Raw genomic sequence first — 555,069 nt, 5'->3', positions numbered from 1 at the left:
CATTAAAAAAGAAAAATTTCTCCCTCCAATCCAACACCAGCCCACTTGGAGTCTAAATTACACATAGGCTCTGAGCGTTATGCTGACTGACATGAGCATCTTTCACTGCTGGGGTGCTATGGGACAGCAGGTGAGATGTTCCTAAAATTCACAGAGGCTCAGGTTCATTTCACACCACTGAAAAACTCCCAGGATGTTACTAGTGTCATGCTAGTCTAAATTTGGCATACATTATCAAAGCCCTGTTATTAACTCACCCAAAATGTATTTTTTGATTTATTTGGGATTTGGTTCAGGCAACAGTGATTTTATAATCTAGATAACTCCTTGAAGACCCATGAATTCAATAGTGCTATAGATACAGAAAATAACTATTTATTATTTTACTACTAAAAACAAACAAACAAAAAACTTTGATATATTATTAGAAGCTGCTCCCTTGTGCTCCATTAAGAAAGAGACACATTAATGTCAATTAAAACAGTTTGCAATAGAAGTTGCTAAACAAAAAATGTGTGAAGTCTATCTTTAAAGTAGCTTCATAGCAAATTGATTACATCTAGAAGATAGAACAAAGTATAAATTTCTGTGTACAAAATATAGTCTAATTCTGAAAATGGAAGAATAGTCAAGAGAACATTCTTTGACCAAAACCAAAGTTTTGGAAAGAGATAACTGTTTTGCATAAAAACTATTTCAATCAAAGTCAACTCTCAGGCACTTTCATGTAACCTTGGCTCTGATAAGCTCTTAATTTACAATTTTAGGATTATTGTTATATGCAACCTGTTACAAATAATGTAGTCCAGTTGGAAAGTGACTGAGAAAATCAGCAGGAATTTTCTGGGGTCTAGAAAATTTCAGGGGTCTAGAAAAACCTATAGAGAAAGATTGAGAGGAAAGATTGTCTAGAAAAGGGAAAAGTGAGAGGAAATATGGAAACAGAAATACGCAAGAGAATGCTCTGAAGATACAGGGTATTAGCTTCCATATCCATGAGATTAAGACAAGAATCATTGGGTTTAAAGCACAATACCAGTGAATCATTAGTTAAGATATTAAGAAAAGTATTTTAATAGTAGAACGCATAAATCAGAGATGTGGGTATGGAATCTTCATCATGAGATGATTTTAAGAACAGTAAGGCCAAACTTGTCTCAGAAATGGTGTAATTACAGTTAATGCTGCCAGAACAAGAGCATGAAGGATTTGTCCTCTCAATATTCCTTTAAACTCTTTCCACTTTGATTTTAAGTTCAACCTTTTATATTTTAACATACAGATTTTTTGTTAGAAAATCAGATTGTTTTACATTTTTTCCACTTTATGCATTTTGTTTGACATAGAAGAAAATCAAAAACAGTTTGCCTATTGAAAGATGAATTATTTGTATCATAATAAGCCTATAGTTCCATTGGGTCAAATTTAGAAACAAATTCCTGGTTTGGAAAATCATACTGAGTACAATCTCAGTATTCCAACTCTGTTTTATTATGGGAATCAATCTTTTTAAATATCCCATTCAAAACAGCTGTATAATAAATGGAGCAATAAGCCAGAATAATTATTCAAATAAGATGCCATACCCAAAATACAATGCCAGAAAGTTCTCAAAATAGAATTTGCCATTCTGAAAGGATTTATTTTCAAGTGAAGTCTTTCATCAGTGTCTCTTTTTATGAAACAAATTTATACTTACAATATATTTATAGACTTTTACACAACTTAAATCTCAGTGCATGAGAAATAAGTGTGGCTTTATCTTCTACATAGTGAGATATACCCAGACCTTTATATATCTACTTTGTTTCTCATATACTGTAAACAACTATCTTCTCCTTGGAGCAAATTTCAGTGTCAGGAAGAGTTTTGAAAAGACTACCATAACCTCTTGCCTAAGGGTCATTGCTGTTATGTTTTGTTTTCCCCTTTAAGTCACACTTGATTATTCTACTCATGACCAGATGAAATAGCAGTATTCAGATTCCACGTGCTTGTGACATTTCTGTCATGAATGCAGCACAACTTTGTAAAGTACTTAAGTTACTATTTCTTATTGTGAGACCGTCTAGCCTTAAACTGGGAAGTTTCAATTTGAACCCAAAGGAACAGCTAATAATGGATTATAAACAATACTGCAGTGATAGATTGTGTAATCAATCAAATAATGTGTGATTCAGAAAACAGTCATAGCAAATGCACTGTAAATCACCTGTGGGCTACAAATGGTTCATTCACATTAAATAATGAAAAGTTATAAATTAAAAAAAAAAAAAAAAAAAAAAAAAGGCACGTTATTTCATGAATGATATATTAACCCAAACACTGGCAAAATTCATAAAACACGGCTGGGCAAGTACTACTCTTCATTTTCACAAATTGCATGGTGTCAAACACATAGTGAACCTGGACTGAAAATGCAGCCACAGAGCATTGCAGTGATCAAATGCAATTATTACATTCCCACAAATAGAGGAGAAAAAGGAGGGGAAGGAATAAGAAAAACTCTTAAAATAACAGGATTCCTTAACTGCTATTCAATAAAAGTAATTTTGCAGCTAAGACAAAGTAATGACCACATTTCCGAGATTTGTAATACATATCAGGAACTGCGCCCAAGGGCAGTGCATACTTATTACTGGTAGTGAGTATGCTCCTTCAATATACATAAAATATTATAAAGCTTGATCTGACACAGTCAGCAGACAGTCTGCACATTTTGTTATTGCAATAAGTCTAATTTCAAGAACAGCTCAGAGTCAGAAGTAAATAAATAAAATAGTAAAATAAATTAAATAAGGAAATAAGTAGAACAGATAACCTTTCTCAGAAAAAAAAAAGAAAGAAAAAGATAATTTGGCTGTCAACAAAAGGAGCTGTATTTCTGCAATGTTATCTTCTCTGAAGACCATCCTAACTGGCAGAACTCAGGTGTTGAAAAACATAAACATCAGGAAATAAACAAGGGAAAGATCACAATATCCATGATCATCAGCAGCCACAGAAAGAGTAGCTGAAATGTTATGTTCTTCTGCTAAGTTCACCAGGGTTTGTTTGGCCTAACAACTCCTGCTAAAAATTTTGAGGACTCCTGAGGTTTTCTCATAATAGAGGACAAGGTACTGTTAATAACATTGACAGTATGCAGAGCTTCCTGAAAGGAGTTCATATAGCCATCCCCAGTCACCCAGGACCAAGCTATTCCTCATAAAGATTAACAGATAAACAGATAGCTGCTCTGATTTGGATACTGTGCTTACATGAGATGGAACCAATATACAGTGTTTTGTTGTTGTTTTTGTGAGCCTTTTTCCAGGTACAACCAGGTTGCTCAAAGCCCCATCCAGCCTGGCTTTGAACACTTCTAGGGTTAGGGCATCCACAGCTTCTCTGGGCAACCTGTGCCAGTGACTCAGCATCCTCGTAGTAAAGAATTTATTTCAAAAAAAAAAAAAAAAAACAGTCTAAATCTACCCTTTTCCAGTTTAAAGACACTACCCTTTGTCTTATCACTCCACTCTCTGATAAAGGGTCCCTTGCCAGCTTCTCTCTACCCGCCCCCCCCCCCCCCCTTAAGTACTGGAAGTATAAGAATTCCGAATTTTGGTTAAGAAACTAAGCAAACATCAGTGGGCATCTTAATAATATTGGCAGCTCCCAAAATGTAATGCGAGTAATTATCAGCACATGAGTTAATTTCACTGTACCTTTTTTTTTTTTTTTTTTTTTGGCTTACACAATATAACATACTTGTGACCTAAATCAATCCATAAATGAGTATTTTATTTAATTTAATTTCTTAGATGAAACGCATATTAAGGACTGGGAAATAAATAAATAAATAAATAAATAAATAAATAAAAGAAGATACAGTGCAGTTCAATAAATCCCTGATAAACAGCAGTGGATAGAATGTGTCTAGGAGCTTTTTTTCCCTGGAGCTCTAGGAGCCTTTTTTTTCTCTGATAGAATGGATACGTTACCTCCTAAAGTAGTAACTGAAGAAAACTTAGAGGTCAAACAAGCAATTCAAGAAGAACTATTTTTAATATGATGTCACAGGAAAAAAAAAAAAAATATATATATATATATATATCTTTGATTTAGAAGTAGTAGAAACTACAGAAGGATGAAAAGATAATATCATCTTTGGATTTGATACAGGTAAAATTGATTTCAAAACACTGATGTTCTGGTGTCCAAATGTCAAGAAAACTCTTAGGAAAAAAGAATAGGATTTCAAAGAACCACAAATATGACTTAAGACCAGGAAGCCACAGCTGGTAGCGTAAGACTCCAGAACTCCATTTGATTATTAAAGAATCTTATTTATAAGCTATATTATACTGCAAGCCTGCCCAACTGCCTCCTCACAGAAAAAGTTACGTTCTGAAGCCTTTCATATCGCACCCTTCTGTCCACTTTGAGCTACATAGCAAATGCCCTAGACAAGAAAATGTAAAGCCAACTTTTCAGTCCTCAAGTATGTGCCTTCAGTTTTCAAAGAACTGAAGGATTTCTGAACTTAGGACATCAGACAACCTGAGGCAACTGCAATAGGGCATTCAAAAGTCAGGAAGAAATATACAAAGTTTCTTTTACCGTCCAGACAAAATGTGGCCATCAGAGAATATTCTGGCTTGCTAGTGTCAGCTTTTCTGAAGAAATTGAAATATATAGAACAGAAATGGCTCAGAAGTCTCTGAAATTAAATTATGTTTGCTAGGCAACCTTAAGTACCTTTTTCCAATACTGAAGGTTGAATTGACTTCCTCAGACTAAACAGCCTGGTGAGTGCATTGCACCTCCTGGCAAGTTTCATTCATTTAGAGATTCCAAAGGGGATGGATATACTTTTGTTGTATTGAAGATAGCTTGAGTTACTTATTTCAGTTGTTCACTGGATTTGAGATTGAAACCTTCTAAATCAAAATACAGAATTGACCAAAACTATGCTCAGTTTGGAATTATAATTCAATCATAAAAGACTGCAAGCAAAATTTAAATCAGAGACAAAAGATTGAGAACCAAACCAAACCAACCAACCAACCAAGCAACAAGAACAAAAGCCATATGAACAGAGGTGAAGAAAAGAAAAAGAAGAAAAAGAAAAAGAAAAAGAAAAAGAAAAAGAAAAAGAAAAAGAAAAAGAAAAAGAAAAAGAAAAAGAAAAAGAAAAAGAGAAGAGAAGAGAAGAGAAGAGAAGAGAAGAGAAGAGAAGAGAAGAGAAGAGAAGAGAAGAGAAGAGAAGAGAAGAGAAGAGAAGAGAAGAGAAGAGAAGAGAAGAGAAGAGAAGAGAAGAGAAGAGAAGAGAAGAGAAGAGAAGAGAAGAGAAGAGAAGAGAAGAGAAGAGAAGAGAAGAGAAGAGAAGAGAAGAGAAGAGAAGAGAAGAGAAGAGAAGAGAAGAGAAGAGAAGAGAAAAGAAAAGAAAAGAAAAGAAAAGAAAAGAAAAGAAAAGAAAAGAAAAGAAAAGAAAAGAAAAGAAAAGAAAAGAAAAGAAAAGAAAAGACTTCCAAAACCACATGGACTGATGTTAAATGAAGTGACAAAAAGTGAATGATCCAAAGGAGAATTTGCTATTGACATTAGTGACAACAAATCTTGACTTCTGTGCTATTCAACTTAACTACTTTTTAGGGAAGTTCTCTACTGGGAAAAATATTCAGAGGCTACAAAAAGATATTGATTTCTTTCAACTCATTTGATCTGATGTAGGAAAGACAAATGGCAAAGGTGTTCAATGGACAAATCTAAAATCACATAGACTAATGCATAGAGTTACAATTGCTCCCCACACCAGGACACTCTTTTCAGGTTTATTACTGACCAAGATGAAGGATGCATGTTGAAATTCAGAAATTACCCACCTATCAGCCATGCAGTTTCAGGACTTGGAAAAGAAAGTCACAGCAGGCAGAAGAAAATTACCCAAGGCCTTTTCAAAGCCTAAATCTAAGACAGTTTTAATGCAGGTTTCAAAGTGCTCTGAAAATCCCCCCTGATGCAGCAAATGTGAATAGGTGGAATGTTTATAGACAGTGACTGCTGGCTGGGCAAAAGACAAGCAATTGTTCCTCACCTTATATCTTGCTCTCCAAAACCTGTTGTCTCACAGTACTAGAAAGCTCTGAGCTCCATTATGCTTAAATTGCTCTATATTACTACATTCTACTGCTGTTTGAGGTGGTTTGTTATAGTTACACTCCTGCCAGGCAGGTGTAAGGAAATAAATGATACATTTTTATACAAGCTATTTTGCTGAACTAGATAGCTTAAGGAACTGGTAATAAATTTATTTTTTCTTTCCTAGGTCACTAGTGCAAATCCAGCCCAGATCGATAGTGACCGTAAGTTATTGCTGTCTGACAATAAAACCAAATCCATGTGAAATGGCTTGGCAGTTCTTAGCCTAGCTCCTAATGACTTGATCAAGAAATGAACACCACTCCTAACACAAATTGGCCCTAGTGAAGCTGTGTTAGCACCAGCACCCAAGGACAGAGTGGACAAGTGGGGTAGAACACTTACTCTGCTTTTCATGTGCCAGGGAGAATCAAGTTGCATTTTTTCTTGTATAAAGTTTACTTCATAAAAAAATAAATACATGAAAATTAAATATTAATATTAATATTAATATTAACAATAACAATAATAATAATAGTTTTGCCAAAACTGAAACCTTTCTGAAGGGAAATATAAAATTCAATGTAAAAATTGATCTTTTTATGGGGAGTGTCAAGTTGAATTATTTTTCATTTTATCTTAAAATATTTTTCTGCTTTGGATTTTTAGTTTAAAAAAAGGAAAAGAAATGACATGTTGCAATGAGTGTTGAAGATGACAGCTAGGGTGGGATTCATTTTACCGAACTTAGACATCCATAATGTAGGCATTAACCTCAGAGCTAGTCACTCCAGGATTTCTTTATAGTCAATGGAGAGAAATAAGTACATTTAAGGTATGATTCATCTGATCTATTTTAAGTATCTACTTTAAGATGGATAATGATCTTGAAATGACTGCCTCTTTCCAATGACTAGAGTGTGAACCTACAGAAATTACCTCAGATACAGATCTACCTCAGACACCTACTACCAGTCAAGTAAATCATCTTCCAGTTCTCTAATTCTTTATTACATACCATTGCTTTTTAGGTTTTTTAGCATTAAGAACCTGAGCTAATATGATATTTTCATTTAAAATAAAATGAAGCCTGTATTGTGTTTCAGAATTTTAATTTGAAAAATTAACTTAATTTTCAAGATAGTTTGAAATTTTCAGCAGAAAGCCCTGTTCTGTAACAGAAACCCCTCTTCCTTCAGCTTTTCTAAACACTTTTTTTTTTTTTTTTTGTGTGTGTGTGTGTGTGTGTGTGTGTGTGTGTTTGTGTGTGTGTGCAATGAAGACCTAAGTATGTAAGACTGGCTGCTCTGGGTCATATCAAAAAACAATTGAATACCTTAAGCATTTAAAAACAAATGCTTAAGGAAGATTTTTAAAACAATGCATGACTAATAATAATAATAGCATTTCTCTAGAAAATAAATAATATTCCATATTCCATCAGTTTGCAGACCAAAGACTTAATGAGTCAAAGGTGGTGGACTTCTTGTTCTGTTAAATGTATCCATTGGTCTTTTAAAGACAAAGTGCCAGCAGGCAGCTACATCTGATGACAAAGATGTTCATAGTCTAAAAATACGGTATAAAAACCTACCTAGTTCTGTTTGTTCTGAGACTATACCATCTTCTATTCTAATGTGGTCATTGGCCACAACAGCAAGAGTAATGATGCTCCCTCCTTGTGAATCTTCCTGATGGCAATGCCCAGTTGTCCAGTGTACTTTGATTGCCAGTCAACAAGATCCACATTGGAATGAATGTGAAGACATACTAAGGGACATTTTAGTAAGTCAGAAAGATGAAAAGTCATAAGTACTCTGAGTCCTACGTCTAGCATCCCATAGAGTTACTTTCACTGCCAGCTATTGATGTCAACAGAGAAGCTCCAAGGCAGTTCTGTGGGATGGAGAATTCAGCCATTTTGCTTTGTGCTCAGAGCTGCAGTAGGGGAAAGGCCAAGAACAAGACAGCTAGAGCAGCAGATGGCAAGGATGGGGGCAGTTGGGACTGGTTAGGTTCCCCTGTGGGTGGAGATAACATGAAGAAAAAAATCTTCTAAAGTGCAGCTGAAAGGAAGAGACATTTGTAGAGGAGTGGAGAATGTCTGAAAGGAAGGCAGAGGTAACAAAAGAAAAGGAGCTGTGGAGACGTTAGCATTTTGCATTAAATTAATAGATCCAAAATGAAGATCAGTATTTTATTACAGTTCTGATCATTGTTTCCTACATTTCTAAGCACACAGCAGAGAAGATCTGTGGTTCTTGCTTTTCCCTCTATATTTAGTGTATCCCCATTCAGCTCCAGAGCTGTTCACAGACCTCCTTCCTGCCTCTTAGCTGATATTTCTACAGATCCAATCCTTTTCATCTTTTCATTACAGACCTTTGGTTGCATTGGACTCAGTCCAGGTTTATCCACACATCTGGGAATAAAGCTCATTTTGTTCATCAGAGCCAGGTATATTGATAAAAGCAAATTTACATTGATTGCCTCTGAGCCTAATACATAGACTTTCTCCATCCCTCTGCCTAACAAAGCTGTGAGGGAGATTTTTGACTTGCCAATAATTTTACAAACAAATTAACTTGATTTTTACTCTATTACTCAGGCTAATCTCTCTTGGATTTCATAGCATTTACACAGGAAATGGCTCATTCATTATAGATGGTGTGTACACTTAGCTTTTGTAATTCAAGGAATGTGTTAGGTGGTTTGTGGTGACATTTTTCTTAATAATGTGGGCAGTACTGGAACGTCTTTCTCCAACTGCTGTTCTCTAGGTAGATGAACATTACTTAGACTGAGAGCAAGAAACTCCCTTAGGTGGTTTGCAGGTAGAAGAGAAAGTATCTGCTGGAAAGGTTAGAAATAAAATTGAGCTGTGCCTTTGTCTAGAAAGGAGTCCCAGACTGGTGACAGGACTTTGTGCAGGTACTTTTCAACAATCATCAGCTGCCTTTTTCCCCCATCCCTTACCCCTTCTCTTTCAGCTAAGAGGAAGCTGTTCAGTGAGTCGAAGTCAGACCAGGAGCAGGCAGGAGTTTTAGGAGTCTTTAACACTGACTCACCCTGCAGCTTCATGCTAATATGTAGCTCTCTGCTTTAGTGGAACAAGTCTCTTAGGGGATGTCAAATTAACTGCACTTCTGATCCTGCACTCAGAAGCAGACTCTATTACCACGCAAATCTACTCTAAAAGGCAGCCTCAGCCCAGAATCCTACCATCTCATTGCTTTAGAAATGGGCTAAAGTTCCTTTGTTTACACAGTCAAACAAGTGGTCTCCAGACATTCCAGACACACTCCTACCACTGTGTTTTCCTCAATGACCTCCAAGGAAACTATGTGGATAGATGGTGTTTTGGTCCTGAGCCATACTGTCATTTTGAGTTTTTTCACTCTTTCCCTTGTCCCCCAGATACACTTATCTCCCAAATCCACAGGAGAGTGATATTAATATTTAAGTACAACAGCAGGTATTTTTGATGTTTGAGCTTATATGACTTGGCAATTACTTCCTTTTCTGAAAGCACAGGAAATTCTGTTTGGTTTTCTGTTCACTCCTGTCATTCCCCTACTGGAGTTTTTCATCTCTTCACAGTCCATTCAGGCATTGGTCTGCACAGAAGACATTCGCTGCACAGAAGGGATAAGGGACACCTTATCTTCTAAAGTTCACCTAGGAAAGATCCACGCTTGAGAAAGGAAATAAAAGAAGACCAGAGTTTTGAATTGGAAGTAGTGATTGGTAATGTGAAAACAGGAGAATCCTGGAACTTAAATGACTTTTCCCATGAATCTGTAACCTATTTACAAAATACAATTTGTGTATTTTGGTTAGGAAAAATAAATAAATAATAATTAAAAAAAAAAAATTGTTTGAAGAGAGATAGTACCACAGAGAACTAAGCAAAGATAGTATGATGATATGATAAAGGTTCGTTACTCACTCCTTTCTGTTTTTAAGGGCCAAGATAATATTTTCCAGTCCTACCTTTCTCCTAATAAGCCACAAATAAGCTTCTATCATTCCAGTACAAAATCATGTAACTTATGAAAACACTTACGTGCCTGAGCTGTGAAAGATGGTTTATTCTTACATGATTTGCCACACAGGTACTGCCTTATACAGGAGCTGCAAAAAAACAGTGCTTGGTGTAGCTTACCCACATATAGATTTACTCTTTTAGCAGCTCAGTCAGTATGATGCTCTCTGCAACCAAATCCCTGGCAAAGCACTTTCTTTACTTATTTTTGTGACTTTCACCATAGCATCAGAGTTTCCTCCATCTTTTTTTTTCCTCTCTTTTTTTTTTTTTTTTTTTCTCATCTTACCTTCATCTCATCCCTTCTTCCCTCCTACATGCTTTATTTGGAAAATGAACAACTCCAGAAAAATTGCAAAATTTAATGTTTCTGAAAGGCTTTAGCTTACTTCCTTTCTTCAATGCTATCCTTTTCCCCGAGTCTAAAGCTGCACCCAGAATTGCAAACTCAAAATGGAATTGCTGGAGGTGCTCAGAAAAGCACAGCCTTTACTGCATTCTCAGCAAGGTCCCACACTGTTGTGTTAGTATTTTCCCCATTCCTTTTCAGGTCATTCTCCTCCTTCATCCATTTCTATCCTACTTTTTGTCATGATTTACAACTGTGTAGATTCTCATACACACATATATATTCATATATTTATATACACTCATCTATTTCCCCTGGTTGATACTTGTATGACCTATAGTTTCATTTCAAAATGACCATTTTATTGTCACAGGCCCTCAGAAAATCTTTGAATGGTGATTTCAAAGCAGGTTTAAGTATGCACATCTCTTCTGGGTTTGATAGCTACACCATGAGAACCATGTGCCTACTGGATTGTACTAGTATTAGCAGTAAGCATTGCACGTGCTTAACCCAGCTACATGTGGTGTCCTACTACACTGTCCTACCATGAGGCCTTAACATTTCTGATTTCTTACTAAATACCAGTTCATTTCAGCAGCTGAGCTGGAGTGCTCTGCAAACCTTAGCCATTTCCATCACTGTAGCATATTTATTCCAATGAAGAGCATTGCAGAGTCAATGCAGTGTTCCCCTGTCTGTAAAAAGGGCTCCTCATGTCTGACCTTTTATTTCAAGTGGCTGCTGGCATCCTCAATAAACACCAAGCACAAACCTGTAATAACAAAATGTGTCTGGAGCAGTGTTCATGAGCATATGAACAACACAAAAGGTTTCTAATTTCAGCACAGAAAAGCCTAACTAAAATATTCTGTTCCAGAATCATTGCCTAATTAACAGATTACGACATTTTTGTTTGTTTGTTTCTTTGTTTTATTGTTTGTTTTCCAAAAGAAAAGAGGTAGACGAAAGGAAAAGTTTCTAGTTACTGCAAAAAATAATGCAAGGGAAATCCATTTTTTTCATGACATGCTTGTTTCAAAGCCTCTGTAAAAAATACAGAGATTTAGCCCTAGTTAGGTTCAATATTGCAGGGAATGGCGGCACTATTTTCAACCCATATTATAGAAGATAAGTGCTGAGAGCACTGTTTCTGGACTGTTTTCCATGTTGCCTTTGTCTTGATCTGCCTCTCTTGCCTCTGTTGAAAATTCAGTGAAACTCAGAAATTTGGATTTAAAAACAGCCCCTTAACAAAACTAGACAAAATTAAGCAGAAAGAAAAAGAAAAAAAAAAATAAAAGAAAGAGAAAGGGAAAGGGAAAGGGAAAGGGAAAGGGAAAGGGAAAGGGAAAGGGAAAGGGAAAGGGAAAGGGAAAGGGAAAGGGAAAGGGAAAGGGAAAGGGAAAGGGAAAGGGAAAGGGAAGGGAAGGGAAGGGAAGGGAAGGGAAGGGAAGGGAAGGGAAGGGAAGGGAAGGGAAGGGAAGGGAAGGGAAGGGAAGGGAAGGGAAGGGAAGGGAAGGGAAGGGAAGGGAAGGGAAGGGAAGGGAAGGGAAGGGAAGGGAAGGGAAGACTCAGCAATAGATAGAAACCTGTTTTGAGCCCAAATATGCTCAATTTCTATTAAAGATTTGGAGAAACCTTTACCCCAGTCAGGTTTATTCAGTTTCTGGTTATACAAAGCAATTTCTTTAAAGAAAAAGCTTAGGTGGGAATCATCAGAGTAAAAGCAGATGTTTCACACATAGACTTTTATGCATGAGCTAGCCAAGCATAATACTCTTGCAGTCAGAAAGAAGAAACCTCACACATTTGTCAAGGCTCCTTGACAAATTTGTTTAGGCTCCTTGCATTTAGGCTCCACACATTTGTTTAGGCTCCTTGCCTAAACTTAACACTGATCCCTTATCCTCCAGTTGTGGTGATAAAAGTATGTGTGTAGGATACTAAATGGCCCTGAAGAGTTATCCAATGGGTCTAGAAATTGGAACAGGATTTTATGAATGTTCCTCTTTATTCAGCTAAATGTGTTTCATTCCTATAACCTAATCTTTCATCTCTTCTTTCACCCATTTTCTACACATTTTTTTTCTTGAACGCACAGATTTGCTTGAATGCAATTGTTCTGTGAAAAATATTCTATCTTGAAAAAAACTTTGAAACAAAAGAAAATGGAAATTCATTTTGTGTGAATTGTAATTTTACTTCCAAAGGTCGTTTACTCATTTAAAAATCCATTCTACCTATCTTGTTTTATTTTCACACCCATACCAAATCAAACTATTACCCAGAGTTAAATAAAATTGCTTCATTGCAATTTTTTTTATGGGGGGAGGTAATCTTTCAGTTAATATTATTTCTGGTGTCTCTCTTCTGCTTAGTGTCACCATAAATAGGAGCCACATGCCTTCTCAGCCAAGACATTGGTTGCCTTTTCTTTGCTTGTCTTTGTACTCCACCACAAAACGATCACATGAATTCACAAAGAATTAAACCTCAAATAAGCCCAGGTTTTGTAGCAGGAGCTCTGATGATGTGACAGCAAGAGAGACAGCACACCTCTATGTGTAATTGAGTTTGTTGAGTTTGAAGACCTGAGTTCTGTCACTAACTCTGTCCAATTTTAGGTATGGCACATATAAGTTTCTGCATTAGTGAATTGGATTTGCTGGTATCATATTTTCTTCTTCATTTTGTAATCTTTCAGTTCTAAGAGGTAAACATAGCAAAAACAGGTAATCCTACTATCAATTATAATATTTTTTGTACTAACATAATTTTTACTGTCACAGGTTTCCTTTAACAGGATAAAAGCTACATACAGAAAGAACAGGGCATTATAGAAAAACATGATGATCACCCGTTAAAGAAGTTCTGGAACAGTCTTAAAAGAAGGATAACATCAACAAACTAAGAAGGCTAGGTAATACAAGTTAGGTAGTATGTTAAATTCTAAGAACCTGTAAAATGAATGAAGTTTCTGAGCTTGGCAGACAGCCTACAGAGAAGTGTCCTAAAGGTCAATATTGGGACCAGAGTTTTTAATTCATTACTAACCTAGTAAAAGAAGTAGGCATCAAGTTATTGAAAACTGATAGAAAGTTACATTATTTCAACTAATAATAGCAGAGGATTGTAAAATTCTACAGTAATACTAAAAGTCATTGGAGATTTAGGCAGCATGATGGCAGATTAAATTAGTCTTGGATAAGCAGGAAGTAGTGTACATTGGCATAGTACAAAAATCAAAATCAAAATCACTGACAATCTCTAAGCCCAGCAGTCAGTTATTGTAGTAGAAAAAGAAATGGAGGAGCTGGCACATGCAGTTTAAAAGCTAGGTGATGAACAGAGTTAAATTATCAACGTTAGAGGCAGATGTCTCCTGTAAGCTTGAGAGCAAACAGGGTGTTTAGCATGTTAAACCAGGGAGAGAGAATAACCAATATTTTATTTTCTTTGTATAGTATAATCAGTATAATACACAGCTCACTCAAGTGCATTTTAGCAGATGTTCCTGTTAGAACAGGAATGATACTGTACAAGTAAAGGTGGTGGAATTAGGGGCTTGGCTGGATTCACAGGTAATGAAGATCATCTATGCTAGAAGTGAGTTGCCTGAAATATTTGTAGGGAGACTTAAATGATGTGTTTAAAATTTTGAATGGTTCAATGAAATAAATATTAATTTTCCAATATGAGAAGCTGAGAGGAAAAAGAGAGAAAGAAATGGAAAAAAAAAAAAAAAAAAAAAAAGATTGAAACAAAAATGAAGTTTGTAATGTAAGGAAGAACTCTAAAAATTGCACAGAAGCTCAGGCAATTAATATGATTTATTTAAAAAATGGACCAGACAAGTTGCTAAGCAATAACATAAGTATTGAAGGTAACTGAATCCCGCATTTCACAAAGCCATCTAAACCAACTTCCTATCCAATTTGGAAGGCAAAAGACAATTATATCCCCTCCCATGGGCACTTTAAACTCTGCCTACTACAATCTTGACTACTTTGCCTGAAAAAAAAAAAAAAAAAAAAGAAGATAAAAATATCTTCTGCTTCTCCTATCTGTTCTTTTGGAAGCCTGACAGGCTTCTCAGCTCTGAATGGTTTCTTATATCCTGTCTAAATATTCCTTTCCAGTCTAGTGGTCTATCATGCTCCAATCAGCTCTTTAGTTTCCTCTCACGAGAAGGCTTGGATCTTCTTCTTTGACTCAGTTGGAGTGTTATTTTATTCTCCAATTGTTCACTGAAATTAATGGTGCTCATCATAGGAAGTTATTCTTTGACATAAATGAGAGTAAAAAGAGTGAATCTGAAAACTGACAACATAAGGGCTTTTTTTGTCTAATAATGACCAAAAAAATTGCCTAGGTACGAAAACATACTAAAATTGCTTGTACCAGAAATACATAGGAGAATTTGCCTAACTGTCTCTTTATCCTTAGGATAGGTTAGGATAGGTAAGGTTATCCAGTGCCCATACATGCATGGAAGGTCTGTAAAATAAAATCAACATTAAAATTCCTCCTCAGGGGATCATGTACACTTAATAGAGAAACCCATAACATAACAGAGCTTAAGTTTCAGTTTTTTTTCTGAGCAGAGGTAGCCTTCTAAAGCATGGCATTATATTAAGCTATTAACTATTTCTCTGCTGCTCCATTGTAAAACAAATTCAAATACATGTCAGAAGAACGAGCTCCTTGAATCATCTAAGGAAAAGTTGCGATGATGTTCTCCATTATGCTTCACAATAAGAGTTTCTTTTGTCTCATTTTGCTTTCTTTAATTCCTCAAATCTCAAATCAGAAAGAGAAGGGAAAAGAAGACAAATTACCTTTTTTTTTATTTTTTCTTTTTTTCTCCCCTCACGTTCACTGAGCTTCTGAGAATGTCAGGTCTGGTCTCGCTTGCTTTCCTTAGGATTGCCCAGATGGCTCCTTTGAAATGGATGTGTCTAATTTTAGAGCAAGAAAATGAAGAAAAAAACTATAGAGTCTAAGGCAAGGTGACTTTTTCCTGCAAGCTTTGATGTGTTAAGATTCTATTGCAACATTTTTCTCTCTTTCCCTTTTCTTTACTCTCCCTCACTCTTTTTTTTTTTTTTACATTTTTTTTTCCTTTTTTTTTTTTTAACCCACAGAGATGTGCATGCCTTATCTTAAAATTAATGAAGTCCAGAGATGTCTCAGATCAACGGAGACTGCTCTAGGGTTGATTGATCTGGAATGCTCTTAGTATGTAAATGACACATTTGCTTTATTGGTTTTCTGTGGTCAACCTGAGAAAAAAATCTGTTAACACCACTATAATAGCAAACTAATGGGGCAGCATATGACATGAATTCCAAGTCAACAAGGAGGCTGCCAATTAAACTGAAATAATGAAATACATATATATATATTATCTTGTCATTACAGCTGAGTGTTGTTTTGTTTTGTTTTCAGATTAATTTCATTCTTGTTAAATACATATGCTAATTAATAAATTCTGAATTTTATGACGTAACCAAAGAATTCACCAATTCACAATGATTCCAGGGAATCATGCAGAGACACATACATTTCCCAAAGTCCAAATAGCCAAATATTTTTGTAAAAAAAATAAAAAATAAAATTAAAAAAATTTTACTTTGTAATTTTCTAAACAAATCATATGTTCCATTTTTTAAGGAGTTAAAATTTTCTCCAGGCTGAAAATGAGAGATGGACAAGCAGATATATTGACAGACAGGCAGATAAATAGAGCCTAGCAATTAGGATGAAAAAATACAATTTTATTTTCATTGAATGTATATCAAACTAATGACTATAGTTTTGAAATGCATCAGCTTTCTTCTGTTTAATACAACACAAGATGGTATACAAAGAAAATAATAAAGCTTTTTAAAAGTTAAAAGCTACATAATTAGATTTAAGATATGAAATTACTGCAGACAAAGGATGTAGATTTCAAGTGAGCTTGAGATAAATCTTTAACATCTTTGACCTTCTTAGTTTACTGCAGAATAGCTGGCAACAGTACTTTGAAATTGCATGCACAGTGCTTTAGATAATTTATTGTTCAGTTTGTACAGACCTATGGAATAAAAATTCAGCCTTCAAAAGCAGAGTCTATTGTGTTAGACAGGTAAAAGCCTAAGAGAAAAATAGGAAATTATACAAATGACAGGAAAGTAAACCAGCTTTGTATTTGTCTATCATGTCTGTCATCCAAAGAATAAGATCTTTGCAACAAGATCTTTTAAGGTATTATGCATTTTTACAATATGAAATATTTATCAGAATTTCTAATACAAGAAATAAAACAAAGATTTTATAGCAAAGAATACTTAGATTGTAACTGTTCTTGTAAATCTGGGCCATTCAGGAGCCTGGCTAAGTTCTACAGGCAAAGAAAAGAGATAAGGTAGTTATCTCATGTACCGAGTTAAAGGACCAGAAGCTTGTGCTGTTAATTGAGATAGAATTCAGTACTACCTAAAGTTCTATCTTCAGAACTTCATCAAATTAGTTTTCTGAAGCCCTCTTCCTTCAAACAAAGGTGCATTAGATTAGATGAGCATTTTTCTCCATGTAGCTTTGAGAGATAAGGTACAGGAGATCTTGTGGAGGAGATGCTGGCATGGATTGAGTCTTATCAGCTCTGGCCCTACCAATATAAAGGGGCAGATGAAGCCTGGACTTATGGCCAAATTAACTTCCATTTTGTCATTGACTTCATGAGCACCTGGAGTGATCTCTCACTCTCATGTCTTTCCTTTCCTGGAGATAGAAATAAGGGTCTATGGTCTTTTTTAGGTGCTGTAGCAAAGTTTAGTGTAGTAGGTCTTTGAAACTCTGATGTATATTTTAAAGCAGCTTTTGAAAAGGGAGTAGCTTAGAAGTACTTATCTGCTATGTACTTTTCCTATATTTTGTTGCATGAATGATTCATTTTGAGTAAGAAGAGAAAGGTACTGACATACACTTCACTATGAATGACCGTGACAATAGATGGGGAGACCAAGAAAAGGTTCTGCTCCTAGGACTCTGATTTTAATGGAAAATACAAACCCTTCTACTCGTTTCATTAGTGAATTCAGTAAGTGCTGTCTTTGTCTGACTGTCTCTGTATAGAAGACATACATCATAGAATAAATATTTAGATAGAAATATAATGTAGTTATGCTTCTAGAGAGCAAGCTATTTTCAATAAACTGGAGTTGTGATGAGACATGGGAGTATTAATAGGCATAATATTACAGTGAGGCCCACTTACAAGAATGACCTGAATTATGTAGTTGTAATTCAAAGTCCCAAGTGTTTTAATGTACTCGTGAGGGTAATTACAGCTGCAGTACAACTGATGTAAAATACGGTGTTAAATACAGTTAAATACAATATTCCATTTTTTGCTTGGTTTTCTCAGTCAGAGATTCCTTCTGTTTCAGATGCTAGCTATCACAGAATCACAGAATGACTGAGGTTGGAAAGGACCTCTGGAGATCATCTGGTTCAACCCTGCCAAACAGGGTCACCTAGAGCAAGTTACACAGGATGACATCCAGGCAGTTTTCAATATTTCCAGAGAAGGAGACTCCACAGACTCTAGGCAAACTGTTCCAGTGTTCTATCAACTTCACAGTAAAGAAATGCCCTCTCATATTCAGAAAGAACATTCTGTGTTTCAGTTTGTGCCTGTTACCTCTCGTCCTGTTGCTGGGCACCACTGAAAAGAACATGGACCCATCCTCTTGACACCCTCCCTACAGATATTTATACGCATTGATCGGATCCCCTCTCAGTGTTTTTGTTGTTGTTGTTGTTGTTGTTGTTGTTGTTGTTTTTAGGTACTAAGCTGACCTAAGATACTATAGTGTTGTGAGGATCAGAACCAGCTCCATATCCACACAGAGAAACCAAAGTTTTCACCTGCACATTGACGAGGGACACCCTAAAGCCTTCAGACTCAAGAGACTCTTGGAGTTTCTTATGTTCCAGCTGCCAAAGATCTGCAAAGCCCTTTGAAAAAGTCTGGTCCTTCTGTTCTTGAGATTAAAACCAGTATGCTAGGAGCCTGCTATAAGAAGGTTTTCCTGTGCCAAAGTATTTTCTTCTTACAATAAATGTTATTCTTATGTTATTTTTCTGCTAATAATGGATGTGTTTGAACATGAGAGAGAATAATCAGGGAAACAGCTGTGGAAGAACAGATTTTATTGACACAACTCAGACTTTGGACAGGACACATTATTTGATGGCAGCTTTTCATGTATTTGCCTTTCTCCAAGCACAGACAGTTGCATATCTCATTCAATTAGAGACTGCTTTCTGCTCCCATTCATGCCAGTAAAATCTCACAAAACTCTGTGGAACAGGAGTGACAAAAGACCCTGGACCTAGGTGATTTACTTTTATGAACAAGAACTTGATGAAAGAGCAAATACAAGAAAGTCTTCAAAGATTAAGAATAATAGTACTGCAGCATTATACATCAGTAATGTTTGTCTTTTGGGTTATGGACTGGTAGCAATCCGTGAAACATGGACTTTGGAAAGTGGTCAGTGAGATAATCATGGAGGGGAAATTAAAAAACAAAGGTGTTCTCAGCTATGGTTATACCATTGAGAAAACAGGCAAACAAACAAAAAGAAATGAAATAAAATGAGTGAAAGAACAAGTGAAAGTATAGCCTTTTAATTTGCATTAGTTGTAATTAAAAACATCATGGCAATAGGATAAAAGACGGCTCATGGTTCTTCCTCAGACATGTTAAGTGTTTATGGATTTTTTTGAAGGCTCAATGGCCTTTTCACAAAAGAAAGTTAAAAATATTACTATCCAACACATTAGAAGAATCAGCAGCATATATGTTGTGATTAACTCCATGTTTATTACAGTTCAGGTCATAGATACAAGGAAATACAGAGAAGTTGATGACAGAGTCAGGTGCAGGTTGTTGATAGAACCAGGTCCCAACCTATTTGTTACAGGGTCCTAGGAAATCCTGCTATAGAAAACAGAGATGAAATTTGCTGCTGACATTATTCACCACTCTGCTCTAGTGACAGAAATAAAATTACATTCATTTACCTGTATGGGTCATGGGGGTCATGTCTCTTACTGTGGAAGTGACCATTTTGGTTTGCAAGAATATGAAATGTTTATATAAAAAAAAAAAATCAGTTTTAATGCCTCTTGCACAGGAGCATATCATAGTATATTGGTTGTCAATAAAACATTTTTAATTGGGAAATGCTATTTCTTGTTTTTCAGAAAAGGTCTTTTCTGAAGAATTTCACATTTTAAATCAGGTAGACAAAATAAGGCTGTCAAATTATGTGAGATTTTATGAATTACATAACTGCATATTCCTTTCTGTTTTAACATTTAGATGATTTCATTGTGAGAAGGAGTGAAAAAAATGTTTGAAAATCAGTTTGGCCTGATTTTTATTTCATAGACGTATGGTGCATTTGTATTAATTCAGGACAGGAAAAAATGTAAAACATCTTGAAAATTGCCTTGGAACAGAGAAACTAGCTGTAACCAGATGCCTCCGAGCTCAAAATTTATCTGCTGTCTCCCACATCACAAAGATACTGCTTCAACTCTTACATTGCCACACAAGCTTATTAACCATGGGGGAAACAACTGTATCAGCCCCTCCTTTTTCTCTCTCTCCATTATTTGCTCCAAGTCAGCAGCATAAGGGTTAAGAAAGAAAGTTTATCAGGGAATTTGTCAAAAGGAGATTTCTGAGAACTGTTAATTTGCAGCATGCTATTTAAAGAAAACTTCTGCTCATCAGAGGATAATCTCAGAAATCTGTGGGTTTGCAAAGTGGCAGGTACCCAGCTCTCCCTTGGCTGAAAACAGCAAAGAATTACTTTCATACCTACCTCCCACCTACAGGAGCTTTTGCCTGAATTTCTCTCTTCAGCTCCTTATGGCAAGGCATTTCAGGCCATCTATTTGAACATCGATAGAAGTTTCTTTACACATTTAAAATGAGGGATGCAGAGCCAAGCGTTAAAGCTTTCAGTAGATCTGAGACATGGGTATGTGTTGTCAAAGATGAAGAGGGGTTGTTCTATGCTCAATATTTCCAGGCTCAAATGCCAGCATTTTCCAGTAGGACAACCACGTCATCCCTTCAGTCATTCCTGCTGTCCTTCTTTGAGCAGTTCCTGATTTTGTTAAATGCCCTTGATGAGACAACCAGAACTGAGTAATTTTTCAAGATGTGAGAATATAAAGGATTTAAGCTACAAAATTATTTTATAATCCAATAAATAAATAGTAAGGTAGATTAATGTTGATGTCTGAGCCAACACTGATCAGCATGTTAGTGATAACTGATCTATGTCCAATACACTAAAGCTTATTAATGCTTTCAAATGGATGTCCTCATCTCATTTGAGTACTCTGTGTGAGTCAAAAGTCAGCTTATTATATTCATTAGTTGCTCTCTCAGGTCTGTGGTTACCCTTGATTACAAAACATAAAAAGAGATGCAGCTCAGGCAGGGGCACATTTCCACACATTGTATGGGTGCTGCTGGCCTAGCCAAGCTGTACAAGAGGACATTATCTTTGCATGTACCACTTGCTGCAGCTGGTTCCTACAGCAGATTTCTATCCAGTTTTCCAGCCAGCCACCTTGGAAGCCATGCTGTTTCACATGGGGTGTTTGAACAGCTCATCAAGATGGAAAGAGGAGTGGGAACAGAGACCACCTCTCCCCAAGACCAGTCAGAGCCCCAGAAAACTTTAAAATCCCCAAAGCAGCTGCAAATCAGACATCCTTATTTACTGTTAACCCCACTCAGCTGGAAGCAGGACATACGAAGATGCAGACTGTCCAATGTTTTTTCTGTAAGCAGCAATATCTTGCTTTTCCATGCCAGGAAGTAGCACTTGCTGAGAGCTCTGCCTTGCTGAGAGCTCAATGTTCCTGTTAGCACCTTCTTAACTGTTTGCAATAGAAAAGGAAAAATTATGAGGGGGAAAAAATTATGTTAGTGGGAATTTTGATGATGTGGTGCTTTGCAGTCACCCGTGTCTGTGAGAGGTATTCAGAATCAGCTCAGCAGAGGATGAGGACAGCATGACTTTGTGTTCTGGCTGTCTCAGACTTCATCTGCAGTGGTCCTGTCTTTCTTCATTGAAAATTAATCATGATCTGCATGATGTCAGGGTTGGCAGCCCATAGGAAAAACACTTCACGCAATGGTTATGTTTGCCTGCTTTATATTTTTCTCTCAATAATTTTGGCTAGAATCTCTGCCTCCTAAAGCAGCAGCAGACAGATTTGATCACTGAATTGAGGACAGATGAATAATAACTAATAATAAGCTCTGCAACGCAGCAAGGGGCCTGAAAGTAGAAACTTACACATCAGTGGATCTGGAACAGCAAATTTTGTCAATGAAAAATTGGTTTGGAATTTATGCTTGTCTGTGGGAGCAGCTGGGCTTGCTGGAAGTATGGGGGATGCAGTTACTTTATTAGATCTTTTCTTCTTCCCCTTTTTTTAATTAAGGAAAACATTTGGTACCAAAGCCTTTTAACATCTCTCCCAGTCACCTGTAAGTACAGGTAGGAAAGTCAACCTGTGTTTTATCTTGATAGCAGTCGCTCAGGGTTGGATTTTGCTGCAGTCAGCAGCAACGTGTGTCATGAGTTCAGGCAAACATTTGCTCTGATGACAGTATTTGCAGACACAAGAAACTGCACAGAAATCAGGGGCATTGTAATAAATTTGTTTCTTCCTGCCTAGCTTCTGTTCTCAGAGCTTGTGAAGGTAGGTCAGCATGGAGTAAAAAGTTATAAGAGAAAGAACTCAAAATATACACCTATATAAACACTGTAATATACATACAGATATAGATGTTTATACGTGGATTCTAAATAAGCACATGTATAATATAAAAAAAGCATGTGTGTACAGTGAGGAGTGTTGTTGGCGTCTACCCCCAAATACTTATTCAGCATTCTCTTCCTCTGCAAGGCTTTGCATTAGTGACCCCATAGAGTTCTTGCATTTCCAGTTCATTCCAGTACAGTAAGTGTCACTTTTGTTTGGTAGTAAATCTGGGGAAGAGTTGTGAGCTTGGCTGTTTTTTACTTCCACATGCTAAATTAACTGCTAGGTCTTCAATGCAGTTCTTTTGCTTTTACTGCTCTTACAGACTAGAATCAGAGTGATTGACCTACTTGTCTCTACAACACATAACTGGCATGTAATAATTGTGTTCTTTTCAGTTTTTAAGTGTTTATATGACATCTTAGCTCTGCCAGAGAGTCTAATAGCAAATAATAAGCCCAACTGAGCTCTGTGTAGCTCCACTGAATTTCAATTGAGCTACCCAAAGGAAAAATTAGGTTGTTAATTATGATTATTACTGTCTTATTATTTTCTCTTCATAATATCATCATGATTTTAAAACATAATCAATAGACACTTGTCTGGAATCCTACCGGGTACAACACAAGTACAAAAGGAATAGGAACTCCATTTGTGCAGCAAGGCACCAGTTCAGCAAAGCATATAAATCAATGCAAAACTCAAGGCACATATTTATATTCTATGGGACTTTATATGGGAGAGGTTTTATATGGGAGAGGTTTTATATGGGAGAGGTTTTTATATGGGAGAGATTTTACTTTTATATATGGGAGAGGGAGAGGGAGAGGGAGAGGGAGAGGGAGAGGGAGAGGGAGAGGGAGAGGGAGAGGGAGAGGGAGAGGGAGAGGGAGAGGGAGAGGAGAGGAGAGGAGAGGAGAGGAGAGGAGAGGAGAGGAGAGGAGAGGAGAGGAGAGGAGAGGAGAGGAGAGGAGAGGAGAGGAGAGGAGAGGAGAGGAGAGGAGAGGAGAGGAGAGGAGAGGAGAGGAGAGGAGAGGAGAGGAGAGGAGAGGAGAGGAGAGGAGAGGAGAGGAGAGGAGAGGAGAGGAGAGGAGAGGAGAGGAGAGGAGAGGAGAGGAGAGGAGAGGAGAGGAGAGGAGAGGAGAGGAGAGGAGAGGAGAGGAGAGGAGAGGAGAGGAGAGGAGAGGAGAGGAGAGGAGAGGAGAGGAGAGGAGAGGAGAGGAGAGGAGAGGAGAGGAGAGGAGAGAAGAGAAGAGAAGAGAAGAGAAGAGAAGAGAAGAGAAGAGAAGAGAAGAGAAGAGAAGAGAAGAGAAGAGAAGAGAAGAGAAGAGAAGAGAAGAGAAGAGAAGAGAAGAGAAGAGAAGAGAAGAGAAGAGAAGAGAAGAGAAGAAGAAGAAAGCCATAATTGCTGTAAGAAGAATTCTACCATGATATTAGGTTCACTCAGATACTACACAGGAAATATCTAGTCATTTTGAACGTTCAGTCATTTTTTCTTTCTTTTCTTTTTTTCTTTTTTTTTTTTTTTCAGATATGACACTTTGAAGTAAACATGTACATGGTACACATCCAATGTACAGCAAAGCTCTACCAAAAATAAAATAAAATTAAAAATTCATTATATAAAGGAAATGAAACAATAACATGATAATTGTATTCTAGGCAAGTATTTGGGAACTCCATGTATAAATTTCTAACAACATTATTTTAGTCTAGCTTTATGAAAGTGTGGAATCAGACCTCAGAAATGTGGGATGTGATAATTCTATTCTGATCCATGTGCCTATCCATATGATACTGGCATTAAATCATACCAAGTTGCAAAGCACTATCCATTCACATTCCAAATTTTTCTATCCCCATTTGTGTCACTGGCATGATTCGTTCCTTCTTCTGGACTAGAGCCTGGCAGAGGGATGTACCTGTTTTTCACAAATCAATCCCATTTGCAAGCAACTGAGCGTACTTTTGTGACAGCTGGAAGTATTTTTCTGTTATTAGAATTTTATATAGATAACGAAAAAACAGTTGAGAAAATAGGCCAAAAAGTCAGGTGGCTGTCCATCACAGTTCATAGTCTAACAGAACAGCGGATAAGTGGTTTTTGTAGAAATAATTCTTCAACTTTGTTCTACAGACTAGTGCTTGCATGGAAGATAATACTGTTTAACTGCTTGGATGCTTGGCATATTGATAAAAAAACCTTCTTCCTTTTAGACACATATCCGGGTAGTGGAGTTGTTAGCAGGGAAAAAAAAAAAATGAATTTTAGGAACTTCTAGAACAATTTCATTTTTTTATTTTATTTATTTAAGTATTTATTTATTGTAATTATCTGTGCATAAGGTGAAATCTGAGAATATTTCACCATCGATTTACAAATTGAAAATGTGAGTGTGGGCTAAATGCATCAGATGAAGTGTTTATAATGCATAATTCAAGTATTGGAAAGGCAATATTCCCATCAGTTTCAAGAGGTTGGAGATATACATTTTGATTGCCTTTGACTCTTTTTTTTTTTCTTCCTCTTTTCCTTCTCTTTTTATGTAACCCCGTTTTCATCTCTCATCACTATCAAGTGATATAAGAGCTTACAGCTCTGAAGAAATAACAATTACCCCCGCCCTACATTTCAGCAATTCTTGGTGAACAGATTGATTTTACATCTCAAGGTATACATAACATCAATTTATGATTGTGGGGAAACTGAGATAGAATCCCTTCAAAACCCTCTAATGAAAATTTAATGTAAAGACTTTTTTGTTTGTTTGTTTTTGTTTTTAATAATATTTCTCTTCTTTATTTGGAAAATAATCATCATGTTTTATAAGCACTGATATGTACAACCCCCATATTCTCAGCTGAGTATTTTGTATTCTTTCTCACAGGGCTAAAAGCAATGACTGGAAAAAAAAATAAAGAAAGGGAAAAAAAATGACAGCTCCATTTTTTCTGGATTACTATGAACCAGAGTCTTCCAGTTCTCAAACACGCCAGAAACAAACATGAATAATCTGTTATTAGCTGTGCATGGGAAAAGCACTGAGAAAATGACAATCTAGGTTAGCATGACTTGTGCATGTGGAAAAAAATCTCCTTAGTGCTTCAAATGTAACCATGCAGATCACAACTAATTTCTTATTCAGAGTGATTTGGCCAATCATTGCCACAATTAAGAAGATGAGGAGAAATAAATCAGGCCCAAATCTTCTGCCTAACAGAGGAGTCTGGGAGCTATACAAGGAGCTCACTTTAAGCAGATGTGGGAGCAGTCTTCTGTTATGTTTCAGCTTGCTCTCTAATGGTTACAAATAGGCTTAAAGTTTAACGTCCTTTTCAAAATGTGTTAGTGTTCATTGCTACAGCTGTGGCTGCATTTCAAGGTATTATTTGTGAACTTGCATTGCAGTCATGCTTCACTATGTCCTGATACAATATGAAATTCAGCTGGGAAATATTTCCAAGGTAACAAGGTAATTTTCCTAAAATCTAACACTTTCAAGACTGGCTTTTAATTTTACAAGATTTCTTCCCATAATTAAATAGTAATTTCTCAGTGCATCATTTCCCTTTCCCTTCTCCCCCCTCTCCAACCTCCTTCAACACTCAATATGAAAATCAACAAATAAATGTTTGGTTTAAAAACATCCACCTGCAGCCAAAAGATGGAAACTACTTTAACTTTTGTGAGAATGTATGGTCTTAGTGTGCTCAGCTGGAGAGACAGAGAGAAAGGAAAACATTGCTTATTGCCTCTCCCTGATTTTTCAACAAAACACTCTTGCCAGATTTGGGAGGTTTCCCCCAGGCAGCAAATCTCCAGAATTATTGACTTTCTTCTGTTCATGTGTTTCTCAGGTTGGGGATGGTTCCCCAAGCCGATCAAAATCCCTTGCTTGAATTGTTAACTGTGGCTAGTCTAGTAAACATTCTTTCAGACTTTCTATATTATTGTATGTTGGTGCCTCCTATCTTTAGGATGAGCAAGTGACTTCTGATCACATACACAGAGATTACAGCTGTGACTGTGCTCCTGTTTGCATTGTTCTTCTTTAATCATTGCCAGCTGCTACTGATGTAGGAAGTGTGGCAGAGATAATCATCATGTGGGACCCAGACCAGTGGTGTTTGGGGATCATTAGAGCACTGAATGACAAGACTCCAAAGACTGGAACAGACATTGAAGATCCAGGGCCCCAGGAATGCCCAGGATTTGACTGAGCCCTAATTAGCCTGTTCATGCACACATCTCTTGACCCATATAAGGATGGTGCACACAGCCCCATGGAAGTTCACCATATCTTGTACAGGCTGTTATTACAGAGTGACCTAGTGTGAACCTCAGCATCCAGCCAGAAATCACCATGAGAGCGGAACAGATGGTACTCTGATCTACCCAAAACCACATCCAGGGAAATGCCAGGAGCTCTTGCCTGAAACACGGATGCTCATTACGGTAGTACCCTGCCACATGTGTCCTTAGCTGGGCTCCTTGGCAGCTCTGCAATAGCAGCAGACAGCTGGGCTGTATAATTGGCCCCAGGAGAAGGTTAATCCTCTCTGTTCAAACAGCTGGATGTGTGGTACCCACGCTGTACTCAGAACAAAGAGGAAAAGAGCAAAGGGTTTCATCTGCTCTGACATAGCAGCATCCTGTTATGTTCAGAAGGCAACTTGTTGATCAAGAGAGGTACTACAGAGTGACAACTTCTCACTCCCTTAGTTTTACCTATAATTTATGAATAATGCATGATTTCAAGACATTAAAGAACAGTACTGCTAATCCAAAAAAGGCACTTTTTTTTTTTTTTTTTTTTTCCAGAGTGTTGTCTGGCCTCCTGTGCCAAATAGCAGTAACCTAATACATAAGAATATGGGATTTTATGAGTTTAATGTTTCTGACATCAGTAATCCATATCAAATAACGCCTGCAGTTGTATATGTTAAGGCAAAACAGATTCTTCCTCTAGGGTAAACTCTGTTCACTAAAGAAGACCACTTCTATCTCCGTTCTTCCAGTACGTGGGATTGCAAACATATATCAGTTCATTTTAGATAAAAGAGCCACTGTATTCTGAAGCAGCACAGATGTGCAACACAGAGAAAGTACTGATCACGATAAACCATTGGCATTTAACAGGGAATGAAACAAAAGATGGGTTTAATTGTAGAAGCTTGGGAGCCAACAGATTTGGCATTTCTACCAAAATGTATCCCATCCTCACTCAACTCTTCATTTTCTGTGCCTGTAAAAGGGAACTGTGCTATCAACTCCATAGCAACAGAATCAGGCTGCTAATGTCTTTTGACTCAGTTTCCCAGCCTATTAAAATGGAAAGGCCTGTACCTCTTTCATGGGAGCATAAACACACTAATACTGGCCCTGCATGCTGAGCTCTAAGTATTCGATTCTGGAATGTTATTGAAACTGATTGATGCAGCTCATTACTGGGCTATGGGCCAGACAACCATTTAAGTCCTTTCCATGGGAGCAAATTTTGGCTGTATAATAAACACAGCCATGACTATAAACAGATCTGTCAAAAATACAACACATCTGTGATGACAAAAGCATAAGTTTACAGAGCAAAACAGAAAAAGTGGTGAAGTGGAGGGACTGGACCATTGTAATATTTGGTGGTCAGCCATGATCAGTGGGCCACAAGTTCTCATCCCACACAAAGGCAGACTTCATTTCTTTCCCTACTATCAAATTGCTGCTATGCTGATCCCTGACACATCTAAATTAGAACACGTCTGCATGACTGCAAGAGGGTGCACACTGATCCATGTGTAGGTTGCAAAGGGTCTTGTGGGGAGGGAAGCACTCAGATCACGTTGTAATACAAATTCTCCATGTGTTTTAGCTAATGATAATTTCTTCTTTGTCGGGGTTATTTACGTATCCTATTCAGTTAAAAAAAAAAAAAATGCAAATCCTTTCAAAATTTAAACAAGCTAGAAATAAACAAGGCCAAGATAAAACTTACATTCGCAGATATTGGCCATAGATTCATGTGGGGGAAAAGACTGTGCTAGTTCACCCTATCTCCTTTTCCAAAACATATTTATCACTGCATTACTCTTCCCATTTTCCATATCTTCACTCTTGCATAATGTAGTTCAGAGTGTGGAAACTAGTTTATTTCAGCCCTAGGGTCCTACCCTGTCATGTTTCATTATATCAGGTTTTATAATGATCATATATATTTTTTTCACCCTAAACTTACACAAACTGTTCTCTCTTGCTATTTACATTTTAATGTACACTTTAGTGCCTGTAAATTTCTTTCAGCTTTCTATTGTCTGTGTTTATGTAGGACCTACAAATATTGCTGCTCTGCCATGGAAAAATCAGTGACACAAGTATGTACGTACGACAACAGTAACGTTGTCCCAGAGCTGACACAACACAGAAATGTGACCTTCACTTATGCTGCCAGAGAGGGCCTCCCTGCTGATGAAGTTTTAGTAGTTCTCAGCACAAGGAATAGCTAAGATGTTCTACTGCTATGTGACCCTTGGCTATAAAAAATGTGCCATCTGCTGAAAGGTCCTGCTCTGATGTAACAGCCCTGAGGACTACTTTTTCCATTCAAGCTATACCTACTTCACTGAAGGCATCTGTCTCAGGGAGCTATCCTGAGCACATTGCAGGGTGGCTCGGATCCAGATTGCATAATACTGCCAGCTTCTGGAGGAGCTGAAGCTTTTTTTATCACCTACTACTACTAGCCCCATATATTTTTGGGTCCTCTATACACATGCTTGGGATAATGTGTGATTTCTCAGTCCAAAGTGCCTGAAATATCATGGTGCAACAAATGTGTGTTGTGTTTTGTTGTTCTTATTGTTGTTTTTATACCAAGATGACAAGCTTGTATAACATCTGGCTTGACACAAGGGGGGACTGTGGAAAAGGGGGAGTACAGAGCCTGCTGAGGTAATGCTGAAAGACTGTGTGTGGTAAAAAGTCCTAAGACTAGCATGGAGGGGTCCACACTGCTGTCCAATGACGAGTCATGAAGATGCTTAAGGGACTGGAGCATCTCTCATATGAGGACAGGCTAAGGGAGATGGGACTACTAGGCCTGGTGAAGAGAAGGCTCAGGGCAGGGATCTTATCAAGGTATATAAGTACCTGAAGGGAGTTTGAAAAGAAGATGGAGCCAAAATCTTCCCAGATGTGCCCAGTGAAAGCACGAGGCGATCAGCACAAGATGAAACACAGGAGGCTCCACCTGAATGTCAGGAAATACATTTTTAGCATGAGGGTGACCAAGCACTGGCACAGGTTGCCCAGAGAATCTGTGGAGACTCCCTCCTTGGAGATATGCAGAAGCCATCTGGAAATGGTCCTAGGCAGCTTGCTATAGGCAGCCCTGCTTAAGCAGGGGGATTGGACCAGAGTAGATCCAGAGGTCCCTTGCCACCTCAGTTGTTCTGCGATTCTGTGAAGCCTTTATTGGGTCTGAATTACCTGAAAACAGTAAAGTTACTTTTTTAAGCTCAAAAGTAAAAAGACTTCTAGGCTTGCCATAGGAATAAGTATGATTGTTAAAGATGAAGAACATTAAATTTTTAAGTATATTTCAGTGAAAGAGGCTGAAATTTTACTTTAAAATTTTTGAATGTGACAGAGAATACATAAAGTTAGCAAGTTTTCAGAGGAATTCACATGTCTGTCCAAAGCTCCTATTTTTAATCTGTGGGCCCAGCATGACTGGCTAAACTTAGCACTGACTTATCTTCACCCCTGAAATAAAAAGACATATATCATTAAGGTAAAAATTGAAAGCCTTTCTGAAGAAGAAGAATAGCTTCACAATTGAAGGAAAAAAAAAAAAAAAGAGAGAAAAATTATGGCATGAAAAAACTATCTTGATTTTGTTGGGAAGAAGGAAGTCATCAAAACAAAGTTGATAATCAATTTACCTTGTTGCAAAGAAAAGACAAGAACTACAGAAACACAAATAAAAAGCACAACCACTTAACACTGATTGTGCTGGTAAGACTTCTCTCTGTGGTGTTCCTATACCTGTTAGCATCCTCTTTAAGTGTAAAACATAAAAAAATGTAATGCATTTTTAAATATTTAAACTAAATTTTATTTCATCTTTCTGTGAAGGTGCAAAGTTTGCTGGCAATTATTCTCTACCCATAGCTTGCAGGACTCGTGCCAAAACCCTCCTCCACATGGGGTGGTATTTCAGCTGCATTTACTGAAATCAGCACATTTTCTTCAAAGCTGTTTTGGCCTGTAATTGAGATACTTCCTTTTAGTATCTTGTTTTTGTTGTTTAAACTGACACAAAGGGCAGAAATTCAGGTCACTGTAAGAAACTTCCCAGTTTTCCTCATACAGTTTTGTAGTCATCACTTTTTCTCATTATGTTCAGCATTATACATCCATCTATTCATCCGTCTATTCATGCCATTCCTTTGGCTTTCTATCTATCCATCCAGCCATGTCATGCATACCTATCATTTATCTATGTTCACTCATTTGTCTAACGCATTAAAAATGCATTCATCGTAAGAAATCAAAGTGCCCTCCAATGCAAAAAATAAAATTGACCAGATTTTCTCTCTTATATTCACTACAACAGAAAGACGCAAATATGGGGCAGTTTGACTGAAGTTTATAGGGCAAGATTTCATGAACTAAGCAATACAAACTCTAATGTATACTCCACAGAGTGAAAATCAATAACAGGTTGCTCTCTTGTCTCTGTTTCCATTGGGCTGCCTCTGTGATATTGAATGTTTTCCTAATATTAGTTTTCTAGCTGAGTTGCCACAGGGCTCTTAGAGAGTTGTTGATGTGAAAAGGAATGGAAACCAAGACACAGGACATACATCTTAGGAGTGTACAAATCTCCGCTTAGCGGCAACTGGCTAGGATTCCAGGGTAATCATTGTTTCGAGGAAAAGTACTGGTGATAGGCAGGTAGCTAACATCAAACTCAGAAAGGTTGTGGAGAAGAAACCAACAAGACAAAGTACTCTTTTAGTGCATGAGGATCACCAAACTAGTATAGAGCTAATGAAGCCTGATGAAAGACCCAAAATTAAAACATTTCAGCAAGCATTCACAGATGCAGTATCTAAATCAAAAAGCAGCTAAAATCTTGAAGTTGATCCAAAAATACATTTCTGTGAAAATAATGAAGAATCATTTTCTTCAAATGTAATCAATATTTTCTTAGATCAAAAGCAATCAATATAATTCCCAGAACTGTACATCAATCTCTGTTGTACTGTTAATTGTCTACCTAACAAGTTCTTCAGCCCTCTATTGCTAATTTCCTTCAACATGTTTTCATGTATTCATAAAACAGAGTTTTTAGTCAAATATATGGGAAGATATTTTAAATGCAACATCAGAAGTATTTCATATTTTTTTGTAGAAGTAATATAAAATCCAAACTTAAATCTAGCTCTCAGTCATGATAGTCATCCCCATGCAAACACAGTAAAATATATCATCATAGTTGAATGTCCTCAGCACTGAAAACACTTGAAATACAAACCTGGATCTTAAATCCAAATATAGATACAGGTATATAGCTTGAACCTCTCATTTTCTTACTAGCCAAGAACCAAGTACGACTGAACTCAGAAGGAGAAAAGGAGAAGCATGAATGCTAGTCCAACACAGAAACTCTTCCTTCCTCTTCTGTATCTTCATGTTCATACTACGTCTAACATTATTTCCTACTGCACTTTCCATGGTAAGCAGTATCTATTGCTTCTTATAGGCTCCCCTCCAGGATCTCCTCCTGAACCTTTTCCTTTACATCTGATGTTTCTCCCACAGACCCATACCCCTACAGCATGGGTATTCTTCAGATCAGAATGATTTCTGAGGCCAACACAAATTTTCTCTGATTTTGTAGCTCAAGAATGAAGGACCACCAAAACATTCAGCAATTTTTTAGTATTTCTGGAAACAGAATCAATGCCAGGGAATTAAGGTAATTACAGAAGATTAATTGCCCAACAGGAGAAAAGGCATTTGTTGAATAGCAGTGTTGACAGTGTTGAGAATGTATGATGCCAGAGCATGCAGTCAGATACAGAAACACAGGTGTTAACTCCATTGCTTGAGATTGTTATTCAAATGATCTTATCCCTACTTCTCTCCAAGGCTATGCTTACCAAAAAGAGAGGAAATATACTATGTTGACATCTACTGAGGCAATCTCAAAAAAATCTATGCTGAGAGAATAGTCATCCATTCCTCCAAGGAAAGATTTTCATATGGTTGTTCCAGTATTTCTTATTTTGCAGATGGGACATTTTTTTCAATAGCTTAGTATCTCTTGGAAGGTTAAGGCCCATTTCTTTCTTTTCATAAACATATGTGTAGTCAGAAAGACCCAGTATGTTCATCTGGTTAAAAAAAATCCAATCAGAGACCATAACATATTTTTTTTTTTTCCAGAGACTGGACTAAAGGGTGTCCAAACCTAAAGTTTTGTCTGAAAGACTTCAGGCACTGGCATATCTGTCACCTCTCCCATTGAAATTCTTCCAATGTTTAATTATCCTTAGTGTTCAAAAATGTGTTTTATTTCAAGCTTGAATTTGTCTGACTTCCAGCAAATTGGATTTCATTATATCTCTGTCTGGAAGACTGCAGATTTTATTATTACCATAGTTTTCTATGTATAAAGATTCAACAAAATGAACAGGTAATCCCTTATTTTTTTCTGTGATAAGCTGAATAGACCAACTTTATTGAAGCTCACATGAGAAGACTTTTTCCAGTCCTACTTTTTTTTTTTTTTTTTCTGCTCTTCTTTAAATTCCTTAAAATGTACATTTTTCTTGAAATGTGGTCCCAAGATTGAGATGCAGTATTGAGATAGCAATCTTAAGATTTCTGGGCAAGGGGCAAGATTATTTTCCTATTTGCTACTTAGCCTCTTCACTATACATCCAAAGAATGCATCAGCCATTTTAACACAACACTATATTAAATGTTTATACATTGGGACATAACTATTACTCATACAGCATCTTTTTAATCCAGTGTTTTCCAAGACTATCTTCCATTTAGCTGCAGCCCAAATTCTTTGTTCACATTTTTGTTTTTGTTTGGTCAAACTCATTTTTCTGCACTATGCACTTTGAGCAACTCAAATCAGGTAGGACAATATTCACCACACCACTACAACAGTAACCCCAACACCTCAAATCTGGTTTTAGTGGTCATGCCCTTCAACAAAATAGCTACCACCAAACAGACAAGGCAAAAGAAAGGTACAAGAGCCTGAAGATGGGACATGTCTAAAGCATTAACTTCCACCTCAAGTTAACTTCTTAAGAGAGACTGTAGGTAGAAAAAAAAAATATATATATATATATATATATATATAAATCGCTTGAAAAACACACTAGGACAAAGCCCTTCTACAAAGCATGCTATTGTTCTTTTTCCATGTCCCCAAATACAAGGACTCATTCCTTAGCCTCTGCATTTCAATAAATAAATAAATAAATTCATGTTATATTAATTTAAAGATTGCCCAACAGCGGGTATTCTATTCTGGCACACTGAGAATTTCAAGAGCCTGACTCAATGTCAGACACCCCCAGGTGCCTGTGACCTCCTCCTGTGAAACTGCAAGTGATGTATCAAAAGCTGCAAGCAGGAGACATAGCTGGGGAGGGAAACCATCAGCTGACAAACATTAGTTTTGGTAGGATTTTCCTGCCTAAACATGGTGGTGCCATGCTGTTCAGATTTCTAGGAGACATCCCAAATGGCCCCCAGCTGCTCTTCTGGAAAGGTCTGGGTTTCTCATAATTCCTGTGTCATATTTGAATCTAGTACCTTAGTGTATTTTAAATGTCACCCAATTTTTTATTTATTTATTTATTATTATTATTTTTCTTCTTACATTAATTGAATTTCACTTTCTGTGTCATGACAGAGGACTTCAGAGAAGTTATGAAATGTAAGGGAATTCTCAGAATTTTGGCATTCTGCAGGCACTTTATCACTGGCAAATTTTACCAGGAAGACATACCAAAACAACTAATCTAAATAAACAGAGCTGCACCTGTAAATTATCTTACTAGTAAAGATTTTTTTTCCTGATGATCCCAAACAACTTCTGCATTTTCAGCTCTGATAGTACAACGGTTTTAATCCACTTAAATTGTGCCTTTTTTATTTCATATATACATACATATATATATAAATATGTTGCTTTTTTCCCTTGACATGTCATGTGGTACTAATGGCCTTGGAGGAATTCAACAAATCCACTGTACCAACAATGTTGTTTTTAATCAACCTGAATTATAATCTTGCAAAAAAGATTAAAAGTTTGTTTGGCAAGGCCTTGTTTCCATGTAACTAAATTGCTTAGTATTAATTTTATTTCTACTTTTTAATGCCTCATTAGCAAAGCCCCAAATTAATAGTTCCATTATCTTATCCAGCACTGACATCAACTTAACTAGTCTACTGTTCCTTTGTTTATCTCTTTTTTGTCTCTTAACATATATAAGGTATATAAACAGCAGCCCTCTAGCAATTTATTTTTTTTCTTTTTAAGAATTACTATGTATTAACATAAGCTGTTTACAAAAAATCCTTAGCTTATTTACTATTCTTACAGAAATTATCATAACATTGATTTTAAAAAGTTTACTTTTAACACATGCTGTTGAATATTGGCCTTTTTTTGTAGAGGGTGAGCCTTACTGTCTATCTGCATTATTACATAATCCAGGTAAATCTTCCTGCTTCAAGCTAGATCTTCCCAGGAAAGAACAAAAATTAGAGCTAAGAAAAATAGTTCTGCATGTGCATGATGGATATAATTCTGAACTTTCTCACAGGTAACATTCTTGGGATTTTCTCTGTTGTCTTTTAAGTCGCTGCTGCTTCTGAAAACAGTTTTAAGAATATCATGAGCAAACACTGTTTACCAACATGTATTGTTCTGTCTTGTACCTAAGGCATAGGATACCAAATTTAAAATCCTGGATTCCATTCATATCTCTCTGACTGTCATAGAAAATACCGTTGCATCAGCTCATTTCAACTCTTTGTGCTCATTTAATCTCTCTCTCTCTCTCTTTTTTAACAGTAACCTCTTTGGGACAAGGATTGTCTCATGCAATCGGTAATACCTACTGAGTTCCTGTTAAATACAGGGCCTTAATGTGATGCCACTACACATATATTCAATAATATCAATGACTGACCGATTGAATGGGCTGATGGTACTATAATTCAGATGAACTTCCTTAGATCCTTACTTAGCTTTCATCTCACCAGAAAATCCTTGGAACACCACTGCCAGTTGCTTACAGAGAACATACATTTCAGTTGCTTGCTTGAAATTTTAATTAGAAGGTAAGGCAGACATGATCCTTGCTACCTGCAATTGGTTCTGGCCAATGATCTTTGCTTTCTGACAGCAAGCTAACTACGAAGTGTTTTATAAAGCCCAATCATACCTGTAATTTATTATTTTAATTTTCTCTTCCCCTCTTTCTTGCCCCATCTCATATATAGCTTTCCCTCCCTCCTCTTTTTCAGTGTAAGTGGAAAACTGATTGCATTACTTTATGCATGAATTTTATAGATAAGAAAGAAAAATGGTGTATGCAAATTTATAGTTAACAACCCATGCTTTCCTCCACAACAAATCTTTCCCCAACATCCCAATTGCACTTCTCCCTTTACCTCGTACTTTCTGTCAGTGCTGGAACACGCACTTCATCCAGGATGTTTTTTTAATGAGCACCCAAACACATGGCTTAACAGCAAGCTTTCATAAATAAAGGGATGTGGAGGCAACAGAACTGGTGTGCACATGTAAAAATCAAAGAAAGTGAATATACATATAGGATGAGTGTCAAGTCTGGAGATGAAAGGAGAGACAGTGTAGAGTCGTAGACTGGTTTCACAGAACATGCACAACATGCTAGTTAGTAAGCTACAAAGGGGACTTAAGACCTTGAACCCTCTGAATGAAATGTGATGCATAAAGTTAGCATGAACTCCTCAGGAGGTAGAGCTAACCTCTTCCAATATCTTCAAGTGTTTTTCTTCTCAGTCTTCTCCCTTCTAAGCCCTTGGCTTCAGTTATATTTGCTTTAACTCACTACTTTGATGGACCCAGCAGGCCACATGCAAAGGTGATGTTTTAAGTACAAAGGATATGAGTTGCTCACTGTGAGGCTGTTATGAACCTAAGAACTGATCTGTATAGCTCTTACAGATCTTCAAGAGCTACTGACATAAGTGTGATTGCTTGTGCGGTCCAAATATTCACCAGTGTTATAGCTACATATTCCAGACCAGGACAGAGAGATCATCCTGCACTCTTATTCTTGCTTTAATATATAAAAGTCACATTCAGTAAGCATGCTTATCCTGATAAATAAAACTGTCAGCACCTATATCCCTTTAGCATCTTCACCAGCTCAGTCACTGCTTTGAGTTGACCTGAAACTTCATTCTTAAGACCCTTGATTACAGCAAATTTAAGCTCATTGTAACTCACTGGCGTATATTAATTTTTATATGTCGAACTGCCATTGTCTATCCTTGTACAAAATCTGTCTAGATTATTCACTTCTAGTTTGCAGCTTTATCTGTAAAGATGTAGATTGATTGTGGTAAAAGTATGTGCCATAAGTCACAGATGTGTACCTGTATCAGTTTCACAAAGAGTACACAGCAGTAGCGATGCTAATAGTCCCAATAACTTCATACTTTTGCAGACTAATGCAGCTTTATTGTTCATTTCTCTTTGACATTTGAAAAACTCAGCAAGCTATAAGGCCTGAAGCAAATTACTTTGCAATTGGACTGGGGTATCCCCTTCTGGTCCATGGTTATGACAACCTTAGTAATCAAAATGGCTGTCAGCAAACTCATTTCTCCCTTGCTCAGTGAATTGCACTGTTCTATTTCTAAGGTCAGCACTCTCAGCCAGGGGAAGGCTAATTGCTAGTAGCTACCACCTGAGAAAAGACATACAACAACATGTAACCCAGTATGTAACAAACGGGGAAAGAAAGAGAGAGAACCTATGCAGCATCCAATCATCAAATCATGTGGATCCTCCATATCTATAAAATAGACAGTTGATTCTCTTTCACTGCTGTGCCTTAGTGAAGTCTTAGACAAGTCAAATGTTGTCTGGCCATAAAACTGTAAAAAGAACTGCATGACTTTTTACCTGAGATTGATAAATTTGGGTAGATGACAGGCAAATGCAAACACTTCTGTCAGTGCCAGCACAGTATGAAAGCAGAACAAGAGATTTGCAGTTAGCTCCTTAGTCTCAGTGGGCACTGTGACTGTATGAAGATGACAATTTATTCCATCCATAACAATATCACCCCAAAGGAATGTCTTGCAGCACTTAGTCTGACTTCCATTTAACCTCTTCCTAATATGAGTGGTTTGACACCATTTAGTAAAAGTAAAATCACATATAGCAATTGTATTTCTCCCATCAAGAAATTCAAATGTGTTTTCACACTTGATATTAACCAATAACAACAGAAGATGTTTTCCATTTATTGATGAGGGAAAGGAACAAATAAGTAAATAAGTAAATGTAGAAAGAAAGAAAGAAAAAACATATCAACAACAACAAAAAACAACACACAAGTAAACAAACCAAACCAAAACCAAACTAACCAACCAACCAACCAAAAAACAGATAATCTAAGTCCAGACTGATATGAACCTATAGATTGTCTCCACCACATGTGCTCAGGCTATAATTCACAACACATCTTAGCAGGATCTGTGGGTATCAGAGTACAGGCACAATGAGATCTGAATATCACAAAAACATGTGTTATGAATGGTAACTTATCCTGGACTCTTTATATAAATTGTATTTCCTAGTCTGTTCAAGTTAATCCCACCATGAGAACACATCCTTAAAAAAAAAACAAAAAAAAAAAAAAACAAACAAAAAAAAACAGACCAAGAACTGTATCTTTTTTTATTTATTTATTTATTCTTAATAGGAAGTGATAAGGACTGTAAAATGATGATTATAGTGCACAAAAGCAGGGCATCGAAATCTACCAGAATATTAGGCTATTTCTGTATACAGAGAATGGAGGATAACAGTAATTATCCATAGATTCAAAAATCAATTATGAGGGTATGAAAATGAAATAATATCAATGAAATAAATTGTTATTCATGAGTATAGCTGGCCGGTAACGGTTCTTATTCAGACAGGGCAAGGAACGTGGAGCCAGAGCAGAGTCCAAGCAGACTGGAGGAATGAATAGCTCTGCTGAACCAAGCACATATGCTGCAGAAGCACTGGAAACATTTTCCGCTTAACAGCATGTTCTAGCAAACCACTCCCAACAAGCCCAGTGCCTTGATTTGAGATCAGTTGCTTTCTCATTATTGATTTTCGCAGAGTTTGATTAGAACATATCTGTCAGGGATCTGTATTACCAGTATTCAGGTTAAACCTATATGTTTCCAGCTTGTTATGTTGACTCAATAAGCTCTCAACTTTTCCCTTCAAGAAACCTTAAACTTGTAAGAAACAGCACAGTACTCTGGGGTACCACCTTGAAGTGGTTACCAACAACTCATTCCTTTGTTTGTGCAGAAGTCTGAGCACACTTGAAACACATCGAAATAATTAAGGACCCAGAACCTCAGAACAACCAACTCACATGTATCACAGGATGGACAGACAAGGACCGTGTCATACAAAATTAGGCATGAGCTGAGGTCTCCAGGTGATTCTGCAACAGTGAAGAGTGACCAGACCTCGGTTGTTTACTAGGTATACAGAAAAAAATACGGTAATCAAAAAATAGTGGATACATCTGAGTATGTTGGGTTATATATTCTTTCTCCCAGTTTTCTCAGTTGTTAAAGAAGATAATACTTACTGCTGTGCAACTTTCTAAGTTTGTTTATGCTCGTTTCCTGTATTTCTGGAGCAAATCTGAGAAAGGCCGCCCGAGGCTGTTGAGAAGTTCATACAGGATGAATATCCCAAAAAACATCACTTATAGACTCCAAGTCCTGTTCTCCTATCACTTACATCACTGCCGGTACAGAATAACTTGGACAACCTGACAGGAACGTGAAGTATAAAATGAGAATAATTTCTCTGTGAACAAGTCAAAACACCAGCTCAGTCTTCAAACATCCACAACCTCAATGATTTTATTCACTATAATTGGATGAGAAAAGCAATATTGTCATGTGAAGACTGACTTCTCAAACACAGCTCCAGTCATGCTTGCTAATACAATCTCCTTCCCAGGGAGCAGGAAGGAAGACTATGGCGGTGCCAGGAGATGTGCAGGAGACAGCCCCTGAAGCAGTTCAGGGTTTAGTGGCTTGCTTTTCTCATCTTTATTAACATAGTGTCATTCATTAAACCTCTCTAAGATGAAAAGAAATAGATTATTCTTATTATGTCAATTATACATTCCTTAATGAAGTCAGAGAGTGCAGCTGTCAGAAAATCTTTTCTTTGCAAAGCCCATACAGCAGCTTTGTTTAAGAGTTTCTTTTCCTCAGACATTTTTTTCTTTTTGCAAGTCCTCCATTCTATGTTAGTACCACCAGGAGAGCTGATTGCCAGGGCAGAAATGATCTTAATTCATATTGCTCCAGAGTTTCTGGTTCCTTCCAATTGAGAATATCCACATATACTCATATTTTTGCTTTCTGTAGCTAGTCTTGCAAAACTGATTCAACTCAATAAACCTGTTTCCTGTGATAGTCTTGCAGACTTCAGTATTATCATATGAGGAATATAATTTTATTCATGTGCTCAAGTCCTATAAAAAGAATTACCTGAGTTACTCCTGTTACAATGTGCTTTAACATTGCTGTTCAGGTGGTGAGAAGGGATGAGGATGGCACGCAGATGCTTTATTATACTGTGCTACAGTTACCTTGTTTTTGGCGCTCTTTGGCCGCATAAAGATGATCTGAATTGCTGCCTGGTATTTGGGAAAATTGTGGGATGGTGTGGCAAACCAAGCTATGTTGGTGAAGGAATAAACAGATACAAGGAGAGATTTGTTTACTCCACCCATTGTACAACTGCCTGTAGGCAGGGAGGGAAGAGAATACTCTGCATCCTCCAAATGATGTTAACATTGCTTGTTTCACTAGGTATTTCAATAAGAACAATTTGCTGTACAGGACATAATCACATCACTAAGCCTCCCAGTATCCTTATGGGAAGCACTGTTGTGTATGCCCCCACTATGGAGGATGCAAACAACACCTCATAGCCCATAGCTACAAAGAAGATCTGACATGTGCTACCTTCAAAATGCCATTTTCCTATCAAAAGCAAAGTTAAGCTTGAGCACCTTTGAAAATCTACCCACAGACATTTCAAATCATTCAGTTTGCACAGCTCCAACTGATTTCTCATAATACAGTTATTCTTCTTACCTGTTGGCCTCTAAATTAGTTAGATGAATGTTTGGCTCTCTCAGCATTTGGAACCCAATTTCTCTTTTTCACAAAAGTGAAGGTGGTTGACTTCAGAAGGAGATGTTTTGTAATTTTTCACCATCTACCTATTAGACAGTGACTCTAATTTTCTCCACATTTTCTGTCTTCTTTTGATTAATCCTGACATCTCCATTAAACTTCACAACACCGTTCACATAATGATATTGCTTCCATTTTGTCTTTCCTCTTTCTATGTCTGTCTCTAACTGTAGGACAAAGTTTTCTGTGACAGCAGGATCAAAAGACCTGCAGCTAACCAAAAAAAAAAAAGTTTGAATTTCAGTGACTCAACAAATTCTGCAATTTTGCAGGGTTCAAGAAAAAGCATGTATGAATTTAAATCTGTTTTAAAGCAAAGCACTCAGTCACTGTTCCCTTGTTTTGTTACTGATCCTAAATAACTCTAAATCCTCCAATTTTTCAGGAAACAAAGTGTGGTTTTCTATTAATTTCTCCATTACAAATGTACCTTTGCTAGACTGTGTGTCCTGGTTTCAGCTAGGACAGAGTTAATTTTCTTCCCCCTGCTGCTGATCTGCCTTGAGCAGAGCATAACAGTGGCAAAAATAACTCAGATGATTACTCAGGATCCTCATCATTTTGGTTGTTTTCCTTAAGATCATATATTTTGGCAACTGAGCTGTAAGGACTGACATGACACTGTTTATTTCTGAAATATTTGATTTTTGTTTAAACCCGAAAGACTACCCTCAGCTAAAATGTGCCGTCTTTGTATTTTCAAACACACTTTTTAATCCATTTACTCGTCTGTTTTAAAAATATAGTTATCTGTTGAAATATATAATGACATAAAGCTGTCATATACAGGTACACAATTACAAATATTAATTAATTGATAATATATTAATGATCCTATTTTGCATATAGATGTTAAGCCTTTGTTGGAGATCCTTAGCATTCATGTATCTTTCCCACTGTTGTGTTACATGCCACCAGGACCTGCAGTCAATGCTAAGCATTAGGGAAGAATCTACTCTATGTAGAAATCCTGTGTTACCAAGTCCTTGGTTGTCTTGCACAGGTTGTAGGATAGCATGTTATTTATGAGTTACCACACCCAAAAGTGCCTTACTGTTCACAAGTCACCTTGAAGATACCCTTGAAACAAGTCATATTTAGGAATACATAAAGTTTACAGACATAGTTAGTGTTATATCTCAATTTGACAGTAGGCTTCCACTCAGATTGAACTCTCTCTCCTTTGTCCCTGAATGTCCCTGATATGAAATTTAATCAGGAAACATTTTATACTATGTTTATAAAGACCCTTTAGATTACCACTAGTTGAGATTCTTACTGAAAAGGAAGATGTAACTGCTGTCCATCTGATCCAACCTCCTCCCTTCATCCAGCCATATTGAAAACCACATCGGCTAATGGATTCAGGAAAAAAAAAAAAAAACAACCTGTAAATAAAAATCAGAGGTCACTTTCCAGCTGGAGCTGGTTCCTGCTCTGATCACCATGGGGCTGCAAAATGTGACCTGAGGCACAAAAGAAAAGGTGACAATGGCATCCAGCACAGGGGATGGGAACAGAGGTGAGAACTAAGATTTTTGGAGTTGGGTTAGATTAACATCACATAACTAGTGCTTTATCTTCTTTCCAACTACTTGGGAACCTCTAGGGCATTAACAAACCACTAGCCCCTTGTGAAGTTATTTCCACCCCTGGAAAGGGTGCATAAACCTGAGGTTGAAGCCTCTGTCATGCTCTGAATTCACAAAGGAATGACATTCATATAGAGTACATACAAATTTAAAAATAATAGTTTCAACCCATGTTCATTGCAGACAACATTAATGTTAAAACAAAAAATGTTGTTTCAAACTGAAAAGTCAAAACATTCTTTTTAAAATGTTGAAATAAACCAGGTTGGCATTCATAAGTGAAAATAATTCAGTTGTGAAAAGGACTAGTTGAAATGTTCTTATCTTTTTTTTTTTTTTCTTTTAATGTACTCTAATATTTTTTATTGATGCTTGAATCCTGCCAGTCAGAGCCAAATACATGTATGTTTTTAACCTCTCCAAATGAATTTTGCCAAGTTACTAATTATGAAAAAAAAAAAAAAAAAAAAAAAAAAAAAGGTTTGAAAAATTGTCCAGATTTACTAGCTACCTTTTCAGCTACCACATTTATATTTGTGTTGGGTCTGTCTGAGCTGGAGTCACCTTTTCCCTGCAGCAGCCCACACAGTGCTGTGCTCTGCACTCGTAGCTGGAACAGCACTGATATCACTCCAGTGTTGTGTCTATTGCTGCATAGTGCTGGCACAGCACCAGGACTCCTTCTGAGGCCCCAAGAACCAGCAGGCTGGGGGTGGGCAAGTGATGGGGAGGGGACACTTCCGGGGCAGCTGACCTAAACCAACCAAAGGGACATTCCATAACACCTGATGTCACACTCAGCAATAAAAGCGGGAGCTCTCGTGGGGGAGGGGGCTGTTCCTCCTGAACAACCACTACGCGTTTTGAGGCCATGCTTCCCAGGACGTGGCCGAACATCACTCATTGATGGGAAGTAGAGAATATTTTTTTTCCCCTCTCTCTGTGCTTCCACGCAGACTTATTGTTTCTTTTGTTTCCTTTTTTCCTCCCCACTCCCTTTCCCTTTAATTAAACCTTTCTCACCTCAAACCTTGAGTTCTCTGTGTTGTATTTTCTCCCCCATCCTCTTTGAGGAGAGGGGGAGTGAGAGAGCGGTTGTGGTGGAGCTCGGCTGCCCACCTGAGTAAAACCACCACAATATTGCATTCCTTTGTCTGACACAGCCACAGGTAAGATGTGGGATACAAAATGCCCCACACTGTTTGACACTGTTCTGTCCCAGAAAATAGCTCCTACCTCAGCATCAGCTTTTGTTCATCTCTCCAACCTGCTCTGGGGATGGTCAATCAATGCACATAGTAACTCTGTAAGGTGAGTAAATACTACTGTCATACTGAAATGAAGTGATACAAGCCAAGCCAAAAAAAAAACCTAACATTATTACAGTTGCTGTTGTTAGTACCATTATTACTAAAAAAAAAAACACACATGTGAAAGCCAATAATAGGACTGAAAGAATCAGACTCATAAGCTCCAGGTATTAAAACCAGAGGAAGCTAAGAGTCTATATGAAAATCTTGGTGCTTATTAGGTAAATCACACATAAAAATCTTTTTCTAGCAGCTTTTTTATCTGATCATTTCAATTTTCCCTTTGCCTGGTACACTGTGTAAGAGGCTTCTAGGCACAATTAGCAGTTTGGCCTATCACTGCAGAACTGTAGAGAATATTTTTTTTTATTAATTGCAAATATTACCATCTTCACACTCATATTCAGGTGATAAAAGCAATATATTTTATTTCTCTTTACCAGTAAGATGGTAAGCAGGCATTAAAGTGGTGGTATTTACAGCAGGTCTAGTGCTCTCTGCATTGGCCTAATGCAGCATGTGAATAATTCTGCCTCACAAAGACTTAAGGGCTATTGGCAGCCACCAAGCTCTACATAGAACCAATTTTATTCAAGGGATTTTTTTTTCTGAACTCAACAGTTGAGGTCTTTTTCTCTGAACATATTTATATGTTTAGCATTGTCTTTCCTGTGGAAAAGAAAGAAATTTACTATTTCTTTGCCTTTAGATTCCTTATGCTGGATGTTCTTTGGGGGAACAGGCTTCATATTTGAAAAATGTTTAACACTGAGTGGAAGCTATAGACAGATAAATAAGGAATACTACACTGAAAAAGTAATATTACTATATGGACAGTAATTAGTGGGATGCAGGCTCAAATGAACATAAGGGGCTGATGAGACTTGTGTGCTTGGCTGGAATTACATGTTCCCAAGCCAGTATGCTGCTGCTGTCTACGATGAGTATGTCAAAACCAGGGTCTAAGGGTTCATCACTGTTTTGATTCACTAACTTTCCTCAGCCACTGAGGCTCACAGTGACTGTGGGTTCTCAGGAGAAGCAAGGCCCCCATGTAGGAAAGAATATTTCCCTGGTAGTCTCTTGGTGAAAGAGACAGGACTGAATCCATGAACAGGATTCAGGCCTGGCCATGAACACCCTGAATTTTAACAGTCTCAGAATCCAGATCCAAATTATGTTACAAAGGTACAAAATGCTTTATATCTGCCTACAGATATCATATCTGCCATTCATTGTGCTGGATTCTTGAAGTGCAGCATTGACATTAACAAACAAAACCTACTCAGTGTCTAATTGTCATGTCATTATTGGCATTTCAAGGGAGCTGTTGGAAAACAGTTCTGGGCTTTGCCTAGCTGTGAATATCATTAATTGATTCTGTAGTTGGTTTATTCTTTTTGCAAAAGACAAAAGTAGGAAGTTCTGGGAAGTAGAAAGTAACAGTGACGCGTCTGAGTGTCAGTACAAGAATTCATTTTATGTATCTACTAGGAAAGCAAGCTGTGAAATCATCTTGTTGGGACAAGAATAGAATATGCTTCTCTTAAATTTTGGCAGATCATTAACAATAAGAAAAAGTAGGCTTACAATGAGTATCAAGGTAGTACAATCTCTTGTTATGATTCAGCACCACGAGTTCTCTCTACCAACTTAGATCTAAAAGTGGTTATCCACTTCTGGGTTTCTCATCACTCCTACAGGTATATTCCACTCACTCACAACATTCAGATGCCACTTGTATACCATCCATGTATTTATTTGTCATTCCTTTCATGAAGGTCTCCTGTAATTACTGAAGAATAAACTAATGCACACAGCTGAGAAACTACACTTGGGAGACCATCTAGGAAATAAAAACACATAAACTAGCTCAGTAAAAAATGAATGTTGAAAAACTATAAATAGTTGTTGCAAAAGTAATTAGATGAAACAAACAAGGTTTAAAAGAAAATGGACCAAAATGAGCTGTAGCTATAATAGAACATGCAGAACTGGAATTGCTGAAATGTGCCAAGACTTGTCTGAGTAAAGATAGCAATAACAGGACAAAACCTTTGAGCTTAGTTAATAAATCAAAGACACAATTCCCAGACACATGCATAAAACACTGTATCCGTGGGGGAAATAATGCCATATGAGAAATGTGCCACTGAATATATTAAGCAGGGGAGAGACAATTCTGCAGACAAACAAATGGCAAATAGCCAGTCAGTTCCCAATTAGAGATATTGACTTTGGCCCAGTATACATCACAAAATGTAAAGGAGTAAATAAAGTAGCACAGCTCTTAGAAAGAAAATAAATAATTGCATTATCATCCAGAGATTATCAGAGAATAGGTGATGGCAAAAGATTTCGCTGGTTTAGGATATCAGCTTAGATGTACAACCACAAATACGGCTGAGTGATGATAAGGTCTCACATAAAGCGTGCACATTATTCTTTGATTGTTATAAGACCTAAAAGGGGAAATTTAGGCACCAGGAAGATTTCCATGATCTGCAGATGGATACCATACATCTGAACACATTGTTTGCTCAGACAACCAGAGAAAATGCCCAGGCTTTTGGAGCTTAACTTAGAGACAAAACATTCTGGACAGCTGGAAGCAGAGAGAGAGAAAAAACAGTGTCAGGACCAGAGAAAATAGACACAAACAGTGGACACAAACTTTTTTTTTTTTTTTTTTCTTTTAGTTTAGGTAAATTTGTCTTCAGCTCACAAGTTCTTGCACATTTCTTTTCAATTTTCTCCCCCATCCCACTGCCCACAGTGAACAAATACCTGTGTAGTGTTTAGCAGCCTACTGGGTTAAAATAAAACAGGAGATAATCAATCATTGGAATAGGTTTCCCTAAAAGTTTCTGGAGACTCAGTTTTTGGAGATATTCAAAATTGATCTACACACAGTTCTGGGAAATCTGCCTTAACCATGCTTTAAGCATGGGGTCGGACCAAATGGTATCCAAAGTCTCCTTCCTACTTCAGCTATTTTGTGACTCTGCAGTATTCTGTTCCTGAGCAATACGACTTTTTTTCTTCTTCTTTAATGCTGAATATCTAATACAGTGTGATGTAAGTTAAAAAAAAAAAATCTTTTTTTTTTATGTAGAATTTAGTTCTTGTGACAATTTTTCTGCAAATTAAATTTGTTTATACAAGATAGTTCTTCAGAAAGAGAGACTGTGATACTTTCATCCACATTTCCTACCATAACCTCATCATACTATTCCAGAATGATTCCTCTAACCACGTAAGATTCACCTCTCACTTAAACTAAAGATTGCTGAGACGGCTTCCCTGAGCACTGGAAACATAATTCCTTGTCAGTAATGAAATACCTTGTCTCTGAAGACAAAAGAAAGAGTTTTCATCAACATGAAAAGCTTTCCACTGGATTTCTGCCAAAATTATGAGCCATAGAAAGAAAGTATTACTAAAATGTCTTCTTAGACATTTTAGCCTCCAGAATTTCATGAATCATTGAAGAGGAGTACATAGGTCACCATTGCCACTGAAGCTATTTCCTACTGTAAAAACAAACAAGCAAACAAACAAACAAGAAATAGGAGAGGAGCATTTATAACAACTATTAGCTACTGTTATGGGCATATATAAAAGTCTAAATGATAAAGTGGGAATTAGTCACTTTAATGTTATCAAAATGAATTCTTCAAAAGGTCATTTGGAGGTTTCTGAAACAAAGTCTTTTTAGAATTAGTTTTTCATCTGAATTTTAATATGGAAGCACTTAATTGCAGTAGGAGGTAGGTCAGAATTTAAAAATTCAATAATTCTCTAAGAAATAAATTTCCAGGTCTCAGCCACTATATTTTTGTTTTGACTTTGTCCTGAACTCTTCTGTATTCTGTGTTCAAGACACCATACAGGCTGAATGAGCCCAAAACCCAAGCTGAAATAAGTTGCCAATTTCTCAAGAGCTTTCAGTGAGTTCTCTACACCTTGCTTTGAAACAATACTTCAGATTTACAGACCTGAAGTAAAGCAGAATGTTCTTTCTGTTGCCCTCAAGGAAACCCATCTGTCATTTGATAAATTATATGCCTATGGGAATCCTAGTGTGAGCCTGGCCATTGGAGACCAGCTAGAGCTTGGCAACAAGAAGTAATGAAGTGACAGTGGGCTGGATTTTCTCCATGGGCAGTTCTGTGCACTCAGGGACACCTGCAAGTATTGCTGTGTTGCAGAGGGCAGAAATGTCTCAAAAAAAAAAAAAAGCAGAGGGCTGTGGATCACATTATGTGAGGAAAAAGACAGAAAAAAGTTTCAGTCTGGAAGCCTGAGGTAAAAGATGTGTAGCATCAGACATGCAACAGACTAAAGTCCATCAGATAGACATAGTTCTAGGCAAAGCTACTAATATCGTGGAGGAAATACATTTTTTTTTCATTTCTTAGATGTAGTGTTGTAGTGTCTGATTTAGTAGCCTGTCACTTTGGAAAAATTTTGTCTTTTTTTTTCTTGCAATGTAGATATTGTGAACACTGTGCAAATGCAACCAGTCCCATGCCATTAAAAAAAAAAAAAAAAAAAAGAAAAGAAAAAAAAGTTTTAAATGACATAAAATTTAAGATCTCAATACTGATACTAATTCAAATGGATAATCACAGCAAAAATTAAGGTTTGAGTATTGAAAGAGTAATAAGGATTTCCTCTCTTCCTACGTGCAATGTAAACACATCTTGTACAGTTTGAAAGTTGGCTTCTGAGCTGCTCCACGTGCAGATGCATTTACAGCTGTACACAAGCAGAATGTTAAGCTTTATCATACTAAAATAAGACATTTCTCATTCTCTCTCTTTCTCTCTACCATAAGACCCCCTGCAACTTAGTTTAGTTCATGGAGCAGGTTTAAACCTTGCTGCTTCAGGTCTGCTGGTGCAGTATTTATTCACAGCTTTCTATATGCAAATATGTACTCACAGTCTTTGGGTGCAGTAACAACCTCATTCATCCCAATTTCTTAAAGAGCAGGTCATGGCTTATTAGAGTGAGACAAGTCTTCAGCAATAAGGAAGAAGATATAAGGGTAAAACCAGTCATATTCATCTGCTAGATACAAAGATAGGAAGCAAAAAAAAACCAGACAATTGCAAAATAACTATTTAGATCATGATGTATTTCCTCTGTAGCATTCAATGTGTTTTACAAAGACAGCAAGAATCTTTATCCCCGTTTGAAAGACAGCAAAACAGAAGTGAATATGGAGGTGAAATGGAGAATGCCACAGAAGGCATGAGAAACTGGGAAGAAAAGCCAAGGTGGTAATGTTGCCTTTTTAAGGTGAAGATTTAGATGAGTTGACTGAGTATCCTGCCATCAAAAGTAGAACACTTCCAAGACAAGGTGTTAGGTAAGGGACATGTCTTGGAAAGAGTATCCCCTCATCTGGGATTAGACAAGGATTAGAAAGTGCAGCCCACACAGCTCACAATAATCTCCAGGAGGACCTTTTTGTATTTTTAAGAAACTCAATAGCAGCCATCAGTCTGACAACATTTTTGGGACATGGTAGAACATGTCAGGTTGCTCTCTACTGAGAATCTAGTAGGGCTGTGGAATTTCAGCATAAATAAAATAAAGAATTTCTGTCAATCAAGACTAAGAACAGAATAACTTTCTCATCTCCATGCAGAGAGTTTATTGCATGTGAATGTGTTAATTTTGCATGCAATAGACTGCAAATAAACTCTAGAATGATAAGAATATTTACAGGTGCACATGCACACAATAATTTTTATATGTGAGAGTAAGAAAGATTTGCAATTCTAACCTTTTTTTTTTTTTTTTTGTGGATCTTTATAACATTTATATATATATATTAAAAAAAAAAAAAAAAAAGTAGCTCTCGGTTTGTACTGACAATGTGCTTAATACAATATAAGAAAATGTCTCTGCCTTAAAGAACACAGAAAAACAACACATATTAGATGACCCATACTGGAAGGGTTTATTTTCCCTCTTTCTCTACTCAATCTTGCTCCACTATTTTTAGATGCACTTGCCTTAGGCCTTATCAAAAGAACAGGACTGATGTACAGTATTCATAGGCAAAATCTGAAGTTCCTGAATCTAACCAGAGCTAGATATATTCCACTAAGAATTGCACTGACTTTGCTCATCAAGGGCTTGCTTTCTCACTCGGCATCTGGACAAGCATCTCACACATTCTTCTCACTTCAAAAATCTCCAGTGCTGCAGCTAGGCAGCCTGATAAACCCCTGATCTATTCCTGTAGGCAGCTATCTCTTCAAGCTTCTCATCTTGCTGTTAACGATGACCTCCTCTTCAGCTGGAAAAAATAAAAAATACTCTGCAATTCATTCCTTGCTCCCTAAGATGGGGTTTTCTTTCACTAGTGTTTGTGTGTCCCACCTGCAATTAAATCACCTTGGCTTCTAAAGTCACAGACTAGGGATGAAATCTCTAACAATGCAGCAGACTTTGTAAACTGAAAACAGCCAGTGATTAACATACTTTTATCCAAAGCAGCCATCATATGTGTCATTTTTTCCTTTAAATCAAATGGTGACTCTCAGAAATGAACAGGATAGAAAAGCATAAACTGTCTATAGCTTGCTGTGGGACTTTAATTTTTTTTATGAGCTACAGTGGGTTACAGGAAATGAGATTCCCAAAAGCCTCAGTATACCATTGCTTGTGTCTGCAAATTATTATAAACTCCAACTACTTCCCTAATTAAATAGTCCCTCCTCACACAAATATCTAAAAGAATACCTTTTAGTGGCGTCTTATATTTACAATGCCTTGCAAAGGTAAGTGAACTGTGGACAATATGACTTCCTATGGCAGAAGAGTGGAAATGGGCAGAGTGAAGTAAGGGAATCACCCAAGGTCACAGAATAAATTGTCTGCCAAGCCAAAATATGATCCCAGTTCACCTAGATATTAGTACGGTACTTTGCAGACTGATCAAGGAATTGATGATTTCCAGTTAAATTTGGTATACCTATATAACTAGAATTCCACAGTGTATTAAGCACGACTTTTCAGCAGAAAAACAAGTTTTCTGTGTGTAAATTAGGCAGAATTTAGAACTAGCAAACAGCTTGAAGACAGTGACTTTAAAAGAAAAAAGTAATATGTTCAGCATTTTTATTTTTCAGGCTTAAAAGCAAGTTTGAGTAGTTCTGATGACAATCACAGAGTGGGACAGATTAAGTTGCCAAATGAATTTGACAGAGAAGTTTTTTGTGATGCAGAAGGCAGAGAGGAGCCAGATTACAATTTAATTTCTGTTTAAATAAATACCTAGTGACTAGAGGCAGAAAAAAAAGAGAACTAAATATATATATATATATATATAAAATTTATTTTAGTAAGCCATGGCCCTCCCGAAACCTTCAAAACCAGCTGCACAGGAGAAGTTCCCTTCTGGATGATCTGACAGAGCACCAATGCCCAGTTTTGCTACACCTGATTTACAGTAAATAAGTCAACACCTAAATGTGGTCTTATCAAGAAGGAGGGGCCAGAAAGACTAATAGCATGTTTTTTTGAAAGAAAACCTCAATGCACAGCTTCAAAGGATCAGAGATTGAGGTAAAAGTAGATGAGAATGATCCCAAGGAGAAGGACTGACTTGCAGAGGGAGAAAAAATTATTTAGCTGGATGGTGAAAGAAGAGAAGAAAGGTTACAGAGGAAGAGCAATCAGCAGATGTGAGGGGAGATTAAGCAGTTTGAATTAACTGAGACTGACATAGCCTGATGCACTACTACAGAACACTCATACTTCACAGTGAAAGGGATATCATATAAAAAGACCAGAGATTTTATAGCCAGATTTGCAAGTAAGCAGGAAAGTGCAGGAAAAGAGGTGGAATAAAACTACTAGAGCTGTAAGTCAAGTCCCATTCTGAATTAGTAACTTTGTTAAGAAAGATTTAAGGCCTTACATTTGTCACAGACTGGATAAGCAACCAACTATTTACTTGCACTATGGACAACTGTATGCTGATATTCTTGCTGTCTTAAATAATATGTGGTTTTCTACTTCTATGAATATGATTTTTTTTATATTTTATTTTTGTATGCAAACTAGACTAAACCATCAGCCCCCTAAGGCTTTCTACAACTGTGACTTGTCATTTCTCTGTACATGTTAGACTTCCTCTTTTTTCTTCTTTTTTGAAGCACTGTAGAAAATCATTTTGTGATTTCTATTTCAAAGTTCACCTTGTTAAAAGTCTGCATTGATCCCCCTAGAGAGAGAAAGAGCACAAGAAAAGAAGAGCACATAGAAAAGAGAAAATTCAATACAAAATCAACACTGCTTGGAGACATGCAAACTGTCCTAGTGACATTTCTGACATATTTGTGAGGACACAACAACTTCTTTCTTTTGGAAGTTGTCATCATAGCAAAAATACTTTTTGCTTTCATTAAAATCGGAGGGTCTTGTTCTCTCACTCAAGTCAATGAAAGCTAGTCACATCCTGCAGAGAGAAGGCAGGATCACTCCTCTCCTATGACTCTCGAGCAGCAGACACAGAGACATTAGGCACCCCTGTTTGTTTCATTGCAGATACTGAGAAGTGGAAAAGTGCTCCTTTGTAAGAATTTCTGGTGTCTGAAACTAACAGAAACTCAAAATCTGCACAGATTTTTAAAGACTGGGGGAAAATAATAACAATTAAATTAACTGCCTTAACAGCTAGCTCCTCAAAAATGATTTAATTCTCATCAATTTGCAAAATTTAGTTTTAATTTGTTAAGTTTTTTGCTCAAAATACTTCCTGGAATTACAAGTTATATATTTAAGTAGGAATTGTGAAGAAGCCTAAGAATGAGAGATTTAAAGCTGTCAAGCTGGTGAAGGATAAATCTTTGACTGTTGTGCAAATGCTGGCAAGCAGCTCATTCACATGCATTAATGTAGAAACTGATTCTGATAATACAGAAATAATCTTGATGTCAAGATGTAATCTGATATTTTGTCTTCCACTTAAAGGAGTTTGTTCTACTTAAACATAAACAGGTCAATGTTGAGTTAAAATGACGTATAGAAATTTGATACTGAAGCTCCCTCCCTGTGGGAAACAACCATCAGAATTTGGAATAGGTTTGCATTAGCTGAAGTTTTCCATCTTTTTCCAGCATTTGCATTTTGCTACAAAGTGACATTTCCCTTCCTGGGCATTTGTTTTTAATTAGGTAAAGGATGTTTGTGTTCTTCTTTGAGCAAGATCTCGATGCAGAGAAGTAGGTTACTGCACAAACAGCCCTTATCTCAGCTTCCCACTAGTCACCCCGCAGTTCAGCTGGGAGATGCACAGAGCTTTTCCAGTCATTGGCACAGACTTGCACTTCAGAGATGCTCTCTTGTATTGCCTTTTTTTTTTTTTTTTCTCCTTTCTTCTCCCAGAAATAAAGTGTACCCTTAGCAAATATGGTTGACTGACCTGAGTCAGGTGACAGCGGTTTTAATTAACCCTCATCATATTGACTATATTAGGAGATCAGGGAGAGAAAATTCTGTTCATTCTCACACAGATCTTTTATGTCACACCTTTATGACAGTAGCAAACAGGATTTGTCATGAAAGCCAAGTCCTCTGCCAAGCAGAAAAATTATCTACCCAAGACTCAGAGTAAACTGGATGTCTTTTTAGAAAAATCCCTCACTATCTGTGGATGCAATTGTGAAGATACATTTTCATTCCTAGAGTTTGGGATGACTTGGATTAAAAAAAGCAGGTGGAGATCTGCCCCCACAATTCACTTGTTAAAATTGGCAATGAATGCTGTTTAATGCAGCCTTATGGTTGCTATTTTAGAGGATCATGTGTGAAACAGGACTCTGGCTCTTAATCCATTCACTAAGAAAAAGCTGTTTATAGTCTGGCATATGGATGCTGGATTTAACAGTTCACTCTGTCACAAATTTGCTTGTTCATCAATGGTCAGATCATTCAGCTTTTCTGTGTACAGTAGAACAAAGTCCAATAAAAGTTCTATATGTTTGGAATGCTGGTGGAGACAAAAATCTGAAGTACCATGAGATACAAAGGAATAGCTAGGATGTATTTCTTTCAAATAAACTAAAAAAAATAAAAATAAAAAAATAAAAACAATTAATAATAATAATAATAATAAAATTAAAAATATATATATATGAACAGTTCTAGTTCTTCCTCTTCTGCTGGTAGCAGCAGAAAAGTTAAAAGTGACTAAATACACTACTAACATCTCTCTTCAGTCTTTGGGGGCATTCCCTTCTCTTCATAGCCAATGTGTATATGAAGATTCAGACCTTTTAAAACTATGGCATGAAAAAGAGTCATTTCTATGCTTGTGCAGTGGTTTAAGAGAGAATACTGGACTCCAGGGCTGTCAGTCCTCAATGTCCAAGTTCCCTCCTTTATTTCACTTTCTCTCAGACTTTCCTTCTTGGTACTGAGTTTGGTGTCTTTCTCAGCTTGGTGCATCATATTTTAGGCTGGGCTTTCCCAGACCAAAAAGCTTGTGGAAAGAAAATAAATTGAGCTGTCTGCCCAGCCTCTCACGAAGTCTACTGTATCCATGCAGTCTTTCTCTGTAAGAGCAATAATGCCTGCAAGACCCCAGAATTACAGGATATTTAAGGGCTGCCTGTTCAGCTGTTCACTAGGGCATTGCCAAAATCCACCTCACTGTCAGAACTGTTATGCCTCTTATGTATCAGGCTTCCAGAAATCACAGAAAAATAGTGAAAATCCTCATATTTTGTCCAAAGCAGAAAAGTAAAGAAAGAGGATTTGCCTGGAAGCATCCAGTTTCATAGTTGTTCCCTTGCAGGCACATTTGGCTCTATCATTCCTCTTATTTAGTTAATCCTTATTTTTCCTGGGGTGAGGACCAATAATGTCTGTCTTGAAAAGAAGGCTATTTCATGAGTCCCTTTCATCTTCAGAGATCAGAAAAAAAAAAATATATATATATATATAGTAAATTTAGCTTCACTGACTTTCCTGATATAATTTAAAGACAGACAGTATTGTATGAAATTCTCTGATCAACTGCCCTCATCACCAGAAAGATTTAATGACATGTCATACCTCATATTTATACTTTAGCCCCTCAAAATCAGTTAACCTTGCTTTCTCCCAAAGACAAAAGTTTTTCTGATAAGCTATAAATGCAGTGATATGCAATATACATTCTTTTTTTTCTCTACAAACAAAAGGAAACATCACAAAAAAAAACTTTTCTTTGCTGGTCAGATAATGAGTTTAAGTCTTTCTTTATCAACCCATATGAGATTTCAGTTCAGATAAGAGAATCTGGGCCTGAAAATGTTCCTAAAGTAAGCCTTGTTTAATTTCCACTGCTGCTTGCTACTACCCATGCTGCACAAATAGTTAAGTATTAAAAATTCTAACTCTGTCATGAGAAGATAAAATGTCATCAGATTATAAGGCTGAGGGCCTGATGTTGTAATGAGCTTTCCCTGTTCCACATCAATATACTAAATAAGTAAATATATTTTTGCAGTTCTTTCTAATCTATTGTCGTGGTTTAACCCGGCCGGCAGCTAAACACCACGCAGCCGTTCACTCCCCCTCCTCCTCCCTCTCTGGGACGGGGGAAAGAAATGGAAAGTGAAGCCCGTGAGTTGAGATAAAGACAGTTTAATAAGACAGGATAATAATAATAATAATAATAATAATAATAATAATAATAATAATAATAATACAATGGTGATAATAGTACTACTACTAATAATATGTACAAACAAGTGATGCACAATGCAATTGCTCACCACCCGCTGACCGATGCCCAGCCTAACCCCGAGCAGTCCAGCCCCCTCCCCCCAGCTAGCCACCCCTATATATTGTTTAGCATGACATCAGATGGTATGGAATACCCCTTTGGCTAGTTTGGGTCACCTGTCCTGAGTCTGTCCCCTCCCAGCTCTTACTGCACCCCCAGCCTGCCTGTTGGCAGGACAGGGCAAAAGGCTGAGATGTCCTTGGCTTGGTATAAGCACTGCTCTGCAACAATTAAAACATCGGGGTGTTATCAGCACTCTTCTCATCCCAAGCCAAAACACAGCATTCCACCAGCTACTAGGAAGAAAATTCTGTTCTAACTGAAACCAGGACATCTATAAATATATATATATATATATAATTAAAAAATGATATTAATTTTCTCTGCACTGGATTAACTTTCAAAACTAAAGCAAAAAAATATGCTTTTGTAGGTTGTCAGCAGAAGTTATAAATAAAACCAAAGACTTTGGAGAGGACTGGCCTCCTTCCTTTCACTACTAAAAGTCTGCTGCTTTTGTCAAATTGTTAAAAATTCACCAGGTCAACACAGTTGTATGTGTTTTCAGGCATTTTAAGTATTTCTTGGACACTGGAATTCCCAAAGACTTCCTAACTGAAACTCCAGTTTAAAACTTAAAAGCAGAAAATAAAAATGATTTAGCAATGTATATACCACTAATCCTATTTGTATCTCTTTTAGGCACATAAATAATCCAGATGAATAAATGAGATTATGTTTAAAGTTCAATGTGTATTGAAACACTCACTGAATCTGGACCTATGTGAAAATGGATCAGGATCAGCAGGGAAAGGCTAGTTCAGCTTCTGCAGCCTCCAGGTAGAACTCTGTAACAACAGAAGTGGTGCACTAACCTTCCTGGAAAGATAAGGAACAATAATCTTAGGAGAAAAATACTCCAAATACATTTCTGAAACAAGGCACTTTTATTTCATTCCCCAGAGTGAATTAGATAAATATATTTTTTTAATTAAATACATTTATTCAGTATTTTGAAAATCTATGTATGTAATTAATTAACAAAAGAAAAAAAAAACTCACTTTGATTTTATCTTCATAGACAGTGGATTTCTGAAGCTTGATTGCTGTTGCTGTTTAAGATTTAGTAGAAGTCCTCCTATGACGTTTGTCAGCCTCCTCACTGAAAGGTAATTTTAAAGAGAAAAGTAATAAACCATTCTCTGTGAACACTGTGAATAAAACAAAATCAAATATAAATATGTATATATGAATAGTGTATATTTATTTGAAGAAAAAAATAACATATTTTTGTATAACTGTCATATTAATAATCAAGTGACTTTTGTAATAAAGTCAAGCTCTCAGCTGTCTTTATATTCATAACATCTCTTTGCCACAGTAGACAGAAAGTAAAGGACAGGTATTAGTAACCATTTCTTTAAAAGAGAGTATATTGCATTTATTTGACACTTTAACCCACATTTCCATGTGCCATTATCCACCTTATAACCAACCCCATGCCCAATATCTCTTTAATTTAGCTAGCAAGGTGCTATGGAAATAACACTTTTCTGTGTAGAAAGCCAGAGTAAATGACATGCACTTGCAAACAACACAAACTTCTCTCCCTTCATCCACATCAGTCATTTCAACAGAGAAGGCAATCAGGTTGTTCAGGCACAATTTGACCCTTATAAATCTCCATGCTGAAGTCTTCTAAATTATCTTCTTGTACTTCCTCCTGTGCCCAGAAACAGCTCTCTCTCTCTCAACAAACAAACAAACAAACAAAAAAACACATTATAAGATTTTCAAATTCACTTAGTGCACTAGAGAACTACCTCTTCTTTCTGTTGTTGTTCACTAGCACATAAGATTTGATGTTCTTATGTTATGTTGAAGTTAATCACTATAATACTACTTTCCTAATATCATTACTCTTTTTATAGAGACAAGCAGAGGTTTTAGCTAGATTTCTTTCTGAAAACAAAAAAAAACAAACAAACCAATGAAGAGTGATTTCTTGTAAGCTTACAAGAAAGTTAGTTCAATACAATTCTATACTAATACTAATAAATACTAATACTAATACTAATACTAATTCTTTACAAGAATTAGTATTAATTCTTTAATTAATTCTTTACAAGAATTAGTTCAATAATTAGTTCACTAATTAGTTCAGCATGGGTCAGTACCATGTAGAAAGACTGATACTTCTCCAGACCATGGATTTTTAAAGTGCTCTGTGAGCTACATTGCAGCTCACACTCTTTATGCCTGGGATGCTCTGTAGGCATGACATTCATTGATGTGTGCCACAGGGTTCATACACATTGTATATAGGAAATTCCATAAGGAAGTATGATAACGGAATGTAGTTTAGACATCAGTGGTTCTTTTTAAGTATTAGCATGCAGGACTGTGGAATCTCCATCTCTTGATGGATTTTAACAGAAAAACCTGCCAGGGATCCATGGATACATTCAAATTGACCTTGAATTAATGTTCAGAATCGGATGACCTATTGTTATCCCCTCCAAATGAATATTGCCTTGTTATCAGAAAGTACACGTGATTGAGGGGAAAAAAAAAAAAAAAAGACATCCGATTTCCAAGAAGTGACCCACTTTCATTTCAGTTAGTAAAACAATGCTCTAACTTAACACTGATAAATGATGTGTTTCAAGTAAAATGTACAGCCTAGACCTTATTTAGCAATTAGAAGTGTTGTTATTTTTCAGAAGACTGAATCAACTCCTTCCCAGACTGAGTCCCAGTTTCTATCACTTGCAGTTTATTTGTCAAATGCAGCTACAGTTGGATACTCTGTTCTTCCTCCTTTTCAGCCCTAAACTGTTGGCTCTTGCAAACAGCTCCTGCCTTTCAGAAAGCCTCAAAGTAATTAATTGCTCAATTGACTTCATTTTAGAGGGGTTGAAGTTATTCTTGTATACTGCTGGTAGAGCTCTTCAGGATGAAAGGAGCTTTGAGAAGACAAGATAACATTATTCTAGAAGCCAAGGAGACAAAGGACCACAGTGTTAACAGACAAAGGAATTAAGTGTCTTCCAAAATCTGATATACTTCATGCCCATCATGCACTGAGACACACACTAAAGGTGCAAAACTAGGCATGCAAGCACTACAGCAAAAGGTGTTAGCTTATCATTTTCTGGATGCTACAAAACTTTTGTTAGGTCTCAGAACAAGATGTTTTATTTATGTACTGAACTTCACCATGGACAAGTCAATATGTATCAGTGGTATCAGGGGTGAGGTTTTGTAACAGTGAAATGTACTTCTGAATCTCTTTGGGTTTTAGTACTCATTGACTTGGACAGGTAATCAATTGCTACATCTCCGAAGGCCCATAGATATTGACTTTGGTCTCCAAAAGACTTTATAAAGAGTCATTTGGGGGATACATTCACTTCAAAGTGAACTGTGAACCATTAAATCTCTTTAGTAAAATGCTGGAACAAATACTAGATGTAAATGCTCCTTTTGCATTTTTAAATAGAACAGAAATGTTTGTGGCCCAAGACAAGGTTCCTAGAAGGATCCCAGGTCATTCTTTTTCTCTGGCAGATTCTTTTAATCGTTATAGATTTTATTTCCCCTACAGACAAACTGCATTAGCTGTACAATACTCACACTGCTTCCCCCACAAGACAATAATATAGGTACCTCCTTAGCTTGAGGCATGGATCAGCTATGGAGATTCTGGAGAAAAGAGGAAAAGAAATGATATGGTAACAAATTACTTTGATATTTATCTCTTGGTTTCTTACCTACACATTTGATAAAAGACCTGAGGATGAGAGAAGATGGGAAAAATCTCATTTTAAATAGTAGCCTCTGTTGCATGTTACCTACTTTGCATCTTCACAGATGAGATTTTTCTTCCCTCTCCTGAAAAATGAATGATCCTTGCAGAATCTACAGGATTAGTAAATGTCGATGACTCAATTTGCTTGGCAGTAGCCAGTACAGTGGTATTACTGCCATTTTGTTAGTTCACTCCTATGAACTATCAGAGTCTGATACTACCTAAATAACAAACCAGTAGCAAATACACTAGGTAGCAAATACACACACACATTCAAAAATGTAGTAGCAAGTGTTTACAAAGAAGAATGTAGTAATGCTGCAATATAGACTATGCTAGACTTTTTGTTACTCATAAACAGTTTTTAGGACATGCCATATGAACAAGGCTAGGCTTTATAGCAACTGCAACACATGAATGCTATGCAATTATTTTAGCTTAATTGTATTCTCTGTATGTCTTTTTGCATGCAATACATTTACTACGACACATTTATAATGCTCAAGATTGTATATCTTGCTAAATGTTTTTTACTTCAGTTAAAAACCATTCTGCTTTGAAAACCTCTAGAGTTCCAGCTTATGCCTGTGAGCCATTACCATCCATGTGGCCTTAGCCCTCCCACCACCCAACATTGCCCTTCAGTTGCAGCTCTGTGCCGAAATCTTGCAACAAGCCAGTACTTGTGAGGTTCAGGTGCCTCTGCACTATGAGCCAGGCAGGGGTGAGAAAGCCAGGTGTGTGCCGATGCCACATTGTCAGGCAGCTGATAGTGCAGCCCTGGTTCACCAGCCACTTCTTGATTCTCCCTAGCCCCCCTGGCTTCTCTGAGCCCAGTTCCAGGCACTATATTTACCCATCCTATCCTTTCCAGGCACAAGTGCTGCTGGCTCTCTCTGCCCCTTGAAACAACACAAGTTGTCTTCAGAATATGCAAAAGTCTTCTTTGTCCCAAAGGTGGTACTAATGCCACAGATAGGTGTCAATTTGGTAGGAGGGACATGGGAAGGTATATTAGAGGTAATGGGTACCGAGAGCACCGAGACCTTCATGCATGGCATAGTATAAAAATGTTATCTTACTATTAGATATGTAACTACTTTCTCATCCTGAAGTTATACTGGCTTCAAACAGGCCATTAGGAAGAGAATTCCCTGTTTTACAGAAGAGACAGCTTGTCTGTGTCACTGGGAGGCTAAAAAATGTAGGTAGATAAACAAATAAAAAGGACAGATAAGCAGGCAGGCACACATACAAATTGAAAGACAGGCTGGCCTACCCCTCTATCAGCCTGAATACTTAGAGCCCACATTAGAACATAATTCCACAGATATTCATCAAAATATATTTCCAAAGTCAATAAACACAGATTGTTCTGACTTTGTCAGCATGTGTCCCTAGAAGTACCAGACCAGCAGCCATTTCTGCCTGCAATCTCCATCTGAGGCTGGATCTCAGTCTCTTGATCCCTTAGTTCACTGGTAGGGTCCATTGCTGCAGCCTGTGAAGGATGCACACAATGCTTCCCTTTTCACGTCTGAGGAAAATGAAAACAAAACCTCCCAAAACGGAGCCTTCTGAACCTCAGTTCCCTGTGAAGAAAAACTGCCTCCTCAATGTGTCTCCTTTCCTCCACTGAACCTTTGTTCCCAAGCTGCTCTCATTGTCATGGCCTTGGGAAGTGAGATGTTTTCTAAAGGGATCTGGAGAATACCAAGTATCAGACCAGCGATCTTGAACTGCATGAAGTCCAGAAGGGAAAAAGTGTTGTTGTTTGCTTTTTTTTTTTTCTTGGTTGGTTGGTTTTGGGGTGGGGGGGTTGGGGGAGTGCAGGCTGCAGCGCTTAGAGCCCCTTTTAAACCATGGATAAAATTTGTAATGCTGCATTGAGGATAAACAGTGAAAATAACCTGAGTTTAAATACTACACTACGCCCCAAAAAATGCATCTAAGGAAATATGCACTGAATAATAGATGTACTCTGACCAACAAGTATAGGAAGTGTTTAAACATATCATCACTATTATCATCATCTTATTCGTCTCTCTGGTGTTTTTATCTGATAGTAAAAGATTTTATTTTATTAGTGCCTCTCTAATCCTACTTCACAGGTATTTCTAATCTTGAATGCCAGGCTAATCTTTGATTAGACATTCTGAACATTAATTTCCCTGTGTACCAAGGGTAATTTTTGATATCAGTGCCTGAAATAATTTCTTGTTGTTCCTGCCTCTGCATCTTGTTTTGTGCCCCTGTCATCTCAGTGTGCTGTTTATCCATTCTTTCCCTTCCAAGTCCAGAGCACCTTCCCTTTTCTCCAGTTGCCCCCTTAACTTTCTTCATAATTCTCAGATGCCTAAGATTTTCTAAATATTTTGCCATACAGATCTCTGGCAGTTCAGGTTTGTGATCTCTCCCCTGAAGCTGGAGAACTGAAGCAATTCGAATCATGGCTGAGGGAAGGAGAGCACACAGTTCAGTTCCCCTCACTGCATCTGCAAGAACCAAAATGATTTGCTGCCACACAGTGATGGGAAAACCCAACCTGGATACAAGAACAGCAGCAGCCAGAGAAATGTTTCAACGTACCTTTATTCAGATAACATCAAAGCCTTAGTGCTGCCCCATATTTCTACTTCCTTCTACGCCCTCAGAGCTCCTCACTTACGTGTGCCTGTCTGTTCATTAACATCTAATTAAGGCATACATCTGCTGCAACTTTACATCAGTACTGTATTCCCACATTAAATCTGCCTGGAGCTTTCTGTCTTCTCTTCATATTTGTTTCTGGTGCACTAACAGCAAAAGAAACTTTTTTATGCTGATTGACAAACAGAGGGAAAACAAATGCTGAGTTTTGAGAAGGATGAAAGAGCAGAATGCGCTTCTCTGTCTAAACCAATCTCTCCTCAGGGATGTGCCCCAGAGAGGCAGGGAGATTTCTTTCGATTAATGGAGCAATGTATAGAAAAGAATAACAGAACAGTAGACACCACAGCCAGGGCAGAAACACAGTAAAAGCAGAGATTTTATTTAAACTCATTATTTACCATGGGAAGCAGTTGCACTATATCATTTTACATCACTTATTCACCTCTTTATTTTTAGCCCATTTCTACATGACGAAAAGCTAACCCAATGCCACAGATTAATGGTCAAATCTGAGGTGATTTCTCAACTGCTCTTACCTCTTCATCTTCTCTTTGATCCACTAAACATATTACATTTCCTTACTTTTTTTTTTTTCCTAGAAAATAATATTTTCCCATTATTCTTTTCTGAATCCTTTCAAATCCTTCATCTTTTTGTTGTTGTTGTTATTATTATTATTAATTTAAAGAATGACCATTAGAACTCAAAACAAACTCAGAACAAGTGTAGCTGTCAGTTAAACAAATGAAATAACTAAAAGGAATCATGTGAGTCCACTTTCACACCATGAAAACAGCATAAGTATTCCCTTATTCATATATGACTTTTCCCTGCTAATTCTTCAGAAGTTGTATTGAGCCTAAGCTACATCAGATTGTGTACTCATGTTCAGTTGCTTCACTGCTCTGGTGCTCTTCAGTGACTGATTTCATGGAGGAAAACAATTCTGTAAGGTTGACTCACTTTCTGTGTGCCTGCAAGTACAACCTTGCAAGGTAACCACAGATATATATTTGCGTCGAAGTACATGCTTATTTACTTCAGTAAGTGATAACAGCAGCAGCATCTGCCCAGAAATTGATCCAGGGGACTGTGATGACTTGATCTGTTATAGTTACTCTCACTCGGTCACTACCCTGCTTCTTTGGGCACTGTTGGTTTTCTGTAGAAGCAATCTTCTCTTCAGAACACAGTGCCAGGATACACTATATTACAGAGACACCTTCAATGAATGCATCTGAGATCTCAGAAATGACACTGTTTGACAGGGTCTATCTTGTACGAAAGCATGCTGACGGCATTAATTATACTGCCACTCCTTTCTATTTTCCCATTTGTTTCCCATCAGTGCTTGTCCATGATTTTGCCATGAGCAGTTGCTTTATAGTTTCCTAGGCATATTTGCTGAACCTTTTAATTAATTAAAATTATAATGTATAAGTTTATATGCTGACATGTTCTTATTTTTCCAAGATAAAAAAAAAAAAAAGTAAATTAAACAAGTAAATATCTGAGTTCTTTGTCCATCCTTTTATTTTTTTAAAAAAGTACTCAACTGTTGTTCTTCAACACCTCATATGGTTAACATTATAATAGGAAGAATGCTACTGTTACTTTAATCTCTAATATATAAATATATCAGTCTGCTTCTTTTAGCGTAGCATATATTTATAAGAATATATTGAATACTACATTTTTTGTGCATCTTAATTGGATGTTTTTCAGACTGTACAGGTTTTTAAGATCTGTACAGGAATAGAATATCTATTTTAGCAGAAATAAATAAGGCAATTATACTTGAAAGATTTCTGGAAGTTTAGAACAAGAGATCAGAACTATACATAGATCAGAAAGAAAGGGTTCATAAATGTGCTTGTGAATTCTCAAGTCTTATTTTACTCTTTCTTGTTCATGTACATGTGTTTCCCATTTTCCTGATGGTGTCATTTTCTTCCCACAGATGAGTAGAGGTAGCAGAACAACATTTGAATTCTATCAAAATGTACTTAATACTAACAATATTGTTTTTATTGGTGAATTTTTATTGGTAAGGGGGTGTCGAGAGGCAGGAGACCTTTTCTCCATTAACACCAGTGACAGGACCCGCGGGAACGGGGTTAAGCTGAGGCAGGGGAAATTTAGGCTTGACATCAGGAGGGGGTTCTTCACAGAGAGGGTGGTTGCACACTGGAACAGGCTCCCCAGGGAGTGGTCACTGCACCGAGCCTGTCTGAATTTAAGAAGAGATTGGACTGTGCACTTAGGCACATGGTCTGAACTTTTGGGTAGACCTGTGCGGTGTCAAGAGTTGGACTTGATGATCCTTAAGGGTCCCTTCCAACTCAGGATATTCTATGATTCTATGATTCTATGAATCATAATTCATGAGAAAGCAGAAGCTGTTTATAGAACTTATAACCTGGAGAAGCCAAAAATATTTTTATTGCCAAGACTGTGTTTGGATTAAAAATTGTTCCAAATAAAAAAAGTTTCACTACTGCCTAAAATCCCAGTTTATTCTGGTCCATATTCTTTAACACAGAGTATGCAAGGGTAAGAGATTTTTTTTTTTTTTAATCCCCTTTTATCTGTGCTTTTGCAGTGTTGATGAACTGAGAAAAAGGGTACAGTATGAAAATGAAAAAGTAGTGCGTTTTCTCAGGGAAAAAATGTGGAAAACAATAAGAGAATAGAATTAAACTTTTCTTTGAAAACTTTCCATGAACCATATTTCTCTCTTTTTGATTGACTCTAGTTGTGTCATCCAGAGCAGGAGTAGAAACAATCACCATGTGACACAATAAGACACAGTTTGAATGGCAAATCACTGGGGTGAAACACTCAAATCAATATTAGCTACATGAGTGAAATGGGTTGGAACAAACTATTCATCAAACAATTTCAAATAATAAACTAATTAATGCAAATTATGATGTGTTCATGGAGTACTAAATTCAAAAAGAGCAACTTTCATTGTCAAATGAATTGTTCTCGCGTAATAATTCATAGCTGCAGAAGACAGAGAAAAGAGTTGAATGCTAATGTGTAGGAATGAGGAGAACACTAGTACAGAAAAAGAGCTAATTTGTAGATGTCAGAAAGTCTACTGCCTCCCTAAAAAGAAAAAAAAAAAATTAAAAAAAAAAAAAAAAAAAAAAAAAAAAAAAAAACAGACTATGTACTGCTGAGCATCTTGAAAAGCCAGACATAACCTAGGTTTAAGCTCATGCATTAGGTTTTGTAAGATTAATATTTCAGACTGTAGGGTCTCTGAAAAAGTATCTTAAAATGAACACACAGCACGCAAAAGAAACACGAAATGATAGCAGTTGTTAATAATACATGGTTATAGAACTATTTCTTTCATTCTGATAAATTTAGTATAACCTCAATAAAGTTAAACACTTATTAGAATAACCACACAAAACAAATACCACAGATCACTATACAGTAAGTTTAAATACAATCTGTGATCTTCAATTTTATGCATTTGTCTATATGACTGGATCCTTGCACCTGCTTTCCAGACACTGTGGCCCCAAACAACCTGTGTCTTTTTTCAATAATGCAGAACTGTCAGAAGAGTTTTGAGTCATTTATGCATTAAACATCTTCTCAGTGTGTGCTATTTCATTGTGGCAGAGCACAACACATACATAAATGCATACACACAAAGACCTGAATGCACAGCTCATTTTTTTCTGGATCAGATTGATTAGTTTTGGAGAGAGGGACTTAGAGAAAAGGAATTGTGATGTCGATTGTCATTGACTTCCAAGACAAATGAGGAATTGACCAGCAAAATCCTGCCCGACCAAAATAACAGCACTTAAATACAGTCCAAGCACTAGGCAAACGATTAGCTATGCTGAAGTATCAGAACTGCTTTTAGATAACATTAATTTCAGGTAGGTGAGTTTAGCTAGTTTACTGTTTCATGACCAGGAAGACTGAATCTTTTTCTTTTTCATTTTCAGCTCTTAGTTATAACTAGTTATAACTAGTTATATCCCCAGTGGGCATTATAGGATGCCCCACTGTTTACTACAAGCTGAAATTTTGGTATTCAAAAATAGCTGATTTTGTTCTGCATTCATGATCAAACCTATTTTAACAAGGTAATAATTATATGCAAGCTCTTCAGCTGTCAAATGTATGTTAAATGGAGAAACATTTATTAAATGTGAACATTAATGCCAGGAGAACCAGTTACAGCGACATTTCTTAAAAAAGAAGAGAAGAAGCTGTTCAACACCTGCATACTCTGTTTTGTACCAAGCTGCTCCAATTAGCACATTTTGAGATATGATTAGAGCACTAGAGGAAGCTTTCCAAATGCCATTAATTATGGATGTGATCTTAAATTACTCACTTTGAATAATTTTTTCTTGCTATGCCCCTTTTATCTTCCACTAACTTTTTGTTGCATCCTAGAACAGATCCAATTAAACCCCAAATGGAAGTTTGTTACGCTAAAGAAAAGATAAACTTTTTTTTTTTTTTTTAAGATGCTTGTTCTATAAAGGGAGAAGGAGAGATATTTTTCTCATCTTAAATATTCATCATTCTCTACCTCAGCCTCTACTGGTATTGGAAGAGTGACATTCATGCAGACATTAAGCACAAAAATTTCCATCTTCTGCTAAAACTTATTACAGAATATAATAAAATATTTGCATATACATTCATTGTTATTCCCTTTAAGGATTACTAAGGAGATGATCCAAGTTATCCAAGGTTCTGGTATACCACAGACATTACCATATATCCAATAACTTGTGCTCAACTGATGAACCTTTTCCAGACTTACATGCAGCCTGACCTGGAAGAAGTCTGTGCCAAGAAAGGAGGAAGGAAGGAGACAGAGAGCACAGGAGGGCAGCAGTCATAATGTGAAAAACAGAAAAGAGAGCCAAATACAATCCAAGGTGAGAAGCAGACCAGGAAGGAAGGAAGGGAAGAAAGAATAAAGGAAAGAAGAAGGAAGAAGAAAAAATGAAGGAAGGAAGGAGATGGGGGACCTTTTTTTTAAGGCAACAAAAGTGTTTGTTTTCAGGTTGCTGGTGGCACAGGGTGCTGTGATGTCCAGCACCAAGAACTAGCGCTGCAATCCATCACAGTTCTGAGGCTGCTGCTCCCTGCATGGCTAGTCATCTAAGAAAGGTCATCTGGCCACCAGCTTTTTCTAGCCTTACAAAGACACCGTCTGGAACCCTGGACACCTGGCTCAGGTATCCAGCTCACATACACATGTCCTAAATACCTCACCAATGAAAAACACTGAGAGCATAGTAAGTACATTTCTTTCCCTCCTTCTTCTTCCTTTTATGTTTTCCTTTCCACATAGTAATCATCTGATTTACTAGTGCCCTTCACAGACACAGTGGTTTTGCAGAGAGAGAAAGAAAGAGAATTCATATTGTCTGCTTAAAAATAAATCTCTCATCTACTGAGATGTAATACACAGAGACATTAAAGAAGGCTCCTGTGTATGTCCTCTGGACTAGGCAGAACACTTAAAGAGCCTAAGTGCTTGCAGTAACTGAACAGATTTTGTCTTTTTTTTTTTTTTTTCTTTTTTTTTTTCTAGATCTAAGTTCCTTCTTTACAGCTTCATCTGGGACCTGTTAGAAGCTATGAGTACATACTTGTCTTGTTAAAGACTGCTGAAAAAATCCAGTGAACAGGAATGACAATTCCCTTAAAAGGTGTTTAAAGCATATGTGGAAAAGAGAGGGACAGCTATGCTCCAGACTGGAGTGCTATCACTTTACGTAATAACCACACCCTTCTTACTATAAAACATAACTGAAGTTGGTCTCAGGATAGGAAACTTCCAAAGAAGTCATAACTAGAAATGATCAGTCTGAAGCCTCTCCACCTGCTGAGTCAGTGATATTTGGTTGATGATATGTGCGAGCTGTCCTCTTCCTGATGAGATCTGAGGGAATTTCTTTTCAATTTGGAGTCTTTAAAGCACATTAGAAAGAGTATTTCTGACATCTTCAATGAATACCTCATATAACTATTATCCACAATCTACTAAAGCACTTCTGCTGTTTAATGTTTTACCTTGTCTTATTCTTTAACTTACTCTTGTCTTGTAAATAACTATTGTGATCTTGGCGCGAGGTACTGTATCCCCAGACCTTACCAAGAATTCAGTCAAGCTTGAGTGTGCTCGGGATCAGGCTCAAAACATGCACAGATCTCCTTCCTTATCATCTCTAAATCAAATGAGTTTGTCATCGTCTTTCACTGGGCCATCTTAGTAACAGGTCCACACCAAACAATTAGAAACACCATAGAACTGCAAGTGAAAACATAAAGCATAATTTTCCATTCATGGATATGGGAGAGAGATCACCATTAGGTGAATAAAGTACATGTAAAGTGGTGTGGTTTTTGTTGTTGTTGTTGTTGTTTTTGTTTGTTTGTTTGTTTGTTTATTTCTGCCCTTTGAAACCTTGTAATCTTATCCTTTTTATTTCTCCATGTTCATACCTTGTTCTTCATTATCACTTGGGGTTCTAAACTACCATAACAAGGAGATAAGCATTTTCCATGATTTAGTCCTTCCTTGTCATCAGGGGCATAGCATTATACACCAACAACTTTGTGTGGCAAGCAAGATGCTTTCTGCCATCTAGAACCTCCTAAAAGTTACCATCAAGTTGGCAGAGATCCAAGAAAAAGATAACATTTCTAATCAGTCCATCAGAGAAAGGAAAACCTGGTGGCAAAAGCAGATGCTTACAGACTTGAATGCTATCTTTAGTGCTTTGTACATATAGTTTGGCTTATACCTTGAAGTTTTCACAGAATCACAGAATCACAGAATTTCTAGGTTGGAAGAGACCTCAAGATCATCGAGTCCAACCTCTGACCTAACGCTAGCAGTCCCCACTAAACCATATCCCTAAGCTCTACATCTAAACGTCTTTTAAAGACTTCCAGGGATGGTGACTCCACCACTTCCCTGGGCAGCCTGTTCCAATGTCTAACCACCCTTTCTGTAAAGAAGTTCTTCCTAACATCCAGCCTAAAACTCCCCTGGTGCAACTTAAGCCTGTTCCCCCTCGTCCTGTCACCAGGCACGTGGGAGAATAGACCAACCCCCACCTCACTACAGCCTCCTTTAAGGTAGCTGTAGAGAGCGATAAGGTCACCCCTGAGCCTCCTCTTCTCCATGCTGAACAAGCCCAGCTCCCTCAGCCGCTCCTCGTAGGACTTGTACTTCAGGCCCCTCACCAGCTTCGTCGCCCTTCTCTGGACCCTTTTTGAAAGAAAGACGTTATTGATTTTGTAAATTTATGTTGCCTTGGCAATATTGCCAGTTGCCTGCAAAAGCATACTAGGAAAAAAAAAAAAAAACCAAAAAAAAAAAACCACACAACTGTAATGGAACCTGAACCTTCTGTGTTATCTTCTCTGCCTACAGTCATAATTGCAAAAATACAGAACTCTAGAGTATAAAACTCCAAAGATATAATGCCAATATAACTCAGAGTAACTTCATTGACTTTCTCAGTAAAATTAAGATCAACAGAAGAATCACAATCAAAATCACTGCAAGGGATATCTCAGATATGAGCTCTGAGTTTTGGTATCATAACATTGCTTTCCATCATTAATATTTTTATAAAACATTGCCTTTAGTGTCATAGAGACATCCCAGCAGAGGATTCAGTTTCAAATGCTCTCAACAATTGCCAAGAACTGTATTTCACACATGAAATTTAACACGTCTTTTATATTCGTTAAATTCAGTTGTAAACACAGATCTACCCGATAACTTATTAGAACTATATCTAGTGCTATCTAAGACGTATCCTATATGAAAAAGACATAATGTGTCCAAAATTGAAGTTGTCCATGTCATAAATGTTGTTCTCTAATTGCCCAATGTGAAGCATAACCAGATGGGCTAAGGTACCAATATATCAGATAGACTGAAGAGCACCTTGACAGCTACTCCTAAAAGCCTAAAGTGGGGCATCTTAGAGAGTAAGAATCCATGTCCATTCAGTCTTATATGGATGAAGGATAATTTTAACTTGGGTGTTGCACAAGCATCTTATTCTAGAATTAAATATATTGGAGAAATTCTTAAAATAAATAAATTAATTAATTAACCCTGCCTTCACCCATTTTCAGATGCATTAAGAGATGTTCATTATGCTTTTATTTCCATTAGGAGAGAGAGTGAGTGGGAAGGAAAGGAAGATGAATACCAGACAGTGCTGCAAAAACAGATATACTGATGCAAAAATGGTGGATCTGGCAAATCTTTATTTAATCAGCACTGAGGCTTGCTGTAACCACAGATCTCCCATGGTACAGGTATATTTCTAGTCATATAAAAGTTTCTTGAGTTGCTTAGGACAGTTTATCTGCCCCACCCTGGAAAAAGGGGAGGGGAGAGGAGGAGACAGGAGGCAAGGGAAGGGGAGGGAAGTTTATTTCATTCTCCTTCTCCTTCTTCTCCCCTCAAAAATTCCAAGAAAATTCAATGTGTCCAAAATGGGGACAATAAATAAAGAAATAAAAGATAAGATCAATAAGATAAGATGATAAAATAAAACACAATAGAAAATTACACAATACAGTAACTATCCTTACATTGCAGGCCAGGCAAATCCCTTGCTAATCCGTCATGCTGGAATAAACTTCCAAGAAAGTACTGGTGGGATGGTTTAGGAGACTCCAGATGAGGTCCTTCACTCAGTCAGGCCAAACAGGGAACAACCAGAACCCGAGTGCAGCTTCAGGTTGTGTTCCCAGCAGAAAATCTTCTGGTAGCATATCTGAGCTCATCTCCTGGGGCCACCAGCAGAGAGGCTACAGAAAAAGCCCTGTGCCTGATTGTTGCAAATTCCAAATTACTGAATGAGGAACATGCTACAATCAGTACTCTAGGTTTTTTTCCCTATTACCTCAGTTTGCATCTTCCATTGCCCTCTACATGTTTCTAAGATGCCCTCAAAGCGGTGTGTAAAATTCCTAGTTGTTTGTCACTGCTTTTAAATGGCTGACATGTAAGGTAAATGCCGGGTGCTGCATCTGAGACAGAGCAACGCCAGACATATGTACAGACTGGGAGCCAAGTGGCTGGAGAGCAGCTCTGTGGAGAGAGACCTGGGTGTGCTGGTCTACAGCAGGCTCAGAATGAGTTGCAGTGTGCCCTGGCAGCCAAGAGGGCATTCTGCATTTTGGGATGCATCAAGCACAGCACAGCCAGTTAAAACAGTGACTCTCTCACTGTATTTAGCATTGGTGTGGCCTCACCTTGAATTTTGTGTGCAGTGCTGGGCTCTGCAATATAAAGAAGATGTTAAGGTACTCAAATGTGTCCAGAAGAAGGCAACAAAGCTGGCAGAATGGCTTGAAAGAGTTTTCTGTGAGAAGATGCTTAGGACACTTGATTTGTCTAGTCTGGAGAAAAGAAGGCTGAAAGGTGACCTCAAGACTTTTTACAACTTTATGAGTTGTGGAGAAGTGGAGAGAGGTAGGGATGAGAAGTGGAGAGGTAGGGATGAGTCTCTTCTCCCTGTTAACCAATGACTTATATTGGATGCAGGAATTCAAAGCCAGCCTGCTACTAAAGAGCAAGATCGGTAAACCCTAGGTTAAGGAATTCAAGGCTCATAGATATTCATGGAGACATTTGTTTATGCTTTCACAGTCTTTCCCCATCCAGCCAGACCTGCAGTTATCACCTACACTACATCAAAACTGGTGTTCCAAATCTAGGGAAAGGTACAAATTGGATTTTGCAGTAATTAGACCTATTGTGTCCCATTGGAATTTACTTTCTACAAGTCATTTAGTACAGGAGATGATAGATCTTCACAGGAATAATAGCATCATCCTCATCTTTCTGTTTCATAACGTTTTGCTAATTATATTATAGGTGACATTTTCTTCTCCTCCCTGTGTGGAAGCAGCTCTCAGGCATGGCAGACAGAAGTGCTGTTATGCTAGAAACATTTTTCTAGATGCTTACTTTCATCTCAGTTAAAAATTACCCTTCATACCTTCTGCAAACATTAAAGATCACCTGGTGAGTTTTATGTCTGCTCAGATTCATTCTCGTCTGTGTATACCAGGACGTATTAGAGTCATCATTATTACTACTTCCACTTACAGGAGAGGAAAAAGAGTGTATCTGATTGATCTGGAATAAAGCTAAAGCAGATGTGTACTCCAGCAGCTATAAAACACATTAGCTTTTCTGCCTCTTATTTTAGTGACAAAGGAGTTTTGTAACCTCTTGTAAGAATAATTTGCCAGTCACGCAACTGTCCCCGAGTACCAGCTTGCATAGTAGGTTCTGGGTGAATCAATAGAATTAGTTCTGGGTGCCAAAAATGGGAAGTTAAGACCAAAGTTAAGAAACAACATTGGCAGGAGAAATAGTGAACATTTTTAAAGTCACAAAAGTACATTACTATTAGAAACTCAACCTTTATGCCAAAGGAAGACAAGCTTTACTCAATCGTTCAAAACATCAAAAAACTTGTGTTTTAAAACCTAAAAGCACATATTTGTTTCTTCTTTTATTGTGTCAGTGGATGATACAGCTATTGCTGAAGATGATGAGACTATTTCCACTGATTCCACAGACAGCAGTTCAGGCCCTCATGCAGGTGAAGGCAAAAAAAAAAAAAAAAAAAGCTGTTTCTCATTCATGCTCAAGACTCGTTATTCTGTCCTGAACACATAAAGGGATCTTAAAAGGCATAACTGCAAGTTGTGCTTATTTTTAGCTCTGTCTGCATCAACCAGGATGGTGAAAAAGAATTTATATGGAGGCATGAATCAAGTCTATCATCTTCAATGATTAGTAATTCATTTAAGGGCTGACCAGCACTTTAAAAACTTAGATATTAGGGAATAAAAAATATTTCCCATACAGGTTTGATAGTAGTGTTAAATCTGCAGCTTTAATGAGAGATGGCAATAACCATCAGTTTATTTTCAGTATTGATTGAGACATGGACGCCTGCCAGTGTTCCCAGAGGATTCTGAAGGACAACGAAGTGTGCAAGCAAAACTATGTACAGCATGAAATGCAGACAGAATGAAAGTAGGACCCTAATGTAAAGCACAACTTCTGCCCAGATTTCACCACTGTAAATTTATTTTTCTTGGCAATGTACTCCACTGATAGACCCCATGCTGCTCTAATTAAGTTACAGTGGCAATTGTATCTTTTTATCTGAATGTAAAATTTGAGGCATATTATGAAAACACAGATAACACCACAGCTAGCTGTTGATTTTGTCATTTAACAAAACTTTTGAACTATGCCTTATTTGTTTTTGCTTTAATGCTTGTAATGTTATCTCTATCTCACTGATGGGAAACGGAGGCAAAGATTATGAAACTTAGGTCTGTATAAAAATTCTAGCTCATTTTCTTGGATGTGCTAGAGTCCTATGACAAAAAGTTAAGAGAATCAAAATGAATTCTACAAGATCAATATAGATCAAATATCAGTCGCAGAGTTAAGAGCCAGTGCTCCTTGTTCCGACTACTTTTCCTCTAACTACCAGTAGATCTTGCTGTTCAGAAGGCAAGACTTCTGTAGTCAGCACACTTTGCTTGTTTTGCTCAACTTGTGAACAAAGCATACACCCATGGGAAAAAGGTGAGAATAACTACATCTCCCATGCTTTCTATTTAATATAAAAAATGCCAGAGTTACTTCAATACACCAGTTATAATTGGTAATGGGGAGGTGGAAGCAACATTTTTTTTTCTTCCTTGATTAAGACAATTCATAGCTATTGCAATTATACAGCATGCTGTATTTATTAACCCAGCAGGCATTCTCAAATGTTCATCAGCCACTTGCATGTAATCTGGTCAGACAGTATCTTCAATATAAAAATTGCTTTTGATGGTAAATTTACGATGTCCAGCAGTGATAGCCAATCTGTTGCATTACAAAGCTGCCCTGAGTGACAATATTCCAGAAAAGCTTCCTGTGAACTGAGAGATTTGAGGATTGTGTCATTCAGTTCAACCAGTTTCATTACTGAAAGTGTCATTAGTATTTTTGCTGTCATTCACTTCCAGTTCCACTGCAGTTTCTGTAGGCATCAGCTGAAGAAACTTTAGAAAAGGGTTATTTCTAACCTGACCAGAATCAGGGAAGTACCTGTATTGTGGTGACAACTTTGTCCTATTAAACTTTATATCTGAGTTTCTTTAAAAATAGTAAACTGTCTCCTTATATGACATGTGCATTTATTTGTTCATAGGTTCAAAAGCAAGCTATACTCAACTGTGTGCCCTAAGGTCTCCACACCATTTAAAATATATCTGTTGAAATAAACAATTTCCAAAACTTGCTTGCATAAATCAGAAGAGATTTACTGCCCCAGACTGTGCATCTGCCGTGCACACAGATTGATGCTTCATTAACAGGCTGCCCAGGGAAGTGGTGGAGTCACCATCTCTGGAAGTCTTCAAAAGACGTTTAGATGTAGAGCTTAGGGATATGGTTTAGTGGGGACTGCTAGCGTTAGGTCAGAGGTTGGACTCGATGATCTTGAGGTCTCTTCCAACCTAGAAATTCTGTGATTCTGTGTGATTAACAAAATTAGACTTTCTGCAAAAGTTTGCACTGTTCATTTTTGATTGATTGATTGATTTCTTTTCCTGATAAGAATGTTCTATATCATACCATACCCTGCATCAGGCACAATGTCTGTATAAATGCCTACCATAAAATCATGTGACCATTGGTTCAGCATGGATTTAAGTTAACTTAAGAAAACTGTCCTTATTTTGAAGGTAGCAAATATATCTTAAGACGTAAGTAATTTTCCATATCTCAAAGGTGTTTGCATATGCATAGAAGTTTGTGACACTGACTTTGCTGTCCTCTCACCATAAAGTTTTCTAGTACTGTTCCAGAGCAAGGCAGCACTGTTGATGACAATGATAAGAGTGTGACCTACAAGGAATAATTGAAAAAAATTTGAAAACATGTAGAGTGTGGAATATTCTCGCAAGGCACACTCAGCAGAAGTCAGAATGAAAAATGACCCAAATGCCAACAATGCCAGTGAATTTAGAGCAAAACTCTTGGAATAAACTTCAGATAATAAAATATACGCACAATTTTCATTTTATTATAGCTTTGTACGAGGTAAGAAATTTCAGTCTTGGTGAATTATAAGCCTGAAGGAAAAAGGATAAAAATAGTTGTTTCTGTATGAGACTTAAAAGTCCTCAGATACCACTAGTACACTAAGGAATGTATCTTGTAGGTTTGGGTTCTCTGTCACTTTGCATCGTGCCAGTAGCATAGTATTCAAGCTTCGTAGTTTTCCTGGAAATATGATAAAACAGGGCAGGTCTGACCATAAAACAATGTCATATTTTTTGTTAAAATGAATTTACTGGAGGTTAAGAGAAATAGTCTGTCTGCTGACAGTCTGGAAATCTTAGAAGACCCTTTATGTAAGACAGCCAGGAAATACTGCCCAGAAGTTAGTGTTTGAGTGCACCAGTTGCCTTCAGGGAGCTGCTCCATGGAAAAAACCTTATTGCCCTTTCAGGGGGCTTTTTTTTTTTTTTTTTTTTTTTTTTAATTTTACTGTTCATCTTCTGCAAGGGATTACTTCTAATCTTGATTCTTTTGTATTGAGCCTTCATCAGAATACAGTTATTGATGTTGAAGAGCTGACTGTCTCCAATCCACTCTTTCTAAATGAAAACATTGAACCATCTATGTAGATAATTCAACCTGGTATAGGCTACCCTTAAAATTTATCTGGTTGGCCTTGCTGCTCTACTAACTGCATTTGAAAAATAGGAGAAAAAATCACATAAAGTAAATCAATGCAAAGTTTTAATTCTTGATTTTGTATTAGCCAAGAATGGTTTTAGCTGCTTTTACACTAGTGCTAAGCTGAAATTCCCAAATGAGAGGAACTATCTGTCTGCCTTCCTAGGCAGGGGCCTGTCTTTATTGTAGGCAAGTAGTGTTTCTAATCATTGCCCTCTAATGAGCATATTAACCTGGATTTCTGTTTTCATTGTGATTTCTTTCAGTATTTCAGCCTAGTATTACTAAAGACCATTACTGATTCAATAATAGTTGTGAATTCAGGCTTATTGCAAGGAAATAAACAAAAGGCATCTGTTTATTTAATTTCTTTCTAATCAGTTAAAGAAATGAAACTCTATAATAGATCAGCAAAGGAAAAGCTATTATAAAAAAGATCCAGTGAATTGTCTATAACAATAGTAAATGACAATAAAGTAATGCATTACTTGTTCAACCAACAGCATAAGCATTAACTGTTCAATCAGCCAATACTAACTAGCAACATGAAAAACAAGTTAGAGGAAGGCAAAGCGATGTACCCAACAGCTCCCAGAAAACCCAGGCAGAGCTCCAACTAGATGGTGGATATTTCTGGAGCCCTGCCCAGCATCCTGTGCCACACTCCCTGCCTGAACAGCCAGCCCTGCACATTCAGCAACTGACATCAGTGGCAGGCGTACTCAGGAGGTCCATCTGTGGTGAGGCTAATTCAGCTATCTATAGTTTTTCCTTTTCAGCACTATGAAGGGTGTGTTTCCAAATCTCTAACTGCAAATCTCTAACTCCAGGCCTACAGCTAGAAGTAGCTTCACCTCCAGTGCCAGAAAGATCTTTTCTCACTGCAGCTGACCTCATTGCTGAAGATGCATTATTTTAGCACACAACCTGACCTAAAAGCCAGTGGCTCAGCATGATGGCATAAAGACCAATGTACATTTTCTAAATTTGCCATTTCCTACATTGTAAAAAATTGTTACTAAACACAAGGATAAGATATTTTTTCACCCCTCCCCACTTCCTTTATCCCTTATGATCCTCCCCTTATTTTTTTTTTACTTTTTAATTTATTTTTTTTTTTAGTTGCTTTACAGGAAAAGCAGAGAAAGAATCTTATTCCAAAGATATTTGTGTTCAGGTAGCTTAACAGTCTCAATGTATTGCCATTGATTTTCAAGGGGTATAAGCAAACATGGTCTCCCCCCTGACCTAATATCTCAAGGAAGAATTGTTTACTAGTTGGCCACAATGTAAAAACGGCTTAAATATTCACATTTTGGTGACAACTGTAAGACTACTTCTGACTTCTTCCTCAACCTTTTTTTCAGCCTCTCTTTCAAAATACTCGTACAAATTCATTGAAAGGGAATATTGCACTTTTTTCCTAAATTTATTGTATTCAAAAAAAAAGTTTTACACAATTGTATTTGCCTTGAGGAAAATATTGAGTAGTATATGAAGATCAAATTTAGCTAATAGCACTATTAAAAAGGAGAGAAAAAAGGTTATTGTCTAACTTTCCTGCAGCAAAATTATTAACATTTGTCATTGAAGTAGAGGGATCTATTTTTTCTTTTTTATTTTTTTCACACAATATGCCTATAATTTTTTGCAGTCAAGTAATTAATCAACTATTGCAAAAGTTTGCGGTGGGAGTCCAGTGATGCAGTCAGCATGGGCTTGATGAAAAGTCCCCTAAAACAATGGAAATTCTTTTGACTTAGTTGTGTTTTGCATCCAGCCATACCATACAGAGTTCCTGACACTCTTGATCTCAATGGCTAAATAAATGTTCTTTATACAAGGCCAACATCCCAGATGATGGAGAAGTAAGCAGTTACCTTCAACACTAAGAAATCCCTCTGCTTCAAGGTACTGGCTCAAGTAAAGTGCTAAAGCTTTCTCTGTTGCTTTAACACCCTTTATTACAGATCCAGACCTTTTTCAGAGTAACTCAGCATCCCCAGTGAGAGGTGCATACTGATAAAGTTTTCCTTACAGTCAAGCAGAAGATAATTTTACGCTGTTTATTCACCAGGATAAAATGGTATATAAGATGCTGAACCTAATTTGTCCAGTTCTGAAATCCTTTGTCTTATGCTTTCAGTTAGGAATATTTGAGTTCTGCTGTGGTTAGCAGATATGAGCAGGTATTTTTGAACCAGCATGAGAATTAATAGCATCTATCCTCCTTCTTCCTATAGTTTTATTTCCGAAAACACTCATAATTACTACTTCTTCTTGAACTATCTACTCAGATTCACTTCCCATAAACCTTGTGCACATGTTGGGGATGGATGTTTTTGAAAGATACCAATATAGGAAATCATATATTTAACATCTTCATTCCACATTTCAGTTAGGAGCTTCAGAGCATGAATGAGGCACAAGAGCTGGGTAAACATGTACCTGCAGCAAAGGGTTCTTTATTTCTGTCTTTCTTTCCTTATCTATACTAAAATTATATTCTCCTGGAAACAGAGCAGACTTTCCAAATAAGCCTCTTGTCATACTCAAGGGAAGCAATTACAGGTAACACAGGCCACCTGGTATGACAGTAATTGGGCTCTAGATCTGTTTTTATCAGGACCCAAAGCTTCACTGTGAATTAGCTCAGAACTTTTAATTAAACCTGTAGTAACAACTTACTTCAATTTATTTATTTTTAATTATTTTATTTGAATGCAGCTGAACAGAGGGCTGAATGGCTCACTGAACTAGTAAAAACTAATACAGCTATTTTCTCTGTATTATCAGTAGAGATCTGAACCACCTTAGCTGTTACCAACAACTATTATCACAAGTATCCCTCTAGCTCTTTAACATCTACAGAGAATTAATTTAGAGGCTCAAACCGGTGAGCAGTTAGCATTTCCTACTGTCACTTTAGACTCCATGTAAGCAAGCAGAACAATCATGGTCTGCATTTACATTAATATTAGCATAAGGGTTCAGCGCATTTTGTTGATTCTTCTCAATGTACTCATTCACCATGCACAGATTTAATTTGCAGAACATTTTCCAGATGTCCAAATTTGATAGGGACTCAGAGTGCAGATCCAAACAGCTCCAAGACCTTCACATAGCATGCTTGGTCCAGGGTAACAAGCTAAATTTGGCCTAACCAGAAACCCTTAAACTTGACATTATGAAAATGCGAGGTCTTCAGCACCATTTCTTTCAATCCACTGAACCAGTCCTATTGTGCCAAGTTTTTCATCAAGGTAGACAGTCATGTTTGGCAATTAGCCACTGGCATTTTACAAAACATTAAAGTCAAGGAGCGGATGTTGTCAAAAAGTTGTGTTCATTTTCATCTATCTATGCATGGCACTTTGAACACAAGTGTATCAACAATAACCTAAACAAGACCCCCATATGCTTACTCCTTCGCAATGAAAAGTTAAACTCAATTCATAACACAAGTTAGGGGATATGAGGGATATTACTAGTATAATATAATATTACTGGTTTGCAACTCTGAGCTTGGGTATATTCTATCACCAGTCTCTTCCATAATGTCTAAATCTCTGTATACACTTGCAAGTGCTAGCAATTCTAATGCCCAGGCTTTTATTCCACAATATCAACAAAGAAAATGGAAACAGGATCCATTGATTCCTACTGAATTAATGAATGCTCTTTCTGATTAATGCTAGTGAAGCCCAAGGTAATTCCAGGGAATTCAACAGGTCAACATTTCACTCCTATTATCCATAGCATTTGACATCCCATCCCAAGAAAGGCAAATATTCTTGGAGAAAACTGCTTCAGATTCATCTGCATAGCTGTACCTGAAATCAAAGGGGAATGCACACATGAAGACAGAATTTTGTTCTCAGTTTGAAGCCAACCCCAACTGTGAGACATTGTACTTACAAATTCTCTATATATTAAATGAAAACATGTACTATCTACCAATGTTAATTGGTGCTTTACATCAAAGCATATCATTTGCTAGTTATGATGTCAGAATCAGAAGACAACTGAATCTGAGAACAGAAGACAACAATCAGAATCAGAACAGACAACTTCAGCGGTAGGCAAGGGGATTCTATTTCTGGATTTGTGCCTCCATATGAGAGTGATTAACTGGAATGCTCTGTGTTAAAATCATTATTCTTCAAAAGCTATTAATAAAGCTCATCTGGTCCATTCCTCTTTCCAAAGTACAATTGTTTCCTGAAGTACCTAACCACATTCCATTTCAATAGGATGGGATTTTATCCCCATAATACTTATATTTAAAATACCAGTAATGTGCTTTGTTCAGGCTTTAAGACTAACAAAATGTTTGCAATTTAATTTTGACTTTTCCTTAATTTATGCTCTTAATCATTCTTGACATTCCTCCTTTAGGATAAGAAATAGCTTGATCTGATTCTCATAATTTCTACACAATGATAATACTGGTTTGTGCCTTTCTTATCCTTAAACTTGAAATCTGCACAATAGAACTACTATAATGTCTAATAAACTTGTTTTTTTCCTTTTCAAATGGAAAAAAAAAAAAAAAAAAAAAAAGAGTAGCAGTCTCTTTCTATTGAAAGGAAAGGATGAAATATACCTACATCTACAACACACTCTGAAAAGCCTAAAACAAAGAAATTCTAATTATATTTAATTGGCAACCAAGGAACAATTAAAATATCTTTTTATATTATGGGGCAAGAAAATGATCTTCAGAAAATTTGTTTTTACTAAAACTATAGTCACAGCTAAAATGTCCTTTATCCTCATAGATACATGTTTTCATTATATATTTTAATGACTGCTTCCATCATGTTAAATTCATATATTTAAAAGTGAAGTTTCTGAAAAGAAAACAAACAAACAAACAAACAAAAACATTAGTGGCTTCTTCAAAGTTCAAGACACAAAGCACAAAGTTAAATTTCACTGATAAACTTGTTTTTACATACCTTTTACCTAGTTATATCTGCAGTTCCCAACTTGGTCTTATACTTTGATGCATTCTTCCTGACAACTAGAACTTGTATTTTATATATATACACACGACTTCAAAAAACAAAAGTACCTTTTTCTGACCTTATCATCAATCTTACATAAATTCTTGCAGAGATTTGCAATATGCTTTCCAAACAGCCAAATACCACCATCTCCGAGAGGCCAGTCCTGGAGACAAGAGGCAAGATTGTCCACAAGTAGAAACCCAAAGTATCATAGGGTATTGCCAGAAAAAAAGCTGTTATTCCAGGTACTTCAAACGCTTGAATAAACCAAACAGAACATGCCGCACAACTATTCTGATGGAGCTGGGAATAAAAATAATAATAATAATACTTTCCAAGGCAGCCAGGTCTCTGCTTCTCACAGATACCAGTCAGGTTCTAGAAGCACATTCTGAAACTGGCTGTGAGGTAACACAGTATATGGACTTTACTTTTAATATGTTCCCCATGGGACATGAAACTGCGCAGAAGGTTACAGCTATTCCCTGAAGTAACTAGTAACATGGTAGCTTTGTGAGCATGCCAAAGCATGACTGTCATAAGAGTATATTATTAAAGCAAGAATCCCTAACCAAATAAAGAACATCACACAGCTTGCCAAAATGTCCATTATCCAAGAACACCTACTCTGTGCCATACCCCTATAGAACAGCCCAGATCACAGTCACAAGGCCTGTGAAACAGTGGCTTCTAGCCAACTTCTTTCTGTGAAAGAAATGTTATGAACAGAAATATTCTCTCCAGTAGAAATGTATCACTTTAAGAGTTTGACAGTCATCTCTGAAGTATATCAAATGAAATCTATGAAGAAGGTACAAAAAAAAAAAAAAAAAAATCACATATACCCATAGCAAAATGTTTTAAGACATATATGTATATACATAGGTTTTTTCTTCCACCAGCATCAGATGACAGCTTAGTGTGAGAAAGGGAAGAGACACTGTGGAACTGGAATCAGCAGCTTTGAGCTCTCTGTTCCTGGCCTGTATAGTCAAAGGAGAAATTAGAGTAGCTGAGGTTATAAAATCCCTTGAGGAGATCTGAACTAAATTATTTTCAGCCAAATTTTCGGGTGGGGAGAGGTTTCCTAGCTAGTCTATATTTTGATGATAAATTGTTTCATAGATCTGGGCCATTTTACCTACATTGTTTCAACATAGAGTAGCTGGAACAAAAATTGTAAACATTTTGAACTTTTTCATCTCTTTATAAATTTTGGTTTTCTACTGCACTTTTAATTCAGAATAATATTACATGTCAGTTTTTTTGACTGTTTTAGAATTATGAACAATTTAAAAGCAGTGAAAGTGAAGTGACTTTTTTTTAATCCAATCCCAAACAACTATGTGTACTCTTCAAGCTGTCATCAAAAGTTAAAGTAACTAAGTAGAATGTAAGCAGATTTTATATATTTATTTATTGGGAACTGCATGCAAATTTTGAAATTATTAAGATTTGTGACTGCAGGGACAGAGAAATTTTGATACAATTGGACGATGGAATATAGAAGTGTCTTCTCAGTAGCTGCAAACACAGTCACCTGGCATAGGAAATGAAGAATTTCATCTCCCTGCCATTCTCCCTGTGGCAAGGCAGCTCCTCACTAGCCATGTGTGACCAAATAGAGCATGGCCACTTTGATTATTATCTAATCTCTGCATGGTGTATTTAAAGATCTGGGTCATATCTCAGTTACAAGGATGCAAAACAGACTACCTCACTTCACTCTCATAATGCTACTATGGATGTGCACAGGTGTAAGAAAAAAACAGAATTAGGCCCACCATTTTCCAAAGAGAAATACCTGTCAAGGTCTCAGCACTACTGGAGCCATGCATAACAACAGTACTGAGCATTGTCACAGATGTAGGGCTGATGCCTCTCAGCCCTCCAGCACTACATTCCAGCTGGAAGTCGAGACTGATGAATGATGTATTTAGACACAGAAAATGGTTCTCCACTTTCCATTGCATCACAAAAAGGAGAGTGACTTCTGAAGTTATTTTTGGTGAGTTCTATTATTTAGATGTTTTATATGGGGTTGCTGCTCGATGGTTTAACACAGCTGCATTGCTACTGTCTGAAAATATGTCAAGCTGTCAGGAAAGCAGCTTCCTAATAGCCCTTACAGCATCAATTTCAGAGTACATTACAAACACTAGTGATCCCCTCAAAATCCCTCTAAGGTACTAAGTCAATATTATTATTATTATCTTATTTTTTACAGTTGTTGAAATTGCTGTAGGGAAATACAATCATACTTCATTACCATTACAATGTGGAGGGTAGATCCTCATGTGGCATAAAACTTGTTAATGCCATTAAAATCAAAACAGGAATGAAAGTATCATATTATGTGAGAGTCTGCACTTACAAAATGTTAGTTTCTTAATTGTTATTGTGGGTAATTTTATTAGGAGATGGCGAGCTTACAGAGAGCAAACGAATTGTGAAGACTAAAATCTTTTCTATCTACAGCTACTAAATTACATTTCAAAATAAATAGTATTTAAATACTTTTCAGTCAAAGAAATTGCTGTGATTGCCTTAGAGCTGCTACACAGAACTGGCTGCAGCTGTGACATGCTGGAGGCCTTTGCTATGCTATATCCTCCCGCTCACAGTGGACTAATACCAAAAGTGACAAGAGTGTCTGTGAGACACCATTGCATACTACAGTAGTTCCCAATAAGAATGGGACCTTTCCATTAAGCTTTTCCCTCTTTGTTTTATTCAGTTATTGTTATATGTGGAGTGGTAATTCGTGTTGAGAAAATGGTTGATATTAATAAAGAAGGGGGAGATTTGAGAGTGTGGCCATGGGGGTTGGAAAGCCCTGTGGTTGAGATAACATTAGACTCTTAACGATGAGGCCATCAGGAATGTAAAAGAGCTTAGAGGGAAAAAAGAAGGATGATTCAGGAGATGCCATGCAGTCTTGGGTTTCTTGTTCTCCAGCCATTAAGGCATGGAAGTTTCTGGGTGTTTGCTGTTGTTGTTACATTCAAAGTTGTTTGAACAATGAAAAGTTGTTTTGAAAAGAACTCCTGTGGAGAGAAGGGTATAAGAGGGGAGCCTGCCCTCAAGAAAGGAGAAGGAGAAAAAAAAAAAAAAGGCAACACAATGAAGTTATGTCATCAGTAAAGAAGCAGGAAAAAGAAGTGAAGAGGAACAGGCTGGCAGAATGGAGACCAGGATGGGAATAGGCACTTTGATTACCTCATGAAGATAGGTTCGGCCAAACTCAGCAAACTGCTCAGAGAAGCTTGTACAGAAAGTTGCTGGAAACCGGCACACTGGAGCTGGAGAGAAGCTTGAGCTGAGAGAAGCGGACCCGTGCACACATGTGCCTCTTGCTGGTAAGCAGTTGTGCATTATGGGGAATCATACGTCCTTAGAAACAAAGACTGTCCTGGTAATGTTACAGCTAATTCTCCTTGTTAACAATTGGACAGTTTATGAGCCTGAAATATGGGACCAAACTGAGGTCAAGGTGTGGGACTCTGCAACTAAAAATGACAAGGTTCCAGTGGGATTGCTCGGCAGCTGGCGAGCAATCTCTGAGGCCTTAAAGAGCCATGTGGGACCACAGTCAGAAACGTGTGGTTTGCTAGATAGTGAGGGAGCTGCGGGCTCCTTTACTGATCCAACTGCTATGCCATGGGCCCCTCTGCTGCTACAGCTATCCAAGGCTTTTGCTGTTACACCCCTTGTTGACCTGAACGTGCCTTTTGACCCAGGCCTATTGGCCTTGAAAAGGAGATGGATATGCTTTTCTTTGATCTGGGAAGAACGGGATACATAAGGCCTGAAGACCAAGTTGCTTGACAACTTAAAGCAAGACATATTGTTCAAAAGGAATGGAAAATGGAGACTGTTAAGTCATGGAACTTAAAGGATTGTTTGTTACCTTTTCTGATCGTGAATATATTTAGGTGCACTAGATTTTAGTAAGTCATGGAACTTAAAGGATTGTTTGTTACATTTCCTGATTGTATGTATGTGTAAGCATACTTGGGTTTAGTATGTAAAGCAATGTTCTGTATATTTAGAATGTTTGATGTTTGTGTGTGTTGGTGGAACGTAATTTTCCCGCACACCCAGCGCTGTTTACTTACCTTTTAGAAATATTTGTTTTATAAATATTACAAAATTCAGATTGAGTTGAGACCTCATTTATAACAGTTATGATTCGTCTTTACTTCTGATTCAGGTGTTTTCCAATAAGTTGTTTCTACTCCTCCTTGTAATTAGATATAAGGTATTAGGTTGTCTATTCTGTTACAGTGACATTTTCACATGTGGCCACAAGTCTGGAGTATGAGTTTTTCTTCTATTGGCCATTTGCTGACATGAAATTTCTGTCCCACATTGTTCAAATAAAGTAACCTTCCTGTCACAAAGGCAGGAATTTCTAAGCTAAGACCAAAGCCTATTTAGGAACATGGAAAGACAAAGTCCAGAAAGCTCACCACAGTTAATTTCATTCATAAATCCAATCTAAGCCTGAATAGCTCCCTGAGTTTCTATCCACTTCATTGGCTTCAGTCTCTAAAATAAGACAAAATGAATACAGTATTGACATGTAGGGAATGAAGTTCCAAATGCACCAAAAAATTTTGGGTAAACAGTCTAATGACTGTGACTATACAAGGAAATTCTTCATTAAGGAAAGTGAATGAAAATCAGCTATTGGCCTTTTCCAGTCATTGACTAGCTAGGTACAGACTAAGTTCCACTGAAATCTGCTCAAAGGCTCTAAATTTATTTTACTATATTGAATTTGGGATATGGTTTCTTACTTGTTTTTGTTTTCCCTCAGTCACTGTTACTGTATAGCACTCTTTATATCGCTGTTTACTTGTATTAAAAATACCTAGCACATTTGTTACAATTAAGGATTACAGCAGTAATATGTAGATAGGTGTATTTTATAAACACAAACTAGCTTTTGGGATGATTCCACGGATCATCCTTTGAGAGCAGCTGGCACTAGCAGCATGCAAGTGCAATGCTTTGGAAAGCTCATCTCCTCTTGCTCTCTAGATCTTGGTTATTTGTCCCCTACAGATATCCAGATATCCACGCCCCTCTGGTTGACAAAGGTGGTTAACAGGACTCTCCTTGCAGTGAGAAGCGTGAGGGCCAGGGCAAAATAAGGTCTGACAGGTTTGCATTTTACCTTTCCTTCCCTCACTACAAGGCACAATGTGAGTAAAATAGTAGTGAACCAAGTGGGAATCAGTGGGCATGGAGTCAGAGAGAAGCAGGGAAACAGTAAAAGCCAAGGGGCATTGTCTGCTTTGTATTTCTAAGATTCTGAGGCAGATAACAGGACAGCAAATTGGAGTAGCCCCCAGTGGAAATGGGAGCTACTGCAATCTCCACAAGTACTTGAATAAGGGAATTTCACTTCGCTTCCCCCTGCATGTCTGCACTGTAAGGAACCCAGCTTTTCCTCAAAATATAGTTCATACTCTGAGAGCTCAGTTTAATTTCTGGGAGATGCCCAACCATTCTGAATGCTCCCAATAAGCCTGCTTTAAGATGTATTAAAATTTTAATATATTAATGTCTCTAAATAGCCAGAGACACAAGAAGGAGCCAGCATAAATAGAGGGGCCTGCCACTGTATATAACTCAGCTGATTTACCTTAGGCAACACTAAGTGGCAGAGTTTTAAAGCCATCATAGTTAGTTAGTGATGATGACAAAGAGATGTGCAAGGAGATAAATTACCTCCTGTTCTTTGCTGGCCTGCTGGACCTGTCTGTGTAAAAGAGGCTATTTACTGAATTAAGCAGCAGTTGGTTCTGGAGTGAGGCTTCTGTGTATTAAGAGGCAGACAGACAAGCTTCTGGGCTGTAAAGGCTGGGAAATCATTCATGCATCCTGCATTTGCTTAATGTTCATCTAAAAGTTAATGAAACTGTAATTTCTGTTTTAATTAGAACGTGTCTGAATGCAGCAGCAGTAGTTATTCTGGTTATTCTGCTGGACCAGCCTGGCCACTTTGGGATGAGAAAGGTGATTGGTATTTGAAAATCTTTTAGTGCTTGCATGTTTCCGAAGACAGCCCACAGATCCCAGGTGTGGCGATAGCCCAGGACAAAGGCAAAGCTAGCACTCCTTTTTGTGTAAGCCACTGGCCAACCTTTCCAGACCAACAATTTTTGCTACATCCCAAGGTATGGTTTAAGTCATGCGATCTAGATGTAAAAGTCTCCCAAATCTGCCAAGTCTTTGTTCTGGACAGTGCGCAGGCTCAGAATTTTCCCACCAAAACCAGGAAAGCTTAATCATCTCGAAGTATTGTTTTCAAAACAAGAAGAATCTCAAATGCCTTAGGTCAGCCTTTGTTTCTGAACTGGCAGAGGCAGCACAACCATGGGAATAAATTTATAGGTAGGATGAAGCTCTCTCTGCATCATAAATTTACTGCAACCGTAAAAATAACAGTTCTCACACACTACAGTGTCCAACCATGCCATAAAGATCCCCCTCCCCAAACAGATCCTGACAAGTGTCAAATATGTTATTCAGTCAAAGTAAAAGCTATAATAATCCCTCTTAAATTCTCCTTGAGGAGTTGAAGCTCTGTGCTATCCTTAATACAAGCAAGTGTTTTAAGGGTGTATTTTAATCCCGTACCAACGCACAACCTATCAGAAATGACAATTACATTTGAATGCTTTTCTTGCTGCAATATTTTTTGGAGCAATATTTTCAACTTCTGCAGCGATTTCAGCAAAGGACCTCAGAGTGTTTTAAAAGCAATAATTAATTTAAGGTCCATGAGGTAGAGAAGCAGCAATAGCATTTTCCAGACTAGGTAAATTCCCACAGCATAGATTCCCTGAAGTACCACACAAGGCAGGCAACAGAGCTGGAGACTGGATCCCTGGGTCCTCCAGTGCCAGTGCCCTGGATTGAACATCAGACATCCTCCTCTCCCACCCCACATATGCTCTTTTGAATGCTTGGTAAATTCTCATTATAACAAAAAGAAGGAATGCAATGAATTTTTTTTAGTACTTATTTACAGTAAATGCACATTATTATCTCTAGGTGGTTTTGTTTTAATGTCATCTCTTTTTTTAAAGTGAGCTCTTCTTCCTTATTATTAAACAACCAAAGAAGTACAGAGAGTTACCAACAGCTGACTACATTAGACTCAAATGTCTTTTCACTGTATTAAAGTGTTTTCAATTACCTCCTAATACACCTCCAGGGAGCCTGGGAGAATGGAAGGATTAGTAGAATAATGAGTTTAATATTTTTTTTTTTCCCCTTTCTATCTCTCCTTTGTTATGTGACTATGTTGGATTGAATCCTAGACCGGAGATATTTGACAATACAAGCCAGGTTATATCTAATGAATGATCTTGATCTCAAATCAAAGAGTTGAAAGAAAAGGATATTAAAATGCAAATTTTCCCTTCTTCTTCAAAGAAGATACTGTAAAAAGAGTGGGGAGGTCTGTTTAATTTTGCATTGATTTAAACAAGGTGGCTGCTGTAGCAGTTATTGAAACTGATTGATAAGATAGTTGTGAATGGCAGTGAATTTATCAGGTGGATGGCAATCATGAAGAAAAAAAGGCACATGATCCACTTTTATTTTATTGCATCATGATGTAATAAAACTCCAAGATTCAGGCAACTGAACCGGCGGTTGAACTGAATTCCACAAGAGGTAAACAGAGGTAGCTGAGATTTGCCTGCTTCTCTCAGACAGCTACTCATGTGACACCGCCCAAATATTTGAGCACCTCAGAGCTGCCAGATGTATTTTAGCCTTATAGCATCCTGATGGGAAATTTTGTTTTGATTGCATTCAGGAACAGCAGATACTAAATCACATGCTAAAAGCTCAGAGAAATCCAGGAGTGCAACCAATATCTCTTGAACCTGACTCCTAAAAAAAAAACATCCTCAGTGTAGCAAAAATCTACACAAAGCAATGAAAAGACAAGTATTGCATAGGACTGAAATGGTATGTGATGGCATAGTTTACCCATTTCCAGTCTGGTTTGTTAAATCAACAGTCTTGATGATTTAGACTGCATTTCAAGCCTTTTCTTCTTACTACAGTTTTCTGCTTTACCCAGTTACTAAGACAAGTTTAATTTTGTTTCCCTATTAATTTTTATGAACCTGAAAAATTAGGTTGCATTTTCTCACTTCTCTCATTATGGCTGTCAATATCTTCACCATAATTAATCAAATTCCCTTCACACTGAAACCTTCTGTCCTATATCATCATGTGGATTAAACATGGATTTGTGGATTACAGGTCCTAATGCCAGAACTCCAGTGACAGATATAGAATGGTGCTCCACATAGTTTCTAATAGATAGAATCTTTCTACATAGAAAGTATTACCAGACCTCACTGTACTTAGACCCTATGAATTGACACTGTAGAATATCAACCACATATTGGTTGAAAGAGTTGAAAAAAAAATGGAGAAATTGTAGTAGGTTTGAATATTTCCAGAAACTTTGTTCCCCTCCTCAGAAGTAATCATTCAAAACAAGTTTGAGGAACAAAAGCAAATACACACCTCAACAGGTACGGTATTGAACTTGAAAAATAACTCATGATGTGATTGTCTCCTGTACTTAGCTCTGGTGAGGCTGCATCTTGAGTACTGTGTTCAGATTTGTACCCCTCAGTACAAGGACATTTAGAAGATATGTAGATGTGTGCCTCCCTCTGGAGGCACCCTAGATCTTAATTCTCTTGGAAAATCCCTATCTGCACTCATACGCACCCCAGATTGCATGCTGTAGCACAGTTATACCTGGGAACCGTAAAGTGACAGAAGATGTTTTTTGTGTATATTAAACATTTCCAAATGTCCCCAGGATAATCTTCCAGCTCCAAAGTACCCAGAAGCATAGGAACCTAGAGCCATAGAAGGGATGCATGTGTCATTTGAGTGCCCTCCTCCTGTTCTTTGTAAAATGAGTTAATGTGAATAGATAGAAAGTTTTAGCCTGAAGTAAATTAACTACATTATGTATAATGACAAATTATGCAGATTTACACCAGATAATCAGCGTGGTTGCCGCAGGAGGCAGTTGATGTCCAAACAGAATGGTTTGAACTTGAACAAATAAGTTCAAATTGTTCTCACTGGGCACATCACTTTACAGTCTTCTGGCAAAATATCATGTCGTTTTCTTTAAAAATATGTTTTCCTTTATTTCAGCCTTTTCTTTTAGAATTTCAGTGCAACCACCTACCTTCACCTTTCCTCAGCCACTTTATTTTAGCCACAAATACTCAACAGGATGCTAAAGTGTAGCAAACTAACATAAATATTGTGCAGAGAGCTCCAAAGCCACTTCTGATGGCTTAGGAGCAATTCACCGGGCATTACCACTTTGTTAGACTAAGATGTTAATTATAGTTTTTAGGAAGGAAGAGGACAAAAAGAGGGGGATGATATGCCTGATGAGAGGGAAGGAAAAAAAAAAATAAAGACAAGCTTTGCCCAAACAACTGCACAAACACAGATAGGATTTGAGTTCAGGCTGTTCTGGAGAAACATTTTTCCTTCCAACACCATAGGGAGCACTGGCTCAGTACAGAGGGATACACAAACACATATAGTGAGAGCAATTATAGTCTTGAAATTAACCCACCGGGCTCTGACTTTGAAAGTGTTTGCAGCCATGCATGTGCGAAGTACACTCATTTTTGGTGCCTGTTCCTCCTCTTCCCTATCATTCTCTGCAGAAAGGGGCCTGAGGTGCTGGCCTGACAGCAGGCTCAATGTCAACCAGCAGTGTGCCTTAGCAGCCAAGGCAAACTGCATTTTGGAGTGCACCAAACACAGCACAGACAACTGGTCAGAGGAAGTGATTCTTCCCCTATATTTAGCATTGGTGTGACCTCACCTTGAATATTGTGTACAGTTCTGAGCTTCACCTTATAAAAAGGGGATGTTAATACCCTTGAAAGCATCCAGAGTTGGGCTAACAAAGCTGGTAGAAGGGCTGGAAGGCATGTCCTGTGAGGAGAGGCTGAGGACACTTGGGTTGTCCACTCTGAAGAAGAGGAGGCTCAGAACCCCACAACTTCTGAGCAGGGGAAGCACACAGGGAGGTGCCAGTCTCTTCCCCCTGGCCATCGATGGTAGGACATGCAGGAACGGCAAGAAGCTGTGCCAGGATATGAGGAAACATTTCTTTCCTGTGAGGGTGGTCAAACACAAGAACAGGTTTGCTAGTGAGGTGGTGGATTCCCCATGCCTGTCAGTGTTCAAGAGGCATTTGCACAATGCCCTCAAAAACAAGCCCTAACTTTTGGTTAGTCCTGAAGTGGTCAGGCAGTTGGACTTGATGATCTTTGTAGGTCTCTTCTACCTGAAATACATCAATTTTAACATGTTCAGGTGTTTCTTATCTCAAATTATGTGTAATACTGCAGAGATCTTGTTTTGGTTAGTACTCTGTGCTAGTATAATCCCATTTCTAGAAACATACACTCACCTCGTTCCCCAGGTAAAGCAGGCATTAAACACTATTGTTTCCCCTGGGAGCTTGTGCAATGTGCATCCTTCCTGACAGAGAGGTCAGAACAATCAAACCCCTTGTACCACTTAACAGGGAGTCAAACCTGCAGACTCGCCAGAAATCTGAGCTTCACCTGAATGATCTCTTTCTCAGCTGAGGTATACAATTTACAAAGAAATTTCTGATCTGAACAGCCCAGAAGGAAAGGAAGCCAACTTTCAGCTCGTTCCCTGAGAAGAGGAAATATTAAGCCCTTCACAGCAGCAAGCTTTTAACACTCCAGCCCTTAACCCCAAAAGAAACAGCCCAGCAGAAGCCTTCAGGCTGGACCCCTAAAGGCAGTTGCTCCACCTGGGCTTGGATGATGAACAGGAGTGGACATAGTGGCTGAACCAAGATCCAGAGATTTGCCAACCTCACCACCTTGAGTTATCAGACAGCAAGCATGGAACAGATTGTAAAGTGACACTACACAGAATGGCGTCCCTGATGAAGTGTCTTATTGAATAATTGCAAAATACAAGAAATTCAGGATTCCACTTTTCCCTCCCTCTCCCTTTTAACAGTACTATAAAGCTTCTATATCTGATGTGCATATTGATTTTCATTTCATGCAAAGACACTGCACATCTTGTTAGGAATAGTCTAATGGAAGAGTACTCTTTTTAAATCATTTAATCTTCATGCTTTTTTTCTTCTTTTTTTTTTTAATCCATCCTACCACTGTGGGTGCTGAGACCAGTGCATTAAATGATTTTTGCTTGACTTTAATGTTTACATGAAGAGCCCATATAAAATGGTCCAAACTTATTAAGCAGGATTTTTGGCATGCAGAAAACACACTGACCACACAGTGACCTGTTAGATGTGTCCTGCCACTTCAAAGAGTTTCTAGATTGTTCTGGAAGCAAATGCATATTTTGACAATGTTTATCTGCAGTAAATAAACATTACTTCATCCTGATACATCTTAATATCAAACATCCTTTCACACAGACCCAAGTTGCTTGCCTGTCCCTACCTGAGGGATGCTTTTGCCTCATCATGTAATTTACAATAAAAAGATATTGCTGTATGTAAGAGCAATTAACCAATACCATATTGTTCATGAATTTGCTGTTCTAAGGTTTGTATTTGTACCTCAGTTATCACAGACAAATTCTACAGTACTAACAACGCGCATGCCCTCTGCTGTGCAGAGCTAACACTACAGAGAAACTACAGCAGGGTTCACCACTAGAGAAGATGAAAGAGCTGCATCTGGACCCAGCACTTCAGTGAGCCACCCTCCTTGCCCTGCCTCTATCCTATCACAGACAGGAGATCAGGGGGGATGAAAGATCCCCACGCACTCAGCAGTACAGCTGCTGCTTCAGGTAGACTTTGGGTATCTGCTGGACACACACTATGAGCAAGGCAAGATCATTGCAAAGCTGAGTACATAGGCAGCAGCTGTCAGGGCTGTTATTTCATTCTGTGAAGATCTGGAAAGCAAGTTGACAGCAGCCAGCGTAGTGCCAAAGGGGCAGAGTAGCCTTCTAGATAAGGGACTGGAGATGAGTGTTTGCTTCTCAGCATATCTGCAGGGCTGTTTTATGATCATAGACAATTCACATAAGCTTTCCAAACCTTTATTTCCTTATCAGCACAACTGGGGTAATGATATCTATCTCTCAGGGCTGCCAAGAAGTCAGATTCATTACAATGTATTCAAGACACTTTGCAGTCACTAGTGCTCATCCTAAGCACACTGAAGGCAATAGAAATATCCCCACTGAGTTTGGTGAACTCCAGGGATTAGTCATACAGAGTAGAGATTCCCTGTTACCATATGGCATAGCATGAATCCTATTAAGAACCTGAGCACCTTCTGCTTTTCAAATGAAAATGATGATTACAGGAGATATCTCCACACTTATTAACAGCACATTCAATGGAAGTACCTGAAGCAAAGAGCCATGGAAAATCTCATCTAGAAGGGAAAATCACATCACTGAGTTTGGCTGTAGCAGCCCTTATAGTCAGAAGACTGCAAGACTCAAGATCACAAAAGTTTGCTTAAAACAGATGCTTATGATGGGGAAAGTAGACTGTTGGCTACCTGCCTAACACACTTTAAAGTAAATGGAGGACTATATTACCTTAGTCAGTGAGCCTGCTCTAACAAATATATGTAATTTTTTGCATTTTGCATAAATTCAAGAACTCTTCTCAAAGCTTTGTGATTTTTTTCTTTAATTTTTAGAAAGAAATTCAACAATTCCATTGTCTTTTCTATTATCAGACACTGGTAGTAAAGAGGCCTGAACACCATTGTTAGTCTCTATTGCTTTGATAAATACCAGCAAATAAAAAATGCTGGGCATCATTATCTAAGACATGCTGCCTACTGGACTGCCACAGCTTGTATTATACAGATAAACTTTCTCATAAGCTAAACAACACAGATAAACCTCTGTTGGGACAAATCTGATTCCATTTAGTTTATTATTTACCATCCCTCAATTTATAACTGAAGAAAATTTTGTAATTTGTTTCTGAAATGAAATATAAGAATACTGGGGTAATTTGCAAAAATGTTTTAAAATTTTCAAATGAAAAAAATGGACAGTTTTAACCTGGTCTGCATGTATTATGTTCCTACACAGTCTCCATGGTGTATTCTACTGATAGGAAGTACCATATGAGAAATGAGTGACATTACATCTGGATTTCCCATATGGTCCTTCGTTCACAAGGAATTTTCTTTGCTACTTCATCTCATTTTTTACATACTCAATCAATACTTGTATTGGTATGTCTAGCACAGCACATGCAGTAACAGTTATCTGAAAATTAGATCCAAGCACAAAGCACTGGTTTCTCATGAAGGAGTTGCTGCCCATATGTATGTTCTACCTATCATCCTTTATAATTAAAAAGTTTGTGTTTTCAGACCCTAATACAGTTTTGGCCCAGGCTTTTCTCCAGTGTATTTAACACCACAGGGGTGCTCTGTGAGCTACATTATTTTATGATTCAAATGTGAGAAGTTGTTTAATATTGTGGTAGCTTCTCTTTGCCTGAGTAACGATGGCAGTACTGATTACCCTTAATAACATTATTATGCTGCGTGCACAAATCAAGCACAAAGAGCAATCGGGTGGAGAATTAGATTGTTTTTTAAAAAAATGATCTATATTCTTGCTACATGTCTACTGGACCTTGAAAACAGTAATAGGATGGCCTTTAAATTCCTACTGCTTTTATAAGAGATGAGAGGCAAAGCCAAATATATTCTTTCCAGTTTGGTAACAATAGCTAGTAAGCACTACTCAGAGTCTAGAAATTACTTACAGTCCAAGTTATGAAAGAATTATGAAAGAGGGACTTGAACTGCCTATGTAGTTGGTAGAGAATAATATTTTAATACAATGATGACAAATTTTATGCAGATATAACTGTACATAGCTCTACAGTGAGTTGAAAAGTATATGGAAAAACTAAATCTTTCCATACTCCACAAGACTCTCAGGGGAAATTAAAAGCAAACAAAAGCATAGGAAATTCCAAGCCATCAGTAGCCAAACTGTTTTGGATGAATCAAGATCAAACTTGATAAGAAAACTTCAAAAGTCAGTAAAGTGGATTTGTCTGCAGCCACCTCCTGCTACAGTCTATTCACAAAATGCTTTTACTTATGATTGCATAAACTGCTGCTGAGGCAGCTCTGGTTCCTCTTACACCCCAAAGTGTCTGGATTCCACCTGAAGTCAAGATATAGCCCACAGACAGATCATCCCCTTTTTAAGGAATCAAGGACTTCACAGAAGATACCTCATACATAACCATGCATCTCTTGAAAATCTGAAGCCTTGAACACAATAGTTCTCAGCCATATTATTTTATTTTGTCTTATAATGTCAAAGGGTTGGATATAGACAGAAAGTGAATTTAAAGACTCAGGGCAAGGAAGGTTCTTCTCAGCAAGCATCTTAATGGCTCCTTCAGTTTTTCAAGGGAGGTTCATAAGTCCTGGCAATTTAAAATACAGGTATTCCATTTTGAGTCAGCAAACTGTTAAGCAACTCCCTGCAAATAACTCCAATTTGTGAATAGGTCCCTGTTGGGCTGTACTTGGACAATGTCTTCTGACTCCTTCCTTGTTTGGTTTTGTTTATGAAATAGCACAATGGGATTCATGGATAATGGACATGAAGTGTGAGGGCCCTTTCATTTTACTATTCCCACCTCTTTCAGCCATTATTCAAAGCTGTTTTACACTGTCTTCTTTCTACTTCCTATCTTAGAAATTCCTTTCAGCCAAGGTAACTTAGACAACACTTGTACAAATGACACAAAGGATATAGGTATTTAGTCTAGTAAGCCAAGTAAAGGAAACTTCTGATGATTGAGGCTGGATCAAAAAAAGTCATAACAGCTCTAATGAAGAAAAAATGAGTAAACTAAATTTCTAGGCATACTCCCTAACTCATAGCAATATCACCAGTGTATTTTACTTTCTAATCTATTGAAGTTCATAGCCATCATGCCTGGAAAAAGGCAAGTGTCACCCTACGTATGGATTCCTGTGGGATGGAGCATCTCTACTAAATGTGTTTCTAGAGTTTGAAGAGTTCCATCATTCACAAGCTCAGTTACTGAAACAGAGAACGTAGTTGACAAGTTTTTGGATGCACAAGGTAGCCCACCTGACCACACAGTCAAAGATGCAAAGGTACAGGTCGTAAGTATACTCAAACCTTACTCCAAACTTTGCCTCCAAACCTCCAGAAAAATCCCAATGGGCATAACTCAAAGTAACAGCATTAAGTAGGACCTACTTCCTGAAGTGGCCTAAAACCTCAACAACACACTGGGAATTCATTCAGTGCTTCAAATTATGCAGACCAGGTGTTTTGTTATCATTGCAGTCTCAGATCATTGCGTTTATATGGTGATAATTAGTAATGCCACCATGGAACAGGTTTAACAGTGGACCTAGAGATAGGCAGATAGCAGCTAAAGCTCCCTGACAGCTCTATGCCTTCCATGACAAGGACTTGGACTTCATATTGTGGCAAGATAAAGATTTTGCTTCTGATCTATTGGATGTCATAGCAACGGACTCAACACCAGCCCAGTCCTTTGACTACAGAGAAGAAACATCAAGAAGCACTGCTACTTCCAATAAAGAAGGAAAAGTTAAAATTTTCCATTGACTTTCTTATGAGAAAGAGTCACTTCTCTGGGAGCAAACAAGCCAGGGCTCCTTTGTGGCTTGTCTGGTCCACCAGATGATCCCAAGCTGTCATTGTGGCTGTAGTAATACACAAAGGTTCATACACCACCAGGTTCTGGGTATAGGAAAGCAAAAGAGAGGAGTCAGAAGGAACTTCACTAATTGTGTAAGTCTGCTCCTAGGTCTGCTGCCAGCTGGCAGAAAGTACAACCGCCTCATTAAGTTTCACTAGCTGTGCTGCTCACTTTTGAGGAGCAACCTTTTCAGGAAGGGGGAGGCAGCTTTTTCCCTCCACACAAGTCAAAAGTCATGAAGAGATATTTCCACCCACTTCACTGACGATGCCTGGCAAGAATCAGAGATGCCTCTCCAAGTCTAATGCTTTTCAAAGTGTTTTTAAGTTTTCCTCTTCAATTCACATTTAAGGCTATGTGGAGGAAATCACCCTCTTCTGGCTAGAACAGCACCAGACTGTAGAATAGAAGGTCCTGAAGAATGGCTGAGAGCCAAATAACATAAGGTGAGGAATTATGAAATCAAACGGTAGTGCCAGAGTTTCTTTATTCCTTCAGCAAGCACAGATTTTCTATTTCATAGTTAAATTAAAAGACTACTTTGCTTCAACTCTTAATTTATAGATGGAAAGCTAAGTGACTCCTGAGTTTTCCCCTGGGATCAACTGCAGGGAATTAAAAAAAAATCATTTGAGTTTTGTGGTTTTTGTTTTAAGCACACATCAACAACACCCCACAACCACCCCAATAATACCCCTACTAAGATACTTCTGTGTTTCTGGGAAGGGTGTTTTTAGACTGGTGGGATCCCCTAAGGCTCCTTTTCTTCACTGAGGAAGGACGGGAGTGGGACGCACTGATGCCTGCACTCCAGGTTCTGTGCTCTTTGTTTGTAAAGAGCAACATCTCTGTAGTCTGTGAGAAAGTCCCTTGCTCGGCCTCCATCCTGATGACTTTTCAAGTCTCTGGTTTTTAAAAAATATTATTTTAATCTTTATCCAGTAAGTCACCCTTCAAAATACCATTTCAAAATAGGTTGCAGGTGTTTTCCATGAGGAGACCTTGATTACTGCAACTCATTTCTTGCTTTGATAAACATAGTGCTGATGGGTCTCAACTCCCTGTTCCCTGTTTTCTTCTCCAATGTTTTAAAAGGTAAAAATCACAGGGTAACGCATGGGCCTGAAGGAGAGATTTTTGTATTCTCAAACAATTGAAATGTATTTATTCCTTAAATTATTTTAAGTAATAGAGGCAATGGTACTATAAAAAAAAAAAAAAAAAAAAAAAAAAAAACTTGGATAATAGGGTCCTGAAAATCAAAAACTCAGTTTAGACCATGCATAGATGTTGCAGGAAGAATGGCCAAAAACACGACAGACACTAGTAGTATGATCAGATCATGCTGCCTCTTTATTACCCGAATAGCCTGACTTTTATAGTGAACTTAACAGGGGCGGATAGTATCTCACACAAGATTATTGGTCAAAAGCACTCAGACAAACAACTGCACGAAAACAACCCCACCTGCAAGAAAACAACCCCCTTGAAGCCAGCTGCTGGCAACAATATTTTTTCTAAATTCCTCAATTGGGTGATGTGGGAACACTGTCATGGGAACTTCTCATAGTCGTCCTGGTAGCTTGGTTTGCTCAGCTGCAGCAAGCCATGGGATCTTTGCTGTTTCAAAAATCCCTCAACACATAGGCACCAGGGAATGGAAGGTTCTGCAGCTGGTGTGCAGAAGTTGTGGGTGCAGATTGTGTAAAACCTATACCCTTCTTCCCCATTTCAGAGTCTACCTCCCAGTTATACACCCACATGAGTCTGCAATCCATTACCAAAAAAATGCTTTCTGGATTTAAGCACTTAAATTACCCTTCCGGAAAATGACTCATTTTGTCTTTTATAACGTGGTGGATGATGCTGCTCATCTTCTATGGATTAGCCAAAGCTGAAGCATTTATTAAGGACATGGCTCTCAGATCAGTGACAATCTCTAATGAAAGAAATGTAAAATCCTACCTGCAACACAAACTGTCAAAACACAAATCGTGCTGAGTTAAACCTTCCTTGTCCTTGCGCATCTGGGCCTAGACTCTGAAATCCTGATGTCTGAAGAGAGAATAACCACCAGCTTACGTTCTCCTGCCACAGCCAGGAGCTTTACTGTTCTGACATTGTCGTGTTTTGTTTTGTTTTGTTTTTCTTTTGTTTGTTTGTTTGTGTTTTGGTTTGGTTTTTGTTGTTTTGTTTGGTTTTTGTTTTGTGTGTGTAGTGCTTTTGTTGTTGTTGTTGTTGTTGTTGTTTGTTTGTTTGTTTTTAAATTTAAGGCAAAGAACATTCATGTAACAGCCATAAAATATCAAGGATAGGATACAGCATGTATAGGTACTCTACACCTTCCAAATCAATTTTCTAATTTTGCTTAAGTCTGGCATCTCCAATTTTCTGCTTGCCCATCACTAGCTCTGTAAAATGTTTATGAATATGCATCAGCAAAACAGAGAAAGTAAGGCAGAAATCACTTTTGTCTTGTCTGTACCAAATTACTCAAAGCAATAGCAAAAATTGCAGATGAAACTAGTAACACCAACTCTTGTCCCCCTGCTTTTCTTCAACATTCAAAAGAAAAGCTGCTCCTGTCAGCAAAGCATCTGCCAAACAGGTGACTGCACGTGGGCAATTTCATACTGAACAAGGCAGGAGCCTTGGCTGCCTCCAGAACTTTTACATTCTTCTCACTGCTTGCTCCAGTGCCAAGCTGCACAAACATGCCTGTGGCTGAAAGCTCAGGAATGTCATTGTCAGCTCACTTCAGCTTTGCTTAGCAGCCACATCAGGATCTGAAGGTGCTGCCTTCCAAACTAGAGCCTGTATCTGTGATTATGGAAATGCATGCAGAGTTCCTATTAGGAAGAAATCCTACCCTGTCTGGCATATAAATGAGATTTACCCTGGGAGGAATGTATTTATTGAAAGACTTCTCAGTAGATATTCAACAGCTTTATCCCTCAATGATGATGCAAAAGTCAAGGCTGTGATCTGATGCACGTGCTTCAAGCCGTCTCACCTATTCTTACAGGATGCAGTTGCAAAGAGGCTGATGAGCAGAGATGCAGGAAAAAAAGTGCACAAGAGAGAAGGCAGACATCAGAGGTCTACTTAAAAACGTATCACAACTCCTCTAAAAGATGGTCTGGAAGGGATATAATATAGTCAGAACCAAGGCAAGGAAGGTAAGTTAAGGCTTGACCAAGGCTCCACCAATTCATGCTTTGTTTTCCTTCCCCTTTTAAAGTTAATAATAAACTAAAAGGACTTGTATCATTCACAGCATACTCTTCAGCCTTCTCATTAACTAATTCTCTTCAACAAAACAAATATTTAACGTAGTGCTCCTATATGAGAACTAGTCTGAGAACTCAAAAAAAACAATATTGGGTGTCGATGTAAAAGCAATGATGATGCACGCTATCAATTTCCTACATACACCTACTTCCTTGCTAACATCCTTTAAAGGGATTTTTATTAGGAAGAGAGAGTAATTCATTTTTCATAATCTCGCTCACCTTTTGGCCTCTCTACCAACTTTGACAACTAAGGGAGACAATTAGCAGCAATGGTGAGCTGGATGCATATGTTACAAGTTAGCTGACAGAGAGGATGCACTCCATTTTCTTTAACGTCTTGAGACAATGAGCTGGGGTGGACTTGAACTGTTGACCCTGTGCAATAAACCACCATGCAATATTACCACCCTCCTGAGACAGCTACTGCCACAGGAGTTTGTTTGTTTTTAATATGATTAATAGCAGTTCTTTAAGGGAGAAAAAAAAAAAAAAAAACTAATGATCACAACACCTGCAGAGAGAAAGCACACATTCAAGGGCTTGCTTCCCCACCCCCAAACATAGACATATTTGTTGTGCTGGTTTTATACAGCTGGGAAGCTGAGATCCACTATAACCGCTCTCATACCCCACTCTTCAAAGGGAAGATGGAAGAAAATACGATGACAAGGTCTCAAGGGTTGAGGTAAGGACAAGGAGATTGCTCAGCAATTATCATCACAGTTAAAATAGACTCAGCATAGGGAGATTAATGTAATTTATTACCTATTACTAACAAGCTACAGCAGTGAGAAACAAATAAAAGCTAAAAACAACTACCCCCCATCCACCCTCTTCCGTCTCCTCTCCCTGAGCGGTGCAGAGGAACAGGGGAACGTGTTGCTGTCAGTCCCTGACACTTTGCCTCCACTGCTCCTTCATGGACACTCTGCCCCTGCTCCATGTGGGGTCCCTCCCACAGGATGCCGTCCTTCCCAAACTGATCCTGCAGGGTCTTCCTACAGGCAGCAGCTCTTCAAGAACTGCTCCCACATAGCTCTGTACCATGGGGTCCATCTGTCAGGAGCAAACCGTTCCAGCACAGGTCCCCCACAGGCAGCAGCTCCTCTCAGACCCCCTGCTCCTGCGTGGGCTCCTCTCCACGGGCTGCAGCTCTGGCCCAAGGCTTGCTTCTGCAGGGGCTTTCCATGGGTTGCAGCCTCCTCCAGGCCACATCCACCTGCTCCATCAGGAGTTTCTCCATGGGCTGCAGCATGGAGATCTGCTCCAAGTGGGACTCATGGACTGCAGGGGGACAGCCTGCTCCACCAGGGGCTTCTCCACAGGCCGCAGGGGAACTGCTGCTGCCTGCCTGGAGCACCTCCTGCTGCACTGACCTGGGGGTTTGCAGGGCTGCTTCTCACTTCTTGCACTCACAACTACTGCTGTGCAGTAGTTGCCCTTTTTTAAATCTGCTGTCACAGAAACACAAACATCACTTATTGGCTCAGCTCTGGCCAGCAGTGGGTCCCTTTGGAGCCCACTGAAACTGGCCCTTATTTAACATGGAGCATCTTCTAGACTCTTCTCACAGAAACCAACCCTGAAGCTCCTCACTGCCAAAACCTTGCCACATAAGCCTAATACACCACTGTATCATTAAACTATGAAGACAGAATCTGTATAACAAGACAAGTTGCACAATACTAAAAACACAATAATAACAGAACATAGAATTCAAACGGCATGAGCTGCATTTTAGTCCTATTGTATGTGTCTATACAACATCACTACCTATATATATATATATATAGTAGCAATGGAGTGGATGTTCTCCTTACAGAGCTAAAGCGCAAGTGCCACAGTTGTACCTGACGTAAGTGATGCAAAATGCAGCAGGAAAAGAACTACATAAACCCAAGCTCTACTACACCATGGTGAAGCCTAGAAGCAGCAGGCTATTCTTTCACTAAAGGACTGCATGCTATACAGCCAATTTCATCTTTCATCCTAAGGAAATGATTTTATCTGATCAGACCAACAGTACATGCTGTAGTCCTCAGTCTAAGCCTGAATGCACATAAATGAGAGTAACAGTATTTATGAAGCAGGTTTTATCAACCAGTTAGAAAAGAAACTGAAAATTAAAGCCACTATTGGCATTTGGAAAATTACCTTCCCCTGAATAGCTCAAGTGAGGAAGTCTAAATCCTAGGCCCAGTCACTAATGTACAGGTAATTCAGCTGTGTCTACAAACACCTGGGATACCAAACTACACTGCATCGATATTTTGGGGGTCATTCCTAGTGACCCCCAAAAGGACCTTCAGATTTCTTTAAAAAACAGCATTACAATTAATTTTAAATATGGGAGCAAAATCAATACTACAGGCACAAATAGGTTTCATCTTTGAGAAAGTTCAGAATTTGAAACAAAATTTTCACTCAGCTGTTTTGTTTCTTCTTTCTCCTGTTCTCCCATCTCCACTACCCTTTATTTTTTCATCTTTCATGTCTCCTTAGTGACAGTTTCAGTAAAGCATTCATTTGTTCAGGAAGCTTCACTGAAATGAACCCACTAACATCGTGACAGCTTCCAGCAGCAAACAACCCTTCTGTAGAAAACTGCTGATTTGGTCATCAGCTGACTAATGCATTCCCACTGTCAGAAGGGAAGCTTCAGATTGAACAAGTTTTTGATTAGTTGTATCACAAACAGGGCAGCTTTTATTTTTATTTTATTTTTAGTCATGACACTTTCCCCATCTAAAGGAAATATCTAAATAGATAAACATGAACGAAACTTCATGCACTTTTTAATATTAAGAAATATTGTGCTTCATCTCTCTTCAGGAGTTTGAATGTCTCCAAACAAGACTAGACAGGATTAAAATATATTACAAGGGAAGAACATCTTAATTTGGCCCTAGGGATAGCCTGGGTGACTCAAATAATTTATCTCTAAGAGTCTATAAAAAGAAGAGTTCAGCAGAATAACGTGCAAAAACTGCCTGATGATTAAAGTTCTTAGGTCAGTTTTCTGATCTTTCATGCTGTTGTATTTACAGCCATAACTGCTCTCCCTTCCATGGAGCAACATCTGATTCACATTACGTCCTTGCGGTAGCAACAGCTAGCTATTCCTGGCCAGTGAGCCTCTTCCAAGTGGACATGAAAGAGCTCCGGATGGCACAGAAATTACTTGCTGATGTGCTTCTAATTAGTTGTGGCAGTTTGTTTTAAAGCTTAAGCACTGAACAAAATGAAAGGAAAACTAAGGAGGTGAAGGGAGGGGTGAGGGAAGAAGAGATATCAGTGACAAAAAAGGAGTTTTGAAGAATATTCTAAATAACCAGAAGCTTGAAAAACAACCATGCCAAGAGGTCCTGCTCTAATTATTTCTGTTGTGATGTGTATATTTTATATATACACATCACAATAGAATTAGTTTAGAGTGAAACCTTACTAAATCACAGAATCATCACAGAATGCCTGATATTGGAAGGGATTTCTGGAGGTCATCTGGTCCAACCCCCCTGCACAGGAAGGGCCTTTAGTGGGAATGTAGCATTGGCAACATAGGTAAGCATTTATTTAATAGTATACTAAATAAAAATAATTCCCTGAAACTTTTTTTTATAATGCACAGGTGCATCTACAAACCAGTTGACTTTCCCAGACGATATATTCACCATTCATCAGTAATCTGTGGAAACAGTCTGACATGTTGCTGGCCCAGGTAAATTAATCCTTTCATATATAAGGTCTGAGTTTTGCTCTGCCCATACAGCACCTGAGGAACCACTCCTAACACATGCTCTGCACAGTGCCCCCTTTTGATGGGGGTTTTAAAAGCACATATCAGCATGTGTGAAAGTCATTCCTTGCCACAGAACTCAGTGCCTGCAAACATTCCCAGGCACACTGAATTTATTACTGTGCAGACAGTTCTACTGAATTTATATGGGTTTGCTCCAGAGGCAATTGATCAGTAACTTAACCTGGCTGACCTTGCACAGGAAAAGTTGAGGAGAGCTCCCATTAGCTGAACTAAGGGAGCAGTAACAGAAAACCTAGGGGATTTGGGACAGAATGGTCTCTTGAATTGTTATATCTGTCAAGATTACACACCTGCTTAACATTAGATGAACATACTGAAGTTAAGTGTACCTTAAACCTCTGCTCTTCCAATGCCAGACAGAAGACCAACTCATGACAAAAAACACCATCATCCCTGCCCCAGTACTCTGCTTAGGATGCCACATTGTACTTGTATACCAGCTGTTTTGCTATGACATCCAGATACTGTTATGATCCAGATTTGTTCTGATGTCAAAGCACCTCTTCATTTCCCTTCCACTGGTATGATCCCCAACGTCATGAGTTTGGGCCTTGCTCTTCTTGTCTAACTAGATCTATGCAAGCTACCTTTTCTGTCACTTCTGACAGAAACAGTCAGAAGGGTGTAACACTTTAGGAGCAGAAATTCACTCACTCACACTGACCTATGAAGTCAGAGACCCATGATTTGAACCTCCTTAGTACACAGACATTTGACTACCCACTTGACCCAGGCCCACTGTCAGAACTTAAGTGACAGCCACATTGTTTAAACAGGCAGTATTACACTGCCACTAGACAAATGTTCAGTAGATTTTTAGCTCAGTGGTATTAAGTAGATTTGTCTGATTTCAGGGCTTCTGCTTCTACTTGAAGTATCATTAAAAGCCTTAGGATATAACTCCCTTAAGCACTTCAGAAATATTGCAAACAAAACAGATCAATCTATCAGCGCCTTAGTCAAATCTGACTATCATCATCCAGCCAACTTTCTCCAAGAAAACTACCAGCCACTGCTGGGACCTTGAACAGAACATCACATCACTGAGTCTGTATTTTCTCCAATTTAAAACTGCTTTTCTGATCTACCCTTGATCTATCTGCTTTATTTCTTCTCTTTTAACAATCTTCAGAATAAAAGTAAAGGCAACCCCAGAGGCTTCAAGCAGTTTTATTTTCATTCACTCCTCATCTTCATTTTCTTGACATAGCTGACAGCAGATTGGGCTAATGGCTGTATACTCCTAGATTATTCTCAGATGCACAAAACAGAAGAACACCCAGAAAAGCAGGGAGGTGAAGATGCCAGTCTACACAGCCACAATGCAACAGAGCCTTCAGAACTGAGGATCTCTATATTCTTTAAATTTAAGAAAAAGACAAGGACTGAAAAGACATGAAAGACAACTATAAAGAGATATAAGGACTAGAACAAAATACAGAAAGGACAGGTGACAGTTAAAAAATAAATTAATTAATTAATTAAAAAAAAAAAAAAAAACAGAGCTTAAAATCAGAGTCTAATACCTTAAAAAATATGTATACTAAGTGAAAGAAAGCTCATATCCTCAGAAAATAGGACAGAAAAATAGCCCAAAATGAAGAAAGGTAGAGACAAGTCCAGGTATCACTTAAAGGTACTTAACAGATGGAACAAAGACAGCAGCAGGTTATTTTAAGGTAAGCACCTAGTAGGTCCTCACTGTGGACATTCAAGAGATTACATACAATATCAGTGAGAGAGAACGTGACAAAGAAAAAAAATGTGTGACAGGCAGAGGGCTAAGAGGACCAATATGGGATGCTTTTGTTTATTGCACCAACTTCTACTTGTCTCTTGAATTGCCATGCCCAGAGTAAGAGTACTAGGTACACATTAAGCCACAGCATGGACCCCTCTGAACTGGTAGAAAAACTAGACATACTGCAACAAAAAATCCTCCCAAATATCAATTTTAAAAGTAGTCTTACATTCAAGCATTCATTCTAGGTGAAGGAGAATGAAAGATGCTTTAACCTTATTCCACCTCCTTTTCTGAAATGCTCTACCAGCTGTCAGAGGTACAGACTGAACAGGCTGACTTTACAGCCAGTAGCTCTATGGAGTAGTGACATTTGAAGCAAAGCAAGCACAGACTCTGCTGGTTAGCTGCCGGCAGGCTTTCTTAGCCTTGATGCACTGCATGCATTCTCCAGTAGAGCCCTTCCCAGAGGTTTTTGCCCACATTCAAAGATCCAAAGAGAGAAGCTGCTGTAAGAGTCAACTTGCTACATTTTCATTCCTTTTTTTCCCCTCTAGTTCGTCAAGTGGGACAGAATGTGTTTGCTTTGGCAGAACTAGGTTAGCCATTGGATCTTGTAGTTCCACAGATAATTCCTTTCTTCCTCCCAAAACACTGCATGGCTTATTTAGCTGGTTAACACAATTGTATCAGCTTAGAGGGTGGTTACCAAGTACTGCACTCAGGACCAAGCAGTAAGAATTAATTGATCAGGTAAAACCAGAGGGGTTGAAAATTAGCATAATCCTATCGATCAGGAAAAAAATATTTGTAAACTGTTTGCTTCAACTTCGTGGGTTTAACACTTGATCTTGTTTTATTATCAGTCCCCCAGACCTCCCTAATACTCTGGACTTCCTTTTACCACCCTTGAAATCATGGCACTGACTTAAAGACTGCAAGGTCTTCAGAAGAAATCAAAATGTATTTGCTTTCTACTTCTGCTTTCTCCTCTTTGAGCCAACATGCCAGCCCTGTCTTCACATTTTCCTCTCCTATAGAGGAGGGCAACTGCATTTCATTTATTTGGTTTTGAAATGTAGGAAATATTTAATCACATGCCTCCAGCTGTCAGATCTTTAAGAAATATAAGAAATAATATAAAAAGTGGACATGGTATTAATCTGGTGCACAACCTTTACTGTTTCCCCCAGCCTCCATTTTGCAGCTTAACGAATAATAACTACCACTCTTCTTAGCATGGTGACATATAATCCTAAGTTCATCTATAAACCCTGTAAGTTCATAGAGCAGAGAGAAAAGTTCTACTATCCTAATTTTACAGCTGGGGAGCTCCCACACACAGAAAATCGCTTTGCTGAACTGGATGAGATTTCTGTGCATGATTAAATGCTTTGATGACCAGTGCCATAAATGATATACCACTGGAAAAAAAAAAAAAAAAAAGTGTCTTCTCAGAAGCTTGGTTTACTGCATTTCTTACAGGAGTCTTCACCTCCCAGCTAGGCACCTTCCTAGGAATGATATTGGACATAATTATAATCTTATGTCAAACTTTTTGAGATTCTCTGACAAGAGCAAAGATGTTAACTGATATAGTAAAACATCTATTTAGAGAATTACAGTCCTGGCAAGATGTATGCCAAAGGAGGACATGGCACCTGGAGTTACAGACTGCTCTCAGGAGCGGGCCACTTCCACAGGGGAGAATTAATGGTCTCAGCTAGTTTTGTATCCTGTTTCAGCAAACACAGCTTACACTTGGTAATTACTTCAAAACAGAAGTTATATGTCGAATATCAACACTTAAGCTTCTCAGGTATATGGCACAGCTATAATTTTGATGGAAGCTGAAAGATTTTTTTTTTGTGGCTCAGAAGACCCATTGCTTAGAATATTTTGGAAGTAAAAAGTACTGCCTTGGGCTGTAGCCCTTGATGTTTCCTCTCTGCCTCTCAAAGAAACAGCACCTGTCCTTGCTTGTGAACCTTGTGAATCGAGATGTCAGGACCTAGATTCCCCAAGAAGTTAACCAGCACCATGTGTTATTTGCAGCCTTCTGTCATGCCTCGTCACACAGCACATTTGCCCGCTGTCATCTTCCACAGCAATCTACTACCACTGTGCCAGAGAGACAGAATGAAATGTAATCAGTGAATACAAATTTATACCCAGTTTAAAATTGCCTGTGAATTCTTCTTCCTCCAAGACTAAATGTCCAGGTGAAGCTATAGCACAAAAGCAGAATTACATAGTTATTCAAACACCTCTTGGGTTTCAAACCCTTGCTGCCATCACTGTTTCTCCCTGCTTGTCCCCACCAGGCCACTTGGTTACTCATCTCTAGTATCCACTCACCACTCAGTTAGGATCTGCCTTCTGCAGCCTCCAGTCTCCTTCAGGAAAGGGACAGATTTAGTTCTTGAAGGATCTCTTTTCCATACAGGAAGAGGCATTGGTACAAATTTTGTAACTGTCTCCTAAAATCAATCAATCAATCAATACAAGTAACTAAGATCTTTGAGGCACATAATTTTAATAGAAAAATTGAGTGAGCTTGGCTACCTAGATGTTGAGTACTTTAAATATTGACCCTGAGAGTTAATCAGTATGAACTGATTGTAGATCAAGAAGGAAGTTAAATAGAGAAATGGGCAGTGAAATGCACATTACTTTGAGGTTCAACTGAAAGCTGAGTGCCTTACATCTCCAAAAGCAGCTCCAGAATGCTCCACTGTCCAGCAGTCCCTCTGGGCAGGTCTGACAGATGCTTGTTCCAGTCAGTAGTTGAGCCCCTGTCCCCGAGTCTGGCTTCACATGCACGGCTCAGCACGTCTTACAGCTGCATAGTTCTGCCTACTGGAAGGAATCGGAAGGAATCTATAGCTGCCATTCTTCCTTGCAATTCATAACCTGACCAGCCAAGGTCTGGGGGTTCATCTGCCACAGCTCCCAGTCTCTTTGCACGGTAGGAAGTCAAACAAAAGCAAATACACTAGCAGAGTCTCTGGAATATTCCCCATAGCTGCATATGTCACCCTTCCTAGTATAAACCAAAATATTTTCCACCCCTTCCTCCTCCCTCCCCTAGTCTCTTGCATTTAGTCCAAAAAGAATAAAAATATATCAAATATGACAGAAAAATGTCTGAATAGAATACCTACTGCCACATTTTACCTTGTGTGCTTGGAAAATTTTGCTACTCCCAAATTCTGTACTAGATATCAATTTCTTTAGTCTAGGATTATTACCGCGTTTTCAGCATGGCTTAATTGCATATCTGCAAGGTCATGGCCTACAAATTCAGATGTGTTTCTCCCCTCAGAGATACTCCCTTCCTTGATTAGTGAAGTAGAGAACAAAGAACTTAAAGGCTAGAAAAATGATGCTAACTGGGAGGACGGGACAATGTGATTTAACAGGTCTTCACCATCTTTTTTTCTGAGAGCTGACTCAGTAGATGAGATTTGTGGAAGTGTGCATATTCCTTGGTGGTTGGATGCTAATGCTTCATGGCAGAAACTGTCTCCATATAATTAGAATACAGGCATATGTGAACTAGGAAACATCCAGTGGACTAATTAATTGTGGCAGGAAGCACATGCTTCTCCATTTTCTAGTAATTAACTGGCACTGAATCAATTTCTTTTTAAACAACCCAATTTTTTAATTAAAAAAGGTGTTCATAGAAATTCCATGATCAACATCAATTACAACAGACGTAGTCTTCCAGAAGTACAGGATCCTGTCAAAGGTTCAAGTAAGTCTGAATGTAATAAAAGCAGACAACTGCTGCTTCCTTTACAGATTAAAAAAAAACTACAGACATTTTGCAGATTCCATACCAAGAGGTGGGAAATGGTCAGAGTTCAGATTTGAAGCTTGTGATTTAGATTGTTCAGAAATAGGAATCAGTTTGATAAGCAGAAGTTACAAACTATTCATTGTACGGATGTAGGCAATATCTAGTACAATAGATACTGTGCTGTACTAAAAAAAAAAAAAAAAGCTGTTCAAGTCAGATATATTTTTTTTTTTCTATAAAGAAACTTGCCTACAAATATTTTTAGGAAATCCTAACACAATCACATGGATGGATGGTTGGAAACTATTAGGACTGGCCACTAGGAAATGGCTACCTTCTAAACCACTTTATTTTTCAATAGTTTTCTCACCGAAACCTCTAGGTAGGAGGAAATAGGACATGCAATAACAGTAAGACTATTCTTGCATCAATAAAAGCGATATTTTGCCCACTGTTAGAATTCATCCCTGTTTACCAGCTGCCTCTTTATAAATCATGAGTCATGCTCCTGCTTGCCAAAATCTGACATAACCAGATGGCTTCCTAGTTTCTATAGTTACTTGAACTCTGGAAAGGATGACTGGGAGGAGGGAGAAGGGAGCTTAAAGCTGTTTTTCCTCCTTTCTACAATTCTCCAGTGCACACACCCAGGGGGACATGTTGATCTGACAGAGGTTTGCACACTCGCTTGTTGCAGCTGTTGAGAAAAGCCTCAGAGGGCTTAACTCAAGGCTTTGTAAGCTTTGTATTTGCTTTTAAAATGCATTAAGAAAAGGCCACAGCTAAAATCCACATGGGTCCTCTTATGTAATTGTTGTGTAATTAACTAAAGCTCCCAGAGGGAAGCTGCTGACTCCAGCTTCAAGGTACATCCACAAAGATATGTTTGAGACAAAGGCAGAACAAATATTCAGTTATTGTTGTGAAATCGTTCAGCAGAATGGTATACCTATGTTTTGGGAAACTATGGTTGCCACTATATTTTGCCTATTATCACTCAAGTTTATTCAAACATTTATCCATCTTCAGAATCACAATAAAGACTGTGTCCTTCCTTGCATCTCCCCTAATGCTCATTTCTCCAGTGGGTAAAATGTTTCCCCATATATGCAAAGTTTCATGAAACACAATTGGAAGTCCCTTTGAGAACATTAAGTACAAGCAGTTTTGGGGCTGGTAGTGCAGCACTGAACAGACAGTCCCCAGAACCTCCTTCATTTACCCCATTCCTGGCTCTTCGTAGGCAGACCATCCTGGGTGAATAGGAAGGACAAAGTCCTAGTCCAGCCCTCAAACCCTTAACACAAAAGTGTTGTGCACAGATCTTCACCCAAGGACTTGACTCAAGCCATCGCAGACCCGGAAACACTGCTACACTGGCAGTCAGGAGTACCTAGCTTCAGTGCCCCATACATGCCACCAGTCTGCTTGCAGACTGGAGCGAGACTTGATGCTTGTGGAGCTTTAGTGGGGTTTTCATGGTATCACAAAAAATACATATAATTTCATCTCAACATGGCTGAGGGTGCAAAACCAAGTGGTATAAAGCATGTACTTTAGTTTCCTAATGTTATAAATGAGGTCTCAACTCAATCTGAATTTTGTAATATTTATAAAACAAATATTTCTAAAAGGTATAAAAGGTAAGTAAACAGCGCTGGGTGTGCGGGGAGACTACGTTCCACCAACACACACAAACATCAAACATTCTAAATATACAGAACATTGCTTTACATACTAAACCCAAGTATGCCTATACATACGTACAATCAGGAAATGTAACAAACAATCCTTTAAGTTCCATGACTCAGTCTCCATTTTCGACTCCTTTTCTTGATTACATACAAGTCTCCATTTTCCATTCCTTTTGAACAATATGTCTTGCTTTAAGTTGTCAAGCAACTTGGTCTTCAGGCCTTATGCATCCCGTTCTTCCCAGATCAAAGAAAAGCATATCCATCTCCTTTTCAAGGCCAATAGGCCTGGGTCAAAAGGCACGTTCAGGTCAACAAGGGGTGTAACAGCAAAAGCCTTGGATAGCTGTAGCAGCAGAGGGGCCCATGGCATAGCAGTTGGATCAGTAAAGGAGCCCGCAGCTCCCTCACTATCTGGCAAACCACACGTTTCTGACTGTGGTCCCACATGGCTCTTTAAGGCCTCAGAGATTGCTCGCCAGCTGCCGAGCAATCCCACTGGAACCTTGTCATTTTTAGTTGCAGAGTCCCACACCTTGACCTCAGTTTGGTCCCATATTTCAGGCTCATAAACTGTCCAATTGTTAACAAGGAGAATTAGCTGTAACATTACCAGGACAGTCTTTGTTTCTAAGGACGTATGATTCCCCATAATGCACAACTGCTTACCAGCAAGAGGCACATGTGTGCACGGGTCCGCTTCTCTCAGCTCAAGCTTCTCTCCAGCTCCAGTGTGCCGGTTTCCAGCAACTTTCTGTACAAGCTTCTCTGAGCAGTTTGCTGAGTTTGGCCGAACCTATCTTCATGAGGTAATCAAAGTGCCTATTCCCATCCTGGTCTCCATTCTGCCAGCCTGTTCCTCTTCACTTCTTTTTCCTGCTTCTTTACTGATGACATAACTTCATTGTGTTGCCTTTTTTTTTTTTTTTCTCCTTCTCCTTCCTTGAGGGCAGGCTCCCCTCTTATACCCTTCTCTCCACAGGAGTTCTTTTCAAAACAACTTTTCATTGTTCAAACAACTTTGAATGTAACAACAACAGCAAACACACAGAAACATCCATGCCTTAGTGGCTGGAGAACAAGAAACCCAAGACTGCATGGCATCTCCTGAATCATCCTTCTTTTTTCCTTCTAAACTCTTTTATATTCCTGATGGCCTCATCGTTATGACTCTAATGTTATCTCAACCACGGGGTTTTCCAACCCCCATGACCACATTCCCAAATCTCCCCCTTCTTTATTAATATCAACCATTTTCTTGACACAAATTACTACTCCATATATAACACTAACTTGTATGTGCAAGCCCTTTACACAGGCACTATTTTCAGGAAAGGGTCTGAACATTTTCTTATAGTTTATCCATGCAGAACACTTGAGTACATTCATCCATTTCTATTTACATATGAGTAGGAAAAAAAAAGTGTTGTGTTGAGATGCATTCTTTGTAAAATAAAGTGGAACAATCCGTTTTTGCAAGCCTGTGATACAAAGCTTGGCTGCCTTCTTAAACAAGATCTCCCTGTGGCTGGAGAGACAAAAAAGCCATGCATTCAAATGCATGCCCTGCCCTCCATTTCTTTTCTCCTGAGACAACACTGCTCTAGAGAGAGAGGGAGGAGGAGTAAAGGCATTTCTTATGCCATAGGAGAAGGGAAGCTTCCTTGACACTGACATCCAGATTGATGTAATATGGTCAGGTGGAGCTGAGTAGGTGAGCACGTCAGCAATTTTGCTACAAAGAAAGATTTGAGAAAGATGAGAAGCATCAAGACAATGAAGCCTTGAATGGCCTTTGATTAGACTGCTCCTGAATTTGAGAATCAGAATGGTTTCAGAACAATACAACTGTCAGCATTACAGTGACTTCTTTTTCAGCCCTCACTGGTTTGCTAGTGTAAAAAATAAATCAACATATTTGCATGTGAAAGGTTTTTATATCATCTATGGGCTCAGGATGGATTAAGAACTAGCAGCTCTGGAAGAATGAAAAGAATAAACTTCTAATAAACTTCTCTCCAATAACAAAACAATTCCACCTCTCCATTGTCCTCTTTTTCCTCTCTTCCTAAAACGAGAGAGATAAATCTTTCTTCCCAGGTATCAAGGTACAGAGGGGAAAAGCTTTTCTGTTACTTCTCCTCCAATGTTCACTCCAAGGGATCTTCATTTTGTGCAAACCTTGAGAAGAAGAGCATAAGATAACAAAGTTCCCATTCAGCAAGTACTCATGCCTTTGGATTTTGCCCACTGGTCAAGCTGGGCTGAACAAAATACTACTTCTTCAGTCTTCCACTATTTCTTCATCACACACACTCACTTTGTTTCAACTCGAGGATGTATGAGCTAGGGATGTTAGCTCATATGCTAAAATTTAATTACTCATGTTGCCTCAAACTAGGGATTTAGGACAAAAAAGCACCTTTATTCTCTTACCACACCACAACAGCTCAACCTGATGTCAATAACAGGTTACAAGAAAACAGCGGGAAAAATAAGGCCCTTATTGAACAAAGGCATCATGTGCTCTTTTTGAAAGGATATCAGGGTCCAAGTACCTCTTTTCCCTCTTTTCTTCCCCTCCCCAAACCAGTAATTTTATAAGGAAAATTTATAAGGAAAAGCAGACCTCTATACAAAAGAGAGCAAAACTATCGGTAACAACAAAGGTCTCCTGGATTTCAAACCTTCTAATGCTTAAGCCAACAACAAAAGTTACTGACACAAGATGAGAAAAGACAGCACAGACACATTTTACAACATCACAAATTTTAGTAGCTGCAAAGAACTGGGACAACCCCTGAAGAAGAGGACCAGACTTTCTATGCTAGCTTGACAGAACAATAAGCCTTTTAGAAAGGAGCATAAATCTCCAGACAAATCCCATTAAGATAGCCTCGAACAAAAGTGTTTAAAAATTCTAAATAGGTACCTAAAAAAAAGCAAGAACTACTCACCATGTCATGCCAAGCTTCTACAAAGCATTTTTTTTTTTGTTTTTCTCAGTTAGATAAGAACTACAGACTAAGGATAAAGTAGCAGAAAACTGAGTTCCTAAAAAAGCCTCCTATTCTCAGTCTTCATCTAAGCTAATACTTTTCTTAGCTACCCCCTCCCAGAGAGATAAGGGGAGTTAGGGAGCTAACTCTTTCCTCCTATATACTGACTTCATGATTACTCCTTGTTCATCTTTCAGGTGCAAAGGTGCTAACTAACATGTATTTTCCAGGTGCATTTGAATTATAAGCCATTAGCAACCTCTCTAAAAGCTCCTAAGATAATGATAATGTAAACAAATCCAGGCAGAGGTTACTGTCACAAACACAACAGATTGTTGATGGAAATAGATAACCCTTATAATAACTCTGTGTTCTGTTATTTCAAAAAATTATTCATTAAAATATGGTGTTTATTGCTCCAGATCCTGTACCATCACCCTTTATTATCTAAGTCAAGCTGTGTACTCTCAGCTAAAAGCACTGTCTTCTACATGTTTTATTTCTCCTGGTAGCCAGCCATGGTGAACTGTATATGCAAACAATATTTACTGGGGGTCTTGGGATTTATTTTGCTTTTGTCAGAAATGCTGTGCTTTGTACTGCATGGTTCTTTCTTGAGTGCCCAGCTCCTGCTCAGTTGTAACCACAGACCACTTGCACCAGCTATTATAATGGCTTGTGACTAATGCTGCTCATCTGGAGCGCTTGAACAAAATATTGGAAAGACACCATGCTGGAGGGGCTACATAGTGCTATTTCTCTTTTCAGGAAGATCTTTTTTCTGTCATGGTAGAGCACACTTAGAAGATTCAGATGAAAAATGTCAAAAAATACTGAGTAGAGAAAGAGGAGGATTTTATTTTATTTTTTTTAAGGGGGTCTTTTAAGTCTTGTTTGAAATAGCAATTATTCCTACCTATCATCAATACTACACAAGCTTTTTCTAACATTTTAGAATAACTATGACAAGCCCAAATTAACATATTTTGCATTTTGCATGGGCAACACTCTCAAGAAAGGCATGGTCTATGCTTTTTCATTTCAAATTATTAAGGCTGATGGTGTGAGAACCGGGTTTAGTGATTTACACAGCACCAAATCTTCAAATGGTTCAACACCAGAAACTGGTATTCACCTATCCGACATCATATAACTAAATAAAGAACATTCATAGTTTAAAGTCTCTTTCTTCATGGAGAGAAAAAGCCATCTCCAAGAGACACACACCACCACCACTACACCCCCTCTTTAAATCTAACTGCCTTATGATGACATCCATCCTTCCAATGACTGCAAAGAACAGGGCAACTCCATCTCCACTGACTGCAGGAACCATATATGCTTTTAGTTCCCAGATGAATATTACAGATATAAAGTAGGACCTGTAGCCTGACCAGGAAAGAGGTGTCTTCCAAACATATCATCCAGCACTCTAATGAAAGCTGAAAAGGCTGTCTGAAGTATCTTTAATAACTAATGTAAAATTTTCAATACTTTTGAAGCTTGCTTCTTTTGCAAAACCACAAAGGTATCCAGCCACCTTGCTGAGGAATCTAACTTCAGTCTACATTCCAGGAACCTGAGTACCCATCCATCTAGAAGGGTGTCCCATTTGTCTTCAGCAAGGCAGGGACTATCAATGTGCCAAAGTTTAAGTATTTAAGTTAAATAGACACTTTCTGTTGACCTTCATAAGTAATATTCCCAATCCCCATATACCTAGACATCTGCAGCACTTGTTTCAGCACTGCTTCACTATCTAGCTAAAATGTGGACAGATTTATGTTAAGCATATTAGAGTCCACTTGAAGTTGCATAAAGGAAAATTTTGGAACTGACCAAAGGTTATCAGATCTGACCTTAAGCTGAACCTTCATAGCTCCCCGAACCCAAGCCTTTTAGCAAATTTTGAAGAAAATAAATAAATAAATAAATAAATAATAATAATAATAAAACCACCATCCTCCCATTCCAAACCTTCAGGCATTTATGTTCCTTTTCTTTCAATTAATCTGAAATCAGAGTCTTTCACATGCAATTGGTACTTCTCATACAAGCAATAGTGTAACCTTGTGTAAATGGTACTATAAACATCTTGTAGTGTGTACTTTCCTCATTAAGACGACTCTGGAGAAGGAATTAATTTCATTATGTCTCATTCAACAGCAAGTGACCTGTTTACACAAGAAATCCCAGGGACCAATAATTTGCAGTTCCACCCTCACTTATGATAATAAGTTCCATATTTTCTGGAATGAATAGCAAAATCATACAGCTCTTGCAATCTCACCTGTGTCTTTTAGAATTGTGTCTTTTTTTTTTTTTTTTTTTTTTTTTTTTTTTAACACCCTGAAGAAATTAATGCCTTGCATTTCTAACTTCATCAAAGAAAGTTTCTTCTCCTCCAGGCAATTTTTCACATTTCAAGTCCTTGGGTTATGGACTGAGATAGAAGGAGCATGTACTCAGACTTCTTTATTGGTTTTATCACATTGCACAAATAAACTAGTGTGTTTGATGAAGGAGCTTGACATGAGCTATATGAAGTTTGAGTGTATAAGAGAGACAGAACTTGTGATCTGCATCTGTGATGCTTTCCAGCCTGAGAATGAACAGCTCTGTTTTGTGCTTGCTGATGTTCACTTGAGTCAAAGTCCAGCCTTTTAGCCAAAGGCATAAGTCTCTCTCCATGGGCGTACAAGCCTGCAAAAGTTACCCTGATAAATGGTGTTGTGCATTGCATTCCTCTGTAATATGGTTGTTTTCCTCAAGTTTGACTACTCTGAGCATGAAACAAACTTAGAAAGTTCATTTGAGTCCTGGCCCTGGGGTTCTACATGGCTCTATAGGTCTAGCATTGGGGAAGGGTTCCTGAGAAGAAACAAATGTTTCTGTCAGTCAGTTTGAAACCATGTCAGGGCTTCTGCAGTTGCTTCTGTATACTAAAAGGGAAACAGAAAAAATCCAAAGCAGCAAAGTGACATTTGCTTCAGTACTACCCCCATTTGAGGAGTCTCACCTCGGTACCTCCCCTTGAGGCCCTGCAGGGAGTTACTCCACAAGTCTATCTCTCGCTCACACTCCCTGATGGCCCTCAACCTCTCCACCTCCTCCTTGAGCTCCGCCACCATGCGGAGCAGGTCATCCACCTGCTCGCACCTCACACATGCAGTTTCTCTGCCTCCCGCCGATGGCAGCAACAGGCTCAGACACTCCCTGCATCCGGTGACCTGAACTGCAGCATTTTTTAACGGGTAGTCAGTCTGCGTGTGTACCGACTTCCTGGAGAGAGCACCGTGCCTGGTGGAGACCATTATCACCTAGCTAACGGCTATCATTAAGGTGGTGTTCGTGTGGGCAGGGGGAGCGCTCTGCCCTTCCTGCTCTCCTTCTAATAGGTAAAAGCATGAGAAATAAATAAATAAATAAATAAACAAACAAACAAACAAATAAAAGAAACTTATACACACAAAAAACAAACAAACAAACAAAACCAAACAAACACAAAACCACTCTCCCCTCAACACATTCTTGCCTATACAGACAGGAAATAACGACAGATAGTATTGACCCTAGACTAAGTCAGCTGCAAGGTTGTAAGTGTCAAGTAACTGTAGGATTAAACATAACAAGAGACCGAAGTAGTGAATTAAGATTCTTCCCTTCTTTATTCCTTTAGTAATAAGTTTCTGTCCATGGACATGGTAGATTTAAAACTGGCACTAAATAAATTCTTCTCTATATGTCTAGTCTTATTTAGATTGTCAAGGAAAGGTCAAAGTGCAATATATGCTCTTCCATCCAACAAAGATGCTGCTATTGATTACAATTCCTAGCAACCGACAAGCATGGAGTAGGGCTCCACAGATTCAGTTCCACTGGAAGAGCAAGGCTGCACTGAGCTGTAGGGTTCAGCTTCGCTCCTCACTCCCTCTCTGCAGCATGACAGTTTAACAGAGCAACCAAGCTGAAACAAGACTCACAGAGTAAATGTGTGTGTAATCAAATTGTCAAAACATAAGGCAGTGTATTGCCACAGATATATAATACAGACAACATGTTTGAAGCAACTGCACTTGCACAGAACAGGAGAGAAGGTAAGAGGTTTGTATATACTCTGGGGAATAAGTTTGTAGGCTTAATAGTTCTGCAGGACATTCCTGTGTTATTATTAACTATTACATCTCTATTTGTAGAGTGTCAGTCTGATATACCAACAAAGTGAATTATAAACTTTTCCCATAGACCCTTGAACCTACATGGCTAATTCCTTCTCTTGGAAAGAGCACTCTGAGGGTTAAGAGTTTATTTCAGTCTCCATGTGTATTCTTCGGCTTCTCCGATGAAATTGTTGGTGGATAGTCTGATTAAATGGCAGTGTGGTATCCTCCTCCAGCCACTGCATCACTAAAACTAACACTATAACTGGCAAATAGAAGAGCTATTGTGCTAAATCAACTTTTGCTAGTAGTTTTCTCTCTTTGCTTCCATGTGGCCTTTGCTTGTTTATTTGTTTTGTTTGTTTATTTATGTTTTTGTTTTTGTTGTTGTTGTTGTTGTTGCTGTTGTTTTTCTCTTTCTTTTTCCTGTAAGTGAATTATCTCAACCCATTTTATCCCACTCCTTTTCCTTCGATGAGGGGGAGTGAGAGTGGTGTGGTGGAGTTTACTTGGTCATTGGTATGAAAGCACCACACCGAGGAAGTTGGTAGACCACAAAAGGCCCTAAAAAGCAAAGGGAGAAGTGAAGATGCTACCTAAGAAGGCTCCTAAGAACCTAAGAAGGATTTACTGCCTGAATATGAAATGACATTGTCTAGGCAGATCTAGAAATACATTTTATTGCAAGTGGTATGTGAAATAGTGTGCTGGGTGAAAAGAAGACCCTCATCCCTTTCTACCCAAAGAAGACCTGAACATGGTACCACTTGCACCTTGGTTGCACAGGCAGACAGTCTGAACCTCAGCATGTGCCTGAACAGAAGGGTATGAAAAAAAAGAGGGACTTAGAAGTAAATCGACTCTCCCCAGGGTGTACAATCTCTCAGTAGCACAGCAAATATCCAAGGTTCCTGGTGTCTTCACTACTAAGTGGTGCTGCCATCTGTTTTGGGATCTTTTAATTTAGTGATTGGGTATTTGAAATGCTTATATCTGTCATAATATTTGAAGTTAAAATAGTCAGATCGCTGGAAAAAAATCTGAGCATATTCTTATTTCCTGCCCATAAGTTCTTTTATTGTGGTGCTCCACAGCTATCATTCCAGGAGCCCCCACAGCCATGTCACTATGGATGGGGCAGAGCAGGAGTAATCCTTTGTTCTAGTAAAGGAATTTTATCTAGAAATGGAAATAAATATAGTAATTTAGTCTAGTAATGGAAACTGTACAGATAAAAGCAGCTGCCATCAGCACATTTTCTTCCATATCAGCACTCTGATGATGAATTCACTGTGGTTCACTGAGATCTGAGCCTGGGTCACTTTTAAGGATGAAATGAGCAGTGTCTAATATGCTCATTATGGTAACTGTTTTCAGACATATTTCTGCATCTGAGTATATAATAGCATTACATCCAGTATTATGCTTGTGTGCACGTGAGTCAGGCAGTTGCCAACCAAACATCCTTAATGTACATGTATCTTCCTTTGGGTTGGAAGCACCCACACTGATCACCTCTCCACTCCGACAGCTTCAGTAGCCTCAGAAGTCTTTTGCTCAGTGCACCTCTCCCCCCACGAGACCCTCATTAAGGTGGACACCTGAAGTGGCTTCACGCCAGACTTCTGCTCTGCAGTCATTAGCTCATTCCAGTGCACTATGATTGTACAGGTACACAGCAGATGCCATTATCGGAGTTGGCATTTACCAGCAATTAAAACACAATAGCTGTAGAGCTTATCAAGGCATTTTCTTTTCAAAGGATTGTTAGGTTCATTTCCATATTCATGAGCAGAAATAGCCGCAATCCCTGTTGACAAATATTGACACCTAACGTAATACAACAGTTACATTGCACCTTGGGTTATTAATATTATTTTTTTAAAGCTTCCAAAACTTTGCGTTTGCACTATGAAATTATGTTTCACAATATTTCAGACATATTTCTTCTTTGGAAAATAGTCATCTACTACTTATTTGTCCCATAATAGTCCTCTCCTGTACAAGCAAAGAGGGGTTAATTAATGCACCTGTAAATCCGACCTTTTGGTATCTATTTGGTATTTGCTGGGAGTGAGGGGTGTGCACCTGGGATTTGCTTGCTTTTTTGCCACCTCATCACAGATGTTGTGTAACACCACATGTGTTTTCCTCCTCCTCAGTAATCAGCACAGCTGAGAGAGGTCTATTTAACTCTTAATCAGAGCATCCTTTGAAGCAGATTTTGTATATTGCATAGTCTTATGGACACAGTAACTTCCATTGCATCAGTCTTCAATGAGAAATTGTGTCTCTGGGGGAAGTCCGAGCTCTTGTACTACCATGCACAAAAATAGCACTTACTGTTCCTCCAGAAAAGGTTTAACACCTGAATTCCACCACTAGAACTCAGCTGGCAGAAATCTAACTCTCATTACATGTGGACAAGAACTCAAGCAACATATTCTATGTTTTTCTTCATCTGCTGTAGGCCATTAAGTCTATTGGATGCAAGTGGCTTTTATTGTTACATTTATTACTAAGCGCATCTAAGAAAGAATGAATGACAACCAAGCTTCACTTTCAAAACAAAAAATCCCATTCAGTGATTCTGATATAACTGGAAATGAAATCAGGAATCTCCTTCAGGTTCCTTGGACTTCATGGCTGGGTTGGGAATGGAGAAAGGGCTAAGAATAATTAAAAAATAAAATAATAATAATAATAATAAAAACTAAAAAGACTCCTCATTGCTTTTAATTAAAGCCTTAAAGGCTCCCCTGGGTCCAGCTGGCTCCACCAAATTGTCATCTTCTGCTTCTCGACAGAATATCTCTGCTGCATCATTTATGGAGGTGTATTTGCTTAAGAGTGGTCCTCATTAAAATTCAATTACAATGAAACCATATAATCCCTCATTGTAATAACATGATAAAAAGTCCTTAACTGCCACACCACGTGCCCATTTAGCAAGGAAATTAGCTCAGCAAAGAACACAGTCCTAATTTAGCAATTAGGGTGTAGTTTGTATCAGGCTATTTCAATAAGATTGGAAGGCAATTTACAAGGTAGTTTTGATCATTGCAAACTATTAAAGGCGTGTCAATGGTGACCAGAATTTCTAGTGCATGTACGTGAAGAGAATGATGTCTTCTTGCATTTTTACAAGTCGAAAAGCTGTCATGAACAGGATATTCTATTTATAGTCATATTTGCTAAACCAATATACTTATGGAAAAAAGAATATATATTACGAGAACATGTTACAAGATGAACTGTATTCGTACAGTCCAACTCTCATTGACTTCCTTGATTTTTGGAAAGGAAATTTTATGGTCAAATTCTCCTGATAGTATCTTAGAAACATCCAGTGGGATGTAAGCTTTCATAACAGTTCCCTAAAGGAAGTGCAACGGATTTAATTTGGTTGTGCCTGGATCTGAGAATTACTTTCCATCTGCTCTAGATGACTTTCCCAGATTTTCTTATCAAAAGAAGATTACACATCCAAGGCCATGAATGCCATTCATATAAGCTAGCAGACAGTCAATGTGATATTCCCTGTCTTCTCCGGATCTTTTATCATCAGGATTAGTGGTTTAAAAAATAAAAAAATCTCTGCAGCTTGCTCTCAGTACCCATTACACTCTCAGCTTTTAATTACTGTGATATATTGGAAGCAATGGGACATTTCAAAGCAAAGCTAAAAATTCTTCTAGAAATTAAGTTAATGATGTCCTCCCAAAGTTTTCAGCACATTGAGGCCTACTAGTACCCCTTGCCAGTGTAGTGGAATAATAAGTTTCAAAACAAACAAACAAACAAGTCAACAAACAAAACATTGCTCAGGAGAACTTCAGGACTACATCCACAACTTGGGGAAGTTTCAAGATTCCCCAGTCAAAATTGGTAGGCAAAAGTCTAAGGAAAATGAATGCTGTCCTGGCATTTAGGCTCTAACCCACAATACTGCCAATATTTATTTGGAGCGGGATTTGATGTGATCAAGACAAACTGATTTTACAGTGTCTTTTCACTAAGTCCTTATACTTAGACTATGCAGAAATTGGACTCTTCCCTTATCTTCCCTTTTATAATGTTTCATGACAATATGCAGAATTCCAGTGCAGAATCCCATTGACAGAATCCAGGAAAGAGAACAAAGCTCGTACTCATTGTAGCTGTTTCTAACCCCAGCTCACTTCAACCCCACAGCACTGCAGGGAAGGTGGGATGAGAGTGCTTTAGGAATGAGGATACAATCTGACAACATTCCAAGTGTTTTTTTGTTCACATCCCTTCTAGACATGTTCAGTCTATATTTAGACCTTCACTTTGGTCTCTTGCTGTTTATTTTGTTATTAAGTGTTAATGGTTTAGAAGTAAATGTCTCTTATTTGTACAAGTTGTTATCTCATACTAAGTCACACTCTTCGGCTTTGCTATGCTGTCTATTGAACAAATTATTAGCTTTAATTAATTGAATTAATAACTTTAATTTCTTTGGTATATTTTTAACTAAATTAAAATTATTTTCATAATTTATAAGTATATAGGCACAGATTTGTGTAGAAACATAGACAAACCGATACATATGCTGTCCTCATGCATAATACCTAAAATAATATAAGGGTCTATGCAAGAAACTTCTGGTATAGTACTAAATAGGCAATTAAATAAAGCCCTTGTGTACATTTAGCTAAATACATTTTTATATGCAAAAGTATTACAACATCTATAAGTACCCTTTCTGCACAGACAACATTTTTATATGCAAAAATCTCATGCATGTAATTTCTGTTGGAAGTTAATGCTTATATTTTTTCTTAAGTAAAGGTGAGCTGCTTGACAAACACAGAGCTGGTTTAGTGCTATATCACTGCAGTTGACTTTGGGGAAGTGGGGGGTGTGCTATATTATTCACAAAATTGAAGCTTTCATATAAAAACAACCAACAAAACAAAACAAAATTTTTCCCTTGGCCCTTATAATGCAAACCATACTTGTCGGACTCTCTCTGGTTTTCTTCATTTCTCAAGCTGAAACAGAGTCATGAAAAAGTAAACATAAGATGTATCTATATGATTACTCAAGTTTTGTCAGTTTTGAATCAGGTCACCCTGGTTATACAGCACAATTAAAAGAGTTCCATACAAAATAGAGAAACAAGAGTCTTCAGGTGTGCAGTCTTGCTTTTACACAAGATAAACCATTTATCAGTGGCTCTGAATTCCTGCAGCTACTGCTCCAGGGGCCCCAGGCTCCCTCAGATCTCTGGTGAGCTCTTGTGATAGAGATGTGTGACTGAATCCTGAGCCTTTGCTTGCTGTCTGGTGAGGTCTTGCAAGGTTTATGTGATGTTTTTTGTAGTACGCAAGTGCCAACTAGAAAGATACAAAACAATCTGAAAATAGTTTATCTGAAGCCACACAATCTATGACTCGTCTCCACTCCAACAGGCTTTTCCTTTTAGAGAATTTCTCTACTCTATCACTTTTTCTCTGTACTCAGTGGTCTAAGGGAGGATGCTCCCATTGCATCGATTCAGTGACCAGTAGGAACTGAGTCATAACCTGATCTTCCAGAGTACAGCAACACCAGGCTGCTCAGTGAAGGTGACAGCAAAGCCAGCAAAGTAATGCCCTCACTGGCCAGGACATAAACCCCCAGTGTCCAAAGGAGAAGAACAATGCAAGGGCTGGTGATGGTGTCCTCAAGCACAGTTAAACAGGGCACTCAGAAAGTAAGAGAAGAGATTGCAGTGCTTGTTTTTATATCCCTTGTCTGCTCCCAGCCTCTTAAAACAGGCAAAGTGCCATCCTGGTTTTGCTCAGAGGAGGCTCTAAGACTACATTAGGTGCATTTTGTTTCCCCTCATGTACTGCTGTGAAACATCAATGTCCTGGCTTCAGCTGGGATAGAGTTAATTTTCTTCCTAGTAGCTGGTATGGTGCTATGTTTTGTACTTAGGATGAGAAAAATATTGATAACACACCAATGGTTTAGTTGTGGTTGAGCAGTGTTTACACCAAGTCAAGGACATTTCAGCTCCTCCTGCTCCCCTGCGAGGAGACGGAGGGTGCAGCAGGAGCTGGGAGGGGACAGAACCAGGACAGCTGACCCAAACTGGCCAAAGGGATGTCCTATACCAGGTGACATTGTGCTCAGCAGTGAAACTGAGTGGGAGGACTGCTGCAGCTGCTGCCTGGGGACTCACTGGGCATCAGTCAGTTGGTGGTGAGTTATTGTATTGTGCATCACTTGTTTTTTATATTGTTATAATTACAATTATTCAATTTCTTTTCTGTTCTGTTAAACAGTCTTTATCCCAACTCATAATTTTATCTTTTTTTCTGATCTCCCCCTCCCCCCCCAAAAAAAAAAAAAAAAAAAAAAAGGCAAGGAGAATAAGCAAACGGCTGTGTGGTGCTCAGCTTAAACCACAGTACTCACCTATGACACAGCTCTGGTTCTCCAGCCCCTGGGCACTACATAAACATGCAATAAGTGGGCAAAGCAGGTTGAATTGTAAAGAACAACAAGGCTTATTCTGCCATAGCCCTGTGACAATCAGCATCCAAGGTAGCTGTACAGTAGTCCAGTCTGCATAATCTACCAGCACATCACAGACTGAGGTGTAAGATGCTACAGGGTCCTGAGTTTGGGTATTGTCTCCTGAGTTTGGGTATTGTCTCCTGAGCTCTATGTATTCTAGTTTCTCCACCCACAAAATAAGGCAAGCAGAAGTGTTTAGAGCATGAATTCTGGGATGTTTGTAAAAGGCTTTGAAGACCACGAGTGATATATGTTATTGAAGGGCACAACTGTCCACTTACTGGAAACTAGCACTTGAGAGGACATGAAAGGGAAAAAACCTGGGAGCTGGACAAAAGACAAAGCATAGTTTGGAGGGGGGAATGAAAGAAGACATGTAACTGTGGTTCTTCCCTTTGGTGAGATTCATTAAAAAAGGAATAAAATAAAAGGTAGTGGGATGTTGCCAAAACAGACAGGCCTGATTACATCAAAAAAAAAGACCTTCCTACAGTGATTTATGGCCCAATCTCTCAGCAAGAGTGCAACTTATCAGTGAGTAGCCAGTACAATTAGTGCTGCTCCATGAATCACTTGCAGCGCTGGTTCCCCTGGAGAACTTTCATACACAGTTTATTACAACAAATGAAAGGCTTGCCTGGCCCTCCTTTCACCCGGACCAGGAATTACTGCTATAGGCTGAAGATCACATTAGCAGGTTTCTGCAGCCTAAGCAGTGCTCTGCTTAATTGCCAGGTCTAAGCCAAAGGGACATACAGAGGGGACATGAACTGAGAATGGGGTTTGAAACTCCAAAACAGGAAGACAAATAACATACACAGAAATGGACAGATAGGTATGGCTAAGAAACAGTGCTAGGAAGCAGCATGTGATCTACTGAAAGCTAACCCATGCTCACTTTCTGGGTTTTCCCATTTTAATACAATGGGGTCTGTAAAAGGAATAGTTTAATGTTTTTGAACTGGCAGAAGTCAGTATATGTGTTTACTGTTAGCCAAATTAATGGAGAATAAATCCTCTATAAGTCATAAATAGGGAAACAGTTCTGTCCCCTTCATTCATGCTATTATATCAGCTCACAGAATTGACGGTAATTTAAAAGACCAAGATAATGCCTGGTTTACTTTCTCTGAGTCAGAGGGAAGAGCTGCTTTCACGGTTTACGGGCTAATGTTTACAAACTTTACTATCCATTACGGTTTATGAAGAGACATTTTCAATCACATCCCTTTTGTGGAAGAGGTCTACTCTATTTCTGGGGTTCTCTGAGCCCATAATAATGCTGCTATTAAATCAGGTATAGGGAATCTCCCTAAGTATAGAGAGTCTCTGGATGATAGTTTTACCTTATGGAAATTAAAATAAATAAATGAAATTTTAAAAAGCAGAACCTCTTCTCACTTTCTTTCAGCTTGCATTAGTGTCTAAATCAGCTGATCTGAAACAGGTTCCTTTGTCCAAGAAATATAGCTGAAGAGAATGATTTGGCTTTGTGCTGCATGTGAAGTAGCTCAGAGCAGCGGCACAAATGAAGGAATCAATAAAAGGGCATCGATACCACGATGAGAGGGAAGCCTTTCAAACCTTGCAGGTTTCCCCTAGGAAATGTGCTGCTGCTGCTGCAGAAATGATTGTTCATACAATGGTGCTCACTCCAAGCATGCAAAGCTATGCAGAGTTTATCCTGCCTATTCTTACTCTTCCTTATAGCTTCACATCTCCACACAGTCTGCAGAGTGGATATTATGTCCTCCAGGCACAGAACGGACTGTCAGCAAGAAGTGGGGCCTTGAGCCCAGTTCTTCTTGCACATGGGTAGAAGGAGCAATTTAGAAGTCAGCAGGATAAGGGGTTTGTCTTCCATAAGAACTATTACCTTGCAGGTAACACAGGCAATATTGAGAAGTAAGGGCACTGGGAAGACACACAGAGAATACTTACTGGAAAATTTGTCCTACAGGCCTCATTTGGATCATGTTTTCTGCAGAGGAGGGGGAGTAGATAATATTTATTTTTTTCTGCAATTTCCTCCAAGTCACTGACTTTTTACTTGGATCAAAGTGGCTGAGGGGAGACCTCATTGCTCTCTACAACCACCTGAAAGGGTGTTGCAGCATGGTGGATGTTGATCTCTTTTCTCAGGTGACAGAATGCAAGGAAATGGTCCCAGGTTGCTCAAGAGGAAATTTAGATTGGACATTAGGATGAATTTCCTCATGGAGAGGGTGGGCAAGCATTGGAATGGGCTGCCTAGGAAAGTGGTGAAGTCCCCGTCCCTGGAGGTACTTAACAGATGTGTGGATGTTGCACTAAGGGACATGGTTTAGTAATGGGACTAGGTAGGTTGGGTTGATGGTTGGACTTTGAAGGTCTTTTCCAACATAGATGATTCTATAAAATGAGTGATTTTCCTTTGGATGTTTGGCAGTAACACTTATAGAGCAGAAACAAGCTGAATCAAGACACTATAGTTGAAAGTGTGCAAGGACAGGGACCTGGCACCCTGTTTGCAGTCAGCCAGAAAACCAGACTTATATCTTGACTGTGTTTGGCATCTGTATGCACAAAATGGAGAACTCAGTTTCCTTTCTGAGCCTGTAACTTTCCAGCTTTTGATTTTTTTAAATTTTTTTTTCTTGAGCATATTTTGACTTCAAATCAGGCATCAAGGCAAATGGCAGCAAATCTGCTCTGAGGCTGTAATGGTAAGGTGAAAGGAATATAAATGAGGTACCTGCCTCTAGCCTGTAAGTTCAAAACCATTGTTTGTGTGATTTCCATTGTTAGTCAGCATCTGTGTCCAAGTTCTAATTCTATCCTTGAGATGATTGAGCATCACCAGATTATAAACATTTTTATAAGGGTTTTTCAATAACTGCCTCAGCAAAGCCACAAAATTCAGTGCAACATTTGGGGACACAGAAAGAGTTGGTATTCAAAAGTAAAGCTATGATGCTTGTTCCTGAGGAAATGAGTCATAATAATCTTCTTAAAATGCCTGACATGAGGTACTTCCAAGCCTGAGTCCAGTATCTGTGTGTTTGTGTAATGCACACATCCACTGCTGCCCAGTGAGGTGCTCGGTACCCACTTAGAGCAGAATGTGGTTTTGTCATCTTTCAGACCTACAGATGGAGATATCTTTCAAATGTCTTCACTAGTAAGTCTGAAACAATAATGACAGTGATGAATTAAGGATAATTATTCAGTAACTTATGTAGCAAAAGAAATAGGGTCCACCCAATAAAATATCAGACCAGCAGAATTAATACAAACAAAAGAAGGACTTTTTCACGTACCTCAAAATAAACTAAACCAACTTGCAGAATATACTGCTGTAAGGTGTCATAGAGGACAAAGAAAGGTTCAGAAAACAATGGACAAATTTATCAAATCAGGCCACTTGGGAACTATTAACCATCATGGTCTAGACACCATCTTTAATTTAGCAAGTCCTTAAGTTAAAGTTTATTGGCACTTGGGAAGATGTTATTAGAGGAAGAGGTAAGCCATACTGACACTCTTCTCACATGCAGCAGCTGCTGGAGATATGAGCGATGTACAAAAGATAAAGGTCTAACCCAAAGTAGTTATATTTCCTAAACTAGGATGTACTAAACATCCTTGTCTCCACCAACTTTGAAAATGTCAGATTTAATATTTCAGTTTTCCCTTTCTGCTGTTAGACAGCTGCTGCATTCATCCTTGGGACTGAGTTTAAGTGCTGTTTGATGCCATATCTTGGGCTGTGTTAAGGTCTTGTAGCCCTAAGAGTAACAGGAATTATTCACCATTTGTTCCAAAGCCCAGCACTTGCCAGCTGTGTTCTGTTGTTTTTCCTCCATTGGATTAGGATAAGAAATCTTTTGGCCATTGGCATTTCAAATGCAAATCACTGAAAACAATCCATGTCCTAAAGAAAAAGAAACAAACAAACATGTCGTCCTGTAATCTTCAGTATCCCTAGCCAGCCCACTGAAGAGCAAAGGAAAAGCCATAATTTGTGCTGAAAAGTGTGGAAGAGGCATGGTGGGCAGTACAAGATCAAAATTAAGTGAATTCTCCCTTATTGTTTAGATAACACCTATCCTGAGATTTAAGTCCTGTTTTGTAGGCATTGTGCATATTCAGTGCGTTTCATTCATATTATCATGCTGTTGGTCTCTGGTGTTAATTTTTATTGCCTCTGAAGATTGCAGTAGGAGGAGGTGACAAGTAGGCCCATCTCAGGGGGAGTTAAAAAGTGCCTTTTTCTTATTTGATTATTTTTTCCTTATACAGAGAGATGCTAAGCACAGAACTAAGTGAGCATTAAAGTGTGAAATTAATTTCCGATCATCAAATAAAGAGGAGGATGAGACTCTATAAGAAAAACTGTAGTCACAGTGAAGAAGGCATTTTAGAACACCTCATTTTGTCCTCCTCTGTCACTGCCATGGCACCTTCAGGAGCACCAGCTTCTATAAAGCATAAGTTCTCTCAGGCATTGGCTCAGACCATATGGCCTGGCAGTGGTGACAATCAGACCTCACTGTGTCTCCAACTCCAAAACCCTTTTCTGGAGACAAGAGTCCATTACCAGTGACTATAACGACTATGAAATAGAGATGTGGCAGATGGCCCAGATCAAAGCATCATCAAGTGTGTGTGACATAAAATATCTCAGCAGTGATGCACATCTCATTTTGCAAAGGAAGAAGGGCTACAGCATTTATCACAGAGAAGAGGACGGTTCACAGCCATGTGGCAATTTCCAGGACAAGTCCCACACCTTCTCTGTGCCAAAGAAGAGGTTCAGCACCCTGCTGCAGATGATAACCCCATTCTTGCTTGTAGCTAAGCCCAACTCTGGCATACCAGAAATCTTTTATGCAACTTAGGCTGTAAGGCATGCTTCTAGCACTGTCCTAACTTGTTTTCAGTTTATCCTGAAATATTTTTATCTTATTTTTATCTAAGAATAAAATAAAATAAATTAAAAAAAAAAAAAAAAAAAAAAAAAAAAGAATTAAGGAGTTGTAAAGAGCATCCTTGGATTTTGCAGTTTCTTTTTGAAAATGCTTTTTGTGAGGTTGACCTTCCAAAGCAGTGATAACTTCTGAACACCACAATCTCAGTCCTTTTCCATCTGGATCCAAATGAAGAGGATAGAGTGATATAAAATAAGTCCACTGCAGCTGTGTTGAAACTAATTGCTTATCCTCCAGGAAATCAACCGCTGTTGTTTTTTTTCAGAAAATGTTTTCTGACAGCTTCCCTGATCATCTCCATCCACCAAGGAATTATGCATCAGAGCAGTTATCCCCGTACTTTGCTGGTAACATGACTGATGCAGCTACTGCTGCTGCTTTGGTATTATCCAGATTGTGTTTTTCCTTTCAAAGCTGCTGCATCCTTGCATGGATAGTGGGATTCTGTAAACCCAGGCAATCTTCACACCCATAACCCATTGCCACATTGCCCACTTTGTCTATATTAAAAAAAAAAAAAAAAAAAAAAATAGTCTACCACGCTGGTCCCACTGAAGAGTATCAGCAGGTCTGACAGTGTCTGTGCACATGCTGTCATTCCCTCTGCAGTTCCCAAAATCCAGAGCTCAGAGCTGCCTACTCAGCTGCCTGCCCCCCAGGAGGCTGCTCAGGGAGACCCCGGGGGCCATGCACTGGGGCCCGCTAAGACACTCCCCAGGCTGCCAGGCTACACTTGTTTCGGCTAAAGCTTTATTGTGTCTAGCTGTGCGACAATTTGCATTGATGGCAAACAAGGAACTGTAGTCAATACGAATGAGCACTGGTGATGTTATTGTATTTACCCTCATTATTGCAGTTATCACTTGATCTTGTGCAAAGGAGGATTCTGCACAACAGAATACTTCCAAAAACTGCCTGAAATGAAAATTGTATGAAATCCCAGCTAAGGGATTCTTCTTTCCAAAGATTTGTAAGAGATGATGACATATTTCTGCTAAATGATTAAACTGGGAAGTGCATGGATAGGCTGAGAAAAATTGTGAATAGAAAAGAAATCCACCCAAAATGAGACAAGATAAAAAAAAAAACCAAGTCCAGGAAGGGTTATACCTCTGCACCAGACAACACTGTTAGAGAACAAGTGACTACCATGAACAGACCACAAGGGGACTAATGAAAATGTGACTACTTAGCAGCCATCAGGAATTCAAGCCTGCCTTCTAAATAGTGTTAACTGAGCCCTTAATAAACAACTGATAAAGCCTCACAGTGTACCTTCTCTATGTGAGAGTACTATTATCCTGTTTTCAGAAATGAAAACTTCAAAATTAAGTTGCTTATGCTGATTTACCATGGATAATAGAAGACAAGCAGAGAAACCTGACTTACTACTTCTACCCTTTTCATCTGCCATCACTTCCCTTCCTTTCAGATTCAGGTAGGAACTTTCCATGTCTTGGCAATCACTCTCCCCCATAAGAAGAATGTCACTCTGGTTTTAATTCCAGCCAGAAATCACTCCTACAAATGACCAGATACAGATGGACATCGTATATGCAGAATGTGCAATGAGCAAACTATTTAGTCTCTCCTTTTAGGAGCAAGTGCAAAGACAATTAACAAACATCACACAAGTTTCCATTTGAAAAGTCATTTCTTGCATGCATAAAGAAGATGAACTCCACCTCCCCTAAGAGTTTTACTGGAAAAGGGCCAGCAATTTCTCATTATTAACTACAATTGCCTTGGCTGTATGGATATTATCAATGAAGAGCCACGTTCCTCCTGCATAACTTACTAATGCCAGTGAGCATACTGCATTCTAAAGAGTATGGGATATTATTAACAACGTTATTATTCAGGGGTTTCCTTCTTTGATTTTGAGCTTAATCAGAAAAGAGTTTTAGCAGGTTGATGTTTAGTTCCCTCCCTCCCCCCTCTCCCCCCCTTTTTTTTTTTCTATAAAGGAGCTATAATAGTTAATGTTACCTTTAAAAATATTATTGTTGAGGTTTTAAAAGCAACAGGTGTGATTTGCTGCTTATCCCTTCAGCTTCAGCACTGAGCCATTGCCTCTCACCACTTGTAATGCACCGATGCAGTGTTCCACACAGAGCTGGCTTCATTTTAATGCTATGTAATGCAAATTTCCTCCAAAGCACTTTCACTGTGAAAGTTAGGAACTCATATAAATATAACATTAACTATCCATATGCATTTCTTATATCAATGGTATCTTGTGGCTCAATAGCTGATCAGACTTACCCTGCTACAGTTAAATTTATTCATGACTCTACTTCATCCCTATCCCTACCCCTGAAGAATTTCCTCATTTCGCTTCATTTTATTTGTATCCAGGACTTTGCTGATTCCATCAATCCCTATAGTCAGATGACTTAAGCTTCAGATATACTACATACCTGAATATGCCAACACTGTACTGGTTTCCGTGCTGTCTAAAGCTCCTTTTTGCTTGTAGAAGGTATAACACAGCATAGTTACAGGCTCTTGCTCAGGAAGAAAGTTATAATTGGGATTTGTAGCACTGATCGAGAGAAGTCTGGGAATATTCAGTGATTTTCTCTGGCTTCTGATAAGCATCTTTTCAAGTTCTCTTTTTCAGTTTTGTAACTTGTTTTACCCTTGCACATAACAATAAATTTTCAGTCTTATGTTTTACAGTTTATACACAGAATCTTATAGCACTGAACTGAACCTGAAGCAATTTCAGGTTAACATAACTACACAAAACAGTGTAACCTAAATGGTCAGTGAATTTTAAAAAAGGGTGTATTTTCACAAGAACAAGTAAGCCCTTCTGCAGCAATTCTGTGTATTTTAAAACCAAGCTTCCCCTCATGTTTCATCATCATCTGCTTACAATATGAAGAAAAGCAGATGTCTCGCTACCAAGAAAACATTTCCTTCCAAAATCTAGTGTTAAATATTTAGAGTACACTTCAAAGCACACAAGGTAAAGCTTTTAAAGATCCATGTGTGGACAGTGAACAACATTCTGTGAAGTTTTAAGATAGGGAAAACAAAAACAAAAACAAAAATAATTGTTCCTAACCCTCACTCTTAGAAACATTTTCTTTCATAAAATGATGAAACTTTTTTGCAACATGTTCTATTCTCAAAATGCACCATGAAACCATCAGCTGAAATTGTCTTATAGACAAGTCTTTCTAGCGCCACCACATCATCCTCTTCTCCTCTTTCCAAAACAAACACAAAACAAAACATGGAAAGTCACAGTTTTTTGACAATATTGAATGTTTTTAGAACAGCTGATAGAAAACCCATAATTTTTTCTTCTGGTTCTTTGTCACCTTCAAGATGAAGAGAAACATTACCATGAGCAGAGCTAGATGCACGTTTTTTTTTTTCCAAAACTAGCTGAGTCTAGACAGAAATTACTTCGGGGGTCTATTTACTCAGTTTCCTTACTGCCACTGCAAAGAAGTTTAATAAAGCTCTGAATATAGGGAGACCAGAGAAGCAAAAGTGAATGCACCTCAGCAAAGACTTGAAGCTAAACATGGAACAAAAGTGGCCTTACTGTTCATTAAAAAGCATATCTTTAATCAGTCTCAATCCATGGTCCTCTTATGCCCCTCTAGATGTTCTGTACGTGCTCCTGTGTGCTTTATTTTATGTGCTTTGCTATTTTGAAATTCTGCGTGTCATATCTCTCTCCCAACACCTGCCATCTTAGTTTTACCGAGACTCAAATTAAGCATGTGGAGCAGCATTCAACTCTTGTAATGCTCAACATCTACACAACAGACAGCTGCACTGAAAACGGTCACCCTCTGCTCCCCTGACAGCCATTGGGCACAAGTGACAGTGGAGATTAACTACAATGAGAAGCCCAGCTATAGATGTCTACATTGCTAACATTCACATTTGTCCAGAGAAATCCTATCCCCAGGGTCTGACTTAAAAAGCCTCCTTTGATTCTGTTCTTGTTCTTCTTCATTTCCAACCCCATTTCTGTCCCCCTAGCTGTCAACAGAGGCTGTCTTCTCCAGCTACCTGCCCTGTACTCTCATACCTTGCACAGGTATATACAGCCATTATATTCTGTAGGGCCTGGGCATCTCCTGGAACAGAGGTCAATGATACATTTTCATGAGCTACTTTCTCACAGAGAAAAAGACCCCACAGCCTCATGACAGGCTGCTCATGTACAAAATGACAGAGGTTTGCCCACTTAACGTGCTTTTGAGTTGGAGTTACAATAAGCCAGCTACCAATTTCCACTTGTTGTATGCATAATATTCAGGAGCTAAGATGCAAAAATACTGATGAAATATTTCACTGTGATGTGGTATGATATTTTACTTTCTCAAATGGAACTGCTTTGCAAAATATCTAATGTAATATCAAAATTACACAATTTAATTCTCACCTGGTACAAGCCACCTGCTCTCCCAGGAAAGTGGGTATTGCAAGGACTATTTTCTGCCCAGCACCACAGACCTTAAGACAGAGATTTTCAAAGCTATCTACAGGACATTTAGGCCTTTGAAAATTCCATTAAAAATTCATTCTGTAGGGCATTCTGCTGCACTGCTGGATTAATTCTTTTGAATAATATTAAGTCCCCTCCAAGGCCTCCACTAAGCTCCTTCAGGACAGTTGGAATGTTAAAATTATAGGACCATACTATGTAATTATTGCTCCAGGGGTAAATAGGCAAAGCTTGAATCTGCATAGGAATAAATGTATTAACAACACAAAACACTGCCTTGCAGGGAAAAAAATAATCTTAGTTTTCAAGATCATACACCACCTGTTTGAATTCCCCTGCTGGAAGAGCAGATTCCCAAAGTCTGCTGCTTTTTCTGTCCTTTCTGATTTGCTTTGCTATGTATGAACAATGCTTTCTCCCACATGGGAAGTAGATTTTTCCTTCTTTTCCTCTTTCTTACTTGATTTTAAAGTAGCAGTTATAGATAAAAGCTTATTCTCTTGCTCTTGGAAAAAAAATAAAAATATACTCTTTCTCTGTTTTATCCATATATACTTATATATGGATAGATGTATATATATACAACATGTGCAAACAAATATTATTTAGTATATCTGGAAAGTTTTTTTAACAGTAATACTAAATAAAAACTTTTTTTATTTTAAAATAAAAATATTAAATTGTTATTCTCTCTGTATTACTATTATTAATATGTAATTAATATGAATATGTTATTAACATGTAATATTAAATTGTTATTCTCTCTGTATTGAAATATCATATAAACGTTGTTCTTCAAGACTGCAATTCACTTTTGTGCAGTAGGACCCAATACCTGTTGTGCATACATACTTTCATTCATAAAGGTCCAAGTGAGTATCTCTACCATGATGCCTAATTTTTTAGTCTTCTCCTGAAGGTCATTTCTTTAATTTAGCTCTGAATTCTTCAGTGTGTATGACAACTAAGAGACCAGTAGGTGCAAACTCCAAAGTACAAACTGGACTCTGATTCTCCAAATTGCAGGTTACAAATCTTTCAGAGGAGAGCAGATTTTGGCAAGGTGTGATCTCAGACTTCAGCCGCTGAGCTGTGTAAGTGGTAGATGCAGTAGATACTTCTGATCAACCTGAACAATCTGCTGTCCTTAATGTCGGATAACCCAACCGAAAGACCCTGGGACAAACGGACACAATGACCAGCGTTCTGTGCCGTAAGCCCAATTTATTGCTACGTGACAGTACCTTATATAGCGCAAAAGCGTCCCACCCAGGAACCCAGGACCCCTCCCACTGTGCTTGCAGGCACCCCAGACCCTTCCCCTCGTGCACGCAGGCACGACCCAGAGTAACCCCACACTTAAAAGTGAAAACATTTTCTAATCCAAGGGCATCATTTAGATTCTTTATGTGTTAATATTGATACATAAAAAAAACATGAAAGAAAAATCACTTGGATGCAGCATGAGAAATGCTTAGCTGAGTTCAGGCACATTGCATATGGATTAATAATTTGGATGCCCTTCAGAAAGTTCTTTCCAGCAAAGTGTTCTCAGACTCATCTGAAAACTTCACGAACCTCTTGGTCTAGGACTCTCTCCAATATTCTCCATAAAAATTGCTTTTTATAAACTGCAGGAATTTTGGTGTTGTGTGGGTTTGGCTGGACAACCCAAATGACACTCTCAGAGAAAGGGTCACCCTGTCCAGACACCTCCCAGGGCTGCCCCAGGAGAAACTCAACTCCATGGTCTAGAGGTGACACCCATCAAGAAGAGTTGAGGGTGCCCTCCCATCTCTCTGCAGAGCCTTTCAGACAGAGGGGAGGTCACTGCTCAGGGTTATGTGACACAGAGGATGTGAGAGAAGTATTATTTCCGGATGGCACAAGATTTATTAGGGGATGCTTAGGGGAAGAACCAAAGTGGGGGAAACGGAGAGATCCAGGTGATTTGGGATCAAACATGGGAAAAAAGGGAAAAAAAAATAAATAAAAAAGAATAAAAAGGGCTGGTTGCCTGTATACAGGTTGCTGGCCAGCATGTTTTTCTGGCTATGCACAGGACCTGATTAGTGCAGACCATCCTATCTTAAATTCCCTTTTTTCCTGTCCTGCATGCACGTGTATATGTGGTTCTAAATGATCAAGGGTCAGAGACTCTTGGGGTGAACTGAAGAGAATGCAAGTGTGCATGTGAGCAGTAGCAATTTTCAAGCTGGGCTGCACATGGTCTGGGACGTGCATTTCTGTGAGTAATAGGTCTTTGCAGCTGAAGCGGGGCTGTGGACTTCAGGAGCTCCTACATCCAGATGCCAGAAGCTGGGGTGACTGGGATCGAGGGACCAGCTACTGTCTAAGCCCAGCTGCTGGAGGGATTCACATCGTACATATGGTCACATGTGTACAGATGTATATTTTACACGCATGGACCTTCCTCCTGATCAACCAGAGAGGGGAACAGGACGAAGCCCATGGGACTGTTTATGTTTTAAAGTGCTCACTGTGTTCATCTGTGCTGACAAGCACGTCCAGCTGTCTGTATACGTATTGTGTACATGTTTTTGTGTGTGTGTGCCTACTGGGAACCCACGCTCAGCCTCAATGTTGCTTGGCCAGGGGGGTACAGAGCTGCATCAGCCTTGCCTCTGGAAGGTTTCTGGATTTCAGACCTAAAAATTTTCATTCATTTTAATTTAGAAGCAGGACTTGAAGTAAAAAACTTCATTTTCTGTCCGGGTCACTTGAACCATTACACCTTCTGCTGAAGGTTTTGTCAGCCTAGCTTCTGCAGCACCCACTAACAATAACAGCACCAGCACAGTGCTTACATTGCAATTTGTGTCTTCAAAGCTCTTTGAAAATATCTACTAATTAATTCAATTAATTAAAACAATTAGTCTATGAAAACACTACACACTCCTCAAGTCATCCAAGTGGAAAGCATTTCCTTTCTAACTTTCAAAAACTAAAAATATAAGTGCATTGAATTCCCTTAATACCTGTCATTCTTACTCTATGCCAATTAACAGCTCACATATTCCTACCTAATGACCAGAAATAAAGAGATACAGGGTGTGAGAGAGAAGGAAAGACTGTTTTAAGGTATTAAAGGGAATTTAATTAAATATTTGTTGAGGAGTAATTGTGCATAAATTGCATGACAATTAAGTTTTATATCATTAGTACATCTTAATTAGTGTCTTTTCATGAAGAATGTTTAATTTACTCACAATTGTTTTGCCTTATTTTAAACTGTGTTTCTTTGTAAGCCCTTTACTTAAATCCATTACCCATGACTTTTACACTTGGTACTAGAATTGATGTTTCTGATATTGTTAAATGTCTGCAGCTGCCCACTATGATCTAATTGAGTCATAACATCTCATTTCCCATATTCAGTGAAATTCTTATTATTTCCTGACTTAATTTACAGTATATTTTTATATACCTATATAAGATTTTAAAAATGTATGGGCATAGTGGGCTTGTGCACTTTGCTGAGAGCAGCAGCCTTCTCCTTAAATTTTGGAGATGAAAGGTTAATTACTTTATGGTGCTAAAGGAAAGTTGGTATTAAATAATACAACAGAAATATGTGAATGAGATCAAAGCATCTTTTGATTCATATTACGGAGCACTGTTAGAACAGGTGCATCAGAGCTACCTTGGCTGCTGGAGGTCATTCGGTCAAGTATTGCTGAATTATGCAGGACCAGGCAATTTTATGGATAGTAAAAGCACTGATAGAGTTTTGCATAAACATATTGCCTCCAAGGAGGATGACTGACTTTTTAACTGTCTTCAGAAACATCAAATTTTTGGCAGCTCCTAAAAAATAATTTCCAATCTGTAGGTAAAGCAGCAGTTCAAGTCAGAAAAGTCTATATCTTGGTCACAGACATGGTGACAAATTGACACACCAAAAATCTGTAGGAGAACAAGTAATCAACCAATCAAAGATTGGAAAAAAAAAAAAAAAAAATCATGCAAGGCAGGGCAATGTGCTCAACTGACTGTGACTAGGAGGATGCCTCTCTTTCCACATACAGTCTTCCATAAGTTAACCATACATATACCATTCCACAGACAATATATCACATCATCTGTGGATTTTTTTTTGTGTGTTTTTTGAGGTCCTTTTAATACAGAAAATATCTGTAGTCTTGGTTCTTTACTGAAAAATGGGCATGCCTGAGACAAGTTTTAACAATAATTTAAGAATAACTGACAGCATGTAGCTTTGCAAGTCAATCTGAGAACATAAGACTAGCTCTACTGAATCAGACAACTGGTGCACATAGCCAAATGCACACCCTGATATAGAGACAATGATAGATCTACTACTCAAAATTTCAAGAGAGCAAAAAGCCTGGTCTATTCCTGCAATCAATTCTGTTTATATTTCCCAGTTTTGTTCATGGATCTGGGGTCCATGAACTTGTCTAATCTTATTAAGGACTGTTGTGTTTTAACTCAGTCTGCAGCTAAATGCTACACAGCTGTTCACTCACCCTCCAACCTCCCTCTCTGGGATGGGGGAGAGAAACAGGAAAGTGAAGCCTGTGAATTGGGACAAAGATGGTTTATTAAGACAGGAAAATAGTAATAATAATAGTACTACTAATAATAATGTGTACAAAACAAGTGATGCAGAATGAAATTGCTCACCATCTGCTGACTGATGCCCAGCCTATCACTGGGCCAACCCCTCACCCTGGCTAGCTACCCCTATATATAATTTAGCATGATGTCAGATGGTATGGAATAAACAATATGCATGGGGGAGGAGGGGCAAAATTCCTTGTGGACACCTGAAAGAGTTGCAAACTAATAATAAAATTTAGGTGAAGGAAAAGTTCCTTCTTTGTTGTTGTTGTTGTCTTTGTTTTCTTTTCCATACAATCTTAAAATGAAGGTCCCTTTTTCTGGCCTTTGGTAGATTGTAAGCATGCCAGAACACTTCACATTATGTATATCATATTTGTCTGAAACAATAATATCATACCTATAGTCTGCTGCAGGCTGAAATGTAGCCTATGCCTCAGGTACTGTTTTATGCCTTTGCTTTTGTTACTACATCCTTTCAAGTCTTCAACAGGGACAAGAAATTATCCTATTCAGAAGAAACACCATCCAGAAGTAACTTCAGTTGTTAGGGCCTGAATGAAACCAAAGGCGGCTATAGAATCATAGAGTAGCCTGAGTTGGAATGGTCCCCTAAAGATCATTGAGTCCAACTCCTGGCACCACACAGGTCTACCCAAAACTTCAGACCATGTGACTAAGTGTACAGTCCAAATGCTTCCTAAACTCCGACAGGCTTGGTGCAGTGACTGCTTCCCTGGGGAACCTTTTCCAGTGTGCAAGCACCCTCTCAGTGAAGAACCTCTTCCTGATGTCTAGCCTAAACCTCCCCTGCCTCAGCTTGACACAATTCCTATCCAGTGGGTTCCATCACTGGTAACTAAAAAGAATAGATCGGCGCCTGCCCCTCTGCTCCCCCTCGTGAGGAAGCTGTAGACCACGATGAGGTCTCCCCTCAGCCTCCTCTTTTCCAGGCTGAACAGGCCAAGTGACCTCAGCCGCTCCTCATACATCTTCCCCTCTAGGCCCTTCACCATCTTTGTAGCCCAGTAGCTTACTGACTTGTAGAAAGAAGCTTTAATCTATCCTGGTTTGTTTACTAGTGAAGGAGCATGAAAGAGATGCATGCCCTTCCCTCTGAAGAGTAGGTGAAGGAACAGCTAGTGCAAGGAACACAAAAATCAGTTGCACCAGACTAATATGTGGTTGTATCTGAACTTCGAGACTGCAACCCTCTTCAGACTTCCAGATGTAGAGGAATTCTTTGGCTGCAGCCTAAAAGCCACATGTATATAAGCTCCCCCAAACCAGCAAATCTTCTGCCCATGACCTTCCAGGAAAGAGCAGTGTAAGCATGTAACCAAATTAAAGCCAAAACTTTCAGCCCGGTCCTTGACCTGAATAGGGAGTGAGGATCCGGATCCTGCCATTTATACGTGATAGTTTATATGCAGCCAAAGTAAATACTGCAGTTGGAAGTCATGGCGCTAGATTTTGAAAAGTCCTGCATAAAGAAAAGATCTCAGAAAAGCAAATTTAAACAACATTAATGTCAAGAAAAGTCATTCTGATTGCTATATTCTTTATCTGTCATGACTAGACAGATGAAAATCTATGACGGCAGATCTAAGCACCTTGTCAGGTTATTTCTCTTAGTGATAAGGAGCAATTGACCTTAAAACATTGAAGCCAGGTAGATAATCCTATTCCACAAGGTCTCTTGGCTCCACCCTTGTTAAGTGAAATCTGCCAGGTGGGGATCATTTGACCTTTGCTATATAGGAAGCATGAGGAGTTATGGGAAGAATTGCCACTCCAGGGGAGTTTGAGGCTCAGTTACCTAGGGTGCTTTTCTACTGCCATAGTGAAATGGACTCAATGTTCCCTAGCAGGCTGCTTTTTCTTCATGTTTTCTACTGTCTCTGTGAAATAGTTGTAGAGACTCTGAGTTAGTTACTTTGGTGGTGACTTGTCAGTATGGGAAAACCCTGGTGGTGTTACTTCCCTGTGAAGTAGTTTGCAGTGACTCAAGTTCAGAAGCTGACAGGTAAGTGTTCCTGGGTTTTACAGATGTTTCATATTGGGGATTTTGAGTGCTTCCTTGTCTGTTTTCAGTGAAGTTACTTACAGGGACTTGAGCTTCTGCAGTTGCATTATTATTATTATTTAGCAGTGGGAAGGAAGCTTCAAGTTCATGCGGTTGAAGCTTCTTCAAATAACATTTTTAAATACTTGTTAAGATTGAACAACAGGCTGCATGAAAAAGGTGCCTTACTGTGAATTCAGACCTTGCATTGTAGTAAGAAGAAACAGATTTGGGTAGATACTGGTGGCGTTATCATTACTTTTGTGAAGTGTCAATTGTGAGAATATGTTGTTCATAAAAGAAATGCTGTTTTCACAATGCGCAGGTCAAAAGCTTTAAACTACCAAAATTTTAAGTTTCAAGGATATAACTTGACAGAAAGATATTATTGTTGGCCATCACCCCCTGACCCCTCTATAGACCAGCTCCCTGAAGAAGTGTGAAAGGGGTCGTTGTTAATAGTTTCTGAGGTAGGGCCAGGGGAAGATGTGTTTTTCCACTTCTTCATTGTCCCTTTCTTCTCCTAACAGGAGGGATTGTACCTTGTTTTACTTACTACCTCACAGCAGAAAGGGGTTGGACCCACGCATCCAGAACAAAAGGACCAGTAACTACTGAAACTTGGAGGGTTGAGTCTGCTCCTGGGGAACTGACACTCAAGCTACAGAAGAACTAATATTCTGGTAACAAGGCTCTGCATAAATTAAGGATGCCAAATAAAGGGGACAAGTGTAAAGGGAGGAAAGGGAGAAGGCAAGACTGGAGCAGGACCCTCCACTGTGGTGTGTATGGTCTACTGAGGGAGGCAACCCCTATGGGTATTGACTGCTGAGTGAAAGGGCCTCAACTGGACTTCTCCCACACTAAGGTCAGGTTGTCCCAAGAAAATAACATAAGAACCTTTTTTTAAACCCATATAAAATTGTGATTCGTTTTCCAGGAGCTGGATCACCCTGACAGGCTGAATGGTAACACAAACCCAAATCGACCCTGAAAGTGGGCCCAACCCCTTGATTGAAGGCGTTTGCTTATTATGATCCAGCTATGTGAGCAGAAGATGGATCCTGGGGCTATAGGACCCCAATATATATACTTAATAGAATAATTAGGTTACAAGCTGTAACAGAAATAGTTCTAAATAAAACCAGAGATGCACTTGGATTAATTGCAAAGCAAAATACCAAGATGAGAATGGCTTTGTATCAAAATAGCTTAGCTTTGGATTATTTACTAGAGAAGGAGAAGTCCGTGGAAAATTTAACCTTAGTAATTGCTGTTTAGAGATTGATGATGAGGGTGTTTCTTCCTAGTAGCTGGTAGAATGCTATGTTCTGGCTTAGGATGAGAAGAGTGCTGATAATATGCTGATGTTTTAATTGTTGCAGAGCAGTGCTTACACCTAGCCAAGGATGTTTCAGCTTCTCACTCTCTCCTGCCAGCAGGCAGGCTGGGGGTGCAAGAGCTGGGAGGAGGGCCGGAATGCTCGGGGTTAGGCTGGGCATTGGACAGTGGGTGGTGAGCAATTGCATTGTGCATCACTTGTTTTGTACACATTATTACTAGTGGTACTATTATCTTCATTATTGTCATTATTATTGTTATTATTGTCTTTATCTCAACTCACAGGCTTCACTTTCCTGTTTCTCTCACCTCACCCCCTCCTTCTCTGGGATGGGAGAGTGAACAGCTGTGTGTTGTTTAGCTGCCTGCTGGGTTAAACCACAACAGAATGAAGAGCTGTAAATGAACTTGTAAAAGAAATGAAGAAAATTGCACATGTCCCAGTTCAGATTCCAAATGGAATCGATCTAAGAGGATGATGGGAGGGGGCTTTATGGGTGGTGATTGGCTTGCTAAAATAAGAATGGTTGTATTGGGGATATGTGGAGGATTGTTAATAATTCCATGTTTAATACCTTGTATTACCAGACTAATACACACGGTTATACAAGGAATGCAAATATCTGTGGTACCTGTTGACCCAGAACCAGGGAAGGAGAAAACCCATTCCCTGATGATAATAAAAACAAAGATACAAAATTGGTATCAGTTGGTATCAATTTGGCAAGTATTGACTTGATTGGAAAGGAAAACATGAATCAATGCCATGAAAAAGGAGGTGGGGGATCGTGAAATGTGTTAATCTGATTCATGTCAATATGGAACAATGCTAAGGCTGCATGGTGTGATGAATGTGACCTTCTGTCCTACAGATCCTCGTATAACCACAAGTCTAAGACAGTGATTAATGTATGTAGTTCTTGTACCTTGCAAAGGAATGTTTTAGCAATTCATGTCAAGAGAGCTTGAAGGGAAATGTATTTGTAGGCTTTTCCTTGAATTCTCTGATGTCTGGGGGGGGGGGGGGGGGTCAGAATAGCTGCTAATTATTACGACTATTGCATGGGACACTATGCAAGTCTCTGTTGTCTGGCCAGGAGATTGAGACGGGGAAAGCTGAAGAACGACTGAAAGACAAAACTTGCAGGGGATGCTGCACAAGTCTCTGATGTACAGCCAAGTTGGACAAAGGAGAAGGACAAGAGGGAGGAAGACTATGAGCCTTCAGCATGAGAGGCCCCTAGAGGGACCACCAGGGACTGATACGCATGCACCAGTGGGAGGGTTTGGAATCCGGGAACTAATTATAATAACCCTGCCTTTTCTAGAAGTAGTAATGAACGTGTATTAGCCTAGGAGCAGAAAAAGCTGCCGCCTGATGTTACGTGTGTGCGTGTTGGAGGAGCCCAGACTCCCTGCCGACCCAGTGCTCTTTACTTGCCTTTTAGTAACCCCATAAATCTCATAAAGCTAAGTTGACTTGGAATTTATAACAGTATGATAAAAACTGTTGCACTCCAAGTTGGGAAGGGGAGAGGAAAATGTTCATGTATACATGAGAATTGTACTCAAACAGCTGATTACACCTTTGCATACACCTTTTAAGGGAAAACTTTAAACCTGAGAAGCAACAGGCAGTTTTCTACGTTTCCTGATATGATAACTTGATTTTGGTATCATACCTATATCATATGATGATATCATACCTATAGTCTGCTGCAGGCTGAAAAGTAGCCTATGCCTCAGGTACCATTTTATGCCTTTGCTTTTGTTACTACATCCCTGTAAGTCTTCAAAAGGGAAATGAAATTATCCTACCCAGAAGAAACACCATCCAGAAGATACTTGAGTTGTTAGGGCCTGAATTCTCACTGAAACCAAAGGCAGAGATCTTACTGACCTGAAGAAAGAGGCTTTAATCTCTCCTGGCTTGTTTACTCCTGAAGGAGCATGAAAGAGATGCTTGTATGTGAAGAGGAGGTGAAGGAACACCTAGTGAAAGGAACACACAAATCCGTTGCACCAGATGACTAGGTGGTTGGTTCTGAGCTGGGAGACTGCATCAGAAACACAGAATTATCTAGGTTGGAAGAGACCTCCAAGATCACCGAGTCCAATCTCTGACCTAACACTAACCAGTCCTCCACTAAACCATATCACTGAGCTCTACATCTAAATGTCTTTTAACGACTTCCAGGGATGGTGACTCAACCATTTCCCTGGGCAGCCCATTCCAATGCCTAACAGCCCTTTCAGTAAAAAAATTCTTCCTAATATCCAACCTAAAACTCCCCTGGCACAACTTAAGGCCATTTCTCCTCGTCCTGTCACCAGGCACGTGGGAAAACAGACCAGCCCTCACCTTGCTACAGCCTCCTTTAAGGTACCTGTAGAGAGCAATAAGGTTGCCTCTGAGCCTCCTTTTCTCCAGGCTGAACAAGCCCAGCTCCCTCAGCCGCTCCTTGTAGGACTTGTTCTCCAGACCCCTCACCACCTTCGTTGCCCTTCTCTGGACTCACTCGAGCACCTCGATGTCCTTCTTGTAGCGAGGGGCCCAAAACTGAACATACTACTCGAGGTGCAGACTCACCAGAGCTGAGTACAGGGGGACAATCACCTCCCTAGCCCTGCTGGCCACACTGCTTCTTATACAAGCCAGGATGCCGTTGGCATTCTTGGCCACCTGAGCACACTGCTGGCTCATATTCAGCCGACTATCCACCAATACTCCCAGGTCCTTCTCTGCCTGGCAGCTTTCCAACCATTCCTCTCCCAGTCTGTAGCTCTGCTTGGGGTTATTGCGCCCCAGGTGCAGGACCTGGCACTTGACCTTGTTGAACTTCATGCAGTTGACCTCAGCCCATCGGTGCAGCCTATCCAGATCCTCCTGCAGAGCCTTCCTACCCTCGAGCAGATCGACACACGCACCTAACTTGGTGTCATCTGTCAACTTACTGAGGGTGCACTCAGTGCCCTCATCCAGATAATAGATGAGGGCATTAAAGAGGACCGGCCCCAGCACTAAGCCCTGGGGAACGCCACTAGTGACTGGCCTCCAACTGGACATGACTCCGTTCACCACGACTCTTTGGGCCCGGCTATCCAGCCAGTTTCTAACCCAACGAAGCGTACACCAGTCCAAGCCAAGAGCAGCCAGTTTCTTGAGGAGAATGCTGTGGGAAACGGTGTCAAAAGCCTTGCTGAAGTCAAGGTAGACCACATCCACAGCCTTTCCCTCATCCACCCAGTGCGTCAATTTGTCATAGAAGGAGATCAGGTTCGTCAAGCAGGATCTGCCTTTCATAAACCCATGCTGACCGGGCCTGATCGCCTGCTTGCCCTACATGTACCGCGTGATGACTCTCAAGATAATCTGCTCCATGAGCTTCCCTGGCACTGAGGTCAAACTGACAGGCCTATAGTTCCCTGGGTCTGCCCTCCGGCCCTTCCTGTAGAAGGGCGTCACATTTGCTAGCCGCCAGTCAACTGGGACCTCCCCTGATAGCCAGGACTGCTGATAAATGATGGACAGTGGCTTGGCCAGCTCCTCTGCCAGTTCTCTCAGTACCCTCAGGTGGATCCCATCCGGCCCCATCGACTTGCGCACATCCAAGTGCCGTAGCAGGTCGCCAACCATTTCTTCGTGGATAGTGAGGGCCACATTCTGCTCCCCATCCCCTTCCACCAGCTCAGGGTACTGGGTGTCCATAGAACAACTGGCATTGCCGCTAAAGACTGAGGCAAAGAAGGCATTAAGCACCTCCGCCTTTTCCTCATCTTTTATAACAAGGTTTCCCCCCACATCCAGTAAAGGATGGAGATTCTCCTTAGTCCTCCATTTTGCGTTGATGTATTTGTAAAAAGATTTTTTGTTGTCTTTAACGGCGGTAGCCAGATTGACCTCCAGATGAGCTTTGGCCTTTCAAATTTTGTCCCTGCACAGCCTCGTAACATCCTTATAGTCCTCCTCAGTGGCCCGCCCTTTTTTCCAAAGATTATAAACCCTCTTTTTTCTCCTAAGCTCAAGCTGCAACTCTCTGTTGAGCCAGGCCGGTCTTCTTCCACGCCGGCTCGTCTTTGGGCATGTGGGGACAGACCACTCCTGCGCCATTAAGATTTCCCTCTTGAAGAGCGCCCAGCCTTCCTGGACTCCTCTGCCCTTCAGAACCGCCTCCCAAGGGACTCTACCAACCAGTGTCCCAAGCAGCTCAAAGTCAGCCTTCCGGAAGTCCAAGACAGCGCTTTTACCGGTCCCCTTCCTGGCCTCACCAAGAATAGAGAACTCCACCATTTCGTGGTCACTCTGCCCAAGACAGCTTCCGACCACCACATCTCCCACCAGTCCTTCTCTGTTTGTGAAGAGAAGGTCTAGCGGGGCACCACCCCTGGTAGGCTCACTAACCAGCTGCGTCAGGAAGCGATCTTCCACGCTCTCCAGAAACCTCCTAGACTGCTCTCTCTGGGCTGTGTTGTGCTTCCAGGATATGTCAGGGAAGTTGAAGTCCCCCACGAGAACAAGCGCCGACGATTTCACAACTTCTGTCAGCTGCCTGTAGAACTCCTCATCCGTCTCCTCATCCTGGTTCGGCGGTCTATAACAGACCCCGACCAGGACGCTAGCCTTGTTGTCCCTGCCGATCCTAACCCAAAGGGACTCGACCTTGTCATTCCCAGCCTCAAGTTCCACAACATCAAAAGATTCTCTAATATAGAGAGCCACACCACCACCCCTTCTGTGCTGCCTGTCGCTTCTGAAGAGCTTATAGCTAGTCATTGCAACACTCCAGTCATGAGAGTGGTCCCACCACGTCTCCATGATGGCAACCAAGTCATAGCCTGCCTGCTGCACGATGGCTTCCAGCTCCTCCTGTTTGTTACCCATGCTGCGTGTATTGGTGTAGATGCACTTCATCTGGGCCATTGCCTTATCCCCCGGCCTTGCCATTGTTCCCCCGGCACAGCTCCAACAAGCCCTGAACGAACGAATGGCTGTGCGAACGGCTGTGTGGTGCTTAGCTGCCGGCTGGGGGAAACCACCACGACAGCAATGTAGTCATGTAACCAAATTAAAGCCAAAACTTTCAGCCCGGTCCTTGACCTGAATAGGGAGTGAGGATCCGGATCCTGCCATTTATACGTGATAGTTTATATGCAGCCAAAGTAAATACTGCAGTCGGAGGTCATGGCGCTAGATTTTGAAAAGTCCTGCATAAAGAAGAGATCTCAGAAAAGCAAATTTAAACAACATTAATGTCAAGTAAAGTCTTTCTGATTGCTATATTCTTTATCTGTTGTGACTAGACAGATGAAAATCTATGACACCAATTTTGCCTTTTAGGTCATTTCCTTTTTTCTTTTATTTATTTCTTTTATTTATGTTTATTTATCTTATTTTAACAGGCTCTGTACTACTTTTCCTCACAGAATGACTAGCAGAAATATGACCCTTACATGCCTTTTGTATTTAATTCATTAGGTCAACTCTAACCACTAAGCTCCTTGTCAGGTTCTTTCTGTTAGCGATAAGGAGCAATTGAACCTTAAACATTGAAACGAGGTTGATGAGCCTATTCCACAAGGTCTCATGACTCCACACATGTGAAGTGAAATCTGCCAGGTGGGGATCATTTGACCTTTGCTATATAGGAAGCATGAGGAGTTATGGGAAGAATTGCCATTACAGGGGAGTTTGAGGTTCAGGTTACTGAGGGTGCTTTTCCACCCACTGTCCTGGTGCAATTGACTTGGTGTTCCCAAGTAGGCTATTTTTTCTTTGTGTTTTCTATCATCTCTGTGAAATTGTTCTGAAGACGCTATAAAATATTACAATCGGCGGTGAAAACTCAGAACAGGAAAAAACTAGTGGTGCTACTTCCCTGTGAAATTGTTCGGCAGCTGGTCAAATTCAGAAGCTGGCAGGTGAGTGTTCCTGGGTTAAAATTTGATTTGGGTTGGAAAGCTTAAGGTCCCGGTCCCCAGTCCCGGTCCCTTGTGGCATCCCAAGCAAGCTGCTCCAATACCTTTCAATGGAAAGAGGTGAGGCTTACTTGTAGTATCCTGGATCTTTCTTCCTGCGCTTCTTCAAGACGGGTGATATTGGCTATCGTCCTGTCTTATTGTCTTTATTCTCCTTATCTGGAGAGTTATAGTAGACCCCCACCACCATGTCTCCCATAGCAGCCCACCTTTTAATTTTTACTAACAATTTCTCCACCTGTCCTTCACCCTCCCCCAGCTGGGTCTGGGTAGACTCTAATTGCTCCCTCACATAAAGGGCAATCCCACCCCCTTACTTCCCCAGCCTGTCTTTCCTAACTTTCCTAAAGAGGACTCAGCCCTCAATGACAGCATTCCAGTCATGTGAGCTGTCCCACCACGTCTCAATTCTGATTGCTATATTCTCTATCTGTCATGACTAGACAGATGAAAATCTATGATAGCAATTTACTTTTAAGGTCATTTTCTTATTTCTTTTATTTATTTAACAGGCTCTGTACTAATTTTCCTCACAGACTGACTAACAGACCTATGATGCTTGGGCACCTTTAAACCTGAGAAGTAACAGGTGGTTTCTCCGTTTCCCTTGGGGATAGTGTACTCTTCTGTATTTTGCTTCTATACAAACAGTTCAAAATTTTAACTCTTAATTCATTAGGTCAACTCTAACTGCTAAGCCCCTTGTCAGATTATTTCTATTAGTGATAGGAGCAATTGACCTTAAAAGACTGAAGCCAGGTTGATGAGCCTATTCCACAAGGTCTCATGACTCCACACATGTGAAGTGAAATCTGCCAGGTGTGGATCATTTGACTTTTGCTATGTAGGAAGCCTGAGGACTTGTGGGGAATTGCCTCCCCCAGGGTGTCTGGGGGCCACACATTGACTTATACCACATGTATTGACTTACATATTGTGAAAACAGCATTTCTTTTACCAACAGCACATTCTCACAATTTCCATTTAGTGAAAGTAATGATAAGGCCACCAGTATCTATCCAAGTCTGTTTCTACTTACCAAAAGGCATAATTTTATTTCACTTTAAGGCACCTTTTCCACACAGTCTGTTGTTCTATCTTAATAAATACTTAAGAATATTCCTCGAAGTCAGGCTTACCTGTAAGAACTTGAGCCTCTGAGTATTTTTATTTTATTATTATTATTATTTTATTTTTAAGGGCTGGAAAGGGAGCTTAGAATCCACGTAAGTAATTTCACTGAAAACAGACAAGGCGAGGGAAGTACTCAAACTCCTCAGCATTAAACAACTGTAGAACCCAGGAACACTAACCTGCCAGCTTCTTAACTTGAGTCACTTCCAAGCTCCTTCACAGTGAAGTTGTACCACCATGGTTTTACTGTACTGAGAAGGCACCACCAATGTAGTTAGCACCCAGAGTCCCTAAAACTATTTCACAGTGATGGTGGAAAACGTGAAGAAAAAGCAGCCTGCTGGGGAACAGAGTCTATTTCACCCAGCCTATCCCTTAGCAGCCAGGCCCCTCACCCCAGCTGGCCATCTGTATATATTGTTTAGCATGACGTTAGATAGTATGGAATACCCCTTCGGCCAGTTTGGGTCAGCTGTCCTGGGTCTGTCCCCTCACAGATCCTGCTGCACCCCTAGCCTGCTCACTGGCAGGACAGAGCTGACAAGTCCTTGGCTTACTGGAAGCGCTGCTCTGCAACAATTAAAACATCAGCATGTTATCAGCACTCTTCTCATCCTAATCCAAAACACAGCACCCTATCAGGTACTAGGAGGAAAATTAACTCTATCCAATCTGAAATAAGGACAAACACATTGATACCATCTGCCTCTACATCCTCCTGTGACAAAACTATTGCAGTAGTTTCAGTTATTGTTATACCTTGTTCAATCTCATCCTTCAAGGAGAAGAAGGAAATTAAAATCTCCCTGATCTTGATTGATATCCTTCCAATTACACTTTACTTTTACAAGATTCATGACAGATTGTCTGAAAACACTTGACAAAGAATAGCAAATTTATGAGATTTACAATAGGCTGCATCCTGTTTGCCTCAAGATATCCAATGAAGTAATAGTAAATCAAAGCCAAGATCTCTGAAGGTTTTGTCTAGCCAGTCTTAACTGCACTATATTTGGAAGGCATTGTCATCACAGATGAGGTGTGATTGACTAGAGTTTTGGGTAGAAGATGAAAAAGCACATGCAGCACACCACACCCTCTGTTACCTCAGCAGTAACAGAGTTTCTGCTGTAAACAAGATGCTGGTGTGGAGGAAAAAAAAAAAAAAAAAAAAGAGGGAGAGAGAAAGACCAAGAAGTGGATGATTTAGTCATTTTAGGACTGCAAGACACCACTACACTGTATAGACATGGGATACAGTCTTTGAAATATAGTCATGGAAGCTGAAATTAAAGACAGGTCTGAAAAGAGCTACTGTGGAAGACAAGATGAGATTAGCTCATTTAGCCTCACTAAATAGGAGGGTGAATTGAGCACTCTGCCATAGCCTCATCTAGCCTTGGTTTCTTTTCTGAAACAGTGTAAGATCTAAATGCATGAAGTAAATACTCAGGAAGGAGAGAGAAAATTTCTGTTTAAAAAAAAAAAGAAAAAAAAAAAGAAAAAATAACTTTTTAAATTAAAGGAAAAAAATTGACGTAAAATGATGCCAAAATTAAAACATTTCCAATGAGATTTTAAAACATCTTTTCCCTAGGAATAATAATGTAAAAAATAATTTTAAGAAGAAACTCAATTGTGTAATGGATAGGGTAAATCAAATTACCAGTGATAACTTGAGGCCAGATTTGGTGATGCCTGTAATTTTAAAGACTTTCTGCTAGTAGTCTACACAGGCTTACCTTCAGAGGATAATACCCAAGGTTATTCACATGTGGAATGGAAATCTAAATTGTTCAGTAAGATAGTATGAACAACTCATATTGAGAAGCTGATGTGCAGGCAAGAGCAGTGACAGTCTCTTTCCTTTTTTGATGTGAGTTCATTGTCCTGTTGTACTCTGATTGTTGCACTCTGATTGCATCAGTAACAAATCTGATACTTTTAGAATGAATATCCACAGGTATCCCGACAGGTACCTGCTTCTGTAGAGAACTCTATGAGAAATAGCCTAGTGTCTAGCAGAAACTTGATCCTTTGGGATCATTAAGGTATATAAAAGCTGCTCATTCAATTACAGGTGTTATTTTAATGATAACTAAAGAGACATGATGAACATAAAGACAGGTAGTTCTTTGAAGGCCGCTTTATTTTGGTTTACTTTTTACTTGGAAACATAGAGACATGACAAAGCAAGAAAAGACAAGCTAGGAAAATATTCAGAAATAAGGAAGCAGCCTAGTTCTTAACTGAAAGTAAAGGTATGGTAATTTTCCATATCATATATATTGTCAACGCTGTAAACATGTGCCTTTTTACACTCTGACAATATCCCCATGTTGACATTTTAATGGCTACGTTTCCTGAAAAATTTTCTCTGACACATTTTCAATTCACCAAGAACACAAGGCCAAGTCTCAGCACAATTTACATATCTATATGCTCAGCAGCCAGGCTTTCCTATAAAACACTTGCAGATATTTTTTCAGAATAAATCAGCTCCCATTCATGTGCTTCAGGTATGGCTATATCTTACAAAATGTGCCGGATCCAGTCATTTGTAATATAACACTTAATATCAAGAACTCAGAAAAATACAGCACTGTGCTTTTCATGAAAATATGGTTCAGCTTGGGGCCCTGGACTCTTCTGAAAATTGGCCTATAAATCAGTCTGATTATTCCTCATTTATATAGCTCAGTTCCACTTTCAAAGTCAGCTGGAACTTTAACATTGACTTCAGTGGAACCACTATCATCAAGTCAATATTCTAAAGCAAGTTACCAAAGCAGCTTTTTAACAAGTAGTGCTTGATTTAAAGAAAAGAGAACGGGGTGTGCATGAGAAAGTGCAAGAGAGGGAGAGCTAATAACCACCAATAGAAAAAAAAAAAAAATAATTTCTGAAGGTGATATTGAGAGAAATGAGTGGGGTATCTCCATGTTTTTCCAGTGGAAAAATACAGTGATTTACTAATGGTTGATGTTGAAACCCCATCATTACCAAGTGGGGTTTAGATAAAACACCTCCACACAGAGGATAATCTTACAGTCATGTCAGGATGGAGGGTGGGATAGATAATCTATTTGATACTTCAGCTCCTGCATTTTGCAATTCTGTCTACCAACTGTGCTCACTTCTCTCTTTCATGAGGTATCTAATCATTTCATTGTACCATGCACTGTTAATCTCTTGCTGTAATTTCCGAAATCTGTGAAATCACTTTTTATGCAGTATATATTTCAAATCTCTTCAGGGTAGATTTGTGGCTCTGTATTATTTTCTTTCCCTGTATGAAATGTTTCAAAAAACAAGGTGCAGTCACACAATGTTCCTTTTACTGGATGACTGTACACATTTTTATCTTTCTGAGTATAAACATATCATCACATTCTCCCAGGAACTTGTAGTGATATAGTTGAAATAGTTTCTGTGTTATTTTATGAAAGCAATGATAACATTCATAGGCTTAAACACAGCTATGCCTTAACAACCAAGGGAAATACAATGTTTCTCACACTCAGCAAGTCTTATTAGAAGGGCATGAATAAATAATCTCAACAATTTGAGCTAAAGTATTCATCCAGCAGCTTGTCCCACTGATGGGCCCATTACTAATACCACCAATATTAATCATTATTTAACATCATGTTTAAATTTGTCATTGCCATTTAGACTACGGCATGAAGAGAATAAATTACCTGTAAAATAGAAACAGTCACTGTTTAATCTTTCCTATTTCATCTGATCTTAACTGATTACAAAGCCTAATGCACTATGCTTACATAGGGATTGTGATTAGGTGGGTATATAGTGAGTGGCTTCTGAGCTGAGCTCTTATTTTGATTTGTCTGCAGCAAACTACCTTTAAGTTTTACCAGTCCTGACTGTTTGCTCCCAGTGGAAAGTGCATTTACTTAAACCACCCACCAGGAAGACAATTCTGAGCCTGTCATCCCTTTAATGCCATATAAGCAAACTAGAACGACATGCCAGTCACCGCCATTTGTGAATGGTTCATTTCTACTGGTTCTTTATTGAAAATACAAGAATCAGGTTTTTATCCTTAAGTATTCCTGATACTAGAGCATATCCTCTTAACAGTTTTTGTTAATGAGGGTAGAGGATTAATGAGGATTACATGTACAAAGCTTTGTTTTTAGTAGCTGATAATGGGGGAAAGAGGGAGAGGAACAGAAAGAAAAAGGAAAAAAAAAAGAAAAAGAAAAAAAAGAAAAAAAGAAACAAAACACTAAGACCAACAAGCCTCCTTTCCTCGTTCTTTTCTTCCAACTGGAACTGGAATTATCCTTCCAACTGCTGGGAAAAGCAGTTGTTGGGGCTCCAGGTGACAGTCCCCCTCTGGGCAGTCTCTCCAGCTTCCAGCACAACCAGGGTATGTGACAAGCTATCACCATTCCTGTCCTATAGCACTTTGAGGTTTCCATCATGGCTTGCTCCAACCCTACTGGGTTGTTTCCATTAATGATGTTCTTCATGCTGACTAGAGCATGGCAGCACATTGCTTAGCCTTTGTGCATGTATTTCTTTGGGTAATCCTGACCGAGTATCTAGGTGACCACTATATGCTAAGTTTTGGGTTTCCCTAATGCAGACTAAAAGCCATAGGCCTAGTTGTAGGATCAGGGTAGGAGTGGTGATTCCCTGTGCTGATAGCAATTGCATCCTGTGAGAATCCACCAAAAGATCAATATCTGGGCTTTGGGGTGCAAGACCAAGAGGAAAACCATGTGGGAACAAAATCACAAAACAGTAATAGCAAAATATTGCCCTGGCAGCTGTGGAAAAGCCTACCACAAGAGCCCAGGTGAACACTTAGAGTCAGCTGACAACATGCAACACCCTCGCACATGAAGTCTGGTTCCACAGCCTGGAGTTTGTGAGTGGAGGCCATGATGCAGAGATACCTTCCTTCATCCTGCATTCATGGGCTGAGTCTCAGATCAATATTTTTTTCCTAATAGGTTCTCTAACATCTCCCTGAGATCTGAATGGGAGTTTCCTACAGCAACCCATTTCAGCCATTACGTACTGATACTCTGTCTTAACGTCTGCAGAAGATGCTGCTAATAACTTGCACACTCTCCTGGGTTTTGCTCAGCAGAAAAGAAAAGAGTAAAAAGATGCGCATGACATGTTTCTCCAACGGAATTTGCTCTTGACTTTTCATTTGCAGTTCCTCCCAAAGGAAGCAGGAAATATAAAGTGAAATTAGCCCTTTGGGAAGAGATCAATATATTTAATTTGCACTCTAAGTAACAGAATAATATTCCTCCACAGAACCTGTGCTATTCGGGTATATAATTTTTGCTCTTATAAATTCTTCTTCTAACAAAACTTTAAAAAAAAATAAATAAAACTTTCAAAATGGCAATTTCAACACAAAGCTCCTATAACTAATATGAGAAATTGCAGAAAATCATAGCAATATTTTAAAGCCCTTAACAGTTTTTCACAGGAAACCTAAAAGATCAGTTTTAATTTCACTGACATATTTTGTATGCTAGCAGTGAATTCTTGCAAAAAGTAGTAATTGATTTATGTTTTTAATCTATATACAATGAGTGTGTTATGGAAATAGTAGAAGCTATTGGCTACTCTTAAACACACCCTTAGTAATGGTAATTTAAAAAAACAAACAAACAAACAAAAAAACAGCCAGCTTCTGTTTCATCATTTCATGTGAAATAGAATGAATACAGTGAACGCTGGTGATATGATGAAAAGCCATCTTAAATCATCTAAAATAGCAGCAGCAGACAGAAGATATTTGCTCACTTTATTTTTTGTTTGTTTAGTATTCTCTTTCTCAAAACGTTTAAAGCGTCCAGTCAGAACGCAAAAACATTATCGTGTAAAATATGTGACTAATCCAAAACTAATGAACGAAAATGAAAGGGTTGGATTATCCATAAGTAAAAATAAATAAATAAAACCCACCTGTTTCCTGTTGCAAAGAACCTCAAGTTTTGCTGAAAAGAACATTCTGGAGAGGCTTAGATACCTCTGCACCATTCACAACATGAATGGAATGGTTTGGTGATGGGTTGTGAACAGATGGAAATGCTTTTAGCAGGAGTTGGTGGTCATCCCAGTATTTAGTCTGCAGTCATGAACAAGTCATATAACCATATAACCAAAGACACAGAATCATGGCTACAGAATATAACTGCAAATTAGATGAACAGGTGAGAGTAATAGCCAGTGGGTCACAAGAAAATGGAAAAGATATGTTAGGTGGGACCTACTTTGGTTTTCTTATGTCTGGATTACCTAGCACAAATGAATTGAACAATGCAAAATACAATCCCACCACTTCACATGTATTTAATTCCAGTCTAGAGAAGAGATAGTGGAAGTACAGTGAAAGACAGGTTTAAGATTTAAAAGAAATAAATAACTAAATAATAAATCATTCAGATTAAATAGCTGAAATAAATTTACAACCTAATAAGGATGAGAATGAATTAATGTGATTCAGTAAGAACTGCTAGTGACTCAAAAATGAACTGACGAATAACTGGTACTTGGCTGGTGTAAAGGGAATGGCAACTTGAAAGTAATCTGGCACAACTCAATGAGGTGAAAACAGCAAATTCAGTACAGAGATATATAATCATGAATGTTGAATACAAAAGATTCAAAGTAATCCTCCCAGTGTGCGCAGTTCTAGGCTGGACCACAGTGTGTTGGCTTTCATGCGTAATGCTTTTGGAGAGCTGTGGACTGACTAGAGAAAAAGTAGAAAGCAGTAAGAGTGATCTGAGAGTCGCGATCTTGGAGAAAAGGCTGTAAGAACTGGATTTGGAAGTGTCTGTCTGGGATGGTACTTGTACTTTGATAATTTGAGGATTTGTTTCAAGTAGATGATTTCTTGAGTATCTTCTGCATTTTCTATGATTTTAAATTTATGATAGATTGTATGGTATATTGTATTTACAGAGTTAGATAAATCCATCCATACACGTCTGTCTCTTTTGTGAACAGGATGAGTCTCCATACTGTTACAAAAAATCAGCTATGACAACACTATTCGTTTTGGTCTTTCACTTATCTATCTTGACTGTATCAGGGCAAAACCCAGACCTTTAAAAAAAGCAAGGAAATACAAGAAGGAAGGAAAGATATCACTTCCTTTCTGCTCTGAGAAAGCGTCCCATCAGTAAGCTTATGTAAAAAAATATATAAATAAATAAGTTTCAGTTATGACAAACTGGCATGTTGTGATGACAAATAATGTTTCATAGAAAATTACAAACTTTGTTTTGTATTGGCAGGTAGAGGAAGGAACAAAGCTCAATAAATGTCTTCTGTGACTGTAGTCCATAATTAAAAAGAAGATTAACAAAAACCCTGCAAGCCAAACTGCAGGAGAAAGATTACTCTCAGTTTCTTTGCCAGGAGATTTTAATTTTTAGATTCCTGCTGAGAAAGCTGAAGAATCATGAAGGACTAACCATGTTGAATGCCTCTTTTAGCTGTCTGAGTTGCAAAAAGGTTAATAATGCAGGCCATGTGACAACTCCAAAATGGGGACTAATTTCGTTATTAGGTTGCCACTCCTGGAGATATTCCAAGGAGCCCTGTGGCTTTTCATGATCAGCAGAGAAAAGAAAAGAGGAACTCCAGGCTGAACTACAGTCAGCAGATGCCCTCCCTCTGGTGTTTAATTTAATTAATTGATGTTTGTTGAAATAAAGCCAATTAACCTGGCTTATCTCTTTATCAATCTTTCTTCTGCTTCCAGCTGGAAAAATGTCATCACGTGTCTTATGGCAGACAACAGGAACAATTAAAACCAACCTGTGTTGCATTGCCTGCAGCAGGCTTTGCAAGGGGAGATGAGAAACACTTTTTGTTTGTTTGTTTGTTTGTTTGTTTTTGATGTAGGACAAAGCAGTCAGGCTTTTCACTTCAGTTGTTTTCTGCCTCTGGATTCCCTTTAATTCATTTTAATATAGGGGAGAGGAGGAATTGAGGCATAACATAGTCAAAAGTTGCAATTGCTTAGGGTCTCGGGAGTAAAACCTGATTTCTGTTCTCAGACCCCTGTTGTAGTTAGTGGGAAGCACATTGTACTCCAGTGACAACAGCCATCAAAGGATGATGTTTCTGGTTATGTGCATGTTGTTGAAGGCAACAACATGATGTTAAGATATATAGAACCTACTTCTTTTCTATCTAAAAGGCTTGTTATCTGTCACAGGATATCCTCTACTCTGCCCTGGTCAGGCCTCACCTGGAATACTGTGTCCAGTTCTGGGCTTCCCGGTACAAGAAAGACAGGGATCTCCTGGAAAGAGTCCAGCGGAGGGCCACAAAGATGATACGGGGCCTGGAGCATCTTCCCCATGAAGAAAGGCTGAGACACCTGGGTAAGTTCAGCCTGAAAAAAGAGAAGACTGAGAGGGGATCTCCTCAGTGTATATAAATATCTGAGGGGTGGGGATGTAGCCAACATCTTCTCAGTGGTTTGTGGGGATAGGACAAGGGGCAATGGCTGCAAGTTAGAGCACAGGAAGTTCCGCACTGACATGTGAAAGAACTTCCTCACGGTGAGGGTGACGGAGCATTGGAACAGGCTGCCTAGGGAGGTTGTGGAGTCTCCTTCTCTGGAGATATTCAAGGCCTGTCTGGACGCCTACCTGGGCAGCCTGCTCTGAGGAACCTGCTTTGGCAGGGGGGTTGGACCTGATGATCTTTCGAGGTCCCTTCCAACTCCTACAGTTCTGTGATTCTTTGATATAGTTTTATATCACTTGTTCATGATAAAGACTTCCTGATTATTTGTTATCCCCTAAATATTTGCCAACAGATTGATGTTCCAACATTTCTCTAGGCATTAAAACTTGCATTTCACTAGTTTTACCTTTTTTAAGTAGGGTTTATCTTTGCCCATTTCCAATCTTCTGGAACGCAAGTCACTCCAAAAAAAATTCAAAAGTGTTTGTTTAGAGAGTGTTGAAGGGACACAGCCCTTGATCTCCAAAGTTTCTTCCAGTACCAAAGTGCCTGAAGAAATGGACCTTTCTACATGGAGAATGTCCTCATGCAATAGAAGATGTGTTTGATCCACACTTCTGGGTAAATTGTTACAGTCTTCCCATCCGCTCCTATGAATTCTGATCAGGTCTCCTATATACCTTAATTCCTTACATCATACACTGTAGAGAATTTGAAAATGATAGTAATTATAGCAGTGAATCTCAACACTTCAATGCACAAAAGCAAAGAAATTTGCAATCTGTGATCTCTACTGCGGTGTTAACTCAGATGACTTACAAATACATTTCCTCTAGGTACAAATTAGTAGCATAAATATTCAATCAAAATCTCGTTAACTGTTCTGTGGCCAACTTTGATGTAATGTTTGCCATTATGTGTACAAAAAAAGATTATTTCCAGTCATTTAACTCCAAGCACTATTGTTAGGGGTAGCAGTACAAGATCTATGACACATCCCCATGTAGTTCTGATTCCGTACTCAAAAATGTACATACTGAATATGCACCCGCATATCAGCATGGCCTTTTTATTTTGCCTAGCTCCATCTTTACTGTGCTTTTAACGTGTTTGCACTGTAGAGAGGAGACCCGTGTCTATATGTGGAATAGTGGCTCTAGGATAAGCTCAAGACTGTTGTTCTCTACGTGTGCACTTTGTTTTTCTGTGACATTTTTCTTTCATTATTGTTTGTCTGGAGAGTTCTCAAAACATCTCCAGCTCAGGTATAGGAGTTATACACAGTATCTCTCCCTTCTAGAAAGAAGACGGGGACTTGTTTGTGCTTCCAGCAGCTATCATATTTCTCTAAAGTCTTGGGAGCGAGGTGATGATGAATGCCAGCTTTTCATGTTTATCCATCTGCACCCTAGTTGCATTGCTAATAGAAGCACTTGAATCTGTGTTAATAAGTAGCATAAATACAGTCTCTCATCTAGACCTCAGCTATGGCTTGAAGTGGGCTAGCAGCCAATCCACTGGGTTTGGACTAAGGCAAGATTTGGTGCAGTCATGACCAGGCCTGGAGTACAGTCTGCAACCAGAGAGAAAAATAGTGGATTTATTTGTGATATTGTCACTTGGTGTCAGTTCTGTAATGGTTAATCTTGTCAAAGCAGGATACATACAGCAGCCCCTTGGTTTGCCATTGATTCCATAAGTTTTTCTAAGTTTAAAGGATTTGAAATCTTAGCAGAAATTCAGTCAATAGTTGATATAGTTGGGAGAAAAAACTATGAAAAGAACATTCCCAGTCCCTAAACTAGGCTGCCACTACACATAAGCAATATTTTTGACCCATAAATATAACACAGGCTTTTCATCATGACCATGTGTCTTTGGAGTTTCATCATAGCCAGATCCAGCATGAGAAAAGCAGAAAGCAGATAGACATGCAAAATGAAAACAAAACACTATGAACTTAATTTCTCTCTATCATTGTTGTAGGCAGTCACTGGCCTCACAAAGGGACAAATAAATATGGTTGCACATACATTATTAAATGTGATTGCATTGTTACTTATCGGTTTAATTAAATACCTAGGAAAAAAATGTAATAACTCAAGGCACAGTACAAGTAGCAATGACTTTAACCCTTAATAATCATCTTTTGCCTTCACACTGTGGTAATGACCATATTAATTAGTAATGAAATGATTAAATATGAAGAGTGTGAACAATGCCATGAATCTCTGTGCATGGGCACCTTGCGAGGAATAGCTGCTCTTGTGTCAAGCACATCTTGAAAGGTGCAGTCAGAGAGTTTTATTATTGCTGGCTGCAGCCTCTGGGCACTGCAGGGATTCTGCAGCCAGGAGGGCTAATGTAATGGACTGCTGTTTTGGTAAATTGAATTATCTAAAACAAATACAACCAGGTTGTGCTGCCATCCTGGAAAATGCTATGACCTTGACAGCCCTGCTCCCAGCTAAACTCTGTTCCTTGCTCTTTGGAGACCAAAATCTCTCCTAATCCTGGAGATCACATATCGCCAAGTACTTGCAATCTTTTTAGCGGTCTCTTTAAAGGTGTATGCACCTGAGTGCAGCTTCAGAGTTGAGAGGGGTACCCCAGACTTAGGACATGCCAGATGTATGTTATGCTGTACTAGAGAGGAAAGCAACAGTGTATGCTGCAGCATGCTCTTCTCACTCCTCCCAACCAAACACAGACAGTGTTTCTCATCAATCTCTCTACAAAGGTTGCCATTGAAGGCTGCTGCCCTCTTCACCATAACAGTTCTTTTCTGAAGGAGTGAAGCTACTTTGTCTGCCTTAAACCCTGTCCCTTTAGAGGGGCTGTTCTCAGAGGTTTAGTGCCAAAATTAACCAGTATTAACTTTGCAGGGGTGAGGGAGGGTGGGGGGCACATGAATTGCTCCAGAGAACACTGACATGTTCCACAGAATGGCTGAGGTTGGTAAGGAACTCTGAAGGTCCCCTGATCCAATCCCCCAGCAGGGCCACCAAGACCAAGTTGCCCTGGACCATGTCCAGGTTGCTTCTTAATATTTCCAAGGAGGGAGTCTCCAAAGCTTCTCTGGGCACATGTGCCACTGCTTGGTCATCCTCACAGTGAAAAAAAAGTATTTCCTGACACTCAGGTGGAGCCTCCTGTGCTCTAGTTTGTGTCCATTGCCTCTTGTCTTGTCACTGGACACTGCCAAAAAGAGTCTGGCTCTATTCTCTGCACACACACACACACCCCTCCCCGTAGGCATTTCTACACAGGATGTTTCTGCACATACAGGTATTTATACACTGACTTCTGCCCCTTTGCATGTCAATCTATATAGCTTGGATCTCAAAAAACATTTGGTGACTAATCCTCTGTAGTTCCACACCAATCAATGACACTTGCTATCAGTAGGGTGTTCAGTACAAGTCCTGCATGTTGCAGGCACATTCTGCTCTTTGTTACCCCTGAGCAATCTCAGGTCATGGTTCTGTCATCAGCAGGAGGATGCCAGATTTACTCTAACATAACTAGAAACAAGTTTTGGCTCTAGGAGGAGGTAATGTAAAATCCTCCCCATTCTGCATCATGTTTTTTCCCCTCCTAGGAATCCCAGGCTGTTCCGTGTCACCCAGTGGAGAATAAATCCTTACAAAGAGAAGAGAGAATTCATAGATCCCAGAAGTGCTTTTGTGTATTGCATTCTCTCATAGGACTGCCACAAGTCCCACTGCCTAATGCCCACTGAAAATCAACAGCAAAAACTCTTTCCTCTCATTACAGACACAAATGACAGGCTTTTAGAATGATTAGCTGGAAATTGCCTTTTCCATCAGATACAAGCCCAGAGGAAGGAGGGTGCCAGAGAAAGAAGATGCTGATATGGGTTTCTTTGTAATGCAAATGTAGGAACATGCTTTTTATCTTCAGACAAGTACAAGTGCTTCACAAAGATTTTATTTAAGGCCTGTGTTCTCATGCATTACAAAAGTGAAGCAAAGAGACATGCCAGCATTAATGAACTTCCAGGAGCTGTATTATTAGTTCCTAGGAAGAGAGAGAAAGCAAAAGAGATAGAGAGAGAGCACATACGATTTAATGTCAGGTTTATTAACAAAGAGACAAATGCTATTCATGCGAGGAAGATGGTAGAATTGAGTCACATCTCTGTTTACTCTGGGGACCTCATATAAACACAAAAACAGTTCTATCTCCATCAACAGCTAAATCATGCCACTTTGTCCTTACAGATCCTTTTTTTGCTATTTTTCTCACATTTCCATATCACAAAGGTCTGATAGTCATGGTGACAGGAAGATGGAGTTTAAGGGAACGCATATGCCTACAAGGCACTTTCTCTGCTGTGTGCTTGCCTGGCATTTAACAATGATGTAAGTGCATAATGTCATGCCTTCCTTTCATTCACTTTTATTTCTGCTCAGAAACATGTGCAGACTGGGCTCTGCAGAATGGGCAGAGCTTTGCAGGCAAGTCAGGAGAGGTGAAAAGAAAAAAAATCAGGGAAAAAAAAAATCATTCCATTTGTATCAGCTTTATTCCCTCACACTAGCAGCTAAATCTTCAGAAAAACAGAAACAAATGTCACGTCCCAATATGTTTTGTTGGTGGTGGTGGTGGTGGTGGTTTTTTTTCCTATACTTCTCCATCTCTGCTTTCACAGCTACCCTATTAACTCCTAGGTGTTGGTTTCCAACTAGGTGAGAAAAAGAATGGCTAACACACATCTAAGAGCATCCAGAAGGGGAGGTGAGATAATGTCTTTCCCCAGATGCTCTCTGAAGCCCCAGTTAGCCAAATAACTGACCCCCATTGCCCAAGCAAGTACAGGGGCTCCAGCTGCACAGCTGGGCCAGCTCTGGACTCAAAGGAAGTATTAACTGACTTTTTAAGATCCTTTTCTTTCTTATTTTCACAAATCAGAAATTATGTGAAATTGAAACTGGAATTGACTTATTACTAATAAAGGGAGTAGGAAAGCTTAAGATCTTATATCAAGGTAATTTTTAGGATCATGTGAGTCCACAGCTCTTTGGTAAGGAGCTACATATTATAGCAGGTCTCACTTTCCAAATGTACCCAGCAAGGTAGAACATCTCCCCTCTTTGCCCATCATCAGAGGCTGCTGCACAGCAGGCGCAGCACTTGTCCTCACTTCTATTTGGCCATCCTTGGGAAGAAATTGATAGGCACACCTCATTTAGGTGTTGGCATGGAAACCTTCACTATAGCTCATAAAACTGATTTTCAAAAAATGCTACATTTTGAGAAGTCCTACTGAGGGAACAACTTTAGCTTAAATTAAGGCACCTCTCTGAAAAACTTTGGTTTATATATACTGCTATTAAGTCTTTTTGCGAAAAGCCTGTAAGGAAGGAGATAAAAGGGCCACTTTACTGTAGAAAGAACTGTTAAAGGATTTCTGCAGCCTGAGAACCTACTGATTAGAGGGTTTCAAGGCTGCTCATAATGGTGCATACCTGTTAAGCCAAAAACAAAACAAAAAAAAAAAACCAACAACCAACCCTTCATTTTACTAAAGATGGAGATGACCTCATAGAAGCTAATCATTCATGTGCTCTCTTGGACATGCTGTTTCTTAACAGAGCTGCTATTCCCATTTACCACTCCTCCTCAAACACACACACTGCGAAATGGTTTCCAATGTAGCCGAGCAATGCACACAGCCCTCTTCAAAATCTCTTTCATATGCTCAAAAACAGAATATTATTCTGTTTATTGCACTGGTAAGTGGTCATAACTCTAGGTATTCCATTCAGATGAGAAGAAAAAGGCAATGTAGTTTCCTTCCACCATTGAAACAGAGAGGGATCCATTACACATTCAATTCTGCTTCTCTCTGAACACATGACTTACTCTGCTTTTATGACATGAAATTCCCCAAACATGGAACACCCTACTCTATGTCTTCAACAGCTGATAAAGCTCTCAAAGGCAAGAAATTTGCAGTGCTTATGCCCCTTACTCCTTTGACACCAAGCCTTCCAGTCTTCCAAATCTTCCAAGATCTTTTCAATCTTCTTCTCAACTCCCTACCCAGCTTTCAGCACTGGTGGGCTGATGACCTTTCTGATTCTGTCATGCACATTTCACAACTCATTCATGGTGAGACTTCCTTCATCTTGCCTTCTGGTCTTCCTGACTGTGCCAAGAAAAACAACTTTTCCCTTGGTAGCTTACTCCAGGTATTATGCTTTTGCTCTTTTCTTCAACCAGTTGTCCTGCCGCAGAAGCTGACTGTATTGCAGAAGCCAGGCAAGGCATATTGCACCTATTAATGGCTGTGAAATAGCATATAAGGTGTGGAAATAAAAAGCAGAGGTTGCATAATAAAGAAGAAAATAGTTTCTTAAAAGGCTGAATAATACAAAGGAATCATTCCTCACCTTCCCACCTTTAGAAGGCACTACCTGCAAATGAAAAAGTCAGGATTCAGAACTCTTGCTGAATTTATCTGCTGAATAATTTATGAAAGCCAGTTCTGGGTATGCTTGAACATCTCTGCTAATCACCAAGGCTTATTTAGATATTGCCCAGTGGAACACAAGTCGGGAAAAAATATATTAAAAATGTAAAAACCTTCAGAAGAAATAAAATATCTGCTTGCAACACGTGGCTTCCAAGTAATTGGAATGACCTCTGCTTTTGTTCAAACTCCATCCTATGGTCAGAAAAATCCCACCTTTATTGCAGAGAAGGAAAGTCTTTTTTTTATCTGGGCTCATTGCCATTCACTGAGACTCAGTTTCCACAGCAGGAAATCCCCAGCAGCGGAATGGCATTATAAAGCCCTGGGTTGGTACCAAGAAATGGAGTGAACCGTCAGTAAAGGACTTGCTAGGACATTAAGACTCAGACTGGAAATGAAGCCTGTTCTAGTCATTGATTTGGGCGATTGATCCTATCCATTCACCAATTCCTCCCATCTCACTACACATTTTCAAGACTGTCTTCTAACACTTCAACAATACATGATAAAAGATCTTTGAACAAAACAAGATCTTTTGATTTCTTTCTTTGCTTAGTCCAATATTTAGGAAAGATATACTTTCCACTGAATGAACACCAATTGTATCCTGGCTTCTGTAAGCCATGCCTGGCACATCGGGACACCAGTATGTTATAAATGGCTCGGGATTCCTAACAAGTACATCCAGACTTGGAGAAGGTGCAGCAGTTACTTCTACCAAGCCTGCCTCTCAAAGTGCCGAGGCATCAGAAATTCCCTCTTGATATGATAGTCCTGGCCACTCTATTATGAGATGGATGAGATGTAAAAGCTTAGTGACCAGGTCAAAAAAATGCTGTCCCCCATCTCTCCATTATGGGAGATGCTGGCATCACTGTCACCAACAGAATGTTGTTCTTTTGAACCCTGAACACAGCGCATTCTGCAGTCATATTTTCTCGGATGGCTGAACTCCTGGTGACATTACAGTGAAGCTAGAAATGTTCAAATGGCTGTAGTAGGGGGTGGGATGTTATATTTCATGCCTTGATCTCAAGTGACCAGCTATGACAACACGTTGGAATATGAGGACAATCACCTCAAATCTTAATCTGGCAAGTCTTTTGCAGAAGACATTTGGAGAAAGTTTTTAGAGATAGACACTGTCCTGGAGAGGTGGGAGGTAGAAACGGTCATGTAGAAGTGGACGTGGGGTTTAAGAGAAAGAACAGACATTAGGTGACAACACTCTGGCAGAACTCAGAGCAGAACTTCAGATCAACCCAGCAGTCTGCAAGACTTCTTCCAGTTGTGTGCCTTCCAAGAGAACAGACTGTAAGAATTCATCCTCACTGCCCACCAGATGTGAAGGACTATCAGTAAAGATTTAATATCACATCTGATTTCATTTTGTCACCAGAGTATCTTTAAAAATCTGCAACCTAAATCTGGGGTCTAAATACCATTAAAATCCCATTACTGAAATTCTCATTATGTTACCAAGGAAGAGAACATTGTTAATGCTGCAAACTGAAAGTCTTCAGAAAATAATAATAATAATAATAATAATAATATATATATATATATACACACACATATGTGTTTATTGGTTTATTGCTTCAATCACGTCCCTGCTCAAGATGTGATGGGAGGAAGAAAAAGATAGGTGAAAAGAAAATTGTGAGTGATACGCAGTTGTTCTTCATTTGCTGAAGTGGCCAGCACATTTCTTTCTCTTTAATTATAGACTTTTACAAGTCTTAAAACCTCCCTAAAGAGGTTCATATTTTCCTGTCTATGAAGATTTAATATGCTATTAAGCAAGAGGTGATTCTTTTTTACTTTGCTCCAGTGTTCCTCTTTACCTGTATTGAAACTGTGAACAAGAATTATATCAGTTAAGTTGAGAGGCAAACCAAAAGATTCTGTAATCTACGGAATTGAATCCCTTTCTTGGGTATTTGTCCACAGAAGTAGGAACCACTTTATTGTCAGTGTCAAGAACACACACCAAACTACATAATTCTCTAAATGGCTTACATCTGAGAATCAGATTTATTCTACAAGGAAAGCTTTCTCTTATGGTACTATTCCCTTCTCTGTTTTTTTACAAACTCAAAACTAGTAGCTTGGATTTTGATGCTAATAGCTCACCGAAATGTAATCAAGCCCAAGTAGTGTCCCCAATTCCCTCTTGAAGATTACTGTACACTATTTATTGTTCTTTGACTGAACAGAGTAGCGTAAACAGATGGATCATCAGCAGGCAAGACTGAAGCTTATTGTTGCACTGGGGTATTTTTATGATTGTGGCAAGCTGATATCATCTAACAGCTTCGAAAGTGAGCACATTCATATAGCTGCAGCTGCCTTTCCTAGAGATGAAAATCAATACCTTCTCACCTTCAAAAGTATAGTTACTTTACATTTATCTCCTTGCTATGTCTTATCTCCCACAAGGAAGAAAGGAATCCACAATAGTATTTATATGCAGATCTATAGGTGCAGATACAGCAGTATTACTCCCATACTCTGCCTTCGCTGTACTTAATTCTTGCTGGTGGAAGGACAATATATAGAGGAAAAGAGAAATAATGAGGAAGAGTTTATTGGTTCAGCAAGGTTTTGGCCATTCCTCTGAACCAGGACTGTCCATTAAAGTGGTTCAAAGGCACTAATGGAATGCATGCCCAGGACAGGGCCAACTGCATAATCAACTATAAGAATTTCCACATGTTTTGACTTAGAATTGGTTTGAAACAGAACCTGGAGGCAATAATCACTCAAGATACTCACTTCTGAAGAGCTACAGTGTTTGAAAAAGCCCACAGCTACAAACTCAAGTCTAGTATTTTACCACCTTTACTGTGTACCACTCCAACAACACATGTGTAGTCATTTACATGTATATAGCAACATCAAAATGACCAGTCTGGAACCAAATGTTGGACTCCAACGTGACCTCCTCACCTGGCAGAGGACATTGACAGATGCTTCAGAGTGAAGACAGAGGCTCTACAGTGCATTTATAGAATAACTAACATTGACCGGTCAAGGAAAATTAATATCTTTACACCTTCTATTGCAGTGAGAATTATTCACATTAATTTCAGTGTCAAAATGAAAGTAGAAGAAAAGGAGATCTCAGATTCTACTGATGTCAGTCTTCTATTGCTCCTAGAGATCAGCTTTATTACTTCAAGTTTCAAACCCCAGAAAACTGAAGAAGGTTGTATTGTGCAAAGGGAGCAAGGCTGACCCTTGAGGTCTGCTTTATAAATGAAGCAAATTGGTCTTTAAGATAGGTATTATATCATCAGTGATGATGAAGGGCAAGACCCCATCAGCTGACTGCAGAGTTTCTAGCCCATTATTTATTTACACAGATAATTAATTCCTCTGAAGTACAAACATTTATCAACAATTCCATTACCTAACTCTTCCCTCTTAGTTCTTTGTGAGACTAGGCACACTGACAGCTTCAGTAACCACCATCTAATTAAAGTAATTGTTGGACTGCATTTCTTATTCTGTTTCATGTATAATTATACTCCATGGGAAATCTTGGGGGATTTGAAACAGACTTTTAATCTATTCCACATGAATCAAAAACAACTCCCAAGAAAATAGCTTAATAGCCATGTTTAACAGTGTGCCATTTCATTTGCACCAGAGATTTCGCAGCCTCAGTGCTATTCACAAGCCTTTTCAGTCATACAGAGACGACAAAAGGCTTTTTCAAAAAGGAAATTCTTTCTGAAATCTTTGTACATTAATTAAGTCAGTTTTAAAGGAAAATCTTTGCTGAACTGTTTGGACAAACTCTCTTAGAGTAACTGACAATTGCTACTCCTGAAGTTTTATGTCCAGTTGTACTTTTTGACTATGTTCCTTAGATTTGTCATGACCCATTCACACCCTCAAGAACTCTCCTTCCTCATTACCTGACACGAGATTATTACCTATTTTGATTCAGTGACAGCATGTACTTTCACTACTAGTTTACAGCAGCAGCTAGTTTCCAGATGTCTTATTCTGGCACTGATATAGCAGTTCACTGTAAAGTGTTTCTACTAAAGAAGACACACAAAGAAGGAACTTTTCTAGGGCTGTCACTTTGGTGGTACTTTCATGCTCAGAGTGATGGAGTTTGGGTCTAGACTAGACAGCTTCATTGGAAAGGAAGATCTCTGGGGTTACCTGTAGTTACTTTTAAATTCAACTGCTGGTGTGTATTGTATCAGGACACCGGCACAACAGTGATCTAGTAGACCTAATGCAACTCCAGAAACACTTGTCATTAATTTCCTTTATGTGGAAAATAGCGCACAGGAACAGCTGATGAGACTCAGGGCTCAACTCAGTATGGAGCAAGATGCTGCCAGGACCAATACTTTGACACTTGAGCAAGAAAGCATTCCTGTGTCCCTTACATTAAATGTGTCACACAGAGAAGATACCACTTTTAATTAATCTGTGAGAACCTTCAAATCTTTTCTTGTCATTTGAATAAAAGATTGTTCAAATTGCCCATGCCATATCAAGAAAAATCTCCAAACACATTTTTCTTAGGGTAGTATTCAAAACTGTACATTAATTGATTACGGATACACAGCTTTACTTTATAGAGGCAGGCAAGGTGAAGCTGTCTAATCTTCATGTGTGCTATATATAATACACAAACACTTCAGACTAGGAAGCTTTCAGATATCTTTGTTTCTCCTCCTAAGTGTCAGTAGCAGTGCCTACACTTATGCTTTAGAATAATAATCCTTGCTATTCAGACTGAAACACTGTAGTTTGCCTTACTGGCAGGTTTTCACATTGGCTAAAATTGCCAGATAAGTGGATCTACAATGTTCATCTTTCATGTTTATCTTATCACACTGTCTTTCTGTGATTACAATGTATTAAATCAGGAGTGGTCATTAGAAATAGAGCTTGCCAAGCTATTTATCAAATTGATTAATTGAGCCCTTTTTCCTGCTGTCTTATTGATTTGGCAGCCTGAAGACAGTGGACAAACAACTTTATAGACATGTTTATTACTGTTTTAGGGGATTATGTATGTATTGAACTTTACTATCGTGTCATCTGGGCCCTATCTTTGTGCTAGCCAGTATTTATATAAATGGCAATAATTTTACGTAGGCGGATCTCAACTGCCATACAGACTTCACATTGACTCATTACAGAAGAAGGAATTTCATCCACTGAAAATACTCAGTGGTTTGTCTGATATTAGCTGATAGGGTTTGCAGCTGACCAAGAAGCATGTTATTTCTTCTCCCTGGCTGGACAGCCAAAGTAGCATTGTGTGCCATGGTGACTGCACTCAGAACACATATCAGGCTTGTATTTCCTGTCCAGACAGCTGCTTACTGCAGGCCTGGGACCTCTCTTGGGTATTATCTGCCACCTGGCCAGCAGAAGCACCTAGCCAACATGCAAAATCAGATACTGTATTATAGGCTGAAAACAGATTTTGTTACTATATCCCAGATCTACCTTTCTGATCACTTTGTGAAGCTTTTCTAATCTAAAACTACAATGATCATACTTGTTTATTTGTTTGTTTTTCCAAAAACTATTGGCCAAAAATGAAATTTTTAGAAATCACTTTTTCTCAGCATGATTACTGTGCCTTCACAAAGAACAAAATTCTTTGTCCTCTGATATTTCTATATTACAAACAAAGCTTTTCAGACTATTCTCTTGTGTCTTTGTAAGCAAATACCTAGCTGGTAACCCAATTAATTGTGTGTAAATGAATTTCTATCGTAATTCAGCATTAAGAGTTAGTGGTACTTGTTAAATGGTTGGACATTTTGAAAGGAAGAGAATTAATGTTATAGACAGACCACAGCAGATTTCAAAATGACAGCAAGGCCAGGGTGAATTTCCTTAGAGGGTCAGATGCATCAAAAGCATTTAAAAAAAACATTCTGTTTTGCAAACACTCTTGTTTATAGAGCAGTGCATTTGCATGGGGTTTTCTTATCTTTCACCAGTCTTTATTTTCTGTAACCTCTGAACCCCTTGTAATCCTGAACAGTCTGTTTGCTTTAGGTCTGTCTTCATGCTGTGCAGGCCAGCAGCTCCCAAGGCCTGCGAGTGCTGGGAGCTGCAGCGTCACCCAGGCAGGAGCGGGGCACCAAGACAGCCCCAGCTCCAGCTCCAGTCATCTCCATGGGATTGGGGACAGGCCAAGCTGGGACATGGGTCCAACTTGGGCCCAGCTTGGCAGGGCGCAGGGCTGGGCAGGGCTTTGGGTAGCTGGAGACAGGCCCTGTTGTGTCCGCACCAGGCGGAGGCTGATGCCTCCTAGGCCTGTGCAGGCAGTGCTCTGGGGCCTGGCAATTTCGCTCCATTCACTGCCTGCAGAGATGATACCCGACAGGTTTTTTTGTTTGTTTGTTTGTTTTGTTTTGTTTGTTTGTTTGTTTTTTTACAGTCATCTGTGACTAAACCCTCTATTGGATCTGTTTTTATGAACAGAAGTCATCCTGTGCATGCTGTGCATCCTCACTTACTATCCAGTTAGCCCTAACTAAGTAGTGCTTCAGCATGAGATCCCACCTCATCCTCAGCAGCTTCACAATACATCTCCTATCAACAGAGATGATTTACAAGTGCCACACTCGTTTTTAATCCTCTGTTGAAATATTGGAGTAGTGTAATTTTTAAAAATGCTGAACCCCAAACATTTTCTCGTTTCCTGTGAGCATACCCTGCTATCCAGCTCCACACTTTAGAAAGTGTGATAGCTACATATACAAGTGACTAAATTTAGTAATCTAATTGCTACTACACACCAACCCGTGAAGAACTTCAGTGGGCTTTGCAGACACTTATTCCTCTGAGCAAGGTTTCTACAACTCTGTCAGTGCTGGGAAAATCAAAAGAGGGTGACCAAAGGCACCTCACAGTGTGTATTCTCTCAGTTTAGTTGTATATCTGTAGTGAATTAGAGCTTCCAGAATGGATTGGCTTCACTGAATACTGACAGACTAATGAATTGTGATGCAAATCCAATGCATTTCAAAGTGTCAGACACATTCTATGTGATACAGAGCTGTTTTCCCATGATTGCTGGTGATCCTCCAAGCCCTAGCCACCTGACACACAGAAGTGATATAATACTACTTTACTGGTAGACAATCTAAAAGATTACAAGAACATGAACAACACAAATTACATGATTCTTAAGAAAATAACTTAGAATTTACATTCACATAACTTTTTTTTTTTCTTATTATTACAATTCCAAAGCATCTCCAAAGGATCACAAAGGATCCCACTAACAGGAATCTTAATCCATGTTGCTGGAAACAATATTTCTGGCATGAATAATAACAGAACAATTGTCTAAGATAACGTAGATCAGGAACCAAAATATAATTTGACAAATTGAAAATTCAGGGGAAAACTGAAGAGACAGAATGCAGTGGTACAGAATTCTTTCTAATTTACATGGACAAATGTAGAATAGTGAATACAGTTATAGAATATGTTGAGTGTATTGAGAAGATGACTACAAGTAAAGGTCATGAAAGAAAATCCCAAAGACATTTTAATTACTAGATTTAAGTTGGCTTTTATATTAAGTTATATATATATGTATATATACATTTATATACGTATATATATATAAAGTTTTAGTGTCTGTCCACTTACATCTCTCTGGAGTCTATTTTCACAGCTGACTCAGAAGGAAGAGCACTGTTTCTTACATTTGCAAGCTTTGGAAATCTGTATACCAACTGCAGAATAAATAAATAAACAAAATAAATCTTCCCTTCCATATTCAGATTTATTTAAATCAATATTTTCCAGACACAGCAAGACATCATGTCTTTCTGCAAATTTTCAAACCACTCCTCATCCCTACCTGACCTCCTGTCATCACTTGAAGAAACAGGGTGTGAATACCAGCATGTCAGGATATCTCACACTAGCAATAGAAATAAAAATTATCATTTCAAAAGATTCTTTTAAATAAGTATTGGATTGAATGGGCAATAGCACATCTCATCCACCTACAAACTCATACAATAAATATAAATGGTAGGTGGAAATGCACCTGCAACATCTTTAATGCTTGTTAACATTGCCCAATAGAGAAGATGGAGTCAAGTTGAGATTCTGCATCATTCTTTCTTCTTAATATTCTTTATTTCATCCATTGTTTCTTCCAGTTTCCCCAGGTAGTGAAGGAGAAGGGGGGAAAATATCAAAGGGCTATTGCGTCTTAAGGATGTATTGTGTTTGGTTGCTTGTTAGAGCAGATGTGATATCTGCTAAAGCATCTTAAATATATTTGAGGAATGTGAATACATGATTACTAAGTTATGGAATGGTCAAGCACTGAGGTTCTGTGACTGAAGCACAATCAGTCACACCAAGGGAAAAGTCCTGATCATCACCACAGCACTCTGGGATATAGAATCATAGAAACATTAAGGTTGGAAATGACCTTCAGTATCATCTGGTCCAACCATCACCCTGCTACCAATGTCACCCACTAAACCATGTCCCTGCGCACCAGGTCAAACCTTTCCTTGGCTACTAAGCAATGATCCTTATGGTTCCCTTCCAACTCGGGATATTCTATGATTCTGATTTCCTTGAACACCCCCAGGGACGGTGACTTGACCGCTTCCCTGGGGAAACCGTTCCAATGCCTGACCACTCTTTCTGAGAAGAAATGTCTCCTAATTGTTTTAATTGTGGAAAAGTTGTACTCTTTTTTTAAATTTCTTTGTTTTAATTGTGCTTGCTGACATTTAATGGAAGTCATGGCTAATCTATCACTCTTGTAGCTGCATGATCAGAGCTTTTGCTGCTCCAAAAATCTCCTCTCCTTTCCCATGGTTGCCCATCACACCTTTAGACATGTTATGGATGTTAACAATGATGTTATATCCTCCCGTGCTATAAAAATCAGAAGGAAAAGTATGTATTTGTAGACCATACTAACAGAGTAACTAGTCCTCTGCCATACAAAGGATCACTTACAGTATTTTTCTTCACAGGAAAGACCAGTATAAGACCTTAAGTCCAGGAAAATCCCATTCTGATGAAAAAGACACGAGAATTTTGTGCATCAGATTGCAAAAGGTATCATTAACTTTACTAAAAATGTAGTTGAACGCTGTATTGAAAATCAAAATGTTTTGCATCTTTTTTGATGGGCAAATTCTAGTCCCTAGACATGATTATATTTCATCTCAGAAAAAATATTGTCAGAAAACTATTGAAAACTAAAAGAATTTTAACTGTATGGGATTTCTACAAGGGCCCTTGGAGCTAAGCCTGTTGAGCATCTCACTGGCAACAAATGGGTCAAAGACAGAGAACAGAATTATTTGAGTGTATGCAAATTGTTTTCAGAATAGCATTTTACCTTGCTAAAAAGTCTTATTTCTTTCACCAACACCAAAAAGCAGTTTAACTTAACAAAACTTCACTGCTATTCCAATAAATGTCATCTTCCCCAGTGGCAAACTGGAGTATGGAGAGCATACATATGAAGTAACATGAGTTGACTTGTTGACCTTATTTCTTTGTAATCCAAAATCCTGTCTTATAATTTTCCCAGTAAAAGCATAGTAGAGGAAAAGATGATCCATACCACATGGCTGGAAAGTAATATGACACAAGGTCATAAGGTCTGCGGCATTAGATGATTCTTGCTGATGCAGAAATTACTTGAGAATCCTCATCAGAAACTATCTCCGAAAACCACGAAAGGGAAAGAGATCACAACTGGTTCCCAATAGGCTGCCAGAGGCCAAGGTGAGGCAAGGGACAAGTGGACCATATAACAATGCAGCTGTTTATGTTCTCATTCTGAACTATTATGTACTATTCATTTGTAATGCATTTATCTCCATAAAAAGAAAACAACAACAACAAAACAAGTTAACTCATCGCAACTCATAGTTTTCTGATACTATTGTCAAAAAAAAAGAAAAAAGAAGAAAAAAAAAAAAAAGACAGACTTTACAGTTTCACAGATATAGGCATCACAAATTCATGCATGTCTCATTCTGTGCTCCCTTTCTGATTTGGCAATAAAGTCAAGTTACTTTAATGCAATGATGCCAAGTTTCTAAAAGCTGAAAGAGCTATTGCAATATCTAACATCAGTGGAAATGCTATGATGAAATGTGTTGCAAAATGGGTGAGCCATTTACTTTTTAAAGAGCAATATTTTTCTTCCATGGAAAATAACATTATTACATTTAGAGAATTTATCAGGAAGGAAAACCTACCATAAACAAAGCTGAAAGTAATCTCTTTCATAGTTCATACTAAATTGAAAGAAAAATAAATACAAAGAAAAAAAAAAGGAAAAAAAAAGAAAAAAAAAAAAAAAAAGAAAAAAAACACAACCACCCAGTAAGGCATTACTCCAATATCAGTCCAGCATACTGTTCATTCTACAGGCAAGATCAGGTGTAAAATTTATGTTGGATGACTATCTTGACAGAGTATTTTTAATGCACTTTTTGCATGGTGAAACTAACTCATAACTTGGCCAAAATGTTTAGAAATAATTATTAATTTGATTCCTCAATATTATTTATATAGATGTAATATAAGCTGAAGTATGTAGTGCTGCTATAATCAGTGCTGTATGTTTCAGCTGCTTCCCCATCCTGGAAGACCACTGTAGTTCATTCTCCTTTGCTTGGCAAAAGTGTTCATCTGTGTTAATCATGTTACTGGTCCTGTCCCCTAACACAGAAACTCAGACTATCCTTCTTAAGCTAAACAGTCTGTAAAGTATAACCTGAAATTGTTTTCAGCGTGTTTTACATGTAGTCATGATTCTGCATGGGAACATCAAGAGGCATTTCCAAAAAAGTTTGGATATTTCACACTGTACAGTAGGAGAAAGTATTCAGGTCCTTAGAACTTTGGACTGCAGAACTCAAAATTTTGGTCAGTTTCCTTTTGGGGGGGCAGATAGGGGGACAAAAGCAATAATTACATAGTGCCAACCCAACTACTGCATTACTGGAAGGTGCTGAGATAGTACTGCATACATTAAAAATATGTTTGAAGTTGGCAAGAATAAATTCAGGGTTATTATTGGTAGGATTAAAAAGAGAGCATACAAGTACATGAGACAGTGCCAACAAAGTTTTACTTGTCAAAGTTTGTGGAGTGAACCTTTGATTGTGTTCCTGAAGCCTTTCCTTTTAAAATTTCTTTTTGTTTCTAAATTCTGTGGCTCTAGCTGTAAAACTGCTACAAAGAAAACTGGTCTTAGAGCATTTCCAGCTGCGCCAACAGTTGGAGGAAGAAGATATCTCAGGAGATACCTGCAGTTGATTATCCACATCAAAGGAATTAGAGAGAATTCTGAACTTTCTTTGCTTATCACACCATATCCTTGGCCTTTTCCAAGATATAGCTGTGAAACTGAAACTGTTTTTCTATTATCTTTGCAGAGTCTTTAAACAGGAAGCAAAATCTACCTCTTAATTGAATGGGAGTTTCCATTTTGTGTGTCAACTGAGACAATCTTCCAAACATAGTCACTGTAACTCACACTGTCACTCAAAAACCCTTAAGCATTTTTTTTTCCTTCTCACAGAATAAAGTTTAATCAGAACAAGAACATGCCTTGCCACTGAGACAATCAGAAGGAATTTAATTACTATCTTTCTTTTTTTATTGAGACTTTCTGAGCTCAACCTTCAGACTGCAAAACCTTCTCCTATTTTCTCTGTTTTCCATAGTATTGAGCACTCAGCCAAAGACAATCTATTTAACATTTAGCAATCTTCATAGAAAAATCAGTTGTGAGAATGGCTTACAAAGAACAGTTCATTTGCTTTGAAATTCTAAACCCTCCTGACAATCTTGGGATATTTTCAATTTCCATGACAACTGGGTCTTCTCCCAGCCCCTCAACTTCCATTTTCACTGAAATTTTCCTCCGATCAGATATGTCTTTAGCTTTAAGGTAGACTTAAATATCAAAAGAACCATCATAAAATGTCAGAAATTGAAAGCACTGTAGTGTTAAATAGCTAATAAACATTTGTATCGCAGAAGACTCCATTACAGACCTACAATCAGCAGTCTCCAATGTAGCATTAGCTTATCAGTGGTTGCAAACTCTGTACCAAAGCATATCTTTCACTTTGGAACCAAGGTAATGTTTCTGGAACTGTGATGGATGGCTTAGCTATACCTCAGCCAGCTTTTCTGTTTGTGCATCAGAACGGATGGCTGGAGATGGATGCAAAGGATGGCAGCATCATTCACACTGTCAGTGGGCACTGGGGGCTCTGGAAGGTAGGTAGCTCTTCTCTGCTGCCATCCCACACTGGCTCCATTACACAGAAGCATTCCCATGTCCCTGAATGTATCTCCTGGCCTCCTACTCAAGCTGTTTATAAGTCAAATATAATTTGCTGCAGTGTACACACAGCATGTAAATGGCAGCAAAAGTCTAAAAGCTTCCCAGATATAAATACTGTGGGAAAGGTTTCCTGGACAGATATTGAGAACTTGCTGATTTGCATTCAGTGTGAGGTTCATGATAGTTTTATTCACCATCATGCTGGAGCCTGACTCCCAGCTGTGGTTTCTACAGATCTCATTTTGGAGGTTTACAAGACCTCTGAAAGAAGAAAAGGTGTTGTAAGAAGCGGGTAGGAGTGATTTGAATTGGTAAGTGTCCATGGGATCTGGTACTAAACTAAAACTGCAGAAAAACAAAGAACAGTTTGTGTGACATGCTGGAATGAGATATAATTAAGTGCTGCTGCAGAAATTCAGCCATAGCTAGTCCCTCTAAAAAGGATCCTGGCTTGATTTTTATTAGAAGTTGAAGGTCTAGGTCTTTATCTGAGTGTGTTATTGTACACTGCAACATTTGGATCCAGATGGAAGAGCTGGTGTTTCTTGATCAGTCCTATGTAATGTTTTCTTGGTAAACCCTGTTCAGCCGCAGAAGTCCAGTGAAAGTAGACTACACATACCCCAAACCAGTAAAGATGATGTTTTCTAACCCCTGTCAAAATCTAGCGCATGGAAGAGTTTTCTAGACAAGAAAGCTTCTCAACAGAAGAAAACACAAATAAGTCTATGAGTGCATATCAGGTCTTAAGAAACAAATTTTTTGGACAAGGTGACATACTTTCATTGGCAGCCATAGGACCATATACTATAATTCTGTCTAAAGTCAGTGCTAAAAATATAAAATAAAATAAAATAAAATAAAATAAAATAAAATAAAATAAAATAAAATAAAATAAAATAAAATAAAATAAAATAAAATAAAATAAAATAAAATAAATATAAAATAAAAATCCTCCAACAGTTCCAGAAATGTGGTTTGTTTTCTGGGAGAAAATCTTCCCAATTCCTCCCGAGTCTTTGGTCCCGCATCTGTGACCACATAATGGTCTGGCACAACTTCCTCTGAGTTAGGGTTAGCTAGCTCAAAGGTTTACAGAGAGATTACATTGTGATTGCAGCCCCTTACACTATCATAGATATCTTTCATTTGTTGTTAGTTTTCAAGATAGGTCTGCTGCCATGTAGAAGTCCTTTCATTGCACGGAACACAGACAAAAATGTAAAATAAATAAACAAATAAAATAAAACTCATGTAACAGTGATTTATTAAAAAAAAAAAAAAAAAAAAAAAAAGGCTGTAAGATAAGACAATCTTGAGACAAAGAATATGGAAATAATAAAATGAATAGAAGATAGGCAAAATTGCTAATTTATCACTTCCAATTTTCTAAAGAAAATTTTGACATGCAGAGAAAAACATTGAATAAAAGCCACTGATTTCTGTCTCTCTCCTTAAAAGGGTACATGTTTGTATGCTTAAAGCCAGCTATAACAGAATGTGATTAATTTAATCTTTTATGTTAATAAGAGAAGGGCAAGAGATAATTAGTTTACCATCCTTAGATACCCTGAATAACTCCAGCTTGTGACAAAATGTCAACATTTATCAGAAGTATAAATTTTAGTTTCAAATCTTCAGCCCCACTAGTGGTTGTTAAAATGACTATTTTCTGAGAACAAACAAACAGGAAAAGAATGAATTTCAGCATAAAGTTAGATTTTCTTTACACAGAAATTATTTTAGGAAAGAGGTAAAAAAACAAACAAACAAACAAACAAAAAACAGACATAACATACTGAGTAGGACACTGAGAGATGCAATAGACATTCATTCCCCTAATAGTGTGTTGTAAACACATGTTATTAACATGAAGATAGATAAATAACAAGCACAGGAGAGAGTCCCCTGCGTCTACAGCCTCCCCTGTGAGAAGGCTTGGAATTAAAAAACAGTTTACTAACATGATCATGCCATGCATTCAGAGAAAGAAACTGGAAGAGTACAAGGAGGAGCAGCGAGATCACAGCTGGCTTAGGAATAGAAAGTAATATTCATTGAACAATATACTTTGCCTTTCAACTCCTGGTTATTTTAAGTACATATGTACATATACACAGAAAAATATATCCCTCTCCACGGCTTTAGGTATACAAGAAGAACATTTAGATATACAAGAAAAACATTTTTAACCTTTTAAAACAGATAAGATGCATAAAGCCAGTTTGTGAACATTTCCAGTTCTAATCTTCTGTCTTAATTGAATGGCAAAGAAAATCTGATAGATTGTCATGGTTTTGGCTGGAATTGAGTTAATTTTCTTCACAGAGGCTCACGTGATGCTGTTTTGGATTTTTGATGGGAACAGTGGTGATACCATACCAATGTTTTAGCTGTTGCAGAGCATTGCCTGCACAGAGCCAAGGATGTCTCTGCTCCTTGTGCTGCCCTGCCAGCCGGCAGGCTGGGCGTGTGCCTGGAGCTGGGGGTTGGGGCGGACACAGCCAGGACAACTGGCCCTAACTGACCAAAGGGATGTCCCACACCACGTGGAGTTGTGCTCAGTGATAAAACCTGGGGGAAAGAAGTAGAGTAGAAGAGGGAGACATTTAGAATGGTGGTGATTGTCTTCCCAAGAAACCGTTATGTGTGATGAGAATTCATTTCTGCTTTAATTAAGGACACTTTATGTAATCTATCTGTAGGTCTAAGACTAGAATAACAGAAGAATAATGAATCATATCACATATATGTTGTAAAAGTGTAATCAAGTAACATTGCTGTGTACCTGTTTTGACTCTGTCCTACCTTCAGGTCAGAACAAGACCAGGGTACAAATCTGCCCTAACAAAAATGCAGATATTTAGACTGAAAAAGAACTTTATCATACTCCAGATAGCCTCCCAGTAGAGACAGTGGGCAGAAATGGAAAATACCAGGGTAAATATCTGTTCCTCATCTCAGGCTCAGATTGATTTCCCAGGCACAATTTAACATAAATAAAATACAGATGTCTGGGAGAGCATGACCTTGGGATGAACCACAACATGAACCAACAGCACGAAGTCAAAGTACCCATTCTCCACAGTTGTCTGGGCTTCCCAGTGAAATACATCAATCTTGATGTCCCTTTCTAGGAATCAGTTATTGTGTGCTTGTAGTTCTTCTTTACCTGGCAGCCAGACACAGCAGGTAGAGATCGAGAGCTTGGTACACTCTGCAATCTGAGTAGACAAGCCATACAACAGGTGGAAGACAGAAAATATTCAGGGTAAAAATTCATTTCAGGGTAATAGATGATAAAAGCAACATTTATATATATATATATTTATATATATATATATATATATTTGTAACTCCAAAATCCCAAAGCATTCAAAAGTTAGGGAAAATTAGAGTTGAAAATGGAAACAAGACTTTTTTTTTTTTTCGGTTGGGTTCAATACTCTTTTATGAGTCAGACTCCCTACCCGTACAACATGTCTAAGGAATTCTACATCCAAAGATACCTATCTTATTAAGAAACAAGATTGTAGCCCAATGACATATGCAGTTCAGACAGTGGATTACTTCCAAAACTGATTTAAAAACTACAAATCTAGATAAATATTAAGGATGTAAGCAATCTGTCAATTTTAACCTCAGTTTATGGGTTAAAACTGCAGGTTTTAGGGAAATTCTTTGGGGCATTGCCTGAAATATGTATTTCTGATTATATACCAAAGGGTCAAGACTTTCTACAGAAACATATTTAATGTAACTTTTCTTCCTCCCACGCTTATTGTCTTTTTCCTTAAAGGAGAAAGTACAAAAACAACCACACAAGAAAACATTTGATCAGCCTCACCCTCAGACAACAAATTAAAGTCAAGAGGTGTTATAAAACTTGCTTAAGACACCTCCAGAAGCCTAAATAAAATCACAAGCCTAAATTCAAAAGATAGAACACACAGAATAAAAGACATCATTTTAACTCATGATTGCCAGTCCTAGGTAAGGCACAAAAGCAGAACAGCACTCAGAAAATGCGTTGACTATTTAAGCTTCAAAGACACTTGGGATTTTAGATAGACAAATCCTAGTTGCATGATAAGTTTGAAATTCAAGGAACATAATAAACTTGTCTTGGGTTTCAACAATAGTACCTACAAGATTAATTACCCTTCTCAGCTACTAGAAAGTTCAAGGACCCAGGAGAGGAAATGTTTAATTAGGATGGATAATCTATCTGGGAAGAAATGTGCATGACTAGTTGTCTTCTGCATTAGGAACAGAGGCAATGCTGACTGATTTCACTGCACTGAGGGGAATTTAAGAGATCTCTTGTGTTGACAGGATCCCTAAGGCCCCTAGGGGTAGGTATAAAAAGCACAAGAACCTCGGATAAGTTGGTCTGTTGCCAATAAACCAATAAATAATTATATATTAAGGCATTCAAATCCTTCTCATCAATTCTAGAATCGCAGAATCACAGAATACCCTGAGTTAGAAGGGACTGATCATCAAGTCCAACACCTGGCACTACACATAACCACCCCAAAATCAAACCCTATGTCTGAGTCCAAATGCTTCTTGAACTCCAACAGGCTTGGTGCTGTGACCATTGTAAACAACATTTGCCAGCTTACAGTCAGCTGGGACCTCTCCAGATTCCCAAGACTGTTGGAAAATAACAGAGTTTTCACAATAACATCAGCCAGGTTTTTCAGTACCATGGAATGAATCCTATCAGGCTCCATAGACTTATATGCATCTATGCATATATGCACCATGGAGAAGCAAATTCCACATTAGTTCAGAGACAACTGGGAGTTTATTGTTCCCACAGTCACAGTCCTCCAACATCATTAGTGTTGAAGACAGAGGTGAAGAAGGCAACCCGTTCCAAACCCTAACAAACCTTAACTAAGAAGATGCCTGCTCAGCCAAGCCAGCCACCTGCTTAACTTCCAGCACTTTGGAATCACCTGTTCCTGTACTCTTAAGAGATGGCTCTTAAAAAGTGACCAGCACTAACGGACCTCAATACCTTCAAAAGCAGATTCCCAGGGTACATTACTAATTTCCCTGAAATCTGCTCCCTATATCTAAGGATGAAGTTTAGCTGGCAGTTTTCTTTTGCCATTTTCTTCATTGTTATACTAGAATCTGGGGATAATTCAGAAAAATGTGCTGTGACTAATGCTCAGCACTTCTTTTTCTTAATGCTTAATATTGGTTCTATCTGTACTATATATCTGATTATCAGTGAAGAAAAAATACGGTCCTAGTTCTCTACTTTAATACCAGTTATCGTATCTTTGTGACATAAAGCGAGACACCCATTCATGGCACTGATATTCTTTATAAAAAGCAATATCTTAAGACTCAAAACAACTGTCTAAAGTGTTGTTCTTGATATTAGTACGGGGGGAAATTATTTGCTTATATTTAAATTGCACATTCATGTCCAGCCCGGAAAAAGAAGCCAGATCTCCTGAATACTAATCCTCTGATATAATAACAGGTTGTTCCTTTAATTTTAATTTCTTCCTCTCTCCTTTCTCACTTTTATTTTTTAAAAGCGTTTGGACTCTACCACCAGTGCAAATTTTGAATATGCATTGGAAAGCTCACAGAGACACAAGGCATCAAATCTGGACTAAGATGTTCCTTTTACTTGTGTAACTTCATAGCTATTCTTTTATCCTGACCAAGTATTTCACACCTATTTCATTAGTATTTAGAATTACCTTACAGGCCATATATCACCAATGCAATATGTTACAAGAATGTTCCCTGTAGAGAAAAGTCACCATTGAGAAGGCATTAAAATTTATTATAATTATCAAATTATTATCAATCTTAAACTGAATATACAGCCAAGCCTCTGACCTTGCTGGTATCCGGGTTTGAGAACTGTTACACATAGGAGTCCCAGTTATTATTATAACAAAAGCTATGTAGTCCTTATGATATTGTATAAACTCACTTTAGGATAGAATAAAACTTGTGGTTAAAAGTTAGCAAGGACAAAGTAAACGACATCTTGTTATCTGTTGACCTTCTGTTATGTTTAAGCATCTTGTTATTTGAAAACATCCCGTTATCCTGTTAACCGTTAGTCAGGCTGTGACTTGAGATAACTTGAGTCAACTGTCCGTTATGTCTTGTTAACTGAGACATCCTGTTATCTGCTGACCCTCAGTTAAACCAAAAGCCAACTCAGCATTTTTACAGCTTGGAAAACAACTGATTAAGCAAAGGTGAAAAGTGCATTACGAGGAAGACCTACGGCCTTCCTCCCAAAGACCACTGCCCACATCCTGAAGACCCCGGCCCACAGTTCTTGGAAGGCTTTGCGCAAGCGCAAGGACTGATAAGCTAATTAGCATACGAAGCGAGAGTAGGCGGGGTTAGGTAATGAATATGTATAGGCGCTAATAGAATATTCATTGTTTCACTGTATAAATATGAGATAGTTTGTCACTTCGAACATGCACAATAGGCGGAAGGATCCCCCGTGCATCCAGCGCTGCAATAAAGAATATACCACTTAAAGAAATTTCGGCTTTGATCTTTAAATCACTTAGAGGATCACAGCATTTTGAAGTCTTTTCTCTGTGGATCATCTCAAATTTTGGTTCTCTTCTTAAAGAGGAGAACTATTTATCCTCAGTAAATTTGACAAGAAGGGAAAATACAATCACATTTTCTAATCAGCTTAGCCTATAGCATGCTGGCATACTGCACACTACCAGCTGAATGAATCCTGAGGATGACTGAGATAAATAACACATCCACAAGACTTAAAGTAGTTACAGCTATATGATATTTAAGGAGCAAAAATTCAAGTTTTGCACATTTTCTTAGAACTCCCAGCTTCAGCTCTCACATATATCTCTCTTCTGGTTAATGAAGTGGAAAATGGGTCTACATTTTACACAGGTTTTAAAATTTCCACAATAGAAACAAATTAAATAACTTTTATTTAGGCCATCCTATCAGTTATGATTTCTCCTGTTCTTATTCCTGCTTTGTCAGATTCCAGATTCTTAAATGCAAGGCAGCCAACAGCATCCACCTCTCACATCCTGTCATTATCAATCACTTGACCAAGGCAATCTATAATTAAAGCTGAATAGATTCAGAGAATGCCTTTGGGAGAGTTGGAAGCCACATGAATTAAAATGGAAAGCAAACAAGTACACAGTTTTCGCAGGCTGGAATTTCATAAAATAAGACAGAATAAATAGATTTTTTTTTCTTTTTTTCTGAACAATGTAGAAAGAACTTCTCAGGCTTCTATTCCAGTGCCTAAATTCACCATTTCCTCCACTGTCTGGTTCTTTGCCGGTCTCTGTACTTCCCTCATCACCCACTTGTAGGAAAGGGAGATGGACCCATATAGAAGTCCAAAACAAACATTTGCCAAGGAAATTCACATATTTCAGGCAAGCAGACAGGGAGCTGTTTCCTTGCTTACCTTACTAAGAAAGAAAAGTACTGTGACAAAACTGAAGTTCTCACAAGAAAATTTGAACTTCATTAGGAAGAATTCTCACACAAAATTTGTGTCAGAAAATTGGGAAGATTCCCATTTCCCTATATTCATCTGCTCTTATCTTTACCATAAAATGAGCATCACAGACTACTTGAAAACTGTTGATTTTTACCAAGATGGAAATTCTTCCCTATGCTTCTGTTACAGTATTTTTTCCCCTTTTTCTGGAGAGTTCCTTCTCAGTTTAAGCATTTCTCCCTGAAGCTCTGACATCTGTAGGACATCTCTGTTTTCTGACACTGTTTTTTTCAGCTATTCATAGATAACTTTATGTTCTTCAGATCTCACAGATATGTTCAATACCCGCTTCAATACAATCTTTGTCTTCTTCAACAACAAATTTTTTCAGATCTAAAATTCACTTTCTTTTTTTTTTTTTTTTTTTTGAAGATCAACATTTTTGTTAAAACAATAAAAACTAATACTTTTCTCGTAGACCAACAGCCAGAATTTTCTAGGACATTTAAGAGTGTGGAAAATATGACATTTAGCCCTCACTGTTGACAAACACTGCCCCCACCCCCAATCCTGAAAACACAAACTGCAAGATTCAAAATATAGATGATGAGTGGAACTAACCTAGTTGCTGTATTGTAATAAAACGTTGTTTTGAGACTGATCCCACAAGTTCTGATGCCCAAGACATTTTTTTTTTTTAATCATTTTGGGTAAGACATACATTTTGCATCCTCTGGAGATATTTTGTCACTCCTGCTTCTCTTTCAGGTTAGAGGGATCCTGCTGCATGCCCTGCCTGCTTCTCTTTCAGGTTAGAGGGATCCTGCTGCATGCCCTGCCTGCTTCTGGTAGCAGCACTAGAGCAGGCTCACATGTGGCGCCTTTATTGTTTGTAGAGCACACAGAGACCCCACAGCAGCAGAGCATCCTGGAGCCCAGCTGAACATCTGCAAGCATGTGCCTCCCCCTAAGGGAGGTGGAACCTTTTCCCAGCCACTAGCTCCAGCCAGCTGGAGAGAAAGAGAGAAGAAATGCTGACAACTCTTCTTTCTGCCAGTGCTGGTACCTGCCTCAACAAATCCCAGAGCTGTAGAAGACTGTTGTGATGTGCTTTGGTACCAGCAGTGTTGTCATGACTCCTTCCATGTCCACACCAGTGCAAAGCACAAACATCTGCTGCAGTTTTTCAAGCTTTTCTCTGCTTTTTGATGCCACAAGTGTTTGTCTTGTACAAGAAGCACATGGCAGATTGCAATTTATCATTAGCAGCTCTGGGCTTCTAAGTCTGAAGCTTCTCCTCTTTCAATCTGCAACCCCAGGCTGACTTGCTGACAAGAAGTAATGAGGGACCATGTGAGTTCTTGTCTGTTTCAGCTACAATAAATCCTCAGCAAACCTGATTTCCAGGCACTGCACACAGCACCATGACAACCTCTCTTCACAAAGGCATGTCTTCTTAGACTGGAAGCTGTGTCCTTAATAAGATATGTCGATGTGGATGTCATTTTTGTCATAAGAGGAAAAGATTCTTTGTCCAGATAAAGACAACTGCATCGTCTCTGAGGCAGGCTGTATCTGGGAAGCAGAGTAGAACTGAACTCCAGTGCTCTTAACGACATATGGGAGTTCCTGTTTTCAGCACCAATGTGAGTGTCATCATTATCTGTAGCTTTTTAAGCCCTTGGGTCCTCATGCTAAACTGCTTCTCCTGTGGCCGGGGCTGGAAGGCAATTAGATCAGCAGTCAGTGGGGAACGCAAACCAAAGCTCTCTGCTGAAAGGTTCAGCCCTTTGAGATCCTTGACACAAAGTGGCAGTGGAAAAATTAACAAGCAGAAAAGCAGAGCTGCCTGCCTCATGCTTTTCCCCCTTTCTACTAAATAGTAGTAAATAAGATGTACAAATATCAGCTGTTTCTTTTTTATTATTTTTATTTATTTTTATTTTTAGCTTGGAGTTATTTTTTGTTTGCTTGTTTGTTTCCTAGCTTTACAGATTTTTTCATGCTTGGACAGATTTACAAAGTAGGGACTAGATTCTGACCTAGCAGGGAAGGACCCGGTTCCAGGTACAAAGTGGGAAAGTGTGGATGTGCTTTCTGTGTTGCGAACAACCAGAATCCCAAACACTTGACCCTCCTTCCCCACGTAACTGCTACACAAAAGAAGGAGGATGGGGCAGTTTATTTTGTTCACAAGGGTCCCCTGCCTTCTATCACAGATGCACACTTTACACCAAGCCCCGAAAGACATCAAGTGTTATAAAAGGAAAGCCCAGCCCCACTTCTGATTTTCATTAGCAGAAAGATGCCAGTTTCTGTGTGGTGCTTTCACACTTCTTCTACTGCATCTAAGGTACCTAAGGCAGAATCCAGCTGTGTGTGAAACACCATGGATTTCACCACAAAAATGCAGTCAGCTCTGGGATGATGCAAAGCAATACTACATGTCCATCTAGGGTAATTATGAAAAAGAACTTCACAAATGAAACTGCTGGAAAAAGAAAATAATAAATTCTTGGTATAATGTGTATGCTGTGCCAAATTTGGGATATTTACATCCACAGTGGTAAGGAATTAATGCTAATGCATCTTCTCTGAAAGGTGGTGCTATACTTTTTGTTCCTCAGTCTGTAATGCTGTTACAGCCCTGGTAAAAACACAAATGTCTCCTTTTTAGTTCTCTACCAATACAAACAGCTGAGAGTAAAATCTAAAGCTGTCTGAATTCACCCCTTCTGATGCAATTTTTTTATATGCTTATCAAAACACTGTTCTTAGTATTGAAAATCTCTGCAGGATTGACTGAGGATGAAGCTAACGAAGTTTTGTAGAAATTAAAACCAGTTCTGTATTTCTATGGAATCAACAGAACTGTATATTCCATGCCACAGAACTGCACAGCATCAAGGTGTTGGTGTTGTTTCTATCAGGTTGTTAAGAGGAATAGCAACAAGTTCTCATTCTCTGCCATTTACTGTAGGTAGTGGTCTAGGAAGAAACGGAGGATAAGTCAGATAGCAAAGAAGGAGAGACTTCAAGACAGGAACATGGTTGTTTGGTATAATATACTGTATAAATATAAAGATAAAAGTGTATCTTGCAAGGTCTCCATAAAGGTTTCACCTTGAAGCTTTTTATTGCCCCCAGAGAACAGTTATATTTCTTCTCATTACAGATGATCCTATGATGCTAGTCTATAAATGAAGTGAAAGAGTCTGTTTCTCATGTTCCTTTGATTCTGCAGTACCCTTGGTATTGTGTGGGTTAATTCTCACCTGAGGCAGCCTGCTGCTATCTTTCAAAATCTTTGAAAAACAAAGCTATTTTCTACCTAAAGACTCTAAAGCCACAGGCAAAAGTTATTAAACAAACAGCAGCACATAACTTTTCAAATACAGACTCAGGATTGTCTACATATTAAATACTCTCCTAAAATCCAGTGTGAGCAAATTTTGTTATAAGCATGACTTCTTTGGTTTGTTCTGTCTCTAGGCTCCTGCAAAGAAGCGGTGCTTCCCATTCTCCTTGCTGATTACAGAAGGTTGTTAGGCCTTGTTAGGGAGAACAGATAACTTGCAAACACTTCCTAACTTAGAATTGATATAGATCTGTCCACAGAAAAATAAATAAAAAAATCATACAGCCCCATCCATTCAATCTACTGGGCAGGAACTCTGAGCTAGTGTCACTAGGGGGGAACATTAGGGATTTTAATGACTTTGGGAGTATTCTCTCAGGCAAAATTCCCCATATCAAACTCTGCTTTGTAGGAAGAGAAGGAACTGCAAGGAAGAGAGGTTGGGAGCACCAAAGCTCAGAATATCCTATATAACAGGCTTCTGGACCCCTCTGGAGGGTCCTGAATTGTCTGTTGTAAAATAGGCTAAAAAGTTATATTTACCTGTATATCACAAAGTGTAAGAGGCTGGAAGGCATTTTTTCCTGTTGATTGTTCCTTCAGCATGCTCAAAGCACATACACAAGTTCAGTCCCAGAAGCAAAGACAGGCAAATGGATACCTAAGCACTTATTGATACCTAAGCACTTATTGATACCTAAGCACTTATTTAAATAAGCATAAGTATACAAGCATGCACAGTGAAAATAACAGAAATGTAGACATCTGGAGATTTCAAGGCTAGGTCACAAGTAACTGCCAGAAATGGTTAGAATTTAGCAATTGGTTCAGTTAGGAACATAACTTCCTCCATCCTCTTTCTTCTTCTAATATGAGGAAGGTTTTTTTAATACTCTGCCAGTTGTGGACAGTTCAAAAAATACTATTATAAGAATGTCTACTGCTGTGGTGATCATTATAAAATTATTATATACAGCCAGTAAAACTACTGCATGTAAGCTATACATAGGTGAACTATTTATCTTTTATTTATCAGCTCTGCATAATATAGAGCTTTTTAGGTTTTTCAAACTCAAGAAGAAATACAATAACACCACAGAATCAAAGATCCAGCTTAAGGATTTACTTGTACACTTCTGAGGCTGCTACAACATAAGGACAATTAAAATACCACCGATAGGAAGATAAATTAGCATGCCAACTTAACCATTGCCTATAACAATATTTACATAATCCTGGTTTGTTAATAATTTCCTCTTTTCACTTTCCATGCTTTTTCTTTTCTTTCCACCTGTATCATAAAAACATTTATGTATGTGAAATATAAAGGTGTTTTGTGTTTTTTAAATGTATTTATTTATTTATTTTTATTCTCACTTTCAGAAAACATGTCAATAAGTCTACAGTTTAGAAGAGCCAGAACTTGATGATCTCCTTTGATCTTCTTCAGAGATCAATGGGTTCACTACAAATGACCACATGAGAGCAGTAAATGTGTCTGAAGAAGCCAGTATAAGCCCTAATGCTTGCTAAGGATAATTCACTTGAATCACCCAAATGCTGCTTGGTCACCAGTTCCTGAGACATTTTAACCTTGGTCACTTCCAAAGTACTTGTATATGTATACACTCACTTTGATATATGTACATCTACCCAGCTTAGTTATTTCCATTCTATTTCCATTTCAGACTTGACTCAAGATCAGTCTGCAATACTTTCACAAATACTCAGTAGCTGAGGATCAAAATTCACTCCAACCTGTTATTTCTATGTCAGTCCATTTCTTCCCTACCTCTTTAATTTCTAGTCTGTAATCTGTAATCAGTCTTTAATAGCTGACATATCCCCATTGCTTACAATAACTCATATGAGTACCATTTCTATTCTTATATTTGTGAGTTGTATTGAGCTATCACCTAAGTGAAAATTTCCACTTCAGAGCAAACTGTTAAATTAAACCCTAGCTTATTTCTCAAGAAATTCAGAAAAGTAGAGCATGTGGTCTAAAACACAGGCTTCAAGGTTCTCAAGGGCTCACTCTGCATTAGCAGATAGAAGCTTGGTCAGGCTGCACTGAGACAGAATAATATCCATGAATGAAAGAAGGTTTATTTGCAAAATCATTTCTTTAAAATTGTAACCTTTATCCCCTAATTATTTTTCCTAATAATAATTAGATGCAACATGAAAATAATGAAAATAGAAAAATAATAAAAAAAATAAAAATAAAAGGAAAGAAACAGAGAATATTGCCCCATGATTTTCCAGATCTTACCACATGTCATTCCACCACATAACTATGCAAACCAAGAGCCAAGGTCATTAGTACCAGTGTATGTTTCTTTCAAAGCTCCTGACTGGTATCCATATGGCAAAGAACACAAATCACTTTTCTGCTTCACTTCCCTGCTGCCCTCCCTGAAGGTAGTTGAGGTGATGGCATGCACAGTATCATTAATTACATGTGACGTTAATAATTGTATACTTCCTTTATTAGTCAACCCTGAAGAAAACAAAATACAGGAAACCTTATTATAATTTCTTACACCTCAGATTATCAGCACATGCTCTTCTGAGGACTGTAAGGTTTTAACAGTTAAAGAAAGAAAGAAAGAAAGAAAGAAAGAAAGAAAGAAAGAAAGAAAGAAAGAAAGAAAGAAAGAAAGAAAGAAAGAAAGAAAGAAAGAAAGAAAGAAAGAAAGAAAGAAAGAAAGAAAGAAAGAAAGAAAGAAAGAAAGAAAGAAAGAAAGAAAGAAAGAAAGAAAGAAAGAAAGAAAGAAAGAAAGAAATCAGTACTGACATCTTTCAGGGCATCTAAGAGAGAATAATGATGTGCATATTTTGAGACCAGAAAACCATTTCTTACAACAAGAATTTGCTGAAAGTATTTTCACCTTTGCCTGACCTTCCTCCACCAAGTCTTCTGTATTTCTGTGTTTTACAAAGATTGATATGGTATCAGTGGATTCAAAGGATGAGCATGCTATACTCAGGAGCTCAGTGGGTGTTCTCCTCTGCAGTTGCTCTGTTGTATACAACTCAGCAATGTTGTTTACAGTCTCTATATGCAGGGTCTCACTAGTAGATGCAATCTACCTGTATATCCTGTAAGTATTCAGGAGTATATTTAAGTGTTTTGCATTTAGACAGATCATATTCATATCAATGTTTTTCTATTATATTCAGAAATATGACAAGAGAAATCCTTGTATCGTATAAATCAGATTAGTTTTGACAGGTTACACCAGACAAGAACCGAGGCCAAAATGTATTAAATCCTATATGCATCAAACCTCCTAGGCTCTGTATGAGTCATTGCAATTTCAAAACCTCACTCTGAAAATAGGCATTGTTTTCACAAGAACTCAGGGTTAGCTAGTGGAACTTGCCCAGCACAGTAGGAAATCTCCAAGCTGCAATAAGTTTTAAAACTACACTCTTGTTAAAGCAGACATAGTTCACCCCACACTCGTCTGGTACCTAATCTACATAACTTGTGTGTAGTCTCAACACAACTGTCTGAATACATCCATGCTGCAACTGTACGCTGTCTGGATGGAGCTGCTTAACACCACAGTAAAACAGGTGTCTCATGAGTAGCTGTACCTGGTCCATCTGGCAGTAATTTAACAATTATGCTTTTATTATTATCAGTCTATAATCAGCTCATTTTGTGATTGCCAGCCTGATCCCCCTGCCATTTTCCTGTGTGTATGTTTGCATGTTTTCATATTTTTGTTATGAAACCAGTCTTTTGTGCTTTATGACTAGTGCGCACAACACAGACTTGAAGAATGGAGGCACATACAATGGGCCAAACAGCTGGCTTTGTGATGCCTTAGTAGAAAATGTCTAATTACAGCAGAGTACACATGCCACCATTGATGATAACACATTTGTATTAAATGCCTTTGTTCTGGGTAGAGTCCTATCATTTATCTAAATGACTATTATTTTCCCTTTTTCCTCAGAGCTTTTATTAAATCTCTGAGCAATTTCAAGCCATTAGCCCACAGATACAGGCTTTATTCAACAGGAATGCATTACTAGGAGAATGGCTGTCTGCCTAGCTTTGTCTGGCACTAGCTAGTCATGTCAGGAGTCTCACATCCAAGGGGCATGGCTCTTCTCGCTTTGATTGATGCTCCACTCCCTTAGTTTTGCTGCCAACTGAGGTTGTAATTCATGCCTGGATTATTCTGCTGTCACTTATTTCTGTATACAGTGCCTGTCTTTTTCTGTGTGTTTTTCTTAATTGCTGGGGTTTATTTCTGCTACTGCCAAAATCTGCTTGATGCTGGAGAGATTTCTTCTCCACTACAAACTAAATGAGAGGAATATCTAAGTGGAAAAGGATCGGGGTGAGGAGGAAATTGGTGCAGCCAACATATATACATCCCTCTGTTCTTCACCCAGTGACTGCTGGTGACCAGGGCACATCTGCAGTCATTTCTTCTGTGGGCTATGCTCTTGTCAACCTTCCTTGACAGATAAGATCGATCACATCATCTGCGTTCTTCTTGTCTGCTTAAATTAAGCTATTTGGGCTAGGGACTGCTTTTACCTGCTTGTATATACAGCATCAGACATAGTAGGCCAAGCATAATGACACTGCTAAATTACAAATATTCATTAATATTTTATCTTATTAAATATTTCATGGAATGTTTTTGAAAAACAGTGGCAGCAGGGCAGTCACAACTTTTTTCAAATCACAACTGTTATTCAAAGTGTCACGCTTGCTCACCATTGCTACTCTGAACAATGTACACCAAAAGAGGAGGATTTACTATCAATCTGTTCTACTAATTTTCTTTACACATACATACATCTCTGCAAACATAATGGATAACTTAATTAGATAAATTATATTTACTACCCTGCCCCCAGATAAGACAATCTAAGACATGCATAGATGCACTAGGAAAAAAAAAAAAATATATATATATATATATATATATATATATATATAAACAAACTCAGTTTCCTTTTTCAGTTTTACACTAGTCTGATATTCTTCTTGGATCTGCAAATAACAGAATAGGCAATTGGCCAAAGGTTTAAGCTAGAGCTCAGAAGTCCCAGGCTGTGATCTGTTCAGTGTCAGAGACATCCTGTATGACCTTTCATCTTCATAGATGAAATGGAGAAAGCAACAACATCCTTCTCTCCAGAGATGGTTTGGGACACTCAAGTTAAAGTGCAATGGGGGACATGAAACCACCTAATAGACTGGAAAATTGAATAAAAGCCCTGACCTATCCTTTCTTTGACCTATTTTAAAAGATCAAAGCAGATAGCTTTCAAAAATTTAAGGGGAAGGTGAGACATGCATAGGAATAAGTTTTGCATCTGTAGTGAGACTAGATAGAAAAAGATTTTAATGGCTACAAATTGCAGTTATCCCAGACTTAGAGATACAAATGACTCCTTCCTACATTATCTGGTATATCCAATGACAGGATTTCCCATGTAACTATTCTCCAATGTCTTTATCCAGCATACTTCTAGAGTCTTTGTGACTTGAGGTAGAAGGTGATTTCCAGATGAGGTCATAAATAAATTTTTCCCTGTGGCACAATATAATTTCCTGAGCATGTCTGAATCAATTTATTAATTTCCAGCAAGAGACTCTACCATTTTTTTTTCCACCAATTTGAAGCAGATGGCCTCATCTGAAAGCTAGTGACCTGAAGATACGCATTTTTCCCCTCACAAGTCAACAACTCATCAGTGACCTTGAGGAGAAAAAAAAATCTAACTGAAAGAATTTTCTTTGCTAAAGGAAAAAATTAAAACTTTTAAAGTGACTGATTCAAACTATCACACTAAAATTACCATGTAACCAATTAGGCACTTAATAATGAAGCAGTGCTCCATGTTATCATGCATTACAAGGGATTTCAGCCCTCAAACCATCTGTAGACTTATATGTCAGTTAACTCAGACTGTAGCCTGCTTCTGGATTCTCTTTCAGGGGTCTCAGTCTGAGCAAACAGCAGTTTGTAAAGCAGGATTGTTTTTTTCTGAAGACATGTTGCTACCTCTCCCCAAACATCTTTTTCTATGTCAAGTGTCTGTGTGATTGTAAACTGCAAGAAAGGCTGAGGGGCCCAAGAGGTAGAAGAGCTCCCAGGCACAACCTGATCCTGCATTTCATCGCCTACTAGTTATCCTGCTCCCAGGAATCAGAGAAAAGCAACAGAAAAAGTTGCAACGGTGAGGAGGCTGTATGAATTATTTTACTCGTCACATCCCACAAATGCAAACCATCTTTCCATGCCCCTGCTAGCTGTACACAGGCCTAAATACAGTTGTTGATCTGCACATGAGGAGTGCAACTAGAACAGTTCTCACCTGGCTTTATCCCAAATGCAAGGCCACTATCACAAAAATCAGGTGCAGGTTTCTTCATTTTATTCATAAGGACTTTTTTTTTTTTTTTTTTTTTTCTTGAAATCCCTGCCTAGAACTTCCTTATGTTGTGTTTTACCATCTTGTGCTGAATCCCTCTGCAGTGCTGAAGGACTTCATTTTCATATCTCTGTCTTCCATTTGTAGTCCATGGTGTCACTGCTGAGGAGAGGGTTTTTTTTGTTTCTTTGTTTGTTTTTCCTGAGTTTATTCTAGGCTACTGGTACAGATTCTCAGCTTCCTGAAGACCCCAAGAGCACATGAGGGCTTCCCATTGCATTGTCCAATTCCAGCTGATCTGATTTGCAGAGCTGTTTATCCAGCTGTTTGTTGGAAGACACATTGACATAGGGCATAAGAAAGGACCGTCTCATGAGAGGTCATAAAAGACAGGAAAGAAGAAGTAGCTATAATTTGATAATTTTTACAGTAGAAAGATAAAATAAGTGGCCCCAATACCTTTCAGGGTATTCATATAAGATGTGGAACAAAATTGCCCAGGGCAGTGAAAATAAGAATTGAAATCTAAGAGTTGCAGAGGGCTCTTAATGCTAAGTAACTGAGAAACAAAGCATCAGGTGAAATTCAATGTCAGTAAATACAATCTGAAGCACAAGGAAAATATAACTTTAGTTAGACATGTACAGTGTTGGTCCTTAAGTTAACATTTACTGCTAAAAAAAAAAAAAAAAAAAAAAAAAAAAAAAAAAAGATCCTGGAATTCATTGAAAGTGATAATTCAGTGCTCAGCATCAGGCAAACAGTGAAACTGCCTACTAGAAAGAAGTGGGAGAAAAATAGTGGAGGGAAAAAGACAGAGAGAGAAAGCAGCATTACTTGCTATAATGCCAGGGAGCAGTTAAATAAGGCCAACGAAAGATAAGAAGAAGATTTCAGATGAGGACAAATTAGAAGGTCAGAGATCTCAATACAGGAAAAAAAAAAAAAAAAAGACGTAGTAGATCCAGCAAAAATACCATGACTGGCATGAAGGTGAACAGAGAACATTTGCCATTTCACACAATGAAAGGGCTAGAGGGGACCCAATGCAGTGACTGAGCAAGAGTTTTAAACTAAAGGAAGGCAGTATTCTCTTCACATTTCATTGCTTCAGGATATTACAGGGATCAGAATTATAAATAGTTAAGAAAGTAAATAGATTTATTCATGCAAGAAAATTCTTCAAGGAGTATTAAACACAAAGATGAGGTTATAACACCTGTCTCAGGAAATTCTTATACCAACAATTTCCAGAACCTGGGAATAAGAATGGGAGAAAATATCATTTTATACTGTTTTGTTCGTATACTTTTTCATATTCAGTGTCCACTGGACACCACGAAGAAGAGTGTACTAAGCTAAGCAGACTGTTAAATGACTTGATATGGTTCATTTACCTAGTGTAGCTATTCTTAGGCCTGAACACCTTAGATTTCATCCACTCCATTTTGATTTCATGGTTAGCAGAGAAGATTTATCAACCAAAGGATCCCATGTTGAGGCCAAATTCCTTTTTGCAGTCCATCATACATTGTGGGCCAGCAGTTCAGCAAAGGTGAGTATACAAAGGTGAGGGTATGGAGTTATATTGCATGTTCCTGAATGAAGGCTTGGCATAGATTAGCTGGGGTCTCCACTTGGCAAACAAGTTGTTTTGGAATGTATATTTGACTAACTCATAGTTTGCTATTAATCGTCTGTTTAGTATGTTCTGTTTAGCAGTTTCACAAAGTAATTGAAGTTCTTGGTTTCCGTGGCAACATGTGATCCTCACCTGAAATTGGTTATATGCTCTTGAAAGAACATTGTCTTCTTACACTTTTCTGAGGAGTAATGTTGCATGCATCTTCGTATAAAGTACCACTGTTTAAACATGTAACATATACCGTCTTGTTAAATGGCAAGTACTCTTCTTAGTCTATCGATACGTCTCGCTCTCACTAAATAACACTTCTCTGTATGAGAATTCTCATTGTCTGTTCAGGCAAGGAAGTGCTATTCAGCACCATCAAAAGCAGTAAAATCTGGCTTGGAGTAAATATTAATGGCACTTTACAAAATAATAAAAATATTATTAGAACCAGAGCGTAAGATTTTAAATCTAAGTGTAAGCTTCAGTAAGTATAACTCCAAAGTGGTGTTTTATTAACTTGAAAAGGTAAACTGAGTAAAAACTGGTTTCCAGTCATCAAAAATGGTAAAAAGACCTGTTTCAACTACTTAGGTATTTAGTTTGTCATCTTTGTTGATTTCAGTATGTGAGTTTGATGGATTAAATAAAAGATTCAGGTAATATTTGAAAATATTTTCAGAGTTTATTTTCTTGAAGAGCTAAAGACTAAGAGTTATTGGCATGTAGTGCTTCATGGAAAGTTATATCATTACATATTCTCCTAAGGAGTAGAAAAAAACAAAAACAAAAACAAAAACAAAAACAAAAACAAAAACAAAAACAACAACAAAAAAAAACACATCAAGTTACTTTAGATGTTATTTGCTCACTTCTAAACTATATATATTGAAATAAATAACTAATTCTAGATACGATCCTCAAAAAAAGTAAATCCATGCTGGAATCAGTACCACAATATTCCAACATAAATTATGCTTCCATTGACATGACCACCTTATCAACTTACATAACATGAAGTAGCTCCATAAGGAAGAGCATGCTTGTAAGGCTTTACTCCAGCTGAGGATCTTCATCAAAAGAAAAAAAGTCAGGAAAGAGAGAGAGAGGTAAAAGAAGGACTATTCCACATTTAATCTCATAACAGCCAGAAAACTTCACAATACTTCGATGTGCTATTGTTAAATACTGAGGAGAAAAATACATTGTGTTGCTGACCTTAGAGGCTGCAATTTATCCACTTACTTTTCTTGCTACATTCCCCACTACATGCGGCTCAACAATTTACTAAAGCGATTGTTACTCTTTCACCAGTGGGCATTCTCTTCAAACAAGCCAAGTATTCATGAGTGCAATATGTCCCTTAATGTTAGTATTTGGCCTCTTATTTATTCTTAGCCTCCTGTATCTGGAATGATTTATGTTCATAAGCTTCTTTGTAGCCTTTTCTATCCTCCAGGCTTGTACATACATTTCCATTGCATGATTGCTTCCTTACATAATGGGATAATAATTAACAATTATTGACAATATTTCCCTTTTCTAGCTAATTTGCTTCCTGATCACAGTGCTGCCATCAGGAATGTTCAGGTGCCGAAGGTTATGATACTAGTTAGGGCTCTGAGGTAGGAAATTCCCAATGTTTTTAATGCTGGTAGGTGTCACATCTGCTGGAGGTGTCCTTTTCCAGATGCAGTAGGAAGCCAGGATTTGTGTTACACTGAGTTGCTAGAAGATGATGGTGACTCCATATAGGTCATTCTCTACTTCTGATTTATCTGCAAAATTTCATCCACAGATTTAAGTAAATCTGACATTTGAAAAGTTAGTATGTGGTACAAACAGCTATCTTCTGTGCTACAGATGAAGTAATGAAGTTTGTACCAGTAACATAAAAGCAGGTCTCCTCACTGCCACAGCTTCCACAAGTTTCATTGATGAAGAATTTTTCCATATTCATTTGTGTTTCATCCATATGCATTATCTTAATTTTCTTATATCATGATAGTGCCTAAAACTGAACACCTGTCAGCTGAAGCTCACAAAACATTTGATCTACAGATGTGCAGATGTCTGAGAGTTCCAGTGACCTTAAAACCACAGGCAAGCCTTACCCTTCCTCCCCCTTCCCCCCCCCCAAAAAAAAAAAAAAAAAAAAAAAGACAATTCCTAAAACTGAAACTTCAGGTACACAAAGTTATAGTGTTAAAATAGTGAAAAAAGCCTTATCTGGAATACATGTAGCTTATACAGCCTTAGTCACCCTTACTACAAAAAATAATAGTAAAAAAAAAATAAAAAAAAAAAATGGAACAGGTGCAAGAAATGGATGCTAATGTGATTTAAGGGGATAGGAAGTCTATCTTGTAAGAGAGTGCTGTCCTTCCTCACTGTAAACACACTGGTAGATGAAAAGTTTCCACACTTTAATTCTTTATTATTTCTCAAGTCTCTTATCTGTTTAAATAACTGTGTCTGGAGCAAGTTTTGTCCTTGGTTACATATTTGAGCAAAGCCTTACACATTCGGTTGATGCTTTTGTAAAAGCCTCAGCATGTGGTAGCCTGCTATATGCTGTCCTTTAACTAAAGAGAAAAAAAGAAAAAAGGTACAGGAGACCAAAAGACCTTCAAATGCAAAGTTTTTCACAGCACCCAGAAAGCTTCCATCTCCATCTGATATTTGTACTACTAGTATCTGCTTCACTCTCTAGGTACAGAGATTGATACAGGGATTGTGTCAAACTCGGCATTAATGTTGGGCAAAATTAATTTACTTGGGTATTGCTGAGTCAATAAATTAATCATTTTTGTGTGTGCTGACTTTCATTTACAATGGGGACCTGTCATTAATAAAATGTCTGCAATCAAAAATGGTATAATTATTTTATTTTTGATCAATGGTAATTTTGTTTTTCATAAATATAAAGATCCTACTTCTAAAACCCTTAATTCCCATGACAGCTTCTATAACAATAATGTTGATGGATTATCTTGCAAATTATGGTCATTTGTTTCCAAAAGACACCTTACAACAAACGACTGTGGCATTAGAAAGAGGCTTTTTCCCATGAGATCTGATCAACATCCTTGGTAACTTTCTTTGTAAACTGTTGTTCAGCTATCTTGAAGTAAAAGAGCCATTAGTCTTGGAAAAGAAGTAGACTGCACACAAGAGGCTATCTTATACCTGCAGAAACAAAATAGATATGGTCAGCAGAAATTCATATTTTAGGAGTGGCATTTCTTATGCTACCTGGTGGATTACTTCATTCATCATAAAGCACTTTATTATACACTCTGGGGGGAAAAAAATCACCAAATAGTCAATTGTGCTGCCAAACAATACGTCTGGACTTACCAATGAAGTGTGTTTGAATGTTATGGTTAAATATATTTTATCTCTCTCTCTTTTTTCATTCACCTTAATAAACAATCTACAGGATATAACTGGAACTTGAGGTCAAGATAATGGTAACAAAAGGTACCTTTAGTTAGGGAGAGGTTGCATTTTATTTCTTATCAGCACACTGAATTATATATTAGAGTGGAATATACTGACTTTTTGGAGATTCTGTTTTGTACTGGGAAAACACATAACCTACTTCTATACTTGTAATCTAAAGTCAATGGAAAAAAAATAGAGAAATCAAAATGACAGTTAGGAACTGTTTCAAATCCTAGAAGATCCCAAAGGCACAGTAAGGGGAGACAGATAAAAATCAATTTAGGAGAAAAAAAAAAAAAAAAAAAAAAAAAAGTGAAAAAAAATGAAAAAAAAGAAAAAAAGGGGGAAAAAATAAAAAAGAAGCAACTGGTCATAAGCAGACACAAATAAATATAATTGTGGTTTTGTAAATGAATATTCTGTCTGTGTAGTAACAGGAATATATGTCTGTGTAGTAGCTGAAGAAAAGTAGAGGGTGGGTAATTAAAAGTATATATTTGAAGCTATTATTTGTATAAATGAGCATATATTAAAGTCTTTTAATTGTATTAAATTTCCAAAATTTGATTTCAATCATATGGCAGAGATTTCTTCTGAAAACAGAGTATCAGAAACTCAGGAGCCATTTTCCAAAACAGGCAAGAGGCAACAGAAGAGAGAAACCTTCCTTTCAGCAAGCAGGTGATAAGTGCTCTGTTTTATTTAACCTTCTATTCAATTTCAGCTTCAGTTTATATGTGAGCACTTGTTCCAAGGCGAATCTCAAGAAAAAGCTCATCAATAGTATCTCTGTTTCCTTCTAAGGTAAATTTAAATTCTGTATCACATTTCATTACTAGCCACATCCTCTGGAAAAAAAAAAAAAAAAAGGACTCCGATTTTATTTATAGCATTAGCACTCCTTTCTATACTTCAGAGCTTAAAACCTCCCACAGTATAACAGTTCCTGTTAACATGTGTTCCTTCATAACATTAGAGAGGCCTCTATTCTAATCCAACCCTTAGTATCTACAGCAGCTACCAGAAAGGGAGATGACAGTGCCTCTCCTCCAGCTTTAAGTCTGTGAAGTGAAAAAAGGGAGAGAAAGACTAGAGAAAGAGTAGAAAGACAATCAAAGCACCTGTACAGAACTCAATACAGAACCATCTAGGTTTGAAACCATCTATCAGACCTGTGTTGTGGAGTCTTACTTCACACTTCACTTTTTTGCAGCATAAAGCTGTGATCTCTTTCTCTTACACACTTTGGAATTGCAGACAAAAATGTTTTAAGATATAGTATGAGGGGATCTGGGTTTCCTCTCTCCTCAAAACTACATAGTCAGTGCGCAGATTGCAATGTGATTAGGGTATGAGCATGGATTTCCTGTCCAAAAATTAATGATTCTTTAGGACAGGCATGAATCCAAATGTGAAAACTGCAGTTCTTGGATACATAGGACACTGGACTAGAAGAGTGGGTACAAAATCTATAGAATTGCACTGCAACTGAGAATGTTACTTCTCTTCCTCAGTGAGGGTCTTTCACTCACAGGAGCACCAGTAGAAGGCCTCCATGAAAGAGAGGTGACATGCAGCTGGTCTAAGTGGAGCTCACACCTCTGCCTTCAAAAAGTTCACAATTTTTCAGGATAAATGTTGCATATTTTAGCATATTAGCTCAAAGTCTGTTTCTGTGAATTTCACCCTGGAACAAAATCTTTCATGTGGCCTAATGCTTCCCGCAACTTCACAACAGGGAACTTCAGCTCTGTTTCACAGAGGTTGCGGAAACAAACGTTTCAACAGTTTGACTTAGTTTTAGTTATTTCCCTTCTACTTCTTTTTTCTTTTCTTTTCTTTTCTTTTCTTTTCTTTTCTTTTCTTTTCTTTTCTTTTCTTTTCTTTTCTTTTCTTTTCTTTTCTTTTCTTTTCTTTTCTTTTCTTTAATTCTTTTTCCTAAGATTGCATAATTGTTAGAACTGCTTTATAACAACACTAGTAAATGAGAATAAGAAGGAAAGTCTCATTACTGCTTAAAGTAAATAAATAAATAAATGCTGTCTAATCTTCCTCTTTGCTTTTTGGTGTTTTTCTTTGGTAAAATTGAACAGCATGCTGTATCACAGGTGGTTAAACAGCAGTGCTGTTTATTTATCTGTAGACTAGAAATTGTATCCATATTTTTCAGTTTGAATTCCCAGAACTCCTTACAGAATAGAAACCAACAGGAGAACTTTCCCAGACAGCTTCATTTTACTCCAATAAAGAGCTATGAATCTGGTTGTCTGCAGGAGAATGATGATGTAATACCTAGGATCACCTATATCAAATTAGATTTTGTGCACCTGCCTTAAAAACAAAACAAAACAAAGAAATAACACCACAGACACACTCCAAAACACAAAGAAGCCCTGAAAGGGTCTGTGAAGCTGAACCTGGGACTATCAGTACCAGTCTTTACAGCTCAGCTGAAACATGTTGCATGGTTAGCTGTCAAAAGCAGAGTACTGTGATATGTTTGTGAACAAGTCAGTTATGAGAAGGTGCTGTGGGCACTGTGCATCCAGCTGCATCCATGTGATTCCTGTGTTGAGAAACATTTGCACCATCAGAGGAACTTAAATTTCTTGGCTCAGTGCTGCTGGGAGTGACTAGGTCCTGCAAAATAACGTGGGCAGGTAGAGGTGGTAGAGGTAGGTATAGGTGGCAGGAAAGTTTGGCATATGGAAGAAGTAGTTGGAGGACACGTGTCCCTTTCCACCTCAATAGCCTAATTTCATGCTGAAACGGCCCCTCGATGGCTGATGGCTGGCAGGCAGCCTGTGTTAGCTGAAATCACCCTGTGAGATCATTTGCTGCAGTGAGTCTTCCAGAGTACCAGAAGACACTATAACCTGGAAATGAGGGTACCTCCATTATTCTTTGACTTACACAGCATTTTGCTAGTTGTTTTTTTTTTTTCTTTTTTCCAAGCAAGATAGCTTAAATAATGTTAAATGCATTCGAGTAGGCTGATAGTCAGTGTTTATCGAGTGCCTCAGAGAATCATGTGCAAAAGCTGTTTACTGACATAACCACCTCCTCCACAAACATTACCCTGTAATTATTTCAGCCTTAGCATTTCTGCACTGGAGCATAAAGCTCTCTCTCTAAGTTCATAAGTCAGATGCTCCATGGTATTTCTTCTTCCTTGCCTATTGCAATAATATTAATATTGATTAAATGGAAATCCAAATGTTTAATCATTCCCTCTTGCATTCTGTCTTTGCTTTGTCTGCCTCACATAAAGGGGAAGGTGTTCAGGGCAGGGTTCATCTGTTTTCTGCATCATTTGCTTCCATAAGTAAATTATATCAATAGAAAAAAAGAGGAATGAGTATCAGTGGAATATAATATTCCAATCAGTGAACATAACTTGTTCTAATAGGGAATTAATTTACTTAATAAGACTCTTTTCATCTGTAACTACTGATCTGAGTCTGGCTTCAGTGAATTACCTCCCAGGAGTTTTTTGGTTTTTTTTGTCCTGCCAGCAAATCCTCAGCCATAGGAGAGTTCATCTGGGATTTCCAAAGCAGCCCTGTTGAAGGAACAGACCTGCCACAGCCAATGTTCAACACAGAGGTAGAGAAGTGGAGGGTTTTTAGCTCAAATTGGTAGTGATGACCAACAATGCCTTTTTACCTCCACTATGAAGATACTAGTAGTAGATCAAACAGTAGGGAAAAGGAGTATCAGTGGGTTTTGTGAATAGAAGACTACTTTTCCCACTTCGGGGTTTTGTTTCAAGTCATCCAAACGAGGTTAGAGGCAGAAAATTGCCCTCTGAATAGGAGGCCATTCTGAGCTCAGAGCAAAGATGTATCTGCCATAAAACTATTCCTGAGAAAAGTATTGTGCAAATAAAAAACAATAGGCTCATCTGTCTATAATTCTAGCCAGGACCCATCAATACAATCTCTTCAGTTTAAAATCCATTAAACTATTAAAGTAACAAGTGCTACACTCTTAACTTTCAGTCATGCTCTGCGTAGTTGTCAGCACAGGTTCCTGTGTTGTCCGTCTCTTCATGTTCAGAGGGAGACAGAAAGAGACTGACAACAAACACATCAGCATACTTCTTCACTATGGAAAAGAATGAACAGTTCCAGCCTTCCGTTATCATGAAACTATGGTCTTGCACCCCAAATACAGTTCTGCAAACTCTTTTTTATATTATTTATTTATTTATTATGATAAATCTCAGAGCTCCTTAGTGCTATCGGCTCTTCAGCTGACCTTAGATAATCACCTCTTGATGACACTTGTAACACAGTCCTTACTGCTTAACTCAACCCGCAGAAACAGGGGACCAGGTGAGAACCCAAACAAAAGGAAAAAAGGAAAACATACATAACACGAAACTGTATGGTAGATCACAGCATTTTAAATTGCGTTCATCTCTGAAAGCAGATTTCTGTAGTAAGCAAGGAGCTCCAACAGCAGCCAGCAGAACTGAGTTTGAGTTTAGTGCTATATATGATATATGTTGTGCATTACAGCACAGCAGCTGGAGGTACCCAGGGAGGGGAACAGACCTGATTAACCCACAACCTGAATAAAAAATTGCAGAATCATGGTCAGTAACCTGAATGCCATGGTGTAGGATATGAGATACATAACCAGAGGGACCAGAAGTCATGTCACTGGTGTGAGTACACTCTAGTTACATCTTCTGAGGCATACATAAAAAAAAAAAATTAAAAAAAAAAAAAAAAAAAGTCTTAACACCTATCCCAACTGCTTATACTTTGAGCTCAGTTTTTTTTTTTTTTTTTCCATTTTAAATTACATCTATCCATCTGAAAATTTGTAGCAGCATAAACACCGCATGCTTCTGGTGACAGTCCAGTCAGGATGGACAAGACAAATTAATTCATCACAATTTCTTCACTAATTTCAATGATTTCAGTGCAGTCTGACAGCTGTTTTCCGGTGGTGGCAGCATCTTGGTGATGTGTTACTTTCTCTGACTTAATATTTTTCTTAATGGAAACATTAGAGGGAATAGAGCAGAGATGTGAAGTTGTTAAAGCAGAATTAAATGTCATCTGGGAACAAAGATTTAATCAAAAAACCCTCAGTTTGCCTATTAAGAGTTCAGGGAAATCTTGTCAAATTTAACAAAAGGCCAAAAGAATAATAAATAATAATAATAAAAAATGATAATAAAAAGCAAGCAAGTACAAGGAGAGAGACACAGACAAGTCATAGGAGACTGAAACTACAGATTTTGTCTGAAAGCAAATGTAGTTATTGGCTTTCTAATCATTCCATTGAGATTTCTGTGGCTTCCTACCCACTGGTGACTGTGAGGAAGGAAATTTAACAGGGAAGTTTACCACCTTTAGAAGTGTTTGAATATAGCAACTAAAAACACAAAAAAAGAAATGCAAAACAAAAAGAAAAAAAAAAAAAAAAAAAAGAAAAAAGAAGCAATGCAAAAGAAAACCAATTTCAATTAGACAAATATTATTGTAAATTGAAAACTCTCTGAATCAAATTTTCATGATCATTTTTCCCTGACTTCACACTGACACGTGCAGTTTTAAAATAATTGCACGGATTTCAGCTATGCACCTTTCGTTAGTTCTTGTGGAAGGCTTATTAAGTGTCCCCTTGAGATTCAGAGAAAATTTGGCGTGCTGTTTTGTTTTGACACCAATATCTTTCACAATTGTTGGGGTTTTAATTGTATTCTCATGAAAAATTTTATCTGCTTTCCTTGACTTTCATTGAAGTTGTCACCATCTTGCAACATTGTCATCACTTTTAAGAAATTCTATTACTTCTGAAAAGTGAAGGGTATTAAACTGCCTCTCCCCAAAGGTAAAATGAGATTCTTGACTTTGCCTGTTGAATTTTCATTAATGCTCTCTGTAGCTCTAAGCAGGAGTATTTTTTCAGTTCTGAATGCTGACATGGAGAATTGAAATAATGGTCATTATTGTAGTCATCAGTCACTTTATTCTGAGCTATGCCTTAAGGATGCCTCATATAGTATATGCCAACTGTCCCTTCCAGGACATCTGAGTCTGTGCTGAATTCTAATCACAAACTCTAATACTTGGAAGTTTTTTTTCCTTCTTTCTTTCTTTTTCTTTTTAATTGCTACAGATTCATTTTTCCTTGCCTCTCCATCTTTATATACACCTCTTCTCCTTGCTCACTATTTCAGCTTGTTGAAAATCATAAAAAAACACCTTCAGAATTTCTTAGAGGGCCTTGCAGATTTCTCTTCTCTGTTTCCTGTATAGATCTTGTCTCTTCTTTGTAACAGTAGGAACTAGGGTGGGAAAGATCTACTGATCTGCTGCATTACCCTAGAGTGGGACTGAGTTTTGTGATGTACCTTCAAGATTTGTGCCTGAAAGGAAACAGCAACCAAAGGCTATGCAAGGTTTATGTTGCATCTGACATGCTATAAATTGTACACAGAACAGGCCAGGTTTCAGTGCAAGCAGACTGCTCTGTCTCTATTAGCCCCAAATGAGGACTAGCTCATTTACTCACATTGAAGGTTTAGTCCACTTTGAGACACCATCCCTCCTCACTCGTCCTGCTTGCTTGATTCAACAAGACCTTAGCTCTTGACCTAGCTCTTGACAATCACATATTCACCACGTTATAGATATGTATATACATATATTTTAATAGTAATGAAAAAGCCTCACATAGTTTAATATTTTCTTCAAAAGCCACTCTCCCATATTCACAGGAATTTATCACCCCTGTACCTTGATAATGCAAGTTTTGCTCTTTTGTTTTGCTTTGTTTTAAATGGGAGAATAGTGTTGAACACAAATCCATTCTAATCTCAAAAACTAGAGGTAAAATAATAAAGCCCTAAGGCACGTTATTATTACGGTTTAAAAATTCATTATTTTTAAGACTGTCTCATCATTTTCAAGGGTGTGACTCATCATTCTAGAATGCTTGGAATTAACAATACTGAATGACAGTAAAAACAAAGCTCCATCATAATATAAGCCCTTAGGCAATACTGTAGCAATAAAACAAACACTATCATATAGCTATGAAGCTATTTCTAGGTCCCTCTGGGTGTCAGCAGGACTTAAGCAGAGCATAAAAAGAAGTGAATTTCACAACGCGTCTAAGCCTTTGCGATAAAACAGCACAGCTTCTGTGGAATTAATTCTGCTCACAAGGAGAAAAGTTTCCACCTCTACAGTATAACAGAAGTATCTAATGAACAGTTTTATTATGAAGCAACTATCAGGTGAGTTTCTATGCAGTGTTTACACTTCTTCTGTTACTGTTGTAGCTGTAGGCATCCCCTCCCCAAAGAGTACATTAGAGTTGTGTGCATTAGAAATACTGAAATATAATAGAAAGCAGTTTTACTGCTTGACAAACTAAGCATCATTTGAAGCTTTTACAGTTCTGCTTAAAACCTCATAAACATGTGTTTGTTTTGCTAGGACAATGAAGTGCTGTTTAGCTACTGAAATCCCAATTAACTAAAATTCTATGCTGGTGTTACTGATGTAAATCAGGCTATTAGACAGGCAGTGCAAATGAAGATGCAGAATTGGTTCCAACCATTTAGGTGCTGCTAATTGAGATGAAACGGAAGGCAACACATTGAATTTAACATTGTCTGTATAGACAGTTTAGTAGTCTTTTCTCATTGCAAGAATTTATGGACTGTGCAATGATAGCACCAATGAAAACATGACAATGTAATAGCATGACGCATTGTAATGCTTTATCCTTTATTGTAAAGCAATTGGGAAATATGAGAGGTGACAGAACATTACCTCCCACATTTTCCAGTGAACCTTCCCATACTACTGTATCTCATGGGACTGCAGAAGCAAAAAACTATGGTACAGTTATAAGAAAATTATGGTCACAGGTGAGGGGTCATATTATAATTGCAAATAAAAACAACTAAAGAGTACAGACTTTCCCAGAGGAATCTCCATGTAGCAGTATTTACCCCTCCATCACTATTTTGTAAGTGGTTTGCCATTTAGGTACAGATCAGAGCAAAAAGGCCTGCGTAACACACAGGAAAAGAAAGATACCTAATACTTAATTCAACAAAGTTGATAGCACAACTGAGGAAAAACAGAACTCAGCTGAGGAAAAAGATGAAGGGAGAAATTATTTAGACTCTACATCTCAAAGAGATTTTAATGTCTGAGCTGAAAGGCAGTACTTCCCCTGACTTGTGTTTGAGAGCTGTAAACTATTCTATAGAGTCCAGGGCCTATGCCCAGGCAGTCCTTCATTTTAAATAAGAAAGCTACAACATCCACCATATAAGGAGGTGCTTACATGCCACCACATGTAATTTGAAGTACAGTTTTTTCCTTCCCTCCCACTGAATCCTTCAATTTTGTAGCAAAAAAAAACAAAAAAATATTGCATCAATGAGAACATACAAATGACTGAGGAGACCAGTAGTTAGAGTCATAGGTAGATAAGGTTCTGCTTCAGTAAACAGTTTAATATTTCCAGTCCAAGAGTCTTAAATGGGAAGCTTCAGAGCACTTGACATCAGAACATCATCAATCTAGAGTGCTCTAGGGTTAAGATACTCCTCTGAACAGTAGGAGTCCCTCTTCCAAATCAAGATGAGGAAACTATTGAACCAAATAAACTAAATAGTCAGTAGTACGTGGCAGGTAACAAAGACCTAGGCTGCCACACAGATTATTATTTTTCTTTTGTTTTACTACTTTCAACAACAAACTGAATTATGATAGGAAAAGCTTTTCTCCTAGTATTCTTTAAAAGGACAAAAAAAGTATGTCTCAATGGGTATCTAGGGATAAGATTAAATTAAAGGTTAGGCAGCCTATTTAACATTTATCCCTACATTCCTAAACTCTTCTGTTCCCTTGCTGAAGGCTTATGAATGTAGGTCCTTCCATAGCTCAGGAAGGGCCCTATTACTTGACCATGCATTCTTTCTTAAAGTTAGGTAAGGGGACTGAGGACAGTAAAGGAGCCAAGGGAAAGCACAACCTCTCAGCATCTCTAGCTGAACCTACACCAAGCCTATATAAAGCCTAGGAGATTAGTCAGTCACTGAAGATAAGAAGAGGAAATCTAAGTCTATTATCCACTTCAATAAAGCAAGCCTTTTGTCACAGCAGATTATTCTGGCAAAAGCTGAAGTGCATAGAGATTTTAGGTGGTAACTGAGCAGGTCTTTGGAGAATCACAGTTTTCAGTGCAGTGCCTGTATGTTCATATGTACTTTATTTGTAGTCTACGATTGTTTCCCAGAAGCACTTCTGTGACTGAATTTCTCTGAAATGAATATTTCATGCAAAATATATATTACTGGCCTGCATATCTAAATGATTGAAAGTAACAATTTTAAAATGTACTTTCTTCATGCATTGACATTTGAAATGAGTTACAATCAGCCAATCATAAAATGAAAACCCTATACCATGACTCATATGATAAAACACATGACAGCAACATGGTTCCTAGTATGAATATCTGAATTGCAAGACAACATTACTCATATGGTTGAGCTGCAGAGGAACACAGCACATTCAAGAACAGCACCTTAATGCATTTGTGTTCATTTCTTCTGTATTGTGACATTCATTCTTTAAATTAGATTTTTTAAACACTGAAATTATTCTTGTCATAAAATGAATTGGGCCTTGACAGGAGTCTTGCCTCACCTGTACCTATGTGTTCCTTCTGGGCAAAACTATCAGGAACAAAAATGCCATAGGGTTCATACAATAGGGTAACAAGACTTCTGGCTGAAATATATGTTTTATGAAAAGGGATGTTTTCTTCTCTCTTTAAGAGTGTTGTCATGAAGAGTTGAAAGCAAGAGCCTGTAGTTTTCCAAGATGTCTGCAGTTTAAAAATAAGGACTTAGGATAGCGGATGCCTGAGTCTGAAGAAAGAGCTCAGAAAGCAGAGGGGTGTGCCACTGCACCTTTTGGAGATGTCTGTATTTTTCTTCTGGCTCAAGACTGGAGTTTGAAGCAAGAGTGAACAAACTTCTACAGAGTCTATCCCATACCTTGCTGTTAAATATCAGATGTTCAGTATCAGTAACCAGAACCTAGGATAATTACACAGACACAATAATAATAATAATCTTGAAGTTTGATTGTAGTTTAAATATATCAGTTTGCACTCTAAGTCTGAGCCTTTATGGACAAATCTTTACATTTTCTAAACTAGAAAACTACTGTACACTAGAATCTCAAAGGACAGATTGGCTTGTCAGTTGTTTGCTTTATGTTATATGTTTCTAGGAGCAGGCAGGAGCCTTAAGAAGAAAAGCTAAATATCACTGACCCAAGAGCTGGCATTATGTTAGTCACATAAAGTAGGAATGGGGACAGTAGAAAAAAGGGGAAAAAGGCTTACAATAAGACTGTGTATTAAGGCAGACTGAAATACACTTAAAGTACAAAAAAGGACCACCACTGGAACTTGATGATAAGCGAGACAGACTAATATTAAGCAACCAAAAACTACATTTTTGCACTAAAGAAAGTGAAGCTAGAGTGGGACACGTGTACCACACACAGCTGGTCTGTGCACTAAACTGTCCTACCAGCAGCATAGATGGCATATCAGGAAGAAAATGGTGATCAGGTAGAAAAAGGTGATAGAAGCATATCTGGACACCAGGAAAATTACTGTGATTTCTGTTAATGTCATTTCCAGAGATACTTGAAACTAGAATTGATAAACGTGCGTTTATATTTTCAGTAGGGTGTGATTGCTGCACTGCAGTGGAACATATAAACAGGCAGTACTGTAGTTTAATCCTTTTGACATCAAACTGAATGCCCCATTGACTGCAGTGGAATTTGAAACTGGTCCTCTGAGGGTAACTAACCTTCTCCTGTACATTGTATTGAACTACGCAGAACACTTGTGTGTGACCCTTCAGAGAAACAGTGGTGGTACTTCAGGCAGGGATTATACTTGTTCTTAAAAAAATTTGTACGTTATTTTTGAAGTAAGGAAGAAGAAACCTTTAATGACTCAAAGATCTCTGCTCTGAAAGAACTTGAGAAGAAAATATGGCAGACCAATTCTGAAACTGTCTTATTGGAAAAGCTCTTTGAGAAGTCAAATATTTCTCTGTACCTCAACTTCTTTGGTCTTTAATGAGGAGGGTACATATGTTGAAAGCACAGGGAGAAGATATAAGATCCCAAAAGAACAATACCAGATGATCTGAATACATTTGAAGTTTTCCTTAAAAGGTGACCTGGAATATGACATAGCATCTCAATGGTACATCAGTGAAAAATGTTTTTCAAAGTTTCTTTTTTTTTTTTCTTTCTTTGTGTCTTGAGTGATGTCTCAGATGCCTCAATTCAGTTACTGTTGTATTTCCAGGAAACTTTAAATTTGTATATAGCTGGAGTTCTATACAGGCCTGGATCTTACAAAATGTGAATATGTTACATTGTTAATATGTTACCTTTGGGAATTGAAGATGCTCAGAATATAATAAAACAGGCATAAAATGATAGAACAAAATGGGCTGTGGACACTTTTTAGCTATTACTTGCAGACATTGCAGAGTCTCAAACAATTAGAAGAGTTATGGTCATCTTAGTTTCAAAAATAGCAGGTCTTCTAGTAGAAATTCACGTTTGATTTTATGTTCATATCAAGCACATTCAGAAGAAGTGATGAGTCAGTTGCAAATGTATCCTTGCTTTGTTCTGCTCAACACTTTCTTTTACCCATCTCTCTGTCCTTCTGCACTCAAATATCTATACCAGTGCCAGTGAGAATAAAGAACTACAGGAAAGGAGAGGAAAGAGGGCAAGATGAAGCCCACATCCATTTTTGTCAATCATATGTGGTCTTTTATAGCAAGGGCTCAAGCAGGGACTGAAATGGTGAATATAAACTGGGTTAAGTGAATAGTACACATAGAAAAAAATTTACAAAGAAACAAAATTAAGTAGAGGGAACAGGGGAACATGTACCTGTACATGTACACTGGGAAAAACAAACAAACAAACAAACAAAACAAACAAACAAACAAACAACAACACATGTAAAAGAAGAGAACACTCAAAGAACAATGTTAAAATGGAAGAAAAGAAGAGGCCGACTATTGTAAAATGGATAGTTATGTGCAACAAGATATAACTAATATTTTATAGTGCTTTATGAGAAAGTTCTCTTCTTAAACTGTGAAGTTCAACATTCTTGCAATCTGCAGGAGCAGCTATCCTGTCCAAGTACAGTTGATATAGTATCAGCTGTGAGGATAATACACCTTGCATTTATAAACATTTAAAAAAAAATAAAATCATGAATTGTCATATAGCACTAGCAATCACAGCAAAACAGCTTTGGGTAGAGATAGAAATAGACCCCAGGCTTCTGCTCAAAATACAGAGCATTGCAATACCCACTAAAACTGAAACTATCATGTAAAAAGCAAACAGCAATGGGATTCAAGAAGATTTTAAAATTAATAAGGTTAGTGGGTAAGCTTGTGACTCCTCAAGTTGATCATTTTCTATGTTTATTGAGGATAGAGAAGCTTAAGAAAAACTTTCTTAAGAAAGGCAATTCATATTTGTTCAGTGCTTCAGTGGAAAAATACCAGGTAAGAAGTTTTCTGTCTGAAAAATAAATAATTAGTTTCAAAGCAGAAAGCACAATAAAGGTCAGACAGATTCTATTCTAACATTCAAGAACACCCAGTATTTTAAATTAGAAACTCTCTAAGTCAAAGACCGTCTCCTTATCTGTCTGTCTGTGGTATGCTTCCCCTGCCCTTTCCACAGATGGATGCTTGCATGCTGCTACGCTTAAAGTATTTGAAATAGGGTGACTTGGGATCCCAAGTTTAATCTTCCTAAAGTGAAAAGTTTTCTGAAGATTTCAGATGTTTCCTTGGGTGATCCCTTTCCATTTGGAGTCCCTCTCCATTTGAACCTGTTGACTCAGATCATTGTCAAGTTCAGAATCACATTTCCCATTTTCTTTCATGGGTCATGAGTAGGAATGGAAACATAGAAGATTCCAGTCTGAACATGGATTAAGAATTTGTCTATTTCTAATTTGGACACGTGGCATTTAACTTCTTTTTCTGCCAAAAACAAAACAAAACAAAACAAAACAAAAAGTGGGCATGATTACTGACTTTTTTATATATGAAATGTGATTTTCTCCATTTTTCCCATTATACTCCATTTTTTAGACTGTGCAAAAAAATGCACAGTTGAATTGGACAAGTATTACAGAATATATAATAGATTTTTCAAGTACGTATGCATGTGCTGGAAGAAAACTTAGAGCAATAGGGCTCCCCTGGAGACAAAGAATGTTTTTTTCAGTTATTCTTCTCCTGGAAAAACCATTCTCTTATTACAATGGAGTATCCATTTTAGAGAGTTCCTTCACATGTATCTCACCAGAGTCACCAGAGCTCATGACAAAGATCTGTCATGCTAACAGATATGATTCTTTGTGAACATGTAGAGAGATCATCGGGTTCAGCTGGCTACAGAGGAACTTCCTGGAGGTAAGGCTAGGATAGTGTAAGGAGTTACTTGGATGAAGTTACTTTGTCAAATATTTCAATATACATGTATATATATATATATATATCACACTATGTTTCTGGAGAGGTAGTTCAGTGAAAAGAAAGAAGAAAATGCACCATATTTTAATGCACATCCATTTTAATGGTATCAACTTAGGCCATATTTATTTGGAAGGTTGATTCATTATTCGCTGAAACACTGATATAGAAACATTCAGCAAGAGGCTGCAGGGGTGATAATATCATTTCTGATTAATAAAAGTCCTACTAATGTGCCTTAATTAAATACAATATGTGGTTTCTATAGCTCAAAGGTCTGGCTGTTTTAAGCAATTTATTGCCAGTAAGGTCCAAGCCAGTGCCCCTTATAAATCTAATTCATTAAAATGGTATGCTTAATGAGAAAAAGGTTATTCTACAGAATTCAGACTGGGCACACATATTAAATTTAGAGATTGATAGACCTTTTATAATCTTTCAATAACTTTTTAACATTAAATTCTCTGCAACGTATTCCTCCATATTCATGGCAGTTTCAATTAAATAAAAACACAAATGGAGGCAAATCAGAAGTAAAGCACAAACAGGTAAGTCTCCCTGTTCTGCTGAAGGGCCTTCTAGAATGTCTTATTAGAAGTAGTAAGATGTGTGTTTATATATATATTATATTATATATATATACACATATATTATATATATACCATATTATATATATTATATTATATAGATTATATAGATTATATAGATTATAGATTGTATATATCAATATATATTAATACATATATTATATATAATATACATGTATATACTATATGTTATATATTATATATATATGAAATGAAAAAAATAGCATTATAGAGTATAAAGATAGTATTATGGAACATCAAAAAATATGCAAAATTGAAAGCCAAAACTACTGAATTGTATATTAAATCCAGAAAGGATGATTATGATTATTCACCTAAATCACTGCATAATATATGTCATAGAATTAGACCCAGCAAATCCTGGATCAAACACAAGTTTTTCTTCAGTTTTGAAAGCTGGTCTTCTATGTAGTTTCATTACTGTGCCAAAATAAAGATCCATGTCTTGGGTGTGGAGCCAAAGTGATGCATAAAGTACTCAGTAAATATATTTCCATTCAGTGATACAGCTCCAGATGAGGCCTAGTCTGTTCCGGACCATTTAGAGTTTTATAAATCATGTGTGCTTTCCAGCAGAGAATGGGTTAATAGTAGAATAGCCAGAGAGTGAAGTACTAGGTCCCTTTCCCAATCATGGATGGACAAATGTCTTTCTGGCATTGAAATAAATTTTTGTATCAAGAATCAAAGGAATCCAAAAACACTCTCGGGCTGCAAAACAGTTTGACTTTTGGGAACACAGACTGTCAATGCATACAAATGTGGCAACATTAAAAGGCTACCTTCCTTCTTCTCTCTAGCACCCCACTGGATGGATTTAGGTTTAGCCAGTTGCTTCTAAGCCACTTGCTGATTTTAGCCAGACAGTGAGACACTTGGATGACAGAGAGCTGGGCTCTGCCATAACAGATTTTCACACAGACAGCCAACAGACCCAGGTGGTCATACTTTGAATTGGGCAGCAGAAACATGTCTCTAATTCATCAAACTTACTGGATTCTGACCACAGTCACAGAAGACCTAGATTGCTATCCAAATGTTTTCCTTTTGGTAGCATTTTGTACACTTTTTGAAGGAGACAAGGTAAAGCTGAAATCCAGAGGAGGCTAGGCAAATGTACAAGTGTATGCAACCTGAAAACATACTACATCTGCTGCTCATGAACAACTCAGTCCTGGCACCTATGAGACTAGCTCTGAGGCCATAGGAAACCCAAGAGCAGAAAAAGATAGACTAAGTAACACTCTACCCTGTCTCCCCACTTGACTGATTGCAAAATCTGTTTTCACCTTGTGATCAAACATGCCTTAGTCAGTGTCACTGTATTTCTCATATGTCCTTATATCAGGTCTCAGTCAAACATGAGAAATAGATAGACTTTAACATGACCTTTACATGAGATACCGATTCAAATAGTGTTGTGTATTACATTGGAAGACAGCTTTCTGACACTCTTACGCAGCAATGGTCATATTTTAAAGGCATATTTTGGAGATCACAGTTGCAGTATTTGCAAAAGCACACCTGTGCATCATTTCTAGATCTAGCGGAAAATAAAAACCTATTTCTGAAAATCTTGCTGGCACCTAAGTACCTTGAAAAACATGGCTTCATTGTGGCAACAATCATCCCTGTTTTCTCCATTACATGATTAACAACCTGCAGAGCCAGGAGCTGACAAGGAACACAATCTCTAAAACAGATGTCCTGTTTATTGTGTTGTTGCTTTCTTCTTAGTCAGGGTAATTTGGGACAGCTGTCTTTTTAAGAGATCTTTTGAGAGGTGCCTGCTTTTATGTTCAAGCTCTGTGAGTTTTCTAAGAAAGTGGAAAAGCTGTAATAGAGTGTGAGTCAGGTTTCCTCTGGGGTACAAACAGAAACCAGCAAACTGTTGCTTTTAATTAGGCTACAGCTGAAAGAACAACTTCCTAACTCATAGGTTCACTTGATGGTACGTTGCACCATCCCTCCTTTTGCCCTCTCACATTTTCAGCAGGCATTGTACAGGTTGTACTTATTATACTGAGGTACCTAAGAACCGTAAATCAGTCTTACCACTTGAAAAAATTAACAGTTTAATAATCTGAAAAAAAATGATGGAATGTATGGTTGTGGTGAGAGACAACTGTGGGGAGGGAGAGGCTGGAGAAAAGAGGAGATGTTTTAAAATAATGCTTAAGTTCCTGTCTTTTGTTTAGCACCAGGACAGGACTAATAGGAGGGCTGTAATTCGTTGATGTTCCCTCAGTCATGTCCTCTGTCCTGCAGCCATTTCCTTAGAGTCCTGTAAAGAGACTGTTCTCTCCCGTGGTGGAGAGCTGGGTTGCAACTAATAATTTTTTGTGGGTACAAATTTATAAGTGAGGAACATCAAGACAGGTGGTGACAGAGCACATATACAAGAAACAATGTTTATGCAGACAGTTGGCTCAGATTACTTAACCTTGTAAGGCAGAATTCAGGCTAAAAAAAAAAAAAAAAAAAAAAAGGTAAGTAAGAGAAAAAGTATCTGTGTATTATAGCATTCTCCTGAATCAAACTGCGAACTGCAATAAATTAAAACTTTCCAAAGACCTTCATCAGACACTGAGCAGCATTTTTAAATGATTGATAAACAAATATAAATCTTCTGTCACACCTCTAGTATCATAATTCAAGTTGCATGCCTAGAGTACTGTTTAAATCAGTGGTTCGTGGCAGGAAAAATAAGTCTCGATTCTCATATGGCATTGGGTTTTCCTTCTAATTTCTACCCAGAGAATTTTCCCTCATCTAAGTTACCACAGGCTAACAAGCCAAGCAAATTCCTCACCTACAAGCTAGAAGAAAATGGCTCTTCATCTTGCCTGGATAATCGCTGGACACACTCTCTGGTGGGGCTGCTTAATTGTTGTTCACAGGTGCTGAATACCCCAGGGAAACCCTTACCACTGAAGGGTATTTAGAACCAGTCTCCTGATGAAAATATTGACATCTTCTTCCAGGGAACCATGCAAAGAAACATGACATTTGGGGACTAATATTTATCACTCAACAGCAGCTGGCAAATTGCTCTCATCTGATTTGGCTGGCTGCTTCACCTTGGAAATCAATAGCAGACTGAAGATATTTCAGTCTATTAGGTACTAAATATAGAAAGTATATATATATATATATTAATTATATATATATATAAAAACTGTCATTAAAGGCAGAGATTGCATAAAAACTTCATTTGAACGTGGGTGGTATTCTATAAGCCAAGTTGCAGCCCAGTCATTACTTGTCTGCAATATATGCATAACTGCTACAATAGGTGATTAAGAACAGTCAGCCAGCTGTGCAGCTGCTTCTGTAATTCTGGAAACTATTGGGGAGTTTTATTAGTTAACGGGTTGTCTGATTAGACACTGTAGTTACCACACACAGGCATCAGGGGGCAGCACGGATAAAGAGACCACATGCTGTAACTGAGCTGTCACATGTTCCAGCGATATGCAGCGTGGAAAAGAGATGGGATCCAAAAGCTCTTTAAACAAATCTGCCCAAAACTCAGAAAAGTTAGTATCTGGCTCCAGTAAAACAGAGAGGGTTTGAGGATGAACAATGGAGCTCTTCTTTATAGTTCAGGAAAATATCTGGTAGAGCTGTTTTATAGAAAAACTGGGAATATAACCAAAGTTTTAAACCAAACATTGTCCCAGAGAAAGTGGAGGCCTGGAACAACACAGATTTTTGTGTCTTCAGACAGACAGACAAAAACAATGCTGGACATTTCCTAATATTCTCTAACAGGGCTGTTTTCAGCATTGGTGAACACAAATGAGATAACACAGGACAATGTGGAACTGAGGGGTGTTGGAAGAGCTCCATTGGGAACAGTGCCTGAAATACCGAAAGCTAAGGAAGGTTAGGATTAGGGAATTTATTGGATTGATTTGTATATGATTAAGAAACTTGTGCAACCTCTATCTCTTCTCCATTGTGTAGTTACATATCATTACTTGACCAGGATGTCACCTTCTTCACAACTTGTTTTTTGTTTATATGTGTTCTTCTGTTGTAAGTCTCCTAACATAAAACAAAGACAGAAAGACAAAGGTGAACCTCATGGTATTTCAGACTGCTGTTATTAACAACAACAAATTCAATCAAAAGACATCTCCCTTTCTAGAACTCTACTCTTTCCTGTATTCTCGCTTGCTTTTTGCTTCTTTTCTGTGTAGTTTGCTGATATCTGAGGTTTCTAGGAAATTGACTTCTGGGAAATTACTTGCTTTTATATTGAATATCTGTTAATGGCCACTGTGATGACCAAAGATTAGGCTAGGCAGGCAGAAAATGAGTTGGCATACTAACAACTGTGATTTAACACCATATGCAAAGAGCACTCTTTTCATACAAAGATTTGATCATTTGGAATAGCTTCGTTTTGAGTTCTGGTTGCATTTGAATATAAAGTAGATGCAAAATGAGTGTTTTCCAGTGATTTTTTATATAGGTCATACATCTTTCTCCTTCTTCTAAAGTTCTCGTATTCTTTCAATGATAAATGTATTAAATCTTTCCTGAAATCAGCAAAAGAGATGTGGAAATAGGGAATACATCAATGGCTTGAATAAAAGAGACATTGGATGTTACATAGCTGATTTTATTTATGTTCTGACCCACTATTAAAAATATATAATTAAAACTTGCATTGGATAAAATTATACGTGGGCATGCCTCTACAATAAATTCAGTAAGTTCAACTAACCAAACAAAAATGGCTAAATAAACCATAAACTTCATAAGTAGAAGTGGAGAGCTATAGTTCATCGAAGTTTCCTATGCTGTCAGCTGTCCATTCTGGGCTCTTCTAGTCTAGATTCAAACTCTTAGAAAGTAGGTTTGAGTGATCCTTTGTCCTTTCAGAGTAGAGCTTGTGTGCTTGAGAGAGCCTTTGTGCACTTTATGAATATTTTGGTAAACAAAATTAGAATGAATTTTAAATGTGAGTTTGAGATTATTTATTTTCAGCATAAGAAACCTTGAAAAGTCCCTAGTGGAATGTTTTATTGGCTGAAAATTGACAGTACAAACAATAACGGAAATCTAAATTGGAAAACACAGGCTTTTAAGTACTTCCTATTTTTTAAGTAGAAGGAAAGGGAAAACATCTGGAAAGGTTGAAACTGATGAGAGAGGATGTCATCAAACTGAGTGAAGAGTTTCTAGATTAAGTAACTTTTTACAACTTGTGTGTCTCTAAAGGATGTATAATGATGTTGAAAGTGTCTTTTTTTTTAAAAAAAAAAAAAAAAAAAAAAAAGATAGTCAAAGAACTTATTCAAAAGTGGGAAAAGTGGGATGAATCCAAAGTAGGCTGTCTTCAAGAAGATTTTAATGCCTTTATACTGCTTTGGATTCAAAAATAAAATAAAATAAAATAAAAAAGGAAAAAAAAAAAAAGGAAAAAAGAAAAAGGGCAGAGAAGGAGAAGAAAACGGAGGAAAGGACCAAGAAGCAAAAGATGACTTTAGAGAGCAACTCACCACCTTGCAAAAGGTCCAGTCACAGAGAGGTTCAGAAACTCTATCATGAGATGTATTCATTTGCAGTTCAGGAGTTTAATATTGGTGAATCTTGTCTGAGGATCTGAGAAATGGTTGGGTTTGCTCTGAAAGGTGCAAAGTTATCTTCACTAGCCCAGCTCCTCAAATTCTGTCAATTTTGCTCAGGTTCTGGACTAGCAGTTGGGGAAATCCAGCTGGCATCCAGCTTCTAAAACTCTAGAAAACTTTTGGTTTTGATCTGTGGTGGTTTTACCATGCTGGGCAGCTAAACCCCACAACCGCTCTCTCACTCCCCCTCCTTTAGATGAGGAAGGGGAGAAGTAAAGCAAAGAACAACTCACGGGTTGAGATAAGGATAATTTAATTAAAGGGAAATAATTATAATAATTAAATAAAGACTACCATGAACTAAACAATTTAACTAAGGGGAAATAAAAGGGAAAGGGGAAAAAGGAAGGAAAACAAACAAACAAAATAAATGAAGGCTATATGGAAGTGCAGAGGAAAGAAATTACTCTCTACTTCCCACAAATGAGCGATGATTGACCACGTCCTTGAAGCAAGGCCTCAACGCACGCAGCCGGTGTTCGAGAGGAGGACCGACATCTTCTCAACGAGAGCCCACCCCTCCCCTCTTCTTCCTGTTTCCACCTTTTATTGCTGAGTGTGACACCACATGGTATGGAATATCCCTTTGATTGGTTTAGGTCAGCTGCCCTAGTGATGTTTCTCTCCTCACTTTTTTGCCCACCCCCTAGGAGGGTTAGAGAAAGGCCCAATGCTGTGCCACTGCTGCTCAGCAGTAGACACAACACTGGTGTGATAACACTGCTGTTCCAGCTACAAGTACAGAGTACGGCACTGTATGGGCTGCTGCCAGGAAAGTTAACATTCCAGCCAGACCCAGTACAGATCTAACATTAAATTTCTTACTGTTACTGAAGCAGTAAATCAAGTACCCCAGGTCAGAAAACAACAGTATGCTCAGCAACAGGTATTTGTCACAACTTGTGGTGGTTTCACCCTGACGAGCAGGTGAGCTCCACCAGAACCACTCTCTCACTCCCTCTCCTCAAAGGAAGAGTGGGAGAAAATACCATGAAAAGGGCTCAAAGGTTGAGATAAAGATAGTGTGATCGCTCACCAATCACATTCATTGACAAAACAGACACAGCATAGGGAGATTAATACAATTTGTTGCCTATTATTAACAGACTAGAGTGGTGAGAAACTAAAAGCAAACTAAAACCACATTCCTTGCCATGCACCCTATTCTACCTCCTCACCCCGAGCACTGCAGGGGAACAGGGAATGGGGGCTGTGGTCAATCCCTAACATTTCATCTCCACTGCTCCTTCACGGTCACTCTCTGCCCCTGCTCCATGTGGGGTCCCTTCCCAGGGAAGGCCATCCTTCCCAAACTGATCCTGTGTGGGCTTCCCACAGGCAGCAGCTCTTCAAGAACTGTGGAAGGGCTTTGAGGTTAGATGGGGTTTTGAGCCACCTAGTCTAGTGGCAGGTGTTCCTGCCCATGGCAGGGTATTGGAATTAGATGTCTTTGAGATCCCTTCCAAACCAAAGTATTCCATGTTTCTATAAACTGCTCCAATATGGCTCTGCACCACAGGGTCCATCCCCCAGGAGCAAACTGCTCCAGCTTGGTTCCCTGATAGGCAGCAGCTCCCCCCAGACCCCCTGCCCCTGCATGGGCTCCTCCACAGGCTGCAGCATGGAGATCTGCTCCATGTGGGACCCATGGGCTGCAGGGGGACAACCTGCTCCACCAGGGGCCTCTCCACAGGCCGCAGGGGAACTGCTGCTCTGTGCCTGCAGCACCTCCTGCCCTCCAGCTGCACTGACCTGGGACTACAGGGCTAGTTCTGACTCCTCACTCTCCCAGCAGCTGTTTTGCAGCAGGTGTTTTGTTTTGTTTTGTTTTCCCTTTCTTAAATCTGCTCTCACAGAGGCACAAACACTGCTTATTGGCTTGGCTCTGGCCAGCAGCAGGTCCTTTTGGAGCCAGGTGAAACTGGCCCTTATCTAACATGGGGCAGCTACAGAACTCTTCTCACAGAAGCCACCCCTGCAGCCCTCCTGCTACCAAAGCCTTTCCACATAAGCCCAATACATAGCACTAAGACAGGTTTATTGAGTTGATACACAACAGTGTATTCACACTTGTAAGATTTTTGAGCCATAAACCATACATTCCTGTGTGCTTTGTCCACACTTAAGACATTACTGTCATAATAATAGTTTTAACAATAATAGAGGATTAAAAGGGATAAGCTAGACCTTTCAACAGAGTAAGTCAAAACAATAAAGCTCCAAAGAAAGAGCAGCTTTCAGCCCTCTTCATGCCTCACAGATTTTGAGTTGTTGCTCACAGTGATTCTTAGAATAATCCTGCCTGTCACCACATTTGTTCCACTAGTTTTTAAGTCTCTGACAAGTGGTCTTGTCCAAGCACAAGTCAATGAGTGTTTTAAAAATTCAGCCAAGTAAGTAGAATTATTTTAACTTTCCAAGCCCCTTTGCCTCTTTCACAATCCCAGATCATGGGGTTTTAGAGCTGTAAAGAAATCACAGGTTTCAGTTGGGTATGGGGAAAGTGCCATACAATCCAGCAGAGTCCTGTTTCATGGGGTTTTATATCAGGCAAGAGTCACCATTTGTTGTTGGTGGGTCTTCTGGAAACACTTCTTTCCCTCAACAGAGTTGGATAGTTTTAGAATTAAAATTTTAATTGGACTGACATTTCCTAGACCACATGTCTAGGAAATGTACCACAGCAGCCCTTGAGTGAAAGCAAAACAAGATGAAATGAAACAAAACAAAACAAAACAAAACAAAAAAAAACAACCCACAAACAAACAACAACAAAATAAATTTGCATTTAGATGGTAAAATTATTGTTGTTCTTCTTCTTCTATTTTCTTTTGAAGAATGTAACAAGAAGAAAACCATGATAACTTCCAATTTTTGAGATAACACCCACTTGGAATAATGCCAGCCCTGATCAAATTAGGGGTCTGCCTCTTATTTAAATACATTCTTCCATCCCAGGCACAATATGTTCCTTTCTTTCAATTTTATTCTTTGCCTGTAGCATGTGGCAATAGAAACAAATCAAATCAGCTCATTTTGTGCTAAATGCAAAGAATGAATTGCTTTCAGTTATACACCCACACTTCCACACTTTAAACAAAAAAAAAATAAAAAAATTGTTGGCCTCACGACTTTTAAAGCTCTAGAACATTTATTTTGTTCATTAAGAAGCAGTCAGCCCTAAAAAGGTATTCAAATTGTATTGTCAAAGAAAAAAATCACTTAGAAGCAAAATGATGACGCTGTAAGTGAAATGATTCAATAGCTGAACTGTTAAATGTTTAAAGCTGGCTGTCCCAGGAGGAACAGCTGTTCTACACCTTCTGAGACTCAGGTTAAAATGAAGTGGAAGCTCCTACCCACTGTGCAATCACACCTTCACTTATGGTATAGACATAGACTAGGTTTCCTATCCATACCTGACAAGATTCTTGGGGTCTACAATCCAAACAGAACACAAAGGTGTTAGGTGCAACTGAAAAGAGCTGATAAAGATTCCCCATACTGGCAAATTCTTATCACATAAAGAAAGAGAGGGATAGGCTGACCTGTGGTAATTTCCAAAACTGTGAAGCATTCAGGAGCATAAATTCTGTGACTCTCTACCCACATACTACACCAGCTGATTCCTAAACCAGAAACTAATTTCCAGGAATGGGGATTTCCCTTCCTTGACTAGTTTAGAGTAGGAGAAATTAAAGTGTAAGAGAACCAGCACAACCTTCCATCACCATGCAGTTGTGCCAAAGCATGAGTTAGTGTCAGCATAGCTATGAATGTCTCAGTATGGTAATTTTCAGGAACTCTTTGTGGCACTGGAACCTAGATACGAGGGTTCAAAGTGCTTAAGGGCAGTCTCTGCCTAAGTCTCCAACCACAGTCAACAGAGTTTGTATCTGAAACAACAGCCTTCCCAGTTCTGTTGGGTGCACAAGCTTCAGTCCTGTGATGAGTACTGCCCTTTCCAAGCAGCTAGTTCACAAGGGAAAAGATTATTACAGTACATTGCTAAGAAAGACTTTTTTTTTTTTTCAGTACTAAAAGGAGAAAAGATTAAAAGTGTTCACAACACAAATATAATTCCTTATAGCAACTACTTAATCCTACAGTTTATTTCAATTTCCTCCACTTATCCTGTAACTAAACTACATTTACTCTGAAAAATTTATTCTTGACATTGTTTATTCTCCATTCTCCTCTAACCTCAACTCTCAACTTTAACTTTGACTCAGGTTTTCTAAATACTTAGAACTCAGTACGTAGAAGGGAATTTTTGCTTGGTGTCTCAATTTGCTTTGCAAACATTAACAAACTCAGTCCATGGTATTTCCAGAAATCTGGTACTACATGAGTTGTTATAGAAGTTTTTGACAGAGTCTGCAAAACTGCTCTCTTCACTTCCAGAACTTGTAATGCCCCCTTATCCCCCCGCCCCCTTTATTTAAAATAGGGTAGAGAATATTTTGTTCTACAAGAGCAAAATTGCACTAAATCACCTTGCTCTTGTAACTGAAGTGAAACTGCATACTACTGTTAATCAGAAACAGTTCAATCGTATTTCACTGATAAAATACTATCTTGTCTGTTCTAGAATGTGTTGATTTTGATTGAATTCTTTCTGTAGTAAGCATTTTGAAGTGATTTGATGTAAAAATGTGGTGTCTCATTTTGATTTTCTAACTTGGTTCTCTTCTGACATTTTTTTGGACAGAAGTGAATATGTTTAAAATACATGTTACTTCCAAAATACAAATTATAATGATTTGGTTGTTAACATGCTTTAATACAGACTTTTTGAAGTTTAAAAAGAATATTTTTTGCTAAATGTTATCACTTCATAATTCATAATTTATGCAAATCAGGGAAATATCATTGCAAAATTGGAATTTCCATTGAAATGCAAATTCTAGTTTTGTGAAGACTATGTGCTCATTTAATTTTTGGAGGGCCTTATAGTCAGGTCCAAATTACAAGCTTTAGCCTATTGTGATTCTAAGCCCATTGCTTACATTCATGCAGCCACCATCTCCATTCTGCACAGAATGTCTCCTCCACGGTCTGAAGAGCCTTTCTGACATCCCCAATACAAAAAGAACTGAGCCAAAACAGGAAGAGGTTGCAGAAAAAATTTGAAAATGTATGGGTTTTATCTTCCAAGTTAATAAACAACTGATCATCTTCTGTAGTCCAAGTAATCATTTCCCAATGGTATGTACTGGATGATATGTAATTCTTCAAGAAGAATTCCTAACAAATGTAACATGTCTGTAAGTATTGTGTTTCTATAGACATATGCCAAAATTCTGTAGGCTGCCATCAAGAATAAGCTTCTATGTATTCTGAGACTTTCAGTAGAGTTGCTTCCAAAACATGGAACTAAACTTCTTTTAGGTTATTTAACAAATATTCACATAATTGTTATCTGATGTTATTTGGTTTTATATAATTTTTATATAATTTGTCAAATGCACCTGATTTTAATGATATGCAATGAACCAGACCAGTACAGGTCTAACTCTAGTTTACAGCTACTAAAACCTTTGAAATGTAGTCCAAACTGGAAAAGTAATCAGTCTCCATTACTCTTTCAACCTAAAGTGGGAGATATGTTGCTCCATTCTCTTAAAATTCCTACAAAACTGAAATGTTAATTTATACTGTGGCAAAATAACAGTTATTAAAAAGGAGGTGTGATCACTTTAATTTCATATCCATGTGATGGATTGGTTGGTACAAAAGGAGCATAGCACACTTACTCATTCAAAAATCAGTAAACAAACAGTAGGGCACGCAAGTTAAAAAGGAAAGTGGCTTGAGAATGTGACTGGTAAATATGGAAATAAACAGTGCTGTCAGCCAGTTGAGACATCTCTGGAAGCAAGTGGGTCAGACAGCACCAAAACATATGGGATCAGTCTTAAGCATGAGGTATTTATAATCAAGTAAGACATGAGCTTCACAGCACCTCCCATGTTCACCAGGGATCACAGCGTGACTGGAACTGACACAGTGATTCTTAACAGTTGGGTAATACACAGTGCATCAAAATAAAGCAGGTACAGATATGTGTGGGGAGAATGAATGCAAACATAAATGGTGTAATTTTTTTTTCCCCCAAAGTGCTGAATACTCACAGATGTCCCTTGAGTCAATGATGCTGAAAAGCTTGGATCAGATAATGAAGGCACCTGGCTTTATAGGCAGAGGAGTGTATGCCTATTCTCTAACAATTTCTCTGATGTTTCTGCATACATATTTAGAATATAGAAAATGCACAGGGAGTGGCCCATCCAAGCTACCTAAATATATTTGCACATGAGAGGATGTCAGAAATTTTCAGCCCAAGACCCTTCTTTCTACAGTCATCCTTCGTACGTTTTGTTGGTTTTTTATACTGACAGCTTTAAAATCAGAATGGCCTTTTCTCATTTAAATTCTTATCCACTGTAGAATTATCTCAAAGCTCATTTTTAAAGGTCGTGGTTTATCAGATTAGCATCATGAGGACACAGTCAGACATGAGGTATCCATAGAGAAAGCATCACCAAGGAAAGGTGAAGGTTTCCTTTTTAATCCTGATACCACGTATTAATCCCAGCTAGAGACCAACTAATGCTCAGGTAGGCATGTGTGGAAGCTAGCAAAGTGCACAGACTCAGCAGAACCTATGGCTGGGATACAAGACTCATTTTAGAGCTGAAATGCTGTTTTTTCCTGAATAAAGCAAAGACTAAAGGGGAAGATGGGGAAGCACAGGAGGAGAACAAACAATATTTACTTGGAGCTGTGGAGAGTAGACTTTTATTCAGGCACTAAAAATGAATAGAGGGAATTGAAAGAATAAATTCCAAGCAATAAATAAGAAACCAAATGTGACTAGTTTCTTTTTGTGTTATCTTGTTATCAAGCAATATGCATATCCACTGAGCTTATCACCCTAAAGGATGTTTGGGAGCTTGTGTGCCAATTTAGGATATGAAGGCTTACACTGTCAGTACAAATCCCTGTGCAAATAATCAATGGTGCTCATAATGTCCTTTAATATCTGTCAGTTCTTGTTCAGATGTTAAGGCAGAGATATGAATATCCAAGGGTCTCTTTCATGTGCCCTCAATCCAAGAGCAATAAAGTAAGGAACAGTAGTACATATTACCTGAAGGTATTCCTGAGGTCAGTGTGAGCAGATCACTAGCACAGTCTGCAAGGAATGGTTCTTCCTTTTGCAGAACATAAAGATAATGATGGAGAGAAAACTCTGCTTTGGTTTTGTCTCTAGAGCTCTTCTGCACTCCCATAACACCATTCATTGGTCTGTTGTCAATAGTGTTCCCATATAATTGACAGAGGAAGATTACTTCAAGATGAAGAATATCATTCCCATTCAAGAGAATTTTTAAGTCTTTGCTTCTTTCTCTGGTGGGATCTTAGTATTGGCTTTCTCAGAGACAATCTTAATCTGAAGGGTGTTGTGAATGTCTTGAGAGATATCCAGATAATTTCAGCCTCCAAGAGAGAAATTCTTTGCTATCAATGCAGCATGAATAGAAAGACTAGGGAAAAGGGGAGCCCCATTAGAAGAGTTTGATTTTAATAAGAGGATGATGAAGTTAATTAAAGCTCAGTGCCTGTGAGCAAAGCAAAGGAGAGAGTACTTTGGGGTTTTTCCTTTTGCTTTGCTCCAGCTGTTCCTATCTCCAAGCCAAGTACGTGAGCCAAAATGATACAAGCTGGCAGCTTTTTATAGCAAAGGGGATCATCTGTTAAATGGTTAGGTTGGTTTTGTTTTTCCATAAGATGATGGGGAATATAGTTTCAAAGTTTTTAACAGGAATTTAGCCAAGCGGTTCTCACAGCTTTTTAGCCTCTCTTTTCATTCTCCTGACTGTAAATTATACAATGAAATCCCTTTCCCTCAAAGCACCTCTCATGTCTGTAGTTACTCATCAGTTTCTCCTTTGCCTGTATCAACTTTAACCTATCTAAGCATTTTGTGAGTTCTGTGCTTTCATTTATAAGTTGATTATGCATTAAAAAAAAAACAACACTGTGTCCTAGCAAAGAGGCATTTGGGCATGCAAATTAGCTAATAATTGGCTAGGTCCTTAAAGATGTTAAGGTACAAAATTCTGTTGTTTCTCACCTTTGGCTTGTTTCTGAAATAAATCCTCTGGTTATCTAGCTTACAATAGTTCTTATTCCTATGGGCAGTGGGAACACAACATAGGTGACTCCCTCCAATGGCTAGGTCAGCTGGGCCCATGTTGTCCTTTCAGCTAAACCATATCACAAACAGGCTGATGCATAGACTGGTATAGACTGAAAGTTTCAAATTTCTCGATGTTTAAAATCTGTTTCTCCAAAGTGATGAATAATTTTAGAAAAAGCTTGAATGTGCTGAGACTTACTTAAGAGAAAGAGCATTTTGTATATTTAGCTTTATCTATTAGCTATTTATTTAGCTTGTAGTTGGTCCCATAACTGATTTGATGCCAAAAGAAATTATTGACATCAGTAGACTTGCTGCTGTTTTGCTTTAAAGTATATAAAAGGCAAAGCAGGTCTGTGCTCTGTCCTGTAGTCTTTTCTCTCATAGTTATTCATCTCTGTCTATGCTGTGTTTGGCCAAGACAGTTCCATCAAAAGTTGGAATTCAGTCAGCCCCTCACTTTTCCATACTTGCCTTTCCTGCTGATTCCCCTCATTCTTACACATTCAAATCAGAGTTTCAGGTGTGCTAAGATAGCCTCTAAAAACTGCAAGGAGGTATTTCCACTGGGCTGTACATTCAATACAAACTGTTCAATCATCACTTGTCCTCCAAGGATCCAAATGAATTTATATAGTGGCAACATGTCAGGATCTTTAAGCTCTGCATTGCACAGTGAGGCACCTAAAATGATCTTGACTGGGAGAGTTCACCAAGTTATTAACAGGAATTAAGGAAATAAATTCTTCTCCTGGCAGTCCTCAGCTTCAATAGAAGTCAACAAACTTCAGACTAAGAAACCAGTTGGAGGAAACTAGAGGGATAAGATGATTTCAAATGGATGGCAATCAAGAAAGGCAGTTTCTGGTATACTCAGCTGTAAACAGCCTAGCTAGCAGATTAGTTTGCAGTACAACACAAGAAATCAAGCAGTTTGTCAATGTCCCTTTAAATATCAGAGGTCCTAACATTTGAAAGCAATTAATGGTGATATTTTGTACGGAACTAGAAGATACCTTTACCCTCCATAAACTGCACTGGGACACATTAGGTTTCTGGGAGAGGAATGACTAGACAGCGTTGCTGAAATGGCAAAAAGACAGCCTGTGCACTAAATTATCAAAGCCTTTGGAAAAAGACACTGAAAGCAGAAAAAAAAAAAAAAAAATCTTTGCAATGCTGAATTACAAAACATAAACACACACACAAAAAAGCACCAACAACTGGGATCTGTCCACCAAAGTCAAAGTGCTAAAAGACAAGGGTATAAATAAGGAAGATTGTTTTTTTGTACTTTCACTCTGTGTTTTTTTAAAGGCAATTGCAAAGCAGGCCATGTTTGCTGTCTTCTTGTCCATCACACGTGACCAGCCTTCAAAACCAGTGTATGTTGCAGTTCTTCAAAGGCTTTGTGCATTGGTTTTTGTATGATTGGAATGTCATAATTCACTCTATGTCAATTCCTAGAAGTCCTTCTGAGAGGACAGAACCTTCCACACATAACTATTACAAAGGTTTCAATTAGGCCGAATTGCAGCTTCCTTTAGAGGACATCAGACACTTCGGGGTGTTGTGACGATATTACTTGTGGCAGCTGGATTAATTAAAGTATATCATATGAGGCTGACAGAGTATCTGACTCCTGAAGAGTCAACTAAACTAACCATGTTGTCAATTTTTTCAAGATCTGATCTGTGTTATTGTACAAGTCCGTCCATCCGTCCGTCCTTCCTTCCTTCCTTCCTATTAGAGTGAGTCCAGAGTTGGGCCACAAGACGGTCAGAGGGATGGAGCACCTCTCCTCTGAAGACAGGCTGAGGGAGGTGGGGTCGTTCAGTCTGGAGAAGAGAAGGGTCTGGGGAGACCTAATAGTGGCCTTCCAGTACTTAGTGTAACTGCACTGAGTTTGCACAGTCTGGAAAGACAGGCTTTCATTCAATTTTAGGGTGGAGTTTGGAGACCATTGAACATCATCATATGGCAAAATCTGCTGGGAGACTAGAAGCTGTAGTTCCACTCTTTTAATTAACATATGAAAACTTATTAGAAAGGTCCAAAAACACATCACATCCAAACATTAGGTGTGAAAATGCTGAATATCTTTTGAATAGTCAAATCAAGACACTATACCTTTTTATTTTACATACAGAAATGTCCAAATAATTAGCCTGACACTGTGAACATCAGGAGCCAATCTTATTCTTAACCATTAAATTTCATTGTGATTTTATGCAGGCCATTTTTTCTTCCTGAGACCCTACTCCCTTTTGTAAAATGAAGATTATCATACAGTGCCATATCTCTTAGAAGGTGAGACATGAAGATAGCACATTAAAAATTGTGAGGTACTCAGGAATCATTCTAGATGGAGTAGATGGAGGTCTAGTAAAATATTTACAATATGTTACTAAGTCCAGCACATTGCTGTTTTTACAGCAATGCTCAACCTTTTCAGTAGTAAATTAATCATCTACTTTACAGTACTGTAAAGTATTCCAGGCAGTTATAAATAATTTCCTCCACCAGATTCTCAGATCATACAATGTCATCAGGACCAGTGACAGATTGGGCTGGTAGTTCCTACCTTAGAGAACATAGAGTCATTTCCATGACAGAGCAAAGGACTGTCCTTGTCTCCTTGATCCGCTAATCAAGGAGATCAGGACAAAGAAAGCCAGATGAAAAATAAATAACTGGGGGTTGCTCTCATTTTTCTGTCATAATTATTAATGATTCTTTAATCTTAACATTATGACAGTGGAGAGTTTCATTCTGTATCAGTCTAATATGTGCTATATAGCTAATATTATTTGGAATTGGTAATCCAAAACCAGAGAGGCAACACCTGGTAGCATAGCTTGCCATTCTGTGTTACTTGTTCTTATTTTGACAGCTTTATTAGAGGAGAGAAACTGCAAGCCCCCCTCTCCCTTATCCAGAGATTTGGATAATTTTCCATTTCAGTTCTAAATGCGTAGGTCTGCAATATCAAATGGCATGGCAATCCAACAACTGGCACTCATTTGTGCAAGGTTTGCCTTAACCTATAATGCATAAGATATCCTCAGATTACTTGAAGGAAGGGAGGACAGTTTTACAGAGTACTGTCTTTTTGGAATTTTAGCCATGGTTGGCTGTTAATATAAGAAAATGAAGTCTCAAAAACATCTGTCAGAATGTAGGTTATCAACTCCTCGGTTACCAAGCAAACAAAGCGAGATCAACATTGCAATTAGCAAGTTATATTTACACAGGTTATCAGTATTCTGAACGCAGCAACTGAGAAAGCAGGCGCAGCTCTATTTTGTTCCATGGATTTCTTTCCTACATGCAGCTGAAGCGGCTAATAACAGTCACTGCAGACTGATAGCATTATCAGCTTTTCTGAACATCTTCAAGGAAATGGTACTCAAAGGTAATAAAAGAGGCAAGTAGTCTGTGTGATGAGAGAGCAGTGCTATCAACTTTAAAGTATTTGAGTTCCAGAGAAGGAGTACTGTGCATCCTGTAGTTAATACACTGGCCAAGAAAACAGAATAGGGCACAAGGACCCAGAACAGGGTATAAGGATTTAGAGTAGGGTAATGGTTGTTCTGTGACCTTGTACTTCCCAGACTTTACCTGCCATTATGTCTTTAAGGTAAGCATTGTCTTTTCCTATCTGTTTGTGTGAAGATAACACCATGAAGAATAGGGTTCCTCTTTCACGTGTGACCTCTTAATACCAATATACTGAGTAAGCTTGAAGTCTTCTTGTACATCCTGCATCCAAACCAAAAATATATCAGTGAAATTTATAAGAAAAGTATGCCATGCAATTGCTAACACTGGAGAAAGAAATAAAGATATTAGTTGAGTATCTTTCATCAATGCCAAATTCCCTTGCACTAAATTCATAACTTGCAGTATATTGTTTCAAGACAAAATGGAAATTTTATATATAAATGAAAGCCTAGAAATTATTTTTATCCTCAGAAAGTCTAATAATCATCTCTTTCAAAGATGAAGGGAAATGACTGATCATCCATTGAAAGCAATGTAATTGATCCATATAATGAAAGACGTAGTGGGGTGAAGACTTCAACAGTGATGAAAGAAAGAAAAGTCTAAGTAACAAACATGAGAACAGCCAAAGAAACACAAGGTCAAAACATTATGTAGATTGCTCTGGTGAGGCTTGTAACTCAACCCATAAATTTAAAGGATGGTGTGCACTAATTATTTCGATTTTATACTGCTTTTGAAATGAAACAGCTCAGAACAGATAAAGGTGTAAATTCCATCCACTGCTTGTTGCTGAAACATTTAATCAATGCTTTACTAATCTTCCCATCCCTGTCTGAACTCTGTTTGGCTTTTCACAGTAAAATCAATGAAACACTTCTAATCATTAATACTGATTCTCCTCTTGGAGTGAAACATTAGGAGATATAATTATGGCTAGAATTTCATTTTCCAAATTATAGTTTCTTCTTTAAAGACTAGAAGTTTCTAAGTTCATAGTGGAGGCCAAAGTCAAAGTCAAGACAAAACTATTTAACAGAATACTTTATCTGGGATCTGGGCTGTCTGTGAGTGTTGTCCCATAATCTTGATTTGTAACAATATTATAAAAACCATCAAAATATCTGGAGTTCAGTTAGATTCCTTTCTGCCTTGCCATCTGTGAAGAACCTGTCTGGCTAATACTGTGTAATGAAAGATAAATATTACTTCTCCACACCTTTCTTCATGAAGGGGATTTTTTTTTTTTTTTTTTTTTAATACTTAGACTAAATGTTTTGGATGGTTTGAGCTCTGCACAAGTGATCCCACATCCTAGGGGTAAAAAGCTTCAGAGCCAGCAGTGTGGAATGCACTAATTCAGGGCAATTTTCTTTCAGATCATTATTAACTCCAGACGAATGAAAATAAAAGGGACTGAAAGCTCTTTCTCATCTTCCTACCTCCCTTCCCCTCAGGGTATTGACTGTCTTCATCACTTTCCAGGTAACATCTCTTGTACTTAACTAAACTATTACCAAATCTTTTAATCCTTTGGATATATAATCTCCTTCCCAATTATTATGACAACATGCAAATCCCAGAGTGGATTTCTTGTTACACTTGCATTTCAAGATCAAACTGTCAGCTGATCTCATGAGTTAATAAAAGGATATGAAAGGAATAGATTAATTTCATTTATTATGAATTCTTTATTGAGACTTGTCTGATAGTGAGTCAGGGGTGACTGAAGCCTGCTACCACTTTGAAAATTACAGTGCTGTTAGCTATGTAAAGGCAAATCTAAAGATTCTCCAATGCAGACTAAAATGTGGGGCAGATTACATTTCATCTTGAAATGCTTCATACTGATTTTTCTCTGACTGTGTAGATTAGAGACTTGCTGGAGTATCCTTGCAGTCTTCCTGCCCACACAACCTGTTTTCTTTTCCACAGGAGAAGTGTGAAGACAGGGCCTCTGAACCCAGGAGCTGGGAATAGCAGGCTTTTATAAATCTGTAGGCTGGCCTTTGGAAGTAAATAAAACCACACGCACTGAATTGGTGAAACAAGCAAGGAAGCTCTGCTGAGGCATTTATGCTAGGCACTGCAGGCTCACAGGTCTTACTCTGAAGGTTCAGATTTAATGCAGACAACCACGCTCACGCTAAGGGGCAGCACTTGGATCATTACAGTTGATTCCTTCAATGTTTTGCTCCTTTTGTAAATGCTCATTCTCCCTCTTGGACAAGATCCCACAAGAACTCTACATTTCTGCTTTACACAAACTGGAATATATGGGATTTGTAGAATTTACATGAAGAACAGCAATAGGTTCTCTGTTCCTATAGCATCACTCAGCACTTTCCTCAACCCACAATGAAATCCGTTCTTAATCAGAGGTCACTTGTTGGCAAAATTAATGGATTGTGCCCACAGAACCCTTTTGCCAGAATGTGGAGTTCTTGTGGAGCATGTGAAGCTCATTTGCACCAACACTGATGCAGCCATGATAAATAGGTGATTCTTGATTAACAAAGATAGAATCATAGAATCATTTAGATTGGAAAAAACCTCTAAGATAGTCTAGTCCAACTTTTAACCTAGTACTGCCAAGTCCACCATTTGATGGTGGACATGGTATAATTTTTCAGTGGGCCTCAACATCTTATTACAAACTGAGCTATAGCTATATCCTTGTGCTACAACTCCACTGGCAGAAACCACTGCTTCAGCAATCAAACGTTTATTTTTATTCCCATTGCACATAATTTTTGTCTGTAAAGTGAGCAGGTGATAGAGACCAGACCATAATTCTGCGCATTAAGAGACTCAAATTCCATTCTCAGCTCTGCCAGTAGCTTAACTCATGCGAGTTATGACTGTTCTTTCCTTAGCCACTGTCATCACTACTCCTGTAAAAGTCAGCTTCTGTGTCACAAAGCTGACAGCAAGCCTACCCATTGCTCTGTAAAAAAATGGAAAAATGACACTTTGAGTTCATTAAAGGTTGGTCAGAGCTCTTTAGTGCTCAAGTCCTATATCTGTAACCAAGGACAGATTTAAACCGACATAAATTTTGCTTCTATTTCCTGATATCTTTTAACTTATGACATTAACTTGCTTTATATGCATGGTCCTTCCTTAGAATAAATAGTCTCATCAGCTTAATGACACAGGGGAAGGGAGAATGTCCACGTGCAACCCACGGCCTGCTTTTTGGCAGTCACGCATACCTGATATTTTAGGAAGTCAACTGACTTTGCATCCTCATTCTAGAAAAGATCTTTCTGTGTTTATTTACCACTGCCATAAGCAATGTGTTGCTTTTCAGTCTAAAACCTATTTATACAAGCATGAACAACACAGGCACACATAAGTAGAGATTAGAAGTACACATTTTTAAATTATCTTAAGGTCTTATTGCAGCTGACAAAAAGCCAGGAAACTGACAGCTAAGAGCTGACACTCCTCGTATCACGTTCTGTCAGATTTTATTTTGTGTGCGCATGTGTGTATGCAAGTGCGACTTTTCCTTTCTGGGCTTCTTTAATGTTAATTTTTAATAGGGACTTGAATGCTGAAACAAACTTGAGAGACAAGAACATGAACGCAAACAGACAGTGTTCTTATAAACAATAAAGGCAACACCAGCAGGCACCATTCGCTGTAATTATCTTGACATGGTGCTGTGCTTCTGTCTCCCAGGGCTACTTACATGACATTTTTAACCACAGTGCCAATGGCTTTCTCTTTTTCCTCCCTGCTCCATTTATATAATGCCATTTGGCCTCAGTATTGCACAGTCCACCCCACTCCATTTTGGGTAATGTGTCTGTGTCAGAGCAGCCCGATCACAGACCACAGAAGGCTATGTGGCAGGCCACAGAAGATAATTTGGTGCATCGCAAGCACAGAACAATCATTATTTTTCCCTGTGAAGATCACCACCCAAAGGCCTCAGAATACTTCACAGAGATTAAACATCAGTGAAGCTTCTTGTAATAAAGAGAAGCAGTGATTACTTCATGCAGGCCCACAGAGCTGCCATATAACCACACGATCTCCTCCAGCAGAAGGCCACACTCCCCATTGAAGGTGGGCTTCCCAGGGGCAGGGCAAGAGCTCTGGGAGCAGGGGGCAAGCCCAGGGTTGCCTCCTCTTGCAAGAGGACTCCCTTGTTAAGGAGCCTGGAAATGTTTGCGATATTACAGCTTCCAGAGCAAAACTCCAGTGGCCAAAGGCTTACACACACCATTACCTGGAAAACAGCCAGGGAACAATGAAGAAATCACTCTTTAAGAACACTCTTACTGCCAAGGGTGTTACAGCCTCCCAGCAATGATGACCCTGGGTTTTTGTGTCCCGATAGACACTTAACATCAGGATGCCGGGATATCTGTGGAAAGAAAGATTTAACCAAAGCGTAGATTTAAGATTGCATACGGCGAAAGAGGACTGACAGATTTGAAGTGACTAAAATGTGTCCACGTATTCTTTTTCCTGTCTGCTGATCTTTTTCTGATATTCCCAGGTTTAGAATTTAAAACAAGGTGGGACTTACTGTTTCACAAGTGCTATCCAGTCAGCAGCAGGCAAGGATTGATCTGTAAATTCAACTTACCCTTTCCTTCTCCATTTTCCTCCAAACACATTGATTCTTAATACCATTGTGTTTCATTACAAAGTAATTTAATTTGTTTTCTGCGGCCACCCCTAGGATTCTTTCAGCCTTGCTTCTTTTTCATTTATCTGTCTTCACTTGAATAGCATGGATTTCAAACACTATTCTCCAGATAATTTAGTTTGCATGCTATTTTCTGCCCGTGTTTTAACCTGTAGATCCTTTTTTATTATATCTGGGCCCTGACTGGCATTTATAATATTTTCCAATACACTTTCACATATTAATTATGATGTGAGGGATTTCTTTTCACTTTTTTCTGGGCAGCACAGCAGTGACTCTAGAAATAGATATGATGAATGGCTCAGAGGAATATGACCTGAGGAAGCTAACAGTACCAGCAACAAAGATTCTGTTTGCAGATAATACTCCCCCTACATCTGTAAATATCTGCCTTTTCTTTCAAATGAGTGTTCATTTTTCCAAACAACAACATCCTGTATAAAAAGCGTGCCATCACACTTTAAATGCCCTCAGGTTCATTCATCTCAGTATTCTATACAAAGTGTTTAAAATCTTTTGAACCTCCTCGCAGCTTCCCTGAAGCTGTACCCAAGATACCTGGAAATGATCTTCTTTCTGGCCCTGACTCCCAGGCATGGCAATTGCCTTACATCCTATCTGATAGATTTAGTCATTCATCATGCTATGGGAAGAGAGGAAAGTGCCTGAAGTCCTGCCTGAGGACCTAATAAGTATAACTCTGGGTCTCACGGTGCTATAGTGGAACTAGCAACATCCAGGCTAAGAAATGCAAGTAATCTGTATGTAACCAGTACAGTCAATTCAACAGCTACTTTATGAATGTGGAGCTCAGATCTAAAGGAAATATAAATGACTACCATATATAAACATCTTCAAACCAAAATACAAAACTAGCTTCCCAACATGGATATCCTACTATATCAAAAAACTATTTGGAAAAAAAAAAAAAAAAAAAAAAAAAAAGGAACGATGCAAAACAGACTAGCAGAATAAAATCTAGTCCTGATGAGAAAAAAAAAAAAAAAAAAAAAAAAAAAGTGATAAAAATATCTTTAAGTGTATATTCCAGGATTGCAAAAGATAGTCAAAAAACATTAGCACTGTCTAATTGTTCAAAGACAGAAGTAGCAGAGTGATTTGAATAATGTACTTTCAACTCATTTTCCCTCTTTCTCCATGCATTATTCTTGAAGACGTCACTAATTTCTTTAATACATTGTTGATTTAAAATTAGTGTTCCATTATACTCTTTTCATGTATCCCATGCTGTATTTTTGTTCTTGCACTGGATGAATACCAGTCTTGGAATCAGATTTTAACTCCCCTGCAAGTTGTATGTTTACTTAATTATTAAGGTAGGGTATTCACAAATATTTCCTCTTCTCACTACCTACTTTCTCAAGCAGAAAACAAATTCAAAAGTAATATCTGATCCAACCCCTTAAAATATGAATACCTTTTCCAGGAATCCACATTGTTTTTCAGGGTTTTCAAAAATATTTTATGGCACTAAAATGATTAAGTGGTGCACTTTTTAAATATTTCACAGTTGAAACATCAATATTTAATGATTCTACTGAAATTGGTGCTATTCAGTGGTATTTAATGTTTGTTCATCTAGTGTATTATGTATAGTACAGTGCACCCTATACTTGAAGATGGTTTCAAGTGATACATATATAATTTTTTGAAGATCCCTGAAATCATCTTATGCAGTCATGGAGAGCTATTGTTTCCTTAGCTCTCTTTATTCCAGGATTGCAACAGAATGGTGGGCATTTGGTGGTGGTTTTTTGTTGTTTTTGTTATTTTGTTTTTTATTATTTTTGGGGTTATTTTTGTGGGTTTTTTTTGTTTTGTTTTTTTTGAGTTCAACCCTTTTAGCAAATTCCTTGCTAACTATATCTATCTTTTTCATCATGGTAAGTGGCATTTGCTGGTCTGAATGGTACTTTAGAACAAATGGAATCTCTATTCTGTGATAGAGCTGTGGCTGAGAATTCTCGTCTGTGACAATCTTTCATATTTCTGAGTACATCCTTGTTCATACCTGAAACACAAATGAAAGCTTTCGTAAGTGACTGGACGTTGTTTGTTTGCTTTTAAAAGCAGTGAAATTGTATCAGATTTTCTACTTCCAAACAGAAAGCTCCAGGACTGATCCGTAAGAGTTGTCAAAAAGTCCAGAGATGAGTCATGTAGCAGCTAACATACCCCACTGAGAGCTATGAGATCAATTCCAGACCCTCTTCATCCTGAATTGAGGCAGTATTAAATCTCATTAACACCTGAAACTAGGTCCCTTGTATGCCATAAATATTTTTAACTGTCAGATGCAGAGCAGGCTATTCAGGTTTCATTAAGATTAATTTTACAGAAGTTTATTCAAGAAAAACAAAAATATGAGGCCAACCAGACATTGCAGTCAAGTAGGGCACCTTGGAACTATGGTATAACACTGCATCTGTTCCTTGAGAAAAGCGAGAAATATGGCATCTTCTGCAGAAAGCTGGAAAAATCACACGTTTAGAAGCTCTGTAAAACATAGACAAAATCTACTTCTACTTTCCAGAGTGATGGATCTGGATCAGACGGAACAAGGATTCATTATTTTCAGAGGTCTTGTGTGAAGATATCAACATGTCTTATTTTTCTTTCTCATTCTCTTATCTGCTAAAAAGGGGGATAAAAACTTTGATGTTTCACTTCAAAATGGAAACAAAACTTCAGAAATAGATGAGAAAGAGAAGAGAACTTGAACTGTAGGTCACTCCATGGTTCTTCTTTTAGTCAAAACAAAAGCAGGAAACTCAAAAAGGAACATGTTTACCCTTTTGGCACTAATGTGATGTGTGTTTTGGGGCTGGCAGAGAATACTGTCTTCTTCCAGAAATCAGTTTTAAGATCTGGCATAAAACATCCAGTTTACCTAAGGCTGAGTTAATTTTATTTCATTTCATTTTATTTTACTTTTTGTCTGAAGTGAACAGCAATTTGAATGTGTCAGTCTTCATTTGGAAAACAAAACTCCACTTTCTCCCTGACTGCTTTAATACTTCTCCCTCTGCTGGCCCTGGCTCAGCTTCCAGCAGTACCTACTTTTTTTATTCTGAGAGCACCAATTCTTGGAGGAGCTGCTCACTATCTGGGGAGAACCATTAAAAACATGAACTTCTTCACACAGCTCTGTGGTCAGAGGTGCGAAATGGGTCATAAATCCCCAAAGCAGGCACGCGCAGGTCATTGCTTTAGTACAAAGTCTTGTAAAAAATAGCTTGCGGCAGAGCAGCCCCAGGGAGGCACAAATAGTACCCAGAGGATCTGCAGCATAACATGTTCAAACAAAAAAGGCCATACCAATTCACACAAGATGCGTAAACCTCTCTTGCAAAGCAGCAAGCTGGGCTGCTAAGCCTCTTGGGATTCCATGATAATTTGACTGGTAATAGTCAGAAATGTTCGAAAAAAAAACAACTTCTGACAGAAAATGCCAGTCCACTGAAAGTGAAATGTTTTGCAGAATGTGCTGGTTTGAACAAGGCTGCAAACAAAACTCAGCAGTTCTCTGCCTCCTGTCTTCTTGGCTCACCCACCCAGCTGCTCAGATCTTGCCTGAAGGACTGTCTCACAGCTCAGATCCCCAGGGGTTTTAAACTTCTGGGCTATTTGCCTCCCAGAGCTGCTGCCCACATTTTTAGCTCAGGAAACTTGTCTTCATAAACAGCGAAGGAAATGTATTGTTTCCAGTCTTGTTGCTGCAGTGGTCAGAGCCTGCAAATCTGGGATGGGCTCCTGGTCCCCCCATCCAGAATGAAGTATGAGAAACTGTGTTTCCATTGCTCAGCCTGGCTACTAATGGCCCTGTGGCCTCTTGTGGCCCTGACCACTACATCTTGGGGAAACAGTTACCCTGAAAGTACAGCAGACATCTGGTCCTGTCGGAGCACCATGCAATTGGCCAGAAATATGCCCGCTTTGAGTCAGTAGACCTCGAGAATTGGGGAAGCAGATTTTTACCTATTTATTTATTTATTTTCAGGAATGTCAAGTTGCAGCAAACTGAAACAAAATACTTCAGAATTTGATTTTGAAGAACACCTTTAAATTCTTGGCCTTTCTCTCTTTCTCAAGATAAAAATATTTCTGATAATGTAAAATTTATGAAGAATGGGAATGTGTTTTTCTGACCTGCTACAGTCTTTTCTAAAGGGATAACACAATAGGTTGTAGAAATAACAAGTTACTTTACTGCTTTATTGCTACCTCTCAACCCAATGCCAGTTGCTGAGGGGATGAAAATTCACATCAGCCTTCAAGAGAACGAGCAAATGCAAATATATACTCCTACTGCAAACAGAAGGCCTAATTCTTTCTCCCTTGCAGCACTGAGATTGTCCTAGTTCAGGACTTTAAGATCTTCATCCTGCAGTCCAGACACAAGGAAATCCCTGGTGTGGCAGATGCAGGAGGAAAATTAAGAAGTGTTAGTTTTTATTCATGAAATCTGTTCTCCCCTTGAAAAAGCCTTGTGCTGTAGAAGCTGTAAGTGGATTGGAACCATGATCTACAACCCTGTCACAGATCACTAACCCTTCCTAAAATTGCATGCATGCTTCACAGAAGTCCCTGCATCATACATATTGCAATGTTTATGTTTCCAGTGGGAAAGAAAGACATAGAGCGATCAAGTGTTCACATGAAGCCACTGAGAAAGATTTTGAAAGTGTCTGGTCTAGGCCAAATATCTGAAGAGTTTCTGGTTTCATTTCTGACTATATTGCACTATCCTACTTTATTTTTATAAATGCTAACCCTTGAGGAAAAGACATACTGATTCTACAATAATCTATACATATCACTGCCGAATCCCCTTTCTTCCCCCAGCAATAAGCAGTCCCCAAAATCTATGAATCATTCACACATCTTTCAGATTTGGGTTTCAGGACATGAAATAGAGTGTAAGCCATTTATAAGCACTGAGGGAATGAGGTGCAGATATTGATTATCTATTAAGGTTCTGTAACATTCGGCTGGATTCAAATCAAGGACAGAGAAAAATAGGTTTGGCTAAAATAACATTTCTCACTTTTCCCTTTTATCTTTTTCTTAGCTAGCAAAGCTTTGCTCCCCAAATTACTTTGCATTAGCTGCTTCCCTCACAGTCTTTCATTGTGCTCAACCTCTGCACAGCCTTGATATATTCAGGTTTAATTTACAAAAAGACAGAGGGAAACTCTGCCAGGAAGAGCTGCATTAAGCTGAAGATGAGTAGAAAACCCAGATGAAAAGAATCTGTCAAAAAATGCTTAAAATGTCAATGACATTTTTGTCAACATTGTGAATTGCTGTCTCCAGTAAAGGAATATTTCTTTCTAGAAGATATGACTTTTTTTTTTTTTTTTTTTTTTTATTATTATTATTAACCAAATATACTGACATTTGGAGTAGCTTTATTTATTGAAGTACAAAGTCCATGCAGTATTCAAATAGAGGTGCTTTCTCTTCCTGCAACCTCTTCAGACCTAGAGTGTGGTTCTGAATGCCACAGCTTGAACCTCACTCTGTTCACCTGAAAAACTCACATCATTATCACCATTTTGTAACTGATAGGAAACAAGACCTCTTTTGTTTCAAAGCACATCATTATGATTTGACACTTGGGGCCTTGCCAGATTTGTTACTTGTGATGCTAAAGGATATTATAGTAGTTCCTATTCATCGATAAATATCATTCAAATGTTGAACAACTCCCAAGCCTATTATGGCAAAGTGTGAGAACACAGTCTCTGTCCAGGTGCACAGTCCGTATAAGAAAGACAAACAGTAGCAGAAACTTTAGTTATGAATTCCCTACCTGAAAGCATCTGTTAAATAAAGCAAATTGTTCCATCCAACAAACAGCATGCAGATATTTTATGTGTGTTTTTGAGGGATTTTTAAGCAAAGATGATATACATATCATACATATATTCTTAGTGTCAACAGTTTCATTATTTATGTATTTCTCATATGACCATACAGCAGAACACCACATAATTTCTTCTTCTGTCTTGCCACTAAAGGTGAAGGTGCCGTAATAGAATTGACTTGCTCAGTCAGGTGGCAAAATGTTAATTAGTTTTCATAAAAGATTAATCCATTGAATTCTAAGTGAGTGAATTTGCTTCCAGGGTATTGAAAAAAAAATCACTGTGATATGCTTTGAATTAGTATGTAATGCCTTTGAAAAACCCCTCAAAGTGATGTAGGATTTCTTGAGAGTACTATTCTGTATGTATTCCAGTAATTTAAAGGTTAAAACACCTGGAGGTATCACAGGGAGAAAACGATGCTACTGTTTTGATGCAATATTAGTAGAATCCACATTCATACAGCTAATTATCATCAAAATCTAATCCAATAGTTTTTTGAACTCTTACTCTCTGTTACGGGGGTGTTTCTACTGCCCACAGCTGAAAAGAAATTAAAAACAACCTGGTTTAGAGAAAGGGGCTGCAAAGATTAAATGAACACAGAATAAAAGTTGATAGTAATTAATAAAACTCATATATTAGCAATTGCAGAAGGTTGGTGGGGGAGGAAAAGGATAATGGAAAAATCTGTAACCTGTGAGATTTGGCAGATAAGAAAGATTTTGGTGGCAAAATAAAAACATGAACACGGTCCTGGCTTATTTCTACCAGGAAACAATACAAACATTGATAAAGAAGTGCAAGGGGCACGTGGATTGAGTAAATATTTCTGTTTCTGGGAAAAAAAAAAAAAATGTATTCCTAACAACTGATGGTCTTTCAATACTTTCATTTGTGCCAGTAACATGAGAAGATAATAAGAGAGCTACTACTACTAAATATATATTTAAGCAGCAGACCTACATAATTATGCACAAGTATGCACAAGTATTAAACTAAGTTATCTTTGATATAAAAGTTGATTTTCTTTAAGTCTTGGAAAAAAAGCAGATTTCCAGAGGTTGCTTAGATGAAATGACCTGAGTCATTGTCAGTCTGACACTGATCACAAACACAGTAATGGGAAGGCTGATCCAGATCTAGATTAAAACCAAATTAAAGGAGGGAAATACACTTAATTACAATCACTGTGGTTTTGTGAAAACCAGGTCCTGTCAAGCTAACATCAGAACTCTGAAAAAATTAAAACCTCATAAATATAGTAGATAAGATGTATTTCAATTTGATTTGAAAAGGTATGGTATGACATGAAAATTTAAAAATCAAATTACAGTTACATTAAATCAAAAACGCACATATTACTTGAATTAAAAGTTGTCTAATTGGCAAGCTTCAAGAAGGTACTTGTGAATTATATTTCTGTAAAAGACCAGCTATCAGTATCATCTAGTCAGGATCCATTCTTTTTCCTAAGCTGTCTGCCTGATGTAATTGCAGACTCTGAAAGTCTCAGGAGTGTGAGAATGTGAGCAAACCAAGAAAAAAAAATATATCATTTTAAATGTATCCTATTCCTTGTAAGTTTTCATTAAATATTTTTTGCTGGCCACTGTTGGAGATAAGGTGGCCTAGATGGTCTACTTTAAACAGTTGCCCTCAAATAGTACTTCTTTTATTGGCAGATCTGAAGAAAACATAAAAAACTATTAATGTTTTCAGATAACAAAAATGTTAGGAAAGTGAAGTAAAAGGGAATAGAGTGGCTAATTAGACCACTGTACATATAAACAGGTCGAGCAGCTGTAGAGCAGTTGCATTGCCTCTATCTACACTTAGCAGCCTTGTAGCACTACCTGCAACACCATGCTCAGCTCTAGGGTCTGTAAACATGTAAAATATGGAATAATTGGAGAAAGTTCAGGGAATTACCCTGAGAATGGTCAAAGAAATGAAAACACACCCTTCGAAAAGAGATTTGAAGAGCTCATCAAAAAGGTTTACTGCATAGCAGTCTGTAAGTATCTAGTTAAATAAAAAAAAAAAAAAAAAAAAAAAAAAAAAAAAAAAAAAGACTAGAGAAAAAGAGGGAATACATAATTCAAAAGTGTACTTTAAACACTTAGGTTATCTAAACAAAGGATACATTATACATTTTACTGTGGCTGTTGTGGAGTTCCTACCTCTGGCATTTTTTTTAATGTCCTTCAAGTTATGATTATCTTCTCAAACTTTGCATCATGATTCTACAAGACGTTATGGAAAACCAAAAGGGAGAAGGGTAAGAAATGTCAGAAAAGGCTTAGTAAATATTTGAGCTTAAGTAGTTCTACTTGTTTCCACAGGGAACTGTGTGAAGACTGATCATCAAATAAGGAGTTAAATTTTAAAAATATTTGGGAAAGAAGCAATTAACTCCAGAAATCCTTAAGGCCTATTACAGGAAGAAGATCAGGTGGGATAATCATGATGTCCTTTCAGTTCTTGTAATTTATTTATCTATTAATTAGACCTATGTAAGTGGGGATTTGATTGGACCACAGCACTGAGCTAGAAGCTTAATTTACCGGGTCTACATGGACTTATTGTACCAGAAGTGCATGAAATTGAACTTAGAGGTTTAAATATATGTCAGTGACCCAGCAGTTGGGTTGACAAAGGGCATGGAAGTAATAAGACAGCTATGATATAGACCTTTTGCAGGTATGAGTCAGGATTTACGCCAAATGAGGATCTGTCACTCAGTTTCAAGCCTCCACTGGCCAATACATTCTGCTATCATGAACTTACTAGAAGTTGTATTGTAATTAAGAATGGCTTCTGCATGTTTAAAACATCCTCTAACATTTACCTAAGTCTCTTGGACTGCATTTTAGCCCCTGTATGGCTGCCGAAAGTAGAGAAGTTCTTTGAAATGTTTATATTCATTATAATAGCACCAGTTGATCAGAAATCTCTCAAAAATGTATGGTGGCACTAGGAATACATATTTAGAATATTATTCAATAGGAAGGAAAGAAACAATGGATGGTTCTGGCTTTGTTTTGTCTTGTCCTCCCCCACCCACCCACACCCTGTAGGAGGAAGAACACAGAGAGCAAGTATTAATTTTAACAATTCAGCATTTGTTCTACTATTTCTTAAACAACTGGTTAGTATTTATATTGCTGTGTATTACCATTCAATATGCAAGTGCTACTCAGTCCACTGGTTCTTCATGTTATGGCAGGCAGCGATTCCCACTACTCCTTTAAAATAAGGTTAGTTAAGTAAAACAAGCAAAGAGGAGAAAATGCTCACTCTCCCATTATCTTGGCCATCTGTGTGTTTTCCTCACGGCATCTCTCCAAATGCTTTCAAAAAATACCACGTAAAGTGTTAATGACTAATGAAAATGCACAGTAGACCCTGCTCTCCTATACTTTGACCTTCTCTTCTTTTTCTTCTCAAAAAAAAAAAGTAAAAATAAAAAATCAGAATATATTTGATTAAATGCTCTGTGACCATTTGTGCTATTAAATCCTCTCAGGACTGATAGCAACTCAAACTAAAATCCTACTGCCTGTTTTTCCTGGGGGGGGGGGGGGGGGGGGAAGGGGGCGGGAAGGGGGATGGAGTTTGTCTTGTTTCTGGATTGACACAAACCTACAGATAATCCCTGCAGTTCCATAGTGGTGAGTGTAGCAAGTATTCCTGGGCAGATCCCTACAGACTTCAGTTTGTCCTTAGGGTGCAGCAGCAAGTGCAAGACACTTCCCTTTCCTCTGGAAGCATAGAAACTAGTTGTATCATTCCTGGCTTAAGTCTGCCTATTTAACCATAAAAAAGGCAGCACCTCCACCAGGTGCAGAGCCTGGTGAACACAGACCTAACATCAAACACTGTCTCGTATGTACCACTGACATAAAGGCACATGGTAGTTCACAGGTGGAGAAAAACCCTCAGATAGTGTCTGGCCAGCTCCAAGATAGACTGCAGTGTAAGTCACTTCTCATGCTAGAAGGTACTAAAGGGGTTTTAGCCATCACTAGCCACCAGGGTCTTTAGCAATCACTAGCCACCAGTACCTGCAAGTGATAGAATTATATAAAAGGAATACAGCTGCAGAGAGATACACCCCAAATGTGAACAGACTGGATAACAACTGTTGGTTGGATATGTGTGTTAAATCACTGGCTATCTGCAGCCCAAGAGATGGATTCAAATGACTTATTTTTTATTTTTTTTTCCCAGCGTCTCCTTCAGTATGTTTATTCACCTCCTTTTGAAATCTATAGACTATTTGGCCCCAGTTGATGGATATCATGTTAAGGGCTCTGCCTGGATGATCCTGGACAGCAAGAACCCTATCTCCCTGTCTGCCTCTAAAACAGCATGTACACATGATTACCTATGGAAGTGAAATATCAAAAGCTAATTACAGCAGTTTCCACTAGTATCACACTCTGATGTTTTCCAAACATAAGGATTCACACTTTTGGTCTTATTTTTAGAAACAAACAGTAAACACAGCATGCTTTTAGTATGGTTATCCTTTTATTTGATCATCACAAGCTTCCCAGAAAGCTATTACTCCTTTACCTCATTTTATCTGAGTGAGACTCCCCTCCACTACTGCCCCTCACACAAAATTAATTTGTCATTGCACTTGAAAAACATTATGGCTAGTTTGGCTGTGATGAGTCAGCGATGATTTATCATTCTATAGAGAACCCCTGTCCTGTAAGTACCAGAAAATGAGATTAAAAGAAAAAAAAAAAAAAAAAAAAAAGGAAATTCTCCGGTCTCATAGGACAGAGCAAGAACAGATTTATTGAAGACAAACAGTATGCTGGAATGTGTGGGATGTAGCACATTTCTCACTTTCAGTCATATTTTTTATGTTTCAAAATCAATGGCATCGTAATTTGATATAAAAATCTGTTTGGAGAATAGGAACATGAAATTTTGTTTTGAGGTTAACATTACTTGGAAAAAAAATATATATATATACATATATATACAATGTTTTCTGACCAGATTTACATATTTCAAGTTTTATGAATTGAAATACAGAAGCATACAGTCCATATTCTCCTCAGGTAATCTTATGACTCTTCTTTCTCCTTGCATGTAGATTTATTATTGTGTGGCATTGACTTTTATAGGATGGTAATGTTATAGCTTTGATTTAGATTCTTTCCAAATACCACAGTCTATTAAAAACATCAGTTCATCAAAGTCCACAGTATTAATTTTCCAGGAATATCCCCACAGGATTTTTAAAAATAATTTTGTATTATGAAATCATGCTTCAAACTGAACTAACAGAAACCTAATTATAAATGGGAGCACAGTGCTAATTAAACCACCCACTTTAGAATTAAGGCCCACTTGGGGGTATTCACATTGGTAAATTGCCAATTTAAGCTAAATTTCAGGATATAATCTCCAAGTATTGGCTAGCCCTACCTTTCTGCTTTTCTTGGAAGGCAAGAAAACCTAAGATCTCTCAACCTTTGAAATATTTCAGTGATTAGCAGTAGCTGCTATAGTAGCAAGGGTCAATCCAAAACATGAAAGTTCCCAAGCCTTACTCTCCTCATGGTTAAAAGTAGCCTGGCATGGTGTCTAACATGCCTGACTTGTCTCAGATGCTACCCCGGGTGATTTTGTTTGCCTGAGCCATGCCAAAGGACTGGGAAAGGCAGCTGTGTGTTAATTCACACTCAGAGCTCCACCATTCTCCAGTGGAGATTTCAGGTGAAAGGGAAAACCAAAGCACAGCGGCCCCAGCATTGATATGGACCATCTACATTTTCTGCCTTGAGTTTTAATGGTAGGGGACTGGTTCTCCTGCAGAATAGTCAATAGAAACCTCTGGTCAATCCCACCTGTACTACAGTATCTGATGGTATAAAAACTAAGTGTCATATGGGACAAAGAGCCTTGATCTTATTTATTGTAATTTAGACATTTCTTTAAACATTTTTTGTTTATTATAATTTAGGTCACCCATGTGACAAGCAGCCTGTGTATGACAAAGTCACTTGCTGTGCCCTGATACTTATTTTCAGCTCTGAGTGTTCCTTTTAATGGGAAGGGAGAAAATTCAATTCCCGGTAAGCCAGCACTGTGCTGAGAGATAGTGAGAAAGTGATGTGACTTACTTGTGGATTTCATTTCAGAGTAAGGAGAGTGGCTGATACCTTTTGCTCTGAGAGAAAGACAGCTAGGCAATAGATGCCTCACAACTCTGATCAGACAGGGAGAAGCATGGATGGAGAAATACCACGGCAATCAGCCTTTACTAAGTGGTGATAATGTGGTCCAGGAAAGAAAGTATTTCTACCTATTACACAAAAGCATTTGGTCTCTTAGATACCGTCTGGCTGGTACCATCAAACATTTATGAGAATTTAATGATTTTAGTGGCCAGATCCACAGTCAAGCTGGGATCTTTCTGACTCTCTAGAAATGTTTCCTTCCAATCACATACATCTGGAGAGATTCCATGAGTAACTTGGAAAGTCTTGGGTGGTATATCAGTAAGAAGACACCCTGGACTATGATTTCATACAATATCTTAAATGGTGTCAAGCTTGTTCAAAAATTGGCTGAGAAATCTCTGAAGATAGCCTAGGGAAAGAAGTAGCACTAGTACTTTGCAAGTAAAAATTTCCCATACACAGAGAGCTCTGAAGCATTTATTATTGCACCTGGGTTCTGATCCAGCAAAAGGAAGGTTGTGCAACTGATTACTTGTGGACATTAAAACAGCTAACTGTTGACCAAAGAAAGCCTATTTCCCCAACAGGAAAATGAATCCTGTATGTGAAAATAAAATTTCCTCTCTATATAATGTTATTTTCTGTTGGATGTAGTAGTCATCACTTTTTCCTATATATTTATGTATCCATTTTATCTCCCGTGCTACTCTGTATTATTAACTGCCATAATTCATAACACAGTTTTGTCTTTCATGGAAAAAAAAATATCCAATTTCTTTCTTCTTTTTTTTTTTTTTTAAACTCTATTCCTTTGAAAGATGTTATGTCCTTATATCTCTGCAATGGAATTCCTAGGTGACATGAGACAAAAATAAGCATATCTGGACATACATTGGATTTGCTTGGCACTAAGACAATATTGTCAATTTCTTGAAATTTTTCTCAACTTTGACAGGCTGAGATTTGTTATCCTGAATTTTTGTCTCAAACTTTATCAGTGACCTGGAGGAGGTGGAAAGCACACTGCCATGAACTTTTCAGATGACACCAAGTTAGTGGGAACAGTCAAAAAGTAGGAGGACAGGACTGTCATTCAGAGGGACATAGAGGGGATGAATAATGGCTTGACAGGAAATACAGCAAGGAAAAATGCAAAATCCTGCACTGGGGAAGGAAGGGTCCCTGTAGTGGCACAGGCTGGGGCTCATTCAGCCTAAATAGCTGGCTTTGTGGGCACCTAACAGCACCTTCTTGATACCTACAAGGAAGTTATCAAGAAAGGAGCCAGCCTTTTCACAGTGTTGCATGGTGAGAGGATGAAGGACAGTAAGTACAAACTGAAATAAGAGAGATCCAGATGGGTTATAAGCAAAAACTTTTTCACCATGAGGACAGTCAACTGGAGGGGCAGGTTGCCCAGACAGATTATGCAGTCTCTGTTCTCTGTTCTGGAATGAAACCCTGAACAATGTGGCCTGACCTATTGGCTGTCTCTGCTTTGAGCAGGAGGTCTAACTAGAGGTCTCCTGAAGTCCCTTTTAACCAGAATTCCATGACTCCAAGATCATTTTTTTGAAAGTTTCTGTCAGGAGAGTTCAACAATTTTCAAGAATCTGTTTTTACATGTACACGTTAGAATGTTTCTTGTAGAATATTATTTTGGAAGCACTCTTTGGAGTGCTAGGCTCTAGAAAGGGCACTTATTTGAAATGACCTCTGTGGCAAGGATGTTCCTGTTGCTGCTCCATTAAAACCCATTTAAAATAGAAACCTTTGTAAACCTCTTCTCAACAACAAAACGGGGAAATGTTTCGGACTTGCCAGCAAAGTTACCTGAAAACGTCCTCCCTATATGTTGATTGCCTAGGAAGACTAGCACTGATATTCACCTTGTCTACCTTTTGATATCTACTGTGTAGGTGTTCACTTCTGAGATAGTCACCCCATGCTCTTTTTATAGCAGAATGTAGGAGTTAACACCTGGTTAACTGAGTCCTGCCCTGGATGACTAGCTGAGACACAGAACTTTCGGAGGATTTAAATTAGAAGAGATGAATCTCATGACTGACAAGCAGATATCTAGTCTCTATTTATTTTTTTGCTCTTGTTATTTATTTTTCCTTGTTACCCTTCTTCCAGAAAGCAGTATACATTACTTCATAGAAGCTCTTCTGTAGTTCCTAATTGCTTCAAACACAGGCTATGTTAACTTAATCTTGTTTTGAGACTATTATTATTCCTACTGTATAGGTGGAGGACAGCACTATCTGCAGTAACAGATACCCACAGGTGTATTTGTCTAAAGACATCTCATCTCCAATTCCATGTCCTCAGTCTAGTTTGAGTTGGTTTGATGTAACCTTACCGGAGATCTTTAAACCACCTCAAATATGGTTTCTGCAAATTTTCACCAAAGCAGTACTTGAAGTACTTGACTCATATAACATATTACACTTCTCTCTCTAACTTTACTCATGCATTTATCACAAAATGTTCCACAAATGATGGTCAGCAGGGTTATCCCCATATACAAATAGATAAACAGAGACATGAGGAGTTCAGTGTGTGAATTGTAGAAGGATGCAAGTTATCATGTTGAAGCTCTAATGGGAATTGACCTCACAGGTGTTTCTCAACTAAGAGAGAAAATACATCTGAAATACTGAGGGGGAAAGAGAGAGAAGGGGGACAGGTGCTGTGGAATCATTCCTTTCTTAACATATATGTAGAAACAGGTTTAGATGGATAACTTAATGATTATTAAATATATTTCTCTTTTTCTTCCAGAAAAAGAATGAATCTTGAGAAAGTTGCAGGGAAAATCCAATGAGAACTGAGTGCCATGACTGATCCTACAACGCATGCAGTGTTAGTAAAATAGTCACAATCCACAGCATGTGTCATTTTCTCACAGATCTCTGAGCTACTTCCTTCTTCATTATACATCTGCATTTAAAGTGTAAGTCAGATACCTGCTCTGTTGTTTTTGGAACAGATGTGTCTTTGAACAAATTGCTGGGGAAAAAAAAATAATCTTACAAATAAGTTTAAAATGTAGATTTGGCTCATCATATTACAGTTTACTGAAGTCTTCCACTGAAGCTTACTGAGTTTGTCCAAAGCAATCTTACACTTGTTTCATAATGTTTTGTTTGTTTGTTTGTTTTGGTTTTGTTTGTTTGTTTTCCCCTGTGAGCCTAAAGGCAAAGACAGAGGAAAAGGCAACCTAAATACCGGTGCTCTATACCAAATGCTTTGTCAATGCTCTTGGGAGATCCTGGAACTGTACCGGTTCCCTGGAGCAAAATATGAAATACCTGTTTACAGCAAGTTTTGCTATTGTCCATTTTTATCTATTTAGTTCCTGGAAACTGAGAAAATGCTGTAAGAAATTCTGTTACTTTTTTCGTGTTTAAAGGAACTGTTTTACTGCACTGGATGTCTGGTGGAGATTTCAGTAGAGTATAAGTGCAATTTAAACCTCTTTTGAACATAGGAATTACCACATGTTCCTCATGTCCGTTGTCCTGTCATCATGTGCAAAAGCAGAGCACACTGATGGTGTTTCTTCTCCTGTTACATCTTGCCATCCCAGCGCCACAGTTTAAAGGCTCCCTGAGATGGAGGTTGTAACCCAGCCTTTGTATTGAATAGCTATCAAAAGACTTTGAAGGTTCTCTACAGTTTTCAGGCAGCATAGCAAGAAAAAAAAAAAAAAAAAAAAAAAAAAAAGTAAGGATCATGCCAACCATCTTTCAAGAAATGTGTATGTGCAGAAACCTGCAAGGTGATGATGGGGGATGCCTGGAGTGACAATGCAAAGGGCACTGGCTCTCGTTCATTCCTACTTGCAATCTGCACTGGAGACACAGCATAGTTGTAAAAGCAGCTGCTGATATTCCAAAGATTCTGGCAGGAAATGGTCTCACTTCTGGTTCGTCATAGGCTGAAGGTGTGTCACAGACTCCCCCACACAAATTTAAAACTCATTTCCTGAGGAAGGCCAGCAATTCAGAAAGTTGTGTACATCTGTGTTGGGAGGGTTTCTTTCCTCCCTGAGTCACACATGTAATCATTTTATTCAGAATTAATTGTATAAAAGCTGAAGGGGGGCATTTTCTTTAAGCTGTTGTAAATACGTAACATTTACAAGTTGCCAGCTGGAGACATATATTTTATAGACATAATAGTTGTAAAGGGTTTACAGACATGAGCCTAATTCATAGACAGTGAACGGAGGCAAACAGAGTGAAAAATCAGTCCCAAAGGATGTTTTGTATCCTTTAGAAGACACTCAGAACCTTGAAGTGAGCATCTCAATCCATCATTCAAGGAATATCACTAGATGCAGGACCTGAACCTCTGTACCTCCAAAAATCACTCTGTTAATGGCCTATAGAATTAGGTAATATTACTCCTGGGCCTAGTGAATACTTCATGATTTATACAAAGTGCAGCTTTTGCAGACATATAGAGGCATAGAGGCGTAAGTTCCTGTGTCTATATGGACATACAGGGAGATGAGCACAGTCAGAAACCCATTACTAGTGCCCAGGATGTGAGTTCAAAATTCTGCTTTCAGTCGAGCACTTCTGTGATTTAAACACGCTGAAAGTCAGCAAGCTGGATATAAGACTTCAAGAAAAGAGCAGTTTGGGAATGTTTCACCTAATCTACTGAAGAATACAACTGCCCTTGAAACAGAGACTCCTTTTGCTTTCTGAATAGCAACTGGCTGTCCTGCTCAAGAGCTCTGATATCACCGATGAACATTACAGCATGCAAAGAACCCAACAGATTGTTTTTGGGTTTTAAACACTCTGTCCACATCTGTGCAACACGTGTATGCCCAATTTATTAAAAAAACTCCTAAACAGAGCATCCTCTGTCGTGGTTAGTATATCCTCCACAAAATTGTTGTTACGTACTCTTGCCATTTATGACAGTGGTAATTACCTGTTTTCTAAATTGAGCTGAAGCTTTGACTTTTGGCTTTGGTTAGGTAGGGGAGCAGAAGAGGGCGAGCAAGTGACTGAAGAAGAGGAATGAACAAGTTTAAAAAAAAAATAAAAAATGTTATCTTCCTGCAGACATGCTTCTTCATCTAGTCATTACTTTTTGCATATGCATGTGTGTGTAATGTAGATTTCATTGCTTATATAAGTTTCTGGTTAATATGCTTTAAAAGCTTCATGAAGAACACTATCATTTGAATTATTTATCATTACAGGCATTTCTAAGGCACTTATCACCAAGATATTTGGAAGCACTTTTTATAGCTTATATTAGGACATTAATAGCTAAAAAGAGAGAAAAATACACCTTCCTGCTATCCTGCTCTGCTGTACTCTATAGCAGAAAGGCAAAGAAAGTGTTTTTGGCCAGTGAACTAAAAAAAAACAGAAGCTCATTTCTTCAGATCAGCCCACACATAGAAGTACAATTATAATCATTCCTGAGAAGATCCAGATATATTTCCAAGCATTTCTGATGCAAGTTGTTTGCAAAGATAGGCCTCTTTTGAGGAACATCCTGTATCAACATCCCAGAGCCTTCATCCTGGACCTAGAGATGCCAACATTTTACATGAGTAGCAGGCACACAATCAAGATAACTGAATCCCATTCCTTGGCCTGATGAGAATGACAGAGCACCCAGTAGCTGTCTGTTCTTGTGGGACCTATTGCCTAACTCCGTGTTGTGCATGGAATATGTGGATGCTATGGATGAAATATGGAACGAGTTTTCTGCATTATGTTATCTTCTGGCATTAGACAGAGAGTTATTTTAGCTATATTTCACTGAGTCCTCAGCTATGTCGAATTACTTTGCATCTGCTTGAGGCTAAGAGGATGAATAGAGACAGTTGCTGCAGACCAGTTGATGCACAATAACCTGTTACCTATGATACTTTGTGCATGCATCTAAACCATTAAATGACTCTAATACAAAGCAAGATAACCTGAAATAGTTCTCAGCTGCCAAGAGCTGGAAGTAAAAGCATAAAATGTATTCCACAGGTTGAATACTGTCTTGTTGTTTGTTACCCTACTACATGTCCATGTGTCTAAACCATAAGCAAGATTTCTTAACCATTAGGGAAAATGATTTTCTGGGGCAAGCAGAACAGTGTTCAAATCCCACTTATTCTTGTGCAAAATGCACGCACATCCTTGTTCTATCCGATTCTGAATTTTGGCAACTAACCTTCAAAGGTCTGCTGAGCAGACCCTATGTTTTTCAGAGCATCAAGAGTCAAACTATTCAATACAGCACTTTCCCTACATGTCTCTCATCTTATATGCTGTATTTATTATTCATATCATGAAGCTTTCCCTGCATCATGCTGGACTTGCTGCTGCTTCTGGTACTCTATTTCACTCACACTTTTTTTTTTTTTTTTTTTTTACACTTATTTAAATAATAATAATAAGAAAAACTTTCACTTGTAGTCAACCTTGTTAATCCTGCTCACTATCCAGGAGAGAATACAGCATTTTCCCTTATTAAAGCACAGTGGATCATTACCCCAGCTAGACTGAATTAGCCTGTAAAAAAATGCACTTTTGTTACAGAAAATAAAAATAACTGAATAGCCATACTGAACAGCAATCTATCACTGGTCAGTGGCACAAAGGGGTAAAAATATAAGAAGAGGATAAGTCCACAGTAAAACTTCCCTTTTATAACATCCAAGATTCCCTCAGTCACTGGTTTACAGACTTCCTGAGCCACTGTACCTCCACCTTTAACACCTTCAAACTTCATAGCAGTCGGTGGACTTGTCTTCCATTAATATATATACACACACACACACATATATATATATATTTAAACACATGTTGGAGCCCTGCAGCAATTTGAACCAGCAAATTCTTCAGTTTCATTGTATGAAAGATACTTTCCTTTCTTTTTTTCCTTTCTTAATTTAAAAGCATCCAGCTGATTCTTTCACTTGTACTCTAGTTCCTCTACACTATTCAATGTACAGAGCTCTACCAAACCTCTCTTTGGCTCTCTTTTGCAAGCCAAAAAACCTACTGTGTTTAACCTTTCCTCATGCAAAGGCCTCTGTTCTAGCTTCTTTTTAGTGTAACTCTGCTGACTTCTCCTTAGACTATGTCAGGACTTTATACATCTTTACCTCACTACTGTCAAGGTTGTAGGCAGAAGTTAGCTCTCCCAGCATTCACAAGACTTGACATGTGCATTTAAGAGACAAATGTCTTAGACCTCATAATTTGTTGAGAACGCCTCAAAGAAAAGCACAAATATGTTTTCACATTCCTGGCTCAGTGTGCCATGTTCCACTACAGAAGTTGGCTTACATGAAAAAGAAGCTAACTTCTTCTGCCAGCTGTTCTAGACTTCATTCCCTGAAATAAAGTAGAAAATTCTATGCTTTAATATGGAAATTTCTTGTTTAAAATTGTCATAGAATTGTTTATCAACATTGTAGATTGAAATTTCATGATAGGATAGATTAAAAGGATTTAAAAAAATAAAAAATAAAAAATCCTTTCTGATCAGTGACCTTCTACCATGTTGTAGAGCCACAGCTGAAGTACCTGTCACACAAATAAACTTAACTTACTAAGAAAATAATAATTACAATGAGGTAAGGCATTGACATATCTCTGCAGCTCTGGGCCAGAGGAGGACGAACTGCAATCTATATACTCATGCAAGGATATCTTATGTAGAGTGAGAAATACTGAATTATGAGATTTATCAGTCACTTTTTCCACTTTCAGACATCAAACCAGGACACCACTTTGTAGGAGTAACTCCGCTATGGTCAAATGCAGAGGGAATGCACTTATCTAATTAGACCCCGCTGATACCTCTAGTAAGTAATTTAAAGCAGTAATTTTCTGCTGAGTTATTACTGACAAAAAAATAAATAAATCAAACACTATTTCGGTGCCATCATATATGATTACATTATGCAATTCATATAAGTGGATATTCTCTCCAAACACCAAAAAGAAATATTTGAATACATTTATGCTTTTCTATATTCCTGAAAACTGCTTCCACCTATTGAAATCTATCTATATATATATATATATACACACTTATTATAAATATGTTTCCATGTTTTTTCAGCTGTAATAAATTGATATGGCATGCCAAAGTGTATAAAATACCACTTTTGATCAGCAAAGTTAAAGTTAGTATTTTAGGAAAAAAATAGATTCTAACAATCCATGATTAAATTGTCAATAGTGATATGGAAAAGGTTAGCATGCAATAAGTACTATATTCTGCTTGGGAAAATATAATATGGATTTGTATGATATAAGGATTTGACATGAGGGCTGACGATACATCTTTTCTTGGATTCAAGTTATGCAAAGTTAACAGATTGGAGACAGAACATAAGGTAGGTACTTTAAAACCTGGAAACTTAGCATAATGCAGCAATCCAACAGAGAAAAGGCAAACTTTGGGCTCAATAGCATTTTCAGAGAAAGCTGTATCAGGTAGGAAGAGAAGGGGGAAAACTGGCACCAATCAAAAAGCTATTTTTTTCTTTTCAAACTAGCACAGAATAGCTGTATACTAGGCAGATTGGACATTTATCCTGCTGCCTATCAACTCATGTAAAATCTTTTGCAATTGGCATCCAATGTGCTAAACCTTGGTGCTGAGTCTTCAAGACAAATTTAAAAGCCAGGGAAATGTCATTCCAACAAAGATTCTTAAAAACTAAAAATTACATTGCTTTCCTGAAAACAATGTAGAACGAGAGAAGCTGTTGAAGGATGGCACCTTTAACATCTATGGTGCCCATGCTGAGAATCAACAGGTGCAGCACCAACACTGAAGGAAACTTAAAAGTAACTGAAGCGTGCACTATGAGAAAAACAAACAAACAAACAAAAAACAAAACAAAACAAACAAACAAAAAACAACAGTTAAACAGTTATAACTGCTTATCAAATAAAAGGAAATTGTTTCTGAAGAAGCTTCACTGTGAGATCATGGAGACAGCAGAAGTCTATAAAGATTGTATCCAGAAAAGCCAAGTGAGACAAAGCAAGGGACATGCATTTCCTGCTTCAAGTCACAGGCTGTTAGCTCATACCTTGCAGAAAACAGCCAGCTGCTGTAAGGACACACAGCTGACAGGGTTTAGGCTGGGTTTTGGCTGAAGTTTAAGCCATAGAGAGTTAACAGTTTGACCCAATTTGTAATAAGGCCTAGTTTGTAATTTGTGAATTATTCAAACACAAAATACAGGAAGCTTGTAAAGACTGGAAATAAGGGATTGGTCAGAAACTACATGTAGATGCCCCTTTCTACTATCCACCCTTCAAAAGCATCAGCTTTGTCAGCAGCCTTTAAGCAACACAATTATCCTAAACCACAGAGAAAGTGGACAATGGAGTAACAGCGTATGTAGAGAAAACAAAAAAGAGCATATTTGTGCATCAGGCATAACAAGGAAGATGTCTAGAAGAAGGGACAAACTAAGAGTAAGGAGAAAGGAATTCACAAGAACTGGGAGATGGGACACAGCTGATGGCAATACTACATGTCATCGCTTTAGCAGTAAATCCATCTGTCCTTTCTTTCCAGTGATATCCCTGACTTCTGAGGCATGGACAAATTCTCCTCCCACCCTCAATGATACTTCTAATATTGTCTTGTGCCATTGAAATATATTATATCTCAAGCAAGAGTTATGAAATTGATACAGAATTTGACTACTGAAACACAGAGTTTGTGCTGTGCAGAAAGTCAGATGCACCTAGTGATAATCCCTTTCAGCTTTAATATCTTCTAGTCTGTATGGATCAGCTTCTCCAACAGCCTTATCTTACAATAGGAGAGCGAAGGTGACTTTACATGTACATGACATGATGGCTGAGACCCAGGCCCAGCCTCCTGATGTACTGATTCCACAGGACTCCAGGTTACCCAGTCTTACAGCACTGGCGAAAAACACTGACCTGTGGTATGAACCACTAAGTCTTAACAGAACTAATATGCAAGCAGCTGCAGTTTTAGATTTTACACTTGACACATTGAGTGCTCACTTTTCTCATCTTCATTTGTCTTTATACTTGGTTGGAAGTGGGGAGGAGGAGTTGGAGGGTTTTAACCTGCAGGGGTCATGGCTATCATTTCTATCCAGTCCCTTCTTTTGATGCTATTAGGACCTCAAAAACTGCATTTTGATTTGCTTAGTAATCAATAAATGCAGGGGAGTTCAAATCTAATGGTAAATACAATTTGTCAGAAGGGAAAAGATACTTTCAGATTTAGATCATATGGGAAAAATACATTTGTGATCTTAAAGGAAAACACTGGCCTGAGGCTTTAAAGGCCTCTCCTGCTATCACCTGTTTTATCACCTGCATTTGATCTAGGCAATATAGACAGGTTTGGGTACTCAAAAATAAAGCCAGGTTGCTCAAAAGAGGACAACAGTATTATAACATGGCTGTATCAACATCTCACATTTGCACTGAATTATGGGGAGAAGAAAAAAAGAAAAAAAAATCATTTTTATGTTTTTCTTAATATTTTAATGTTAGTAGCTTACTTATTACTATATGAACTTGCCCCCAAAAGTGATCCATTTTGTCATTAGATTACAGCTCAACAATATTTCAATTCTACTTTTGTCCTGACAAGTCATCTAGATCTCTGGTTTCAAGATGCTATTCAGTTCGACTGCTCACACACACCTTTGTCTTTTGCTGCCCTGCAATATGCCTGAGCCCAGACCCACTGTGATCATCACTAAGGTTGGGACTTACTCTTTCATGACCACTTAATCACCAGCCTCACTGCTGAAGCTGGCAACAGACGTGACAATTAGTGTGAATTACAGTGACCATTTGCATGGTAAAAAATGGTGTCCAGAAGATCTGAGAAGAAATTTTCAACCAACATGAATTGAGAACAGAAAAGCAACATCTGAAAAACTGCAAAGTGCCTGGCTCATGAGAATAAATAGGTGTGCCAGACATACATTCTCTTTCCACTCTAGCAAATATCTTCATCACTACAGCACTCAAAGGAAATACTATTTAATGAGGGAAAGATTTAAGTCATTGCAACCAAGTTCAGATTTAGAAGTATGGAAATGTCTTGTTCCTTGAGAAAACTGAAAATGAAATACTGCACTCTATCTGAATTTTAAAAAATGCAATGGTCATGTGGAAAAGGCTCAGTATTTCACATTCTTATAAATCTAGGAACACAAGAAGGTTTTGGTACAAAACAGAAGCCCTGGTTTTTGCTGAGCTCTCTTGTCTAGACTCGGCATCACAGGAACTCATTTCACAGAGTAATTGCACAGGCATTAGATCAGAATGCCAGCTCTCCACTAACCTAAACTGAGGTATAATCTATGATAGAGACACATTTTGCAAATTTGCTGTCATACTGGTACTTCCTGGAAGATGCTAAGGACTTTAAAGGGAAAATATTCTTATCAAAAAATAACATAAGATGCAGTAAGGGCAGCAGCTTCTTAAAGAAAAAAATTTTAGAGCAATCCAAAGTTAATCTGTGAAGCCTGTTGCATCATGAAAACTCACAAAACCTAATATTTAGCAGTACTGAAAAATAACTGGATATTGATATAGGTAATGAGGACATCCATATGCTAATTTGAAAGTCTACAGAAATTAAGGGACTTGGAAACCTTTATGACTTTATTACCAGCTCTGAAAATGGGATAATACTAACCTGAAGGTAAGTTGTTTGCAACTGTCTATCATTCAGACACTTACAGTACTCACTGCAGAGTCCTGTTTCAGAGATAACGCAATGTTAAATGGACTGCCAAGATGATAAGGCAATGGTCTTCTTTCATTCGGTGGGATCATCTGGATGGAATGCCTCTGGATGAGTATGCAAAGACTTTCTTAACATGTAGCTTTATAGATTTACCTGTAAATCTACCTAACAGCTGCTGTAAAACTCTGTTAATGAAGACCAAACTCAGTCATCTGTATAACCAGGTAGCAGAGTAACTATAAAAATTGCTGTGCTTTCCTGGCAAATCCTTACATCCAGAGCTACACTCTTCTTTTTCTGATTGAGACATCAAAGAAAAGACATGTAGAAATTATACATGATGAATCTGAAAAAATGGCTTCAAATCAGGCACTCCTACTCCTGCTACGCCTTGCTGCAGTGCAGCAATGGATCCACCCTGCTGCAGAGCAGTAGACTCACAAGCTTTCTGCTGACACCTCTGGTGAAAGTGGAACAATTTATTTGTGTCTGTTCAATAAGTGATTTAAAGCCTCCTGGAGGATCGGTGCAACCCACAGGAAGCTGCTATCTAGAGTTTTGCCCTGCAGAGTCCTACACCTGTCTGACAGTGACTCTCTGGAAGGATTCCTACAGCTGTGAAATACAGATGCATAATTATTGCTGTCAGGAAAAGTGTTGTGACTGCAGTCCTGCAAACACTGCGCTGCAGTTCCCTCCTATTCTTCATTTCAGCACAGAAGTCATTTTTGTGAAGCTTTCAAAAATGCAAAAGTTAAATGAGCAGCCAGTGTTTATCCATACTGCTCTTCCATTAGGGCTAATCTTGTGAGGGCTGCACTGAGTTAAGACATTCAGTAATTTTAGGCCCCAAGATGTGCCTGGAGACTCTACTGAAACCACAGTTCACTAGAAAGATGGTCTTTCTGGTGCTCACCCTAAATTTTCTTTATCTAGACATTTCCTAGTTACTGCCCAAGCTGTGTTTTTCCCTCTTCCCTGCTGCACACTGAAGTTTGCAGATCTGCTTTACATGCTTATCTCAAAGAAGGTTGAAAATGCAAGAAAGGACAGATATGGTAAAATTAATTTAAGTTCAGGGAGGAGCAACACTTACTGCACATTCCATCAAACAGCTCAGATGCCATTGTGACTCACTAGCATAAGAAACCAGACCACATATGTTAGGATACGTACACAGAGATGAGAATATCCATTCAGACCAGTAAAGAAGGTCCCTTAATTCACACTGACTGAAATCTAAAGCTCTGTTTTGCCTCCTGACATTTTGTTAAATAATAAAGAACTACAGTCCTTAGCAGAGTCTCTAACTAAATCCAGTTAGCAAGCAGTCTACACCATTTTCACTTCTCTGTTTTGCAACGGGAACTAGGCTGTAGCAGGAGCTGCCAAGATAGATTTAGCCTGTAACAAAAAGAAATTGACTGGTTTTCATGATATTTAAAGTGCATAGCAAACCGTCATAAATCCTGCTCTCTGTGTATATATATTGCTAAACAGGGCACCAACAGCACATATTTTAAATGGCTCAGAAATTGGTCTATTTGTAATCTTTTTAATTTACTGGCTGTGTTGCAGATTTATTTTTTGTTACCGTGCAGGTGGGAAGCACATGTTGCTCAGTCCAAAGAAGCCTGCTTTTTACCTCCAGTCTTCCTCCCTTTTCTCTGTCACTGAAGCAAATTAAAAGGGAATTAAAAATGGAGGTTGAAGAGGGACAATGGCTAACAGAGGAGAATGGGGTAGCAAAAGATCTGACAAATTAAAAATTAACCTGCACGCTGGAAAATAATTTTCCCAGTAAAGCATAATTGCAGCTTCCCCTGTTGCTCTAGTAAATGAAATTTAAATATTTAACCAGAGTGCTGGCGTCACAACGCCCGCGGCGTGTGCCATCCCCGGCCCAGAGAGGCAGGGGAAACCTTGCAGAACTAAAGTAGCCCTGCTGCTCTCCACTGCATGGGGCTGCTTGGCTCTGCAATACACCTACCTCTTCTGCTCCTGGCAACTCCACCAGCCTCAGGCAGCTGCAGATGGTGGTTCAAATGCCATACAAATGAGGCAGGTGGTGCCAGGTGCTTCTGCTGATGCACTTTATATTATCTCAGATACAAGCAAAGGGCAGTGGGACACCAGCCCTTCAAAAAAAAGTGGCATTGTCTACTGCATCCAGGACAAGCTATGAATCTCAGGCATGTATCATGACAAAAAAAAATAATCCAATGCAGCTTTCATGGTCACATAAATGGGAACAAGGCCATTGCTGATAAGCCATTTTCTTCTCAAAGAATTCGACTGCCAGAAGTCCTGCTAAAGCCAACTGTAGGCATAGCCACGTGACACATTTAGAAAATCAGGCCATTTACCAGGTAACAGGCAGGCTCCCTGCAGAGACGGGATGGTTCCTTGGAGTATATGCAATAGCACTCTGTCTAGTATGCTTTTTCAAATGGTCTGTGTAACAGAGCCGCCACCAGACCCTTAATATCTATCCCGTAATCAAACAGCTCTCTCTCATTTCTTGCTGTTCTGCTAAAGCATTCCCTTCTTAATATATTTATCCTCCCCCTACCTTCTTGTACTCACTTTAAAATCACTCCTTCATGATTCTCTTTGGGACTCCCACTTCCAAATACTTAAAGATTGATACTCCTACATTCATTTAAATCTTAATTGCTTCCCTTTTGTAGTAACCAGAAAGAGAGAGAGCATTGTTCTCTCCTCCATGTTTTTGCCATCCAGAAGGGATCAGGACTGTGCCATGCTTGGCTAAGGAACAGGCATAAAAGATGGACAAATGGCTTATGCAACATATGTTACTGTGGACATTAAAACTGCATCAGAACTGTGCCTACTCCAAGCTTCTTCCAGGTAATGGGTCCTCTTCTCCAATCCCCAAAAACATTAAAGTTTGGACTCTGTCCTATTATATATTTGTAATGGATTTTCCAATGCATCCTAAAGGAAGCACAGACACCTGTAATAAATGCAGCTATTTGTAGCTGAGAAAAGTTTCTGCCTGAACAGAACTCAGTCAGGAAAGACAAAAAACAGTGCGCATGAGGGTGGATTAAATCTCACTGGAAAAATGTCACTTTTTTTCCAAAACCCAAGCAAAGCCTTCAAGATGAAAATCAGATCACAGGATGACATAGTTTCCTCTGACTCTGTCATTATCTCATACTGGAGCAGAAGCCCAAACCTTCTTGTGCGAGCATGCTGAGCCTGAGATCTGCATTGCTCTGTAGGCTGCAGGACATCTAATGGAGACAGGTGGGCTTCCCTTCATCCTAGTCAGGATCCCTGGTAAAGAAGGCACAGGGTACTTTTAAACCAGTTTAATGCAGCCTGGTTTGCCTCCAAAGAATACATGTGGCAAATCTGAAACACATGATGAATGCTACCCTAGTCAGGAGGCAAGTAGTTGAGGAAAAAAAAAAAAAAAAAAAAAAAAAAAAAAAAAAAAAAAAAACATGTCTCATGTAGCCAAAATCAACCTAAAGCCCTGAAGATCATGCCTGGGTCTCATCTTTGAGATCTTTAGGTCACCCAAGGAGTATTACCTTACCTAGGAGAAGTAACAGGAAACACATGTAACATACCCTCATGGGTCTTGCAGTCACAGAAAGTAATGTCAACTGGTCTTAAAAAACTTACACTGGGAAAGAGAACACAATTCTTAGGAGTTGAGCACAGCTTGCAAGACTACTACTCCTGCTATGCTGCTCCCAAAGACTCCATTTGAATATCATTAAGTATCAGAGCTGTTTAGCAGCCACTGGGATGGTTGTCAAGTCCTATCCCTACTAAGAAAATGAAGTTACACAGCCCCTTTCCACAGATTCTGGGCCTACTCAGTATCATCCTCCATACAGTTTGCCTGGTTATCTGGTGTCAAGATTCATGGACTGAATCATCTACACAGTATGTACTACACCACGAGTCCATAACAGCTTCTATAAAGTAACTTTACAGTCACCCCTTACCTGCTTATTCATAAGCCCCTGTGCTAAGAGGCAGGAATCATCTCACAAAAACTAATACCTGTAGCACATAAAGCCCCACTGAATAACCCTCATGGTCTATTCTGGTATTAATACCTAGGAAAGTATAAGGCTTGAGTATCTATGCCTTTCTCTGCAAGTCAAAATCTATAACCACTGGCCACTTATTTCACAAGGAAAGAGCTGCAGCAAAAAAACAACCCTCTCCTTCCTAGTAGTAAAGTGTACCAAGCAAAATCTGCCTTCCTTTTATCTCTAGTGTCTCTGTCTTTTTGATTCAGAAATCACCCTTTAACTCTGAAAGAGCCACCTTCTTCTTTCACTCTTATAAAATCAGGTGTTCAGAATCAAATGAAAACCTAAGGAGGGAACACCTAAGCTCTTGGGGTCTCTGCTCATCAGAGCCATTAACCTGACCTCTCCATGTGGTCTTCTAGGAGCAGCAAGTGTTTTTACAAAGTCTTTTTACACAAGAACAGCGAAGTGATTTCTCTACACTCCAGCATGGATGAGAGGGTCTGGAGAAAAGTAAGTCCTTATTTGCTTTTCTTGGCTAGAACTGTTGACACTTTACCACAGTGGTGATGAAAGGAGGCAATCCTTCAGCTAAAAGGTAGCAGGCATTTGGGGCTTAAGACCTATCTGTGTTTCTCCCTGATAGCTCCATTTACAGGGCAATGTTTCCTGTATGATACTGTTGTTCAAGCACAAAGCTGCTATGGCTCCTGGATTAACTGGATTAAATATTGAAAATAGAAGGTCCCTTAAGCTTCTGTGAGAAACTTAGAAAAAAAAACAAAAAAAAAAACACACAGAAGTTGAAGGGAATGTGCTAGCAAATCTGGAGGGGAATGTTGGTGGATAGGGTAGGTTGAGAATGGTTTGGTATAAATCCATGAACATCTACAAAGACATAGACCTTAGCCAGCCTCTGTATGTGACAAGTTTAAGACCTCAACTTAGCAAGCTTTTCAGTGTATTCATATCCAGTAGCGGAGAGCTCCTTAGGAAATAGACAACATCTGTGCATCTAAAGGAACTTCTAAATTAGCTAATCACTCTCTGTCAAATCCAATTTGAATATTGCACTTCTCAAAGGGACAGGACATTCTGAGTCATGCTGCAAAAACCACAGTCTTCAGGTCACCAAGCTGCTTTTCCTCCTTCATGCTCAGAAAGGTCAGATTTCAAAAAGAATCCAGGTGGATAGATGCATAATGTATAAACTCATAAGTGTAAACCAGATTACAGTGATTATACAACAACACAGCCTGGCTGAGTTTCATCTCTGTGTTAGGCAATTCTGAGAATCACTTGCCAAGTGATTTATTGTTGAGTTCCTCAGAAAAGTTTGGTCTCACAAGGCCCTGAAGCTGCAAACTGAAGCAAATACATTCTTCCATCAAAAATAAATATAAATAAAAATGGAGAGGTGGTGCCTTAAATCTTGGTGTATGTAAGCCTGGCTCAACATCCTTTTTGCAATAGGAAGGTGTTTCCTGTAATATGATTGCTTTTGTAGAAATCAGAAACAACTGTTCAATTAAGAGCAGATTTACCTATCTTACCAGAAGAATTTTCTTCTGTAGCAGGGATCCCCCAAGCTGAGAATAAAGAAAGGTGATCTTTTGCAGCTATACCAATGTAGCAGAGTCATTCAGCACTCAAGCAAAAAGGTATGAGTCTAGCTAGCTTTGCTATTTTTCCTCCTCTAGTACTAATTTTCAGTGGCAGAACTGATCACTGCAAGCTGTTTTTTTGAAATCAGACCTCACAATGCTTCCTTACTATGTGAAGGCTGCTGAAATGTTTGGGCAGAAACACCTGTGTTATGAAAACTGAAGGCCGCCTCACCAAACAGAGCATGCAGGCTGAGAAAACCCAGGGGAAGCCAAGGAAGCTCTGTCAGTTTACACTGGCTCAGACAGAGTCCTGGAACATGAGGTGGAGGTGCCTAACAAATATTTATCACAAATCTTTAAATTCTTGAGAAATACCTGACATAATGATCTTTATCTTCCTCAAATCTACACCAAGATGCCTGTTGATCAGATCTGGGGTGAAGCTCGGTATGCTTAAGCAGAAGGGTACTCTTGCCACAGTCAGCAAGGGCCACCGTGCAAGGATTAAAGGCTAGTACATACTTTTGCTGTACGTGGCAAAGGGCCCCCATGCCCTAAGTTCAGTACTCAAGCAGTCGGATTCTGCTTTCACATAACACTGACATAAACCTACAATAACTCCACTGAAATTAGTGGCATTACTTTAGTTTATACCACTGTGCAATAATACCAGAACTTGACTGTATTAACTGTCTCTTAATTGTGCTCTGCACTTCTGAGGATACCTTTGCCAGAGATGTTAAATTTCTGCAGAATTGTCTATTATTTGGGGCAACTGAGAGATTTCTATCTTGGTAATATTTATTTCTTTGCTTCTATCAGAGTGGCCCTGAGGAGCCATCTTTCATCCCTGAGTGATACTGATAAATTCCTTACTATGTATACAGCTCTCCTTTTCAGTGCTTGAACTGAATACATTTATAGAGCAGATATTATTCTAATCTGGAAAATTTACCCCACGAGCGAACGTGCTATTGTTTTCATGGCTTAGCTGAGATGCTGCTGCTTTCTTCTCCCTGGTAACAGTTCTGGTTGGTGGAAGAAATCTTAAACCAAAGAGATCTAAGGGCATCTAGTGGTTCAGAGGGAAAACTGCATCTTCATGCCAGCGGTTTGTGGGTGGACTGACTGCTTTCATAAGTGAGGTGGTGATAAAGTGTGCTACAGAGGAAGAGTGTCACCTATTCCGAGCCAGGTCAGCAGCAAATCTCTGATCTCAGTCACAAAACTTCAGTCTTTTGGAGCTCTGCTTGTGTCACTTCCCCACCAGCATCATCACCATCAAATGGCAGTGATGGGTACAAGATAAGTTTGGGGGAACCCAGGGATTTGGTCTTTTGGCCTTTGCATCAGTTCACTGACTGTAACAGAACAGTCCAGTCCTAACTGGGCTATAAAAACTTGTGATTGTGACACAAAGCCAAATGTGGAATTCTGCCTCAGCTGTGCTTGTATGATTAATGGCAGGTATTTAAAACCTGAGGATTTACAATACAGAAATGCTACTTACTCCCACAAGAGCTGTCCTTTTGAGGACAGAAGCACAGGAGAAGGAGTGTAGCTGCCATAGCCACATACATACCATTCAAATTCTTATTCTTGTCCCTGTAAACGTCAATAGCTTGGCTAAGAGTGTTCATTTTGTGAACTATTACACACTACTTTGAGCCTATTTTTGTATGGCCTACAGGTAGACTGCAAGGGGCTTCTTTCTAAACTCTGCATCTTGAGGGCAATTGTTAAAATTTAAGTATCCAGAGGCCCCAGCTGAGACCAGACCTTTGCTGTGCCAAGTGTCGAGCAAAAATATAAAAGAGCCCCAGGTCTAAATTAATAATCTGAAATAAACTGAGGTGAAGGGAAAGTCATTTCATTTGTAGTGCAAAGAAATAACACCGGACAGAGATGAGCAAGGAGGATGAATGGAGACTGACTGTCACTTCTGTGTCCATCACCTCCCCCAAAGGCCTCTCCAAGCTCCCCACATGAACTGCTCTGTGTTTTTTGTGGTACAAGATAAAGCATGGGCATTTAAATGCCATGTCTGGGAAAGCAACTATACACTTCCATCCTGATTGTCAATTAGATCTGTACACACTATAAGAAGCAAAAAGCATTTTATTAAGGTTGAAAATTCACAATACAAAGTTAGAAAGTGGCAGAATGATGACAAAAACAGAACTTCAGTTCTCTTGTGTCTCTGTCATGGCACACTTCAGTTCTGTGATTGCTTGCTATTTTTCTCAGCAGCCCCTTGATATATTTTGCAGACCTGGGCTGAACTGATCATCGAAATTATGCATGGCAACTAGCAGAAAAGCTCTCAGCTTCTGAAGAGACCTATGCTGAATTCAGTAATTCTAGCAGAAAGAGGTCTGTAGTTCACCTGAACAAAGTTAGACTTATTTATCAGCTTTTTCCAAAACAGCATATTTTTGTCAAAATCCTTCTGAAGGTAACAGGGAAGACCTATGCCAAACACACAATTGATGTGCTTATCAGAGAGTGGATAGTTTAATATTTAAACACACTTGGAGCCCTCAGCAAATGGATCATGCAGTGACAGAGCATAAGTTTTTGTATGTAGGAAGTCCTGGCAAACATGCATTGGGTTCTAGCTACTGTATGAAGAGTCACTTCACAGGAGTACACGAATGCTGTGCTACTTCATGTTTGTCTTTGCCAAAGCAAAGATATCTAAATGGTGGTTCTGGTACTAATTCAAATATGTGGCAAGGAAGATCTGAAACAATTAGGCTGAAAAAGACAGGCAGAGTAAATGTGAGTAGTGATGGGTAATTCTTCCAGAGCTGCTTTGTTACTAGCAAGAAGTAGAACTTCATTCAACACTGCTTACTCTTGGAGCAGATAGATCACAGATGTTTTTTTTTCTCCTCTGGCATACTACACAAAAACAAGGCATCCTTGAATTCCCAAGTGACCGTAGATTTGCATTTCGAGCAAATAACTTCAGCAAATGTTACCCTGTTTAAATGTCACCCACTATCATTACATTGTTCTTCACCATGTTTAAAAAACCAACCAAAGAACAACAAAAAACAGCTGGAAATTGAGAGAACTGGAATGTATCTATTTTATTCAGATTACAGAGTCCAGGTTGATGGCAAATGATGATACTGCTGGTGTCAAATACCTCAGAGAGTCAGCAGCTCTGAGCAAACCAGAATGCTTGACTTAATTTCAAAGTGAAAGTATTCTGGGTAGTAGGAATATTTCAAAGAGTTGAGAAAGATACATCATGACAGAGGCCTAAAGGTAAAAAATGATTGTAGCTATGCAGTCTTTATTGATTCAATCACAGGAAAGCTACTTGAGGAAGATAAAGAGATTTAAGGTAATGTTAGATATAAAAAAGAGTAAGCTTATTCAGAGTTATTATAAAGAATAACATTATTAAGAAGTGTATTTTAATGCTGCATATCCCTGCTAGGAAGAAAACTGGGAAGAGAGCTTGTATTCCTGCTCCAAGATACTTAGTGAAAGTGGCCCTGGTAAGATCACTGAAGAGGAGGAATACTTTACTCATATATACTCAAATATCTTATATGCTCATATATATGGATAGCATACCCTTAGCTATCTATGTCAGTTCAGGGGTTATCTAAGGAAGACTTGTGCATATCTTTAATATTAATATATTGCCCTCTCCTTATAACTCCACTTAAATACTTAAATAATCATTTTCCAATAAGTTCAATTAAGAAGCTGCTTCTCTTCATCCATCACACAGAGCTGTGTGAGCAGTTGAGGGGGGGGGGAAGTGTCTATGAATATTCAGATGGGTTCTCTGTAGAGACATTTCTTGCTCCGTGCAGGAGGAGGGTGGTTGTTTGTGTATGTGTGAGTATCTGTTTTTCCATAAAATTATTTAAACAAATATGAAAGGAAACCCTGCAACAGATCCACTGGGGGGAAGATAACAAAACTCATCTCTTCATTTAAAAAATGTTTTGTCATCTTTCTTATATGAAGCATAAACACCATTACATGTGACCTTCTAATACTTTTTTGTCTCCTCTGAAAATAAGAAATCACTGATAATAGCTTGTAAAGTGTAGAATTGTAAGAGTGGGGTCATAAGGTTATTCTACAACTGCATCAATAAGATTGTTTAGTAAGTCCCTCCCAGCAGAACCAAGAGGGATACCAGCATTTCTTGAAGGTAATAGCACTTGATGACAGGTGAATTGACTAATTCTAAACTCATACACTACTTGCTTCTAGTGAAGAAGTAAGGCTTACTTCTACATTATCCTCTAGGGAAATCAGATAGTTTATTTCTCTCTCACTCATGTTTTTTTCTTTCTTTTTTTTTTTAATATTTTCTGCAGGAAAGTTCTTTTAAAGACATTCAGGACAGCAATCTAACCACTGATCTCTGGGGCAAAGATTCTGTTCAGTCTATGGTGTAACTTCATGCCAAAGTCTAGCTAGTTTATCCACTTGCTAAAACTTCCCTATTTTCCTCCTAGCATGTAAAAATTAATGAAAGTCCTACAAAGAAGAGAGCTTTGCAACAGGTCTGTGTCAAAACTCTTTGTTTTTTTCCCCAGTTATGCTCTGATTTGCCGCGTTACCTTATAAATATGTTGGTCAGATTTGCTTGTGCCTTGCTTTCTTCTGCTCTGTACTATGGAGGTAATTAAAAACGCCTACCTCAGGGGAATGCTTTACACTGATACTTAATGGATTAACATTTGTAAAGCTCTTTGAAAGCCATAGATTTGGGTCTCTACACAAATTCAAAGTATTGTTATATTGCCGGATAAACAGACTTTTCTCAAGACCAGTCCTTCTTTGTTCACAATATGTGAAAGACGATAAAATTTGGGGATTGATACACTAGTATAATTCAGATAATATATAAAAGCTTGCTTACTTGCTTTTCCTTCTAAGAACATATCTTGTCTTTAACATCTTCTGCTTATCTTAGCCTGAAATTCTCAGTGTACATAAAGGAAACAAAGGACTTAATGACACAAATGCGTGTTTTTTGAAATTCTATGTCAGGTGTTGGAGAAAATGCATATTCCAGTTAGAATCCAAAACATATTTATTTATTTATTTTCTTCATGCAGTGGACAGGCTAAGAGAAAGCTTAACTTAAGCAGACATTTTCCCCATAGCTGTCAAATGATGTTATCTTTCTAAAGAAGAGGAATGTCCCCTTCTAGACCGTGGTAGCAAGAACACTCAAATCTTGCTATCAGAGTTGTCTTTTAGCTTTGACAGTAAAGGTCTGTAAAGATAAGGCATGAAAAGTCTAATTCTAGTTCTCTAATTCTGTATGTATATGGTTTATCTAAAAATTTTGCCTGCCTACTGAGAACAGTGAGACCTTCAAGTCCGTACTTATTTCTCAAGTCCGTAACTAATCACTGTTAACAGGACAAATGTAAATGGCACACCTGAAGTCTTCAACATACATTGGATCACACAGCTCCAAAAAGAGTCATATGCCCCACCACCACACCATGCACCAGCTTATGTTTTCCCCATACTTAGGTGATAATGGAAGTGAAATCCACCCAAACTAATACCAGGTTACGCTATATATGTGCCTCATGCCTCTTGGCAATAGCATGGTTTTGGAATGCAGCTTTTAAGTACAGAAAGGTTTTGATCCTTGTTCTAATTTCTCTGTTACTTTCTTCCTTCCTTACAAAATAAGTCCATTTCTTTTCCTAATCCTGCCTAACACACACAGATGAAATCTCAGATCCTTTTTTGCTGGTTATAACTAATGTGATATTTGGCTAAAATGTTACAAGTAATCACAAAACTGCTGATAATCCTAAAACAAATAAGATAGTTGTGGTGAAGAGCCCTTTAGGGTGCAAAAATGAAAAATCGGGGCTGTGAAAATAACAACTGAGGATTTCTTCAAAGATTTGGATTTGTTTTCATCATTTATAAAAGCATTGTAAAGAGAGATATAAGCTTTCCAATAAATAAAAGATTTTCTACATATACACCAAGGGAAATTGAAAAAAAGTTGACTATTTTTAGCAAAGAGATTTGGGCTACATACAAGGAGTTGCATTCTTTCTAGTGGACTAATGAAACACTATACCAGGCTGTTCAGAGATGTGGAATCGCCTTTATGCATAGCTTAAAAGAGAAGCTAAACAATCTGAGAATGGTGTCCAGCTAGCTGGTCTTCTGAAAGAATAGGAGATTGGAGTGTATTAGCTGTTAACCTTGCTTCCAAGCACATAGTTCTATTTAATGTGCACGTATGGTATTTCTAGTTGTAGTGCATATCCTACTCTCAGCTTGGTTTATGCCAAGTAGTCATATATTTATGTAGCAGCCTTTAGAGGCTTGTTTTTCAAAGCAGAGCTCATTTCATAAAGCAGATGAGAATCAATATTTTTACAAGTGGTGTAGGAAAACAATGATTCCCCTGAGGTCAGTCAACAGCTTGTTTTGATATGTGACTGCATGAAACTTAAAGAAGTCAAATCTTGAAGGGTCCCTCCCTTACCTCCTGTTCAATAAGCTATACTGTTTTCTTGTTTGATTGTCTCTTCTCTTACTTTAAATGTTCACTTGCATTTTTTTCTTTATTTTAATATAAATGTGCATTTGCATGTGACTTCATTTTAAGCCTTCTATTCTTTTGGAGTATTTCATTGGGTTTGTTTTATTCCAGAATGGTATTTTGGAGGGTTTTGCTACTATATCAAAGCTGATGGTTGTTTTCCATTTGCTAGTTGGCTCTGAGTCATCAGTAGAACAATGTTCACAAAAGTGGAAGCAGCCAGTATCCTATTCACCCAGGAGATGTTGACACTATGGACAGAATTCAGCCTATGTCTTGTGGTGTATTGAGAAAGGTCAGTGTCATGTTCTTCTGTTGTTTGATGTTCAAAAAGAGCCAGATCATCTAGATGTGTGAAGAAGCTTTCCACTATGTCTTTTCCCCCCACCCTACCTCCCATGATATGCTAAGATGAATCCCATGGGTTTTTATACAACAATAACCACTACAGCCTGGTGTAGGAGATGTGTTATTTGAATAGACACATTAATCTCAAGATACAAAGATGCAAGATATTTCAAGTTATAGTTAAATTCTTATTTAAATCATTGGGACATTAATATATGAATAAGAAAAGATCATTTCTGTGGATGTCTTCAGTTTTGCTTTGGAATAAATGAATACTGTCAATACTGGCTTTGGTTTGGTATTGTGGTTTTATTTTCAGTTTTTTGGGTTTGTTTTTTTTTTTGGTTGGATTGTTTGTTTTTTTGTTGTTGTTTTTTTGTTTGTTTGTTTGTTTTTTGGTCACAATGCACAATGAAATATTCAGCTGTGATCATGACTTCATTATGGGGAGAAAAAAGAACATCCATTTAAGTGGACTAATAAGTTGCTTTTGACAATTTCTCATAAACAAGCAGATTCAAGAATACAATGCCAAAAGCATGCATCTATCTGTTTCTGTGGGTAAAATAGATCTGATTCAGGAATAGCCTGATCAAAATATAGTTTTAAGAATTCTGGCAAGCCCGCTTGCTTCAGTGAGGCAAACAAAACCTTTTAACATTCATTAAATGTCTTCCTGATTTGATGCCTGTAATAGGAAGCATAGGGGATACTTTCTTTACCTTTTGAAATGGTATTCCATGATTTCTTCTGATTCAAACGTGTGTGCTCATTCAAGACTTTGCAGTTCATCTTATGAAATTTGTGCAATGGTCTAACTCAGTTTTGCAAACTGCTGTGTGTTAGTAAGCCTGTCTTCCTACCATTACAACTTGTTCTAGATCTTACTGATATCACTGGACTTGCCCTGAAGAGGAATCTGGATGAGAAGGTCAACAAATAGCAATGCAATATACTCTTGGGACTTTGATATGATGAGGGCATGATGATCATTAGTCCTCTGGAATCTTGTTCTGGTTGCACGCTGTTTTTTGTTTTTTGTTTTTTTTTTTTTTCACAGAAGTCATTCTATTGACTTCTTTTATTTTGCAACAGAATTAAGTTTGTTCCCTCTTTTGTTGCATATTTGGATACATTAATAGGTGTTTGTTGTGGGGAGAGAATGTTGAATTTCAGTCACTCTTGAACAGTGGGATTCAGTGACTAACACAAGCTAGATCCTAGTCGCACAGGGCATTAACCAGCATGAGCTTAACAACACAGTGTTAAAAATGAGTCACTTAATTAACAAAGGCAGGGAGTGATTAGTATAGACCAGAATAAATGATATCCAGCTAAAAATATTTTCTCTGCTTCGTTCTTTCAATTTATTTTTACTTTAAATTACGTAGATTAGGGACACCAGACTGATGTATTTCATCATAAAGTCCCAGCCTGAATTTTGCAATAACAGATAACAGCATCAGGTAAGTATGCAGCAAGTGACTCTACAGATGCTCATTTAGAGCTGTGTTGGTTAGGTGAGTGTGTGCTTTGGCAGGGGAGTTTTAAGTCAGCTGACAGTAAGTCCCAGAACACTCAAAAATGTAATGTGTTCTCTACTGTGTATCTTTCTAAGCGTCAGCCAGACATCTAGACACAACACAGAAAACACCAGGCTTATTACCATAGAAATAAGGAACTTGCAGATTTATGTATGAAACTATCACACTTCTGACCACTTTAGTCCACTTCTGACCAAAGCTGAGTACTCTCTCTTCTAATGCTTAACGTACAGCTTGTCTCTATATATTCAAACTATTGTGTTCTACCTTGCACTGCTTGTTTTCTGTCTAAATTGGAATTACTCCCACCCCATTCTGTCATGTCATTTAGTCATTCCTTGCACTGTTCTTCTAGTAAACCAAAAGGGCTGGTTAGTAGCAGGTCTTTCCTTCATTTTCAGTTTTAATTTCTGCTGTTTCTACTACTGATCACCTCATTACTGACAGCAGCTCACTAAAAACATTTTCTTTTAAATGTCAGCAAATTCTTTGTACTGCCTTCTTGACAGCTCATGTTTCCATTAGGAATAAAACAGGACTGTGAACAAGGTATTTGGTCCCACGAGCCTGCTTCCTCCTTGCCTCCAGGTTTGTAGGGATGTTCTTTTACTCCCCACCTCTAAAATGGAGATGATAATTATGTTCTACAGGAAGGGAAGGTTAAAATAGCTTATAGATTGTTTCAGTCAGATGGCAGGAGCTATACATGTATTAGAGATGTAGCAGAAAAATGCAAATCAGAACTGAAGTATGGTAGGCAACCATAACAGGACTGAAATAATAGCATGCTGCAAGATCAAGACAGAAAATGCAGTACAGGATAACTTGCTAACTTCCCCATGCTGTACAGAGCTGAAGCTACACTGATCACTCCCTTTGTTTATGTTCCTATTATCACTCATTTACTGATGGCATTTTACTTTTAAACAACTGCTCCTGATAAGCTTATTGTGGTCTCCTATGTGCCCACAGGAGAATTACAGCAAAAGAGAATGTGATTAGAGGCAGCTGCCAAAATTGGAGGGTAGAAAGAAACAAAATTTAAGTTACATAGGAAATGAGGTGAAATGAAATGAACTAGCCCAGCTGAGATAATATAATGGTATATGCATTTGCCACACTTATAAATAAAACATTGACTTGTTATTGCACTTCCAGGGTGTACAGATCCCAGGGAATTTAACATAACATGATGCACATGTAGGGGCAGAAGGCAAGGTCATATACAAAAATGTGATGTTGGAAATGGCTTTCATGTGGTCTGAGGAGAAGGAAGGGGGGAGGAAGGGTGGGAGAAAGCAAAGAGTATTTAAAACTATACTCTTTTTTTTTTTTTTTCTTTAGAACAAAATTCTAATCAGGACCTGGGCATAGAAAATACGTTAGTTAGACTTATAGTGCAGTCACTCAAATGATACAAGATAAGTGTCACTTCATTTTTTACTGTCTTTGAAAGGTTTCTACGTCTTTTTCAATTTTTATCACCAACTCAATTCATTGAAGCTTGATGTTTTCATTACCAGCTGATGCAAACCTTTCTGATAAACAGAAGAAAGCGTCCAAATAATGTGATGTGTCTTGTTTAAAATACACAAACATCTGGGCTTTAAAAAGCCAGTTCTCTTTCTTTAATTCCTGGTGTTTTGAAAGGAAGGAGAAACTCAATAGTGTGTGTTCCAAATGGAGTGGGCGAGAATTTGATGAATGAACAAAATATAATTCAGAGGTATCCTGCAGAATGTCTTTGATGTAAATGGGATCTCAAAGTACTTTATGAATTTAAATTAGATAGAAGGATCAAGAAATTAAAAGCCAGGAGAGGAAATTAGGAATTTTATTCAGCTCATGAGGCAGAAAGATACAGCTTTAACACAAAAGTAGAGAAAGGTCTTACACTATGGTAGTAGAAAGTTGCAATGAATAAAATATATATGGAAAGCAATTCTAAATGTGTTTATTAAATGTGTGTAAAATTCGTTGAAGGTTTGCAGTTCATTGGAAACTGAGGGTTCTAGTGGAATGGCAAATACAGAAGATTTATTTAAGAGAAGTAACTTCATAACCTCTCTAAAGGTGCCAGGGAGGAAGAAAAACATTTTCAGCTTCTCCAGAAAGATTTTAGAGGAGGCAGGAAAAATGGCTGTTCATACAGATTAATCCATTTTCACTCTTTATGAATCATATTATGCAAACAACCTCTGTTTTTTTACATATGTATTTCTTTGGGACATTTTTTGTTTCTGTGTTGTTGTTGTTGTTTTGCATCCATTCCTTCAAACAAGAACTTCTTTTTGTGGAGTTTTATTGGCATTTTGAAGGACAATTGACACCCAAGTTATTGATCTGTGTCTACCTGCTTACTCGTCATTTTCTCAAAGCCATTCTGTATTTCATTTTAAAACCTGCAACAAACACATTAGGTTCTTCTCAGGTCTTTATAGTATTGCTGCAACACTGAAGTCAATAACTGAGGAAATCTTTCTGTATAAGGAATTAATTTAAATCTATGACCAAACTAAAGTGTCTTTGACAGTGCTCATCAGAGTATTGCTGTCTCCAACCACTGGGTCATTTCAGTACTGTTTGTACTGATTTCAGCTGTTCTGGACCTCAAGGAAAAAAAAATCTGGTTTCTCTTGCAAAGTAGCATTGGCTTGTAGGCACAACTACTAAATTTGTCCTGTTGCTTTCCAGCCTCCCTTCATTGTTGCTGATTTCAAACATTTGTCATCACAGGCAAAGGAGGACATGACAGGAATGCCATCATGTGCTACACCTGGATGCTGCCTGCTCTCACTGTATTCCTGCGGTTTAGAAATACAGCCTGGGGGAGTTACCTTTTTGTAGCAGTTTCTTGGTCATCTTGACAGCTGCCTGTGTGTTGCCAGCAAAGAAGACATGATGAAAAGAAATTTTTATGTTTGATTTCTGTTGATGTTGCAGAGTGTGCAGCATTCCCAAATGCTGGATGGAGCAAGATGATTTGCATGTCATATCTTGAAGCTTTTACATAGAGGAAAGCAAATCTCTGGCATTCAGTTCTGTAGACTGTTCTTTCTTACACATAAGGGATTTAATTTCCAATTAATGTTTGGATGATTAAACATACAAAATGGTGTATCCTGTGTTTGGCATCCATATATTACCTCTGAGGGTTTTCCTATATTTACAGATATCCCAACCATTTGCACTGCAGCAGAAAACATGGTATTGCCTACTCTTACACTAAAACATCTCAATGTATTTGGCCAGCTCTACTAAAAACGAGTTAAAATTAACTTCATTTTCCAGATCTTAAAAAAAAAAAAAATAATAATTAATTAAATTAAAAATAGCCCTCATAGTCTATTTGTTCTTGAGTAACCTAAACTGACTTACTCTTTATTAACAGCTCTACCTGTACAGCTAAAACTCTTCCAAACCAGCTGGCTAATGCCTGTGAAAAGCTCTGCGTTATGAAAGACCAGGCGTAACCAATGACCCACCCATCTGCCCCAACATCTGTGTGACAGCAGTGGAAAAATAGTTCTGCTGAACACCAGAGCACAATCCTCTGATGAATAACTGCAGCCACACTGATACCACAGTGACGAAGAGGCTTCAGTGTGGGCTCAGTACTTGCCCTGTTTGCCGTTTCATCAGCCTGCCATCTCCAAGATGGATACTTGCATAAGTGGGCCTGGCAGGATGCCTGCAAGCCTCTGGAGTGCTCTGGTTGTGCTTGAGGCCGTCCTCACAGAGTTTCCATGGAAAAGAGAGGCCAGCAGCCTGCAGCAGCCCACAGATGTGTATCCGACTTGAAGGGCTGCATTCTCAGGTTGATGTGCACAACTTCTAGGGTAAAATAAACTTGTATGGCCTTCACTGAGTGGGAGCCAAGCACCTGACTGTCACACATAGCTTGCAAGTGTGATTAGGAGAAGCACTGATGGAAACCTTCCTCATTCTTATCATTATCATGTCTACCTTATGTTCCCTGTGATAAGAATAATGGATTTTCTAATGGCATTAGTAATTTTATTTTATTTTTTACATTCAGGAAGTTTTGACTGGTAAAGGCATAAAACTAAACAAGACACAGCACAGATAAGTAGTAGGTAACATTTTTCTATACAATTCCTCTGTACACATTTTCACTGCAAATGTCACTACAAGAAAGAACTATATAATCACGGCACAAATAAAGAGCACAGAATAAATACAATAGCCCTCTTGCTGCAAGACATACAGCTTGTACTTACTGAAGTGTAAAAGAGTGTACTGAACACTGAGAAATGGATCACCTGTGGTGAGATTGCTTTTCCTATGATGATATGGTTCTACGTGACATGGTGACTCAAGAGCAGGGAGGGAGGTAGAAGAATTAGAAAGGGAATGAAGGAACATATCTCTCCATCACAGGAGGAATGTGAAACATAAATTAGTGGAAGGGCAACCTAGCTAAGAAGGGTTTTGAGACCCTTCTAGTGCAGGAGGAAGCCACAGATTTTAATCCATTAAGTGATTTCAATCCCCTTGAAACTAAAGGCTAAGTTTTGTAAGCTCTACATGTAGCCAGCAATGTTCTGTTGCCCTTAGGGCTTCTGTTGCCCCTATGAATGCTCTCGTATGAATGCTCATTATTTTGCTTAAAAGGGCTTATAGATCTAAAACTTTTCTCCTCTGCCTTTTAACCTCTTATATAACTGACTATTTTGCTCTCTGTTGAATTTAATTTACCAGATGTGTCTGGTATTTTCAGAGCATTCCTCAAGTTTGCTGCTAGGGCCTTGAGCAAAGAAGTTCGGCCCCTCTCCTGCTCACATCTGTGTTGTGGAGTTTCAGCCCAGCCTACATACATGCCTGCTCTGACAGGGATTCTTCAAAGCAAGCACATGAATTTAAGCTTAGACACTAAGAATCCTTCCTCAGTAGCCCAAAAATAGGAATATAATATCTAGGCAGTGCTTGAAAGCAGCTGGTCTCTGTGGCTCATTGAAACTCATCTGAATTTCAGTCTCAATTCAGATGGAATCCTACTCCCAGTGTGCTTGTGCATAATTCCCAAAGGGGCTGTGTGACCACATGAGCTGCAGTGAGCTCTAGAACAACAGAGAAAATGAGCCTGACTTCTAGAGGGATGCATGTGGTATATGGAGAGATTCAAGATAACTAAAATTTGAGTGTTATAATATCTACTTATAGCCAGTGATGTTCTATTATTTAAGCTCTATGAAATGCTGTTCCTGTCTTTAAAATTGTGTGATCAACAGGAAGCTACAGAAACTGGAAGTAATGTCTTGAATATCTTAACAGTAATAAAAGTTCAGAGGCTGACAAGGGCCTACCTACTACCCCGACACTGCATCTTCCTAGAACACACAAAGGGACAGAGCCGTACCTCTTTGCAGTCAGACTTCATCTAAATCCATAACCTGCATACTTTGTGAAGTGAGCAAAGAGATTTCAATCAGGGCAGAAAAGGAGAGACTTACTCAATAGCTGTAAGAGGAGAGTGAATCTTCCTCTGGGATGCAACTTTGAATTTTTCCTTATTAAATATAGATACAAAATTTGTGTCTAGCTGAAGTCTGCCTTTAGCTTCTGAGTGACTAAAATTAGAGATGAAGCACACCACCTAGGTCAACTGAATTCTGCCTTCTAACAATTGCATTGCTTCTCTTTGGGTTTTGCCATTAAGTTCAAGCTGGTGAGCCACACGATCCCAGTGCTCTATTAAATGCATTCATGTAGTAACGATGCATTTGTACTCCATGTCATTTATACTGTACTATGCCGTAATCTAAAAATTAGGAGATGACCTCAAATTTTAAGTTGTTAGAAAGGACGGAAAAGTTCCAACTAAAATGGTTCTGTGAACCTCAAGAGCAGTATCGAATCACTCTATTTGGAAAATAATATTTATAAATGTACTTAGCTCATTTCCCCAGCTACATAAGATTGCTGTGGGAGTTTCTTGACAAAATTCATACTCTTTTTGAGGAATTAGGGGAGTCGAGGAAAAGTAACTGAAAGAACTGGATAACTATTCAGGAAAAAGAATAAAATTTATATATGATATTCAGGAGGATGTCACTAGAGAACATTCTTCCATGTGCACAACAAGACCACAAGCATTAACACAAATCTTCTGTGCATGTAATCTCTCCTAGGATTTCATAACGTTCAACTCCAGTCCAAGCAAGATGATCTGCTGTGTGTTTCTGGCAGATCTCATTTCACATCTAGCATTCATGTGAATGAGCTTGATGAAGAGCTCTTACAGAACTTAAGTATGTCAGGAAACATCTCTCTTCTGGTACAGAAATTCTCCATTATTACACCAATTCTGCTGCTGCACAGGGGGATCTTGCAGTGATTCTCATTTGCCTTGGGGGTGTTGTAGGACAGGGAAGAATTCTAAAGTACCTACTATTTCTGCAGCACTAGAGATGGCAAAATAGACTCTGAAGCAATTTCTGACTCAGATCATAGCCAGCTTTTGTACAATATCACGTGTAAAGTGCAAGTGCTCTTACACAGCATTGATGATTTTGTCAGGCTTGCATAAGGCTATGGCACCATCTAGCTGCAAACACTTGATTTTTGTTTATTTGTTTAATTAGTTTTAATTTTTACACTTAAAGAAGTATCTTTCAATTTGGTTGTCAGCTTTAATTCAGCTAGCACAAAACAGAGGGGTTGACTAAGCAGTTCCTACAAATCTGCTTATGGTCTGACCTATGGTTGCCCAGATATTTTCCAGGTCTTCTGCATGTGCTGGCTTGTAATCGATCTGTGATAGGGTGGTACGTGAGTGCTCAGCTATGTGCAATGACTTAGTGGAGATAATGCAGCTGTCTAGGGCTAACTAAAAATTGCAAAACTGCTCATCTGAGCCAAGTTCCTAACTTGCATTTCTTCCTTCTGAATTGGAACACATGATTAAGTTTTATGTTTAATTACAAAATTGTGGTACCAAGCCAAACAGAAACAAGATTTAGGAATCTAAAACTAAGCACACAAAATATTATTTTAAAGTAGGAATTATGGCTGTCCTTCAAATATTAACAAACAAGTCTACCAAACTATGCTGTTTTATGGAAATAGGAAGTACTTGTTTCTGTGGATCAAATTTAGAAAAGAGTTTCAATTTCTCAGAAAGGGGTAAGAAATATAAAGCTGCCCAAATGGTGTCTCTTTCATTTAACTTCTTAAAAACATGACAAATGTATTTTTGTTTAAAAACAAAATGAAGCATTATAATATTCAAGTTTAAAGGAAAAAGTAAACTTAGAAATGAAACTGTTGTGGGAGCCAAAAGAAATATTTTTACTTAATAGAAAATGGTGTTTTCTCTATTTTCTTTAAATGGATATTAATTTCTATGTTAAACTAAACCAATATTCCTTCTTTTTCTGTTCTGAAGCACTTCGCACAGCCACCAAACAAAATCAAATACCATGTTATTTAGCCAACTGCACAAAGAAGGCTGGAGACACATCAAGATGTATTAGTATCTTCATTGCTCTTGATTTGTTTCCCAGAAACCTAGCATAAAAGAAGTAAAATTTGACATTTACAAAATTGGTCTTTTATGTACCCAGTGGCCTTGCAGTCAGCAAAGATGCTTGAGTGGTAATGGAAAGGTCTTCATGAGTGAGTGATCATTGTATCAGGGGACGTTATTAGATTTGGTGAAAGAACAGGAAGTGGAGGTTTTACTTTGTCAGTGTTCATCTTAAAAAAAAGATCAGAAAAATGCCTTCAAGGAAGATAGAGTACATGCTTTAGAGTACAGAGAATAGTTTGGGGATTTTCTTTTTCTTAAAGATATCATTTTAGACATGTCAGCTTTCTTTTGTCTTCATAATATGGATACAGGATTCACTTAGGACATTGTGAAAAATTACTTGGAGAGATTTATAAACAACAGAGGCTTTTCTTTCCATATTATTATCAAAGGTCCTTCAGAGAAGTTGAAATGATAGCTTTAGTACAGTTGGATCTGTGCTTTCTCAGCATGCGGCCAGCTCCTTCACCCATCTCTGGTGCTTCAGAAGATTTATTTTGGAAGCTGAAGGAATCAAAAGCAAGAGATCATAACACCAATACCTTAAATCTCATGCTCCAGTCCTCAAAGACTGCTACCACAAACACAATAAAATGTGCACACTTTCTCCCCAAGCAAGTTTTCTGTTAGCAATTAACCACACAGTGACCCAGAGTTGTAAGATTTTTATTAAGCACAGCAAGGCTGTTGCACTGCAGTAAGGCAAGCCATTTGAACGAGAGAGGTGATTGCCTTGCATTTCATCAGTTCTATTGACATATTGACACTCAGAAATCAACATCTACCTGCACAGTATACACAACCGCTTTTCCAAAGCTTAGTGAAGTTATCGCATCCTCCTTACAACATAAGTGCATTGACAGCTCTTCCCAGCTGCTCTTGAAATTTCCCAGAAATTAAAAGAGGAGAAAACTTTTGAATAAGTCATGTGTTCTTTCCGGCTTTCAAGAAGGTTTAGAATGAATTTCAGGGCAATGGTTTGGGACAGAATTCAGTATTCTTAATGGCTCATGCTTCCAGACTAAGCAAGTGGGGGTAACTGCTAACAAGTAAGCAAGCTATTGTGTGTGTATGCACACACACACACACACACACACACACACACAAATAAAAAAAATATATTAAAAAAAGTTTAAAAAGGCAGACAGAAAGTCCAAGCAAACTCCCCCAAGAAAAGAATAACAGGAACAGTCACTTTCCTTTTCTTCCACTTTCTGTTGATGAGTTCTTGATTTCCTGTTCCTCATGTAATAATTCCTTACTGCGTGATGCAGTCTCATGCTAATACTCCATAAATGGCTCCTGATTCTCCCAGGGAAAGGTCCCACTATACAATATTCTGAGGATTCATGTGCATATGCTTGTTTATATGCTCTCCTGTGCTGGGTGATTTATGCCACTGCTGTTTACGTGCTGCTATTAGCTGGGAATTATCTAGCTCTGATCCTCAAATTCTGAAAAGGATTTACCTTTAATTTGGAGGCCTTTAGACTCCTGCTTATGTCAAGATAAGGATACAGGTCAGGGAGAGGTAATTGAATCTGCATATTAATACAGGGAATCTAAACAATGAAAATGATGCCGTGTCCAATCCTAAATGATAGAAACCTGCTGCAGTAGTGATTACAAGGGAGCACGTGCTAGCTGTATGCTGTTCAGGAAAGATAAAGGCAGTAGACTAACTCTGTGCTTTAATGATGTAAAAGATTATAAAGAAATGTGGGTAATTAATTGTTGGACCAGGAGCCCAGAGGGGGTCTGGAAATCTCTATACTTACTGGTTCTCAAAGCTCGACTGGATATGGACCCAAGAGGCAGAGGATGGTCCAGTTAACCTCCAAAGGTTCCTTGAAACACAAACTATTCTGTGGCTTTATGCAATATAAGTTTAGGGAAAAGTGAGAAAATAAATACATTTGGGGTAACTTAGCATGCCAGAGGACACAAGGGTAAAAGAAAAACATACTATTGCAGTATGCATCCATACTATTGGACACGGCTTCCCACAAAGAAATTGGATAAGAAAAAAAAAAATAAAATAAAATATCTGTTTGTCCTAGACATTCCTTGATCCAATGGACAAGAGATTTTATTTATTTTTTTCCACCAGCCCCTTAACTAATAACTGCTGCTGCTTAGACTTGGTTTTGGTATGAAAGGATATTACAAAAGAATCCAAAGAAAATGGCTATACTCCCCATTACTGTATTCATTTAAAATTAAACTCCTTAGCTACTCAGTTTAAAAGGGCAAACTTTGAAAGATAAAAGAAATTTGCTACAGCACAGGAATATAAAGCACTGAAAAGGAATATAATTTCTTCCCAAACTAAAAAAGGAGGAAGAAATTTACTCAGGGAATTAAAAAAAAAAAAAAAAAAAAAAAAACTATTATCTCCCTTTTGTTTCAGGAGTTTGCTACTCCTGCAGTATTTTACGTGGCACAGTCCCTTTTGATGAGTTTGAGTATCCCTCATCTAGACCGCAGTTACATCTGGGATAATAAAATCCCATCTGCTATTTGCATCCCAGTCAAGGTGAAGAATCTTTAAGGATGAGCTTTGAAGCTAGCAATCACTTCCCCAAGAATATGGAGAATGAGAATAGGGAAGCCTTGACCAAAAAAGGGAAGTTATGCTTTGAAGATTCAAAAGTGGAAAAACAAAACTAGTTGGTAAACATCAATGTGTGTCTTGCAGTGTTTCCAAAGTGATGACATGTAGCTTATTTGTAAAAACAAAAAGTAATAAATGAAAGAAATGTATGGAGAGGCTATGGACTGAAGATAACTGATACATAAGCAAATAGTAAAGAATATCTTCTCTAGTTTTGTGTTGGCACTTTCTCATAGAAAGTGCTGACGAGAAAAGGCAAGTAGCCTTGCACTTTCAATGGAGCAAGACTACTAACATGAAAGAGTGCACAGAGATGCAAAGGACACACTGAGCAGGGAAACAATGGACCCATGTCTGGTGGCAAGGTTTTTTAAAAAGCTAGTACATCTAGTCTTAAATAGTCCCATGTGATTTGAGGATAAGATATTGTATTTTCTATTTAAAAATGGAATAGTGGGGTGATTCAGATAATAACTGGCCTATTATTTTGACCTCAGATGCATGAAGGACAATATTTTTTACTCTGTAATTTTTTCTAATGGTATGAAAGTACCTGGAAAACAAAATAAAACATATACTGAATTTAGGAAGCACAAATTTTAGAGACTATTTTAATATATTATTTGGTAAAATTAATACCATTTTAGAGAAGAGAAAAGCAATTATACAAGTCTTGCTTTATAAAGGTGGTGCTGAATGACAAATAATTAAATTTGAGAGATTAGGCTCAGAAGAGAATGGTAAATTGGTTAAGAACTACTTAAAAATGACAAAAACACTTTGCTGAAACAGAAGGGCTGGAAAGAGATGACTAGCAGAGCTCTTCAGGGTTTGACTTCAGTCTTTTCCTGTCAAGTATTTCCAGTAATGATGTTGCCTCAGAAATCTGGTGCTCTGATGAAATTTGTTCCATACACTTTGCAGCCATTAGTAAATCAGAGGCATACTGAATATCAGGAAAAACTGGATTACCATGAGTAATAGAAATGAGATGAAATTAAGTTGCACAAAACAGAAGGTCGTGCATGTGCAGCATAAATTATTGCTTGTTCCTCAGCAATGAAATGACAGAAAATCCTATTTTTACTACTCAGCTACATACTTGTACATAGCTTGTCTGTTACCAACACGTAACAGTATTCAAAAAGAAAAATACACCTTGGGATCATATTATGAAATAGATTTCCACCAGCATATGTACTGAGAAAGAATTAATTTTAATATATAAGGGAGAGTTCAGATTTAAGCTGCTGCAATGATGTATCCCAGAAGGTACCTCTAAGCAGCCACGCAGATGAAGATAAGGATTATCTTCTTTCTTAATACTGGAAAAAAAGCAAACAGAGTGTTGGATTGTGTAGTAAAATGAACAATGTATGTGCCATGTCTAATGGCACTGGGAGTTTATAGTACTGTTACATGTCTGAGGGCCTCCAGGAATGACTTGGCCAAAAAGCAGCAATGCTCGCGGGGCTCACTGCACCTAAAGAATCATAAGAACAGCTTCAATCACCCAAGAGCAAAATGAATTATGGCAGAACAAGTGCAGGGAAATGCTTTCCATTTCCCTGCTTACCCTAACAGCACAGGAACCTAAAAGAGGTGTGTTTCTTTCACCTGCTCTGAAAAGGGGTACACATTAATGGAAATTGGGACAAAGATGTATATACAGACAGAGGCCAACTTGTGCATAAACTACGAATAATGTTGGGAGGGTCCAATCCTAGAAGAGGCTTACAGCCATCAGAGCTCCTTAGCTCTAAACCGGTTTCTCAGCAACAGCAAAGGTTGAAGCTGGTGATGTGGCCATCTCCAACAGCAGGGGACTCACCTTGATGATCCTCAGAGTCTTACTAAGTTCTGTCTTACTAAGTTTCATAAGGAATATTTTTAGCCAGCTTTTCCCCTCTCCCTTCTTTTCTCCCCCTCTGACAAGTTTTTTTTTTATTAAAAGTGTTACTAGAAAAAGAGATGCAGAAATGCTAGCAGGCAGCGAAACAGAATTATAAAACTCTGTTAATGGTGGTAACTCAGCCACTTAGGAAGATAAGCAGAGAGAGTATGAAATGCCAGTGGCTCTTGTTTTGGCATTACCTCTGTTGCAATATTTCTGCTTAGAATTACTTTTTGCACATTCTCATTCTCCAGACTCTCAGTCTGAACAAAGTCTCTGTAAACTTCCTCAAGACTGAGTTAATATTCTGATCATACATAAATTAGGAGGACAAGGAGCATATCCTTCCTATTAATCCAAGGACAAACTTTTTTCTCCAATTTAGCTGAAAAATTGGATCAAAGGGCTCAGTACTCTGTAGCCCTGTTCACTCATGCAGTCATTTACCAGTGCAAGATGATTGCAAATTGTTGTACAAGGCAAAAGCCAATGATGAAGCAACTGCTTGGATTATATCTTCTATTTAAAGGACACTCTCTTCCCCCTCCAGGCATAAATCGTATTAACAAAAAATGTTAGCTGTTAAACAGTTTAGTTCTTCCAAAGAAGCAGACAAACCCGCTGCCAAATTGCCTTTTTCCAAGGGAACATGTTCCACTCCAAATTTTCCTGAAGTCTAAATTTTTAATGAAAAATTCTGAGAAAAAGCTTGCTGTTATTTTGTTATATTTTACATTTTTGTAAATATGTAAAAAGAAAGGAAATATATGTCGGGAAAAAACTGTACATACAATATTTAAAGTACTAATAAGGAAACAAACAGAGCAAATATACTCTCAAGGTGTTCAAATTTACAGACCAAAGATGACAGATTAGAATGAGCCAAAGATTAGAACATTTAATTTAATATTACAGCTATGTTTTGTCCTAAAATAAGTAAAACAGGTTTAATTGGGTTTTGTTGTTCCTTGCATACTAACCATCTTAAAGGGAAGGCTTTATTATGGCTATGTTCTAGATTACAATTTCCTATGTTAGTCAAATATATTGACAGCAAAAACAAACTGCACTTTCCAGAACATTTCGTTGTCATGACCCACGATTACTTAATGATTTACAGAAAGTGGAGCCACTCCAGCTGGGTGAAGATTTGTGGACCGGCATCAGGTCCTGAAGGATCGGGGTTCGTTTTCTTTTCTTATGTCTCTTCCCCAGCTCCCTGGCCTTTCTTCTGTCACTCTTCTTGCCAAGTCAGAACTAAGTTCTTCAGGAGAGATGTTTTCTCCTCTGATGGGTCAGCATAAGGACTTTCGTATGGCCTGCCTGTGACAGGATTTTTGTAGCTTTTCCTGTGTGCTTGTTTGTATCCTTCTGTTCATCCACAGGTTCTGCTTGCTGCCATTACCAACCAAAGAGGTCAGGGTCTTCCAGTCTTCCCATGATGTGTCCAAATGCCTACACAATGGTAAATACATCCTAATGCAGAAAAATTAGGAATTTGGATACCTGCATTTTGTTCCTACCCTGTACACAAGCATATTTAGCTGTTGGAGCAGTGAAGCGTTAGGATGCACTTGGGTCTGTGATAGGAAAAAAGGTTTGGTGTCAATGTGCTGTGGCAGTTTTACTGCGATACTACTTCTTCCTGCCCCTGAGGTGTTTCAGAACAAATGAAATGCTGGCTGTTAGCGAGTGGCAGCTGCACTGTGAGCCAGGGGCTGCAGGATCCCAGCTACCAGACTACAGTGATGGGAGAAGGCAGAAAAAAGCACTGGTAGTAAAAGTGAAAAGGCATGCCTGTTTCACCTCCTTAATGAGAACTCCGTTATTTAGTTCTGCTTCAGCTGTCTTGACATTCTTTCCAAAACCACATCAGCAGTGCCCAACAAGCACAGAGCTAACGTTTCTGTGCTAGCAGGAAAGCAGGAGCTCCAGAAGCAGAACAATTTCATCAGCTCCTCACTGCACCCACACAAATGATCTCTGTTCCGATGCAGATGTGGTGGCACTACATGTATGTCTGTGCTTCCCTTCAGCTGAGCTGGCACCTCTGCAGGTGCAGGCTATGCAGCACGTGACTGTATGTGCTCTGCTAGCTTCAGCTCAGCAGGGTCCTGCCCTGCTGTGCCACGCACTACAGGTAGTGTGTTCAGCACCAAAAGAGTGGAGTTATCCCCCAGGAACCTGGCTGACACCACGAGCTGCTTTAAAGACAGTTATCCTCCCTAAGATGTGTAAATTGAAAAAGGGCTTTCTCTGGACTGCCAACAAATGAGGCACGGAGCTGCTTTCGTATTTGTCCCAAAGTCACCTCTGATTCAAAATCCATTTCTGGTAGAAGGAATCTGAACTATGCAGGTTTCCTGTCCTCTGTAACTTTGCCAGAGTCCAAAGGAAAAGTCTATAATGAAGCTCTCATAAGTGAGTGAATGTAAAATAAATTAGGTTACTATAATTAAATAAATGTGAGGATTTAAACAGACTGATTAATTCAATGTTCCTTAGACAATTGGAGGGGGAACCATGAAAGGAAATTATTTTGTTTAGTTATCAGTCCTTGTGGCTACAAAGTTATTAACTGTCACTGGGACGGGCGTACAAATTCCAGCCAAAGAAAGGTACAGGGAGAGTCAAATCACTTCCAGGCTGGAATTAAAGTTGCAAGCGTAGCCTTTGGAAATTACAGGTAATGAGGTTGTAAATCATCTCTTTTCTCAGAGGCAGGGTTGCACACAAGGAAAAAAAAATAAAGAAAGTTTGAAGACAACTCACTTGTCCTGGTGACCACAGAGGAACATTTCAGTATTACAATTAGAGGTCCTAACCTATGAAATACGTGAACATCTGAGCTTTCAGACAGCAAGGTTTCTAACAAAGGTTGCCCTAGGAATCATTGCCTTTTTTTTTTTTTCTTTTTTTTTTTTTTTTTCCTGTAACTGTGAGCATTTATTTCTGCCCACTGATAAATTCTCGTGTAGAAATATATTTCTCTCACTCCCCTATCTCAGATGCATAGCGGGCAGATGGGAGGAATGAAAGGTAAAGGTGAGGGGTTGGAAATAAGGGCTAGTAAAGGGGGTGGGCAGTGGAACAGGTGAGCAGAAGCTGAGAGATGAATTTAAGAGAGTGGAAACAATAATAAAGCAAATAAACTTTGAGAAGGAACACTTATGTAAGGGAATGAACCCAGAGTATGCAGCAATGGATGCCAAAACCAGGGCTATTTATTTCCCTAGCTACCTGATTTTGCAACTTTAACTGCAGAATTGGCTGTGGAGGGGAATAGCCTACAATTCTGCTATTAAATTTCAAGGCTGGGAAAAAGAAAATAGAGGGAACTACTATTACCCAATAGGGTGTGGGTTTGCATCAGTGGACATCTGAAACTCCAAAGCAGTAACTGTCCTTTCTGTCAGTTCCAAGTCCCTCTGAACCTTCAGGCTAATGGTCTTTCTTTTACCTCTTTCTGTCCTGTTTTAAGAAATCTGACTGTTTTTCAAAGGTGTTATGTTGCATTACAGAGAGAGCTTCAATTATGTGGAGGAAAATACATCATGTTAAAGCATGCTGGAATCTTATGGAACAGTTACACAATTTAACTGAAAAGACGCAAAGTCCCTGGGTCTAAAGGTTATTTGGCTTCTTGAATGTAGATGTCATTTTCAGCTGTATCCGAAACCTAAAGTAACTACTAAAATCAAGAATCTTAGCCCCACTCCTCTGCTAAGTCCTTTTTCTCTCCATTTTTTGCCATGCTGCATTTAAGTGAAATGCTCAGCCTTCCTCACGGGTATCACCCGAATGCTGTGTGTATTGATTCATGACAGCAGAATGAGGACTGACTGCCGAGCACCGTTGGGTGTCTTTTGGAAGAGGAAGTCTTCATCAAGATAAAGTTATTTTCTTTGGCCAGAAGAAGAAATAAGGTTGTAAACAGCAGCAACACAAAACCTCTTTGACTCAAATTTATAGTGCCAAAAGAGGCTTTAGTGCACTGATCTTTCCAGATTTTGAAAACAGGCAAAGCTGCCAAGCTCAACAGAAAAGAAGGAAAAAATTTTAAAAAAGGCATTCCACTGTCTAAGATGGACAGACTTTCCAGTAAACAAGAGTCCATTCAGGTCATCATTGAACCAGCTTGTTCCACTTTCATGTCTTATTTTATAATTAATTTTCTTGTTTGCTTGCTTGTTTTGTTTTGTTTTTAACTTTACTCCCACAGGGTTTGAAGCTGAAATGAAGGGGTCAGAAGATCAAACTTCCAGGGCTGAAGTCCTAATGAATACATCACTAGCTATGAGGAAATATAAAGTTAATAAAATGCCTTAAGTGCATCCTTCCTGTGGAATAAATAACTCATTCTCACTTCCCCACAGTGGAGTACTTCAGAGACCCAGTGGTTAGCCAGGTCTGAGCAATTACCACTGCAGTGAGTGAAAAGCTTCAGAAGAGCAGCTACTACAGAAAATAAAGGCTTTGACCTCCCAAATACACTGGGCATAGGTGTTGTAACTTTTGAAACCTCTGGCCTGGTGGCTTTGCTGAGGGTAGACTGGCTGCCATTGTTTAGATTGTAATCTCTCAAGGGCTTGATTTTCTGGAACCTAATAGACTTTGTAGTCTATTTGTAGTGAAGGTGAGTAGCAGGAACCAAATTCTCTTCTCTAAAGACAACATCTCAGGCTTCCTTTTCCTTCATCAAAGAGACAAAACAATGAAAAAAAAAAAAAAAAAAAAAAAAAAAAAAAAAAGCTTTCCCAAAACATTGTCACATTTTGACTTTTTCTGGATATGCAGCTTATAAACTGGCAATACAAAAACCTTTGGGAGAAGAAGAAATGTGAAGAGGAGAGAGTGAATCTGCAAACAGCTCCTTCCTTTTTATTTTTTTTATTTTTTCACAAGATGATAGCCAAAGATGTGAGAGGGAAATATTCAGTGAGATTCTGTTTGCTTAATCACAGTTCTTTATTGTGATTTGCAAGAGCTGAACAGGACCATAGCGCCTAGGGGATATGAAATGACAGAGAGAAATATCTGTGGAAAGCTAAATTGGGAAATGACTTATAGTATCTGCAAAAATATAATCTTTGATATAAACACCTACAAAACAATAATGTCACCAGCCCACAAAGATGCCCTGACGTTTTTATTATTTAGTTTTATTTTATTTTGTTCCAGTTTTTTGCATTGTGACTTTCTAACTTGACAAAGCCCTTTGGATGTAAATTAACTTTCTCGGAATGCTGTTTGCTACAGTTTAACTTACCTTCAGGGGATGCTTAACAGGCTGGAAGTTTGCTTCTTTAGCAAAACATAGGCAGAAAATAAATCCTTTCCTAGGTAGATGGTACTGTGTTGTTGTGAAAGTTACAGGGCGGGTAGACATTAGAACTTAGGAGGAACCAAATTGATTTCCAAGAGGCTTCAAAGAAAGCACACAAAAAAGTCTGCAAACTTTTTGTTGGGATGTGAAGAAGAGTTTTCCCTGTTACGAATGATCATTCTTGCTTCAAAGCAAATGTGGAAAATATCCATCATATGTCATACGATCAGATTTCCAGCTAACTAAACAGCTGTTTCTAACACAAGGACCAACACCCACATTGGAAAAGAGATAGAACTGGAGCTACCTGAGGTAGCCCCGCAAAAGTTAAGCTGAGACAGGATTTGACTCTGTCTAAACTTTCCTTTGGTTATATCTGTGACAACCTTGTTTGGTGGGGTTGTTCTGTGTCACTGTATTTATTTATTTCTTTTACATTTCTCAGGGTTTAAACATGATAAGCATCCAGTTAGACCAGCAAAGCTGTGGTCAGCCCATAACTGACCTGCTTATCAGGAACTTTGTGTAAAGGGTGGAACTCTTGCTCCAGATTTATAAATAAATAAATAAACAAATAAGATGTAGAATAGGGGGGCTAAAAGTGTGCTACTATTGCTCAGTTGTGTCATGCTGAATGCTTGGTGATAGCATTTCATGTAAAGGAAGAAATCCCAGGGAGAAGAGAAGAGTCATACAGAAATAAAAAAGTCAAACTCAGAGTAAATATATTTACCCTTCCTTCCTTCCTTCCTTGATTTCCTCCCTCCCTTTCAACTTTTCTCTCTCCCCTCCTTCCTTCCTTCCTTCATTTTTTCTCTCTCCCTTTCCCCCCTTTTCTACTGATAACACCCTCTGGCTTTTATGCATTTCTTGATTCTCCTTTTGTAGTGTAGCAGTGTAAAAGTAAATATAGATTTAGATTTATCATGTATGATCAGTTGGATTTGTTGGTATCCTACAGCCCATAGACATAATATACTGTTTCATCAGTCAAATAGGGAATGCTGAAATGTTCATCTTTATGCGTTGAGTAGTGTTAAATTAATGTTCTTTCTTTTATTATTGTTGTGAGTATAAAAATTGGTAGACATCAAAGAAAATACAGCAAAGAAGGAGGGGCAATAAGATGAGGGAAGAGAGGGTTTCTCCAGCCCACAAAAGAAAAAGAGGGAGAGAAAAAGACAGCACCGACACCTGTTTTCTAACCACCATGGCTGGCTCCATACCAATGATCTTCAGAGCAGTGTAAGCAGAGTGGCTGGTTTTGTTCTGACTTCTGTACATGCACTGATGCATGTACAAATATTAATCGACATCTTATCTAGGAACACCACAACGGGTGGCAGTGTTCTCATGAGTATTTATAAAATGTCTATTTTTAACAACCACCTCTGTTTTTGACATATCCTTGTTAATTCCATGGCAGCAGAGAACTGTGGATGTTATTCTGTGTCAGCTACCAGGAATAAACACCAAGAAGGCTGTCGTGCCTCTTTCTAAAGAGGAAAGCAAACTACAACTGAAACTTCTGCTTTGTCAGCAACCTAGGATTTCTCAACTGCAGATAAGAATATTCATGCAGTACTGTGCTTTGAATTGAAAATTGCTGTGAAGCTCAGGAACAACTGTGATATGTCTTAAGGCAGTCCTTCATGTATGCCCTGATGTTTAACAGCGAATCTCTATCCTAGTGGTATTTTCTTTAAATGAGTGCCTATGTTGCTTATTAATAACAGACACAAAGAGGGGTGGCATTCTGCTCTTGCAAAATATAGACAAAATAATTAGTGTTGAATTTTCAAATTCAAATTAAATTCAATTCCAGTTATTTCCTGCTCAATTTGCAGGAAGCCAGACATGGTTGCTTGCCCTAGGCTTGCTCTAGACTAGGCGTTCTTGTAGCCTTTCCTAACTGTAGCCCCAACACAAGCCCTGGCTCTGTTCCAGCCTCATGTGTGGACAGGATCACATCTTCCACCTTGCCCTGTTTTTTGTTCAGGTTCCATGCCCAGTTTCATAAGGTGTTGTGAAACTCTTAATGAGTGCCTAGTTTGGAGAGCAATGTAATCATGATTCAGTGTGACAGCTCCACCAGCTCACATGCTATGCTTTCTCCTTGATTTTCTTTTTATAACTATTTCATTATTAGAAAATATTTAAAGCTTTGTCCTTATTTGAAGCATCAGAGTAGTCCAGCACTTTTTTTTGTTGTTGTTCTCTCACAGAGAACACTGGAATATGGACTGGACTCTGCCCTTTCATTGCCAGGGTGGGAGTAACGCTCCTTGGCCAGCAAACTGACTTTTATGAGTAGCACAGTGCAGAGTGTCTTAAGAAAAGCTAGATAATTTCTGAATGTGCTGAATTAGACCCGGAAGGTATTAAACATGAATTCAGCAAAATCTTGAAACAAATAAACAGCTAAATCAGACATGGGTAATCAAGGCTCCATGTAAGACAGAAAAGAAAGCAGCAGCGGGAAGGGCAGGCAATTGCATTGTTTGGAATTTGGACTACAGAATTACTCTGTACCAAACATAAATGAAAGTCTGCAAAATGTCTGGAAGACAGTTGAAAGCAAAGTAGCAAGTTTCTGTGGATCCTAAAACTGCCTTGGGCTTCACTAAGTGACAGTGCTTTCTTCAGTTAGATGTAGATAAGTATTATTTTGCCGTGGTAGAACATCACACACAACTTTGGATACAATGCAAGAGCATGCCACTGCACAGCATCTTGACCTAAATATACAAACCTCAAAGCTTTAATTTTTCATAGAATACTAGTTCTTCAGACAGCTGCTGAGACAAGCACAGAAACCAAACCTCCAGCTGCTGTCTCAGATGTGCAAAACCACTGACTTTTCATGACCTGTGATATAACTTTATCCCAGTAAAGTTACAAAGGAATCTTCTCACATGAAGTTGCCCCTCAAATTTATTTTACAGTTTTGTTTAATTCTGGGCGAATGCTTCTGTCAAGCAACAGTAGCTAGTTCTGAGAGTGAGAGGTTGCCTTTGGAGTTGTAAAAGCTAGTTTTATGCTGGTTTAATGAGACATGCCTATATTTGTATGGTATAATAAAACTGGAAAAATACAAGGCTTCAAGCATGCAAAGACATTTCATTTCTTAACTCTCCTGGTATGCTCAGCGTCACCATATTCACTTAGATTACAGATGTAAGTCAAGCTTAATATAGTCTTTAAATAATCTAAAATAACTATAGAACCAGTCCCTTCACTGTGGGTAGAAACGTTCAAGGGAGAATGATGCCAGGGATCCTGTGGATTTTTTAGTGTTGGTTAAGCAAATTATAATTTTTGTCCCTTCCTGAGGTGTTGTAATGAATTTTGGTCTTTACTCACTTAACACTTTGTTAAACTTTTTTTTTTTGCAATTGAAATGTTCACTTAATTGAACAATTATGGCATTTAATATAAAGCTAAATTCCTTTCTATATTTCAGCCGTCATCATCACTTGCTGTTTAATTAAATTCAGGAAATCCTTTAATTACAGTTATTTCTATTCTACAGGGAAAGGTGATGCTTCATAAAGCTACTGTAAATGTAACCATCAAGCTTGCTTCTACATCTTTTGAAAATTACAATTAAAATCAGTATTTGCCTTGTTATCTTCTCTATTGTTTTGATTTGTGTATGTGTTACCTTGACATTATACCAGTGAGAGTGGTTTCATAATAGATATTTGTTCACATCATGTCATTCAAGTCTATTTCTTCTCAGATGTCTCAGCTTTAAAAAAAAAAAAAAAAAAAAAAAAAAAAAAAAAAAAAAAAAGTTAAATTGAGTTGAACCTTAATGTCTTCCTGTTAGCTTCCATTCAGCCTAGTAACTGAATAAAGTCTAAAGTCTGAATACTAAAGGCTGAATTAGAAGGCAGCATTATGATACAAAGCAAGGATTTAAGTATAACCTAAGTAAAGATTTGAATCTGTACCAATACGTGTAGCTACATCTTGAAATAATGGCTGACACAAGCAATTACAGGGCCCAGTTATTCATGCATCAAGTACAGTACAGGTGAAGTGCTAAAGGATTAAGACTGTGGTTACTGAATGCAGGATTTCTCATCCACAGCTCAGCAAAGAATTGTTAATGCTTTTGTAACCATTAGTTGCAAGAGCAAATGCCCTCGAGACAGTAATTTGGTAATGAAAAACTAAATAATTTAAACTGGAAGAGTAAACATGAAAGCAGCATGGTATATAAAGGCATGAGTTGTACTTTAAGCAGCTGTAGCAATTCAATAGCTGTAAAGTTTCAATGCCAAGAGCAATAAAAGTCATATATGGAAACGTGTCTTTTGCAAGCGTAAGTGACACAATTAGGGGAAACTTTGGGGGAACCGAGCCCTCCTTTCTGGTATGAAACAAGTTCAGAACAACTGCCTCTGGTGCGGCCTGGTGCAGTGAGGCGACGCATTGCAGAGCGCGGGCAGTTGGTGCCTACCATCCCCTCCCAAGACGGGGATGGCAGCAGGCCTTGAGACGCTTCTTCACAAGGCCCCCAGCCTGTGAAAGGCTGGGTGTGCGGGGCAAAGCGTACCAGGCTGGAAAACCAAGAGGTTCTGTTTGTGCCCCATGAGACGAGGACAGAACTTCCATCTTTTGACAACGCCTCACACCATTTCCTCAAGATTGAGGCAGGACTGAGGTGGAGGGCTGTCTTTTCACAGGGCGCGTTCTCCAGCTGTTGCTAGCTGGCTTTCTGTCTTTCACTGATAACTGGATTTTGCTGTTTCTCTCTCACTGTCACGACAGTCTCAGGGCTGGCTGAGCGCCATCACCCCCTGAGGGCAGGGGACTACAACCCCCGGCGTGCAGCGCGGCACGGGCGGCCGCTCCCCGCCGCCCACGTGATGGCGGGAGGCCGGTGCCTTGCCGGTGCCCCCCCCCGAACAGCGGCGGCGGCCGCATGGCGGCGGCGTGGGGGCGGCGTGGGGGCTCCGCGCTCCTGCGGGGGGCGCTCGGGGCGGCCCCGGGCCGCGCCTGCAGCACCGGGGCGCCCGTCAGGGCTCCCACCGCCACGGCTCAGGTGAGATAAAGGGAGGGAGGGACGGACGAAGGCTGCGGGGCAGGTGGGGGAAGGTTCTCCCGGGGCGGGGTAGGGGGCTGCCCGGTGGAGGGGTGATAACGGGCGTGGGGGAGCTCCGCGTGGTCCCTGCGAGACCCGTGCTGAGTCATTTGGGGTGGCAGGAATTAAAGGAGCGTGCCAGCCCGGGCGAAACTTGGCCACCCGTGCCTGTGCCCTCGCTGCGTGCGGGGGTGACATTTCAGCCTCCTGCAGCGCACCGCGGCTGGCTGCTGCCCTGGCCGGGGGAGAGGTTGCCCGGTGGCGTTTGCTTTGCCGAAATCCCATTGAAGCGCTTCGGCTGTGCGCGGTGCCGGGCTGCGAGCGGTCACCCGAGCCGTGCCGTGAAAGCAGAGCCGTGTAACAGAAACTGACTGTGACATCCAAACTGATCCCAGATGGCACTTATTGATTGTATTTTATTTTTCTTTGTGACTCCGTGGCTGGCTTTAACAAGCACGAAATAAGCTAAAGCTACCAGCGACAGTCTTTGTGTCAGCAGCATTCAATGCGTGCACTACTGTTTTATTTATCTACTGAAAAAGTCAAACGGGGTTGTATAGTGCTTTGTTGAACTCTTACTTGGCGCAGTAATCTAGAGAGCATCTTGAGTTTCTTTTTTCTTTTTATTTTTCTTAAACTGTATATATTTTAATAAATTCCAATCAGAATTACTTTTAATTACTTTCAGTAAATCAAGTAGCTCTTACGTACAGCCAGGAGTTCTTCCGGAAGACCTTGATTACAATGCCCAGCTCTGAAACCCCTGTTTCCTTTGGGGCGGAAAGCCACAGTGGTTGGAAGCGTGGAAGTGGTTGGGAGATTTGTGTGTGCGGCACAGGAACAGTGACAAGCACACTGGAGCACTTGCTGATACCCTGCAGGGCATGAGAAGCAAGCCAATGCAAAAGCAAAGACTGTGCAAACTTCTTAATTGTACCGTGATACGTATCTACGAAGTTGTTTGTAAATTGTTTAGAGATAAAACGCAGAACTTGATGAGATGATTATTGGACTGGTTAGTCCACATGTTTGAGCCTTCATGATAGAGCTGTCAGTCTTAGAGGTGTGACTGTCATGTTGTACAGGGTGTAATCCCCTTTTTAAGACTAGATAACACCAAGTAGCAACATGCACTCTCTGAGAGCTGCTTTTCCATGCTTGTTTGGCTGTATACAATGTTTTTTTGAGTAATTCACAAATTAACAATGGAAAGTTTGATGCCAGCCTGTCATCTTGTACATATGATGGTACATGCCCAAATGATATTACTCAATTAAAGAAAAAAAAAGAGGATTATGTATTACTACTACAAAACAATGTATTTTCCACCACAGTAACCAAATAGCATTTGTACTTCTTTATTGTAGGCTACAAGTTTACAGGAAAAAAAAAAAAAAAAGAGGAAGAGAGGTTTCTTAAGGTAGTCGAGCTTCAAAGCAGTAACATAACATTAAGGAAATTAGCACTGTGGTTTTTTTTACCCCTTTGTAGATGTATAATTTCCAGTAATTGTCTTTGGCATCCTGCTATGAAGCTTCCTTTCCGCTTCTGCTCATGTAGATCGTGTAATTCAAACATGGCTAACTGAAATTTTCTGTGATCTGAATGAAGTCTTCACCACTGGGATAAAGGGAAGAGCCCAGCTTGCGTAGAGAAGACCTGATGTGGCCTTTCTTGTTGGCCAGTCATGCCTGAAACTCCCTGTGTCCTGGAGCTCCATTTTGTGGGTAGCTGGTCAAAGTCTGTGAGCAGCACTTTCTGTGCCAGAAGCCAGAACTGAAGCATGTTGTTTAGGGCCAACTTGTGCAGCAGTTGTGGAGCCCTCAGAAAAACATTTGTCTTGGACTTTTCAGCTCAGACCTCATTCTGGCACTTGACCTACTTAGACCCATTTCAGCCTCTGTGGTTGTATAATTTCCAGGTTGAACAAGGACACTCTGCCACTTCTTCCCTACCCAAGATGTTAAAGGTGAGGCATGAAACAGAAGAGCTTTTGCTGAGTTGTCTCTGTGATGCTGTCCCAGAGCATGAGGCATTATACTGAGGGGACAGCACTGGTGCATAGACCAACATGACGGAAAAGGACCAGCAGGATTTGGCAGCAGAAGCCATGCCAACGCTGATGTAAGTGCATAGGTTCTGGTGCTCCCTGAGGCCTGTCCAAAAGAAACGTTCGCAAGCATTACTGTTTCAGAGTGCACAAATGTCACTGGGATAAGGTGAAGGTAGAAGGCTAGAGAAAGTTTAGTACTTGATCTTCAGCTTGATAAATAGATGAAGTTTTACTGTCTTCCCCTTGGATTTAACTGAGCCTTTCCAATATCTGTCAGTTTCTGGTGGTCCTGATGGTTAGTAATAATTCTGGTGGCAGCTTCCAATTTTGCTGCATTGTTAGAAGAGTTTTAGAAATTGCAGGTGAATTGGCAGGTCTGAAGGGTTGACAGCTTGTCAAAATATAGCTGCTAGGTGCAGTCATCTAAGCTCTCATTCTTTCAGTACTGGTTTAGAACATAGGATTGGCAGCCCAGAGAGTGAAATTACCTTTTCCTAGATCAGTTGTAGCACACTGTGACAGGGCATATTCCTATGTGCAGAAGTGTCTCCTGTCAACTGCGGAGAAGGGAATTAGGGGCTGGGAGATTATAACTATCCCTTTTAAGTGAAAAAGTTATGTGGTTGGACATTGATATGTTAGAATAGCTGCAGCCACCTTCTTTCCCAACTTTAGGGAACTGAATAACCCATTCCCTCTAGCCTGGGAACTGTAGCTGGCAACTTTTCCTTTTTCTGTGCCCTGATGACTCACTCAGAGGCTGCATGTGACTCTAGGTTCAGCCTCGTCATATTTTACCCCTTCACAAAATCCTGCTTACCCAACTGCCTGAGAGTGAGCTTCATCCTTACCCAGAGTTACTGGGAAAGCAGCTGAGTTTTCAACCCTGACATTTGGTCCTCCCTAAGAAATTGATTTAAAAACAAAAAAAAAGTGTCAGTTCTGGGTACACTGGCAGACTTGGTAATACAGGACCTGAGCCTGCTGGAGCTCAACCTTGACACTCCTGAACTCCTCTCCTCATGGGTGTCTCCTAATTCCTCCTTGCTGACATCAAACTGGACAAAAACTGTCCTAACAGCTTAAAAATGTCATCCTCAGTTACTCTTTTCTCCCAGACGAACCCATCTCTGTATATGAAGGGAAGCTTATGAAAAGAAGTTCTAGTAGCTCTGTAAAACTTTTGGTTTTAACCATTCCCATTGTGTAAGTATCTTGTAGCAAGAGACAAAAGTTGTTATCTCCAACAGGAACTGTAAGGAGTATTAACACCAGCTGCCTGGTGAGTGCCTGTTTTTTAAATGCTGCTTCTTGAAGGTAAATTTCAGAGTAATTAATGAAGGTCAGTGTTATTCAGCATGTAAGTCCTTTCACTCTAGTTTCTTGTCTGTAGCAACCACCCACGTGGATGGAAGGAACAGAAAAAAACATTGCTTCCTGCATCCCACGCCACTGAAAGTTTCTTCATGAATATAGGAAATTCTTTAAGCATGTTATTGTCTTTGAAAAGAAAGTGTGCTGTTTTGGCATCCATTCTATAAATTCACTAGTTTCCCTGTCTTGCAAAGGACAGTGCGTCACTTTTTTTCTTGCTTGTAGTTCTCACCCTAAAACAGAGGGGCAGGAGGTTGACACTGTTCTGCCTTCAAGTGCTGTGAGTAAGGAAGCCTGGTCTTGCAGAAGGTGCAAAAATGAGTGACTAAGAAAGAAATAGGGGAGGAGTGCTCCTGCAAGGAGGACTAAAATCTTAATAAGCATAAGACTGCTTTCCCTCTCAAATATGGTCACCTTTCTAAAACGATAGGAAGCAGAACATCGGAAATCCAACCTGGCCAGAAAGCAGTGTGGTTTTCAAAGAAAATGCTGCAATGTGGATTTCAGTGAAAATACTTTTGTATTATGATTTTTGAGATTGGCAGTATTTAAAGTGTCCTCGGGTTTAGTCTGTTCAGGGTTGAGTTTTCTAACTGGGAAACAACTACAGTTGAAGTCTAAGTATTTAGCTGGGCTTTTCTGCTGCTTGTACTCTCAGAAATTTTCAGAGTAAGTACAGAAGAACCATCGTTTCTAACAAAGTAAGTTCCCAGCTTTTGATTTCTTGGGGGAAGTAGAGCAGTAGAGAACTTGCAAACAATCCCAGGTGCCCAGGTGGCAGCAATTCCCCAGTGAGATTAAAAACCATGAATTGTTCTGCCTGTGCACATGTGAAAAGATTCCTGTGCAGTAGTTCACCTACCACCTCGTGTGTATGTCTTAGACTATGAATGTGTGAGCAGTGTGCATGCCTGAGGGTTGACCAATTTTTACAGCTGTTGTCGCTGACATCTCTGGTACTGCAGAGGAGGGAAGGCTGGGCCTATGGAGGACTGGGTTTTCACCACTTGGAGGTCTCCAGTTGTGGTTGTTGCGAAACAGAAACTGAAGGAGATTTTTCTTCTGGCAGAAGAGCAATTACTTGGAAACTAGAACCGCTGTTTTATCAGGGTTAAGCAGATGCGTTCTGGGCTCTGAGATCAGCCACTTTGTGTCTCCTTTATCTTCTCTAGCCCTTCCGTGGCCAAAGTTATTCTTAGAGATCTTCTTATCTAACCACAAACCCATTTGGATCAAGAAGTGTAGTAAATTGTTTAAAGGCTGGTGGGATGATTGTGCTGCCAAGAAAGACTGCTTCTGGTGTAAGGTCAACAGCAGCCGTGGTGTTGGCTCAGCTGGAGTCAACATTGCTTCAGCTGCCAGTGGCTGAACTTGAGCCTTCTCCCCAGGTGACCTTTGCTGACTGGCCTGTGTGCTCACCATGGGTGTCCTCTGCCTTCCACCCACCCCAACTCTTAGAAATACTTCCATAATAAAATATTTTGAGGGAAGTTACCAGGGTTATTTAATGTTATAGCTGACCGTTGGGGCTATTTCTGACCACTCTGCGGGATGAACTCCTGTGGTTGCTACTGATGATGACCAGAGCCAGGGAGGTGATGGCCACGGCTGTGTTTGTTTCTGCCCAGTCCCTTGGCATTGCCCCGTATTGTCAATTTTAGTGTAGTTGGAGATTTCACAGGTCAGTTTTGTTCCAAATGGAAATTGTGAGCTTTGCTCAGTTAAGCAGTGTCAATACTAGCTGATGCGTCATTTTGTCCAGCTCCTCGTTCTGCATCTTAGATTTTTGTCAAAGCTTTATTTAACCCTTTACCTACTGTGACTTATCAAGACTAGCAAGCATGATTTTGACTGGAGGTGCAATTCTGTGGCTGAATTTTTACCTTCATGTTTATTTTTTTTTTCATAGCATTTTGTACACCACTGTATCCATAAATCGTTTGGTAGGTGCTTTGTCACTGGAGATGAAGTTCACTGTACTTCCAGGAATCCTTTGTCTTTCCACTGATTTTTTTAGCTAGCTATTCAGTGTTTTTGTGTGGTTTTGTTTGTTGGTGTGTTTTTGTGTGTGATTAACAAGGTCACTGTGAAGGTGGTTCCTTCTAGCAGGGTTCCTGGATCATTGGTTCTAGCAAGTGAAGAGACAAGTGATTGAAAAAGCTACCTTCTATTATGCACAAAAAGCCTAAAGCACCTGTGGCAAAGTGGCTATATCTTAAAATGTACAGGGAACATTTGTAGTACTATTGTATGGAATTAAGTAGGGTGTAAAAATTAATCACTGAATATCTGGGTTTGCCCATGAAGAGAAAACATTGTGTGTTTTTTTTTTTCTTGTGCTGCTGTCCTGACTGAGGGGAGGAGGGAATGGGATAATACTTATCATTTGAGTTCAAAGTTAATATTTATACATCAAGTTTGTAATAAGGATAGCTATTCAAATATTTAGCTCTTTCTTTTCATACAGGAACTTCAAAGCTCAGGAAGAGGACGTTTTCTACTAGAACATGCTGCTCCCTTCTCTGCTTTTTTGACAGACAGCTTCGGGCGTCAGCACAACTACTTGCGAATTTCTTTGACAGAGAAATGCAACCTCAGGTGTAAGTGTCTGCTTTTTTGCATAAATCTCTTAGGCACCAGTAGATAGAAACATTGTGCAAATGCCAAGAATTGAGTTAGAATACTAATTGCTGTATTAGCCCTGTGTTATGTTCCTCATCTTGGCAAAACAATGATACAAGATAATTAGAAACCGATTCATGTTGAACTGCTGATAGGAGCAAGCCTCAGGATCTGCCAGAGGCGGGTCTTTCATCAGACTTGGCATGGTTAGTGGCATGATAGTGTTCATGGCTGTTTGTATACCATATTTAAAGTATGTGATAAGCATGAGAGCTCATACCTAGACCACATACCTAACCACAATTACATCGACAAAGTCTGCAGCAATGTTCCCATTTTGGCAGGTCACATTGGTGTCTGAATGCAGGTACAATAGAAATAAGGTTAGCTTTTCCTTTGAAGTGGGTCTATTTCAATTTAAAGACCCATCAAATGAGTCTTGAGCTTTCTTTTGAAACAAGGAAATTGCTTGTAAGATCTGGTGTATGGTCTTATCTGTATTTAGGAAAGGCAGAGTCAGATGACATCCGTTAAAGGTAGTCACACATTGTGCGTTTTGCATATCAGTGTTAGATCGACTGCTGCTGAATATTTTTGACATGCATTTCTGTATTCTTTCTTTCAGGTCAGTATTGTATGCCAGAGGAAGGTGTTCAGCTGACTCCGAAATCAGAGCTGCTTACTGCTCAGGAGATAATCACCCTAGCCAGACTGTTTGTGAAAGAAGGTGTGGAGAAGATCCGACTAACGGGAGGAGAGCCACTTATCCGACCCGATGTGGTTGATATTGTAGGTGAGTTCCTAATAAATAAGCCGTATTTCAAAGTGGCTTGCTATATAGTCATCTGCTTATACACCAATAAATATCTACTAATATAGTCCCACAACCTGAAGAGTATATGTGAAGTGGTGATGCTTTTTCCCAACACTGTGAAATGTAAGGTAGTTCCCATTAGAAAACGTCCAATTCTGCTCTTTTGCTTGGATAAAAGCACTTCTTGTCACTTCATAATGTAACAGCTGAACTTGTGCATTGCGTTCATATTCAACATCTATTAGAACACCTTGCAGTTATGCAGTGTAGGGGTGAAAAATCAAGAACTGATTCGACCAGGTCCTGATGGGAGAAGAGGTGATACTTTTTTACAAACTAGAGGACAAAACAGGTTCTTTTTTGTTTTGTTTGTTTTTTGATGTCACTTGCTCATCTGTGTTTAGTCAGGAATGGCAGGAATGTCTGAACTTTTATAGTTATTTTTTTTAGCTATATTTTTATATAGTTATATTTTATAGCTATTGATAAGAATGTGTGCTTCAATGGAAGATAAATTACTGGATAAAGCTTTGAAGTCCATCTCCTTTTGATTTATCTTGTGTTGATTGACTGCGTCAGATTTTATTTCAAGCCAGTTGCTTTTTAACTTGTCCAAAGTATCATATATTACAGACATTACAACAGCTTGGTGTAGTAGTAATGTATTAGATTACAGCTATGATGGTATGTGTGCTTTGCTGTATTGTAGGCAGTGGAACTTCTGTTTCTGCAAGTATACTCCTATAAGTGCTGAATTTAAGGAGGGGTTCACGAAATTTGAAGGTCTTGAGAAATGTAGAGTTACTACTGATAGACTGGACTTTGCTGCATGCAATACTTGGTTTCTGTTCGTGCCCTGTTTTGTTCAGAGAAGTGTTATATTTAGAGATGGAAAAGGCATGGCTAGAGTGAGCTGGCTTGAGTTCTGCTTGGATCTTGGTTGTGAGGAGTCCCAAATCTGTACTAACTTCACTTTTTTGGAACTCAGTTGAATAGCATCCTCTTGGGTATTTAGCCCATACGTGATAAATTATTTGTATTTAGGATTGAGAGTTCTGTGTGCCTTTTTAGAAGTATGGTGGTTGTGTTTCTTGCAATAAAAAGTGTAATTATTTTAGCCATATTTTTTCAGCCAAAAGAGAAGCAGACTCATAAAATTACATCCAGCTAAAAAAGCTTTATTAATCGCGTTGGTATGAAAACGAATTGAAATCAATACCATTGTCTATTTAGTGCAGTTTTCTTTGCTAGTGCTTGTGCCTTCTTGATTTATCAGCAGTAGCTGATGGCTTTTTATACTGAACACTACCACTCCGATGTTGAAGGTGTACTTTGAGTAGCCAGTTGGATGCAATATAATTCTGTCATTGCTACAATTCTGAACTATTGATATTGGAACGATCAAAAGCTTGTTTATTTATTTTACTGCAGTGATAGCATTTTCAGAGACTTATTTTTATGGCTAAAGGAGGGAGATAGATCTTTTTTCACCACTGGACTTTAATTATTCTGCCTCTGTTCTTGTTCACAGTTGAACTCCGACAGAATCATAGTGGTCATTTTATTAACAGATGAGAGGAAATTAGTCATCTTGAGGTAAAGGTGATGGATGTTAAGATGATTGTACTGTTGCATTAATTTGTTCTGTAATGAATTTGTATTAACATGGCTGTTTTTTTCTTAGCCATGTTAAAAACTTAGAAAATAAAGTCTATATACACTTCCTCTCTTCTACAACTGTGTTCTGTGGTGCACGTTTGGGATCAAGAGTAAGTTGTCAAAACTAAATAGATCACGTGTAACAGCTAGGGGAAAAATCACTGAGGCAAAACAATTCCAAAAATGCTTCCTGCAAGATTTCAAGAATGCAGTTTTATTGAAGCCATATTATCACAATATAATTACAAAATTGTACCAGAAGTGAGCATCTCAAGCTCTGAAGATCTCTGCTTTGTAATAGTATCTCAAGAAATAAATGCCTTATTTTATAACCCAAGGTTGTTGCAGTGTACTGCAAGCAACAAACAAAAATGTTTGATCCATTCTGTGCCCAAGTGGCAAGAGCTGTACTTCTCTAGGAGGACTTTTCTTGGCAGTATATTCATTAAATGAGCTACTGCTGCAGGCCAAAAGCTGTCTCTATACTTTGTGCTTTCTGGTTCTTGGGTAAGAACTGAAGAAGCAAAAATTGTGCTGATTCAGGACTAGCAGAATTATAGCATTTGTGATTCCTTTAACAGGCTGGTAGGAAAAACTTGACAGACATAGAAGGAAGCTGAGGCACAATCAGAAGTTCTGAGTTGTTTTATCTAGTGATTCCATGAGTGTCTTCGAATTCGGTATTTAGTCTGAAATACGAGCTGTAGCGGATTACACAGTTCTACTGTACTCTAAAAATCCTACTTCTGGTTACATAGGAAGAAACTGCTGGGCTTAAGATCCAAACACTATTGTCAAGAATTTGAATTCTTCAGGTTTTCTGAAACAGTCTGAGATTGAAAATGTTAATAGAACCTGGGGTGGTGTTATTAATTTTCATGATACTGTGCTGTACTGCCCATATTTCCAACCACCTTGTTTACTGTCGAATTGCCCTTGCAGGACTATTTGTTGTTTGTTTGTTTTATAACTCTTTGAAATATGTCTCCACTGTTGAGGTGTCATTACCCTGGTCAGGTCTTTCTGACTTCAGCAAGCGTGCTGATAAGATCGGTGTATAGAATTTTGGCACACGCAATCTGTTTGCGGCTTTTCATGGCTCTGACCTACATTTCTTTTTTATTGGAATGCCAAGAAGTGCAAAACATTCTATGCTGTTACTGTATGTTGGAGTTGAATTGCTCCTCCTAGCGGCTTGTTGAAAACTCTTAGCATTTGCCATAAGTGATGGTCCTCTAACTCCAGTCTAAATGCTCTTGTAGTTTTGAAAATCTGAAGGTCCACAATATCGGAAAAAATGGTTAGCAATTGCTTACTGTGGTTTTAATTTATTAATATCATACAGGAAAATGTTCAAACTTGTGGAACGTCAGCTTTAGAATCCAAGAATAGTTAAAAACTAAAACTTAGCTATGATAAGATTGTAGTAGCAAAATCACTGATGATTTCACTCTAAATTTTCATTAAAATGAGTGTTCACATGTCAATTGATTTACTTTTAACTCTGTATAACAATATTACATATATATGAACACGAAATAAGATATCCAAAACAGCCTAAGACTCATGGGTTTATTGTCCAAAAGTGTACATTAGACTGTAAAAACTGAAGGTTTCAAAATTGCGTTATTGACTTGTTTCTGATGTTTCCTAGTTTGGATACTCAAGTCCCAGTCATGTCTGACAGTGCAGATGGTTTATGGAAGATAGCTACAATGCCTCAGGTGGTGAATTGCATTGAGATTTAAGCTAGGTTTGTTCTCAGCAAGCATCTCTTAAACATAAATGATGTGTGGAACACTGATAAAGCTCATGAATATTAATACTAGGTTATTACTACCATATTTTCCTAATTCTTAGACTCAAGCTTTTTGTTGCTGTTGTTTCAATGAGCAAAAGTTATTTGAAGGTACTATAGGAGATGAGGCCACTGAGAGGCCATCTACAATTCCTTTAGATTATTGCAAGTCACCTTTTACTGTGTGCACATACGTAAGCTCTGACTCAGCAGCTAACGCTTGCTGAAAGCCCTATCACTTCCTAGTGACTGCCAAAACCACGTACATTTGTTTGAGACTTTTCTGAAGCGGCTGATAATGGAATATGGAATCCATCTCCCTTGGGGTACTCTAAACTTAAATTAGCGTTGGGCTTAACCTGTGAGAGCTGTTTATTATCATCTGAGAAGTGCAGCTCTCCACTGACAAAATCATTTTCCAGGGCGGGCTTTTTATAGCAGCCTACATATTTCCAGAGTGATGCTGTGCAGGGTAGATTTGTTAATGCACGTATTAGGAGATAAAAATACCTTTTCTGGGCTCAGTCAGGAGAAATATAATTGAATAAACTGCTGGAGGAGAACATATAAGAAACTCATGTATTTAAGGAAATGCTTCTGATTTTAACCAAAAATGTAAACGTAAAGGGCTTTATTTGATGGCTTGAGCTGCACAAATAAGTTTTTATCTTCATGCTATTGAATTACAGCATCTGTTCTGTTTCCTGGTTTACTTGATAGTTTTATCAATTGCATTTGCTTATGCTGATTGTTGCTAAAGCACTCAGCAACCAGACTTAAACAGGTAAAAGGTGAGTTACAACATTATGAAACCTCTTTAATCCATTTTGAAATTAGAAGACAACAACAATAAAAAAAAAAAAAAAAACCTGCAGATGTTCCACTTATCTAAACAGTGTACTGACTGGTTCATTTTAATCTGTTGGTCACAGCTCTAAGTCTCCATCTCCAGTTTCTTGTAGTTGGGTTCTATCCAAATTATTACAGATGGTTCTGCATATTAGAGTATTTCCAGTGCCTCATCCTGTATCTCATCCTGGAATGGGAGGAAGAAAATGCATTGATGAGAGCTGCTGCCTGCACTAAGTGACCTAAACAGTTCATGCTTTTTTTTGTTGTTTTTTTTTTTTTTTAGTTTTCCATTTTAAGGCTGCAGCATTGCAGCATGGGTTCGGTTTTATTCTATGCCTTTATGCATTTTACATTTCTAGCAGTGAAGCCTATATGGCAGCTAGTTTTTTCTTCTCTCTTAGGAGTTTAAGTATTTTGTGTGTTCTGAGGCTGTAAATAAAAGTAGTGGTGTTCATGTCCTTTCCCCTGACTGTAGAGTGTATCCCATGCTGTCAGAAAGACAAGCCTGCTTAATGTTAGCTAGTGTTAAATGATTTTTTTGCAAACTTAGGCCAATAGCACTTATCTACCAGGAGAAGGTTATTCTTGGTCAATAGGGAGGATTTTGTGAGGTGAATAGAAGCATGCCAGAAAAAAATCAGTTCTCAGTAAAGACTGCTCTTCTGTTACGATATTAGGTTCTAGATATCTTTACAGGGCTCTTAATCATGATGCAAAATGCTGCTGATGTATGCTTCAGCATCCTTGGTGTTATCCTGTTTGTCCCGTTCCAGAGTTCTGGGCTGAGCTTAGGCTGAATGTTTTCAAGAGCAGCTGGGAAATGAAATAAAGCAGAAGTAAAACCCTTATCCACATGAACAAATAGAGGTAAAATAGGCAGTGAAGAAGGGACTGTGAAATATTTGTGTTGTAACTAAAGCTGCCCCAAGAATAAGGGTTCTTAAAATATTTTTCATGTAATTAGAGTTGGCGCTATGAGAGAAGGAAGGAGGAGGGAAAATAAGAAAAGAAAATGACTGCTTTGGTTATGCTTTTGTGAGTGGTTTATGAGGTTTAGGACTTTTTTTTCCTATTAGTTCTTGTACTGATAACTGGGGTTTGAAAGGCTGCCTTCTGGAAATCGGATATGCTGAGGATTTCCTCATCTATCTTATGAGGAGGCAGCTATTTTTTAATCTCATGCTGTTAACTGTTTCTTTTGTGGTTTTATTTTGTTTTGAGTGTCTTGCATTAGCCCTCTTCAGTTGGCTGGCATGCCTCAGTGCGTAATGGAAAGATTTCAGTTGTCAAGTGCAAGTGCTTTTGTCCACTGGATGTTGCATCAGATAGTCTGTAACAGTCTCATATGCTGGCCTTTTTTTTCTCTGGTTGGGGGTATAGATGCTATTTCTTTTGGCAATTTGAAGTCACTACTGCTGGCAGCTGCCTCTAGGTTAGGACTGGCTTTTCTGAAGCATAACAGGATAAATGTTGCTACATAAATGCAGCTAGTTGCAGGTGCCAGGTGTAAAAGGGATGGCTTATTATTATTATTATTACAGGGCACAGAATTCAGTTTGCAAGGCTAGATTGAGGAAAAGGTGGAAAAGGAGATCAGAGGCCTTCTAACACTAAAGTAGGTGTTTAAGAAACAAAACAAAATTAGCATGCATTTTCAAAGTTCTTTATAACCAGTTTTGCTTACAACAAACTGCTGTCATTTATACCTTCTGAAATGGGTTTGTGTTAAAATGGATCTCTTAAAACCAGTACAGCTGGACGAAGGCTGAAATGCTGGTGTCCTTGGTTTCCACACACCCTCAGTGAATTCTTTTGTTTCTTAAATCTTCTGGATTTTTCCCGTGTATCTTACAGTTGAATTAATACTTTTTCTAAAGTGCTCCTGTTATTTTTCTTCATGTTTTGTTTTTCTAGGTCAACTGAACAAGCTAGAAGGGCTGAAAACCATTGCCATCACAACCAACGGGATCAACTTAGCCAGACTGCTGCCCCGACTGAAGGAGGCAGGCGTGAATGCCGTTAACATTAGCCTGGATACTTTGGTCCCAGCTAAATATGAATTCGTTGTCCGGAGGAAAGGTATCGGCTTATCACCTAAGGCAATGTTGTTAACACTTATAGTACCGTTGTGAGTTGCTTGGTTTGTCTTTCACACTCAGTTGTTCTGGGAGAGAGATGAGTTACTACCATTTTGAGGCTAGGGAAAACAACCTCCATGAGCAATTTTGATGGTGACTTTCTTTCTACAGCCCTTAGAGAGGCAGAGCCTCTTCAGTCAGAGCTGGGAGAGGCGGAGAGACTCAGCTCACCAACAGGCAGTGGGACTGTGCCTACAGCTGCCAGTAACTGGCTGAGTAACAGTTAGTAATGGAAGTCAAGAGGACTCTGCAAATCTTGTGCTGGTCTCATGTCACTGTTCTCTAACATTGTTCAAAGATCAGGTTTTCCCACTGTAGCAGCCAAGGACTAATATGCCACAAAAATTAATTCCTTTGTCACAAATAGCAGCAGTTTCTGAAAGTTATGATTGGGATGTGCTAGCTGTGGTTTCATTTGTGATTAGTGGTGTTCCCTACAGCACTACATTTTAATAGGACTAAAAATAAACTGCGCCTGCATTCATTTGAGGAAGGCTGCTAGCTTTGTAACTTCTCTCTGATTGAGCTAGTAATTCCAGACACAGTTTCAAAAATGCTTAGATATGTCCAGTGTTACCCATTCTTGTTTAATGAATCCTAAAGTTCCTCACGAAGTTCAGTCATAAATGTTTGAGCTTCTTTCCAGCCTAAAACTGATAGTCTTGTATCATTCTGTTTCTGTGTAGTAATACAACTTTGTCAGTCTGTGACCTGGTAATTCAGACAAAACTTCCAGGTAGCCACTAGATGGTGCAATAACCTAAGCTAAGTGTATGTGGCAAGAGCTGAACAAATCTGGGATGCTGTGAAAAGTAATTTCAACATTTCACAGAATCACTCCACTATCAAATTGAATTTCTGCTGACAGGTGTAGAAAGGGGTTCTTGTCTACAGTCTCTCTGGGAGCGCTTCTTCAGGTTTCTACTTCACGGTGCAGAAATCTGTTGCTGTCACAAATCTGACTGGAACGGTATCCTTCCAGCTTAGGCTGTTTTATTAATGTGATTGTGTCATGGCATAATTGGCATGCAGAGAAATATCTGGGAGTATATAATCACAAGCAGGTGTTGACTGTGCTCTTTTCCTCTGCCCTATGCATTTGAATGTTACCTGATTTGTGACATTCACTGGAAACAGGACCCTCATTGCTACTGCAGTGGCAAATACTTCTTCTCCTCTTTAAAGATAAAAAGACTCTAACCACATAGAATGAAAATGGTCTCATAAATAGCATAGAGAATGAACAGGGAAACTTCTGAGTCAGTATTTTTTAAAGAGGAAAATAGATTCTAGATACTTTTTTTTTTTTTTTTTTAATCAAAATCGGGTAAAAAATAGCATTGCTGAGTGGTTTTATATATTTTTTTTTCCTTTTGTTAAGGGCTGAAATTATGTAAAAATATTTTTAATTGTTTTTGAGGGTTTTTATTTAATAGGAGATTTCCAAGTATGGAATGAGCAGAGAATAAAGCGTCTGCCGTACTGTGCTACCCTGTCTCGTGTGGCAGTTCCAGAGGCTTCAGGATATAGCTGTATTAAGGTGAGAGGGATTCCTGGTCATAGACTCCAACAGTCTGGTAATTTCTGTGGAAGGCAAAGGTGTCGTCTAAGTGGAGCTACCCAGGAACTCAAGAAACTTGAAATAATTTTTTCTGCTCCTCTGGAAACTCGTTCTAAGGTTTTGATTTTGTATCTTTAATGCAGATTACCTGCATTACACCTGCTTTTATTCCCAAATGGTTGGGGTATAGAGAACAGCTGTGAGGTGATCAGAGAGATCACTGATGAGTGAAAGCAAGTTAGAGGACCATAAGATTTCTTCTATTCCCTATCTACTACATTCCAAGGGATGAATAAATTAAAAGTATTTGGCATTGCACGAAGCCAGTCTAACCTGCTTCGCTGTCTGTCCCCTCTTTTTGTTCAGTACAAAGAAAATGAGATGATATGTTACTGTAAGTAGATCATTAAGCATTGTCTCGAAACCTTTGTTCTTGCAAGGATGAAATGTTGGGAGGTGTTGTCCCACATGGGATAATTCTGGATGTGGTGAAGAATCTCTGCAGAATACTGCTTGCAAGCACTGTAACTGTGCTAAAGTTGGCTAAGGTTATGGTTCAGAAGAAATTTGAAAAGATGAAAATACTGAAAATTTGTATTGGCTGGAGCACGGGGTAGGTTGTAATGTTGAACTGTGAAACAAAATGTTGAGAACTTTTTCTGTGTCTGGACAATCTTTTCTGACACAATGACATCTAGTACTCATTTTTGCTCTCAAGTTTTGAAATATTTCAGATTTATTCTGTTTGCAATTCCATTAACACATAAGGATTTTGATCTAGAAGGGAAGCTTCATCAAGTACTTTATGGCAATACAGATAAACTCCTAACAGCTTTCCAAAAATAAAAATAGAAAACAGTTAACTTTAAAATATGAAATGCAGTTACAAATTTACTTATTACTCTATCAATTTTTTATTTTAAATAATTACCCTGCTCCCTAAATCTTTTAGTGGAAACAAGCTCGTAATGGTTGTTAATCAAAATAGTGTTTTTTTTGGTAGAGGTTTTTGACAGCTGTTATAAACAGCATTCTTGTGCTAGAGTAGTAAGAGGTAAGAGACTGAACTGGTTAGAACATTAATTTGGATGCATTGCAAGCTGTAGTCTTCTTCCATACCTTTACGTGCCTACTTGTTTGGGGTTTTTGATGCTTGCTAGTGATTGCTTTCTGTCCTTTTTAGTTGATTTCAGTTTCACCTTTCTGCAATCCTGAAGTTGCACATAAGATTTTCTGAGCTGTTGCAGAGCTTTTTGATCCCATTCATGGCTCCGGGATGCGTTTACAGCAAGGTGTCATCTCTCATGCCATATTCAGTGCACAAACTTGTTTAATTGGAAGGAAAGCTGTCACCAGTGCTGCAGACTTCCTGGGTGCATGCAAAACAACTAGGTGATGGAGAAGGGTGAGAAGTTATAACTTCAAACAGTTGTTTGCGTTAGTTACTTTAATGTCCCCTCCTTGCTCTTCACCTCTTTTTGCATCCAGGAGTAGCATTGTGACCTGTTCATAAAGTGATTAGTGTCTTCTGTTTTCCCGTGTCCATGCTTGATATCTTTACCAACCAGGAAGCAGTTAAGTGAAACCTGCACGTCTCTCCTTTTTGTTCTGATCTGGAACACATTAAGTATCACGCACACACAGATTATGAAGTGAGCTATTTTTATTGAAGCTATGATCTTCTCACCAGAGAACCTGAGTTTCCACTAGATAAGAGATAGGGAAAGGAGGCTGATGGACCTACCCAGAAAAAGGTACGAATAACAACAGCACAGGGATTATCAGCACAAGCTCCGAAAAGATACTGCCCCTTTGCTAGCATATGTAAACTTATTTGCTGTTGGAGGCTACAGCTGTGGGAGGAGTTGCTCAGTCTCATGCAGTGGTTTGTCACCTGAGGTTGGAGAGTAAAAGAGGAAGGGTGCTCAGTCGAGTACATAACTGGTTAGGAGAGATGTTCACAAACACAATACTAACAGCTGTGCACATCCACTCACCAGAAATGTACCCAATGGTTAGCAGCTTTCCATTTCATTCTTGCTACTATCACCTTGTTTCTCTGCCAGCTGGTGAGTGTGGCAGGGAAGGAGCAATCTGTCAAACCTAAAAGTGATATCTCAATGAAAGGTCTTAACTTTAGAGTTGACAGAAGGTGTGGTTTGAATGAGGTGATTAAGAGGTTTCCCTAAAGGCCTTTGGAATCGTGAAATTACATACCTCCTTTTTTTTCTTTTTTTTTTTTTCTTTCCTGTGTAGGAGGTGCATGTAGGGGGAGAAAGTGCTTGCTCTTAATTAACTCTATCTCTGTGTCTGGGAGCAGTTGACAGGTATAGACCATGCTAAAGGGTAGTGTGAGTCTGGGCACTTCATTCCTTGAAGTCACTGCAGCTCTTGACACATCTAATATGTTTTCAAAGGCCAAAAGACGACTGAGTTGCTTTCCTAAATGCTCTGACCCATGCCCCCCACACATTGTGGTCACCAAATCCACATGTTCGAAGTAGTCATAAAATGATGATCCTGTAAAACACTGCTTGTGAACTCTAAAGGATCGTCAGTAGCTTTGGGAAACCAATTTCATCTGTGGGTAGGGATGAATGGGGAACTGGGGGGCTTTTGTTGGTTCCTAACTCTGCTTCTCCCCACGTGCACTTTTAGAAAGATCCTTTTAAATTCACTTAGCAACAGTGTAAGTATCTGATTCAGACCAGTGAGATTCTGTTGTTTTAGCAAAGACACATGTGCTATTATTATCAAATAAACATGAATTTAGTATTCTTTCTTCATTGCATCTGGAGGCAATTCACAAACGTTTGCCACTCCCTTTAAGAAGGACACAATACAAGGCAAAGCTTAAGTATGGGGGACTGGAGAGTCATATGTTAATGATATATGGACGTCCAAAGATGGAAAAAAGCATCCCAATATTTTTGACACAAATACTTAGTTAACAAAAAAAATTATCTCACTGACTTGACCATAGTAACACTGGCAGCCTTTAGGGGAGGGAGAGTGTTTCCATGAAAGTCTCTCTGCAGCTCATCGTACTTTTAACACAATACCTTCTGAATTGGATTGTTTTTTATTTGTCATCCTTTTGTCCTCTACCTTCTTCTGTGTTCTGTTTTTATACAAGAAAAATGATCTTATCCCTTCTATATCTTAGGCTTTCACAAGGTAATGGAAGGAATCCACAAAGCTACTGAACTTGGCTACCGTCCTGTTAAGGTAAAGGCAGTGTTTATTTACTCTGGAACTGTTGTTTTACCGTAACTTGTGATAAAAGTTACAGCTCACCTGATGAGGAATTTGTTCCCCCCTACACCTCTCTGAATAATTTTTGGTAAGTCTGAAGATCACATCATGAGGTGATGGGGAAATTCATATTACCTGAGGCAGTTGAGGATATGGGTTCACGCTGCCACAAAGCCCATTGACTGCCTAGCTGCAGGCTCCAGGGTGGTCCTGCTCTGTGCTTACCTCCTCCTACCCCCTCTGTAGAGTTGGCACTTGTCTGACCCAGCTGTGAACTTTGCCAAGGGAGTTAACAGGCAGAAAACAACCCTGCAGAAAGACATAAATTTTCTCCTAGTTTATCTCCATCAGCTGCTCACAGCAGACTCTGATGAGTGCCAGAGAAACAGGCAAAGGGAGTTCTGCTTTGGGGGTGCAGGTAGAGCTGCTTAGCTGTAACATGAAACTTCACTTAACTCAGCTGTTTGCAGTTCTGCAGCTGTAGTTCCCCTCTGTTTCACCAGTGTTTTTTAAGATCAAATATGTGTAAGTGGCATAGGCTATAGAGCTATGCAAAGCATTTAAAATGAAACTGGGTTTTAGGCTTTTCCTGCAAGATTGTAAGACTGATGGCATTCTACACTTGTCTGCCTTGCTAACAGGGAAGAGATAAAGGAGATAAGATAAAGAGGAGAGGACCTGAGGCTCTTTATGATCTCGGAGGTCTTTTCCAGCCTTCATGATTTTATGACTATTCATGAGGATAGCGAAAAAAAGCTCAGTTTTAATCTCCCTTTGGAGGGAGGCATAGCTAGCTGTCCTGCAGCCTATGAGTGCAGAGTGCTCTGTGAATTTATCTTGGTCTGGGGCATTTTCCTGTGGTCTGCCGAAAAGAGTGCTATAGAAGCTCCCCTGACAGTGCTTTTACAGAAGCTGTACAATGTGGGTCTAGGGAATGAAGCTGTCATTTTAGACAGCAAAACTGTCATGCATTAGATGGCTAAGACAGTCTCTGTGTTATGTAGCTTTAACTAGCATGGCAAAAATTGTTAGATTGGATGTAAAAAATTAAAGGTGAGTTTGACAGAAACAATTGTCTGTACCATTTCAGTCCTTCCAACTTCTCTCTTTTCTTTTAAAATAAATTGTTTTTTCCATCTACTTTGTGTTCTGCAAGGACTACAAAACCTTCTGTAAAATGTAAGGAAGTCATGTTCTGCTCACTAATTTCAGGTGTCTGCTTTTCCTGCAGGTAAACTGTGTGGTTATGCGAGGCTTCAATGAGGATGAACTGCTGGGCTTTGTGGAGTTCACAAAGGATCTTCCCCTGGATGTGCGGTTCATAGAATACATGCCCTTTGATGGTAAACAATCCTCTGAGATTCTTTGTGGCATGTGGTGTGCTGTGGGTATATGTGAATTCGCTTGGGGCTATTTACTTCTTGGGCTTGTCTCCAGAAGTTTTGATGAGCTCCTTTGGGGGATTAGGAATTGCCTTAAGTTTTATGTTGTGTCTTTTACAGTTTATGCATCTTCCCTGGCTTTGTTGGAGAAGGATTAGTAGCAGGATTACTTGGGACTGGGATGCCTACAGGGAAAACTGAGAGTTGTGGAGAAATGTAAAGGTGGTTCTTTTCTAATTAAAATAAAATCCACAATCTAAAGTAGTGCTGGTTTTGTTAATTCTAGGCAATAAGTGGAACTTCAAGAAGATGGTGAGCTACAAAGAAATGCTTGATACAATTAAACAGCGATGGCCTGAATTGGAGAAATTGCCCTGTGAAGCTTCCAGTACAGCCAAGGTGGGGATAGACAGAACATATGAAATACACTCCTACTCTTTCCCCTCTTCCTGCCCCACATTACTTAATTCTGACAAGTTCAGTATTTGTATGTGACAAGCAAAGCTGTTTTGTTTTGTTTCTAATTTTTTTTAAAGTTAGAGTGTAGTAATTGTGGGATTTTGGTGGGATGAGTGCCTGCATGTGGTTTGGCTCTTACTTAAAACACTGGTCATAATCTTTACCTGTAGAAACACAATGAGTTCATTAGATGCCTTGGACCCATATAAAGAATGGCAGGATTATATCCTGTATTCACAGCTTTTGAAACTTCTGGCAGTCCAAGTTTGTGTGTCTGAATAAACATTAATAAGCCTGATGAACCAGTTGTTCAGTGAAATAACATTGCTTTGGAGTGTGCAGTGTCACATTGGGAATTTCTAGCCTGTGTGAATCTGTGTCTCGTCTGAGTAAGAAAATCCATTTTAGCATCACCTACCAGTTGATAACTACAAGAGCAAATGTAACAAGTTCGTGAATTTCCAGGAGAAAGGAAAGGGTAGAATAGGCTGGAACACCTGACAAAACTGACTTCAGTTTTTTGTCTTGCGTGACCTTAGAACCAATGAAGTGTCTTCTGGTATTTGGGCACACGGAGCTTTTAAAAATGAGGAGTCTAATATAAACTTCTTTTTTTTTTTCTCCCCTGCATTTCTTTAGAGTTATAAAGTGCCACATTTCCAGGGACAAATCAGCTTCATTACCTCCATGTCAGAGCACTTCTGTGGATCCTGCAATAGGCTGAGGATAACAGCAGATGGGAACCTGAAGGTTGGTGGTGAAACATGGTTCTCTTTTTGCTTTCATGAAGCTTAACTGATGTTGAAATTTTCCCCTGAAAAGTAGCTGGGATGTAAGGTAGCTGGTAATAATTAAGCATCTTTCCTTCCGAACTCCAGCTTATCTGTCCTTCGATTTGTTGCAGTATTTGTTCCTGTTCAAGTTTCCTGGGCTGTTAGGGAACTGTTACATCATGTTTTTTGGTTTCTCTGTTTTGCTAACATAGCTAACTTCAGTTGTAAAACATCGGTTTCAAGGCCAGTAAATATAAACATTTATTTAAATCTTTGATTCAAAATCATCTTAAACATGTGACAAGCAGATGATTTCCCGCTTAAGAGAGAAGAGTAAAGATCCAAGCAGCTGTTAGGGCTTGGATTTTTTGTTCCCCAAGGATCCTGTCCTGTTTCACCAAACATCATCTTGGAACTCTTCTCATTCAAGAGCAGGCTGTACATTTGCTCAGCGGCTGTAGAAAGGGGAGGGATAACCGTTTCCTGCCACGTTAAAACTGGCAGTTTCTGGGGAAAAATTAAAGTTTTCAATTAAAAATTGGCACTTACACATTGTCACCTGATATTGACAACAGCTGTGCTGCTGTCTAATGTCATATGACCGAGGCAGCCTGAAGGCCCAATGAGCTTAGGTTACGTAAACTTTTCAGGCTGTCTGTGTGTGGACATGGAGAGAGAGAAAGAAAATCTCCATAAAGCTTTTTCTCTAATAGACTAGACCTCTTCAGAACTCTTTACTTTGAGGTAACTGAGAAATGCTTGTAAAAGATGACATGCAGTATTAATAGAACCGAACCTTAGCTGTATGATAGAGAACAACAGAGCCCTAAAAATAGAACTAGAAGGATGATGAATTGAGGTTTGTATGGTAAAGCAGACTGATGAGGTCTGGAGAGAGAGCAGGGGAAAGAAAAGAGTAGCTATCCTATAAACTGGAGCCAGACTATGAGAGTTGATAGTCAAATAAGTGTTCTGATGCATAATATCGGCATTTTCCAGCAGGGTATCTACTCGGTTAAAGGAGAAAAAGAACTAAATTTAATAAAAGCTCACTTCCTGTTTTAGATAGGGTTGTGTCAGTAGATTTTCCTTTCTGAGGAAGTCAGGCTTATGCAGTCAAGCATGTAAAAGGTAGCCATGCTTCTATGTAGGTTACTGTTTCAGTTTTCTGTCACGGTTTTTAACTTACTAGTTCACTTCGGTGAGACTTTGTGGAAGGGTTTACACATGAAATATACGCTTCTCTGTCCCACTTCCTTAAAATAAATGATTTGTCTCAGGTGATGAGCTCAAAAAACTATTACTAGACTGCTTCACCCCCAAAAAGAGACAAGCAACAGGTGAGTGATGTTAAGGGATTCATAATTCCCATTTAAATTTCCAGGTAAATTGTCCTTTTTAGTTTTATGCCTTCCACCTCTTTGAGGGTATGATCTGTTGATTCAAGACCAATTACTGAGCAAAAATGCGTAGTTGCTTTTCTAGTGCTCCACAGAGGGTAACGACACAAGGTTTTGATGATGCAGTCACATCTTAAAAGTTACAGAAGACACATTTATATTGTTCTGCTTTAAAACTACTGCTGTAATTAAAAACTGAATCCCCAGAGTGACTCATGGTTTATCATTAGGATCAGTATGGACATGTGTTCAGAAATCTCTCAGCATCTAAAATCTGAATCCAAGAAAGGATGTGGTTGTTGGCTTCATTAGTCAGCTGTCTATCATGTACCCATGGCTTCTTTCCCCAGTATCAGAGTAGTGAAAGGGACAAGTAGTTTCACAGCATTACTTCACAATGTTAGCAGAGTACTGTACTGACTTGCTAGCATAAACCTTCCTAATCTCACTGCATTGATCCTACTGGAATTGAATTAATTATTTGGTAGCCTAGTAAACCACTGCTTAATGTTGTCAAGTGGCAGTTATACTTAATCCTACTAATAGTGAAATGTGTGTTTTGTTTCAGCTCATTCTGTCCTTAGCCACAAATAATCACTGGGATGTGCCTTCCCTTTAAGCTGACCATGGAGAGCTGCTCTGATTGTCTTTGCTTGCTTACCAGCCAGGACGCCAACCTTTAGAACAGTGTTATGGTGTCACCTTCAGAGCCTGACAACTGTAGGAGTCTGTGCAATAAGAGAGTGTTGTCCTAGGTTGCAGCCATGCAGCTGAACGGAGACTGCTACCTCACAGAAATCTCTCTTATCATTGACCTAAACCTTGTGTGTTGCAGGACTGCTTATTTTAATCTTTCTCACTTCTCTTTTGTTTCCTTGGCTTGGCTGCAGGTGTGCCTTTTTGGGAGTTCAGAAGTGTCCTTGAGAGATCACCTACGGTCGGGTGCCTCGCAGGAAGAGTTGGTTAAAATAATTGGAGCAGCAGTGAGCAGGAAAAAGAAACAGCATGCTGGTAGGTTTGCTGGATTGGAGAAATAATGGCAGTGACCAGGGCAAAAAGTGTCCTACTGCAGTGGGATGCAATGACTCAACAGTAGAAGGAGGGAAGGAAAAGGTTCTTGAATGGGGCTGCATTACTTAAAGAATGTTCCCATCTGATAAAAGAGCATTTTCTGCTAGAAAGTTGGTCCTTTCCCAGTTGTACAGTTACTCCAAAATTTGGGTGCCAGTTTTGAATTTCCTAACCCTCCACAAGACCTGGAACCCAGACTGTCTAGAAGTCTTTCAGACTGATTTTTTTCTTCAAAGAGGTGCAAATACCACTGCTAATGATCACAACAGCAAAGCGTAAAGCTAAGCAGAAATTGATGGAGTTGCACCAGATCCCTCTTTTCCAAACACTAGCATTCTGTAAAATAAGTACTGAAGTTAAACTGAGTTGTCAGTTCAACTACTTTCTAGAAGTGGAGACTCCTTTTTTGAGTATACAGAACTGTGTAGCTACTCTAGTGCTCTGTATAAGGTAATGACACTTAAAAAAAAAATAAAATAAAATTGCTTTGGCCCTTTTTGTCTCTTGCACGTTCTGCCAGGTTAATAACAGGTGTTTTTGCTTTTTTGTAGTTATATGTCAAACAAATTTAAAAGAAGTTTGTAAGCCTGAGTATAGATTTTCTTGCAAAATGTGTTGCTCTTACCCAGATTAAATAGTACCTTATAAAGGTGTGTGTGATGATTCCTTTCCATTCAGACCATTCCTTTCTGCATTTCTGATTTGAGAAGGAGAGGGGGGAGTGTTTTCCCATCTGGTAAAGGCTTTTTGGCCATCAACGACATTTATCTGGCACTTTCTTCCTCTGACTTGTGTTAATCCCAGTATTATCCTTGAGGCCTTTTGTGATTAGACCTCTTTGACCAGGAACACTGTTAATAGCTTACCTCTAGAACTCATATAATTAACTGGTTAAGAAATAAGGTAGTCCTGAGTTGTTTGAATTCTGTACTAGATGGACTGTAATTCAGATTGTGAAAAATGTTTTCTGAAAAGGTTCTACAGTACAATAGATACATAGTAGCTGGATGCTTGGAGACTGTGGCAGCAATGTTTTTAAATATCATGCTCGATTCTTCCTCCCCTAGTTCCCTTCATCTTTATTTAGCTTTGGTTTTCCTAGCGTGCAGGTTGCACTGTGAAGAGCAGAAACCTAAATATATAAACCAGATGCATGAATTAAACCCTAAAAAGCTAGGATTTTTATGTGTTCCTTATTTTATTTCTAGGCATGTTTAACATTTCCCAGATGAAAAACCGTCCAATGATCCTGATTGGTGGGTGACAAATCAGTACGTAATAAACATACCATGATTTTGTTTGGTTTATGTCTTTGGGGGAGCAGAGCGGATTGGGCTTTTAATTCTTGTACAGTTCTGCTTTAGGTTTAGGCAGAGAAATGGGTTTCTTAAAATGCAGTTATGGTTAAAATTAAGCTGAAGTTGAAAAGAAGGAAAGGTTTTGTGTCTCTACCAAGCCTTATATGATCTTCTGACTGACAGCACAGATTGTGTGTTCTCTAATTTTGAAAGTGTATTACTTTTTCCAAAGGGAAATAGCTTCCTCTTTCCTGTCTGCTTCCTTTGTACTTAACAACAATAATATAATAATTAATAGGGCAGTTTGAGGTGAGCTTTATGAAATTTACCAAACTGTAATATGAACATAAAGGATGCAGGGCTTATTTTTGTTTCTGAATTAAGAAATTCAACTTTGATCACATTATATAGAAGCAGGGACATGACAAAAATGCAAGTTCTTATCTCCCTGCTTCTTTACTTTGGAATTCAGAAACTGCATTTTCGTTCTTTTTAAATGGCCTCCTAACATTTAAAGGGCTTAGAGTGTAACTTTTTAAACTGTAGTATCTGCTATGTCACCTGGGGGAAAGAGCTTTTTTTCCTTGTTAGGTCCAGCAAAGATGTTTGCTAATGGTCCCTTCTGCTTGAAGCTCTGTCCATGACTGAAGTAGCACTAAAGAGGATGCTCTTACAATTTTAGCAAATACCTTTTACTGTGTTTCTGCCTCTTCTGTACCTACTTTTCTCCATTTTGTACTATATCTATCTTTGCAAATACCTGTCATTTTCAGACAACTTAAATGTTTGTGAGAGCTAGCTCTGTGAGATGTATTGGACATTGTTCTGGTGGTTTTTTATCTGTGAAAGGAAAAAAATGCAGCAAAGGTGGAAGAGAGAGAAACATTAAATATCAAACCCAAACTCTCATTCTCCCATTGATGCTGTGGAGCAGGTTAGCTACTATGCAGCTAAAAATACAGCCTTTAAAACGAGTTAGTGTACTGGGAAGGGTAACGTGCATTAATTGGCATGTCTCTGCTTTGCTACAGGAGATATACTAACTGTTGTCTTTTAAAGCAAGACCCTACTGCTTTTACTTCTGTTGCCTTTATTGCAAAATACATTCTTCCAGGAAAAGGGGAAAAAACTATTGCTTAAAGTGTGTACTCACTTGTTGCAAAAAGAAAATCTGTATTTTTTAAAGATGATGGAAAATACTACCTTACATTTCTGACAGTGTACTGGAACCTACATAATTCTACAAGATGCTTTTGGGAAAAAAAAAGTTTTGTGAAAATACACTCCAAAATTAACATTCATAGCAATGTTTGGGTATGTACAGATCAGACCTACGTAATTGCCTTTTGAAAAATATTCTGACTTTGTCTAACATACAGTAGGAAAGAGCCTGTCCAGGTCCTCCCCAGCTGTTCCATGTCCCTCTGAGACTAACTGCTGGCAGTCTCTGCATCAGTGGTGCAGAGTCCATAACTGGAGATGAGTAGAGACTCTCTTACTATGCCACATGGGGAATCAGTAGGAGATTTCCTAATGGTGTTTTGAATTATTTACAAGCTTCAAATAATGCTGGCGTGCAAGTAGTCAGTGGAGAGAATATGGAATTCATTTAAAGAAACTTAATGAACACTGTGGAAATCACTGGTTTTGCTAGTCCCAGTAAGCCAAAGCTGATCTCTTCCCTACACTGCAATTGGCTGGTTCTTTGCTGTAATGTGGTTTGTATCATATTTCCCTTCACTGAACTAGTCCTTTCAGCAGGTTGTTCTTCTCCCAGGTTCACTTCAGTTATGGAAAGTTCATCTTTAAGTATCTCCTGGCTTCTTTTTTTCCACCCTTGACACAGTGCTAGCTGGAATCTAACACGCTTAACTTCCATGTGCATTAGTAGGCTACAACAACAGGCAGTGTGTCAGATACATACAGTTGTATAATGCAACTGAAACTATTTCTACTGCTGTAGAAAATAATTATCCATTTTTTATTTATATGAGCAAGATGTGAAGATGAAGATAAATAAGACAAAGAAAAGGTAGGTTGTTAGGAAAAACAAATGTCTTGCATGCATTGCTCTCTATTGCTCTATTTTTACTTCCTACTCGAGCAAACATTACTTCTGTCCTCCCTGTTCCCATGGCTTTGTGCTTAGCCTATGGAACTAGGTACTTACCTGCCTCCACAGTCCAGCTTTTCTTGGAGACAAGGTACTCTGCAGAGGTTTAGCTTTGAAGCTAATCATGGAAAACAGAAGAACAGAGTACTTTGAGTTCCTGGCTTTTTAAAGGAATATTCAGATTAACCTCTGCTGTATATAAAGGGAAAGAAAAGAACAATAAGCACAATTTTCTGTTCTTCTACAGCAGAGCGATGTTGCATTCAAAACATTCTTGTTTACTTAACCCATTCCTTCTGAGGGTAAATACATTACCACTTAACTTACAAGAATCTTAATTGTGGTGGATAGGCCACCAGCTGTGGACCTGAAAGTGCCCATGCCTGAATTTATATACACTTTAATCACAGCAATAATCTATATGAAATGATTGATTAAACTTCAGCAATTGGCATTTTCAGATCAACAGTTGGAAGGTATTCTGGTTGAGAAGGATTTAAGTGCATCAGTCTCTTGTTATGGCAGTGTCTGGGACTAACAAGGAAGAGATTTGTTTTTTTGAAACAAAAAGGTGAGGAATACAGCCAGTGTGTTACCCACGTTGTTATTGCAATATGGACAGTCCAGCTGTAGGTCTGGGCAGTAGAGGTAGCTCAGCAAGGTACTCCAAATTCCTCACAGTAGAGCAGAGAGAACAGGAACTCCAGAAGAGAAGGCTGGTTCTCAGTGAGGCTGAGAAACTAGGGTTTAGCCACTTACCTCTAGACTGCTTTCTCTGTGCTTCTTTTACAGATCACTTCTTTCATGTGAAAGACTTCTTCTGTCTTGACGCTTGGCATTAATCCCTGTGCAGATGCCAAAACCAAGGGATTAAATGGTGAAAAGGGCAGGAGGGCTTACTACCTCTCTGCCAGCTGGGAGCTATGCCAGCTCAACTTGGAATGTAGCTCTAAGTAGATTTAAAATCTGTCAATGAGGGGAGTGTGATTTTTCCAGTGCTTAAACTTCAGCTGTCATTAATGCGGTAAGAGCTGGCAGTAATAAGGAAGGTTCTCATCACAGAGCCACCCCGTGAGCTGTAGTTGGTGCAGTTACAGATGGTGCTTCTGGTCCCTGCTGTCCTCAAGCACTGCCATGACCCTTCTCTGCATAATGAAGCAGTAAAAGTATGTGCCTGTGCTGGGAGAAGGTGTTTGGAAAGGAGGAACCGAGAACTTGAGGGCTAGAGTTTTGTACTTACAATGCCAAGCTTTCACAAGACAACTGGAACTGGGAGAGCCTCAAATGAGATACTGTGACTTGCTTATCTTTAGGACTGCATTCTTCTAAGCTTTCTTCGCTGTTATTTCTCAGGAAGTGTTTATGCTTTTTGAAAGCAAGTTATTTCCTCTTGTCAGGGACCATGAAATAGGTGTTTTAAGTGCTGGCGTTTATGTTAACAAAACAGCAAATTCTGGCACACTGGTAAGACAGAAGAGAAGAGTGGATGGTTGCAGGCTTCTTCAAGTTTTTGTAATGCAGGAAGTCCCAAGCAGTGCTCTGACAGGGTTCTCAGCTATTGTAGACTTAGCTTTGCTTTGCTTCCTGGTTAGTAACACACCCTCTTTTTTTTTTCTTTTCTCTTTTTCAGAGCCTGTATTGCTGTCATTCCCACTACGCCAAGATGCCCTGCAGTATCCCCCAAATTCAAAACAGTGGGGCCACACATCTAGCCACTGGCCAACTTTGAGAGCAAGTTTATCCAAACAAATGGAAAAAGCATTACTGAAAAATAAACTTCCAGGACAGCTTATCCTGCCAGTATCTCACCCAGAGCAACAGTGCTACATAAGGACAAGAATTCTACAAACCCAGCTGAGAGGCTTCTGTGTCTTCCAGGAGGACCCGAGCTCCACATTTGACACGAAGTGCCTTGAGGCTTCTCCTGTTGGCCAAGTTTCTGTGGACTGTCAGCTCAAAGAGGCAAGTCCAGGATCTGAATTCTGTACCAGGGATTCAGCATCTTGCTCCGACGTCCCTCGTGCCTCAGATAATTTGACTCACACTGATGAGGAAGGACGGGCCACCATGGTGGATGTCGGAGGGAAGCCGGATTCCAGAAGAAGGGCTGTTGCTGGTGCTGTTGTCCGCCTGGGTGAGAAGGCATTTGGGATGGTGAGGCAGAACCAAATGAAGAAAGGGGATGTGCTGGCAGTAGCCCAGATTGCAGGGATTCAGGGAGCCAAACTGACCAGCCAGTTGATCCCATTGTGTCACAACATCCCTCTCAGTCACGTGGAGGTGTCTCTGAGCCTGGACGAGGCCCGGTGCGCAGTGGTGATCCACTGCTCCTGCCAGACCTGGGGGAAAACAGGTGTGGAGATGGAAGCTCTGACAGCTGCCAGCCTGGCTGCCCTGACTGTGTATGACATGTGCAAAGCAGTTACTCACGACATCGTGATCGAGGAGGTGAAGTTGCTCAGTAAAACAGGTGGGCAGAGGGGAGACTTCTCAAGGGCATAGAGCATATCCAGATACCTCCAGCCCTCCAGGTAACCACTGCTCACACACAGCTGCTCACATTATCTGCGCCACTCAGCTGTGGTAGGCTTGGAGATCTCAGTAGGTATAGCACACAACTCTGTCAGCTTACTGCTGAGTGAACAGAGGAGCCACTTACCCCAGCTGTTGAGGATGTGTGTTTTTTAGAGGACAGACTTCTCCACTCAGCCAGTAGTTCCATTTCAGTGTCCTCACCATGAGCTTGAACAAAGCTTCCTAGTTATACCACAGAGGGTTTTTTTTCTTCATGCTGTGAAATATTCACAGCTGCTGTCATCACACCATGCAACTGTGAGCTCTGGAAATGAAGGAAGTGCTGAAAGTACTGTTATTTGACAACTATTTTTAAGTCAAGGATTAGGATTTCAGAGTTCTTTCTGTCTGTCTGTGCCTCCATCCCCACCAGTTGCATTTAGAGAGTGATAGTAAGAAGAAAACAGCTCTGGGACCCTACCACACAGCAGAGATTAAAGCTGAGGAACAGCTAGGGTCAGAGAGGCAGCTCCCATCCCTTTGAATTGGTATTGCTTCCCTTGCCCACAATTGGGAAACACCCACCTGTCAGCTTTGAAAGAAAAAAAGAGGGCAGCTGCCCAGCTCTCTGCCGTAAATGCTGTGAAATGATCTAAAACAGAGGGTTGCTGGTGTTAGAATTATTTTGCTGATCTGAAAGGTAAGTTATGCAATTTTGGAAGCGTATTGCCGCGTTCTGACCTTAGCACTCAAATACATTGAGGCACTGTGTCTGCACTCTTAAGGGCTTAATTATATCAAGCATGGAAGTAGGTGTCAGCTCGCCCTAACTTTAGACTAAACTGTCACACCAAGCCCCAGAAGGTTCCACTTTTTCCTTCCTACAACACAGCTCCTAGCAGCCAGCAAGCTGCGTGGTCCTGACAGCCGAGACTAAGACCAGTAGCAACTTGCTTGGAAGAACAGGAGAGGTGCTGTTGCCCCACCTGGAGAGTTTTCCTGCACGATTTTTTAACTTGATTTCATGAAATCTTCTGACCTTTGAGCATTTAAGTGGCCCCATGTTAAGTAGCTGAGGGGGGGATTAACAAGTAGCTCTATATAGTTTTGATAATTGACTATCCTAGATATTAATTAACATTGTTTTGTTGATATAGATTGATCCTTTTTTAAACACTAATTTAAATGCACTAAAGGGGAGGATGTTTTCAACCTTGTTTTATGTGTTTTCTAGTGTTTATGGCTAATATGAGCTCCCATATGATTCAGGATTTTCCCTTTCAATACAGAGTCAAAGACAACTCTAAGTTAAAGAGGTTACTGGAAAAGTGTCTTAAACTTGGCAAGTAGTTGCTTCTCATGCAATAAGATTAAAATGTGAGCATCAGGAAAGCACATACCAGTCACGCACACCCTGCTTGCTTAAAGTAAGCATAGGTTTAAGCTAAGGAGGCAATAGGTTACATTACAAATGTATTTGCTTGTGCACTACAAGTCTCATACAGTGGTTAACACAGAAGGAGCTTTGTCCAGAGCAGATTGATTTTTTACCATTGTTACTGAGGTAAGGCACACACAGCAGCTGCTGCTGAGCAAGCTCAGAAAAGGAGGAGAGACTCTGGGAAGCCTGATAAGAGAGGTGCCCAACTCCGTAACCATTTGTATGCCTACATTCAGTATTGTAGTCCTGATTCCATCAATGTCACTGATCTGTCTGTAAATCAATAGTAAGTCAACTTAACATTGTACAGGAGATATATAGTGAATTATCTCTCTGTGTGGCATCAAGCCAGGCAAGAAGCTGCAGGTCCTCGCTCCCAAAGAGGCTAAACCATGCTTGCTTTTGAGGAGATTGCCAGGTATCTCTGCTAGCTGAAGCACAACTGAAGAACAACAAAAAAGCCAGTTGCCTTCTAGGTTACAAAGGAGCAAGAAACCCAGAGTGGCTTTAGCTAACAAAGGAGACTACAAAGCAGTAACTGGAAGAAAGAGCACTTCACCTTTCCTATGACTGCATCGAGGAACACACAGCTCCCAGGTTGCGTGAGGAAGCTGAGCGAAGAACTTTAGGCTGCCTACAGCCAAGACACCGTGCCACCTTCTGGGAGGTGCCACCTTCTGCAGCACACACCTACCTTCTTGCGGCACTGTGGAGGCTTCCCCTGCAGGACACACAGCCTGACTGCACCAAGCATTTCAGCTCACCCTGCAGCGACAGCGCTCATCAGTGGAGCTGCTGTGCACAACAGCTTCCCTCATTTGGCACAGAAGCAAAGCCTCTGGAAAAGGAAGCACGTCTGGAACCTGCTAAGGTACTGCCTCACACAGGCACTGCACTAACCCCCACCATGCACAACGCACCCTGCCCTCCCTGCCTTCACCCAGCCTCCAGCTAGTTTTCAGAGCTAAAAGGAAACTAGGCAACTCAGTAGCGATAAAATGAGACTTTGGGGCATGATTCTTCGGCTTCTGAGAAGTTTGCTGTCATGCTGTAAAGCTCACACAAAGGACTTGAGGCCCTACAAAGCACACGCATGACTGCCATGCACATCCCACTACTTACGCACACTTCACTACATTTTCTTAGGTTGAGAGTGAGTGGAAGCTTCAGACGAACAGACTTTGGTGCCATTTTATGCTCATGTTTGTAGTATAAAGTCTTGAAACTATGCACATTTATAGATAATGAAGCCAGCATAAGTCAACAGAATATTTTGCAAGAGAAACAAGCTGGTAGCACTGTATGTTTCGGTGGTTCTGGGTGGGCTATGGTGTAAGATGTTGATGAATACTTTTTGGAGGCTTGCTTTTTTTTGTGTCCACTGTTTTTAATAAACACTAGTTGTTCCATGTGATTTTGAATGCGCTTTTCATTCATTCAAATAAACCTTTATGTTTTAATCCATAAGCTTCTATAAATATTTAACTGAGGGTGAGCACCAAAACAGGCTTTATGTTGCCATGATTAGTCAGCAATTAGTAGCTTCCCTACAGTAGTAAGTTATCTTGACTGATCTCTTGCAATTTCATTGTTGTTGTTGAATGAAACTCAGCTCTATTTGGCCCTTCTTAAACTGAGTAATCCTGTAGATTTAGCATCATAATTTTTCATTTCTTATCTTTAACCCAGCTTCTCCCACTTGCCTGTTCTGAGCCAGTGGACACATAATGTAGCACTGCTTTGTGCTGCAGTCACGTAAGAAACTGGTACCTCAAGCACTCTGACTCTTAGCCTGAGGAACCACAGACTGAAACGGCCCCAAAATGCTGCAGATCCTGGAACCATAGCACAAAGCTCTATACCCCCCTTTCTAGGGGACACTTCCTAATTTGGAAGTGAATTTTTGTCAATTTAAGCAGAAGAAACAGAGTAAAGCATTAGCCCACCACATCCTTCTCCTGGAAGATGCCCTAAGAGCAGCAGCAGCACCGCTACCACCATACACACCAAACCCAACTGGAACACAAAGTGTTGCTGATCGTGGCAGCCCTTACAAGGCACCATTTGTCATTTCCTCCAGAAAGGTCTCACTTGTCCCAGCTAATTTCCCATTTGTGTTTTATTGTCAGTTCCCTGCCAATGCAGCCTGCATCTTCCTTCGTGGCCACATCCTGAGGCTAGCCACCCCACCCTTAGACTGCCCTGGAAAAAACTGGATGCAGAGACTAAAAGGGAAGCCAGCAGAAGCTGGTCACTAAGTATTCATGAAGCCATGAACTGTGTCAAAGGGAGCAGTGCTTTCAGAAAAGTGCTGGGGGAAGAAGAGCAGGGAATAGAAGTAAGGCATGGCCTGAAATACCTTAGAAAGGGACCTCCTTTTCCAGAACAGGAACCACTCAAACCATACCCTAAAAATAACAACAGCTGAACACTAAAAATGGGGACAAACTTTTAGCTATTTTAAACCACTGGTGACCTGCAGTAATTCTTCCTAAGTCCCTAAAGTTACTCAGCTTTACACAGGCTTTGACTGAACAGAATCTGGTCCCACATCCCACCCCCTCCTTGGCCTGTAGCTCGTTTGTGGCTCCTGGCTGCCTCAGCAACACTTATGCAGGCGTGTTACAGCTTAAAAACGCCTGTAACTTCGTGTGTGTGCTTTGGCCAGGATCTAGGACTGCTAATTAGTTAAATAGAAACAGTTTACTTCCCTCCATTTATTACAGACTTGTTCCAAGACCAGCTTAGCATTTCAGCAAAGGTGAAAACAGGAGTTGCTGGGTGCAGTGGGCTAAGCAATTGTGGGTTGTTTTTTTTTTTTTTTCTTGATGCTTTAGCATGAAGTCTCAAAATGTGTCTCAAAATCAAGTGATCTGATGATGGCAACTCCTGACACATCTGGCACACTCCCTGGAAAGGCACAGGGTGGAGTGGCTTAACCCTTTTTCACAAGCTGGGCCTGAAAGGCTTTGGGTGAGCTCAGTGCAGGCTGTCATAATAAGAGCACATTTTCATTGTGGTCACAAGAAGCCTATGCAGCAATAGCCGAGACACAAATCCAGCCAGCTCTACCTTCCTCTCCCTCCGTGCTGCCATGGCTGGGTTTAGAAAGCCTTGGGTTTAGCACTTCTAATTTTGAACTCATCCTACTTGCTCCTTTGATGAGGAGACAGTACCCAAAATTGTAGTGGTTAAGCGGGGCTGAGTACAAGTTTACTGGAAGGGCTGGATGCCCTTGGACACTCACTCGGAGCAGAGCTGTGCGACAAACCGAGTATTGCTCAGCTCCACTTTCACAGCCCAACTGCAAGGGCAGGGCCGTCACCAGGCAAGCTGCCTAATGGCTGTGGCTCTCCCCAGTGCCACGCACACAACTTCTGCTCCATCTTGCTGCTGCCAAGCTTCACCTTGCATGGCTGACTTGGGTTTCCCCAAGCAACAACTGTTACAGATACCATTGCTTCTTCAATAGCCTCAGCAGAAGAGGGCAGAGTTTATCCTCAAATTCTGGACAGCCTGCGCGAAACCAGAAGATCTCCATCCTTCTAAGCTGTTCCCACACAGACTTAGTCTCAAACTTCTCTCCTCTATACCCATGACACTTCCAGGGCACACAACTGAAAAGAGGCAAGGCCAGCAAAAGCAAGGTTTCTGGTTCCACTGTGAAGGGCAGCTTGGCTGCAAAGCGTGCCCAAGTGACAGGAGGCAGGGGAGGAAGAGGGGAAGACAGCAAAACAGCCGGGCAACTGTAAAGTTGTGTTAATATTATGCTTGGAAAAAACATGTGCCAGCAGATACACAGCTGCTCCGTTACTAGTGCCTTAGGCCAGTTAGCAGCTGGTACAAGTCATGGCACAGCTCCATCGCCAGCAGCGGAGCTTCACAGCCTGCTACCAGGTAGCATCTGCTCCAGAGGGAGAAGGGTTTCAGCTCTGACTTCCCACTACCACTGCTTTCCAAGTCCTTAAAGAACAGCCTGTTTAATTAATGGGGTCATTCCAGCACTTGAGAGTCTCCCCATGTGCAAAGTTGCAGCTGAGCTGGAATTGCTGCTGTCCCGGGGCAGCGCGTGGGGCTGCATCCTCCCTCCCCTCCAGCCACCTCCCCGGCTGCCACCCACAGCCTCTGTGCTTCCCCACCCAGGGCCTGACGCTGAATGGAAACGTTTTAGCTCTGTGCGGCTCATTTGGCTTCTGCAGATCAGCTCCTGGGGCCATCCTCAGCCCAGATCCAAGAAATAAGCGGAGCTGAGGGGAGGGAATCGTTTCTGCTGCCCTTGAAGCCTCTTCTCTCCTATTGCAGCTGGCAACTCAGAAGGCTCCATCCTGCCAAGACTGAATCTTAATTGGGTTCAGTGGAAACACAGGCTGCTGCTAGGGCTGCCGTGAGCCCCACCTTGTAGGGAACACGGGCAGAGCTCGCCTGGCCCCTCAAGAGGGTTTAGAACAAATAAATAAATAAATCTCTCCAGAGCTGTGGTATCAGTGGGAGCCACGGGCTGAGGAGGAGAGGAGATGGCTTAACCAGGCAGTTCACAGAGCAGCCATGAGGAGGAGCAGGCAGAACCATGGCTGTGGAAAATCCTCCCTACCCTGGCAGCCCTCAAGAAAGGGAAGCCACCAGCTCGCCCAAGGGGCGGCCAGCAGCCCCCAGGCCCCGCAGTGAATTCATAAACTAAACCTGAACACACAAAACCTATCACATTTTTGCACAGAACACTCCTCCCGAGGGCTGTGGGGATACGAAGGACAAGATATGCTTGTCTTCTTACACAGGAAGGGGCAGAGCAAAACCTCTTCAAGCATCCTTGCCTGCATGACAAGAGGATGCTACATAAAACTTTTTCCAAGCCACAGATGCCAATTTCAAACCCAATTGCTAAAAAGACTGTTGCCAGAGCTCACTCATACCTCTGCGATTAGGCACAGTCTAGCCACCCCTTTGGCTTTGAGGAGGCACCCAGAGTGCTGCTGCCAACTCCTAATGCACCCAAGATGGGTGCTCCTGACCTAATTTCCTTAAAAGCACAGCATCCCGTCAGCTCTGCCACCGTATTGTCCCAGCAGCAGCAGCATGCGGTGGGAGGAAATCCACAACAAAGCCAGTAGCCAGGGTAATTTTAACACCATTTGTTCCATCTAGCAGATTTTAGGTACGTCAGAGGAAGGCCATCACAGTAAGATCTTGCTCAGACCGGGAGCCCAAGAGCTCTCCCTGCTGATTCAGGGCAACAGGGTTACAATCGGCTTATGCAACAGATGCCATGCAGGCATTTCAGAGCTGCTGGACCCGAGAGTGCAAATGGGCCCTTGCTCTGGTAAAATGGCTTTAACAGGATTTTCCAGCCAGCAAGCAAGCTTTGACAGACACACCCAGGACACTCAGCCATAAGCAACACAACTGCGTGCAGAAGGCTCTTGGCCAGCCAGACTGGGAGGGGTATTTAAACACAAGTTTCTTGCATTCATCTTTATAGCCTGCTATTTCCCCCAAGGCTTGCCGAGGATGCCTAGGAGCACATCCTTCTGGGATGTCCCAGATGCAGCAAAGGCATGGACAGTAACACTTAGCCGATGGCTGGTAAACCATAGCTGTTGCAAACCTACTCCAGAGAACTCTAGCTGAACCCCAGCAGCTGGAGGCGTTTTCATTTCCACTTCTCTGAGGCTGGTATTTCAAGGTGTTTTTATTTCTTTTTAATCAATGCACATGGCCTGCTCAGGAGGGGGTCGAAGTAGGGGAGGGAGGCAATGCAGCCACTGTATCTGCACAAAGTAGTTCCACATGCAAGAGAAACAGGGCTCGACTTGCTCGGTGCGTGTTTTGCAGTGTGGTTATGGGCCATCATTCCACCTCGACAAAGCTGTTATTTATTTACTTAAAGACTTGCATTCCGTGGAAAAAGATGCCCCAAGATAGCACTGTGTTTCTAAAATTAAACCCAGCTGGCTGGAGCAGGCGAGCGAGCACTCCGGTGCTTCACCAGCAGCAGGAGCAGGGCTCCCCACGTCCTGGCCTCCCCTCCCTCACTGAACTTGACAAGATCTCCCCATGCCCTCAGCCAACAGCGAGGCAGCTCCTGGGGTGCAAGGCTTGGACTGAGCACCTCACGTGAGAGCAGGGGTACCACCACATCCTACGGTGTGGGATGAGGTCTCAGTAGCAGCAGTTCACTCCCTTCACCTCTCACTCTGCCACATGACAGCAGACATCCCACTAGATGTCTGACACAAGTCCATGCATGGCTGGGAGAAGTCCTTTCACAATTTGTGGGAACAGGTCACATTCCTGATCCCCAACTCCTACCCAATCTGGCCAAGATCTTCCTCCACTTCATGGGTTGCTGGGAGCTCCCTCTTTACAGCAAAGCTCATCCATCCCTCACTGCTGTAACCTAAGTTAAGAAACCTGTTTTAAACGTAACCATTTATAGAAGGGAAGAGTGCAGAGCCCAAGTGTTCCTCCACCCTGGCCTGGCACCAGCAAAAATTTCCCCTGCAGACACACTTTTGGCACCTGTTCCCCTGCAGACACACGTGCACAGAGGCCATGTTCACATCAGCGAGGAGCTCAATGGGGAAACGAATACTTGGGCCTGTCAGAGCAGCTGGTGCTGGAGCTGCTGTTCAGGGGTTTTACTGCAGCCTAGATTTAGCCTCCCCCCTCAGACAAGATGTCTCCACACACACACATGATTGCAGCTTGCTGAAGGACCGGCTGGTCTCCAGTTGAGCCCCTGCTTCCATTGGGGCTGGGAGCACCTCTGAGGCATTTGGGAAGCAAAGCTGCTGGGGTTAGCAGAGGCAGCTCTGTGAGGTTTGGCCCCAAACCTCACTGCTCTGTGCCAGGGGGCCCACACAGAGCGAGAGTAGAGAAGCATAACCTGGGCCCAGAACCAGCAGTGGAAGAGACAGAGACGGCTGGTGGAGGCCAAAGAGCAAGGAGGGGGAAATGGCGGAAGTGCTGGCAATGCTGTGGAGCCACTGACCCACAGGTGCACAGAGATCCCCCATTGCCCAAGCACCATGCCCTGTCCTGGACACAGGCATGGAGCAGAGAAATGGGCCCTGGCATCCCACATAGCTTGCTGGGACCAAGGCAGGAAGAAGAGGACAGTCCTACTGCTACAGGCCTGGACCACGACCCAGGAGGACCTGACCACAGGGCTTTGGGCCAGACCAACACGTTGTGCTTGCTAAGTCATTCAAATTATTGTTTGCAGATGGGGACACTATTCCAACCTTCCCATTGCTCCATGCACTTGGCAGTGATCACCCATGATCAGATCTTCAGACTTGAGTGCTTCATGTCTGACATATATCTGGAAAAGTTAATATTTGCCATCAAGTTAACATGGTTGCTTTTAGCAGATATGGCTTCTGCCCCTCAGCTTCTTCCAATTGTTTAATGAAGATTTCACCTTTCTGCCTCCCAAGGAGAAAAATCCACTTCCACTAATGACAGCCTAGGTCCCATTTCAGTGACTGCAAAAGGCACAGGCAATTAGTAGTGGTAAAGCTCCTTGCAGAGCTGATGGGAAGTGCTGGAAGGAGTAAGAAAGAAGACAACTGGCCACCACTCCTCCAAGAAGTTCTCAGGAAAGAGCCTACTCCTCATCAGAGCTCAGCTATTTGTATGATTATGTTCAGTCGCCCATAATTATACTGGTTCTGCTCTGTGCAGCACTGTCAGCGCTACTGATCCCTGTCCAAGCTCCTGCTGTCTTTCTGTCTTGATTAGGATGCCAGCCCGGGTTAAAAATTAGAGACTGAGATTGTTTCAATATCTGATTTAGCCCCTTTCTCCTCCCATCCCATTTTGGGTTTGGGACGTGCCAGTCAGCATCCCCTGGGAGAGGGTTAATCAGGAACAGATTGGCAACTGGCAGCCGCCTCACAAGGACAAGTCCCATAGCTAAGATCAAGCTGATGTCTCCCCCTTTGACCTTGTTGAAAGTCCAAGACATGCCTGCTGATGCAGCCCAGCACTGACACCCCAGGAGCTGGCACAAGATCAGCATCCCCAAGGCCACAGCCAGCTTGGTCCCAATGTCACATTGCCTCAGCTCTGGAGCTGCTTCAGCAGTGAAAGGCCATGTGTCCCCACTGGCCCCAGAAGCAGCTTCAGCTCTCCAGCTGCAGAAGTTGCTTCCTCCCTGCTAAAGGACAAGCTTTCATTCCAGAGACCAGAAGAAGGGAAGATGATTTGTTATTATTTTAAAAGAGCCACATTTTACATGTAAGAAGGTTCATACCAGGGATGATCTTCTGCAAGGGGCTCTAACCAGAGCCCAACCTCCAGCAGTTGCTACTGCCACAGAGAAAGGGCAGCAAATCCTCCTGAGGCAAGTAGCAAAGGGCCATAGTGACAAAGAAGACAAAAGGGGGGCTCCAATGTTGAGGAGCATCAGGAGCAAAAGGTTGCTTACAGCAGAACAAGGCATGGCACTGAACAGTTGTTACCCTGTTTGGGAGCCCAGCTGGAAGGAAAACCCTGCCAAACAAAAAAACAAAAACAAAAAAAAAAAAAAAAAAAAAAGAAACACTACCTTTGGGTGTTAATTGAAATAAGAGCAGATCCAGACTTGCCTGGGAAGACAAACAGCATCCAGGTTACCTGAGGAAAGTCTTGTCCAGTTAAAATCCTGAGGTACCACAGTAACCCCTCATAACTGCTTCCACTGTATCACCATGATGGTGGACAACTGGCAAAGGCTTTACTATATAACACAGTAGACATGACACTATAGATAGCACTGACAGACATTTCAGCCAGACAAAAGCCTTCTTCCACATCTTGCACAGTTCAGTAAGTTATGATGTCCTCTTCATACTTTTTCCTCCATTTTCTGGTTGTTATTTTTCTAGCTAATGTAACTACAGGCACATTCTGCTTTTAAGAGCACTGCAAGGACTTGCCTCAACACTACAGTACTCCACATCTAAAATAAAGTGGGCAAAGAGCATTTCCTTGGCTCCCACATTAACTTAAGCCCAGCATTTGAGTGGTGACCCCAAGGGTTTGATGTTGTTGTGGTAGGAAAATGCAGCAGCCCTCCCCAGAGGAAAGCCCCCAGCGCACCACAAACCCTCTTTGGGCCTGTGGTTGCCATAACCTAAGGCAGTAGCTGGTGAAGAGGGGAAGAGAGTCAGGACCAAACCTACCCATCCTTTCAGCAGAAGCAGCGAGGAGACAGGGAAGGTTTCTCTCACCCCCATCTCCACCACCCAGCAAGTACCTGAGCCATCCCTGAAGCCACAAGCTCGGGTGCCAGAGGCAACATTCCGCAGTGCTCTGTCAGGGATTTCTGCCTCCACTTCACAGGCAGATAGGCAGGCCCAGGTGGCACGGTCACACCGACATGCTCTGCCCCAAGTAACCCCAGCTTTATAGTCCAGAGGCAGACCCTCAGCCCGGGTGCTGTGGGTACCCTAGTGAGAGCGGGCTTGCAGGTACAGCCCAATGGCTGCAGGACCTCTGCTTGGATTTGCAACTCATACAAAGGTTCTCCAAGACCAAGTGAGAAGAAAGACTGTCTTGGAGGGACAGTGGCAGCAGCACAATGAAGCGCTTAGTTTAAATTTTACCATTAAAAACAGAAAATAAACAAGCAAACAAGAGTCTACAGCCACTAGTATAGATACTAGTAACTATCTAAGTATCTCAAGGAATAGGCCCTGCAGAGACATACAGCTGCCCTGGCCCAAAGCACTGAGAGTGGGCATGGAGCTGCTCCCCTAGGCAGGCCAAGGGTGCCTGGTTCCCCTGTCCTCGCCCCAAGTGACCACAGGCAGTGGGAGACCCCAGGGAGAGGCAGTAAGCGCACTGGAACACCTCACCATATTCACGTAGTTTTTCATGCTTTGATCGTGGCTGAACAGGGTTGGGCTTTGTGTTTTTTTTTCTTCCCCCTTATGAACCAGAAGGCTCCTCCTCATTAATTAAGCATAGGAAGAAAGAGGGGAGCGGACAAATATTTGTCCTTAAAAAAGCAAAAGTTAACCCTTTGAAAGAATCCTTACTTGCAGAAATATACAGACTACAAGAAACAGATTAAAACCAGGTATGCCAGACTGACATCCTATCCTGTTTTATTCCTCCTCTGCTTCATTCTCTCATCAAAGCACATGTGAGCAAGGTATTTTGCCTTCTTAATGCATCATTTCATTACTATCTCACATGAAAATTCAGTCTGACAGGCTGATAGTCATAAAGATGAGCAGACCCTTCCCCTGCCCCAATACAAAAAAAAAAAAAAAAAAGTAAATAAAATCATAAGTATAGAAAAAAAAAGTCAGAAGAAGAAGACAGGGAAAAAGAAAGACAGACAAAAGAACCTTCCCTCCTGGTGAGAGTCTGACCAAAGTAGAGATAAACAGCAGCTATGTCTCAGTGGCAACAAAAAGAAGCCATCACAGAAACATGTAATGAACAAACAAAATCTAGTACAACAACCTTGAAAACCTTCTGGGCTCTAGGAGGAAGTGAAGCAGGGGGGCAAAAGTTTTTCATTATTTTGTTTTCAAGCAAGAGAAACCAGTTCCCAAATGGCTAAGCAGATTTCTAACAGAAAAATTCCTATCTGCTATGGCAGAGATAACAGTCATCTTTGTTTAAAGAGAAGCCAAAGGTTAAAGAAAGGAGAAACCAATGAATAATAGATCCTCAGACTTTCCCAGCAAGGGAGAAGAGCTCCCCTTATACTTCTCACTGCCACTCACTCACGGCAGCTAAACCCTGATGCTAGCTTTGCTCAGAAAAAAAGCCAGGAGGCACTTACCTTGCTTCTGCACAGTGATGACAAGGACAGGCAGGTCCATGGCCATAAGGAGAAGCCAAATGAGAAGACTGAAGGAAACTTCTGTAGGAGAGCCATCCTTTAGGGCAGAACAGCAGCCCCTTGCTGTGGACTCCAAAACCAGCCAAAATATTAAAGAAAGAAAAATCTTCTTCCTATAATTCCAGTAGGATACGTCTCTGTTTGCACAAAGCAGAATGAAAATACTGCTGGGCTTGACCTCCAAGAAGAGGAAAAGCAATGGTCTGGCCTCCTTTACTGCAACTCAAGGAAAAGAGACAGGCAAGTCTCTGCATTTTCATTTTCTCTCTGCCACTCACATCCTGCATGAATTTCAGAAACATCTCTTTGCGTCTACCTTTGCATCTGTAAAACAAGAACCTTATAGCAAAGACTCAAAGCAAAGCCTGACTTAAATAGAGAGTCCTTTCAACATGTACAAAACAAGAGCTTTCCCATGCAGCACTCAGAGCCCCCACCTGCTGTCCATTGGCCCTCAGCTTGTGCAAGCAATTATCCCCTGATTCCTTTTGCTCATTGCCATGGCCCTTCCCACCTGAGAGCCAGAACTCAGAGCAGGGGCTTTGTTTGAGGTCCCTGGAAGCCATGCACTGCAGGAGTATGCTGCTCAGCCAGCAAGCCCCCCCCAACAAAGCTAGGCACCAGACTCACCGGAGCTCACAGTTAAAACATCACCCCTTGATGGGCTGAAGATAAACATGAAAAGTTGCGGCTTAAGGATGAATTTTGTCAGCAAGCTATTTCTGTGATCAGAGACAGGGGGATCTGTGTGTAAATGAACCAGCTGTGTCTAAGATGAAAATGAGGTTCTGCCCTTGAACTCCAAGGAATTCTTTGGCATGTCCCTTCATTCACCCGCTCGTCAAGCGCACACAGATTAGCCCTAGCTCTTATATGCCTCCTGCCTGCACTGCTGTTGCATCTAACTCCTCTCCCCCCTCACCCCCCGCATCTCTGAAGGCTTTAGGCCTGATGTTGGCTCTCCCGGCTTCTTTTCTTATTTAACTCCTGCCTTTGAAGCCATCGTCTCCTCTCAGTCACACTCTTGCAGTGAGTTTATGGCCAGCCCTGCAGCCTTTCCTGCTGGTGTACTAGCATGTCCACATGTGGATTATGAGCTCTTAGATAGCAGGCTTTTTTTTTCTTTTTTTTTTTTTTTTTCTTTTTTTTTTTTGTTTTTTGTTTGTTTGTTTGGTTGGTTGGTTGTTTGTTTTGTTGTTTGGTTGTGTGTGAACCCCAGTGTTGCCTGTTGTTCCACCTTGCTGCCAGAATAACCTGTGAAGTTTCTCACCAGCTCTGCAGTGCCTTTGTCACTTGAAGAGCTACAAGCTCTTGACCAAAGAGAAAGACCTAGAGCCAAGCAAAAAAAAAAGTATACCCAGACCCCAACTTACCTTTAAGACTTTCCAGCAAAAGCACACAAAATGCACACAAAGAAATTACTGAGACACAGTGGGGGCAATATATCTTTAATTTTTTTTTTTTTTGCTTTTGGTTTTGTGTTTTTTTTTTAGTATTACAGTATATTCTTATAAAAAGATACAGATAAAAAGGACACTACAGGATTTGTACATTTAATTCACTTATAGTCTTAAACTGACTAAGAAATGAGGATACGCCAAGGCATTACAGCAGCTTGCAGCCTCCCACTCAGTAAGCAGCACTGTACTTTCCAAGCTCAGCAGGCAGGGGCACCTCCCAAAACGACCTGCAAGTTTCAAGCTGAGCAGGCTCGCAGGGGTGGAGGGTGCATGAAGATGGAGATGGTTTGGAAGGGAGAAGTGTTGAGTGTGGTACCTGGTGTCCCTTTACAACCTAAAACTGCGAAGGCTTCTAAAGAGCCTTTTTAGGGGGAAGTGTAAAGATGGGGAGGGAGGGGTAGGTTGTGAATGACATGCCATAGAGACTTTTCTAGATAAGCTACGTGAGAGCTCCTAGCAGTGGACAGCTGAAAGGACTTTTGCAAAAGCCCTTCACAAGCTCCATGGAACATCTTGTGAACAGCCAAAGCTGTTTAAAGGAGAGTTTTGATCCAGATGCTGCTATGAATTATGCTGGTGTAAACACAGAGCAACTTGTACTGGGTATACTGGATCTATTCTATATTAACACCAGTAACATAAGACTCTGGATTGCAAGATCTACTGAGCATCCAGACCCTCTTTAGAAATTAGGTGCCATAACACCTTTCTAAACTGATGGCACCCTTCTCAGCAGGCACAGCGAGCATAATCTGGCCAGCTTTAGGAGATTTGGGTCATCAAAACTACTCCTTAGAGTAGCAGATAGGTTTAATATATATATATATATATAAAGTCTACATTTTTAGTTAGCCAAATTGTGGTACCTAGATTGGTTTCTTCATCCTTTAATAACAGAAGTAAAGGTGGCCAATGGTGGCTAACTCTTTGGATAGCAGGCAATCAGAAATCTCCCAAGTCCAGTACAGAACCCAAGGAGTCATCACTAAACACGTAGTGATTGCTAGAGAGTTCATGGGTACAAAACTAATCTGCCAAAAAACTTTGTTTACCTGGATAATCTGAGGAGGTGGAGTGGAGGAGGAAAGAGGGAAAGTAGCAAAAATCCTTCTTCCTTGGCCCTGAAGATGTGAAAGAATCTTAGCTCTGAGGAAGGAGAACTGTCCAAGTTTGTCCCACCAACATGTTAACTCTGGTGAAAAGTTACAGGGCATGAAGCACTTTTGCACATCTCTCAAAGCTTCTCTGACATTAAAGACAGAATTTGGGTTGAAGGGTGAAGTTTGAGCTAGCAGCTGTGCAGTTTTGCTCTTCTTAATCTTCTAACCATAACTGATAACAAGAAATTTATTTTTTTTTCTTTAGGAAGTGTTCTAAAATAACCCACCTGCATCAGTTCACCACATGCTTTAAAAGCCACGTCTTCCCAGGTTGAGTATCACTGGGGCAGAGTGATTATGATGAAAGCAAAAGGGAATTTTTCCCCTCTGTCCCTTCCCACACCAAGGCTGCTCACAAACAGCCCCTCACCTGGCTCAACTTGCTGCTGAATAGCCACGCTGGCTGTCTCGCTGGTGTAATGCCCTGGCACGGTCTCAATAGTCTTTGCTGCAATGCAGTGTATACATACAAACATAGCAAACTAAAATAAGGCAAAATAAATAGAGGTGTCAGATTTACAGGTTCCCCTTAGAGATTCCTAAAACCTTTTTTTTTAAAAAAAAAAAAAATAATAATAATGTAACCCCCAAACAAAAAAGAAAAACAAAACAACAAAACAACCAACCCAGAAACAAAACTGCATATATCATGTACATCATCAACTGTACAACTGATTTCCTTTCCCCTCAAAGAAACTCCTGACACAAGCTTCTCCATGCAACCCAGCTCAGAGTGCGAGCTTTCCTAAAAAAGAGGAAAGATTCAGCCAGTGGGGCTGACCATTGTGGAAACACCTGCCCCACAGTTCTCCATCAGGGCCCTTTACAATTCCTTTCCCTTCCTCAGACACTGTGAACACATTACAGAAAAGCTTCAGAAGGATGCTCAAGTTGTCTCTCTAGCGGGGAGTCTCTCTCCCCGAACATTAGTCCTGCTTCTGCTCTTGTAGGGAACCGGTGCCCAGACGATAGCTATGCTGCACAGCATGGAAGGGCCTCACTGCCCTGAAGTCACTTTACCTTGTAGTGTTGCCAAAGACTTATGGCCAACTGAGAGGAGTGACACAAACCAAAGGGAGTGTGATGTGTGTGTGTAGGGGAGTTCTGCAGTCTTTTCTGGGGTCATCCTAATGCAATCTGCTTAAGAACAGTGCAGAGACATGCAGTTAAGTGAGGGAGCACTAAACTTCTACGGGCAAGATTTGGAGAATTAGAAAGCACCTCCTCTTCTAGGTGTGAAGAACTTCACCATAAAGTTAGCAACAACTACACTTCTGTAGGAAGAGTAACGCAGAACAAGCCCTCAATTATAACCTTCTGTTACACTTTTCTTCCTCCTCTACTTATTTCCAAAGACAGAGTGATTTCCACGTAAAATGCTGGTGCTAGGCACAGCTGCAAGGACAACAGCAGACTTTGGTTCTTCTCTGTCTCTCAAAGTGTGGGGAAGAGGTTCTGCCTCAGTGTCCTGACTGCTTGCCATACCTGTTCAGGCTGTGTTAGCACTAGAGGACAAGTAATAAGATTTTCCTGTCTTCTTGAGCGCTAAGCAACTCTACCACAACCGCATATGAAGAACAGAGCATAGATGCACTCACGGCACCCAAGGGACTAGAATCAAGGACAGACTTGGCTTCAGCAAAAATCTGAAGCCAGGCCCTACAGCAGAGCCAACTTTTTCCTTATCTCCTGTGTGGCCAGCCCCATCTCATATGGTAGACATATTAATGGGCCTCTCTGCCTGTCACCACTTCAATGAAATAACTGCTTGCCTCAGTGAGTAATCAAATGCTTTTCATGAACATTCACCATGGAGTGCACAGCCAGGGGAGACTGTTTAGCACGCTGAAAGAAGCCTTCAGCCACCATCACAGATTCAAACCAAACGTCTGGGGCTGTGGAGTGCTAGGAAAGCTGAGCTGCAATGAAACAGGGGCATGGCTCTGGGCTGTCTGTCAGTCCCACTAACGTATCCCACAGCTGATTTACAGGAGTTGTACAATCTCTTATTACTGGTGTATGAATCGAGGAGGTGGCAAAGCTACAGCAGCTTTCTTTGACTCTGTCAGTGTGGCTGGAGCGCCGCGTACCATCACACAACTTTTCAAATCAGGACCAAACTGTGTACACGAACGGGCAGAGGGCTTAGCACTCTCCCTGCTTTTGCTACATCTGTGGCCTGGCAAAGTGACTTCAGTTGCAAAAAGCACACCACAAACCTGGTTTGAAAAATACCAGAAGGGGGGTGCTGTATTTATATTCAAGGGTTTTGCCCTGAGCTGTTTCTTCTCTAACAGCACTGCCATGCTGACAGCCTGCTTTATCAAACAAGTACCTGGGGAGCAAGCAAGCAGCCATGAGTTTGACAGAGCCACAGGTCACATCTTCTTGCACCAGGGCTGACCTTGGCACTACACCTGAACTTCTGGGTAAGTCCTAAAACCAAGGAGAATGAAGAGGGGAAAAATCTACAATGTCCTAATCCCTAAAAACATCATCTTTGGAATTCAGGGATTATCAAAATCTAAACTCAACTGTATACCAATTTGGCACATATTATCACCTCTCATATGGCTTACATGGCATAGGTTATATGGCATGCTTTAAAACAAGACAAACAAAACAGGGCTGGGATATAGCATGTCTACTTCGGGGAGCAGCAAGGAGCTTGTTAATATAATTTACAAGAGACATTTCTAAAAATCCATTTTGTAATTTAAAATAAAAATGCTTAAAAAAGTGAGAGTTTTTCTTAAACTTTCAAAAACCTTTAAGAAATACAGTCTTTCTTCTACAAGGTGCTTGTGTCCGCTGCAATGGATATTGCTGTTAATAGCTAATCCCAGAAGGGGAGTGGGATAGTAAGGGAGGAGAATGCACCCAGCTCTTGTAAGATACCAGCTCTTTACGATGAGTATTATACAGAGGCGCGGCAGTCTGGAATGTTGTAAATAGGGAAATTCTGGGGTGGGAGACTCGAAATTCAGTAAACAATGAAACATTAGAGTTTAACAATTCTGACTTTTTTGCTTCTTTCCATAGTTTACATAATTACTTTAGTGTTCAGAAAACCACCGCAGTTGGTTTCTCCAATATTGGTAGTGTGTAATACTGATCAGGCAGCGTGCATGGCAGAGAAAGTTCTGTTCTGCAGACTCCGTGCAGAGCCTGAGGTTAAGTGACATTCAGAGAAAAAAATCAAACCAAATGATTAAAGTGACTGATGGAGTTTTTTTCAGTTCCCTGGGATTCCTTGACATTTGGCGCTGTTTACTGTTGATGCATAGTTTGTATGTGGTGGGCCCCTCTTCTCAAATGTTCTTGTTTTCTGCTCGTCTAGGAGGAAGAATCCATCACCATTTTTTTCTTTTCCCTCTCCAGGGATGATAATCAAAAAGGAAGACAAGATTTAGAAAAAAAAAAAAAAAAAAAAAAAAAGGTCACAACAGCCTGCATAATCCAATCCCTTTCCTAGAGCCATGAAGATGCACCAAATTCATAATTCAGTCCTCTTCTTGGGGTCCTCTGCTTTTTCACTGTGTGCTTCATACATGTAGCTTAAATGCAATTTTATTTTTTTTCTTATGAATTCACCCATCTCCAAAGCCTGCTTGGCTTACACAATTTTGTGTCCTCCTGAAAAAAGTTCTTAGTTTTCCTTACAGGACCTTCCACTGGTTCACGCTAAATAATCCCTTCTAAATGGAACAGGCCATGGGCTCCACAGCTCTCCTTTGACACCATTTATATCCTAGTATACTATGTGATTCCCCTAAGGAGGAGTGGGGTGTGTGCAGTGAAGGTCAGCCTGTTAAACAGAAAGTCCAGTCCATCCCAACAGCAACTGCAGCTAGCATCAAGTGGAAAAGAAATCTCATTTCTTGCAGCTTTTGGCCCCGTTTGCTTTTTGCCACTTACGACCTGTGGATGATACAGGGGAGCTCCCAGATTCCATTGTGCTCCACTAAGAAACCTTGCACAAACAGGTAAGAAATGTTCAGTTGTTTCCTTCCCACCCTCCAGCAATTACAACAGGCTCCACAATCATATAGGTGTAACTCCAACATGCCAGTGGCATAGTTTTCTAAACAAAAGCCAGAACTTCTTTCCTAGAAGAGGCATTTCATCACTTTGAGGCTCTACCATCAACAAGTTCCAGAAAATCGTTTCTAGAAAAGCAGAATCCAACAGACTTTTGCAAAACGTTTTATGTCGATCCTGATTCTTGAATTCCATTTTCTTCCAGAACCGATTACTTCCTTCTGAGCATCACTTGCATTGGACAATGTAGGTCACACAAAAATACTGTACAGAACATGGTATCAAAAGCATTTTTCAGGCTCTAATCAATATGGCTTATAAAAATCCAATTCTGGGAGGGAACTTGTAACCTCAAAAACCACATCTTGACAAGCCCCCGAAGGCCAATCTAGATCCTGAAGAAGCAACAGGTGTTTACAGAGCTCTTCTGAAATTTGTCTTGCTTATTATCAGCAAGATGGAGATCGTAGCACATTTTAACTTTGGCACACAGAAAATTATCTTTCTCCAGCTGTGAGGCAGTCTGCAAGGCCCAAGTACTTTCTGTCATCACCATGAGGCCTTTGATGACACAATAAACTCCCAGAAGCAAATCTGTCGGCTCTGCGTGGCCCAGTCACAGACCCTGCTGGCTCCACAGAGGCACTTTTATAATGGTTCAAATTAGGAGCACAGAGGGGGGATGAGAGGAAAGCTGATCATGGAAAGGTAATGTCTCTAGCCACAGACCAAAGAAATCCTTTGGGGCAGCTGTCAGCCAGGAGCCATCACACACATCCATCTTCCTTGTTTTGCACTTTTTCATCACCTTCTTTCGGTTGATTATTTTTCTTTCTCTTGTAATTAATAATTTAGCTTTGTCACCACCCGCTCCCGGCTTGAATCTAAGCCTTGGTTCCCCGAACGCTTGCGGTTACGCTTGAGCTTGGATAAGTCTTTGTCAAAGACTTCACCCGACCTTAATGCTGACACCAGGTCATCAAATTCCCCGGTTTCTTCAGAGATGCTTCCTGCTTTCGCTTTCTTTTGTCGCCTCTCTTTTTCCCTTTGCTCTTTCAGCTGTGGAGAAAGACACATTTAGGTTTTAGGATTAGCTGACCAAGATGCCAGGTCACTACATACACTGTGTCAAGGAGTGGCTAAGATGTGTTAGTTTAGGGAAAAAAAAAAAAGAAAAAAAAAGAATCAGGATCCTATCCACAAGGCCATCACCTATGCCAAGGGCAACAGACGAGCATGCTGGGCTTCCCTTCTTCTGCAGAGGTGAGCAGAGAGCAGGAGAGATGACGAATGAGTAGCACCTTTTATTTGCCACACAAAGCATTACCATCCCGCAGCAAAAAGGACACATGGCAGCACCTACTGTGCTCACAATACCTAACGTGGTGAGTTTAAAGTTAGTCTGATGTGTCTGCACAAACCAGTCACTACTATATTCACAAACAGCTCTGCACCTGGGGCATGGGCAGCTACATTCAGAAAGGCAGAAAGGTCACAATCCTGCAGAAGGAGGAAAGTAAGAAGGGAAAAACATCAGAGAGCCACGGGCTAAACATAACAGAAAAGGAAAATTGTGTGAGATATCAAAACGTCAACAGAAGCTCATGAAACAGTTCATGTCTGGATGCTGCAGTGGTGGGAATGTGGAACATTGCCTCGACTCTGCAAAGAGACACTAGTTATAAATAGAAAGAGCAATGAAACAGAACTACCGATTTTACAAAAAAATAAATGGATAAGTCCCACTGTCAAGGTGATGCCCTCAGTCTCCCTAGGGTAGCAACAGGGAGCTCAGTTATCTCCCACACTGCTCAGCTCCAAAATAAGTGAAAATGGCAAGGCATCAATACGTGCTCTAGTCCCATGTCGCAGGAATATTATTCTCGTAAGCAAACTGCAACCTCTCTTGGTGCATCAGGCCTACTAAAGCATCCTAGTGCTTCAACAGACACTTTCTAGACAGGCTGAAAGGAAACTTGAGCCTAAGTCTTGGCATTTTATCTCTGTGTCCAACAGTTCCAGGAAGTCTGCTGGCATCCTTGAATTTTACCTCTCTCCTCTTCTGAAAGGAACAAAAAGCTGCTTTTGGCACAGCAAACACCTGAAGTAGCAATGCCCCTCAGTGAGGCCTGGGGCTATGGCAGCAGCCAGGGTTAAAGCATTGGCAAGGTGGAAAGAGGCAGGGGAACACTAGGCCATTCTCATCATCCCCAGGAAAGCCTGAGGTCAGAGGGGGAGGCTGGTTCACACGAACCCCTGGCGACATAACACACTGAGCTCCCGGCAGCAAAATCACTGATGCACAGAAGCCCACTTGCCACATCAAGGGTAAACACAACCCCAGTAATCAAGGCATTAAGGCCAGCCAGAGAGAAACACTGCCAGTGCAGGCCCCAGCAGGCTCCAGGGCATTTGCTGTGTCACCATTCACTGTCAGGGGACAAGCACACAGCAGATGATGATAGAGTCTGAGTGGAAGCTGACCAGCTGGCAGGACAAAGAGAGACCTGGCTCCAAGAGCTTTTGCACAGCCTGAAAACAAGACAGTCTGGCACTGGGCAGTGCGAGCACCATCTTGCAAGTTGCCTTGGCAGAAAAGGTAGGGCTAGATTTGGTACCCGAACCAAAGAAGAGAAATTTGGAAGCCAAACTTTGCAAATATACTTTTTTTTTTTTTTTTTTTTTTTTTTGTCAGCTTCTGAAAGCTGACAGTACAACCAACAGGAAAACACCATTGCTTGTGAGGAGAAGGATGGCAAATAGAGGTGGCAAGAAGGAGAACATAAAACAGTAACAGCAACGAGCACTGGAATTGGGTCTCTCAACCTTTCTCTGGAGACACGAACAGGTGATGAAAATAAACCCCTTCCTGTGCCCAGGTTCTCACCATGGCCTCCATGCGTGCCCTGCGCTCCTCCTCTTCCTTTTTCTTCCTCATATTCTCCAGATCTTGCTTTGCCTCTGCAAACGACTGCAAGAAAGTGTCGAAGATGCCAAAAAATTCATCTGGCTGCATCTTGCCCTCATTCTCTCCAAAATGCTTCAGTGCCTTGGCATACTGTCAAGGGGGCAGAAAACACAAGAGCAACAATTAGGCAGGCAGGCTGATGAAGACAGCAAGGAAAGCTTATGCGTAACCACACTGGTAATTCAATACCCCCCGAGCATTCATGTGGTGAGCAGAAACTCCTCCCCCAGCCAGCAAGAAAAATGCCTCTCATTATGGCAGGTGCCTCTGTCCTGAGGAATCTGCTCTCATGGGTATCCTTTGGGCAACACAGGGCCATGGTGCTGGAAAACACCATCTATCCCGCTGATGCCAAAAAAATGTTCAGTGCCTGAGGGGGATGGTACAATTTCAGAGGGTGACCATCTGGCTACAGCTGTGGGACAGCAGGGGCATGAAAGGCAGTGAGCTAGCTGGAGAACAACTACCAAAGTAGCCCAGTCTTTCACCTTCCACCTTCCCTTTCCCCCTCAAATCCACAGTAAAAGGGCTGACTTCAGAGGTTTTGAGAAATAATGTTGTAGCCTATCCTTTCAGGAGCCTTTTGTCATGTCATCCATCACTCTGCAGTTCTGAGTCCATGTTGCCTGGGAGAGGAGACTGAGGACAGGCATGGCATGAGAGAGGGGCAAGGAAAGCAGCCAGGGCTCCCAGGCAGACTTAAAAGAGAGTGAATACATCACAAGTGGCTTTTATTTTAAAAGGCAAATGTTGAGGCTGCAGGATACATGTGGAGGGAGCCAACTGGCAGGACTTCAGTCATAGGGCAGTCCTGATCTGGATGTGGTAAATTCATAGCAACCCCTGGCTCCTGGACATCAGTCCTGCAGTACCCATACTCTGTTAATTACTCCTTTCTGCTCACAAACGTGCCTCTGTGCTCACCAAAATGCATGCTGTCTACAGCACATATGCACTAACTCCTAAAAATCTGTACATATCCCTAAACTGCATCATTGTCCTTCACTCACACACCTCCATGCTGCATCAGGCAGCATCAGCACCACACTCCTGATACTGCTGGTGCCCTGGTGCATGACTGCCCTGGCCTTCCCTGCTTGCACCTTAAGGTACCACCACTGAGAAGGAGAGCATCCTCACAGACACCCATGGTCACCAGACCAAACCCCAACTCTCCCAGGCTACGGACTGTCTTCAGCTAATCTTGTGTGTGTGCTCAGTTCGTACTAACACAGCCCAGCTTCTCTTCCCTTAGGTGGGTACTCTTGCAGAATGGAAAAGAGCAAGAACAGTTCAGGCTCAACACAACATGAGTTTGGAAGCAGGACTTATAAACCCCTCTGGCCCTGTACCAGGTGAAGTACAATGTCTCCCAGTCAACTGCAGGGGGAAGAAATCTCCAAGGAAAACAGCTTCCTTCTGGCACAGCGCGAGAGATTTAGCATCTCCCCTCCTCTGCTTTCCCTGCCAGGCCCACGAGGCAGTTTGAAGCACTGGCTTCTTTTTTTTTTCCTTAAAAAAGGCTGTGTTCTCAGCCAGAAACAAACAAAGAAACCCAAAGTTTCTGAAAATGAAAAGAAAAAAAAAAAAGTGTTGGAAGAAATGCAAGTTGCTTTGAGCTACCAAACATGGCAGGAGTTGAAGGAAGCACTACAACAGCAGCAAGTCGTGGAGGGACTTCAGGGTTTGGAAACAGCAACAGATTACTTCTCTATTTAACTCCTTTTCCCTGAAACCTCTGAAGACAAATGCATGCACATATGCACACCTACTCCCTCTCCCTCAGTTTCCCTCTATATATTTATTCTCTCTATACATAATGTACACATAGTCTACTTAAATACTCAGAAAACTGCAGCAGATTCACAGTAATACACAGTGACCAGCACTAGCTTTTCAGCAGAGAGAATACAGGCTGTAAATACCACAAGCAGTATAACGTATCTCCATGTGCTGTATTTTGTTGGCTTGCCTACACCGGTGTGGCCATCAGCCAGGGAACTGGAGACACCACAGAAAGACTTGAGTCTTTCTGTGGCATTGCCACTGATGGCATTGCCACTGGTGCCTAAGCATACACAGCACCTACAGCTTAGTGCTGCTCATGGGAGATGTGCTACCTGGAATCTCTTCCCTCTTAACTTGTGGTTAACCCCTGTGAAAACTGAAAATAAGGCCCAAATTAAGAGCAGTGACTTCAGCTGCCAGCTAGGAGGAAGCCTGACAGTGTTATTTTTCAGCATTAGCCCAGAGGAGACAGCTGTTGTACCAGTGGTGCACCATTTCTCTTCCCTCAGCTCCTCAATGCTGCTGTGCACAGCGAAGGTGAGTGCTGGGGTCTGCAGGAGCTGTGCTGCTTTGAGCCCGTGGGTGCTTGTTTCCGGGTCTTTTAGGGAGGCTGGGGGTTGAAGAGGAAAAAGGTCCTTGCTTGGGGCTGTTAGATCCTACATACACAAAAGTCTCCATTAGAGGGTAGTGTTGTCTGCAAATGTTCTTCACATGGCCTGTCACCCAACTACCAGCACCAACTAATTCTTGTCACACAGGAAGAGAGGTTTTTGACACTGCCTCCCCAAAGCCACCCAGAAGAGGAGCAGTGTTGCTGTGATGGAAGGGCCCAGCACTCTGGGTGCTGTGGTCTCTGAGCAGCAACAGGGAGGATGAATCCTGAGAACAGCCTGACTTTGGCACCCAGTTACATGGCTTAGCAGATCACAGTCATTTATGGTAAAGCAGTCAAAGATGAAAAGTAAAAATCTGCGAGCAAGATGTCCCAAAATAACTGCAATAGAGAAATCTGCAGTTCTATGAAGTAAACATTTTCCCTCTTTCTCTGCTGCCTCCAGAAAGATGTGACAGGTCAGAGGGAGGCAGGACAGGAGATCCAGCTAAAGTTGCAAGCTCTGCCCATGATGTGGCTTGGGAGCTCATTTTCCTCTCTAAGCCTCTACTTTCTCCATTTGTTAAAGAACAGAAAATGTTGCTCCACAAATCTGATACAGGACAAAGAAAAAACCCTCACTTCACAGCAATAGGGTGCGACATTTATTCAGTGCACTACCGTAAAGAGAACCACACGGTCTTTTCACTGCTTAAACTCCAACAGACCCCTCTGTTTTTATTCCTTCTTCTGTTTCCCTGTAACTCTGGTGCTGCCATCACATGTGCTTTTACAAGGTACTGGTGGTGGGATGAGGGGCAGTATGCAGCTGGAGGCAGCATCCTCAGCCCTGGAGCCAAGCCCAGGCTCCAAGCTGCACACCGGGGCTCACAATGGCTTGGGGCATTGCGGGTAGAGCAGCGTGGCACAGCACAAGCAGCAAATTCCCTGCATAACAGTACCCAGTTTTGGGTAGGCTGTGAAACCCGGAGCTCAGTCCGCAGGCGTGCTCAACTCTTCCCAGAATTTGGTGACGTGCTGTAGTATCACAGGGAGCGGTCTTTGAAACTTGCGTATTCCTCAAGTCATTTGGGGACAGATGACATGGGCAAAAGCAAGATGGAAAACTGTGTTTCAGCAGGTTTTCCACTGTAATACAGGATGGTATCTCTTTTTTTTTTCATTAAAAAATTCATTTCCACACCATAAGGGCCCCCAAGCTCCATGATATAACAGGTCCACGAGCTCAGTGCCAGCTCTGCTTCCTCTGCCAAACTTTCCACTGAATTCATCCCCTTGCCAAAGCAAATCGTTTAGACAGTTGTTTATTTTAAAAAGCCATTTTAGCAAGGAGAGGGAAAGCGGGACAGCAGCGCACACACTCTCTGCTGTGCTTGCCAATGAAATGTTAAACAGTGGCAGAAGAGCTCTGGAAACGGCAGGAATGGGGACTCCGGGAGGAGGAGGAAAAACAGCCATGATAAAAATTTCCTGCTGTCTGTGCTGTCCACTATCAAGGGAGAAGCCAACACAAAAATGAATTATACCATGCAACATGAACTGTCTTCCCCAGAAGAGTAATCCCGAGTTTGCTGTTACAAAGAATCCAACCCTGTACCAAGGCAGTTCAAATAAATGTCTGTTCTCTTTATGGGACAGATTCAGATCAGTTAATGGAAAGAGACCTGCTGGTTTCAGGCAGGGCTATGCCCAGCTCTCTTTGCAGCTTCATGCTCTAAAAGGATTCCTCCAGAAGACCAACAGTGACTCTGGAAGCCCCAAAGCCTAGATACAAGTGCTATAAACATTTCCGATATGCTAGATACCAACCTGCCCTGAAGCATTTGCAGTCCTAATCACAAGAGCTATGCAATTTGGTCACCAAATGGCTGTTTCTGATGGCAGGCTTTGGGGCCTGCCCCTGCCTTTGAAACACACCCTGCCCTGACATCCTCCATCTCTGTCCTGATCCTTTCCTCCTCTGCCAGCACCAGAGGCTGACAGAAAATAACAGTCCCCCAAATGAATGACCGAAGTGCACAGCCTGTAACTGGCACTTGGAGCACAGTATTTGCATGTGCTTCATAGCATTTTGCCATTAATGGCTACTTTCTGAAATGGATTTTGGCTTTCACTGCCTTGCTGCTCTTCAAAAACATTAATACACGTGCTAAGCTTATTAAAAGCATGCACGGAGTCTGAACTTTGGTCTCCACAATGCTAAACACAAACACTTTGCCTGCCTGGGTTTAGCTGTCATGAGAAAGTCTGGAGATGGACATTTTTCCTGCCTTTCTCATCAGCCTTGCCCACACTGTGGCCCCTGAATGAAAATTCACAAAATGAAACCCTCTTCGGTAGAAGAGTTATACAGCAATATAGTGATTTAAGTCCGTACCTGTCAACATTCAAGTGTATTGTAAAGTTACACATAGGGCAAATGTCACTATTCGAGTAAGAAAATCAAATTCACACAATGGGGGGACACTGTTTGTCTCCCTGGGTATTTTCATTGCCTCCCCACAGGAAGCATAGGGAAGAATTTTCACAAACAAAATTTAACCCCATTCTGTTTTTTTCTGATTTGAAAAAATCAAGGTTTCATCTGTTCAAGCATGTAAGAATTTCACTTTCTTCTACCCCCACCTTCCAGTTTTATGGGAAATGGCAGAAAACATTATCCCTTGATCTAATCTATATATTCCCTTATAAAGTGGTATTGGAAGTGAAAAAAAAAAAAAATCACACAGAAAGAACAAGAAGCAGCTGTGCTGGGGTGCCTATTTAAAGAGTTGGTCTAAGTTTTCAATCACTTTTTAACCAAGCCATCTGTTTACTGCATGGAGATAAGTATAGTTACAAAGCTTCCTCTGCAAAAACGGGTGCCTGCATCTGACAATCTGGCTCTTTAAATTTTAAATACCACTTCTTTTCTGTGACTACTAACAGTAAATAGTCCTGTTTCAGCATAAAGGCCAAAAAAAGTACTGAATGGGATTGTGAAATATATCCTTTACAGAGAAGGTCAGCACCACACCTTAGTAATGGGCCGTTTCCAGAACTTCAATACTGAAATTACTTTTGCCAGTACTAAAGATATTTTAAAAATAAAAAGCTTCCCAGGTTTGAAATGATAATTTGTATTGTTTTAAATCCCAGCTGAGGAAACATGGCTCTGATTAGCTCATGGCAATCAATTAGCCACATCTATATTTAGAAAGATACCCAACTCCAGCTGTTAAAACTAGGGCTTCATTATTATTAATAATTCTGTGAACTAGACCAATTCTTCCTGGGCTCCTTTAAATATTTTTAAAAGTCTTCCCTCTCCCACTACTTTTTTTTTTTTTTTTTTTAATTATTATTATTAGCTTTGCTTTGAGAAATTAAAAAAGAACAGGATAATCAGATGTCTTAGTCCCTCTCTTCCTTTAATTGGCTAGTTGGAGTAGGTTTCCATGGTAAGAAAAAAAGCTCCCAATTCAACAAACACAGAGAGCCCACTGAGAATGGAAGATGTTATAGGCTTTGCAAAGCACATCTGGTTTGTTGAAAATTTCCAGCTTTTTTTTTTTTTTTTTTTTTTTAAAGAAAAAGAAGAAAAAGAGGAAGAAGGGAGGGGAAAAGTAATATGAGGCAAACATGAGAAATAGCTCAGCATTGGTAAGGACAGACAGTTCCCTTTCAGGAGTCCAAAAGCAGCTTATTGCCAGTGGAAGAAGCAAAGCCATAGGTTGAAGAGAAGTTGGAAGGGCATGTGTTCAAACATAGTAAGGGTGTGTGAGGAGAGGTAGAGAAATGTTTCCTAAGCGTGTTATAGTCATTAAAGTAAAACATCTCTTTTTGTCAAGAGCTTTATGTTCGCTATGTCTAAAAAAAGTGTACAACAACTTCCAGACATATCAGTCCATGTGCAGGGAGGCTCTCTGGTTGTTCTTAAAGCAAAGGAATACATTTTTCCTGCAACTGATCGAAAGTTGCATTGCTGTGCTGGATGTGTACCACTTGCTGGGTTTTACTTTCACTTGCAGAAATGGAACTATAATGAAATTGAAAATGTACCGAATCATAAAATGGAAGCCTCCAAACCATAGAAAAATGTGTTTTCCCCAGTAAATTCAGTGGAGGCATGGAATGCAAAATACTGCTTTTGTGATTAGAAAGCAAGCATGATGTGAACATCATTCTGCTGGAAGTGGTTTGAACATTCTCAAGCAATGCAACAACAATGAAAAAATTAGGCACATTATTCTCCACAAAATGTCCTTACAACATTAACAAGTGTTATACTGCCCATCTTTGTCTTCAAAGTGAAGTAATCACTACTGCCCCACTGGCATTTGCCAGGATAGCTAGCTCTAACTGAGACCCTGTGGCTCCCCTTGTTTGCAGCTGGGAGTCACCAAAAGTATCTCCACAGCAAGGAAATGCTTTTGAATTGCAGAATGGCATTACTGAAGAGCGACTGGATGAGTGAGGACTCTTACTCTCCACATCCTTGGCCTGTATTTTGCCTGTCCTTCAAAATCTAAGGCCTACCAACCCAAAGGCACAGGTTTCATTAATAATGCAAGAGGTCCCTTAACACTGCTATGTATCCCTGCAAGGTCTGACACCAGCAGTGGAAACAACTCAATCCAAAAGAAATAACACATTTGCTTCATAAAGCCAAGCACTTTTAATATGCCAGCCAACAAGGGTAGATTTGCCATTACATACTGTTTACTTTAGAACTTGCTCTTCTCTAAACATTTTCATATGCTTATGATCTTTGCCTATAAATTCTTCCTCATTCAACTGAGAGACAGAGAGGGTTAGTGCCAGACTCCAATCACCAGCAAAGAGCAAGCACCTCCTTAGCTGTACAAATCTGGTAAAGGAGGTGCAGACAGTGGAAGTACAACATGATCACAGCAGCACCTGAAGAGTAACACACCTGGTACTGGCTCTGTGAGAAGGATCCAAGAAGGTCTGACAAACTGCATGTTTGGGATCTCTGTGCTTGCAATCAAATACAAGCAGAAACAGAGAGTGCAAATGGAAAATACTGGGTATTCAGCATTATCAAACTACCCAGAGGTGCACTTTTAAAGGAAAGAAATGAAGTCCAAACAGCCCCAGTTGAATGAGCAGGATGGGATGAAGTCTGAAGCAGAAGTTAAAAGTTATCAGCTCTGTATCCAATCACCAAAGGACCTGGTTTTGAGAGACTGCTTAAAATGCTGTCCCTTCAACACCACAGCATGGCAGTGTCTTGCTATCCTGGCGTGGACATTGCCATCACAGTTCTCTGTCACACACAGATAATGTTAAGGAAGGCTAACAAAATGTGGGCAAGTACGATGAACCTTCTTTTAATCCTAAAATGTGTTCTAAATTGCTATACACCAGATTAGGAAAAGATGAAAACTTCAGCCTAAAACATGTTCAGTGTCTATTATAGTTTTCGCTATATGCCCAGCATCTGAAATTGCTGCTTCCATTTTAATGCATGTTTTCAAGAGGTATTCATACCTTGTCTCTAGCTTCGTTGAGAAGGTCTTCTAACTCTGAGAAGCTGAAACTGGCCACAGTGATGAAATCACTCATGACGGGAACAAACCTGTCCCCTGATTCCCGTATGCGTCTCTTCTGATAATCCAGTTCCTGAAAGAGAAGAAGTAGGAGATATAGTTCTTTGGTAAGCACTGTCTGGACAGCAAAAAAGATGCTAAAATTGGTTCTCCTACAGAAGAACGTGCATAAAAATATCAGGTACAACATTTGCCAGCCCGCTGCTAAATAGTAGGCATTTGCTTGGATGTCACAAAAGTCATGGAGTTATAAACTGTGGCTATTGTGATAAGATTTATAGGACAAAACAAAACATAATCCCATAAGAAATTAAGCTCTATTTGTCTGCTACTCAAAAATAAAATAATTTTTTAAAAAATCTTTCTTTGTGGCTCAAGTTTTTTTAGTGTTAAACCAAGATTATCCATGTCACCACTTCTTGTATTCTATTCACCATGCCTGAGGCACTGAAAAAGCTACAGAACTTCTCAAAATGACTAAACTATAGTAAGACTGGCACTCTCCCATGCCTGTGCTCAGCTTGTGTGCAGTTGACAGGCTCATGGGGACAATGAAATCGTAATCTGGTACTCAACTTTATTCTCAGCTGAAAAATCAGTGGGAATGATAAAGTCATGCTTTCTCTGTAGGGAAAAACAGCATGAAACAGCAGGTCAAGTTATGATCTGACCTTCTGTTCCATTTGTAAAAAATATTTTCCTGCTGGCTGCAACTTCAGCTACATGTATGTTTGGTGGTCGCTGTCACTGGTCCTCAAAATAGTGTTTCACAGAGCCAAATGAGTGGGTTTATAAGAATCTATTCAGAGAAACACCTTGGGATTTGCTCTACAGCACTGATGAATGCAAAGAATGACTTTGGCTATCAACAATGTAAAATCAGATGTGACATCTATTCTCTTCTGATGTGAATTGGAAAAAGAATGTAACCACTACAAAGAAAGACCACAAGGTAGAAAAGTGACAGGAAAAACAATGAGTAGGTGGCTGGAGAACAGTCCATGTTAAAGAAGTGCTACCTTCCCTGATTTATATTACATCCTCTTCTCCACTGGTTTTCCTAATACACCATCAGAGATTGTCCCAGGAGTACTATTCAGTTACATCACTTCGCAGTGCATTGCCTCTATGCTACAATTGCTCTGAATTGGACCTTAGAAATAAAGGAAATGTCACTTCACATGCTTTCTAGAATTACTCATATTTTTTTCTCATTCTAATTTTTAAGTTAATTTTAGCTAAAGTTGCTCTACTTGTCCCTCACCCTTCTCCAGCCCCCTCTGCTCCTTGAGCAGGTAAGTGTAATAGTTTTGTTATCTTACTCACGCTGTTGAAAACTATGGCACTTGGGACTGTTACTGGAGAGCAATGTGTTTCAAAGTAAAATTAAGATTAGATTGTCTATTCTTCAATTTCAAATCCAGTCCTTCCCTGCAGAGTAATTCTTCCAAATTAAGAAAACCCACAAAAGTAACCAGCATGATTATGTAATCAGCCCAAGAGCAATGCCAGAGAATAAGAACCTCCTCTGTATCTTCTAGAAATGGCCTCTACTAGTCATAACAGCACAGCAAGTTAGCACTGCTCTTGGTGGTCCGGGCTGCTGGATCTCCGTAGGCATGAAATTATTCAGTCATGGCAGGGGCTTCTCAAGTGGAGGTCATGATCTCCTTGTTGTGCGAGAGAAGGGCTCCGCTGACAGAATTCATTTCTGATTTGGAGAAGACCAAGAATTACTCAGCTGTTCTGGGAGCATCCTACACAAAGGCAATAGCTGTCTTGACAAAGGAATGTATCTTATTTTTACAAAAAAGCTGCAAGTCCATGAAAATGAAGGGTTAATAGTACCTTTAAGAACATCTGACTGTGAAACTATTTTTAGCTTTCTATTCTTAAGGGGCCTTGAAGAAACTTCTCAGTCACTGGAGCCAAGGCTGTGGTGAGAACACACTGGACTGGAATCAAGAATCGCACCTTCCCCTCCTCCCCCTTCCACCTGACAGCGATCTCTTATTGCTGCTATAGTGCCGCTTTTTACATGCCAGAAAACCGCGAATTGAGCAAGCAGACTGGGAGGTGCTGGCAGCCCCAGATGATAAATACCATGGCAAAAAGAGTGAGGGGGGAAGACAGTGATTGAATGGGAAGAGAGATTGCCCACTGAACCCATGTATAGGAAAGAGAAGAAAAATTGGCTGCAAAGGGAAAAGGACAAATAACCCAATCACAGACAGTACAACAGAAGTAGGTACTCACATTTCAACAGGGGGGAATTGCCTGCCCCAGCCAAAACTGGGCCTCTCTTCAAGTCATGAACTTTATGTCAGCCTTCACTTTACAAGTACTTTTAATTCCCAAACATGGCTTCCTGCGAATGCAGCAGTATCTCTTCCCATTGCTGCCTTCCTCTTACCCCAACAACCCAGAAATAAGGGTTGGAAGACTTGCCTTTTCCCAGGAGGATCACTGACTAATTAGATGATGAACTGCTGGAGACAGCCAGAGAACCTGGTAGGCTGCTGGTAGGCCCCACAGTCCTTTCTCTATCCCCAGGATCCAAACCAAACTCAGGCCAGGTGAAGGGAAAATGAAGTCATCACTGCCTGTCTCAAAGCAGGTATGGGGGACTGGAGAGTCCTGGTTTAGTTTCTTCTAGATAGGTAATCATTTCACAGAAACCACCCAATGTGATTCCCCAAAAGCGGTCCCTTTGCCAGCAGTCCCATGGCAGGAGCTGCAGACAAACAGCAGAGGACATCTGCCAGAAGACAAAATTTTCCTCTAGGATGGTGCTAAGGCCCCGTGTCTGGAACATGTGGAAGAAAGTCACACATTAAAGCTGCTGCTGTTACCAGTATTGCCCCCATTGAGACACTGGAGACACTCAGAGTCAAACATCTGGAATGCTCCACTAGCATTACACTGTCTTGATTTTAAAAAGTCAAGTAAAACATAGCTTCCTGAAGACAGAGGGACACTGAAAAGTGTGGCTAAAGAAACCCTGGTTGAAAAGGCAAGAAACAGCTAACCACTGGAAGGACCTTCTTGGCTTCCAAAGACCTCTGTCTTGCCTCTCTTCAGCACTACCTGTGCCTCAGTATATCCAACAGGCAAGAGGTGCCAGCACCAAACTGAACATATGACTTTGTTCCTTGTAACAGATTTCTGTTCTTAGGGGCAGAGCATATTTATTTGTGCAGATAATGGGAGATGTTAAGAGACTGAGAGAAAAGAGTAATGCTGGCATTTAATCTTTATTTCCTCAAGCATTTTGTGAACACTATTTTGCTATGTACCATGTCAGCCTTTGTGAGAGGTAGGTATTTTTAACTGCCATATAGACCTTCACAGAAATGAAGCAAACATGAGGCTGTTCAAAGCCATGCATATAGGTCAATGGCATAACCAAGAAGCAAATATGAGAGTTCCTAGATCTTGCACCAAACATGGTGTCCCACACTATGCTCTCCTACTTCAGGAAGGCAAGAGCCATTCCCCAGGAAGAAAATCACCATTCTCACTAAAGAAGGCTTCAGTATAGGGGAATCACAGATGACACATTAATTTGTAACTCAAGGGAGCATTCAGACCCATACCCTCAGCTTTTTAACTCCTACAGTTCAATATACACAGCTGCATCAATGCACCATTTGTACTGCTGTCTACTGAGATGGGAGTCTCTGCACTACGTACAGATTAAAAACAGGCAATCTAAGTCCAGCTTAAAGGGTTTTCATTAATAGCTGGAACATTTCAGCTTTGCTTGACAGCTCAACTCCCTCATCCTTAACTAGTCTGTCTTTTCCTTTGTTTTCCCAAGGAGTGCTTACGATACTTTAGGGTTGCATATAACAGTGCACTACCTGTTTACTAGTACTCCAAGAGGCACGTGAAACATTTTCTCAGCAGTCATCCATCCCCCAGTAAGAAAGAGAAAGAATTTTATTTTTCCTTCCAGTGCATGCCGTTTGTCAAACTGTCCTTTTACTCTCCAGACCGAGATCAAACAAGCTTTTCATTGGGCCTAAGTCTGCTAAGATCATCAGCAGGAGCTCCACATGAGAAGCTTTTATTTGTTTTTTCTTGGTTAATGCATTCTGGAAAGGAATGGAAAGGAACTGAAAAAGAAAGCGCACCTTCTCTTATCATAAAATATATAGTGCCCCTGATTCTGAGTGAGATGTTTTAAGTATGGAGCTTTGGAAACCTTCAGATACTTACAGCTTCAACAGCTTTCAATCCGGTCTTTATGTTGTTGACTTCCTTCTCCAGCTCTACCAGGCTGCACAGGAGACAGACACAGAGCAGATAAAACAAAAAGAGCAGTGTTACACAGGAATACAGGAACTGTGTAGCAGAACAGACCATTGGCCCATCAAGTCTGGTATCCGGTCTCTGGCACCAGCCACAGCAGATGATTAGAAATAAGGGGAAAGGGGTCTGTTCGTGCTCTGTGTTGCTTTTTGTATGAAATGTAAGATGAGGCAGATCCTGCTTGCCCGTGGACACATTAAAGATAGTGATTTTCCTGGGAAGAAGCAGGGGGTTGCCCTCAGAACATCTGCCCTGTGAGCTGAGCCTGACCCTCCAGCAAGGAGTGGCCAGCCTGCAAAAAACTGCCTGACACATTACAGGGTCCCCAGATTTAGCATACACATTACTGTGGTCTCAGATTGTCTCTGCACACAATTCATGAACCAGTCAACTATTAAGTTCCATTATAAGTATATTGACTTGTGATTTTTGTCTTCCTTATGGTCCAAAAATAGCTGATTTTTTCCATCTGTATCTCTACCATATTGTAGTCCTTGCAAACTTGCACTGTAACTGAGCATATAAATTTACTGTTAATAAATACTTCCCCAGACACAACTGGCATACTGATTTTCTGCCCATCATATACAAACAAGAAACTTTCTCTAGGACTTTTATGAAAAAAGACATTTAATTTTCAGGTAACCAGTTGGCAGTTATTTGTGAGTCAGCAGGCATCTCCTCTAAGTATTTGCTAAGGAGTAGATTACACCTCTGAAACACCACTATAGCCTTAATAAATGTCTTTAGGGGTGAGCCTACTTTTTTTTTTTTTTTTTTTCTTTAACTCCTCTTTTAGTAGCTGGTGTAGTTCCCTGTACAAAGAACCATAGCTGGGCAAATAATATGCAAAGGTTATTTTTGAACAGTGCCAACAATGCTTTGTAAAGAAAAAAAAATGCTAGCATTTTAGGGGATGGCTTGTATATTCATTTTCAACAAACATCTACAGAAATTGAAAAAATCATCCTTGAAATTTGTGCAGACAATACAATTCTTTTGAAATTTCTGTGCAAAACTGATTTGTGCAAAATTTTGAAGGATCTTCTTGAAAATGACTTAATTTAGCCTCTGTGCCTAACTGACTCTAGTTTAGGATTATCCAGAAAATCATCCAGATAATTAAACAAATTCTCCAGAAAAAAATGGCACATGACATAGATGACCTGCCACAAAGTATGGTGAGTGAATTACAAACAACAACCAGCCTAGTTACAATATCTGATTCAGAAACAGAGCAGATATAAACATATCTGAATAAAGTAGTGATTCTATTTACACAAATGGTTTTGGACAAAAATTCTCTGGTCATCTACATCTGAATAACATCAAAGATGTCAGCAAAGGCATTTCAGGTACCCCAGCTGGAGGGATGGCCATGCGTTTGTTAGACAGCAAAGAAAGAAAGAAAACAAATAATCATTAAGTTAACAGAAATCACTGGGAACTCCAGCTCTGGGAATAAGCAAGAGGATTAGACTTACTTGACTTTTGCTGCTTCTGGAAGATGCTGCAACTCAGATTGAATATCTAGGATATCTGGATAATTCTTCTCAAAGATCATAATCAAGTAGTGCAACAGTGTAATGTTCCTTTTAAAAAAAAAGGAAGAAATGAGAAGGAAAATGGTAATGAGTAGGACAAGGAAAGTGCGAGGATTGTGGCGAAACAGTGAAAAATATTTAGGTAGGAAATGTGCTTGACTGAGCAAAACAAGCAATAGAACAGCAGTTAGCAGTTTTGTTATTGAAATAAAAGTAACACAGACAAAAATGAATTAGCCCTTTATGAACCATTCTTACTAAAGCCCCAAGCGATATATTCCACTTCAATTTATTCCAGAAACAACAGCATGCTTCCAGCCATCTGTGTAGATGGTATAATGGAAAAGAAAATTGCATAACACGCTATACTCTTCGTCCCGTATATTCCAGAGAATAAACAAGCAAAAAAACTAAAGTGATATCAACTATCAAGGCAGAAGTGAATTTGTTCTCAGAGGCAATGTGGAAAAAAATGAGTTCATTGAAAAGAAGAAAAGATTCTTGAAGACTGAAGAAGGTGCAAAAAAGATTCCTACAGTAAAATAGCTAAACTTAAGTATAGCTATATTAATATATATTTATATATATATTATATACATATATAATACAATATAATATAATATATATATATGTAATATATATAAAATACATTATTTATTATATATAATAATATAGCTATATTAAATATACTTAAATATAGGATGGTTCCCTACTACAAAAGCAATGGCAGCTCAAGTAGGAGTGGAAAAAAATAAGATTGAGGAAGATGCAGGACCAGGTTTAAGATTTGTAAAGTAAATGGTGAATTTTCTATGTAGAGAGAGCAGCCAGCCCTAACAGCTTCTTGAAGTGGGTGTTGTGTGGTTAACAGACAGGCAAGAAAGCATATGGTCACTGTTTCACACAGACTAGAGCCTGGGAACTGGAGAGAGCACAGAATCTGCAGAGGACATTTAATATACGGAAAATCAAGTCAAGTTACATTAAGGCTAAAAAAATGGTCAACGCTAGCTACACAAGTGTTAGCCTTGGAATATGGAAAGGACATCATGGTAGTCAAAACAGAGTCCTGTTATTTCAAACTCTATTAGGTAGGGAAGAATTTCCTATGGCTTCTTACAGCCATTATTTATTCTGTCACAACCTAAAGTCATTTCACCACAACTGTGATCTCAGCAGGTCTCACAAGTCAAGAAAGGTGCAAGCTGGTATGAACCAGTGTAGGAAATCTCCAAGGGATTAGCACTGCTGAAGCCAAAGGTGACATTCTTTTCCCAGTCACAGATGGACTAATTCCCAGAACACTATGGGGATGTGGAGCAAAACATGGGGTAACAATATAAAGACCTGCAGCCCACATCCATAAACAATAAGCTCCAGCATATTCCCTTCTACTCCCCCCCAAAAACAGCTATTTTCCTTAACTGATCTAGATCTAACCAAACTCAGTCTCACTGAGCTATGCCTTGTGGTTCTATTGCTGGTGTAGGTAGAGAGCCAGTTTATGATAGTTCTGCATCAGAAACACATGCCATATTCCCACGTTCCACAGAATGTGTAAGACTGTGGTCAGAGATTTTTATGTTTTCTTTTTTTGCAAAACCATGACCATAAACCTTTGGTATAAAGGGCAAATTCCATAGAAATCCTCCTTCCCCCAAAACTTACTTCAGTTATTTGTGTAATACTACATTTTGTCATCTTTGCACAGTGTTACAGAAACCCAATCCAACAACAGATGTGCACTGCCCAAAGAAATGGCAAAATTTGAGCGGTCTGTTAATATCTGGTCTTAAAAGCTTCAGAATATTTTAGAATTAAAAGCACTACTTAAATGCTAAATTATTTTAAATGGTCTACAGAGTTTAAAAAACAACCAAAAAACCCCCTCACTTTCATTGCTGTGATAGAAGACGCAGCAGCACAGTAACTCATTTAGAGCCTTCTAGCCTACCTGTCTATGCTGGATTTGGTGTCTGCAATTTTGTTCAAGCTGGAGACTTTGAAGCCATATGCACTTCCCCTTTGGCCCTTGTTCATATAATTGCCAAAGGCCAGAACCACCTCCAGGAGTTGCCTCAAACGTTTGCTGCGGATGAGTTCTTTGGATGCCAGAAGAATGGCTTGAAAAGAGGGGAAAAAATGAACAAGTTATTGCACAGTGGCTGTTTTTAACATATGTTAACCCATAATTTGAATTGCCCTAAATGCCGATCTGACTAGTGCACAGTAAATGCTACAATGTAGTCTGCCCATGTACTGTCCTTCCCTCATCCACATGCCCAGAACCAGGACAACTAGAAGGAAGATGCACCCCATCTAACCCATACCTCTGAACCCAGGAGTGGGGCTGTTCTCCTATACCTCCCACTCTAAAAACATAGGTAGAAAGAACAGAGGGAAGGCTTGATCTCATCTGAAAATGCAGAGTGGAAGACACTCTCCTCCTCTCTTTGATAACCAGAGACGTTGCACAGGAGCCATGCACCCCCTCCTTGTAAGCAACACATTTCCAGAATACCACCATCCCGAGGTACCTATCCTAACTGCCCCAAGGACAGGGATGGTGCAAAGACTAGGGGGTGAGAAGGGGAGGCTGACCTGCATGGAAAGGCCATAGAAACTTTTGGCAGCTCAGTAATACTTGGTAGTATTGACATATCTGTCAGGTCATATAAACAGCATAACAAGCACAATGCTGATTTTATTGAGTCAATGGGTGTAAGAAGCACGTCAGACAGAATTTGTTTCCCAGCGCATGACATGTCTTGGACTCACTGGATTTACAACCATAGCATGCAATGTAACAGCACTTCCTTTGAAGACAAGACTCTCTTGACCTTTCCTGCCCCTTTATCCAGCTCCTAACAGAGGCTTTAACTATACCTTCTACTTTTGGCTTTGCTTCTGCCAGCCTCTCTGGAAACTTCTTCTTAAAGAATAATGCTTGGAGCCGCTGCTGGTAGTGGTCAATCCTGTACAAAAAGTAGAGCAAAGTCAGAACTGAACTTGAACCATATTTTGAAGACCAGGGCCAGTACATTGCCTACATAAACTAATTGTTGGATTTGAGTCCCACAAAGTCTGTGCATGGGATTATGGACGTAGTTCAAAAATCTAACTCTACTTAATCAACACAGTTTGGAAAATGGAGGACCTGAAGGCATGAGGTCCAGATGAAAGCGAGCTGGAAGAATTCCCATTACTCTTAAAATATGAGGGTGATGAGATTCCTTTTTGTGTGAACAAAGGAAGCAGAGGAGACAGATTTCTGCTTGTCATTAGGGGGCTGTCCTTAAATGACAGCATGAAGAGAGTTTATTATCAATAAAAAGTTTGTGTAAAGAATGCAAACATTTGTAATGTTTGTGGGCTTCGGGGAAACGCAGGGTATGATGCTGGCTCACAGACTCTTGTATATTCCCCCTCAGTGCTAGACAATCCATTTTCAATAACAATTACAAGTGCTTCTAGGAAGCACTCGGTGCATATTCACATAATGCATCAAACAGACCTGCTCATTTCAAAGAGGAAACGATCTGCCCGGGCCATGCGCTCGATTTCATGTTTATGCTCCTCCAACAGGTCGGTATCACTCTTCTCAGGAACAAACTTCAGTAGCTGGAGTGGCAGAGACAAACCAAACACCAAAATGAGAGATTTCTCTTCCACCATGGGGAAGCATTGCTTTGATTCAGCCATACGACTGTAACTTCAAGAAAGTGTAGCTGTGGCTACAAACCTGACCTTTGTTAAATCTCTGCTCGCTGTTCTGTCTTTATCCTTCCCTGACCCTATTAGATTCACTTTCGTTTCCAAGGGGGGTTCCCATTTCCAAATCCTAAAGGCCAAATGCTACTGTAGCTTACCAAGGGAAAGTACAGAAAGAACTTTGATTCCCACAGACTTACTTCAAGTTTAGCTTGGTGCAAACAGGAGCAGGATGCGTCCCAATCAGTGTGAACTACCCATCCTGCACACACAAAGACTCATCTATCTCTCTCAGGCCTGCCCTACTCTGTGGAAACAATAAACAATAACCAAGCCACTAGATGTGTATCTGACACTAGCTGCTATTCATGTGCTGACCTTAAAAGCTCATACTTTGACAGATTTTTGACATATCTGGTGGTAGCTGTGCTTTAGTCTTGTTATAAATATTGGCATGCACACAACCTCAGCACACACCCACATGGAGAAAACTGCTTGCAAGGCACACCAAGCACTTTGCTTTACACCACTTCTTTAATACCTTATCCCACCCTTCAAAAATGTAATATTCAAAGGTGTGGAGCATCAGAAGCTTACAGAGACTTTAAGAGCAGCTGCAAGCATTCAGTTAAGATGACAAGCAGGCTATAAATTTCTGAAATGGAAAAGCTTTTGTGTATGATTAAATACTGTGACTGCACACAAAGAAGGAATCACATTTGTCATGGAGCTGAGAACTTTGCACACTCCTAAAGAATTTTATCATATGCATCTTTGGTCAAAGTATCATCTTTCACTCTTTCACCCTCTATAAATGGGGGAAAAAATGGGGACAATGGTGGTTTAATTGTTTTAATTGGTGTTTTTTTGTTTGTTTGTTTGTTTTGTTTTGTGTTTTTTTTTTTTTTTTTTTTTTTGTCTTGGTTTCCCTACAAGCTATGCAGTGAACAAAGTGCAGAGGACAGAAGTCTCTCACTCCCTTTCTAACCATTCTAGCAAGAATGCAGGTTCTCAGAGGTTAGAGTCCATTGACATACATGGCCTGATTCATGACATTTCCCAATGGAAAAGCTGGGGGAGTGGGGTGAGGCGTAGAGGGTAGGGAAGAGATTAAGAAAAGAAAAAGATCAACAGTATAAAGAGTTACAGGAAAGTCACAGGTAAGAAGAGAGGGCATGAAAGGAAATCCCACACCAATAGTAATCATGTGTATTTTGCATCAGGAAAAGTATACTGTTATGAAATCCAAAAGCCCGAGGGATCAAATTCAAACTGAAATACACAGGGAAGGAAACACGAGGGAAGTATGTTTGATGACACTGGGAAAAATAACATGTCTCATGCTCCAGCATGCAGTGTAAATCTGCAGACATACCAGCAGAACCAGTACATATATCCACACACTTCAGCTGAAAAAAGGCAGTGAGAAAATTATCCAGAATAAGATATAGCTGACTGTAATCGTTCTCACCTGCTCAAGCATATCTTTTGCTAGGTCTTCTTGTTCATCCATCTTCAAGATTGCTTGTCTGATTTCTTCATTAGACAGCTTCAGCCTTTCAACAGTATCAATATTGTACCATTAGTGCAAAGTTTAAGTGACTCTGACAATTCAGAAAAAAAGAGGTCTGAAAAGCTGCTCTAAAAAAGCACAAAAGAACCAGAGGAAGGTCCAATATGAAGCTATGTTGTAAAGACTGAGATTTTCCAGATCATGTTTTCAGCTTTCTTTTTTTAAATCCCCTTCAGCTAATCAAACATCGAAGATTATACGTTGATTAAGAAGAATCAGGTCCTCACAGATTAAAAGTGCTTCCAACTTCCCTTGTATCAAAATACCTCCCTCATCAAGTTTTTACTGTACTAAAACCCCTCAAATCCACATGGCTAGTAAGTGATTGTTAGTCTACATTAGAGTTCACCTTGTTAGATTGTTAGTCTACAGTAGAGTTCACCTCTACTTGTAAATATTAAAGAGTCTCCCAGGGTAACAAGTAATGACACTGATCTTTCCCTAACAGATCTGAGAAAAGGGTTTCTGGTTGTGCTTGGTAAATTCATTCTGTCAGCAGTCACAGATGAAAAAGGAACTGACAGCACAGAAAAGTCTGTACTTCATATCCAATATGAAACAAGCCTTAAAACCAAGATCTTATCCAAAGTATTAAAAATATATTATCCTTCCCATCTATTTCTGTCTATCTGTGTGCAATGAGTAGGGGTAATCAGTAAAAAGAAAACAGAGAATGAATTAAAAAATCCTCAAGGTCTCCACTTGAAATCCAGGGCATACCAGAACCAGTCAAAATTTGTGATAATAGAGAGGATGTTTGATAGTTTGCCTGAAGTGAACTTAGTAGTTCTCAGTGTGGGAGACAGCAAATAAATGTGCAAGCAAAAAAATCTGTCCTACCATCCCGAAACCCACAACACCCTCATCACTGACTAGCAGAGTAGGGCAGAACTGAATGAACTATAAAGAAAAGACTATCCACAAGAAAATCTCAATCTGGGGACTGAAACAGGAAAGTGTGAAAAGAAATATTTGAGGAGTGAAGTCTGCAGTCTCCATGGGGCTTCTACAATCAATATAATTAATTAACAGCAGAAAGAGAAAATACAAATATAAATGAGAGGCAGGCTGATGCATGAGCCAGAATGTTTTTGTCTTCTGTGTTAACAAATTCCATGTTGAAATTTCACATTGCTAATGCCATTTGGATGGAATCACATTTTTGGAACTATGTAAAAGCAAAAAAAAAAAAACAAACTTTATTTGTACAGACAGGAAATATTACTAAATCTGAGAAACTTAGAACATTTTAATATTGCCCAACATAACCAACAGCTGGAAACTAAAATATGAATCAGCAGACATTTAAAAGCTTTTAAATATTACACCTCTTAATTAATTACTTGCACTCTGTTCCTAACTAGTCATTTTGTCTGTTTTTGACAAGGAGGGCAAACTGATACCTTCTAAGTAAGATAAAGGCTACTGAATTTCCAGAAAACCTACGAAATCAGGCCATACTTGGATGAGATAGAAGGATCAGAAGTTTTACAGTGAAAGGCTGGAAACTTTTAGCTTTGAGTCATCAGTTTGATTCCGATCAAAACAACAAACCTCAGTACAAGGGCTTTTGCAAAAGTCCTACTGTCTCAATCAGAACGCCGAAGGGTTTCTTTTTGCTTTAATAATCATGAATTGTAAAGTCCATGGTTGTGTGACCCAGAGCTGATCAAACCTTATTACCACATGACGATTCAGAAGCATGTTGTTGGGTGCAGGCCTGGCTCCTAGCAGTCACGCATACACATGTCCAGACAATTTGGTGCCTACAGTTTGGAAAGTGTTACAGTGCACCTTTATTTTCCAGGATCTGGCCTTCACACAGCGGACATGTATCTTGTGACACAGGCACATAGCCTGTCAGAGGAGACACAACAGGCCAACTCATGAACGCCAGCATGTTGTGTTTTTTTTTTTGTTGTTTTTGGTTTTGCTACTTTCACTAAAGTTTAAAAAAAAAAGGGGGGGGGAAAGGGTGAGTTTCATGTTTTTTTTTACACAAATAACTCAAGCAATTATTACACTGATCACCCCTTACATCGAGCAAGTTCCTCTGTGTGTTTGGGGGTGCAGTAAACAAGACCAGCTAGAAAGGTTTGAGGCACATTAATACCACAGAAGGTGTAGCTCACATTACTGCTGATCTCGCTATTCTGTCCAGGAGCCTGAGGACTTCAGACTCCAAGCTTCTCTGTCTGCCGCCATTCATCACCACTAAATACACTTTAAAACATCATCTGTTCAAAAATTATTGAGAGCCCCAAGGACAGACAGTTATACAAACACTTTGATTTCTTGAATGATGCTGTGCCCTGCCATCTGGCTTGGATGGTTTAGCCCACAGTAGAGAGAATCAGAAAGCTTGCCAGCCCCCTGCTGAAAACAGTTTAACTTAGTCACTTACAGGCCTGTAATGGGGTTACAGTGCCTGCAGGTGTGCATCCTCAATTATTACCAATCCAATTACAAGTACAGAAGAATTTATGGCAAAGCAAGATTACTTTTCTGAAGCGGGCTTGTTCCTTGTTGGAAGCAGGATGCGTTTCAAGAGCTGCAAGCATCAATAGCACAAAACAGGGATCTTCCCAGTAAAAACTGGCTGGAATACTGACCAAAGAGCTGTTACTCAAGTGATTCTTCATCTATTTTCAAAATTCATGCCCAGCCATGCAGTAGATCTTAAAGATGGCCAGTGGTAATGTGAAACACATGTGCTGCTTTAAACAGAAACAGGTGAACTGATTAAAGAGGAACCTAAAGCAGATGCATAAAATCTTTCCATTTAGAACTGAATAGAGGCATCCCTCAGAGCCTAAAACTCACGTGGGACAGACATCAAGTTAAAGTGGAACTATAGCCCAGAAATTTACACTATAGAAATTACATTTCAGTAATTCCAGGATCTATTGGAAAGCCTGCAATGACTTTCTTACAAGGTTTGCAGATCCAGGCTCTCTTCCTCCAGCTGCTGGAGATGACTCAATTCAGAACAATGTACAATCCAAGCTGTATTCTCTCTGCCTCACACTTCTTAACCAAATCAGGGATCTAACTCAGGAAGCAAACGTGACCAGAATAAAATACTGTGGCCCTTTCCTCAGTTGCAACACATTCATTCATTGACAGTGGTTTTGTTTAACACTGACCTGATGCTGGTCAGATGAGCAACAAAAAGGATCTTTACAGAGAATGCTCCCTCCTTCTCCCCTTACCCATACATCTGGTGGCAGCGTATGGAAGTCCAACTGCTTGAGTCATCTTCAAGCAATGTTAAAACTCAACAAGTACCAAATAACTTCTGATATGGTACTTAGCCTGCCTCCCTCTACCCCCTCCGGCTTCATAAATAATCTCTATTGACTCTGCAGAGTAATTCATCACTAATCTCCCCAGGACACCTCGGCTGATTTAACACCAGCTTCACTTGCAGACATCAAGTGGTTTATTGTTTCATCTTCTCGGAGAAAGCCGGCAGCCTGACTCTGAACATGCCTGGGAGACATGTTGCAGTTTTACATCAACTTCCCTTACAGACATCCAGCACTCGCTCATTTTTCCTTCTTAAATATACCCATTGATTTAAGTCACAGTAACCTCCCCCCTTCATTCCTCCCTCCCATGGGTCAAAACAGAATATTTGTCGCTCATTAACCATCTAGCCCACAGAAGAAAATGTGAGTCACTTCATGGGTTTGTTCCTTGGATCTTGCTTAGCTTTTGAGAAAGAAGTGTGGCTGCCTGCTACCAGAGAGCCCTGAATCTTGTTGCAGCTACATTAATATCCCATACCACATGGATTGCATTCCCACTCTTCCTTTTTCTTTGGAGAAAGGGACTGGTTGTCATTTACTGAGACCATTTCCTCTTCTAACTGAACTGAACCACAGTGCTTCCAAAGATGCTAGCAGTAGTAGTTGTGACGCTGCTGCTTGTACAGAGGGCAGCAGTGAAATAGCCCTTGCCCCTTCCTCATGCATGAGCATGATCCCACACACATGCACATACTTAGCTGTATCCTAAAGCCAGTTTGTACGGCTCATCCAAATCTTAGCTTTTGCTGACTGCAGACTTCTCCATCTCCACAACTCATTTCGCACAGTCTCCTAGTTAATTCACTCCCAAACTTTGGGACACGAAGCTTCTCTAACTCCTGAGCTCTCCTAAGGTCCTGTATGACTGCCAAGCTGCATGCTGATGTTAAATAGCTACCTTCTGGGAATACTGTCTCTACTTTCAGAAGAAGCATTCAGGAATGTCAGGCTGTCAGGCTAGTCTAACTGCAAATTCACCCAGAAGATACTGAAGCCTTTTTTTTTTTTTTCTTTTTTTTTTTTTCTTCAGCACTTCATTGTGAAAGTATTTTGCTAAGTGCATAAAGAAACAGGCCTTTCTTTTACTCCTTCAGAGAAAGCTCATGAGTGGCAAAGATACTTTCCTTCCAAACACTCTCAGTTTCCTGCTGTGAAGGATCTGAGATGGCCATCTTTCCAAGCCAAGCAGAGCAAAGCAGGGACAAACTTGACAATCTCCAAATTACAGTGGTGTATTGATGAGACAGTGGTTCATCCTTTGTGACAGCCCTATGTACTGGTTCCTGGTCATGGTCTAAGACAGGACAGCATTGGCTGACGTGTTCAGTTTAACCCTGGGGTTTATCATACTCTGGATAGCAGTTAAAGTCATTTATTGTGGACATTTACTTAAAAACAAAAAAATCCTCCAGGAAACCAAGAAGTGGTGTTTATTGCCTAGTGTTTTTCAAGGCAGCACATCAAGGAACTGAACTGCTAAGTTCAATGACCTGTTTCTGCATCAGGATATGATCTGTACCCTAAACTACCATCATGCTTGGGATCTGCCTTGATATAAGGGTGAACAATATATGGCCACATGGCAGAAAGGCACGCAGGGGTTGGGGGCACAGCAGAAGGAGCACATGGAGATTGGCATTGACTGAATAGCATGTACTGTTAACGTCTGAGCTGAAAGGGTTTAGAACTTGTGAGAAGGCAGAGCTCTGTGAGAAAAATACTCAGTCTCTTTAGTGTTCTGGTTGGAAATGATGCACTGGTCCCTTCTCCCTTACTGCTAGATGTTTGAATCAACAATCACGAAAGCCACAAACATTTAGTAAAGCTGCCTTCTAAGCCTGGTTCACAGTATCTAATGACTATGATATTCACATTTAAAACTATTTTTATGTAGTTAGATTGCGTAGCCTTCTCCTGCTACTATATTTATGACATTTTCCTAGCATTCCTACTGTTTCCAGCCTCTTGAGGAGGTTTCTGCTAACTAGCTGGGCCACAGGAATAACAAACACGTCTCAGAACAGCTTTGACATAATGATTTTGCTGGAATTCAAGCAAAATAACTTGTGCAAAAATGTTCCATAAATATACATTCAACCTCCATGTTCAACGTGAGCAATGTGTCTCACAGAACCAGAGCATTTCTCTTAGACGCATGCTATAGGCGTGTTCTGCAGAGAACATTTAAAGATGTGCTACAACAATAACACTAGAGCAGTGAAAATACTCTATGTTGCTTAAGTAATAGAGGGAGAGAAGCCATACTGGTGAGAGAGGTCAGAGAAATTTCCAGCTGTGAGGTGAAAGCAGGGAAGCACAGGGATCTGGGATGGCTCTTCCAGACCACACAAGTCTGACAGTAAATCTCCAGCCTGGTGGAAACTGAAGACATCAGGAAACTCATGAGGGATAGCAGATTTCCAGTGTGACAGAAATAACCGTATGTTGGAAACACCATTAAGAAAGCCAAACTCAAAGACGGTGGGTGCCTGGACTCACCACAGACAGATGGTTCCATGTCTTGGTTGAATTATAGCCTACTGGAAATAATGTGAGATCAACTGATCTTGTGCCTGTTCAAACCCTTACAGTTGGCCTATGGGACAAAGCTTGGTTCTGGGTCCATCAGACCCCACTGAACATGGACAAGTACATCCTTCCATTGAAGGAAAACTGAATGTTGTTATCAAATAGCTGAAATAAAGCTTTCTATAAAATAGAGATGAGAACAAGGAGGAGATCTTACAAATTCCAGTGTTAAGTGTCAGCAAAAATTAGCTAACAATTCAATTTTCATCTCATTTCAGCCTACCATGCTCCAGTCTCTCTGTGAAAGAAAAGCAAGAGACGTATATTTCTCACTCTAGCTAAGTTTTGGCTTGTTGGACCATATGAAATATGAGCTCTGCCTGACCCCTTCTAACACAGTGTTAGTAAAACAAAAACATTTGAGTAGTGGAGGGAAAGAAAACCCAACCCATGCAGCTATTTTACTTTAAAGGACACGACAGTTTAGTGTAAACAAAGGGGGAATAAACTACAGGGATAAATGCACCGTTAGAGTAAATTGGAAACAGCTGTTGGCAGATGCTATGGCAACCTGAATGCTGGAGCTCCAGCTCAGGGTTGCACAAACTCTCTTTGTTTTTCACCATTTTTAAATCTCTTCTCACTGTGTGTGTGCACACCCACAAGTGCATGTGTAAGGTGCGCTGCAGGAGAAGCAAGGACATGGCAGCAGCCAGGGATGGTTTGGCTGGGAGTGTCTTTCAGGGTTTAACCTAATGGAGGAGGAAGAAGTGGAATAATGAAAAAAAAATAATAAATAAGCTGCAAGGGGTCGAAGGAGTCATATAATCCTGTCAATTATTGTCTACGGCCAATCCTCCCAATTGCTATCTTTAACAATAGATCCACATAAGCAGAAACAGTAGTTAGAGGCATGAATACAGACAGAGGTGCAATTTTAGTTTCCAGTAATTTTTGCTCTTCTAGTTGCTTTGAAAGGGAGGTTTGGGAAGAAGTAGCAATCCTGTGCCAAGCTGTAAGATCTTTCAGATATCCTGGGTGTAACACTACCCATTACAAACATTAAATGATCTAAGCCAGTGATAGCCCTGCTGATGGGCCATTCCCATAGCATAGCACAGCAAAGCTAACAGGGTATGATGCAAACTGGCAGGATCCTTAGGGGCAGTGAGATCAGCCTCAAAATCTCCGTCATCCATGTTAGGCCTGCTAACAATAAGACCAGTATATTTCTTAGTGGAGAAGGTGGTGGACACAAAACACAGCTTTTCAGCTCTCGAGTCCAAACTAGCAACTTGAAGCAGACGGGTGTCATGGCACACCTGGAGTGACCACATGCTGTGTACCCTGAAGAGCAAGGCTAATGCTGCAAGGCCGCTTTTCTGGAGGCAACAGGGGGAAAGACAAAGCACAGGGACTGTCCTTTGTCTCTCTCTCACTGTTTAGAGAGGATTAGGCCAGATTTATATGGTGGAAGAGGTGATTGGTGACAAACATGTTGATGCCATCCGTACCACTTCTGTTCTGGGGATAGCAAATATTTAAAAATAAACATCTCGTGTCATAGCAAGTCATGGCGAGTCACCTTCCTGGATCCTCCTCAGCCCAGCCACTTGCACACACTACGTTACCACTCTAGGAAATGTTTCATGTGCTTACATGACTTAATCTGAACCCAGGCACACTTTCACAGGTCTGTCAAACAGCATGAAAATCCTGTTGCCCCCATACCTTCAGTATCCCTCTGCCTGAGTCTGCAGACAGCTGCCAACACCAGCAAAGACATGTGTTGGCAAATACTGCAGGGAGAGAAATGTAAGCCTTCTCTCCTTGCTAGTTTGGATGGCAGGGGTCCTGCTGACATGCAGGCTAACGCCACATAAGTAGCATAATGAGAGAGCCTCCATGGTTTTCACTAAGCAGTGGAAAGAACATATTCCAAACCTGGTGGTCGGGCTGCAACTTTGTTTTTAACTGTTACTTTGCTAGAGCAGACAAGCAATCACATGAAACTGTATTTTCTGCTGATCAGTTAAACTGTTAACTTGTGCAGTACTGTCACAGGTTTCCCAGCACCTGTCACCAGCCTTGCTATCCTTTCTCTGGCAGAAAAAGCAACCTTCTTGGGTGGATCAGTGCCTGCACAAATTTGCTGCTCAGTGACATCCAGCCCAGTACTCTTGTTGGTAGAAAATCATGAAAACCCTAGAGAGCTCTGATGTCACAACATTTTAAGACATTAGAGTCATTGCAGGAGCATGCAAAGACAGATCATGGTTTCCAAAGCCTACCTTGCAAATACAAGACCTAATTCTTGAATATCTCTTCTTACATTTATCATCTTTCCCTTGAAGTGCCAAAAATAACAAAGACGAACACCACTCTCAACACTGCTGTATTCCAGGGAGATGCTCACATTAACATTTAGAAAACAACATGTAGAACAAGCAGAGCCAAATGACATACTAAAAGCGTGGGGGACACATCACGTAGAGTGAAGTAGAAGCACTGCCAAGCAGCTGCTTTCATCTGCCTATAAGTATTGACAGTTTTCTAGTGATGAGTGTTCAGATAAATCCTGGTGTCTATGTTTATCTGTTCAATGCACAAAATGTGTATGTGAATATGTGTGTGTGTAGTAAGAGAGCTAACACTTCACCAAAGGCATGTGCTTTTATCACACTGCAAGAGAGGTTTGTCTGAAGTGCAACAGGTATTAGACAGCAGGTCTAGGTGAGAAAAGAACATGTCCATTTGTTAAATTTCATTCCCTCTTGCCTCTACATTGACCACAGCACATGCTGTGAGCTAAGGCTCGGCACACTTACTTGGAAAGGAGAATGACACAATTCTGGGCCCTCCGGCCATCAATCACAGAGAGCTCTTTCACCTTCCGTGTGGAGAGGTAAAGGTCTTCTGTTGAACCCATCTCTTTCTGCATATAATTCAAAAGGGGGGAAAACAGTCAGTATCATGTTTTTTCCTTATCTACTCACTCAACATTGATAGATTTAGCTGAGTGTGATGAAAAAAAAACAAAAAACACAAAACACAACATCCCAACTTGAGAAAATCCACCCACATGGTGAGAAAAGGAGACAGGAAGGCCAGAAGACATGTAAGCAGAGCTTGTATTACTAGACAAACAGAAGTAACTCATTAAAACCTGTAAGATCATCTTTGACTGAAAATACTGGACCTGATTCCAACCTATTGGACTCATCTACTTGTATTATTATACTCATCACTTGTATTATTATGGTGTTCTGGTGTAAAATTAGGGTGACAGGAAAACTGGGCACATGATGGTAAAGCCCACTGGTGTCATAGCATATCTTTCTGTGGATGTTTCCTGCAGAGTTTACACAGCAGTTTTGAAAGGCTGCAGCCCTATGAGGAATAAAGCTCCCACTGTCTCTTAAGGCTGCCACTGGGCCAGCCCAATCCATATTATGCGGGAGATGCAAACAGTAGGACAAGATGGCATTTATCTTACAAATGTATTTTACCAAAAGGTCAAAATCTACATGAGAACTAGCCTCTCTTTTAAAATGAATTAATACCATTAATCATGAAGAAACTACCTTTTCCCAAAGTTTTCTATATATCCCTGTTGCCAAACTCACCACTTGGGAAAACCCTGGAAAATCCCAGTCCAAAATGTTTGACATAGAACATAAAAACTAACTGCAGACCCAGTCTGACCATCCAGAAATCTCTGACTCCTTGTCCTGCCTACGTACCAGACTCAGGACTTTTGTTTCATTTCCAGAGATTGGCTTTCTGTAGTTACTTTGAGTGTCTTTTAACACCATTCCTTAAACGGAGTAGAGATAATGATAAAAAGTGGTAATCCTCGATAATAGCTCCCTTGTAACCAACAGAGAAGAGGAAATTGGAAACAGGACCATTTTTATCTTCCCAGCTAGCAGCTGCTGGAACCTCTTCAAAAATGCATTTTCATGATACCCATATTGTCATTGCTTGAGATTTTGAAACTAATGAGTATAATCCAGCTTTGAATGCATCCAACAAGCTAACAATCTCTCTTCTTTGTTAGGACATAACAGCAAGCATGCTGGGTCAGACCAAGAGGTCCATCTACCCCGCTTTCCCATATCTGAGTGAGATCAGCAGCAGACACCCGTGGAAAGATGTAAGACCATGGCAATCATGGAATTCCCAGCATTAACTCCCAGGACTGAAAGTTCTGCAGTTCAGGCCTTCCTTCTGTTAGTGTCTGATTTAGTTACTAACTCCTAATATGATGTTTTTGAACGGTTTATTACTCTCCTGATTAACCCACTTCAAAATTCTTTTTTATGCAAATATTTAAGATGTAAATGTAAGCCATAGAGAGATTCATACTGTTACTTGTCATTTGAGTTCATGCTACAACCAGCTACACTCAGCTTGTGTTGCTACTGGATATACAAAGGATTCATACAACAGACAACTGCATGCAAATGTGTTGCAGTGAGCCACCACCAATATTAAGCAGCACTGATAAGCAGGTACAGTGCACCACCTTAAGACACACACACTATAGGTCTGCTGGAGGTACCCAATGTGTCTAGCTTGGCAGAAAAAAAAAATGCATCTCTATGGGATACATCAAATAGTGTTTCTAAGAAAGGAAAAGTTGAGCATTTGACAAGTTTGTTATTTTTGAGGAAAACTAACAAAAGCAAAGAGCAGTGCACCCTCAGGATGTATTATCTGATATGCAGAGATGTCAGGGGAATAGGGCAATAGGCAGCTGTTGAACAGTGAGAGGTAAGAAAGGTAGGTCTGTACTTTGCTCCTGGTTTAAAAGCTTCACTGCCCCTCACTGGCTAGTGTTTGCAGACAAGCACAACTGGTTACCATTATTCAGCACCCATCCCAAGGAAAAAAAAATTAAATAAAATTTCAGGGCTTGTCTACGCACTGTGTGTGTGTGTGTGTTCAGATGGTTTCCCCTAAAGCCATGTAACGGGGATTGGTGTAACAGTCTCCATCTCGTTTCAATTCCCCAGCCCTGAAGGTTCAACAGAGATGAATACCTGAACTATTCAGACATGGCCCACTCCTTGTGACCAAGGATTGGGCTGGTCTCATCTAAAAATATATTCTCTTGAACTCATATTGAGGAGAGGGATATTTATAGACACTTGGAGTTATGTGTAAGCAAAAGCAGATGAAGCCTCAGGTTTTACTGAAGCCAGATTTCAAATTTAGCTGAAGGAAAACAGATTACATATGGACTATCTGCATTTTCTTAGACAGAAAAAGAGGAGCAAGGGGGCAGTAGTGACCAGCTTTTGTGAGATAAGTCAAGCACGCAAAGCAAGAACAGTTGGAGCTGCTGTCAAGCTAATAGACAACATCCCTACATTTTATTCCATCTTGCTTTACCAACTTTCCATGTGGACTAATATTGTGTTATATGCTTCAAAGAGTATTTCAGATTTGAGATTTTAATTGCAAATTCAAAGATCAGCTAAAAAATTCACTACTGATATGACTAGACATATGGGATACATTTCTCATACTGCTGTACTGTTTCAAATACAATTTGAGTTTGGTGAACTGCAGAACATGTGGTCTGGTACCACAGCAGTATGCTAGGTTTCAGTAATTGTCAATACTTTTGGAACCATTTCTATCACTCTGACTTGCTTCATGGTGCACATTGCCATGATGATAACCCAGGTTCATGACCCAGATCATATCAGCCTCCTCCAGTGGCAGAGGAAACTTTCTAGATACAGTTTCCTGAGCACTCACAGTGAGGACTGCTTTCTTATAAAGACATGAGGGATGACATCTGAAAAATCCCTTATGAGAGTGTTGCTCTTCCCAAAAGTTCTCCCACAAATTTTGCTTAAGATGATGAATAAAGTGAGAGGTAGCCAGTTTGAAGACACACTGGCAGTCTGATATCTCTGCATCATCTAAACACTATTTCAATCTTGCACTGAACTCTCTGAGGCTTTCAGCAATCCTAAATGTGGTAGGTTTCCCTCTAGTCTAACCCTTCTGCTCCTCTCAGTTGGCACAAATCCTTTTGTCCAACTGAAGTGCATCCTTGTTCTACAGAAAGAAAGATTTTCTTCATCAGGAAGCCTGTGGCTGGTGAACACATCTGAAGACTTCAGTCGTGTCCAAAGCAGATGCACCAAAGATGGGAACAGTGGGAATGAAGGCTGCCTTACAACCCCTTTGTTCTCCACTGGAGAAATTATTATCATGGTTAAAGAAGAGTTCACATTCACATCTCCTCTGTCCTTGGTCTTTTTGCCCAGGATCATCAAAAAGAGAACTACAGAGACATGGGCAGAAAGCACAATGAGGTTATAGCTAACTGAAAGAAAGGAACTATGTCTTCCTATTGCAGAGCTGATACAACCAAAGGATTATTATTTTTTTTAATTTCTATTTTATTTATACTTTCCTCACCCAGAAAACAGCGGTGCAAGGACATATGAAAAACTGGCATGAGACGAGGCATGATCCTGTAACAGTGCGGTGCAGTGCTTGATCTTCCCAAGCACTAAGAGAGGATCAGAAGGCAGACAGTGATACTCACCTGCTTACAGGAGGAGGGGTTAGTTAGCAGGTCCTATGCAGGCAGCAGCCACAAATAACAAAGAAGGAAACATGCCAAGAATCAGTCACAGAGAAGGATACCAAGTTTAACAAGGCAGCTGAATTTAGACACATACTGTTTTCTAAGAGAATAAAATGCTTAGCAAGTAATACTGGGCCAGATGGTTTAAAGGTATTTCAGCATTTCTTTGCATATTTTAAATCAGCAGGTGTTAGGGAAATAAGAGTTCTTGGTCTTTTCAGAAAAGAATAAATTTGGTCTCCAAACCATAAATCTCTTAGGTCTCGAAACATTAACTACGATAATGCTTAAATACCTTTACAAATCTAGTCCAGAGCCTTACTGAAAGAACTGCCAAGGTTAAAAATCAAGGGTCAGTTCTCCTCTCCTGATGCAGAGGCACAGTTTGCTGTTAACAGTAACAACTTGTTTCAATAGCACATTATACCCTTTAACAACTTATAGCCAACAACTTATAGCCAAAAGCACTCTGTAACCACTAAAAAAATCTTACAGCACCACTGGGTAACAAACACCAACTGTTTCATAACTTATTTTGTACTCCAGGAAAACATCAAATATACTGAATCAAAAGGTCAATATTACACAGTCAGATTGGAGCAAAGTCAAAAGACAAGTTTTAAGAACTCTTGGTCCAGTATTCTGTATGCTGGACAATTTTGGTTTCCCTGATAGGCACCCAAAATGACACACTGGGCTTGAGAGAGGAGAAAAGATCCTTTGACATTAAAAAAAAAAATGACGAAGAAAGAAAAGAAGCTGTTTAATATAAATGAAACTGAAAAAATATGAAGATCATGTTAATAGCAGCAAAGAAAGAAATGTCTTTATTTGAATTCGTTCAACATTTCAGATGTAAAAGAGCAGAGTTTTGCATTGACATTTTTCTTTATAGACATTTGGATGAAGCTTAAAAGTCACAAACCCAGGGTAAACACATACTTGGCCAGAGTGGTATATTTAAAGAAAGAAAAGAGGAGAGAAGACTATGTGTGAATCAACTGGAAAAGTTCTCATAAGAATTTGATTCAAAAGCAATTTTGGTTGCCTGGACTTAAAATTAAAAAAAAAAAAAATAATGAGGATTTGTTGATTGGAATCCAGTTCACTTTGGAGTAAGTATGGATGAAATAGGAAGTATAAATTAAAGTAGTAACAATGGAATATTTAAGGAAAATTTAGCAGTGTAAAATCAGAATGAAAGATGGAAAGATGGAAAGGTGGCAATACACTTAACTACATAAAAATATGATGAGCTTACACAAGTGACACTCCAGCATCTGGAGTCACTGTCATAAAGTGTGCTTAATAAGGATTGAAGAGGACTCTTCTGAGACTCATGGAGGTCACTGATGATGGCTCTGTTCCAGTGGGAAGATTTAGGTTTAATGTCTGTTTAAGGTCAGCTTTACTTATGGCTGAATAGGCCAGGCTACTTTGCAGTGGTTGGTTATACATCCATTAATGTTTTGCTTCTGAGAGTCTGCAGACCAGGATGCCTTTGGCTTTGGATTTTGGAGACCAAAGGAGGCAAAGCTTTGGGAGGTTGTTTCTAGTGAGGAAACTGAAATGTTTGCACCTGAAATGGCATGTGTTGACACAAAACCACTACATTGGAATGGCACCTTCATGGTTGCTCTTGTGCACAGATGGTAGTCAGGCTACTTGTGTGACTCCTAGGAGCTCACTGCCGTAACTAAGCTGTAGGCAACAGGGTCTAATCCCAGTGCAATTTTCTGTGCCTTTCTTTCCCTCTGTGAACCAAGTTCTTATTTCAATGAATGGGATTCACAGGCTGAGAAAGAGAGGGACCCACAGAAACAGCAACAGCTATTTGCAGGAGCATAAGAAATTAAATCTCATTGTACAACGTTCACATTAGGATGCTTATCTGGATGGTTGTAAGATAGTAAATCAGAAGAGTTGTTCATTAGTTATTTATTATGGTCATTGAATTAGACAGGGAAAAAATGAGAGAGATAAAGAAAGGACCAGATGGAAAAGTCCAAAGACAAGGGTTTTGCGTGTTAATTCTAAGGTACTGAATAATTACAATGAAGTTACCATCATCACTGTAGAGCTTAATCATAAAGGCTGTTTATGGCAATTATGTCTGTGTCTTTTCCTAAAATTCCAAAGCAATGATCTGATTCCACAGAGTAGCAAAGATTGAATTTCTCCAAGCACATTCCAAAAACAAATGAAAGCTGGGGGAGTTCAGGGAATGCAAGTACAATCCCTCTCCTGCTAAATTTCATTCAATGGAGATAGATGGATTGAAGGTGACTTGCTTTCCAAGAAAAAGAGGAGGGAAAAAAGACATTCTAATAAATGGCTACTTTTAAAGCATGCTGTTTGTATTATAATCTCTCATTCAGACAGTTTCTGTCACCTAGCCAGTTGGATCAGTTGGCTGTTTAAGAAACAAAGATATACAAAGCAAAAGACAGCTAATGCAGTCACCTTGCTTCAGTACTTGGGCAACTACAGACTTTTTCCTTGGGAAATAGAGAAGTAGAAAGATATGAGAGAAATAAAAAGATGGCTAGTAAGCATGAATGTAAAGCTCAGGAGCTGTTGGAAGCCAGTGGCTGCTGAGGTCAAACTGAGCATTACCTGTTGGGGATTGTTGTCTCAGAGCTGTCTATTAGTATTAAGATAACTGAAGGTTATACTCTGCCCACTGTATCCTCCCATCTTCTTTTGATGTTGTCATTTTTTAAACAGTGACAGAACAGCAAATAATGCAGCCTGACTGCAGGTGGGCAGTAATCCAAATCACTGTAATAAGTGTTCCTTTCTCCTCCAGAAATTCAAGGAAGACAAGGTACGGAAAAGTCCACCCCTACCTGGTGTCTCTGATATGCTGAGAACATCTTTTCAAAATCTTCTAGATCCAGCACCTTGAATGCCTTTAAATCATCAATCTCATTCCAGATTGTGCCATGGATCCTCTCCTGAAAGAAAAGGATGTATTTTAATGAGATAGCAAAACCTTTTAGCTAAGCACATCCAATGCCATTTTGGTGTTGCTGGGTTTTGTTTTGTTTTTTAAACATTAGTGTGAAAAAATAGCCTGAAAAATCATCACAGCAAGCCTCTGATGAAAGGCCACATTCTAAGTCTAGCAGACCATATCTCAAGCAATATCCATGATTCTACAGTAATTTTTCGTTCAGGACTGACCATCTCTTTAACACAATGGTTATGGTCACATGAAAGAAGTGTCATTATCACGAAGAAAAAGCTCAGGAAGGACACTAATGTATGACAAACCCAAGACATGTATTCCCATCTGCAAATTTTGCCAGGTTCTGGTGCAAACCCCAAAGGGTGTGTGGTTTCTGCCTGCCTACTAAAGTAATTTAAGATTTTATTTTACTTTTAAGGCCCTGAGTCTTTGAAGTCAAATTGTTTCCTGTTATGTGATCTCTCCTGTTTATCTGAGTTCTTTTTTGACTCATGCACAAGCTATACCCAGATGTCTGAGAGAGCATCATCCACACTAACTGGAAATATGCAAAAGCACAGACTCCTCCTTCAATTTTGCTGTTCACCAGCCCTGGACCAAATAAGCTCTTATAATACAAGTATTATCTAATCATAAAATCATAGAATCACAGAAAGGTTTGGGTTGCAAGGGACCTTACAGAGCATATAGTTCCAATCCCCCCGCCACAATTAGCAGTCACACTAAGCTAAGAGAGGATTTGGGGTCTCCTGTTGATATTCTCAGGACAGATGTCCTTGCCAGAAAAGAGGACACAATGATTGAGCTACTTTCTCCTTCCTGGTGACTGTTAAGGTGCATATGGAGTGGGATAAGCTTTGGGCAAGTACCCATTCAGAACAGGGTTCATTCACACCCATTCAGGACTCTTCACACCTGACCACACTGTCTTTCAGTTCATTTAGTTAATAAAGTGTACATTTAATGTATACTTTATTAGCTGGAAAAATAAGGAAGGTGTTGATTAAAAGAAAAAGAGAAAGGACAGAAAGGATTGTAAAGAGACCTAAGCAAACCTCAGGAGATGAAAAAACATCAGAACACCGGTGGAGAGAAAGCCAGGAACAGCAAGCAATGGCAATGAAACCCTCACACAGGCTCCAGCTCTGAAGTACCTGACTTGCACCTACACAGCAAAGTGCATTAACACTTCATTATCAGAACTAATTAGGAACAGGCTCTACTTCCCATTCACAGTCATCAAAGGAATGAGGGAAATGTGCTAAGCCACAAGGCTCAAGGAGCAAGGAAAAAACATCTGATGAGAAAATGAAATGAGGGGGAAATAAAAGTGTGAAGTGTTCTGGAGGAAATTCCTGGCGGAGCAGACACTGTGGAGGAAAACCAACACCCTCCCTCCAGAGGCAGCCTGTGAGTGCCCGAGGGGAGGGAGGGCGGGCTGTCTGGCTGAGATTGCTGCAATGCTGTTTGCAGTGAGAGTGTGTGCTAGATGGGAGCACATACCCCTGAATAGGCTCACCAATATCTTTGTATCACTCCTTGCAATCAGTGTGGCTCTCCTTTCCATAAAAGCAAAAACATGACCCTGTGACTACAATACAACAAACAAGTTTGGGAAGCTCATCTCAGCTAAAGAAATATGAGACAAAGTTAATTTTTGTTTTATCCTAATGTTGGCTTCTACTGCCAGTCTCAGCCAGAAGCATCCAGGCTGGGTGTTCAATCTCACTTGGTTTCCAGGCTGGCCTTATAAACCTTGCATTATAAATCCTAAGGGATGTATTTGAACTTGGGAATGTTTCTCTGAGTTCCTCCCTGTTTCAGATTGTCCCATCAAACACTGAGATGGAAAAATATATCTTGAGGGGAGCCAGTGGTCAGAAATTCATAGAATCATTAAGGTTGGAAAAGACCTCCAAGATCATCTGGTCTAACCATCACCCTTATCACCAATATCACCCACTAAACCATGTCCTTAAGCACCACGTCCAACCTTTAAAGGCTCTGGACCTTCTTCAGGAACCATCCATAGAGTTGTTATTGGGACAGAACCCTGGGGATGCCAAGAGCTACGTGCTGTGTTTGGCAGGCACCAGGAGCTGTATGCTGTGCTTGGATGTGACTCAAGCGACAGCTACTTATGAGAGTCTTGCCCATCTACCTGTCAGGCTGGAAAGCCCTCATGGGAGTGAAGTTTCCCCATGAATGGCAAGACTGATGAAAGCACTACAGAATGGGCTGGTCTTACTGGATTGCAGAGGTGCCTGAACAGGCAGTTCTGAGACTCACAAAGGGATCGCAGAGAGTGGTTCTTATCTGTATCTTCCAGAAAAAAAAATGAACCAAGGAAGTTAAAATGATTCCTGTTTCATTCATATTCATTTTAAGACTTGGGTTAAATCTGATCCCATATAAGCTGGTTTGTGTGCTACATAAAGCATGAAGACAAAACTCCAAAGCAGCACTCATTGCAATGGTGTGCACAAACAGAACTTTGACCCAAGAAACCCTACTTAGTACTTAAAAAATAAGTTAACTAGTCCAGTCAAAGAAAAACTTAGGCAGGCATAGGTATAAACAACCTTTGCTTGCAATGGGATTGTCCTTTCTATTTCTATCCTAAATTCTGCCCTTGAAAACTTTGTTGTTCTTGCCAGATAATTTCCTACACTGACCTCTTCCTACTCAGTTATGGATTAACTGGCTGATTGTGCCTTGTCATCAGCCAGGAGAGACTGAGAGTTATAGGAGAAACAGACTTGTGTAACATGGGTGCTATGATAAATGATTCCCTCAACACCAGAAAGAATACTTATGGTCCCTAACTCAAAGTTTTAAAATGAAGAAAATTCTTATTTCTTCTTCCCTTTCTTTCTTCCTCCTTAAAAAGGAAAAAAGAGAGGTCACTTAATCAACATGCTTTCTCCCATCTTTATGTATTTATTTACGCATTTGTTCATTCAACAAGTCTACCAAGACCTGTGGTTTCTCTGCTTTGCAAAGCCTTGGCCCATTTTAAGAAACACACCCTCTGAACTACTTTTCCCAGAGTTCTATCGAAATGGTAGTACATACTAGTTAAGGAAATATCTTATTTTCAGAACAATTATTTACAAGACATTTGCTCCATCAAGTTGAAGTTTTGGTAAGTTGCATTTAATATTTAGCTCACTGGAGCTGCTACAATTGTTATTCCACCTTTGTAATGAAGCACAATTTGTGGACAAAACAATGAAGATTAGAGAATAGGAGTGCTTCTAGGAGCTAGAAATCATATTAAGCTATCCTCTGCTACATCCAATGGATGATTTTATTTACCCTGAAGAACAAATAATGATACTCTGCAGCAAGTCATCAAAATCCATCATGACTCAACAACCTCACAGAAATGTGAAAGCTAACAGTACTTTGGGTCAGCCTTTCATTTATCCTGCAGGGCCAGAGAAACCATAGAAACTATGTGTGTTCTGCAAATACTGAACCAGACAATCTCCAAATGTTTGTAAATTTAAACCACCAAAAAGTGTAAAACCTTAGAATTTTGATTCATAATTCCATTATGTATCTGAAAAAGGATGTTCAAGGCCAGTTTGGATGGGGTCTTGGGCAACCTGATCTAGTGGGTGGCATCCCTGCCCACGGAAGGGGGGTTGGAACTGGATTATTTCTAAGGTTCCTTTCGATCCAAACCATGCTATAATTCTAAAATTTCTTTCTTGATATCAGATCCTTTTCTCAATGGAAGAAAAATCCACTGTGTACAAAAATTGGATTTCTGGCATCTTTGTTAACTGAGACAGCTGTTTTATCTCAGTGTAGGACTGGGCACCACCAAGGTTATTACGAGCAGCTTCACACAGAGATCTTGTAGGAATCTTTCCATTAAATTTGAATTTCTGACAGAAATCCTGTATCATTGTCTGCTGTGATCCTCAGGCTGTTTAAAGGAAGAAAGTTCCAGAAATCAGAATAATCAATAACATTACACGCACAAGTTCACCCAGGTCTGGATCATTTGCTGGAGTCATTACCAGCCTGTCTCATAATGGGATATTTCTTCTCTAGCCATGAGATAACAAGCACCACAGTGGACGGTTGACTTGGATCACTTTGACAACTTCAAATTAATATGTTTATGTTTATTAAAGAGTTAATTATATGAATCCATAGTTCCAGAGTGCTTGAAGCCACTCCATTGTTTGGATGAACCATAAATGTCTGGACCCTGTTTGATCTTGGGTGTTATGTAAAATCTGGGCTGGGAGAGCAAACTCTACATTCTGTTTAGAAACAAAGACAGGAATCTTTCCAGGGCATTACAGTAGTTACACTGCAGTATCTTTTTCTTGAAAAACAGAGATCCTTGGCACCAGCAGTACTCTAGTGCTGTATGAATGGAATTCACAGACAATGCTACAGTGCTGTATGAATGCAGCTATGGTGTGGAAGGGCTTAACCAGAATTCAGCCCACGTATGCATCTAAATGGCTTTGCCACTGACCATCAGCTCATATCAAAGCTAGTACAAAATCTGTAATTCCCAGAAGAAATTAGTGGGTTTTTGGAGTTTCCTTGTTAGAAGCATGAATACTTTCCAATCAAGCTCTTTCTAATTGTACCCATGGGAACTGCGGACAATCTGTTATTGTCAACTGCTAAGAGTTAGAATATATTTGATCATTCTTGTAACGCCCAGCAGATCAGTCCTTTCCTTCCTAAAACAGTACTGGCGCTGGGGAAAAAAAATAAAAATCACATCAATTGCCCCAGAGAATAGCCTTGATTCCTCTGCTAAGAAAGTATACCATGGACAAATCCCTCGTGGTCAGCCTTATTCACGCTCATCTAGGGCTCTGTCAGCTTTCTTTCACTCCACGGACAGAAAGGGGGTCAAAATCACGTGGGCTGCCTCAGTCAGAGCATCATCTTTTTACTACACAGCTTAGGATAGAGAGCCTGCACTAACTACTTTGAGAAGGGTGGGCACAACGGGATGCAAAGAGCTGAATAACATACTCGATCTGGCTACAGCCCTAAGTGCATGTGCAGCTCTGTTTCCAGCACTAGGTCACTGCACCCTGCTGTGTTGCATGGTGGAAGCATACCCTTAACTTTGCTATCTGGACCAGCTTTTAAAGATAAAGAAAAACATGGTATCAGATGTATTTTTTCTCAAACTTTTTTGTGGGGAAAACTTGCATCCATATGAACTGGAAGTTAAGCACTACCATGAACCAAAATAATATAATATTATTATATAATATTATAATAATATTATAAAATAATACTATGCACACTTCCAGGCCTCGGTTTCCCCATGCTCAAGAACTGGAGATATGCTGCTGCCCCCCGCCAGTATGCTGGTTCTGAGTCTTTATTACTTTATGTATGGCTACTTTGACAGTTCAGGAGAACATCGTTAAAGTGCTGCAATAGAAGAGAAATGCAAGATGAGGCTATCTGACCTACTCATGACTTTGTACCCAGAAAATTCATAACCACGTGAACAGAAAATGAGTGCCTTGTACTGAAGCAGGGAATCCAGGATAACTGATGAAGGTGGACAAAATCCAGCACCTTCTCCAGCAGACAGCGGAATTATTTAACGCCATAACAAAGGGTACCCAAAGAACAAGACAAATGCAGCTCTACACCTCAACCTCTGCAATTTTGCAGGGACCTTACTAGGTCAAAATGCTAACACAAACACCCCAAAATGAAAACTCCTCCCTCTTATGTCCATTTTTCCATCTATTCTGCCTTCTTCAAAATACCACGTTTTACCTACCTCACCACCCAGGTCTTCAATTTTATTAGTACAGCTGCCTTCACTCCTAACCAGAGGGCAGGATAAGCCTAGAGTTACTGTACACTAAACAGAAACACCTGTGGCTCTCCCTTTTTCATATATATTCATATATATATACACATATATTAGTTATTATTTCTTTTTTTTCAGAGCACTAAGTCCCATGTTCTGCAAAGGAAAATAAATCCCCGTCTTTACATTCTCTCCCACACCCCCCACGTGGCCTTGACAGACAAGCACAGACGGTGCAGCAAATATTTCACTTCACTTTATTTTAAAGAAAAGGAGAGAGGGGGAGAGAGAATTCTTGTGGCATTCCAGAGGTCCCTGGGCACTCATTCCAAATGCCTGAGTTGGGCCCTGGGTGAGTTTCAGTCTAAAAGAGAACCTGGGTTTCTAGGCAGCCATCCAAACTCAATACAGACACTTTTTTTCTTTGTAAATCAGTTAAAAAAATTAAGACCTAAAGAGAAAGGGAGAAAATGAAAAAAAAATCAGGGAGAGAAGTGGAAGGGAGGTAAAGGCAACTAAGATAGCAGAATATGAGTGCAACAGGAGGAATCCAATTCCTCTGCTTTTATTTCCACTTCAGAGTTTTATTCTCAAGTGGCAAAACTGTAACCATGCAAGGAGAAGGGCAGCTAGCCTCATGGCCACGAGTGAATGGTGAGGAGAAACAGGCCACCTTTCTCTCCTTGGACACTGCTCCTGTCAGGGTAGAGGAGGCTAGTTTGGAAGCTGGTCCTCACTGTGCTTTGCCTGCACTGGCTCTAACCGTCCCTTTCCCTGATGTGCAAGTGAGGGCAGTTCTGGCATACCAGCCCTGGAGATGTCCAGCTCTGGCTTACAACATTTAGTCCCACTGCAGCTATGCTGAACCACTGGTATGCTCAGTTCCACTGCAGCTCAACCTAACTGGCACCTTGGTCATGACAGGAGATGTGTTGTGCTGCTGCTGGAGAAGTGGGGAGGCTCCCTCAGGACAGTTACTGACTCCTACTGACTCAGCCTAAGGAAAGCCACAATATCACTGGCTTCAGTCACTATGGCATTAATTAACACTGATTCACACTTGGAAAGTTAATTAATTGCTGAGAGTACTGCAGCTTCTTACCTCACTCAGCTTAGCCCAGTTGAAGGATTTCAGTGGGTGTGAAGGCTGCGGGATAGATTTCTTCTTCAGGCTGGTGCCACTGCTGCTGAAGGTGGTTGTTGAAGGAGGGGGCACCCCCATACTGAAGAAGGGTGGTGCTCCTGGTGGGGGAGGAGGTCCTCCTGGAGGAGGTGGTGGAGCAGGAGGAGGGGGGCAGCTGGAGAAGGGCAGAGGAGGTGGCAGTGGGGGCAAATTCTCAGACATGAGAGAAGACGACAAAGCCAGTGGGCCACCTGGAGGAGGGGGTGGTGGGGGTGGGAAGGAAATACTGCCCCCGTGCTGGAAAAAAAACACAGAGAAAAAGAAAGCAAACGGTTTAAAAGGCACAATAACTCCATGTTGCCAGCTGATGTGATTTTATTACAAGTCTCAAAATATTTGATGTTTTCTTTAAAGCCTCCTGCACTCAAAGCCATGCAATAAAGGGAGGAATCTCAGCTTTCATTTAAGAGAAAGTTTCAAGTCCTTGAAGTTGTGGAGAAGAGCTTGAAAAAGGGAACCATAAATGGCTCAGAAAAACAGAAAGCTAGTAAAAGAAGCCAAAATGTATTATTTTCTCCTTATGTATGAAAAAAGAGAAAAGTTCAATCTTATGAACTTTTGAACTCCTGGGTTTTAAACCTTGGGTTTGAAAAACTGAATACCTGTCATTAGGCCCCACCAACACAAAGTGGGAGAGGGAGGAGGGAATTAATCTGCTTTTTGCAGTGTCTAACTTCAGGCCTGTGTCCTGGGAGTTGAAGCTCAGGCACACTACTGGAACAGGCAGGAAGAAGCAGATGCAAATGTCACTTCTGCAGAGCTCCAGGGTGGCACAGGCCCTCCTGAAGCACAATGGGAATCCTCTTTCGTCGCTAAATTTGCTTTCATATCTGGGAGATTTCTCTATATTCCACCAAAATATTCCTCCAATCAGGACCACCTCAGCAGTAAAAAGAGTGCCTAGAGGAGGACGTGTGCCTCAGCAGCTTCTACAGAGAGGGTGGCTGAAAAGAAGGAATGGAGCAGGCCATTCATTCATTACCCATTCTATACCACCAGCTCAGGGATTTTGGTCCAAACTGAAAGCTGAACAGCTTCTAAGTGTTCATCTTTGCAGCTGGCTAGATAATGTACTTTTGTTCATCATTCACTTGTTAGCAGGCTTTAAACAAGGTTGGGAAGAATCCCAGTCTCTTACCGAGAACTCATTAAGTTGAGCTACCAGGTCATTCATCTGGTCCCGGGTCTGGCGCAACTCCAAGGATTCCTTCTGCAGCTTATCCTTCATTTTGTTCAGTGTCTTCATCATTTCATCTTTCTCCTGGGTCTTCGTCTCACATTCCCGCTCCTTCTTCTCTAGCCTACTCATCAGCTCAGCATGATCTAGGAAGAACAGGTAAGTGGGGCTAATGAAATAAAGCTCATGGACAGTTCCCAAAGAAACGGAGGTTACACTGAAATAAAGTTGACAACTCTGTCAGTTCATCTGGGGACGTTTAATGAAAGTAGAGAAAAGAAAATGGAGTATGACTGTTCTGATGGTAATATTCAGTGACCAATAGAGCAACGCCCAAGTTTCACTTAGATTGTAAAATCACTTCACGTGAGGATTGAGGGAAGCACTATCCTATGAAGCAGATAAACTCATCCTAAGACGAAATATACTGTAAGGGACAAAGCAGGTTTAGTCCATGAAGGAAAACCTGGACAGCCAATTGTGCCTAGCTTTGTTGCCCACTGCTCTGTGACTGAATCATGCCCTTCCTCTCTTTCATCCCCAAACACAAAGGACACACTTACCTTTCCGAAACTTCTCTGCCTGATCCCTCCATTGCTTGACTTCATTTTCGTTCACCAGCCTGAAAGACGAAATCAGATCATTTAAATTTGTTCTGAGCTATCCAGCCTAAAAGGCAAGTGGCCATTGCGTGAAGTGATCAGCAAAAGACAACCTGGTGAATTTATGTTTAATCAGGATCATACCAGTGGTCAGTCTGGGTCCAAATACTGATCCTTATTGTAGTTAGCAGCTTATATTAAAAAGGTGATATCCTGTAGCTTGAAGTCCTAAAGAGGAATAAAGGAATGTCTGGGGGAAAAAAAATCCTGGCATTTCCATGTCTTCAGGTAATACCATCAAGGTCCCAAGGCTACTTATTTTGAAAGGCAGAAGTCATAGCTAAAATCATCCTGCCATGGGATACAAATTATCCTATCATTAATACAAGGCTGGATTGCCTTCCCTTTTTTTTTTTCCTTTTTTTTTTTTTTTTCCCTTTTTCTATTTTTTTCTTCCTTAAGAGAAGGGAGGATGCTTATCTGTTGGGTAATATATCAGTAACAAGGCAATGCTCGTATCTCATACTGGCACAGCTATTTCCTATTACTGACAGAAAATATGCAGGGCATGCTGGAGACTGATTAGATACGCAAAATGAGTAGTAGTTATGAAAGTAGAAATGGAAGATCAGGCACAAGTTCTAGAATGGAGTCTGATATCCAGACAGACAGAAAGAGATCAGTACCGGTGTACTTTTCCACTATGAGAAACCAATTTTGATTTTGACTCATGCCTGTAACAGGATGGACTGTAGAATTTTTAGTACAGAAGAACTTGATTTCATCTGAGGCTTATGTTCTATAAGAATGCTCTACCCAGTAGATATTTCAGAAGGTTAATGGGCCATGAATTACCTGAGGTAGATGGATGGGATGGAGACTCCAAAAGTTTGGCTAAAAAAGGACTGTGAACAGGGAAGTAGAGATGAGAGCCAGCTAATGTAGCTAGACTTCTCAAATGATGCGCCCTATGGGAAAAAATAATGGTACAACCCTTGGCCAAGTCTGTGGGTGAACACATGCAGATGCTTTACTGAGAGGTAAAAGGTTTTATGTGCTAGATGGGGACTATTTTCAACTATTTCAAATCTTTCTAAACTACGTGCTCATTAATGAGGAATCAGATCTAAGTAGAAATGACAACATTTTGGGGAGAATATCAATGAAAGCTTTCATCAACATTTTGAAAGAAAAAGGAAAAATGAGATAGTTTTGTTATACTATCACTTTTTTTTTTTTTCTCTGCTCTTCTAACTAATGTTAAAATAAATTAGAAACCAAAAGCAAGGAATTTGCTAGAAAATAACATCTGTTGAAGACATCATTAAAGGAAAATTTGGCCATAAGACTAGCAAGTCAACAAGAAGCTGTAAATTAACACAGGTAATTCTTCAGGTAAGATATTTTATTTCCAAAGTATCTGCATAGTTATCATATACTTACACCTTTATAAGAGAAACTAAAAATAATGCTGCAGCTTACATTTTAATTATATTTTTGACATTGAAGTTTTCCAGCGGAGCTATATCTGGATCATCTCCTCGTTCATCCTGCAGAACAATCTGTTGGAGTATTCTGTCCAACAGCTGCCATTGCTGAAAATTTCCTCCATTCCTCTTATCTGTATGGAAAATGACCAACCCATGAGAACTTCAATTTTCATGACAAAGTGCACAGATCTACTGACAAACTGGCATTCCTTCCTTTCTGGTTCCCATATTAATCTCTTATATAGTAAATTACAGTACACAGAACCTGACACTGACTTGAGGCTAGCAGATTATTTACAAACACTTGGCATATTAGAACAGCACATAACAAGCATGTGCAACTCTATGTCTGACTTGCATGTTCAGGCTGTGCAATCCTTTTGACAGACTAGCTCCAGCTTGCACTTTAGATGAATTCAGAATGGATTCTGTCATGATCATGATGGCTGTTACTCAGTAATTTATGGGGATTGATAGCTTTTTGCTTTGTTTTTTTTATGCACCTAGGTAATATTGTGACCAAGCATTATAAAAACAATTAGATGTTCTATCTGCATACTCAGTTATTCAGTTGTCTGCAGATCAGTGAAACTCAACTGACACAAAAAGTTCATTCGAACATGATCAAAATGTGTTGAGAGAAAGAACAGAAACTGAACAAAATGGACTGATCCCATGGATGTCAAATAAAAGAGCCAGAGGAACATAAAATTCACTTTAGCTCCCTAAGCTACATAACCTAGACCTTAAATTATTTTAAATTGCTCCAGTACAATCCTGTCCTACCCTAGAAGGACTTAACTCTTCTGCCACCAAACACTCCAGGTCAATACCCAAAGCTCAAGTATTGTCTTAAATGGTAATAGCAAGGAGGCCACTGGGACAAACAACTGCTTGAATTTGTGCATGGCAGTTCTTAAACCTAATCAGTGCCTGAAAACATACCACACTACCTCCTGAAAAAGCTCACTGCATACTTCTTCCTAAAGTTGACTTCTTAGTTTGACTGTTCAAATATGGCTAAAAGTAACCAAAACCAGCCCCTGATACCTAACAGGATTAAGGCAAGTGGTTCTTATGTGAACTTGCTATGCTTTCATGCAGCTGCTACACTCTTGAAACATGACTGAATTACTTTATTACAGTTAACAAGTAGATTTCTATCACCTCTCTTGAAAACAAATGCCAATGTTATTTTTCAGTTTGAGTTAAGGAGCCCTCAGCTGACATTTTGCCACAAGATAGCAGCCCGAAGACTTATTGTGGAATTTCCCAGTGAAAGAACAGTTTTCAGTACTGTATTGTTTCACCAGAAAAATTCCTCACTGCATTTTGTTAACATTCAAAATGGTGTCTATTTCTGAGAATTCTCTGATCTGAAGCACAAGGGCTCTTTCTTTTTTAAAGCTCTTAATTTAAAGTCACTAAGAGCTCTGTCAGTGACTAACTGGAATGTCTCCAGCTACTTAGTTTTATTTGTAAGTGCAAAGAAGTCAAGCTGCTGCTTTAAGTATTGCACAAAATCTGCTGGGTGGGATCAGTGCAAGATACTAAGTCCCTTAGGCACTGCCAAGTTCTGAACGGAGGACAAAAGCAGTGTGTGTCCTGGTAACTGTGACCCTGCACCCATGCCAAAACTTCACCCATTTCTGCAACACCCCTTCCTCTGGAAAACTGTGATGTACTCACATGGCATCTGCAAGCAGTGCTGGAGGATGGATAACAAATAGGGATAGGCATCTGTGTGCTTCAATCTTTTCTTGATCAATTCAAACATCTGAGAGGCACTTTTTGTATCAATGTGGATCTGAAATGAGGAAAGGCAGTGCAAGGACAAGTCAGAGAAAAAACATGCACAGTGAAAGAAAGCCTGACTAACTGTGAACGGTCAGACCAACATGGAGACAGCAACTGGACCTCTGCAGTCTCTTGCAATGTCCAGCTATAATCTCAGTGAGGAGCTTGTACATGGGTCTCTGAGATATGCATTAACCTACTCCAGAACAGAAAAAGATCCCCAAGGCAAAGGGTTAGAAAGGTGGTTAGAAAGTCACATAGAGCCACCAAGACACCTAGAGCTGTCCTGAAGCAAGCAAAATAAATAAATAAATAAGATACCCCATCACTCAAAGTGTCCAAGATCAGACTGGGTGGGGCTTTGAGCAACACAGATTCATAGAATGGTTTGGGTTGGAAGGGACCTTAAAGATCATTTAATTCCAACCCCCCTGGTCTAGTGAAAGATGCTTGTTGCTGCCCATTGCAAGGAAGTTGGACTAAGTAATCTTTAAAGGTTCCTTCCAACCCAAACCATCCAATGATTCTATGAGAATTTTTGGGTCCAAGGAGTTGGTGGCATAAATAATAGACAATAAGCAGGGAAGGATTAGTTGTTCTGTATCAGTGTTTGGCAGGAACTGATTCAAAAAAAGAGGAAACTACAACTGTTCTGGATCCTACAGCCCCTTACTGTTGCTAGAGGCTGTAGAAACTGTTCTTGTTTTATGATCATCTCAAACTCCACCCATTCTAAAGTACTGATTCTCTCCACAGTCTCTGAGGTGGCAGTATTCAGGAGTTTCCTGTGATCTATTGGGAAAAGCATCAAAAATGAGCCCAAGTCCTGTAAAGAACCCATACTCCTGTAATAGAGATGTCTGAAATTAGAATGCATCTTGATTGTTAGGACTGAAAACATGCCTAACAGTGTTGATAACCACCTCTGCTCCTGAACCTTCGGCTAAACAAAATAAAGAAGGCTTTGTGAAAGGCATTGCAGAAGCCCTGTCTGTGATCATTGTTTTAATTGCTCATAGATCAGAGATCACCTACATGCTACATGAGAAATGGTGAAAACAAGAGTACCAGCCACCCTCAGCACCAAAGCCAATCATTGCTTTCAGGGAACACAAGGGGAAGTTGCATCAAAGATACTAAAAAGATGTTCAGCCTTGGCAAGTTCAGGTACACCATAGAAAATCTTACCAGGTCAAACCGCTTGGCAAGTTCCAGGTCGTCTTCATTTCTGACCATTTCAAAGAAATCTAAGTGCCTAAGAGAAAATAGAAAAAGAAAACCAAAAACCACCAATGGTCATGGCATAATTCAGACTTAAACTAAGTGTGCCACCATAGAAGAAGCAACACTTGGAAGTTGGCAAGCCTTTCTTACATAAAATGTTGGAACATGTATGCAAAGCAACCCATGGGGGCCAATAACAGGCCAAAAGAAATGATCAGCTGCGGTCAAAATGTACTTTAACCCTTGTGCTAAGTCACTGTGTTGAAGTAAGTGTCTAAAAATAAACATACAATTGAAAAAGGATATTCCACTTGTGATTAATGCAATGCCTACATTGGTAATACATTCTAGAAAGTCCACCCCATACTTGTTAACTAGACAACATTAGCTGCATCTAGAAAGTCCATGCCATGTCAGGCAACATTAACAAGCGGTTTCATTTATGTGGTGGAGTAGAGATGTATTCAGTGGATTAGTTAAAGATCCCTTCCAACCCAAACCATTCTATGATTGTGTGATAAACAGCAGAGTTTGCAGCTGTCTTTCCATTTACCTATTAAGCACAACAGCATGCTTCTGGTGGGATCTGGGGGACCTGGTGAGAGATGCAGTTGACGAAGGCATATGGACTTATCTTTCACAGAGATCAGAGCACAGCAGATGCTGTGGAAAAAGGCTGTGGCACATCTCCTTTTCTTGGCTTGGCATACAGCCTACATAATCTAGACATCTGGGATCCTCTCAAACCCCTGTATCAGTCTCATCACTATAACTTGTAAGATCCACAAGTTCCTAAAATCTTAAGTTCTTTCTATACGTCCTGGTTACTAGCCAAAAGAACAGGGAGTCATACAGAACAGATCCTTTTCTTGGTTATAATGTTGTAGACAAAAACCAACATTACTTGTTCCAGCTTTTCAGCAAACACAGGCACAAAACTGTATGTAATCTTTCCCTGTAGCATTAATAGATAGATACAAGTCTCCCCCTGCTCAAAGATACGAGGTCCTTCTTCGTAATAGGCAGTTGGTGCTAACCTCATGCTTATGCAGAATCCCAGAAGCACTATATGCTCCATCACCCTATAACAACTCCTAACAGTGGATATTTGAGAAAACGGTCCCTTGAAAGCTGCAGACATAGGCCTGATTAGTATTTTTTCATCATATACTTCGGCAAACTTGACATTCCCACCTAGAAAGTCCTAGATACCTACAGATCAGCCCTGCTCTGTAGAAAGAGGCTTGAAGTAGCAGACAGTAAGGGACAGCAACACACTTGCCAGCAAGTATAACCTGATAGCAGGTCTGTCCCTCTCCACAGAGCTTAATGTGGTTACAGGAGAAGACAGACTTCCATGGCTGCCTGCTTTTACACTTTAAAACATTTCATTTTGTTAAGCAAATAGATTTTACCGGGCTCCCCAATAGTTCATTGGGTCTTTTAGCTTCTTGAGATGTCTTAGTCAAATTGCTCAGATTGCCTACTCTAGGATAATTTCAGCATGTGGCTTTGTGAAAGATTTAAATGTAAGGTCATTAACAGTTTCAATTACTGTGGCAAAATATGGAACTGCTAGTGACCTTAACATGGGTCACCAGTAAAGTGGAGTTTCAGTGAAGAAAACATTTATCTGTAGCACAGTAATTTGAAGGTGCCATTCAACGTTAAATTTTGCACAGTAACAAAGACATTTAAAATAGCTACCTGTTTTCCTCTTTTGTCTGCTTGGCATCTCTACCCCTTTGTCCACCATAGGTTCCTTTTCTCTTACAGTTGTGCTAGTGCTACTGTTTGGAGGGTTATGTTACAAAATAGATCATAAAAATGAGTGAGGTTAAAGAAAAATCTTGGAAACCCAGAACCTGCATGATGTCCACACATACTCAATCTCAATGAAATCAATGAACTGGTTTATTTCCCTCCAACCAGGACAGGCTTTTGTTACACTTTTGCTATACAAGAAAAGAATTACAACATTTATTTTTTCATTCTGGTTGTCATCCTCAGCTTAGAATAAAAACAATTCATGAAATCCTTGTCACAGCCACTTCCAGTTTAGCATGTGTGTTTCCTACTTCATCTGCTGATTTTAATTTTAAGGACAAATCTCCTTTTTGTCTTTAAAGGGAGACAGTTATAGGGAGAGACAGAGACAACTTTGTGCTTAAATCTGAAACCCAAATATAGGAGATCAATGTTTCTCTCTGCTGATAAATGACAGTTCTCAGAAAATGTCTTACCTGTCAAGTGTTGCATTCTCATGTCCTCTTAGCTTGTCAATAACAGGCTGAATTCCCAGCATTAGAAATTCATATCGTAGGTGTAATCGGAACTCCAAATTGTCCTTATAAAGTGGGGGAAAACAAGTTACATGGTTCCAGAAGCTTTTAATCACACTAAAAAAAAATTGCTTAAATCCTTAATATTTCCTTTCTTAATAACCTCTATCCTGACACCAAATACACACGATGATTACAGGATTCTAGTAAAGTAAGTAAAAAAATTAAAGTCTTTGCCTCTGTTTCTCTTAAAAATACTGTCCTCCTGTATCTACAATGAATTCTGCAAGGCCAGTCACAATGATAGCACACTTCATGTTCCAAAAAGAGCAAAAGTTATGAGTGCTTGCCTTGCTAGTCAATTAGAGATCTACCTTCTGTTTACAGATGCACAGAACTACAGTTCATCCTCACATTTTTTATAGATATTTGTCATAAATTCACCATATACTCTGCTAAATGACACCTACTCAGTAGGACTTTAGAGGGCTGTTGCAGATACAGCCAAATACACTCCCAGAAAGAGCTCTTACAAGATTGTTGTCTACTGTGGTTTAACCAGAAAAAAAAAAAAAAAAAAGGAAAAAAAAAGTGAAAGTAACACTTCTAGTGAAACAAAATCAGCTTAAACTATTCTCCAGACACAAAAGAAAGAGTTGCTAATGAATGAAAAACAACAAACTGACTTTGCTGAAAGCCTTTGACGTTTTTAAATTAAGATGTTTTGAGTCTGGCTTTGAGTCAAAACATATTAACATTTCAAAACATTTCAGAAGGTAAACCAAGATGGTTTCTAAAAGACTGATATGAAAAAGGTAAATGCTTTGCAGTTCTTAAAAAAATAACAAAACCGAAAACCACAATCATTTCAGTGAGGTATGTTATATTAGAAGAATTAGAAGAGACGGGGGAATGAAATAATATGAAGACATTGTAGGACTGAACTTAACAATTAAGCATTACTTTACACAAACTATATATGCTCAGGAACACAAAATTTGTGACATAATCTGCTAGCCTTATCCAAGGTAAATTAATTCAAGCATGACATTTGAGATGGATTTTCTAGGGCAGTGACTCACCTCACCAGCCCCAGCATTCAGAACAGCATTGATAAAGGACATGATAGCTGTTTTGAGATTTACTTCATCTCTATATCGCCCCATGCTTCGGTCTAGCTCATTCAACAATGTCTGAAACAGAACAATAGATTAGGTTAGATGATACAATCTAATTCCTTAGACCATTTTGCATACTGCTCCTGGGACCTGCAAATAGTCATCTGATTTGCTATACACTTGCTTAAATAAATAACTTTTTTTTTCAGGCAAGATTGTTAACAGTCTTGGCCATGCCACAATAACTAAAGAAGAATAGTGATAGGAATAAAATGCCCACATGATCCTAATTTAAAAAAAAAAAAAAAAAAGTTTTTTAAAACAAGCTATTTGAGAAAAAGCAGATGCCCTTTACAGTTCCTGCCAACATGATCTAAGAAAGAAACAGAATGATATCTGTCCTTATCAGTTAACTCTATGGGGAATATGATGAGGAGTTTATACATGCAGAAAGCATGTTCCTTCACTTACAACCATTTCACATGAAGTAGACAATTACCTGCCTCTTGGTAAGCTCCTTTTAAGGGTTTTCAAATAATAGGAATATCCCCAGGTCCACACTTATTGCAGCTTAAAGGTGAGTTACAGAGCTCAAGTGGAAGTGCAGTTAAATTCATATTTCCTTATTACCCCTATTAACCAAATAGCAGGGGTATTTAGCACTCAGGGAATATTTAGTACAGAAATACTGTTGGTCTAATCTCTACATATATATAGATGGGTCATCATAATCTTGTGAACACCAAGAGAAAGAACAGAGGAGAAAAAAGCAAAACACTAGGCAAATAACGTTGGTAGCCTATGCACTATGCAGTCAATTTAGAACTGCACTGATTTAATTCCAACTGAATATTTACTGAAGAGGTTATACGTAAGAACTGATTAGCCACAGAAGCAACTCTACTTATAGCTTTGTGCTGATGATTGTGAATCTTCTCTTCAGGATCTTCTCTGATCAGTTCATAATTCTAAGGATGATTTTCCTTACTGGAAGAGTAACAAATTCCACTTGAGCTCTGTCAATTCAATTGTATGGATCTCATTCCAGCGTTAATAATAAACACACCACACTGATGTTTGTTTTGCTGATGCACTAGAAAAGTTGGAATTCTTTTTACTCTTCCCAAGAAGTTCTGACCATAAAGGGAGAATGGAGACAGAGGTAACTTAGTGTTCAGCTCAGCAGATCCATCTAAGTAACATCTTGAAGCTATGATGCCGAGTAAAGAAGTTCATTTTCCTTTAGTTAGTCTTCTGTTCCTGGCTACTGAAAGTGTTCATTCATAGCAAAATCTTTCCCATGCTAGTCATCAGTTTCATAGGTCTATCTTGCTTCCTGTAGAAAATGGACATCACCATTATCCTATGCCTGGGGAAAAGGCATCCCCTGAGGAAAGAAATCCTTCCTGTCTTCATGTGAATCCTTTGTTTGTTTTTGTGCAAAAATATTTTGATCTATCCTACAATGCTACTGACAGCTGTCCTTATATCTGAGCACAGTTTGTTTGACTTCACTATCAAGCTTGCTTGATTTCATAAACTCCTTTTTCCTGCATCTTCTGAATTGGCCAGATGGCACCTGTGTATGTCCGTTCTCCTGGAATTTAAGCTTCCACCATGTCCATGATTTCCCAATAGTCATGTTATGACCAAACAGCAAGCCTTCCCCCAAGCGTGTTAGCAGTGGGAATGAGTCTTACATAAAAATACAAGAAATGGCCTGATGTCAGACTGATGGTCAATCCAATCCACGTCTGATAATGGCAATAGGATACTAATTAAGCAGTCTTTAACTCACCCCCCACGTCCCCAGTTTTACTCTTCAACTTGCAAAATAAGCAGAAGTGAAACAAATGAGAGTAGTTCTGTTACTGTCGGATTTGACACCAAAATACAAAGCATACATGTCTTGGAATAATTTAAACAGTCATAACTATAAAAGCATCAAAACAAATGAATGTTTTGCTGGTTTTCTTCAGAGGCCTCATTCCTACCATACATTCTTAAAGACGTTTCAGAGCACACTAGAATCTATACAACAACGTGCATGACAGCATCAAGAGGCTGAAGGATGTTAGCTAAAGTTTTCTATCTCCTATTTCAGAAGGCTGAAGTAGGAGCAGAACACAGGGGCAAGGGGGCAAGCCAAAGAGCAAGAGTAACAAAAGCTCTAGCCTGTAATATACTCATTGAAGAACAGCGCATCCTCATGTGGTTGTTCAGCTCTAGAAGGAAACACTACGAGGTCAGGCAATTCCTAAAGATCAGATTCTACGCCCACACTATGGCCAAATTCCAGTATCTCTAACCCTTTGCAAATGTCTGACGTTCAAGTCTTCACTTGAACATTTTCTGTGAAAAAGATTTCACCACGCCTCTTGGCAGCCAATTCTGTGGCCTAATTGATCTTATGGTTGTAAAGGTTTTTCCTACTATTTAAGCAAAACTTTCCTCACTTAATCCTATTATTCCTCATCACTGACATCCAGTAAGATTTCATTCAATCTACAGCAAACCTCAAAAGGCTTTGGATGAGCCCCGAGGGGCAGAAGCAACTCAAGTGGGAATACAGGGTTTTAATTTGTTCCTTTTTAGTTCCTCTACTACATTTCCAAATTGATCAGATTTCTCTCTACACAACATGCTCTGTACTGATGGTGCTTAATGCAAACCAGGCAATGGGGCTCTGGAAGGAATGTTTCTAATCTCCACCTTTTCAACCGACAATATCAAGCTTCCTTTACTCCTTCACCTTAAGCTTTACAATTTCTAGTAGCATTTAGGAGGAAAAACAAGAGTGTTCTGTCCAAAGCAACCCAGTTAATATTTTCACCAGCAAGTGAAATCAGCTCATTTCAGTCTGAATCGAACATCTATGTTCACTCCAGACTAAAAGGAAAATTCTTTCTCCCCCAACAGGGCCGCAGCTGTATGGGTGTTTCAGACAGCAAGTTAGGCTGGAAGGTACTGACATGTCCTGAAATACTTTCCTGGGCCACTATAGCACTATGAGTTTGTAACACCAGTTTGACAGAGAGGAGCAGAGTACGATTTATAGGCAAATTAGCACATTTCAAATGAAAATTGGGTGAAGCAAAGGAAGAGCTTTTCCCAAATTGCCTCAGGAATGAGATTTAAGGAATGTCTTTATATTATTGTGGTATTTGAGTAAAGATGAAATACTTCTGTGAAGAGGTCAGTTTTCAATGAATATTTTATTTTTATCCACTATTTTTAATTATCCATTATTATTTTAATTATTATCCATTATTGTTTTATCCTTTATTTTTATCCATTTTGTGGACTGCCTGCCTGTTGGACATTTAAAGGAGAATTATTCCAGGCAGAAGGGCAGCATAAAGAAAAGGTCAAAAATTAAAGAAGGTAAGGGGACCAGCTCAGGCAAGAAGCTGACAAATGTGAGAATATAGGAATAGACGCAACAAAAATTCAGTCACAGACAGATTAGAGAGTCTTGTCGCAAGTACAAAGAGAAAGCTGCTGGTGATGGCCCCGTGAACACACTGAGCGATGGAGATATAGAGTGAAGTTGTAGTACTCGAATGCATTCATTTAAGTGAAGACTGAAGTTTCAAAGGAGAAGAGTAAGTTCTGGTATTTAGGTACTTACTCCTGTATCTGTAAAGTGACTTATCTTGGAAGTTAAGGATTGCATTGAATTTTTCAGTCAAATCCATAAAGGAAATGCTGGCAGTTTTTCCAAAACATTACAGCACAGTTTTAGAATAGTGATCTTCAGTTGGTGTACCCTAGAGCAATTTAATTAAATTGAGATTACAACTGTTTAAATCACCCAGGAATCTCACTCTAATTTGTATTTTGACTGCAGAAACACAAATATAAAACTGCACGTTCCCTATCAAAACACAAGGAGTTGTAACAACACACAGGCAATGATGCAAGTGTAGGAAGAACCACACATGAAGTCCCAGCTTTCCTTCTCTACTAATTCACCAGTTGCTGGTGCTTCTGACTACTCTTGGCTGCCTGTGCCAGGTAGTAAGTGTTGTGCTTAGAAAACTGAGCAGCAACAGCTTCTGACATTCAACTGAGCATGCAGTGTTTTATGGTAACATATTAAATATATAACCTGCACATCACTCCACCACACTTTAACATGTGCAAATTGGAAATAAACAGTGTTTCAATCCAAAGCTGTCAGCAGCAAGTTACCAACAAGGTCATGTTTTAGATGGCTGCCAATAAATAGTTCTGAACATCACTTCCTCATTCTTACAAAACAGAGTGGAATTAGAACGATACAACCCACAATTTTTATTCAGCACCATGACATCCTTATGAAAAGGTAGGAAGGAAATAAGGAAGGAAGGAAGGAAACAAGGAAGGGAATAAAGAGGAAGGAAGGGAGAGAGAGAGAGAAGACAAATTCTACTGGGGAAAAGCAGTTTTGTGTTTCACACGTTTACGTCTTGATTTCTCAATGTACGCACTGCCGGTCATCACAGATGATATGAAGAGAACGGAACACTAAGATTTACTACTATCCGCAAGAGTGGAAAATAATCCAAACACATAGTATACAAATAAAGTGCCAGCTTTCACAGATGAGGATTAATCAATTGACAGCGAAAAGGTTGATAGGAATGAAGAATATTTCCAACCACTGTTGCAAGGAGGGTAACTTAAGGAAGAGGACCAATTACATTGATGTTGTCAGAGGTCAGTGTTACATCTAAGTTATTTATTGGATATTCCAACAAAAGTAAGCTCAGTAAAGCTTCCAGAAGGCCCTGTGCTTTTTTACTTAACAAGAACTTTTTGATTTCCAAATCTGAGAGTCTGAGATTATTCTCCTCTTGGGTATTTTGTCCTTAATTAGGCCATTGTCTTATAGAACTACATCTAGCTGTCCCTTTACAGTTCCCAATTTTATTTTATTTTATTTTTTTTTAAAAAAATAAAATAAAATAAAAAATCTAATAAAAAATTAGATCCCCACTCGTGGGAGATCATTTTCAACATAACAGTGATTAGGTGTGGCCAGCTAAAGTTAACCTAAAGCGGCAAGCTCTAAGCTGTTTGGACACTTCAATATACTGATTGGTACTGCTAATTGCTCAAGATACAGGAAATACCTCCCTAAAGAGTTTGATTTAAAATCTGAAGGAGCTCTTCTGGTATTTGCAAAGTCTAGGTTACAAAGCTTACATTCAGGACTAGGATGAAGAAAAAACAGGCTTTCACTAGCTTGACTACAACTTCATTGTACATTATGTCTTTGAAGTTTAAAGAAAGGCATAGGATAAGCAGTCAGTTCATCCTTTCCTTACGTTGGCCTCCTATAGGTACAATGAGTTACAATGGATGCTGCTTTCTTGATAATAAGCTGCAAGATGATTCTGAGTTACAGGTGTGGGACAACGAAGCCACACACTTGAATGGAAAGAGGCAAAAAGATACAGCACTCTCTTAACTCACAAATCCTAGAATATCAGAGAACCTTCCACTAAAATCTAAGGAAGACCATGACCACATTTGTTCAATCAGTGTTCTGAATATCGCCACTGTCCCTCTATTAGAAGAAAATGACTGAAGGCAAATGGAGGAGGTCTTTGGATGAATGCTTACCTCCTCAAAATTAGGAGAAAAACTGTTAGAACTCAAGCTATCACTGAATGTAGTGGAAAAAAGCATTCCAGCTTCAAGACACAATTGTTTGTAAACAATTTTGTAAACTCCTGCTAAATCAGGTGTGTTCAGTCTTAATTTAATGACAAACATTGGCAGCTACTGTTCATGAGCACAGATTGTTCTCCATTTACTTTTACATTTGTGAGCTCATTGTACCCCGAAATCTAGCAAAAGGTACTGTGGTAGAAGGTAATGGCTGACACAGACCAGGATCCGGGGCCTATTGGTTGAACACCACCCTTACCATTTCACCTAAGAAACAGTAGCAAATGGGTAAGGCTACCCCAAAGTTTAGGAACTAAAGGTTCATACACAGCAACAGATTCTTTTGCATCTTTTTGTAAAGGTGCTCAGTTCACTAGGAAGAGGAACAGCCAGAAGTATTCACAATAAAAGCCTGTCAATAATATAGTGACCTACCAAGGTTTCTGAGATTCAGCAAGTTTCCCTTCTATTCTGTGAACAGGAGATATAAGAGGCAGCATTTGATAGGTGGTGATGATTTGTAACTGATTGTTAAGTGACGATTTAAGTGCTCCAATGTTCATTATTTAATCCACCGTTGCCATTATTTAATTTACACCTCTTGTGTTACTAAACAAGCTTAAAATCGGGACAGAGGCTCCTGGAATTCTGTGTCTTCAGCTTCCAGGAAAAAATAAATGATTAGCACCCCAATGACATCAGGTTAGAGTATGAACAGATTAACAGCTTTCATTTAACTTAGCAACTCCCCATTCTAACGTAAAATATAGGAGATCATAAATCAGCATTAATGACAAGCAATCGGGTCTTAAGAAAAAAATAGAAATAAAAAAAAAAAAAGATAATCTATTTGAAGTGTTTTTTTCCTAAAACACAATGAGAAATATTGCCTTTTGACTGCTTAGCAATATTGCAATATGTGCACTGTAAAAATCGCTCCTTGGCTGAGATGGCTATTCCTGTCCAAGCATCCTCCCCATACCTGGAATCTTGTCCTTTCTGCAGCATAGACTTGATAGTGAAGCATGGCTTGCAAGACTTTCTTGTGACCATCTGGTACCAAGCAGACAGCCCCTAGGATCTCTAGCACAGCAATCTTGGTCTTGATGTTCTCAGTCCGTAAGCTTTGGGAGATGATGTTGATACTCTCTGGATGAGCCAGGACATGAGCCCGTCCTTGGGAGTTGTTCATCAGTGCCTTGATACACCCTATAACGGATGTGTGTATACGGCTCTCTGAGGTCTCATAGTCCATGCTCTTCAGGAAGTTCAGCAAACAGCTCAGGCCATCCAGCTCAATGAACCTGGTCACAAACCTGAAAAAGCAGGTAGGGAAAATAACAAAAACAATACAAAGGTAATTTATTTATTCAAAAGATACTCAACCCTGTGATCCCAGCATCTGCAAAAGCTGGCTAGCTTAAAGATCACAGGGTAATTCCCAGGTATTCAAGAAAAAAAAAAAAAAAAAAGGAAAAAAAAAAAGAGAGAGAGAGAGAGAGAGAAAGACAGAAAAAAAAATAGCACAGTACCACTGTAACTATTGGCTGTACTGACCCAAGTCCAGACTTCACACTCTGATCCCATGACATATGCAAAGAAACATAATATATGTAAGAGGCACATGTTTTCTGAAGTCTCTTATAATAGCCTTGGCTGCATTGGTGTTTTTTTGTTATTTGCTTGCTTTTGGTTTGAGGAGCTATATTAAGGATGGAGTAGGGCCTCTGTCAACCTGTAGTAGCAATATGTATTGTAATAACACCATAAATTACGGAAATATAGAATTATTCAATTACCTAATGTCAAATGACTAAGCCTACACTGGAAGAAGTGTATTTAGACTACTGAGATCACTGGAGTTCTTTTTCTACCATATTCTAGTATAAAATCTGCTTTTCTTCAGATTAAGATCATGGAAACTGAGTATGGAAATAATACAGAGGAAATTCAAACTAGACCATACAAACAGCCTGCTAGACAAGTTGACATAAACTGATGGAGTTATACAAATCTGTTCAAACCAATAATTCTAGCAATGTTTCATTTTGAGCTTCCTGGATTAAAAATGGGGATGCAAAGATATGAAATGGGCTGCAAATCATTTCTCAGGATAGCTCTGTTTACCTCCTCTAGCAGGTCATTCAGGTAGATGCAGGTTTTTTTAGAATGCCTGAATACAAACCCATGTGAATTAAATTTGAATCTACCAAAATGTAATCAAGAACAATATGACCATGACCATGTCCTAAACAGCATAATGTAGATGGTTATCTCAAATAAATGAAAAGACTGTTAACAATTGTCACATGTATAACAAATTAAGAATACCTAAGTATTCTTAAGCCTGTATTATTAAGTCTGTATCTTGGAGCTTTTACCCAGCCCCTCTTTCTCCCTGTTGGATATTCCCTAATGTGCTGTCTTTCTCTTATCTATTAATAAGTGAGATGCTGTTCCTAATATCCATCAGGTGGGAAATTTCATATGGAAAGACTCCCAACATTTCAGTGATCTCTGTTAATGTCTCTGCACCGGCAAGACAAACCTTAGACATATATCTCCTGGATAATATGGACTTGACACATGTGGTTACACCTCACACCACAGAGGAATTTTCAGGGCCTACCTGAAAGCTATGCTCATTATGCTGATGGATTTGCCAACTTTCAGCTTATTTGGGCCAGCAATTTGACCAGAAACATGGCAAAGCCTGGTGCTTTCAACAAAGCTTCAGTCTGAGGTTTGGATTTTGTTCAAAACTGAATTTCAAAGTGAATATCAGAATAAGGGCAAGCACACACAGGAACACATGCACACCAAAAATGAAAACAAGGTTTAGTTGAACCCTTCTAAGATGGCCTGCCAAGTTTCACACAGGTTTGACTGCACATTCTTTGGATGCATCATCTTGTGTACCCTAACAAATCATAGGAGGATAAGCCCCTTTGCCTCTAGGCTAGATAGCAGGATCACACATTGTGCAGCAGGAATTTAGTAAGTCACTTGAAGTAGTTTGTTACTTAAACTGGTTATAGAAAGATTAAAAGTTAGCTCAGTTTCTGTAATGCTGCTAGAATGCAAAGAAAGACTGGAATAAGCACATTCATGGCTAAAGGAGTTGCTAAGGATTTCCTGGGAACCCAAATAAGCACGACCTCGATTTGTTATCAAACAATGCAAAGCCGATGCCTTTAGAACATTTCTTTAAACCTGGGACTAAAAATCTGTGTGGATCTTTGCCTGTACTATGGGAGGACTAGTTTAAATTCTCCTTGCTCCTCTTTACCTCCAAGGTTCAGCTCTATGAATCCACCCTACACCTTAGCTATTCCTTCTAAATCCCTTTGTGCACACACACACAAAGGAAAAAATAAAAATAAAAAAGAATGCACGTTTCACTGTTCTCCTCAGTTCATGGCTGCAGGAAGGCATAAGATGGATACCTTTCTCAAGGCATGGAGCTCTACTGACATCCTTAAGAAGCAGCTGAACAAAGGGTCCCTAAAACCTACTTTCAGATGGAACACCTGCTCTTATGACAAACATACAAGATAGTACAACCTTTATGCATCTTGGCCTGCTCTTATGAACAGATGAAAAAAATGAAATGCACAAAAATCACATTGTACCAATTAAGTACAATCCCTTACTAAATTCATTGGCAGAGCAATTTTTTCTAGGCCTGTCTGGATGAGGTCATTCCAAAAAGAAGGCATGCGCAGGAAAGTGGTGTGTGTCACGGACTTTGATTAATGACATAATTTAAAACAATGTTGGGATTTTCCTGTGCTCTTCCTAGTCCAAAGAGCAAATAGTAAGCTGCATTACTCAATAGGAAGCAAAACCAAGTACCTTCCCATTTCAGCTGACATCAGAAGCAGGAATCTAATGATGATTTTCACCTTCCTTCCAAAACACTTAGTCCCCTATTCTCCGGAAAAGACAGAAATCATGCAGAAGGGAGATAAAAGGAGAAATGGTGATAGTTATTTCTGGACAAACAGTCTCAGTATTAGGACCTGCTTGATGTGACCAGGGAAGTATGTGTGTAAATGTCTGTACAAAAAAGAAAAAGAAGTGGGAGTTCAGCTGACAAGCTGAGCACCATAATCTTCATGCTGTTTGATGTTTGTGTATCTGTATGCCTGTAAACACAGATGTGTGTGTATGCACTCACATGTGCAAAGGCAAACCCAACTTATGCAAATAAACTACCTTCTTCCCCACTATATATGCATGCCATAACTAACTGCCATCTTATAAGCCTTGTGTGCTGCAAAGTAAGGTTTTGTTCTAGACTGAAAGGTGTAAAGTTAAGCATATTTGCCAATGTATTCTGGCTAACATACTTAAAAGCTCAAGTGTAAATAAAGTAGGGTGTGTTTTAATAGGTGCTAAACAAGCATATTAAAGCCTAACCTCACCTCAGACTCTCACTTGACCAGTTTAGCACACATTAAAAGGCACAGCACCTTTTAGTCTTTCAAGTTTTAGAGTGTTGATCAGAACATTTTAGCTAGCTCTAATAACGAACCCTTCATCCAAATACAGATGAAGCCTAAAAGGTAATGACCCACTGATGGATTCCAAGTGCCGTGGGGGAAAACTTCCCTGTGAGGCTTGATCCAGTGCAGGAAAGACAGAAAGATCATATGCTGTGGGTGTGCAGAAGGCAGGATGTTCCCACCCAGCTAACAGCCAAGGTTGCACTTCCCTAAAGAATCAGGGGACACATATAATCCTGACAACCACTGGACTGCTGAAAAATTCATCAAAATGGGTTTTGCTTGCTAGAAACATAAATGTTCATCTCCAGTATGAACTGGAATGCAACATGACTAAATCAGGCAAAAATAACAAGAGGTAAATCTGAGTTGAACAGAAGGAGAAAAGCAGACAGAAAAGGGAGTCAGTGCTGATGATTCAGACTAAAGGAGGTATTCTTTTGTGAGTCCAAAAAGTTATTTTTTTCCAGACCTTTGTAAGTTTTTACTTCTGCTGCACTTCTGAACCTCCATTTTTGGGCATTAAAAAAAAAGGGGGGGAGGAAAAAAAAGCTCTTCTCTCCTGCTTCTGTCCAACAGTTTGTCATCACACTTGTTTATAGTCATAAGTTCTTAGAAACCTAAAAGAAAATCTGTTTCCTTACAAGATGCAGATGTGGGGGTTTTGTTCTCTAAGACTAGGGTTGTTCCTGCGTGCTGGGACATAACCTGGCTTTATTATTTCAGGGCAGCTCCTAAATACCAGAACAAAATGGATTTTCTCAGAGTGAGCCAACTAGCTGCCCAAGGATGCTTCTGTCACCTTTTCTCTAAGGGAAGAATGAACTTGAGTTTAGGAAGATCTGCTTCAGTTTTTGTTGGGGTTAGAACTACTAGACTGGAATACAGGCACAGACTAGTGCCATTACTCTGTGTTTAACACTAGAAGAGATGCAGTTCTACAGTAAAATGAAACCTAGAGCCACACATGCTTTTTTATTATTTTGGGTCCTCTAGATCGGAGAATTTAAGCAGAGGACCCTGCTGGTGAACTGTCAGAGACCCTCTGTACCCTACCCACCATAAACGGATTCCAGACAATCTATCCTGTGTAAATTTAGGTCTCTATTTTCTTCAGAGCTCTGATCAACAGAAGTGGCAAGGAAAACAGGATTAGATGTCCAAATTCAACTAGAAAGACTAGTATTTTGAAGGCTGGGGTATAGTACTGCTTATGAGAGGGATTTGATGGAGCTGAGGGCCTCTCTACTGCAACCTTTCCATCAAGAAGAAATTGGCTTGTTGATCAGGCATTGGCACGCAGCCCATTTGGCAGCTAACGAATTGAGTCGCTGGAAATTAGTTGAGACATAGGACTTAACTCAAAATTTGGCTTGGCTTAACTATTTTAAAAAAAAAGCCCCATAACCATCGCCAGTGATTTAGAAGAGAACACTTTATAGGGCAGCTCGTAGATGCTTGTACTGAAGCTTGTTAGGGTTATTATAAACAGATGAAGCAACAGCCTGTTGTCAAGGGGACCCAGCAGAAGCAATATAGGTCTGGTCTGGAAAACCTTGCAATATTTTGAGCAAAAGACATTTATTTCTCTTCTCTTTTGCCTTGCTCTCAGAAAGGAGGCTGAGCTATCCTACTCAAAATGTCAGAGTACAACTACCAAATGGTGGCCACCAACGTATTTCAGCTAGACAGAACAGAGATGCCTGGCTGCTCTCGTTATGCTCAATGATATGAGAAAGCTATCACTTTCAGAGGAAACATCACACCAGTTCCAAATTAATGTAACAGAGTTGCTACATAATGTCTCAGTGGTACAGGTCTTTGGTTAAAAATCCCTGTAAATTTGTAGTGTGACTGTTGTCTTTAGCTTCCATTTTATCATTAAGTCGAGCTGCCTTTTACCATGTTCTCTACTTTTGAATAGTGATATGATCAAACTGTCACTTGTTCTCTTGACTCTTTCTCAGCACAGGCTACTGTTTCTCCAGTTCCATGTTAAAAGCAGTTACTGTACCCGCATGACTAAAATTACCAAAGCCTGATGAATCCCTATGCTTCAGAATCTGTCTGTGCTTTTTCACAGCCCAGTGAAATAGGAGGTAAACTACCAAGGTTTAAGGTGATGTGCTCAACCTTGCACTTGCTGTGAGCTGAGAAGCTCCATGTAGTCAATGCTAGAAGCTCTGCTGATAATGAAGTAACTTAGCTAAGAGACTCCATTTACATATGTGAGCCCAAAGAGAAGATGTTGCCCACTGCAATACAGCTGCAGCTACAAATCTCCCACCACAAAGGGCTACAACACCTGAGGTGTGATTGCAACTGAATCTCAGCACAAGTTCCATTGTGCTGGAGACTTCCTCCTACCTTTTGTCTTCCTTATTCACTTATCTCTTAGTAATCACTCAGTATCTTGTCATTCGCGCATGAAGAAAGAGACCATAATGATGGCCTCTCTGTATTTGCTTTCTGGCTGCAGAGAGGCGATGTTCCAGCACTTTAAATTCCTAGAGCTCCCTCAGTCTCCTTCACATCTAGCTTTGTACAACAGAGGAGCAGGCTCAACTGCATGAAGCAAGGATGCTTGTCAGGGAGGACTCCTTCTCCAAGTGCTTTCTTAAAGGGCTTTTCTTTTGTTCCTGCCCAGAAGAAACATTAAACATCATGAAAAGAAGAGATGCACATAATCAGCACTTAGCTCTGCAAGGACTCACAAAAATATTTTCACTTCCACTCAGCCTAACTACAGTGCAAATTCTCTTGTGATTATTTTCTGTGGTCTTTTATTTATTTGTTCTGTTTACTTTTTTTTTTTTTTTTTTAATTTTTAAATTCCAGAAGATCTGTGTGATTAGGCATTACTGAAGGCCTCTGAAACTATGACTTCAGCATAGTGTGGATGTAAGCACATTTGGTTTATTTTGGGCTTAATACAAAGACATTCAGAAACTTTTTGTTCAAGTTTCTGAATACTTCCCCAAATTGTATCAACTGAATATTTCCCCAAATTGTATCAACTATGGTTATTGCTTCAGCACAATGTCCTTCTAAGTGTTAAATGCAAAAGATTTCTATACTAGTTAATTTGCAATTGCTCAGAGCATTGTTCCCAGAAAAACAAAGATGACCTTACCTTCAAACACACTGTACACAACAAAGACTCGTAACATTTCTGCATGCCACAGTTACACACAGAGCAGGAAGAATGCCAAACCAGGTAAAGTCAGATAGCTGCTTTGTGCCAAAAAAGTTCACATTACTAACGATAGGAAGCTTGAATTCAAAATTCATAGTAGAGGCTGAGATCTTGCCCATCATGAGTCAAATCACATAGGATGTTCAGGGGTCTATGAAGTCAGTAAGTTTGATCTTCACAGTCCTTACCTGTTTGCTCAGATCTGCCACATGTTTTTCACAACAGAATTTGTCTTTTATTTTCCTGAAGCTATATGCTTCAGCATTACTGTGCCCTTCCAGCTAGACAGGTTCAGAACAGGAACCGTAGGGCTCTCTGTGGATTGTATGAACTATCAGAGAACGTTTGTGTGAGGTGAGACAAAGAGGTTTCTGTCCTTGCCACTCCTTCTTGTGCCCCATCTGACCATTGGGAGGCAGTGAGTTGTGATGAAAGATGAACAACATTACCTCATGGGCTGAGTCCGCAGAGCTGTCTTCAAGTCTTCAACTATTTTATTTTTCATTTCTGTTTCTTCTTCATCGAAAGCATACAGCGTCTGCATCTGTTCAGAAAAGGAGATGACAATCAGAAAAGCCTGAGCTGCCTGGAAGCTAAGAGACAGGCCAGGAATTATGAAAAACAACTATCCTATCAACCCACGGAGAAGTGCCTGCTGACCTCTCACCAGGAAAGCAGTGCCTCAGCTACAAAACTCAATCCAGATGAGGCTGCTCATGTGGACTGGCAGCAGCATAGAGCCTTGCCACACTGCCTAAAACTAGGGATCTCACATTACCCCCCAAAAATCATACTTGCCAGGATGCCCTCAGAAAACTACCTAATTTAGAACAGTGATCCACTGTGGTGATCTATGGATATATGAGGAAAAGTTTGTAGAGAGAGGCAAAATCTTATTAGACTGACTTGGCTGGAGGGATTTGAAGTTAAAAAATATATATATATACATACTATATATATATATATAAAAGAAAAAGAAGAAAAAGGAAAGACAACAGACTTCTGTGTTAGGTTTTAAAGCAGAAAAGCTTTTTCTTCAGTTGACTAGACAGCCTACAAGTACCCTGAATTATAGTTTGTGTACCCAAAAGTTTGACTCTTCTCCTTTACCCTTTTTTTTCAACCTGGTTTAAGATATTAATTTTCTCTATACACTTTGTCCTTGCTAATTGCAAACATTTACTACAAAAAGCAAGAGCATCATAAAATCCTTGTCCCTGTGTTTTAACATGTAAACTGAAGCATTCAGAAAATAGAGCCTATATTTTCATGTTTTTTCCTATTGGGAGCTACCTCTGTCATTTTTCTCCCTGGTACGCAGCTTGCAGGAACTGAAGATTCTGTGGGTCACGGTAAATTAGGGTGAGAGGTGATGAGAGAAATACACACAAAATACAAGGTTCTGAAAATCAGACAAAGCCATTACGAAAAAAAGTGGTATAGCAGGAAATCAGGGCTTCAGATCTACACTTAGCACCACCACAACCTTGCAATATGAAGCAACTCTTCAGCATCCACCCATGTACCATTCGGGCTCACAACTTCAATGAGCGGCTTCATAAACAGTCAAGACACAATGCCGGAAATTTGAAGCCTATACTAATGTCTTCTTAGCCTCTTTAATTGTACAACAGAGATGATAAAAGCTTTTCTTATTGGAAGGAGTTCTGGGGGATATCGCTCAGTGGGATCTGGAAAGCAGTTCTGAACCCCCTCCCAAATGAATACCCCAATTAAACCAGTGTTATCTATCAAGGGTCAGATACTATACCTCTCTGTGGTGGAATCTGAGTACCTAAAGTTATGGCCCACTACTGTGAAATATAGAAGTCTTTATTTAAGTATTTAGCATGCCGAAAAGGAAACCTTCCTCTCACTGGAACTTCCTTTAACTCTCCCACCCTCCCACCCCACCACCTCACTTCCCTTGGAAATGCTCCCATGTTGCTTGCTTTTGCAAACCCCGTAGTGCCAACACATGTCAGATCCTGAGGGTGGTCATTTGGCTACGGGCCGTTGCTGTCTTATGCTGAACAGCTGGCATAAGAAGATGTGTTTAACTCTAGGGGTCCTCTCTCTGATCCTCGCTAAAGTCAAATTCACTCAGTAACAGAGCGAGCTATTTCCTGCCCTAATGGAATGACAGAGCGCTACTGATGGAAAATGAGCTGATGATGTTTTATCTTTTGCCAGCATCCCCCGACAGCCAGAAACATAAATTGAAATGCTTAAGCCAAGCCATATATGATTCCCCTCTTTGAAAAATAAACAGAAATCCTGAACAGGCATTATAGAATCTCAATGGCAGAATCCTGGGGTGTGATTTGGGGTTTGATTTGTATTTTCTTGGGTGACGGCCCATCTGGTCACCTTTCCCTTGGCCCATAAATGCTTCTTTGAAAGGCTCCCACTCCTGCAACAGCTTAATTTCTGCTCTGAGCCATTGTGGGGGGGAAGCAAATGGATGGCAGGAAGGTGCTCAACAGTATTTCGTTGAGAGTGAAAAAGGCCCACTTCCAAATGAAACAAATACAAATAATCCTGCCTTTACAACTGAGGGCGATTATAGAAAACCCCTTTTCTAAAGCTGCAGGCAGCCAAGAGCCCTTCATTTCTCACCCCTGTGCATGGCCAGGAACTCAAATCCTCATGCCCTCTCTAAAGACAGCCTCGTCGGTCATGCATTTACATTATGAAATAACTTTCTCGGCAAGAGTTATAGAAAACACAACTGTCCCTGGGAGACAGAGGGGAGGGAACTGTCGTTATTTGAGGCTGGATTTCATTAATGTGGCTGGCTGATGCACGGCTTCCCTGAACTACAAACCGTACTCTAGTACTAACATCTGCTGGGCTGAGGATGCAGCTAGCTACTGTCAGTTAACCAAAACTGTTTCACCCAAGGAATAGGAAGCAAAACAGTGCCAGGTCCTCATCGGGTCCCTAAAAGGCAGTATACATATGAATCTGTTTCATAAGCATATTTTGCATATTTTAAATTTTCCAGATTAAGGGCATCACCCAGGAAAGCATGACATCTAGCTATCTGATTTGCCAAGTCAAAAAAAAAAAAAAAAAAGTATATGTGAAAAAATCATTCACACAGAACTGTACATGTAAAACTTCAGGTAGTCCAAGAAACTGCTTTTGAAAATCTTGATTTTATTCAAAGCATCAAGTAAATTCTCACACCTTATTCTAATAGCTAATCATTCCCCTAAACTACCAGGAAGGCAAATAGACCACCATAATGACAGCACATTAGGAAAGAGGCACCAATAATAATAATAAATATATCAACTAACAGCAGAAAGGAACTATATGATTGACCTAGTTTCATGCCGATCTCACACAAATGAAAAGAAAAATGAAGCAAACAGAGTAAGTAGTGAAAAAGCAACCAAGACATTCTGATTTATCACTATAGACCAAGTTCTTTCTTTAGGTCTTACCTAAATCATAACTATTATCACTACTGAAATCATTTCCAAACAAATAGAAGTGAAATTAAAGTTTAATAATAAATTATTGTATTGCATGCCTCTTATGACATATCTGGACAACACTATTTTAAAACATTTCTTTAAAGAAAAGAGGTCAGTTGAAATTCAAGGTGCACCACATCTCTAGCTATATTGAGGCCAAACTAAGAGAGTAAACTACAAATCATAAACTATGAATAAACTACGAATAGATGTATTACAAAAACAAACAAACAAACAAAAAAAACTTTCAGGCAAATAATTTTAAAGTAACACGGATGCCACCTAACCCAGAAAGAGAAGAGTTATCGTCCTCTTGCTAAATTCTGGTGAATGGGCATCCACCCACCTCATACTCTCATCTGAGCAATCTCTCCAGAAAAACACTGTTCACATGAAAATCTCTCTCTGGAAATGCAGGTACAGCCAAGCTCATCAACGCACTGCTGTGCTGTCAGAACTTTTCCTTTCCAGTAAAATGAAGGCTGTGTTTATTTGTGCTGCCAAGCAGGTAGTATCATGGAGTGATGAGGGCAAGAGGAGCACAGGGAAGTTTCTTGTGATATAAACAGGGCAGCTGCTGCATTTTTAAGAAAAGTTCTGTCTGTTGATGAATCAGCAGAAGATAGCAATGACCTTGATAATGGAAACGATCTCTGACTGTGGGCCTGCAACCTGCCTGCAGTCACCAGCCTTATTGACATCATGATGTCAACAGCAGCATGTTGACATTAGAGGACTGGGCAAATTTGGAGGCTCCTCTTTCTAACTTAGATATCATTAGCAACCATGCCTTTCTCTTAGGGGTGGGTCTAGAAGACATTCTACCAAGGATCTTCTTGAGACTTTCCTCCCAGTCCTGAAGGATGGGACATTCCCTCCACAGGAATTGCGTACTGCGAGTTAGTAAAGAGATTCGGTTTTACTGTTATACACTCTCATGAGAATTAGGATTAAAAACTACTAACATTTAAAAAGTCACGGTAACAGAAACAATTGTGGGAACAGACTTGCGCCTAAAATGCATGGCTTTTTGAACTACTGTGAAAGTGCTTCCCAACATAGTGGTCTAGGGTTACAAGTAGGGAATGTCAAACATGTCAGGAATCACCACATTGCTCTCAAGCATAATCTATGAGGGACAGATATGATTGGTAACGCTGCAGCAGATCTTCTGAGAAAATGATCCCTGAGTGCAGGGGCCTTGGCCTCCTGAAATCCACAAAAAGATACCTAATGATATCCATGGGATGCCATTTTCATTTTATCAGCGGGTAGGAAGAACTATTTTGCCAAGCTAGTATTTAGAACAGAACCTCGTATTTAAAGAAAATTATATCAAAAAAGACGTGAAAGCTGCATGTAAAATGATTCTTATGTACTTACTTCACAGAAGATGCAAAGATTAAATTTTATTTTTTAAAAAACAGGACTTAAAGCATTTTAAACTAACACTTCTGTGATTGTTGCTACCATTTCAACTCTAATACTTCTTGCCATATTTCTAATTAAAATACAGCAATACCTGATAGTGCCCAGGAGACGCAAACTGAAGTAGACTAGACAGTGTCAGGAAGCAACATGAAACATGCTTTTCTTTCACCACTTCTTAGCCAACTGTACTTGGATGAAGTTAAAAAAAAATTACAAAAAAACCCTCCATCACTAAATTTAGGACTGAAATTATAAGGGACCCAAAATAACCATTTGGAAGTTAAGAATCTCAGAGGTCTAAATAATAATGAAGAGAACATGTCTTTTAAAGCGTGTTGGAGCTGGTTCTCAGCTCTGTTACTCCAGTTTTCCGCTGATATGATTCCAGTGAAATCAAGTCAACTAAGTTTCACCTGCCTAAAACTGAAGCAATTAAGTGGAAAATCAGATGCAGGGGTTTAACCCCACTGTATCTTCTTAATACTTCAAATATAAGAGTAAATTATGAGGCTTGAAGCCAAGTAAAAGGTTATCAGTCATTCAATGCTGAGCCATGCAAACAATGTTACCAGGGCTGGTGTTTATTGGTGCTCTTAAAATGTGTTTAAAATTAGAAACATGGGCCAAAATATAGTCTCATTCCATGGAAGTGCTCCAGTTTTGCAACAGTGACATACATATACTCTCTCCAGATTTACGTCAAGATCATTTAAAGACTGGTCCAAAAGCCACTGAAATCAATGGAAAAAACTCAGTAGATTCAAAAGGCCTTGGATCAAGTCCTACCAGAAGTATTTGGCTCAGTGACTTTGCAAGGTTTCATACCTATTTTTTCCTTAATAGCCCTTGTAGAGTGAATTTGTTCAATCAGGAAATCAAAGTACAATGCCATGCCAGCACAAAATCTCAACCTCTTTTTTTTCAAAACCAGCCTATAGTCTTTCTGTTCCATTACTCTGCTGCCAAAAAATCTGGCGTGAAGGAAGGTGATCATTTTGGTTATTCATGACTCAGAGTAGAAAGCAGCTTTTATTTTATCCTATTACAATGGGTTATAGTGGCTTGTAAAGTCTTCTTTTTTTTTTTTAACTGAGCAAGACATATTTCACTACGAGAAATATATCAGTATTGACATATTAAGTATCCATTAAGGCATTATTTTTATGAAATTATTTTATGCCTCATAACCATGACAGAAAAGGTGCAGAGAAGCCTTCAGAAATCAAACATAAAAGTATAAGTAAACAAGCAAAGTGTGCTACCTTGGATGCTAGGAAATGAATACTATCTACCACTGCACACATGCAAAAAAAAAAAAAAAAGCTGAGTAGACCCTGCACATAAATAACTGAAGGCAAAAATTGACTATAAAATTAGTAACAAGATCAAATTCCAAAATGTAAGGTCTACCATATCACACGATATCAGTGAATACACTACGTGCAGGTGTTCTACTTGTGCTGGTGGCCAGATCTACAGCATGCTTCAGAGGAAGGCACACCTTCCTCAGCTATTGAACAAGGACAGTTAAAGACAGTTTACCACAAATAACATGCCTTATATCTGATGTCTAAGGTGTTACAGACTTATGTTTCTGTGTTTACCTGCTTTTATATAAGCGGCTATTACCGTATGTGAAGAACTACTTTTTATTTTTTTATTTTTTTTTACTAAACTATTAATCCCAGTGTTATTTTTTAGATTAGGTAGAAATAAATTTAAAACCCTCTATCATTGAAGTAAAAACTGGAAAATGCCTGGTGTTATCTAGTCTTTTCTTCTGCTAAAGCAGGGCCCTTTCTTAAGACATATGCTATTCTTTCAAAAGTCCTGTTTCAAACAAGTCATGCACTTGGGCTAACATCCTTCCTTTGGGTTTTCTTCCTAAAAAAAAACAGATCTCTATGAAAGGAAACCTTCCCTGCTGTGCAGAAAAGGTAACTTACTGCTGCCATGGAATTGATGCGGTCAATGTAGTAGTCTGGCCAGCTGGTGGCAAGCTTATTGGGATCTTCTTGTTCCTGAAACAAAAAGTTAAATAAGGTTACACAAGAAGTCTTTGTAGGATGAAGTGCCACTGTAGAACCACCTGGGATTTTTCACTGCACTGTTCTTTACTGTAGTATCTCCTCCCCACATTCTTATATAAACACCACAAGCCTATGTCCATTATTACAAACATTTCTGAAAGTGTAATACTAGCACTGTCACCTTGGTGTGTCAGAGAAAAAAAGACTTCCCTTCAGCTAAGATTATTAAACAAAGAATTACAAAGTTTGTTGGAGACATGATTATCTTTGGCATCTAAGTGGCAAACCTTAACCCCTTAAACATACTGACAATGTTTCCAAGTAGAAGGATAGCACATTTATAGATAACAGGTTTACATTTTGTAGCTGTATACTGACATATCTTTGAAATTATTCTGCCTCACTGCTGCTGAAATGATGGTAGGATTCACCAATAAAGGCATTTAATATCTGCTATGGAGGAAAAAAAAAAAAAAAAAAAATGAGTTAAGAAATCTAAAATGAAACCAAAGGGGTGCCTCATTTTGACTTGAAAAATAACTAAAGTTATTTAAAACCTCAAAACACCTGAAGGAACATCCCTTCAATTACAGTAGGAATTAAGAACAGAATCACCTTTCTCAAACGAAGCAATAGGTTTTGCTGTTTTTCCCTTATTCCCATTCCTGACCATTGTCAGAGCAATCTGATAAACCCAAATCCATGACAAATGACACATTACAGAAATCATAGAATCATAGAATATCCTGAGTTGGAAGGAACCCACAAAGATCATAAGGTCCAACACGGGGATCCACACGGTATCACCCAAAAATTAAACCCTATGTCTGAGACCATTGTCCTGAGAGTGTTCTTGAATTCCAGCATGCTTTCTGCTGTGACCACTTTCCTGGGGAGACTGTTCCAGTATCCAACCACCCTCCCAGTGAAGAACCTTTTCCTAAAATCCATCCTGACCCTCCCCTGTGACAGCTCCATGCCGTTCCCTTGGGTCCTGTCACTGTCCCAGAGAGCAGAGCTCAGCACCTGCCCCTCTGCTCCCCTCGTGAGGGAGCTGCAGGCCACCATGAGGCCTCCCCTCAGCCTGCTCTGCTCTTGGCTGAACAAACCAAGGGACCTCAGCCACTCTTGATGTGTCTTCCCCTCTAGAACCTTCATCATCTTTGTAGCCCTCCTTTGGACACTCCCTAATAGTTCTATGTCCTTCTTATATTATGGCATCCAAAACTGCACACAGTACTCAAGGTGGGGCCACACCAGTGCAGAACAGAAGAGAACAATCCCTTCCCTCAACCGGCTAGCACTACTGTGTCTGATGCGCCCCAAAATACGGTTGGCCTTTTGGCTGCTAGGACGCACTGATGACTTATATTCAACTTGCCATCAGCCAGAACCCCCGCATCCTTCTCTGTGGGGCTGCTCTTCAGGGTCTCAACTTCCAGTCTGTAATCCAGGATTACTCTGTCCCAGGTGCAGAATCCAGCTCTTGCTCTTGTTCAGCTTCATGTGGTTGGTGATTGCCCAACCCTCTAATTTGCCAAGATCTCTCTGCAAGGCATTTCTGCACCTGAGGGATTCAACAGCTCCTCACAATTTAGCATCATCTACAAACTCAGTATACCTTTGAAGTCCTGCATCCCAGTCATTTATAAAAACATTAAAGAGAACAGGTCCTAAAACAGAACCCTGCGGAACTCCACTACTGACTGGCCACCAGCCTGATGTAACCCCATTTACTATAACCCTATAAGGCTGACCCATCAGGCAAATATTCATCCGTCACATCACGTTTTTGTTTAGCTGTGTGCTGGACATTTTGTCCAGAAGGATACTGTGAGAAACAGTATCGAAAGCTTTACTGAAATCCAAAAAGATTACATCAATTGGCTTCCCTTGGTTAACTAGATGGGTGACCTTGTCACAAAAGGTTATTAACTTCATTAAACAGGACCTTCCCCTCATGAGCTCATGTTGGCTGTTACCAATGACTGCATTGTCTTCTACGTGTTTTTTAATAACTCCCAAAGTAATCTTCTCCATAATTTTACCAGGCACTGCAGTGAAATCAACAGGCCTGTAATTACCAGGGTCTTCCTTCTTTCCCTTCTTGAAAATTGGAACAACATTTGCCAGCTTCCAGTCAACTAGGACCTCTCCAGATTCCCAAGACTGTTGAAAAATTGAGAGAGAGATCACGATAGCATCTGACAGGTCTTTCAGTACCCTGGATTAAATTCAATCAGGCCCCATATGCAACCAGCTGGAGCAGCAAATCCTGCACAAGTTTGGGGTTGCTTGGAGTTTATCATTACCACAGTCATGGTCCTCCAACTCAGGGCTCTGGGGGATTCAGAGTTCATTACTGGTGTTGAAGACAGAGGTGAAGAAAGCATTAAACGTCTCTACTTTGTCTATGTCCCTATTTGTGAGGTGACCATCCTCATCAAGTAATGGACCAATGTTATCTCGAGTCCTCCTTTTGCTCTTAACATACATTTAAAAAAAAAAAAAAAACTTTACATTGTTCCCCACAATACTAGCCAGCTTCAACTCTAATGGAGTTTGGGGTGCATGAATTTTCTTCCTACAATGGATAATAGCATCTTTGTAGTACTCCCATGTTGCCTGACCACACTTCCAGTGGCCACACAATTTCTTTTTCCACATTTTCTTTTTTTAATCTCTAGAAGAAGATCCCTGCTCAGCCAAGCTGACCTTCTGCCTCACCTGGTTGATTTCCAGCATTTCGGAATTGCCTGTTGCTGTGCACTTAAGAGGTGGTACTTAAAAAGTGACCAGCACTGATGAACCCCAATACCTTCAAAAGCAGTTTTCCAGGGGTCCTTACTAACTAGTTCCCTGAGCAGCCTGAAGTCTACTCTCCCCATATCCAGGGTTGAAGTTTTGGTGCCAGTTTTCCTCCTGTCACCAAAGATTTTAAACTGGACTACTTCATGGTCATTGTGACCAAGACAGCCACCAATTGCCACTTCACCCATGAGACTCTCTGTTTACAAGTAACAAACCTAGGAGGGCACCTTTCCTAGTAAGCTCCCTTAGTACGTGTATCAAGATGTTATCATCAAGGTGTTTTAGGAATCTCCTGGATCTGCTTGTATCAGCTGTGAAGTATGCCCAGTTAACGTCTGGCAAGGTGATGTCACCCATGAGGACAAGGGGAGCTGATCTAGAGGTATCTCAGTCCCTTAAAGAGTAAGTCATTGGTGTTGTCATCCTGGCAGGGTGGCCTATAGTAGACTCCCACAACAATATCCACTTTATTTGCTTGTCCTTTAACCCTTACCCAGAGGGTCTCAACCATGTCATTGCCAGCTGCAAGCTTGTTACAGAAATACGCAACTCCCTTCCAGTAGATAGTTAGAATCACCGCTCCATGTGTTATTGATACACTGCCTTTCAGTGCCTGATTTCCCTGTAGCATACATAGTGGCAGTAACACACCTGACAATCATTTTGCACTCAGCAGACTATAACCTCCCATGAAAAAGTCAAAATAGGACCTTGATGATGGAAAAATAAATCAAAGCTTGCATTTGGTAAATACACCATAATTTTTAGAAGATAATCTTATCAACCACAAAGAGAACAATTGAAATGGGGATCTAATCTAGAAGTAGTGAAGTAAAAGTCATTCTGTAGGGAACCAGGTTAAGCCACCAATAGGAAGTGCAAGGCCTGCTCATATGCTCTTCTGAAGTTTTCTCTCTGCATAGAATTATAAAAGTGCAAATAACAGCTGTAATTTTTGAAGAGTATAAGCAACAAGAAGATAGGAACAGGAAGCCCAGGGAAGTGGTGGAGTCATCATCCCTTGGGGGTGTTCAAGGAAAGGTTGGACCTGGTGCTTAGGGACATGGGTTAGTGGGGGACATTGGTAGTAGGGTGATGGTTGGACCAGATGATCTTGAACGTCTTTTCCAACCTTATTGATTCTGTGATTGTTGAAATAGGGAATACGTACATTACTTATACTCCTTGTGCCTCCATTCCAAGCTCCAAGAAACAAATACAGACAAATTAAGGACTTCTGAATCCATCCTTTATGTCTGAAAATAAACTACAATACTTTTCTCCCTAGAATTTTTTAAAGGGGAAAAAATATTAAATCCAGAATGCCACAACTAATTTTTCTAGATATCTAGTATAGACATGTGACCTCAAGAACATCAGGAAAGATACACGAAAATATTCAGAATCCTGGATGCTCTCCTACCAGCACCCAAACCATTAGAAATTTCACAAACAGAACTACAGATGCGAATACTCTGATCCCCTAAATTTTATCTGTATATTTGGATAGATTGGCAAATGAAATAAGGTCCTTGGTGAATCCTGCTTTTGACCGTTCTCCGTCCACTACAAATTGGTGTGAACTTTTAGCCCATAAGGATGGTATAGTTTTTGGTTTTAGTTAGAACTAGGATAAAATTGGTTTCAGTGGAACACAGCAAGTGTAAGATTTTTTTATTTTTTTTTTTTTCTTTTCTGAAGCTCAGACTGAAGCTGTATATTGGTGAGGTTAAAAATTTTGATCAGATAATCCTCTTTGCAGTCCTTGCTTTCTAAAGTTGTTTTGGTCCAGAAGCAGATCCTACATAGCAAACAGAAAAGCCTATCTAACTTTAGTGACCCCCTCATACTGTCTGTTCAGACCACAATTTTACAGATGTCAGTGTGTTTTGTTTCACTGGAATAAATGTGATTATATATTTAAAACTGGTACTCTATTTCCATTATGAAGCACCACAAAACTACTTATACTTTCACTGGACATACAGATTTTTATCCAGTCCCCTTAAGACATTAGGTGTCGCAGTGTTATTTATAAGTCACCTGGGCAGCATTTTCACAAAAGACACCAGATCACACCTGTAGCATTAGGGCCATTGGAGAAAATTTCATTGCCCAAATTATGAGGAGTGCTGCCGATGGTAAGAAATTGTTGTACCATGTCTCCTCACAGAGAAGGCAGGATAAACCAAAAATGCACAGCAATTCTTTTTTTTTATTATTATTTTATTTTATTTTTGTGTATATTTGATGTGTTTTCAGGAAGGAAGAAGTAGGGAATGGGGGGAAGGTGTGCAATGACAGAGTGGTGTTTATTGCGTTTGGTATTTTTTTTTTGTATTCTTTAATGTCTTCAGGATTTTGATCCTCCAACGAAACCTCAGAAACTTCAGACAACTTGATGATGATGGCATAACCCTTCCTTGCTCCAGGAGATTTAGAAAAAAGAAGGAAAAAAAAAAAAAAAAGAGGTCCCAACATACAAAGCCACATAGGCATCAAAAGCTGGAAACAATAACCCATCTGTGTAAGGGAAAACATCAGCTGAAGGAATCTATTAAAGCAAAGCCTTCTTTTAGCTCCTTGAATAATGTAAATATTACATTAAAAAACAGACGTCAGCTTGTGGACTTTATAAGGGGCTATATCATTCTTCACTGGAGTAACAACTATGTAACTGCTGTGAAAACAGGATCCTGATACAATACAAGCCTGTAATATAGCCAAGGTATTATACAGGCTTTGACACTAATTTGGACAGGCTCCATCCCTTGGTGGAAAGTGGAACTTTTGACTTCATCCAAAATAGGATTTAATGGAGTAGGGCAAGGATTTGGACCATCTGAACCAATCAAAATGAAACAAAATACAACAAAGTATTGTCTGCACAGCTAAGCTTATCCTGAAAATCTTTTTGAGAATCCTGGGAGACTGGATGCATTGGGCAAGCCATTCTCTAGAGAGCAGAAACCTTTGGTGACTGCCATATCAGCAGAACAAGCACTTGCAATACAAAAACTGCCATCATAACAGACATAATCGAGAAGTACCAAACACAAGAACTGCAGAAGCCATGTGCAAATGCCAAATATTTTGTATTAGTGGATCGTGAAAACGAAAGCCACTGCATATATGATGAGTGCTTCTTTCAAGATGTCTTTTTTCTTAAAAGAAACAACACAGGGAAAGTCTGGACAAAACTGCCTGCACTGATGCTCTTCTGGGGCAAGCACCGGGTTTCAGTTTCCAGTGAAGATGCATTGGTATCTCACACTGCACCAAAAGGACCCCAGACAATGTCAAGCAGCCCTCTAGAGCATTTCCTGAAAACCTGACCACGTGCAGGCATTAAGAAATATATCCATAAAATCAGAAGCAGTACAAGGCTTCCTTCCTGCAGATGGAGGAAAGGAGAGAGTGACATGACAATTAAAACTCATCCAGGAAATCACTAGCAGAGTTAGGAACCAGCACTGACCTGACATTGAATCCAGAGTTCTCCTGTTTCCACCATATAGATTGTTTTTATGCAATGTTGACAAATCCCAGCTCCATGGGACCAGTGGGTGCTTGGCATCCTTGGGTGTCCAACCATGGCATGGACTTTGCTACTACCTGTACACACAATCCTGTGGGAAATTGCCAGGGCTGAGGATTCATGAAGCTTTCTAACATACAAACTGAAATAACACTTCCTCCTGGAACTGTTGCATCAAGACATACACTACATATAATGGATGCCATGTGATAATCATGGGTTATGATTATTATAGGGATGATATCTATTCACTGGAAACATAACTTTCTCCTCAAAACCATCTGCAAGCAGCTGACCTTACTGTTTTGCACTGTTGAGAACAAAACAGGAAAAAGCCATGTATCTGGTGCTGAAAAATGGAAGTTTAAAACCTGTTGCTGGCAAGGAACCATGATATTATCACTGAGTTCCTCTCTACATCAGTGAAAACAGCATGCAAGCACAGATGAAGAATATGAAATGAGGCTACTGTAATAAAAATTCCTGTTCCAGCTTGTATACTATATTCTGTCCAGAGACTGTACGCCTAAATTTATACTTGGGTCACAAAGAATTGAATTTGCCTGCAGAACTCACATTAAGGTTAATGCAGTTCTTCCTCTCAGCAGCCTGCATGCACCATTCTAGCACCTCTTAGAACTGAGAAACAGGTTATGTGGTGTAAAGAGTAGAGTAGAGTAGAGTAGAGTAGAGTAGAGTAGAGTAGAGTAGAGTAGAGTAGAGTAGAGTAGAGTAGAGTAGAGTAGAGTAGAGTAGAGTAGTTGGAAGGGACCTATAAAGACCATGGGGTCAGCATCATCACATACAGTTCAGAAGATATAAATCATACAAGTCAATATAAGAAACTATTATATTTTAAGAAAAAAATGAAATATGTTATTTGTTTGTCATAATGAGTATGTCCCTTTAGCTTTTTTTTTTTTTTTACATAATTCTTATTAAAAGGCAATGGAAATTAGGATCTTGGTTATGAATAAGTGGGGATTTTGCAGATTTTGCAGATTTTTTTTTTTTTTTTTTTAACTCCAGTTCATTGAAACTTCTAATGTTCTAATGTGACTTACATCAACTGATGAGAAAGCTTTGCCATAGAAAAATTCTCTGCTTCTGGATGAAGCCCTCCCACACTCTCTAGAACAACAGCTTAGCTGGTAAAATGTTTATTTGAGATGTGCAGGATTCAGACTCATGTTCATGTTCTGCGTCTTTCAAAGTGAAGTACATGAACCTTGCTCTCCACATGAATATTCTGGCCACTATAAACTAGGTTGGGTATTTGATTGTTTTGGGGGTGGAGAATGGCTATCACTTGTGTTTCATTTCCCAAAAGTGCTACTCTGCTCCCTTCAGATACTTTTTAAAATGACTCAACTTATTGCAACATCTGCTATTAATGCTGAATACAATACAATCCTGTAACACCTTGCACTCTACACTGTCAAAGGTCTTTAAAGAAATTCATGCATTAGGTTTTTCAGTCTCCCTTTCAGTGAGATCAGCAGAAAGAGGGAAAATGGGATGCAGACAACTACAGAGTTCGCAGTCACACAGGAAATCTGTAGCACAGCCAAGAATCAATCGACACTGAAGTTGTACATCCTGCACTCTCATCCAAATCACCATTCTCCCTTTTTTCCATGACTGACTTACTGCCTTTTCTTGAAGTTCACTTTAAGGAGAAGTACAGCTTTCAAAGAAACATTTACCTGTTCATTAACACACTGTTCATCCATTAACATCTGTCTCAGTTCAGAGCAGCCAAAGTTGCATAAATAAAAAGCACTTTCATTAAAAGACAAAAAATGTGTTTGATCTGCTTTGGGATGAAATACTAATTCAGAAGTGGAGCTAAAATACATCCAAGCTTTTCAGACGGTTTACACGTCCAAAAAGCCAGCCATGTCCCAGGAGATGCTAATTTTGAAACAGGGCAGACCATAGGACCGAGCCATTCAGTAGACAGATGTGGTCACTGCTCCATTTCTCAGACGCCATGACTAGCGTTTACACAAATATGCTCAGGGTTTGGGGGAAGGAGGGAGCTATACCCAAGTACTTTAAGTACAATTTATCCAGAGTGAGAAAAACAAACATTACTTCTCTCCCTGGAATTAAGTTATTGATGTGCAGATAATAATCCTTCTGCCACAAAAGCAGTCTACTGTATAACTTATTAAAATGGAATACTCATTAATTACCAGCTGGAGCAAGTAACTGAGTTCTAATGGCCTCTTATAAAGGTCAGGTATAGCCATACATGCTTCCAGTTCACTGGATTATGACACAGGAATATTCTACCTAACAAAGCGTAGGATTTTTTTTTTTTTTCTCTCTCTTTTTTTTTCTTTTTTTTTTCCTTTATTTAGCCTGATCTTTGCCCTGCTGCCAGCAACTTGACTGGCCTGACAATGACCTCTGGTGCTGGTTACTAACTAGTCTTTCAAGGGAAGAATCAAAGTCTTCATATTATTATTCATATTAGAAAATGCCTTATACTGCCAAACCAATTGTGGAACTCACTGCCGCAAAATATAATAGAATCTAAAAGCACAGAAGAGAAAAAGGAATACAGTTTTTGAAGAATGAAGATTCCTTCTTATAAATCTTTTCATAATACTGAAAGAAGTTTCAATGCTGCTCAAGTTCACCAGTCTTTAAAAATTAAAATGGACTATCAATCATTTGTGAAAGATGGTTTGCCCTACCACAGGCTGAACATTTTCCAATAAAGTTACATCCATGCTTTTTTTGAACTGCTTATACCATCCATCACCATTTTTGCTTCCCAAACACTCACAGACACAGCAGAGGTTCTACACTGTACACACATAATGTGCCACTTCCAACCTCATCTAAACTCAGAACCACTTCAAAATAATTAATTCTAATTAATAGCAGCCTAATAAAGACCATGTTTTTATTTTTTACATTCAAGAAAACATTCCAGATCCTGTTCATAGACACACACACAGATACATAGTTTCTTACTGAAAATGGACTGGATTGCCCTAACCGACAGGGGGAAATGTTGCCAGTGCACTTTAACAAGCTGAAGATAAAGGCTATTTTTTTTTTTTCTGAAACTGAGAGAGATCAGAAATCTCAACCACTGATTTCAGTAAACTGTATAATTGGAGTATTTAAAACAAAATTAAGTTTTACGATAACCATGCCTGGCACAAGACATCTGTAGATTACTGGACAGAAACCCATTTTAAGGAACTCTAAATGATAGCAAGATTGCACAGTACATTTTAAGTTTTAAGAATGTCCTTATGTTTAATTCTCTTTCCTCTTCTGTTTGTATTTTTTTTTATAATCCTCATCAATGCAGATATGTAAAATTGTTGCCAGGGCTGACTACATCAGCTCCCCCTTGTTATTTATAGATCACTCAAGTGTGCTTGTCCCTGGGCAAACACATTTAACACTACTGTAGAATGTGGATCCCCCATTAACAGGCACTGATTTATGCATATAGTGCAGTGACCAAGAGGAGAGGTTCTGCCTATATTTACAGATCTACTGAAATTACAGCTGATGCCACACTGAATTATGCAACTCCTTACACCCTCAGGATAAAGCTTACTTGCCAAATTGAAGCCTACCGGTATTACACATTGCTCCCCTGTGAAAGTTTCACCTTTCTCATGGACACTGTTCTCCCATTGAACATATTCTCCTGACTATTTTGCTGCCGACAATCATTCTTTCCTATTAACTGAACTCCGTGCTCATGTTTAAAACTTCTTATTGCTCTACTTTCCACCAGCCCCAATCAACTGATATTTTGCAGTTGGTAGGTGGATAGCTTAAATAATGAGTTGCCAAATTAAGCAATTCATGAGTTCTCTGCAAATTCAATGAATGAGCTCTTAGGAGACAACTTTCCCTTGCATCATTTCATCTTCTTTTGGATGTGAAAAGAAATGCCCACTGTGAAGCACCCCACTATTTAGAAGTCAATTCAGGTTCATTCTACACAGATGATCTTCAAGAGAAGGCAAAACACATCTCTCATGACACAGCCTGCTCTTCAGTGTGACCTGGGACTGAGATTGTCCTCCTGGAGTACAGCTCTGTCCCTGCAAACCTGTGGTGAGCTTGAGGTCAGGGTCGAGATCCTGTGGTGATTCCTGTGGCAGGTGAAGCCAACAACCTGCCTCTATCCCAACAGCTTCCAAGAAACAGCATCAGTGGGACATACTCTACAGTTTCACTAACATTCAAGCTCTGCTTTGTCCCTACTACTCTTTTGACTCTACGTTATGTAAAAATATTGTGAATAAATTTCCATTCTAGCATTGACCATCTCGCTGTACAATCTTACAGCCTTCTTGAATTCCTACTGTGAACACAGAAAGGGACTTTCTTACCCCAGAGCTGGCTTGCTGCTTTTAGCTTACCTTGCTCCCTTTCCAAGAGCACTGCTTCAACTATACCCTACTGGTACTTATTTCATTTGGACTGTGAGAAAAAACTCCCTTTTTTCATTCTCCTTCCTCACTTCCTTTCCTCCTCCTCCTCCCGCCATTCTTTTGCCAACAGTGAAAAGCCACAGAGCAAGCCCAGCCTGCGTAACTGAACCTCCCACCTGCCACATGCCTGCGCTCAAAGTTTATCTTTTTGTCCTGCTCTGTTTATCTCCAGCAAGCAACCACTTACAATCTTCTCTAAATAAAATGAAAAGTCACCTACCATTCATAGCAGTCACCCTATTCGTTGCTTGATGAAGGCAATGAAAGGTCACTAGCCCTGTTCAAAGGCACAAGGAACAACCTAGAACACAACTACCTAGAGTTGGCACAGCTACCTAGGACAAATCTCTCTGGGAGCACACAGAATTAGCTAATGACAAACTCTAAAAGGTTTTTCTTCATTGTCTTAACAGTGTGGAAAATGTGGACATGTCCATTGTGCTTCCAGTGGCACCACGTCTTGCTTTAGTTCACTTCTGCTTCTACAGAGAGGGATGACAAAGTTGGATGGTGAGAGTAGACACGTATTTTCAGTTTGTTTCCCTCCTTTAAACTCAGTCAGTATTTGAAAAACCAGGAGAGTTAAGAGCTGTTTGACAGGTGAACAAATGGAATAAACAGAGACTGGGGAGGCAATGTTTTTTAAATTGCTAATCAAATATTTGAGTTTATCATTTAGGTGCTGGGTCTCTCCCCTTTCCATAAACTTGGATAAAACTATGTCTTGTCTCCCAACCTTCATTTCACTCACTTATTTTATCTGTAAAGCCTTTGGGATCCCAGATGCGTTTCAACAGGTGACCGAATATGAGGGAAGATTATGTGACTTTCACCTTGATTCAGGTGCATAGCTGAAACTACCATATCTGACTGTAATGAAAACATGGTTGTCAGTGGATCCTGGCAACAACTCTTAATTGTTCCTATTTATAAACTTGTCACTGAAACAATAGGAAGTTCAACAACTCTTCATGTTCAGTATTTGCTGGCTTTTGAAGGGCTGGTGAACATTCAGTGAAATGCAGAATGCAGAGAAAAATGAGCTCTGGTCTGTGCCAAATCTACTTCTCACATACCAGAGACACATACTCGTTATTTACATATTCTCTGCTCTTGCTTATCCACCTGAGACTAGTCAGAACAGTGAGAACTACATTGCACAGAGTATGTATTATTACTGCTGCATACCATCAGCAGGATCAACTCATACTTGGATTGTGGAGACCCAGAACTTTCAAAAGAGGACAGACAAGGACAGAACAGAATACTGGGACAGCACCTAAATCACACAATCACCATTTACATGTACTTCCCACACAGCAAAATCGGATTGCTCACCATTATTTTTCTTTTTTGAGTACAGCAAATTACACCATCTTAGAAGGATGACAGCTGGGTAAATGTTTTGGATTTTTTTTTTTTCCATGATAGGGTCAAATCTGCTCCCACTGAGCTCTCCCAATTTCCCACAGAATGCAAGCCTAATGCAAAACACAACATTAGGCACTATGATGACAATTTTCCAGCTATCACTGTATAAACTCGAAACTATTTTTGGCCAGATTTTTGAGTGCTAATTTCAATGGAAGAACTAGTAGCACACCTGAAAAATACAGAATCTGGAAGATGGGCACTCAAATTCTATGTGTTCTGCATATCTATAGCAAATCCACAGCAAGTTTATGGAGTTTATGTCTTCAGCAGTCTGAACCAAAGACCCGTGAAGGCATTTTCTAAGAAATGACTAACTTTTCTTATTGGAGAGAGAGACAGAGGGAGGAAGAAACTAAAAATATTCCGTGCTGTTCCCATGGGGGGGTGGGGAAGAGAAGACTTTTTGATTATATGTAAATAAATATATAATTTCAAGGCCCTGACCCAAAATAACCTCTCATACTAGAATAAATAAATGAGTCTGTAACTGTTAGCATTGCAGCATGGAAAACATAAACCAAGTAAAAATTGTTTGGAAAAATCTCCTCTTATGTCTGCTACAGTGTGTTTTTTTGTGGTTTTTCAGGTATCACAATTCTATACTGTGCTAATAGTATATCAGCTGAACTGTGTAAGCATTTTTTTCCTCGACACCAAATTCATCCTTTGAACTGCTACAGGAGTAAATCTGGGCTAAAAACTTTTTTTAAGAGAAGTACCTCTCCTCATTACATCTACTATATTGTTTCTCAAAGTAACCTCTTGGGAGTACTTCTAAAAGGGAAAATATCAATGTGAAAAAAAGAAATAAAAATATAATTAAAAAAAAAAAAAAAACACAATGGCCAAATGTTCTTCTCAGGTATGACGATCCACACAAGGAACAATGGGGTCAACATCAACACACTCATGTGAGATGAGAAAAAAGCCTAAATTCATTGTGTGGAAGTATACGAAAATGAAATTGCATCTTAAAGGAATTTCAAGTTTTATTCTGGCAGGTGAAACACCTACTCTGCATAAAACGATGTAGAAGGAAATACATACTATTCTAAGGTTTATTTTACATTCTTCTAACAATGTTGCCCAAATCTGGGAGCTACTATTTCAGCCTACAATACACATTGGAAAATGCCATCAATCAAACAGCTCCTTCAGACTGGAAAGATCTAAGTACAGTGCTAATCAGGAAATATGTGTAACTGCTGCATTAGTGACACTTAGTGCATTTTGTTGGTTCCCATCTTGTTTGGTGTTTGTCTTAGTTTCTGAATTTTCTGCTCTAAAGCCTACATGCATTTTTTACAGAGTAATTTCTGAAGCCTTGTGCACGTCTTCAATACCTATACTAAGGATACAGAAATCACCCGATGTCAGTATCAAGCTAACAAATCATCCCAAACATCTGAGCATGAAGTCATTCTGTTAACAGAAAAAGGAACAGATGCTGGTGGGAAAAAAGCAAGTTAACTCCACAACTGCTGGCATTTTCCAGACATCCAGCTGAAAGAATGCCGCGGTTTGCAAAGGGCAACATCCTCCCACCGCGACTTACCAGCATTACGAGATTTCCACTGAGCCATAGGCTAACAGAAAGCAAGGCTATTTTCAGAGAATTCATTTGAGAAGTTCCACATTTCAGACTGTTTCACCAGCTGTCTCCTGAGTTAAGGAAGTCAGACAGTCACTCAGACCAAAGCAACCATGGATCCCAGGCACTGGGAGGGGACCAAATAACTTCTACTAAAGCTTGTTTCAAGGAGTTCATCTCATAGCAGTAACTCCGGAAACAGTGGATTGCACAGAGCCTTACTGTTGCCCCTTTCTTTATAGGGCCATACAGCTGCTTTCCTAGTTTGGCTTACGGTCAGTTCACAGAATCACAGAACAAGTTAGGGTGGAAGGGGCCTCAGGCAGAAAGGGCCTGCGCAAAGTAGGGCTAATTGCAAAGTTAGATCAAGTTATTCAGGTCCTTGTCAAGGTTTGAATACTGAGTTCAATCAAAATGTTGACTGAAGACCTGAATTCCTGCCATGAACTTCTAAAGCATCGGTAGGAACAGAAAAAGTTACCTGATGCACAAAAAACTTGAAATAAATTCTAATTGTTCAGCTCCAACGTATAAAGCAGGCTTTGCCCTGCGTGCATCAGATATCCTCATTGTTTTTGCCAGCAATGCACTTGCACTCAGCTCTCCAAGTCCCACACAGCTTCTTCAGCCTCCTGCTGTCTACCAGTTGCTCCTGGTTTTAGCCTATCATATGTGCTGTGTGTGTTATTCTTTTTTCCTGTCTTCCCAGATGAAGAGAAGAGAGCAACAGCCCTCTTTCCCCGAACATTTCATGCAAAGCTCAGAGAAAAGCCTTCACAAAATGACATCCAAGCCTTGTCAAACTGAGATTGCTTAAAAGGGCTTCTCAAATACTGTACGAAATCACCTTGTGTGTTCATGTCTTCTACTCCCAGAAACAGCGTGTGGAATAACAACTCTAAAGAAGGGAACTTATAAGCGACATATTAAGTGCTCCTTACAGCTATAAATCCATAACCAAAACAGTTGAATATTCCAAATCAACAACAGACTCTAAAACTATTTCAAAGAGGAAAAAATACTTCAAGAAGATAGAATTGAAAACAATACAACTTCAAACCACCCACTTCATTTATTATAAGACAACCACGTGCTTGGCACTCTTCGTACAGAAAGGATGAACCCCAAAGGGCTTTCATAGCTCAGATCAGACAATACAAAACCAAAAACCCACACTCAGACAACACAATGGTGTGATCTTCATCTGGTATATTGTATCACTAAATGAGACCAGATGAAGATCCATTCTCCCTCTTCTTCAGGGAATATCTATCTTCCTCTGACTATCTCCATGCATTATAAAGAACATACATTTCTTCAGGTTCCCTTTCCTATAGCAAAAATTGCAGAACTCCTATCCAAACACAGCAGATGCGATGCAACTTCTTGCCTTAGAGCCTCCACATGAAGCTTAAATACACAGAAAATACCTCAGGGTTTTGGAAGAAAAGTCCAACCAGTTCATGTCTAGTTGAAAAATAACTGCCCCTTCATCTTAACAAAGCTGATACTACACTTTACAGTACAAAAACAAAGAGCAGAACAACACAAGAACAAACAGTAGGTGCAAGAATTTGCATTCAGCTCAGAAAGCTTCCTCCCAAATCACAGAGGACTCCAGCTTTTATACCTGTATCCCTCTTCCACTTCATCCCCACCAGCTTAAGGAAATTATGCCAAAATCTGCAAACGCAGCTCCAATAAATTTTGCATCATGTAATATACGTGTGTGTATGTACATGTATATGAATTGATATGTTTCATATGAGTTATTTTTAATATTTATAGTTTTAACAGGAGTGTGCATCCTACGTACAGGGTGAAATGCATTCTCTGGAAGCTGGAACTGTAGCTGGGCTTCAAGCAGGGTTCATAGCAGTAACACAGGCTGGTGTTGGACTGGGGATTCTGCTTAGAGCTCTGCAGGAGTCTGAATGCAAGCCTGGCCATGGTGGTGGAGGACAGAAGTATCTTACGCTATATTCAGCTGCACAATATCAAGCTCTATTTTTTATGGTGACATTTTGCTGACAATGAGAGCCACAGGGTAAAGCTCAGAGAAACTCTCAAAGAAAATTAGGTGATATATAGACATTATTTTCATTAACGTTAGACAGTCATCATGGGACCAAAGTGGGAGTTTGTGAAATAGAGCTACTAATGTTATAAAAAGCCTTCAGAAAAATTGCTAAAAGTTAGACTAAGGCTAGGATTCCCAAGGGCATTCTGAAGCCAAATGTAGAGCTAGATACACCCTTCAAGTTAGGAAAAGGGAACTGAACATCAGGTGATGCAGCAGTATCTGCTGCTGTTTGGTGGAAGAAGCATAAACATATTTTAGAAGCACTTCTAGGACACTGAACCTGGAATACAGCCTCAGTACTGAACTGAGCCTCAGTCCAAAGGACTTAGGCTCTTTAGTGCTGGTGTAATGCACAGAAGTGCCTTCCGCTCCATTCTTCCTGCTTCTTGCAGTGAGCTCTCCCACGTACAGACACTTCCTTCACCACAAAATCCCTTCCTACAAGGATGCTAAACCTATCTGTCTTTTAAGTTAATGTAAAATAATGAACAGTACTTAATCAGAAAATATCTGAGATTGTCTCTTAAAAAAATAAAAATAAAAAAAAAATGGGTATGTGGTATGCAGCCAAGGCATGTGTATAAAATAGGGAAAAAAGGCATGAGAGGATGACATGACCAGAACATGGACACAAGGTTTCCCTAGATTTACTATTTTACCATTCTTTCTTTCAGATAGAGAGAAGTGCATTTATACATAAACATAGTGATGACAAATTCTTTGAAATTATACAGCAATTTAGATCAGAGACTTTTAGAAACAAGTTCCTGACTCCTATTTTCATATTCAGTTTCCTAGTTTTCCTATTCATCACATAGATGAAAAATATAATTGACAAACACTAAAAAAAAAATAATTGCAGGTGATGGATTCATAAGGAATTTCTCATTTCTGCATATTGTCTGGCACAGCATGTATTTTAAATAATTTTCCATCAGAATTGTTTTAAACCTGTTTTGCTATTGTAGAGAAGTCTTTCCCTGGATCTTCTTCTGGTAACAGAAAAAGTACAATCAATTTGAGGATTATACACATGTACACTTTTTCAGATGCCGTAATTACTTCTTTCCAGAAAGTTGCTATTCTGTGACTGTTGCTTCACTACTTGACTTGGAATGATGTCACTTGAACAGGTACTGCACAAACAACTCAATATGGTTACTATTCAGTGCAACTAAAATGGAAAAAATAAAAAATAATCCCAACGTATCTAGGAAAGTTCAACATACTTGGTTATTAGGACTGAGCTTTTAGTTGACTTTGTTTGTTTGGAGGGAAGCTGTATGGTATAGTTAGTCCAGTTTGACTGTACTTTGCAAAGAGATTTGCTACCAAATTTTCCTCCAAGAAACATGGAAGTTAAAAGCAGCAACAACAACAAAGTTGTTTAACTCAGCAAAATATGTTTTCTTCCTACTGAAATCTGCTCAACTGAAGGTTTACAGATTAGCCTCTGGCAAAAGCCATAAAAAGAAAACAACTTGAATTGCTATCCAATAGTAAAAAGTCTACGAGCTTGTAGGATAGTACAGGAGGCAATAAGCTGTTGCCTGCACACTGAGGCCTCATTCTTAGAAATGCAGGCTGCATCCAAAGCAACGTGTCAAAGCAGATCAATATATGAGTTTTGTATCCTTTTTGGAATCCCAATATGAACTGATTTACAGATGAAATAATTGAGCTGGCAACATTTTCTTTCCATATCATTAGCTGATCAGTATTTAACTAGACTATATACCTTAGCACCAGCTCCAGGTAAAACAGTACTAAGTAACTGCATTTTTCTAAATGTTGGCATCAGAAATTTTACCTTTTTCAAATACATCTGAAAACATGGTCTAGTACTTGATCTAATTCCTGCAAAACATACAACAGGAAATCTAGAGAAGATTTTACAGGAAGGAATTACAGGAGTGAACTTTAACTTTTACATAAGTCTAAATTTCAACTGTGGCAAGTCACAAAGAGCATCCTAAACAAAATCAGAATAAAAGTACATGAAGTGGGGGAGGATGCCATCGTTCACATTCTGTCTCCATATGGCTCTACTTAAAACTGTATGGCATCAGGGCAAGTTCATACTGCAGACAGGGGCATTCTGAACTCGTAGGACTGGCGTTTTGGGTAGTGTCAGGGTGCCAAAAGGGGACTGATTTTCCCCCCAAAAGGGGAAATGGTTGTTCTGATGCAAATGGACAACTGTATCTCTCACTATCCAGTCTGTACAGATTAAAGGCAAGGTAGAGGAATGGCTGAGACTGAGAACACGTTATCATTTTCCAGCAGAGCAATGTTTATTCCTTTATTATGATTTTAGTACTGGAGGTTTCAGGTGCAAACCTAGAATGACCAGCAGTGCCCAAAGCAAGCATGGCTGTATGATGCAATGAGAGCACTCCATTGTAGATATCACCCACTATCACAAAACTCCCATACAAAACTGAGTCTCCTTTGATTATGCAGGAACTTTGACTGGCAAGCTGTGCCCTCAGGATATAATTTTAAATGCACTGACACATCCGTCTTAATTTCTTTAGAAAGAGTTGGTATCAGAAACAGGTGGAATGAACCTTTTGGTACAATGACGACTTCCTGCTAGCACAGTGGGAACAAGTGCTGTGAAAAACTATAACTGAAGTCTAACTGCCAAGAAAAATGGACAGTGTGCCTACAATAAGGAGTGCTCTTCATTTCTGCAGGTGACATTTCTTTACTTCAGGCTGCTGACTAACCTTGCCACCTTTGGAGCCGATTGGGAAGCTCTGACCTCCCATTATTTTTTGGACTAGCAAAAGCATCTGAGATTAACGAATGAACAGTTTCCTCAACTTGTACTTTTTGACCTTCGAGTTCATAGCATTTTCACTTGCCATGTTACAGAGCTTTTCCTCGTGGTGGATGCAGAGCCCTCACTTCCCAGAAAACAGAGAACTCAGCATCAGCAAGACAGAGCTCGTTGGGGGGTAGTCCTGGATGGCTGACAGAGCTCTGTCAAGTTAGAAATCAGGCCCTTTGTGGCTAAAATCAGATTATGAACACTTCAGGGAAGGCTGCAACATGCTTTTCTGTCATTGTAGAACAATAATGATAGGTGGATTAGGTAGTAGGCTAGAGAGAGATGTGTCAGCACCGATCATCTGACTGACTGTGAAGGGAAGCAATGAATAACATTGGACAGTTAAAGTTTCAAGTAATTGAAAGTATCTACAATGTAATGAATAGACATCTGGCAACAGTATAGTGTTTCAGTTAGCACATCATTTTGGATAGCTGGAGTTCAGCTAACTGAGGTTTCACTATAAATGCATTATAAAGATTTTCCAGTATGCAGCTCCTTTAACTCTGGAGGTCTTCAGGATTCTTATATCAAATCCACTACTTTAAGGGAAGACAAAAAAAAAAAGTGTAATGTAGTGAATCCAACCAACATATTAAATGCATTAAAGCCTGTATCTTCCTGCCAAGGCTGACTGGTCCAGGAGATGGAATGTGTGTTTCTCTAAGACGACTACAAATAGATCCTCTCCCACCAGAGCTGAAAAAGTCAGCTGAGCCTGCCAGCAAAAATGTAAAGCAGACATTGATCACAACAGCCTGCACCTTCCCTCCACGTGCAAGCTCTATGTACTAGCAGGAAGATGAATGAAGAACACCAAGCACAACTGAGCCTAGGCTGCTTTTATGCACTTCTTGAATTATTGCTAGCTCAGAGGCACTGTAACTAATTTGATGCTATTAACTTCTCTGTGTGATGCATCTCAAACAAAAATAAGATACATGCAAAGTGTCCATGTGATTGGTTTGACTGAGATTTTATTTAATATACATGGTAAGAAAGCTGATTTCATATATGTTTATTACTTGTTGAGGAAAGAAGCCAAGCCAGCAGTCTCGGATACCAAAGGCCTTCATTTACTCATAAAAAAAAAACACCTGAAAGTTAGCAAACACAATGACCTCAGAAGGATCATCATCAGGGTTTCAATGTCCCACCTTCGATATAGAAATCTAAACCTCCTCTTACAGCTTCTGTTATGCAAATATATATATAAAGACTAATACTCTCATAGCATGACTTGCATGTTTGGGAAATATAACTATTGAACTTACCACCTATTTTTCTAACATTTACCATTAATGAATACATACTACCAGGGCTATCTTTGCTTCCAATTACCTGCTTCCTTCCTCCAGCAGCAAAAAATTTCCACTCCACCACTCCTGCAGAAATTCCTCTTTTACAAATTTCACATCAGTGACACAACCTTTCAGTTCACTTGGCCGTCATTCTTCTAGTGACAAAGAATGGTACCTCAGTGTGAGGTACCAGCCTCTGATGTTCAGGCCCTCTCACCGGTTTGTTTGAGGTTCGAAAACCTTGACTGGAGAAACCTCACACAGAAATTGACAAGAGCAAGTCCTTCTTCAATTTCCAATGCAATGCAGAGCCTTTCCTACTAGCTCTGAAAGATTTTAAAGCTAGGTTTTAAGATACCATTATTATGCACTTTACAGACATTTGAAGCCATCCTGAAATATCTCAGTAAAAAATTTTCTATTCTAAGCAATCTACAAAAGTTTTTTAAAATGCCTTAAAGCATTTCCACTACAGCTTTTGTTCCAGCTCAAACAAGAAACCTTAAAGCTTCAACATGGAGCAACATATGATTTTAACTTATTAAAAACTCTTCAAAACTCACACATGCACACACTACTTGTGAAAAAGTTGTACCATATTCATGCCAATAAAAATCCTTATATCAATTATGTTCTTGAGAAAACAGTGGTAAACTTATAGTTCACATCTAGATATGTATCAGTAATTATGTTCATGCACAGAGAATTTATTGGAAAGCTACTTCAGTTAGGACATCGGTAATACCTTCTTTTTGCTGCAGTAAATCTGCCATTTCTTCTCCGGAGGGAGTGCAAACATAGCCTCTCTGTTCTTGTCTGTAAGATCCAATTCATCCTGGAGATTGTGAAAAAGAAAAAGAACATGGTCAACAGCTGCATTGATGATCTCTAACGTATTGAGAGGAATCTGAATCAGGTACATTGACTAACCTTCAATCAAAAGGCATAAGACTTTGTGCCCCCCAAAGACCCCAAATATTACTGGTTTCGTAATCTTTGCATTGCTACTGCAAGCTCTCCCTGTCAGAGCACAAGGTATGACGCGGGCAGCCTGAACAACTGCCATGTCAGACTTCCATTACTCGTAATTAGTAAGGGATGGGAAAGACCACATGAACGGGATGAAGTTAAGAACTCAAAGTACTGGCTTATGTAACATCGACGCTCCTTAAGGTTCTTGGAGAAAGGCTAAAAATTCAATACAATTTTTTTTCTGGACTGCAGTACCAGCTTGGTCTTCCAGTTAAAACTGCCAATGGATTTATGGCACGTGCCACTTTCTTCTATTTCTGGGCAGAAATTGATAGATAAGAATAGTGGTTTGTTTCTTCCCAGGACTGACAACCATCTAGAACAAGAACAATGAAATCACCATATCTTTTAAACAAAGGTCACAAGGCTGTAGTCTAGAAACAGTAATGCCATCAGCAACTTATAGGTTGAAAAGGTTTCAGTACTCTTGTGTTTGTCCTCTGGACTACACAGTCCCTGGTTAAATACAAATAACAGTTCAGAATCAGAGGACCTAACTCCACACAACTTTACATCAGGTTAAACAGATCAGCAAATTCAGTCTCTATTAAGAGAAATGAGTTCAGCAGAAGACGCCCTGTTAGAGCCTAGCCAATCTCACATTAACAAAATGAGGAATAATGCTGTGATCTGGAACTGACTCCCAGCTGTGTCAGGAGCCCCCTGTGGATATGCCACTGAATTTCCTAGCATCAGTTTCTCTCCTGTAACAGGTAGATACCAATAGCCTCATTTCCTATTCATGGCTCTATAAATCATCTCAGCAGAGATGGCCACTTGCTCTCTGCTCACTCGGTGCTGACCAGAACAGGACTCTAGTCCCAGCTGGCCATTTCAGTTGCTGGTGAGAACAAGTAGGGATGGTCTTCAGAGCAAGCAGCCTGCATGAGCAGGGACAGACAAAGGTGTCTAAGTGAGAGTTACAGCGATAAGAAGACAAGCTTCCAGTAATATTTCAATTAATCAGTTTTGGCAGGGATTCCTTCTTCCTATATATTTGAAAGTGTTTGGAGAAGGAAGTGTCCGGGGGCCACTATCTCGATGACATCGCAGAGCTGAGAACGCCACACATGCAGATTCTGGCACCCACACTAACCTAACCCAAGCACAGACAATACCTCTTTAACTCAGCCCAACAATGGCTCATTGGGAAAGCTTTCAGGGCTGGGAAACTTGTGAAAACAGTGAGCTAAATTGCACACTGAGCCTGGTAGCGGCTGCTGACAGATTTAAAAGCCCATAGAGATTTCAGCTGCAAAAAGGTACAAAAGAAATGCAAACAGTAACAAGACAAGGTCAGTGCCAGCAGCCCAAGGTAGAAGAAGCTGGAGTGTTTTGTTTTGTTTTGTTTTAACACAAGAAGTTTAAAAGAAAAGATGAAAAAACAAAAAAAACTCGAGCTGTGCAAAAAAAGTACAAACCATGTGGAAATGTTTAGGGTGAGTTTCCAAACAAGAGGGCAGCCAAGCGAGGCAAGGAGTTTTATCCTTGCTACACACAATTAGAAAGCTCAGGCCAGGATCGCATTCTTGGGGAGAGAGGGAGAGTGAAACGACATGTAAGGTCTTAAGACAAGCGAAGGAATGCTGTTGGAGGTCAAGCATGTGGGAGGGGAAGGAGGGGCAGACAGGGAATCAGAAATGCCAGGTTTGGAAGAACCACCAAAGGGGCCAGAATACACATCTGAAAAGGGCTGGCTGGTCTCAGCTAAGTTCTTAGAAAAATTACGATTGTTTTATTGAATGGCTTAATGATCTTAGCCTTTTTAAAATATAATAATAATAATAATAATAAAGCTGAATTCCACTGCAGCAGCAAGCTGAGAGGTTAACTGATTCTGCTTGGTTCTCATAGCAGCTTTGTCCACCAGACCAGCCTGCTGGCCTGTTCTCAAAAATGATGATCTCAAGCAATCCAGCACAAGATAATCATTTCATCAAAAGAACGCTCCTATTGACTGAATGCACCCGGAGGGCAGGATGCTGCCACTTAGCGACTTCTGGACATTCCCACAGACACTGGCAGTATCAGGGACATAAAGAACGCTCTGCCTTCAGCGGGGCAGTGAGAATATGCGACTTCTAGTCAAGCAATTTTGCATCGTGAGAGCATTCTTTTCAGGATATAAGTTTAGAAAGGCTGTTTGAAGGGATGGAAGATCCAGTGGGAACAAAGGGCTTCTGCACCCTACTTCATCATGACTCAGGAGGCTAGGTGAAGCTAGAAGAGTGCAAGAAGTCATTACATTAGCTCAGGGAGCATAGTAACAACACAGAAAGCTGCTCTAGGTTACAGGCATAACATGCCCTGCTCTACCTAAACCCTTAATCAAATCCCAACCTATGAAGAACCACAAAACCTTGCAAAATACAATAGATAAGAACCCTCCTTCAAGAACCCTCTGAATTCTCTTGTGTCTCCTATCTGCAAGCCCCTTCTGCAGCAGGAGGAACAGAAGACCTCCACGACTGCACTGGCAACAACGACCTAGCTGAGAAAGAAGATCCTTCATCAGATGGAGCATTTTCCTATTTGGACATGGGATCTGAACAGACAGCATGTAAAGAAACTTGCTGCTTTCAAGGGAAGCAGGAGTAGCTACAGAAAGAGCTGAATGTATTTCTGAAAGGTAATTTGCTTCATGAATTTGCTTCTGACATGACTACAGAGACAAACCTGTCAAAAAGTAAAATTTCAAGCCAGAAGACTTAGCTCAGTGACAGCAAGCAGCGATTGAAGAAGAAAGGAACTGCAAAGACTGGCAGGAGAGTGGAGAACTACAGACTCTGAATGGAGTCATCACGCCTGGGGCTGGAGCCAGGTTGAGGAAGCCAATGCGACGGAATGTCCAGGAAACAAGCATGAAGGGCAAGAAAATAGGGTTTGTCAGAACAAAAGGGTGAAAACGCCCTCCTCTACCGCCCAAGCCCATTTCCCAGCAGAGACGTAGTAGCTCTTCTGCCATGCCTTGGATGGAGGGCTCGACTCCGGCAGTTCATGCCAGCATGACCCTGCACAATGGATCTTAGCCTCTTGGCTCTTAAAATACTTGATGTTGCAAGTGTTCTCATGAAATACAGATTAAAAAGACATTTGCCAGGCTGTCCTGAGGGAGATGTAAAGTACCTCCAGTTAATACTCCTTGCATTTCTCTCCTTTATCTATTTCCTATTTTATTTTATTTACTGAGAGAGGGATACTTTCAGTTAATTTCACTTTCATGTGGGCATTTTTTACTGAGAGATTGAATTTCAATGATAAAACATTTAATACATACTGGAGCTGGATTTAAGGTTCGAATATTTCCAGCCCAGTTCTTGGGCCAAAAGGGAAGATGGCCTCCATTCAAAATGGCTACAAACCAAGGAAATAAGAGACAGAGAAAGAAAGGGAGTGAGAAGGAGGAATGGGCAGGAAACATAAAAGAGTATTTTGTGGGATTTAAAACCACATTATGTCCCTTGTTTTTGGGAACATTTATCAAAGTGAGAAAGCTGGATCTGATACTTGGTAGCCATCAGCTTGATAATGATATCACTCAAAGCCCCAAAAGAGCTGAACAGAAAGGCATTTCTCACCTAGACTGGGCAGCACTTTTCTTAGTGATGTGAAATGAAATAATGTAGAGGAAAAAGGAATATTCTGGGAATGTAGAACAGTGGTTCTTCTGGAGAGCCTTTAATACCTACCAAGACCTCTGTACCAAGATATACATTGCCTCTCTGCCATTCAGTCATTTATGGGAGGCTGGGACAGAGTTAAGTGTAAATAAACTTTCAGAAGGGCTTGTTTGTTTGTTTTTACAGTATGTAAACAGAAATACACTTAGAATTCCCTTTCCAGAAGAAATGCAGAAATTCCTCATCTGGTTTGGAGTGAAAACTTTTTTTCAAACCATTAGAAATGCCTTTGAAATTGAAGCATAGCTCTAGTTTACTATAACCTCAAAATCTGCACTAAAACTTACTAAAAATCATAAAAGTGCAATGAATTATGCATAGCATTTCCAGCACAACGGGGCACAGAATTCTGATATGATATGTTTTGTTCACTACAGGCGATAATTTCATTAGCATGGATGTAACACGCATTTTGCCAGGAGGGAAATGAGATTTTGTATATTTTCTGATGTTTAGCTGGATACCTGTCTTTTTTCATTAAGTTCTTATGGATTCAGCTATGGATAGTTGAATTATATTTTTAATTTCTGTCTGTAGGTCACACTCTCTCTTACAACGTTCTTGAAAGCACATCCTTTCCATTGTTGCTTTCTCTAAGCATCCATCTCAGGCCTGTGTTTCACATTTAATGGCTTTTATGATTGGAAGCAGTTAACGATATTTAAAAGCACATTCTCATTTTTTAGTGTTTACTTATGCCTACAAATTCATGCAATTATTAAAGAATTATTACGGAATAATTACAGAACTATTACAGAATGTAAACCTTCTGCTGTCCCCAAGGGGAATAGCTTTGGCATGAAATCAATCTTTACATCACAGAATGCAGCTAGGAGATGCAATACACTGACAAATAGAATCATCACTTCTGTTCTTCACAGAACTGCCTATTTTGACTGACTGATTACAGTTCTACTGCAGCATTTGGCTCTTCAGCAGAAGATGGGTACTCCAGCACAAGACAGCCAGGTCCCAGCACTAACAAGCACCACGGGAACCAAACTCTCAGATGGCACAAACTGGCAACACTCCACAGAAAAGTTAAACTTTACTCTCCATTGTTAAACTCAAAATGGAAGCTCATGTTCATCCAGAACAAATTAGACTAGCAGTTATCTGACCTGTGACCAGCACCATGAGCTTCAGAGGGCCGTGCAAAAGCCCTGCAAGTTCAAAGCTACAGAATAAACTATGTAGACAGTCAAACACTTCCTGACTCCCTGCCTCAAAAGTCGGGCTGATTCCGTGATGCTAAGGTCCCTTTCAGGATGGGGACAGCATTGGTATCTGCAAGTATTTTTTCTCTTGCTCAGTCATGCCAGCATGGTTCTCTGTGAGCCATCAAATGGGGAACAAAATTGAACAAGTAGAAATGACATTAAGGTGCCTTTAGAAACAGGCTCTAGAAAACCTCCATGATTTGAAAATTTTATGTTTGAATAACTTGTTTGCATACCTACCTCAAAAATGCAGGTTCCAAGATTTTCATGTTATGACCTTGCACTGCATGAATTCTAGTTAAATGCATCACGTGTATCTTGCTTCCTGTTCACATCCCTATTCTCTATTTTTTTCCTTCTCTTGCACATACATACCTTTAACTTTTTGTCCCCCTCTCTAATCTTTTTCTCATTCCCCTTTACCCTTTTTTCCTGTCACACACGAATGCACTCTCCCTTACCAACCTCATCAATCATTCTCTCAGTCTCTTAACAGCATCAAACCCACCCAAGTTACAAAGTGAAGTACAATATACTGCTACCAGTGTAATAAATTCCCTGTACCATATAATACCTGTTGCCTCAGGTTCCACAAGGTCATTTATACACATCTGTCACTGTGCCCCAAAGGAAAGGCCATATTCCAGTTCTACTGATGCTCTCAGGTAGCACAGTAGAGCTGATGACCTTATGCACTGGATGAATTTATTTAAATCCTGTATGAAGTAAACAGCAGTTGTGACACACCATGGCATCCCATTCAACATGTGCTGCCAGGCCCCAGAGAAGGTTCGTGTTCTCTGTGCAGTCACTGTGAGGGAATAGCTGCTGGTGGGTTAATTGATGTTGAGTACAGTTCAGGCTGATATGTGATAAATAGGTCTGACATCTCTGGGACAATAGAGGAAGGGGAAGCAGAGGGAAGAGATCAGGGAGGGGGCTGTCAGCGGCGTGCTTCAAGCCTTTGCAGTAGAGGATCCAATCCAGCATAACAAACCTTCCCTATTTAGTCACTGCGATCACCTCCAGGGGACAGTAGAGGATTGTTCCCCTACAGTTCTCCTTCCATGGCTTTGTTCAATCCAGCTCACCAGGCTGACAGATGAGAGGCAGCCTGCTGGAAGACTCCCCAGTTGTGATACTGAGGAGGCCAATGAGGCTTTCTGAGAGGCTGCCTGGCCGAGCTGTCAGTAAATGAGGTTCATTTGACTAAACAACCTGATGTAAACACCAGTGCAAAAGAAGTAGCACTCAGCAAAGCCCCCTGCATATATGCAGGCAGTGTGATTGAGACTGACTTTGAGAGAGAGGGAAACAGAGCCCTCTTCTCTAGACAAGTGTTTCCCAGCCCCAGGGTCTCAGAGCAGGGCCTGGCACAATTCATGGCTGGTTGCCATAAATTTTAACCAGCCATCAGGTCAGTTAAAGTTCCCACTTGGATACTTGATCTATCTCCCAAGTCTTCTTGTAGTCCATGAAGAAAAAAAGCAAGAGAATCCCCCCAAACAAACCCTTCTCCTCACCAAATTCTTGCACCTCATCCTAGCTTCTGCAGTTAAAAGCAGTCTCTGTGAAGTATGAGGAAATAATGCACCACATGAGGCTGGAAAGCAACATTTTGATCAGTTTCACAATTAATAAGAATTAAGTGGATCACTGGTAAACATCACTGGGTTTCTATGTGTCTGCATTCACTCACTGTATGCATGTGCAGATGCATATGCCACTTGCACCTGAAGTACACTACAACTATATATATAACACATATGCCATCCACCAATACCTACAATGTTTTATTGTTACATTTGTGCATGATGAAAACACCTTGCTCTCAGGAGCTTCTCCCACAGCCTGCTGGCACAAGAAGCGATGTTTCTGTTTCAGCTACTGCCATAGATCTAATTGCAAAGCAGACAGACAAAAGGCTTTGATTCTCACTATACTCTTTTTCCTTCTTGTTTTTTCAAAGAGATGCAGCTTTAAAACACCCTCAGTACTGGGGGCCCAGATCTCTTGATTCTCAGTTATAACATTTCATTACAAAGCAGAAAGCACCTGATGTTAGCATACTGGGAGATATGTTTCTCCTCTAAGCTGCCAACACAGAAGTTATTCATTCTTATGACTCAGCTTCAGCATAAGAATTTCATCTATCAAGGGCACTGCTTTTTGGCAGATAAAAGTATCTAACAAAAAGTCAATTAATTCCCCAGGACCCCACCCTTCACACACAGCCACCACCACCCTCTACTGTGCTGCTCCCATTTTTCCTCCTTAATCACGAGTTAATTGTTTTGTTTGCTTCCCAAAGAGCTAAATCCTGTCTCGCTCCTACTCCTCTCTGTGACTTGACAGCATACCAGGACATACAAGCAGCAAGGCTGATTGTGGCATTCCCCTTTTACAGGCCACTAGAAACAGCTGTCTGCTGCCCATTTCTCTGCCCTTTGCAGGCAAACCACGTGGATAAGACAACAATCTGCTGGGGCAAATAGAAAGAGAAAGAATGAGGAAAACCAGTACCTACTTATGCAACAGCACACACAGATGTTTGCAGAGAGATCATGCTTTAGATACACATTCTCACATATGCAGGGATATAATACGAGTATGGCAAGAGGGAAGCCCCATGGATACTCCTCTTGGGTGGGCATTTGAGGACGACAATACAAAAAGTTGACTGTCATCACTGCTATTTCAGTTAAGATGGGCTGCGTGTCCATGTCAGTGAATTGGAACGAGCCCAATGATAGGGATGGGGATGGAAACTGAATAGTCAGGCTCATGTCTAATCTAAATCCCTGCTGCTGCAATTTAAGCCTATTACTTCCGGCCCTATCAACCACAGACATGGTGAGCAGATTTTTTCCTTCCTCTTGATAACAGTTTTCAAGCCTATTAAAGGCTGTTGTAATGTCCCTCCTCAGTCTTCTTTCTTGAGGCTAAACAAGGCCAGCTCTTTCAGTCTTTCTTAGAGGTCACATCCTCTAGACCTCTCATTCCTACTCTAATTGACTTCTGGGCTACCCCCGGTCAAAGTACTTCTTTTTTGAAGTGTACTGTTCAAAAGCCGGGACAGTGTTCGAGCTGAGACCTTATCAATACTGAGTGCAAAGATTACTTCACGCATCTTCCATGTCACATTCCTGGTTATATATTCCATGAAGATGATTTTTTTATTACTGTTTATTTTAATAAACAAAGAAACAGCATGACTCATGCTCACTCGTGATCCACTATAATCCTTACTTTCTTTTCTGTAGAAGTGTACCTACCTGGCTGCTTCCCATTCTGCATTATCAGACTTGCTCCTAAAAGAAGCCCATTTTATCTGCCCACCCTTTTTCATGCAATTTATTCTTGTTTTAAGCTTGTCTTTTAACATGCCTGGTGTTTGCAGCTTAGTGAAACCTGCACAGTTGATAGGTGTACCCTGTGTCCCACTGTCCAGTCAACTGAATGAACACACTGAACAGACCTGAAGCCATTTATTCTGCTTGATACATCTTTTCACTGTGACAAATTGGAAGTCCTCCAAGGCAAACAGCACATTTATCTCTGTGTTCTGGTTACACACAGTATATCAGACACCTCTCAAACAGAGCTCCCAGTATCACCGTATATAACACTAAATAACAATAAATCTGCTGTTTCAGCACAGTGCCCGTTCCCCACCCCTTGCTTCCCTTCCTTCTCCTCCCCTTATTTCCCCCTCCCTGGGCCAGGGTCTGTTTTTCATGCCAAGGTCCTTCAGATGAGACCCCATACGGGAAGGTAGGTGTGGGAAAGGTTATTAGGAAATGGCCGTCTAAACTGCTACCTTTCCGGCTTCCCCACCCTCTCCCTCCCTACAAAGTCTCTTCTGTTCTGTTTTAATACTAATGAGTTCAGAGGAGGTTCCTATGCTGGAGCAATTCACAGCAAGCACTGTGCCAAAGCACACAGGCACACACCTCTCTGATTGCTTCCTGCCCAAACACAGTCCTGCTGGCTCAACCCACAGAACGTGGGCTGGGAATTGCTGCTGCAGCCCCGTGACAAGGGCAGGCTGAATTTCCAGGGGTGTCGGTGCCACCTACTTCTCTCCTCCCAGCTTTATCCTCTTGCGCGCATCCTATTTGCCATATGCCCCCATGGAGGAAACATAGGTAAGTCAGAGCTTGGCTGACCTTTAAATCTCCAATAAAATATTACGTAAAAGAGCAGGAGGAACTGAGAGGTTGGTTAAGAAATTCATGAGCAAAATTAACATCTTATCAAGCTTTGTTTGTGGTGCTCAAACATACATGCTCGAAATCAGCTCTTAAATGCAAGGGTATAACCAAAGGAACTCCAAAAAATCAACATAATTTCTGGCACTGGTTCAGGTTTAGACAGATAGAAATGAAACTAGAAGCTGGCTTTAGTCCTTCTCTTGCTCTCAGAATAATTACCCCAGATTTAGCAGTGCAAACCAGAGATCAGAACGTATCCTAACTCTACTGAAGTGAGTGAAGTTACCCTGGATTTATGCCAGTGCAAAATATCAATCTCTCCCCCAATTTACCTGCTTTAAATTGTAACGGAGACTAAATGTCTTGGCTAGACAACCTTTAATATAGTCTCACTCAACCGCCTACAACCCAGGCTTCAGGAATAGAATAGACTTAGCAGTCTATCAGTCCCCTTTTTGCTAATAGTTAAATTCTACTTCAATAAATGGAGATGAGCTGTATTTACTATTAATCTATCCAGATCAGCTACAAGAACACCCATTTATGAGGCTTCTCTCATCTCCTCTGGGGTGAGGTGGAGGACAATTCCACAATAGTCTTGCTTGCAAACTGAATATTTCCACAGTCAAACACTGAGCTGAAGGCATGACAGTATATTTGGTTATTCACTCACACCCTGTCCTGTCTCATTGCTCAAGTACTCTGATAATCAGAACAGCAACTACTGCACTGACATCACTGGGTTTCAGAAAGCACCAGACAATTTTTTTTTCTCTAAGTATTTTTTAAGAATGAACTTATCAGAAACATTCAGAAAATATAGCAAAAGGAATAAGAGAAAGATGAGCATTCGCCTTGCAGACCAAATTTGTCCCCTAGATGCAACGAGGATTTGTTGTTATTTGGTTAAGCATTCGTAATCCCAAAGTTCTCTCTCCTTGTTGAAGCAGAAGCCAACAACTTTACACTGTCTGACAAACTCATCCAGCTGTTGCTCTCTGTACAAGATGTAATGCTGAAACACAGCCACTAAAGCAATCCCAATGGTTTTCCATGACTCAGGGATCTCCCTGGACAACTTCCAAATTGGGAAACTGCAATCTGCTTTCCCCTTGTAATTTCCTTTGGAGAAGTTATTCTTCAAACCTCCACCTAGTAAACCATTGCATAACAATGTTGTGCACACTGCTAAATTCTTTTCAAAAGATGTTTGTGTTATTGGCCTGGGGAGCCTCTCCCTTTACGTGGTCAACAAATGATGGGAAACTGCAAAATAAAAAGGTGCCCTTGAGTGTTTTTAATATAAAAGTGCCTAGAATACACAGATGCTGGCTGGGGCGCTTTGGCACATAGCACTGGGTCCAGATGTAAGAGAAAGGAGGGTTTGCCCAGGACGGCTACAGAATCTCATGTCAGATTCCGCCTGAAAAAAAGAGCAGGGCAATGTGTACAACAGGATGCAGTAGCAGGGATTTGCTCCCGAGATCTTCAAATACAACACATTTTGCCACTGAAAGGCTACTGTGCTTCCTGTGACCTCCATGTGCTGCATCTTTTCAGCATCTTTTCAATCTGGCCACAGTTCTGTACTAAAGCTGGTTTAAGAAGCACTACTATTCCCTGTTTCACACTCTGGAAGCAAACTCATGAATGCATGATACAAGTTGTGCAAGTGCGTCCTAGGAAACGGACCCTGAAAAAAAAAAAAAAAGGAAAAAAAAATAGTAGCGCTCTTGAAATAAGTTTTCCTCTCAGCAAGCTTACAGCCTTTGCCAGTTAGAGAAGCAGTAGTACCTAATGTTCCAAGCTGTGGATAAGTGCTGTTCCCATGCCAGGTGGAAGACATCTGTCTGTACTTCCTCTGGACTAAACATGTCAAAGACAGCAGCTGTGGATGCGGCCCAGTGCGATGAGTGACAGAAAAAGCACCTTCTGATGCCTGCCCTCCATGCGCTGCTCCCATCCGGTGCCGAAGCAACAAGTAGAAGTGCCACTTGTTGTCTGCATTTAGTGACACAAACAGCTCCCCCTCAGCAGCTGCAGAGGAAGATGCCTGGAAACTTCTGACCGGAAAGCCTCGTACCCTGAAAAGGTGCCTCTCCTTCCACTCAGCCTCACCTGTGGCACCTTGCTTCCCTCACTCTGCAGTCTTGCAGGCCAGGCACACGACAGGTGAAGACAGTCATTTCCCACCAATCCTGAAAGAGCCTTGCCAGATACCTTAACAGGTAACGATAACTACCTGAGCAATAAGCAGCCTTGAGCACTGTTTGAAGACAAAATCCACCTAGAGAAGGACACAGAGGCAGGCATGAAATAATTGTAAACTTCCCTCCTCCACCCCCCCAGGCTATACTATACACTATTTGCATGATTATTATATCTGATATAAACTGCTATTAGATGAGCACATACAGAAACTGATTTGAATCAAGACATTAAAAAGATAATCCTTACTGACTGTTATCTACTTCTTGATTCAATTACCTTGTTTTGCTAACAGTTTCTCCTGTACCCCAGCTACTTTACCTCAATAGGTGCAACTGCTTACCCTGCAAAACACTCACACCCAGACCTCTTTCACAGCCTTTCCTCCTCACAGGAAAACTTCATTGCCTCCCCAGCTTTAGGTGGTTACTTTTACAAAATAATTTTATTATAAATTTTATAAGGTCTTCATCATCATAGAGACCTGGTTCCCCTTTTCTTGCTCAGATCAGACTAAGTGACAAATCACTCCTCCTAGGACATCTCAGAGCTGACCCTTCTTCTCTGAGCTGCAGAAGAAACACGCATCTGTCATTCAGCTTCCCTTCATCAACATGCAAGCTCTCCCTCCAAAACCACAGCCAGAAGATCATTTTGGCCTGGCATTTGTGCCATGCCACCTCCATCTTTGCACCCTCTCTTGCCTCTCCCTTCAGCACCACAGCTACTTCATTTGCTTTGTATTTTCCTGCAATGCTTTGGAAAACATTGTCTCTCCTTATCACTCCTACCCAGTAACAATCCAGCCATCACGCTCTTTGCATAACTCAATGCTTTCCTCTGCCATTTCTCCCAGATTCATCTCCAGGTGGCTCCTTCTCACCTCAAATGATCTCTCTGACTTGATCCATTCTCCCACCCATCCTCAGCAAACCAAATCTAGAATTCAAATGTCCTCTCTGAAGGGTGTTTGTAGGACATTTAGTACAGCTTTGAACAACATAAGACACTAATAAACAGAAGTAAAGAAAGAAAAGAAACTGCAGAAGGGCAAGAATCATGCTCTGAGAAGCCATGTCAAAGGTGCAGACCAGTAGGATGTCTCTGTCCTGCTGCTGGCTCTATTTCCACTAGAGATGGCAGAACCTGTTACTTTAAGACAGCAGATGTCAAACTGGCAGGAATTTTATAAGATTGCCGGTTCAATTCTAGGAGAAAGTAGGAAGTTGTCTACTTTGTACCTATCCAACTGGAGCTGAAAGTCCAGGGAACTTGAAATAAATTAATTTGATCCTTCCAGCTAGCACATATGACTCCTACTATTATCATCTCAATGTTTTATCACTTCAGCAGCCATCAGACTCAGTCCAGGAAGTTCCTGGCTCATCATTACAGACATAATGAGACATAAAACCTTAAATGTACTAATGATTTCCTTAACAAGAGAAAGGCCACAGTAAAGTTTTAAATTATCATTATTTTTTATTTTTATATAACACTGCCTATTACTAAATGCACTTGCAGCTGTACTGAAACATGGCAGTGTTCTCCAGTCAGCTGGTAAGGTATTAGAAACACTTGGGCAGATGTCTGAACAGCAAACACATCCACCCTACCAATGGCTTAGGGGGATATCATGTCATTTTCCAAATGTTCAGTAGAGGGAAGACACAAGATAGACTTCGAAAGCACATTGATTCTCTAGTGCCAGGATCTGTTCCTTCCCCTCTTTTTGCACCCCAAACTATGTCTCTGCTGTGCTTTCAAAATCCAGTGCTGCTCCTTTCATGCTCTAGATGGACTATATGCATTTCCTCAATCAGGGAACATCATGGTTATCCCATTACAAACATGTAGCACAGCAAGTAGGTGTTCCTCAGGTGTTTCCTGTCTACTGTAAGCAAATCATACCCAAAACATACACAAAGGGAATGTTTGAACATTCCCTTCAAACATTCCCACCACGACCACAATCTTCCCCACCTCTCAGGAAGGCAGCCAGTACGCTCTGCTTGGGATATTCAGCTTCCAGCAGTCCCCACAGACACAGAAAACACCACACAGGCCAAATTTCAGGCAACGCAGAATGATGCAATGCTGCTACTGTCCTCAGTGGAACCGAGCTGCTTTGTATCAGCTAAGGATCTACCCATAAGTCTTGCAGTAAAGCAACAAGATCTGCAAAGCAATGTATCCCTGCACAAAAGCCTTGTAACTACACAGGTACTTTGGAAACTGCCCTGGCTTTTTCACACCCAAATCCGGCATGTAAGCCTAGGTCTGTTTTTGCATTTGTTTATACAACCCTACTGATTGTCATGCACGGAGTGTGAGACATGGTTTGCTGGCTCCCATCTCATGCTCCTCTCACTGCATCTGGGTCTCACACGTCTGCAGCCCAGCAACTGCTGCTCCTCACACAGCTGGTCGGGGAGCTGGGAGCTGCCAACCAGCTGTGCCTATTGGACAGGAGCCTGGAGAGAGGAAGAGTGCGGTGCCGCGCTCAGTGCCACGAGCCTGTCTCCTACTCCACACATAGGTGAGTGTGAAGGGCAGAGTTATCTCTGCCATGAAATCTAAAACGTAACATACCTCATGTAGCAGGACCTGAGTAACTCCAGAAAGCTGCCTGTAGTGATACGTGTTAGAATCAGGACTTGGACACGTGTACTGCATGTGGGACATGTGTAAAGCAGGCCTGACATTATGAAAAAATTTATTTGAAGAGCTAAAAGTAAAGAGGAAAAAAGAGATGGGAAAAGAGACAGGGATTCTGGATATGTGCAATTAAACGGTTGTTTTGTTGTTGTTTTTAAAGTATCAATCTTGGACTGAAGAACTGTGCTGGACATAAACAAACATCTGTGCATAACCAGACAGACTGTGATACTAGGGAGAGATTTTGCCTCCCAAGCCTCAGTCTCCTACTAGCTTCAGAAACCTTAAACCATCCAGTACTTCTGCCATGATTATAATAGAAGACAAGTGCATCTGAATGTATGAAAAATGTTAATCTGACAACTACAAACCAACCCAAGAGAAAGGAAAGTTTTGTGGCCTGGCCCCCATCAGCTAGGAAAGTGATCTGTTGCCTCAAATTGCTGCCCATTCTGCCTCTGGAGGCAGTGCCTTACACTCAGAGGGCAATGCTAAGCCTTCTTCCTGGATAGGAGCCTCCCATCGTGAAAAATCCAACTTAGTCTCATAATTTGTATTTTCTTCTAGCCTCCACTGGCACACTCTCATCAAGTGCAAGAAAACAAGAGCAATAATTTGGGGCAGGGAGTCTCCCCTGGGCCAAGGCCAGCAAGTCAAAGCAGTCAGTTTGCTGAAGTCAGAGCTCATTACATGCAAATAATGAAGGACCTCTGCAGATCTTGATTGCATTTGGCACTACACAACCTTCCGGACTGATTAGGTACAGTCATTCATTAAAGGAAAGCACAGAAGGGATGGGCACAGGGAATAAAGGAGCCTCATCTTACAGGAAAAATGACACAAAGGCACTTTGAAAATATGGCTGCAGAGAAAATTGCATTGATAACAACTCAAAGCCACAGGCCTGTCAGAGGTACAGTCTGAAACTGAGATTTACATGTAACACAAGCGACATAAGTTAAATCCCTGTATTAAAAAGAATTCAGGAAGAAGATAGAATGACTCAGAAGATTGATAAAGTGAAACTGAAATACTCAAACCTTGGCAACACGCCTGAATTTAAATGTGATTAAATACTGTGATCAATATACGACACGTGTTTGGGGTTTGAAGTGAGGGCCTATGGATGTATTTCTAAGCTACAAAATTTCAGTCAGAAACTATGGACTAAATAAGTTTCAGAAATGAAGGATACTTTTCTGGAAAGGTGGTGCTCCACGCTGGGCACCCAGACACAGAAGAGCCAACTCTACGTGTATTTCCCTCAGCTTCCCTGGAAGGCTGCTGGGGAACAACAGAGAACTTTGTTCTCCAGGCCTGTCAACAAGCACAGAGAAAGGCAGCTGATGTTCTCTTTTGCCTACATACATAGACTAATGTCTAAGGCAGTCTATATTCACAATAGAGGCAATTCTTTTACTTTTTACCCAATAAATACTCTTGCAGGTTGCAGAGCCAAAGAGGGGCCTCATGAACACTGCCACAGCTAGGACTTGGCAAGCTTGAGTGGGGCTGGTGATATATGGGAGTACTTATTCAATGTGGTGAAGCCTAGTTTTCATCTGAGGTTTATGTTGTATCCATTACATTAAATGGCCTGCAAGGGAGAGCTAAGCAAGAAGGAAAGTTGCTACTTCCAAGTCAGCTGTTTGCAGTGGGAACTGCTACTACTGTTATTTCGACTTGGATCCCATCTCCCTGTGGCTCTTGATGAAAGTGTGTTATCCAGTACATGTCGCACCGATGCCTTGCTCAGAAATTGTTTTGCTTTCTCTGATAAATTAAGTAAATGAATTCTCAGATAGTTCCATGCATTTTTGATTTTCAGTGGTCTTGTTGATCAGGACTATATACCAATTCAGTGTGTGTCTTCTCTATGACAACAAAAGCTGGGGTTTAAGGCCAGAAAACATGATCTATTCACAGAGAGAGAGGGAGGGAGGGAGAATGTGTGCTGCCTCACACAAGTAGCAACTTACCTCTTTTGGCAACTAAAGAATGCCAGGGCCCTATATGGAGCTGCCATTTAAATCAACAAGAAGAAACAAAGGCAGACCAAGGCAAACGCTGGGTAATTCTGGTAATTCTGAAGTTATTAAAAACAGAGTTCAAAAGTATTTATGCTACTTGTTACCTGTAACTAATGTAACTTAGTGGGCACTGTTAGCAGCATAAGGTCTAAAGTTTAGTTCTGGCAAAGCTGGGGAGGTTTGTAAATAGTAAAGTGGGTAAAGAGCTTTTGTGAATCTATAAAGTCAACACAACCTCTTACTTAGGGGCTCTGGGGGGAGAAAAGAAAAACAAAAAAACACAACGATCCATGTTTAAATGCCGTGTAAGAGAAATGAACCATGATAGGAGAATCCAGTCAATGTCCCACCTGAGCTAAATACCAAAATGCTCCAATGACTGAGGAGATAAAGGCAAATATTTCTCAAATCTTAGTTTAACAATCTAGTACGGTACAAGTAACTCAGATAAGGATATTATCATTCAAGTTTGCACACTGTAGTAATGTGATCAACTTTGAGAATGGTAGCTTAAAATGACAACTCCTTCCTCACAGACCTTCCCTCCTAAAATAGACCATGTTGAATTCCACCTTCTCAAACACCATGACCACATCAACAGACACACTAACAACAGAAAAAGAGAAAAACATCAAAAGCACAAACACTGCTTTTTCCTCTGTGCTAACATTCTTTATATTTTCCTTCTTTTCCTGAATTTCCAGCATCTATATTACCCTTAGTACGATCTGAGTTCACATTTGGGATCCAGTTGCAGCTGTAAGAGAGATATAGATGGCAACATCTTTACTGTCAAGCAACCCACTATCTTAACAAACAAGAAGAGTCCAGGACTTTTAATATTGAACAAAAGGAATCAGAATCCACTGTGGCAAGAACACACTACTGCTAACAAATTTGAACAAGGAGTCGGAGAAGCATTTTCATGAAAAAATTGATTTTCCCTTGCCTTGCAATAGTTCTTCCAGATTATTCTGCAGTTCCTGTTCAGTCAATAAATCTGTGCAAGGAAAAACACATGTGCTTAGCACAGCCATTTTTGCCAGCAGGCACAAAACCAGCTTGGCACTTGCTGAATAGACCACCAACTGCAGCAGCACTTTACTACATGGTACTACACACAGTGCCAGCTGAGAAGAGACTGAAGGAAAAAGAAGTGATGCTGGCTAGAACAACCTTGACAGTCAGGTAGGGCCATTTTTAAAATTTATGAGGTACAGGGCCACTCCACATACCCTTCCTACTGTACAGAGCTTCTCTTCCTCGCCTGTTCATTGAAGAAGAGATGCTAAAGCCATCTGTTTTCCCCTCTTTCAGTTGGAAGCATGAAAGTGGCCCTTTGAGGAGCAAAGTTTGTGGTTCCATGTAATTGTTTGCTTTGTTTCTTGTGCATTTAGACATGTGCAGCAGCACAAATGCTTGAGATCCATCCTAGAACTGTTCGTCTGGTTGAGCAGCATCGAGAGCAGGCATTTCAGCTGAGATCAGCATCAGCTTGTCATTTGACAAGCACTGCCATGAAACGGTCCAGTTAGGGCAGCTGTCATTCCTTGGCTGGTTGATCTGGGTGCACCCCCAAAAGAGAGCAGCCCACACATGTAAACCCGCCTCAGCTCGGATTCCTCACCAGCAGGTTTACAAGCTCTGGAGGTGTTTGTGATCCTAACCCAAATAAAGGATCCCAACACATTCCTAGTTCTTCAATCTCCTCCTCTTGCACAATGTACGTCTCCAACTGCATTTTTATGATAGCAGTTGAAAGACCACAAGACAAGAGAAGTACTTCAAAGTGCCCATTTTCCTCAAAAAGGGGGTGGAAATGTACTGAATATTTACTGGACTGGAAAACCCATCACAGGGGAGGCTTTTCCAGAACAGCTAGGCTTAGCTCTTCTTGTCATTAACTCTTGTATAGGACAATGCCCCAGATTTTAACTGCAACAAGGGGAAAATAGGGCTTTTAAAAATTCATTCAAGCACACCAATATGTTTCATTATACCCCTTGTAGAGCAGATGGCAAGATGAGGATTTACCCTCTGGGCCTGCTTCAGGAAGCAAACGCAAATGCTTTTCTCACTACAGATCTCAGATGATGTTGGTGTCATCATTTCACTTGGGGATTTGGGTCAAAAGGCTTTACACTCAAACCTGTCTTTTATATAGTACAAGTGCACCCACACTAGACCCTAATGGATAAGCAGTGGAGAGGCTGGTATGCAGCAAAGAGCCCTCTCAGGCACTTCCAGGTCGCTGACTTACACTGGCACATTTACAGACTGAATCTTTCTAATCCAATTAAAATCTCATCTGAGCTGTCAATACAAATGTAGCCTGTTTTATTTTAGTGTCTCGTGGAACATGCATTAATCTGAACCTGTGGACAAACAAGCCCTTCTGGGCAAATTCTGCATTCTGCTAGCCCAGTTTCTCTCCTAGGTTCTCCCACTCATAAAGCTCTTGCTGATCTCACATCATCTGTCTGCACAGGAACTCCTATGGACACACACAGTCATCCTACCTGAATGCTTTATGAAAATGTGATATAATTCATTAACCTGACAAGTAGCACACTTTCCTCTCCTAGCTCACTTCTCATGCAATGATGGGTAGGGTATTATCATTAAATACAAGAACACAAATTTCATCAATTTTTATTTCAATGGCTTCATTTGTTTGAAATATATATGCCAGTTACAGGCTGTCAGCACACTTGAGAAGTTATAGCATAGACTAACAACTCACAAACTCCTGGGCCAAAATTTTTTGCAGCTCATCATGTATACTTGTCATTACATTTTGCACCGAAAACATTATAAATCTTACCATTTAATAGACTTCCACAGGACAGCTGCAAATTATTCTGCCACAAGCACATAGAAGAGAAATATTTGCCATAAAGCAAAAAGCTAAAAGCACCCTAAATACCACCACAGACTCAAACCCCTCGTAGAACCCGATACCCTTCTCAGTAAGCAAAAGCCCAGCAGCAAATACAAACAGGTCTTTCACTAGGACCTGAAGGTGACAAGTTCAAGTTAGGGCAAGCCAAGATCAGGAGCAAAGCACCTCTACTGGTGACATCTTCAGGAAAGCTAGACTGAATGCTTCAATGGCATTGGATAGGGATGAACTTTCATACAGGTGTTAAAGCCTTGCATGTGAAAACCAATTCTTAAGCAGCATCAGAAATAAATAGCAGAGCAGATTACAGATTACGCTCTTACTCAGGACAGATACCACACACAGTTCTCCAGTCAGTCATCTGCATTTTCCAAGAGGAATTCAAGTAGCCTCACAGAGAAAACAGACTGACTTAAATAAAGACCCATACTTTGTGAACCACGCTCATAAGAAGAGATTCTCCATCTGCTGGTTAGTCTGAAGCAAGGAGATGCTTTCTTCTGTTCATGCCCTATTCGTACTGAAACAACTGCAAGTCTTACCATCTCCTTCCCACACCCTGCCACTGAACATTGCAAATGCTAAACATTTTTATAGCTTCTAGGTATGACAGAAAGAGATCACAGAGAAGAAATTCATACTAATTTACTATGTACGCAGAAAGCAGCTTTGACCAAGGAAATGCTTCGAGCTCAAATTACTAGAGGGTGGGAGAGTATTCTGGCAAAGGCCTTTCTATGGCTGCACCTTGGGCATGTTTTTTCTGCATTCTTCCCTGGGCATCTGATTTTCACCAGCATCTGAAATAGTAGCCCAGGCTAGGTGGGCAGACCATCGTTCTGACAAACTATAGCTGTCCATGTCTTTGATCTGACACACTATAGTTGTCCATATGTTCACCTCCACCTGCATACCCAAATTATATAGCCATTTTTATTGCTACAGCACTTTGAAGCCATGCTCATACAAAATAAAATAAAATAAAATACTGGGGTATTGTTATGTAAGTGTAATATTGAAAGATTTTTGGCAAACTCCTCCATTCTGAGATCCAATATGCTCTGTGCTATTTCTCACTCAGTAGCAGAACTCAGGTATAGATTACAGGTACCTCACTTTACATAACCCCCAAACTCAGAGTGATGATGAGACAGTTATCAACTGCATCAAATGGTCATCACCTTTCTGATGGAAGTCCCAAAACAGCACAGTCCTACGACCTCTGCAGTGGTTTGCACAAATGCTGAACAAGAGGAAAAGACAGCAAGGCTCTTTGATGCCAGGCATGAATAGCAACTGACTGCTACCAGTAATCTACAACAGCATTTACCATAGAAGCAAACAACAAAGTTCATCTGAAATAACTGCTTCTTTTCATGTTTACATCTGCTGCTGCAATAGCAACAGTTCATGGATCAAAGGCAACCAGATGATGAAACACAATGAGCATGGTCACCTGATCGTTACACCTCATCAGCAGTATGTTGCCCATCAATAAACCAGTATAGTCCTTATTGACTGTCAGGAATCTGTTCTCTAGAGAGCTTACACGGTTTCTTCTAATAGACTCAATCCTACACCTGAAGAAGTCCTGTCAGAATAAATCCCCATATTTAAGCATTTTATTTTTTATATAATTCATCCACCCTCTAAAATATAACAATCTGCCAGCAGAAACTTACCACAAGTTCAGAGAACCTGGCATTGAGCTCCTCTGCAGGTGGTATTGGGACAGAAAACTCAAGGAACTGGAGGGGGTTGTTGTCCTTGAGGTTGATTTCAGGGAGGTCACTACCTCCAAAACAACAAAGAAACCCCAACGCATGACGATTCCTCTTCCGGGGGGCCATGATCATTGTGTATGATGCTATCTTCTGATCATGTTCTGCAAGGAAAAAAAAGAGGGGAAAAAAAGATGAGCGAGACTCCACCGGATCTGTACAGCTCTCTGCAATTACAATGGTCATCATTGGTGTAACAGCTTGGATAGAATGATTTGAGATACAAAAGACCAAAATAAACATTCAAGCTAGACAAGGTAGTTAGCTTTAATATAGAATTACAGAATCACAGAATCACTTAAGTTAGAAAAGACCTCTAGAATCATCAAGTCCAACCATTAACATGTTCTTGAATGGCAACGTAGAATCGCTTCTCCCAAAGTTTCTCAAAAGGTTTTACTAACTCAGTGATCTTCTAACAGACATATTTATCAGTAAAGCTCACCAGCCAAGGTTGAATGCTATCATTGGATACCAGTTTTGGACTTTTGCTCACTGCTACAGTAAAGGAACTAAAGTATGTACTGGAGTATTTACCCAGAAGGAATGGGATAATCCTCCAAAGATGTGCCATTTGATCAAAATAAAACAACAACAACAAAATATCAACAATGAAACGATAAAACAGAAGTCATTTTTTCACCACTCTGGAAGCACACTGGCAAACATTCATTTATCCCTTTATGGCCAGGATTATTGCAGTAGGACCATTTTGTCTATCATGTTTTCAAACACATGTAACCAGTTTGGGCTGCTTTATGTATCCAGGGGTGAAATTGCACAGTGCTAATGCACGCTTTCAGATTTACATTTGAGCTGCCAGATCCAATCTTGACAGGACCCAGGCTTGAGGGGCTTTGGTATCAGGAGCATAAAGGGAGGCAAAAGGAGGCCTGAAGTTGGATTTGGAAAGTGACTGATTTCACCACACAACACCGTTTGTGAACAGCCCATCCAAACAGGAAGCCTCCTGCCAGCAGTTTGAAAGGAGGGATCTGTGCAGTCCACAGAGAGCCGCATATTTTGCCCTTTTAAGGGACTTGTTGTTTGACAGCTCAGGGGCTTATTTGTGTTATATTTTTTAAGGACTTCACTTTTTCACTTAATCTGCAGAATAAGCCTTATCCTTAGAGAGTAAATAAAGCCTGTTGCAAAGCCTGGCTCCCTGGGCACAAGGCGGAGGAGCAGCGAGGGAGGTGGCAGGTGAACGGAGCCGCGGGATGCTGGATGCTATAACTGCAGCAACACAGCTGAGCTTTGTCATCGGAGCAGCTGCTGCCCTAACCTGCCCCACAATGCTTTGGCCTGTTTGCTTGCCAGAACAAGGCTGCTTTGAGCTCTCAGAGAGACTAAGTGGCTGTGCTAGGAAAAGCACCTTTAGGTCAGCAGTTGCATCGTGGGACTTAACATACTGCATTCAGCCAGAAGCTCTACAGGGAAACTTTGTGTAGAAATCTGAGCACACTTGCTTAAGAATAAAAAAAGAAAACAAACAAGCAAACAAAAAAAATAACCCCAAACCCCCAGCCTCGATGCACTATGTGCTTGGCAAGAACCAGAAGGCTTCTTTGTGCTGGAACTAACTTACTTAGCACCTCCTTTTACACACTGGGGGACACCAACTCTCATGCAGATTGAGCTGGTATCAGGCCCTTTGCATGCCTGTCTTCCTTTGCTCTCCATGCCAGGTTTGCGATGGCTGCTATGTCTCAGCAGGACCCAAGAGAGCAGCGTGATGCCAGCTGCACCAGCACATTGATAAAATCATTGGATTCTCACTAAGAGAGGCCAAAGGCCAGCTTAACCCTGGAACCTGGCCTCTGACACTGATCTCACAAAAAGTAAAATGTCCTCAGTTCCAGCACAACAATGTACGCAACTTAATTTCCTCTCAGTGGGGTAGATTAAAAGGCTGAGTTATTAGAAGATTTCACAAGAGAACTTCAGAAGAAGTTGATCTTGTTCACTGCAGATCATCTCCTCAGGGACTTCTCTGAGTGCAATGTCCTTTATGGTAGCCTGGCCATGGATAAGGCCAGAACCCATTATTTTGACATACCATGAGTTTGGAAGGAACTCATACCAATGAGTCAAGCCTGATTTACATCCAGTATAACTACATTTCCATCAATTTTGTTGCAACTAAATTCTGATCTACTGTTGAGATACTTCCTCACCAACCACCAAAGGACCAGAATCCTCTGGGAGCATGAAGAGTGAATCCTCCTTGGAAAAACTGGCTTAAACACTGAAGCAATAGGACCATAATATCTTCCTTTATGAGCTCAGGTCAAGATTTTGGTAAGTACCGCTTCAAAAGAGGCACCTTACCAGTAAATAAGTACTACAGAGAAGGCCATGAAGGTCAGCATTTTCTGTGGGTTAAGTACTGCCCTGGTCAGGGTACCACAGGATACCTTGAACTAACATTTTATCATTCAGCTTTCATTTTAAGCAGGCTCACCAGAGATGAGCAGTCATTCCGCAGGCCTTCTTCATCCATAATACTGAAAAATACACGGGCTTGTTCCTGCAATGCTTTAATGAAATTGGCACCTGTTCCTTAGGATCCATACTTAAGACACTCAACAAAGCTATTCAACTTTGATTAGTTTGCAAAAGTAGGCAGAGCTCACACAAGGAGAAGCCTTGTAGTGCATCGTTTTCACAGAACATTCCATTGCACAGCCTGTACTCTGGCATTTTCCAGGTCCATCTCTAAGAGACATGCAGGAAATTAATACTGACATGGAAGGGTTATATGGCCCTTCTGTATTGCTACAACACTGTAATTCTAGAGAGGTGAGGTGTCTAGATGGATTTAAAATAAAAAATAAAAGAGAGAGAGAGAAAAAACTGCTAGAAAGGAATCCAACATAGGTAATTTAGAATTGAATCACAGATTGAATAAATTAATATATATTTCTAGCTGGGAGCACTGTCTTTCTAAAGATTAAGGCTGCCAACCACAGGATTCAGAGAAGCATTTACTTAAGTAACTGGTTATGCTATTCAATATTAAGAAATGTTTATTATATTTACTACTTATTCTCTTTAAGAATTAATTACTTCTCCTTGATTTTTGTTTGTGAGTATAGTTTTGAACAAAATAAACATTTTTCAATACCCTCTAAATCATTATTTTTTTCTTCTTTTCTTTCTCTTTGTCTTTTCAAGAATCAAATCTGGGGGAAAAAAAAAAGGTGTTTCCAAAGAAAAAAGGGAAAAAGAAGGGTGAAGCAAAAATCTTTCATTTTTCAGAGTGGTAACCAATAACAAAGCTCTCATAAAAACTCTTTTAAAAGCTCACAAAAATAACAAGTTTTATATTTTTATTTTCCTAAAGAAAGATCTGTTACCTTTCAACTTCTTACAAGCAAAGCAACTGTAGAAATGAAACAAACATGAAATTATCCATTTCTAAACACCTACAGTGAGAATCAATGGGAAATCTCTCTCTGGAGGGAATCCCACTATTCAACATAACTCCCTTCCCGAGCTCTTCTTGGTTGCATTATCTTGCCCTTTTGCACAACCCGAAGAACTTGCTGTCATTTCAACAGCTAACCGCACATCCTCGCCTTGTAGCGAGCCCCCTCGTGCTTCCCAGCCCCATCTGTGGTTCGGCTCAGGTCAGGAGTCACAGTCTGGAACTTTGCCCAAGGTCTAATTATAACAATGTCCTCTTCCCCTGACAGAGCGTACGTGTTCATTTTTAAACCATTTGGCCCAGTGACCAAACATAATTAAGCTAATGCTTTTTTTTTTTTTTTTTTTTTTTTTTTTTTTTTTAACTCTTATCAGAAGTTTTAGCCACATGGGATGGGATCCCTGCTGACTGCACACAAGGCTCTTTCAATTGCAGATTCCTAATTGTTTCTCCAGTCTCACTCATTTCTTTATTCTCTCTCAGAAATTACATTTTTCATGCAAAAATATCCTAACTGAGCAGAGTTCCACAAAGAGCAAGACACCTGAAAATGCTGTGTCAGCAGCGATGCTGTGTAGAAAGCTGAACATTATAGTTTTTACCTAATTACTGCCCTCTCTTTCACCATAGTGAACAGCCAGGGCATAAGCATAACCATAACCAAAACGGAGAGACTGACTTTCATACCCACCATCTTTTGGAAAACAGAAGGAAGAGTGAGAACTCTGTGGGTTGACTAAACACACACACAGCTTGAAAAAACAGTTTGCAACATAAGGAAGCATTAATAGAAACCACTGATGCACCATCTTCCAGAGCTGAATCCCTACTATCCTCACCAGATGCAAAATGTCAGTGGATGCAGCCTAGGCTCTCATCTGCAAAGGAAGAATGGGACAGCATGATGCAGAATCACTATCTCCACTAGTTTATTGTAACAGGTGAGGAAACAAAGTGAGCCATTTCCATTTCCCTGGTAGATCTCTATTTCTACAACAGAATGGAATGTATAAATTTGATGCAGTGCTGCAGAAGTAACAAGAAACCTGAATCTGGACTGACTTGGAGCAGAAACTAATACCACCACCCCAAATCCCATCCTAATTCATCAATTCTGTGCATAGGCAAGCTTGCCAACGCCTCACTCTCAACAGGCCCAACCATTCTGCTATTTTTAGGTGGTGAATCCAATGGGATTGTGTACCCCCAGACACAAGGAACCTTTCTGTTTGAATACAGTATTCTAGAGCCCACCATCTTTCTTTCCTTGCCCCTACTCTGTCACTACTTCCAAGTCTTTTAGAAGTGCAGCACTACAGTTTCCATAACATCTGCAGATACTGAAGATACACTTCCTTCTAAGAAAGTCTGTACTGTTACCTACTTTTCCTAATTTTCCTTTCTCAGCAGAAACCACATTTTTTTCTGTTTGTATATATCACTAAATATTGCCCCATTACCTTCTATGGAAAAAAAAAAAAAAAAGTGGCAAAAGAATAAAAGTGGCCAAAAAATGAGGTGGTAAAAAAAAAAAAAAAAGGGAAAAAAAAAAATTCTCCATTAGCCAAGGAAGAACAGCACTTTCCAGTTCCAATCTTAGTTCTCTCACTCTTTTCTACCAGTTTAGTTTTTGTTTTCTACTTTTTTCCATTCCATTCCACTCCATTCCATTCCAATATTCTTGCCTTCTTTCATGACAACTCTTAAATGGCTTCTAGTACCCACTTCAAGCACTTCAAAATGCAAAACTCCTCTTTTTTTTAAGCAAGTATTAAAGAAAAAAAAAAAATAAGAGAGACAGCCACTGCATGACATATGCTGTAAAGACTGCACTACACTCTGTGTATGTTTTATGCTTGCTGTATTATACTCTGTTGCCTTAGCCAAAGCACAGGGGTCGTAGCTTCTCCAAGGTAGGTTCTTAGTTACATACTTAAATCAGTCATTGTATAGTGCCAAGTAAATTTATGTTACCCTACAAATAACAATAAAAACACTGTTTTGCAGAATGTAATCACCCAAATGGAATCTGTTCGGGACACCACGGTTCACACCCCAGTAGTGACACAGCTGTAGGGGCAGCATGTAGCAGTGTCTACAAATCCAGTGTGAATAAATTTATGTTTTATGAAATAAAGGAATTTATGTGACGGTTTCCCCTGCCACAGCATTAACTTCACTAGATGGGTTGGTTTGTATGTCATTGTTCTTCTCCAAATCACTGTGATTGTAAGAGCCTGTGGGAAATAAACTACATAAAAGCAAACATGGGAAAAGAATCCCACAAACCCCACAGATGTCACCCCTGGATGCAATCATAGCCAAGGAGAAGACCATCCAGCAGGAAGAATTTGCAAATGTACTCTGCAATACCCAGATTTTATTCTTGAAAACAATCATGTGATAAAAATGTTGGTTTTAGGACTTCCCAGGAATATACTATAATCTTAGGGCCATGAAATTCAGGACAGGACTGTGATCCAAGCTTCATTTATACTACCCAACTGAGCTGGCCTGAACTGGCTCTTCTGCAAGCTGTGGATCTAGACAGCATAGCTTGGGTTAGACTCTCCAACTTTCTATTCTCTCTGTTGGTGTTCAGTATGACAACAATACAATTTCACAGAAGAAACACGGGACCAGTGCATTGGAAGCTGGAGCAAGGTGAGCCCTTTATCTGATATAATAAATTCACAGAGTGAAAATGAAATATGTCATCTGTCAAGCAGACATAAACACTGATTGCCAGAAACAGCACATGGTTCTGGCAATAAAGTTTAGTTCCTATAGTTTAGTCCTAAACTATATATATTAGTTCCTATAGTTTAGTCCTATAGTTCCAATGCAGAAGACTTATTTCCTCTACAGTAAGATGAAGCACTAGGCCTTTTACAGGTCTTACAATATCAAATGCCTTTAATGCCATCGGTCTGAAACTGGCCCTAATTAGTAATAGCTGTCAGTTCTGTCCATGTCTTATGGACAGCTTCAGACAGCTCCAGAGAAAGGATATTGACACCCCAGAGCCAAGTTTTTGGTCACCTCAAGAAAGAAGTCAAGGATAGAGTGATCTGGAGAACAAACTGTCTCACTCATCCCTCTATGTCAAAAGACCAGGAATTCTGGTAGCGTAGATTAGTACAATAACTTGGTCTAGGGACTTGACATCTCTGCAATATTGGGAAGAGTAGGATTTAGTCACAAGGATTATCGGTTCAGAGGTTCCCAGTAGCATTATGTACCACTACCTTCAGAAGAATGAATGAACAAAATCCCATTAGTAAGAGCATCCCTGTCTTGTTTGAGTCATTGTAATTTTTCCATTCTGTCATTGCCCAACTATTTCCAGACATGATGTAACTATTTTGCCAGGGGGTTGGGAGTCAAAATGTTGCTGTTGTTGTCATCGTTATCCTGGGTGCTTGAATTTTCCAGACAAAATAAGCAGCTGAGGGCATTAGAGTGCCTCTGTTGAGAGAGAAATAATCTGTAAGAGCTGCCAGTGTGCTCCAAGAAAAACAAACAAATGGTAGAGGTCCAATTACATCTTCCCAAACTGCAGGTCATTTCCATGTAAAATGTTGTTTTCTTTTTTCAGACAATTAGCAGAAGAATGTTTCATCCCTGGTCCGATGTCATCACGGAGTACAAAAATTGATTTCCATTCTAACATTGGGTTCAGGGCCAGTACAGGACATCAAAGCTTGACTTGACTGGAAATATGCCTTAATTATAACCACTGACAACCAGCCACAGATGTAGGTGTACAGACATAATCTTTCCTATTGATGGTCAAATCAATTATTTGCACTGGTGATTTTTTCCTCAAGTTTTGTCATTGGAAAGAGCAACTTGGTCTTTATAGTAAATGGGTATAACTGGGGAGAAATCCAATAGAGACGACGTGAACTTTTCCTTTTTTTTTTTTTTTTTTTTTTGGGGGGGGGGGGGGGGGGGGTAGTACAGATCTCTTTAAAACTTCTGTTTAACAATGCCATGTGGGAAAGCCACCTTCCAAATCTGCTGCTTTCCTATTTAGCACACCAGCAGAAGTAGAATGTATTTCTGTTTGTCACTGCAAACATGTAAATAATGGTGGTGGTTGTCAGTTCAGTTCCATATACTGAAAAGCAACTGATTGAGATGATAGCTAAAAGGTTTCTTTAGTGATCCGGTAAATGGAAAAGACAGTCAGTAGATGCAGCACAAAGGGAACAGGTCTTGAGATTTTAATGCTCTCTCCATCTTAGGGATGGTTTCTCTAGATCAAGGCAGAGACAGGGTCAAAGTGTCACTGATTTTATATACCTGTTTTTTAAGCTACTCAGATTCCATGGTTGTCAATTTGGCACCAACAATAAATTCACTCCAGAAAATGAAATTAAGAAAAGGTCACATACAGTATTTTATTCCAGCATTTTTATTTTTGTTCAACATTCTGACAAGGGATAATGTGGGTTCATTGCCCTGAAACCTCAACATTACGCAAGTAGGTTTGGACTCCAAGCCAGCAGCTTGGTGAAATTGTTGAACTTTTAACCTAACGTGTCTTCGTGAAGAATGGATATTTGGAAAGAGCTCTGCTCAAGGATTTGGGTTGTTTTCTGTGTGTATTTTTAAGTGGTATCCAGATAAAATATATTTTCTGGCTGCTGTAATATTTATAGGAGGAGACTGTACACCAACACTGAAAGCTGGTTTCAGAGCTGTGACCTGATGCTTTAGGTTTCAGGGCTGGTGTTTTATAACATTAGGGTGAACAAGTCCTCATCTACATCTGAATCAAATTCCATAGAGATAATGCTTTGAATTATACAGGTAGTGATTATGAGGGTCTGAAAAAGAAACTGCTACCAAAAACCAGCCACCTTCCCTGAATAATCAGTGAGCTCTTTTTGCCAGCGGCAGCATGTTGCAAAGAGTGTGGTAAAAGGAAGGATGGAGGAGAATGGGGGGAACCCCCCTAAAATACCCAATGTGAGGATCTTCCCTATAGTGGTACATATCCATAGACAACATGGTATAGAGCATATGGTACGCAAGAACGTAGTACCCATGCACACCATGCCAGTCACCACCATCTCTATTTTACTGCTTTATCCAGCTTGTGAATTGTTAGTTCTGGTCTCCCAGATTCTCATGGCAAGAAGTCACGTCCACCTCAAGGCCCTTTACTGTCCACAATTACGAAAAGTTTAAGTAGTGAAGTATAACTACGGAAGATTTCCTAGAACTGTAACCGACCAACACCCTGTTCTTCCCCAAAGAGAACTCATTTGCCTAATGACTGCAGAGAAGCTGCATACAGCGGATGTTTGGGTATTGTCTCTGGACCTCTAAGTACCTGCGGCAAGCCCATAGCCTGCCCAAAGACACAGCAAGTTCTTTCAACCTCTGAACCAAAGCTCTTGCATCTTATTGACAAAGATTTGAGTACAGTCCACAGAAAGCCAGACTGCACTATAAAATTCCTTTAACTCCCCAGCACAGCTGCACACTAGAGAAAAAAAAAAAAAAAGAAAAAAAAAGAAAGGAAGAAGAAAAACACCCTGCTTCTAAACAGCCACTTGATCTGGGTACACAGTCCTTTGACATGATTTGAAAAGAAGATTCATTGTATACAAACGGGACAGAACTCTACCCTCTCTTAGGGAAGGAACATCATCTTAATCCCCTTAGGGCTGCAAACATTATTATTATGTGCGGTTATGCATGACTTTGCAGAACATGTACCAATATCACTGCTTGTTATCTCTAGTTCTGTACAGCACTGAATTATTTGATAGATTGCACAGGATTTGATCCAAATCATTACCTGATACATTTTGTTTTGTCTTATACTTCGGAGGCATATTTAAAAGTCACTTAAAAAAGTATTTATTACATATATTACATCTTAAATGTGGGGATAGTATACATACAACTAAAGACAGCAAAGTCAAACATTGCCTCTTAAAACTTATTCAGGTGTTGGCTCTGCTGCCCTGACTGTGCAGGGACATTTATAAACTAAATACATATTGTGCAAGATTATTTCTCACTGCAAGAAAAAAATGAAATTACTGTTTCTCCAATTTCTACTTGCTGTCGAGAAGACACAGGCAACCAGCACCAAAACCTTTCCAGTAACAAGAAGTCATATCAGCATTTTATTCTCCCCCTGCACAGAAAGCCCTCTGTACAAAGAAGCACTCCTGACTTTTCACATGGCACTTTGTACCTACCTTCCAGCATAATCAGTGGAACTGCAAGATGTCAGAAGCTCTGAAAAAAAAAAAAATTGAGACCAACTACATATGCAGACTGGATAGCAAATTCAAGCAGAAATACCTTATATACAACTGAAAAATCTGCATGCAGGCTGATAGGCTATCACTAAATTTTAAGTCTTGTCTAATGGACCAGCAAATACGATATGAAAAGGGCATATGTAACATTACTGAATTCCTTTGTTTGAATTTATATTTTTCCTTAGCTATGCATAATACAAGCAAAGGGTACAAATACACTACAGTGGTGCCTGGCAATTCTTAAAACAGAGGAAATTGTAGAGAGAAGGAGCTCCGTCTCTGAAAAGAAGATAAACCAGATGTGTAATGCAAACATTGAACACACACCACGGAGACACTCTTCAGGGCGACCTCTTCCCTAGTGCTCATTCTGCGCATACCCTATCATCAGTCAAATGGAGCCTGTAAGAAGCATGGCTACTGCCCAGGAAATGTTCTTAGTGCTGGGTTTACACTGTTATCAGCTATTAATCACAAAAAGCTCCACTGGGATAACCCCAGAACTAAACAACTCAGACTGAGCAATGCAAGTCTAGAGAGGGGCGTCGGTGTGGATAGTACTTTAAAGGAACGTTCTTTTGTTTCCAAGAAAAAAAACGTTCTTTAGACAGGCAAGAGAGTCCACAAGGTCTTAGAATATCCTGTTCATGCTGAGATTTCAAACACACACAAAGATTTTCTACATTTTTAAGAGGTCATGCACGATAAGGAAACAATTCATCTCCAATGGGGCCTACTAATAGCAGCACTAACTCTTCTTAATCCCCAAAGCACATTTCATATCAATATTGCAGGATACATTTCCAGCTTTTACTGGAATGTTCCTACAGTAAGAGTTTCCCCCCATGTGAATTGCAATAGTACAACTACATGGGCAACTGATCTCAACCATCAAATGCCAACATGATAACCACCAGGTCACCTGCAAGGGACAGATTTTCAGAGCAGTTAGGAAACCTCTGTGCAAAAGAGGTTGGAAAATATAATGTTGCTCAAGGGAAACAACAATAATGAGCTTTAGTACTGGGACTTGATAAACCTGGAGAAACAGTTTTGACACATTTTTTAATAGAAAGGAGCCAACCTTGACAACATCTTGGAAACGAGATGTCTCTACCCTCTAACTGACCACTCTGTACCAAAGAAAGCATTCTGAAAGCAAGAGGAGTACCTCTAATGACCCAAGTTAGAGCTTGAGTTAGTAAAGAAATGAACAGAGAATCTGCTTATCACAGGAAATGGAACAAAGGGCAAGATGAAAGGTTTTTTTTGTTTGTTTGTTTTCTGGCTAGAATGCTCCCATAATGTGTGAGCACTACAGCTAGTCATGTACTGGTGTGGACACACACGGTGGTGTAGAGGTAAAATCAGTAATCAACCAGCCAATAGTTCAGTCAAGAAAATGTACTCATGCCTTTGTATTCAATTCTTCAAATATTTATGCTGAGGTGACACCTGAGGAAATCTCTTATCAGGTACGAAGTGCCTTACACGCTGTAAAAGGAATGACTTAAGATCTTGGTTAGGGAATCCCAGAAAATATTTCTGTAGATAAAACTAGGAAGAAAGATAAAAGGAAATAAGAAGCATTTCACACTTCTCTACAGGAAGATATCAGAAAGGATACTCAAAATTTTGTTCACCTTATCCCTTGATAATTTCAGTAATTTCAGGGTGCACGTGTTACTGGAATTAAGTTATAGAGATTCTACAAGAGCCTTTCATTCTTCAGATGAGTAAACAACATACATTTCTTATATAATTTCCATTCTGAGTCTATAACAGACTCCTATTAATGCTGATGGAAACACATAACCTCGTAAAACAAGACACCAGCTCTTCCAAACAGAACTTGGACTCAGTTCATTTCTGGCGAAATGTCCCTCAGTGGAATTGTGCCAGGTAGGCACCTGAGATTATTTTTCTTAGAAAATGAAATATTTCATTTTCTGCAAAGGCTTTCTGGAGCTGACTTTAGCAACATCAAAGTAGAGCATCCAAATCATCATTTCCTGACTCCTGGGGAAAATATTCCAAGTCATATGCATACTTTAGTAGGGGCTGGTATGAATGCCTATTTTTTAACTGCATTCACCCATGCAATTTCTATGATTAAAAAGGAAAAGGAAATCTGACTATGCTAGGAGCAGTGTTGACAGAGAAATTTCTTTCTTTTAATAGCTGAGATTTAAAAGAAACAGATTGGAGATAAAACACCTTTTCATTTGGGCTATAAAGCTGTTCTCCTCACTCTACTTCAAGAAGCAAGCAACATAGTGAAGCTGAAATCTAAATCTAAATTTGAGGTAGTACACTGGAGCAAGAAAGCATTCATGTACATGGTTAGTGTTGCACAGATCTCTTGTCCGGCTGGATATACTCCAAAAAGGTTTCGTTTCCAACCTTAACCCTAACTCTGTTAAAGTCCCTGACCACAGAAAAAGCAGTATATGCCATAGCGTATTAGGTTTATGCTTCAGCTACCCTTCCACCCTTCCCCTTAAGCCATCCTTGCCCAGGAATACTCTCTCATATTGCCTACAAAACCTCAACCAAATTGCCTCAAATCATAAAGAGAGGGAAGAGTCATCATTGCAAGCAGAAGCTGCTCTCACACTGCACAGAAAATCAAAGCTTTCCTTTCTCTCTGAACCCTGAGGGGAGCCTCTGCACCTTTACCAGCCACCATCTGGATATTCAGTGCTGTACCACAGTCATACATCCTGGACTGCATTGCAATAACCTTCAGCCCTCTCCATCCTGTGTCCCTATCTTCACCACCAACAAAGACCAAGAACTAGGTGCACTTTCCTCACTGTTCTCCTTCACCCAGATATTTCCAATGTGTCACAGTGCAGCAGCAGAAAATCAGCACTCACACTGGAGAGGATACTAAAAGGGGAATGTGACCTCAGATTCAGACTTCTTCCCATTGACTGAAGAACTTGTTGAGTTTTGCCAAAGTGTTATGAATGTGTCTTAGCTGATTTTAAATGAATATTTTATCTTCGCTTCTTACTTCAAGTTACAGATTCTCTTCACCTGCTATATCCTTGAAGCTCATTAAACAAAATGGCTCTCACCTGCCTACCACTTCTCAGACAACCCCATGGAAACAAACTCGTCTGAGAATCTGCTCAACAACCACATGAGCTATTCAGTATCAGCCATACATGAATAACTGATGCATTCACAACCCAAGGCGCTGTCAGACAGCCGGTCAATAATAAAACAGTGTCCTCCTGTTCTGCTGGTCAGTTAAGCTCCCACAAATAGCTTGTGAATAAACACATTAAAAATAGATAACAAATTTGGCTGGTAGAACATATACTTGAAGCTCAACTACTAAAATGAGAGTCAAAACTGTAAGCTTCTTTCACTGCTTTGGTTGCATATCCTTTGCTTTCAGCGCAAGGTGTTTGCACACAGTAAATATTTGTAGGCTAACAAAAATAAACAAGCACCCCACCACCATAACCCAGATCATTTCTAAAAGGAATTACTTTGGTAAGGAGATTTAAAGATAGACGGCCTAAAAGAAAGCTTTAATATGGTCCTGATATGTATCGTTCCCTGTTCACATTCCCACCATTAGACTGACCCAAAAGCCCATGATGTTTTGATAAACACACCAAAAGTAGCCGAGGACGTAAGTATGAAAACATGCACAGTGAGTTTATTTTATGCCACTTTGTTTAATGGCTCTCCTCCAGCATTTTGGATGCGCAACTTCACTAGGGTCACAGTGCTAAAATTTTCCTTAAACAAGTCCCACCCAAATGTTTAGGACTCTTCTTCACCCTCTATACCACCTGCTTTCCAACACTCCTGAGAAAAACAACACTTACCCTGGGCAGAAAATAATAATGTTGCGTATCAGTACAGAGGGATGTACAGTGATGTACAGTCCTCTCCTGGCTTGGCCTGTGCTGTGCCATGTGTTTCTCCGTCAATACAGTTTTCCCAAGCAGAAGGAGGGGAAGGGATCTGTACAAAGCTGAAAGCCCAACTGCATTGGCTTATTGTGTTCAGAAGCTGTTGGGGATGAAACCTGGGAGCTTTGAAACAAACACAGAAGAATAGCTGGAGCACCCTGCTTCCCTCAAAGCCTTAGTGAGATGAGACAACAGCCAGGGTTCCCTCAAGTATTACATCCCACAATAGCTTTACACACACAAAGAGCCTCGTCTCCCAAGGCTCTGATGCCCCATCTTATGCTTCAATACATTTGTCTCCATTGCTAGGCCATTAGAATCCCAAACCACACACGCCCAAGTGGTACAAGCTTTATTCTGTTCCTATCTGAAAGGTAGAAACAGTTATAAGTTTACATTATTTTACCAGAGGATAGAGGCTAATCTATATGAAACATATGGAAGAAAAAGAATGGCTAGAGGGATGATAAAAATGAACACAATGCCTGCAGCCTTACTGAAAAAATATGTATCTATATATCTCTCAGACAACAATGCTTCTTTCACACACTTATAAAGAGAATTTCTCTTATTTGCAAACACTGCAGTGTAAAACTGAAAACAAAATAAAAACAAACAAACAAACAAAAAATTCCTAGATTAACATAGAAGAGCTGAAAGGTTTTTGTTAAGAAGCAGACCAAACAATTCTTGGAGCAGCTGGAGCCATGTCATTGAGCCATGACACCTTTCATTCAGAAGTTGATAAACAAGTTCTGAGCAACTGGTAGAGGAAGAGAAAAGAGAGCAGGAAAGTGTTAAATGACAACTCCAACTACCACCTTAAAAACAAGAAAAGCATGGGTTTGGTCTGAAAGGGGGATTAAAAACAGCATTTAGAGGTAAGGTGTGCAACTAAGGATCTTTTCCAAGTATGGCTCAACTTCCCTACCCCAGAAGCAACATGACAAAAACATTCATGTGGTGAAATGACTGCAGTTCTAGTACCATCCACAGCATAGACACTATCCCTGCGTTAACACTAGTAGAGATGGTGACAAGTACAAAGGACACGTATGTCTGCTGGTTCCCATACCAGGTAAGATGGGGCTATTCCTAATCCACTGGCTTGCTCCAAGACATTCCCTAGACAGCTAGTCTACAGCCTCATTACTTCACTGCTTGGGAATAAGTTTTTGCTCCTGGAGACCATCCAAATTGAGAAACTTGAGTCTGGGTTTTAATTCTTCAGAAGTTTAGGGCTTTGCAGAATTGTTCCCTTTGTACCACTCAGCTGCTTGTACTGAAGTCAGTGGATGTTTGACCACTCATTTCTGTGGGAACAGGATGGGATTTTAGCCACAGCAGGACTCCTAACCACTACCATCTACTAGTTGCCCTTTGGAAGCTTTTCAAGCCAAATGCTCAGAAAGTAGTTGAATTCAGTTTTTATAAGTAAAGCCCAGAAAAAAAAAACCTTTCCCAGAGGTCAAGCCCTGTTCCCTGAGGCCTGGGAGCAAGCTTTCTGGCAGAATTTCTCCTGAGCCTGTTGTGTGGAAGATAAGGAATGTGAATGATTTCCTGCTCAGCAGCATGTAGCTCACCAAACATCTGACAGTTTATGTACTAGGGATGGTCTCCACAGTAACCTGGCTGGAGAGATGACGATGCTGAAAATGACAGCTTTCCAGTAGCGAGAAGGTCATCTTCATGCCCTTGCACTCTCCATCTCTTTCTACTTTCTAACTTTATTCTCTTGTCTGTAGTTTATCCGAAGCACACCTGAACACACGATTTCTCCAACCAACCACCTCAGAAGGAAAGGATAATTCCTCCCACACCAATGCAGCACTGCTGCATATGAAGCCGCTCCCCAAGGGATCCCGAAATCAAACACACTCTTCCCATTCACCTACACATCATGTGCCAAGTGAACGTACACTTGGCCCTGACTTGTCACCCTTCTGCACTACGTATGTTATCTCTCAGATATGCTTTAGATAGTGCCCTTGGGTGATGTCTTCTTCATAACTGTTTCAAAATCAAAAGTGCCTCCCCTCAAGACAGCTTGATTTTTATCTCTGAAGACTTAAAAGACAAAGGAAAAATAAAAGCAACACTTACACTTCGGGTTATCCCAGAACAGGGCTGTGTGCACCCCTGTGCCAGAAATACCAAGTAGGCCCCCAGGGACTAAAAACTGGGTGTTCTCTCTCTTCAGGCAACCTTTTACCATGCCACCGCTTGGTCTCTTCAGTCTATTTGCCTGCTAGACTATACCCAGCAGATGCTATACATAAGGTGCTTTCCAGTAAAATTGCCCAACGTTCCTTGGGGCAGGGCTGATCACACAGAGAAGTTGAGTTTATGCATGGCAGGGTTGTTGTAGCCTAATGGAATTAGTCCTTGAAGAGTAAGAGGGATTTGGCACAACATAGTTCTAAAGGCTTACCTGAAACCATGCCTGCAAAGATGCAATGGCCTCTCCAAGTTATACGTGGCCCTTCAGGGCATTCATTCAAAATGGGGATTAATTGAAGAGGACATCTCAATCAGCTGTTGCTTTTTCTGTTCAACAGTATGCTATAAAAGGAGCATTTTACTATTTAGAGGAAGCGCAGGAAATCCTTTCTCTAAATGCACTGATCTTATCAGTCTGCTCTGCAGCCGATCCTTCTTCACCACTGTCACTTATAGGAATAGGATTATACATATGATGAGCAAACTTCACTTTCCATGCTTGTACAAGACACACTTGAATTTCAACAATTAGAATTAATTTTAAACAGAGCTTGGCCCCTGCCATCAAGAACATGTTTTGTCAAAACTGTCCAGCTTCCATTTCAGCACAAAACAGCAGGCAGATGTCCAAAAAGAGTGGACAGAGCTGCTCCAATGGAAAAAGAACTGCCTTCAAAAAAGAAAAAAATCATATTGGAAAAAAAAAAAAAAAAGGCTATTTTAGTGCTCAGAATTCTATAGATGCCTTTGAGTTTGTTTGTTTTTAAGGAAAATAAAAACTGAAGAAGTTTCCCATTTCACTAAATCACTTCCCCTCCTACTGAACCCCAAAGGAATAAAAATAAAATACAAAAATAAAATATAATTTAGAATAACCTATCACCATTGATTTTTTTTGATTTTTTTTTGATTTTTTGCATTTGGCAGCATAAAAAAAAAAAAAAGGAGGAAATAGTTACAAATAAACACATGTTTCTAGTGTGATTTATCACAAATTTTGAAATATCCAGTTCTCATAAGAATGTGGAAACATTCGGGAAACTCTATGTTTTCAAAATTTGCCAATTCTGAGATCAGACCTTTTCATGAGAAAATCTCAATGGAAAAATGTGCGAGACATACTGAGCTCTTTTGAAAGCCTAACCACCAGTGTCCGTGAGGCACAGGAACTCTTACCACGAGCTGGTCTGTCTTCTCAGAACAGTGCCTCAATCAGCCAAGGGATTCTTGTTTCCAACCTATGTGGCCATTTCAGCACCTGTAGGCTATTACCAGCTGCGGTCCTTCAGCAACAGCAGTCATTTAGCTGCTAGTTTGGTCAGGAATATAGAGACTTCTACTTTACCCCTGAGCTGCCTGATCCACTTTGAACAAGTAGTACAGCACAACAGGAGGAGACTTTTAACAAGACCAACTGGGCTAGTTGCCTTGTTGGGAGAAATAGAGGATCTCCATCTGATCTGCTGGGCAAGTGTCTGAAGCATGGGGAGCAACCTCACATTCAAGGACCCCTTCTTTTACTGATTTTCAAAGGTACTGGGGAAAAAAAAAAAAAAAAAGGCAAAAAAAAGACACAAAATCATCATCACAAATACACATGCATATCCCACATCAATCATTGCCAAAGGGACAGCAGAGCAGGAATGTCCAGCTGTATCCACAATCTGATCTGCTTCCTTTTAGATCTGCTCAAGCCTTCTCACCTTTCAACTCACACTTCCAAAAAAAACGAATAAAACAACAACGACTAAAAAGAAACATCCCGCAATTTACAGGCACACATGGAAGGTACATAGCAAGCTAAGTGGCACAAGGCAGTGCTAAGTAGATAAAAGCAATGCAGGAGGATATTTCCATGTGTTAGCTGGCTAACAAGCCAATACAGGCTCGAAGTGAGAAGGATGTGAAAGAAGGCAGTGTATAAAGCTCTGACCTCAGGTTTATTTTGCTTCCACTGGCTTCAGTGAGACTTGCACTCACAAATTTGAGGACAATCTTATGAACTACGAAGCAGAAAGGGTTGTACCAATCAGCTAGGCTGACCTCATGCATAACACATGCCACAGGATTGCCATAAATTAATTCCTGTCTGAAGTAGAATATAACTTTTCAATAGGCATCTCATTTGATTTAAAGATTTCCAGCAACAGAAAATCTACCACAACCCTCAGTAAACAGTCTCTAACTTTAGAAATTTGTGCTTCATCTGCCAAGTTTCAATCCCCTGAGCCTGGTTCCTGACTTGATTTTCCTAGCCTGAAGAATGCTATCACCAAATATTCTCTATATAGATAATTATAAATGGTGATGAACAAATCACCTTTTAAGTACCTCCTTAAGTAATTAAAGGATAAGCTTTTGAATCTCACCCATCAATAGAGGGGATTAATCAATGTTAAATTCTGTAACCTTCCATTTAGCACCTCTACAGCAGTCTGTCACATGTACAGCAGTCACTTCACAGTGGCTCACTCTTGGATCGGAAAATTATTTAAATCTAAACCAGAACTTGCATATCATGGCTACCTGGAAAGACACAAGGATTCACAATACAGGCATGAAGACCATGACGGCCTGCTTAAGACCTACAACAAGCAAGTGGCAGAGCCTGAAGTAATACCAATTCATTCTGATTTTAAATCCCTGTCCTTGTTCCCAATGCCATCTTTCTGCACGATACAAGACAGAAGTTATGCTAGAAACAAAACAAAAAAAACACATCCCGGAATCTCTCCAGACTTTGAGCAAAGTTTGAGAGTTATTTGCATGCAACTGAAAGTAATATAGAAAAAATCTTGGGATCTGCATAATAGTATCCTTCCTGATTATTTTGAGGCATAGAAAGCATACCAAGCAAATGAAATGCTGAGGCCTGCACCCACAACAGGCCCACTCGCAGATTCTTGTTCTTCTGCAACTTCAGAGGTGCTTGCCAAGACCAGGTTCAGCAGCCTACTGAGGCTTTACTATCGGTTTGATTTCTAAGAACTAAGAAGTCAACAAATTCTCTTAGTTCCAATTTTACGTCTGTCCCACAAATTCCAGCCCGCTAATGTAAACACCATAAAGAAAAACAACTTTAAAAACAAAATATTTGAAAGTCAGTTTCCCTTCTTTACTAGCTGCCAAGAGCAGAGTTCACGTCTCTGGGCTTCTTGAGTTGATGAAATCATTAACACCTACAGCAGCGTAAGGAATGTAACTCTGCCCTCAGGACTTGGTAAGTAATAAGAAACCGGTGTCAGTTTCACCTTTAAAAAACAGTTCCAAGTAATAAATTTCCAATTTCAGATCCGGATGGAAACCCGGCCCAAACAGCACAGGAGAGTCACAATTCAGAGCGCTGGGTTCAAAAGGCATCAACACTGGCAACTGCGCCAGCAAGACACTCGTGAAAACAATCAGAAGATGCCCACCCAAAAATGACGCCTCGCTGCACAATGCATCCAGCACCGTGCACAGGGAGCTACTGCAGAAACACAGTGCACAACGCTCAAAGCACAGAAAACTGGATTCATTTTCTCTTCAGCCTGTAGCGCTGATGGTCCTTTCCTTGCTACAGACACCAGACCAAGAATTAGGGAAACCTTGTGTGGCAACAGCAGGCAGCCAGTCTGGAAGCTGGAGAGTCAGTGTGAATTACAGGGTCTGTACGCATTCAGCCATCTCCATAAAGGACTCCCTTTACACTCATTACAACACATTTCTGTCTTTGCTACTACAAGAGGGAATACAGAGGAGGGATTTGCAGCTGTTGCTTGGAAAAAGCAAGGTTTTCTAACAGCATGAAAGTGGGGTGCATCTCTTTCCAGCAATGTGAGCCTCAAGTGCCCTACACCACGTGCCAAGAACTTGGTAGCATCTCATCCACATCTTCCCCAAACACAGCACAGCAGGCACCATCCTACACAACTTGGACGTGCCCTTTTCCATTTCAGGGGAGAGGGAGTCATGACTGCAAGTTCAATACTATCCTCATGCCATTAATTTATTTAGGGCTGCCCATGAGACACACAGATGGCTTTCCAGTGCACTTAACCCACCACTCCCCTCATTGTGCTACCTCCACCCCATTCCCTCTGGGCTTCAGGCCTGGAGCAGAAGCTGCTGCTTTTCCCTCTCTGCTATTTCCAGGTTCTTCAGCTGAATTCACTCCAGCATTGTAACGCATGGTGGAAAATAAATGCCACAGTGATAAATTGCCATTTAATCTGTATACATTTCAAGCTCTAGGCAAGCTCTCTCTTCAGCTTCCATCCTGTTAGGATGGGATGCTCAGAGCATCCTAGCATGCTGAATATCCTGCAAACTGTTGTGTATATTGATGCCAATGTTGTGTTTTGTTCCTCCCCATAAGCATGCGTCAGATACCCTTCCTGAAAACACCTCCTCTGGCATGTGCTCTCATGCACTGCTGGTACTGCATGCCACTCCTCCTGTAAAATTCAATTCCTTACATCCTACCAATAGCCCAAGAGTCCAGGATTCTCAGTCATTTCCCGTCCCTGGGATTAGCATCCAACGATGTCCTGTTTACATTTCAGGGCTGTGGTGGAAATAAACACCATAATGTCAGGACATTCCATCAGCAGGATTCCAGCGCAGCCATGCTGGGCTCCAAGCAGGATGCCGAACCACGTATGGTCTTACTTTTTATTTTCTCTTCTTTCCTCTTCCTTATACTTCCATTACCTAACTGAAATAGCAGAGGGTGCCTTCTAATGAGTCTGTGCAAGTAGTTAACGTACTGGAAAGACCTTTACAATTGTGAAGTTACTAAATCAAGGGAATCAACAAGCAAGTAAATAAACAAAACAAGCAATGAAGGGCTACTGCATCACAAAAATGATATTATTTCTTTAGTAAACAGAAATCTGAAGCAACATTGTAACCTCCTTCCCCACCCCCATCAGGCAGATGATGAAATTGAGGCATGGACAAGACAAAGCCATTCCCCACTTAGCTGTCTGTAAGGAATAAATTCTGCTGTCAACTGTGGTACAAGTAAGAGTAAAAGTCGTTCAAAAAATTATTTATTTCAATTCTTCTTAATTACATTTCACCTACATAGTTAAATAGCAACGCCTGAATAATCAGAGGAGACAACACAAATGCATCTGCTATGAAATCTCTGCCAAGAGAGTAGGTTATAAAACTTCCAGACTAGAAGAGCCTGTTAACAAATAGGCTGTCCCGTAGTATGATTAAGAACTGTATTTCTCACCCCTGCAATGTACAAACAAATGCTGTCTTCTCCATTCCAATCAGAATATTAAATATAAATATTTTGAAGAGGGATCTCTCAGGACACACAAACTGGACGGCTACCAAGGACAGCCTGAATACTCTGAAAATGACATTTTCTATGATGCAACGGATCTCTCAGAATCAGAGAAAACAAAGGGAAAGATATACCAGGCTTCTACACCCTGTTTGTCCCAGTGCAAAACCACTGTGCTGTACAATATTCTGTTGAGTGGTTAGTCCAATCTAGATTTCTAGTGTTGTCATTTTATGTGTGGTAGACCTACTGCACAGGTATTGATCCTTGATGGAATATAACTGGAAACCAGATATTGGAATAAATGCTTGCATTTGGAATTGAATTGGCACGGAAATGGCTCCCTAGCATTTGCATGAGATTCCACGTGATTTGGAGATCCATGAGATCTGCAATTTGCAGCCCAGGCTAGAGCTGGCTGTGGCAGTTTTGTACAATGCTTTAGTCTCATAGTATTTCATTAGTTAAGAGTCCCTCTCTTTCAGGATAGCTCTGATGGTCACCTAGAAACTCCAGGAAGTGTGACGAGAGCTGCACTCCACCCCTAAATAAAGCCAGGGTGACAATACCTGTGCACCAGGCTGTCAATGGCCTCCCTCCCCACTTCTACATGTTCCTTATTAGCCACCATTCACCGAGTGCACTATCCCTGCCAAAATGCCACATATGACAAGGACAGCTTTGAGGATCAGGTGCCACAATGCCACACGGAGCATTTTCTGTTCTGCAACATTTGTTTCAGAAGAAACGTATGGAAGACTACACCTCACCGCATTTAGACCATGATGCAAGACTCACCTCTTTGTCCAAAACTTAGCACGATCTGTAGACTCAGAACCCCCTGGCACTTTTCCATAAACTGTATTTTTCTTTCTGCTTGTCCCTGAAGTTTACAAGCATATTGTTGGAGGCAGGTAGGGAGTACTGGTGCTTTTGCTCCCCCTATTTGGGAAGCCGTTGATTTAAACCATGTGCACACGCTGAAGTCTCAGCAAGGACATTATAAATGCATGTAACGATGTGACGGCTGCTGGCGATCAATGGAAAGAAAATAGGGGGGAGGGCGAAGTTTACTGGGTCTCGGGCCAGCTCCTAATGGACAAGCTCCCACATCACCAAACCAAACGCTGCAGCTGCCGCTAATCACATCAGTCAGCCGGCTCCCCTGCTCAGCCAAGAAGCGCACACGGAGGCTGCCCGAGCTGCTGTCTCCCAGCGTGCTGCCACAGGACTCCGGAGGGCACTGGCGAGACAGGGCACGAGGAAAGTTCACGTCCATTGCCTACATTTCGCCTGCTGTTTTAGCGTCTTCCACAAATACTACGCTAACTTTAAAAATATTCGGTGGGCCCATGTTAAAAATAAAGTGCAAGCTGGCTTCCATGAGAAAGCAACTGAGCCAATGCCATTTATAGTAATTCGATGTGTCACTGAATAGCATCATTTTTATAAATACACTGAAAGCCGGACATGAAATAACTGGTTAACAGCTCCCTAATCACAAGGGCTTCCTCTGCTACACATTTTTCCTATTTATCCAATGGCTTCTGTTTTATATCTAGTTTGCTAATGGAAAGAGGGGAAGGGGGAGGGGGAAAATTGGCCTAAACTGATCCAGCAGATGCACAGAGCAGGGGCCTCAAACACTGGCTTCTTTTCTGCAGCCACCAAAGGGCGGTGGGGGAGAGACATTTCAGCAAAATTCTTTCTCTGCAGCAACTACCGCAGAAACACATTTCCCTCTGTTTGGAGCCACTCAAAATAACTGCAGCTCAAATGCCAGAAGAGTATTTTGTGCTTCCTGCATTCAGAAGGAGAAAGAGATGGGAAAACACTGAAGAAAGTTCCTAGTATGGTGGTCTCAAGGCAGCAGTAGCAGGCTTTAAGGGAAAAGAAAAAAAAAAAAAAAAAAAGAGAAAAAAAAACACGCACTCCCTCATAAAGAAAGCAAAACAAAACTAGCCCCCAAATATTTGTTCTTTAATGATCCCAAAGTGTTTCACAGCTATGCATAGGAAACGTGTTATTTTATGGGACAGCCCATCTTCTAGGCCATGCAGACCAGTCAGATTTTTCCAGTTCTTCTGTGTACCCAGTTTCCCCCAACTGCCAGGAATCCCGGCGCAGTGTGACTGCCTGCAGCACATGCAGCTATCATCATTTCTGCATGCACTAAGGTAGGCTGCCAAAGCCCACAGGAGATGACAAGGAGAGGAGACCTGTTGAAGCATGAGGCTGCAACCACCATCCATCCTGCCTCAACCGCATCATCCCATCCAGCCCCGCCACATTGCTTCAGCTTCTCCTTGGTCCCCAGTCAGGAAGCTGGCAGCCTGATGGCACATCCATGGCTGGCAGCCTGTCCTGTGTTACCTTACGGGGGCAGAGGGTGGGTGGGAGGAGGCTTCACACTGTCCCAAAATCATGCACCAAGACAGGTTACAGGATTCAACATCTCCTCAATGCTACATCTACCTTTGTTCTGTCCACTTTAATTTTAAGCTGCTCAATAACTACTCAGTGGTTTTACTGTGCAGAGGTGGATGAGGGTGCACAGCACATGCAAGCAGAACGTGACTGAGCGCTATCCAAACTGAACCCAGCAGCAGAGGCAAGAGGCAAACTCCCTGTGTTGTGTGCTCCTGCCCACGATGCCCTCAGCTACAGGGAATAACGTTCTGCTCTCACCCCTCGTTCTAAACTGCAGCATTAGCCCCAGAAAGAGGCATGCAGATCTCCTATGCTAACCACACTGCCAGCATCTTCATATCAAAACTACACCTATGTTACCGAGTCCTCACAGGCCACCATCTGCACCTGAAGCAATGAAGTTGTCTGTGTTGTGATGACTTAAATTCACTTCCCAGTCAATTGTAAAAAAAACTATCTGGAAGGAAAGAGACAGTGACAAATACAGTGGGGTAGTGGCACTGGAACAGTTTTACCTCTGCACTCACTGCACTGTGGGCAGGTTGTAGCCCCTGACCTCTCCCTCCAACTGCTTAGGGTAACCTGTGCTGAAAGCACCTCCAGGTCTGGGTCAAAGGGATTTCTCCTTGTGAATGGTACGAGTGGATGTGGTGAAAATGTAGGTATGTGTCAGGAGAAACTGGACCCTGAAGACTTGATTTCATTTCAGAATTGAAAATAAATATGTAACTTTAAAATTATATTTACTTACAAACAAAGAGCTGAGTATATCCACTTGGTAGCTTTGCCCCAGTTTGTGAAGCAGGCAATTTATGGCTAGGTTTTGTATTTCCCACCTAAGGAATCCCAGTGTAACAGGAGACAACCAAACTAGCCATGTGCTGATTGACCCCAGTGCAGAGCCTTTGCCACCAGTGGAGTAGGCAAAGGAGAAAAAGAAAGCGAGAAGCAATCTGCACTGGAACTACGGGCACATGCAAGCCAATGATACCATGAGATCTGTTCCCTCCTGCTCCCCCTTGTTTCTCCATCTCCTTTGACTTGCAGTGTTCACAGAAGCAACACAGTGGCTTTCTGTGTAAATAATGCAGTGCTGCAGAGAGCAGTTCTTCCTTTCTTGCTGAAGAGTAAGGAGAAAACTCGTCTCAAACGGGCTGGCATCGCTGGACCAAATGCACACGCCTCGCCTTGTGCTGCATCAAGTCAGAAAACATGATGGCCCAGCAGCAATGCCTTGACGTGCCGAGTGGGATTACAAACCGGGGCCTGCACTTTGTATGGAAAAGCAGCAAGCAGACTGCCAAGACCCCTCTCTAAATACATTTCAAAGTGGGTTATTGTGAGGAGTGTGAGCACTATGATCTCAGCTGCCAACAAGTACTTCTGTGGGAAGCAGTCTGGAAGCAGGAACTCATTCTCCCAACAATCCAGGCTTTGACCCACATTCGTGCTGTGCAGTTAATCTAAGTGGAATTAGTGCTGGTGAAAGGGGCCATATGGACAGCCCTTGAGACAGAAATCTTATTTACCCACAGAAATTCCCCTGCGGCCAGCAACATTGTAAGATACATTTTGCATGCATGTGCCAAAGCCACGTGTGCTTCTCTCCAGCTCAAAACAACAAATCCTGGACTATCCAACCCCAACCTTCTGCAAGATTACATGGAAAAATTTTGCAATTCCTATGTTCATGCAAAGTAAACAGCAGAGCGACTCAAAAGCATTTTTGCACAACACACAGAGCACCTATCAGCCTTTCCTTATTTGTGCCATATTTGTATGGGGCTGAGGATATCAAAAAACACATTGGTGGTATTCTGGTCAAATTGCAAAATAAACATATTTTGCTACAACCAAAATGCACCTCGCCATACCTGCTGTATACTATTTTATTTTCTCTCTTCTCAGGCTGCAGTTCCTGTAACTCCACCCCAGGACTGCTTACTAATGACAGACCAAAACTTCCAGTTAACATGTCTTTTAGGTATCATGAGGTATGAAAGCCACATGAACAACACCAACTCAGCAAGGCAGAAGATAAGCCTGGACTTAGATTCTACTTTTCCTGGAAAGCAAGGCTTACAATGTAATTCCCCTGTGTCTTCACAAGACACATGGACTGTGTCTACACAAACTTTGGAGGACTCCATGAATACTCCTCACATGCAAGATAGCACCATATCACACAGCTGTCAGAGAAGCATCCCTCGTTAACATTCTTTAGCTTGTTTTATGAACTGAGATATTGCAGAGGAAAAAGAAAATTGAAGAAGCTGTCTAAAACCAGCAATGTTTGATGGTCCGTGAGTAGAGACTGGCAAAGATAGGTGCACCAGAGATCTGTGCAATGACTAAGTAAACCAGAACATTTTTTCTCTCAGCTATATTATATGTGATTGAACAACTACAGTAGCCCAGGGACCTTTCATTTCTGAAAACACAATGGTAGGTGGTGTTAAAAAAAAAAAAAGCAGTTGAATTTGCTGTTTTTCAGCAAGTGTCAACAGAAACAATGTTTGGCTTGCTTGCTTGCATTTCTCTAAGTTTTCAAATTGAAATATTCCTTTGCTAATAACTTTCTAGACACCCTACACAAAGCATCCCCCACACACTTCTCTGGTGGATTCTCCTACAGGAGTGTAGGTTGAAATATTAAAGTAACTCACTGGCTTTTGGTATCGTATGTTTCCATGCTAATCATTGAAATTCTGGACTGACCATGACTGACAGGTATTGAGGCAATTCAAAACCTCATTGCTGCAGACATCATGAAACTAACAGCAAGCACAGAGCAAGCACATAAGGTTACTAGCAGAACAGGTACAGCTTCAAGCAAGCAGAAAGCCTTGCTGCTACCCTGTACCCTGTCATCCCTGACCACCATCTCTGCCTGATGAGAAGACATTCATCTTTCAAAAGAGCATGAGGAGAGAGCAGAGGCTCTGGATCCTGAGTCCATCCCTGGAGGAGGATATGCTTATGCTTACATGCCATCACCTTTTTGCTCATTCCTGAGGCAGACTACTCAGTCTTCACCTGACTTCTGCCATCAAGGTCTGTATGTTTCAGGAGTTAGGGCACGCATTCATCGGCAGCACCTCTGCTTTCAGCCCTGGGAAATGAGACTGGCACAAGGTTCACTCCCACCTTCCTCCTGAACTTAGGGGTAAATCACAGTTCAGGACTGAATGAAAAACATTTTACCCAGGAAACTGGAAGCCAGCAAGTGTTTACCTTGGAACTGAACCCTCTGTTCCACCAAAGCAGTGTGCTGGAACAGTTATGCACCAGGACAGCCCTCTCAGATAGGAAGCGCTTGGGGAACTCACAATAATGCCTGATCCAGCCTGAAATCCCAGTTGGCCACAGTTCACATAATACTAGTCCTTTCCCCCTCTAAACAGTAAAGTGGTGTTACACATCTCCATAAAAGTGAAGCCCAGTCCTGCTTTTGCTTTTCAGGCTAGTACTGTTCCCACAAACTCTCCTGTATCAGTTCCTTAGCTTGTTTATATTGCAAGTTCCTTGGAGCAGTGGCAGCTTCTCCTTTTGCTTCTCATTGGAGCTTAGTTACAAAGAATAATAGTCAAATCTGCATTGGCAACATCTTCTATGGCCAGGCAAAAAGCCCAGAGAAAGCGTCAGAAATTCTCTGACCTTAAATATATTCTTCTATGCTTGTTCTGCATTCTCAGTCACAGCTTTTGTTCACTTCAGAGCGATGAGTTTGCCTTTGAACACATTGATTATGATCATCCAATCATAGCAACACCTTCCCAAAACCTTGCTAATACCAGACCACCCAGATGGTATCACAGTGAACATGTGGGCAATGGGATGAACAAATTCACTTCAGATGAAATACTAGGCACTGAATTCACCAACCCAGGCTAGCACTGCTATTTACTGATTACAATACCTACACACACGAGGCTTTATGCCATGAGGTCTTCCATTCCAAAAATATATACACTGTAATGCAGATGGCAGAGAAAAAGCGGGCAGAGGAAAACTTAAACACTCCTCCCCTTGGATTAGACCCCCTTGCAGAAGCCTGTTCTCCCTCCACAAGTCTACTCTGAAAGACCACTGCAAGTGTTCTGAATGATGAGCAGGAGATGCTTTGTTTCATACTCTAACTCAGCCCTAAGCTTCATGTTTTATGGATAAAAGCACAGCTCCTGCTCCCCAGCACCCAACAGAAAGATGAGATGAAGGTCAGAATGGACCATCATGGCCATCAGACCTGACTTCTGCAGACCACAAACTGCAGGATCTCATCTAATAACTTCTGCAACCCTGGTCTCTCATAGAAATAGAAACAGAGCTGGCATCACATGGTGGAATACAAATAAATAAATATGATATATTAGGATAAATAAATTTTATCCTAAACTGTTTTCTGTCTTTGTGTAAATATAACACCACCTTGAATCTGCAGGATATGGGCTTCACCACAAAACATCTTTCTACTGCTCACCAAGCACTCTCTCCCCGATCACTGCTTACTAGATTACCAAATAGCAGTTGATCAAGTCTAGCTAGCTGTAATTCTCAAACACCACAAAAGAAACATTAAGGAGTCCTGCTTAAGAACAATTTTCTTTCCAGTCTAATTAGCATTTGTGACAAGACAGAAAACATCTACACTACCACAAAGCTAAGCAGCAGCTACAATTTTGATGCCTCTGGACAAATTCTTTGCTCAGTCACGGAAGAACAAATTTGTTTGTCTTCAGCAGGATTTTATTGGTATTTTAAAGGTGTCTTTGGTCTCCAGTGGAAGGGCAAGGTGTAAATGAGCCAAGAATTTGATCCAAAATTACCTAAAGTCACTACTTTTTATGATGCTGTTATTTTGCTCCAATCAACGGCACCCAAACCAAGTGGCTTTCCTGCTGACCTGCTAAGAGATACTTGTCATTTTTCAGGCTGACCCTAATCACCATTCAGTGTTCTTAGAAAGGTACGGCCTCCTTCTCCTCTTTGCTTTTGAACAAGTCTGAGCACTCTGGTACAACCCTTTTGAATTGCATTAAGTTCCCCTTGATTTTGATGAAGTTCCCTCTCTCAGAAACAGCAAGTAGGTTCCTCCACTACGTCTGGCACAAACTGTGATCACCGTCACAGACAAATATTTCCAAAGCCAAAGAAATCCTGTGTGTGCTAAGAGAACACAGTGGAAAAGAACACCTTGAGATGTGAGATAAGCAGAGTAACTAGAAAAAACTATGAAAAACTGTATTTGAAACCTTCAGGATATAAGCCAATCTCTGAAGGAGTCAGGAAGAATATGTCCTCTCCGCCACTCTTCTGTACTTGAAACAAACAAACAAACAAACAAGCTCCCTGTGAGATCTGAACAATGTTGAATAGCTCCAGATCACAGGATGAGAAACATGACCTCTTCCAAAAAACAAATTATGGGAACCTTAAACTGCAATTTCTGTTCAATGGAGCTGATGGAACACCATGAAGTTCAGCTCATCGTTTCCTCAGCACAACACTTTTCTATTTTCCTTGCCAAAGACATTATTCTTCAAGACACAAGCTGAGCAGAGGTTGAGAACGGGGACAGTTACCCCTGTAACTGGCAGGCTGCTTTTGTGAGGAATGCAGGGGAACGTGCATTGGCTGCCATCAGAGACAAGATTCCAGCTGAAATGACTATTTGGTCCCTTTTGGCATGATAGTTGTTGAACTGCTACACTTTGCTACTGTAATAGGACTTTGTAACCTTGCTCTTTCTGTACTGGTTCAACATTGATTTTGGTTGAAGTTGCTGCCAATGTAACATCCTGAAATACAGGGCCCCACCACAGTCAGAGGGAAAAGAAGGTATGATGGAACCAGGGAGGGGTTAAAGAAAACACAGAGAAGAACATTGTACTTGGCTGAACAAGTAACTTGTGAATATGTCTTGAGAAACGTCCTGGATTATCAACTGTAATAAAATCCATCAATGAGGAAAACAGGGATGTCCAAGAGAACTATAAGTTCTGGTTTTCTGTGTTCATTTCATGCATGGTTTGAAAAAATCCCTTTATAAAACAATGAAGAAAAAAAAAAAAAAAAAAAAAGGAAAAGAAAAAAAAAGAGAGGAAGGAGAAAGAAAAAGGGGAAAAGGGGGAGAAAAAAGAAAAAAAAAAAATGCAGCCATAGAAAGCTCAGTTTTCCAGGTAATTAGACACTGATTTATGCACTCCTCCACTTAGGAGGATGACAGCAAACTAACATTTGGGACAGGGATGGATGAGCAAGGATGAAGAAATGAAGTTTTTAAGTTAAGTTGGAGACTGAGAGCCTGCCTGTTAGTTCAGAGAGCAGCAGTTCCTTTATGGAGAATGCATCTGAAGGAAGGAAGGGGAAGTGGGGCAGAAACAAGAACCAAAGAACAAAATGGTCCCCAAATTACATAGGTGTATACTTGAGGTGGGTAGCTGGTCCTCAGGCAAGAAGACTTCAGAAGCAGCGGTAAAGATCTCCAATTTTTTCCTCTCAGAGTTCTTACAGCACGATCCTCCCTTTATCACATGCACTGGAGACGTCCTTTTTCCAATCTTAAAGCAACATTTAGTAATACCTTTAAGATATGGGCCGTAAAGAGCTTTCTGCACAGTTACAGCACTAATTACTTCCCCTGAGTTTGAGGAAGACTATCCAAGTTTCCACACAAGTTCTCTGTTTCCTATTGAAACAGAATGGCTTAGCACGTGAATGTTTCTCTCCCTCCAGCACCTGGATTCGTTTGGGTAGGAATAAGTAACTAGCCAAGCTGCTCCTTTATCTCAAGCCATGGAAGCCTATAATTTTCTTGTTGATATCCTAAGATCTCTGCATGCCAGAAACACAGGACAAGTATCCGCATGCACTACTTGGATAGAAGGCTACTTGTTTGTTGTTGTTTTTTTGTTTTTTTTTTTACTGTATGCTGTAGTCCCATCTTGATATGGTTGAAAACTACTTCAGTTTCCAACTCCCTACCTGTTGAAGTTAGGCTGGCGTGTTTGCTATTAAATTTTTTCGTGATAGCCAAGTATGAAAAACTATTCTTTCTAAACAGAGCAGTGACCTCGAGCAATCCAGCAGTCTGCTGCAAATGCTGGTTAAGGGGATAAGCTCTGCTTTATCTCCAGCATCCTTTTAGGATGCCTAACTACGTGCAGGAACAAAACGCAATAAAAAGTTTTAAGAAAGGAAAAAGAGCAAGCAACAAACCTTATCTTCCTATCTTCATCATAAACATGCAAAGCTACCCATATGGCCCACTGCAAAAGAATGCATTTCCTGGAGGCACTGTGCTGTCTCACTAATGCACACATACAAGATGTACTGTACAGATATCAACTGGAGGTCACAAAATCCCACTGCTGACCAGCACAAAAAATAAAAAATCCTCATATTTCACAGTTAGGAGATTCTCGCACAGCCACATTTCACAACACAGCAGCTGAGTAAGGATTTTTCAAAACAGCAAAAACATCAAAGTATGTTGAAGGGCCCAGATACATGAATCCTGCTCAAAATCAAAAATGTCTGTTCCCGCTGCTCTACAGAAGAGAGAGCTGGATGCATTTGTGGGTTTGTATAACGATGTGCATGCACAGCATCATGCTAGGAAACTTGCAGATCTCTGATGAAGAGTACAAGCGTATGTTCATTTATCCCAGGACAGAAGTGTGCGATCGCATGCCCTGTCGCATTCTCAAGGGGTGCACACGTTGGTCGAGCAGGATGAGGGCAGAAACACAAGTACACACACATGCAATTCTTGCTTCTTTTTTGTATACAAAATACAAATTTAGAGCCTGAGTGCTACATCTTGGCAGTCAGAAAAGAGTGATGTTTCTCATGTAGCAAATACCACCCAAGCTGCAAAAGCCATTTTTCTTGTTGCTCTTCCACTCCATGTGCATGTTGGCACCTCATGCCGACATGAAGTCATAGTATATTCCAGGAACAGCTCTAGCTTTTTCTTTTCATTTCTTTTTTTTTTTTTTTTTTTTTTTCTTCTTCTTCTTTAAAGGAAAGGAAAAAAAAAATGAGTTAAAAAAAAAAAAAAAAGTGACAAGCTTACCAAAATTGGTTTAAACCATAAAGACTGAGACTCTGAAAGGCATGAACATGCTTTAATCACAGGGCAAGCATCCTCCAAGAGAAATCTTGGGAATCTTTATTCCTGTGAACTCCAGCAGAGTCAAAACCACAGTGAGGTCATTTGATGACTGTGGAAGAAGACAGAGGCTTCTGCAGGCTCTTATCCAGTTTGCCTGCACTGTATTAATAACCTGGGACTTCTGACATACATAATACAATCCAGTCATTTCTGATAAAAACAGAAGAGGATTATGTACGTTTCACTGTATATGACAGCATCAAATGAGGCTTTGAAGCAATGCTGTGGGTCTTGGATGGCTTTTCTACTTTTTTAAGCCACTGGCTGCTTCAATTGGAACCCAAACCGTGCTTTTCTGTGATGTGTCTTCTTTCACAGACATTAATTATTTTCTAGAGCATTCTAGGCCATCTAATAGAACAAAGGACTGGAAATGCAAACAGCTTCTCTGGCTGCTCAGGGCTGCTACCAATCTAAGATTTTCAAGGTCCCTGAAACCACAGAACCTATCTTCTCCAGTTTCCCAAAGCTGTGCCACAGGATCCATATCCTGTCCCGACAATTTCTAACCCACCAACGGAACGACAGGAGCCTGAGGCATTACAGCAACGTTCAGCAGGCGCCGCTGGAATTCCAGGCAGAGAATTAAAAGCTGGTTTTGCTTTGTAGTAACAAGAAATTATTCCAGCTAACAAATGTTCTGCAGCAGGAAGAGACAATGACTTTGTCATCTCTATCAACTCTGAACAGCAAGAAACTCACAGCAGAAATCAAATGTTACAGAACCTTACCGCTAACTAATGTTGGTGCTTCTTTAACCCCTGTGCTGGTGACCCTAACACCAGACTGACAGCTTCGGAGGATGCTGGAAAGGATGGGTTCTCCAAAGGTATGACTGCTCGTTGTTAAACCAGCTAAAGGATGATAATTCTCCATCAGTCGACATTGTTTCCAGCCACACAGTTTTGGTGGTGTTTTTTGTTGTTTGTTTTTGTGGTTGTTTTTGGTTTGGTTTGGCTTTGGCTTGGACTGAAAGTGAAAAGAAACACTCCGCATTGCTCTGAACACTGGGAAACAAAATTCAACAAGAATACCTACACCAATCTTCCAAGTCTGGTATTGGAAACTCTTCATTATCAGGGCTAAAATGCCACTAAAATCCTTAGATAAAAGAGCAACCTGATGACAGGTATTCTTTCCTAAATACATTTAGCCACATGTATAGAGAAGAAAAGAACACATTATCAAGGGATTGAGAGCAACTTCAAATACACCAGTTCTATCACATTTTCCAACTTGCTGCATTGGTCTCAATCACACAAGTGTCTTTTTTTTTTTTGCTTTGTCCTCTAAGCAAAGCTCAGTTAAAGAACACAACTTCCTTTTATTCTGAAGTATGTGGACTGCAAAGAATCCAGACAATTTTTCAAGCTTAGATGCCACAGGGGAAGAGGGAATGATCCCCAGGTCATGCTATTTTTAAGGCTTGCCTCCCCACCATGTCATCACTTCTATGCCACTTCTACAGAGAATGGTAGCTTTGGAACAGCTTCAGTGAAGAAGATATGAAAGTCATATAAGAAGTGTAATTAGTGGGTTCCTACTGTGAAAAGTGTCAGGTCACAGCCTATCCTTAAGATCTTTGTGTTTAGACCCCCAAAGCAAAAGCAATAATCAGTTTACCTCATTAGTTGCAAGTACTGAAAGAATCGTGGACAAACCACATAATGAAACATCCATGAATTTAAAGCTCTGTATAAAGGCACCAAGTTTCAGGATCAAAGGAATGTTTGCAGACCAGCCAGTTCCAAAAGCATCTTTTGATGTTTATGGACTGAAACTGTTCCATTTTCACCCTGTTCAGTTATACACTGTTTGTGATCTTTGCTATCATGGCAGGAAGAGTGAAGGAGGAAGGGGGAAATCATCATCTACTGATCATCTGGGGGTTTAAGAAAGTTTTTGTTTGAAGAAGAAAGTGGTGAGGAAAAGGCTAATCTCAGGCATAAAAATTGACTCTGTTTTCTGTGTAGCTGGATATGCAAAAAGATCTTAGAACTGGGAGCTAAAAGTGGAAAAATAAATCTGCCCAGGAACAAAGATATTCAGAAGAAGAAAAGAATTTATCTAGAGAGCCATTTGCAATCTTTAATTTTAATGGGAAATCAGACATTAAATCAGACTAAACACCACTCAACTGCCTCATGAGGGACTCATAAAAGGACTCTCTATCAGGGAGTATAGCAATAAGACAAGTGGTAATGGCTTTAAACTAAAAGAGGGCAGATTTAGATTAGACATTATGAAGAAATTCTTTACTCAGAGGGTGGTGAGGCACTGGCACAGGTTGCCCAGAGAAGCTGTGGATGCCCCATCCCTGGAATTGTTCAAGGCCAGGTTGGATGGGGCTTTGGGCAACCTGGTCTGGTGAGAGGTGTCCCTGCAGGGGGCTTGGAACTAGGTGGTCTTTAACGTCCCTCCCAGTCCAAACCATTCTGTGATTCTATAATCACCAATTCAGGTTTATCCCCATCTGAATGTATCCTAGATTCTGTTTCCTGAAAAAAGTCCTACATGGACTGAGATCTCCAAAAAAAGATTTGCTGTTGACTTCTAACCATTGGTAGGATTTCAACATGATATTTGGCTAGTAAGATCTCTGAAGTTATTTCACAGTGACCACAGGTCTGGTTGGGTGTTTTAGCCTGTGCACGTCTGTGCTGCTTCAATTTTATCAGTATTGGTTTAGAATTTTCTCTTTGCATGGAAATAGTATCTGTTTTAGTATCATTTTTAATTGTACAGCTGGAGCTGAAAAAGAAAACAGGTTATTTCATCTTTTGGTTTCCAATAGCCAACCTTTAAGTCTAGACCACCGAAGTTTATGCAGAACAGTCCTTTATGTTGCCAACCTCTACTAACTTATTCTAATATCCTCTTATGTATTTCCTCTTATCCTCTATGCATTTCCTGGTATGTTGGCAGAGAGGCTGAGACAGATGAAGTCATTAGACGAAGGGGTCAATGCTGGTGAATGTTAACTAGGCAAAGTATTAGCACCACAATTCAGCTGACCGCAGCCCTTCACATCTCTGAAGCATCAAGGTACAAAGAGGATATGTGTACATAGAGGAACTGAGATACAGGAAGAGCGAGAGACTTCATGCACAGTAAAACCAAGGAAATATGAAGACAGACCCCAAAAAGGTGCGCGAGTTATTTTTTTAACTCACTAACTATATGAGGATTTGTGGTTGTTTTTAGCTTAATTAAAGGTCAGACTGTGGTGCATGAAGCTATCACCTGTATTCAGTACCATGTCCATTGTGGCACAGAATTAAATTGTGTTGCCTTTAAAGTGGCAATAAAAATCACTTTATATCAAAGAAGTACTGTTGCACTACATTAATTGTAACATAAGCACTATTCTTACTCTTGGATGTTTAAATCATCAAACCTTGTAAATTTCTCAATTCTAGTGATAGTCTCGGAAGCTCTTTCTTATTCAAACTCATTCTTGGTGGGACAGAGTAGTAATTTTCTGAACTATTGTATCGCAGACTGCCTCAGAATCACCTTAACATTATCACAGAGGTCACATTAAGAGTTCATGTGGAAGAATGAACTTCAGGAAAATCTGTACTATCCCTCAACATGGAAGGTTAAGATGGGAGGTCTGAATGCACAACCAAATAAGCACAAGCTAAGAAAAAGGTCAAAAGGAAAAAAAAAAAAAAAAAAAATGGAAGAAAGGTGAGAATGGAAGACTAATCAGAGCTACAAATTCTGAGAGGACAAATATTTCAAGAGGGCCCAATCAACAGGGAAAATGTGGTTAAGCAAAATCTCAAGCCATTTAAGTTCAGTTTAAAGATATCCCCAAGAGAAAAAAAGAGACAAAAATGCCATAGAGGTAAGCCAGTGTCTGTGACATGAGAAGAGACATAGAAGGCGAGGACAATTTAAATGAAACTTAAGTGCACAGAAATGGAATGCGCAAAGCCAACAAGCAAGTGGAAAGTCTGCCTGAGCCACTTCTACATAGATGCTCTGTGCACCACTTCCACCAACCTGACAGATGACAAATAAAAAAAAAAAATAATAAAAAAAAAATAGTAACACTGCAACACAGGAATTTGTGGAAGCTTTTTTTTTTTTTTTTTTTTTTTAGGAAAAAAAAAGATGACAAAACCAGGGAGTATATTTTAAGAACCTTAAAATTTTCATTTGGGGCAATTTGTCTGCTTAAGTTCTAGCTAAAGTGGGCAGCGAAAAGCAGAAGAAACATAGTCCCGAACACTATGATTTGGAGAGGTTAGACAACTGTAGATGAACTTTGTATATCTCAGCGTATGTATTTACGTACCTACATGTACACGTGTATCCATGCAACATAAAAGTGAGGAAGATGGAAAATTTTCCATGGAATTACTTGAATCTCCAGCCTAAATACACACAATCTTACTGTTATGTGTAAGGATGGATTGGCAAGGATGGATTTCATCCCTTTTAATTAGGAAAGGAGCTTTCAAACTCATTCACCATTTCTCTCACTGTATTATATTCCTTTCATCCTAGGGACTCTGCACAATTAGATGGATTAAATCCACCCATTTAAGCCTACCCACTCTTGAAAGGAGACAAAGAACAGACAGAGAAACAAATGTTAACAGACTGTCAACTTTTGGGAAGTACCACATGCATCTGTGACATGTAGGACCATGATGGCTGAGAACTTTGATAAAAATCTAGCTCCAAAACAGATGATTACATAGAAATAAATCTCACTCTCTGAGAAAGAATAGACTCTCAGAGAAGCCAAAGTAAGGGTGCTGGCATCAACTTTAACAAAGTCTGGATCCCACCCAGAATAGTTAGGTGATTCACCAAAGTTAGACAGCGAGCCAGTCTTCAGACTCACAAACCACTCTTCTATACCACACAAACACACAGTATATACTCGACAACCCAGGAATGACTGGAGAGTGCAGTAATGCATAGTACTTCCTACAAGTTGCCTTGAAAAGGTAAGTCTGGAGTGCCATCTGTTACTCATTGTGATCTCTGTCTGAGTAAGAGAATGAGTTCATAATTAAATTATGATTACGTTAAATTACGATTGTAAGTTAAAACAAGAGGAAAGGAAGAGCTGCTTCTGGGTTGTTCAAAGAAAACTGGGATAAGAGCTTTCTTGTTTCAGGCTGGCCCTAGAGATCTCACTAAAAGAGACATTTAGTTATTTGTAAGAAAAGCTAAAGTACCATAAACTTTCACTTTCCAGGTTACAGAACAAATCCAGAACTGGACTATGTTCAGACAAGTTGGGAACGGTATAGTTCATGTTGATAAATAAAAAACACTAAGCATTGCCCAGAAAACAGCACAGCAGCCTGCCTCAGGAAAGCAGAACTCTATTTAAAACCACTTAAAAAGGACACTTTCTACAAATTAAGATTTGGTAATGAGTAAAAAAAGATCAGAGGCAAAACTACATGCTGATTATGAGAGAACTTAATTAAGGAAATTGCACCCATCTGCACGAAGTTGAAATGGAAACATGTTCATTTCCAGGATTACCAATATTCCTGCTTCACAAGAAAAATCAAAATGATGCCCAGGCTAAAGCCAGGTTCATAACCTAATAGCGGTGTCCATGTGTATTTTGGATGTTTATCTCATATATTAAGGACATGTAGCAAGCTCTGGGTTCCTCACAGAGATATTTTCAAGCAAAAGCAAGGCATGAATGTCAGACTCGCATAATTGATTAAGAAGATAATCAACTTGAAGAAGCTAAACTTCAATCTCACATAATGAATAGTTAGAGCAAAGTCAGTGGCAAAGCTCTACAGTATGTCCGTAAAATCAGATTTTGGCCAGCTTTGTTTGACCTATAGTTTTTTCCTTACCCACCATGAATGGACCCAGACCATTTCCCATCAAACTCAGTTGTGTTTCAGAGGAATAATCTCTTGAGAGTACATGCTAAATAAAGTCCTGCATAAGATCCACCAGGAGAGTTTTCCTGCCTCCACACCTGCCAACAGCTATGGTCATCCTGACCCCACACTTGGCACTGACTCCTGCCAGCCAGTCAAAGGGAATCCTGCTTTTTACATTAGAAACACATTAAATACCTTTGGTGCTGTTACTACAAAGCGTGTCTGAACTGACCAAGCAGCCAGCTGTGCACAAAGCTTCTGTGAATAAATCTGAAGCACATTATGACAAAAGACAGTAAGTAGGGCACAGTTCAGCAGGAGACCCATATTCAGCATGGAAAGATAGCCCACTGGACTGAAAGACAAAAATCACCTGCAAACTAAATCTCAGGCTGCTAATATCAGAGCCAAAGAAGCCAATCTAAAAACAATGCTACTAAAAACATCACTGAAACTGAAAGTCTTTTTAAGAATTAAACTTTCACAATACACACTTTTGATTGTTTACCTAGCCTTTCAATTGATCTTGATATGGTGAATGAAGATGCTGTTCTTTTAAAACAACCCATCAAATTCTTCTTCAGGCTACATAAAGACAATGTATTAAAAGATAGAAAGGAAAAAAAAAAAAGTTTTTCATTATATGGCAATCTCATCAATTAAAATCTATGTGCTTTCTGCTCAGACTAGACTACACTTTCTTATGTCACTGGTTAAACTGCATATCACATAGATTTTAAAGACTATTCCCTTTCCCCAGCATTAGTGCTATCATATGCCCAGGAGATTTTAGGCATGTCTTTTTTCCTGAAAATGCTGCCTTGCTGGAACAAGACAGTTTTGGTCATTTGCCTTGGCCTTTTGGATGAATGGCAACCATGAGCTGTGGACAAAGAACTGAGCTGCATGTGCAACTGCTCCTTATACAGAGTATCACAGATGTACGTACTTACTGAGAAAGTAAAGAAAACACAGGAGGAATGTCCAGCATCAGGCCCTCAAAGTTTTAACCCATTAAAGTGAATTCAATATCACATTTGCCTGGGAGGGTGGAAGACAATACCAAAGCAAGGAATTTTCTCATTCTTGGAAGCTGAATCCAGTAATTTGTTTCCTTCTATGGCTATTACATAGCCTTTTAAAAGAATGTTTATTTCTGGCTCTGCCTGTCCTGTGTGAACCTTCTACCCAGGATCCTGGAAGGATAAAATACAACTAATCCTGACCAAGGACCTCTAGCAAAAATCTCCAGCAGGATTCAGAGCACAACCACTGTCATGACCATCTACTTCAGTTTCTGTACAGCAAGTAAAGAGTTGAAAAGAAGAGAACGAGGGACTGTCAACTGATGCTTGATTAGAGCCCCTAGAAAGCTGCCCCACATTTCTGGCTGTGGATAAGACCATGACACAGCAGGTGTCTGAAGAGACTGTGGCCAAATGGAAAATGCTGTGCCAGAGCAGGTACATCTCGAAATGACCGTGGCTGTGGATAAATCCTTGCAGCACGTATACCTCTGAAGAGGCTGTGGCCAATGGACAAGCCCAGGCTGGAGCAGGGGCAAGGGGAAGAGTTCATTGCAGTGTTAATAGAGGGTGCAGAGGGTGATATTCAGAGTGATGGCATTTGTCTTCCCAAGAAACCATGATGCATGCTGAGCCCTGCTGTCCTGGATGTGGCTGAACACCTGCCTGCTGATGGGAAGTGGTGAATGGATTCCTTCTTTGGCTTTACTTGCACATGCACCTTTTGCTTTACCCAGTAAGCTGTCTTTATCTCAACCCATGAGTTCTCGCACTTGTATTTTTCCAATTCTCTTCCCCATCCCACCTGGGGAGAGCGAGTAAGCAGCAGTGTGGTACTGAGCTGCCTGCCAGGGCTAAACCACAACAGTGTTTTAGGGACTCTGAGGCATCTTGTGATGCCATTGAGCAGGAGTAACTGTCCAGTGCCCAGAAAATCAAGCTGCAAGTGAACATATCAAGGTCATAGCAAACCATGCTCAGCTCTCTCTCCTCTCCATGCTTGCCCCTCGACTGCAGCATAGCGTGGGATCCTGACAGCAGGAGGTTCCCACTGCAGGCCTTTGGCTTCAGCTCTCCGTTGGCCCCAGGACTCTCTGCTCTTCTCAGGGACTCTCCATGCACTCTGAAGAAGAAAGATTCCAGGCATTCATCTGGGGCTCTGGGAGTCACTTGCCTCATTCCTTCTGAGGACACGGCTGGAAATGTGCCCTCAAAGACTCATTTGTGAATTGCATTCCCTCCAAAAGTGTTATCAGCTTGTTCATTTCAAACAGATTTTTGCAGAGGGATAGGAGAGTTGGGATAGATGAAAGAACTGCATCAATGCTTTTGCCTATCCTAGGCATATTCTTCTCAGACCCAAGTCACTCTTCATAAAGTCCATAGTGAAAGCTCTTTTCAAAGATGCAAAAAGATGCAGGCCACTTTATCCTTCTCTCCATCTCCTCCTCCTGATCCCAGAGTTAACATATTCTCTGCCTACCAAGTAAAACATGAACAGCCACCTTCTCCTGCATATCTGAGAACTGACCAGAAAGACCAAAGGGCTCCCAGAACTGTAGAATTTGTCAAACACAATGCAAACACAAAGCACAATGACACTGATAATAATGCACATTGCAATAAGAAGCACAATAGTAATTATGTTCCCTTTTTCAGGAAAAACAGCGAAGGAGAGAAAGTCAAGAATGCTCTCAGATCACAGGAGGATTGTTAGAAAAGTGAAGAGCTATTAAAGTTAGAGACCAGTGCTGGCACAAAACCAAATGGGCATGAACTGGCCATGAACAAATTTAGTTTTGAAATTAGAAGCAGATTTCTAAAAACCAGAGGAGTGAGGTTCTTGAATGGTTTCCCAATAGGAAACAACAGGAGCAAAAGCCGTTTCGTTTTCAGACAGAGACTGATAAATTACAAAGGGAATCCTGCAACTTAATTTTCTGCAATTACAGAAAGCTGTACTCCATGACTCAGGTCTCCTTCAGTCTTGTATATCTCATCCTCAGCTGAGCCAAGGAAGGAAAAAATAATAATAAAATCCAGAGCTGAGGTGCAATAGAACCATAATATTACCAGGGCAGTTAGTACAAGGGTAAGTCTACTTTCTTTATTAAGCATATTTATGTTTTTTTTGTTTGTTTGTTTTGCTTTGTTTTTTGAGCAGAATGCATTTACCTCTAGGGACTTCAGTATTTTCAGGTAAAAATTTGGATCATAAGGGAAGATTGAATAGGGACTGAAGTTCTGTAATATCTATGACCACCTACAAAGAACAGCATGGAAGCGAAACCTCCCATCTATCCTGCTAACATTTGACTAGACTGTGAGAAGTCATCTTCACAGACCTGTATCCAGGGATTACGGCTGTCAAAGGAACTGTATAGAGGGGTAGATAAGTGAGAATCTTAAAACAGCAACTGATTCAGGAAGAATCTGAGTAAAACAAAAAAAGTCTTACAGTTGCAAAATGTATAAATGGGTACAGAAATGATGTCTTCTTCCAGACTTGCCTGAAATCTTACTGGAAAGAAGTCTCTGCAACCATTAAAGAAAGTCAGCAGGGAGAAATCTTTTCACATTGTATTTCTATATTGAAAAACCCAGGATAATACCACCCTTTTCTGCACACAGAAGAAAAAGCAAAGTACACAAAGCTGAGAAAGCATGAAAAATACAGTACTGTAACATAAGAAGTCATCTGTGAACTCTCCCGTAGCACATCAAACATGAGGTATTCATTCATTCTCACAAATGGAGTCAGTGTTGATCTATAAGCTGCAGCTCTGTATTACACATTTCAGTTTCATGCGTTTAAGCCAGACAAACATTCCCAGGGGATTGAAAGAACCCGCTACAGTGAGTTGTGGTTCTATTTCGGATCATATCGCAGCATAACAAATCACAGTTTCAGACACTGGGATAAGGGGCTCAATAAACCAAGTAGCATGATAACTTCATGTATATCCCTTCCACACACATAGCCATGTGTGGAATCAAATCCACCTAAGGACCTTCAAACTGTACAGCCACAATACAACGATCAGTCTCATACCGACATACATCCAATACAGCATTATTCATCCCAACATATATTCTTGTATACACATTGTCTTACAGCAGTAGTTATCTAGCCCTGTCCACACGTAGCAAACCTCTTTACCAGATCTGACCTCTGCTGTTTGAGGAAACAGAAAAGGACATGATTCTTTTCAATGCAGAAAGTTCTTCTGGCACTGCTGGTTTGTTCCAGTGGATTTTTAACTGTTATCCATAGGAAGTAGTCCTCAAAAGCAGCATCACTAGAGCTGGTAACTCAGCAGTTCCCTGTGACTGCTGTCCTGCAAGAAATCTGAGTGCTGAGAATGATGCACTGGTCTGTTGTTGGTCTAGTATATTTTTAGTCAGAATGGTTTGCAAATTAAGTCTTCAGCAAAATCAGTAACTTCACGGCTGGATTGGAAAAACAGCTATGTTGCCAGTACCCTGTACTGGAACTTAAACCTACTGATCTTTGCTCCGGTTCCCAGAGAATTAAGATTACAACATAAAAGGCCATAAACATTTGTCTCTCTTAGTAAAGATCTGATCTGTACAGGTTGCTGTGAGATCTTTTCATAGTACGGAAGGACTCCTGTTAACCCACTGAGTAAAGACAAGAGGTGAGACTTCCAAGAGAGTTCAAATATTGCTGAGGTAGAAGTAGCTTTTCATACATTTTCGTAGAGTTTTGCACATTAGATGTGTGACGAGTCATGTCATTTAGTTGCCTTCTCAGGATGACAATCTGAAAATGTAACTCTGAGCTATTCAGATTGTCTGGGCCTTAGGACATGAAGAAGGTCAAAGTGGCAAGCAGGAGCATAGGTCTCCAAATCCTGAGAGTCACACTTCTTGTTCTCTCTATATTTATTGCTGCTCTCAAAGTCAAAACTCTGCAGCAGTTGCCTTCTTTCCATTTAATTAAGGTGTCTTGAAAAGATAAATGAAACAGACAAAAAGAACCTGTCTGAAGTAAATTTTCATTTTTCCATTTTAATTTCACCTATGAGGAATACACAAGTCAGCCACCTTAGGCATGACACTGAATGGACAGCAAAAGCATACTATTGACTAGAGCTTATTTGGGGGTATTTTCTTAAGAGGAAAAATGTTCAAAATGAGTAAATCTTTGAAGAGCTTCCAACCTAAACACTGCACAGTATTAGGCAATGAAAGACCAGTTAGCAAAATGAGCACGAAACAGGAAGTTGGAACTACCTGGCCAAGTTTCACTCTGTAACCTGAATTAAGTGTAATTAAAAAATAACCAGCACAAAGAGTGAAAAACAGCTTCCAGTAAAGAAAAATAGGCTTTTATGGCCAAGTACTCTATCAACAGATTTTTTTTTCCTCCAGAGGATATGATTAAAGGGCAATTACTGTCTAAAGGTCAGGAAAAAAAAAAAAAGAAGGGAACAAGACATATATATACACTTGAAAATACAACGTTTGTGAAATGTTTTCAAATAGTATCTTTTTTTAGTACAACATCCTGCCAAAAGTTTAGTCTGTGCTAAGATTATTACACATCGTTCTAGGTATTACCACAACCTCTGCACCACAGTCACACGTACTGCCTCTATCCCACCTTCAAGCCTGAAAGAAAGTTATTACAGTTTGCATTCTTTGACTTGTGCATGAGCTAAATGCAAAAGCCCTAAATGCAACTTTCCCAAGGGCCTCTGGATCAGGCAAAGAATGCAGAGCCCAAAAGCACAGATTTTGTGCAATGCAAGTGGAGAACTGAAAAACCACATCAGGTGACTGAATGATTCAGAGAGCTGGGAATGGAATACATTATGTCCTTCCTCCTGGTCACTAGCCTGAATCCGTTGTGGATAACAAGCAAAAATCATTACTGTTTAATGGCTGCTCTTGTGAAATTAATCGATCAAGGCTCTCCTGATAGCTGACTGACTTTGCCATGGTATTATTTGTCACTTGAAATAAAAAGATCACAAGGACCTTTGTTGGCATAGGAAACCGTCCCAAAACTGAGTAGCCAGCCCTTCGCTGGCAACTGGGCAATGCAGGTTAGAGAAAATGAAGTTGAAAAGAAAGATGCTGAGCTTCAGGCTTGATCCTCTGACTGGACCAAAACACACAGCTAGAGAGCAGCACTGGGGGTGCTGACTCAGCCGTGGTCCAAGGCATCATTTGTTCTGTGGCTGAACAAAGGCACCGTGGTCTTTCAGGACTGTCACTTTAGCACCTTTCACCGGAACCAAATTACTTTTGCCTTCTTAAAATAGAAGTCCAACTCACTGGTGAATCTGTCAAGACTTTTTGAAATAATCTTTCAGCTTACTGGGATCTGCACTTACCAGATCGATGTGGATTCCAAGGGGTATGGGATGCCACAGTTCCTGGTGCACCTTTCTGTTCAAGTAAACCCAGCTTCCTGCCTTCTAGCACACAGAAATTGGGCACATTTCATCTAGTCACTGCTCAAATTGCCAGAAAAAATGTTTTGTTTGCCTACCAGTGGATAAAATTAAGCCTTTAGAATGTTTTCTTCATAAATAAATAATCACTATTTTTATGCAAACTATTTTGAAGTTTTGATTTTATCTGGGTCTGTTTCAGAGAGGGAAGGAGAAGAAACCTGTAAACCTCTACTGTTTCACTAAGTCCTGTACCTGAAAGTATATGATAATGCACAGACTGCCATCAGAGGCACAAGCTGTCAATGCAAGAGTGAAGCACTCCTGTATGCATGCACATACATGCACACACATACGCACAGTATTTATAAAACTGCTGCTGTAAGGGGTTTGGGGTTTATTTTTTTAATTAACTGAAAATGATAACACAAGAGCTTTTCATCTGGCATGAGCTTAGGTTACATCAGCTGCTGGAAAAGATTCCCTTGGAAAAATTCAATTACAGTGTTTCTCCCTGTACTTTTTGTGGATTTCAAAATAAACGCAGCTATATGATCATGCCAGTTAATAGACAGATGTAGGTAAAATTACAGGTCCCGATATATCTGTAAAGAGGCTGCAGAACTGGACACACAATCTGGGTAATGTATCACATTGACTAAACCGCAGAACACCCAGTTAAAACAATGGCTCCAGTACAGATGAGAAGCACTGGGAAGGGCAGTTGCAAGGAGTGCCCTTAGTCTCCCTGCTGCACCTCATTATTGCATTGTACACCATGTGGCACAAAGGACAATGCCTTGTTTGATGATCCTTCTGCCCATCCACATTTCTCACCCTGCCAAAGATCTCAAGTAGAGCAATGCATGAGAGCAGGAATCTAAAAATGATATGGATGAAGGCTTCAGAATAAACTGATCTCACTCCATGCTCTACTTGAAAAGTCAGCAGTTCTGCTGTAAATCAGATTACGCCCCCCAAAAAAGGAGGATTTGACAAGAAGGTAAGCTACAGCTCCTGAGTATAAAACTTACACTTTCCAATGAAGACATTGAAAAGCATAGCATGTTCTAAATAACAGCACTGCCAGCTGCCACTTTGGATTTTTCTTCTCATATGGAACCTTACAAACCATGGCCTCTTGAAATTATCTGATTATACAATAGGAAGGAGGATCTTAGCAGGGCCTTTTTTGGTCCCTAGGAGTCTAGAAATTCCCACTTCTTTTCCCCATTTCATCCTCCAGAAGACGTCAGCTTGATACATACTTTTGCTAAGCGCTCAGAAGATTCCTTCATGGCTTTCAGGGTGTAGCAAAGAGAACAAAAGGGATTTCGCCATTGCTTTGATTTACTGGCTGGCAAGGTCAGTGCAGTATTTAAATGTGATTATTTAATCATATATTATGTCACTATCATGTTTTTGCAAGTATAATTAAACTGGTAGAAAGCCTAAAAGTTTTTGAAAGTCTTCTTGTTCATTATTTTTGATATTTAAGAAATAATCTCTCAATAATGGATTGAGATTGAACGGAGTGAAATTTTCCAAAGATTCTGACGAATCTGGTTAAGAAGAAAAGAATTTTGGAGCTGCAGATAAAAACAAAAGAACAGCTCAGTCATCAACTGTTTCAGACACAAGATGACAGCTGTACATATGTGAAGATGGAAAGAAATTAATTCCTTAGAGGACGTTTGTGCATATAAGCATTGCTGACCTGATGGAGTTTGGAAAGGCTGCGACTAGTTGCACTCTGGTCTCTACTCCACTGCAGTTATTCTTTGGGGAACACATTCCTGCAGTAATTCCTTTCCATCTCCACCTTCAGACCCATTAAATCTTATTTATTTTCCTTCACCATTTCCAAATGATTACAAAAGTAAAGTCAGGCAAACAAATCACAGATGAAACCAACCTCTATCACTATCCAGTTTAAAAAATTATCTGTGAAATCTGTTATCAGAGAACAAGGCAGGTTACAATGCTGTCAGCACAGTGAGTCTTTGGCATGCAACTGAGGTTTCAAGTTGTGAGCTTGCTTCTGTTATATAAAGCAAAAGGAAGTTCTACCTACAATGGAGAATAAGGCCAGATCCGGCTCAGCTACAAGAGCATCAGAAACCTTCACAACCTGCGGTAATGTACTGCTCTACAAGAACCAGAAACGTTCTTAGAAAAAGGATTTTACAGTAAGTTTCATTAATTAGACTATGATAATGTGCTCAATGCTGAATGAACAAGAAAACCTGCAAAACAATGACCCAAACTAGTAATATTAGAAACTGAACTGTCAGCAGTTTGTTAAGTAACCATGAGTCTTGCTTTGGCTAGACTCACTCAGCAAAGTTAGTGTCAACGTAAGCAAGTAGTAGACAAGCACTCCAATGGCAGGCACAGAATTCACAGCAGTCACAGCCAACATCGTAAGAATCTACTGGTGGGTAAAAACAGCAGTCTACTGAAAAAAGCTGTTCAAGGAATCTCTTTAATTTGGCATAGATATAGGTGCTGGTGGGTTGTCACACTTTAAATATCACACACGTCATTTTAAGCTAATGTTTTAAAGACTCTGGAGGAGTTAACTGCATGACCCCAGCATCAGCCACTGACAGACTTACAGTATGGGCTCTCTGGTACAACGTAACTCAAAGAAAAACACTCAGGAGCAAAATAAAATACATCCTAAAGTGAATTTCCTAAGAGCACAGTAAAAACAGGACCAGTCACATCAAACTGTCTCTTCCATGTATAAAACACAGATTTTAATTTGAGATATAAGCAAGTAGGAAAACAGTACTTAGAACTGAAATCAGTTGGAGTAACATATCAAAGTGATCTTGACCAATGGAATAGAGGGGAGATGCAACTGATAAGAGCTTAGCTGAACATCAATGGCTGTGGAGATGACGTGCTTTCAATTAATAAATTAGCCTCCTACCAAGAGAAGCATCTGTTAGGGTCAAATGCCTCAGGAAGCCTGTTAGCTTTATGCATCCTCAGTAAACTTGCTCCACTGCCAAGGGGTGCACCATGTTCTTTACAATACAAGGGGGACATCTGAGTAATCCCATCACGTAGTTTGCAGGAAGGGAAGGGGAAAAGAAAAGATTCTTCAACAAGTTACTGAAGCTGCAGGCTGAGATCTCTGAACTAGTAGGCACCAGTGAGATGAGCTGAAGAGGGAAATCCTCCCCTTGATCCAGTAAATCATCTCGAAGGACCATTCATACATGGGTGTTTAATGAACAAGTGTAAAGAAATTGCTTTTTTTTCCTGATGAAATTCTAATATCTCAAGGATGCATGGACTCACAGTAACTGTTTAACAGTCTCTTGCAGTTAAGAAAGTTGACTTTGCTCTCATACTCCACTGAATCAGCAGATGCAGTAGCAGTCTGAACTCCTCAATGAGGTGCAATAATTGTGAGTCTGAATGACTGGAGTCCATACGGTCATTCAGTTCTTTTAATCTGCTTTGCCCAGCAAGCCTCACATTAGGGACTCAAAACGTGCAAATCTTTCTATTCTGCTGCAAGTGATTTTTAAGTAACAGGAATAAAGCCAGACAGAAACACCTTGTTCAAGGCACAGCCAAAGCCCCAGGACATAACAGAAACATCAAGTTCAAATAGATGGTGCATGAGACAGGAACTTGATGGCTTTGGTCCTTCTCTATTCACAGTAGAACTACATTGGTTAAAATAAATAACTTTATTCCTTTCAAAGCCTTTGATTCAAGGAAACACAAATTCCTAGTCCACAGAGCAGCAGAGTGTCATTATACTCATCTAGCTGTGCATATGCAAGTATCATACCCAACAGTATGGTTAGTCTACTACTGTATTCTCTAACTCTTCTTCTCTATATACAGAGAGGATATAGCACAATTACTTGCCTCTTGTCCCAGTAGCAGGACCAGGATTTCTATGAAGAACACTTATGCCAGCCTGAACACGTGCCTTCTCCTTTCCCCAAACTACCTGACAATAAGAGGTTCAGTGACTGGGGTTAAAAGGTCTTAATGTTCAGTTTCTAGGTCTCCAACCTCTGCAGCACATTTGTGCTAGACATAAAGGATGTTTCTGCATCAGATGCCTACTTCCAGCCTGCAGTTTGAGTAACACTGAGTGAGAGTTCTTCCTTATACCCTACATCAGTAGTAAAATAACATTTATGTCAAGAGACTCTACGCTTTTCCTCTCCTTCTCAACCAGGCTGACCCCACAACACCTTCCAGAAAAGACAGCAGGAACATTATTCAAATTATAATTTCTGAACCTGATCTGATCATCAGAATTTATATTTTTCTTTATAAATTAGATTATCACTTTAAAAACAAACAAACAAAAACCCATAAGAGAACAAAATTGAAACCATTGACTGCTCTGATTGAATGTTATATGCTGTAGTTTTCTGCATGCGTGAAAAATTTCTGTTTTAATTGTTTAAGCCATTTTATCTCTACTTGATTTTTCACGAGTTTTACCAGATCCCTGGTTTCTTCAAGGTTATGCCAGATGCAGCAACAGCGCCCTCTGTCCAATGCCGAGAAAAATGCATTTAATGCCTCTGCTTTTCCAGAGCTGCCAATGCATTTAGTTAAATTTAAACATACACATGCAACATTTGCTCAGCAGTCCTTCTGCATCCAGATTTCCACCGATAACGCGTTTTTTTAAAAGGATTCTTATCCCTGCCGCACGCACCTGACCGCATTTTAGAAGCGTTTAACACGACATTTGCTTTTACTCTGGAAAAGTAAATGACAAGTCCCTTCAAGCTTCGTGGAAGTCTTTCTTTCAAATCTCCCTCTTTAATCATCTCCACGAGAAAAGCCAATTGCGACTCTTCCCAGCTTTCTTCCCCCCCCGTGCAAAAAACATTTGCCGGTTTCCCCTTCCCCACTCGTGCAGCAAAGCGTCAACGCGAAAAAAGGATTGCAAACCAGGAGAGCAAACAGTGACAAATGCTCAAAGATTTTTTTTTTACACTTTTGTTTTGCCTCCATGTTTTCCCAGCTGCTCCGCTCAGAAGTCGATTAAAAAAAAAAAAAAAAAGCAGCCTGCTAAAAGCATTACAAATGAAGAGACTGGAAAACTGCAGCCCGGAGAGGAGGATGTGACTTGCGTTTGACTTACCGATTTCATCCAGCTGTGGATTTTCCTGCTCACTTTTTACAGCCGCTGAGCTCAGCGCTCAGGCACGTCCATCCCGCGTCCGGGAGCCAGGCGGGAGCGCTCAGCTCCTCGCCGCTGGATGCTGCTGAGGGAGCGAGCGGGGCCGCGGCGGCTGCTGCTGCTGCTGCTGCTGCTGTTGCTGCTGCTGCTGCTGCTGCGTGCGCTCGCTCGCTCGGACCCAGCCCGAGAGGAACTGCTCCCCGGAGCCGGAGCCAGCCCCGAGCCGGCCCCAGCCCCGCTGCAGGGCTGCGGGAGGCAGGAGGCAGGGCCTGCCCCTGCTACCGCGCTGCGCCTTCTTAAAGGGGCCCGCTCCGCACGCCGGCTGCGCGCCCGGGGCGGCAGCCTCGCAGCTCCCGGAGAAGGCTTTCGGGCGCTGCCGTGTGGCCGTGGCCCGCCTGCTTCCCTTCCCTTCCCTTCCCTTCCCTTCCCTTCCCTTCCCTTCCCTTCCCTTCCCTTCCCTTCCCTTCCCTTCCCTTCCCTTCCCTTCCCTTCCCTTCCCTTCCCTTCCCTTCCCTTCCCTTCCCTTCCCTTCCCTTCCCGAGTTTGACACCTCCACTCTCACCCTGCGCACCCCTGGCCACATCCCCACATTTGGTCCCTAAGTGATTTCATCCCCTGTAGTGGAGAGGATGCAGCTTGACTGTTAAAGCCCTGCTTTCCCAGTTTTTCCTCCTTGGTCACTCTTCAGAGAGCTTTAAGGCAGTGTAACCCGCTGCTCCCAACCTCATTTCTGCTTTCTGACTTCACTTTCAACCGCACCTGATATTAACAGCTAGATTAATACAGGGATTTTTCTGCCCGTGTGCGCTGCCATCTGCAGTGGGAGAAGCCGCATTCTCTGTGAGACAGGAACGCTGAAGTTCAGAGACAGTAACACCATCTGCAAAATCTCTCTCTGTAACCCGTGGAAATATATGGTTTGCTCTCCGTATGTGTAAGCCATTTGTTTTCATTACAATAACCAAACTCTCATGCTGACAACACACATCAACACAGCGCAAGTCGAAGTCATATACATACAAATATGTACGGGTGTAACGGTGCAACTGAAAAAGGCAGAGTTACCTGGAAAAATCCCCCTTCAGGTCAGCAGGCCAAACCAAATGAGATGAAGCTGAACCACCCCCGTCCTGCCCCTTCTGCCCTTACATCCACCAAGCACAGAGAGCACATGAAGGGTACATACTGGATATAACAGCCTGACGTGGTGCCTTTCTGTTCTTTGACCCTACGGTGAAAGGAGGTGGGTGCTAAACAAAGGGAGAATCCAGCCTTTTCAGTGCCAATGGTCCCTCACAAACAGGCTCAGTAGGTATCCGCTAACTACTGGCACGTACACCTTCTGCCCTGTAAGCAAAGTAGCCGCATAGCCACGCTGCTAAATTATAATCTTCAGCATTAATAGCCTTGTATTAAACCACAGGGACCCATCAGCGTTCCTCTAGCATGAGCTGTGCTATGCTCCTGCCTTTCTCAGCGTAAAGCTTGGGAAAGTTTTACATGATTTACGCATGCAAATCAGATGTGATGCACAGCAGATGAGATCTGATGACTGTCAGAGCCCCCTTCCACTCACATTTCCATTGGTCTATTAATCCCCAGTTTGCATTCACAGGTCTGCCCACTGCTTCCTTCATCTCATCCTCTAAATCCTGCCCCTGCACTCCTCTTCCCCCTTCTGCATGACATTGGTTCTTCTTTAGGGAAGTAGAGACCTTCTCCCTTCCCTTGCCAGTGCTGTCTATCTGGCTTTTTCTCCCCCTTTTCCCCCTATCCCCTCAGTTTCTCATAGGAAGAGGAAAGAGTTGCTGAGAGGAGAGGCAGAACTGATTCCTTCTCTTGCTGTCCCTATGTTGTCCCCTTCGAACAGCAAAGGACCTGGAGCCAGAGAGCTGTACCCAGCTGGAAACAAACCTGCAGCAGCAGGCCAAGGGACAAAGGCTAGATGGGTTCACATTACCAGCACAACCTCACTTAGAGCACTCTGCCATTTATTATGATACAGCGTAGCGAGATAAATGGCCTTTGTCTTGATCATTAGTTAAAAGTTAACAAAACACTCATCTTTAAGGCAAAGCTCATGCTCCAGTTGATATTTCAGCTAAGGTTAGGCCGATATGTTCAAAACAGCTAGGCAGTCTGCCTACAAGAAGGCAGAGTTAGCTGCTGCAGCAGATGGGGATCTGAATGGCAAAAAAACGATGATGGAGAGAAACTGGGCCTTGGGGGGAGTGAAAGCAGTGCTCTATCACTCTGCACACACGAAACAGGAACGTGCAAAACACCAGAAAGCACCCAGCAGGAAACAGGCGTGTGCCATTGGACTAGAATGATCGAACCACTATAAATGTTAAGATAAATTAAGAATATCTGCTATTCCTTACATATGTTGTTCCTTAGAGTCCTTATAAACCCATGCGAAAGCCGTCCCCCCTCTCTCACCGCAGCATCTGGATGTTCCATTGACAGAGCATTGTCTAATGGTTACAGCACAACTCCTGGTTTCTATTACTGGCTGCAGGAGAAACGTGTGGTATATTAAATAAAATAAAGGACACAGCATTCAGATCCTGCTGCACGCTTCGATATTCAGTCAGAACTACATTCAACTAGATAAATCATTGATCCTTTCTGTGACCACTTCCCCAAAACAGAAAAGTACATTAAACTGGGGTGTTATATAATTCAGTGCTTGTATTAATAACAGCCCAGGATGAAGGCTGCTGGAGAAGCCAGCTTTTTTATTAGTACAGACTGAACTGCAGATACCTCAGTGAAAGCTGAAAAGTGTTGTAGTTTGCAAAAATGTTTAATTCTGCAGAGTAATCCCCTTGCACAAGAGGTGACCTTCAACAGTAAGTATTTTGGTGTGTTCAGCTTACAGGGGACAAATTCAGAAGCTACCAGGCAAGAAAACTGCCATTGCTCTTTCTGAGCAGCATATGACATAGTTTCTATGTCCCAGGACTGCACAAATGTACTTACACAGGCAGTTCCTCTAGAATTTAGGAATAAAACCATCAAAGCATTTTTAGGCTCTGACCATCAAAGTGAGAAACAAAAGCTATAGTATTATTTATGGAGAGTGACAGACTCCATGGATGAAGCCCACAAAGTACTGGCCCCACTGACAACACCAAACCAAAGATTTTCCCCCAGTTTCTTACTTTCTCGTGTTTTATTTATTTATTTTTTTATTGCTCCCTTGTGTGAAAAATACCAGTCCCAAACTGCAGACATTCAGCCCTCAAAAACTCACATCTAATTGCTCTGAACTGGAAGAAGCAAATGGATCAAACATCTATATAGATTTAAACAGAGCCCTTTGGGGGCCCTGAAAGGAATGAAAAGACAAGGGTAAAGGGACATCCCAAACAAAAGAGATGATGTGCTGCTCAAAAGCAGATTCCTTGTAGAATGCAGAAGCAAAAGCTTGTGTAAGATGTTGCTCCACCTCTGGAAATCTAAATTGTTTGTCTGATTCATTGTTAACACAAAAGGACACGGGTATATTAATCTAACAACAACAGTGCCCATTGTGAGAGCAGATCCAGTGCCAGGCTGCCTGTTCCATCTGACAATGAGATTAAACACCGTGGCTCTGTGAGCTCGGCTGCCTTCCATGCCTGACACCACCACCCAGTGAAGATACAGGGTCAAAGGCTTCTTCTGCTCAGTCACCACAGGCTACAGAACTAGTAGGGTTTTCACACCCTCCCTACAGATGTTATTTCTGCATGTCTGCCAGTCTCTGAAATGCCACACAATATTTTGCATATCTCTTGAGTGTGCCATGCAGGGTAAATTTATTATTTTTATTTATTTTTTTTTACTTTTATTTATTTTTATTAGTAGTATGCAGTGACATCGGATATAGCATGGGTGATGGGACACAACTACCCTTATCACAGAACCACATGAGATTGTCCCCTATCTCTGAGGGGCTGAAACAAGGAGTATATAGTCAGTACAATACAGACATACATACATATACATTCTTTTAGATAATATAATTCTTCTAAAATTCTTTAAAACTGTTTTTATCTTTGGGTTCAAACCAGACCATCAGATCTGAGGGTTAAATTCCACACTCACTGACTTTCTGACAACCGAGGATGGGGAGTATACATACACAATTCTGGGGTATATAGATTTCAGATAAGAGCTTTTGAACCCTAACCCACGTTATTGTGTTAATCCAGAAGTTTGAGAACATGTTTTGAACTTTAAAAAAGTAGGAATCTGGACAATGCTCAAATGAAATAATAGTCATTATTAATTGAAAATTTAAAATATTAATTGAAAATTAAAAATATTAAAGACATGAGATTGCATTCCACCTGATTAATAACAATATATGTACATACATGTGTATGAGTATATTTACATAAGTGCACACATGTAGATGTTTGAGTAAAACTGTGACAGAGCCTATTGCTATTTAAGTTAGCTTGCATCTGATGCATTGTATTCCTGACACTGTGGAAAACTATTTTTTCCTTGTATTCATTTTATTTCCTTTCACTTGTGTGCATATTCATTTATTTCCTTTTATTTACATCCATGGATTTGTTTAGCTGCATGGCAGGGAGGGACTCAAGAGCTTGTTCTAAGTTTTGGAAGCATTTACGGAACGTCTGATATTGTATTGACCATCACTGAATTAGCAATGATGAGGATCACCATGTCTTGTCCCAAACAAGAACAGACATTAAAACAGCCAGAAACGTAGGTATTCTATAGCTATGAATACACAGACCTCAGTGACCTTCAAAAAAAAAAAAAAAAAATCAAAGCAAAGTCTATGTGAAGGAACCAGTAGCTGGAAATGTACATGGTACAAAAAAAATCAGTGAAGTGTCAAAAGTTGGGAAAGGCAAAGGATATTTCTACTTTTTAATTTGTGACAGGATCTAGGCCATATCTCTATCTCTGGTTGACTTCTGGCTAGCACAAGACCACAGTAAAGAAGTAATTGCTGTTTTTAAATTGGCCTGCTGTCTTTGCAGTCTATAACTGATCAAGGTACATTAAGACTGATGCCAGCTTAGAACAGCCTTGGGTTTTGTAAAGGACTCATGGCTCTTGAAACAGCTGTTCAGCAGACAGGGAGCTCCAGCTAAATATGCTTTTCTTTACACTACTGGTGATGGAGCTATCACACTGCTCCTATTCTGCCTAGGAAATGCTCTTCCTTCAAAAGTGACTTCAAGGTTGCCAGTTCTTCGAAGAGCTTTGTAGCACCTCAGAGGAAGCAAGCAGCTGGAGGAACAAGTCCTGGTTCCACCTGTGATGCCAGACAGGGAACAACATTTGCTTATTGTGTATTCTTTGCAGAAGAGCAAGAGGGATTATTAGTTATGGTCAGTGCGGCTTGCTAAACTTAGATTATTCATGTCCCCTGAAGTTTACATGCAAACTAATTGGCAGCACTGATCCCTTAGTAAGAAGCTGAAATCAATTAGGAAGCCAGCTGACCTTATTACAGCAATTAATTACAAATGACATTTAGTCTCAGTACTCAATGGCCAAGCTCTTTATTCTGGCTTTTGAGGCTTTGGCTGTTTTTTCTTTTTCCTCTGTTGCACCACGGCTAACCCACCCTGATTTTCCTGGACATAACTTCCATCACATAGAAGCTGCCCTAATTTGTGACACACACTTTCCTGGAGAATACTTGGCTTTCTTTACAGGAATTCCTGTATGCTTAGGAGTCCTGGAAATGGGACAAAGTTCCTACGGAAATGTGGCTCCTTACTTTTCAGCAAAGGATGCTGAGTTGCTCTCTTGGAAACCTCCTTGACTGTAATGGGTGAAGGCTGTGGAGAAGAAGGGTGTAAGCCATCTTTGTTGGACTTGGCAAGACAGTGAAGCTCACTGGGAATGAAGAGCACCCATGCTCTAGTGGGGTGCTGAATGGTATGTGTGTGATTACCAGCAAGACTGAATTGCTCTGGAGACAAAAAAATACATCGCTCTCTCTGTGAAGCAGTTGACTGGGATATGAAGAGGGACACACCCAGGTTTTGCAAGGTTTAATTCCATCAGTGGCAGCTTGAGCCAGAAGATTTGGTATATGCTAAGAAAGCAGCATATATTTAACAAGGTACTGGCCTTGATTCTTTGTAAGAGGTACATACAAATACTGGGCTCCTAAAAGCACTCTTTGTTCCTGAACCACTACACATGCCAGAAAATAAACTGGTCACCTCGAGGGATGCAGCTAATTGAGAATTAACTAGTTTTCCACAAGATTTCAAAGACATAAAACGCTAATGATTTAAAATTATGTGGTGTAAACATGTTCCTCTTCAATATATATTCATATATATCTAGGAAAATAAAGCTGTGAGCAAAACATCATACTTTGTTTTAGGCAACAGAATCTGAAGTTTAGCATTTGTGTTTTTTTCTGTCAGCTGTTTGTGAAGTTCTAAAATCTGGGTTCTCCCCATTTAAAATATCGAAAGAAGGGCAGGATTATGCATCTGGAGACAACTGCAGAAGACTTACTGCTCAATTCAGCAGAAGTATGATTGAGCTTGAGCCCTGACAACTGATTCACCACTGCCCTACTAATTGATATACTCCTTTACATCCACTGAAGCATGCACCATCACCCACACAACCTCACAGTATTTTGGATCCTGTACAGTGGAAATATTACATGAAAGAGGTTTCACGCTTTTTTTTTTTCCTGTGATTGCTGCAAGCACTATGAAAGAAACAGAAAGGATGCTGAAAATGATGAGGTGTTAGGTATAATCAGACTTTGCACACAAACTGAATACACAAACTCTTCTTAATAGACTGAAGCCCTGAAGGATTCTAAATTGCACTCAGGAGGAAGATGCTGACATTAAGTTTTCTTCTAATTGGTGGTCACTGTAGAAGAATAGAGGAGTGAAAAAGGAAGGAAAGAGGGAAATTAGAGCATAAAATCAAGAACATTACTAAATTACCATTTCCAATGTGCTTATTTACAAGACTTAGAAGAAAATTATGAGAATTTCACTTATGAGAAATGCCTCCAGTTTAGATTAATTCTAATCAAAACCAGGTTATTATGCTGTCCCTCAAACTGAGTGACAGCATGACTAACACTTGTAGCATAGCCTGGATTCAAGTTCTGTTCTATTTTATTTAAATGACATGGTAAAGAGAACAGAAGGGGTAGGAGTTTACAATTTTGATGACATTAGGAGTTACATTGCTTCCAAACACACCTGGCTTGTATATAATTAGGGACAGTAAGTGTTTGCTGTAACCTTGCTCTGTGTTGAAAACCACCTTGCAATCAGTGGAAGATCCTTCTTGCCTGGGGAATGTAGGTAACATCATGAAAGATTAACAGAACAAAAAGTGATAGCTAAAATCCCATTCCCAGTATTTTCAGGATTTCTACTCCCATGCCCATCCTGTAAATCAGAACTAACCTGGATGATCTGTGTAGTTTCTGATTTGTTCTTCTCTCTCTGTATAGTTCTGTGTTCAGTTCAAGGCCTTGTCATGTAGGAAAACTTCACCTTCAGATGACTTAGTACAGCTGCTGTGACAGTAGAGATGGTATTCTGGAGAAACAATTACAAATACATAGTTTGTTAGCTTTCTATCAATATAAAAGGCATCTACAATGTTTCAGTGACTTTGAAATGAAATTACAGAAGTGTGTACAGAAGTTCCAGTATGGCCTCTATTAACTTCAGTAAAGGGTTGGCCTTCCAGTGTTTTGGTGGAATCGCTTTGTCTGAAACCAGAATGATTGATATGTACATACTTGGTATAAGAAGATGCAGGCAGTGGGTGCTATTTGTGCATGTAAAGTCAAAAAAACATTTTAAATGCTTCTTTGCTGAAGTACTTAACAGTGCACAGAGTACACTGTAGAATCAAAGGTAGTATGACTACCTCACATGTACCTTTATATTTTCATCATCAATTGCATCTGCATTGTAGCAAAACTGTCAATTGGTTACTCAACCCCTATCTTTGAGTGTGAGGAAATGATCCTAAGTGATCATTGTTAGAAAAAAAAAAAAAAAAAGTCCTTGCAGTGTGATTAACATATACAAAGATGGTTTTCAGCTGACAGAGAGCTATTGGCTCTGACTTCTTTGTATCAGCTGCTCTAGAGAAATGACTTCGAACATTTAGGAGAAAAGATCTGTTATGAATTACTTACTTTTATCAGTCAGCTAATTTTCTTGTTATTGTTTTGTTGGTTGTCCCCCCACCCCCCCCACCCCCCCTTTTGTTTTTTTTGGTATTATTAAAGGCAAATGATTATGCTCTAAGACATTCCACAATTGCTGCTGTACTGTCATTTTAGGAAATGCCATTAAAGTGACCTTCTCTTTGTTTGCTTCCCATGGCATTTAACTAAGATGTTTTAAGAGAAACATCATTAAAATCATCAGTTATTCTGTGGGTGCATTAACTTTATTCATAGAAACTGAAGTCTGGGGGATAACAGAAACACAGGGCCTTGTTTTCACTTCACTAACCTAATTTTCCACTGAAGAAACAGTATCAGTTTTAACACAGATTCATCAACATGGGGCAAACTCAGGATTTATTTGTTTATCTATTTCTTTGATAACTTGGTACTGATGAAAGACGACACATTAGAAACTTGAGAGAGTGAAGTCCTCTACTCAACCTCTGATTATATATAGCACAAGAAGCAATTCTACATGCCCTCCATAAACCTTTCACCACAGTTCCTCGTTTTTGCCCTGAAATAACTTATTTTAAGAGGACATAGGACAGCACATCCCAAATAGTACTTGGTCTTGCTAATAAATGCCACCTGTGACCATAGTTGTTTTGACTCAGTCATAAGAAAAAAAACAAGTAAGTTATCATAGACTCACAGAACAGCTGAGGTTGGAAGAGACCTTTGGCAATCGTCTACTCCAAAGTCTCTGCTCAAAGGAGGGCAACAAAAGCAGGTTGGTTAGGGCACCATCCCATCAGGTTTTGAGAGTCTCCATGCATGGTGCCTCCACAACCTCTCTGGGCAGCCTCTTCCAGTGTTCGATTACCCTCACAGTAAAAAAATGTTGTTTTTATTTGTATTGTTTTGTTTTTAATGTTTGAATGGAATTTCCTGTATTTCAATTAGTGCCCATTAACTCCTGCCCTGTCTCGGGGCACCACTGAGAAGCATCTCATTACATCTGCTTTACTCCTCCCCATCAGCTATTTATATACATGGATAAGACCTCCTTAAGCCTTTTCTTCTCCAGGATAAACAGCTTCATCTCTCCCAGCTTCTCCTCCTATGTCAGATGCTCCAGACTCTTAATCATTTTCACAGCCCATTGTTGGACTCTTTCTGGTATGTCCAGGTCTCTCTGCTGAAGGTTATCTCCTCTCATTCCTTGTATTAGTACTTTGAGTCAGTCTATCCTGATATTCCCTTAAGAGCTATCCTTAGCCACGTGATTCACATGGCATTATATCTTCTCATCCATGAGTCTGAAAGTAGGGTAGCTTACCCTATGACACCCGCAATTGTAACAATTTTCCATTCTGATCCACTGAAACTGAATGTGAACAGCTGACCACATTTGTTTTGCCACAAGTAATAATTAGAAGCTTATTTATCAAGCAGACCTGCTTATTTCTACAGCATTGTTGACGATCATGCTGTTTGATTCTGCATTTGTACCTTTGCATCTGTCAGTGACACAGGATCTCACTACCCAATCTCATGACCTTTACATGTTTTTCAAAAGCCTTCTGCTCATATTTTAGCCGTGTCAACATGTGGCCACATAACTAAATCCTATCCTAACTTGTGACAGTGTTTCTACAATACCTGTTGTCGCCTAAAAGAAGTGAGCAAAGGAAACATGAATAAATACATGACTCAACAAAGTAAAGTGGCAGAAATTAAAACCTTTGATAATACCAAGTAAGCATACAGATTTTTTTACTGGGATAAGTTGAGCAACTCACTCATGGCTCAACCACTTATGAATAATGTGGTCATCCTAAACACACAGAAATAAAAACTTTACAGCATCTTACAGCTGTGTTCATTCATTCATTCACTCACTCTTTCTTTGTCTCACAACTCTATAAAACCCATTCCTCATCTCAACAAAGAGAGTAAAAATACTCTGTTTAGATTTTCAGCCAGTGGTACAGCCACTGGTATTTCTATTAATTAATCTGGATGGCTGGAAAAACACAATTTTCTTTTTTTCTTAAGCCACTCAATCCATAATGAGACATCTCATTTGAGACCACAACTCTGTAGGAGGAGGCTAGATTTAATGCAAGGGAGACAGGACCTGATGCCAAGATTCTCTATCCACTTCTCCCCTTGATTCCCTCATGCTGTTGAAAAAATTACTTGGAGATATGGGGTAATTTTTCAACAAGGCAGGAAGAGTTTGCCTTGGAAAGTGTGTTGGTATTTGTTCATCCCCAGCTGAATTCTGTAGTGAATTTGAGAAATTATGATTCTGTATGTGTCACCGCAAGAGAAAACTCGTCAGTAAAGTGCAACCTCTTTGACTAGTCTTCACTAACTTGAACATTTTTCCATGCATCTGAGCAGTCAGAGGAATAGATAAACCTTAAGATGTTTTTTTGTTGTTGTTGCCACATCCAAATCATGAAGCTAATTCTCCACCTTTTCTTCTGCTCCAGTGCCAGCATAACAGGTCAATACTCCTTTACCATAAGGGGAAGCAAAGAATTTGTCTTCAGATGCCCAATCTGCTCCCCAGTGCTGTTCCAGGAATACAAGTATATTCCAGAAAGCTTCCCTGTTTCAGCTTTCACTATTGCTATGGCTTCTGGAAAACAGATGTACCATAGACATAGATATTTTATCACTTCTGTGCAAATGATTTTTTTTTTTTCTGGTTAGAGAGCCAATGCAACAAAACTCCCAGTTCTACAACCTAATACCTTATACAACCTTCTATCCATCCTGTCCTTCAAGTTAAGTCTAATAAATGAGTATTCAAAGCTGGAGAAAAGGCATGAAGAGCATTCCCATTAATTCTGCATCTCTTCAAAGGAGCAAGCTGCAGGCCTAACCCCAAGTGACTGGGAAAGTGGAAAAACCCTGGCACCAAGTCCCCATCTTCCTAACACAACACGTAACAGGACTAGGATGTAACTTCCGAGAAGAACAAGCAACAGGCATGCTTCTGTGTAGTCCTCATTCATTGCAAAGAAAGCTCCTGCCTCAGCTGACACTGGGGCAGTGTACCCCTGGGGCTTAAGAAGCATTGCCTGGCGCATTATCCATATGCAGTCCTAAGTGATTTTCTCAAAACAGCTGGTGGAGATGGAGCAGAGAAAGAGTGGTTTAATGCCAAATTTCTTCACTTGATGCAAATATCAACCCCCTTGAGTACCAATTTAGCATTCCTCAGCACAGACACACTCTGCTTTTGAAATATTTACCTTTCCTTTATTTTATAACCTTAAGAAAATGCTGGGAGGAATGTGAACTGTTTTTTTGTTTTGTTTTGTTTTTTTGTCTTCCTATGACGGCAGAGATTTATTTATAGCTAGGAACTGGAGGACAGTTCTCACGTGGCTGCTGAAAATTAAAACAGCATGTAGGGTTTTGTTTTGTTTTGCTTTTGTGCCTTTGCCGCTACAATCTCTCCCTGCGTTCCCTAAACCCATGTTATTGTAACCAGAGCCACATTTTGCATTGCTACAATTGCAGGGTTATGTAAATTCCAAAGGCTTTAAAGGAAAGGGCCTGCAGATTCTGCTCTCAGCCTAGGGAAGTTGACACAAACAGTTATGCCCAACATTTAGGGAGAGGCAAAGGCATTCAAAAACTATCAACAGACAGGAAACACAAGTCTCAACCTCAGCATCGACCTGACGTTTTCTAAATCTTTTAGAACTTGCTGCTTTCCATTACATTCGTTGTTCTCTAATTTTCAGTGTTGTGTTTTGCTATGGCAAGGGAATTTTCCTTCTACCACTCTCTCATGTCCTCTCCTGCTTTCCACTGGTACACACCAGTTTGTCTAGGAGAGCCAACAACAGAAAGCTCTACAGTTACAAACAATCCAGGCTCAAGGAGACATTTTTACAGTTAAGAAACTGCAACACATTGACTAGGATTACTTTATTCATGAACACTTTTAGATTAAAAATGAAATTACACTAAAAAGAGAAAAAGCATACTCATGAAAGACAGCAATAGAACAAAGAGTATGCATCTGACCACTGCACAAGAAGCGTCCCTACTTTACAGCAAGTAGGGTAGGAAGAAGAAGTGTGATACATGGTGCACGTCCGTGTGTGTCTGAGTAACCAAGCTGTAATGCTGACTCTAGCTGTGCATTTCTGTGTGGGCATGGGCAAGCCAATTCTTGTTTCTGACTCTCTAAAAGAGGGATAACAACGCCTGACTCAGAGTCAGTATCAGAAGGCTTTGTGCAAGCTCGTCTTCTCCAGTTCCAGTATTAGACAACTCAGCTAAACAAGAAAAATATTTAGCATGCTTCTCCAGCCTTGCTTCTTGTTCAGCTCTAAATCACCACTCATCAAGTTCCACTGAAACCTCAGAAAAAAACCTAGATCACATTATCTGTGAAGTATGTGGAGGTTTTGCACAGTATGGTGCACCCTGTTCACAGAAACATGCTAGTGAGAGCTCAGGAGAATTATTGTATTTGTGCAAAGGAGCAGCCAGAACTCCCCCAACAAATTCAGCTTACACACACGGAAGGATAAGGCTGTGACACTACTCCAGCATGCCGCTTTCTACACTTGTTGAATTTTCCAGGCAACCTCAATCTTAGCGCAGCAGGTATGGAAAAGCAGGGGTTGCTGCATTGTTTACCCATCTCTTGTACCACATGGAGCTAGTCACAGTAAGTTCTCAGGAAAGTAACCAAGAAGCACTGCCTCACAGCCACGTAGGTCAGTGCCAAGCCAACGTATGAAGAGACACTCCAAGCAACTCCCAAGCTGTGGTATTTTAAAAACAGTCACTACAATGGAAGAGATGACCTCAGTAGCAGACAGTAGTCCCTACTCAGCTGGTACTTACCGTTGCTACACAGGTAGTGATAGCTGTTGTTGCCAAAGTGCAGCTGTTTAAATCTTAAGAAAGATGAGACCCATTTCTGGAGCTGCAGCTACAGAGGACACCCACATCACAAACTGTACAAATTTAGAATGTAAAAACTGAAGGATCCACAAGTAATTAATATTTCTTGTAAATGTGGTCCTGAAGTTGGCTCAGTAGAACATAACTCCCAGACACAGAGAGGTGGAGTCCAAGAGATGATCTATATCAATTTCTTTTTGAAAGAGGACAGTTTGTTAAGGGTCTGTGGAGAGTCAGAAACAAGCAGCCAGAGGACAAACAGAAACCAGAAATAAAAGGCAGCTGTATTAAACTGTGTCCCACTCATAATGTGCCTCATGACAAGTACCTGAGAACTACACATTTTGCTACACAAACCTTTAATCCTTACCTCAGAGATGACTAATTTAGTGCTCCAAAGCACTGTGGAGCACAGGCAAGAAACTTTGATACCCCATTAATATCAAATTCCTCTCAGATTTCAGTCTTAAACCTGCATCAAGGTTTATATAAGCCTCTAAATTACCAGCACTGCTTCCTATAGACGTTGGTCTCTCATCCAAGTATTAAGAAAGGTGGAGGTTGCTTGGCTTTTGGTACTTGAAAAGTGTGCAGCCTGTAATTAATGGCCAAAGCAGCAGCATCGCTCCCATCTACAGCTCATTTGTTTGCTTGAGTAAACGAAATCCTTCCTTCCCTTCCATGTACTTTGACAGATACTGCTTGGCTCAGCACAGTTAGCAAAGCAGGCAGGACAAAGGGCCACTTAGTCAGCTCTGTGACACCATTTGCCAGCTGGAGACCTCCAATAGCTGACACAGTCCAAGCAAGGCAAAAAATCATAAAGCACTAATAAACGTAACCACACTGACTCTTTGATACAGCACACAGGCCTGATGAAACAGGAATATAATGAAATCTTCCTACTGATACCAAATGGCAATAAGAAAATGAAAGGCCTGTATCAGCCCTGTGGTTCAGTGTGGTGGGGTCTGGTTAGGCCCATATTAGATTCTCAGGACTATCATGTTCCACTGCTGGGTAAAGGAAGAAGGACAGAAAGAAATAACAGTTGTGACTGTATGGATAGAAGGTACATGTGTGTGTGTGCAAGGAAAGCTAAAAAACAAAACATGAAATGTTCTAATGCTCTCTAATGATGTAACTCAGGTGAGCTGCACATCATCCTCCAAGCAGCAGACTTCTCTTATCCTCTGTCCTTGCTGCAATCAGCTACACCCAAAAATATCTGGAGGGAAAATTATATCTGACACAGCCATGTAAAAAATGACCCAAACTAAGAAGTGGCAACTCTGAGGGTGTGGGAAAGTCTGCAAACAAATCACTGGGTGTGTCAGATACGCAGACGCTAATATAATGCGGTGATTACTGTGTCTCCTCAGTGAATATGTAAAAGTTAGCTTGGTGTTTTAAGAACCACGCACAGTGACCGATAAACAAACTTAAGTCTGGCTGTGTTTACCTAGGAGTAGTACAACATTGACTGTAACCCCAAGGCTTCATGGGACACTCAGAACGTAACTGAAGTCCAGAGATCCCGAATAAATCCAGCTTGGCATCTTTGATACATGGAGACTTCTTAGACTATTTCAAGGTATACTGAACTGGGAGAAGTGCTTTTTGTGATACCCACCAGTACATTTGTTGGGGAGCTTCACTGTAGCTACAGGGCCCACCATTCCCCATTTTATCAGCCGCACAAGATACAAAGTGTGTGATCCAATCAAATGGCCAAATCAGGCCCTAGAAACAAGCCCCCAAAACTTTGGTGTGAAATTCAGCTTTAGAAATCCAAATGCACCTATAGGAACCTAGGGAACTCATGAACTATGCAGTTTAAACAGGAAACATAGAAAATACAGCTTATGCATTCACACAGCCTGGGCTGTTTCATTACAAACAGGTGGGCAGGTGCACAGACAAATAGATAACACATTGGAAAGCACATATCCTGACATGTGCAAACACCTAAGGGCAATTAATAGTAGTGGCCAGCCAGGAGAAGCAAGCCCAAGATAAAAATAGGGGGATTTTTAATGGAAGTCTTGAGGATATTTCCTATTTCTCTGGAGGTGTTGTCATCAAGTCTGGCAACAAATTGTCAAGCGCCCTCTAGCTTCTTTGTGAATTATATTTATTCCTGAAAGAGCTAAAGAATCCCAAAAGACCATGACTAATGAGCACTCCAAGGGATAACTGAAGTCTCTCCATATCCCTCATACACTGTGTGTAACCATTCAGTATTGAGTACCCAGAACTGAACACGGCGTTTCCAGCGCTGTTTCATCATATCTCAGAGACATATTTCCTCAGCAGGCTATTTGGATCAAAGACTTAAGGCAACATCCCTGAAAGACAAGACAAGGCAACACACAGGGGAGACTTTTTCACCATCTGCTTCCATTTTAATCTGCTGCACTCCCATATGTCACCAGGGGCTGTAGGATGTTCAATTGGATCCTGTGTCATGTGCATTCATGGGAGTATAGGACAACAAGGTCTTCATGTCCTGTTTCCTACAGCCCCAGACAATGCAGCCCAGGAGACTCCATGGAACATTTATCCCACTAATGTCACACATTAACTTTCCAAATGACCAGTGAGAAGTAGAATAAGGTAAGTTTTATGGCCTGAAGTGAGGCAGCCATTCTCATTCTTAGTTTAAAGCAGCTGACAATGACAAATTAGGCATTTCATTGTACAGAGGTATAGTATCATTTCCCTGACCTTTGATACCTGATTATAGAGAGCATAATTTCTTCTTTGAAGAAGAATTCCCTATGGATAAAAATACATAAATCTGTGGATAATATTATATCTGAAAAGTGAGAAAAAGCAAAATACTGATGTGCACGTAATCTGAATTGTAGGTGCAGACAAGTCCGTTCCTCCAGTTCTCTCTGTTGATATATCTTGCAAAAATCAAGGCCAGTAACTGAAAAATTAATTCTCAAGTCTGATGAAGCAGTTTTCTTCAACCACTTTTTATGAAAAGTGCAGTGATACAATATTTTTATATTGATGTTTTATATTAGGTCAACTCCAGTTTGTATTTACAGTATTTTCTTAGATAAGGCTCCCATTTCACAGTAGCTTAGCTACACTAACAGATGTGTAAATCAGAAAGAGTATGGGCCTCTAGAGATGGCCCAATAGATGTGAACATACTAAACATCACCATTGTAAGTAAGCAGGAGATGAGGCAGTGTGGAGTTGCCTGCTAAATTTTGCCTCTGTTTAAACATAAAATGTGTCACAAAGGGCACAGTTGGACATTTATAGCTTAACACATGTCCCCCAGCAGGTACATGAAGCTACTCTAGATAAGCCCAGACACAGCTGGAAAACAGTTCATGGGTCCCCCAAGGCAAATTTCACCTAGTCAGAAAATGCATCTGTTTTTCTCCCTATAACGTAGCAATGGTGAGTGCCAAAGACTTTGTAACATTCACACAGGCTGCCTGAATCCTGCTGACGATGAAAGGCTAAGGTCAAGCTTTGTACTTCTGGCATTGGCAACACATTTCAGGGCCTCTACAACAGAGCCAGAGAAATTCACTCATTGGGATGCCTGACCTTCAGGGCAGTAAAAGTATGAAACAAGCAAGGAGGGCAAGTTCATATCTCAGTAGGGCACAGTTGGAAGACAGTTCATATTGGCAGGGCCCTAGTATGGTTATTACTCTATCCCTGAATAACAGTGCAGGAGGATGCTGACAGATCAGAGAACAGGCAAGAACAAAACCAACTGTCTCTCTGTGCATTCAGCTGTTAGAAACATAGTTTAATTGGTTCCCTCTGTATACACGGCTGCAAAAGTAGCAAAGGACTAACGTCCCCTCATGTTTGGTCAAGATCTTGCTTTCTTTCATCTGTTGTGCAGATGCTGATGGGGTCGCCTGCCTGGAGGGGGTCAGGATTCTGCCAAATGGATTTAAGCAGGGTACTCACAGTCCAGGCATCTCAGCTTAATAGCCAGTGACTCAGTGAGAAAACCAAGACTGTCTGCACAAAAGGATGGCTCCATTCCTGACAACATTTGTAAGGAAGAATGACACCCTGACAAACCCTCTCTGCAATTTTGTGCTGTTTAATCTAACAAGTAAGCCCATTCTACCCAGTTAGAGCAGGTCTCTTACAAGCAGTCATTACTGGAAGTACCTAAGTGTGAGTACCACTCAAGCCAGGCAAAAGCCTAAATGAAGGGTGGAGGAGGTAAAGAGAAGAATTGGGAAATATAAGTAGATGCTTGGGGGGGGGGGAGGGGGGGGGCGTGCAGAACATAGGTTTAGGAGAAGAAAGGAAGGGGAGGAGTACAAATCCTTTGCAGTAGGGTGATAAACTTGTATTCTAGGAGAAGTACAGTTTGGGTGAATACATGGCTTGCCTAAAAGGCAGGAGACAAAATATAACAATGATAAATGTGGTGTTACAATATTTTAGTTAATTGCCATGCCTTCATCAAAGTAACATGTCGGAGGATATACACATAACTGAAAAATAAAAAGGAGGAGGGGGTGTCTAACCTACCTGCAATGAGAGTGTTTATACAATAGTGCAGACTCCTGTCAGGTTGCAGGCATCTGAATAAGCCGTGCCTTAGTTTCATGGAGTGCTAAGTCCATTAATATTTGTAAAGTGCTTGGAAATTTTTCAAAGGAAACTGCTGAATGGAAAAATAAATTGCTAACTATATAAAATCTCTTCCCTTTATCCTCACACATTGATATAATGTAAGATTGAAGACAATATTCTCATGGTTTAACTTATGCTGGTTAAATAGAGCATTGCTTCAGTTCCATCAGAAACAATCTGGTTAATGAGCATACCATACCCACTGCACTCAAGGGCTTGATCTTAAATCAATGGAAAATACAGATCCAGTGGCTAATGATATATTGACTACAGGTTTTCAGAGAGGAACTGGACTGTTGTAACATTTTGGGGGAACAAAATAGTTCCATGTTAGAGGGAAATCACGTTACATGTTAAATGTTAAAAGAGTCCAGGAAACTTCTACACACAGATCAGCAGAGGCAAGGATGCTTATAGGGTTCTACAGTAGTTTCATTCCTTCTTGAAAAGGTTGCTCTCTTTGACCTGACAAGGAAAGGAGCAGAATTGGCAGGCTGATGCAGAGCAACATGGAATTCCCACATATTTCTGTCACAGCCTTCTGAGATTTGAAAGAAAACAGATGACAGCCTAGGACCAAGAGCATGCAAATAGATTAATGATTTTTCAAGACCAGCCTGAAACATCTAAAAATAGCCTTAAACTTTTTTTTAAAAGCACTGAGCTTCCCTAGAAAATGGAAGCACTGGCAATATTTGTTATTCATTAAACATAGTATTGATAAATACACCTGATTGAAATGTTGAGATTTAGAGAAATATTTAAATCAAAAGAAAATGCAAAGCATTTCTAAAAATAACTGGAGGAATGCTAGCAAATTAAATCCTTTCTGCAAAAAATTGACAGTGTTTGTAATCCAGTTTTGAAATGGGGAACAGGGAGAGCTGCCAGTCGCTTTCTTTCACTGGCAAGGTACAGACAGTACTAAAAATGAAAGTATATTTTCTCCATGTTCATTCTTGACATTGAAAAGACTTCTCTAAAACGTGAATAAGTTTCTGAAGGTTTATGAAGTACCTGGTCAGGCTCCTCAGCCCACATTTTAGGAGTATGACTGTTTCTCCTGCACAGAACAGCTGAAACATCAAAGGATCTTCAGTGTTTTGACTCTTGAAGACCACAGGAATATAGAAATTGACTTCAATGGCTCAGGTCAGAAGTCCATCAAAACTAGTATCTTATCTCCAAGTAATGGTCAGCTGTAAATGGTTAGGGAAAGCAAACAAAAATACCATACATAGTCTGACCCTACTCCTGCTCAATTCTTTTAGTTGTTCAGGACCAGAAGATGGGAGTACAGCCAGATAATCAGGTTTAATAGCTACCAGTGGACCTATCCCCTGAGATTTCTCATCTCTTCCCACAGCTTTGTCCTGGGAGAAGCATCTTGCTGCATGATATCAAAGCCATGAAACGTAGACTTGCATGATCAAACCCAGCCTTGATTATGCTCATTGGCAGAAGCGTTCCTTCTCCCTACAGTACATGTATTTCCTTTTTTAATTTACAGAAATCCCCTGGGAACGTATCTTCAGCACAGACCTTAAAAAGCAAAATTGGACCTGATGACTTACTTTTAAGACAAACATTTTCCTATGGGGTATTGTGTAAACTGCAGTTTCTTAAGACTTCATGGCTTATTAATTCAACTATTTAAGCAGATAAAAGCATTGCTTCTTGAAAGAGCAAACAAAATACAAAGTCCCTCAAATCAGGCTTGTTCACTACCTTGAAAAATAAAAGCTGTAAGAGTAAAAATTCTTCCTTGTTAATACCTTCTTTAAAAAGTGATACACCAAGGAGACAGAGGAGAGCTTTTGGGTACCACAGATATGCTTTGTCCTCAGTTCAGAGAAGAGCTGGGCTGGCACAAGCATTGCCTGCATTTAAGTCATTTTGGGACACAGTGAAGAAGAAAATACTCTGAATGAAAGCAAATGTCAACTTCAAAGCTCATGACCAGTAATATCAACTGCAGTTATTATCACTTTGAAGTCAGCAAAACTAGGAAGTGAGCAAGCACTTGTTACTCAGGGAGGGAGCCTATTCCTCCCTCACTGCCAAGTTTTCCTCTGTTCCTCAAGGTTACCTCTCTTACCATTTTCCTGCAGTCTAAACACATCATTCTGATCTCCAGCCCCTACTCCTTAAATTCCATCTTGTCCCTTTCTTATCTACTTCCCTCTTTCCACCTTAAGTCTAATTCCTAACTCCAGAAAACCCTTATCACTGGTATAAGCCTGCAATACTCTCAGAATAACTTTTCTACTAAACCCAGAAACCACAGGAGCTTCTCTTGGTCAGGTTTGTTACTCAGCGTTGTCCCCAAACTAAAAAACTCCTACTATGAGAAGATATTATCTGACACCACAGAGATCACTGGAGAAGCCAGAATTTCAAGTGTTGAAATACCACTTGGAAAACAAATTGAAAATATAAATCTAACATGCAACATGAAATCTGGACAGCATGTATACTGGACACAAACCTTAAGGGAAATACTTGGTAGGGAAAAGCGTGTTTGACCATTATCAGGCTCACATTTAACAGACAGCCCTAAGAAATCTTGAGCCTGTGTTGCCAGTGGCAATGCTTAGTGTGCGATGTGTTCATGGTCATGTGGCTATGTGGTTCTCAGCAAATCAAAGCAGGGCACATCCTGGATATTTCAAGAAAAACAGAATATGAGCACAGGACTGACATACCAAAGCTCATGGGAGCTTCTGGCAACATGGGGTACATTCCTCTGTGACTTCTGTTGCTGTGAAACAGCAGTAACTTCGCTGACTTGCAGAGAGTTACACTGCTGTAAAAAGCATGTGAGAAGAATCAAACCCACTGTGTAGATTTGCCCAAGCCAGTCAGCCAACATTTCAAAAGCAGCTTATAATTTTGGCTGTCTTAGTTTTCAAGCATCTCAGTGCCTTAACGAGACGCTAAAAATAAAGAGCCAAAATTACAGGTTACTTTGCACAACTTGGGACTCAGTTTCTCTGGACCAAATTCTGATGCTATTTGAACTTACTTCTAATTGAAGCCTAGAATAAGTTTTCTGAACAATACAGAATTACAAAAAAACTTTGACTAGTACAAATGACAGCAGGCTTGCACTGTCTGTGCCTCAGGTCACTCATTACCACTATGAAGGCACTGAGCCAAATCCTCAGCTGAAATACATTTGTCCTAGCTACATGGGAGCCTCACACCTATTTACACTGGCTGAGAACCCATCCTAATAAATCCCATTCAACTAATTTACATAGCTCTATGAAATTTAATACCTACACAGAGCTTGGAAGATAAGCCTGATACACACAGAGGAGTACCAAACAGAAGGAACTTCAGTGTTAAATGGAACTGCCAAAAGAGGAGAAATGAGTCAGATTTACTTTGTGTTAGTATAGATCCTGAGTCATACGACTACCAGTTTTCTAGAATTGCATCATTTCAAAGGAGCGGGTTATTAGGAAGCATGGCTGGTGAAACAGAAGAGTATTAGAGACACTACTGTCAATCAATAATACAACAAAAAGCAGAAGAAAATACAAATTGTTCCACCCAATGAAAATTAAAGCAGTCAGTTTTCTTTTAATTGAGGAACATGCTGTGCTCACCTGGGGCTGCAGGAACAGGGAAGAGAGAGGGTCAGATCACCATAGGATTGACCCAGGTTTGAAAATTCATAACAATTAAAGCACCAAGAGCCAAACCTCCCACACATCTTTCCCCTAAGTGTCAGGAAATGGTGTCCCCTGGTTGCTCAACAGCTGGGTCAGATGGCTGGCCTGGGGTGACTAGATGGTTTTCTGGGATTCCATCGGACCTTGGGGGAATTTTTATGGCAATTAAAGCAGATGGAGCAAAATCAGAACTATCTGAGAGATGCCTTTGAGCTCTCGTGTCTCCCTGCCAAAAAAATGCAGTCAGTGCATGCCATGTCTGGACTTAGTAAGGAAAATTTTTGGAACTGATTTCAAGATGAACTGAATGATCTCTGCTCTACGTGAGAAACACAATCAAAATAACCAGCAGGAACAGCAGCAGATAAGTGATACAGTGTGGTAAGGCCACTAAGATATTCAGAGAATTTGCTTACTCAGCTCTCTGAAACCATGAGACAGCATTTCAGTACACATAATATAGACCTCTAAAACCTCAGGGCTGCACTGTGACTGTCATAAACTCTAATAGGGAACTGCTTTCTGTTTCACAAAGCAAAACTGAAAAGACATCTGCCCTGTCTGCATTGTGATTATTTCATACACATCTAAGGGTAGTGTCCATCAGTGGAAGAACTATCATTTCCCTGGCTGATATAGGGAATCCAAACTCAAGAATGCTGAGTTTGGATGCCCATGACTTCTTATGAGACACTGTTTATCTCTTGCAAGATCAGTAACTCTTTTCCCAGTCCCCCTCCCATCCTTCCCCCAGAGGGGATAACTTTTCCCCTAAACAGCCCACAAGGAACTTCCAAACTCACAGCACCCTGCAAGTTGTGTAATTCCCCAGTGGGATTCCAGGGTGGAGGACAGAGTGAGAAACTGAAACGGAAAGGAAGCAGTCAGCTTAAATTACCACAAATGTGGAATTTTCTCCTCCTTGGTCCCTCTTCCCACCCTCGCAGCTTTCTCCAGTTTTGCATCTGTTAGTTCTAAATTGCCCAATGCACTTGAAACAGATTAAGTGCTGAATCAAATAAAGTATCCTTTGCTCCCAGACACTTGTCTCAGATGTTAAAGCTCTCAAGCTTTTACTGGTGCAAACAGGTTCCTAACAAATTATTACAGTTTTTAAGGATTTGTTTTCCTTCACATTGCCAGCCAACACAATAAAGTAGTTTCTAGGAAAAGGAGCTACTAAGCTGCTGGGAGCAAAATCCGGCAAGAAATAAAGCAGGGAGAGGAAAGGGGTTCTGATATATCAGGGTAAAGCAGCGCAAACCCCAAATCAACTCCTTCTAAGTCCGAAGGCTCCACTTCCAAAGTACATTCCCAGCTCTAGGATCACAGGCTCCCCTACACATGCACTCAGTACAGTCGCTTTTTCTTCAGTTCAATCTACCTCGCTTTGCACAGCATAGCACCCCCAGCAGCAATTAGACCTTCAATATCTGCCCAGTAAGGACCACCACATCACACCACCCAGCACACTGGCTACATCAACCACACAGCCACAGAGATAGGGATGTGCCTGCAGTTGCTTTCAGGACAGCTAATTCTGCCCAGTTTCATTCTGCAGGGGTGATTCCTGTAAAACTCTCTTCTCCCCATCCTCACCTTCACTTCCTCCTGCCCCCATCAACCCACTCTGCTACCTCCAGGGGTAAAAGCATTTGCAGACTTATTCTCTCACCAAAACAACTCAGCCCAGGGAACAGTGACTTGCAACAGCTTTTCTTGCAACTGCTTGTTGGCTGAAGCCAATTACAAGTAGCATACCGCACTACATTGTGCAACTCACTTAGCTCCTGCTTCTCAGCCCAGCTTCACGCTCATGTTCAAGAGCATCAGGTCTCCCTCCAGCACCTGCCCACAGCAAGCACCCTCTAGATGACAAAGAACTTTCTAGAGCTGCCAGTGCTAGCTAAGTACACGAGCTTCATACAGGAAGAAACAAACACTTCCACCCACCTGGGGAAACCAGCTGGTTCTGTCAAGGGTTTGATTAGGGAAGATGCCACTGAGGATGACAGCTGTGGCCCCAGAACTGATCCCACCTCTGCTGGGGAGTGAATGAGGGGCATCCAGGTGGGTGAGGGTAGAGGGAGGTAAGGTTAACAGCACTAAATTTTAATTGTAAATAAATAAACTTGAGTGCCCCACTGAAAACACCTCATCTCTGTGGGACAGGACTGGGAGTCTCTGTATTGCTGAGGTTAAAAAAAAGAAGAAAAAAAAAAAAAAAAGAAGAAAAAAAAATAAATAAAAGAAAAAGAATCACTAAGAATCCTTAAGATTTACACTGTTTGTCTGCAGTATTACCTCTGCAGGTTTTTCACTAAGAGAATTCAATTCCAGTAGCTGCCTCCTGCACGTGCCACCCTGTTACAGCTAATTTCTGGATGTGAGATGCCTTTTCCCTCTGCAGAAACAGTGGTTTCCCGTAATATCAAGCTATTGCAGACTCAAGGCACTAAGTTTATCAGACTTAGCAAGCAATATCCTATACTCACATTAGGATTTTTTACCATCAGGAGCCTGGCAAACAGAAGTAGGATAGGACTGCACTGTCAGAGAGCCAGGAAGTTTCCTGACCTCCCCATAAGGAAAGAGGAGCTATTTGCTGGACAATATGACAAGGGATTAAGGAGTTAAACAGATCCTACATTGTGAAATGCACTAAGGAAGTTGGGTTTTGCCTAGGGATTATATGGGATTTTGCTATTCTGATACCAGAACATGAAGGAGATGGATTTTAGTTAATTTCGTAGTCTTCCAAAGATACGTCCTTCCCTCCCCTTTCCCAGCCTCCCTCGTCCCCCGTCACCTCCATCCATTTACAGAGTCATGCAATAGCCTGCATGGTCAGCCCCTCTGCATACCTTTGGGAGAAGCAATCAAGCCAAACCTGAATCCTTGTGCTGCCGAGCTGGCTTCAGGATCTTTCAGAGGAGAATTAAAAAGAAAGGAAAAGAAGAAAAAAAAAAAAAAAAAAAAAAAGGAAAAAAAAAAAAAAGCAAGCAGTACTTGTAGGGATTTGTTCTTGAAAACAAGCAAAAACATGAGAAGAGTTGCTGCAGCAGCTGCACTTACACTGTAGTGCCTGTGTCTCTGTGCAGTTCCTCCCTGTTCTGCAGCCCTATAATCCACATAGAGAAATGCCTCTGCTGTTCCTCTCGCTGGCTGTACTGTTGCAGTGAGACTGGAACTGCTGCTGTTTTCAGTTTCAGACCAGCCTCTCTCTCCAAATCCTCTGACGTCAGGCAGCCTCTAAAAGATATTTATGGCATGAACGGTCTAAAAGTTTCTCTAGGTAAAGCCTAGATTGCAGTTCTTTGGGATTTGTAAATTTTACACCTTTGGATAGAAACCACTCCAAGGGGGGTCAGGGAGGAAATGGTGGGCAACTACAGATGTGGCTGTGTAAGTCCCTGGCAAAAGGCAATCCCTGTACTTTTCTGCCCATGGTATATTATATCCACACCCAGGATGTAACTATCTGCCATGCAAGTCCCCATTTGGAAAGCAGTATTTTCCAGTCTCTCAGTTGTGCCTAAACAGTGTTCGCTTCAAGCCTGGCAAAGAGGCCTCGCTCCTAGCCCACAGCCCTCCGCTGTGTCTAGGCTTTGACTGGATTTAACCAAAAGAGGAGTGAAACAGCCCTCTCAAGCATCTTGTCCACATCCTCTTTCAGTTTTGCACTAAACCCTTCCAGCTGGAATATTTTTCCAGACATGTGGGCCAGCTTCCCTCCTAACTTTAAAATACCTTCTAGAAGTTTCTTATCTCAGATAAATACCAGCTCAGAAAATTCATTTGATCTTTGATCTGTATTATTCTCTGTCTATTTGCATCCCTATTTCTGTTATTTCTTTGGTACATGCCAGCTTACTGCACAGTACTATATATTCCACTTGCTGTGAAAGCCACCTGTTACGTAAAAGATATGTTAGAGCAAAAACCAAAGCAGAAGCAGTAGCATTAATGTTAAGCAGTACTTGAGGAGCAAAATGCTCTCATGGTATAATCCTTTTAAGGCAAGTGGTGACAAATTTCAACTGATAAGACCTCTTTGTTTTGCATGTAGGAGCTGAGGATGGCTGTAAGCCTGTAAGTATCCGTAGTTCCATCTAAGAGATGAGGAAACTGGGGCTTGAAGGTGAAGTGATGTATGTTGAAAGTCCTTGAGTGGTGGTTACAGACAGACCTCTAGAAGAAGTTTAAAACTTATTCATCATCTTCTGGATGGAGGAGTCTACAAATGTGCTGCTATTATAAGCAACTGTTATTTTTTTTATACCCCATCATTTCCATTTGTAAACAGTTAAAAGAATTATGTGTCCTGGTACCACTTTTGGAGATGTGAGTGCTATTTCAAAATGTAAAGCCAAAGCTCTTTTCAGTGCAACTTACTGGCAGAGTAATTTTACCATGTGAAGCTGTGTGGATTGTTTTTTTCATGAGCATATGCTTTCTCTCTTCTGCTTCTCTCTTCTCATCATCATCTTTGGGCATGGGCCAGGGCTCTTTCAAATCAATAAATATCATCTGATCAACTTCAAAAGGCTTCAAATCAAGTTTCTTCTGATAGTTTTCTGATGGCAGCTAGCCCCATACATTGCTGTATCATCACTATGACTAAAAAACCTTGAGAGAAACTCCAAAAGAAAAGGGTGTCTTTCTGAAAAGATTTCCATTTTTGTACTTATGAGATAGGTCTAAGAATCTGGCAGATTCAGGAGCAAGAAAATATTCTCAGCCCCAAAGCAGTATTCTGTTGAGCAAAGGAAGTAAAATATTTTTGTGTAAAAGAAAAGTACCCACATAGAACTATACAATCCAAACATCAGAAAAGCAAGGATACTGTCTCCTCTGGCTATTAGATTTGCCACTTGTCATCTTAAGATTAGCAAGGATAATTCAGGATGTGACTCCCCACCCTGCCATGCTGCACACTCTTCTTGAAGATCAGCCCTGGAGTTCAGTCACTGCCTGTTGGCAGCTTGTCCCAAAACAATCTGCAGGAAATTCTGAAGGGCAGAATGATTCAGGGCTTCACTGTAAAATAGCAGAGCTGTTCCTTGTGGATTGTTCCACCTCTGAGCAGTTTTCACTGACTCAGCTGCTGTGGTTAATAAACTTTCAAAAGCACAGCAAAGACTTCTGTTGTTAGCTGAAGATAAGATGTTTATCCATGACTCCTGCTTTCTCTGATGAATATATAGGATTATAATATATCTACTTCCTTAAGAGGAGAAAAGGAAGAACAGTGTAAATTGTGACTATCACACAGAAGTTGACCATTAATAACTGTAGCCTGTCTTACGCTGTGACCTAACTGCAAGTGGGATGTCTTCATTATAAAAGACTCTGCAACAAGACTGAAATGCCAAGAGACTGAAATGCTCTGGCTACCCATGATACAGGCAATGACAGGGAAAGCTGCCCTGTGTCCCAGTAGCACACTTCATTTCTGTCCTGAAGGGATATGCCTCTTAACATGTAGTTAGCTCACAGATACACAAGGCAGAACATCCATCCCCACTCAGAAGTGCTACAGCATTCCACTTACTGCAGATTAAGACAATATTTCCACAAATCTGTTGTATTTCTTTCCAGAAAATATATATTTTTGAAGTATATCCAATTGTGTATGGTTGCATACTCATAACCTGTACACTGAATCACATAAGACTTCCTTCCACAAGAAACAACAGGAGCCCTTTGCAGAACACAGCACTATGATATGAAGAGCATGATGATCCCATCTGCAGACAATACGTAATTTTGTTTTATATACAGGAGAACCAGGGACTTCTCCAGTGGACTAGGAGTGTGTGTACGTGCGTGAGCACAATTTGCTCCATTTTAAACATGATTTATTTAAAACAGCACTTCTCCCAAAAGATTCTAGAGGTAGGCACCTTTAGAGGGTGAAAAACAACTTTGTGCACAGGAGCAACAGAAATGCAGGTGTTACTCAGTCCCAAAAAGCAGAGAACAGAGTGGGACCCTCTGCATCACTAGCACATGACTGGCAAAACAAGAGAGCATGTGTTCCTCAGCTCCAAAACAGTCTTGTTATATATTCACAGGAGCAACCACTCCAGTTATCACTCCCTTAGTGCTGTGTAACAAAATAATAAACCAAAGGAAATGAAACCATATTCAAATACCTTTCTTGCTGCCATAGTGGAACAGACCATTCAGATCCCTAGGCCTGTACGCTGCCTCAAGCAGTAGATACCTGATTATTCAGAGCATGAAGAATGGAAAACACGATACATCCAGCCAGCTGTGGACTGTAACATTACATAAGAAATGGGGGGGGGAAGGGGGGAGGAAGATAGAAAATACTTTCTTTAACTTCACAGTTGATCGTTTACACCCTGAAGCATAAGGTTCATTCAGATGCTGTCTTTTCCCTTGCGCTACATTGCTATGAATGTTATTTCTGCATATATTTCAGCTCTGGCAACCAGCCAGTGTTTTTTTGTTTTGTTTTGTTTTGTTTTGTTTTTCCAATCCACTGAAGTCAGGAAATGCAAAGTTATGGCATATGTTCAAAAGAATAGCACACACCAAAGCATGCAAAGAGCTCTATCTTTGTCCTCAGATGCACACAGCCTTGGCCGTAGTTTTTAAATCCACCCGGTGATTTTCCTTTCATTTTGCATGACAGAATCCTATCCTCTGTGTATTTTGGCACCCAGATTTAATTCACTACTGGACTGACCAGATTGAAACCATTTGCAGATCTCCTAAATGCCTTCACTTCTAATGCATGGAACAGCACCATGGTTTGCCAGGTGCCAGTAACCAGGTGCAAAGGGAAGCTGGTGCCATGTTGCAGATGGGCATGTGCCAGCAAGAAGGATCATTCTAAGACACTGCCACGTCCTACACAATCACAGAATTTCACAGAATCACAGAATTTTCTAGGTTGGAAGAGACCTCAAGATCATCGAGTCCAACCTCTGACCTAACGCTAACAGTCCCCACTAAACCATTTCCCTAAGCTCTACATCTAAACGTCTTTTAAAGACTTCCAGGGATGGTGACTCCACCACTTCCCTGGGCAGCCTGTTCCAGTGCCTCACAACCCTTTCAGTGAAGAAGTTCTTCCTAACATCTAACCTAAAACTCCCCTGGCTCAACTTAAGCCCATTCTCCCTCGTCCTGTCACCAGGCACGTGGGAGAACAGGCCAACCCCCACCTCGCTACAGCCTCCCTTGAGGTACCCATAGAGAGCGATAAGGTCGCCCCTGAGCCTCCTCTTCTCCAGGCTGAACAAGCCCAGCTCCCTCAGCCGCTCCTCGTAGGACTTGTTCTCCAGGCCCCTCACCAACTTCGTCGCCCTTCTCTGCACCCGCTCAAGCACCTCAATGTCCTTCTTGTAGCGAGGGGCCCAAAACTGAACACACTACTCGAGGTGCGGCCTCACCAGAGCTGAGTACAGGGGGACGATCACCTCCCTAGCCCTGCTGGTCACACTGTTCCTGATACAAGCCAGGATGCCGTTGGCCTTCTTGGCCACCTGAGCACACTGCTGGCTCATATTCAGCCGACTATCCACTATCACTCCCAGGTCCTTCTCTGCCTGGCAGCTCTCCAACCATTCCTCTCCCAGTCTGTAGCTCTGCTTGGGGTTATTGCGCCCCAGGTGCAGGACCCGGCACTTGGCCTTGTTGAACTTCATGCAGTTGACCTCAGCCCATCGGTGCAGCCTATCCAGATCCTCCTGCAGAGCTTTCCTACCCTCAAGCAGATCGACACACGCACCTAACTTGGTGTCATCTGCGAACTTACTGAGGGTGCACTCGATGCCCTCGTCCAGATCATCGATGAAGATATTAAAGAGGACCGGCCCCAGCACCGAGCCCTGGGGAACGCCACTAGTGACTGGCCTCCAACTGGACTTGGCTCCATTCACCACGACTCTTTGGGCCCGGCTATCCAGCCAGTTTCTAACCCAATGAAGCGTGAGCCAGTCCAAGCCAAGAGCAGCCAGTTTCTTGAGGAGAATGCTGTGGGAGACGGTGTCAAAAGCCTTGCTGAAGTCAAGGTAGACCACATCCACAGCCTTTCCCTCGTCCACCCAGCGCGTCACTTTGTCATAGAAGGAGATGACTCGATGACCTTGAGGTCTCTTCCAACCTAGGAAATTCTGTGATTCTGTCATTCTGTGAGATCAGGTTCGTCAGGCATGACCTGCCTTTCATAAAGCCATGCTGACTGGGCCTGATCGCCTGCTTCCCCTGCAAGTGCTGCATGATGACTCTCAGGAGGATCTGCTCCATGAGCTTTCCTGGCACTGAGGTCAAACTGACAGGCCTGTAGTTTCCCGGATCTGCCCTCCGGCCCTTCTTGTAGATGGGCGTCACGTTTGCTAGCCGCCAGTCGATTGGGACCTCCCCCGATAGCCAGGACTGCTGATAAATGATGGATAGTGGCTTGGCCAGCTCCTCTGCCAGTTCCCTCAGTACCCTTGGGTGGATCCCATCCGGCCCCATCGACTTGTGCACATCTAAGTGCCGTAGCAGGTCACCAACCAGTTCTTCATGGATAATGAGGGCCACATCCTGCTCCCCATCCCCTTCCACCAGCTCAGGGTACTGAGTATCCAGAGAACATCCGGTATTGCCGCTAAAGACTGAGGCAAAGAAGGCATTGAGCACCTCCGCCTTTTCCTCATCTCTTGTAACTAAGTTTCCCCCCACATCCAGTAAAGGATGGAGATTCTCCTTAGTCCTCCTTTTTGTGTTGATGTATTTATAGAAACGTTTTTTGTTATCTTTAACGGCAGTAGCCAGATTGAGCTCCAGATGAGCTTTGGCCTTCCTAATTTTGTCCCTGCACAGCCTCGCTACTTCTTTAAAGTCCTCCTTAGTGGCCTGCCCACTTTTCCAAAGCTTATAAACCCTCTTTTTCCTCCTAAGATCAAGCCACAATTCTCTGTTGAGCCAGGCTGGTCTTCTTCCCTGCCAGCTCGTCTTTGGGCACGTGGGGACAGACCGTTCCTGCGCCATTAAGACTTCCCTCTTGAAGAGCGCCCAGCCTTCCTGGACCCCTCTGCCCTTCAGAACCGCCTCCCAAGGGACTCCACCAACCAGTGTCCTGAGCAGCTCAAAGTCAGCCCTCCGAAAGTCCAATACAGCAGTTTTACTGGTCCCCTTCCTGGCCTCGCCAAGAATAGTGAACTCCACCATTGCATGGTCACTCTGCCCAAGACAGCTCCCGACAATCACGTCCTCCACCAGTCCTTCTCTGTTTGTGAAGAGAAGGTCTAGCGGGGCACCACCCCTGGTAGGTTCACTAACCAGCTGCGTCAGGAAGCTATCTTCCACGCTCTCCAGAAACCTCCTAGACACAAGGGATTGTACTTTGTGTATCGGATAAGGGGGAAGGAGACACATTCTGGTGTGGTAATACAGTGTATGTGAGATGTTCCCTTTGTCACATGGGATCATGTGGAGGATGGTTAAGTTTCTGAGTTTCAATGCATGACACTAGACAAATGAGTATTTACAGCCAGACAGTAAAAAGACAGCACCTTTCGCTCCATTTCTTCCAGTATCAAAGTCAATAAAAATTCAGATTTGGGGGAGAATGAGGCTCACAAAACTAAAGAAGGGCTTCCAATTAGAAGTGGCACAGTGTTAGAATAAGGCTTACAAAGCCAGCATCTCTGCTACACACTGCAGACTGAACTCAGAGACTGAGGAATAGACTGAGTTCCTTAAACTAAATTTAGCAATAGTCTTAACCTTGCTGTAGAGTACTCATACATGGAGGTAGGCAGAGAGAGCACACACTGAGCACGCCCTGCCTCCGCCACTGGCAGAACAAGAGGCAGGAAAGAGAGAGCTCTGTCCCACGTTGGGAGTTGTGGCTTAGCTCTGACTCCTTTGCTCCAGTCAAGGAGACCAAAGAGAATTGAGCAGGCCAGACTATTTGGACAGTTGTAAACTAGAATTGTTCTGCTGATATATAATATCAGAATTAAACATCATTTTTGTAATATATCACAGCCCAACTAGTTATTCCCAGAGCTAACTTAGATTTATTTCATTTTCCACCAAAAACTATATAGTGAATTCAGGTTAACCAGTGTCCTTTGAGAGCTTTGTGGGACAACAGTTTCTTGGCTTCTTTTCTCACACATACACACATAGCACAGATGCTTCAAAGAAGCTAGAGATATATGTGGAGGAAAAAAAATACATACACAGAAGACATACAGACAAAAGTGGCACCAATGATACACCATGTTAACAGCAATCACCATATGTTATAAAACATCGTGTAGTCTGGTTGGAAAGGAAAGTTAAATTATGTGGACTGTATCAAATTTAAGTGTTGACTGGCATCATATGTTTCTTTTATTTCCTAGACATTCTCTCTTCTTGCAAAGGATTTATATTTAAAAGACTCCAGGAAGCCAAGAGAGCCTATCAGACTAGCAATTATCCTGAGTCACTTCCTATCATGGTTTAAAACAACTTTTCAGAAAATCTCTTCTGTGGGGGTGGATGCAAGTATATCAGTGGCCCACAGAGTCAGACCAGCAAACCTGAAAGGCATAATAAACTATAGCTAACTACATTACACTTTTAACAACATTAGAAGAACACTAAGGCTGGAAGAACAAACGTTGGAAAATGACAGATATCAAATTTAAAAAAAAATCCATGTGAACTTACATGAAATACATTATGATAGGGATGTGTTTATCCACCACCCATTTAAAACAGCTGTGGCAGAATGTGGGATGGGACACAGCTCCCTGCCTTTTAGCTCAAGACAATTCTATTTCTCCTTGCAGCCCTTGCCACAGCTGATGCGTGCCTGATGCATGGGATGCAACAGTATCTACAAAATGTGAGCAGTGCAAGCAGGGTTTGTGCTGTAACTTTGGCACTTCCACACTTCCAGGTGTTTTGGTTTACCAATGATTAAGTTCTTTACTGTTGTTATTTCAATATCATTTGCTAATTGTAGGAAAAAAAAATCCAAAACCTTTTTTCATGTAATCCTACCAAATTTACAAGTTATCAGCATCTCTTGAAGTCACCTGAGTACAGGAGTTTTGCTCTACTGCTGTTGTGTGACCATACCACCCTCCTCTTGCAGAGTTGCCATTTTAGGATGTGATACAGTCTGGCCATGACATACCTAAATGTTTTTTGGGGCATCAAAATCTAAGAAAGTTGTTGACTTCTTCTGAAGTGTGGTACAATCTTTCAGGCACAAGCAGAAAGACTTGGCACAAATATTCTAGGAACTGTAGGGACTGCTATGCTTGAGACCCAGGTTTTATCACTAGACCGGCCAAAAGTGACCCTGTGCATCCTTGGTTACTTCAGCTGCAGATGGGGGAATTAAGATAGCCTTACAGGATCTTGACTGATTGATCAAGAAGCATTTCACAATATTTTACAATGTAAGAAATGAAAAAAGAAAACAGAACAAAATTAAACCATAACATTTAGGTATTCTGTCTCCTTTATTATTTTGGTATTAAATACCAAAAAAAATTAAGAAAAAAATATCATGTGACATATATATTTGTTGTGAACATTATGTTTCTGTCACCTGGCCAATAGTTTATGGAAATGAGTAAATTCATGGGATTAAACAGAAAGCTACGAAACTCCTCTTTTTTTTTTTTTTTTTTGGACTAGAACTGGGGAGTGGTGACTCTATGATAGCAGCATATTCAGACTTCTGGTGAAGACAAACAGCCTTAGAAATTTATTCTAAAAGCATGCTGATTCCCCTGGGTCTTAGCATCTGTATATTTAGCCATGGCTTAAGATATTCAATATTGCATAGCATCAGGTTTTTTTTTGTCTGAAGTAGACCAAACAAAACAATGAGACACTGAACAGCTATGACTGTCCTTAGGAAAAAAGACAAGTGCTATTTCCATATTATTTTCACAAAGACTATACAGAAATGTGATTCAAGTCCTGGGAGTACAAAGATTTGCAAATTAATTTTGTAACATGAAGAAAAGAGACAGCTGCTAAGAAATATCTTGCAGGCAACGACAAATACTGACTTTGCAGAAAACAATGAGAGTGGGAGCGGGTCAAAGGAATGGGTCCACATCTAAGTGAACTAAACTCTTCTGTCTCATTGTCTTTAAACAGCAGCAGATGCAGAGACCAGAACTGAGAAAATAATTTGAACTGCACAGAAGAAAATGAGGGGGCTTAAAATTGTCCCCACAGTACAAGAGGAAAAAGAAGTATCTCACTAAAGTAAGTACATTATGTAATGGGATGGTGCTGTGAGTTAACCACTCAATTATTTCACATAATAAAAACTTATCCAGAACTTCACTAAAACCTGAGAAGATGGAAATTCTCAAAAATAAACCAGAATACCAATCGTCATATGTCTAAGCCCATTGCTCTCCTGAATCACATAATCACAGAATGTTTGGGGTTGGAAGGGATCTTAAAGCCAGTCTAATTTCAACCCTCTGACAGGGGCAGTGACACCTCCCATCAGACCAGTTTGCTCAAAGCCCCATCCAGCCTGGCCTTGAATGCTTCCAGGGATGGGGCATCCACAGCTTCTCTGGGCAACCTGTGCCAGTGCCTCATCCCTATCAGAGTAAAGAATTTCCTCCTAACATGTAATCTCAGTCTCCTCTCTTTTAGTTTAAAACCATTCTCCCTTGTCCTATCACCACCTGCCTATGTAAAAATGCACTCTCCATCTTTTCTTATAAGCCCCCTTCAAGTACCAAAAGGCTGCAATGAGGTCTCCCTGGAGTCTTCTTTTCTCCAATGCTGAACATCCCCAGATGTCTCAGCCTTTCTTCACAGGAAAGGTACTCTGTCCCTCTGATCATCTTCATGGATCTGCTCTAACAGGCCTACATCTTTCTTGTGCAGGGAGCCCCAGATCTGGATGTAGCACTCCAAGTGGGGCCCACCCAGAATGTGTTCCTTAGAATCCCAAAGCAGTTTGAAATGAATGAAGTCAGGATGCTCAGTGTCAGGATGCTAAGACTAAGGTACAACATATTGTCATATGTGCTACAAATTTGTCCATTTTGTTCTTATAGACACATATATAGGAGAAGACAAGCCATTGGTGAAAATTAGCAGTGGCGAACCGTTTCAGATAGAACTTTTTTAAACAGTGGATCAATAATAGGCTACACATCTTTGATTTGTCTTTTCCTTTTATTATTCCAATATAGATGGAAAGGTGACAGGCTCAAACAAACAACTTTATGACTTTTTGTGTCATTTTATAAAATTTTGTGTCATAAAAAAATGTTATTAAAAGACTCACGTCCTGATTAGGTGCAGAAATTGTCTAAAATCAAAAAGCTTTGTTCCTGCACTTTTTTTTTGTTTGTTTGCTTTTTCAAATGAATTTTGCAGATATAGGAGGGTGTAACAATTTAATTACATTTGGATCAACTTAACCAAGACATGAAAGTGGCAGTTTGTGCAGAACATGTACATGTGTTTTTGGTCCTGGAGTATTTCATTTATATGGGTCTGTTTCTTCACCTGTAAAATGGATATTACAGATCTGAGTGCTTGACATAAATGCTGTGAAGTTAATATCATTCCTCTTTCTAAAGATCTGTGAGCATTTCAGACTGGAAAAGCTGAAGAACAACAACTTATTTTCATTTAGTGCTTGCATTGCCAGTACACAATTGGATGAGATGATAACGAATAATCTTATGTGAGCACTTTCCTTGCTTTATCCCTCTCTGTTGGAGTACCTGATTTGATAAGGTTTCTGATAATTTGTTTCATATGCGCTAAAGACAACAACTGGGAAATTATTTCTGATGACTGTGCTTGTCTTCCTGAATATCTTGATAGCAGAAAAATTCTTTTGAATAACATAAGAAAATGGCAAAGGTTTTTCTGTGTGCATGTCATGTCGTATTAAACTAACATAAGTTATATGGAATTAGCATACAGACGAGAGAAAATCACTGGCATGGAGGCAATTACAAGTGTCTCTATATACTTTTCTTATCTGGGATGGCAAATATACTGTTTCTAAGGAAAGGAAAGATGCACATTCACGAAAAGTGTCAGGAAGCCCAAAACAGTCAAATGGATGCACAAAAATACATTGCTTTACAGACACTGTGCTTATTTAAACATATACAAGTGCAGAAGGTGGTAACAGTGGATCCCACTCATCTTTCTTAGCACAATTTTCAAAATTCAGCAGTAAGTCCTTATTTTTGTTTCGGGAAGAAAAAGGCTGCTTTCCTTTTGCTCTGTATTTTGTTCATTCTTTATGAAAACACAAGTTGCTCATAAGAGAAATGCTCAAAGCATGTGAGTATTCAATGGTCTATATAGGAAATAATCATGCAATACAATGTTATTGATATTTAAAAACAATATTATTCTATTTCATTATAATATTATAAATTATAAGAAAAAGGATATTTTTATGATTGGTGGCAAAAGACCAAAGCCTTAAGCATGTGATCTGATATAAATAATACCAGCTTAAATGGGTAGAAAAAAGCAATGAGGGCTGAAATGTAGTACAGGGCTAGTCAACCTGGAGAAAGAGACTGTATTTGTTGTGCTGGGACTACTGAATAGTGAATTGCAGCTAAAAAATTATCAGCTAAGCACTGGCATGGATGCTTGCCTTGGTTGAAAATAACAGGATGAAGACACTTCTGCTTCCTCCTCAACTCTGAAACTGATGAAAATTGCTCTATATTAAGCCCAGACACAGTAGCCCTCAGAAGCCATTCCAGAAGCACAGGACTACTGGCATACATTAAGGCTTGGAAGTGGTAGAAGAGATCACAAAATGACTTCCTTCATGTAGAAATAAACCCTCAGAGGATAATTAATTTATATGAGAGATTGGCCATGAGCATCCACAGAAACTAGGGATTGTAATAGCAACCCAAATGCTGGAGAGTAATTAGGAACTGGTGAATGAAGTATTTTGTGAAACTTTGTACTGGCAGAATAGCACAAAGCTGCTAACTGGGGCAAAGATACATTTTTGGCAACGAATTACTTAGCCAGCTTCTTTTCTTCAGACTGGTGTTACAAGTCTGATTTTGTTGATATCTGTAAATGGCTTTGAGATCTTCCAATGGAAATTACTATTCAAGTTTTTAAAAAATATTATATAAAGCAAAAGTTACAGTGCCAGAATATATACAATGAATCTATGGGAAATCATCATTCTTCCATGTTTCAAGAATTGTTTGACAAGTTTTTAAATTATTTCTCTGGGAACTGGTCTGGCTTAAATGTGTTTATCCTTTGCCTTTTGTTAACTTATGTTTGCATTTACTGTCTATTAATAATAGATGAACACAACAGCCTAAGGTACTTGATTCTTTTATGAACTGTAGATAATTCCACATTTCAGTCCTACATAACATCAACAGCATAGGGAAAAATGGAATGTGGCAAGAAGCCCAGGAAAAGGCAAGTTGAGTTGGACTGGGAATTAGCTGGAAGGATAATAATCCTGCAAGCCAATATTCATTAAGTAATTTTATGTACAGCGGAAGAAAATTATGATACACACTTGGCACCTGGACACTTTCAAATGTAAAGAAAAATATTTCAATAACTGTACAAATTAGTTAACAATTGAAACATAAAACAATTATTTCAAAGGAACATTATGCCAACATGATTCAGTTCTACCCAGCACTATTCTGAAACTCCAATAAGTAATCTAAAGAATTGCTTATCAGACAGTCTAGCTGTTTTCTGAGATGTTATACAATCCTTCCCAGTATTTTTCTTTTTGCAGCCATCATTTGGGCTACTTCCAAATCACATTCACTTCAACAACATGAGATTAAGCTTCTGGAGGTGCTTTGGCATACTCTAGGACCTACGTAAGGCCTGTGAGGCCTTGTAGCACAACTGTAGAATAAAAATTTTAAATGTTCAATAACTAATAATAGAAGGACACTTATTAGTAGTAATTATGATAAAAGTACACCTTTGAATATACTGTTCAGAAAACAGCATACTTAAACTTGATTAAAATCCTGCCTGTTCTTAAGTTATTTAAATAAACCAAAATAAGACTAACCTATTTGAAGGTAAGATGATTAATTCCTATCACGATGGGTGATTTGCACCAAATAGTGTTTTATTGCTGCAACTTTTCTTTTAAATTACTCAATAGGCACTGCAAACAATATGAGTTCCATTAAAAGATAAATTCCTAGTGACAATTTAGTTTCTTAACGTAGTTGTGTAACTCACTTAGAAGGAGAGTTTCTTTCTTCTTAGGTCACTCAAAATCACTCTCTTAGGTGAGACTACTGGAATATCTCATTTGAAAAGTGACAGATCCTACTCTGTATATTTGGATTTCTGTTCAGTAGTTAAATAGCTATTATTTACCTGAAAGTAAGCAGTAGACAGGGATTTTGTTTTGCTTCTTTTCCTTTTCAAGTATTGTTTCTTTTCATATGTTTTCAGTGGATCAAACTTCACCTCTGTAAATATAAAACAAAACAAAAAAAATTGTAGGGAGTCCTTACACATCTTGTTAGATTTATACAGCTCAAAAAGTGGACAAGCTTTTGGACACACAAACTCCTTACTGCATATCTTTTTTGTTTGTTTGTTTGTTTGTTTTGTAACTATCATTTTGTCTAATATAAACTATAGCATCTCTTATATCCCTAGACTACAGTCACACTGACATTTTTTTCATAGTTCACAAAAGAATAGCTTCTTTGGTGGCAGTAACTGTTAACAATCTTATCTGTTGTTATAAAAGCAAGTACTTATGGGCTACTTATTTGCAATAAAAATTGTGTTCTGAAGAAAATCTTGAAATGAATTTATATACAGGTGAAACTCCTGTTTTTCATGGAGATGGTCTGGCATATAAGTTGATCCATGTTTTCAAATATCATATCTAGGACTTAACAGTTGTTATAAGCAACCTTTGTATAGCTTTGGAAAAATCTAACTGGAGTGTGTTCAAACCACTGCCCTCTCCTGGGGGACACAGAATAATGCAAAGTTGAGCAAATACAGGGCTCCTGATCTTGTTACTGTATCTATAGTGTAGATAATATATCTAATATACTATTAGATTAATAATAATATACTTTCATGAATGCTACTGGTCTGTCAGAAAAACTACCTCTAAGGTCTTTAGGAACATCACTTTCTGACCTTAGGATATACAGGCAGTGGTGTTGCATTTACGACTCATCATTTCAGTTATAAACATCATGTGAAAGATCAAAAACAATTGTAATTTTCTTGAGAATTATTATAACAAGACTCCGATTCTGTGAAGAAATAAAGGAGAAAAAATGCAACATACCTGTTAACTATTAAAATGTTGTTTGCTATTTTGGATTTAAATTCTTTATTTTTTCTCATTTTTGGCCAATTTATGTAATTTCTGTGTTCTTCAGTCATACATGAAAGATGGGTAAAATACATCTTGTGACTTCTGTTGGTAAACTCAGGGTCCTAGATTTAGCCTAGATTTGAAGAGAATTGAATTCCAAATTGAAACTCACTGATTTTTTATATGCTTGGGGAGTCGTAAGTGAAACATGCTAGATAAGTCTAAATAACAACTAACTACAGGATCCATGGACAAGACATAGATGTAAGAGCAACATTGGGTAAACAAACCTTTTTTTTTTTCATTTTAATGTAGTGACTCAGGCAGGAAGTCTGCCTCTTCACATTGGCAAATAACTGATGTCTGCAGTCCCTGGATACCAACCCTTACCCATTTATAAGATTTCTCAACTGTAGACGCACAGCATTAGCATGTGACAAAATCACCCAGCCTTAAAAGCATCTGGCATTCAAGACTTGAATGAGCAATAGTAGTTGGTTTACTTAAACCAGAAAAATGAACTTTGCCTGAAAAAAAAATATTTTTTTTTCCTTCATTACTTTAAAATATGTAGGAAAAAATAAACTAAAAATAATATAATAAAAATAGAAATAATACAAAGTAGAAAAAGCAGCAGAAAATGAAGAAGGAGAAAGAGAAAAAGAAAGAGAAAAAGAAAAGGAAGAGGAAAAGAAAAAGGAAGAGGAAAAGAAAAAGGAAGAGGAAAAGAAAAAGGAAAAAGAAAGAGGAAGAGAGGAAGAGAGGAAGAGGAAGAGGAAGAGGAAGAGGAAGAGGAAGAGGAAGAGGAAGAGGAAGAGGAAGAGGAAGAGGAAGAGGAAGAGGAAGAGGAAGAGGAAGAGGAAGAGGAAGAGGAAGAGGAAGAGGAAGAGGAAGAAAAGGAAAAGGAAAAGGAAAAGGAAAAGGAAAAAAGAAAAGGAAAAGGAAAAGGAAAAGGAAAAGGAAAAGGAAAAGGAAAAGGAAAAGGAAAAGGAAAAGGAAAAGGAAAAGGAAAAAGGAAAAAAAAGAAAAAGAAAAAGAAAAAGAAAAAGAAAAAGAAAAAGAAAAAGAAAAAGAAAAAGAAAAAGAAAAAGAAAAAGAAAAAGAAAAAGAAAAAGAAAAAGAAAAAGAAAAAGAAAAAGAAAAAGAAAACTTCTGGGAATACTGTTGCAACATGCCTAAATAAAAGCTATTCTGTTTGGTTTCAAACAGTTCAAGAACACTTGGTTTTACATTGCTTTGACGTCAGTCTTCCATAAGTCATTCTGTTTCTTTCTTTTTAGTTTGGAAAACACTGCTTTCTGTAGCTATTAGGATGCTGTATGAGTCAGCATGCATAGATCCCACCTATTCACAGAATTATATGGGGGGAAACAGTATTAAAAACCACATGCCAGGAGAACGGCCACTTTACCAGTGCTAGCACATGAGCACAGCCACACTGACTTGTACATTGTTCTGTTCACCCCTTGTTTATGTTAGGATGCAAATACATGGAAAGTTTAGTTGGAAGGTTGGTGGTGGTCTTTTAAGGTATTTAGTGACTTGGTAATGAGGACACCATTTTTCTCTATTTTCACTTCAGGCTTTGCTTGCACAATTCGACACATTGCACAATTTCTCCATGTCTTAATCTTCTCCTCTAAGAAAAAGGGATAACCAACTCCGCAGCTAAACGTGCTAATGTCAGGACTGCCTGGCTACAGCATGTGTATAGACAAATGAGCCTGTGTAAGTACTTAACTATGTTCACTATGGCAGCCTCTTGAGATGAATGTAACTAGAAAGTATGATTTTCCCTAGTTTTAGCCATGCCGTGTTACTCAGACTATGATGCAAACTTTTGCTTCCCTATAGTCTTCTTGTACAACTCCCTCCATCTCATTGCAGATACAAAATCTCCTATCTACTCACTTAATCATGTCCTGTGACATGTTCTAGTCACCCTGTCCTAATCTATCTTCTCCTAAGAGTAACTATTACCTTTTGCTATATTTCTTAATTACTCACTCTCCCCTCTCCACTCAGAGCATGCTTCAGTCTTTTCCATCCAAACAAATAGGCAGACCAAAAGCCCACAAGTTGTCCAATACCTTTGTTTCTCTTTGCCTCCAAACTAATACTTCAATTTCCCGACTCCTTTCCATTTTTACATTATCGAAGGCATGCCAATTATTTTATTGGCGGGAGTTCTCCTTTTTACATATATTCTAGACCTTCCATCAATATACCTCTTTGCATCACACCCTTAATTTTCATTTAATGATAACAGTGAAACTCAGAGCCAGGCCTTTACCCTTGCCCTTCAGAACTACAAAACTGAATTTTACTCCATGACTGTAATCCCCTTGCATCATGTTTTCCTCTCTGCACATACATTCAGAAAGCTATTGCAAAAATCATCTTTTCAGCTGTCATGTAGTTCATGCTGCTGGTGACTGTGCATCCTCCAATAACTCTCCCTTCTTTATTACATTATTTTGCTTGTTTTTAAGGTCCTTGTCTATTCTATAACATTACAGTCATCACAGCTTGATAGGAAAGTTCTATACTTTCCACATTGTTTCCTTTTAATTCCTTCTTTTTTTGCATTGCCTCCTGTCCTAAACTGGATAGCAGAGCTGTTTGGTGCAGGTATATTTCCTCCCTCCCTCCCTTCCTTCCTTCCTTTCTTCCTTCCTCTGTCCCTCCCTCCCTTCTTTCCTTCCTTCCCTTCTTTTTCTTTCTCTTCCTTTCTGTCTCTTTCCTTCTTTTCCTTAACTTACACAGAGCCCAACAAAGCTTCTAGTCCATGACTTTGATTTCTAAGTAATATTATAAATCAATGACTGATAATTATGTTTCATAATGTTCTGTTGAAGCTGATGGGACTATAATACTCTTCAAACAAGAGCAAGCATTTAAATGACCATAGAAGGATTTATGTGTTGAGTGGAACTGAACACAAGACTCTGAATTTCTCACCATTTTTTAGATTAAAAAAAACAAAACAAAACAAAACAAAAAACCACCAAACTACCCAACAATAACAAACCACAGCCTTTTCTACTCACTGTCACCCAGCACTTTATCTATGCCTTGGTCAGAGATAGATCAACAAGAGGCTTTGGGAGGTTTCATGACATAATAATGAATAAAAAACCCTATAATGCTAAAGAAAGATGTGAGAGGGAGGTAGATAAATTGTGCAGAAAACATCAGCATTGCATTCGAAGCATGTTAATGTGAGCGTCCTGCTAACACTTATGACATTGTAGTTTGCAACAAAGGATGCAGTTTACCATTTAGAAGGGAGAAGAAAAACAAAACAAACAACAACAAGAGAAAAAAACAGCTTTAACAAAAAGATGTGTCGCTAGTTCAGTCAGAATCCTAAGGATGCTTCAATTTCACCATAGGATATGGAAATAAACAAATACATGTATGCATGTGTGTATGTATATATAGAAGAGCTCAGGAGGATATTTTAAGATTTTCTGTCTTGGCTGAGTCTATCAAGACATACATTTTTAGGAAACATATGCATTTTGCATCAGAACAGCAGTGAAATCTTAAAGTAGTTTCCAACTCTATCTGTAATGCATAAGATGTAGTCCTGTGCCTAAGAAACAGATGGAAACAATAGCCAACAAGAAACATCCCTTCTCTTCTCAAAGGGCTGGACTAGTAGAAGCTGAACAAGGCAATTTACACAGAAAAATTCATTTTTTCAGTACTGAATTCACAAGGAGAAAAAGCAAAGGCTATAGGGTTTGGGGACAATACCTGAAATATTGAAAAATAGTTTTTAATTTAATTTATTTTAATATTATTTTTTTTTATTCCACTCAGATATAGGTATGTATACTTCTCTATTACCACATCTCTTATAAATAAAGGTTGCACTGTTCCCGGTGGAGCTGATGGAACGTATTCAACTGATATTATACTTAAATTTAGGCCAAGTTTCAGATCTTAAAATTCTGGTCATTTAAGAAAAAAAGGGAAGGGTTTTTGGTCATGTAGAAGATACACATTTGGCACTAATGTTTCCAGGAGCTCGATGGTGAGACAAACTCAGACTTTGGCAAGATTTTTGGCCCTTCATCCATTCCAGTTGATCTATGGAAAGATTTTAATGTTCTAGCTTCTAATCAGTATCTCAGCCAAATGGCACGATAGTTGCCAAGAATAAGTGAAGTCCATGAAAAGTAAAACTCTTGAAGAAAAAAAAAAAAAGGAAAAAAAAAAAAAAAAAAAAGGAAAAAAAAAAGGGACTTAAAAGTTTGGGCTATTATAAAACTTAAAAGGCTGTTTATTTGGAAGCATGTGAAGTTGCTAGGTGACATAATGGAACACAAGCCCTTGAACTGACAGCTCCAGTGTATCCTATGGCCTGTATTATTTTTGAATTGGAAGAAAACTACAAGAATGAAAGCAGATGATTAGTTAGGATGCTACAGCTATTAATTCCAAATGCAAAGGTTGAGCTTTTTAAAACACACAATTGCCAGATCCTGTAACTCTAATCTTATACACAGTCATGTAATCATTTCAAGCCCATAGGTTGCTCATGTTCTATGGAGCATTTTCTCAAAAACTGTGACTGAAGAAAGTTCAACCCTTATCTCTAAGATTTAGAATAAATGCAAATGCTGAAAATTCTTCAAGTACTATGTGATTTCCCAGGGAAAACATAAAGCAGATTTTAAATATTCAAAGTTTTTTAGGCCTCCAGCATACAATACAATTTCTAGACCAATACACAGCTGAAATAGTTAGCTGTCATTTTCAGGCTCCATTTTTCAAGACTTCCTCAAAGCTGTAGGAAATAAAAATACTGAAAACAGTTCTTTCTGTCTGGTATCAAAAGGAAGATTTCCTACAACTCCTTCATCTTTGTAACCAGCTCTTTACTGTTTTATCTAATAACAGGCACTTTTCCAAAACTTATTCTCAGTTATGAATTTAACTGAAGATTCCCTACAGCATAAAAATTACAACTGTCTTTCAGGTAGAGCATGCTCCTTTTTACAAGCTCCACACTATCTGCCGACAATGACCTTATACAGAAGAAAGAAACACATTTCTCCCACATATAGAGATATCAGCATGATTAAAATGAACTAAACAGGTTAACTTCCATCAAGTGGCTTGGCAGAAGAGAAAACACTCAAACTGTATTTGGCTGTTCATTCCTAGTATGCTTCTAAAAAGACATTTCAATGATCTTTAAAAAGACTTTTTGGAATAGAAGTTCTTGATTTCACATTCTGTATCAAACCTCTCCAAACATAAGTGATCAGGCAGTCCTCTTTCACAACTTTATCATGCTTCCTCCAGTATTTGAAGGCACCAGTTGAACTAAACACATCTAATTTTCTTTTGTTTTCCAGTGTTTGCATTTACATTATTTCCATTTGTTCTTATGTTTATCTTAGAAGATTTTTTCACTTTCACAGCAATTCCCCATAGTATATTTCTACACACACATAAAGCCTCTCTGCTTTTCCTTTGCTAAATAGTTTTTTTTTTTTGTGACAAAGATATTGAAATATTACATAAGATGTCTCCTCACAAAAGTTCACTAATAACTTCCTTACAGTCCAACAATAACCTCTTCCTTAACAAAGTATAGTAGGTAAACCTTTAACTAGTTTCTCACCTATTTTATAATTCTTCCACTGATCTCCAATCTGCTGCATTCAACATACCACATACCTCACTCAAGAAGAAAGTACAGATAATTTTGATGCTCAAATGAATGAGGCAACTTTTGTATTGCTGAAAGATTAGAAAGCGTAGAGAGTGATAAATCTGAGGTGAGAGCCACTGGGCTAAGAAGTCATTCTTGAAAGCAACATATTGATGAGCACAGTACTAAAGCACTGTGCCATTGCTGCAGAAACAGCTTTGTAACAAAAGGGGTACTTTAAAAGTGAACTGTGAGTCCCTTCTGTTATCTCTCTTCTCTTGCTGCACACTGCAAGTGGCCCAGAATTCCTTTTTCCCTTTCAGACATTTGGCTTGTGTTTTTAGGCGGGGACCCATTTAAGTCTAAGAAGGCTCATTGGCTTCCCTGTGCAACCACACCATATTCAGGGTAGTCCTATGCAAGCAGACTTGTGTGTCTCTGCATTGTGCCACGAGTTCCCAGTTTACAGCTCAGACTCTGTTTTGAAGAAGGGCACCTAAGCTCTTTGCAGATCAGACTTCGTATTGAAAACAATATAGTCTCATTCACTAAACTCCATATTTCAGCTACAGCTGCAGACATAAACTAGCTTTCCACATAGCTAACTGCAGTATTTCTCTGTCCACTACCCAGTTAATTCACAATATAGCAAAACTGCTAAATGACACTGTGCCACTGTGTCATTTGTTCCGTTTGCTGTTTTCCAAGAATGCTGCACTCTCCTTTATCCATTTAAATTCTAATTAAATAAATAAATGCAAATCCAGTAGTTTTGGAGCAATGCTGAGATGATACTCACTATTTATTCCATTATCACATTCCAATGTCCTGCATTTCCTTTGCTTTCTATTTAAACACGAACGAATATTTTCGATGTTTTCATTTTTACCCTTTTGACTTCTGTGCTTGACTTCAGTTGGTGATTAGTCCCTTCCCATTTCATTCCCTGAGGGCGCACTACTTATTATATGCTTTCTGGGATACGTGTTCACTCAGGACAAGAAATCTTTCCTCTGGTTTTTCTTATTTGGAATAAAAAGTTCAACATATTTTTACCATATCTGAGTTACAGAAATTTCTATTCTCTTCCACAATGAAGTTCTTGCTCTTGCACTTAATTTAGACCGCTGACTTGGAACCGCTGTGATCTGACCTTTACCACTATGTTCCACCCAAACAGCTCATGTAGCTCGTGTAACTTTTTGGTAACGATTTAGCAGAATAACCGAGTCCTACTGTTACCTCTCTAGAAACTAAGCTCTCACAACAGGCCTTCAACTTTTATGTCCCTTATAGAACCTTTAGCCTAACAAT

The 555,069-nt window shown here is 39.7% G+C and overlaps 2 protein-coding genes and 4 long non-coding RNA genes across 16 annotated transcripts; 3 read left to right on the top strand and 3 right to left on the bottom strand.

Annotated features, from left to right (window-relative positions):
* Nucleotides 1–56,705: 56,705 nt before the first annotated feature.
* Nucleotides 56,706–114,188, bottom strand: LOC311433307. Of its 2 annotated transcripts, none has more exons than XR_014690664.1 (3): nt 114,029–114,188; nt 108,278–108,431; nt 56,706–56,830 (listed from the first exon to the last, which is right to left on the bottom strand). It is a non-coding gene; the product is annotated as an uncharacterized lncRNA (long non-coding RNA). The 2 variants fall into 2 exon arrangements; XR_014690665.1 differs by having other exon boundaries at nt 108,278–108,428.
* Nucleotides 114,189–140,650: 26,462 nt separating this feature from the next.
* LOC311434422 lies at nt 140,651–143,063 on the top strand. Its single transcript, XR_014691472.1, has 3 exons — nt 140,651–140,842; nt 141,412–141,564; nt 142,508–143,063. It is a non-coding gene; the product is annotated as an uncharacterized lncRNA (long non-coding RNA).
* A 120,429-nt stretch (nt 143,064–263,492) lies between these two features.
* On the top strand, nt 263,493–277,416 carry LOC311435088. Of its 2 annotated transcripts, none has more exons than XR_014691924.1 (3): nt 263,493–263,650; nt 271,482–271,604; nt 276,593–277,416. It is a non-coding gene; the product is annotated as an uncharacterized lncRNA (long non-coding RNA). The 2 variants fall into 2 exon arrangements; XR_014691925.1 differs by lacking the exon at nt 276,593–277,416 and adding an exon at nt 275,938–276,321.
* Nucleotides 277,417–295,500: 18,084 nt separating this feature from the next.
* On the top strand, nt 295,501–327,670 carry MOCS1 (molybdenum cofactor synthesis 1). 5 transcript variants are annotated; one of them, XM_084513787.1, is made up of 11 exons: nt 295,501–295,640; nt 301,574–301,706; nt 302,354–302,521; nt 308,766–308,930; nt 313,717–313,778; nt 315,037–315,148; nt 315,474–315,586; nt 316,286–316,396; nt 318,710–318,830; nt 320,099–320,146; nt 323,932–327,670. In XM_084513787.1, exons 1-11 carry the CDS (start codon nt 295,521–295,523, stop codon nt 324,801–324,803), a joined length of 2,025 nt encoding a protein of 674 aa, XP_084369913.1. In that variant the 5' UTR covers nt 295,501–295,520; the 3' UTR covers nt 324,804–327,670. The 5 variants fall into 5 exon arrangements, with proteins under 5 accessions (XP_084369913.1, XP_084369914.1, XP_084369915.1 ...); XM_084513788.1 differs by lacking the exon at nt 295,501–295,640 and adding an exon at nt 300,359–300,494; XM_084513789.1 differs by lacking the exon at nt 295,501–295,640 and adding an exon at nt 300,567–300,787.
* Nucleotides 316,807–323,925, bottom strand: LOC311434011. Its single transcript, XR_014691200.1, has 2 exons — nt 322,359–323,925; nt 316,807–316,926 (listed from the first exon to the last, which is right to left on the bottom strand). It is a non-coding gene; the product is annotated as an uncharacterized lncRNA (long non-coding RNA).
* Nucleotides 327,671–338,528: 10,858 nt separating the features above from the next.
* DAAM2 (dishevelled associated activator of morphogenesis 2) lies at nt 338,529–532,461 on the bottom strand. 5 transcript variants are annotated; one of them, XM_084515887.1, is made up of 28 exons: nt 532,331–532,461; nt 516,748–516,882; nt 469,698–469,737; nt 459,945–460,147; nt 439,064–439,153; nt 418,163–418,237; nt 411,750–411,844; nt 404,579–404,912; nt 397,903–398,013; nt 396,782–396,885; nt 394,503–394,569; nt 393,207–393,324; nt 391,510–391,648; nt 389,989–390,047; nt 389,387–389,571; nt 388,168–388,485; nt 381,123–381,230; nt 378,232–378,264; nt 374,489–374,595; nt 365,719–365,803; nt 364,051–364,157; nt 363,423–363,511; nt 362,491–362,659; nt 360,477–360,584; nt 358,900–358,960; nt 354,620–354,751; nt 346,645–346,815; nt 338,529–344,816 (listed from the first exon to the last, which is right to left on the bottom strand). In XM_084515887.1, exons 3-28 carry the CDS (start codon nt 469,705–469,707, stop codon nt 344,601–344,603), a joined length of 3,294 nt encoding a protein of 1,097 aa, XP_084372013.1. In that variant the 5' UTR covers nt 469,708–469,737; nt 516,748–516,882; nt 532,331–532,461; the 3' UTR covers nt 338,529–344,600. The 5 variants fall into 5 exon arrangements, with proteins under 5 accessions (XP_084372013.1, XP_084372014.1, XP_084372012.1 ...); XM_084515888.1 differs by lacking the exons at nt 516,748–516,882; nt 532,331–532,461 and adding an exon at nt 510,377–510,396; XM_084515886.1 differs by lacking the exons at nt 516,748–516,882; nt 532,331–532,461 and adding an exon at nt 509,273–509,583.
* Nucleotides 532,462–555,069: the final 22,608 nt, after the last annotated feature.

The sequence above is a fragment of the Aythya ferina genome, assembly GCF_964211825.1.
Source record: "Aythya ferina genome assembly, chromosome: 3".
NCBI lineage: Eukaryota > Metazoa > Chordata > Aves > Anseriformes > Anatidae > Aythya > Aythya ferina.
This window is presented reverse-complemented; position numbering and strand designations above follow the sequence as displayed.

Bases quoted from the DNA above. Each gene is read 5' to 3' on its own strand.
- MOCS1 (XM_084513787.1), top strand. From the start codon at position 295,521: ATGGCGGCGGCGTGGGGGCGGCGTGGGGGCTCCGCGCTCCTGCGGGGG. The intron at 308,931-313,716 runs GTATCGGCTTAT...TCTATATCTTAG, and splicing joins ATTCGTTGTCCGGAGGAAAG to GCTTTCACAAGGTAATGGAA. The intron at 320,147-323,931 runs GTGGGTGACAAA...TCTCTTTTTCAG, and splicing joins CCGTCCAATGATCCTGATTG to AGCCTGTATTGCTGTCATTC.
- DAAM2 (XM_084515887.1), bottom strand. The intron at 404,913-411,749 runs GTAATGTTGTTC...CTGCTTTTTCAG, and splicing joins CTGCGGACTCAGCCCATGAG to GTTTGTGACCAGGTTCATTG. The intron at 394,570-396,781 runs GTAAGACATTTT...ATTTTCTCTTAG, and splicing joins GAGAATGCAACACTTGACAG to GCACTTAGATTTCTTTGAAA.